This window comes from Tursiops truncatus, chromosome 9 (genome assembly GCF_011762595.2).
Source record: "Tursiops truncatus isolate mTurTru1 chromosome 9, mTurTru1.mat.Y, whole genome shotgun sequence".
NCBI classification, from domain to species: domain Eukaryota; kingdom Metazoa; phylum Chordata; class Mammalia; order Artiodactyla; family Delphinidae; genus Tursiops; species Tursiops truncatus.
In genome coordinates this window covers 103,575,944-104,152,659 of record NC_047042.1, presented here as the reverse complement: position 1 = coordinate 104,152,659, position 576,716 = coordinate 103,575,944, and the positions used below count along the sequence as shown (strand labels likewise).

The 576,716-nt window shown below is 46.4% G+C and overlaps 6 protein-coding genes and 3 long non-coding RNA genes across 47 annotated transcripts; 3 read left to right on the top strand and 6 right to left on the bottom strand.

Moving 5' to 3' along the window:
* Nucleotides 1-3,166: 3,166 nt before the first annotated feature.
* On the bottom strand, nucleotides 3,167-71,997 carry DNAJB6 (DnaJ heat shock protein family (Hsp40) member B6). Of its 4 annotated transcripts, none has more exons than XM_073810142.1 (10): nucleotides 71,858-71,997; nucleotides 55,100-55,191; nucleotides 52,873-52,982; nucleotides 50,905-50,964; nucleotides 49,993-50,103; nucleotides 39,513-39,644; nucleotides 37,978-38,119; nucleotides 37,430-37,500; nucleotides 21,571-21,774; nucleotides 3,167-3,270 (listed from the first exon to the last, which is right to left on the bottom strand). In XM_073810142.1, the coding sequence occupies exons 2-10, from the start codon at nucleotides 55,162-55,164 to the stop codon at nucleotides 3,182-3,184; spliced, it is 984 nt and encodes a 327-aa protein (XP_073666243.1). In that variant the 5' UTR covers nucleotides 55,165-55,191; nucleotides 71,858-71,997; the 3' UTR covers nucleotides 3,167-3,181. The 4 variants fall into 4 exon arrangements, with proteins under 4 accessions (XP_073666243.1, XP_073666244.1, XP_019785800.1 ...); XM_019930241.3 differs by lacking the exon at nucleotides 3,167-3,270 and adding an exon at nucleotides 16,274-17,471; XM_073810143.1 differs by lacking the exon at nucleotides 39,513-39,644.
* Nucleotides 71,998-73,880: 1,883 nt separating this feature from the next.
* Nucleotides 73,881-75,127, bottom strand: LOC109549169 (uncharacterized). Its single transcript, XR_002175382.3, has 2 exons — nucleotides 74,611-75,127; nucleotides 73,881-74,495 (listed from the first exon to the last, which is right to left on the bottom strand). It is a non-coding gene; the product is annotated as an uncharacterized lncRNA (long non-coding RNA).
* Nucleotides 75,128-75,139: 12 nt separating this feature from the next.
* Nucleotides 75,140-92,194, top strand: LOC109549168 (uncharacterized). Of its 10 annotated transcripts, none has more exons than XR_012334172.1 (5): nucleotides 75,140-75,339; nucleotides 75,429-75,844; nucleotides 76,471-80,745; nucleotides 82,681-86,041; nucleotides 86,585-92,194. It is a non-coding gene; the product is annotated as an uncharacterized lncRNA (long non-coding RNA). The 10 variants fall into 10 exon arrangements; XR_012334171.1 differs by lacking the exon at nucleotides 75,140-75,339 and having other exon boundaries at nucleotides 75,346-75,581; nucleotides 75,732-75,844; XR_012334175.1 differs by lacking the exon at nucleotides 75,140-75,339 and having other exon boundaries at nucleotides 75,346-75,844; nucleotides 82,681-85,477; nucleotides 85,729-86,041.
* Nucleotides 92,195-97,259: 5,065 nt separating this feature from the next.
* Nucleotides 97,260-214,936, bottom strand: UBE3C (ubiquitin protein ligase E3C). Of its 7 annotated transcripts, XM_033863557.2 has the most exons (24): nucleotides 214,530-214,935; nucleotides 195,984-196,103; nucleotides 190,910-190,963; nucleotides 187,496-187,570; nucleotides 186,488-186,634; nucleotides 182,534-182,649; nucleotides 175,493-175,650; nucleotides 172,358-172,511; nucleotides 171,724-171,944; nucleotides 171,094-171,248; nucleotides 168,280-168,467; nucleotides 160,824-160,910; nucleotides 155,608-155,765; nucleotides 155,223-155,455; nucleotides 147,273-147,377; nucleotides 145,191-145,278; nucleotides 144,768-144,865; nucleotides 143,611-143,743; nucleotides 134,139-134,386; nucleotides 116,843-117,055; nucleotides 110,061-110,249; nucleotides 109,896-109,962; nucleotides 104,932-105,062; nucleotides 97,260-98,759 (listed from the first exon to the last, which is right to left on the bottom strand). In XM_033863557.2, exons 2-24 carry the CDS (start codon nucleotides 196,020-196,022, stop codon nucleotides 98,589-98,591), a joined length of 3,228 nt encoding a protein of 1,075 aa, XP_033719448.1. In that variant the 5' UTR covers nucleotides 196,023-196,103; nucleotides 214,530-214,935; the 3' UTR covers nucleotides 97,260-98,588. The 7 variants fall into 7 exon arrangements, with proteins under 7 accessions (XP_033719448.1, XP_019785802.1, XP_004317491.1 ...); XM_019930243.3 differs by lacking the exon at nucleotides 195,984-196,103 and having other exon boundaries at nucleotides 110,106-110,249; nucleotides 214,530-214,936; XM_004317443.4 differs by lacking the exon at nucleotides 195,984-196,103.
* A 78,076-nt stretch (nucleotides 214,937-293,012) lies between these two features.
* MNX1 (motor neuron and pancreas homeobox 1) lies at nucleotides 293,013-298,630 on the top strand. The gene is made up of 3 exons (XM_019930249.3): nucleotides 293,013-294,019; nucleotides 296,929-297,089; nucleotides 297,674-298,630. The coding sequence occupies exons 1-3, from the start codon at nucleotides 293,326-293,328 to the stop codon at nucleotides 298,034-298,036; spliced, it is 1,218 nt and encodes a 405-aa protein (XP_019785808.1). The 5' UTR covers nucleotides 293,013-293,325; the 3' UTR covers nucleotides 298,037-298,630.
* Nucleotides 298,631-314,950: 16,320 nt separating this feature from the next.
* On the bottom strand, nucleotides 314,951-331,108 carry NOM1 (nucleolar protein with MIF4G domain 1). 2 transcript variants are annotated; one of them, XM_019930251.3, is made up of 11 exons: nucleotides 330,013-331,108; nucleotides 328,368-328,495; nucleotides 327,494-327,689; nucleotides 323,152-323,475; nucleotides 321,427-321,537; nucleotides 320,532-320,699; nucleotides 319,820-319,941; nucleotides 318,900-319,032; nucleotides 318,301-318,432; nucleotides 316,484-316,593; nucleotides 314,951-316,169 (listed from the first exon to the last, which is right to left on the bottom strand). In XM_019930251.3, the coding sequence occupies exons 1-11, from the start codon at nucleotides 330,994-330,996 to the stop codon at nucleotides 315,995-315,997; spliced, it is 2,583 nt and encodes an 860-aa protein (XP_019785810.2). In that variant the 5' UTR covers nucleotides 330,997-331,108; the 3' UTR covers nucleotides 314,951-315,994. The 2 variants fall into 2 exon arrangements, with proteins under 2 accessions (XP_019785810.2, XP_019785809.2); XM_019930250.3 differs by having other exon boundaries at nucleotides 328,368-328,492.
* A 7,075-nt stretch (nucleotides 331,109-338,183) lies between these two features.
* Nucleotides 338,184-371,629, bottom strand: LOC117313645 (uncharacterized). 6 transcript variants are annotated; one of them, XR_012334166.1, is made up of 5 exons: nucleotides 371,339-371,629; nucleotides 368,386-368,531; nucleotides 356,579-356,712; nucleotides 346,138-346,266; nucleotides 338,184-340,477 (listed from the first exon to the last, which is right to left on the bottom strand). It is a non-coding gene; the product is annotated as an uncharacterized lncRNA (long non-coding RNA). The 6 variants fall into 6 exon arrangements; XR_012334164.1 differs by having other exon boundaries at nucleotides 341,601-346,266; nucleotides 371,339-371,571; XR_012334163.1 differs by lacking the exon at nucleotides 338,184-340,477 and adding an exon at nucleotides 344,925-345,591.
* A 155-nt stretch (nucleotides 371,630-371,784) lies between these two features.
* On the top strand, nucleotides 371,785-526,010 carry LMBR1 (limb development membrane protein 1). Of its 13 annotated transcripts, none has more exons than XM_073810133.1 (20): nucleotides 371,793-372,007; nucleotides 396,779-396,851; nucleotides 399,140-399,179; nucleotides 404,763-404,902; nucleotides 422,965-423,068; nucleotides 425,772-425,816; nucleotides 450,785-450,911; nucleotides 451,384-451,452; nucleotides 452,258-452,322; nucleotides 455,333-455,405; nucleotides 473,047-473,127; nucleotides 474,343-474,419; nucleotides 475,060-475,137; nucleotides 478,136-478,209; nucleotides 478,444-478,534; nucleotides 479,767-479,833; nucleotides 507,411-507,572; nucleotides 510,746-513,315; nucleotides 514,278-514,411; nucleotides 525,388-526,010. In XM_073810133.1, exons 1-18 carry the CDS (start codon nucleotides 371,942-371,944, stop codon nucleotides 510,829-510,831), a joined length of 1,518 nt encoding a protein of 505 aa, XP_073666234.1. In that variant the 5' UTR covers nucleotides 371,793-371,941; the 3' UTR covers nucleotides 510,832-513,315; nucleotides 514,278-514,411; nucleotides 525,388-526,010. The 13 variants fall into 13 exon arrangements, with proteins under 13 accessions (XP_073666235.1, XP_033719441.1, XP_073666236.1 ...); XM_073810132.1 differs by having other exon boundaries at nucleotides 514,248-514,411; XM_019930252.3 differs by having other exon boundaries at nucleotides 510,746-514,411.
* A 2,089-nt stretch (nucleotides 526,011-528,099) lies between these two features.
* Nucleotides 528,100-566,863, bottom strand: RNF32 (ring finger protein 32). 3 transcript variants are annotated; one of them, XM_073810140.1, is made up of 9 exons: nucleotides 566,763-566,863; nucleotides 564,074-564,165; nucleotides 562,992-563,274; nucleotides 553,196-553,338; nucleotides 550,256-550,288; nucleotides 549,575-549,699; nucleotides 549,322-549,430; nucleotides 528,774-528,941; nucleotides 528,100-528,489 (listed from the first exon to the last, which is right to left on the bottom strand). In XM_073810140.1, the coding sequence occupies exons 2-9, from the start codon at nucleotides 564,086-564,088 to the stop codon at nucleotides 528,481-528,483; spliced, it is 885 nt and encodes a 294-aa protein (XP_073666241.1). In that variant the 5' UTR covers nucleotides 564,089-564,165; nucleotides 566,763-566,863; the 3' UTR covers nucleotides 528,100-528,480. The 3 variants fall into 3 exon arrangements, with proteins under 3 accessions (XP_073666241.1, XP_073666240.1, XP_073666242.1); XM_073810139.1 differs by having other exon boundaries at nucleotides 528,432-528,941; XM_073810141.1 differs by lacking the exons at nucleotides 528,100-528,489; nucleotides 528,774-528,941 and adding an exon at nucleotides 546,843-548,041.
* Nucleotides 566,864-576,716: the final 9,853 nt, after the last annotated feature.

Sequence of the window (576,716 nt, the reverse complement as noted above, 5' to 3'; positions counted from 1 at the left end):
GCGCACCGCAACGAACAGTAGCCCCCGCTCGCCGAAACTAGAGAAAGCCCGGACGCAGCAACAAAGACCCGACGCAGCCAAAACTAAAAATAAATAAATTTATTAAAAAGAGAGAGAGAGGGGTCAAGGAAGACGGCGCCCGGGCCCCTGGCCTGCACCGCGGGGGCCGCCCACTGCCCCTCCGGACACCCCCGTCCCTCGCCCTCACGAACAAGCTCACGCCGGGCAGAATCGCCGAGCCCACTTGAAGCAACGATGAGTCTCAAAGTCTCTGACCTAGAAATCAGAACGAAGAGTGGGGAGAATTTAAATAAAAAATCAAGGATGAGGCAGGGGATCAGGGGTGCCTGCGGGAGAGGCGTAATCAAGATGGAGCCGCAAATCGTGATGGTTTTGATTAAAGAAAAAATTGCCAAGGAAGCCTCGGTAGCACCCGTGCTTCCTCCTCCTTAAGGGACACGGTCGTCCTGCGGCGGCTCAGAGCTCTGAGCAGAGCAGGCAGAGGCGCGGGTGACGAGGGCGGAGGCCGGGGCAGCTGTGGGCCAGCCCCAGCTGGGTGCAGACCGTCCGGCATGTCCCCCCCGATGTCACCCGACGTCACAGGGGCGGTGGCAGGTCACCCGCCATCTCCAGTTTCCTCGTCCAGAAAACGGAGGCAGTGAAAGTGCGCCTGCAGAGGTCACGTGTGCAAGAGGTTTACAGACAGCAAGTGCTGAGTGGCCACGAGGCGTTACTAGCGGCACTAAAAGCGCGACAAACGGGCGTCTGGCAGACACGGAATTTCAGTTTGGGAGGAGTCTCAGAAAGCTGGGGGAGCGAGTGGGTGCTGACCAGCCTGGAATTTGCAGAGGAGGGTGGGGAGCTCGTTCATTCATTCATTAAATATTTCACTGGACATGAGGTGAAATGTAGCACCTCCAACGGTCAAAGTCCTAATATTTCAGTCTAAATTCACTCTGGAAGTCTTCGCAAGGTGACAGAGCTAATCTGCAAATGGAAACTCAAAGCCAAAAAGCTGGCTTGAAGATTCTAGGGCCTGCACACTTCATGTCGACCCCCCAGCAAAATTCTAGACACTTCACAGACTGGGAGACTTATTTCATGAATACGCCTCATTTTATGGAGTCAGTATTACCCTGATACCAAAACCAGACAAAGATATCACGAGAAAACTACAAGTCAATATCTCTTCTGAATATGGACAACAAAGTCCTCAACAAAGTACTAGAAACCACGTCCACCAACATAGAAAAAGAATCGTATCCCATGAGCACGTGCAGTTTATCCCAGGAACATCCCATGAGCACGTGGAGTTTATCCCAGGAACACAGGATTGGTGTAACATCCGAAAATCAATCAATGTAACACAACAGAAGAACAGAATTAAAAACAAAAATCACATGATCATCTTATTTACTGAAAAAGCATTTGACAAAAACCAACACCCTTTCACGATAAAAATACTCAAAAAAACAAAAAACAACTAGGAATGCAAGGGAACTTCCTCCACTTGATAAAGGGCATCTAGAAAAAACCCACAGCTGATAATCACACGTGGTGAAAGGCTGCAGGCTCCCCTCCTAAGATCAGGACGAGACATGGGAGTCTGCTCTCACCGCCACTACTGAATGTCCTGCTGGAGGGTCAGGACAGGGCAATATGACAAGAAAAGAAATAAGAGGCATCCAAACTGGAAAGGAAGAAATAAAACTCTATTTGCAAATGACATAATCTTGAACATAGAAAACCCTAAGGAATCACTCAAAAAGTATTACAACTAATGAATGAGCTCACTGAGGTTGTAGGATACAAGATCAATATGCAAAAATCAGTTGTATTTCTGCACGACTGCAATGAGCAGTCTGAAAATGAAATTAAGAAAACGATTCCATTGCAAGGGCGCATCCGTTCCCAGGGCGCTGGGTGCCCCCTTGGTGGCATCCACAGTTCATGAGCAAAGAGGGGTGCAGAGGCTTCTTCCCAGCCACCTGACCCACCAAGCCCAGCCTCGGGTCCTGTAGTCAGCCCCTCTCTGCCCCCCTCACTCTCTCCCCACCACCTCCGTCTTCCTCTCTCTCCCCCCCACATTACACTTTCCAAAGTGGCAGAAGGAGAGTGCAGGGCTGCCCCCAGGCAGCTGACGAAGGCTGCACGTGGGTCCCTCAGGAACCCGGCTGCGGCCGCGGGCCTGGCCCCCCGCCCCTCCGCCCCCCTCTCCCCAACCTGTCCGGCTGCTCCAGGCCCCGTGCTTCCCCACTGAAGTGACTGCCCAGGACGGAAGACGGGCCGCCCACCCCCAGGTGATGGCCGGCGCCCGGCAGGAGTCCCGTCTCCACCAAGTGACGCTTGGGAACGTGTGCAGCACCCACTGGCAGTGAGCGAACACGGGGACATAGCGGTTGTGACGGAATAACGCCCCCAGGGACATCTACCACTGAGCGCTGGAGCCTGCGGACCCCAGGCCAAGGGCCTCTGCTCTGCGGGCGGGAGGGGCCGCGGACGCTCCCCTGGAAGGCCAACGGCCTCCTCGGGCTGGGGTGGGGGGGGCAGGGGTAGAGGCTGGGAGGTCGAGGCCAGCTTGCCAGGGGCCGTGGGGAAGCACTAGGAGGAACTGGGTGGCCTCTGGGGGCAAAGTGGGACACCTGTCCTGGGGCTGCGGGACAGGGCCAGCCACAGCCTCGCATCCTCCTGGAGCCCTAGACTCCACGCGCCCGGGGGCCCAGCTGAGCCCCGACCCCTCACCCCCGGCCTGCGAGGGGCACACGTGTGGGTGTGAGCGCGAGCTTCACGCAGCAAAGGACAGGGGCAGGTGTCAGGAAGGCAGTCCCACGGGAGCTGGGCAGGGTGGCCATGTGCTGGCTGTGCGGGCGTGAAAAGTCACCATAACACCCTTGCCGAGGGTGCTTCTGGAGTGGGTATCGCTCCTCCATGAAAAGGGCTTTAAACCCCTGGGCCAGGTCCCACTCCAAGGCCAGCCAGCGGCCACCTGGTTTCCCAGCTGCCGTGAGCCTGGGGCACCCAGGGCGCTGGACGCTGGCCATGGCAGCCCACCTGTCCCCCCCCACCAGGGTCTGGAGGCCTGGCCAGCGTCCAGCCCTGCAGTCACTTCCCCCGGGGGGCCCTGCCGGGGGCTCTTCTCACCTGTCTTTGGCCCGGACCGTCTGTGAAGGTAAATGAGGACTCAGGAAGGTTGGGACGAGTGAAGCTGAGCTGGTCTCCAGACAGGATGCTGTGACGGGGGCTCCCCGGTGGGCAGTGCTGCTCCAGACCCTGCAGAAGGGAGAAGATTCAGAGTCACCAGGAGTGAGAGCACAGGTGTGTGTGTGTGTGCACGCACACGCGTGTGGCTGAACTTTTGAGCCACGACTGTGACACATCAGGTGAACATCTGACACCTGTTGGTGTTCACCAGGATGTGCTCTCCTGCACAAGTGGCCCTCGTGGCGGATGGTGGACACGGGACACAAGGCACTTGTGGGCTCCTACTTCAGGGACCGTCTTGCAGAAGCCAGTGTCATGGCTGATCAGGTCGGGTCAGATCTCTGCTTCCCCATCACGGGTCCCCCCACTGAGCGCCCACGGCATCAACAGCTCATCCGGACGTGACTCCCCGGCCACTTCCCAGACACGATCCTGCCGCACCCTCCCCTCCACGCACCAGGCTCCCCTGATGAGCTCCTGGCTGTTCCCAGGACCAAACACTCTCAGCAAAGCACAGAGACCCCCCATGCCATCCCACAGCATTTTTCCTGGTGCATCACCAGGTAAACATCCTCTCCCAAGGTGGCGGCCTTGAGGGCAGCACGTCTGCATGTGTGACACGCGTGACTGCGTGTGCGCGCATGAGACACGCGGACACGGGCTGGGACCGGCAGGGGCTGTGGGCGCCTCTCGTCCAGGCAGCAGCGCAGCGAGAGACGCCGCGGGAAACCCAGGGCTTCCTGCTGCTCCATCTCAGAGAGGAGCCTCCGGAAGCACCCAGCAGTGACCGCGCCGGACCACGGCTCCCTATGGCAACGGCGTGCTGTCTGCAGTGCGCTTCCCCCACCTGCCCGCTTCACGCAGCCAAAGGCCAGTGTCGGGTTGACCCCCGAGGAGCGTGAGAACTTCGTACATGAAAGTGGACTGAGGGCTTCCCCGGTGGCGCAGTGGTTAAGAATCCGCCTGCCGATGCAGGGGATGCGGGTTCGAGCCCTGGTCAGGGAAGGTCCCACATGCCGGGGAGCAACTAGGCCCGTGCGCCACAACTACTGAGCCTGCGCTCTAGAGACCACGTGCCACAACTACTGAAGCCCGCGCGCCTAGAGCCCGTGCTCCACAAGAGAAGCCCGCGCACCGCAACGAAGAGTAGCCCGTTCTTGCTGCAACTAGAGAAAGCCCACGCGCAGCAACGAAGACCCAACGCAGCCCAAAATAAATAAATAAATATATAATTTTAAAAAAGAAAGAAAGTGGACTGATTTCAGCTGCGGCCGTCGGCTCGGACCAACCAGACGGATTTGATCACAGACATGACTGCACACCAGGGCTTTACGGTCTCCACGTAGAAGTCTGCACGCTGTCCCCCAGGGACAGAAGTTCTCCCTCTGACCGTGAGGAGGGTTTCTTGGCTTCAGCCTCGTCTGTCAGCATTTTTGTGAAAAGCCTCGGGGCCCCTGCCGCCCCCAGACCGTGTGCACCACCCAGCAAACATTCACGTCCTGGCTCCCGGCTTCAAGAGCAGCTTTCACAGATGCTGGCTGTTCATACCTCCTTACCAGCTCCTTCCACGCTGAAAAAAAGCGTTTTCAACAAAAACCACCAGAAAAAAGAGAAAAATCAGGAGTGCTCCCCGACAGACTTACTTGTCACAGCTTGTTCGCTGTGAGTAACATCAACGCATCGAAACAGAAACTGTTTCTGTGTCATCAGAACCACATTTAGGAAGGAGACAAGATTCTCAGTTTGGGGGAATTTCTGAAGTTGTTGGTACCCGTGGTCCTCATTAGTCACCACAGATGGCATGTGACAAAGGCGAGGCAGCCGGTGTACAGGCAGCGTCCCTCCTGCTGGACGCCCCAGGTCACCTCCCAGCAGCCTGATCATTATTTCAAAGAAGATTCCTGTATTTGTTAACTTCAGCTGCCAATATTTTCTACGTTATCTATCATTCTGAGCGCTTTGTAAATGACTTTTAAAATGCAAAGAACAACCGGCAGGTGCCCCCCCACGCACACACACCCCTAACTACGCCACGTTTTGATTGAATACGTCCTCGAGTCTCTGGTGATGTCTTAGACATCAAACCCCATGACTTCCTGTCGCAGTTATAATACATCACTCTTCGTATCAGAGCTAAAACTCTTGGATTGTTGATCCGCGTCCCTAAAAGTGGTAATAAAAACCATATATTTCAGAGCAATGGCCGTTTCATTCCAGGGATCTTATTTTATGAAATACTTGCTTGCCAAAGACCACAATTTACTTTTTACAGTTTCATTTAACGATTTGACATTTGAAACATTCCCTAATTAATTCCAACTCTTTCTAAACTGGCTGTGATAAATATAAACGGTGCTGAGGAGATCATAATGTCAGTTCCGGCAAATCCACAGCACAGCCCAAGGTTAGACCCACACGCGAGGAAACTCACTTCCACAGAGTCATCAGCACCGGGTCGGTCCTGTTATTCTGACCTGACAACGGACACTGCATTAAAAATACGTAAGCGGTAGAGATTGTATATAAAAAGTAGAATTCCAGAAACGTGCAGGCAGCCTCTTACTCTGAAATGAAATTGGTTGTCTGGCTCTAAGGAAAGGCAGATCTAATAATATTTATATTCTCCCAAGAAGCTTGCACTTACAGCGAAGCATTTGTCAATGCAGCTAAAAATGAAAAGGAAGTAGATTTACGGGCACATAAAAGGGGTGGAGAGATGAATTTTTCGAGACCATGCCTGTATTTCCTAGTTCCTAAATCTGGGCGACAGGGCAGTGTGACTGTCACAGCCGCCCTCTCAATATCTGATTGGAGCCTCAGCTGGGGTGTGGTGGCAGTAAAGTCTCCCAGCCCCCGACTGACCCGAGGTTTTTACAACTACACGGAAGGACACTTGAAACCCCACGCTTACTGTCATACGCTGTCCTTCCAACGCAAACCATAACCCCTTTACACCTAAGACTGAAGTTCACGAAGGAGTCACAGAAATCAACTGACTTTTGCATCAGAATGGAAGCCAGTCCATTAGGAGGATGTCGTTTCCTAGACTGGCTGGTGACCCCGGAGGTTTTCTTAGGTCCGAGGTTGGATGAGAGGGGTCATTTGGAGGAAGAGGCTGCGGCAGGCATGTCAGAGCACCGCACGTATTTCAAGTTCGCCCCTGTGCGTTTTAAATGGGGACCGACGGGGAGGGGCGATGACTTCTCGTGGGTGTTATTAGGATTGGGGCAGCTCGGGTTTGGCCGCTGTCTTCTTCCCCTTTGTTTTATTTCTTCCGTCAGCTTGTGTTTCACCTCGGTTTCAGTAACAGTCTGGTAGGGAGTAGAGGACGGGGGACACTAGATGTCACCCTCTTTGACGTCACAAAGTGTCACATCACACTTAGGGGACAGGAAGACTTCCACTAGTTATTAGAAAGTTAAACCACACCTTGGAGAAATGACTCATTGTAAAAGTCAGGATTAATGAAACAGCTGCATGTTCGCACCAAGAGCTTCAAAAACAATTCTCCACCATCAAAAAAATCTACGAACAATAAATGCTGCAGAGGGCGTGGAGAAAAGGGAACCCTCCTGCACTGTTGGTGGGAATGTAAATTGATACAGCCACTGTGGAGAACAGTATGGAGGTTCCTTAAAAAACTAACAATAGAACTACCATAGGACCCAGCAATCCCACTACTGGGCATATACCCTGAGAAAACCATAATTCAGAAAGACACACGCACCCCAATGTGCATTGCAGCACTATTTACAATAGCCAGGACATGGAAGCAACCTAAGTGTCCATCGACAGATGAATGGATAAAGAAGATGTGGCACATATATACAATGGAATATTACTCAGCCATAAAAAGGAACAAAAGTGGGTCATTTGTAGAGGCATGGATGGATCTAGAGACTGTCATACAGAGTGAAGCAAGTCAGAAAGAGAAAAACAAATATCGTATATGAACACATATATGTGGAATCTGAAAAAATTGGATAAACGATCTTATTCACAAAGCAGAAAGAGACACAAACAAAGAGAACAAACGTATGGATACCAAGTGGGAAGGGGGGTGGGATGAACTGGGAGATTGGGATTGACATATATACACTATGTACGTATATATTATGTATAAAATAGATAACTAATGAGAACCTACTGCATAGCTCAGGGAACTCTACTCAGTACTCTGTGGTGACCTAAATGGGAAGAAAATCCAAAAAAGAGGGGACATATGTATACGTATAGCTGATTCATTTTGCTGTACAGCAGAAACTAACAATATTGTAAAGGCAACCATACTCCAATAAAATTTTTTTTTAAATTCCCAGACGGGTTTTTTTCAAGGGCAGAGATGCAATGCCTCCCATTTGCTCCCAGGCAGCCGGGATGGCGGGGCTCTGGTGCAAGTTTGGGCAGGCTTGACGTTTCCTCCCCATCACCTACTAGTGGGGGACCAGTGCAGGCTTCAGCAGGTCATGAGATTATTTTAGCCAGAAGGTGCTAGAAATATTAACAACAGATTTTATTTTTCTCTATTATCCCAGGAAACTACAAATCACCGTTTGTCAGATGTTATCTGAGTGAAAGATGTAGAAATGTTCTTGGGGTGTGAGTGTAGGAAAAAATCTGGAGCTATTGGTAGAGCCTAATTTTATCTTTGAAAGTTGTGTTCTTGTGAATCCTTTGACGTGTTATTTATAACATGATGAGACTAGATGGTAAATGTTGAACAAGAAAAGCTTCCAGCTCTCCAGTAAGGCTATTTTATTCCACCGAGGAGAGGAAACCACTCTGGTCCCCTCCCCCTCCAACTCACTTTAGCCTTATTTTCAACATTATTAAAGGCTAAGGACGACCGATTTACTCTACCATGTGTGCCTGTGTGCACGTGTGTGCAGGTATGCGTATGTGTGTGTGTGCAGGCGTGTGCAGGTGCATGTGGGAGGGGGCAGAGGTGGGGCTCCTGCCCACAGTCCTGTTTTCCTTTATGGAGTCGCCCTCCTGTGGCCACAGAAAATATTGCACCATACAAGGCCATCTTGCCACGCGGACCTTTCTCCTTGAAGACCCTGGATAAGGAAAAATTCGCTCCAAACTGCACAGACACACGGGAATCTTCAGAAAATACTTGATGTGGGTTTTTTAAGTTGAGATGCTGAAGTGCTACATCACAGAAACCGCATCCTAAGCTGAATCTCCCAGGGCAGTGCCCACAGGCGATGGATGGATGGATGGATGGACTGATGTACGGATGGGGCCGGGGTGTGACCCAGGCTGTGGCGGCCATGCCCCCAGCTCCCGCCCGGCTCCTCCCAGCATGTCTGAGCCTCAGGCATCCTCCCTGTCTTAGAGGACGCCAACCCCTGCACTGGGGCCACCCTAGCCCGCCAGACCAGGTCCTTAGCTAGATATACGGCGTCTGCAAAGACTCGATTTCCTCACAGTTTCCAGGCTAGGACGTGGACCCCCTTGCCGGGACGTGGGGTCTCCAGGAGTTGGGCGGCGGGGCCGGGCAGTCAGCTGTGGCCATGGGCCACAGGATGCTCGTGGCCTGACTGGTCCTGTGCCCGGGCTGCTCTGCCCGGCGGGCGTCCTCGGTGCTGCCCCACACCCCCGTTCTCCCTCTGGACTCCTCTCCTGTGCACGCGTCCTCCAGGCCTGCTCGGGGCCGCTCGAGGGTGGACGAGACGGTGGGGAGAGGGCACCTCTCACAGCGTCCAGGGATGACGGCCGAGGAGAGGCGGCTGGGGGCAGGACCCGCACCTGGAGCCAGGGGTGAGCTGCCAGGTGACAGGTGGCAACTTCAAGGCTGCCAGGAGACACAGATGGCGCCAGTCCTGAAGCGGCGGCCACTTCCTGCAAGAGCGAGCGGGCACCTGGGAAGTCACCCTGTCGCCCCCCACCCATCCCCAGACCTGGTTCCTGCTGCTTCCGTGGTCCAAGGTCAGGCCTGAGCTCAAAGGACCTGCTCTGACGTTGGGAAGGGCTTTCATGGGGCGAGCCTCCCTGCCCACCATGGGCGGACGTGGTCCTCAGGGCAGGTCCATCGCGGCCCATCGGCAGGGCGCCTGGGCCTAGGCAGGCGGCAGAAGCCAGCCCGGCGCCCTCTCCTCCGGACGGCCGTGTTCAGGCCAGGCCTGCTCTGCTGGACTCAGCGCCCAGCCCAGACTCTGTTGTCCTGGAAGCTGCCCCGACCTGGCTCCTCCAGCCCACTGCTCCCCGCCCTACTCGGCCCAGACCCTCCTTCCCACGAGTTCTCCTCACCGGGACCATCCCCCCGCAGCAGATGCCCCTCCTCGGAGCTCCTCTTGCACTGTCTGAGCCCCCTGCCGGGATGGGGCCTGAGAAGGCAGGACTGGGGGTGACTCCTCCTACCTGTGCACAGTGCATGTGGTCCCATCTGCAGGGCAGGCTGCAGCTCGCACAGCTGTGCCCCCAACAAGCCTGCACACGCCAGACGCCTGACTGGTATGCCCTGGATGGATGGTGGGTGGAAGGATGATGGATGGATGACGGATGGACGGATGGAAGGATGATGGATGGAAGGATGAGGGAAGGATGATGGGTGGATAGATGGATGGATGATGGAAGGATGATGGATGGAAGGATGATGGAAGGATGATGGATGGATGGATGGATGGAAGGATGATGGGTGGATGACGGAAGGATGATGGACGGATGGTGGAAGGATGATGGATGGAAGGATGATGGGTGGATGACGGAAGGATGACGGACGGATGGTGGAAGGATGATGGATGGAAGGATGATGGGTGGAAGGATGATGGATGGAAGGATGATGGGTGGATGGATGGATGGATGATGGAAGGATGATGGAAGGATGATGGATGGATGGATGACGGATGAATGATGGAAGGATGATGGAAGGATGGATGGTGGGTGGAAGGATGATGGAAGGATGGATGATGGGGGTGGGTGGGTGGATGGATGATGGGGGGTGGGTGGACCAATCACCATTGGTGGCCTCTCCTCCACGACCAACGGCCGTGGGAATCTGGAAGGAGCTGGTGGCAGAAGCCGGCCCAGGACGGAAGAAGGGCAGCCTTGGGCCCGGCCTCTGCTGGTCACTGGAAGCTAGGCCTGCAATTCCTCCCACCTGGGCTACTCTGGGCCACGGGAGAGGCCGTGTTGTCTTCTCATCCCATCCGTTCAGCCCTGTGAGCTTTTCCCAAAGGATTTTAACATCTCAGGGCCCTGATGACAAATGGACCTCCCTCTCCCAGCACAGCACCCCAGCCCTCTGCCGTCTCTGCGGGGGACCACGGTGCCCTCCTGAGGAACGCAGTCCACAGGCCAGAGCTTCCTGCGGCATCTCGGCCTCAGTCTCTGTCTCTGTCACTCACACACACACACCAGGCCTAGCCCAGCACCCCAGAGTTACTCTGAGTCCTGGGATGACCCTTGGTTAAAGGCACACATCCCTCACAATCACCCAGAGCGCCCTGGGACGTGGCTTCAACGGACAAAACACAAGACAGATATCTGAGACTAAAAAGAGCAAGTAACTGGTCACCTTGGGTGTCCGAGGAGGGAGTCGGAAAACAAGCATTATTCTGAGAACTGGAAAGTAGGGAAAGGGCACCACATTTATCAGGCCTTTTCTGTGCAAACTGCACTTCAGGGTCCCAGAGTGGGGTTGGGAAAATCCGCATTCATAGAATTGCAGCTGAGAGCACAGAGGGAGACCGCGGTGGACACTCAGAGGCAAAAGGAGAGGATGCCAGGCTTTGAAGGGAGGATCTGGACCAGACAGACCGACAGGTGCCATGTACTCTGTCCATTCAAATGCACACTGCACGTGACGGAGACTTCTCGTCATACAAGGTAAGAATGCACAGTTAGGCGACATAACCACAAAGGAGGATGTGGTCTTGAGTGAAGCATGATTTTAAAACATTATAAAAATCATTTTGAAAATGACTGGGAGTTTGGTGGCATTGGGGAATTACTGTTAATTTTCTGAGGTGTGATAATGGTATTGAGGTTGTGCAAAGAATGGTATTTTTGGAGATGCCTATGAAGTATTTAAGAACAAAGTGTTTGATTTACTTTAAAATGGTCTGCAAATCACACCCCCACACACGACTGTCAAATCTCGCTGCTTTTCCGTAGGAACATCTCCCTGCCACCAAGTTAAAACCATAAAAGCCGAATAGAACTCAGGATGCCCAGCTCCCTGGCAACCGGCGCGTGAGGCGCAAAAGCCGAATAGAACTCAGGATGCCCAGCTCCCTGGCAACCGGCGCGTGAGGCGCCTGGAACCAAGCACACACCCCCGACACCCTGGCGAAGTTAGTCCTGAGCCCTTTTCACCCTCAAAGCACCCGGGCTGGGTTGATGAGGCCCAGGCCGCCTGTCCGGGCGTCGCCCAGTGGGGAGGCCCGGTGGGCAGCATCCCAGGCAGGGCAGGTGGCTCAAGGCCCCCAGGACCGCTCCCGCCCGGAAGGGAATCGTAAAGAGGTGCCGACGCTTCGGGGAGACTGTGCCCCCAGCCACCCTGAAGGCAGGCGAGCTGGCCCGGCTTTGCACGGAACACCTCTGGCCCTGGCTGAGCGTGACCTGGTGGGTCGGGGCATAGAAACCTCACGTCGGACAGACATCGCTCAGAGCCCACCTCTCCTCTCTCTGTGGACATCAGGGACCATATCTGACATCCTGGAGCCTGTGGTCTCCTTGTAAAAGGACAGGGACACAGCCAGGCACCTGACGACCAGCAGTCCAGAGCACCTGGGTGTCCCATCCCGGGGGGCATTGCAGCGCCAGCCCTGGACCCCGACCTGGGTTCAAGGGAGAACAAGGAAAGAGGCAGCGGCCTGGGGAGTGCCGGCCCAGGGACGGGCAGTGTTTCGGAGGCCTGGCCGGTGGACGGAGGGACTCGTCGCTTCCCGCAGCCCCGCCTTCTCCTGCCAGGATTTCTGCCAGGCCTGCCTTCACTCCAGACCCAGACGCCTGGCCGACACCCACGCACGACGTCGGCTTTCTCAGGAACGGGCAGATTCATCGTCCTGGTCTCCCAGGGCCACCCAGTCACTGTTTAAACGGCTACTTGGCCAGAGACACAATAATTTCTAAGCCACAAAACTGCATTCTGTTTATCCACTAAGAATGAATGCTGTTGATCAAGCGAAACCTATGAAAACCCCAGAGACAGAGGCAAGGAATGCGCTGACGCAGCGGCTGCCAACAGGCCCTGATGAGCCGCGTCCGCCGCCCCGCGTCGGGGAGCCGCAGCGGCAGGGGCAGCGCCAGGCGGGGAGGCACGCGGCGCCGGCGCCTCCTCCAGACCCAGCCCCCGGCACCCGCCAGCCATCCACACCCGTCAACCTGACCCCGCCCCGGGGCTCCGGTCAGAGTTGCTGGACCCGCTTGTCAACGACTCCACGTCTTCCTGGGGAAGAAGTCGGGAATTCGGATGAAACAAACACTGAGCCATTTTCTGACAAATATTCCCGGCGTCGGGCTCAACCTGAGAAGCTGGGCGCCCGCCCGGCAGCAGGGTCCGAGGCAGCGGCCTGGTGCAGGTGCCAAGTCGGACTACCCCTCTGCCCTCACGTGGCCTCTACCAAGAGTGGGTCTCTAGTTGGGCTGGGGGCCTCAGCCCCGGGCGGTAACCATGCCTGGTGAGACCTTAACACCCACCCCAGGGCCTGTCCTGCAGCCACCCAACACTGGGGCGCCTTTGGTGTCCACTCCCATCACCCCCACCCCAGACAGACTCAGCTGAGAGCCAGGTGGATGCGGCAGGTGTGAGGAGGTGCCCAGGTGGCCCAGGCACGGGCAAGAGTGAATGGAAAACCCAGGGGGGCCTCCGAGGGTGGTCAGTGGCAACGGGGCCCGCGAGCTGCAGGGGGCAGGGAGGCAGGCCCAGGAAGGGGCCTGGTGCCACACGTCCACCCAAAGCCGCCTGGCTGCGGGCCCGGGACGCCCTTCCTGCCCGGCCTTGATCAGCAGCTCCAGGTGGGCAGGAAGTCGGGGGCCTGCCGTGGAGGACCGCCCGAAACTGGGAGGCGGCGGCCTGAGGAGCGGAGCGCAGGCAGCGGGCACCGGGCAGGCCCCGAGCCCCAGCGGCAGCGAAGGCTCCGCCGGCTGCGCCCGGTCAGGAGCCCTGTGTCTGGGGCTCCTGCCAAGCCTGGGGCTCGCCTGGTACCCGAGACGCGCCACGGGCCCGTCCACCCCTGCTGCCTCCCGACCCCCAGACAACAGAAGAGCCCTGCCACGCACCGTGCGGGGCGGGAGCTGACACAGCACACGCCTCGCCAGAGGATGGGACGTTCCCCGAAGGGTCGGACCCTCTGCTGCTTATACATCAGGACGCAGGCCGGACGCAACACAGCGGCAGCGACCCAAGTGTCCGCCCCTCCGGGGACCGTGGTCACCCACCACGGAATGTGATTCAGCAGAGAAATCTGACGCCCACGGCAACGTGGACGCTGGGCGAGACACGCCAGTCACAGGAGGACAAACCCCGTGTGACCCCACTCACACGAGGTCCTGGAGCCACCGAACCAGAGACAGGAGGAAGGACGGGGGGGCGGGGACAGTCTGGGAAGATTAGATCAAGTGCTGGAAATGGTGGTGGTGATACTGGTAGAACAGTGCGACTGCTGAACGCCCCTGAGCTGTGCAATGACAAATGGTTTAAATGGTCCGTTTCATGTTCTCTGCATTTCACCAGCACTAAAAAACATGGCATCTTAGGCAGCTCACGGCACAGCTGGGGACAGGCGGTAACGGGGCCACGGCAGCCTCCCGTGACTTTGCTCCTCCAAAGGCCGGGAGCCCGGCGCCCCCTCCTCAGCCTCGTCACCCCTTCACTTCTTCAAAATACGCGTTCTCAGCAGCCTCCCTGCCAAGCACGGGGCTGGACGCTGGTGGCCGGGGAGGGTCCCCGGGCCAGGCCGCCCCCCTCTCCGCCGTCTCCGCGATAAAGGCAGGGCTGTCGTGGTCTCCAGCTGTCGGCCAAGGCCGGGGCCTCGTGAGGGGGAGGCCAGCGGGTCCCGAGCATCTTCTGCACGCTCCAGGCTTCAACCCAAGCGGGAGCGGCTCCCGGGGGTGGGGGAAGAGTCCCAAGGGACAGCCCCTCTCTGTGTGGGCAAAAGGCCTCTGTGCGGGGGCCGGCAGCCCAGACCTCTGCGTGGGACACGGGCCCCTGCTCTCAACCTGGGGTGACACGTCTGCGGCATCCCCGAAGCTCACAGCAGTCACCCGGCTGAGAACACCGGCCACCTCCCCTGGACAGCCCGCAATCCCGGGGGGGGGCTGTCCCCAGGTCCCGGGCCCGGCCAGCACAGTGGGCTCTGCAGGGGCCCGAGCGAGCCGGGCTCTTCCGTGAGGTGGCAGGGTGCCGAGGGCGGGTGGACCGTCCTTGGGCCGAGGCAGCAGCCGCGGGTAAGGGAGGGCCCCCAGGGGGCAGCGCGATGACAAGAACACACCGCAATCTCCAGAACCCGGTCTCATCTCTGCGCACCAGGCGGGGGAAAGGCCCATCCACCCGCAGGACCAAGTGGGCCTCCACCCGCCCTCCTGGGCAGACGCAGCTCCGCAGCCGCCCTTTCCTCCTGCCCACCTGGAGCCAGGGCCGCCCGCGGAGCTGCCCTGCCCGGCCCCTCCCGACCCCAGGCACCCGCGTCCCGCGGCCGGGCCTCCGTCAGCTCAGCGGTGCCGTCGGCTCTTCTGTCCGCGAGGAGGGGGGCACGCTGCCTCTCGTGCGCACGCGTCACCTCCGGTGTGGTGCTCGAAGCTGCCCGGCTGCTCCGTGCCGGATGGAGGGGGCGGCGTGGCAGGGGCAGAGCCCCAGCCCCAGCGGTCCTCGTCCACTCGGGCCCCAGGCCATCCTCAGGCTCCCAGGACACCTGTGAGGACCAGAGGGCGCGGCAGACAGGGGTGTGCCCGGAGGGGTCCTCCAGGTGGGCAACTGCAGAGCAAACGACCCGAAAGGATGGCCTCTGGGTGTTAGACTCAGATGGTGAAGGAGGGAGGGGCCGGCGCCGGGGGAGGGTCAGTTTCTGGTGCAGAAGCTCCGCGGAAGCAACCAGGGGTGACCAGCACCACCGGCGTGAGCAGAGACGTGACCTGGATTCCGAGCCGGGTGAATCCTGGGTCTCCCTACTGTCAAACGACCTTCAAAATAAAACCTCATTTTGGCAAAAGTGAAAGAAAAAAGAATCAGGCGTGATTATTGATGTCATACGCCCCACTTTTTGAAGGCTCCAAACGGGAGTTTGAAAGAGTTTCCCTGTGAATGTTTCCACAGCATTTTCCTGGTTCAATGCTGCCCCACATCAGATTGGGGACGGGACACGCCATGTCCTATGAAAGTGTATGCATTTCAAATTGATCGTTTCTTCCGTGAGCTTTGCAGCCCTTAACCCTCCTAGCACGGGGGAAGAGGTGGCCCGGCCCCACAAGCTCCGTGCCCACCCCTGGGCTGGTGTGGCTCTGCCCCCTCTCCCCTCTCCTCCGAAGCGGGACCCACCTGTGGGCCTCCCCTCCAGGGGCCTCCCCTCTTCACTCAGGAGCAGCCTGCAGGGCAGGGTTGTGTGAAGACGGTCCCCAGCAGCTTGATGACCGCCGGGGCTCCGCCCCATGGCACGGACACTGTGTCTGTCCTATTCTGGGGGACCGGCCTTGAGGACCTGAAACCTTCCTCGCGTCGGGCCAGCCCTCCCCCTGGGTCCCCACAGCAGGGAAGCTGGGCTGAGAGCAGCTGAACCATGTCAGGGCGTCGTGCGTGGTGGTCGCCACTCGGAGAGGCTCCGAGGTCTAGGAGGGAGCCTCCTTTCACGGCCCCGGGACGCGAACACTGTCCTCACCCAAGACAGAGTCTGGAGGAATGCCCGGCTCATCTCCGTGCTTCCCATGGTGTCAGCAAGGCCGCTGGTTTCATACATCGTACATTCAGTGGCACCGTCATCTTTAAAACAACATTTCCACCCTACGGTAATGCATCTCAGAATCGACTTTTGCCCCCAGAATATCACTTGATCTCTCATAACTGAAATGACAGAGAAGAACTGCTTTTCTTTTTAATTACTAATAACTGATGTTTATAAACGATGGCAAGTGTCAGTCAATAACGCTTACAGTTTATTTACGTGGGTAGCACTTAAAATCCGTTACGCTTTCATGGTTACATTGTCCACACTAAGCATCCAACACCAGAGTCCGCACCACCTTCCACCACAAGCAGGCACAAGGAGCAAACTGCACAGTCACCCGAGAATCACACGCGCCACACTCGCTCCCGGCGCCCAAGCCCGCGGCTCGGCCATGAAAGCTATGCCCCCAGTGCCCGGGCTCCCAGCACTGCTGGGTGAAAGCTGCTGGCGTTTGAGAACCCCATCCAAGCTTTTCACGATGCCCTCGGTGCCCGGGGGCAAAGGGAAAGGGGACTCGGGCGGGTGCAGGAGTGAGAGGAGGGGCCCTGACGGCAGGCGGGGAGGGGGCTGGGGGCCTCGATCCTGCGGAGGAGTCGCTGCGGGAAGCTGGGAGACCCCGGCCCAAGGGAAGCGATTCTTCTCAAGGAGCCAGTGCTGGAGCCCGTACCCGGCTCAGCGCCCGTGCTCAGTACCTCACGAGCTGCATGTGGGAGGGGCTCGTCTGCTTCCCCCCAGCCTGAGCCTAACCTAAAAGCCAGAGGTGCTACTACTGAACAGAACTTTGTAGACTCCTGTGTCCCTGCCAACACAACTACGGATCCAAGGAAAGACGGGCTATTCGAGAAGATTAGAAGTCAAACCATAACCGTGAGGGGGCTCCACACCTCGAGCGGCCAGGTCACAGTGAAGGTCTGGCTCCCCCGAAACTGAAGAGAAGGTCACCCGGGGTCAGGAGTCACCTCTACGTCGCCCTGTGCTTGAGTCTAGGTTCATACACTCAGCGGAGGAGCGAAGGCCGTGTCGCGAGCATGCACGCGCCGTCGGGAGCGCCACACGGCCAAAGCTGCAAGCATCCCCGCAGGTGCGCACCAGGCAAGCAGGGGTGGCCTCGGCCGCAGAGCTGGAGAAGCAGGGACGGTGCGGCGGCTCCATGCTCCCGCCCCCCGGGCCCTGACCGGTGTGCCCCCAGCGTCCCCAGCGCCGAGCAGGTGTGGTCTCGGGGCGGTGGAGAAGCAGGTACGGCACCTAGCGCGTGTGTGCAGCCCCTCGGCTGGCCGCCCGCTGCTCCACTGCGGCCCGTCTACGGGCGGCCCTTGGTCGACTTCTTCTTCTTCAACTCCTCTCTCTGCTTCTGCTTCTTCCTCTTGCCACCTTCTTTGAATCCTAAGGAAACAGGCGTGTGAAACACTGCAGAGGAGCAGCTGCGGCCCCACCAAGTGGCAAACGTGTCTCTAGATATCCCCCCGGTTAAAACCAACCAACCTCGCGATAAAGTTATGTGTCCTCACTCCTACCTGCTCCGTATCTAAGGCTCAACAAAAACATGGACGGACTTCAAACTTGGCGGATGTAAAGCTCTAACACGATCCAACCAGCATCCCAGCCCCGCGGGCCCGCCCATCATCTGTCCCCACGACCCAGCCCCAGGTCACCTGGAGACAAGGCAGGGCAGGCTCCGCCTCGGGGGATGGGCCTCCCCGGGGCCCTCTCTGCAGGGAGAAGCCCAGCTGTTACAGGGTCCGGGGCTCAACCAATGCCCCACACCAACCTTTTCCCCTGTGCTGTGTGCTTGCCCGAAGCCAGGGGAGAAAGAGGCGGGTGTGACCTGCTCACCCTCCTGAGATTTTGTCCAAAGAGCCAGAAGAGCTCCAGGTTATTTCTGCAAACACAGCTCAGGACCTTGCGCTGCGTTAGTCCACACAGATGTGGGCGGAGCGGGATGCTGAATTTGGTAACAAAGGATCGTTCTGAACCGTCAGCCTAGAACCAGGCCAGGGTCACGGCAGGCCTGCGACCTCATGCACGTGGGCCCCTAAGCCTGCTGAGGAGAGCACATGAAAGCATCCTCGAGATTTTAAATTGAGGCAGGTGCCATTTTAGAACACGGTCTCTCTCCAGACGGAACCCAGACCCAGTCTGTTCACAACACGCATGTGTCCACACAGCACCACCCCTGGGTGGCCCGGGCCCGGGGTCAGTTAGGTGGGCGCCGACAGCCGACCGGGACCTGATCACGATGCCCGCTGTGGGGCGGGGGGGAAGCTGAGGACACACATATGCCTCCAACAGAACGAGGCTGCCGGGGCCTCCCGGCCTCATCACCGACTCAAACGCTCTGGGAATCCGCTCGCAGAGGGTGGAGGCTGGCGCGGCCCCCAGGGCTCTGCGGCCTGTGTCCTGCCTGCTCTCCCAGCAGCACAGCCATCCGGGTCACGTGCTGTACGGAAGTGGCCCTGACACGGGGGTCGTGGCAGGGGCCCTGGAGGTCCTCACGCCCAGCGTCCTCCTGCCTGACTCAGCTACCTGCACAATAAGCCAAAAGGAAGGAAAAGAGACACCTGCTAACCCACCGCGAGCACACGGCAGCCCCGTCCCTGTGACCAGGCTGCTCCGGCCAGAAGTCGCTCCTCTCAGCTGTCCCTTTCACACTCGACCACGACGACCGACCGAGGGGGCCACGGGGGCGCCGGGACCCTCTCCTGCCTCATACTCAGGCCCCGGCCCCGTCTCCACTCATGAACCTCCTAAGCCAGAAGGGGCCCACGGGCACACACCGGGCAGAGCTGGGAAGTTAAAGGATCAATGTTATCCTTTCATTCGTGAATTTCTTTTTCACTTTGAATAATTTTTCCTTTTTCACAGTTGCACATTCTCGATAGACCTCCAGCGTGTGTGGAATCCATAAATGAAAAACACTAATCCTTTATCCACATCTCACCGTCTAATTTACGGGCTCCGAGAGGCGTGCGATGCGTCCTCTGAAATAAAGCCGGGGCGGTCACCCCGTCTCACAGCAGGTTAACACCACAGTGAATGCCGGCAAGAAGGCACTGTCGGGCTGAACACAGAACTCCCCCCGCAGACAGGCCAAGGCTCCCCCAGCCGCACCCGGACCCTGAACCACACGGGCCGCACTGTCAACACGGGAGATGCTCCCAGGAGCAACGAAGCCCATGTTCTGCGGCCTGAGCGCGTCACAAGCGAGAGCTCGTTTTTAGCCTAAAATCCTCAGAGCCCGCCAGGCCACTGCCCACCCCGCCAGCCCCGGGGGCACCTAGCCCGGCGATTGCTCACATGGCTGAAGCACCAACTGGGGGCACCGGACACTGTGTAGGGAACCAAGCCCTTCACCACACGCTGCTAAGAAAGCTGCCCGCAATGTGAAAGCCTGGCAGGCAGCGGCCGCGGGAGCCTCCAGCCCACGCGGAGAGCGCCCGCTGGAGGGGCAGGCGTGGCGGGGCAGGACGGGGGCCCATCACTCTGCTCCCTGGAGGCCCTGACCCACCGGGCACCTAGCTTTGCCCTGTTACCCCAGCAGCCTTTCCACTGTCCCAGTTTTGGAGTCTTCCTCCGGAGCAGCTCTATCGTCTCTCGATAAGAAGTCAAACGAGCTCACTCCAGTCATGTAAAAAGCGTATCTTTAATTCTTTGGTGATGCACTCTGACACTCTTTGGAAGGCCTCGTAGCTCGATGTGAAAGAAGGAAACAAACCACACACACAGAAGAGGTGCGCTCCGCAGCGCCCAGCACCTGCCGCGAGCCCCGGCCGCCCGACATCGCTGTGCAACACGGGCAGGAAGCGTTCGGCAAACGCACAAGACCACTGCTCGCCCTCGTGTGAGCATGTGCGGGGTTCGTAAGGCAACAGTTTCCCCACCTGGAGACGACACCTGGGAGGGGCCTGATGGTAAAAACTGACAGAGCACAAGACTTCACAGAGAAGAATTCTTTTCTGCTGATTCCCCAGCAGTGGCTACTCTCCTTCCGTCCACAGCCCTGGTCTCTGGCGCTGAGAGGCAGCACGGGCCTCACTGTGACCCCAGGTCCACTTCCCGTTCAGGAAGCCAGCTAGGTGTCTCAGCAAGGCTCCTCCGGGCAGGCCTGAGCCCACGCGCCTCACTCCTGGAAACTGGGATGTTCGCGCCCAGTTTAGACACCCAGGTTTATGGTGACCTTCCAACCAAAGGGACAGCCCGTGAAGTCCCTGTTCAAATCGTATTTGTTCAGGGAAACTGCATCTACAACCCTGCCCCTCGCCAAGTCCAGCCAACGAGCGGCCAGGACCAGGAGGTGAAGATAAATCTGGGGAGAACAGCCACACGCCCATTCGAGGCAGAACAAGTTTCTCTGAATCCACACGGCCCTCCCAGTCACCTCTATTTTTCTTTCAGTTACCCAGGAAGAGGCTAACGTTCCCAAATGGCCCATCTGCCTCGGGTGGCACTGCTCCCTGGCAGCCGGTGGCCAGGTCCGCGCAGTCCCGCGGGGCTCTGCACCCTGGCTCAGAACCCAGGACACCCGCCTTCCACTGGGTGGATGGGACAACTCCCCTGTCCTCCTCAAGACACACACACACACCCTGCTCCACATGAAAAGGGCCAGAAGGGGACTGAAGGGACAGAGCTCCCAACAGAAAGTTCTGGGAGAAGAAAGGGATAGACCTCATCCTTCCAGTTCCCTGTGCAGACGATGCTTTCTTGTCCTAGGTTCACAGAACTAACCTCACGACGTACACAGAGACGTCACCCTGAAACGAGGGACCAAGGAAGGATCCACCTCTTCCTCCACGTAACCTGCGGTGGTCAACCTGGCGACTTCCAGTGCTGAGAGCCAAGACGGGCACAAACGCTTCAAACTGACGAGTAATTCAAACTAGATTTACATCGGCCTTTAGACTCAGCCGGGGTCAGCCTGCATGCACAGCCATGCCGTCAGAAGTAATCCAGAACTTTCTACAGGGAACACACTTCAAAGACCCATCTGGTCTAAGAAATTACAGGTCAAGAAGCTGGAAGAGGGCAGAGCAGGGTCTGGAGAAAGGGGGTCACGAAGCCTCACTGCATCCAGAGGTGGGAAACCTCCCCTGGGGTAAGGGTGGGTCAGCACCCATCCTCCTGACCACAGGACCCCTGGGGGCGGGTGTCAGGTTCTGCCTGTAACTCAACAGCAAGGCAGGGAGGCATGGCTGCAGCCGCAGGGCCCCCAGGAGAGGCTGGGCGGGCCGCTCTGCGGGATCAGACTCCCAGTATGAAGTTGGAAGTTACACAAAGCGGCTCAGCTGCTGCCCACAACAACACACTGCATGCCGTGGTGGGAGACCGGCACCCCGCTTTAATGTGGGCTCCACGCGGCCTCCCCCCACCCGCCTGCCCGTCCGTCAGGCCAGGACGCAACACAGGTGCCATCTCGGTCCTCGGGGGCCCCGGGAAGGCCGGGAGGCAGCCCCGCGGGGAGGCTCCGCGGCGGACACCCCGTGCACACCTGCGGGGAACGCGGCCGGGGGCTCCCAGCTGCTGCCGGCCCGGTGGTCCTCGCCCTCACCCGGGGGGTGGGGCGCGTGTTTGGGCACAGAGGCCGGCCGCTGGGACTTCAGAGGGCGGGCACTGGTGCTGGCGGGCTGGCCGGGCAGCGCGTGCTGGCCTCGTCGCCGGCACTCCTCTGCGAAGGCGTCCTCGTCGGCCACACCTGAAAGCACAGGACGGAGACGGGCATGAGCCGCACAGCGGGAGGTCCTGGTGCCTCAACCGGATCTTCCCAGAGAGAACAGAGGAAACCAAAGGAGCGTGGAAATCCAGTGACAGCGGCAGCTCCCCACCCGGCCCCCAGGGGGTCGGCAGCGAATCCTGAAAGCACACTCGACCTTCAGGAGGGAGGAGGACGGGGCCCCCATGACAAATTTCACCCTCAGAATCGGCACAAGGGTGTCACCCCGGAGGAGTGGGCTCCGGGCCAGCCATTGGTCTCTCTCTCAGGCAGCTGTGATGCCAGGACCTGCACAGCCCTGCGGCCACCCTGCTTCCCGCCCGCTCGTGCCACAGGGCGGCTGCGAGCTCTGGGCCGGGGACCCGCACGCACGGTCCCCTTCACCAGACACACAGCCAAGAACATTGCTCATTGCTCTCCACATCGTGTTTCTCTCGGTCTTTCCAAAAACAGAAGTTTTGCACATTAGGTGGAAACTAGCAATAAAATTTAAAACGAATGATAATAGTTACCGAATAACTTCAAATTTCATTCTCTGGGGGGTTTCTGACCAGCAGTCACACGGCGGGTTGGCAGGGCTTAAGGGAAAGGCTGTCAGAAACCTGGTAACAATGCAGGCAGGACACAACCCGTCTGATGGGAGCAGTGACACCAGACGGTAGCCTTCCTGTGCCTCAACAACCCTGCTCCCTGGAGGGTGGGTAGGCCCGTCACCCAAACGACGGCGTCCAGGGCGCACACCGCTGAGCCCCAAGCAGGTGACAGCCAGTGTGACCCGAGGTGCTCGCCCACTCGAGCTCTTCCCCAGGCAGACCCTCCCTCCATCGCTGCCGGGCCCCCCCCGCCCCCCAAACCCCGCCAACGCGGAGGACGACAGGCCTGCAGAGATGCTCCCTGTAACGAAGACCTGCTCTCTCATGGGGGTGCGCGATTACAATCATTTCCGCACCATTTACACGACCCTGAGCGCCAAGTTCAGTTCTGGGTACAGGCGTGGGGCCTCCCCTCCCTCTCCACCAGACACCTGAGCTCAAGTACTGGCCCCGACCCGCTCTCACCACACCCGAGCTCACCACACCCCGCTCACCACACCCGAGCTCACCCCTCCCCCGCACACCGCACCTGAGCTCACAGCACCCCGCTCACCGCATCCGAGCTCACTGCACCCCCGCTCACCGCACCCGAGCTCACTGCACCCCCGCTCAGCACACCCCGCTCACTGCACCCGCGCTCACCGCACCCGAGCTCACCGCACCCGAACTCGCCACACACCCGCTCACGGCATCCGAGCTCACCACACCCACGCTCGCACCGGAGCTCACAGCACCCCCACTCAGCACACCCCGCTCACCGCACCCGAACTCACCGCACAGCCGCTCACCGCATCCGAGCTCACCACACCCACGCTCACACCCGAGCTCACTGCACCCCCGCTCACCACACCCGAGCTCACCGCACCCCGCTCACCGCACCCGAGCTCACCGCACCCCCGCCCACCGCATCCGAGCTCACCACACCCGGCTCACCGCACCCGAGCTCACAGCACCCCCACTCAGCACACCCCGCTCACCGCACCCGAACTCACCGCATCCGAGCTCACCACACCCACGCTCGCACCCGAGCTCACAGCACCCCGCTCACCGCACCCGAGCTCACCCCTCCCCCGCACACCGCACCCGAGCTCACCACACCCGGCTCACCGCATCCGAGCTCACCGCATCCGAGCTCACTGCACCCCCGCTCAGCACACCCCGCTCACCGCACCCGCGCTCACCGCACACCCGCTCACGGCACCCGAGCTCACCACACCCACGCTCGCACCCGAGCTCACAGCACCCCCGCTCAGCACACCTCGCTCACCGCACCCGCGCTCACCGCACCCGAGCTCACCACACCCACGCTCACCGCACTCCCTCTCACCACATCAGCTCACCCCACCCCCAGTCACCCACGCCAGCCCCCCCACCCCGCGCTCACAGCGCCCGCGCTCCGCAGAGGATACCTCCTCTGACACCGCAAAGAAGTATGGTGACCCCGGGCGTGCATTTTAAGGCTCTCCTCGCCCTGCAGGGCCTCCGACATTCCCAGTACTGCTCCTCGGCAGGGTGCCCCGGGCTCATCGTCTTTCCCAACAGCACATCCCCTCCCTCCAAGAGACGTGCGCGAGCCGCTTGTGCGGCCAGCGCTCGGAGAGAGCACCTGTCGGTCGGCGCACGTGGCCTTGACCACCGTCACACCAGATGCCACCCCTAGCAGTCCCCTGGGGACCTATGGCCACCGTCACGGCGGCTTCTCAGAGTCAAACGGACCGCTGAGCTGAGGAAGCAGGCCCCGGGCGCGGCCGTCACATCTGCTCCCCGTCCCTCGAGCAGGGGCGCCCCTGTGCCCGCCGAGGGGGGTCATCAAGCACCGACTGGACGCAGGCTTTACTCGAGAGCAGAGCGCTCCCAGAACACGCCTGTCTGAAGGAGGAACGTGTGCGAGCGAGGGTCCCAGGGCAGGGCCGGGGCTGGGGGCACTCAGGGCCATTCCACCCCCCGGGGGCTCTGCGGGGTCCAGACACAGGTATGACTCCCCCATCCACGAAGCCCTCCCAGGGGAGGGGGCCCCACGGAGCCGCGGCTAACAGAACACCACCACGGCGACTTGATCTCAGAATCCGCACTGGACGCGGCAGGTGGGGCAGCATGGGCAGCCCCAGCATGGCCGCAGGGTCTTGCAGGCTCGCGGCCCCTGCGTCAGGGTCAGGGAGCTCGGCACCCAGCAGCCCAGCCACAGGCTCAGCTTGTCTCCACCTGGGGAGGCCTCCAGGGTGAGCAGCCGGCCCCTCCCCGGCTCCAGGCGCAACCAGGCAACCACGCCCGGTGGCTTTGATGAGACCTTAAGGATGACACGTTGCCCACAGGTGTAGCCTGAGCATCCCAGGTGCTGGACAACACACATCAGCGTGTTCACTCTGAGTGGCTGCGTGACTGCGACGGGCCTAGACGTGGTAGGGGTGGGCATCCCAGGAGGTAAGGGCACCCCGGGGGCCGGCCCGCCGCTATGTTACTCACCTCAGGTCAGTTCAAACCCACAGGGTCCCTGTCGGCCGCTCAGAAGAGGTGGTGCTCCCCCTGCCCCATTCCGCCCAGGGAAACCCCACCTGCAGGACCGCACGGCCGTGGGCACAGACGACACTTACCTGCCAGGCGGGCGCGGGAGGCCCGGTGAACGGACAGCGCCGGCTGCGTCCCGCGCAGGGCACGGCCACCTGCCCTGCTCCCTGACGGTCTTCAGCGGCGCCAGCGCACAGGCCGGGTGGCTCCCGTAGGACCTGCATCCGCCCAGCGTGCCCCCTCAGCCGTGCTGTCACCCCGGGGCCCCGGCTGCACACACCAGCCCGTCCCCAGGCCCCCGCCACCCCAGCTCTCAGGGCCGCTGGGCACGCTCCGTGTCTGCCGTCTGGTCAGAGGACGAAACGGTCACTAAGACGTTCCTCCTGGCGTTCCGGAACAACTCCCAGTGCACAGCACAGTACACACTCCAGGCCTTCAGGGTCTGGTGACCTCCCCGAAGACTGGGACCCGCTGTGGGTGAAGGTGAGGACACTCTCGGGTCCTGGGGACCCCCTCCCCCGGCAGCCGCCCCGGGCAAATACTGGCGCCCTCCCACTTCCGGCCTCACCTCTGTGAAGCCCCCTCCCTGAGGGCCCAGCCGCACCGTCTCTGGGCCAGGGATTGTCCAGGGATGGATGCAGGGCCCACAGCTGAGAGCCGGACTCTCGGGCTTAGGCTCCGAGGCGAGCCCTTCAGAAGCTGCGATGGACACACAGCTGGGTGCCTGCCTCACTGTCGCACGAGCCGGCCCTGGTGGACGCCGTCACCTACACCGTCGCCTCTGTGGCCCAGGCCCGCCCTCCCACATCACGAGCCCCAGAGGCCCTGGGTCTGGAGCAGGGTGGTCAAGCCACAGACCCCACAAGGCCCCCATAAAGCTCCTCCACTTCTCAAGTGCCGGGAAAAGGGTTTGGGGAGAAGAAGGAAGGTGGCTGTTGGAAGCGTATCTGAGCGTCTCCGCTGCACACCTTCTGGAAGGAATCCCTCGTGTTCACTCAAGCGCTCATTCTGAACCCACTGCACTACACACAGAATACCAGCAGGCACTGACAGACGGACAGAAGGGGCGGTCACCACACCCACAAGCGCAACCAGCTGCGGGCGACACGGGACCCCCTGGTCCGAGAAGACGGCCCGCTGCTGCTGCCGCTCTGAATAAGGCCATCAGCACAGCCAACTCCTGCCACGTCACGTGTTCACGACGGTGCCTGCCCTGCAGGGACGTGGCCTCACTGCACACAGCGGGGGTGAGCGGACCCGTGCGGCCCGCTGTGTCCCACGGCTCCTGAGCAGGAGACGAGAAGCCGAGGGGCACAGGAGGCTCGGCAGACGTGCAGCGGGCGAAGGAGAGCGGGCAGCCCTGGAGGGCAGGGAAGGAGGCCGTCCTGCCCCGACCCAGCACCGTTGTCCCCGGGCCCAGCTGACGTCTCAGAACCGACACAGGCCTCTACCGCGTCTCCCCGCGCCGCAGCCCGGCTCGCCCCAGGAGCTGCCCTAGCTGCTCCAGGACGCAGATGGCAGAGGTCTGGAAACGGCCCCCAGCGGCTGTCGTGTGCACCCCGAAGCCGGGCACCGGAGACGCCCCCGGGCCTGTTCAAGGGCAGAGGTGGCTCTGCCTTCAGGGCAGACGGGGCCAGGGACGCCAGTGCCCGGCCCAGCACCTGGGTGGAGGGGGAGCCCCTCCCCCGGACGGCAGGCGTCTCAAGGGGACGTGAGAGGCCCCGGGAAAAGCAGCGCCGGAGCTCCAGAGGCAGACGCCGACGCCTGGGTGAGGGCTCCACAGAGGCCTTGCTGGCGGCCTCTCCCGCATCCGCTCTGACGGCTCCAGTGCGTCCCAGTCTGTTCCAGGGCTTCCCTGTCGTGCCGCCTGGGGCTCCTCGTTCTCACAGCGTCCCTCACGCCCCGAGTCCTCCCACAAGACCCGCCCCAGCTCCAAGGGCTTCGTCCGTCCCCTGAGTCGGGGAGGCCCAGGGGGCTGGACCACGTGACCCGTGACAGGGGACTAACCAGGCCTCTCCCTGAAGGCAGAGCAGAGCCCGGGATCTCCCTCCCCTGCAGGTGTGGGCGTGGGGAGGACTGAGCCGGACTGTGCCACGCTCTGCCCTCAGACCCCCTTCCTCCCCAGCCCCCAGCAAGGCACCCTTGGCTATGGGACATAACCGCTGAAGCAGCAGAGACACCTCGGGCCTCGAGGGTGTGGCAGGGAGGCCGGGCCTCGGGCAAGGGGGTCCTGGATGCGGAGATCCGTCCTCTGAGGCCCAGCCGCCCTGGCTAAGCACGTGGGGCCCTGATTTCAGACGGCAGGAGGGAGGGACTCACGCCACTGGCCCAGCTCCATTCCAGGTTCAGAGGATGGGCTGTGAGTCCAGCTGCGTGAGGAGACACCGCTGCCCCAAGCCCCGTCGCCAAAACAACTCCTGAGCCTGTGGTTCCCGAAGCGGAGAGGAAGGTTCCCAGATGGTGGACGCTGCCCGGGAGGCCCACAGAGGCTCTCCTCAGCGAGACACTCTTCCCTAAAGACAGGATCCCTCTGACACCCAGACGACAGCCCAGGTGCCTCCACCACCCGCCCAAGAAAACGCCTGCAGCCAGCGCTCCTCCACTTTAAAGAAGGAGCCTCGGGCTCTGCGATGCTCAGCTGCTGAACTCAGCATCGGCGGCAACCACTTTCAGGGAGGGGCAGGGGTGGTCTTAGCACTCACAGGACCCCTCGTGCCTCCAGACCGCCCCCCGGCCCCATGTGGATGGTGGAGTGGGCGTCCCAGGGTTGGCTCTTCTCTGAACAAAAACCTTCTCCAAAAGAAGGGCGCTGCCCACCAAGGGTCATGGGACACAAAATGCCGCCACACGGCAGACGCTTTGAGTCCGTCAGAGGAGGTGACAGCGACGTCCAGCACCTGCTAAGGACAGGAGGACGCGCCCCCCTCATGAGAAGAGAAGGCCCCCACGCAGGCCACCCACACCCGCCGTCAAAGATCCACGTGGGGCCTCTTGGTACAACCTAAACTTCCAAGAGCTGACGCCAAGAAGAGACGACCGCCACTCCCATCCCATCCCCCTACTCCCAACATCACGCTTGCTGAAAGCCAACCACATTCTGGGCTTCTTCCTACAGCCTCTTCCAAAATTTCCATACGTTTCTGTTAACTGCTGAAAGAGTCCTCTTCTACGGAAAATTCACTAATTGTTTCAGCAATTTACTACATAAAGGCGAAACACATGACTTGAAGAAAAATAAGTAAGTCACATCCACTCTTACAACCCAAACAGAATTTACTGTTTTGGCATAATTTCTGCTAACTTTTTCCTCTGCAGAAATTAGTTATTAACGCACATGAATTTAACTAAAGTTTACGTGGGATACAATTCAAGCATCCTTTTCATTTGGGAAACAGAAAACATCCTGCCTTGTAGCACCAAGTTAGATAAAATTTCAAAACAAAGCGCAACCCACCCATGCCCCTGTGGCAAAGCTCCCTGAAGTCACCGAGGAACTATGCAGGGGTGTTCCAGCCGCCGTCCCTCGGGCACAACCACCAACCCACGTGCTCCGCTTCTTCCCCCAAATGGAGTCCCAACGCGCAGCAGGAATCTGGCTGATAACACGCAAATGAGAGCAAACTTCCTCATATAAAAACAGAGCCGCTTGTTTCCAAATACGTACAATCCAGCAGGCAGCGGCTGTGGCTGCTGTTTCCTTTCTCTGAGGGGTCGGGGCAGGGGTTAATCCCATACTCCTTCCTATCATGCATACCACTGACACCAATGTAGATGACTCAGACATCCAAAAATGCATCACTGGCCCAAGAGAGGATTCAAATATTTAGGGCCTGATAAGTGCCTGACACACGTGATGCTGCCTCGCTCTCAGGGACTCAGTGCTGGACACACGCAAACAGAAAACCATGACACAACAAGGCGGAGGACGCGGAGACAAAAGCAGGGGCAGAGACGAGGAAGAGCAGGCGCCGCTCCCAGGATGGGGAAGAAAGCCAGGCACAGAGGCTCGCGGGGAAGCCTCGGGAGGCGGCACAGACCACGATGTGACGCGGATGCGGCAGGGCAGGCGTCAAGGATGGGAGAGGACGCAGGAAGAGCGGGCGCACAGCCAAGTCGCCAGCACCTCGCAGGCGATTCTAAGCAGGGAGCGACTTAATTCTCACTGCCAGACTGCGGGCAGGCGACACGGTGGCGACGCGTCAGACAGACCATCAGACGGACCGAGAAGGCGGTCACGCGAAGGGGGACCCAGTCAGGAGGGGCCCAGGCTCTGGCAGGAGGTGGGCGGTGGTGCTGGCTGCGGCTGTGCAGACACGGCAGGATCACAGACCGAGGGTAAAGGTCAAGGAGACAACAGCAGGAACTCTCCTGTCCGAGCCCCTCTGAACTTAAGTCCTGCACAGAATCCACAGCAAGGGTCGAAAGCTCCCGTCAGGGGCTGGTGGGGTTGGCCTCCCCCCAGCACCACGGCTGCGAGCGTCCTTCATGGTAACGTCACAGAGGGTGGAGCCCCTTAACCTGCTCTGAGGCATCCGCCAGCCCCGCATGCGCCCGCCTCTCCCTTCACTCGTTTAACGTCTGTGGAGACAGCTGCGGGGCAGGCAGTTCAGCAACCTGCTCCTCGGATGGGGAGTTCCGGAGGCATCACAGCACCCCGGGATGGAGGGCGTGGCCGGCCGGGCTCGGGCGGATGGGGCCCCACACTCACCCGGAAAGTAGGGGTGTCACAGCTCTGGCCAACAGCGCCTGGAGCTCGGATCTCACCACCACACACCCCCGGGGGTTGTACGCTTCGAGAACAATCACGACATGGAAACCCACCCAGGGAGGCAGAAGCAGAGCCAGCCTCTGCCCCCGGCCTCCCGACCCCGGCACGTCACTCTGCCCAGGAGCCGCCGAGCCCCCGGCACAAGGGGAAGCAGCAGAGGGAGAAGGAACCCAGCAGGCCGCGCTCGCAGAGCCCCAGGCCCACACTCCTCCGGCAGAGACCACCGTCTCTGGGGCCACGTGCCCGCTTGGCTGAAAAAGGCCCCGAGAGCAGCAGGGTAAGGATCAGGACCTACGGAGAGGAAGCAGGGGCGAGGGCTGTGTGCTGTCGGGGGCACTCCTACCACCCGCTCCGTAAAGGACAAAGTAATGCTCTGATGCCCTGAGCACCCGCGGGACACAGGCCCGCCCTGAGGCGCGAGCCACCAGGCTTTCCTGCTCAGTCCTCACTCAGGCTGCAGGGACTGGACCGTGCGGCTGAAGCACGACTTCCATCAAGATGACCGAAGGGGCTTCCCTGGTAGCTCAGTGGTTAGGAATCCGCCTGCCGATGCAGGGGACACGGGTTCGAGCCCTGGTCTGAGAAGATCCCACATGCCGCAGAGCAACTAAGCCCGCGCGCCACAATTACCGAAGCCCAGCGCCTAGGGCCCGTACTTGGCAGCGAGAGAAGCCGCCGCAATGAGGAGCCCGTGCACCGCAACGGAGACCCAACGCAGCCAAAAATTAAAAAATGACCGAAGGCTGTCGTAATAAACAATAACTGAAATAAATCATCAAAAAGAATAAACATTCTAATTTTGGTAGGGTCTTGTATTCACAAAATCTTATTTTCCTAAAGACACAGTTTAATCCACATAAAAATCTCGAGTGATTCTAGCTTCTTCTCGATACTGACATCCGTTAAAGACTTACTAAAAAACCGTATTACGTAGACTAAGCGGCCATGTGCCATGAACTCGCAGTTGTTTCATCAAAGCACTCCACCAGCGGACACCACATGACAAAGTGCAACCCGGGCCGAAAAGAAGACCCAAAGGACAAGAGAACACAAGTCCTGAACAGCTGTGTGTTGAATGAGATATAGTAGGTATTAACACTGGCAAGAAATCTGGGAGAAAGTTGGGTGTTTTTAACACATACAAACGTTCCAAGTAAATTAAAGAAGCAAACAGACATACAAGTGAAAGTACATAAAAAAATATGAAAATTTTTGGGCTTCCCTGGTGGCGCAGTGGTTGAGAGTCCGCCTGCCGATGCAGGGGACACAGGTTCGTGCCCCGGTCCGGGAAGATCCCACATGCCGCGGAGCAGCTGGGCCCGTGAGCCATGGCCGCTGAGCGTGCGCGTCCGGAGCCTGTGCTCCGCAACGGGAGAGGCCACAACAGTGAGAGGCCCAAGTACCACAAAAAAATTTAAAACAATTTAAAAATGAAAATTTTTTAGTTGTGGAACATGTAGGACATTAAACAAAAGGCCACCCCAAAAAAACACACAGTATGTCAAATGAAAACATGACAACTGAAAAGGAAAATCACTTTAACAGAGCAAGCAAAGAACTCCTAAAACAATGATGTAACAGGGGCCTGTGAAGTCAGGGAACAACTGCAGAGAAACAGGGATGCCGCCAACACCCAAGAGGCTCCACCTCATACAGTAACCAGAAATTTAACCAGAAATTTGAAGTTTAACAACTGTTACCAGCCAGTATTGACAAGTACGCTGGTAGGCACATACTCTCTGTGGAAAGCAATTTATGGCTTCCAGCTTTAAATGCCCACATTTCTCCACCCGACTGACTATTCAACTTCTTCTAGGCACCCGATTCAACAGAACTCCTCCTCCAAGGACACGCACGCACGCCAACACCTCAACAGTCACGGGAACAAAGGAGCGCCGACGCTCCCCAGGCTGCACGAGACTCTCAGGCCAGAGGTGCGACGGGCGCCAACAGCCCCAGGCACAGACCTCGGGCTGGGCGGCTGCCCCAGCCAGGCGCACGGGACCATTCCAGAAGCAGCTGGAACCCAGACCCTGCCCAGCAGGGCGGCCAGCAGCCAGCACCGGGCCTCCACAGGACCCTTCCGCCACGCTCCTCCAACACGCGAGCACGGGTCGACTGCGCACGGTCCCCTCGGGCGGCCCGCGGCACGGGGAAGCACAGGCGTCACGCGCGGAGACCGCCTCGCCTGCCCGCCTGCCCGGTCCTGGAGCCCGTGCTACCAGAGGCCTGGCGTCACCTCCAGCACGCCGGTGTGTCAGGTGAGAGCCCTCGGCCTCGGCTTGGGGCCGACAGCAGCAAGTGCAACCCAGCTGGGTGCAGGCTCCGGGCACCTCCTCACTGCCGCTGACTGAGGGGCGGCAGAGGGGAAAATGTTCCCCCAAAGTGGAAAGACGGCAGCAGGAAAGGGTAACTCTTCCCTGGAAGCAAATGCAAACCAGAGTGAGAGGGAGGTGTAAAGCCCAGTGGATGAAGGGGCTCACCAGGAAGCTCGGGCGTCTGGCTGCCTCGCGCTGGGAGGGGCACAGCCGCGCCCCGTGGGTGGTCCCCATCTTCCCCCTTGTGCAATCACAGGGGTGTATTTATCACCTCTTTGGTAAATGCAAGATTTTTTTAGGAGCTCCAGAAACATTTTTAATTAGGAAGAAATCCCACATCATCCCATTTTCAAGTAGAAACGACTCAAAGAGGGGAAATCATTTGGCGGTATTTTTTTGGTACAACCAGAAAAGAGTGGTTTCTGAACGGGCGTCAGCTAACACTCCGAAGATGCTGGGGGTGGTCTTCACACGCTGTAGTACACGGCACATCACGCGGCAACTGGATATAAACCCACTCATACAGTTCACGCGTCTTGAATACCGTAAATGACTCCTATTCCCCGCTGGCTTCTGCCTGATGCTGGCCGTCCCAGTCAGAGCTCAGCGCCCTCAGACACCTGTGCTGGTGGCCGTCCAACCAGGTTCCCTAGTGAGTCGGCTAACATATGTATGTATGTAGGTACAGTGTGTATGACAGTAAACTGTGCAACAGTGGAACTCGGGGTGTAACAGCTTTGTCCACATTTGAAGATACTGGTACCTGACATCCTCTTAAGGAAATGCTACCTCCAGAACTTAAGCTGGAAAGTCGCTGGAATTACTGTTTCAAGAAGAAAAATATCTACATGACTTTTTAGATTTTTGGTACACACATGAAGAACTGTGTGCAAACTGGAATGTCCTGTGTACTGATCCTCAAAACCAATAAATCTCGATTATTGAAAAAGAATTAGGGGAACAAGCCTAGTATTAGCCTCTTAAGACCGTGGTCACACTGTGCCTGCCCGCTGCACCTACCTGGGGTGGAGGGATGGCCACCAGAACGTTGGGACGGCCCCCGGAAGGACCGAAGTCTGACCACTACTTCCAGGAAGGCCTCAAAGAGGCCACCTCCCCCTCCCGGCTTCACCGCCTGCAGTACTCTCAGGCACGTCCACACCCTGCCCGCGGGCTCGCGCTGCCGTCCAGCTGAGTGGAGCTCCGCAAGGGCAGGGAACTCCCCGCATCACACGCTAAGGAAATGTGGTCTTCCCTACGAGACGACGGGAGGAAGGATGAACGCTGCTTCTGCTACAGCAGGCCCAGCTCTGGGTCCTACAGCCCTGGGACGTGCTCCAGGTAAGAAAGTCCTGTTCTCGTGATGTCCTACCGATGCCTTGAATGCCTCTGGGGACCAGGACAGGACGAGGGAAGGGGTGGGGAGAACAGCACGATGCTGCTGTGCTCTGTGTTCCTTTCAAGAAGCAAATCAATCCTACTGGGATGGAAAAGGACAAGTAATAAGCTGCTATAGTTACTAGACTGTGAAACTCCACCACCATGGACTATTCAGTGGTCCAAAGAACAAAGAAGTGTCATGAACCAAGATGCACCCCCCAGTCCTCCCAAACCAGACCTAGTGGCTACTCGGCACTCTCGGACTGGGAGACACGGTGCTCCCAGGCTCACAGGCAGCATTCCAGGGGCACAGTGGAAATGAGTGCCATGGGATGATTTATACAACAGATACTTAGGGAATGCTTCCAGCACCACGGGCTAGGGAGAAGCAGCAAGAAAATGGGCAAAGCCTGCCCTCGTGGGGTCTGTATTCCTATGGAGGTTGGACTGCAGAAGAGGAGTCTTTGTTCCCTGAATGCTGGGGCCAGAGGGAAAAGGAGAAATAGTCATGGCTCTCCACAAAGTGCAGAACTCACCCGGGTCCAAAACCTCAGTTGATGCCTTTGTATGTAGTTTGGTAAGAACAACTTACAGAGCGCACGAAGCAAGGAGCAGAGATGCACCTAAGCAAAGGGTAAGCACCGGGTCTTCTGACGCCCAATTCCACTGCTAGGAAACAAGACTCTCTCCAAAGTCCCAGCCAGGGCTAGTCTTTGGAAATCCATGATCACCATGATTCCTAGATTTCTGATTGACAGAGAAACAGCTGTTGTAACCTTCCCTCCTCTGACCTTTTCAAGTAGCAAGATGAAATAACTAATTTAGTCACCAAAAAAAAGAAAGAACGAAAGTTGTCTTACCCCATTTTAAGCACCAGTCATACTCAGTACCAAATGTCCACCTAACTAGAAGAGAACTGCCAGGAACAGCAGATTCAGGGGTGCGGAGACAAGCCACCGCGACCAGCTCTAAAGGCAGAAGCCTCAGACTGACTTTAAGGACGCAAGGAACGGTGACTGAGGAAGAATCTGATTATTTAAGCAAATGTTTCTAGACTTGCAGCATTAAACCACCCACTCTGAAAGTACCAATCACCTCGAAAATAACTCAAAAGGAGGCAGAATCTCGTACCTCATTAAAAAAAAAAAAGGCCACTGGGTCGTACAGGGCAACCTCCACTTGACCACACCATATCAAGTGCTCAAATTCACTCCACAATTCTGGGCTTGACAGCCTCCTGAAATAGTAATAATTATCCCATTACTAAACTTGCTGATGGCTAACCACTGAGAAGCAATAGCAGAGACAATTAAATGAATTACAAATTACTGTTGGATTCTCTAAAAATAAAAATATTTTCATGTGATTATGTAGTGCTGAAAGGAGAAACCAGAGCAGTCCCTGAAGAGGCTGAGGACAGCTAGTGGGTAATCAAGCAGGAACGGTGCGGCTGTAGTAGACAATAAACAAAGTGAAAACTGACTGGAAAGATGCTGCCCACAAATAATGTCCCTGGAGCTTCCCCACATCTGTACTGAAGACTCCAGCAGGCCAGATACACAGGTTACAAGAGTAACTTCAGGGAAGTCTAAAGCTACCTCTGCAAACTTCTACAATGTGCCCTTTGTGGACCCTCAAGAGGAAGAAAGATGAGCTACCGGGGCAGGTGTGACCAGTGGTATCATCTGTATCACAAAGAAGCAGTACCTGGGCTGCTAAAAGCAAACCTGGAGCCTTTGGAACCTGAACCGAAAAGGCAGGAATGAGGCAACTGGCCATCAATGAACTACATCAAAGCAACGGAGGTGCAAACCGCAGCGAACGAGAAAACAAAGCATAAGTGAGAAAAGCACAGCACACTGCTGCCCCCTCAAGACTGTGCTCCGGGGAGCTGAACAGAAGACCTCCATCCTGAGCGACTGTTACAATAACCCCCCGAGCATGGAGGAGACGAGCGCACACATGATGTGACAGCCCCGCGGCAGGCTCTCCCAGACGGTGGGCTCCGCTGCAAAGGCATTCAGGGCTACAGGAAGACTTTTGGTTTCTTAATCGGAAAGCACAGGGACTAACAAGTGACCAGACCTGTAATGTGAATTAAATGCTCTTGTCCCAAGCCGCTCCTCACGTGGTGTCACTATCAGTGCTGCAGCAGCACTCACCTAACCGTTCACAGCTGTTTCACAGCACTCTGGACCCAAGGCTGCGGGAACGAACCTGCCTGCTTCCAAATACTCGGCAAACAAGACCCGACAACAAGTTCTCCTTCCTATTTAATTAACATTCCTATCACCAGACGTGCAGAATAACGGCAATTTTCAAAGTGGGAATGGTGAACGTGTGACTGTGACGCTCCCCTCAAAACATGTCCCCAGAAGAGGTTCATCTTCCACCTGCGCCCTCAAGTGGAGGGACTTGCTCACAGCCGGGGCTGCGCTAAACCCGACCATCCCAGCACACTCAGACGTGTAAAGCCAAGGTTCCAATAAAACGCTTCCTGGACGCCAACAACTGTGGGCTGGACGAGACTTCTCTTCATTTACCTGGTGTCCTGAGGGGGCCATCGAGCCTGTTCTACCGAATGGTTCGTTCCACCCACCAATGAGAAATATAATCTCCAAGTCAGGGAACTGGCAGCCGTTCCTGTGAGCTTCTCACTTAGTAACAGAGAAACCACCTATCCTGACAGCAACAACGAAAGCAGACTTTCTGGTACTAGGGTTTTAGTTTGTGAAAGGAGATTCTACAATGTGGTTTCCCAGCGTGTGGTGTGCCTACGCCTTCTCCACAGGCTCCGTGAGCTAAGACGGCGGGGCACACGGAAGCCCCTTTCCTTGTCTTCCTGGGTCCAGCTGTCTTCCAATACTTACATTCAAGTTCGCAATGTCTTTTTTAACACCTTCTTCTAGCAGTCTCACACTGCTTAGTCCCAAAACAAACTCGAGTGGGGTAGTATAAATACAATCAAACTCTTATTTAATATTCCTCCGGCTGGAATTCCAGTTATCAATGGTTATCGTGACAGATTATACTGATTGAAAACCAAAAGAAATACCTTTACCTGCGCCCACACCTGTATTGTTCCATGACTTTACTACGCATATTATCTCTAAACGAGCTGGCATCGAACATAACCTAGGAAACTGCAACATATTCTGAAGAATGGAAAACTGGACAGCCGTTTCCTCCCTCACCAAAGAAATGTTCAATAAATTGCTAATCATTATTCAACACTGACAGGAAAATTTTCATACGCACTCCAAATACACCAAAGAACACACGTAACTGAAGTCCAGCATCGGCCTTAGTGACCGGACACAGCAGGAATGAAAGGACCCTGGCAGCCCAGGCACAAGTCACACACACACGCGCAGGAGGCCTCGCCCCACTCGGGAAAGAATGCACCAAACACATTTGCATTTATTTTCTTTTTTTTTTTTAAGCAAATGACAAAGACCCAGTTCACCAGCTTAACTTTTTAAACCTAAGCTTAACACGTTACATATTTAAACAATTGTCAAAACTTACTAAGTTGCCAGCATTCATGCACAACTAGAAAACATCCTCAATTTATATTAAACCAGAAATGTATTACCATTAATTCATTAATATCTTTCACTACTAAATACTGAAAAAACTTGAAATTACTCTGTGGAAGATGCGCCCTGGCGACGTTAACTTCACAGCAGCTGACACTACTTGGCTCATGTTTCAAACACAATGGAAAAGCAGGTCCGTGCTGGTGTTAGTGTACGGAAGAGTCACGGCCACCTTGGATTACGTTTAATAAAAAAGCAAAGTGCATACAGAGATTTACAACAATTTTAAAGACAAAAAACAATGGTCCTATCATGTGGTCCCAACAATAAACTCAAAAGTCTATGACAAGTAGGGCTCCGACGAGCTGTGTATAAATACTTTAGATTAAGGACAGTTACACTGAGAGTCGAGTTCATGTGAAATCTTCAAAAAAATGTTCCTGCCAATCCTCCCGTGGCGCGCGCCAGAGGGGACGCTCTGCTGCGCACGTGCGGCGAGCTACTTGTTATCCAAGCGCAGCAGCTGCTCCTTACCATTTATCGTCAAGGACTTCAGCTGGCCGTCTTCTTCGACTTCCACTCTCTCTTGACCATTCTCGACAATCCTGGGGGGGGGGGGGGAATGAGAGGCATTTTACAATCTTGTTATCAAATATGTAAACACGTATGTGAATATAAATGCGTATTTTTACAGGACTTGCCACAGATATACGTGCAGTTACTGATTTTGTGGCTGAAGCCAACCTGCTGAGGACAGACGTTTCTTAAAATCTGACACTGAACACGGGCACAGGCACTAGCAGTCAGAACGGTCCCGGTTTCACTATGAATGGTTCCATTTTACCATCCAACACACTATTACCCGTGAACATGGCTCTAAGTAAGGGTGATGTCTAATATATAACACTGAGCAAAAATTCAGAAGGAAAAGCTCTAAATCGGAGATTAAGATTCTCATGGTACCAGACAGACTTAACATACAACCCGTATGTCACACACTGGAGGGTGTGCAAAGAAAATGTGGCACCAATGAAACACCATACCTACTTATTAGAAATATGAACTAGAGAAGATCACCGTACCTCTTTGTAGTGATTTTTCTGCCATTAACCACTTTAGTAGAAGTTGATATAGATTTGTAGTTGCCCATCCCACTGCCACCAAATGCCGTGGAAGAGAATGAAGTGAGGCCCCCATGACCTAGTGAACCAAAGGAAGTGAATCCTGTAGGAAAACAGGAAAGAAAGATTAGAGACTGGTATGTCCACTGTTGATTTAACGCACACACTTCCATCAGAGCTACAGGGCAGGAGGAACCCCCCACTTTCCAAAGGGCTCTGCTGGGCTTCCCTGCACTTCACCCTACTGAAGGGGAGCAACTTGGAGCCATGCATCTCACAGGAATGGGGCGAAGTTCCTGCCACAGATGGGCAAAGCCAACTTGCTTCTGACTTGCCCCTTGTAATTGTGACCACAGGGAATAAAAATCTGAATTATTAAAAAGCTGAATACCACCAAGAATTATCTGGAAAAGCACGGGTCTGCAGTTCACGGACTAATTCTCAATTACATGGTGATCGACTACGCACACTGACTTCCACAGCCACACCAAAGCAAGCCAACTTCGATGTCGAGACTGCTTGCTTGCTCAAAGAACTTACCTACCTGTCCCACTCCAAAAGGCCCACATCACAGCACAGTTGCACACTCCCTAACAACTCTTCCTGAGGCTCCTTAAAGGTAAGGACTGCGTCCCACACACATTTCTTAAATGAAGTACTGTTGTGATATTTTTAACCAGCTCTATTTTACTCTCCCTCACACTTGAGCACACTACACGGCATCTAACGAAAGGATCTGCTGGATAGAAGTGCACCGACACGTGCCCTGTGTAGTCAAGTCCAGCGGCATTTGAGAAGAGCCCTCGCAGGTGCATTGTGTGGGGTGGCCTGTACGAGGAGCACAGCCAGTTCTCACCACAGAGCGTTTACACAAAAATGAGCACCAGAAACACAGCAGCTCCTCTGTTAAGAGGAACTGGGTGAGCTTCAAAGAAAAGCTAAGATTACAATTCTTCAGGTGAAACACAGGGTTGCATCAGGCCGTGTGCACATGACTGCAGCTGGCGGACGGCCTGCACATCAGCAGCTGAGCTCTGTGCGGCAGCGCGAACGCAAGTGACCACGCCTCACCTGGGGACTCAGCTTGGCTCTGGTCACACAGAGACCGCGTTAAAGCCCCACCTCCTGACCCCATCAACCTGGACTCGCCTAAGATACTGGCATTTTTTTTAACTGTTGAGGTTAGACAAAAAAGGATTTAGTGAGATTGTCTAAGCGGGTTATTTCAGTTATTTATCTCAAAACACCTTACTCCTTTTAACCAGAAATTTCATTAAATGCTGGCCACCTTTAACAGTTAAGATCAGAAGTAGGTTTTCAAGTATAACATTCTTGGGAAGATTAGGAAAAAAATGTAGGTTACTAAGCACAGCCTTGTACACATAAAAAATACTGGCAAATCTGCTAAGCTGTTCTACCAAAAGGCATTATACACCTACTGCAAAGTGCCCGAACTAGAAGAGCACGGCACTGATGTCTGATCACACGTTTAGTACCTGTATCAAAAGAAGAAAATCCCCCTCCGAAAGAGGGAAATCCACCGAAAGTGGAGAAAAACGACCCCGTGCCTCGGTTCCGGCTTCCGCGGGGGCCCCTTCGATTCCCAAAGAAGTCCTCAAACGGGTCTTCTAAAAACAAACAAAAGTGCTTTGTGAAATCTTGATTCAATTTTACTTTTTCACAGGAGAGCTTCAATAAGGGTTAATGCCTTATGATACACTGTTCCATTAGGAACAAAAAACTTACCAAGAAATGACAACAATGTAGCGTATCTACAGAGCAGCCAGAAGTCCATCTAAGCAGCAGTTTTACTTACTCGTTTAATGCAACTAAAGCTAGAATACATCAGGGATTTACAACAAACGAACCAAAAAACACAACACTATAAATATAAAACTCAAGGCCATCAATCTGCACTACAGACTTGGACAGAGAGCTGTTTTAACATAGCTTTTTACTGAAAGTTCTGGTAGACACCGTCCCAGCTGATGCCATTTAAAAGGTTAGGATTTCACACCTAAGCAGTCGTACTGCATGGAGTCTGGGTTGCCTTCTCCAAAGTCATTCAGGAATAAAAACAAAAATGGATTTTTCTACCGTATTTACGTATAACGCAAGAGAACGCTGTAGCAGAGTGAGGCAAAATTGAACAGCCGGTGACTCTGAGCCAAGCGCTAAGGAATCCCTTTGACTTTTCTGTAAGCCTGACATCTCAACAAAAATTTAGGAAGGATAAGCTGAAGTCAAATCTGAATAAATGTTAACTGGCACACACTACATTATACTTTAATAGAAAATTACTAACGTGAATAGGCATCATATTACTACTGGAGATACCAAAGTGCTCCTGAAAATAAAAATAAGATTAGCCTGGACACTTTAGGGGCTTTTTTTGGTTGTTATTATCAATCAGTGAGCACCTACTGAAAACATGAATTATACAAGCTTTTAAAAAAATTCACTGAGGTTCTATGAAATTAATCAGCGCTATACTTTTTTTTTCGAGGAAACGGGAATTCTTTAAGAAATGAAAACAAGGACTCCTGATGGATGAGTAAGCTAGAAATGCACATTGGGGAAAGAGAAAAGCAACCCATGACACACGAACTACAGAATCAGCACGGCATATTTTTAAGACAAGGCAAGAGTGACCAAAGCAGGAAGTTAATGCATTTGAGTAGTGAAATGAAAGAAATAAAAGTAAACAGAAAAATAAACACACAGTGAGCACAAAACCAAGTAGAAATTGAGATTCACGGCGCACTCGTGTTTACAGACAAATGTGACCTGAGCAGCGTGCCACACCCCCAGGGTAACTGGCAGTGACCTGAAAGGATGTGCGAGAGGTTACGTGCGCTGTTGCTCACAGACCCTGAGGAATGACCAAGGGCCAGGCAAGGCCAAGGCAGCTTAAGCAATACTCAGAATGGGGGCGAGGAAAGGGGTGGCAAAACGACATGGCCGCACGCGCCTAGAGCCCGTGCTCTGCAACAAGAGCAGCCCCCGCTCGCCGCAGCTGCAGAAAGCCTGTGCTCAGCAACCAAGACCCAAAAATAAATAAAAAATTTTTAAAAAGCAAAAAAAAATAAAAACCTACAAGGCCTCTCTTAAATAAGAGAGCTATGCAAAGTACACGAAAACAGGCCTGAAGAAGCAAACATTTAGAAAACCTGGTCACTGGTGGCCTGTTGAGAGACGAGAAAGAAGGAATGCTAGAGGGAGAAGGAGTGAACATGTGCACAGAGACCAGGTCCACCGCCCCAAAGGGGGCCCGAGCCCCACGCAGCACTGGGCAAGGGCCTCTGTTGTGAACAAGAAAGCTCCAGGGCCTGCTGGTCTTGCGCTTAATTCCCACGTTCCACAGTAAACGCCACTGTTTTCAAACACAACTTTAAGAAATTCATTTACCAGCTACCTTGTGAACAGGGCTTACAGTCCCATTATTACCATATTTAGAAGTGTAAGTAGAAAAATGGACCATAAACTTTATCTAGAGCTGGAGACATTCTGTAAATTTCTTCAGAGACTTCATCCTGTTCAAATAAAATACAAGCGTTCTATTTACTAAGTCACCTTTTACCTTATTATCGTGGCCTACACACCTGCAGTGACACATTCTCTATGGATCCGAGCTACAAGATGGCAGATAATTAACGTTCTTATGTTACAACCACCCACGTTAAGACACACAAGCGTAATATAACAAGTACAGTTTAAACTCACAGTGCAGTAGTTTTCTCTTTCAAGCAGTAGCCGTTAAGAAGAACCTGCAGGACCAGCTTTAGATGTTCACTATCCATACATGAGTTCCTAAACGATGTGCTGTTCTGCACATGCTCTCAAGTTTTAGTTTACACTGAATCGCGTTGTTTGCGTCCTTCTGCAATATTCCTTTTATTACTGCCATAACAATCAGTTATGTTACAATTTAAGGTTCTTACAGCAACTGAATCTTTAAAGGTTGTTCACAAGGCTTTTGAGACCAGCTTAAACCAGTGTCCATGTGATGCCACCACTGCACAACAGTTTTAATTTGTTCACATGAAGCTAAATTAAGCCTTTCATAATTATAAAATCACCTCCTTCAGAAGCTACTTCAAAAGATGGTTGAGTAGTATGTTGTAAGAAGGCCAGCTAGCTTTTCAATTACATTTTCTTGTACTTTTGTATTTTTATTTCTAAAATCTTTTATCTTGCATATTTTTCTATTATACAGCCTAAATATGACTTTCTACAATTCAAGTAGTCACCGTATTTTAACGTGTAATTTCAGATACTACAGTTAACCCTAAAAATGGAAAGTCTCATTTGTAACAGTCATGGTGACACCAAACAACACGTTACAAAGAATGTCGTGATTGTAGTGACGCGCTGTTAACAGGCGCCACCGTGAGGCCAGGCAAACCCTTCCTAAGGCCCCCCATCACTGGCTGCTGCTGGTTTGGGGAGTGTGGACCACGAGCTTTCACGATCTTCAGCCCCCAAGCTAAATACCATTTTTAAAGACCCTTCAATCCAGCAATTCAATTCTACTTCAGGGAAATCAACTCATCAAACATGGAAATAACTTACTATACTAAAGGAGTCCAAAGCATTTATAGTGAAAACTGAAACTTACCTAATTTTCCAAAAGAGTAAATGAATGGAGAGCATGTTAAATGCAAGTATTTGAATGGTCATCAAGCTTACGCTTTAGAAAAAGGCAGAAGAGAACATACATATATATATATATATATACACACACACACACATCCCAACTATAGTATCTGAAAAATGTGGACTTTCAATTGGTGGTAAGACAAAGGTTGATTCCCCCTCCCTCCTTTTAATCTCATTTATGTTTTCCAATTTCTTACGTTGAGTCTGTGTTATATTATTATTTTTGAGGTTAAAAGGGGCAAATACTGCATTTACTATAAGTTTTAATAAGACATGTCAACATAACCAAATATTCTACCAAGTACTTTTTTACTTTCACTCCCCCAGGGATACAGAACCACACAGCCAGCCAAGGTGCCTGGTGGGCAAAGGGAATATGGACCAGGTGGAAGAAGGAGGTAGTTACAAACAGCAGCTACGACCACAGGCCCTGTTACAGAAACAAGGGTTGCAAGTGCCGAGTGTATTTCCTCCTTGTTTCTTTATGAATACTTTGTGCATACATGTTGTTCATAAACACTAAGCACAGCTTTATCTTCTTGCCCCTTTTACCCCCTTATCACATCACATCACATCAAATGCAGGCTTTGCATCACAGCGGGACAACAAGGAGAAAGCTAAGTTCAAGGACCTTACCTCCTATTTGGGAGAAAGGTTAGCGCATTCCCGATTACATGCAGGACAGCCATCGCGTTAGGCACGATTATGAGCTTGCTATTGTCTCTATTTGGAGATCAAGCATGGTTTAAGGAGATAACGAGTGTGGGTGCCGAGTTGGGAGGGAGTGGACAGCTTCTGTGTGTCACCTTGAAGGGGCCACAGCACCAGCTATTGGGTGCGTCTCCGAGGGTGTTCTCGGGTGAGATGACCGTTCACATCAGTAGGCTAAGGAGAGCAGACTGGCCTCCGCAATGTGGGCAGGCCCCATCCCATCAGCTAAAGGGTTGATAGACCTAAAGGCCAACCCTCCCCCCTCTCCCCCACCGAACACAAGAGAATTCTGCTGCCTGATGGCTTCTGAACCGGAACACTGACGGCACTTCTAGCCTGATGGAGTCAAACCGGGACATCAGCTCTGCAGATTTTCAAAGTGTCCATCTTCTTAATCAAATGAGCCAATTCCTTACACTAAATTTCTTCAGAGAGAGAGAGAGATACACACCCTGTTGGATCTGTCTCTCTGGACAACCTACATACATTTCTAAAAGACTTCCTAAATTCTGTAACCTTGGTCATTTTAGAAGGGTCTTTAGCCAGGTCTTTATCCCGTAACAATGCTGTGCTGTGAGATACAAATATTACAGGAAACAGGCACATGCCTATCCTATGATTTAACTCTTTCTTTTCAGTGTCTCAGGCATCCTGGATCAAACACACCTCTACAACTTGGTAAGATCCTGCTCTTCTCTCAGAAGTACTGAATGCAATCCGTGAAGGTGATATTTGCAAAACACTAAACTGATCAACACCCTAAGTGACGATGTCAAACTTACGACAAAGAGTACACTGCACTGAATGCTGCGAAAAATTAAGCGCAAAACGGGACAAATGTTTACACGCATACATACACAGAGGAAGACTTAAGGAAAAAACTAAGTGCAAAGACGTTTAGAGACACACGTTTTCTTAAATTTTACCAAAATTCAGTATCTGACAGAACAGTAACCACACCACAATGGTTGGCTGAAACCAACTCAAGGCAAACACTGAAATCCACACCAAACGCCAACAGACGCAAAGCCAAGTGCCATGATTCCAAGCACTCTTCCTCTGTCCCAACGGAAACATTTCAGTGAACACAAAACCCAAGCGAGGGAGAGGCCTGCGCTGGTGACTTAGGGCAGCAGCCAGTCCCTCCCTTACAGCCGCACACCATCAAGTTCCCAGGCACACACAAAAAACTGCACAAAAAAGGATAACACCCTAAACTCGAAAAAGCATCCTGGGCATTTCAAACAAAGGAAAATCACACTGTACTACAGTTTCAAAGCTCAACTACAGCAACCCTTAGGAAAGGGGAAACACTTGGAATTCAAAGGCCGAGGGGAGCAGTCAGATCTCAACGTGATAATCTCCCAGCTAATCCCAACACCACAAATAAAAACCAAAACACTCCTTTCACGACAACTCCAAGTTTTAAAATGTTTTCTTCTCACATATTCAGAAGTAGAAAATAACGTATTTGAAAAGAATCTGGAACAGAAACGGGAACAAATCAGAAACACAGCCACAGCGTGATACGAGATCGGAACCCTGGGGAGGATGGGTTTGGGACACGTCTCCGGGGCTGAACCAGCATCTGGGCGGTGCCTGGCACTGAACAGTAAGCAGGTAATAAATGTATGCCAAGCGAACAGCATACTCTCAATTCTGCACGCAACTACTGTGTTACAAAATGCAATTTCTAGTTTCATCACAGGTCTCGTAGGAGTACTGTATTTTCTCATGATTACAAAAATCTGTCCAAACCAAGGATCCCAAATACACACACTGGACCCAAACCATCCTATTTCAGACGCCAGCGGAGGTCTGGGGCTCCCTAAGACTCTCTGTCCCTCACAGAAGGAGTCTGTGAGGGTCAGTGTGTGGCCCGTCTCGCCAGGGTCCCTCCTCTCTCTTGGTGCCACGCGCCCCCTCACAAACCACTAGGGAGCCACCCGCCCAGCACTCTGCCCTCGCCCTGCACCTGAGGCCGGGGGAGCACAACTCCAGGAGGAAGAGAAGGTGAGCAAGCCCTACACGGACTCGGGGAGCTCTGCCCTGGGTGGCACCGGGAGCTCCATTAAACCCTCAAAATCAACTCGTGGCAGGTGCTGGCTTCCCTGGGGGAGATGATCCAAACCTCAGGGCTGCTGCTCTTGTGGCCCAGAAAACCACCGAGCATGACCTTTTCAGGAAACCCTTTCCCCTCCCGCTGGGGATGGGCTGGGGTCTGGCGCAGAGGAACACGAGGCCCGCCGGCACGGCACCCACCCTCGCCCAACTATCTTCGAACGCCTGCTGCCCGTTCCGACAGAAGACTTCCCAAACACGGACAGAGCCACCCTCCTGTCCTCCTGGCCACAGCACCCCTCCCCCAGCGTGGGGGACCAGGGGCTTCGTAGTCGTTTTAAGTCTCGTGCAAAGTGTTTTTCTTTTAACTCCTTTAGCAGGAAACTTCACACGCTGCTGGTGTGGACCTGAAGCCTTACTCCTTGCTGCCTTTCCAATTCCACACGTGCAGGTCCGTGCAGGTGGAGCCTGGGTGCACGGGACGGGGGCGCGCTGGCCACCAGGTCTCAGGCCCACCCGGGGGGTCACCACCCGGGCCCTGCCTCTCCCAGGGGCCTCTCCCACCGCCGCAGCTGCGCTCTCCCACGTCCAGCTCCTCTCGGCGTGCCTGACTTCAAAGGCTTCCCCTCTTAACACGTGCTGCTCCTCAACCGCAGGACACGTCTTCACACGTTATACCGTCAACGGGGCCCCATCCATGCGGCCTTCCTAACCCGTGACCTCATGGGAAGTAGGGCTTCTGCAGACGATCCAGTTACAAGCTCTCTCGGGTGGCCCTGATCCCATGTCACTAGTGTCCCTATAAAAAGGGACATTTGGACACGCAGAGGGAACACAATGTGAAGACACAGAAAGGACCATCTGAGGCCACCAGAAGCTGGAAGAGGCCTGGGGAGGGACCCAGCCAGGCGCACCCTGTCTCAGGCTCCAACCTCGGGGTCTGCTGTTCCCGCAGCCTGGACACTAGCACAGGTGCTGCCTCGGGCTGTGACACAGCTTCCCCGTGGAGGGTGGTCTGCAGGGCGTCCCAGGCCCCTGTGCGTCTCCACTCACCTCCACAACGGCCGCGGGGAGCTGCCCAAGGACCGTCAGGCACAGCAGCAGGAAGTCTTTATTCCAGACACACTGTGGGCAGGGAGTCAGGCTGCTGCTCACCGCACAGCCCACCGGGGCAGGAGCAGGGCCTCGAGCTCGGGCCCGCGTCCTCACACCCCTCGGGCCCTCGTCCTCACACCCCTCAGGCCCCCGGGGGCCCATCCTCACTGGAGGTGACCTCCAGGCCCTTGCTGGGGAGCCCAGCCCGCCCAGCCCCACCCCACCCCACCAGGCTCCTCGTCACCTCGCTGGCTACCGCCCCCAGGGCCTCACTGGCCTCCACCACCACCTCCTCCCCAGGCTCCAGCTCCTCGCCAGCTGCCTCCGCGACCCTGGAGGAGAACAAAACGACCGGCTCACGACCCCCCATGCCTGGCTGCGCCCCTCCCTCTGCAGCCCCGCCTGCCTGTGCTGCACCCACGCCCCCTCCTCGGCCGGGTGCCCACGCAGGACCCGTGCCCACATGGAGGGGACACAAGCGAAGAGAACTCACTCTCGCTCGGGAAGAGGCTTTCGGTTTCAGAGCCTGGTTTTGGCTATCCAACCAGAGGGTACGAGTCAGGAGAAATGCCTCCCAGACAGCATTTCCTGCTAGGCCTGTAATGGTCAAAGCTTTTCTATCTTAGAACATCATTCTACCAGGTAACGGCATCCTTCAATAATAAACAAATGAAGGGATCGTCCTGATTCACATTAGTATAATCCTTGCTCATTAATTTCTTCCAATTCACGCGCTCCTAAGGCTAGTTTTGTGCATGCTCTACATGGGGGAAAGTCAGCCTGGAAAGGTCGGCCTGCACCCCCACTGCAGAGCCAGTCTTCAGTGTCTTAGAAATGGCTTCCCCTCCCTCTCTGGGAAGGCGTCTGTCAAGGAGGCTTGCGTCTATCTGCAGGCCTGCAGGCCCACATCCTCTTCCCACCACATAACATTCCTTGCAGCGTGGCAGTCTGTGCAGCACCCCTCAGGCCTCAATCCTTCCCACCAGCTCTGGTTCTTCAAGTCTCCTCCCCTTTCATCTGGGGAGTCTGCAGTCAGAGTGTTTTATACTCTGATAAACGCAAAGCGACGCTCAGAATGTCTTTTAACAGGTTTTGAGCTACTCTTTTTGTTTTGGAAAACGGGAGCAGAAAAAAGTTGGTCCTGTGAAAAATTAAGATGAAAAACTAACACACCCACTATAAATGGACGTTATAACCCGGTTGATCTGGATACTGAGAAACACCCACTAAATCACTGCTAAAGCAGAAAACCCCCAACCCTACGTTCACTCGGATCTGCACTGAACATACCACCATCGGGCCGCACTGTTACTTCATACATGCAGTAGCCGTGGCGCAGATTCTCTTCCTGTCTGTAAACCCTGAGAGCCTAAAAATGGAAGTCACCTAGAACACCTACAAGAATGGACTGGACAAGTTATCGCTGCCACACTAATCATGAGAAACATACGGGAAACGCCTAGTGCTACAACGTGAGCAACGCAGTATCTCAAACAGAGGGCCCGAGAGTCTAGAGCTACAGGAAGACTAGGTCCCTCCTAAACTGGACTCTGAATCCAACGGAAGAAATTTCCACCGTACGTCCTGCAATCTGTAACTCTTCTAAGCGAATTACATACGCACATAAAGATTTCCTTGTATACACGAACCTCAATTTAGAAGGTGTGAAAATCAGTACTCACGATGGGTGAAAACCACATGCTACTTAACTCACCCACGTCTGGCTATCATCTCTACTTCCTCACTCTAGAAAGAGCGGCTCAAGGAAAATCATTTTCCATGAGAAAGCCTGGCCTGTCAGATTTTTCTCCCAAGGAAAACAAAACCTGGCTACTGTTCAAGCACTAAGGGCCTCTTCCCTTGAGAAGCCCCGGAAGTGATGAAGCAGCGTGTGTGAGCCGCCGCCACAGCCCTTTGGCAAGGGCAGCCTGCTCTGCCTTCTCTGCCACCCCCATCACAGCTCGAGGTGGCAGAGACCGGGCCAATTTCACCCAGCACTGCCCTGCTCCCCCAAAATAACACATCTGGAGCTCGCTAAAGGTTGTAATGAGACACAAGGTAATTTTAAGACGGGAAAGATCATTAAAACTGTGTTTTTCTTACAGTAAGATATCTTACCAATATAAGGGAAAATTAATAAAGGACATAATTATGTTTCGTATCATATCTATAGGGAGCCTTCCCAATACATATTTCTGCTTATGGTAGCAGTAATTAATGCAAAAAATAAAGTCTTCAAAAAAGATGACAGTCTCCTCCCCCATCCCATTGGAACACTCCCCTGCTTAGCTTTTGTTGTTACATTTGTCCGTGAAAACGCTAATACACGCTACTATACATACACACCTTTCCTCCATAAGCTACTTTCTTAAAAAGTAAAGCCATACAACAGTAAAAAATAAGGAAACGCAGAAACTAACACACCGCTGTAAAGCAATTTACTCCAATAAAGACGTTAAAATAAATAAATAAGGACAGTCTCTCTGAATCCCCATCTGAAATAAACTGAAGGACTGCGCCATGTAAAAGGCCCAACACCTACCAGACACGGTAGCGCCTTACTCCTCTTCGTGCCTGCGACGGGCAGGATCCACTGGTTCCCGTGTTAGCTGCAGACAGAACTGCTGTTCTTGTCTCCCTCCTGAGGGGCTGCAGGTGGCGTTCAGTCTTCTCAACCAGGCTCCAGGCAATGAAGGGAGCAAACACAGGGTATGTCTCCCCGTCCAGGAGCCAAAGACAACAGTGGCCTCAGCAGCACACGCTGAATGAACCCTGACCTCTCGAGTCGCCCAGCACACCAGACGTTCCCGACACCAGACCCTAACATGAGCTCCCGACACTGTGCCTCTAGTCGGGCACCAGGACCAAGAGGTGCAGCAGATGGGAAACCCTCTCCTACAATGAAACAGCAGCTAGAGCAGGACGGTCTCCTTTGGCAAAGCTACTCTCTCAAAGACGAACATCTGTGATGCCTTGCTCTAGAGGTGTCCTTTCTTTTCAAAAACTGCAAACTCAATAGTCCTAACACCACAATTAGAAAAACAAAAACACGTTTATAGATCAAATGTCTTCTGAACAATATCTGCCTCGATACTTAGTGTTTTTAACCAGACTATTACACAGCAAATTCACACAGAATTCATTGTCCGACCAGGAACAGCATTTCTGAGCCCCCAGTGTCCACATCCTTCCCACTGCAGAGGTAGTTCAGCAGAGCCAAACACAGCCAAGGAAATGAGTACATTAAAGCCTTTATTATGTAAAGACGCAAGGTGTAAAATTCAGAAAAGTGTTCTGAAGGGAGAAGGAAAAGGGGTTTAGTTAAACTCCTGCACTGCTCAGACAGCAAGTTTAAGGACAAGCTACAACTGTGATTAAACAGAACGGGTATGTCTGTCTTCGTGAGTCACGGACACATCATGTAACCAATGACGCAGATGATGAACTTACCGAAGAAGTCGAATGAAAACGGGTCCCTTCCACCAAAGAATTCCCTGAAGACATCATCTGGGTTTCGGAATGTGAAGCCAAACTGAAACGGACCGTCGAAATGACTTCCACCTACAGAAGCAAGCACAGCTGTTACGGATTCCTGCTCGCAGCTGACACACAATCACTTGTCTACAGAACATTATACTTCAGTAGAAATCATGATCTAAAAAAGGAAAATATTTCATAAACCTGAGGCTCTCTCAAGGCCTACCGAGATCACAACCACCTGAGCCCGGAGCTGGGAAATGTGGTTGGACGTCAGCGTTCCTGAGCTGCACACAGCACCCGAGGGCTGTCTCACCATCTCTAAATGTGTCATCAGCACACAGTATTACACTATTTTTATTCTTTGTTGTGAAACTTCGTGTAAGCCAAGCACATAAACGTTCACTCATACGTGTGTACGGTCAGTTTGGAGCGTGAACGTCTAAATGCTCACTGTGGAGCCGGCAGGACAGCAGATCACTGCAGGAACTTTTCATCAAAAATACACACGTCTAGGCCTCACCACCAGAGGCAGTTACTTTGGTGAAAGAATCTGTGTTTTTAAACCCTGAGGCTATTTTGACATACCAGGTACTGCTCTCAGGGTACAAACTCATGACGTGAGGTTTTACAGTACTTCCTATCTACAAAATGTACACCAATATACACTTCCTAGTATAACGAGATTTTTAATAGGCTTTTTCCGTGTTATCAATTTCTCCTCCCTTCCCCCATCCAGCCCACCCTCCAGGCTGCATCTGTATTTACTGAAACATGAGTGTCCAAGAGGAGTAACACACTGAACCCCCATAAGACCCTTTGCCGTCAGACCATCTCCTCTTGTCACTACAAGGCCAAGAGAAAGACCACCGTGTACACACATACCTCCACCACCACCGTTTAATCCTTCTTTGCCGTATTTGTCATAGATGTCCCGTTTTTTAGCTATAAATTTAAAAAGACACGTCAGTAAAGACCAAGTTGTTCTTTGCCCTCAAAATTCAATAAAGTGTTTCCAAAGTTGTAAACCCAAAGACCCGCTGTGGTTCTCAATTTCCACGATCAATTTTAAAGAGCTAGGCCTCCCTTACTGTAGATGAAAAGGCAAAAGAGGGAACATCTAAGTGCTTCTCTCCCTTAAAAACAACTCGAAATGTTTTTAAGTACTGTAAAGTTTAAAACATTTATTTCACTCTACTGCTCACTGCGCCCACGAATACTACATCAAAACCCCACCATAAAGTTGCAAAACGATCCAACCCTAGACATGTACCTTCTTACTACAAAGTCCAACTGGGGGATAAGATCTGTGGCACAAAGAGGAACAGGACAGGGACTTGGTGAGGTCAGAAAGGAGACGAACTAAGTAACAGCCAGAGTAAGAGCCAACCCAAAGCCTACAGCTTGATCACCCTGGTCTAAGGCAAGAGCCCACCCAAGCCTTGATGATGGTGGTCTACTATCCCTGGTCATCTTATCATTTGTGTTCTAGAATAAAGACAACTACGATGCAGCCCTGCTCAGACGTACAGGTTCTTTTGATACACAATGTGCGTTCCCCTAAAATCTCATGTTCTACAAAATCGTGTGCTAAAATAACAGGAGTTTATGGGGAAACAAGTGTAGAAGCAAAGCATTTACAGCCCGTTTTTGGTCATCAGAGACTTGTAAGAACAGTAACTGTCTATCTGTGAAGGTAACTCCTGGGATTGAAGGCTGAATAAGAGAACGTGAAAAATACACTCCCCCTCACCAAAAAAAACAAAAAAGCAGCATCTTTATGGGAGTTTAAAGGTTCTCTTTCTACCAGAAATCAAGCTTGACTTTAGTCCTCCATTTTTCTAGTGTCCCTGGTCCGTGAAATCCGCAGATCTGGGAGTGCTGAATCAGCACACGAACACAAGGACAATGACAAGGACAACAAGGACAAAAGCAACTTGTGAAATAAGACGACTAGGCCTTCCTTCAAAATAAAGTGGGAGGGGCTGTTAGGACATAAGCAAGATGGTCCCGTGTCAACACGGGTGTCACCACGGGATGAGATGGTCAGCTGTCAACACGGGTGACGGTCACATGGAGCTGGTTCTAAAATCAGAACTCTCTTTTAACAGTCAACCTGGCTACATGTAGTGACACTTGGAGCAAAGGGTCCACTCCCTGTGGCCGGTGAGTCCACCTCTCATCTTTTACAGTCTCCGCCTCGACTCATGCCAGGCTCTCCTGTACTGCTTCCTGGCAAGGTGGTGTCAGCAGTTCTCCAGTCTTCTCCCTATCACACGGCCCACACACAACGCTTCTCTTACCAAGAAGCCGGGGAATCTATCTGGCCGACAGCTACCTTCCGCATGACCCCTGAAACTAAGCCAGCAGATCTGACTTTCAGTTCCATTCAATACCTAAGCTCTAGACCTGGGGAGGGAAACCTACAAGCTGCGAAGCCTGAACCTCAGCTGTACGCGTGATGCCTGATTTCCTGACGCGCAGGAGATCCTTTCAAGCAGAAGCCAGCACATTCACACAGGGTGTTCAGTAGGGCAACGGGGATGAGAGGTCATGACACCAACTACACAGGCGGCCTCCACCGCACCCACAGCGACCCAGACAGATTCCCGCGACCTGACCTGTCCCGTCAGTCCCCAGACCAGGGGTCAGGACTGCTTTACAAGAGCCACCCTAGGAGAAGTCTAGAGGCCAGGGTGCCCACAGCACTCACGGCTAACCTACCAGGTGGCTGCCAGGAACAGGAATGTCAAGTGTGCACAAGAAAGACCCTCCTCATTGTCCCACAGCTCACTCAGCCACCCCTCCGTCCGCAGGCCCTGGGGAGGGCGCACCCCACGCTGGGCTACTCACCATCCGATAGCACCTCATACGCCTCGGCTACTTGTTTGAATTTTCTCTCCGCTTCTTCTTTATTCTCAGGATTTTTATCCGGATGCCACTTCAGTGCCAGTTTCCTATATCTTAAAAGGAGTAAAAGGGTCCTGATCAATCCAGTGTCCAGAAAGCCAGTGGACTTTCAAACATAACTAAGCAAAAAAATGACAGCTACAAACTAGCGAGATTAACCTTAGTCTCTATTGTAACATCTCCCTTTCTGCCAGAATGAAAAACAAAGGTTCTAAAATCGACAGCATAATACAAACCCACATCTAGAGATAAAAAAAGTTTTTAAAACGTGTGAGTACCAAAGTATGGGCAGCATGCACTCATGGTGCTAAGGCTGAGAAAATGGAGCGCGTGCAGACAAAGGCCTTGCTCCCTGAGGAAGGAGCCAACGTGGCTGGCCCTATCCCTATGTCCCCATCGCCTGACCAGCCCATTACTTTCGCATCAGTGGGCGAAGGTGGGCCACTGGCCACAGCACAGTGGAATGTTCCAGCATCTTTCACGACTTCAGATTTGAATTCAAGATTCACTTAAAAGATTCCATGACCAAGGTCGGTCTGCTCCATGGTTCCAATTAACATTAACAAGTACATGCTTTCCAAATAACAAAAAAAATCCTCTTTTCTAATTAGCTAAACACATTTCGGGGCGCGGGGGGCACGAGACGGGGAGAGGGCGTGCTCCTTAAAAATCTAAGACTAGAATACGAACCGAACAGTCCTTCTAACACTTGGCAAGTTATTAATGTAAGGCTGCTGTGGTTCAGTTTAATTTCAGCATTTTAATCAAAAACCTCAGCTTAACTTATTAAAATCGGATTAAAGCTGGAATCTAATGATAAAACAGTACTTTATTATTAAATCACTGTGGATCTAACCATGCAGTAGCAGACCAAAACCCCTCGAGTGCTGCTACAAGCCCTCCATTTAAAAATGACAAACCCTACGAAAGGATAAAGAGAGAAAAAACAACTGGTTTGCACTAGCATGCTCGTGTGAAAGTGAAGAAATGTACGCGCGTCCAGAATAAGGTTCAGTTATCTACGCCTTGTGAAAGACTGCTGGATTCCTTTAGATTCAAGGTGCAACACAGCGAGTTAAGGGGCACCATGTGTTCGCCTCTGCACTCCACTGCTTTAGTCACCCAGAGCCACCGCGCTCGAATCGTGTCTGGCACAACACAGGCATGATTTTCCATCAGCTAATATAAGTACTGTGCACACATTACACTTATTTAAGAACAGTACAATTACTTCCAACTGTACCAAACTGTTCTTGCTTGTAACCGTGAGCGAGTGTGAGGAACCCCACAGCCCACTGGTACGTCCTTGGCCGCCTGGTCCCCACTGTTTCTTGGCCAAGGTCTGACACAGGGATATTCTGCAAGCACCTTCAGGTATGCCCAACAGCAGTCAACCTGCTGAGTTAGTTGAGCATTTTTAAAAGAACGACCTGGTTCAAAAATCCTTCATTTCCATCTGCACACCTACTGAGTCTAGTAGTATAGACTTCATTAAGCCTTAAAAAGCTAGTTCCTACAACACAAACCGGAAACTGATTCCCTATTATTCCAGGCTTACGCATTAGTCTGGAGCTAGGCTAAAAAATCTATCAACCTTCTGCTGTACGTTAACACTGAATTAAATCGATCCCAGTTTACCTTGAGAGCTGCCCGTGACCTGAGACTTGCCTCAGATGCCTCCCGTGGGCCAGGCCCTGGTCACAAAGGTTCAGCAAGGACAGACAGCAGTGCTAGGCTCAAGCGTGAACGTGGACCAGGACAGGGTCGTGCAACGGGGATCTTTAAGCAGCTACACCAAGGATGTTATGGGACAACCCCACGAGCACCCAGGCAGCTCCACTTCCAAGTCCAGCATCAAAGTTCTTTGGGCCGATTTCACATCCTCAGCAAGTTTTTGATCTGATTCCAGCAGAAATGGAATCCACTGTCCCCAGACAAAGTGACAGAGGAAACCAAGTGCCCTCTTCTCCCTGAATGACAGGTGGTAAGGTGGGCCTAGGTCTGAGGCAAAAGCTAACTTGTTAAATGCTGTCTACAATTCAAACTAGCCTGCAGCAGTCAGAGACTCACACCACCTGAAGTGCCGTTTCTAGGGGCGACACAAAGGTACACTGCAAATGACCGGCACACTAGTGCACAGACTGACGCATTCAGAAGTGCGATTACTTACGCCTTTTTAATATCCTCGGCTGAGGCATGTCTCTGCACGCCTAGAACTTCATAGTAATCCACCATGTTTTAACCGGCTGCTGGAAACGAGTCCTGCAATCAGAAATCCACGGTCAGTGACAAGACTGCCAAGGCTGGGCTCATCTTGGGGGCAGGGGCGGACAGAGCAGGGGTGAGGGGTGTCGCCTGGCCTGGGCACTAACCACCAGCCTGTTGGGCCGGGGCCTCATCTGGGAGCCGATTCCAAGGCTCACACCCTAAGACCCTTCCCGACGTAGGAAAAAACGCTCTGAAATGAGCTAAGAATAGTCTCAACTAAATAAAACCGACAGGTGACTCTGCACCAGCCTCGGGGCCTGCCAGCCACCAGCTGCCAGGCCCCTGTTGAGCAGCCCAGAGCATCGGTCCCCTCCTCACGCCCTGCACTCCTGTGCCAGGCACTGGACAAGCCTGCGGCCACCTGACAAACATGCTGTCCCTGCCCTGGGGACGCTACACAGGAACGGCAGACACCTTCCACAGCCGGGCAGCCCTTGCTACTGACCAGCCAACATCCTCCCACAGCCCCTGGCTCTGACTCAGGGCTATTCCTGTAACTGCCCCTCTGGCCTCCCATGCCCATCCGTCAGACACGAAAACAAACACACTGTGCCCCTGCTGGCAGTCCTAGTGAGAGGGCACCCAAAAAGCAGGCCTTCAGGGGACACCTGCGGTGCGTTCTCCCCATCACTACACAGCACAGGATGACGAATCCCTGCTACTTCCACCACCACTACGAGGATCGAGCCTCAGGTGCCACAAACTGAACACAACCTACACATCTGCTCCCTCTTAAGATGTGAAGTCTAACGAATTTACTTCTTTACATTTGACTAAGTCACCTCATCAAGCCAGTGACCAAAAACTTACAAGAAACAGGCCTATTCCACACAAGAGTACAAAGTAACTTCACCCAATAAAGCAAAGTTCTTCTATCAAGCAGCTGTGCTCAAAACTGAAGCTAGGGGACTTCCCTGGTGGTCCAGTGGGTAAGACTCCACACTCCCAATGCAGGGGGCGCGGGTTCCATCCCTGGTCGGGGAACTAGATCCTGCATGGCGCAACTGGCAGTCTGCACGCCGCAACTAGGACCTGGCACGGCCTAAATAAATAAATATTAAACAAAACCAAACAAAAAAACATTAGCGTAGTTTAAAAAAAAAAAAACTGAAGCTAGGCTTTCAATAGCCTTCCTCCAAATTCTAGGAACAGATTTTCAAATGAAATGTTCTGACTGTAAACAAATACATGAGATCACGACCTCCCTGAGGCCACTCTGCTGGGGTTAAGTAATGTCACAACTGGGAAATACCCCCACCTCAAACAGGATGCACCGTCGTATTATGGCCCTCCTTTTCAACACTGGGGAGCAACCCGTGGTAAAAAGAATCTGTTGCATCATGACTCAACACGTAGGTGCGCACGTCAGCCTGTGCGGCCCTCACTGGACATTTACAGAGGACCCCACATGCAGGGTCAGGAAGGACACAGAGAAAAAGGCCCCTCCGTGCCAGCCCAGGGACTGCGCGCAAAAAACAACTCAAACATGTCACAGGGGAATCAAAAACAGAACCCCTCCTGCTACCTCAAAATCTCTAGAAATGTTAGGTAAAAACCCAACCAGCACCTCTGGAGAGCCAGCTGAGCTGAAGCAGTTAAAAGTGCCAGAAACAGAGAATTAATTACACCAAGAACGGTGACCCCGAGGGGGCGGGGCTGTTGCTGTACTTTCAGGACGAGACTTGCTTCTGTGGCACTAATGGCTGCAATGGAAATCCATAATTTAGTCTCCTCGAAAGGCTGTAACTGCAAGAAAGGGAGACGAGAAAAACTGTCCACTGAACTGCAAGGGAGAGGAAAGGGAACACCCCTGAGAATCGAAGCCTTTAGCCTTGGAACTGCAGAATGGAATCCCATTACCTTCATTAACCCGCAATGCTTCCAAGCTCCAAAACCACCAAATGCTACTCCAGGCTGGGGAGGCAGACAGAGCTGTGCTGGAGAAACAAGTATCTCTACAGCCCACGTTGTGTACGTCTGGCCAGTGTGGAGGTTTTTCAATGCGCTATGGAGATCTAACGCCCAGCGTGGTGACTACCACCAACAATACTGTGTCATATATTCAGAGTTGCTGGGAGACTAGATCTTAAACGTTCTCACCGCAAAAAACAAAAAAAAATGCTGATTTCATAATGTCAGAGGTGTTAGCTAACTCAGGTGGCAATCCCGTTGCAAGACGTAAATGATTGAAATCAATGTCTCAAATCAATTATATCTCATTTTTTTAATAAAAATTTAAAAATAAAATGTAACCTTATCAATGAGAGGGAGGAGTGCACAGGCATCTTTGTGAGAAAGCACAAAACAGGACTTTAAAATTTTTTTAATTTAACAAAACAGGTATAGTGGGCATAATTCTAAGTGTTTAAATTCTAAGTATTCTATAAACATTAACTCATTTAATTCAAATACTTTAGTAAAACAATAAGAAAATTAAGATCAAAGATATCCTAAAATTGAATTTGGTTTGCTTCTCCAGCTTCATCCAGATACAACTGACATACAACCTTGGGTAAGTTTAAGATGTGCATCGTGCATGTTAATTTTATTAAAATTGAATTTTTTTAAAAAACTACAAATGACCTTTGAATAACATGGGTTTGAGCTACACAAGTCCACTTGTATGCAGATTTTTTTCAATAAAGATTGGTAAATTTTTTGGAGATTTGAAACAATCTGAAAAAACTCAGAAGAACCATGAAGCCTAGAAATACTGAAAAAATTAAGAAAAAGTTAGGTAAACCACGAATGAAAAAGATATAATGTAGATATACACCAGTCCATCCTTACATAGGTACAAGGTGAGTGATATTTAATCCAAAATTAGTAACATTTTAGTTTTTGTTCTATAACTTTGCTTTCAAAGAATTACATAACCACACAGTATGTCTCTCCCTCCAGTATCAGCTTATCACAAGTGGTTTTTTAAAAATGTAACAATGTTTCCAATACTGTATTATGAATGAGTGTAATACTGTATGTCATAAAAATTTTATGATTCATTCATTAGTGTATAGGCTAGGCTATCGTGAAGCAATCCTATCGATTACACTAGGCTACCGTAAAGCAATCATACTGCTGCTGTTTCATTAGCGATGTACGAATTATCATATCTATAAACAAACGTGAATTGTTTTCACATTATCTTTTCATTTTTGTCACACTGACAATTCATCTTGTAAAAATATGATGTAAACTTATGTTATCAATAAATATAATACTGTGAATGCAATTTCTCTTTTTTATGACTTTGTTAATATTTTCTCTAGTTTACTGTAAGAATACAGTGGTATAATACATATAACATACAAAGTACATGCCAATCAATCAACTTTGTTATCGGTAAGGCTTCTGGTCAACAACAGACTTTAACTTTGGGGGAGTCGAAGAGTCATACACAGGTTTTCAACTGCAAGGGGTCAGCACCCCTAAGCCCCACGTTGCTCAGGGATCAACTGTACACTCTTTCGAGAGACAAAAAACAATTCAAACTCCCGGGGCGGGCAGGCAAGATGCACAAGGCAAAGTGAGCCTGGAAATTCCTACCCGGAAGAGACGGCCCGTAGGAGCACAGCAACCTCACGTCTCCTGGAACCACAAACCTGACACTGGCAAGAACACCCGCAAAGCAGCAGAAAATCTGCACCCCTTCATCTGCACTGCAAAGGGCTAGTAATGAACTCCTGCGGGTATCTTCACTTTGGAGCTCCACTTACTGCTGCATGGGGACATCTTAGTGCCCAGCAGTGTCAAAAATGCGGGGAAACCTTACCAGACCACTGTCACCAATGGGACAAGGAGAGAAGTCGCAGGATGAAGCCGCCCTCTCCTAATAGTTGAACCACTTGCCTGAGCCACATGTGACCAGAGGTCACCAGTGTGTCAGATGCCACTGCTTAGACATCTCTGCTCCCAGTTCAAAGCTCATGTTCTCCTAAGTCCAACCGATTTGTCCTATATTTGCAATAATGTGCCAGTGTCTGTGCAGACAATGGTGGCGAAAAGCAAGAACCTCAACGCAGTCGGCGCAGACATGGCGAGATGGGCTTCGACTTGGCCGTGCCCGCCAAGTGGTGAACGCTGTGACCGCTTAACCACCTAACACACATCCCCCGGGAAGATTCATCTGTCCCACAGGACCGTCACGGGGACTGAGGGAGCACGTGAGCGTCATCAATTAACAGCGCCTGGGACACAAGCCACGCTGGGATGCTGGCTATTTTCTCCCTTTCTAAATGGAGACTTCAGAAGGAAATGCAGATGAACTGAGTGAGGCCCATCAGACGCCCAGTCTGCAGCCAACTCTGGACACAAACGCTGCCTTCACTACAGTCCTGTCCAGCTCCAGCCAGGCCACCGCTTGAAGCTGACTCTGACTTACAGTCAAAAGGAAAAGCTTCCGCAATTAACGTCCAACGCGCACATTCAGGGCTCACGCTGTTTGACTTCCCAAAGCCCTAAGCACCCAGGGGCTTTCTGGCTGTGGAGTCTCCTGGTTTGCGTACCTCTTGCCAGCCTGCTCCCCTCAATCAGCCTGTGAATAAACAGTGGGAACGCCGGGGGCTCAAAGCCCCCTTCTCGCCCTACTCCTGTGTTTTCATCCACACTGTTATTTAAATACCATTTATGTAGCAATGATTCCCTGATGTTAGCGCCAATCGTAGATCTCACTTTGGCATTCAGACACAAACAGACAGATGGCTACTGACGTAGCCACTTGGACGTCTGACAAGACATCCCGAATAGAACATGACCAAATTTAACTCCCGGCCCTCCTCACTCCCACACCTGGCCTTTCCCTATTAATTCTGCCCCAAGCTGCGTGGCTGGAAACCTTCACCACCACCGACACTGCTACGCCACCACATACACACAACAAACTAATCCACTGTTCTGCCTGGTTTACCTGCAAAATACCTCAAACCCCTTCACTTCTCCTGATCTTCAGTGGCACCAGATACCCTACTCGGAAATACTGTGGCAGCCTCCTTCTCACAGCCAAGAGGAGCTGTAAATATGCAGATGCTATCACAACAGACACTACCTACTGTCCAGCAGCAAACAAACCAGCTCTACAGGACACGGTCAGCTCCCCTGGGGAGTCACGGAATGACACTTCACTGCGCTAGCTAACGCTAGGTCTGGGACAGCAAAGGTACCGGATGAGCCCAGGACATGCTGTCAATCAACAAAGTAAAGATGCCAGCAGAAAGCACAGGCCCGGTCAAGAAAAACACGACTGTGGAACTGGGCCAGCTTGGAGGTGACTAAGAATAGGTGATAACTAAGTGCCATCTGGGCTCCAGGGCTGGTGTCTGTGGAGAGAAAAGCACTTTGGGGGGAAGCTGGTGGGATGTGAATAAAGTCTGTAGTTCACAGCACTGTACCCACATAATTTTTTAGTTTTGATAAACACCAGGGTTACATTTGTTATGTTACGGAAAGCTAGGTAAGAGGTATACAGGAAAACTCCTGTACTATCTTCACAACTCTTCTGTAAATACACAGTAGTTTCAAAGTAAAAAGTCAGTCAAAAATACGTGCAACCATGTCAAAATGACATCGGAGCCAAGTTGATGGAACGTCCACAGATCCGAGGGATTCTGAGTTTCAGAAAGAACGGCTGCCATGCATCTTCCCCTCCGGTTTTACTGAGATGTAACTGACACAGAGCACCGCGCATGTTTAAGGTGTGCAGTGTGACCATGTGACTTACGTACGTCACGACACGATTATCACAATCAGTCTAGAGAACATCTATCACCTCATACAGATACAAAATAAAAGACACAGGAGAAGTATTTTTCCTTGTGATGGAAACTCTTAGGATTTACTCTTAACTTTCACATAACACACAGCAGTGTTAATTGTATTTCTCATACTGTACATCAAATCCCTACTCCTTATTTCTCTTATGACTGGAACGACTGTTGTGCATTTTAAGTACACATACCAGGGACTTCCCTGGGGGTCCAGTGATTAGGACTCCGAGCTTCCACTGTAGGGAACTAAGATCCTGCATAGCCACAAGGCGGAGCCAAAAAAAATAAAGAAATTTTTTAAAAGCATACGTAACAGCAATAAAATTAAAAACATTAAGCATTTATTGCACTGCCTTTCCTATGCAAACTACACGTGAAACCAAATAGCTGATGAGCCAACCTTCTTTTTATAGATGAATTCCAGCAGACAAATGCAGAAGAAATGCCGGAATTTGAAAACACTATTATCTTGAAACCCCCCAACACAGTGATTCTCAAAGCACAGACTTGGCCCAGCAGCATCAACCCGATCTTGTTAAACAAAAATGACCTTTTAAGAAACCGAGTTCAAACCACCGCATAAAGCCTTCCCGCTACAATGAACACTAACGAATCCACACTCTCTCTGCCCCAACAGACTCCGGGCACAGACCTTAGTTCTGGACGACCACCTCTTCTTTCTGAACAGTGGAGCCTTCAGGGAACTGTCCCTCTAGGTCCTTGTTCAGGTTACATAAGGCATTTGAATTTCTCTTCCACACAGATGTCCTCAAACATTCAAGGGCTTTACCTTCATGCAGTTTTCACTCTCTAGGCTAACACAGCCTCACATTTCTTTGCAGTTAACTCCTAAGAACACTACCCTGGTCCCGGCCGAGAGCAAGCTCCAGAGCTGCAATTCCTTGGTACCCAGAACCCAACACTGACAATGAGGACACGCTCCAGCCGTCACCAACAAAAAGTAAGACCACCGCAGCCCCCCGCCCCCGACTCCCCTAGGAAACACCAGAACCCAATGACCAACATAGACTTGGCTAAGCCGTGGTCTTTCTGAGCCTGCGGTCACTGTCCTGCCTCCTATTACTCACTCTGTACGACTATGGCTCTTCAGACAAGTGAAGTTCACAGCTTTTGCCCATAAATTCCACCTTGGATATGTCGGCCCATCGTCCCAAATGACCGACCCTTTGGGATACCAGTTACACCATCAACGCATTCACGCTCAGTAAAAACGACGATGTAATTCTGAGTGAATTTCACTACGTAAATTTAATATTGAAAACAATCATGATACTCTTGGGACCACTTCATCAAGTTTAGGAAAAGACAAACCTGTAAACAAGTTAGGCACATACAATTAAGGAAGTATGACAGAGTGCTGGGGAGAGGCTACGGAGACAGTGGGGCCAGGAAAGAGGTTATGGAGTCAGCCTGCGCCACCAAGCCCTGCCACGAGGGCAGGGCTCAAGCACTGGACGCTATGGACACGCTCCCTTATCAACAGTATCCTTTTAGTATTCAACCAGTGCCAATAAGATTAACAAATTTTAATACAAACTCAAATTAAAACGTGCTCTAGAGACAATAAAGTGACAATACCCCAAGGTCTAGAAACAGAGGACCAAATGAGGTCCCTTATCCCGAGGATACCCCCTTGGAAACCTGAGAAGTCGGCTTCAGTACTGATCCCACAACCACCACCATGCAGTGTCAGCCGCAGATTAATTCATTTCTTGCTGCTTCAGAATAATCAGGCATGAAAGAAACAATCTAAGTTTTGACAAAATGGTTAACTGCATTCAAATTACTTTTGACTAACCCCGGAGTTTTACACAAAATAAAAAGCCACTAATGGCAATTCCCTGGCGGTCCAGTGGTTAGCACTCCATGCTTTCATTGGTGGCCTGGGTTCAACCCCTCGTCGGGGAACTAAGATCCCACAAGCGAAAAAAAACAATACAAAACAAAAAAGCCACTTACACACTTGTATCAGGAATTTCTCTACAGAATTCAGTATTTCTAAATATTTTAAGTGGCTGTCACCTAGCCCCTAAGACTGGCCAGGTGTCCTGCTCCCCAGAGAAAACTGTAAGGCTGGAGGGTGAGAGAGAGCCTGGACTCTGCAAACACTTCCAGTGCCCACCTCCACCCCTGTCATCTCCGTGCTCAGCTGGCACTACAGGGGACAGCAGACACCAGAACACACGGGCCCTCGGGCGACTGAGACCACTCGACCTGCCCTCCCTTCTCAATCACCCCTGGATGGAGGGAGCAGCGCGCTTCCACACCCCGCATCCCAGGGTCAGCACATCTCCCCCTCAGCCGCAGAAAACGAGGCACAGTTTCTGTGACAGAATGCTGCGTGGAAACGCAGACAGAGCCTTTTTCAAAGCACAGTGTCCACGAGGACTTCAGGCAGGTGGCAACTGCTGCTGGCAAACACCACCTCAAACCGAGCTGCCTGACCCGCAAGCCAAACACAGTCACTTACACCTACAGTCATTAAAACTAAACAGCACTGGAAACTCAGCCCCTCAGCCGCACAAGCCCCATTTCCAGGGCTCAGCCCCCAGTGTGACTACTGGCACCCACCCTGGAAAGGACCAGTGTGGGAAATCGATTCAGACTTAAAGGGAATCTGGGTGAGGAGTGGGAAGATGCTCGTTTCGAACAACCATTATCAAAGTTCTGAACTTCCCACTGACGCAATCTACTGTATGTTAAGGAAGCTGGAGGAAACCAATGCTTTAGATTTTCAATTAAGAAAGAAAAAGAATGTTTCTTAGGACTAGTTTGTTAATCTATGCAATTTCCAACAAAACAGGCCTAATCAAGTCAAAAAAGTTTAACTCTGCCTCTTTAGTAAAGCCACTAAGTAGCCTAATACCCATTAACCAAAAATAACTGCCTCTTGGGACTTCCCTGGCCATGCAGCGGTTGAGACTCCGCACTTCCACTGTCGAAGGCACAGGTTCAATCCCTGGTCAGGGAACTAAGATCCCTGCAAGCCACGCAACGCGGCCAAAAAAAACAAAACAAAAACAAACCCTGCTTCTTCCAATAAATTTATTCGCCTTCAATGTTAGGAGTTTCAGAACACACACTTAAGTCTCATGGTACCTAAACTCACGTGCGGACCACTTGAGTAGAAAAGTGTGCCCCTCCCCAGGACACGTGCACATACTTATAAATTACACACAGGCACCCCAGAGATACTGTAGGTTCCGCTCCAGACCACAATAAAGCCAATTAAGTGAGTCACACACAGTTTTCCGGCTTCCCAGTGCATATAAAAGGTTACTTTACATTATACCTGTTAAGTGTGCAATAGTATTACGTCGAAAATAACAATGTACATACCTTAATTTTTTAAAAACCTTTATTGCTAAAGAAAATGCTACGCATCACCTGAGCTCTCAGTACCTTTCTGCTGGTGGAGGATCTTGCCTCCACGCTGATGGCTACATGGCCGTGGCAATTTCTCGAAACGAAGCCATGAAGTTTGCCGCATCAACCGACCCCTCCTTTCATAAGGATTCCCTGCAGCATGCAACGCTGTTTGGTAGCATTTTACCCTGAGCAGAACTTCTTTCAGACTTGGACTCAATCCTCGCAAATCCTGCTGCTGCTTTTTCAACTAAGCTCATGTCCTACTCTAAATCCTTTGTTGTCATTTCCACAATCTTCACAGCATCTTCACCAGCAGCAGATTCCATCTCAAGAAACCTCTTCTTTTTTTTGCTCTCCATAAGAAGCAATGCTTTCTGTGGAAGTTTATCCTTAGATTACAGCAATTCAGTCACATCTCAGGCTCTAATTCTAGTTCTCCTGCTGATTCCACCACATCTGCTGTTTCTCCTCCACTGAAGTCTTGAACCCCTCCAAGTCATCCGTGAAGGTAAGAATCAACTTCTCCCAAACTCCTGTGAATGTTGGTATTTTGACCTCTTCCCATGAATCACAAATGTTCTTAATGGCATTTAGAACGGTGAGTCCTTTCCAGAGAGTTTTCAATTGACTTTGCCCAGATCATCAGAGGAATCGCAATCTATGGCAGCTACAACCTTACAAAATGTATCTCTTAAATAACAAGGCTTGAAAGTCAAAATTATTCCTTGATCCGTGGGCTGTGGAACGGATGCTGTGTTAGCAAGCATGAAGACAACATGAATCTCACTGTACATCTCCATCAGAGCTCTCGCGTCACTGTCAAGGAGCAGTAGTTTTTTGAAATGAATCTTTTTCTGAGCAGTGGGTCTCAACAGTGGGCCTCAACAGTGGGCTTAAAATATACAGTATACCATGCTGTCGACAGATGGTGTCAACCAGGCTTTGTCGTTCCACGAGCAGAGGAGACTGAGCGCAATGCTAAGGGCCCCAGGATCTTTAGATGGTAAATCAGCACTGGCTTCAACTAAAGTCACCAGCTGCATTAGCCCCTAACAAGAGAGTCAGCCTGTCCTTCGAAGCTTTGCAGCCACGCATTGACTTCTGTCTACTGTGGAAGTCCTAGTTGACATCTTTCACTAGAAGGCTCTCTTGTCTACATTGAAAATCCGTTGTTTCGTGTAGCCGCTCTCGTTAACGATCTGAGCTGGATCTGCTGGATAACTTGCTGCGGCTTCTGCGTCAGCACTTGCTGCTTCGCCTTGCACTTTTCTGTTATGGAGACGGCTTCTTTCCTTAAACCTCGTGAGCCAGCCTCTGCTGGCTTCAAGCTTTTCTTCTGCAGCTTCCTCACCTGTCTCAGCTTCACAGACCTGAAGAGAGTCAGGGCCCGGCCTGCATTCGGCTTTGGCTTCAGGCAGTGTCGTGGCTGGTCTGATCGTCTATGCAGACCACCGAAACTTTCTCCTCAACAGCAGTAAGGCTGTGTTGCTTCCTTACCATTCGTGTGCTCACTGGAGCAGCACCTTAATCTCCTTCAAGAACGTTCCTTTGCCTTCACGACGTGGCTGTTTGGAGCAAGAGGCCTAGCCTTCAGCCCGTCAGCTTTCCACACGCCTTCCTCTCTCAGCTTCAGCATTTCTAGCTTTTGATTTAAACTGAGAGACATGCGACTCTTCCCTCACTTGAACGCTTGGAGGCCATTGTAGAGTTATTAGTTGGCCTGATTTCAACATTGTTGTGTCTCAGGGAACAGGGAGGCCAGAGGAGGGCGAGAGAGATGGCGGGTTGGTGGAGCAGACAGAACACGAGCTGTTTTAGCTGGGCGGGGTTTTCAGGGCCCCAAGGCAATTACAACAGTAACATCAGAGATGATTGATCGCCATTACATAATAATGAAAAAATCCAAACTATTGCGAGAATTACCAAAATGCGACCCAGAGATACAAAGTGAGCAAAAGCTGTTGGAAAAATGGGACCAACAGACTTGATGGATGCAGGGTTGCCACACACCTTCAATCTGTAAAAAAGGCAGCATCTAAGAAGTGCGGTAAAGAGAAGCGCTGTAAAGCGAGGTCTGCCTGCACCTGGACTACTACTATGTACATCAAAACCAAAAATAAAATTATAAATGATGAAACTAAGAATGCTTGTATGTACTCACCAAGCATTACGGTTTCATATCATAGCTAGCTAACATCTCAAGGTACACTGGAAGGAGAGAGCCTAGACAGTTTTCTCCACAACTGACAAAGAGGTGGTCGTTAAGTGTAACATCATCTCCAACATGCAGTCCTTGCACAGTCTCTTACCCCTTAACCACTTTACTGATACAGGTGTCCCCCGCTTTTCCAGAGTTCTCTTTACAACACTTCACCTTTTAAAAAGACCCACATTAATACCTCGTTTTTGCCAACCCAAGAAATCCGAACAGGATTTTCACTTCTACAACAAAAGGAAGAATCAGAGGCGGCGCCCACCCCGTGGAGCATGTCAGCATGGACGAGTAGAGTCAACTTCAAATGGCCACAGCTCAGCAGAAGCGTTTACTTCCCTCCTCTTGAAATATTCATAGACGATTTTCAACAAGCACCTCAGGTGACAGACACAAATATCCATCTGGAGTGTGAGGTGCTCCACGATGCGTCAGCTCTAAGAACCCAAGTTTTTTGAACAGCTTAACTGGCCCCTTTTTTAAGTTATAAAATTTTGACTTTAATGAGTTATCTAAAGGGGAATTTCCAAGTCATTACACATGCCCCATGTTCTTAACAACACTTAAAGAATATATGTTCCCTGTATAAAAAAATAAATAAAATAAAATTCTAAAATTAAAAAAAAAGAATATACGTGCCCAACATGACTGTTGTAATCCTGAGACCTTTGGCTACTCTGTCCCAAACCCTGCCCATGCACACAAATAAGCTGTGTACCTGGGCTAAACGGACCATCTTGGGACTTCCCTGGTGGTCCAGTGGTTAAGACTCCGCGCTTCTGCTGCAGGGGGCATGGGCTCGATCCCCGGTGGAGGAACTAAGATTCCTGCATGCCACACAGCGCAGCCAAATACAAGATTTAAAAATAGGGACTTCCCTGGTGGCGCAGTGAAGACTCCGCGCTCCCAAGGCAGGGGGCCCGGGTTTGATCCCGGTCAAGGAACTAGATCCCACACGCATGCCGCAACCAAGAGTTCGCACGCCACAACCAAGGAGCCCAGCTGCTGCAACCAAGGAGCCCTCGAGCCGCAACTAAGACCTGGCGCAACCGAGTATTTTAAAAAGATTGAAAAAATTTAAAAATAACCATCTTTCCACCCAAGAGTCTGTTCTCAAATTCTCTCTCCACCTAACATCTAAGAAACCTTGCTCTGCTTGCAATAAAAATCCTCCTTCATTCCTTCCCAATCCAAGAGACTCCATATTGAAAATGGAGCTGAAGGGGGAAAAACAACCTTCCTCCTTCCAGAAAGCTTTCCATTATTATCCACCCCATAGATCGCTATTTATATTGCACACGGTTTTACATAATGCAATTTGTCCATTGAAGACATTCCCTGTCTTTAGCTTAAAAAACCAGCAAATCAAAATACTCATTACTTCTAACTTAGAAAAAGACAAATCAAAGTAAACATCTTCATTTAAATGTTGAATTCATGTTGTGTCATGAAACTAATTTTCTGCAATACTACTTGCTTAATGGAATGGAAGGAGGCAAATTTAAAGAAAAATAAATGATAAATGTGGCCACATTTCCTATATGTCATTTCATTATCTGATGAATTCCCCGCACACACAGAGGTAGGGGGACAAACAGAGGTGAACTACCAATCCTTGTCACATGAACTTAAGTCATCTACTTATAGTTCATTCTTACTCAATATGCCTTAAAGCATTCCTGAAACAAACAAGGGGGGTACTTCCCTGGTGGTGCAGTGGTTAAGAACCCACCTGCTGATACAGGGGACATGGGTTCGAGCCCTGGTCCGGGAAGATCCCACATGCCTCGGAGCAACTAAGCCCGTGCACCACAACTACTGAGCCTGCGCACCACAACTACTGACCCCACGTGCCTAGAGCCCATGCTCCGCAACAAGAGAAGCCACCGCAGTGAGAAGCCCGCGCACCGCAACGAAGAGCAGCCCCCACTCGCCACAACTAGAGAGCGCCCACGCACAGCAACGAAGACCCACACAGCCAAAAATAAATTTAAAAAAAAAAGAAACAAACAAGAGAAGTTATTTCCTCTATAACTCAGGATCCAAGACCATTCTTTCAACTGGCAATCATCACCTATTAGGCACGTGGAGGCATGACTAACTTCATTTCATTAAAATAAAATAATACATGCCAAGTACTCAGTCCTGGTACTTGTGAACTGAATTTGTATGCTATCTGTATTTTTGTCCAACCTTCCTAAACGCTGGATTCCATTATTAACCACAGAGAGTAATCAGGGAACAGACAAACCGGGAAAAAGGATCCAATTCAACCAATATCTTCTGAGTACTCTGGGTCCAGGACAATGCCACAGTCACAAACACACACAATTAAAATTCCAGGCCTGCCCAAAGGACCTCACAGGAAGGCCCCAGTGCGCCATCACACGCACAAGGCAAGCTCTAAATGTCTTTCTTGGTAAAAGGCAGAATGAAAATTTCAGAGTGCATAGAATCACATGCTGCACGAGGAAATCACCATCCCAGGGACAACTGATCCTTGCAAGTGAGCTTAGGAACCCTAAAATACCTGGAGTATTAGGACATACAGCCAGTAGTTCTGCTGCCTCACGGCCATATGCAATGGTTGGTGCCTTTTACTTAAAATGGCCTAAGTCCTTACAAATTTTATATAGGACAACAATTTTAAGAGAAAACCAAACTATGCCTAAATAACATAACTTCTGAAATAAGGTGAGGAATATAAATTAGAACCTTTTCTACTTTGATGTACATTGCAACCCTTCTACTACTTCTATTGTTTTTTTCAGAAATTTCCCCCACCTTAAAAATCACGTATTTTTTAAAAGATTTACTCAGTTCAGAAACAAAAGTTTTATCCTCTGATCAAAGAATGGACAGGTGCGAGCTCACACTCTAAAGCACACTCTCCAAAATTTACTTCTTTCTTAAGTAGGATACTGAAACAGAAAGAATCAACTGTTTTTCGTATGTCTCCCTAAAAATATAAAAGTTTGAAAAACACATTATAATCTACAATAAAAGCCTCAAATTTTTTTCTAGCTGACATATCCAGAAGCCATTTTCTCCAATGAGGCTTCAAAACTGTCTTTCTATACACTATTCTTACCTTCACCAACTGCACTTTTCTTCGTTTACCTCACTTTTTTCAAGTTTGAAGTTCTCTCAAATTCTGTTCACCCAAGAGGAACTACAGCACTTCTTAAATCTTGCCACTGATCCCATCCTAATTCACTAATAAGCCTGCAGTTAACCTGCTCTCGCCACTGGGTGGTGTCCTGGACAAATTCTAAGCAAAAAAGATTTTATTTAACACAGAACACCATCCTAAATTCTAGATCATTTCCAACGAAGTGAAAAGGCCAAAAAAAAAAAAGTGTTCTAAAAATGCTTTAAAATATCAAAAGGCTGACTGCATTCATTCACTCCTTATCAACAGACACCAGAAGTGACATCTAGTCATCCTTTAAGCGCTAACCAAGGTAGCAGCTGACCTTGAACACGCAGCCATACAGACTGCACCCCAGTGGAAAGCAAGAGGCAACACCAACGTCACTAAGATGACACGCTCAGGATTACACTGCGATGCTGAAAAGCCGGACTGAAAATAACCGTGCCCACTTTAAAACTACAAAATGCACAGACCATTCCATCCCAAACTCGGTATTTGAGTTTGCTAGGCTGAAAACTGTCGTTGCTGGTGAGGAGTACAATTATATTTGTTTGGAATTGTCCAAAATAGAGCTGATACAAGGGAAAATGCCTCTACCCTGGGTTTTAACACCTAAAAAAATAATGGGTTTGCTTGAAGAGGAAAGCGATTGCATGCCACCCCAGCCCTCCAGGTGAGTCTCTGTCCTGCAGCCAGAAATACTTTCCAAATCTACCACTTAGAGGTCATGAAAAATGTAAAACACTGACACTTTGAAGAGGATGCTGAACACATGTCAAAGTCTTTGAAAGCCCTTAAATTCCCAACTTCCTAGTCTTGCACAGCACCACACAAAGCCTGCTTAGGTAAATCTCAAAAACCAACTTCTCATCCCCTTTTGTTCTCCTCCCACTTCCCGTCAAGTCATCCACACCTAGACCGAGCCAATTCACTCCCCAAACTCATGACTCTGCATAACCCCCAAAATTCCACAGCTCCCTGGATAGTATGCACAAAGGGCACTCATATTTCCACTACAGCCCGTACAAATACTCAACTCCTAAACTCACAGGAGCTAAGGTCTCTGGAATCAGGAACAGTCTGGATTAAACTTCCCAGATGGAATCCGGGGAGGGTGTGGTCTAGGGAGAGGGCGGAGGAAAGAAGTACAAAATGCCTTTCAGATATCGTGAAAACATTCCTATGTGCCTAACTATAAGAAAAAGAGTAAAACCTGAACGAGCATCACACAAGTTCAAATGCTAAGAGTTTGTTTCTCTTTCCTTTTTCGGTCATTCGGCCGAACTCTTCCACTAAGTCAATTACCTGCCTTACAAGATTCTAGCCATAAAGTCTTATTGCGAATCCACAACAGAACTAAAAACGCTGAGAATACAAAGGGCGCCGCTCAGTCCACCCTTCCCAGGCAGCCCCCCGGGTGGTGGTGAGATCTTTTCACCACCGCCGTGGCCTTTCCGCGTAGCCGGGAGAGGTACGCGTCCGACAAGCGACCCACACGCTCTGAAAACGTTTCGCGAGACAACACAAGTTTCCAATTTCCACTTCTTGCGTCAGTTCTTTCCTTACTTGGGCAAAAGTTGACAGAAACTTCAGCTATATAAACAGCGGTGCACCCCGAAGCGAAACCCAGCAAACTGGCTTTTTAAGTAGGCCGAAAGCCAGGCGTTTCCTTTCCATCTCCGACACACTTCGGAGAAGCCAGCGGGGAGTTCCCGACACGCGGCCTCGCGTCCCCCGCCCGCTTCCCGGTCTCCGCGCTAGGCAGCGCGGCCTCCCACGAACCTCTACTCTTCCTGCACACTTACCTCCTCCTGGCTTCAGGGCCGTCTATGTGGGGCCTTAAAACCGAGTGAAAACCCAGCCTCCCACGCGGCAGCGCCGCCCCCGCCCGCAACAACCGGCGCGCGGCCCCCAGGACGCGGGGAGGAGAGGACCCCCCAGGACAAGGGGAGGGGCCCGGGGGAGGGGGCCGCGAGGAACGAGCTGGACCCCGGCCTGCCCCCCGCGGCCCCCGGCCTGCCCACCGCGCCCCCGCGCCCCCAACCCCGGTCTCACACCAAGCCCGGCCCCCGGCCCGCCGCGGCCAGGGCCCGGGTCAGGTGGGCCGCCGGGCCCGCCCCCCCGGCCGCTGGCGGCCCTCACCGAGGACACGGGAGCCGGCGGCGTAAGGCGCGGCGGAGCGGTGACCGAGGCTCCGAGGCTCCGACACTGCAGCGCGGCTGACGGTGGCGGCTGCGCTGCAACGGTCCTCGCGCTTTCCTTTCTCTCCTTTCTCCAACAACAAACAGGAAGTGCGTCACGCGGCGGCGGCGCGGCTACGACACTTCCGCCCGGCCCTGACGCCGCGCATGCGCCCCGCCCCGGCCACCCCCTCCGCCCCCGCCTTCCCGAAGGTTCTGCGTGGCCCGGGACGCAGCGGGCAGCGCGCGTGCGCAGTCGAGGCCCCGTCGCCGGCGCTTAACGGCGGTGCGCGTGGGGTCCTGTCGGTGGGTGTGCGCGGCTGGTGGGTGTCCCCGGGGCCCAAGGGGTAGGCCGCTGACCCGCCCTTCGCCTGGGACCCTGGAGAGCCGGGGGGCCGTGGGTCTTGTTCTTCCCACTTGAGATCAGAGACCGTATTTTCAGGAGCCGTTTCTTGTGTAAACCCTCGCTGTGTTACGCACCTACTTCTTAGCAGGTGACCAGCACGTGACCAGTTAGCAAAAGAAAACTGTTTTATTCGGAGTCAATTCTTCGTTCCCTCCTTTGGCAGGTTATAGAAATCCCTGGTCAGGGGAGGCACAGCGGTGTTGGGTGTTAGCAACTCCTGGTGAAGCTGAGATGACCTCGGCGGGCCTGGAATTTCCTGCAGCGCCTAAGCACCTGGCTCCGCCGCACGCAACCCTACCTGCCAGCCGGTCCCCGGGGTTTTCTTTCCCTCCCGGCGTTGACAGTGCTGTCGTGTGACAGCTCACATTTAAATGAGTCCCTACTTAACGCAATTGGGAGCTAACCTCGGTATGCAGACAGCACAGAGACTTGGAGTCTAAATAGTAGACTAGCCACAAATAGCTTGGTCTTCCTCCAAAAAATAAATAAATATTTATTTATTAAAACGCCTGCCAGTGCAGTGAGTTACCTGTGTCAGGAGAGAAACCAACCAGTACCAACAAGGCGTCTCTCGGCGTTCTGGGGGAACAAACACCCTGAAAATTAGGTAATGCTCCATATTTAAGGAGCTCTTTGCGGACAACAGAGAAGATCGTCAAAGATTAAAGACTTATTGCAAAGTTAGCGTTAGCCCAGATAGCGGTGCTGCTGGAAACGCTACTCCAGTGGAAGTCGCTTCAACGTGGAACCGCAAGGATCTGATCTGGAGTGCAAGGCCTTCGGAGAGACGTGGGGAGGCTGGTTGGCCTCGGAAGACAGTGGGAAAGGCCTTGGGCTGTTACCTGGCAGGCAAGGGAAGCCAGGTGGTGACGAATCTGTGTTTTGCAGGATGTCTGGAAGAGGAGGGAGGCTCTGTGACTTTGTTTCCACGTGTGTAAAATGGAGACGAAGGCTTCATGTGAAGGTTAATTGTATGTGCTTGGCTCCATGCTTGGCACATAGAGATACTCAGTAAATCACAGCTCTTCTGTGTTATGGCCTCTCAGAGAAACTGACAAAAGGCATGGACTTCTCCCCAGCAAAACGTGCAAGTGATAGAAAATTTGTAGACACAGGCGTGCATGCACACACATCCTGCCAAGCCCACCTGTGAGTCCAGGAACCGAAGGTGAAGGTCCCGAATAATTGCTAAACTGAGACAGTTTAGCAATTATTGCTCTACTGCGAAATTTATCTGTGATCAAAGAATAACATTTGTAAAAATTTGCCCTGAGGCAATAAATGCAAGAACAGAGAATGAAAGAAAAAAGTACATGCAAGGTTATTGATCACAACTTTGCAGGTAATCAGTTCCTCCTTATCAGGAATACTCTGCAGGCCATAAAAGTAATAATGTAATTATACTTATTAACATCAAATGTATCCAAGATGCATTATTGATATAGTGATCCCATTTTTGTAAAATCGTATTCGTGTGTGTGTGTGTGTGTGTGTGTGTGTGTGTGTGTGAACATATACATCTTTTTCCCTCTTTGCTTTTGAGTTCTTAGCTAAGACTCCCTATAATAAAAGACAGATACAGGAGAAAAACAAATGCAAGTTTATTAACATGTATACCACAGGTATACATGGGAGACACCAGGAAAATTTAGTAAACTCCAGGAGGTATCCAAGCCATCATTTTAAACACCATCTTTAAATAAAGACAAAGATGTTGGGGGAGGGGGAAGGGGGGAGGGGAGCCAGTTAAGGGAGGTTACAAGGAAAAGCGCAGTAAACAAGGGTAAGGTCGTTATGCAGATTTCAGTCTGCTGCCTTCTCCAAGGTTAAGCAGTTCTGTGATTTAGAATCGTCCTCCCTTTCCGGGTACAGAGGGGGAGATGTGTTAGAAGTGGAGATTTCCCTTATAAATGTAAATTTCCCTACAAAAGGGTAAATTTCTTCTCCGTTCTCAGAGTTTCTCCTGCTTCTGCAAAGACCTTATTTCCAAATAAGGCCCCATTCACAAGTCCCGGGGCTTCAACATCTCTTTCTGCGGGGACACAATTCAACCCCCAACAACCGATATCTGGTAAAGGTGGCCGGTTTTCCTTCCTGAAGCTGCACCTCCCAGGTCAGGGGCTCCTCCTGGGGGACCGCAGCCCTGGGACATCGTGCACACAGCAAACTCGGATGTAGATGAAAAGTACGGCTCCTAGAATCGTACGAGACAAAACGTGTATGCGGCTCTGATTAGTGAAATAAGACTCACTGTAAGTGCTCCTGAACTTCTCTCCTACAGTAAATAACCAAATTATAATTGCTGCTACCTGAGGGGTCCCAGGCAGGTTTTGATGTCAAACGTGCTTCCCATACTCAGAATATGGACGAGCCATGAGCGTTGTGTTCAATTTCAAAGGTAAATATTGTTAACAACCAAATTCAGCCCAGTAAATTTGAAGATTCCTAACTGGCTTTGTGAAGCGATTCACAGATGGGCAGCACCGCAGCCGATAAACAGCAGGGCCTCCGAGGGGGCGCAGACGAAATGAAAGGTTTTCTTAGGCAGGAGGGTGGGGCAAGGAGCTGTGAGTGAAAGAAAAGCAGGTTGGTTTCAGGCCAGGCATTGTCTTTGGAGGAAGGTGGAGTCTCTATCACACTGCTTCCTCGGGGGATGGAGAGGCCCCGGGGCAGATGACCTCATTGGTGCTAAAGAAATTCCAGATTGGTGGATTAAGATTACATTCCTGGGGAGGTCGAGCCTGCTGTTAGGTCAGGTGCCCTGGGCTTGAGCACAAGTGACGCTCTCTGGGGCCTGGTTTTCTCTTTAGCAATATGTTACCCTGTCGATGCCTTAGCAGGATGACTGAACATTTTGCTATGGGGCCCCTGGCCCCAGACTTGACATAGGGCAGACCCACGTGGCCTTTGTTTGTCAAGAGGTGACGCAAGGGTGTCAACAGGAAACCGTGACACTTTAGGACAACCCACACATTACATAAGAAAGGAGTTCCTCTCCTAAGTGGGTGCCTGACCTGGGAGAAGGACATCCGGCCCAGGTACAATTCCTGTGGGAGAGCTATTCTCACCAGTCAGAGCCTTGGGGGTTTCTGCTGCTGGAAGATGTCTTTGCTTTTTGGCCTCACAGAAACATCATCTGGCACCTCTAGGGAATTCCAAGCTTGCCAATGGGGAGACGGAGAAATAATGCCCTCAGATTGGGTCATTGATGGCCACCTTGATCAATGAGAACCGAAAGGGAATTGCAGCCCCTCTTGTGCACCCAAGTCAGGAGGCTCAGGTGAAAGGGGCTAGAGGAGGGGGGCCGTGAGGTCACGGCCCTGGGCCGGCCCCATTGGAGACGCGCGCCCCTCAACCCCCTCGATGCCCCCTTGACTCCCCACATCTCGCGCTTGTCTGTGAAACCGGAGCCCACCTTGCCTCCGTTCAGTCCACAGACGTTTTCGCCAAGGACTTGGGACCTGCTGGCTGTGACAGGGGCTCTGTGTGCAACCGTGAGACGTGGCAGCCTAGAGGGAGCCTTTTGGGATCGAGAGCGATGAGGTAAGCGAGAGGCCGCTGCAGGCCCCACGGATGGCTTGCTGGGGCAGGTCGGGGGCCTCCCTGTGTGACGCACAGGAGCGGCTCCCCCCCGCACAGAGACGGGGCCCTGGGAGGGAGGGGCCCCCCAGTCGGGGACGGGATGCCCCGGACTCTGCCCTGCCGGCTGGCCCCCACCTGCGCTCTCCTGAGGTCTGGAGCTCCGTCTTCCTGCCTTCGCTCCCTCCTCTGCGAGGCTGCTCCCTCTGCCTGGAGCCCTCCTCCGCTGCCTGGCCAGGTCCTCATTTCTCACAGTTCAGTCCAAATTATTAGCACTTCTACAGGCTATGAAGCCAGGTCCCCCTCAAACCGAGTTCCTTTGCTGGATTTATAATCATCCTCTCCAAAACCTCATTCCTGTCCCTGTTGCCCTCAGGATTGAGGAATATCAAAGAAAAGGGGGATTGGGCTTTCCTGACAGGCCAGTGGTTAAGACTCCTTGCTTCTAAGGGGGGGCATGGGTTCAATCCCTGGTCAGGGAAGTAAGGTCTCACATGCTGCGTGGCACAGCCAAAAAAACAAACAAACAAAAAAAGAAAAGTGGGGCTTCCCTGGCGGCACAGTGGTTAAGAATCCACCTGCCAATGCAGGGGACACGGGTTCGAGCCCTGGTCCAGGAAGATCCCACATGCCGCGGAGCAACTAAGCCTGTGCGCCACAACTACTGAGCCTGCGCTCTAGAGCCCACGAGCCACAACTACTGAAGCCCACATGCCACAACTACTGAAGTCCGTGTGCCTAGAGCCTGTGCTCTGCAACAAGAGAAGCCACCCAATGAGAAGCCCGAGCACCACAACGAAGAGTAGCCCCTGCTAGCCGCAACTAGAGAAAAGCTCGCGCGCAGCAACAGAGACCCAACGCAGCCAAAAAATAAAAATAAATAAATTTTTAAAAAAAAGGGGGGATTGAAACTGAGCAGGATCCTGTGAGGCTCTCCCGGGTACAAAAGCCCCTCCGTGATCCCCCGTTTCTTGCTTGTAGAGAAAGGCTTCAGTCTCCTAGGCCTTCCCTGAGTTCCAAAGAGCAGATTCAAGCAGTTACTAGTTACGGACGTGAGGGAATGCAGATTCACAGGTGAAGCAGTGAAGCAAGGAAGTAATGGTAATAATTCAGTGACAACACAGTCCTCGCTCCTCCTCAAGGGATACGCATAACAACCTGAGGCATGTCCTTGAGCTGATCTGCAGAAACAGGTGAAGGGTGGTGCTGGCCACAGCTGACCACAAGCACTATAGCCCCCAGAGGCTGATGACTGAGATTCCTGAACCGCCACCCTGTTACCTCACCACCAGCCAATCAGAAGAAAGTGCACGGCCCGCAGCCCTCCCCAAAAGTGTCGCCTCTCAAACCCCTTCCCGGAAAGCCACTGGGGAGTTTGGGTCTTTTGAGCACGAGCTGCCTGTTCTCTGTGCTTGGCACCGACAATAAACGCTGCGCTTCCCTTCACCACAACCCGGTGTCAGAAGACTGGCTTTGCTGTGTCAGGCGAGCAGACTCAAGTTCGGTCCAGTACAGTTAGGTCCATCCTTACAAGCTGAGACCATCGGTTTCCTTCGTGGCACCTTCCAGAGCTCTAATTAAAAGCCTGTTGGTGGAACCACGAGCGCAGGGTCTGCCTTTCCCACTGCGCTGTCCTTGCGTGAGGTCAGGGGCTTTGCATGACCCGTGTGGTGCAGCCGGTACAGGGCAGCACACAGCAGGTGCCCAAGAGGAGGCCATTGCATGGATAAATGATGAACAAGCACTTGAATGTGTGGCCGGGAGATGGCGGGAGGCTGTCACCACGCAGCGACTGGGCTACAAACCAGGGAGACAATTCTTAGGCTGATGACTGAATGGGATGCTCACACTGTGATCAATGACTCGTCTTTGCAACTTGGACATTTTTGCCTTTTGGCCTAAATGTCTTCAGACCTGGAGAGGTGAGTCGTAACAGAAGGGCCCCTGGAGCAGGACAAAACACCCCTCGTGAAACGGACTCGTGCTATTTCTGTGACCCTGGAAATACGGTGCCCCCGGGGCAGTGGGGACGAACGTCCCTCTTGTGGGAAGGGCTTTCCTGCCCTCAGAGCCCAGGTAACAGTGCGCTCACCTGGGCCCCAGCTCCACCATGGATCAGAACATTTCCAGAAGGTTCCTGTGCTTGGGTGGAGGTCAGGGCCCACTGTGCCCGGGTCAGGGCTCCTGGGTGGGGGGTGGGGCACACAGCTTGAAGCAGGTACAGGGCAGGGTCCTGATAAGACCCCGTGGGCCTCTGTGAGCCTCCAGGAGACTGCGCACCTTGGGTTTCACCTGCTGATGGCAGGCCCAGCCACACCCCGTGGACAGGCTGCCCCCTCACCCACGGGGACCTGGGCCACAGTCCAGCGCAGGCCCGGAGCTTTCTAGGGCTTGACCTGGAGTTAGCCGCCTGGCAGCCCTGCCCTGCCGTCCCCCACCCAGGGCTGAGCCCGCAGGTCCCAGCCAGCCTTACTCAGCACTCACCTGTGCCGGGGCTGCAGGCGGTGCTCCGCTGCCTTGACCCAAGGCCTTGCAGCCCTTCCTGCCAGTCCCCCTGTGGGCCTGGCCGAGGCCCATCTCTCTGCAGTGTGGACGTGGAAGGTCGGGGCTCTGGGCCCAAGTGCCACGGGCAAGGGGAAGCGAGCCCCTCTCACAGGCGTGAGACCCCCCCCGTGCCCCGTGGACAATTTTCCTCCAGGCCAGGCCTGGGCCAGTGGTGCTGCAGGACCACAGGTACACGCATGCACACTTGCACACACATGTACACACTCCCATTCCTACACACACACACTCACTCCACACGCATGCTTGCTCACAGTGAATCACATCGCCCTTCATTGAAGGTTTGGGGACAAAGAAGATGTTTGACCTGCGGCAATGGCGCATCTTGACCCTTTTTTTTTTTTTTCATGTGGACCCTTTTTTTTTTTTGGCTGTGTTGGGTCTTCGTTGCTGCACGCGGGCTTTCTCTAGTTGCAGCGAGTAGGGGCTACTCTTTGTTGCAGTGCACAGGCTTCTCCTGCAGTGGCTTCTCTTGCTGTAGAGCATGGGCTCTAGGCACGCGGGCTTCAGTAGTTGCAGCAGGCAGTCTCAGTAGTTGTGGTTCACGGGCCCTAGAGCACTCGGGCTTCAGTAGTTGTGGCACACAGGCTCAGTAGTTGTGGCGCACGGACTTAGTTGCTCCGCGGCATGTGGGATCTTCCTGGACCAGGGATTGAACCCGTGTCCCCTGCATTGGCAGGCGGATTCTTAACCACTGCGCCACCAGGGCAGCCCCTGGACCATTTTTAAAGTCTCTATTGAATTTGTTACAATATTGCTTCTGTTTTATATTTTTGCTTTTGTTTGGCTGCATGGCATGTGGTATCTTAGCTCCCTGACCAGTGATCAAACCTGTGCCCCCGGAATTGAAAGGCGAAGTTTCAACCAATGGACCACCAGGGAAGTCCCAGCATCTTAACCTTTAATATTAGTTAATAATATAAATATTATTTAATAACTAATATTAAATATTTTTAAATGTCACATTTAAAAATAATGCTTTAAATTGTGACATTAACATAAGCCCAAAGTAAATACTCAAACAGCACGAATGAGTCCTCCACCCCAAAGGCAATCACTGTCCTTTCCCTTATCTATCAGGGCCACTGACCTCAGGCAGCCCAGCCAGCACCTGCCACGGGAGGACCACTGCCCCTCCTGGAAGGCAGGCTGGCACGGGGCCCAGACCTGCTCACAGCAGGCTCTCGAAGTGCCATTTCCTGACCCCCTACTTCCGAACCCCATGTTTGTTCTCATCTGCCCTTGCCTGCAGATATGTTTTTTGTTGTTGTTGTTTTGTTTGTTTGTTTGTTTTTTTGCGGTACGCGGGCCTCTCACTGTGTGGCCTCTCCCGTTGTGGGCACAGGCTCCGGATGCGCAGGCTCAGCGGCCATGGCTCACGGGCCCAGCCGCTCCGCGGCACGTGGGATCTTCCCGGACCGGGGCACGAACCCGTGTCCCCTGCATCGGCAGGCGGACTCTCAACCACTGCGCCACCAGGGAAGCCCCTGCAGATATGTTTTTTATCTTTACTTTTGGATTTTTTCTTTTCTTCTTTTTCTAATTGCAGTAAGATACTCATTACAAATTTACCACTGTAACCAGGTTTAAGTGCACAGCTCAGGAGCACTAAGCACATTCACATTGTTGTGCAACCGTCATCATCTCCAGAATTTCCAGAATTTTCTCATCTTCCCAAATCGAAACTCTGTCCCCATTAAACACGACTGTCCGTCCTCCTCCCCAGCCCTTGTGCCCCCACCATCTGCTTTCTGACGACTCTAGGGCCACATGTAAGTGGAGCCAAACCATATTTTCCCTTCTGCATCTGCTTCTCTCCGTGAGCTTCTCGTCCTTATCATTCATCTACGTTGCAGCAGGTGTCAGGATTTCCTCCCTTGCTGAGGCTGAATAACTTGGGAATTATTGTTCAGACTCTTTCCCACGTGGCTCTCGCGACCCAAGGTGGGGGCCTGCTGGCTCCCCTTCTCCTTTACCCCCTGTACGCCCACCTGGTGCTGGGTCAGAGGCCCCCCTCCCAGACACTGCAGAATTCAACTCAGAATTCCCATTCCTGGGCCCCACACAGGGGTGAGGCTCACTGCAAGGGATGATGAAACAACGAGTAACTCTTATCTGTCGCTCAGCTGCTCTGAGGGCTTTGCAGTTACACCCACTGCTCCCCTCAGCATCTGCATCCCAGGGCGGACGTGCTGCAGGGGCCCCTCCCTCACTGGGAGGCTCGGAGGCCAGGAGGCCTGGCCTTTCTCCCGAACTTTCCCTGGGGCACCCAGGCGACGCCCTCCTGGCCACAGGCACCCCAGGTAACCGACTGGGCCCTGGGCACTCACCTTGGTTCTGGGAACACGTTGCCATTTTCACCGGTAGCCTTTGAGGCCTTGCTCGACAGGACTAATGGGGAGGGTGGCGGGCATGGGGCCCACAGATGGGGCGATGGCTGGGGACAGAAGCCCTTTCAGGCGGCCCTGTTCTGCGGGGCGATGCGCCCATGCCTCTCTGGCCCCTGCCCGACGTCCTGCCTGACTCCCGTCCCTCTCTTAGGCTCCTCCCAGCTCTGCCGCCACCCACAGGCAGGAGGGCTCCAGCCCCCGAGCCCTCCCCACCCCGGCCCAGGCGGCCACCCCCGCACACTTTCTCTGGGGGAGAAGCATCCCCCGGGCGGCCCTGGAGGAAACCCTCTGGTGAGGCTGCCTTGCTAGGCCCGAGGCTGCGGCTGGCTACGCATCTGTGCCAATGAGATGAGTCTGCCGTCTGGCGAGACAGAGGCACCATTCAGGGCCGAGGGACCATTCTTTCCCAGACAGCGGGGCTGGGAGGGGCCCGGCCCCGAGGCCCCAGGTTCCCAGAGAGAGGCCTGCAGGTGGGGAGAAGCAGGGCGGACGGGCTTCTCAGGATTCCTGCCCTGCTCCGGGCCGCTCCCCGGGGTGCCGGCAGCAAGGCCTGCTTCCCCCCACTTCGTCCAGGGCCGCCCTGTGACCCGGGACATCATGGTCTCTGTGAGCCTGAGTGAGCCCGGGGGGCGGCGCGGGGGGCCAGTCCTGACCGCCCAGCCGGCCAGCCTCCCAAATGTCCCCTCCAGGTGACCGCCTAGCAGAAGCCTCCAGCTCGCTTCATTACTGCTTAGTCCTCCCGGCTCCTTCTGTCAGGGGCCAAGTCCCGTGTGGGTCTCGGGTTGCTGCCCATTTTGTGAGCGGGGACACTGGCTGCCTGTGCTTCCGACCGGCCGTCTTTTTACGGTGCTTGAACAGCGCCAGCCTTGGTGACACAGAAGGACTTGTTGGGCACAAAGGTCAGCTGGTGCCGCCCTGGTGCCCCGTGAGCCTGCAGGAGGGTGAAGCCTCTGGCCTGTCCCAGGTCTGGTCACCTGGGTTAAGCGCTGTCCTTTTGTTCTAAAACGCGGGCGTGTCCAGGGGAGAAGTCTCAACAAACAAAAAGCACTTTCTCCTAAGAAGGCCCTTAACAAAAACAAGGACAGTGTGGTCCCCCGAAGGTTCCAGATGGACCGGCTGCCAGGACAGCAGGAGGGGCAGGGGAGCTCAGGGACGCCCAGAGGAAGCCCAGCCCCGGGGCGTCCCTGTCCCTGGGCAGCCTGTAGAGCAGAGTCTCTGAGAGTGTCTCAGGGAAATTACATCCACTTTTCACAGCTTCTGTGGGAAGCTGGGTCTTTAGTGAGCGCTTTATTTTCTCTTTGTCGGCCCTGCCTGAGCCCGCTGCCTCAGCAGGACCGGTTGGTGGCCCCAAAGCCAGGGACACCCCACGAGTCCTGGCCAAAACCAGCCTGCAGGGCACCGAGGCCCCAGTACCAGGCCGGGCAGGGTCCCTGGTGGACCCGGCGGCATCCCCCCAGCCCCTGCGCTCTCAAAGCCCCTCGGCGACGGGCGTGGCTCGTCCCGGGTCTGGCGGCAGTGTTCTGCCGCTCCTGGTCTGGCCAGTGGTCAAACCTGCAGGGTCTGACACCCCGATGGATGAGAGGGGTGTGCGCGCCATGACGCGCGTCTGTAAAATCTACGCTGGTGAAGCCCCAGCAGGCTCGGAGCAGACGGGCGTTCCTTGCTGACAGCTTCAAAACCCAAGCTAAAGCGCTGTCCCCAGTTAAGAGCTAACGTGCTAATGAGTAGCCAATTTGTTTTTTTTTAAAGTCGATCTATTTGTGAAATATCAATAAAGCCTACGTTTTTAATATTTTTTTAAAAAGTTAAATCTGAATAGAACCTCTCTTTTCTCCCTGTGCCAAACAGATGTCTCAGTGCCCACTTGTTTGATTAACCCGACAGGAGAACTGTTGGTCCCTGGGCCAGGAGGGACCCAGGTGAAGGGCCCCCCCAGCCCCTGTGGCCACTCGGCTGTGCCCCAGCTGCCCCCCCACGCGGTGCTGGCCCCGGCGACCTGTTCAGCAACTTGAACCTGGCCGGCGAGTGGCTAAACCTGATTGAAGAACTTCCTTCCAGGCAGTTCTCAAGAAATACATATGTATTTCTGAATCCCAAGAGAAAGCAGTCGAGAAACTGGCACGACAGGAAAAACGACTATAATTCTTCTGCAAGAGTTAGAACTTACTAATCAACACAAAGACACCGCCAGCTGGGGAAGCCCCTGGTGTCCAGTCGGAAGCTGGAAGTGCTGACGGTGGAGCGGCTCATCTGGGAAACAGGGCTGTGGTTGGCGTGTGGGAGAGATGGGGCGGCGATGCTCCCAGCGGCTGTCATGGTGTAAGAGGCGAGAGGGCCGGCGCTGCTGGCAGTGAGTCATTCCTGCGTATAAAATCCACACCAGTCAGCACACACACCCAGCGCGCTGTTCAAATCCTGCCAGAGGTGTTGAGGAGTAGTGTACTTGGGAGGCCTTTGGTTCCCGGTCAGTGTCGGGTGTTAACCTCGCTGGCCGCTCAAGCGTCACATCATCCCAGCACTCCCCGAGAACGTTCGAGGGTCTGCTGTGGGCTGTGGACACTTGTAAGTGCGGCTAAACCTAATATTCCTTATTAAACGGAACTTTTTAGAGATCCGTAACGATGCAGAGAGTCTGAGAGATGGTGCAAGTATTTTAAGAATGATAAAAGAAATCAACTAGATCATAGCATTTATTGTTATATGTTTTCAAAACAGAAAGGGAATTCCCTGGCTCTTTCACTGCTGAGGGCCTGGAATTATCCCTGGTCGGGGAACTAAGGTCCCACAAGCCAAGCGGCACGGCCAAAACGAATAAAAATAAAACAGAAAAGCCAGGCTTCCCTGGTGGCGCAGTGGTTGAGAGTCCGCCTGCCGATGCAGGGGACACAGGTTCGTGCCCCGGTCCGGGAAGATCCCACATGCCGCGGAGCGGCTGGGCCCGTGAGCCGTGGCCGCTGAGCCTGCGTGTCCGGAGCCTGTGCTCCGCAATGGAAGAGGCCACAACAGTGAGAGGCCCGCGTACCCCAGAAAAGAAAAGCCCCCAAACTTTTAACATGACCCTATCATAGGAAAATTAGTCACTCGTTTTAACCAATCAATATCAGAGACATGGAAATAAAGTGTTATAGAACAAGTACAGACTAATTCATGATTTCAGGAATTTCTGATAATTATCAGGAATTCTGACTTTCATCCCGGGTCTTTTTTTTTTTAATTTTTAATTAATTTTTATTGGAGTATGGTTGCTTTGCAGTGTTGCGTTAGCCTCCACTGCACAGCAGAATGACTCAGCCGTACGCATACAGATATCCCCTCCCTTTTGGACTTCCCTCCCATTTAGGTTACCACAGTGCATCAGGTAGAGTTCCCTGTGCTGTATGGTGCGTTCCCGTCAGTTGTCTATTTTATGCATAGTATCAATAATGTAAATGTGTCAGTCCCAGTCTCCCAGTCCCTCCCACCCCACTCCTTTCCCCCTTGGTATCCAGACATTTGTCCTCTCCGTGCGCGTCTCATCAAACCTGTCAGGAATTTGGGATGAAGGACGGGCAGCCCGAGCCCACCTCCTGCCCATCCCCAGCTATATCGGGCCCCTTGTTCATTCAACAAACGTTTCTTGAACTCTGACGATGCCCAGGGCAGGGCCCTGGTATGCAGAGTGAGTGGACATGGGCCCCGCCCTTCAGGAGGGCACACAGGCAGGGGTGGCCGTGAACAGGTGTTTAGAGCGGGATGGGTTATCTACTGCTGCCCAGAGAAAGAGGCCAAGGAGACGCACCAGGTAGGCTGGCCTGAGAGGAGGGTGCGTCCCAGGTGGGGCGGGTGGGAGCTCTGTGGAGGAAGGGGCGGAGGGGAGCAGGGGCGAGGTCAGCGCCGAGAGCTCCAGGCCCAGGGCCGCCCTCCCGGCACCACCGGCAGACAGCCTGGGAACGCCCGCCTCCTGCCCGTGGGCCGGGCCTACCCGCGTGCACAGCGCATGTGTGCGCACAATCAGAGACAACACCCTTAGGTCATCAAGTCTGGGGCCCCACCCGTCTGGGCAGCCTGATTCACGTGAGGCGGCACGCCGGGAGCCTGAAGGGTGAGCGGCTGCCTGGTGAGGTCGGGGGGTGGACCTCCTCGTGCGACCACTGTGGGAACAGCTGCCATGCACGTGTCCAGGCTCAGCTCCACGGGGCCTCACAACAGGCCCGCGGGGGGCCCGCACCTGCCCGGTGGTGGCTGGGCCCGTGGCTCCCGCCCTGGGTGTGGTCCTGCCGCAGGGGCTGGTGGCAGCTCGCAGGCCTCCACCGGTAGGGGCGGCCCTCCAGGGTGGGCATCCCTGTCGTTACCTGGGCTTTGTACCAGTTAGTGCCCCATGGAGCACTTCCAAGGGCGGCCTGGCAGCCCCCAGCCCCAGAGCCGCTCCCCGTCCCTGGCCCTGGCTGGCCTCCAGCTCAGCCCCAGCGCCCCACCCCGTCCAACCCAGCCCCTCTGCGGCCCCAGCGCTCCCGGGGGACCCTGAGAGACCCAGGGGCTCAGGCTTTCCTCCCGGGAGGCTGGAGAGAGCATCTCGAAGGTGGAGTCTGAGCTCTCAGGGACGGCGCTGGGCGGGGCATCTCTGCCGGTGGGAGGTCCCATGTCGCAGGCACGCAGCTCATCACAGGTGAGGACAAGGCGGCTGAGAGGATTAAGCGGTGGGGATAGTGGGGACAGCATGGGTGGGGCTATCCGGCTGGCTGGCTCCAAGCCCAGGCTCCTTCCTGAGGAGTGCATGGAAGGCAAACCCTCACACACGGACCGTCAGGACCCCTCTGCGCCCCCAGCAGAGACCGTTCAAGGACGAGGGCCCTGCTTCCTGGCCTGGGTCCCTTCTCGGACAGGGTGTTGACCGGCCCCCTGGGCTCCGTCCCGCAGCCTTGACTCTCCGGGAAGAAGAGGCTGTGATCCGCTGGGCTGACCTGGGGTCACAGGTCAGAGGATCTGATTCCTCAGCAAATCTGGGGAGACAGGGGAGGATCCCTCAGAATGAAGGATGTGAACAACTCACACCAGCAGAAGTGATGACCCGCGCAGGGAAGAAGTTGCCAGAACAGTGGCATGGCGGCCCCGGGCAGGAGGCGGGGCTGCGGGGACAGCCCTCGGGCTCTGCGTGCTGAGACACCCGGCGCCTGGCAGCCGTTACCCCACACTCGCTTTGTAATGACTCAAGCCCCACGTCTGTGCTCCGGTTTGTAACAAGACGTTCTTATTCTTTTTTTTTTTTAATTTATTTTTTTTCGTTCTTTTTCTTAAGGAGAGCTTTTACTGGGGGTCAGCGATAGTGGTGGGCATGTAGGCAGGTGACCCGGTCACGGGGAGCAGAACATGAGTGGGCGGGCTCGGGGGCCGGTCCGTCAGCTCGGGCGTGCACGCGGTCCCCTCTAGCCACCACGCGCCCACCACCAGGGCTCCGACGGCACAGCCACTCGGGGCCTCTGGGCACACACGTTGGCTGGCGCAGAGGCTCCGTGGTGAGGCAGCAAAGTCCAGGTCTCTGCGGCCCAGCCCTGCTGGGCCCGCTCCTCCGCCTTGGTCCCCAGCCCTCCCTGCAGATCCCAGCACTTTCCACCCGGGGCCTCTGGCCTCTGGTCCCCTCCTGCAGCCTGTCTTCCCCCCCCCAACTCTGCAGGCCCCCCAGTCCGCTCCCTGCCCAGCGCATCTTGGAGGGGCAGCAAAGGGGTGACTTCCCAGGTCACGTTTCCACATCCCCCTGCTCTTTCCTTCTGCCCAGGTCTCCCCTGTACAGATTTATCCTGCACACGGCGTCATTCAGGAGGCCAGGGCCCTTCGCTGCGGGGACCAGAGGCTCCCGGCGTCCCTCGGAAGGGATGGGAAGAGCGGCTCACAGCCGGATCCGTAGCACTGCCTCGGGTGTAGACACAGGTGTGCGCAAATGTGAATTCACCTCACCCTTGTTGGGAAGGCTGGGGTGACATCCGAGGAGGCTTTGCCAGCCCGGGGGCATCAGGGCGCCGGTCAGAGGTGGGATGAGGGTCATTCACGGGAAGGTGGCTCTGAGACCTCTCGGCCACCCTGACCCTGGCACAGGGTGAACCTGGCCGGCGGTGAAGCCTGCCTGGGTGACCCGGAGCCGTCTCGAGGGCGGCGTCCAGTTCCCACGTGAGTCCTCGGGACAGTGGAGTGTGCACCGTGGCCTGGGTGCCGGGGGTGGAGGGGACGACCCCCACCCAGCTGGCAGCCCCCAGTGCTATTTGGAGGTGACTCAGGGGCCTGCCCTCTCCCCATGCGCAGCCCCGCCCTTCCAGGGCTGTGCTCACCTTCCTTCTGTATGCGGGCCTCTCACTGTTGTGGCCTCTCCCGTTGCGGAGCACAGGCTCCAGAGCGCAGGCTCAGCGGCCATGGCTCACGGGCCCAGCCGCTCCGCGGCATGTGGGATCTTCCCAGACCGGGGCACGAACCCGTGTCCCCTGCGTCGGCAGGCGGATTCTGAACCACTGCGCCACCAGGGAAGCCCTCACCTTCCTTCTTGTCTCCAGCCTCTAAGGCTCTGGCCCTTTGCCCCCAGGGCAGGGTTGGGGCAGAGGGCAGAGGACAGAGGGCAGAGGGCAGAGTCCACCCTGTCCCGAATGCTCTGTCCCAACCTCTGACCCTGGGCTCTTTTAGCATCTGGACCTTGGGCGGATGACTTCTGCCCTCCGCTGCCCACCTCTGTCGAGCTGGGGCCCTCCTAGTCAGGCCAGCTTCCTTGCCCCCCGGACCCCACTGTGACCCAAAGGAGGACTTGGAAGACGCCACGCGGCCCGGAGAGGCTGGCAGTGGGGTTGGTCATCCTGGCTGCCACCCCACCCACCTGCGCATCCCGTGCTGACTTGTGGACACACTGCGCTCCCCCTGCTTTGGCTGCCAGAGAAAACACAGGACTCGGGGAGGTGGACCGTCCCGGCAAACGATCCGGGGCCCACCTGGGCTCCGGGATGCTACTCACCGTCAGCCTGAAATTCCCTTCGCGCTGGTCTGGGGCGGCTGTGACCTCCCCGTGTGGCTGGTTCCCGGGGCCCCGGCCGAGGGTCCGAGAAGCCGCGTTCTTCTCCACCCTCCTTTGGGCCACCTGCGCCGTCCTGTGGGGAGAGGTGTTTGCACAGACGGCAGATCACTTAATACGGCCGATGGTTTTGCTGGAGATGTGAGTAACTGAAACTAAGACTTCAGTTACTTGAAAGAGGAAATGTGTTCCACAGAGCCCACAGCCCGTCCGGGTGCCCCCTGTTCATAAAAACTGAATGTCGATGGCGTCCACGAGCCGGCGACCTCGGAGGAGGGTATCGGCTGGCAGGATGAGACCTGAGATCGAGTGTCTCTGCCGTGAAACGTTTAGGCACGCGGCCACCCGTGCATCAGAGGGGCCGGGCCGCCTCCACTGCTCTGGGCTGCGGGGCGTCCCAGCCTGGGAGGCGGGTCACAGCGGCCATGCCTTCCACCCACCTCTTGTCGGGCTTCCCTTCCCCCACTGGTTGTGACAACCAAGAATGTCCCCAGACGGTGCCAGATGTCTCCTGGGGGCACCGCAGAGCCTCTGGCCTAGCGGCATACAGGCCAGCGGGCGGCGGGGGACGACACACCCCGCTCCGTGCCTGAGACGGCAGAGACCCCGCTGCACACGTGTCTGGGGAGGCCACTTTCGCTGGGCCTGGGGTGTTCCCTCCAAGGCCAGACCGAGCCACGCTGTCCTTGGCGGTGGGACCCTTCCGCGGGCCAGCCGGGAGCCCCCAGGAGTAGCCCAGCGGAAATGCCGTCTTTGGGGCCTAAACACCAAAGGAAGCATAGCCCGGCGGCCAGCCTGGTTCCAACTCCAGGTTCCAACTGCAGGGGATGCGAGTTCGATCCCTGGTCGAGGAACAAAGATCCCACACGCCTCGCGGCGCGGCCCCAAAAAATATGTATCAGGGCTGCCTGTGGTGGGCTGAATGGCGGCCCCAGAAGGCATCAGGTCCCTCATGCCAGAACCTGTGAATGTTACTTCATATGGTAAAGTGGTGTCCCTCGGGGGACTGCCTACCCGTCCAGGGCAGGGCCAGCCATGAGCAGCGTGGGCCTGTCCTCAGGTCTGGGAGGGGAGGTGGGTGAGGAGGCCAGGTCCTATCCTCTGGCCTGTCTCCTGTCTGGCCTGTCCCCTGGCCTGTCCCGTCTGTCCCCTGTCCTGTCTTGTCTGTCCCCTGGCCTGTCCCGTCTGTCCCCTGGCCTGTCCCCTGGCCTGTCCCCATCTGTCCCATCTGTCCTCTGGTCTGTCCCCTGTCTGTCCCCTGGCCTGTCCCGTCCGTCCCCTGGCCTGTCCCATCTGTCCTCTGGCCTATCCCCTGGCCTGTCCCGTCTGTCCCCTGGCCTGTCCCCTGGCCTGTCCCCATCTGTCCCATCTGTCCTCTGGTCTGTCCCCTGTCTGTCCCCTGGCCTGTCCCGTCCGTCCCCTGGCCTGTCCCATCTGTCCTCTGGCCTGTCCCCTGGCCTGTCCCATCTGTCGCCTGGCCTGTCCCCTGGCCTGTCCTGTCTGTCCTCTGGCCTGTCCCCTGGCCTGTCCCATCTGTCCTCTGGACTGTCCTCTGGCCTGTCCCCTGGCCTGTCCCATCTGTCCCCTGTCTGTCCCCGTCGGTCCTCTGCACACCCACACTGGGCTGAGACTTCCCTCCCTTCAGGGATCCCCTCCCTCCTGCTGCCATTCCCAGGCTCTGGGGCTCGGGCCCCCCAGGACGGAGTTCAGGGAGTGTCTCCATCTGCATCACCCGCAGGGGGCTCGGGTGGCCCGGGGCGGCTGTGCTGGGCACAGAAGTGGGTAGTGGCATCTGGTCAGTGGTCCCATGTGCCAGGACTGAGGCCTGGGAAGGGGTTCGTCCAGCTCCACCGCCCAACCCCCGCCACCGGGCTGGCTCCGCAGGGGCAGGTGTGTGCATACATGTGTCCACGCTCTGCGTGTGACTGTGTATGAGTGTGCGCATGTACGTACGTTTGGGTGCTGTGTGTTTGGGCCCGTGTGTGCTGTGTGCAGCCACAGCGGCCCCTGCTGGCCACATGGGGAATGGCGGCGTGTGACCCAGGCCTGGCGACCCAGGGGGGCTGGCGGTCCCAGGGAAAGGTGGGCTGGGTCTCTGTGCCGATGGTTTGGGGGGCCCCGGAACTGGGACAGGGGCCGAGATAGCGGGCGCCGGCCCCAGGCTCCCCCTTGCCTCACCAGGTCCCACAGAAGCAATGCCAACTGCACGTTCTGGGGGTCCGGGCTCATCCCGCAGAGCACGGCACTTAGCGCAGGGAACCGTCCCCAGCGCCTGACCCTGGGGTCTCCTCCTTCCCCCCACGGTCAGCAGCCCTGCCTGGGGTGACAGCGTTCCTCTGGACCTGAGCCCGGGTTTTCGGATGCACCCAGTCCCAGCTCCGTCCAGAACTGCCCCATACTTGTGGGCTCCCTTTTTGTTCCGAAGCCCTTGTTTTCTGTGAGGCCGAGAAGCTGGGAACACAGGTGCAGGTAGAGATACCTCCCGGAGCTCAAGAACTGTGATGCTTCCACTTCTAAGCCCTAAATCCTGAGCGTGAGCTGCGGGCAGTGGTCCCTCACGATGCCCAGCGCCTCTCCTTCCTGACCCTGGCGTTTGTGCTTCTCGTCTCGCTGCCTCCCCTTCCCGGTGAAGCCGCGGGCACGCTGGGGGCTGGCAGGCCTGGCCCTACCCTCCGGGGCCTTAGCTGGGCTGTTCTCCGGGCCGTGGCAAGGCCACCCTCGGCCTTCCTTCAGGTCCAGCGAGTGCTGCCCCAGCCTGGGCTGGGCTCCCACCCGCTTCCCAAGTGGTGTCCGTGGGCAGCTAGGAGTGGTGGTCCCCTCAGTCGTGGGCATGACCGAGTAGGGTTCCAGCAGTCCGTCGTGAGATGTGACCCACCCCTCTGGCCATGGGTAACGAGCTGGGGTTGGACATCTCACCTGAGACAGGCCAAAGGCAGTCCTCCCCGAGGCTCGGCGGACCAGGGACGCAGAGGTCATCACTCCCTCCTGGGCCCTGAGGGTCCGCTGGGAACCGGCCCTCCATCCCCACATCCTACACAAGCCGCCTTCCTGCTCCAGTGTTGGGAGCTGTTTCTCTGCCTCCATCAGAGTCGCCTCCAGGTGTCCCCCGACCCGCGGGGAAGGAACGGTGGGCGTTGTCACGAGAGACGCCCCCCAGGGGAGAGCCCTTTGTGAATCCTGGGCGCCCCGGTCTGGGTGGTGATGCTGACCTGCCACAAGTGCCACCCGGTCCTCGTTTTCTCCGCCCAGACGCCGCGGGGCTCCCGACACAACACGGCCCCAAGTCTTCCCACCGAGACAGCCGAACCCCCGGGCCACCCCTGGAGGGGCCCCGTCCAGCGGTCCCCGTTTCCCGGAGCGCTTCCCCTCCCAGCCCGGCAGTTGAAACCCCACAGCCTCCTCAGAAGCCTGACCTGGCTTCTTGGCCAGAAGCCCCTCCCGCCCCCATGTCCCGGCGTGTGCAAGCCCCCCGGGCCGGGCTGTGTCCCCCCGAGGGTCTGTCCAGTTCCAGGAGCGCAGGGAGGTGCGTACCGTCCCGCCAGCAGCCTGAAAACAGGGCGGGAGTATTTACATCCCGACTGAAACCGGCAGACCCTTCCCCTCCCTGCCGGCTGCGACCCAGCCCCAGACCCCCCCGAGAGAGAGCAGGTTCTCCATGCCGCCTGTGGAGTCCAGGCTGGGGTCCCCGGAGGGCCCTGGGTGTGGACGGCGGGTGTGCAGACCATGTGTGCCCAGGAGGCGGCTCATGGACCATCCTGGCTGACGAGCCTTCATGCCCGGGCCTGGGTGCCCCTTTCTGCGGGCCGGCCCGGGCCACTTCTGCACCCGCAGGCGGCGCATGTCAGGGGAGCTATGGGGGTGCTGTGTGCCCACGTGACCGACCCGCCGAAATCCTGGCCGCTGGACTCCAGTGAGCTTCCCCGGGCAGCCCTGCTTGTGCTGTGCGGCCCCTGGGCGGGGACCCCGGAGGCTGGCGCTGGGCCTCTGGTCCCACTGTGCGCCTCTCCCCCCTCCCCGAAACCCTAACCCTAACCCTTCCCCGCGGCGAGCCTGGCCTCCTGAGGGTTCCGGGGGGGTCAGGCCTGCCTGGGGTGCCGTGGGCCGAGGGTGGGCATGGCTGTGGGTAAGGGAAGGTGCCTGTGAGGTCTGTCCTGGAGGTGGGATCTGAGATGCTCGCCCGTCAGGAAAGCCATCCATCTGGTCTGTTAAGATGACAGCAATTATTTACCCAGACGGCCTGGGCCTCTTCTTCAGCTGACCGCACTCCAGGATGAACGACTTTTCATTTGTTTGACCCTTTAAAAAGTAAAATATAAATTCCTCAACATATTGATTTCACAGATGTTTCTTCTCTCATTCCCAGCCTCCCTCCCACCGCCTTCTCTCCTTAGAGAGAGCTGCGTCCACCCACGCCAGGCGTGGCGCTAAGTGCTGGGGCCGGCTGGGCACGGCCACCCGCTGTCCTGATGGAGCCGCTGGCTGGTGGGATCACCCAGAGAAACAGGGCGACTCACGGCCAGGTCAGGCGGGGCCCACCTGTCACGGTGTTAGTCGCACAGACCTGTTGTTGGGCCGCAGCTGCCCCCGGGGACCCCACCCGCTGGAGCCTGTGCGCCGTCACGCACCGGAAGGGCAGGAAAGCCGCCCTGGCTGGACTGGTGGGGCTGGACAGCGCGGGGCAGCAGGCTCATTACCACGTGGGCAGAGGGTTCTGGTCCGGTCCGGAGGCTCAGAATCTGAACATCTGTACAGACATTAACTTAACATTCGCCCTGCTTAGCCAAAGCTAACTGCGCAGGAAAACCCATCCACGTGACAGATAATGAGCGACCACCCACTGTGCGCTAGGCTTTACTCTAGGAGCTTGGTAATGGAACTCACGTTCTAGGGGGCGGGGAGAAAAAACATCAATGAGTGAAATCCATGCTGGATCAGACAGAGTTAGTGCCATGGAGAGAGGTGTAAGTCAGGGAGCAGACAAGTCACCACTTTTAACACGGTGGGAAGGGAAAGTGACACTGGGCAAAGGGGCACCAGAAGGAAGCGAGGGGGCAGGTCAGCTGAGCGTCTGTGGGTAGAGCCTTCCCAGGGGAGGAGTGTGTGCAAAGGCCCCGAGGCCGGGGAGGAAATCAAGGCGGCCAGTGGAGCCCGTTAGCAGGAGGGCGGGCGCTGGGTGCCGAATCCTCAGAGCTCCCGCTCTTCCTGAGCTGGAGACCCTGGCAAGTTCTGCCAGAGGAGTGGCAGGGGCTGACGTGGGGCCAGGGACTTCCTTTGGCTCTGAGTTAAGAAGAGACCAAAGGTTAGTGAGGTCGGGGGTGGGAGACACTTGGAGGCCACCCCGCAGATCCAGGCAACCCCGAGGTGATGGCTTGGGACATGCAGGTGGCCGAGAAAGTGGCCAGGAGTTGTCAGCCTTGGCCGTGTCCTCAGGAGGGCTGGCAGGGGTGCAGCGTGGGGTGCAGAGGTGGATGGGGGGTGCAGGGCAGTTCCTGCTGCAGCCACAAGCCCGTGGGCCGCACTCAGCTCCTGGAAGACGAGTCCCAGGGGCAGAGGCGCCTGGGTGCCTGCGGCTGCAGGTAGAGCCCGGCCCTGCGCACCCTGCAGGGGGCCGAGACACTTCAGCTGGGGGCAAGGCTCTGCCCCAGCGGCAGAGGGTCAGGACTTCCCAGCAGAGGGATCGGTTCCCGGGGCTGGAATGCTGTGTGGCTCCGCCTGGCAAGTTCTTTGCCTCTGACTGGAGGTTTGGAGGTTACCTAATTGTTTTCCAATAATTACCTGGGAAGGGTTGCCTGGGACGCTTTCAAGACACAGACTTATGAGCCCAGCACCATAGGGAAAGGAACATCTTCAGGCAGCTTTGGGGAACGTGGACGTGGCGTGGCCTCCTCATCTCACGGAGGGTCATCAGGACACCTACTCCAGGCCATGTGGCCACGGTGGAGCCTGAATGAGGCGGCCCCAACTTCCCACGAGCAGGCCCACCTCCCACGCTTCTCCAGTTTTCAGACGGCGTGGTAGCCTCTGCCTCTTAGAAATACACGTGTAGTGGGGGGACGGTCGACCCCCTGGTTATGTCCACGGCCCAGTCCCTAGAACCACGAATTGACTTTACTTGAAAGGAGGTCTCTGCAGATGTAACTCAGCTGAGGGCCTGGAGGTGAGGTCATTGTGGGTTATGGGGGCTGATGCCAGTAGACAAACGTCCTCATAGGAGAAACACAGAGGGAGGTGGGACGCCGACAGAGGCGGTGGCGTGTCCAGGACGGCAGGGCTGGGAGCACAGGGCCAGGAGGGGCAGGGCACGGGTGCCGCCCCACCCCGGGGCCTCTGACGCTCGATTTCAGACTTACGGCCTCCAGAGCCGCGAGAGCCACAGGCAGCTAACGACGTCACACACCGTGAGTGCCTTTAGCCAGGCCCTCCCCCGGCTCGGGCTCTCACAGGTCCCTGCGGTTCCTGGTTCCTCGGCCAGACGGCCCTGGCCAGCACCTCGTGCTGCATCGGAGCCGAAGCTGCTGTAGGACGTCCCCAGCTGGCGCGCCGTCCTGATGCCGCCATCCTGAGCCAGGCCCGGCCCCTGCACTGAGCGCCGTGCTTGGACCGCCCGCCCGACCTCGCATGCCCTCCGCAAGCGAAGTCCTCCCTGTGGCTCTGGCCTCTGGGGGAGGCTCGGCAGGCCCAGGAGGCCAGGGTGGGCGCCGGTCCCTGAACTGCAGCGCAGGGGAAGGTGAGCAGATCCTCAGCTCACCACGTTTCCAAGGCGAAGAAGGCACCTCGGGAACGACACAGCGAGTCATCAGCCTACACACACAAGCCGACGGCCGGGCAGCAGGCGATGGAGGAGGGGCCCAGCCGCAGAGGCGCGTGACAGGCACCAGGCACAACTACCCTTCACAGCGAGAGTGGGGGAGGGGACAGGAGAGCGCTGAAGGGTGACTTTTCTGCCCGTCTCCGCAGAGGAAAAAGGAATGACATGGCCTACGGGCAACAATGTTACACGATCATTCTAAAAATTATTTGTTAGTTTATTTTTTGGCTGCCTCAGGTCTTAGTCGCGGCGCGCGGGATCCTCGTTGTGGTGTGTGCGCTGGCGTCTCTCTAGTTGCGGCGCACAGGCTCAGCAGTTGTGGCGCGCAGGCTTAGTTGATCCGTGGCGTGTGGGATCTTAGTTTTCCCCACCAGGGATCGAACCGGTGTCCCCTGCATTGCATGACGGATTCTTAACCCCTGGACCGCCGGGGAAGTCCCGACGATGTTATTATTAAGGCACGAATGTCAAAATGTGACATTTGCAACCTGTGACATCAAACCACCTAAGTTAAAATAAGGTTCTAGTGGGTTTATAATATGTTGACATCAAAAGCTTGTTCACAACTCTCATCGAACGGGTATAACATCCCTGTGAAGCCAAAGTACGGGTTCCACCACTCTCCGAAAACAGAGCATCCGAGGAAACCCTTCCTGAGCCGAAAAGGCATGCGGCCAAGAAGCAGTTACCTGAGGACCCGTCCTGCTCGTGGACGCACAAAGTCAATCGAGAGGAAGCACAGGTGCTCACCGATACGGTTCACAGCTGTAGCAGCTTGACGCTGAGATGCTGAGTGTGCTTCCGGGAAGGAGCTTGGCGGGCCGCTCTCACTGCTGGGGTGGGCGCTGCCTCTGTAGCGCTCGCTGCAAAGCACGCTGAGCTGAATGAGATTTTCCCTTTTCACCTTTTTTTTTTTTTTTTGGTAAAAGTGCCAATCCTCTCCAAATTTCTTTTGGCTAGCAAAACCAGGTACTGAAGTGAGTCCTTCTTAATGGGGGAGACCTGCATCTAGATTATCCCCATTTCACAGATGTGTAAGCTGAGGCACGAAGTACTCAGGCTAAGAACTCACAGTTTCCTGGAAGCAGAGACCTCTGGGTGGTCCGGGATGCTCTGAGGCCACAGGAGCCCCCGCTGGACCTTGCCTCCATCCTCTCAGCTCTCGCCCAACTTCCCACCTGGACCTGCTGGTCACCCGGCCTCCGGTCGTCCACTCCGGCCACCACTGTGGTGTCACGAAGACGCCTTTGGAAGCCAAGGGCGGGCTCAGTGACACCCTTTGTTTGGGGAGTGGGGGTGATGCCCCTAAAACAAATCCCAGGAGAGATCTGCTGACCTGTGTGGCGCAGACGTGGCTGTTACTTGGGGCACAGATTACTAAGCTATTATACGTAACACTTTCAGACCGGGAGCAGACGAGTTTGCAAGAGGCGACTGTAGGAATTCAGCTAAATATTAGTGTGGCTATAGCTCATTCAGGCTAGCTCAAATAAAATTTCTATTTTATTTGCATTAATATGCACCTCTAGCTGTTCACCTTTCTTAAATATCAAATTACTTTCTTTCTTAAATATTAAATTACTTCCACCTCTGCACTCCGCTCTTCAGGAAGCTTGCCCCTGGCAGAGCCCGGCCTGGGCTCCAAGCCCACGAGCATCACAGGTCTGTGCGGGTCACACTGTGATCAGCACGACTGTCTGCCTCTGACTAACAAGACCGCAGGCCTGGTCCGCCCGGGGCCACCTCACTGGGCCCCCGCGGTACCCAGGGCCGAGCCACGCAGATGCACACCTGCCCCCGCCCCCAAGAGCCACGGAACCAACACATCGCCAGTATCAGAGTGGCACCAGGGCGGCGTGAGCACCGCGGTGCGATACCACTGCCCTCATCAGCTTTCCTGGGACACCAGGCAGAAGAAGTCTATTCGCAGACACAGCCTGTGAGAAATGTCTGCAGCCTCTCCCATGGTGTGAGCACAAAACTACCGGCGCCAAGCAGAGCAGAACAGAACCAGGAACGGCAAACGAGACGACGGAGAAAGGAGAACCTTCCTGAAGTATAATTTCCTCAGTAATGAGAACTGGCAAGGTGAGGGTCACTCCTGGAGGACCTGGCTCTCACCAGAGCACGTGCGGGAAGGGCTGTTACAGGGCAACCTTCTCGAAGCCTCGCTCAGCGCATTTCAGACAGCAAGCGTTACTGCCTAGTATACCTCCTCTGAAGCATAGGTGGCTGTACCCTGTATGAACTGATGACATTTAAACAAGCCTGATAAAACTAATGTTCAGAAGTTGTGGTTTCACTAGGGCAGAATAGAACTAATTACAATGATTTGGGGTACGACTCCAACATGGACTTATTTAGCAAATAAGCTAAATAAGTATATTTAGCAAATATTTAGCCACTGGAACATACAAATAAATATGCTCAGAATAGCTGAGGAAAGAAACCCGAATAAGAGTAACTGCCCAACTCTCTTCAGTCCCAGATATTCCGTCTCCAAAATACTGATGATAAAATATACACATCAACTAATAAGTAAAGAAGCTACAGAACATCCAACACAAAACGACCTAAAATAAAAATAAAACCAAGGACAAACCCTAATTATTTTATTTCTGTATATCAAGACTACAAACAGCATTTAAACACTTAATTTATTCTTCAAATTAAGAAATTATACATTTTGTTTCGATAACGGTCACGGTCTTGAAAGTGTCATTCAGTTCTCCCACATTTAGAAGTATATTGCTAATTCTGGCCAGTTCAACACGACAGCTCAGAGCTCCAGTGGCAGCGAAACACCAGCCGTGGGAGAGAAGTCGCGCACGGTCCAGAGTCCTCCGCGGCCCCAGCATCTGTGTCCACAGGTGATGCTCTGAAACGCTCTCCGCTTTTGGAGACTTGTGGAGACTGAAACCACCCAGGTCCTGATAAAGTGCCGAATCCCGAGAGAATCACCCAGGCCCCAGGCGCCTGGGCCGCCCGCCCCTCCTACACAGCAGCACCGATGGGGGGGCAGAGGGTGCGGGAGCGCGGCATCCCCGCACATCCAGGAGGACCGGCCCGCGGAGCCCGGGCCGCAGTGCAAAGGCGCAGGACCACTTTGGTTCAAGTGACTTGAGACGGCGCTGCAGGGTCTCCTCTCCCCGAGCCCTCGTGGGTCACACACGCCGCAGGGACTGGACCGGGACCCCCTCCCCTGAAAGCTCTCCAGGCACAAGGTGGAGACAGAAATGGAAACAGAAGGAAGTTCCCGCCTCACACACCCCCCCACACAGTAACGTCCGAACCATCAAGATGGAGGTCAGCGGCAGGCCGGAAACAAGCATGCTAGTCCCGTTTTGGGGAAATGGCTTAAAAAACACAAATAAAATATTACCATTGTTATCTACTTTCCAAACCTAACCACTCTGGGAAAAGGCAGCTGGGGGGCGGGGGGAAGCCTTTACTTTTACCAATTAGGCCTGTAAACAATTCAACCACACAAGAAGCAGTGGCCCCCAGAGCGAGCCTCTCCGCCCTCAGGCCTGTCTCTCTGCAGACCCGGAGCTGGGCCGAGCCACAAGCAGCGCCTCTGCCAGGAGCCCAGGCCGCGCTCGGTTCCACCAGCAAAGCCAAAGCTTCATCTTTGGTTAATTTCACTGAGTTGCCACCAGTCTTAAAACTGTGCTCTTCTTGGCAAAATTACTAAGTTAGCCACGTGGCACATAACATTTGTTATTTTAAGTTATTTGAAAAGCAACGCCCATCTAAATACGAGAGCACAACTTAATAAATCATTTAAAAATGCAGGAAGAGGGGTGGCGGGGGAGGGACCCAGGAGAGCCTGGGGTCCGGCCTGGGCGCCCTGCTGGCCGGAGGTGCCGCGCAGAGGCCCTGGCCTTCGCCGTCAAGGGTGGGCCGCGGCCGCGCCGGTTCAGCTCAGCTCAGCTCGAAGCCCGCGGCGCACTCGATGGCGTAGAGCAGCTTGCTCCGCAGCAGTGCCTCGTCCTGGAACTCGGGGAGCTTCAGCAGGTTCATGCAGGTGCTGGCCGTGGGCAGCCGCTCCAGGTCGGAGCCCCCGTTGTGAATGCAGAACGCGGGGTACAGCTCCTGGAAGACAGCGGGTGTGCAGGAGAAGGTTAACAAGCACGGCCTGAAATGAGCTTTCCAGACTCGTACACAAAAGCTGCCGCCCCTAGCCACCTTTCCCCAAAAGGACACTCGCTCTTGCACTGCGCTCAAGACTCAGCTCTAACTTTCTACCAAATCCTGTACCCTGGGCTCCACGCATAAAAAGGGATAAAGAATAGCATTAATTCGTGGGAGACATAGCCTTGTCAGTGAGCAGGGTCTCTAAAGCTTTTATTTTTTTAGTCTTTTAAAAATGTGTTTAAAATTCAGAAAGGTACAAGGGTGAAGAGCTGAAGATATAAACCTCTGCTTATACCAAACCACAGGAAGGGCAGAAGCCCGTTTTCTCCAAATGAACCACACCGTGTGGATCAGGCTCAGGGGCCACGTGGATGCAGCAACAGTGAACGTAAAACAATTTCAATCCAGGAGAGAAAAAGGCAATCTCTAAATATCGAAAGCAAAATGAAACAAATAAACCTATTTATTGGTGGCTTAATCACACAGAGAGGAATATTTCCAGTGTTTTAGAATTGCAAAGAAATCTTACAACGGTTTTGTCACAGCAAATTATTGGTATTGTTCTAAAACCACTGTAGTATGATGTATAACTGTTATATAAGGATTTTTTATGGCTATTAATTTTTAATTAATTAATTAATTTTTGGGGCTGTGTTGGGTCTTTGTTGCTGTGCGTGGGCTTTCTCTAGTTGTGGTGAGCGGGGGCTACTCTTCGTTGCGGTGCGCGGGCTTCTCATTGTGGTGGCTTCTCTTGTGGAGCACGGGCTCTAGGTGCGTGGGCTTCAGTAGTCGTGGCATGTGGGCTTCAGCAGTTGTGGCATGCGGCTCCAGTAGCTGTGGCTTGCGGGCTCTAGAGCGCAGGCTCAGTAGTTGTGGCGCACGGGCTTAGCTGCTCCGTGGCATGTGGGATCTTCCCGGACCAGGGCTCAAACCCGTGTCCCCTGCACTGGCAGGCAGATTCTTAACTACTGTGCCACTGGGAAGCCCCACTGTTATGTAAGTATTAGAGACAACTATAACTTAGAGCAGGGCCCTAGAACTTATCAGAGGAAGCAAATGAACTAACAGGAGCCACGGTTTTCATAGGCAGAGAGACCCCAATATAAAAATCAAAGGGGTAGAAACCTTATACGCCTAAATTTCAATTTGAAATAGCAGTTTGAACTTGTGATGAATTTTTCTCTTGGGGACAAAAGAACGCCCATTTCCTAGCTCTGTCCACTGAAAAGGCCTGGACACAATGACCACCTGTGACAATGAACAGATCAAGTGCCTGGGTTTTGGTCTCTACCAACCTATTCTTGAAGAAAGGAAACAGGGCTTCTTGGGAAAGCATCCGATTCCAGACGTGGGCCAGGAAATGTACGTGACAAGTGTTACTATCTTCTCATACCAGAAAGCAAGAAAGCGACGCAAAGCTACCTGGGATCCTGGAGCCCACCTGGAGGCCCTCGCCCGCCCACGGATGGGGCACTATCAAAGAGCGACTGCAATGGACTGAAACACATCAAATGTGAAAAGTTCATAATGATAAGAAAGGAACCAAAATGTACTTCAGAAGATGCCAGTTATCCCCCTCAATGTTCTGATAACTTGTAAATGAGGAATAATCAAGAGTTCCTTGATTGTTGTATCCTGGCTGTACAAACAGTCCTCAGGGTAACCAAAGAGCTGATGAGAAAATATAAAGTTTTTCGTAATAGAGAAATCAGCTAAGAAAGGAAGAAACGATACAACTGGAAGATGGCTGCTTGCAAGCACAGCAAAGAATGGATCTAGGCGGCGACCGCAGCTCTGTGACCGCTCAGCCCCTCAGACGCCCAGATGCAGAAAGCCAGGACGCTGGAAACAGACGGAGCCGCGCTGCAGAGACGACGCACGACCACGGGGTCTGATGCTGGAGCCAGAGGACGTGAGCATCACGACAGCGTCTGTGCAGCCTTACTGCCAAAGGGAACACTCACATCTAGAATCCGGTGAAACCTCTAGCGACCAGTTTACAAGACACGCAAAGAAGCAACCCAGCTCCCCCACTGACTGGACCACAGGCAGAGTTGAGGAGGGCGGGGCCTGCAGGCCAGAAAAGGCTAGAGAGACGCCCAGGCAGACGCAGCGTCTGGACTGCGGCTTGTCCGCAGCACCAGCACGGATGGCGTCGGGCATCCGCTGTCATTTTTTAGACATAATAATGACGTTCTGGCTATTTTTTCCAGCTATAGTGTAAAAAGGCCCCCAGCTGCCCAGTTCCCACCCCATGAGCAGCAATGCTGTGGGTGTCTTGAGGACCTTCCACAGAGACAAGAGTGTTTTCTCCCTCCTCCACCTAACAAGCATAAGGCGCTAGCGCATTAGAGACGCCGTCTGCACCTCGACGGTTTTCCATCTGATAATGCGTCTCTGTGGCCTTCCCACAGCAAGCTGGTCTCCCCAGCTTCTCTGTAGCTGCACGGGGCCCAGTGGAAAAGTTTCCACTTTTTCCAAACAATGATGCAATAAGTCATTTTACATTGGGCAAAAGTATCTGCAGGCTGAACTCCTAGACACTGTTCCAGACTGAACACGCCAGGTCCTTTGATGGCTACAGATAACCAGTGACTCTCTCTGTGATACATGAACATCATTAGATACAAGATGTGATGTATACATTCCCTTCCAGCAGGAGCACAATGCAGTGGGGACTGTCTTTACCCAGACAGCCTCAGTCTGCTAGCTCTTGGGCCTGTGTGCTCTCGCCTTTCCACTGCTGCAGGGTTTCAGAAGCCTGGCTAGTTAAACTTCTCTGCCAAATGTACGCAGAAAACGGTGACAGAAGAGCAAAACGGCAGCCCAGCTGGTGCCTGGGGAGGAGTGAGAACCAGGACGGTGGGCCTGGTCGGCGCCCGTTACACTAGCACGCTCCCTCCTTAGAGCTGTGACAGGAGCGCAAACGCTTCAAATGCCACTGCAGAGGCGAGTCTATTCAGTGGTCTCTGCGGACACTGGCTCCAAATCCTCCTCTTGTGGGTGTAACCTGGTAACTCTGTGGGGACAGCCTGGCAGGAAGCAGCAGGAACTCACACACATTCACATCCTTCACCACGGCCTCTACTTCTAGGAGCGGATCCTAGTAATCAGAGATGCAGACGATTTAGGTACAAGGATGCTGACGGCACTATTAGGAAGGAACAGTTGTAAACAACTAATAAAAAAAAAAGTACGTAAATTGTAGACTCACATGATGGGACATTATGAAGTTTATTAAAAATATTTCAAAGACTATTTAATATGTGGATGATCCTGATGTAATGTTGAGTGAAAAAAGCAGCCTGTAAAACTGAACATGATGCAGCTTAAGTTATATTTTAAAATCATATCTATCCGCGTAAACACATGCCCATATGTATATATATAGAGAGAGATAGATAGATAGATACAAACACACATTCACATACAAACACGATAATGGTTAGAATGGGAGTAATTATAGGTATTTTTTTTCTTCTTTATAAACCACGACTTCCAATTTTCTATAATGAAAACATTAATTTTGTTACAAGGAAAAAAAAGAATAGCATAAAAAATAATTACCTACTAACCACTGTAGAGGAAAAGAAAGAACAAAACAGGAGTGCAGCTCCTGCCCTGACTGGGACCCCGAGCACGTGGCACATCAGCCCACAACAGGTGCCCAAACGGCCAAAACTGCATTTCAGCTGGATCTTGTTTCATCTACATGTTGAATTTAGCACATAGTTTATGACGTGGGCAAAACCGAGCAGCGAGAGCACAGCCACGAATTGCTGACTCCAGAGATTTACATGCTTCTTATCATCAGCCTTCACGTGGTTCTCTACTGGCAAACAAAAACTTCATTTACACAATCCCTGTGGGGGCTTCCCTGGTGGCGCAGTGGTTAAGAATCCATCTGCCAATGCAGGGGACACGGGTTCGAGCCCTGGTCTGGGAAGATCCCACATGCCGCAGAGCAACTAAGCCCATGAGCCACAACTACTGAGCCTGCGCTCCACAGCCCGTGAGCCGCAACTACTGAAGCCCGCGAGCCACAACTGGAGGAAACCGGCTAGTAAACAGTGTGCAGCCTCGGACTGGACTGCAGACCAGGGAAGTCGAAGTCCACGGAGGACTGCGGGACGGCTGGGCCGCTGCAGGTGCTCTGGACACCGAGGGGCAGGTAGAAACAGGAGGGCTGAGCCCCCTCCTTGAGTGGACTCAGGGGGTCTGGGCGAGGCCGGAGAATGTTTTAACTCCAACAAGGTCTCAGGTGGTGCTGAAGCTGCTGGTCTCAGGACCACACTCTGAAGCAGAGGCTCAGAGAAGCTCAGTACATCACTGTGCACTCCTTACTTTTGATCACTTAACTGTGTCTGTGTAAGAGAGCATTGAGGTGGTAGGAAAAATGTGTAAGAAACATGATGTCTTCAACTTTTACTCCAAAATGATTCAGAAAGAAATATATGTATATCATAGAGAGAATGATAAAACAAATGTGGCAAAATGTTAACGATGGGTCAAAGTGGGTTAATAAGTTCTTTGTTCAATTCTTCCAACTTTTCTATACATTTTAAATAATTTCAAAGTAAAAGTTGAAGAAAAGAACAAGCAATACATAACTCAGTGTCCAATGCAAGGTTACTGGAAAGGGAATGCCAATCCATTAGGTCTCACAAGCAGACGCAATGTACAATGCTACCTAACTTGCTATTATTTTATGTTATATATACCACTGTGTGCCTCTTTAAACTATTAAATATAGCTTTATTTCTTTTACTATGAATAAGAAAAACATAAATTGTCCCATGACCAATTTTATTTTATCTTTTTTTTTAAAGGTTTTTTTGATGCGGACCATTTTTTAAAGTCTTTATTGAATTTGTTACAACATTGCTTGTTTTACACTTTGGTTTTTTGGCCGCGAGGCATGTGGGATCTTAGCTCCCCAACCAGGGATCAAGCTTTTTTTCTTTTTTTGGCGGCGTTGGGTCTTCATTGCTGCGCACGGGCTTTCTCTAGTTGCGGCAAGCAGGGGCTACTCTTCGTGGCGGTGCGCGGGCTTCTCACTGCGGTGGCTTCTCACGTTGCAGCGCACGGGCTCTAGGCTCACGGGCTTGGCTGCTATGCGGCATGTGGGATCTTCCTGGACCAGGGCTCGAACCTGTGTCCCCTGCATTGGCAGATGGATTCTAAAACCACTGCACCACCAGGGAAGCCCTATTTTATCTTTTTTATAAATTTATTATTTTTGGCTGCGTTGGGTCTTTGTTGCTGCGCGTGGCCTTTCTTTAGTTGTGGCGAGCAGGGGCTACTCTTCACTGCGGTGCGTGGGCTTCTCACTGTGGTGGCTTCTCTTGTTGCTGAGCACGGGCTCCAGGCACACAGGCTCAGTAGCTGTGGCTCGCGGGCTCTAGAGCGCAGGCTCAGTAGTTGTGGCGCACGGGCTTAGTTGCTCCGCGGCATGTGGGATCTTCCCGGACCAGGGCTCAAACCCATATCCCCTGCACTGGCAGGCGGATTCTTAACCACTACGCCACCAGGGAAGCCCCCCATGACCAATTTTAATTGCTAAAAATATTAAGCCAGTTTATAGGAGATCAACATGAATTACCAGAAACGACACAGTAAGGCCAGGTAACATGAAATAAGTAACAGTGAGCAAGGAGGAAAAAATATACTACTGCTCATGCATCATTCTTCCCAAACACCCGCCGTCAACATTCGTAGCCCGTGTTCTTCAGTTCGGAAGTGAAACCAGCCTGAGCTGCACAGACGCGTGGTACTAATCAGTCACGTCACCGTGCGCCCGCCCGGCTGCAGCAGCTCTTCGCTTTTAACCCCCAACACACTGACAACCCTCACAGCAATAGGTCGACGCTGTGAACGCAGGGGAAAAACCCCAAATAAAGCCAGCACCAGGATACACAGATAATAACCAATCCTTCAGTGATGGAGCTGAAATACTCAGTTGATGAGGCTAAAAACATAGTACCGAAATAATAAACCGGGTGTTGTGACACACTGTCAACGCTGTTCTCTGAAAACAATGTGTGCGCACTACTTCGTTCAGCCCCACCTGCTACCCCGCTGGCTTTCCTAGTTACAAGCTGGTGTTCAAAGGCCCGGCGAGCTTGCGCACCTTAAACCCCAGGAGAGGGGGGCGGGAACAGCTGGTCACGAACTTGAGCAGTTTGCGCTTTTCCTCATCCGTGAAGCCTTCCACGACTCTCCAGAAGACTCTGATCACGGGGTGATCAGCAGAATAGCCGCCTATGACAAAAGGAACAGACGTCTGTATTAAAAAGGAGGCAACTGCAGAAGCAAGATTCTCCTAAAGGCACCAGAGGAACAAACTTTTAAGAGTGATTCCTTTTCGCCGTGCCTGTCCAGTGATGAACAGTCTTTTCTTCTTTCAGCTCACGGCTGAAAGCCAACTCTAGAGAAACACCTTTATTCTGTCCTGGTAGATGATGGGCAAGTACACAGCAGGGAGAGAAGCTTCAGAAGGTAGAGTACCAAAGGCCAGAATGAGGAACAAACACCCTGCAGCTACAAGACGAACCCTAGCAGCAAAAGATGCTGCAAAGGGGTCTGAGTTTTAAGAACTCTGCTAGGGGTCAAAAATCAGCCTCTGTTGAGTAGCAAACCCTAAATAACAAAGGATTTACATGATGGTCACACATCTAGAAATAGCAGAAACACTGGGATTTTTATTTTTAATAGAGCTAGTTACTTTGCCAACACATCTTAGTATCTAAATTTGTTTTATCACCCATCCTTCCGACAACAAGGTAGAGACCATGGTTACCAACCCACCCCAGCACTCAATTAGACCACTGTTCTGAAGTGGGATATCTGCTACCTACAGCTTTTCATCTAGTTAAGTGCTTCCTAAAACGGAAGTAATTGCTCTATGTTGTTCCCTCATTGTTAATATACTACAGAAATACCATCAATAAAATATCTTAAGTGCACTAATTGGCACCGAAATGAACATGGTAATATTTTAAAGCTATTTACTAGAACAGGAATAGCTAGGATCATTAAAGGCATACGCTTTCAGTGCAGACAGGATAACGCCAAGAAGCCAAGACCACTTCCTTGGCAAGGAAAGCTTGGACTGATTTCATTCTTTTCAACAGACGACCTGACCGTGAGGACAGTGTGACCTTAGGTATTACCTGCCTTTACAGAAACATTAGAGTTCAAATTTAGAGCAATACAAATTAATTACAGAAAGGGGAGACACAGGCACACATTTATATGCATATAAATATACACACATGGATATACGTAATCTACTTTAGTAAATTTATAGTTCTGAAACCATCACCACAATCCAGTTTTAAAACACATCCATTCCTCAAAAGACCCCCATGTCCACCCCATAGACAACCACGATCTGGTCTGTCTCTCAGCGTGCTCTTAAAGATGTTTCACTGAACGAAATTACGCTCACGATACCGTGCAACTTTCACTACGATCCACTTCCAAAACCTTTTCAAAATTTACCTTGGAGGAAAGGTTGGGAAACAGCACTCCACAGAACAGAGGAGTCTGGATAGGTTTCTTTTTAAAATTGTCGTAAAACATGTAACATAAAATTCACCATTTAAACCATTTTCAGGTGTTTAATCCAAGGGTGTTAATTACATTCACATTGTTGTGCAACCATCGCTGCTGTTTCCAACCCAAACGTCTTCATCACCCCAAGCAGACACTCCTATAACCACTAAGCAGTAACTTCCTGTGCCCCCTCCCCAGCCCCTGGTAACCTCTCATCTACTTTCAGTGACTAGGAATTTGCCACTTCCAGGTATTTCACAGAAGTTGAATCATACAGTATCTGTCCTTTTGTGTCTGGCTTATTTCACTTAGCATAATGTTTCCAAGATTCATCCACGTTGTAGTGTGCATTTGAACGTCATTCCTTTTGAAGACTTCATAATGTTCCCATTGTATGTCTACAACACATTCGTTTATCCATCACCTGTAGGTGGGCACTGGGGTTGTTTCCACCTTTTGGCTCCTGTGAACAATGTTGCATGAACACAGGTGTTTCAGTCCTTGCCTCCAATCCCTCTGGATATAGACCTAGGCGTAGAATTGCTGGATTATTATTTTTTTAAATATTTATTTGTTTGGCTGCGTCAGGTTTTAGTTGCGGCACGTGGGATCGTCACTGCGACACGTGGGATCTTTTAGTGTGGTGCACGGGCTCTAGAGTGTGCGGGCTTAGTAGCTGCGCCACGCAGACTCCCTAGCTGTGGTGTGAGGCATGTGGGATCTTAGTTCCCCGACCACGGATTGAACCCACGTCTGCTGCATCGGAAGGCGGATTCTTTGTTTTTTTTTTTTTTCCAGTACGCGGGCCTCTCACTGCCGTGGCCTCTCCCGTTGCAGAGCACAGGCTCCGGACGCGCAGGCTCAGCGGCCATGGCTCACGGGCACAGCCGCTCCACGGCATGTGGGATCTTCCCGGACCGGGGCACGAACCCGTGTCCCCTGCATCGGCAGGTGGACTCTCAACCACTGCGCCACCAGGGAAGCCCGGAAGGCGGAGTCTTAACCACGGGATCACCAGGGAAGTCCTGAATTGCTGGATTATATAGTAATTCTATGTTGAGCTTTTTGGGGAACCACCAAACCACTTTCCATGTTGGCTACTTTACATTCCCACAAGCAGTGAATGAGGGTTCCAATTTCTCCACATCCCTGCCAACACTTGTTATTTTCTGTGTGTGTGTGTGTGTGTGTGTGTGTGTGTGTGTGTGTGTGTGTGTGTAATAAGAGATGTGAAGACATCGCCCTCTGGGCTGGTTTCCATCTCCGTAGTGGTTAGTGACGCTGAGCCCCTTTCTGAGCGTACTGGCCGTGTGTAATATCTTCTTTGGCGAAATGTCTGTTCAAGCACTCTGCCTGTCGTTGAACCAGCTTGTCTTCTTGTTGAGCTGTAAGGGTTCTTAACGCATTCTGGATACCAGACCTTCATCAGACATATGCTTTGCAAATATCTTCTCCCATTCTGAAGCCTGTCTTTTCACTTTCTTAATAATGTTCTTGGATGCACAAAGCCTGTAATTTTGATCAGGTCCAATTTATTTACTTTTCTCTGTGCTCCTGCTTTTGGTGTCGTATCTGAGAACCCGCTGTCAAATCCAAGGCCGTGAAGATTCATCCCGGTTCTCCTAAGAGTTTATGGGTTTAGGTATTACATTAAAGTTCTTGATCCATTTTGAGTTAATTTTTGCATATGGTGTGAGGGGGGGGTACAGCCTCATTCTTTTGCAAAAATCCAGTTGTTCCACAATTAACTTTTTATATAACTGTAAACTTTTCCAAAGAGGTTCTACCATTTTAACACTGCCACCAGGCAAGAGGGTTCAAATTTCTTCACATACTAACACTTAGCATTGTCTTCTTTGAGAACAGTCATTCTAGTGGGTATGTAGTGGTATCTCATCAGAATTTAATTTGCATTTCCCTAACAATTAATGGTGTTAAAACAACTGTTCATGTGCTTATTTGCTTACCAGACATTCTTATATATCTTCTTAAGTGAAACACTTTATTTTCTGCCCAAGTTCTAAAATTCAGTTGTTTATATTATTGAGTTGCAAAACTTCTTTATATACTGTGGACAGAAGCCATTATTAGATATATTACTTGGAAATATTTTCTCTTAATCTCTGGCTTGTTTTTTCACGTTTTTAATGGTATCTTTTGAAGCGCAACATCTTTAATTTTGAGAAAGTCCAAATTTCTATCAATTTCTTTTTTCTGGATCATGCTTTTGCTGTACAGCTAAACACTCTGCCTAGTCCAGAAGTCATGAAGGTTTTCTCCTATAAGTTCTTTCAGAAGTTTTACAGTTTCGGCTTCTACCTACAGGTCCCTGATCCTGTTGAATTCATTTCTGCGTATGGTGTGAGGTCAAGGTCTAAATTCATTCTTTTCCACGTACCACTGAACTGTCAAAAATCATTAGCTGTGAATCTAAGGATTTGTTTCTGAGCTCCCAATCATGTTCCACTGACCGATATGTCTATCCCCGTGCCAGTCCCACAACGTCTTAGCTACTGTGGTTCACAGTACGCTTCGAATCAGGGTGATGATCCTTCAACTTTGTTTCTATGTTTCGGCTGCTTTAGGTCCTTCACATTTCCATATAAATTTTAAAACCAGTCTGCTGATGTTTACCAAAAACCCTGAAAATACCAGAATAACAGACTATGGTTAAGGAAAACAAACCGAAATAATAGTGGTTGTTTTAAGGATGATTTTTTTTTTTTTCCTTTCCACTGCTCCCAAGTATATAAAATAAAGTTTATGGGACTTCCCTGGTGGTCCAGTGCTTAAGACTCCACATTCCCACTGCACGGGGCACGGGTTTGATCCCTGGTTGGGGAACTAAGATCCCGCATGACACGCGGCACAGCCAAAAGAAAAAAGAAAAACAAAAAAACCTCACAAACGCCCAAAGAGTACACCAGTCCAACTCGGAACAACCTAGTTATGCTTCTGTTATTTCGTTAATGACTAATGTTGTTGAGCATCTTTCTGCGTGCTTACTGGCCATTTATACGTCTTCTTTTTGGTTTTTCATTTTCTTGAAGAGTAAAAACTTTTAAGTTTAATTTAATCAAAAGTAAATATTTTGATGAGGTTCAGTTTTTAGGTTTTTCTATTTTTTGGTCTAGCACTATTTTTCAAAGCAGACTGGAAGCAACCCAGTGGCCATAAGAAGAGGCTTAATAAGGTAAGTGGTGAAGAGAAAAAAGCAGAATAGTGTATACAAACAAGGAAAGTAAGAATGAAATTTGTATTTATATGTAAATATGTAAAGACACCAAGAATGAAATTTGTATTTATATGTAAATATGTAAAGACACCAAGAACAGTGGTTACTCCTGGTGGGGACGGGCAGGGGAGGAATGGGATGGTGAGAAATGAGACAGGAAGAGGAGTTCACTGTAACCCCATACAGCCTGGGTTTTAAATCATGAATGAATTACCCATGGAAAAAAGCATGTTAGAAATTACTTTGGAAATATGACCATCTGTAACATCTTCAGGGATGGATAACTAGTAGTGATAACATACCTGAATAGTTTGTAAAGGATTTTAAGTCCTCCAGACTTATGGGAACTTGTGCACCAGAAATTAATACCTGAAAAAAACAAAGTTCAGGTTATAAAACAGGAGGCAGATTTTAAGAAGGCCTTTCACATCAGGAAACACCCGTGTCCCCAGGTGCAAGAGGTGGACCTGGATCTCCTGCTGGTCGAACATCCGCAGCCACTCCAGGCTCACCACGTTGGCCAGGCCCTGCCGGAACGCCAGGCAGTGCTGGCGGATCTGCCTGTTCAGCCGGTAGTCGGCCACCAGGTGGATGTACGCAATCCGGTTGGCGCTGCTCACCGGGATGTCTTTTCCACCGAATTTTAGTTCAACCACCTGTGAATATGAAAATAAGAGTCAAAACCTTCTCAAAGTGTAGGGTAAAACAAGAGTAAGGACGACTGTTTCAAGGGAACTTGACTGTGTTGCTCTGTACACGATAATCTTAGTGAAAACCAGCACATGTGGCCTCACAGATGGAAGAGTCCTCTGATGGGACCCTCCAAAGCTTGGCATCTTATTCTGTCTTTAAGATCATTAACCACCCCAGCTTTCTCCGAAGTACCAAGGAACGATGCTACAATGTAATCATGGCAATTCCATTAGAAAAATAATAATGAGAAATCACACAGGGCAACAAAAAAGATTAATTAAACAAAAAAGAAATCACAAAGTGCAAATATATGAACCGAATGATCAGCACGAGTCAGAAGGGATTCATTTTGGAGAAAACGCAGCTTAAGGAATTAAGGTTGTAGTAAAATGAGCATTCTTACTTGCACATATAGGTAGCATATATTTCTCTGTTTCCATATTACTACCATAAAGTACTTTGAATATGATATAAAGGGTAGTGGTAATCACTAGAAATAACTCCATTTCTCATGTATCTGCAAGCATTAGAAAGAACTTCTTTATCACTGTGTAACGACACTCAGAAAATCGCAGGGTCAGGAACCCCTGGGAAGCATCCCTGGAGCGTTGGGGGGAATGAGCCGCAGCGGAGATGGGGAGCCCGGACTCGGGTGTCCCGCACCTCACTTACACTGTGTGCCACAGAGAAGTCACCCGGCCCTGAACTCTGTGACACAGTGACACTTGCTTTGTCCATCCTGGAACTGTGACTATGTAAACTCACAAAAGCAAAGCTGACTAGACAAAACTCCACAGACAGCTACAAATACGTAAGCCTAATTTACCAGAGTAGACTTCGGAATCCTCGTTTACTAGTGCTTAGACAGAAGAAATGCATTCTCAACGCGTGTGGATGCCAAGGATAAAGAAATATAAATACATCCCAAATAGCGAACAAAGACGTTCCAGAGTGGAGGAGCTATTCAGTAAGGGACTGCTGCCAGTGGAAATGGGTAACATTCAAAACAGGCTCAATACGCCCAGTAAGTAGAGGGCAAACTTGGGGGGTAAAGGCAGAGGAATGCTTAGATTATGGACCATGGGAAAATGACCGATACCCTCCCCCCGCCGTGATTTCCTTCACAGCCTTTAGGCTCTTGGTAGTTATTATATTCCAAGTGCAACAAGGACACCCCCTCCCTCGGGGTGAGGCCACTTTACCCCATTGTTTTTATCACTTTACAGAAAGGGCTGTTTTAAGAGCTGGTGATGGCTTTACTTAAATCATCCTCTGTCTGATGGTTACACAACCGTCTAGTGCTATCAAAGCTGTGCAGCTGTATCAGACGACGCTTCACTGCTCACTAATTCGCGTTCTCAGGGCTGGAACCGCCAGGTCCGAGGAGGGGCTCTGGGGCGAGGCCGCGCTGTCTCTTGTGCCGCTCTCCCGACAGGCCTCCCGTCACCCGAGCCACAGGAGCTGCGGTTCTGTTTCCACAGCTAAGACACCACCCCGCTTCCTTTAAGTGGATTAAAAGCAGATAATAAATGATGATGTACTGTGTGATCTGGAAGAAAAAGGACCCGTGAAGGTATCGTTTAAAGAGCTTCCAAAGCCCCCGTTACCTGAGTAATCAGACAGCACTGACATTTCTAGTAACTGTAAAGTGGTTACGCTGGTAATTTAAGCTCCTCTCTCAGGCTACACCTAAAAAGCTATGTATGTTTAAATCATGTCAAATCTGTCCTCAGAGTTCCGTTTTGAGGGGCATATTTAAATCTTTAAACACGGAATCTTTAAAGCAAGAGCTCTCCTCTCTGCCGCCCTGGACGTCTACACCTTACGGCCCTTGGGAGTGCACAGGCACCGCACGCTCTGCCCCCGCCCCCCGCAGCCGTCACTCAGCACAGGGGCTCATTTCATCCTCACGGCAGCTTATCCCCTTCTGAAGACGAGCACGGGGTCTGTGACTCGCCCAAGGTCACACAGCAAAGCAGCATAACCAGGGCTTTAGCCAGGCTCGCATGATGCAAGTTCAGTGCTCGTCTACAGAACAGACGATTATTTATGGCTCCATCTTAAACCCTGAGCATTTCTTCAAGGGAGACACGTGCATAAGTTAGTAATCTAAAGTCTCAGGTTCACTTCTGAGTAGGCTAACAAGCAGCCACACTGATTACACTAAAGAAGAAACTGGAGAGCAACACGTTATTTTAAAAGGGAGGGTTCATTAACATAACCTGCCAGCATAATGAGTATTTGCATATTACATATCTTTAAATCGTGATGTTTTATAAACCTAAACCTGTATATGAGAACTAGGTTTTTACATATATTTCTACAGAAATCCATACGATCTCTCCCCAAATTAGGTACTTTACCAGTGACTTTAATTTTTCCAATTAGACTCTTTAGTATAATTATTCTTACGCATTATCATCTATAATCTCTCTACTCAGTGGGAATTTCTATGAGTAACTGGAACATCCTGACTTCACACTTTTGCTTTTAACAGATTCCAGTATTATCAGTGGCGCTTTAATGGAACGCTTACATATGCGACATCTCACCATTACCGTCTATTTCAGAAGGAAAATGGGAAATACCCCCATTAGCAAAGGCCTCGGCGACGGCCCCAAAGCTTTTATTTCGTTTCTTCTAAGTTGTGCCACTAGGTGGAGCGAGGCAACAGCAGCATCACGGTCTGCATGTTGACATTTCCTTCGGACAATAATAAATCCCATCTCTAAAAAACATCTCAGTTTTGCAGTGCTGAAATTTCAGCTCTATGAGATGGAAGAAGAGGTCAAAACAAAACAAGCAAATGAAATCTGGTTCTCAGCCCCTCATCCTTTTATCTCACAGCATCGATGCCAGTTCTCAAAGATGCCTAGGCGACCAAGCAGAAGAAGGAGGAGGTCTCAGGAAGCACTATTTCCTTTATTCCTGTTCAGGATTTAGTCACCTATTTCTGAAACAGGGAGCTTTTTTTTTTTGTCGTACATGGGCCTCTCACTGCTGTGGCCTCTCCCGTTGCGGAGCACAGGCTCCGGACGCGCAGGCTCAGCGGCCATGGCGCACGGGCCCAGCCGCTCCGCGGCCTGTGGGATCCTCCCGGACCGGGGCACGAACCCGTGTCCCCTGCATCGGCAGGCGGACTCTCAACCACCGCGCCACCAGGGAAGCCCTTGTGTACGCTTTTTGCTTCAGTTTTGGAAGACATCACGATGGAGAATAAACCACAGAACAGTTCTGTAGTCAAGGGGGGAAGCCAATGAAAAGACACTAAGTCTTAGTTTTCCTGAGGGACTCCCGGTACTACAGCACAGCGCTGTGCACTATGTGTAGCACCACAGTGAAGCGGCACTTCACACCCGCTAGGAGGGCTATTATTAAAAAACAGAGAGAAAAGGAAGCGGAAAACAACAAGTGCAGACAAGTATGTGGAAAAATCGGAACCCTTGTGCACTGCTGGCAGGAACGTGACATCATGTGAAAACAGTACAGAGGGTCCTCAAAAAGTTAAACACAGAACTGCCATGTGACCCAACAATTCCACTTTTAGGTATACACCCAAAATAACTGAAAACAGGGACCCCAAAAGATATTTATACAGCAACAGCCATGGCATCATTATTCACGATAGCTGAAACAACTGTAATGTCCATCAACAGATGGATAAACAAACGTGACACGTCTAACAATAGCATGTTCATCAGTCTGGAAAAGAAGAAACTCTGGAATGTCCTGCCTGCCCCACCCCTTGTCCGACTCAAATAAAATCTACTTAGTCCAAGACACTGACCCACAGAACGTAATTTTACAAATGAAAATTACGGTCAAACTGCTCTCGTTAAAAGCTTTTTCACTGCCTAACCAAACTGTGGTTCCTCTGAATTCTGGAACCACCTGACCCAGAGAACACCCAGGACCCACCCTGACTCACAGAACCAGAACCTCAGCTTCCGCTGACAGGAGGCGCAAGTGTCTTATTATTAGTTTTCCTACTAGCTCTGAAACGCACCTGTTAGGCTCTCTTACCCCGAAACACCCCCAAATCAGCTAAATGAAACACCGGCTCTCTTCCTGAGCGTACGTTTAGCCTTCCTAAAGCCCAAGGCCCTGAACGGTTCTCCATGGACGACAGGATAAAGCCCAGACTTCTTGGCTCTGTCTACCTACCCTCCTCCAAGCCTGTGAAACTTCGGCCACTTCCAAATCCATCTGTTTACCTACCTGGTGACCCCTCATCACCCACCCAGAGCCTCTTCCGGGCAGCCCTCCCTGATCTACTTGGATGGGAGCACTCCTTTTGAGCTACTACTAACTACAGATCTCACAACGCAGATCATATCTGCCTCCGGTTAGAATGAGTGTGCGCTTACAGTTAAAGGCAATCTCCTCCGCACAGCCCACTGGCCGGCGCACAGAGCGCCACCAACCCCTCCTGAACGATGAAGGAGGGAAGAACAGGCATGGAGGCAAGCAGGCGACACCACAGGAAACACTCGAAGCCGCGTCGATCCAGACGGGGTCAGCGCTGCGCCACAGGGCTCAGTCACCCGTGGGGTCAGTGCGTGGTCCACGCGGCCTGGACTGGACACTACGGACCTGCTGGACACACAGATACTTCTAAGCTGGCAAAGCCGACAACCCTGGAAAGCCTGGACTAGAAACCAAGGAGTAACAGAAGCTTAGAGAAGCAAGTACAAAGTTTAAAGATAACAATACTTTCATAGTTAAAGTCCAACTACTAGATTCAGAAAAGATTATCAATCTACGTAAGAACAGCAGAAAAGATGCATCTCTCCTGCGAAAGAGACAACTTCTATGAAAACCAAATATAAGTCAGAAAAGCACGGTTGGTTACTCTTTTTTTTAAGAGTTGGAATGTTTTTAATCTGACTGAAAATATAAATATACATGTAGTAAGACAGTATTAAAGTTTCAAATAGACATCAGGTCACGACTACTCTTAAACATTTGATTTTTATTCTATCGTTTCTCCTAGTATGTTAGTGTATCTCATTAACATATTACATGACCATCACGATCCATCCTCATTAGAATGTTAAATGAAACTGTAACGTAATATAGTTATATCTGATGTACACAGTTCACTTAAACTCTTACCAAATAAAGCGTTCATATTAAATGGCAGAACGGAGAAAAGACTTCCGAAAATGGGAATACTGGTGATGGAGTGTAACTAACAGGAAAAGAGAAATTAATTGATACGGAGAAATATAAAGCGAAAATGCTACATGGAACTATTTTAATCAGGGAGAAAAAATTACGTTTTATCCTTCAGTTAGTCAAAATTGCTCTACAATCTTAAATCTTAACCTTTAGGGTCACTCATTATCTTCCTTATTTTATCCAGAATTAACTGGATATTATTATTATTGCACAAGGCAGCAAGAGGCACTTAAAAGTAACCGGAAACACGAAGACCCAATCAGCAGTATAGTAACAGTTGGTTACTTCAAAAATCCAACGAGATATTAACAAATACGACTTCCAAAGTGCTCAAACAATTCGATTCGCCTGTGTGCATCTTTTAAAGGTCTGCAGACTGTGGGATCACGTGTGCGCGTGTTCAAGTAGACAGAATTGTACGATGACCCCCCACGCCCACCTCCACCACCAGCTTCAGTAAGCTCCACCTCGCGGCCAATCTAGGCCACCTGTGCCTTCCTAAAGCCCAAGGCCCGGTTCTCACGACATCCGAAGCAAATCCTGGGTGTTAAATCGTTCAGTACGAACGGTGTACATGAGTGTTCATAGCAGTATTACTCCTAAGAGCCAAAAAGTGGAAATACCCCGAACACTTATCAGCTGGTGAAGGATATGTGCTACTTCCACATATACATCATCACATACATCAATTGGCCAGAAAAGAGAGTGAAGTACACCTGCAGCACCCAGTGAACGAAGCTAGGCACCAGAGGCCACACACCCTAAGGTTCCAGGTGTGAAAAACACCCAGAAGAGACAAGTGCACAGCGACAGGAAGTGGGCCAGTGCTCGCCTAGACTGAGGACGGGCGGGACGTGCTACTGGGCACACGGTGGTGATAACAGTGTCCTAAACGTGGATGCTGGAGCTGGTCGTACTAACCCACCTTGTACAGGCTACAGGGCGGAATTCATGGTACACGGATCGTATCTCAATAAAGCAGCTATTCAAAACCTTAGCTTGACTCTCTGGTATGTTATTTACTTTTCTCAAGGATAAAAATAACAGAAGCACACAGCTGGACAGTGAAGGCCTGCGGCCCGCGTTAAGAGCTGCCGAGGGCCACTCGGCTGGATGAGGACAAAGGAGCACTGCCCGCCCCCGAGGCTCCAGAAGTGAGGCGAGAGGCAAGGTTAGCCCACAGCCACGCGGGTGACCGTCACAGGAGGACGGCTGCTGTGCCTGGCAGCCTGGCACCACGAGGGGTGGCGAGGGCCGCGCTCCCCACCAGAACTCCCCCAGCTCTGCTTTCAGCCCCGGGACCCTTCCAAGGAAGATGCGCACAAGCTCATACTGCGGAACGCAAACGTCTCTGCACACCAGAGCCCCGACCCACCTGTGCCTCTCCGAGGTCGTTGTTCACCACAGTGAAGTTCAACCCCAGCTCCTCCACGTCACCTTCGTAGCTCTTGAGAAACAGCAAATTCTTATACACTTCGGGGTCTAAGGACGCCAGGTGGTGGATGTCCACGTCCGCACTGGTTCCAAGCAGCTTGGACAGGAAAAAGCCAGCGAAGGGCAATTCCACCAGCATATTTTCATAGAGAGCCTTCAAATGAGAGCAAAGACCACTGATTAGCATTTCATAAGAACTCTTTCTTCATACTTCCTAAAAATGAGAAAACGTATGTCCAATTTGATATTTAACAGAATCCTAAGAGAGCAGACGATTCTCCTCCATGAGGAGGATGGTGGAAGCTAGTATTTGGTGAGCATTTACCACGTGCCAGGCCACAGTTTAAGCATTCGATGCATACATTCACTACGTAGAAACTTCTAGAACAGACTACCAAAGAATTCTGGGGCTGAAACGCCAATGGGAGTTTTTAAGAGCCACAGCCTTCATGCCGCAAGAGCCTGCCAGGTGCTTTCTGTGAAGTGTTCTGCAGGTGCATCAGTCTCCTAGGGCTGCTGTAACAAAGCACCACAGACCGGGTGGCTTCAAACAACAGAAGCTTATCGTCTCCCCGTCTGAAGGCCTGAAATCAAGGTGGCAGCAGGGCCACGCTCTCGGGGCGGGCGCTAGGGGAGGGTCCTTCCTGCCTCTTCCAGCTCCAGCGTTGCCGGCACCTTGCTGGGCCCTGGCCTGCTGCTGTGCCCCTCCAGCCTCTGCCTCTGGACGTGCTGGTCTCCCCTTGTGTGTGTCCCTCTCCTTTCTCTTATGAAGATGCCAGTCACTGGATTCTGGGACCCACTCTACCCAATATGACCTCACCTGAGCTTGCCTACATATGCAAAGACCCATCTTTCCGAATGTCGCATCACAGATACAGGGTATTAGGAGTTGAGCACATCTTTGGGGGGGGTCACAATTCCACCCACAACGGCAGGCCAGACCACGTCGGTGGCCACCCCTCCACTCTGCCCTTTAGCACAAAAGGAGCACAATGTGTGCCGAGGCTGGGTTTCAGGTCGTTTCCAATGTCAAGAAATATTCTTCTTCTTTAGATTTTTTTTTCACCATCAAATGGGGGAAAAAAAAGCATTCTTAGCTCGGTGACCATACAAACCTAGGTGGCAGGCTACGGGCCCACAGGCTGTAGTCTGCCAACACATACTGTAAACTGAAGAGATCGGGCCTTAGAACTCAGGAGATTGTCCAGTATTGAGTTAGTAGGCAGCAAAACTGGTGTCAAAACCCAGATTCCCTGATGCCCAGATCAGTGTTTTCCCTGTAAGTTACTGTCTACCTTTACGTCTAAGGACGGCAATGTGTCATGATTTTTGCAACTATTTATACTAAGGTATAATTTACATAAAGTGAAATGTACAACACGCCAGTACTTGCTCACAGCTGTGTAACGGCCGTTCAGATCACAACAGAGAACACTTACACCCCCTCCCCAAACCGAGCGCCCCCTCAGTCCTCAGTCAACACCCTCCCTCCCTCAGGCTAACCCTCACTCTACTGTCACCACAGATAAGTGTTGCCAGTTCTGGAGCTTCATAATTGGGGCTATACAGTATGTGTCCTTTCATATCTGTCTTCTCACAACATACTGTTTTTGAGATTCACCGATGTTACTGTTGTTAACAGCTCTACCTAGTCACATGACGATGGACAGGTGAGTGGTCTCCAGTCTCGGCTACGATCATAGCGCTGCTGTATCAGTCACTGGCCTGCCTTTCTGTGGGTCTGTGCTCTGACTTCTCTTTATTATATACCTGAGCAGGCTGGGTGACAGTGGAAGTACTGGAGCACAAGGAAGGTTTAACTATATTAGACACTGACATGCTGTCTTCCAAAACACAATTTCTTTTCGCCATGACCAGCAATGCAGGAAGGTTCTAACTGGTCTACATTCTCACCAATTATCAGTACTGTCACTCTTAAGGTTTAGTTATTCCGGTTGGTGCAACGGGGTAATCTAATCTCACTGTGGTTTTAAAGTACATTTCCCTGATGACCAGTGTGGATTACACTAAGTGTTAGTATCACTATATTAATCTCCAGAGATTCTCCAGCAAAGGAGGGTAGGAAATACAATCATATAAAGTTTTCCAACATAATGTCCGGGTTCCCCTGGCACGATAAGTACCCCTGTGGCCCGAGGCTGTAAAATGCGACAAGGCATCAGGAACGCGCTGTAGTTCTCAGAAGCGTTCTTATTCTATTGTAGCAGATGACTTAGAAGCCCCAACAAACCTTTCTTGTCAACAATGTTCTAATGAAAATAGTTACCGCTTACCGAATGCTTGCTACGTAACAGGCGTTCTGCTAAGCAGGCAGCATCAGTGACCGCATTTCCATTTGGCCCCTGGAAGATCCGACTGACTGTAAGGTAAGTGATTCTTACATGCACGTCAAGGGGAAATCCGGATTTCCCCCACAAAGGCCATTTTTGTTACCATACATCTGATCTGCAGAGACACGGATCCTCTGAGAAGCTCCCATGACTGTAGTCACCCCCGCTCTCAGGGGAGAAGGGGTGTCAGTCCCTCGCTTGGTAAATGCAGAGCTGGAAGCGTCGCCTTGAGCACGGGGGATCAGGGACCTTTCTCTGTTTGCAGGGCCGTCTGTGACCCCAGAAGGACAGACAGGGTGTGAGGGTTGGACTAACTCTGCCTTAGCGACCCTACCATCAGCTATGCCGTGTGACACACTCAGATCTTCTTTAAACCACGTGTGAGGATTCAGTGCTATGATGCTACGCATGCAAGTAAAATAAAGCAAACTTTAATCTAAGGGGTGACCTCTCAGCCATGAAATTAACTCCAGAGGTCACTCTTCCAAGAGGCCACCCACCTGGCCACACCCACACACGCTAAAGGCTAAGCACAGGGTTTAGTGAGACAGACCTGTGTGACGTAACTAATGCCAGAGTGAGCTGGCACTGCCCCTCCCACCTTCCCCACATTAAAGATGGCAGCCTTGTGCCACTGTGCACCGTGGGAGGGACCCTTCCATGGTCACAGCTTCCAGCACTACTGCACTGCTGAACCCTCTATCTCAGGGGTCCCCAACCCCCGGGCTGCAGACTGGTACCGGTCCGGGGCCTGTTAGGAACCGGGCCGCGCAGCAGGAGGTGAGTGGCGCATGGGCGAGCGAGCGAAGCTGCACCTGCCGCTCCCCACATCGCTCACATTATTGCCTGAACCATACCCTCCTCCCCGCCGCCCCGTGGAAAAACTGTCTTCCACGAAACTGGTCCCTAGCGCCAAAAAGGCTGGGGACCGCTGTTCTGTCTCACACTCGGGTGGCAGTCTATAATCACTGACCCTTGCGCACTCATATGCATGCTTCCCCCTTTCCCCCTAAACGTCCAGAGGAAGCTCAGATACCCCCCGAGACCCACATTTTAAACTCTCACCCACTAATATGACTGCAGGAAACTAGAAAACAGCTATGAAACATCCTCCCAGAAGTAAACACCCAGAGTGCACTGGCTTCGGTTCAGAAGCTACTGGCCGGCACCATGAGCCACACTCCCGAGGGACGTCACCGCGTCACCACGTCTCAGGAGGCCAGGCTCCCCATCTTCCCCCAGTGGAGACCACAGATGCTCTGTGCCAGGGAAACTGGACTGTTATGTCCCTGTGCTCTTATTTGATTTGAAGACTAATGATGACCCAATTAATTTTGAAAAGATGGCATAAAGGGACTTCTTAATTAGAGAATGAGTAATAAAATGGCAACTGGCACTTAAGTCATCTACTGATAATGTAAAGACTGAGCTGTTTGGAGAAGCCACGGTTTGCTTCAAGTTAAGAATGGCTAATACTATTAACCTGAAGCACTTATAAACCCCATTACTTCTAAATGAATGATGCCTTCAAAGCCAAGGAGAGCATTCTGCAGAAGACGACGTGATTGATCCCAGGTGTTGAAGAAAAGCCTCATTTGTACAGTGGACTGTAAAGTAAACTCAAGGTGTAAATCATCCGATGTTCAATATATAAGGTCATTGTTTGCCATTTCTGCATTAGTAACAATAAACCTGTGAAGTTTGTTAAATCTATCAGAGCTACCTGAATTTTAAACAGAAATTCCACTGTGACTCATAAAATGTAAAGGCATAGGTATAATTTTTTACACGAGGCAGGTTTAAACCTTTAGAGCATTTAATATACAAGCACTAATAAATGATAGCACTAAAAACTATGATTGCATCAGCTAAATGGGTCATAAATTAAATTTCCATAATGTATGCAACTGAGATACAAATGTAAGCATAAATCAAGGTATTTTCTAAACACAGGTTAATTATACAACTTCAAAAACTGCCAATTTCTTATGCAAAATAATCCACTTAGCGTTTTTCATACTGGCCTTAATCCTCAGTCAGCTGCACCACACTTGTTCCTAGAAGCATATCAATAACTACTTGTCATGAAAAATAGCAATAGGTATATTGAAAAAAACCCTATAACGCATTTTTCAACTGTCTTTTATGAGTGTTTATAGCTAGAAATTGTGCCAAAATGATTTGAAATAAAAAGGATTAATTACGGTAGAAGCCTTTTAATATAAGTAAGTGCAGTCGCAATGCAATTAATGCAAATCATGGCCCTACCGGGAGAGTCAATGTGAGCCGCATCTCAGGCCGTTTGTTTGTGGCCAAATAACTCCAGTAATTTACTACATTAAGAATCAATAAAAAAAAATAATGCTTTTCAAATGCATCTCTATCAATCTTCAGGTAGTTCTAAAGTGAACATTTATAACTTAATCTAAAAACTATATCAGAGATGTCTCGTTTTAAAGCCACTCTAATTGAGCAAGGAGATAATTTTAATTATTTCAGATCATGCTAGCCTTGGAGTTTGAAAAATAAAAGGTATGTAAAATAAGAATGTAAGCTGATAGCAGTATGCTATTTAATTTAGTAGCTAGGCTTCAGAATTAATAACTGAGAGTTGAAAAACATGGTCTCTGGGGCTACTATTGGTTTTTATGATAAGCTCCTGCAGGGCAGGAAACACATCTGATCTTCAGTGCAAGTCTACGTACAACATACAGTGCCTAGTCATTTAGCAGATTTATTAAGTGCCAACTGTGTGCTAGGGACCGCTGATCTGTAGGATGGAATTCTGCATCCATGAACTTGTTTGCAAAAAACCATTTATTCTCTTTTGAGACATTTCAGGTTATGCAAAACTATGTGTATGGGGCTTCATTTCAAACCCTTCCGCACCGCTTACTCCTGTACCCCTCTGTCCACACCGCTGCCTGATCCTCAGCGACACGGCACACGTTGTGTGTCGGGTCTCACCTGCGCCATTGCCACCCAGGGGGACGAGGTGTCCCACCAGCCCTGGAAGCGAAGGAGAGGTTTTTACTTGTTCATGGCAACTGATAACCCTCACGGAGGGTTTGACAGCTTTATTTTCAAAAACAGCTCTTTCACTCCTGAAATCCTGTGAGGATGCTAGATGGGTAGGGGATGAGAGTTCACGCCTCAATCCTGTTTTCCTCACTGGGCATCCAGAAACCCACCCACGGTGTGACAGCGACTCTGTCCAGCGACTGCCGCCCCCCAGGCCCCTCCCCCCAGCTCAGGCTCCACAGAGGCTGCTCTGCTCCTCCCACTGGGCCCACCAGAAGGTCTCCAGACGATAAAGCACTCACGTCTCCACAGCCACAGTGACAAAACCCACACTCCCATTTCTACCCACAAGAAGTAAACATTGGGACTTCCCTGGCAGTCCAGTGGTTAAGACTCTGCACTTCCACTGCAGGAGGCACGGGTTCGACCCCTGGTCAGGGAACTGGAGTCCAGTATGCCGCACGGCGCGGCCAAAAGAAAAAAAGAAGTAAATATCTGGGAGTTCTAGAGCAGCTGTTATATTCCTGCTCCTGGAAAGACACTCGTTAAGGTACCCCATACAACCAAGAACTTTTCTCCGTAATTAAAAGAAAACATTTTGCAGGTTTAAAAATTCTACTTTCACCAGCAGGATAATAAAATATTAGACTTTTGAACTGTGAGGATCCTGGTGTCCCTCAAGGGTAGGAGGCGTCACTGCCAGGTACTGAGGACCCTTGCTAACTAACGAGGGTGATGATATCTGTGACATGCCCCACCCACGAACCCACCTCACACTGACCTCCCCCTCCCCTAATCCCTCTGACATTAAGGCTCTACCAAACTACCATATTACAGCACTACTTTTTGGTAACAGCTTTGCTGAGATATAATTCACGTACCGGGCGATTCACCCATTTAAAGCGAACAATCCAGTGGTTCAGATATTCACAGAGTTGAGCAACCATCACCACGATTGGTTTTTGAACATGTCACACCCCCAGCCCCGGGCAGTCAAGGGTCTGCTTTCCGTCTCTCAGAGTCCCTAGGCGTCCCGAGCGGGGACGCGCCCGTCTGGGCACCAGGCTGTGCACTGCCGCCCACGAGCCCTGCCAGCTCAGCCTTGCTCCAAAGTACCGACCCTCCCCTCCCCTCCCTCCCTCCCTCCCTCCCTCCCCGCCGCCAGGGCAGCAGCTCTGCCTCCTTCCCCTTGAAGCCACGGCTCACGTCTCCCTCCGGCAGCCACCCCTTAGAAGACTGGGGGTTGCTGCCTGCCGGCCCCCCTTCCCAGCCCCTCCCCAGCTGTGGGACAGGCTGCAGCCCAGCCCCCCACCCAGGGCAAAAGCACGCAGGCACCTGCCTGGCCGGTGACCCTGGTGGCCCGGCTGCCACCCACCCCCGCGAGACGCCCTTCAACCCCCGCGACTTTCCGGGCGCGGCCGGCAGGCCCCGGGGCCCCTGCGGGTTGCAGTTCGGGCTGTGCAGTATCGGGCTGCTATAAACACTCCAGCTCGTGTGTTTTGCCGAGTATACGCACTATTTCTGTAGGGATACAGGCTCCAGGACACCATAAGGTAGGTACTTCTGGAAGACACGGCTTCCATTTTCTCGACCCGTGTGCAGAGGCTCTGGCCTCCACCACTCCAGGAAACCTGCTTGTCCACACTGCTGGCAGAAATGGTCACCTCTCGGTCCTCATCTACCTGACCTACGGGTAGCACCTGACCCGACGTGTCATTCTCTCTCCCTTGAAACAGTCTTCATTTGGCTTCCAGATAAACCCTTCCAAAAGAACACTTTCCTGGTTTTCTCCCGACCTTTCTGGCTGCTTCTTCTGAACTTGTGTTGCTGAATTCTCCTTCACTCCCTGAACTCTAAATCTCGGAAAGGCCTTTTCTGTAGCCACACCCACTCCTGGGTGACACCACGCAGTCCTTGGGTTCCTGCTGCCACTTGGGCTACTTCTTTTTATTTATTTACTTATTTATTTTTGGCTGTGTTGGGTCTGTTGCTGCGCGCGGGCTTTCTCTAGTTGCGGTGCGCGGGCTTCTCATTGCGGTGGCTTCTCTTGTTGCGGAGCACGGGCCCTAGGCACGCGGGCTTCAGCAGTTGTGGCGTGTGGGCTCAGTAGTTGTGGCACACGGGCTTAGCTGCTCCGCAGCAGGTGGGATCTTCCTGAACCAAGGCTCGAACCCATGTCCCCTGCATTGGCAGGTGGATTCTTAACCACCACGCCACCAGGGAAGCCCTGGGCTACTTCTAACAGCAGAGGCCAGGAGGCCTGTTAAACATAACTCGTATGCTATCGCTCCTCTGCTCAGATCCCCGCTGCTGGAACCAGGACTCCCAGCCTGGTCTGTCTCACTCACGGAGAACACCAACCTACTGCTATCTCCCAAACAAAGTTATCCCAATTTTAGAAACAAGAGCAGCAATATACATCTTCACTTGGCTACCTTTTCATAAAGGAAGTTTACTCATTTTAAGTGTTTAGAAGGATTTAAATGGGCCGAATTTATTTTTAGATAATTATTGCCCTTATTGCACAAATAAAGGCAGGGAAAGACATGCAATACACTTTACGCAGCACCAGCAAGAGTCTGTGTTCCTAATTTTCCTGGTGAGAATCTAAAATGGCTTAGAAAAAGGAAAATGGCCCCAGTGTTAATACTGACCCATGTTAAACTAGTGTTTGGGAGTGCTTAAAAAAATATGAGAAGGGATATCTCAATAGTAAGCAAGATCTACTTTATGTGGGAGCAGAAAGAATTTTGGTGAGTATCTCAGAATGGCTAAAACTACAATAATATTTTTGGTACTGGAGTCAACTGAATTCTGGAATACACCTGCCATTTTTACTGTAAACTATTTTAATTTTTTTTTTTTTTTTTTTTTGTGGTACGCGGGCCTCTCACTGTTGTGGCCTCTCCCGTTGTGGAGCACAGGCTCCGGACGCGCAGGCTCAGCGGCCATGGCTCACGGGCCCAGCCGCTCCGTGGCATGTGGGATCCTCCCGGACCGGGGCACAAACCCGCGTCCCCTGCATCAGCAGGCGGACCCTCAACCACTGCGCCACCAGGGAAGCCCTCATGTTTAATTTTGAAGAAATAAACTTATATAGAAAACTATGACCTTAACTAGCAAAAAGAAGAATCATCTCCAGATTTGGGAGTGCTTTGTTTTTAATGGAAAAGAATACAAATTATGATTAGAATGCTGTAAAAGCAGGTACAATTCTCAGAAGGGATAAGGTTCAAACAAAATAATCATTTGTAAATTATAAGTTGTTCATATTTATAAATTATGATCTTTGATTTTTCTGTTTCCAAAAAAAGCTGAAGGTCAACAAGAGCAAACTCGTGATGAATCGTCCCCTGTGGTTAACAGGGAGATTCAGAGAAAGCTTGCTTCTGAAATTTGCTGATATCAAAGGAAAAAAAGTCTTAACATTGTTTGGAAGGCCTGTGCTAAGCACAGAATGCCCATCTATTTACTGAACGTTATGTTTAAGAAGACCTAAGGGGAAGATATATTAACTTTAGGCTCAGAGCACTCAGTCTGATGACAATCGGATGCTGACCCTTAATGAGTCTGAGAGTTCAAAACAAGATATTATAAAAGAGAAGCTTTGCCATTTAAGGACCAAAGTAACTTAAATGACTACTACTCACCTCAATCAACAGTTTTAAAGCCTCTGCAAATCTGTGAGCATTTTATAAAAGGACTCTAACGAATAGAAAAATAAATTCTCCCAGCTCTCAAAAATCTCAGGATAAACTGTTAACTGCCAATATTATACTCTATGATACAGTAAGTGCTGAATTCTACTCAATACAAAATTATAAACTATGCTGAAGTTTCACCATCTGCTAATTAAAAATTTGAAATATATGATCAAGATATTATCAAATAATTTGATTTACAGGCATTCTGTTTCAATTAAATCAATATTCTGAAGCAAGAAAAAAAGAGCTAGTTCCAAATAGAATTCAAATACGATGAAGGATTTCCTTCAATAAATATTCTGAACTTAATCGGCTTAAATGGACGTAGGTGCTTCTAACTGTTAAAAAAAAAAAAATTTCAAGATGACATTAGCACATCCTTGAGCTGTTTATTTATTCCCTGTCTAGAGCCTGATTTACAGGCGATAAAATGCAGTCACAACCCACACCAAAGCAGGAATCATCTGCTAATGGAGCTTCTAATGGAGAAGTGACCAGTGACATGAGGTAATTCTTCCTATGTAGGAGTGCTCCTGAAGACCTCTCTGCACTTCATCACAGTAAACAATCACTAACATATGCATTAAAGAAAATTTAAATACATTATGACCCACTAAATATCATAATCGATCAATATACAATTTTCTTCTCTTAAAGATTTAATGTTCAGATACCACACTATTAGTGCTAGACTATTACACTCACTCAGATCTGGACAATTTTTAACATGTTGGTACAAAGTTTAACCATTTGTGATCAGATATGTTTTAGAAACTACTGCTCCCTTAGGAATTTCCATGCAGAAAATTATATGAGTAAAATCCTTAAAGTGAGGAACTAAATTAAGTACGATCCTCAAATAACTATAGTTTTGTTACTGGTTTTGTCTAAACTTCATTATTTTAAAAGCTTTGAGACAGAATTTATACAAACTTCATTTTTAGGAGAAAGGTTTAGATGCCAAATTTTTCTCCCTGGAATCTGGTTTAAAGAGGTAACATATTCCAGGGCTTCCCTGGTGGCGCAGTGGTTATTCATCCACCTGCCAACGCAGGGGACACGGGTTCGAGCTCTGGTCTGGGAAGATCCCACATGTCGCGAAGCAACTAAGCCCGTACGCCACAACTACTGAGCCTGTGCTCTAGAGCCCACGAGCCACAACTACTGAAGCCCGCGTGCCTAGAGCCCGTGCTCTGCAACAAGAGAAGCCACCACGATGAGAAGCCCGAGCACCGCAACGAAGAGTAGCCCCTGCTAGCCGCAACTAGAGAAAAGCCTGCGCGCAGCGACAGAGACCCAACGCAGCCAAAAATAAATAAAATAAAAAAAGAAAATATTCCAGAGTACAGCAGTAAGAGCGATCTGTTATCCCCTCTGAATCTACAGCACTTTCCAAGACTGTGTCGTCAGGACAATTCTCGATGCGAGCAGCACGTCACTGACCAGCGACGCACAGAGCTACCAGTGAGCCAGAAAGCTTCCGCGAGCCAGGATCATCTCGTACTTACCCTGCCTCTACATGAATCAAGATTGGACAATTCATACACTCAGGAAGGAAAAATAATATAGAACTGTAATAAGATTTAATTTATGCAAATAAAATTACTCTGTTGTCTGTCACTGCACCGTATAAGAACCACTGAATTTAGGGAGTATTTCAGGTTAGGCTATCAAAATAAAGGCTCATCTTCACAGAAAGAACGATAGCTCATCCTTTCAAAGATTTTCGTGCCATGAGTTATGAAACTGACATCCTTGGGAGGAAGCTGAGACTGAGTCGAAAGGGACCACTGACAGGGAGAGGTACTCTCTCCCTGAGAACTGACTCCAAGGACAGCACACAGCTCCAGGTGGGAGAGACACATTATGCCTTAAAATGAATTAAGGCGAGAAAATGATCTGTTTGAAATTTATGCTAAGGAATCTAACATCAGGTCAATGTCTGAAATTTGTCACTGAAATAAGGGGAGCCTGAAGAAAACATACTGTTAAAATGGTGAGGTCAGGCCGAAGCCCATTACTAAAGCTGAAGAACGCTTAAAGTCTGTATTATTAAAATAGCGACACTTGGAATCTGAACAAATAAATAATAACTGGGCCTATAATGATGCATCTCAAAGAGATACAAATAAAGGAGCGTGATTTTTTTTTTTTAAGGAGCATGATTTTTATATCCAGGACATACCGATTCTCACTACCCCGCTGCTTTGTTAGGCCTGGGGTTCCATTACCATTTGTCATTAACACACACACACACACAACACAAAACTTACTACAGAGCTACAGTAATCAAAACAGTGTCACACTAGCATAAGGCTAGACATAGAGATCAATGAAATAGAATCAAGAGTTCAGAAATAAACCCTTACATTTGTGGTCAGCTGACTCTCAACAAGAGTGCCAGGACAGTCTTTTCAACAAATGGTGCTGGGACAGCTGGACATCCATACGAAAAAGAATATAGAGGAACCTCCTAACTCACACCATCTACAGAAATAAACTCGAAGCAGCCGCATAGCACAGGGAGATCAGCTGGGTGCTTTGTGACCACCTAGAGGGGTGGGACGGGGAGGGTGGGAGGGAGGGAGACGCAAGAGGGAAGAGATATGGGAACATATGTATAACAGATTCACTTTGTTATAAAGCAGAAACTAACACACCATTGTAAAGCAATTATACTCCAATAAAGATGTTAAAAAAAAAAGAATCAAAGACATAAATATAAGAGCTAAAACTACAAAACTCTTAGAAGAACATTCAGGTATATATATATATATATATATATATATATATATATATATTTTTTTTTTTTTTTTTTTGGGGGGGGGGGTACGTGGGCCTCTCACTGTTGTGGCCTCTCCCGCTGCGGAGCACAGGCTCCGGACGCGCAGGCTCAGCGGCCATGGCTCACGGGTCCAGCCGCTCCGCGGCATGTGGGATCCTCCCGGACCAGGGCATGAACCCGTATCCCCTGCATCGGCAGGTGGACTCTCAACCACTGCGCCACCAGGGAAGCCCTCAGGTATATATTTTTGTGACCCTGGATTAGGCAATGGTTTCTTAGATAAGGCAACAAAAGAAAAACAAAATTAAAAACTTTTGTGCTTCTAAGGAGAACATCAAGAAAATGAAAGACAACCCAAAGAAAAGGAGATAATATTTGCAGACCACGTACCTAATAAGGGACTTGAAACTAGAATATATAAAGGACTTAATAAAAGGCAAACAACTCAGTTTAGGAAATGGGCCTGAATAGACATTTCTCCACAGAAGACAAGAAGCACACGAAAAGATGTTCAACATCATTAATCATCAGGGAAATGCAAATCAAAACCATAATGACACACCACTTCACACCCACCGGGACGGGTGTTACAAAAAAAAGACAGACAAGAGTAAGTGTTGGCAAGGATGTGGAGAAAATGGAACTCGCATACATTGCTGGTGGGACTGTAAAAGGGTGCGGACATTTTGATATAGTCACCATATGACCCAACACTTCCACTCCTAGGTATGTATTTCTCTTGGCAAGAGAAATGAAAATATACTGTCCATGAGTGTCCACAGCAGCATTACTCATAAGAGCCAATAGCAGAAACAACCCAACGATCCATCAAATGGCAAACTGATAAACTACAGCACGTATTCACAGGAGACAAAGAAGGAACGAAGTGCTGATATACGCTACAGTATGGAGGAACCCTGAAAACATTACGCCGAGGCAAAGAAATCAGTCACAGAAGGCCACATATTGTGTGAGTCCATTTATATGAAATGTCCAGAACACGCAGATCACAGAGACAGGAAGTAGGTTAGTGGTGGCCCAGGGCTGATAGGACTGGAGCAGAATGGGGAACAACTGCTAATGAACATGGGGTTTCCTTTTTAGGATCTGTTCTGAAATTACAGTGGAGATGGCTGCACAACTCAGTGAACGTACTAAAGCCCACTGAACTGTACTCTTTCAAAGGCTGCATTTTATGGAATGTGAACTGTACTTCAAAAAAACTGTTACTTCAAAATAAGTCACAAGAGCGTCACCTACTTTGCAGGCATCAATTTTTAATTAAGGTGCTTCTCAAATGGGCAACTCCATACACTAAGCTTCAAGGGAAGGTCTGTTTAATATAATACGTACCACAGAGAACAGAACTACAAATAAAGGAATTTAATTGTAAAGTTGAAAATGATTACAGTTCTGATTAATTTTTATAGAAAATGATTACATAGCAACATTAGTCTCTTACTTACTTATTCAAAGACGGTAAAGCTGCTGGGTAATCACCCCTGGACACTGAGCTCTGAGCGTGGCTTGCACTCCGCCTGCTGCTGGCTCAGTGTCACCGCCCGGAGCAGAGCTGTGCCCCTCGTAGCCCCACCTTCCTGACCTCCCAGCTGCCTTCAGCACACTGCTCACTCCTCCTCCTTGGTACACTTTCTTCCCTACTGAGACTCCACCTCCTTGGGCCCTCCTCCCCATGTGCTCACTCTGCACAGTCTCTCCAGACACCACAGTGCAGCCCTGCGTCAGCCGGGCGCTCACCAGTGGCTGCCCCCTCTCACCTCGTCTAGCAGAGATGGCCCCTGGCCCTCCACCAGCCCCAGGGCTGCTCAACGCCGCAGCCCCGAGCCACAGCGGCTGCTGACACCCAAGCTGATGAGAACGACGACATCACAAGGAGATTCCCTGCCCCAGCCCCAGGGCAGCCAGACAACATCTGCGCCATCGCAGCAAGTTCCTGCAGAGGGTGCAGCTCTGGGTCACACCTGCTCATCAGTTCTTCGCTGTGCCTCTCCCAGGATTCCAGACCACCCCCCTGTCTGGTTCTTTACCCATGGACACTTCACCGAAGACTGCTACCCTATCTTTGAACACCGACCAAACCATCCACCCATTCTTCTCTGGAACTTGTGCTTTCTCTAGAGATCCTCTCTCTCCTTCCCTCGGGAGCCAAGCCGGCTGAAAAGGCCACCGACACTCTTTCCACCTGTAACCCTTCCATTTCCTTTACCTCACCCCAAAGCAAACTCATGTCTATCATGCCACCCCACTAAAAACATCACCACCGACTACCCCCCTCATGTCCACCAGCTGAGGGATGGTTACATAAACGTGGTTACATCCTACAACAGAATATTAACTGGCAATAGAAGGAGTGAAGTACTGACACACGGCACAACGTGAGTGATCCCTGAAAACACGCTGAGGGACAGAAGCCAACCACAAAAGGCCACGTGTCATGATTCAATTTACAGGAAATGTGCAGAATAAGGACACAAATAAGAGACAAACGGTACCTTAACAGATTAATTAATAGTAGAGTAAGCAACAAAAAGTAGATTAGTGTTTGCCTAGGTCTTGGGGGTGGGAAGGGAGGAGTAACTGTTAATGGATACAGGTGATGAAAAGGTTCTAAATTTGTAGTGACAGTCGTACAAACCTGTGAATGCACCGAAACCGCTGAACTGTACCTTTTAAATGGGTGAATTGCATGGTTTGAGAATTCTATCTCAATAAAACGTTACAAGAAAAAAACACCCAGAAAACAAACACTTGCTGATAAATCCAGTGGTCACGTTTCAGTCCTCAGCTGACCTGACCTCACAGCATGACGCTAGGTAATCAGGGCACCGTCACTCAGGACCGGATTGCTGTCCTCGTCTCTAAAAGCCATTCTCCGCATGGGTTCCACAGGGTCTCCCTAAAAATGTACAAAGTCTGTCACCTCAGCCATTTGCTGAACACAGTGATTCTGCACGACCCACGGGATGAAGAGCCAACCTGTCATCATGGGACACACCGGCCCTTTATGGTCTGGTTGCCGGCTGGCCCTCCGGCAGGGCTGGCAAACCTGTCCTGGAAAGGGCCCAGCAGCACATACTTCAGCACTGCTCAGCTCTGCCCCCGGGGAAAGCAGCCACAGACAATATGGAAATGATATTCCAGTGAAGCCTTTTTTTAAAAAAAGAGAAAACAAACAAACAATAAAATAGGCGGGTAGACTTGCTCAGGGGCTGTAGTTTGCTGCCCTTAGTTTCAGACTGTCACCTCTGGTCACTCCTTTGACTTTCAGAAGCCGTACTGATTACAGTCCTTGTGTTATAATCCAGCCCGTCTCTAAAATGTGTTGGATAGTAAATATTAAATATCAGGCGTTCCTAGTCTACTATTTCAAACAGTGGAAATAAAAATGCATTCCTAGACGATCCAAAAACCCTCACAAATTTCCCCAAAATACCATGAAAAATGTTTACCTATCTGTATAACAACACACCCAGGTTCTTGGGCAACATAAAGCATGAACTTCATTTATTATCAATCTCAGTCGTTAGTGGCCACGGTGTGTGCACTGTGCACGATACTTTCCAGAACCAGGGAGAAGTTACATCTTCCTTCTTTACTGCAAGAAACATCCCAGTATGAAGAGAAACGGGAACTAACTTGAGGAAGGGATCTTCTGAACTGGGCCCGGTGCCTGGCAGAAGTGGGTGCTGGGAGCCAGGAAGCGGGCAGAAGACATCTCCTCACTCTGACGAGGCGGGCTGGCCAGGAGGCCCGAGGCTGGACCGCAGCACCCACACGATCCTCCCACCTCCACCCACTAGACACTGCAATGGGCTGCTGACTCAGACGGTAGACTTGGGGTAAAACTTTTTGTCTGTCATGACCGTGAGTACTTGGTAGTTAGTTTGAGTACCGGGGAATCCCTGCACACGTCCCCAAACACACCATGCTCTGTAAGTTACGACTGGTGGAACGAATTCATTCATTCAAAAACCAAGAATCATTCATTTTCAATTTCCTATGGGAATAACCAGATGATTTTCCACCTCACTTGCAACAGCTGGGCATAAGTTTCAATTACTGATTTTAGTGGGATACTTGCCAGCCACATCCTGTTAGGATTAGTAATTATCAACACTATTTAAGTGCAAAGAAGCAAACAAAATAACCTTATATGTAAATGTTTCCATAACTTAAAATGCTAGTAATCAATTAAAAAGAAAAAAAAGAAGAATCCCATTCTTGGGGGACTGGGCCCGAGCTGTGGGGAAGAGCCCCTCCCAACGTAACTGGAGCCCCACCTCCTACGCCCCGCCTATGGCAGCCCACAAGCTATGCCACGGTCTGAACGTCTGTGTTTCCCCCAAACCCCACACACTGTGATGGCGTCAGCAGGTGGGGCCCCTGGTGCTTAGGGCACGAGGGTGGAGCCCTCGTGAATGGAATTAGAGCCCTTGCAAAGAAGCCCCACGGAGCTCCCTCGCCCCCTTCGGCCATGTGAAGACCCAGGGAGCAGGCACCAGCTCTGAACCAGGAAAGGGGCCTCCACCAGATAAAACCACGCGGTGCCCTGATCTCAGACGCCAGGCTCCAGAACTGCGAGAGGTCAATTTCTGTTGTCTGTAAGCCACCCAGTCTGTGGGATCTTGTTACAGCAGCCTGAACAGACTAAGGCCAGCACTGCTCTAGTTCAACAGTAAGTGGGACTGGCCTCAGTGGGTACCTTCGTCCTGCTCTGACTCTCACGGGAAGGTGTGCTTTGAAAGTTTCACCATTAACTAGGAAGTTTCCACTACGTTATATAACTAAGTTTTCCTTTCATTTACAATAAAGGGTAAGGTGTGTTTGTATAGATGGTGTATACCATCAGATGTAACATTCTGGTTACTACAGCATTACCGTAATATCCTTAAGTGGCCAATTTTCAAGAATCTGCATACAACGTATATAACACAAACTACACTGAATAACTATGGCCTTCCACCTCACAGCACTTTGAAAATTTAATAGAACCTTAAAAGAATCACTTTTAACACTGATTATCAACAAGAGCAACTGTGAAAAGACAAAATATTTACAGTACTCATACCTATGCTAGCAGATAAACAGAATTTTATGTGTATAAACAGAATTTTATATCATGTTTCCCATGTTTTCTACACTGTATCAATAATTTTTAAATGTACGTAACTGTGTATGAAATGTATAATGCTATAAAGCAGTTATTACGTAAGAAAACACGATTCAGGGGTTCATCAAAATTACTTAAGCAATTCTGAATAAAGACCTTCGATGAAACAGGCGGTAGCCACGCAGAAGCACCGCATTTCCTCACCCCGTGGTCTGAGACCCGTTTTGACATAAAGTTTACTTTACCTTTCCAAGCATCCTGCCCAGGAAGTAGTAATGTCTGGCAAAGGACTCCCCCACAAGCATCTGGGCAGCTGGGTTGGGGTACAGCAGCCCTTCGTTAGTGGTCTTAAAGAAGCCCTGGTTGGGGTTAAACCCCGACTTCAGTAGTTCATTTAGAAACTCTCTGAAAATACCACCACCGTCAATGCCAGCTTCGTCCAGGCCATGTGCATTGAGTAAGTGCACACGGATCCGCTTTTTCAAATCAGGCTCTGTTAAAAGAGGGGGGATGGGGCAAGGAGAAAATATTTTTTTAAAAAGCAATAAAATAAGCTGGTATTACAGGAAGTTAGGTAAGGGGAGCAAGAATATTAAAAATATTTTAATGCAAGACTTAAAAAAAAATCAACATTAAAAAGAGACAATGAGACAGACTGACCAGTATTTCCCTCAGAGCCCACAATGGGAAGAAGAGAGACGTTCCTTTGCACTGATACTGACAGACCAAGAATGGAGTGAGGCGGGGGAGGTGTGTTTGGCAGAAAGTACAGTTATCCCACATATGCTAAAGGATGTAACAAACTCAAATACCAGGAAGAGGGGAATGGAATTGAGGACCTAAGGATAATACTGGAACAGAAAACTATTACCAAGAAAGGCAAAAAGATAAACGAACAAAGCAGATGTCAACGAAGTTAACATTACAAAGACCCTTGGAAAGAGGCGCAGGACACGAGTCAGAACACCAGAATCTGCATCAGTTAAAACGATGTTTGGCTGAAAAATGGGGGACATTTTTGGTTACACAATGTGCCACAATATGCAATTTTTAAGTTGCTGAAGTCTGCCTGGCATGTGAGGGGCATTTCCACACAGGTCCTCATAAGGACAGCACTGAATAGTAGGGATGCCAGGCCCCGGACTCACTTGCAATGAATGCAATAGCCTCTGACACAGGCTTCAGGGCACAGGCCCCAAATACGGGCCAGTAGACGTGCTTCTACCACAAGTCAAAACCAGGGGCTCCCTGGCTTAATCAGGGAACAGGTCTGACAAAGTAACTGACACGTCCTTCACCGTCTCCCACCAACGTCCTTCGGGTGCTTTGCACATCAAGAGCCGCAGGTGGAGGGCAACTGAACCCAGGTCGCAGGGCTGCACCCGGGTCCGCGCTGTAGCTGTCTTTCCAGCAGTGTGCAGTCGCCCACACGTATCTGACCCAAAGCATCTCAGGGGACAGGTGAGCTCTAGAAAACACCCCGGAAAGGGGTTTAGCAGAATGTCGGTTCAGCTGAACCCCAGCACTGTGATGTGCGAGTGTCAGTACTGAGGTCACAGGACCTGGGGTGTGAATATTCTATACTACCCTTCAAACAGGGCCGACAGTTTAACGTGTGGACTGAGGCCCACGGCGCCTGCACAGGAGAGGGCCGCCCACCCATCCTGCCACAGGGACAAAAGCTGTGCCTGGCGAGCTCTCCTCTAGGGCAGTGCAGGAGTAAACAAACCCGACCAGAGGCGGCAGCAGCGCCCTCTTGCGCTCGTGCTTGTGAGGGAATAACCACCGCTGACGTCTACCCCGAGCTGGCAGAACTCACGCCAGGAATTTCACATACATTAATCACTTCCAACCCTTTAACAACCTCTGGGTTAAGAATAATCCCCATTCTCGCGTGAGAAATCCAAGGACAGGGAAGGCCGAATGATTTACCCAAGGACATACAGCTAATATTGTAAAGGGTAGTACTGTAATTTTAAAACATGTCTATTACCTACAAAGCATAGGTTCTTTTCTACTAAAACACATTCTTTTATTTCTAAAATTTAACTACATTTAAATGAAGAACATGCTTTTCAATGATGATTAAATTCCACAAACAACGTTATTTGCATCTATTTTGATCAATACAATTACCAAGCATGTTCACCCTCAAGGCCTAGGTAAAAGGCAGGAAGAATTCTAAGCAGATAACCGCGGATGCAACACGAAACACAGTTGGTTCTCTGTGACCTTTACATATATCTTCTCAACACTCAGTTTTCAGGATAAACTACAAGCATTTATTTGTCATGTACAGTATTTCTCAAACTGAATGTCAACAGTTAGCAGCAGCAGGTTTCTGAAAAATTCAAAGTGTAAACACTCTGTAAGCGGTGGTGCTCCAAGGCCCGCCCGCTAACCCTCATCCAAACCACTAACCCCCTCACCCAAACCGCTTACCCTCTCACCCAAACCGCTAACCCTCATCCAAACCGCTAACCCTCATCCAAACCACTAACCCTCTCATCCAAACCACTAACCCTCTCATCCAAACCGCTAACCCTCTCATCCAAACCACTAACCCTCTCATCCAAACCACTAACCCTCATCCAAACCGCTAACCCTCTCATCCAAACCGCTAACCCTCTCATCCAAACCGCTAACCCTCTCATCCAAACCGCTAACCCTCTCATCCAAACCGCTAACCCTCATCCAAACCGCTAACCCTCTCATCCAAACCGCTAACCCTCATCCAAACCGCTAACCCTCTCATCCAAACCACTAACCCTCATCCAAACCGCTAACCCTCTCATCCAAACCACTAACCCTCATCCAAACCACTAACCCTCATTCAAACCGCAGCACTAATCTTCTGCGGGGGGGGGGGGGGGGGGGGGAAGTGGGGGGCGGGGGGCGGGTCTTTGTATCTCAGAGGCTCCACAGCCACTCACAGACGTCACTTCCTCAATTGTGGCCAGAACTGAGATTCTGTGGTTCCCTGAAGCTCATTTCTGTAAACAGCAATATACAATAGCACCATATTTTTAGAAGCAAATCTAGTCTTCTAGGTATCTTGCCACTACTTGATTCAAAAGACAGATTAAAAGTATCTACTTACACAGTAAGGGTGGGGTGGGGGGACCTAAGTCGTCTATTACAGTTGACCCTTGAAGAATTCAGAGCTTAGGGGCCCACACACAGTTGTAACTTGTGACTCCCCCAAAACTTAACTACTAATAGCCCACCGTTGACCAGAAGCCTTACCGACAACATAAACCGTCGATTAACACATATTTTGTATGGTATACATATTATATACTCTACTCTTACAATAAAGTGAGCTAGGAAAAGGAAAATGTTATTAAGAAAATCATAAGGAAGAGAAAATACATTCACAGTACTGTACTGTATTTATTGACATGTCAAGTTTACATCATCTGCTTTCAAGATGAATCGCCTGGCTGTCAGTACCTACACCAACACTGTCTTACACGATACAGAACACTGTAGATGTTATACACATTACTAACACTAGACATTGAAAATGAAAAGATAACGTGAAAACGAAATTCCTATTTGTTTACAGGTATAACGATTCGTGCACTGGTAACAAAGCGTCAAGAATATGACTGTTGGGCTTCCCTGGTGGCGCAGTGGTTGAGAGTCTGCCTGCCGATGCAGGGGACACGGGTTCGTGCCCCGGTCCGGGAAGATCCCACATGCCGTGGAGCGGCTGGGCCCGTGAGCCATGGCTGCTGGGCCTGCGCGTCCGGAGCCTGTGCTCCGCAACGGGAGAGGCCACAACAGTGAGAGGCCCGCGTACCCCAAAAAAAAAAAAAAAAAAAAAAGTGATAAGAATATGACTGTTTACGGTAGCCTAGCCTACACACTAAGGAATGAACCCTTACAGCATGTTTATGGCATACGCCATTAGTCAGATCCATGATACAGTATTGGTAGCATTGTTACCCGTTTTTAAAAATCACTTACCTGTGATGATAGGCCGATAAGCAGTTTCTCCAATTACAAGAGAGAGGGAGGCATACTGTACGGTAACGTTACTTTGAAAGCAATGTTTTGAGAGTAAGAAAGCTATCACATCGTTAATTTTACAGTTAGCATCGCTCACTTTGCACTTATGTAAGCACGGGCTGTCCACTTCAGTACAAGTCCCGCACACGATGAACTGTCATCTGTCTACACAATGAACACCTGGGCCACGATGATGATGACACAGAAATGTCTCACACGGTTCTTAGACTTTCCCAGGAAGACACTCACACACACAAGAGCTAAGCTGCTCACTGCGAAGTGGGAGTGGATCAGCACAAAGGCCTTCGTCCTCGTCCTCGCGGTGATTAGGCCGAGGAGGAGGCGTTGCGGGGGAGGTGGAAGGGGAGGCAGGGGGGGCAGGCACGTTTGCTGTGACTTTACGGGAACAGATCATAATTTCTGCCTGACTTTTTTGCTCTTTTATTTCTCTAGAACTGTTTCTATACGGAACCACTCCTTCTTCCACTGTTTGCTTTAGTTCCAGTGCCCACATCACAGAAGGGTCCAAGGCGTAAAAGTCAGGAGCGACGTCGAGCAATCAGAACCCTCCCGCCAGGTGGCCTGCTTGCCGCCAGGTGCTCTTCTTCGGCATCCTGTCCTCGTCACTGGCTGTGGTTCAGAGGCTCTCATCTCCACCCATTCGTCTTCTGTCAGCTCCTCTCACCTGGTGCCTACTAGCTCTTGCCTTTTTTCTCCAAGATCCGTATTTTGAAAGCCCACCCCACCTTTTTTTTTTTTACCATATTTACAATCTCTTTCGCGATTTCCTTGATTGGCTCCGACGTAGATCCTGTGAAGCGATGCGCAGCATCTGGACCCTTTTCCCCAGCAGGACTGTGCTGTTGCTGGCGTGGCGGCTTTCACGGCTCTTTCTATAACAGCTATGGCATCACCAATGGGAGGAGACTCTCACGATGTTCTCTCTGCTGGGTTCTCTGACACCAAGTTGACAAGCCTTTCCGTGGAGCACCATGTGTAATGAGCCTGAAAGGTCCCTACGGCCCCCTGATCTAGAGGCTGAATTAGAGATGTGTTTTGTGAGCCAGCAGACCACTTCTATGCCTTTGGTGTTGAACTCATGGGTTTCTGGGTGGCTACGTACATTGCCAATATCGAAAGAGCTGTAAAGGCCATCCCTTGCCAACAAGGCGCTTCCTGAGGTCAAGGACAAGGCACCGATGGAACCAATCCAGAAAAAGGGCTCTCACTGCCCAGGCCTTCTTGTTGTCCAACCAAAGACAGACAGCTGGTGCTTACCTTTCCCCTAGAGGCTGGGGTGAGCAGCTCTCTAGATGAGGGCAGTCCTGCCCATACACCCAGCTGCACTCCCGCCCCTCCTGCTTAAATACTGGTGCTCACTTCTCCTCCTCACTAAAAAATGTCCTCTGTGGCAGATTTTCCCCAGAATGGGGCACTTTCGCCTGCATTAAAAACCTGTTCAGGCAGATGTCCCTTCTCCTCAACGATTTTCTTAACAGCGTCTGGGAGCTCATCTGCTGCCTGTTGGTGGGCAGATGCTGTTTCTGCTGTTATCTTGACAATTTTAAAGCCACACTTCTTCCTAAAATTATCAAAACATCCTTTGCTGGCATTAAATTCTTCAGCTTTTGATCCTTCACCTTCCTTTTGCTTTAAGTTGTCATATAAGATACGAAGTAGCAGTATAACACACTATTTTGAACAAACTGGAAATAAATTTTAGGGCTCTCTTGACAATTTTTAGGCTCTCCTGAAAACTCTTGACAATTTTTTTTTTTTTTGCGGTACGCGGGCCTCTCACTGTTGTGGCCTCTCCCGCTGCGGAGCACAGGCTCCGGACACGCCGGCGCAGCGGCCATGGCTCACGGGCCCAGCCGCCCCACGGCATGTGGGATCCTCCCGGACCGGGGCACGAACCTGCGTCCCCTGCATCGGCAGGCGGACTCTCAACCACTGCGCCACCAGGGAAGCCCCTTGACAATTTTTAAAGCAACATGGTTATTAGATGGTTTATTCTTTTTTGACGACCAGTAAGAGAAAGTAAATTTGAAAGTATGTAAGGGAAATGCAAACCTTTAACAAAACATATGGATATATTTTCTGACTTTGAAAATTTTTTAGAAAAAGTAAATTAACTGAAAACATATCTGGCTTTTGTATAAATAAAATATGTAAACTTAAAATATTATGTTATGAAAATAATACATCACAGTTTCTTACTAATTTTCAATGACATCAATGTCATTGGAAATTAAACATTTAGAGAATAAAACACGTATAGAAGAAAAAAGTCATATAGAAAGACTACTTTTCCTCAAATCATATTGGAGTCTATAGACATGCCTTTCTTACAGCAATCCTGCACGCATTTTCAATATGAAATAAAAAGGTACGTCACCAAAAGTACAAGGGTTTTGTGCTGCTGGTGTAGCTGCTGCCACAGCTTCACAAATTTCCTTTTCTTATTTTTTATTTTTTACAACAGTCCTCACGGTGGATTCATTTGTCTTGAAGTGGCAGTAACCAGAGCTGCAGGTACACATCAAACAGCCCAACATTTTCTCGTAACGTCACGCCTTTTCTCTGCTTCTTGGGAGCACGTCCAGCATCACTTGCAGCACTTTGTGTTGGTCCCCCGTGTTCGCTAAGGTTCACAGGGTTGCACTAGACACAAGGGAAAATACACAAGAACCACGAGCCATCACTTTTTACTGGGTTCGCGGTTTCCTGGAGGGGACGTGTGCTCAGGCGGAGGTGATGAGGGTCACGCTTGTCTCAAGGGGGTCCACACCACACTGAACTCAGCGCAGGAGCAACGGGAGGCGGCTAAGAGATCGTTAAAGCAGGACAGCGTGCGCTACAGGCACCTGCATGTTTGCTTACATTTCTCCTAACTGTGAAGGGCGCCACACACCGTCTGCAAGTGTTTCTGTAAGTTCTGATAAACTTTAACTTCTTATAATAGATCTGTGTATGCTTCTGACAGTAAATGATAAAACAGACTAGTATCTATCAATACGTATATTTTATGCACTCATGACATACCTTTTTCTTAATTTTTTCAGTATTTCTAGGTTACGCAGTTTATCTGCAAGTTTTTTCTAATTGTTATAAATCTCCAAAAAGTTTGGCAATATATTTCTTGAAAAAAATCTGCGTAAGTGGACCCGCACAGTTCAAACCTGCATTGTTCAAGGGTCAACTGTACTTTGATTTTACCCTATTATCACTTCTTCTTCAGAAAAACAACGTAATAAACCCTGCCCATTAAGCAAGACAGAATCCAACGAACCAACACACAAGAGCACAAGTGAGGCTCTCAGGAACGGAGTCCAGAACAGCTCAGCGCCGACAGCTCTAGCAAATCTCATCCCAGACAATGGATGACACCAAGAGCTCACCGAGACGTTAACCCTCACAACACTCCTGAGAGCAAACACGGTCCCTTCTCCATAGTCACCACAAGGAGAGATGAACAAGCCACGCTCTCCCCCAGGTAAAGTGCTGCCGGGTGGAGGCACGGTGGAGAGTGCGTGCGTGGCATCACCGTGCCAGGACCTGTGCCACTCTGCTTGCTTAGCTCCCTACTGCAAAAAGAAGTCACTCAACTTCTCTGAGCTCCACCAGGTCAGTTCACTTGCCAGATGGGGCGAAACCCACACTTTAGAAAACTGTTCTGAGATGATACGAGATATAAGAGCCCATAAAGAATGGACCTGCTTTAATGACTAGATGATGTATGGAATAACCCTATTAATTGATTATATGTAAATGATCAGTCAACGAAGCACTTCAAACCAATTTTCCGTAAGTAAATTAAATATTCTGAGATGATATTTAATTTTATAATTTGCATAGCAAAATACCAAACGATTTTGACATATGGTTTAAAAATTCTTATTAAGAAGGCCTGACCAAGAGAACACTCGTAAAGATTTAAGGCATCATAACATAAATATTGTAAGATTCTTCCAAAATCTTTAAACTCAATGAGATTATCAGCCTGCACAACTAGAGAGCTGGAGTGTGATGAACTTTTACATCATTTTTAAGCTTAAGGATTCATTAGGAAATTTGGGGCTTGTTATCACTGAGCAGTAACGTCTTAATCTCCATGAAATAAAGTTAACTGAAAATCGCTGCTAAGCACATGTTCTCATTTTGGCTGAAGAGCTCGCGGACACACACTAGCCTGCAGGAAGCAGGACCTGCAGGAAGCCCAAGCCCACCAGGTGCAGAACCAGGTCGGCTGTGAACGTCCACGCCCTTCGCGGTGACCCAGCCTGGGAGACACGGCTCCCAAGACCTGGCTCACGCCCTGCATCTGAGGAAGCCCTCCAGCATCAAGCACATCTCAGCTCTTCTCTGAAGATGCCAGCCGTCTGCCAACTTACGACTCCGTCAGAGCTCTTGTCTTTCTTGTTTTCAATCACAAATTCAACGAACACCTACTGAGCACTAGCTAGCTGGGTGGGAGGAACAAGGATTCAGGATCCCATCTTAAACCGTGAGGGCCTCAGTCAAGTGGGAGACACAGAGACAGAAACTGCTAACACAGTAACACATAACACAATACAACGGCTACTATAATTGATTATGAAGGACTGTAGATCCCAAAGGAGGGAGAACTTTTTTTTCCCCCAAAAATATGTTAGACTAGGTGTCAGAATACCCGATATCTGCCCCACTCATACAAAAAGTTTTGAAAGCACGACATCCTAGGCAACAGTAACCTGGGATAGAGGAGAGCTCACAGCCTGTGTCAGACTTGAGTTAAAACTCTGTCTCAGTCTCTGATACTTGACCTCAGAGGGCAATGGCACAGATTAAACGACCAAACTAAGCTGGGTTAAAGACAAAAATTCTGCACACAAAACCTGGAACAGAGTAAGGGAACAAGTGACGTTAGCGTTCCTCCACTGTTCCACAATATGAAAGAAAAGTATTCAAAATGAGAGGTTTTGCTTTCCTAGAAGAAAATGAAATTACTCCCCTGGAAGAAAAGGCAACCGTTATTCTGTATCTGACAACCTGCCAGCACCTCCCAAAGATGTGAGCTGGAGCCTGCCAGGCTTTCGTTTTTAATACCTGCATTGATATAACACCGATTTAATGTAATATCACAGGTACCATATTGTGAAGTTAAAATTATTAATATATATATTAATAACACTAAAACTTTTAACACTGGGTGTCAAAGATTAACATAAGACAAAATGTGTCACTGACCTCTAAATGCTGTCCCAATTATTGTTACAATATAATTCTCTTTTATCTAATAGCAGTGTCATTGAAGCACACTTAACCTTTGATAAAGAAATTTGGATTGCAATGGTGTTTATATTAGTGTATTTAACTTGGCTTACAATTTATGATGTTTACATAAATAGCCTGTTATATACGACATTTTTAGAATCATAGCTTTTTTGTCAACTAAATTTTAGACAGACATTTGGGGGAAAGAAAAGCTCTTTCCTTAAAAAAACAAATGAATATTTGAAAGGCTTCTGGAGCAATAATTATTTGTTAATCTTAGAATTATTATTTGATAATATACATCCCCCAATTTTGACCTACTACATTTGTTTTGAACAGTCATTACAGAACAAGATAATCAACACTAATTGTCTAATGATCACCCTTTTCTGTAGTCCCCCAGCCTCCCACTGCCACAGGTGCACATACAGAGAGAATCATATATACCATTTTCTGGGGAAAGTTTGTCATAAGCATCTTCATAAATATAATTTCTTCTTATTGTGACATTAATTCCATCCAGAAATGGACCGTCTCCTTGAACTTCTTGCTTATCTGCATAAATCAACCTTTGAAAGATCTAAGAGGGGAAATGATAAGGTTACTTGAAAACAACAGATTTTTCGTTATAAACATAAGCAACCAAAAGGAAAAACCGCAAAATAAACCTTCACTTTACCTTCTGTATCTCCATAAACTCTGAAACAAATTTTAAAGGCCAAGGTATCAGATACTGATTTTATGCCTTATCAGTGAACGTGCACTAGTTATATATTTGTAATATTGTTCCTTTTCCCCACTTTACAACAAATTTTAAAAATCCCATGCTATGTCATATTTTCAATATTTCCTTTTGGAAACCTTTTATAAAACTCCAGATGGTGGCAGGAAGAAGAGTAGCTTTGGAAAGCTGTACATTAATATTAGTAGGAATATCTCTATGGTGATAAAATTCAAGTAATTTTTTTTATGCTAAAAATCCAGTAGAGGGCACTCAGGAATTATGCAACACCATGTGTATACGTGAGTGTGTATGTATTTTAATGAAGAAATGTCAATAGCTTTAAATGTTCATCCTGTGAAAAGAGTGGGCAGACCTAAAAAACACCCTCTTGAAGCCAGAAGTGTAGTAGTTTTTAGAAATTGCTAAATAAGTTGGTGAATACAAACAAAACATTTTTTCAAGAGGTATTTGATTGGATTATGCTTTTATAAATCATGGTCAACTATTAACAATCTAATAAGAAAAACATAAATTATTTAACGAGATAGGCACTAGGCAACTTTATAGAGATTTTTTCCATTGGTGTTACTTTTTTTTTTTTTTTTTTTTTTTTTGCGGTACGCGGGCCTCTCACTGTTGTGGCCTCTCCTGTTGCGGAGCACAGGCTCCGGATGCGCAGGCTCAGCGGCCATGGCTCACGGGCCCAGGCGCTCTGCGGCATGTGGGATCTTCCCAGACTGGGGCACGAACCCGCATCCCCTGCCTGCATCGGCAGGTGGACTCTCAACCACTGCGCCACCAGGGAAGCCTGGTGTTACTTTTTAACTCTGAGATGATAGAAATAACCACAAAACACATGAAAAGAAACCAAATTCCATACCTTTACTCGCTCCTCAAACGGAACCACAAAGGGCAACTCTGTTAGGATGGCGAGCTGTCTTTCCTCAGACACAGACAGTGGCGGGGACTCCAGACCTACTGCAACACAGTTTAAAACCTTCGTTACTGTGTGTACCTTCCTTTCCAGACTCACAAGGCTACACTCTGTATGGTTCAATTTAAAGACATTCTGGAAAAAGCTGAACTATATACAGGGACAAAAAACCCAACCTGTGGTTGCAGGGGCCAGGGTAAGGAGCTGGCTACAAGGCATGAGGTGTTTTCTGGAACGATGAAACTCCTCTACCTGGCCGATCATGGTCAAAAATCACAGACCAGCAGACTAAAGAGCGAACTTCACAGTACGTGAACTACACCTCAGTAAACACGAGTTAGAAGAGCGACGAGGTCCCAGGGAGCTCACCGTCCAGGGTGGACCGCAGGGGGCCGATCCTCCCCATTCGCCTGAACCTCCAAGCACTTCTGGACGCCGGGACGTAGAGCTGGGTGACCTGTGGGGACCAGACACCCTGCTTAGTCAGCCCTTCCCTGTGTCCCAGCACACACGCCTACCCTGCCTCATTCGAGCTGCACCGGTGTTTCACATTTATTTAGTTGCGTCCCTCTCTCCCACCTCCTGTCCTTTTCAGGAGACCTCTTCATAACCTCTCTCCTATGCTGGTGCTCTAGTCAACGATGTATAATATCTGGACATAGTAAATCATCATAATATGACTGCTTTATGAAGAAAACCACATCACCCTTAAAAAATTAATTTCTCACTATTACCAAATATTCACTCTCATAATTTTTTAAAAAATTGTCTGAATGAGCATCCAAATAAGGCTGGTATAGTGTGTACTGTCTCTGAATCCTTTTCATCTGTCAGGTCCCTTCAGCCCTCATTTCTGCCCTTGTGCCTTTGATGAGGAAGCAGAAGCATTTGTCCCGTAATCTTCCCCATTGTGTGGATTTTGCTAATTGCAGCATCATGGTGTCAGCATGTACTTCTAGCCCCTCCATTTCCTATAAATTTGTCGTTACATCTGGAAGTTTCACCAGGCTTGGTCTCCGGGAGAACCACTTCGGAGGTGGACGGTGTTCTCTCCTCGAGAGGCACGCGTGCTCGGCACCGCTGGTCGCAGGTCAGTGATGAGAGCAGGAACTGGTGGGAAAATAGCAGCCAACTGTCAACAGGCACCAGACACACTGCTTGGCTCAGCTGACAGTCTCCCTGGAGCACAGCAGCAGCACAGACCCTCGTCCCCCAGGCCTCCGGCCCACGTCTCCACTGTACTTCAGCGGGGGGCCGACACCGAACTTCATCAGAGCAGGCAGGCTAGACACCGTCTTCACGTGCTGTCAGCTGGAACACTGCCACGTCGAGAAGGCTCTCACAGCATCGACCCCACGGTTAGCCCACGAACAGTTCACAAAGGAAAGGCGGGCTAAAGGTGTGATGACTTCCTTCTTCCTACCAGTGTTTAAAACGAGGGTGGTTCCTCTGCATCCCACAAAGATGGCGAATGAAGTTCTTCTTTTTAGCATCCTTATGAACTCACAGATTCAAACACACTTGACGGTTAGTCCTCTGCACCTATGCTGCTGGCGCTCGCCTCCACCTCTGGCTGCTAAAGCCCTTTGAGGCGGCCCCCGGCCCTCACACAATCTCCCGTGGCCCCCGCTCTCAGGTGAAAGAACACGCCACCGTCTCGCGCACTTCCTCCCTGGACCTACCACGAACCACTGTGCCGAGGACCCTTTCTTTTCGGTGGGAAATGTTCAGAAACCCCAACATGGGCCCCAGAGGCTTGCACTGCTACAGGACCTGCCACAGCATCTCAGCCTGGCCAGTGGGCAGAGCTCAAGCCACATGCTTAACTCAAAGAGACAATACTCCATGCGGACAAAGCGATGCTTCTAAAACAGCCCTGTTTTCTTTAACATCTCTGTGATCTTGTTTGCTCCGTACCCACCACCCGGTGCCCCCAGCCTCAAGTTTCTGAGATGAATCCAGTCATGCGTTTCTCTGACAAACAACAATGAAAACACCTCGTGTCCTTTGTTAATGTTATCTTAATTTATTTTGAAATAGATTATACTATTTAATCTACTTTAGATCTAGATCTTAGTAATATTCACATTTCTCTCTGTCCCTTTAGAAAACCAGAAATAAGTTCCACCTCTTAAGTACTAAATATATACTGAAAATAACAATAAAAGCAAAAATTTTTTTTCAACCCCCCAAAACCCCATTATGCTTCAATATACTTTGTGGTTAAGAGCAAATTAGGATTAACAACAAATGCAGGATGCATGTGGGAGCCAACGATATTGCTCTACGTTCTACTAGGTGACCTAAGAGTTAGTAACACAAAAGTTTACTGTTAATGTTTAGTTACATAATAAGTTAAACAACTTTAAAGGATTTATTCTTCTCCCCCAAAAGATAAAAGCTGAAAAAATACGTTTAATGAAAAATATTTAGAAGATTTAAAAATGACACCTTATCTGCTTTAATATCTTCTTGCTCTGACAGCCAGTGATTGGGAGGACAAAACTTTCTCCTCGCGTCTCTGGACTTCAACATTTTCACTAGGTTGGTGATAACCTGAGAGGGAGAACAGGAACACGTCACACGCAGGCTCGGGAACTACGGCAACACTTCCGGTCAGGAGTGAGAGGCCACGGCACCGCTTCACCTCCGTGCCCGAGGACGCGGGCTTCCGTGGTGAAGAGCTGGCTAGACCGCCACCAGGTCTGTCTGCAGAAAAGCACCTCGTTCTGTGATTACTGGAGTTAGCTTTAGGTACAAAGCGGTTAATATCTACCGGCAAAGAGAAAAATTATTAACACAAATGTGTGCAAGGGCTGATTTCTTAAAAACTGCAAGGGAGGCAGTAATTAAGTTTTAAAACACAAATGGGGAAACCTATTAGCCCATTTGAGCTATAATAAAAGACATCTCCAAGTACAGCAATTTCCCTAAGGTAAAACACATTTCTTATTTTTCTGAAAAACACTCTATTCAAGGCTGCTGGCAGCGGGAGAGGGGTGGGGGGTGAGAAGCAGTGTCCTAGACACACCTGTCAACCTTCCAAAAAGAAAGATCATTTCAGTATTTCCCTTACACAAGCCTCTGGAATTAGGTCTGCGTCCCAGTGCAATTCCACGCAAACTCAGCGTAACGTCCTTCAGAAAGCCTCCCCGCACGCTCTGGCTACCCCCCCCCCCCACCGCATTATCACAGCCTAGTCCTTCACTGCTGTTTTCCCTCTCTGGCTGTGCGGTAAGCCCCCCATGAACAGAACCCAAGTACCTACCTAGAAACTACTAGGTACCTGATGGTGGACGATTGTATAATAAATTCTGTGATGTACGATTAAAGAGATCTTAATGGTACTGTCTATTTAAAAAAGACATGAAGTTATACATTAAATAGAAATGTGTTTTGTAATAAACAAAGATAAACCAACACAAAGTTGTAAAACCAAAGTTTTAAACCTTTACAACCAGGAGTTGATCAGACAACTACTATGAAGTTAATGACTATGATGGTATTTTCTGAAAAAGTCAGCCAGGCTTTCTGTACACATTGCCTCTAATTCAGTAAAATATAATTTGAATAAAGAACTAGGAAATGTCATTGTGTGTCCAACGAAAGTGGGTAAGAAAGGGTCCTTGGTTGATATCTCAGGCCACTATGACACCAACACTGGTTGGATGATCTGCCCAGTGACAGAGAAAAAGTAATGCTTGAGCGGTTTGGCCATCCAGACAAAACCACATTAGCAAAAACCTCTCAAGATCTAGAACACAGCTTGTACACTGGTGGATATATCTTGCCAATTTAGCTGTGACGTCTACCTCGTGGTATTTTAAAGCCTACTGTAATACTATGGTACTGTCCTTTTCGAATCAGCAGAAACTAGCATAGGTAAGCAATCAGTTGCTCAGGGGTCAGCTTACACACATGCAATGTTTTACGATGACTGATTTTAAGTGCAGCTGTGGTAGACTGAGAAAGGCCTAGTCTTTGGTTCTATCTGGTTAACCGCTGGTCATAAACAGAGTAAGGCCATTGACCTACGGCACCAACTCTGGGAAGTCTCTCGGTACTGCTCTTCAGAAGAAAAGACGAGATCCCAGTAAGTTCATTCCATGTGCTCTCTGGGTCTGAGACAAACTCCGTCGGGTCCACACAGCTCGCACCAAGAGATGCTCTTTCAACAGTGGAGAGTGAAGCACAGGCTTGTGGCAGGACGCACATTTTGTCTTATCTCTCCTTTTACCTAACCAATTACGTCGGTATTTTGAGTAAATGTGGATTTAACAGACATTGTGCTGAAATTTACCCACAACACACCACAGCTGTTGACAAAAGACGTGCTTTCTGACAAACACTTACGTGTGTTTGTTCAATTGCACCCATTAACTCATGGCTCTCACACCCCCCAGACTCTTGACACCATCCCCACTGCACACGCTCAAGTTCACAGGTGCCTAACCCCCAGGAGCAGGCTGTCATCCACCTCCCGGTATTCACCACGATCCGATCTATGCTGATGAGGACATTTCTTTTCTATAGGTCACAAACATTATCAAACTATCTAAGAGGTAATTAATGCCATAATTTACATTCCTCTTTTAAATTACTGTGAAATGAAACATTATAAAGTTTCAATATATGCAGTCTCTAGGACTCCCAGAGAAAATACAGGACACCTAGACAAAGCTGAATTCCAGATAAACGTCAAATGAATTTTTTAGTATAAATATGACCCAAATATTGCTTTATTCAAAGTATGTCTCAAATATTGTTTTTAAAAAGCATAAATGTATCCAAAATATTTCACAGGACATACTTGTATCTAAAATGCATTTGCTGTTTATCTGAAATCCAAATCTAACTGGGTGACACATATCTTTAACGTGTTAATTCTGGCAATATGAGCCCTGGACCAATTCCCCAAATAGTTTAGAAATGTCAGATCCCCTAAGAGCATTCTTCTCCTTTAAACCAGTTTTCTTCTAAGTTTTAGAGAAAAACACAAATTTTTAGTAACCATGAAAATTTTAACTGGATCCATTCTGTGATTTCAGAACACCTTTAAACACATTCCCTTCCTCTGCATTCATTTTCAGTATCACAAACTGTTAGGAATATTTAGTACTGAAAAAGCAAAGTTTACATAGGTAACTGTTAAAAAACCACGTAAACTGAAGAGTGTCACAGGTAAAGAAAATTGAAGTAACGATTTTATACTGGATCAATACAGACGCCCAGTGTTGAGATCAAAAGACAGTTTCTCTTTCAGTTAATTTTATCAAATCTCCTCGCACAGACATGCCTACTACAGAAGACAGGACCAGCACCAAGAGACCGGCAGGATTAACTTCAGTCCTGGGGTGCAAGTCTGCAAACTGAGATCAGAGGTTACTAAGATCTGCCCAAAGGGAATTCACCACACGGTCAGGCCTGTGGGTCAACACAGCTGCATTTCAGAACCTCCTGCTGACAAACACCCCAAGGGGCACCACCAACAGCAACTGAACTTAGTTCCCCTGAGGTGAGCCCGTCAATAATTGTTAACTGATCCCTAGGAGGTCGTGAAACACAGTGAGACTTGAGAACCAGTGTGTTAAGAAATATGAAATAAAACAGCAAACAAGCAGACACTGGGATAACTACATGTCCCTCACTCAGTACACAGTTCTGGCAGACTTTAACAGTTATAAACCATATTAGTGTTATATTTTACATGATATGTTTAACTCTTGTCTCCCATGTCATCTTCTTCCGCGCTGGATGTAAACTTTAATACTCAAAAACTAACAAAATTACTGAAGCAAATACTCAGAAATGCACAAAACTGTTATGTGTGTTTATCTGCCATTGAAATAAAAAACAGGTGATATCAGGGAATTCCCTGGTAGTCCAGGGACTGGGACTCTGCACTTTCACTGCTGAGGGCCAGGGTTCAATCCCTGGTCGGGGAACTAAGATCCCACAAGCCGCGCAGACAAAAGAAAAACAACAAAAAACAGAACAGGTGACACCTACAAGCAGGTTTCCCTTAACCCCAATGTTAAAAGGACCAAGCAGATGACTGATTAGAAGCACACAGATGACTCATAAAAATCCCACCTGACAACGGTCCAAGTTAAAGACTTTAAATGTTCAACTGTGGTATTTCTGAATGGAGACCACTGATACTTAGCTTTATTACTGCAACAAAAAAATACAGAGTCCAAATTTTGAAAGGCAACTGTAATAATCTTTTTGTCTTAAATTTGGTTATGTAAGTTCGAACATCTTAGGTAATTATTTTAAAACTTCAAAACAAAGCATAGGACACAGCACATAATTTATGGGTACCTAAGTGTGGTAAATGTGTGATGTGATAAATATACAATAAAGAATTTTTTCGATTTTGATTTCATAATGAAGAATATGTAAAAATGAAATACAGGGCTTCCCTCGTTAAGAATCCTCCTGCCAATGCAAAGGACACGGGTTCGAGTCCTGGTCCAGGAAGATCCCATATGCCACGGAGCGACTAAGCCCGCGCACCACAACTACTGAAGCCCGCAGGCCTAGAGCCCGTGCTCCACAACAAGAGAAGCCACTGCAAATGAGAAGCCTGCACACCACAACGAAGAGTGGCCCCCACTCACCGCAACTAGAGAAAGCCCACGCACAGCAACAAAGACCCAACGCAGCCAAAAATAAATAAATAAATGTTTTTAAAAAATGAAATACGAGCTTCCCTGGTGGCACAGTGGTTGAGAGTCTGCCTGCTAATGCAGGGGACACGGGTTCGTGCCCCGGTCCGGGAAGATCCCACATGCCATGGAGCGGCTGGGCCCGTGAGCCATGGCCGCTGAGCCTGCGCGTCCGGAGCCTGTGCTCCGCAACGGGAGAGGCCGCAGCAGTGAGAGGCCCGCATACCGGAAAAAAAAAAAAAGAAATACAAGAAAAACCAGTAAAGTACCAGCTCTTAAGATTATCATCTCATAAAAGGCCAGAATGACGATTTTCCTCGTGTAATCCAAAGTTTAGAATGACTTTAGCAGTTCTTTTTTCCATCCTGCGTACTCTTAGCTTTGTTCTAGCTCAACATCATCAGTTGAAAGTTTCTCTTTTTCATTATATAGTGATACTCAAAGAACAGGGACTCTGTCCGACTTCATTTATGATTCCCCAGCACAGGGTGCAGCCAATGTTCTCAGATAAACACAGTGGGTGTTTAAATACTGACAGTAACGACACCCTAGCCTATAAAAGTCATTAAGTGTAAGGATTCCTGCTGTCAACATGACTATTTGTTAAAGTTGGTGTATTTTAAAAGTCAAAGTATTCTGCAGCATGTTTAAAACACTACAAAATTATTTCTTGAAGTCAAACACAGAGAAGGACACGGGGCAGCTCTGCCACCTCCAAGGGAGCCTGGGTTCGCCTCACTGGCCAACACCGACGGTTAACAGCAGCACGTTTCCGTTCCAACGAGGCATTGCTGTGGCTTTCACGGTTTACTCTTTTTTTTTTTTTTTTTTACGGTTTACTCTTTTAAAGAGTCTTTTCAAAACTGAAAAATGCAAACCAACCACCAGGAAAGCGCAACTCCCTCGTACTGCAGCCCTGTGTGTCCGTCTGTCCGGCGCACGCAGGCAAGGCAGGTGTGAGGCCTCCCTCCCAGTCCCTTCTCTCAGGCGGCTCCAGTTCAGCTTGGCAGCTGCACACAGAAGGCAAATCCAACAGGGGCTCCCATCGCCTCACAGGGCTAAAGCGATTATAGCTGTAAATTACACTTCAAGAGGAGTTTATAAATTTGATAAATGCATAAACTGTTTTAGCAGTGTCAATGCAGGGCTTGGAAACTGACCTCAATTCCTACAGTGACAAGAAAGATGACTCCATCCACTTAAAAGTCTGTGTTCTGTGACCAGCCCCCAGGGCCTCTCTCAGAAATCAGTCTGAGAGGGGCCATCAGGAGGCTGAAAAATGAAAGTGGTTTTGGTGGTTGAAGGAGTCGGCTCTCATCATGTGCAGCTCTGTCAGAATCAACAGAAGGCAGGAAGTCACTGGCAAAACGCTACTACTTTCTTTGGTTGATTCTACCTTGAATCCTTCAGCTAAAATCTGACACTGAAATATACATAAAATGCTAAACGTTTATTTTCGTACTTTTCAGAGGGACAGTGGAGAGGAACAGCTGAGTTCACATGCTGCCTCCATCATCTACCAGCTATGTGACCTCATCTGCAAAATGGGGATAATCATAGTATCCTCCTCACAGAATTACTGCTTTACATGAACTAATATACGTAAAGCCCTTAGAATATTGTCTGAAACATAGCAACCACTGAGGGTTAAATTCTTATTATTTCATATTAAGGATAATTTTTTCTTAAAAGAAAAACTAATAGCAGCTGAATCCTTTCAAAGACTTGCCTTGATTTTGTTTTGTTTCGTTTTCTGGGCTCAGCTCAATAGCAGGCAGTACAAAAAAAAAAATCTTTTTCAAAGAACAGGAATCTCATTCAGAAACTTGTCTTCAAACAAGTCTGTTCTAAACTCAGAAGATCTTTATAACAACTCAATTTCAAACCTAAAACAATCTTGTTCCAAAAAAGGTGAATTTTTACCCTAATTCTTTAAAAAAAAAAAAAAAAACCAACCACAAAAACCCCTCAATCCTTAATAAAGTAGTAATGAGTCATAAGAAAAAATTCACTACAAAATTTTCATTTAATGGTTAAGCAAAATAAAATAGGACCAGGGAAAAAACACCTTATACAGCATTATTATTATTATTTTTCCAGTACGCAGGCCTCTCACTGTTGTGGCCTCTCTCCTTGCGGAGCACAGGCTCTGGACGCACAGGCTCAGCGGCCATGGCGCAGGGGCCTAGCCACTCCACGGCATGTGGGATCTTCCCGGACCGGGGCACGAACCCATGTCCCCTGCATCGGCAGGCGGACTCTCAACCACTGCGCCACCAGGGAAGCCCTATACAGCATTATTGAATTCAGACATTTCTGGGTCCTAAAGATAAGCCTGTCATGAAAATTATGAAATTCTGTATAGGTGCTATAAAATAATGAAATTATCTGATACTGTACACAAAACCTGATAACATACATAATGGAAAGTTTTACTAACAAAGATCCCAGAGTTTAATTAAATACTTAAAAGAAAAACATACATGCTACCATTAATACCCCTATCCAGGAAAAGCTTACATAAGAATTACAAGTTTTAAATGGGCAATATAGCTTATTTTTAACTTAGAAAAGATGCAGAAGTGTCAGTCTTTAAGCAAGGATATATTAAAGGGCTCAACAAGTGACCCTAAAAGTTTACTTAGAAATACAGAGATAGGTAATTAAAATAAATTGTGCAAACATATATTACATCAATCTGCACAAATTATAAATTCAGGGATGCATGAGCACTGTATTCAGTGCAATCAAAACATTATCAGTTACTCTCACTGCTACTAATGCTCGCGCTCATAAGTGAAATGTGTTGTAAAATCGGGCAGAATGGGCTGGACAGAGCCTATCGTGTGCTCCTAGGATGAATAAGCAGTCCGTAATTAGCCCATCAGGTTAAGTGCAAGCATTAATGGGCCCTTCCTAAAGTCTAGCTTGACATCTTTCTCCAAACATGGCCAAGAAGAAAGTTCCATTAGCAATATTAATACAAGCTTAGTTGATCATTTTCATTCAATTAACTTCTTTCAATTAAATAGATAGCTTGACAAAAGCAGTGATAAAAGACCTAAAGGGACAGCTGATGACTCGAACTGAACATTAGCGTGCGAGAGGTCGCTAGTATTAAACGGACTGTAAATCTCGCATTCAATTTGGAAAATGCATTTCTTCTGCTCTCACTCCTTTAATGAGCGATTTTAGCTGACTAGATGTGTTTGCTGCAGAAATTTCATGGGAAGTCAAGCACCCTTTTTCTTTTCTTTTTTTCTGCCCCAGTAGTTCTATTCTCAGTGGTGGTGGTTTCCTGCCAACATTCCAGCCACAGTAACTCATAACTTCTCTTTCTGCATGGTTAAAAATGAAGATATTTTAAAATAATTTATATTCAACTTGCATTAAGTCAATGATCTTATTCTACCTTTGTTACTCAATTTCTTAGAAGATTAAATACATAAAATCTGTAAGAGATTTTTTAGTGAAAAATAAAACTGAAAACATTAAAAAAAATTTAACTATACATCACCTTGTCATTGGAAGTACCTGGGGCGATTTAGAAAAGATACGTGTAACAATGTAAAAACAAGGCTTTAGAAGGAGGCAAATGGAAAATGAAAATGACTTTTCTTCAAAGTTTTTCAGACTAACAGTTATGCCTGAAGCAAACCTTATTTCTGTTCTTCTAAAGACCTGCACATTACTTCACCTCAGTAAGCAAAGCTCTTCATACACTCGTTACCTTAAACAGCTGGATCCACCGTTTCTGCTCCATCTGTATACACTGCTGCATTTCAGAATTAGTGGTAACGCCAATACTCTGAAAGGCTATAATATATTCTTCTCGAACTTCTGGTTTTGTTTCTGGATAAGCCAACTTGATGATCCCTAAGCATGCATCTCGAAGGCATCGAGACAGCATTATCAGCTCTTCTAAAGTGAAAGGCATCATTGATGATTGTCTCTGACCTACAACTGGAAAACATAAACCAAGTTCCTATCACATTTGGGTTTTTTTTCATTTCTTAACACACTGAAAGACTTAAAAGGCTTAAAACTTTTCTATCACCTATGAAAATGGACAGGCCATGAGGCCCAGCAACAAACCAATTCCTCAAAATTCTTACCTTCTATGGGATCACCGAAGAATTCATTATCATGTATGGAAATCAGTGAATGACTAAACAAGGAGCTGAAAAGGTAAAAGAGTGGGATGATTCTACTAGAATCTTCAAAAGACATAGGAGAACCCCTTGATATCACCTGAAGCAATGGTACCATAGACCTAGAATTGGGAAAAAGGAGGAAAAAAACCACAATGATTTAGTTTGGGAACAAATTAAGACATGACATCAGACAAATATGATCAGGGAAAATAACGTTTACATTAGCAACTAAACTACTTCCAGGGGAGGCAAAGTCATTCTAACAATACAGGTTAACAAATACCATAAATTAAAGAATAGGACACCAAGCCACCACTCTTTATTAATGTTACTGCTACTATCTTCAACCGGATAAGCTTAGTAATTTGAGAGCGAACCAGTGGTCCCAAGGTTCACTGGAAGAACAGAGAGTAAGTAACGCCACTCTTAAAGACACACACTTTACTTTTATGCTGAAAACCACCCCCTTTCCCCTCTACAAAGGCAGATGGGTCTGGTCTCATGAAAAATCTATCCAGCCACTTACATTTAGGAACATTCAAAACAGTTAAATGTTGAGCCCAAATTAGAACCTTCAGGCTGTCTCCCCTTTAGATACTGGGCCTTGTTTCCACCTACCAGCCCCGTAACTGTTACGAGGAGTCCCGAGACCGCCTGGCGCAGCTCTAAAGCGAGCTGGTCTCTTTCCCCTCCCAAGAGCTGCCAGCTATCACGTTTACTTCTCCCTCCTGGTTAAATGCGTTTCCTTCTCTTGCTGAACACTCAGCTCCCAGAGGCTCCCCGTGAGCTCCTCCCCAGCGATAAAGCCCTGCGGCCTCTCCAGTATGTCCGGGCGGTCCTGGGTTCGCAGACCTTGTGGGCAAGATCGATCTCTCATCTTCCTCCATCCGCACCTGCACCTCGAACATCAATTTTCCCCAAACCAGTTATCTAGGAGGCGACATGTGATGAGGAGTCACGGCCGCAAATTCCCCAGGGGCCGGCCTACCACTGCCCCAAGTCACATGGGCGAGCAGAGCAGGAGGTGAGGCCTGCCTGAGGCGCTGTCCTCGCTGGGGGCTTTGGTCAGCTCGGATGAGCCACCTGGAGCTCTAGGGTATCCACGGGGCACAGTTCAGGGGACAGCATGCCACCACCGGGGCTGGAGCGCAGGGCCCGGCTGTGCAGCCTGGGTGCAGCTCCCGCCAAGGAGCAGCACACTCGGGCCAGTGTCCCACGCTGAGAGAAAGCCATCCATGCAAAGTAAAAGTGCAGTGAGGGCAGACACAGAGGGACAAGCACGCCGTCTTCCCTCCTCGTCAACTTGGGGACCACAGAAAAAGGCTGTGTGCCTGGGGCATCGCACAGCAGTGGCCAAGTCCCAAGAGGACAGAAGCCCCCATCTCCCCCAGGTCGCCCCCACCAAGCCTAGCCCTGTGCCATCCACACAGCAGAACAAAAGGGTCATTTGTTTTGCTGATATTGGTAAAACTAATAGTTTGTATCTTTTAGTTCCCTTGTCACTAACAGCAGAAGTACAAAAACAGTGGATAATACTGACACACACACACTATTTAGGGGGACATGGCACAGGTCGAGTTAAGCAGCTGCAATGTGGAGAAAGTATTTCCTGACTCTAAGGGGACAGTAAAGCCGCTTTCAGCTGCGACCCGTCAATAGTCCTTGGGTGTAAATTCAGCATCGGCGTCAGTTATGCACGTATATGTCAGGACGCGTAAAACTCTTACACTGCTTCCCTAAGAAGAGATTAGGGCAGGGCTTCCCTAGTGGCGCAGTGGTTGAGAGTCCGCCTGCCGATGCAGGGGACGCGGGTTCGTGCCCCGGTCCGGGGAGATCCCACATGCCGCGGAGCGGCTGGGCCCGTGAGCCATGGCCGCTGAGCCTGCGCGTCCGGAGCCTGTGCTCCGCGACGGGAGAGGCCACAACAGTGAGAGGCCCGCGAACCGCAAAAAAAAAAAAATTAGGGCACTTATGCAACATTAGTTTATTTGTTCTCCTTAACCCCCTGTGAGGTAAGCAGAAGGAATCAACCACGTTCACGCCAATGGCAGGAAGCGCGACCGGCAAGAAGGGTCAGCTGTGGCCTGGGGCCTCACCCAGCTGGGACTGGAATGAAACATGTCTCCTGATCCTGCTGACTGCTCCTGCCATCAACACTGACCCAGATACTCCTCTCAACACAGGTCAAAGACTTATGTGCAAACAAAACGTCCGCAATTTACTGTAATGAAAGGAAAGACACCGACTCGTGACGCGGAGAGTTGGCTGGCTTAGGGGCACCGACGAGACCTCAGACAAACGCTCACCTCTGTACACACCCTCAGAACAGGGGTTTCCACAGGGGGCCGGGCAACTGCCCCCCTCCCCCTGAAGTGAAAGAGCTTCTCGTCATCTCTAGAAGCTTCTAGTGAATGCATTCTTGCCTTGAAAAGCTTTAAGAGGGCCACTGTAAGTACTACTAACCACTGGAGCCAATGTGAAAAGGAATGGGCAGGATATTCTCAAAACAGGCCCTAGTGAGTTAAAGACAATAACCGAACCACACCAGCCTCACCACGCAGGCCCGTGGCAGGGCAAAACACCCTCAGGTTAGGTTTTGGTAAAGGGAGGCCTATCAGAAAACAGAAACCAGCCGCCCAGACGCTCCTTCAGCTTCACCTGCATCCCCATCACCGAGGGGCCCGTGAGGCCACAGCTCCGGGCTTCTAACCCAGGCCCCGAAGCCAAGCCCCAGGCTGGGGCCGAGAAGTCTACACTTCGACACACTCCTCTCAAGAGCCTTACGCTCCCTGAAGCTCAGGAGCCCCAGCTGCGTAAGTCCCGCTAGGAAACCACTGATATCTTCAAGTTATGCTTCACGCCATTTTCAGGAAAATCAGGCATTTCATCTTAATTTTATTCCGATAATAAATATGATGAGATACACATTAGGAATGTGTTAATACACTGTAAGCTTCTTGAGGGACCTTATTTTAATAAATTAAATTACAAAGAAATTCATTCTCAAATGAGCTTTTAAGAAATAATGAGTTTTTAAAAATTTGTATACCTTTACTAACATAATATTAGTAATTTAATATAATCAATACTATCTCATTTTTTTTTCACACACCATGACTCCATCTCCTCACCAGGAGGCAAATGCCATAGACAAACAGGCAATCATCAGGCAGAGCCCGGGCGGGACCGCTGCTGCTAAGCTGAGACACTTGGAGATCAAGGATAATTTCCCGTTCCAGTGATCCCCAATCTTTTTTTGCCCTAAACAAAGCTGTCATTCATGAATGCCAAGGCGGGCATAGTCATAAGTGTTTGAAATCCACACACACACACACACACACACACACACACACACACACACACACACACACACACACACACACACACACACACACACACACACACACACACACCTAGAAACCTTACATCTTAATTTGAAAATCACAGGATATAAAGATATTTTCTAGGCCTTCAGTTATCTCTCTCTCCTCTCTACTGCTGCCGCTCACTGTTGAGACGAGAGACATGGCTCCACCCTTCTGCGTTGCATCAGCTCCCGTGCTGTCATTCAAGACTCCTTTCAGTCATGTAAGATGCATTAAAATTACATGAGAAAAACATGAAAGTAACTCAAAGTTACGCTATGAGTACCCTGCCCTTCCTCTAGCAGTGGGAAGAGGACTGGACCTGGGCTCCTTTGGCACAGGGCTGGCTGGGACCCACCCGAAGGTGCTGCAACGGGACCATCTCGTCCTCCACACACCACAGTGACAAGCTTGAGACCCAAAGAGCGCCACACGTGTACTGTGTCACAGACCAAGGGAGATTGCAGGTGGATGCACAGTGAAATGCTGGACACCCCAAACTCACCCACCAGTAAGGCTTTCTGTTTCTTGTCTCAAAAGAATATAAAATTTGTTTGAAAGAGGAAAGGAGGACTTCCCTGCTGGCGCAGTGGTTAAGAATCTGCCTGCCGATGCAGGGGACACGGGTTCGAGCCCTGGTCTGGGAAGATCCCACATGCTGCGGAGCCCCCATGCGCCACAACTACTGAGCCCGTGTGCCTAGAGTCCATGCTCTGCAACAAGAGAAGCCACAGCGATGAGAAGCCTGCGCACCGCAACGAAGGGTAGCTCCCGCTCGCCACAACTAGAGAAAGCCCACACACAGCAACGAAGACCCAACGCAGCCAAAAATAAATAAATAAGTAAATAATATTTTTTATATGTGTGTGTGTGTGTGTGTGTGTGTGTGTGTGTATATATATATATATATATATATTAAAAAAACGGAAACCCTCTTCTTTCCAAAGGCTGGCCCTAAAACAAAGAAGTGCTTTCCTTCCCAGGACAGGCTGGTTCACGGCTGCAGGCAATACGGTGCTGGCTGTGACCTCCACCGCGTGCAAGTGCACTTCAGAAGCTGAGTCTCCAGTGAACTGAGTCACACACTTCTTTTCACACTACAGTACCAAAGGATTGGCTCCGACCCCAGACAGGAGAAATTCATCATGGTAATGGCCTCCGTCCATTTACCGTGAAGGATTTTTGAATATTAAATTCTCTACATATTATGCATTCAATAAATATGTATATTAAAGATTCTAGCTTTCAAGTTACACGATTCACATAAAAAATCAAATTATTTCAACAAAAAGGTTTAGAAACCAATTTCTACAATACTTTATATGTTTTAATGTTTGTATTGGCGGTAAATTTGCTTCAAATCTATATTTTCACTATCAAAAGCAGGGAAAAGACATATGAAGCAAAGAAATTTCAAGTTTCTGATTTTCAAAACATGACTAGTTTTGTTTTCGTTTGTTTTTGGCTGTGCCACGCAGCACACGGGATCGTAGTTCCCAACCAGGGATTGAACCCACACCACCCGCAGAGGAGTCTTAACCACTGGGCCATCAGGGAAGTCGCGACTAGGATTTTTAAAACAAAGTTACCCTCAGATAAAGCCATACTCTTAATAATATACACAGATAAACAACTGTAAATTTAGGCATTAATTTTTTCACTTTGTGAAATTGAGACCATCTAGAATTTTTCTTCTAATATGAAATAAGCTAAGTATAAGCAGTACTCAAAAATACCTTCTTACAGTGCTTTTTATTAGATCGCCACTTTCCATGTCCTTAAGCTCAATTTCTAAGTCTGTATAACACATACCCTGTGATCATCCGTGTTGTCATAGAAGATATGAGAAACCAAAGGTGTCTCAGAAACCTGGCATTGAAGGCTAAACTGTAGAGAAGCCTAAAAAGGAACAGGGGAAATAAGAAAGAGTTAGCAAATATTCATTCAATATACTTCTTCAAAAAGAAGAAAGCTATAAACAGAAGATAATGTACAATTTAGAAAATATCTGTATTAACACCACAAATCACTTCCTTCCTACAGCAGGCTGCTTAAGGAGTACAAATGAGAACTAGTCCGTGCACCCCAACTGTGAGAGCCACTGTCTACTGTTACGGAGCTAAGCGGGCCCTGAGCTGTGCCTATGAGACCAACCCCAAAGAGAACCGGATGGGCCGTTTTCAAGCACAAGCTGAGTTTGCTGCCCCTCTGAGTACGTATCACAACACATTACTGCATCACAATATTATGTATTATTACTACCAAGACACATTAAAATTTTAGAAATATTTTAATAATCTTTATATTAAATAATTTAAAAATATTTTAATATTTAACTGATTTTAACATCCCCCCTTTAAAACAAACACATAAAAATGTGTTTTTTAATGTTAACTAACATCTCAAAACTAATTTAAATCTAAAAATATATTTTAAAGGCTTTAAAGACCCCTCCTGTATAATATCAAATTGATTAAAAAGGCTAAGGAACTTTGTGGGTAACCAAGTTTAACTTTAAACTAGCTTTACTTAGTATACTGCATTTTTGTAATAGGATATAATTTTTAGTCACAAAGTTATAATCAGGAGAAAAAACCTGTGTAAAACATTTTTACACTCTTTTTTAAAGAGGGTACTATCTAGTGTAATTTTAGAAGGGCAGGAGTCAAAAATCAAATTTCAAACTTATGAGACTACATCACAGTAAAAAAGGTTTAGGATGGTAGGAAAATACGGTTTTAAGAAAGGGATGTGATCTTACTTTAGAACCATCTCAGAAGAACAAGAAGGTAGAAGGGCAAAGACAAAGCTGGTTAGCGAGCAGGACTAAAGAGCACAGAAGCTTTCACTGTGGTATTAGAGAATGCACAAGGAACGATCCTGGAATGCAAACCTGAAGATGAAAGTGTTCTGAGGACAGGATCCCGTGTTTTTAATACCCATGTATCATCTAGTCCTATCTACTTTTTATGGGATGTCTGACCCCCAAAGTTGTCACGTAGCAGCCCCCAGGCTCCTGAGGAGCTAGGAGAGAGCGCCTCTGTCTCCTCAACAGCGCGACCACCAGCCCTGGGGTCTCCTGAGACCACCCCCAGGTCCTTTCCTGAGAAATGGCCATTAATAGTAACTGGACGATCTGACTAAATAAAAGCACTATGCAGTGTGTATCCCGATTCTCTATGGAGTTAATTACCACAGTTACTGTAAACTGTACTGAGTATAATACAAAATATTTTAATAGACTAAATTTTGCAAAAAGTGTATTAATTTAAATGCCCATAGTGGAAGAGAAAGGAATAGGGTTTAGATAAATAAGTCACTCTTCAATTTAAAAGTCTCGAATTTAATTGCTTATTTTCCTGCATTCCATCAAAAACACCAGATACGTTCTTCAGCATTAGCAATTTCTGTGTCTACAACAGTGATTATGGAGTACTGGTTTTTAAAAATCCAATCCAATTTCAGTGTGGTGCATTTTGAGATGTTCAAATGGCATTAAAAGCATAATCATTTAAAAAATAGTGGAAGCATAAAAGAATATGTGAAATTTACCTAGAATCATGAATCTTAGGCTAGAAAGAATCTATTAGATCATTTAGCCCAACCACTCTTCAAGTGTCATGTAGACCAAAAGCAACCTGTTTTTATGAGAAAACGAGGGGACTGTGCTACATCAATCCTAAGGTCTTTTCCAGCTTAAAAATATGATGATTCTACAAAAGTGAGTTATGTTTGTCACAAGTACATACTTAATAAATGGTAACAACACTATACTAATTCATTAGGTTGAGAAATTAAAACAAAAATTATTGGAGTAACAAAAAATGGTAAGAACACAATAAATCATAGGAGATCAATTAAATAAACCATGGAAAACAGAATAAAAACAAAGCTATAAAAAACATGAACATTCAACATGAAGGAATTCTAAAAGGTAGTATCTGCTTGCCTTCTTTCTCTTTAATTAAGAAATTAAGGTCTTTTAAAAGAGTGTACTATCTAGTATAATTTTACTGACACGATTTCTTAAATTTGTGTTGAATATAAATACTAACACTTGGCACCTCAGAGGTCTGGGGAACAACGTACTCTAAGTAGGTGTTTCCTTTGCTCTTTTTTCTTTAACAACAACAACACAGGGAAAAGATCTTTAGCAACATTTCATCCCATCTTCCCAAAAATAATCAGTTAATACCTTGGAATAAACCATCCAGACACGGTGGACAGATGTAAACAAAAATGGGTTCTCCCAATACATTCTCTTACAAGACAGTTTTTCACCTACAATTGTAACTAACATCCTTCCACATGAATACATATACATATTTCTGAAACATTATTTTAATGGTTACACATTTCATAAGTTATATTTCAAGTTAATTCTTTTCAAGTTAATTTTGAAACAACTACAGTTCCTAAATTAATCACTCAATAGGCAATAATAAAACAAATTATTAAACCTTTTTTATAAATTAATAAAGGTTATTTGGGACTTTACTGCTAAAAGGTAAGGAAGTGAAGTATTCTTTACATATACTGGGATATATTAAAAATTACCCATTAAGCTTTATTTAGCTGAGACAACCCTATGAGTTAATTAGTAAAGGACTATTCAAGTTATTAAAGAGAACACAGTGGAAGACTCCCGCTCACACACAGGCGGTAAAGGTCATGACAGCAAGGCTTTCTCAGAGACTTCCTCTGTATGTAAAGGTGTCACACGTAAGAGAAATATGACAAGTCACCCACCCAAAGACCATTCTGCTCTTGCCGCACACAGTGCAAATGTGATACTTTGTGTTTTCCTGCTGAAAGTATCACTTTTTTGGCAAAAGCAATATTAAAATACACATATAAATTTCACCTGTGAATAACGCAAGACTAAAAGTAAGCTCCGAATTGCCTTACTGATAATAAAAATTTTAAGGCGTATTTCAGCCTGAAGCAACCTAAAGCATATCTTCTTCACAAACTAGGAATTAAGAGCAGAAGACAAGCTTCAGACATACAGCTGTGTTAAACTAACATCCCAGTGCTGAAACCACGACCAGGGTAAACAGACAGTTCCCTTTCCCCTGATAATTAATTTTCTTTAATTTTAAGATGAACCGATTCAAAAAACGTACCTTCCCTCATATTAGTTTAAACTAAAATGGGAGGAAGCAGCATTCGCCACCTTAGATGCGTCCTTGATAACCTTCCCTTTTACTTCTTTCACGAAAACTTGAAAAAACTTTTAAACAGCCTGTGTGCATATAATGCTTTTTCCAAGTTCACTCGTATTTCCTGTGGACTGTCATCCTCAAAAGTTTAGAAAATTCTTAGAAGTTTCAAAACTCACTACAAATTGTATTCCTAAATTTGACTACAGCAGGCCTGCTTTATTAATTTGATGCCTCTAACAATAACCACTGCCAGTTCATTTATAATCTACATGATTTCAAGATAGGCAATAATGAAGTCATTGTGTTGAAATGTCAAAAGCTCACAAATTTTATCTGACTTTCCTAAGAACGCAAATTACAGCAATAGCTGCTTAAATCTATTGTTTATACCAAAAATATCACTGATAATAAAAGCAAGCATGAAACCATAGGCAAAAATAATAATAATAGTTTCTCTGTAGGTACATTCTCAGTATTTTTTCTAAAATACTGTAAAAATTTGTTTACAAAAACATGAACAGTATGTAGTACTCCTGGAATACCCATGTAACACAAATTTGCATTTTTCTCCGCTGAAGTCATTTGCACAATCATTCTATCTCAAATGATTAAAGATATGAACTTACAAACAAAGAGGTAAGGGGGTACTCATTTTCACATTTACTTAATAGTGCTTAGAAAACAGATGAGGAAGCGGCTATACGCTCCCAGGGCACACAACTGTCCAAATCACAATGATTAATAACACAAGACACAATTAAGCTGGCTCATTCTATTAATTTTTGGTAGAAAAATCAAGCACCTGATACAATAAAACTGATTCTGATGGCTTACCATATGAGGTATGAACAAGAGAACTAGAGGAAAATTGTAACACCAACCTTTCCGATCCTTAAAACACTACCTTTAAAATTCCATTTCAAAGTCTCTAGATGTTAATGAAACAGAAGAGCCAAGCCCCAAAGAATAGCTCATCCACCCACCTGAAGTGTAAACCCAAACTCCTTAAAATCAACTTTTAAGGGAGTACCTACCGTAAAATGAAAATTTCACTAGAAGCTGTAATTACAGGCGAAATCTCAGGATATAAACTCAGGAGGGTTTCTGAAAGATGATCACCTGTGCATGGCTCTAAGCGACAATTCAGCCAAGAAGAGGCAAGGAGGAGGGCAGAGGCACTCTGGACAGACACCAGCACAGGCAAAAGGAGAGAGGCATGAAAAATAGCAAGAAAACGGAAGTAATGAAGCGTGGCTGGGGCAAAAAGCCCTAATTTTATGGCTGGAAACGGAGTCAGAGGGGTAACCAAACACTGGATTAGGAGAGGGCGCTGCACAGCACCAGGCAAGGAGATGCGAGTGCTGTCCTGAGCCAAAGGGATTCAAGCAAGAGGGTGAAATAACGTGGGTTACATTTCTGACAATTCAGTCTGGCAACACAACACAGAGTACGCAGCACTCACATACCACGGTGACAATGCATACAGGGAACTATGGAGAGAGCCTAAACTCGCAGGCAGCGCTGTCCACCAGAACTTTCTGTGATGGTGGAACTGGTCCACACTGTGCTACCCAACGTGGCAGCCACGGGCCACACATGCCTACTGGGCACTTGAAATGTGGCTGGTGTGACTGAGGAACTGGGTTTGTACCTTTCTGTAATTCTAGTTAATTTAAAGTGACACTGCAGGCCCAGCGTGACCCCCAGCGTTAGGGGAAAGATGCGGAGTTCAATTCCAGGCAGCAGGAGAGGAGCGTGAGGACGGCCCCTGCTAATCAGTGGCTGCATGGGAGTCTGGAGCTCCGGGAAGCAGGTGAAGCCGCCTGTGTGGACGAGATCACCCAGAGAATCCTCTGAGCAGAAAGGAACTGAGGAACTGAACAGGAAGAGAAGTCTAAGGGTTAGGAAACACTGTAACAGAGACAAAGAAGAAGCCACAGAAAGCACGGAGAAGGAGAAGCCTGTGACAACAAGGAAATTCTCGAGAATCCCGTGGCTTAAGCAAAAGGGCTTCAAGCAGAGGGACGAGGACGAGGGGCAGACGGGCGCAGGGGCCCCGGCAGCAGCGGAGGCCCCGGGGACCGGGCGGCAGCGCGCAGCGAGTGAGGCCCTCGTCCCGCGTGGGCAACACTTCCTACCTAACAGCACGGATCCAGAGCCCTGCCCGCTAAGCCTGATTCCGAGTCAGCCAGGGGTAAAGCTGAGCGCCTGCCCACGGGCTGTCCTCAAGGGTCTACTTAAATATCCCACTTTCTAGGCTTAGTTCTCTAGATACTGGGACAGTGCCTGCCTTTTTCTCCCCTCCCACAATACAACCAGTTAATATTTGTTCATATTTAAAATTAGTGAATATGAATTTTTAATCCAAAAATTTATTCAGATTTCCAAGTTCAATGGTAAGATTTACAAATTTTCTTTCATAAAAGGAGATGGCAGTCCATTGCTTAATTTTTAAAAATTAAAATAATTCACATAATCCAAAGCTCAAAGCATATTAAAAAGTACATGGTTCAAAGTCCACCCTCTCCTCCTCCCTCAACCTCCCCAGCAGAACCAGACGTGTGAGTAATCGCTTCTATGAATTTCTTGTGAACGCTTCCAAGTTTCTTTATGCAAATACACATTCTTACTTTTTCCACCTTTCAGACACAAGAGATAGTTATTCACTGCTCTATATCTTCCTTTTTTTTCCTTAAACATATATCTTAGAAATCTTTCCGTATCAATGTAGGAAGGGCCTCCAAATTCCTTTATACATCCTGACAATCAATGTTAAACAGAAATTAAAACCTCAAATCCCAACCCTGAAAATAAGAGGGACTAATATGAGCCTGGGAAGAGTTGAGAGTGAGTTATCAGCCTAGGAATTTACTAATCATCTTTTAAACACCTTAAAAAAAGTTGCAAGTAGTTAAAATCTACAACAGTTAAAATAAGCCTATTTGCTCTTTTATGAGCTATGAAAAACATTCTAAATACTCAAAACCTAATATATTTAGGCCATAAATAAAATTCCTGGAGTACTTTCTTAGAGGAAATAGGTGCTGTACTCATAAAATCAAGGCTACATATAAAGCTCCTTTACCATTAAACACCTTTTGGAAGCGGTTCACCGGTAAACCCCAGACCAGGGCAGCGACGCATCAAACCCAGTCATTACCACCCAGAGCAATGGACTTTGTGCTCCAATAAAAGCAAGGGGCCTAGTTCAGCTGCAAGATCCTCAGATCTCACATCCTGCTCTGACGCAATTAGCCCCCAGAGAGCTAATCGCCTAACCCCGGGCTTGCAGTTTCCCGGCATCTTGCTGCGTCCGACGCTAATAAACACCAGCGAGCGAGGACAGCACCTCATTAGTCGGCTGCCTTAGTGTTTACAAGGCAGCTGCAGGTGATGCGCTCCCTGCATACAGCCCGTTTCAAAGAACGCTTTCCTAGCAAAAGAAACAGCTCTTTTCATGTTACGGGATAGCATTTTACAAACAGAGGGGCTCTGTCTGGTCACACAGGACTCAGGCACCCACGCGCATCACAGAGGGTGGCCCCTCAGTTCCTAGTGGAACCACTACACTCGGGCTCACTGCGCTCCTCTGAGCATTGTTCTGTTAAATTCTAGGAAACTGCTCAACGATCACTCAAAATAGAGGGAAAAAATGTCAATAGTTTGAGGTTAAGGTCACATTCATCAGCCACATTTAAATTCCTATGTTTCTTGTCCCTCTCAAAAGTTCATTTCAAAGTTTTGAACAACAAAAATTTTTCAGGTACCAAAGTAAACTGTCAAGGGCACTCTGACCAAAAGAGTGCTATGAAAAAGCCTAGAGAGACAAGTAATACGTTGGTTCTATCATCCAGGCACGAGTCCGACTTTTTAAAGGGGTGGCCAGGACTAAGCTCCCCTCACCCCAGACAGCACACAAGAGGACCTTCCTGGATTGGTTAACATGTCAAAGGCCAGGGAAAGGACTTAAACAGTATTAGCTGGTTTAGAAAAGAAAAACAAACGAACGTTCATTTTCCATGACACTGGCTGGAGGGAGCGCATGGCCAGCAGAGGGAGGAGAGCCCGCCGGGGACCGAGGCACCCACGCCCAGGAGACTTGCCTGGCCTTGGGTACCATGACTCGGTGCTGCACCATGAGTGTATGGCAGATGGCCGCCATCAGCGTGAAGGCCTCCTCGCTGGCTGAGTCCCTCCAGACCAGGTTTAACAGGGTGTTGGTCTGCTGTTTCGTATCCAACTTTTTCAGACATTCCTCGGTTATGTACGGTACTGACAGTCTACCATCCTCCTAAAACACACCAGATGGGTTAGTCTGAGTTAACCATGTTCTATTAGAACTCAGCTCAACACTACAAAGATAATGTAAAATCTTATTTTCCTTCAACTGAAAACATAAGAAAGGCGTTACCTAAAAATTATCCACATCACAACGAACATATCAATATCTCTACCAAGTCCCCCGTGAAAGTAAGCTGAAATCCTCTGGAGACCCGAAGTCATTACCCATGGTAGGTGCCAATTTTGCCCAGCATGACAACACAGAACTGTGAACACTCAGTCTGTGCTTTAATGTGACAGTATGTTTAGTCCTTACAATTTAAGAAAAATTTAATTCATATTTTTCAGATTGCATTATACTAAGCACACATGTGTGAAAATGTATTACCATCTGATAAAACTTTCATTTTAAATTATCTGAGATACCACAGTTTAAGCAAAATCGTCAGAATATTAAAGAACTTAAAAAGCATCAAATGAAATACATAGACCTGTTATTTTACAGCTTAGCGTCCCTAGAATATCTGACTCACCGACTAAAAGCTGAGCTAATACTCCATGCAGTTTACCTATTTGGGATATTAACCAAAGATACATACTTTTTTCATATATGTACATATATATGAGTATATAAAAATGCCTATATATACAACACTGGGTGTTACTGACTGTACTGTTTGGAAACCTGGATGAATATAATTTATGTAACTTACAACAATCTACCAAATAAAACTGTATTAGAGGTGTATCTGATATATATATATATATATACATATCTCTCTTCACTTAAGATACAAATCGCATTTTGTACGGGCACACCTGGGAGATACTGCAGGTTTGGTTCCAGACCGCAATAAAGCAAACGTGGAAATAAAGTAATTCACATGAATTTCCTGGTTTCCCAGTGCATATGAAAGTTATGTTTACACTGTCGTAGCCTATTAAATACATAATGCAATAGCATTACGTCTTTTAAAAAAACAATGTACACACCTTAATTTAAAAATGCCTTATCGCTAAGAAATGCTCACCATCACCTGCCAACAAACAACCGCCAAAAACCTTCAATGTGTAAGAAGTGGATCATCTGAGAAGTGCAATAAAATGAGGTGTGCCCGTACAAATAAAATTTAAATTTCACAGATTCTCTGTCTTCTAAAAACAGAAGTTTTATCTACATCTCATCTACAGGATCCCACTTTTTTTGACCATACAATAAAATTCACACTTTTCGGTGTGCAGTTCTGAGTTTTGACAGATGCAAGAGTTCCAGCACCCACCAAAACTCTGTTTTGTCTCTTTGTAATCAACCCTGTCCTGGTCTAAGCCCTGGCAACCACTCATCTGTTTCCCCCGTCCTCCTGTTATGGCTTTTTCATCTCTGCTAAGGGAGCCCTGTGCCCTTTCACTCAACCCCCCAGCTCCCACCCCACACAGCACGAGTCACTCTCAAGTGCACGGCTCCTGGGACTAGACTCGGCTCGGCGTTAACCAAAGAGAAATTTCCTAACCAAAAAAAAATATATCTAAAACCCAGTACAGCCACACCTCAAGCCATTTCCATTGTGTAATTAAGAGAAAAAGACGTCAGTGGCAGACAAATTGTGCGTGTAAGTGACATAAAGCTTTTTATTCCTTGAAAATGCACAGTAAACAACGCTCGGTGAGAAGTGGGAGATAATATGGGACACTGTTCGTAAAATGAATTTAAAAACCAATCATAGTATTTATCATCTATAAAATTTGCGAAAATTGACAGAAGATGTTGTGTGCTGTTCACAAGACAAAGTAAGAAGAAACTGAACCTTATTTTTTCTTCTAGGGGCTGAGGAGGAGGAGGAAAGGGACTGACTGTTAATGGACTTGGGGTTTCTCTGTGGAGTGATGAAGATGCTCTAAAATTAGACAGTGGGGATGGCTGCACCGTTATGTTACTATACGAAAAGTCACTGAATTGTGTATTACTCTAAAAGGGTGAATTTTGGAACTTCCCTGGCATCCCAGTGGTTAGGACTCTGCACTTCCACTGCAGGGGGCACGGGTTCAATTCCCGGTTGGGGAACTAAGATGCCACATGCCGTGCAGCCAAAAAAAACAACAACAATATTTTTTAAAATAAATAGATAAAAATAAAAATATATTTAAAAAATAAAAGGGTGAATTTTATGGTGAAATGTATCTCAATAAAGTTATTTTTTAAAAATTCTTTACAAAAAGAAAAAGTAGAACAGTGCGTGACACACAGTAGGTGCGCTTCCTGAGAACTACAGCAGCTTAACCCTTTAACCCAATCATTTCACTCCTAGGAACTATGTCCTAGTAATGATCGAACTAATATACAGGATGACCTATTTTACATTAAAAAACCAAACACAAAACCATGTGTCTCCACATAACCTTGTACAGACGTAAGGAAAAGGTATGGAAGAGCTCGTGTCCAATCACGAGGACGGCTCTCTCTGGGGAAGGGCACGATGGCAGTGTAGGTGAGGGGCCCTTATCTCTACAGCTGAAGGCTTTACAATAAGAATGTCTTGATGTATTACTTATATAACTAGAAATAAGGACGGACACAAGCTTTTGACTTCCGACGTCACATGAAGCTGGGCTCGGACACACAGGACCCGGGAGCTTACTGGAGCACTTGTCTGCGTGTCTGTCTCTCCACTCTCATCTTCAGAGTCACTGGCTGAATCCTGACAGCTTGTGTTGGCAGGTGAAACCGGCAACCGAGAAAGGAGGGTCTGGAGGACGCTCAAATACACTAGCAGTCCCTCCTCAGACAGGGTCCCTTTGTAAAACAATCAGTTACAACCGTTAATTAAAAGGGATCAAAAAGAAACTGGAAAACTCAGGTTCACATTTTTCCTGTACTCAGGGAGGCATTTCTGACCAGGACTTATATAGATGTGTGCATTAAAATATACTAGAGGAGGATACCAAAATTCTACGATAGGCACACGAGCAGTTTAGCATGAATGGGGAAAACATCCCCGCACTCCCAGGAGTTCTCCCGTTCAACTCAAAAATTCTTCTTAATCTGTGTGGCCTTGTAATATGTATTTAAAGCAGACTTTTTCATTGTGCCTGGAAACCTTCCCCAGGGACACTGCCCAGGCCACAGTCCTTCAGCAAATACACCCTTCCAGAAATCCCCACCCCAGAGGCCACCTCGACAACGGGACCCCCGCCACCACACCCCCTGCTCTCACGCGCCAATACCACCTCCATGTGAGCTCGCGTAGGACACATCTTGCATGTCATACCCAAATAATTTTCACCAACAGTTAAAACAAAGTAGAAGAGCCACGGCGCTCCACCACTGGTCTTGGAGCGTGGACCCTCTATGGACAACAGTGCATTCAGGAAGGGCTCATAGGGGAAGACGGTCTGCACGTCGGCCAAGGCAGGAATGACAAAGTGGAAGACCTGCTCCGTGAAGGGGGCTGCCAGGACCTCCTTCGTGAAGGCTGTGAAAACTTGTTGCCTTAAAAAGAAAAATGGAAGCTTTTAATAAAACCAAAACACACTGTTCACAAAATCATTGATTCAAATCACTGGTCACAAAATACCTTCCTAATAATGTTAAGCTTTCAGTATCAACTAGATTACCCTGAACTTCATGTTGTGTCTTTCCTATAAAAAAAACTCGGCCGTGTTTTTGCTAACTTTTGATAGCTACTAGAAAGCAAGAAAATAACCAGGTCATCAGAATTATAAATTTATCTTAGGGTGCAGGACAGACAGAAAAAGTACATTTTTCTTTAAACTGAGTCACACTAATAAAGCAAAAATTTGACTTTCAAGTCTATATTTAACAGGGCATCCTATGTCAAAGTTATTGTTGGATACAGACGATCTTGTGAAATTACAAAATCAATAAATTGATTCCATTCTCACCTTGCACCTTCTGGACAGGAGTTGTAAGTAAAGTGCAATGGTTTTAAAACATTCTCTAGCAATATTTTTGCTATAGGAACTCGAGATAAATCAGAATATTCAATACTTGATGGAAGTTTGCTGTTAATTAACAAATAGAGAGATCTATAATACCCTAAAAGAAAAGAAAAACATATTTATAATTTGTATCAATTCATACCTTTTCTTATAAGGAAGGGAAAAAAAACTTGTCAATTTTTAAATGCTTTTTACAAATCTCCACAGGTACAACTTCAAGCTAATTTTTCTTCAAGTTTTCATTAAGAAAACCTTTAGGTACCCGTGTAGCTTGAAGTGATGCATAAAGTCCACGTACCCACTACCCAGCACCAACAATTATCAACTACAGCCAGTCATCTATGCCTCCACTCATTTGGAAGCAAATCCAAGATATAATTATCTCAGTATATCATCAAAGGACTTTATTTTTCTTAAAACTACCATCGTCACAGCTAAAATAAATTAGTAATAATTCTTCAATACCACAAATACCTATCAGTGTTCAAGTCTCCAATTGACTCATGTTATAAATTTTATTTAACTAGTTTGCCTGCATCAGGATCCAAGTAAATCCCATACATTGTGATTTTTTAAATGTCTCTTAAGCATCCTTCAAGTAATTAAGTCGTTCTGTGGTTTTTTAAACAATATCACGTTGAACCCAGGACTTTAACCCCGGGGTAGACTTGCACCCGTCGCAGCCGTTCTCCTTGCTGATACTCGTGATCATCATCGTACTGCTGATGGGCTGCAGTCAGGTGAGCATCTCTGCTTCCTGATGGGACAAGATGGCCCAGTCTCACCTTCCCATCTCCCAATCAGGACCAGGGACTCTTAAATCCCTTTTAAAGGAAAGGATGCCTCTGGAGACCACAATGTGGGCACCGAGGGATTCACATGTTTTAAAGACGACCTCTATGAAGCAGAAACACCTGGCATGGCCTTTCAAAGCTGCTGATGGGCTTTCTAGGGGTATGGTGAACATAACTCTGCCGCCACTAACAACTCAGGTCACGCAGTCCTACAGAAGCGTGTGCCCCCTTCTTGCACGGCAGTAAGAGCATCTTCGGGCGTAGTCTGCAGGCATCCCGTTACTGTAAGCTCACGCTAACACGCTCTCCACCTGCTTGGTCTGCTCCCTCCAGTTCTGCACCCGACGTTCGGTCGCTGAACGGAGAGTCTCCGCACGGGTCCCCAGACCTGCTCCGCCACCACCCCAGCTCTAACCTCACACACACTGATCACCAGCGACGGCGCAACAAGAAAGCCTGAAAGCTCTTCCGCTATAAAACTGAAAAGACGTAAATACATCAAGAAAAAATTTTAAAGTAGCGTATTATTAATATATTAACACAAATATGTGTAGATTGACAGCATGAACAGAGCATTAAGTAGTTTAGTTGCAATTGTTAAAAAGCTCCATGTTAAGTCAACATACAGTGCACAATAACATGAACTAGTAAATGAACACGATGCTAAAACATTACAGACTAGTAATGTCAGGAAGTAATTTATCAAAAAAGATGAAACATGGCTATACCACAGACACTGGAAGCAGCACCTTCTGTGTAAGATTCTGAAGCATCTCCTAGTTCAAGACACATTTTAAAATAACGCATATTTCTTAGTTATCATCTTTACACTTCTGAAAGCAAGAAGGGTAAAAATTCTCACTGAATGCTTAGTCTTTTTTTTTTTTTTTAAAGATGTTGGGGGTAGGACTTTAGTAATTTATTTTATTTATTTTTTTCTGTGTTGGGTCTTCGTTTCTGTGCAAGGGCTTTCTCAAGTTGTGGCAAGCGGGGGCCCCTCTTCATTGTGGTGCGTGGGTCTCTCACTATCGTGGCCTCTCTTGTTGCGGAGCACAGGCTCCAGACGCACAGGCTCAGTAGTTGTGGCTCACGGGCCCAGCTGCTCCACAGCATGTGGGATCTTCCCAGACCAAGGCTCGAACCCGTGTCCCCCGCATCGGCAGGCGGACTCTCAACCACTGTGCCACCAGGGAAGCCCATTAATTTGCTTTTTAGAAGATCAAATTCCACAAATTTCAATTTACTTTTAATTAACTCAGTAGTTTCCCTAAGTTTTCAATGAACTAAGTAGGGTTTCTTTATTTTTTAAACCTAAACCAAACAGTAAGGTTGGATGTATAAGAATTTAATTTCTAGTTTTAATCCTGAGACTTAAATTAGCTAGATTTAACCAGTCAACAGATTAGTCCATTTCAAAAAAAAACAAAAGCAAAATTATTTATGTTTTTATCAGTCACTGTTGCTTTCTAGAACACCCTATAGCTCCTTTTACGACTCATAACGTACCCATTCTAACGTTAATGCTCCGGAAGTCCAGGAGCCCTGCAGCATCTGATTTCTCCACCTGTGAGAACACCGGGAGTCAGATTTTTGTTGTTGTCCTTGCTGGCCACACCACGCGGCTTGTAGGACCTCAGTTCCCCAACCAGGGACTGAATCAGGGCCCACGGCAGTGAAAGCACAGAGTCCTAACCACTAGGCCACCAGGGAATTCCCTGGGAATCAAATTTTCTACTTTATGTTACTTAATTATCATAGAAGCTTTAAAAATCATATGCACTTCATGGTCTTTCTGCCGGCAACACTAACACGTTCTCAGAGGAATTTCAGATCTAGGTTATTATACCTGACAGAATGCAGTCACTTTAAGACGTGTGTCACCGAGTTAGTAAGAAAATTCAAATAAACTGAGCACCTTCCTCTCCTCTACTGAACTACTGTGATTCCTGGGACAGGCTCTTCCCGGGTCGGTGTGGCACTGTGTTTGCGGCGTGACTGTGCCCACCACCCGGGCCGCGGCACTCAGCCAGGGCAGCCAGGCCTGCACTGCGGGCCCAGAGCACCTGGAACAACTTCCGACAGCAGACACTAACTTACTTCATTTTCAAGCAACAGGAAAAGTGCGGTAAAGATATCAGACACATTTCCAAATTTTGAGGGTGGGTAGAGACGAGGACAGACGTTAGAATCTGTGACTCACACAACGCTTCCCACCCCAGAGGGGCCCTGGCTGGTGCCGACTGCTCACGACCACGCCACCCCCGTTCTTAATACCGCTACTTACCATTCTGAATCATGTAGTGCAAAATTTGTTCAATCACGGACACCACGTAGCCAGCATCTTGTAAAACAGGCAGATAGGTGTTCTCAGAGGAAAACACCTCAAGCATTCTCATTGGAAGTGCAACATTCAAACTGTCATCATTACAGTTCTGCAGTAACCTGTAAAAACGAAAAAAAAAGTATTCACATACTTACTAGATGGCAAGTGTCACCGCAAGTTCCGTCAAATTCTTCTCTTCGCTACGGTAAGTGTTCGAGCCGTTCTGTTCTAGCGCTACAATATCCCTGAAAACAGACGCGACTCCAAGACAGACAGGAAATAACCAAGCATCGTGTCACTGACACTTTTTTTGAGTCCTTATTATGTGCCAAATAGAATGATGGCGCCTGGTTTAGAGAGGAAAAATGCACCATCAGAGAGGGAGAAACAGACAAGGAAAATCAAAGATCACCGATGCCGTGTGGGAAGGGTATGATCCACTGACCTAAGCTACATCTACTACAACTCAGATAAGCATCTTTCCACAAGTGTCTGCAAGACTTTCCATGCCCACAATGGCCCCCAAGAAGAACACTTAGTATATTTCTGATCCTAAGTCATCTAGCATTTTGACTAAAGACTCCCTTCTTACTATGAGAATTACAGGCAGAAAGGAAGGCTTAGCTGTCACAAAACTAAGTCTTACTTAAAAACAGAGAATGCCTTTTTTTTTTTACATCTTTATTGGAGTATAATTGCTTTACAATGATGTGTTAGTTTCTGCTGTACAACAAAGAGCTATATGTAAACATATAACCCCCCTCCCTCTTTTCTTAGAATCAGCTTTACAGAGACACAATTTACACATGATAACCTGCACTCATTTAAAGTATGCAACGCAATGAGCCCCGACACTACCCCACAATGAGGACACAACACATCCATCCACCGCTTCCTCTCGGCCCTCTCTAGTAACTTCCTCCCTCCAACTCCCCCACCCCCAACCCAGTTCTTCTGTCACATAGACTAGTCTGCATTTTCTACTATTCTATACACGAGGAACCGTACGGTATGTACACATTAATGTCCAGATTCCTCACTCGGCATCTTTCTGAGATTCATCCAACATGTTCAAAACACGGTCCTTTTACTGCTAGTAGCATTCCACAGCATGGGAAGACCATGTTTTGGTTATGCATTCATATGCTGATGGACACGAGTCGTTTCCAGACTTTTCTCGTTATAAATAAAGCTGTATGAACGTTCAAGGATAGCGTGTGTGGACCTGTCTCATTTCTCTTGGGTAAATTCCTAGGTGAGGAACCACTGGGTCACATGGTAGCCGGACAGTATTTAACTTGACAAGAAACCGTCCAGTGTGAAGGGCAGTTAGTGAGAGTCCCAGCTGCTCCGTACCGGTAACGCTTGGTATTAACCCTTTTTCAAGGTTTAGCCAAGCTAACGGCTGCATTACTGAACTTTACTGTGACCTGAATTTGCATCTGTGACTATTTACGATGTTGAGTACCTTTTCAAGTGCTTATTGTTCATTGTGTGTCTGCTTTTCAAAAGTGCTCCACCTTTTAAGTGGGCCCTTTGTTTCTTGAAAACCCAAGAACACTGTCTGTGCCCACCCAGGCCGCACCGCCTGGCCCTCATTCCGCCGAGCTCCAGCAACCCCTTCCCCGGCGCCCATTTCCCCTCCCACCTGGATCCTGGATAAGCGCGCTCTCAGGTTTCCCACCTTAGTCTCCAGACCCCACTGCCTCACCCAGTCCTGGCCCACGTCCCTGCCCCTGTGCAGAGCTCTTCACCATTCACAATTCCTCTTAAGCCCGAGCCAACCGGCCCTTCCCCACCGCTGCTCTCATCAAGATGACCAACGGTGCTACGGCGGGGAAAACCGCCAGACTGTGAACTGGGCAGAAAAGACTGGTGGCCAGCCCAGCTCGCTCACTGTGTTACCCTCCATCCTCGCCTTCCACCAGGCTGATCTACAACTCCGTAGAGACAGAAGCTAACTTGTAGAAAACTGACAGGAATGCAAATGTTTCCCATACAGAGCGACACAAATTATTCCTGTTCCTGGCAATGCAAAAGGCTTCTGCCAGAGAATATAAATTCCCTAAGGCAAATCCTTATTTGAATCAGTTGTAACACCTCGGTTCCCTCCCTAATTAACCAGTTAAATAAAATTACTGACACATGTTCACAGAGAGGGAATCCTGATTTTACCTTTCCTGGAAAACAATACTGAGCATTACCAACTCAATGATCAACTCTCTGACTCCGTTTATGCTGGTGGCCACTTCCTGACCGCCCCTCCCCCCTCCCCCGTGCTTTCCCTACTTGGATGCCAGGGTCCTGGACTCTCCTCCTCCATCACCAGCTCCCCCTCTTCCCCACAGCATCCTGATGTCAGGGGACCCCAGGGACCAGTCTCTGGTTCTCTTTCTACACAATTCATTTAATCTCACGCGTGTTTAAGTTCCTTAGTGTCTAAAACGACTTCATCCTTCTAAATGCTCAAACCAAAAGCCGGTATGCATCCTTGGCTTTATTTTCTGAAACCCCACATCCAGTCTGTAAATCCTGTGCACTCTAGTTTCCAACCAACTTCATGACACTCCCACTGCGATCACCATGGCCCAAGACACCATCATTTCTGGAATGGACCACTGCTGTCTCTTACGGATCCCCGTCTCTGCAGCACACTACTGAGAACGTTCTAGAAAAACATAAATTGGAGATGCAGGGTGGCAGGGGCTACTCCAGATGAAAAGATTCAAGAGACATCCAAGGTTATGTGTGGTCAATTAGAGTTTATTTTTTAAAAAGAAGAAAGAAAGAAAAACAGCTATTCAGTGTAATTTGAAAACAAGAGAAATTTGAAAATGGACGTAGTATTAGACCAACCTGAGTCATCTCTAAGTACAAGGGCTGCTATTACTGGGATTGTCAAACTAGACTGGTTTCCTAGTGACAGTTAATATTACTCTCAACCATTTTTAAAGGTGTACTAGTGAAACGCTTGTTTGCAGGAGTGTCCTTTGGGGAGATGGCCACTGAAGCATTTTGGGAGTGGGAAGTCACTACGTTACTTTGAAATGACTCAGCAAAATGTTAACAGTGGTCAACAATGTTAAAAACAGTCGACTGGATGGCAGGCAGATGACCGCTTACTGTGCCACTCTTCTACTCTTTTATGTTTGAAAATTTCATAATAAAAACATTATAAGAGTCAGGGAAGAAAGAAAATTCCAGTCATGTCACCCTTGGCTCAGAACTCTCCTTTGGCTTCTCTCCTCTCTCAGCATGAAAGCCCAAGTCCTAAAGAAAGTACCTTCCAGGGCTTCCCTGGTGGTGCAGGGGTTAAGAATCCGCCTGCCAATGCAGGGAACACAGGTTCGAGCCCTGGTCCGGGAAGATTCCACATGCCACGGAGCAACTAAGCCCGTGCGTCACAACTGCTGAGCCTGTGCTCTAGAGCCCGCGAGCCACAACTAGTGAAGCCCGCGCGCCTAGAGCCTGTGCTCCACAATGAGAGAAGCCACCGCAACGAGAAGCCCGCACACCACAACAAAGAGTACCCCCCCACCCCCGCTCGCCGAAACTAGAGAAAGCCCGCGTGCACAGCAAAGAAGATCCAATGCAGCCAAAAATAAATAAATAAAAAAAAGCAAGTCCCTTCCAGATCCTGGGATGTGCCCAGAGGGTCCTCCCTCTGCCTCCCCACCAGAGCATGGGGAGACTGGTCCCTGCACAGCTGTCCATCCTCCCCGCTCAGGGCCACCCTTCCCGCCAGACTCTCCAAAGTCAAACTACACCCCCAAATTTCAACCCCCCTTTCCTCCTTTTATCCTCCTCATTATTTACCGTTTATTTCTGTCACATAAAGATGTTCCTATGTTACTTATTCTTGCTTATTCTCAGTCTCCCAGAAGACAGTCTCCAGGAGAGCAGGTCCCTTCTCTGCCTGTCACAGTCACATGCAGTGCTGAGAACTGGGCCAAGCACTTAGGAGGAAGCCCATAAACTTTTTTAATCAACGAAGTCATTAACTGATTAGCCAATCCCAATTCTGTTCCTAATGGATGCTCACATAAGAAAAAATGTAAGTAATGTCAGTATTCATTACTTTTAAAAAAAATTATCTTTATTTTCAAAATAAATTTACTGAAGTTGATAAGCAGCTGTTTACAAACAGTGTTAGCACTAAATAAAAATGACAGAAAGTGTGTACTCTGAGAGCTGTACTAGATGCCAACAATGACCTCTGCACCGTTAGAGCCCTGAGCCCTCAATGGTGCTTCCAGTGCCCAAGGAAAGGCAAAAAGACGGCTCTGAAGGATGGAGGTGACCAGGAGACCATTTGCTTTTAAGCAGAGGTGTACCCATCAGTCCAACCACCCAGCAGAGCACTGAAATACTGGGCCTGGAAGGACCAGTCTCATCCAATATTCCTCACTTTAGAATGAAGCTGCAAACGAGATCCAGTAACTTGCGTCATGCCCTAAGCTAGCAGGACACAGAGGCAGCACTAGAATCCAGCCTCCTGACCTCTACTTCATTACTGTACTGACCCGAGTTCCACTCATCCTCAACTCAGGTGCCATCGACTTCCGTGTTATCTGTTCATTCACGTATTTTACACACAATGAGGTACATCATCTCTTTCACATGAAACTACTTTTCTAGCTCTGAAAAAGTTATCTTAAATTCCCATGGAGACCAAAAGAGTGGAAGAAAGCACACGCCCCCTCCTCTGGCAACCTGCCCAAGCACCTGAAGTTCAATGCCCTGCACGCAGCAGGGAAGACCATTCACTGGTTTATTAACTTCACACACGTGAAATAGTTTCTAACAGATTTCTATTCTAATTTTACTTTGTTAAAACTTCATTCCTCCTCTAAAGGAACCAGCTTCCTTAGAGAAAACAGCCCCAACCTGGGGCTTTCAGGGGAGGTGTTAAATAGGGCCCAACATAGTGTGGCCCCAGAAAGCAAAGACGCTTCAAAACACTAATGGGGCTCTGATAAGGGCTCCCTCTACCCAGCATTTAAAAATACACGAGGCCTGACTGAGACTAAAGAGAAAAGGAGGCAGGGTCTTCTTCAGAAATAAAGCCAACTAACAAACACTGAAGAAACAACAGAATTAGAAAAATCAGCATTTTATAAACCATGGATATAACAACTGATTCAGGCGTAGATCATCAAATGCAAAAACAAACCACTGCGTGAAAGGTGGTACTCTAATGACACGGAAGGAAATGTACCTGCACAATAGAGAGAGGAGTTTTTACTTTCACTCAGCCTCACTGAGAATGGGCTGTGTCTCATGTGAGGCACTAGGGCTCTCACAATTATCTGCTATGAAGCATTCTTGTTGAACACGCTTAAACTGAATCAAGTACAGCCCGATGTCAGTGGTTCTCATGGGGGCAACACTCGGCAGTGTCTGGAGACCCGTGTGATCAAGCGGGTGCAGGGCAAGGATCCTGCTAAACCCCTACAACACGCAGGACCACGTGCACAACACAGAATGGTTCAGCCCCAAACATGAAGACGGTGTGGTTGAAAAACTCTCCTCTAGAACTAACAGCCAATTTAAAGGAAAGAGAGGAGACAAAGGAATAAGTGAAACAAATGGAGCCTAGGATCATCAAAACAGAGAAGGTATTTTTGAGATAACTGGGGAAATGTGAATATGGAGTGTGTATACCACATGATATTAAGAGAATTACTATTCATTTTCTTAGATGTGAACATAGCATTACGGTTATCAGAGAGTGTGCTTTCTTAGGAGAAGCACAGTGAATCGGGTGAAGCGTCATGATGTCTGCAACTTACTTTTACATGCTTTAGAAAAACAACACACTGTACGTGTGGAGAGAGAGAGAAAGCAAATGTGGCAAAATGGTAACTTTTGAATCTAGGTGGAGGATATATGGTATTCTTTCAACTTTACTGGTGTTAGAAATTTTCCAAAACAAAAAGTTGGGGAAAACAAGGAGAAATTACATTTGGATTTATCATCTATTCAAATTACTTGCTAAATGAATACCTTCGAAAGGACATTAAGTGTCCACAAACTACAACCCGTGCGCGGAACCAGCCACAGGCTGCGTGGCTCTCAGGTGAAGGGTGCCCCTGACACCTTTAAAAGCTTGTGAGAAAAAACACAGTATGCGTAAGAGAGGCCACACTTCATGCCATCTGGGTGTTTACAGAAAACGTTTGCTGACTCCCGCTCCAGCGAATCAATGCGTACAATGTGTTTTTCAAAGTAAAAGTTTTTCCAAGAAATAAAAGGGGTTTGAAAAAAATAAGATTTCTTGGGATTGGTGATCTTCCAGACTCTCTCTCTTCATAAAGGTTCTTCTCTACCTTTAGTCCAGCTCAGGATTCTGGAAGTCAGTTAACAAGGCCTAGCTCTGATAGCAATCCTAAATAAACCTTACTACATGCAACTTCCAGAAAATTAGCTGAAATTATATTAAAGGGTCAGAATCATTTGAAAGTTTGCTACTGTGCAGATACCAGCAATTTTGAGAAAAACAGTGAAGATGTTAATTTGTTTTCTCATTCAGGTACTACTGCTCACATCACCTAAATGTGCTTTGTAAACTGAATCCAGCAAAGTCATGGAAGTGACTTATTTCAAGTCCACACATAAATCACAAGAGCCTGATGAAAGGCCTGCTCTAAAGAGCCTGTCCCCAGGGTAGCGACCCTAGGAGAATGGGAGCCCGCCTCCTCACAGCAGGAGTCCTTCCAGGTGGCCCATCCACTCGCTAGCAACCAGGACCCCTGATACCCCGCAAGATAACTCCAGAGCCTACCTGAAAGAAAACATCATCTGGAAGGTATTTATACCTACATTTTAATTCCTACAGGGAGAAGAGTCACAGGAGTGAAAACTGTAATACGTAGAACATTCCAGTCTCAAAAAGGAAAAAAAGGGGAAAACCACTGTCACAGACACTGAAGACCAAAGGGTATATTCCTCTAGACAAAGTGACCACCACGTTGCACAAGTTGCTGACAACGATGGGTTTACCTGCAACAGAGGCTCATCAACCTCTTTATTTGAAATAAGCACGTAAGTCTCTCAGATCCATCCAACTGCTGGACAAACAAAGAGCTATATTTAATTAGGTTCTGATACATCCATATCTGAAAGAAACAGCAAAACATACAATTATAACTCTCAGTCCATAAAAAGCTAATTATTTACTAATTACAAACATACCAAAATTTCCTTAATTGGTAAATACTTAATCAAAACAATCGAAACATGCGAAGAAGAAGTGAACCTCCTAAGTCAGGTTTTAGGTAGCAGCACACACGTCCTGAACCTTCCACCTTAAGAAAGCACATTGGCACGGAGTTAAATTACTACATTTATCACTAAAAGTACTTAAAACTCATGTAAGTGTGAAGCAGAAAGTTCATTTGCAAAACTCAGCAAACCACAATAAAAACATACGAGAATCACAATCTCAATCATAAGTTACGAAGGATAACAGTTCCTTCTTTTTACCTTTCTCCTCTGAGTTTCCAGCACCTTTCCTGTGGGTACTCTCCTTCCCTAACTCAATGAAATTTCGGTAGAAAAGGCAATCATTCAGTCCCACTATTCCCGATAAAAGGCCAGGTGTGTAGCATGTGAGGCGAGAGATGTGTCACTTAACTAGACAGGAGGAATCCTATCACAATGTTTATACAAACCATCGCAGTGCGCACCTGAAGTATCTTATAATTTTATTTGTCAATTATACGTCCACACGGCTGGAGGGAAAAAAGGTCAGAGACGCGTCTGGATGACCAGAACCCCCGCTGTGCCGGACACGGTGATGGGCCATCGCGGTGGGCAAATGCTGAGTTAGATTTCTGTCGAGCTCCCATCCAGGAGGCCTCTCTAGTGTGGATACAGCTACCGGAAGTGATTTTGAAAGCACAATACCAAACAGGCATCTCTTATACTTCCTCTACGATATTTTTGTTGCTATTTGTTGATTTCGTGAGACCCATTTAGAAGCGTTAAAATTAAGACAGCTTCTTAAATGTGCCACAGAACCTTTTCTTTACCTGTCATTTTTACAGTTTCTCCTCTGAGAGTAACACTTATTTGATATAAAATGTTATCAAACAATTAAAGTACTAACACATGTGTTTTGCATGATAAATTCGAGTGTGTCCTAACTCGGGTGGAAATAACTCTGAGACCCAATCCGAATGTTAATTTACCTACACACAATCTTTCTTCTTGAGGTATTTGGAGCTACTTGTTCCTATTTTCTCAGGAACCAGTATCATACAAATGTTTTCTGCACTATGTGACACGCAGTTCATTCTAGAATTTGTACTGAATACCCATTAACAAATAAAACTAGGATGTACAGTAACTGAACATTATAAAAATCTGAAGGCCAACTGTAGGAAGTACAAAAATAAGGCTGTAAATACATTAATCAAGTAATTACGTTTCAACGACATAAAAAAAAACCTCAAAGCACTTTATGTGAACACTTTCTGGACTGGTATTTTTTTTTAACTGAGGTATAGCTGATGTACAACATTACATGCTTCAGGTGTACAACACAGTGATTCACAATTTTTAAAGGTTACCCTCCCTTTATAGTTATTATAAAATATTGGCTATATTCTCTGTGCTGTACAATATATCCTTGTAGTGGACTGGATTTTGATATTGCTTTTTACATTCTTGACAAATGCACCAATATCATCCCAAAAGTTCTAAGTACATTAAACATCTGCTTTGCCTAACTTTTTGTTGTTATTTACTAAATTCAGATAAGTACAGTTTCAAAAACTTTCCATCTTATCCATCCTTTCTCAGGAAGTTAACTGAGGCTATATATCAATAAAACAAGGGAGTAAACCAAGAAAGCAAAAAGATATGGAATCAGGAAAGAGGAACTGAAACGGAAGCAAAGCAAAGCGGAGGTTTTCCCAGGAACATGGCAGGCATGGAGAGCAACCACTCCAAACTGTGCAGCAAGTTTCCAGGACGCAGAAGGAACAGCTCAGCGGGGAAAGAGCACCAGTGACCTGACCCTCTAGTCACGGAAAACTGTACTGAGAATTATTTTACTGTCAGGAGGTGGAAGAAGACTTTATCATAAAGAGACTCAAAGATAATTAAACAGAAATGACACAACAATTCACTCTAGAGTAACTCAAGAAAACTGTACACAAAAGAAAATACAATCACGGTACACTATTTTAGCGACCATATTTACAGTCATTACAATAAAAAATAAATCAAGGGGGTGGGTGAGGAAGGGAGAGCCATATACGCACACTTTTGCACAGAGCACCTTAGAAAAACCATTAAAAGTGGCATCACGCCTGCTCTTAAAGTAGGAATTAGGGTCCTTGAAGATGGGCAGGAGACTTTCCCTCCACATATGACCGATTTATTGTTCTTGCATTTTTCTGTGCAAACTAAATAAACAATCCAGTTTGCTTTTCTCATATAAACCAGGTTTGAGGACCTGGTTAATTCTAATCCTACACAGGGCCTGTAGGACTGGGCGGCTGCGCCACGTCCAGAAAGCATGCAGGAACCACTGACCAGACCTCAGAGTGGGGCAGAAGCAGTTCTCCAAAGGGAAGGGTGCTCTGGAGAGACAGAGGACTGACGGCCCTTCTGACCGCCACGTGGCTGTGCTCCACGTCTGACCTTCAATCTGCAAGGTCAGAGTACATGAGGAAGGAACAGACTGCTCCAGAAAGAGAGCCAGATGACCTGCTGCTGTACGTTTCTCATTCTTCTTCTCACAGGCTTCAGATAGAAAGCCTAGAAAGAGCGTGCCTTTAGGGGACACGGGCTCGAGCCCTGGTCCGGGAAGATCCCACATGCTGCGGAGCAACTAAGCCCGTGTGCCACGACTACTGAGCCCGCGCTCTAGAGCCCGCACGACACAACTCCTGAGCCCAAGTGCCACAACTACTGAAGCCCGTGTGCCTAGAGCCCGTGCTCCGCAACAAGAGAAGCCACCGCAATGAGAAGCCCATGCACCACAACGAAGAGTAGCCCCTGCTCGCCGCAACTAGAGAAAGCCTGTGCCCAGCAACGAAGACCCAATGTAGCCAAAATAAATAAAATTAATTAATTAATTAATTAATTTCAAAAAGAGCCTGCATTTAAGGAAAGCCATCTTTACTGCCTCTAAAGATTTATGGAAAGTTCTTCCCATGGTCCAGCCCAGCTCAATACAGGAAGCAACGTTGGGTGTTAAAGCCAAACACCAGATAAGCGATAAAGTATTCCTATGTCTTCTGTACTTACAGTCCACACAAGGATCCTTCTAGTACGTACGGTTGGAGCATGGAAGACTTACTTTTCACTGTATACCCATGTTTTAATTAGAAATTTTTAATCCAGGTAAATAAGGATGTCTAAGAATAAATACATATTTAACCTAATGAATCTCAGTACTTCCTGGGAAAGTGGACACAGTAACAAGTTCCACTTTATAAAGATGATTCACCCACGTATCTCCTCCGTTAACACACACCGGTCCTCATCACTGATAACATCAAAACCTATAACATTTTTTGAGTTACACAATTATATTTTAGATGTTTCAAGAGAGAGGCCCTAGAGTTCCGAGATTTACATTTCAGTATTTACAGGTAACAAACAGGCTATGACGCTGAGGATGCACGTCCCAGGGATGCAGGCACAGGGTGGAGGGTTCTGTGCAAAACAAGGTGCTGCCCGTGCGGACTGGGCAATGGGGGCAGCACAACAGAGTAGCCTACTGTTTCTTATATGTGAAATTTGCCTTAATGAAAACATGAAAAAGCCTACTGAAAATCTGTATCGATTTTTAAGAGGTAAAACATTATCACCAAGACGACCTATCACCGCTGGCTGAGGAAGTCACAAGGGTGAGACGCGCTGGAGGGGTTTCTGATCCCATTAAACCAAAAGCTGGAAAACACGTTAACAAGGGTTAGTGAAAATGTAGCCAACACTCACCAAGCGTTTTGAGTCTTCATTCTGTTTGTAAAAAAACAGAAGCTGCCTCACCAAAAGGGTGAGGGTGGGGCCACTGGCGATGGAGAAAGCGCCACCGGACTGGGACAAGCCGGCCCGGCGATCAAATGCACTCCTCTGGATGGAATACTGAAAACAAAACAAGACATAAAGACAGGATCACATGATCGTATGGTCTAAATGGTCACTCAGTGTTTAAACTGGAGTAGTGGAAACGGACAATTAAGATTCCGTTACTGAGAAGTTATCATTGGTAAACGGTTAATGAAACCCGAAAAGCCTGGAATGTAGTGACAGAGCCATGAACGCCCTATGCAGGAGTCTTCCATCACCTCCTTCTACTGTGATCTTTAGCCGTGGTTTGGCCTATGTTTGCATTTAATAATTTAAAAATCACCAAAAAACTCATCTGTCTATAAATCTTTATATAAACTAATACAATTAACTATTGGGGAAAATACTATTATCCACATTAACTTTCATTAAACAAGTACACTCAAAAACACATACAAAATGAATTCCACTTCTAAGAATCCAAGGCCATATTTAAAATAAGCTCTCAGGGCTTCCCTGGTGGCGCAGTGGTTAAGAATCCGCCTGCCAACACAGGGGACAAGAGTTCGAACCCTGGTCCGGGAAGATCCCACATGCCGCGGTGCAACTAAGCCCATGGGCCACAACTACTGAGCCTGCGCTCTAGAGCCTGCAAGCCACAATTACTGAGCCCACGTGCCACAACTACTGAAGCCTGTGCGCCTAGAGCCTGTGCTCCGCAACAAGAGAAGCCACCGCAACGAGAAGCCCTTGCACCGCAACAAAGAGTAGCCCCCCGCTCGCGGCAACTAGAGAAAGCCCACGCACAGCAATGGAAGACCCAACGCAGCCAATCAATCAATCAATCAATCAATCAATTAAAAAATAAAAATAAATAAAATAAAATAAGCTCTCTCATACCTTTCTAATTCCTTCTCAGTTTAAAAACAAACTTACTTGCTGTTTTCTGTCTCTATAGCCTCGAATAAATGACTGGATAATTATTGCATTTTTCAATCTTCGTCTTTCTTCCTGAATAATGCAGGGAGGAGGGAACAATGGGTCAGGATCAGTGAAAATGACAAATACTAGTTCAGACTCAAAAAAAAAAACAGCTACATAATTCACGTACCGCAAAACTCACTCTTTCGAGTGTACCGTTCACCAATTTTCAATATACTCAGAGTTGTGCAATCACCACCACTGTCTAATTTTGGAACATTTTCATCACCCATCCCCAATAAAACCCTGTACCCGGGGGTTTTACCCAGTCATCCCTCATTCTCTGTCCTCCCACCCCGACCCCCCACTGCTGGCAATCACTAACCAATTTTCTGTCTGTATGGAACTGCCTATTCTGGACATGATGTACAATGGAATCATAATATGTGGCCTTTTGTGTCTGACTTTTTTCACTTGGCATGATGTTTTCAAGCTTCATCCACGCTGTACCATGTATCAGTGCGTCACTCCTTTTTACGGCTGCTCCACTATACGGATGTCTCATTTTGTTTATCCACTTATTAACGGATGGACATTTGAGCTCTTTCCACTTTGGGCTATTATGAATAATGCTGCTGTGGACATTCATGTACCAGCTTTTGCAGGGACATAGGTTTTCATTTCTCATGGGTGTATATCTAGGCATGGAATTAACACTTGAGGAACTGCTGGACTGTTTTCCAAAACAGCTACATTATTTTACAATTCTACCAGCATAGAAAGACTTCTTTTTTTAAAAGTTTTTGTTTTAAGTATTTAAAAAAAATACAGACAACAGAAGCACCTATTTTAAAGGTCACTTTGTTTCCAAGCAGAAAACTCCAATTTTTATCAACTCGACTCTGTCTTTAAAACTTTCAGGATAGGGAGGGTGGGAGGGAAATGCAAGAGGGAGGAGATATGGGGATATATGTATATGTTTGGCTGATTCACTTTGTTATAAAGCAGAAACTAACACAACATTGTAGAGAAATTATACTCCAATAAAGATGTTAAAAAAAAAAAACAACCTTTCAGTGACCCAGCAAAAATATATATTCTTCATCATCATTATAACCACTGCAGCTAACAGTGTTTGAGAGCCTACTATGTGCCAGCCCTAAGAGAGACACTTCACATGCATTCATACAATAACCTTACAGGTGAGCATTACTCCTGTTTTAAAGACACAGAAACCGAGACTTCCATAAAGATTAAGTGATGCCAAAAGATATGAGTCAGACAGCAAACTCAGGTGTGACACGAAAATCTGTACTGTCTTATCACATGACAATGTTTCACATCTTCTATGAATGCCACCTACCAGGCTTGAAAGGCACATACACATTCACGCAATCTTGGGATTAGAGAACATACCATCAGGTCACAAAAGTGTACTTTCTGAGCTTCAAATGGTTACAAGGGAATCCTTGAGCTTAAACCTAGTTTGGGAATCTATTCATAACTATGATGACTCTAACAGCACTTAATTAAACACTCATATAACATCCCATGCATTTTCAAAACACTTATTTTTACTCATTCAGCTGTCTGCTGGGGAAGTCTCAGGAGCACTCCCGCTCTCTGGCAGGTGCGCTGAGGACAGGTGAGTGAGTCCTCACGAGGCCTGGAGGCCAGCTTCACATTAGCTCATCCCTGTTTTAAAGGGGATTCATCCCTCGCCCACTGCCTGCCGGAAGCAAATGCAACACTCTCCAAAAAGAAGAGGCCATATTCTAAGCCTGAAGATATCGCTTCAGTTTGGAACATACAATGTCCGGTATTCAACCAAAATAACCAGGCAAAGACAAGAATTTAAAATCAAGAGGACGAACAATAAAAATGAACCCACAGGAATTCCAAACACTGGAGAGGAAACATTATCTTTAAAAATCTACAGTTACGTGCAAGAAATGAAAAGACGAGAGAACTGGGAAATAAAAGAATCAAAGAAAATTCTAGAACGCAAATAGAAACTGAAATTCAGAACTCAATGGATGTACTTAACAATCAGACACCACTAAAAGAGATCATTTGTAAATCAGAAGTTAGAACAAAAGAAAATAGCCAAACCAAAGCATAGGTATTCAAAAGAATAAATATACCGAAAAGAGTACAGGGGACACACGGGACATAATGCAAAGGTCGAACACCTCTGTCATGTGAGTCCAAGAGGAGGAGGAGAGCGAGGATGGAGCAGAGGCACAACCGGGAGAGCTGGCTGATTGAGAATCTTCCAGAAAAGATAAAATACACCAACCAATACACACTTCTCCTGTTTGAGCAGTGGTTTTCAAGTGAGGGCAACTCCCGCCGAGGGAACGTTCGGTAACTTCTGGAGACACCGTGGCTGTCTCAGCAGGGGCAGGGAGTGTTTCGGCATCTAGAGGAGTTGTCTCAGCAGGGGTAGGGAGTGTTCCGGCATCTAGGAGAGGCCAGGGACGCTGCTAAGCACCCTGCAGTGTGCAGGACAGTCCCCACGACAAGGAATGACCTGGCCACAATGTCAGAAATGCGAAGGTTAAGAAGCCCTGCCTGAGCGTCTGTGCGTCTGCTGTTCCCTTGACCAAGAATGCCCTTCTTCCAGCTTTCCACAGCTTTTCTTTTCCATCCTTCGGAAATCCGCTGGGCTCTCACCAGCTCAGGGACGCCTTCCCTCACACCCTACATCCAAAGCCGACCTTCCAAGTCCCCACCTCCGGATCCTGGGGAACACCTGTGCTCCACCGCCCAGCAGCAGACACACTGTTTCATTCCCTGTCTATATACCCAGCCAGCAGAAAAGTACCTGGAACATAGCAAGCTCTCAATTTATATTTGTTAAAGGAATGGATGAATTATTAAAAAACAAAACAAAAAATGACCTAGAAAAGCAGGCCATAGGACACCACAATTGCTGATTAATCAACAAAGTAAAGCCATTTTAAGAAATTACCTCCGAAAGATAAAATGTAAAATAAAGACTAAAATGCCAAATGTCACTATAGCTCCTTTCATTTATTCAGCTTCTTCACAAATAGTTAAGATAACTTGCCTTGACAGGGAGTTTTCTCCTTTTGCTTGACAAAACATGAACACTATACACGAAGACTTTCTACACCTTCTGGAAGCCGTATCGTAAGCAAGTAAGTGAACTGAAAGCCTATTTTCTCCCTCTATTCTGGAAACTGCTCTTTTAGTCCACCTTTCCTACATTGGTTCCAGAATAGATGACCTACCATAAAATCCAACAAATCCAGAAATGTTTCTGAAATTTAACATGCATATAAATACTTAAGTCATGTCACATATAACATACATGTATCTAATATATAAAACAGGAATACCAAGACTTATTTAGATGCCATGGAAAACGTTTATCTACAGGGACTATTACAAAGCTGTTCTTACCTCCCTCTTTCTTCTTTCTTCCTGAGTACGATGTAAAAGAGAAGCCTTTTCTTCCTAAACACAAAAAAGAGAGAAAAGATAAAGGTTATAATTTCAAACTCTAAAATACTCTCATACAAAAATTATAGAATGTTGTGACCCAAAGGATTCTAGAGATCATCCAATCAAACCATCTGACTTCGTAAGAAATCTGAGGCACAACAGGCTAAACGGTTCCCTCACCCCCACCCCCACCCCCGGGTCACAGATCTAATTGTAGTATTTCAGTTGTTTTCTAAGAATAAAATCTGATTTCCTTACACACACATTAGTTCAGGTAAAACCAGGGAGATCTGAGTAAGGATCAGGGCATTGTATCAAGGTCAATATCCTGCTTGTGAGCACATACTACAGCTTTGCAAAACACAACCCCCAGGGGAAATTAGGCAATGCAAACAACAGACCTTTCTGGATCATTTCTAACAGCTGCATGGGAGTCTACAATTATCTCAATAAAAATTTCAGTGAAAAAAATCAATCTTTTATTGTTATCAAAATTTTAAAAATTCTTTTCATCATAAGTAAAACTATATTTCGAATAAAATTACTTGATATGTAGAAGGAAGTGAAATAACAAATGGGAAAGTTAAACATTTCAAATAAAATAAAAATACTTACAGACCACCCTCCTCCCGCCCCAGAACCATTCCAGTCTATACTGTATGGGCATTTTATTTTTGTAAATTTAATCCAAAATAAAATTAAAGGCCTAAGACATCAACATATAAATAATTAGAAAAATTAATGAACCTAAATTTCTTAACACAAACATACAACTCATCAGAATAGAGTCAGAAAGTAATGAAGACAATTTAAAATAATACTTTGATATGTGAAGGGAATACATAACGTGTAGAGCGAAAAGTTTCTGACAAAATTTTCAGCCAAAGAAATAAATCCTCCAGATATTTTCCATTACAGAGAATTTCATTTCTTGAACTCAAATAAAAAGTCTTTATCTATCACATGTCAAAGGTCAGAAAAGTATTTTGTTTTTAACTGATTAATTAAAAGGATGAGGAGCAATGGAAAAATCTAAAGTAAAGAGTGCTCAGAGGGCTTCCCTGGTGGCGCAGTGGTTGAGAGTCCGCCTGCCGATGCAGGGGACACGGCTTCGTGCCCCGGTCCGGGAGGATCCCACATGCCGCGAAGCGGCTGGGCCCGTGAGCCATGGCCGCTGAGCCTGCGCATCCGGAGCCTGTGCTCCGCAATGCGAGAGGCCACAGCAGTGAAAGGCCCGCGTAACGCAAAAAAAAAAAAAAAAAAAAAAGTGCTCAGAATTATGGAAAGCTTCTAGATAAAAATACAGCCATATTTCTGGTCATTATCTTTATTTATGAATAGGAGGTAAATATATGTCTGTAATTTCTCTTCCTTCTATTCCATTTAATCAGATTTAATATATGCTCATTACTTGGTTATAGTTAAAGAGCTAAGATTTCTTAAAATGATACATGCTGTTACAACTATGAGAAAATATACTTAATGTCTGAAATTAAACCCACATTTTACTTTTAAAACAGTGGTACATGCCAGCAAAGCAGTCCCCAAAGTGACTTCACACATAAGCTTGGCTGTCACCAATGTGAAAGCCCTGGGGTCTGAGGGCCTGGCCTGTCTGACCACCAGGTCCCTATCATTGGCTTCAATGGCTGCCACATGTAGGGAGTTAAGAAATATTTACAAAATGAACGAATGAACATCTCCTTTAAGTACAGCAAAGGAGTCTAAAAGGAGTAACCATAACAGCTGAAAAGCACTTCTGAATACCTGCAACACAGCACAGAGGATGAAGTACTTTAAAAATCAAAATAGGTACCAATTATCAAGAAGCATAACTGGATTCTCAGTGAATACTTCAAATTTGAAGCATACGCTATGAGATGGCTATGAACGCACCAGAGGCAATGCTGAATGTTGAGGATGAATATCCTTACCCTTTGACGACCTATAGATTAAAATCCTTGGACAGAGGACACCATATAAATGGAAGGTCACTTCTCTTACCTGTGCTCGGGGGCTGTAAAGTTTCCTACTTAAAACAGCTCATTTCAAAAATTATAAAATAAGCACAGCAGGCAAATCCGAAGTCCTGGACACACATACGGAAACCCTTATACATGACCTCAACTGTAGCTTAAAATGATGTGAACGTCTTTCAAAGAGCACTCACGCTCCCTAAGATATATCGGAAAGGACGCTGGTGGGGAGCAGAGGCCACAGAAAAAAACTGGGGTCACCCAAATGTGCCACGAGTTCAGAGGCACGGGGAGCAGCAGGGGGTGAGCGACAAAGGGCCCCGAGTGCCCAGGAAAGGCGCAGTGAGCAATCGCAAAGGCCTGGGACCCAGAGGTGGCCACAAAAAGCCCGTTCAGCACAGAAGGAAAAGTGTGACAGAGCACTTAATCGCTGTCTATTAATTATGTACCCTATCATATGCAGCACCTGAGCTAGCAACCAAATTCCACATCAGAACCGGAGCTTCTTCCTATATTCCCCAACTCAGAGACCGTCTCTGTGCAAAAGACATTCAAACGAGGCACAGGACAGGAATTTATTCTCAACAAATATTGGCTAACTCTTGCGTCATGCTAGGCACTGGCTATTTTTAAAGTAATAAAAGTGTTTGTTCCCAAAGAGCACACAGTCTGGTGGGAGCAGAAGAAGCCAATGAATTGAGCACCCACCATGAGCCAGACACGATTCTAGACACTAGCAATAAAGCAGAGTCAGCAGGAGCGGCCCAGCCCCTGGGAGTGCACACCTCAATACAGGTGGGCACTGGGGACGAGGCAGCGCAGAGAAGGACAGGCACTCCGCCTCCGCGACCCAGAGAACTCTCGGAAGAAAAGGTGAATTGGAAAGAAATCTTGGAAGGCTGTGTTCAGAAGGATGACAAGATGGAAAGCATCCCAGCAGAGGCACGAGAGGGGGCGCTGGGCAGGAAGCAGGGCTGGAGGGAGAGGCTGGGCTGACCTCGAGGCCAGCATCGAGAGGGAACGGGAGACCCCCATCTCTGGTTAGGTGAGCCATATACCAAGACAGCATGGGATGGAAGGGAGAGAACGACGAAGTTAAAGTTCACTGACCTTGAGACATCTCTGGGACCGACAAGTCAGTCAACAGGTAATAAAGAACAGGGAAGAAGTATGGATTGAAAATTCAGAGTGCAAATCACCCATGACTTAAGCTTAAACTCCTTCGGTGGCTTCCCACCCTCTACCTGCACAGGGGGCTGCTACGCCTTTAAAACAAACAAAAACTGCAATATCTACTACTCATTTCCTAAAAGACCACTGGACACTAGACGGAACCATCTCTTCTCAATGCTCAATTATTTACATGAACCAAAGTTATGTAAAACCTACCACGCTGGTCTCATTTTCCTACTTCATGGTAGCCTATCTGAGACCGTAATTGGAGAACGACCAGTGTGTTCTAAGGGGTCAAGTTCAAACACAGCCTTGGCGCAGGAATATTCCGGTCAAACACCTCCTCCTCTTTCTCTTGCGCCACCAGCACGGCATGCCCCCCAACTACCCTCAAGTCTCAAACGCCCCACCCCTCCCCAGCCGGGCCTTCCCTCCTGGCACTGACACACACCTGGCAAGCTCCAGTTCGCCTTAGGTGAGACTCAGCTTAAATGTCTTCTCTTCCATGAAGAGAAGATGACCTCAACTCCTATGCCTCCCCACAATGAACGGGTGAGTTCACATTCACAGACGGGAACCCAGCACACGGGGCTCAACATGCAGAAAACGACTGTATCTGCACTAGTCAGAATCCTGGAGGCCACACGGGCACCATCCTCAAAGATGTGGCCACCAAATGCCATGGAAGGTCACTCTTCAGCAGGTTACGCCCCACAGGACCAGTCGGGCTGTGGTTACTCTGAAGAGCAGAAAATATGAAAACAAAACAAACCCCATCCCTTAAAACAGCAGTAATGAATGATCAAAGTATGTCAGGCCCAGCAGTCAGGTGGGAAAAATAAAGGCATAGGCCTGATCCTAACTCGCAATTCTGCGTGCCTACACATGGCTCGAACCAGTAAATAACTATTAATTTCTCAAAGTGAAATTTCACCAGGCTGCTAAAAGAGCAAAACAACAAACCCACCACAGTGCACAATGGGAGTCAGCATCCAGGAACTCACCCTAGCCGTGTGGACCAGGGCTAGAGAAGCAGTCCATCCCTGGCGCCCACGCCTGCCTCATCAGAACAAACACTCCAGGGCTTCCCTGGTGGTGCAGCGGTTAAGAATCCGCCTGCCAATGCAGGGGACACGGGTTCGAGCCCTGGTCTAGGAAGATCCCACGTGCCGCGGAGCAACTAAGCCCGTGCACCACAACTACTGAGCCTGCGCTCTAGAGCCCAGGTGCCACAACTACTGAAGCCCGCGCTCCTTGAGTCCGCGCTCCGCAACAAGAGAAGCCACTGCAATGAGAAGCCCGCACACCGCAATGAAGAGGAGACCCCTCTCGCCGTAACTAGAGAAAGCCCGCAAGCAGCAGCAAAGACCCAACGCAGCCAAAAGAAAATAAAAATAAAAATAAATAATAAAAAAGAACAAGCACTCCAGGGAAGCCACAGACTCGATGTCCTAGCTCGATTTTTCTATTGGGTGTTGAAATAAATACTACTATGGGACTTAGCTGGTGGCGCAGTGGTTAAAAATCCGCCTGCCAATGCAGGGGACACGGGTTCAAGCCCTGGTCCGGGAAGATCCCACATGGTGCGGAGCAACTAAGCCCGTGAACCACAGCTACTGAGCCTGCGCCCTAGAGCCCATGGGCCACAACTACTGAGCCTGCATGCCACAACTACTGAAGCCCTCGCACCTAGAGCTCCACAATGAGAAGCCCACACACAGCGCAACAAAGAGTAGCCCCCCCTCATGGCAACTAGAGAAAGCCCGTGCGCAGCAAGGAAGACCCAACGCAGCCATAAATAAACAAACAAACAAATAAATAAAACTGCCGTCTCTCAAACCACTAAAAACAAAAGTTGTTAAAAAAAGTTAAAAAAAAATTACCATGTTTTTAAATGTTCTCTCACGTACCACCGGAATCATCCCACTCCATACTCTGGGACAAACACTGACCTACACTAATAAGGCTAAAGCAGGAGCAGACAGGTCACTGTCAGAGGGTCTCTGGGGAGACATAAACAAACAAGGAGATTCAGCCGCTGATAAAGTAGGCACTTCAAATTTGCAGAGAAAAATGTATTATTCAATAAACAGTGTCACAACAACTGAGTAGCCTAAATAAATGACATTGTATCCCTAAGTCTTCACATCAGAATAGATTCCTGATGGACCTGAGATTTATACACAGATACAGCACAATAAAAATACGTGAAAATAATGTGGGGATTGTTTTTAAAATCTCGGTGTGGAGGAAGACTTTTTTAAGAAAGAAATATCACACTACACATTAAGTCTATTAACTTATTTAAGAATGATAAACTTCCTGCATGCCTCAACTAGAGAGCCCATGAGTCACAACTACTGAAGCCCACACGCCTTAGAGCCCACGCTCCACAACAAGAGAAGCCACTGCAATGAGGACCCCACGCACCGCAACGAAGAGTAGCTCCTGCTCGCCGCAACCAGAGGAAGCCTGCACACAGCAACGAAGACCCAACACAGTCAAAAATAAGTTAATAAATAAATAAATTTATTTTTAAAATAAAAGATCAACAAATAGAAAAATTAGCAAAAGCTATAAACAGTACATAGGGAAATAAACAAAAATATATTTTAAACATAAGAACTTCATCTTTACTCATTTTTAGGAAAAAATGCAATAAAAACACAATGACAGGCTTTTTAACCCATCTAACTGGCAAACTTTAAACCTCAGATAACACTGAGATGAAGATGGACAGCAGCCACTTTCTTACACTGATATGATCTCCCTAGAGGGCAATGTGGAAATATCTATAAAAATAGCCTCTGACCTAGCACTGCTAGAAATCCGACCTACAAATATTATTGGCACATATACGAGTATATGCACCACAGTGCTGTTTAAATTAGCAAAAAAGCTGAGAACAACCTAAATGGCCATTAAAATACATGACAGCTAAATAACTTAACAGAACCCTCATTACATGGAGTATTGTACATAGCTTTTTTTTTTAAATTTATTTAATTTATTTATTTTTGGCTGCACTGGGTCTTTGTTGCTGCACGCGGGCTTTCTCGAGTTGCAGCGAGTGGGAGCTACTCTTGGTTGCAGTGCGTGGGCTTCTTACTGCGGTGGCTTCTCTTGTTGTGGAGCACGGGCTCTAGGCGCAAGGGCTTCAGTAGTTGTGGCACATGGGCTCAGTAGTTGTGGCACATGGGTTTCAGTAGTTGTGGCACGTGGGCTCTAGAGTGCAGGCTCAGTAGTTGTGGTGCACGGGCTTAGTTGCTCTGCACTATGTGGGATCTTCCTGGACCAGGGCTCGAACCCATATCCCCTGCGTTGGCAGGCAGGTTCTTAACCACTACTCCACCAGGGAAGCCCATACACAGCTTTTTGAAAAATGCAGTAGATCTATTTGTACTGATCTGGAACTATGCCCAGACGTAGTGCTGGAGGGAGAAGCACAGCAGTCTATTCAACGCGCTCTAGCGTGTGTTCAAACAAGAGAAGAGTGCACATCTCAGTGATTCCATGCGCGGAAAACAGCTCTGAGAGGACAGGGAAGCACCTGGGAACACAGACTCATTACAAGGATCAGGGACTGGGGGAGTGAGCAGTGGGGTGAAAGGCAGGGAGATGTTCATTTTATTTGAATCTTTATTTTCTACTGCTTGAATTATTATCCAAGTACGTGTAATACTTTCTCACTTTTTTAGAATAAGATACCAATGAAGCTACTCCAGAATGTAAGTTTTTAAAACCAGCTCAACAAAGCCAAGAATAAGTCATTAATTAAGTGGCTGGGAGGAAGGGAGCAACAGGGTACCAGTAAAAGGCACATTTAGATTTTCATTCTTAACAAATTTTTGGTTTCAATTCATTATAATTGAAAATAGCTTTTACCTTTTAGAGTCTACAGGCCTAGACAAGTTAGGGTTTCCCAGCCCAGTTATATACCAGTTTCATAAAGTACACTGAATCAACTGTTTTTGGAATGACTAAACCTATTGTTCCTATAGCAAACCTGTTGCTTTCAATGCTAATCTCTCACCTCCACAGCTGTGACACTAACCCTATTCATCAATATGTAAACAACAGTAAATTACAGCAAACTTCTCTATTTGATCTTTGAGCCTTCGGCACATTATCTTATCTACTCTGAAAATTAAATATGGCCAAACTTCACAAATACCATTAACAAAGATGTTTTTTAAAGGGAGGAAAATGCTTTCTTCATGCAAATGAATTTAGTGGGAACAAAATGAAGTTTTTTAAAAAGTAAGCCACGTGTAGTTTACATTTCATTAACCATCAGAATCAAAAAATTTATGGTCAGAAATTTGAGTATAGGTCAAAGTAAATGTACATAACATGACAATTTCCATAAAATCAAATGCTCAAATTGACTGCTAACCACTTATAAAAATAAGTTTAGCATGTTTATTAATACCTTGATTTTTTAAAAACTGTGAGATTTCCTTTGTTTCCAAAATATTTGGATTATTTTCCACTAGCAATTTACTCCATTTACCAATGTAAATAGAACAATCAGTTTCACATCTGTTTCAAGTTAGTATATTTTCCCACTCTCATGCACTAACACAATACTAATAGTTTTACACAATTTGAAGAATATTCAAGTAAAATACTTTGAGTTAATTAAAATGTTAAAAGTTACCAAACGTTTTATTTGTAAATAATGCACAACCTATGATCTGTGGATTTTTCCTTCTTTTATAGACCTGTAAGAAAGAACCTTTGTTCTTTGAGAAGATAAACAAAATTGATAAAGCATTAGCCAGACTCATCAAGAAAAAAAAGGGAGAAGACTCAAATCAACAGAAATGAAAAAGGAGAAGTAACAACTGACACTGCAGAAATACAAACGATCATGAGAGATTACTACAAGCAACTCTATGCCAATAAAATGGACAACCTGGAAGAAATGGACAAATTCTTAGAAATGCACAACCTGCCAAGACTGAATCAGGAAGAAATAGAAAATATGAACAGACCAATCACAAGCACTGAAATTCAAACTGTGATTAAAAATCTTCCAACAAACAAAAGCCCAGGACCAGATGGCTTCACAGGCGAATTCTACCAAACATTTAGAGAAGAGCTAACACCTATCCTTCTCAAACTCTTCCAAAATAGAGCAGAGGGAGGAACACTCCCAAACTCATTCTACGAGGCCACCATCACCCTGATACCAAAACCAGACAAGGATTTCACAAAGAAAGAAAACTACAGGCCAATATCACTGATGAACATAGATGCAAAAATCCTCAACAAAATACTAGCAAACAGAATCCAACAGCACATTAAAAGGATCATACACCATGATCAAGTGGGGTTTATTCCAGGAATGCAAGGATTCTTCAATATACACAAATCAATCAATGTGATATACCATATTAACAAATTGAAGGAGAAAAACCATATGATCATCTCAATAGATGCAGAGAAAGCTTCCGACAAAATTCAACACCCATTTATGATAAAACCCTCCAGAAAGTAGGCACAGAAGGAACTTTCCTCAAAATAATAAAGGCCATATATGACAAACCCACAGCCAACACCGTCCTCAATGGTGAAAAACTGAAAGCATTTCCACTAAGATCAGGAACAAGACAAGGTTGCCCACTCTCACTACTCTTATTCAACACAGTTTTGGAAGCTTTAGCCACAGCAATCAGATAAGAAAAGGAAATAAAAGGAATCTAAATTGGAAAAGAAGATGTCGCTGTTTGCAGATGACATGATACGATACATAGAGAATCCCAAAGATGCTACCAGAAAACTACTAGAGCTAATCAATGAATTTGGTAAAGTAGCAGGATACAAAATGAATGCACAGAAATCTCTGGCATTCCTATACACTAATGATGAAAAATCTGAAAGTGAAATCAAGAAAACACTCCCATTTACCACTGCAACAAAAAGAATAAAATATCTAGGAATAAACCTACCTAAGGAGACAAAAGACCTGTATGCAGAAAATTATAAGACACTGATGAAAGAAATTAAAGGTGATACAAATAGATGGAGAGATATACCATGTTCTTGAATTGGAAGAATCAACATTGTGAAAATGACTCTACTACCCAAAGCAATCTACAGATTCAATGCAATCCCTATCAAACTACCACTGGCATTTTTTACAGAACTAGAACAAAAAATTTCACAATTTGTATGGAAACACAAAAGATCCCGAATAGCCAAAGCAATCTTGAGAACAAAAAATGGAGCTGGAGGAATCAGGCTCCCTGACTTCAGACTATACTACAAAGCTACAGTAATCAAGACAGTATGGTACTGGCACAAAAACAGAAAGATAGATCAATGGAACAGGATAGAAAGCCCAGAGATAAACCCACACACATATGGTCACCTTATCTTTGATAAAGGAGGCAGGAATGTACAGTGGAGAAAGGACAGCCTCTTCAATAAGTGGTGCTGGGAAAACTGGACAGGTACATGTAAAAGTATGAGATTAGATCACTCCCTAACACCATACACAAAAATAAGCTCAAAATGGATTAAAGACCTAAATGTAAGGCCAGAAACTATCAAACTCTTAGAGGAAAACATAGGCAGAACACTCTATGACATAAATCACAGCAAGATTCTTTTCGACCCACCTCCTAGAGAAATGGAAATAAAAATAAACAAATGGGACCTAATGAAACTTAAAAGCTGTTGCACAGCAAAGGAAACCATAAACAAGACCAAAAGACAACCCTCAGAATGGGAGAAAATATTTGCAAATGAAGCAACTGACAAAGGATTAACCTCCAAAATTTATAAGCAGCTCATGCAGCTCAATAACAAAAAAACAAACAACCCAATCCAAAAATGGGCAGAAGACCTAAATAGACATTTCTCCAAAGAAGATATACAGACTGCCAACAAACACATGAAAGAATGCTCAACATCATTAATCATTAGAGAAATGCAAATCAAAACTACAATGATATCATCTCACACCAGTCAGAATGGCCATCATCAAAAAATCTAGAAACAATAAATGCTGGAGGGGGTGTGGAGAAAAGGGAGCACTCTTGCACTGCTGGTGGGAATATGAATTGGTACAGCCACTATGGAGAACCGTATGGAGGTTCCTTAAAAAACTACAAATAGAACTACCATAGGACCCAGCAATCCCACTACTGGGCATATACCCTGAGAAAACCGTAATTCAAAAAGAGTCATGTACCAAAATGTTCATTGCAGCTCTATTTACAATAGCCAGGAGATGGAAACAACCTAAGTGTCCATCATCGGATGAATGGATAAAGAAGATGTGGCACATATATACAATGGACTATTACTCTGCCATAAAAAGAAACGAAATTGAGCTATTTGTAATGAGGTGGATAGACCTAGAGTCTGTCATACAGAGTGAAGTAAGTCAGAAAGAGAAAGACAAATACCGTATGCTAACACATATATATGGAATTTAAGAAAAAAAAAATGTCATGAAGAACCTAGGGGTAAGACAGGAATAGAGACACAGACCTACTAGAGAATGGACTTGAGGATATGGGGAGGGGGAAGGGTAAGCTGTGACAAAGCGAGAGAGTGGCATGGACATATATACACTACCAAACGTAAAATAGATAGCTAGTGGGAAGCAGCCGCATAGCACAGGGAAATCAGCTCGGTGCTTTGTGACCACCGAGAGGGGCGGGATAGGGAGGGAGACGCAAGAAGGAAGAGATATGGGAACATATGTATATGTAAAACTGATTCACTTTGTTATAAAGCAGAAACTAACACACCACCGTAAAGCAATTATACTCCAATAAAGATGTTTAAAAAAAAGAAAGAAACTTTAAGAAAATATAACAGCAACCAACTTCACATACATGCAAATATTTAAAAGTGCATCAAAATACAGTACTAAGTTACTAAAAATCATATTTATAAAACAATGTACAATATGATTCCCAATTCAAACACTATATAGAAAAAAGACTAGAACAAAATTTATACACATATTAACATGTTTAAAGAGCATAAAATGTGAAAAGAGCTCATTTAAAAACCAAAGGACTTCCCTGGTGGCGCAGTGGTTAAGAATCCGCCTGCCAATGCAGGGGACACGGGCTCGAGCCCTGGTCTGGGAAGATCCCACATGCTGCGGAGCAACTAAGCCCGTGCGCCACAACTACTGAGCCTGCGCTCTAGAGCCCGTGAGCCACAACTACTGAGCCCGCGTGCTGCAACTACTGAAGCCCACGTGCCTAGAGCCCGAGCTCTGCAACAAGAGAAGCCACCGCAAGGAGAAGCCCGCGCACCACCGTGAAGAGCAGCTCCTGCTCAACACAACTAGAGCAAGCCCACGCGCAGCAATGAAGACCCAATACAGCCAATAAATAAATTTATTTATTAAAATAATAATAAAGTACCAAAATAAAATGCAATCGTTTATATCTCATTACAATAAATTCCAAAAAACCTTCTTTTCTTTTTTTTTAAAGACCTTCTTTTCCTACACCAAAACTGTGTATTAATTATGGCAGTGTTTTACTAGCAAAACCCTGGAAACAACCTGCACATATACATCTATCAATAGGAAAGTGGTTCTATGATACAAACCATTCAGTGGAATATTATGCATCCATGAAGAGAAACTACATCTGAAGGTGCTGGTGTGGATCGTCACTAAGACACAGTGCTGAGGAGAACAGTAGCTCTCACTATTATTTAAAAAGCTAGGGGCACATGTTTATTTATATTTAATCTAGTTTTGAAAAGATTGAGGAACTGGTAAGAATGAGGACGTCTGGAGTCTCAGTGAGAGGAAGACTTCATTATATGCCCTTTAGAAGAGTCTCAGTTTTTATAACTTTTTCAATTAAAAAAAAGGTAACTTTTTTTAAAGGCCACTGACTGGAGATTAGAAATGGAAACGTTATTAGACCAAGGAAGATTAGTGATAATCTAACTTTCTCATTATCAAGAATTATGACTTTCCCATTACAAGATGTGGAAACGAGAAGCCCAGAAGAGATGAATAAGTTGCAGACAATTGGTTAGGAAGATAAGCATTTTTTCAAGCCCACACTTTACTTTTTACATTTCACCTTTCACAGTAAAGATGTGCTATGAACTGTGCTGCTTGCCAACACACTGGAGTTTACTAATGTTCCTACAAAAGTTAAAGAGAGCGCTAAAGCTGCATATCGTAGGAAAAATTAATTCAGAAAGACACAGGATTGTTAAAGCCATCCTTTCAGTGCCTGCAGGACATGGTCCTCAACTTGCCAAGCAGTTAAGGGAGAGCTTAAGCAAAGCGAGAAGCAACACAAGACGCGCAGGCTACACAACATCCAACACCCAGACCAGGGTTCACACACTCCACTAAATGATCTGGAATCTCTGAGCCCTGATTTCTTCCTCTACGGGATGCCACACCTCCGCCTCACAGAGAAGGAGTCAAGAAGAGGTGAGAGCATACAACAAGCAGGAGGACAAACCTTGAGGGGTGCAGTGTAGGTAACTAACAAAGAAGGAGAGAAAACAGAAACACCCTGGAGACAAAGTGCCCTCGGAGGCTCCCTGCAACTGCACAGATGCTAAGGCAGCACTTAACTGCTAAGACCAGGGAATGGAAATTGATATAATTTTTTCTAGAGAACAAAACGTATCAGAAGCCTATGTGCACACTGACCAAGCAATTCAGCTTCTTTCTGCAATGTTTCCTAAAAAATAATTATAATCATTGGCTATAAAGATGTCGTTCACAACAAAATAGAAACAACCTAAATGTCCAAAAGTAGAGGATGAACATGTATACTTCATCATACACAGCTCATACAAAGAACATGCATGGTAATTTTAAAAAGAAAACGAAATTTTAATTTTAGAAAATAGACTGAACGATTGGATCCTCAGCTTTGGAATAACCTAAAGTTTATATAAATGTCTTATGGTCAGTACACAGGATACAGTCACAGCTATAGCAAATAAAACCTCAAAACCAGAACGAAAGGTCTGAGGTCCTCCGACAAGCCCTGCTTTTCTAACGAGCTCTGCTCTGCTCACGGCCTCAGTCAGTACTACTGTCTGCGCACACTGCCACGCCTGCTGGCTGGCCACGCACTGGTCCCAGCAGCACCTCTCCCTCGCGTGCCCCTCTTCCTGTTTCTATAAACGCTGGCGTCCCTCGGAGTTTTGTCCTGAGCCCACATGTCTTCTCAGCAGAACATTTTCCAGAGCATCTCACAACTTCAACTGTTACCTACTGATGGACCCACGGACTCCCAGTCGCTTCCTGAAGCTCCGGACTAGCACCCCACCTGCCTACTGAGCAAACCCAAGCATTTTACATTGAACACATCCCTAGGAACTCAGCATCGTGTTGGATTATGGGGTCACTGTCCACTCCTGTCACCCCAGACTGACACCTGACGTGATGCTTGCCCCCAGAGCTCATCAATTCTGGCTCCTCGACAGCCCTGAACCCCTCCACTCAGTTCCTGCTGCCTGCTTCAGGCCCTCACTACTCCTCTGCACAACTACAGCTGCCTGTCTCTCGCCTGGTGTCCAGCCCCTGCACTGCCCCACAATCGTCCCTCTAAAACCTGAGTTTGCTCAGGGTCACTTCACTGCTTCAAAAGCTGTCAGTGGCTCCCAAGGTGCCCCTTTATGACCTGGCCCCTGACTGCCCATCTCCCCAGCCTTCTCTTGGCCCACCCCCACTCCAGCCAGCTGCAGTCTGTAGGTGACTGCCACCTCTCCAGGGTGGACACCTCTGTCCGTGCGGATCCTCCTAACTGGTGGCAACAGCGTTCCACCTGTAAGCAGTGCTAAGAAGCGCAGTCCAGCACACAAGAGCCGAGGGCGCTGACATTATGCTGCCCGCCCGGGGCCCTGGAAAAGGAGGGAAACAGGCTTCCTCCCTCCGTTCCGGCACAAGGCGCCCCGAGCAGCTCTCAGATGGCCAGAAATTTACTTCGATGCTCTCCTACTTCACTCCCTCTCTCCAATGGCCTGATGCATCTACCTCCTGCCCTATGGCTGTCAAAGCGACAAGCCAAACACTTTCATTCCCATATTACTTACTCCCCTGTATATTCCCCCCTTTTCTCCAAGGGTGGTTGGATTAAAAAGGTAAATGATCTAAGTGGATTCAAATGGCTGCAAATAAATGGCAGCCTCTCAGGATTCTGAGGCTTTTTGGAGGAAGATGCTTAACTCAAATAAACTGCCTAACAGATAACATTTCAGGTAAGACCGTGCAGGAACGCAAGAGCTTAACAGCTCACAGGAAAGGCCAGCTCGCAGTCAGGCAGCCTCACCTGGGAGAAGGGAATTTTAAGTCAGTTCTCTATTTCACCAGTTTTCTAAGCTGTTCCTAGTTTACCAACTTCTTTCCTTGCTACATTTCCAAACTGGTGGAGTTTGATTCCTCTCACCTTGAGTGTGGACTGGATTGACAAATAAAATAGGACAAAAGTGACAACGTGTGACTTTCAGGACTCCCTCGTAACAGGCTTTGCCTCGTTCTCCCTGCTCTCCGTCACTGGCTCCGGGGAAGCCAGCTGCCAGGTCAGGAGGACGCTCGAGCAGCCCTAAGGTGATGTCCGAGTGGCAGGAGCTGACAACTCCCGCCAGGACCCATCACTGGCCTCCAGGCACAGGCATGAGCCGGTCCCACAGTGGCTCCCCCAGCACCGGGCAAGGCTTCCGATGCCTGAGCCCCCGGAGACCCCAGGCCAGAACCACCCTGCACGCTGCTGTCGGATGCCTGCCCCACAGAGCGGAGTGAGAGGACGAAACCGTGCTGCTTAAGCCACTAGATGCGCAGAGAGCTCGACGTCTGTTCGTCGGGAATTAGGGCACGGGTAGAGCAGAGGCCATGCCCGTTCAGACTAACATAACTGAAATGCAGACTGCTGTTTTGCAATCTACTTATTTCCACTAACAATGACACAGTTTAATACACAGAATGAGTAGACATCAATAAATGATAAATAGTGACAAATACAGATCATGACCACTTTAAACAGTTGTATAGTGCCCCACCGCACTGCTATACCATTTAACAAATTTCCTATTGTTAGACATTTAGATTGTTTTGAATTTTTCCATACTACAAGTAATGCCACAAACATCATCTTTTCTATCTCATGCATCTATCCCATGCACCTGTCAAATTAGTTTCTTAAAATGAATTTCTAAAAGTAGACTTACTGGGTTTAGAGGGGTCATACCTGTTGGCGACTCCTGATGCGTGCTGTTAGACCACCCCCCAGGTAGGCTGTGCTGATTTACGCTGCCACCCACACCCCCCAGCAGGCGTCTCCAACTGTAACTTGGTCACCACTGAAGGTGATGGGCTCCGGAGACACTCGGCCAGAAAAAAGCTCCTGCCCCTGCCTTCACGCTCACAAGCGCCATAGGCAACAGAAGGCGTGACGAGGCCGCGGCCGGAGAACAAGGACACAGCAGAATGAAATAAGGGTCATGGTCAAAGAATAAAATGCTTAACTTCCAAACTCCTAGATGCCCGCATTCTTTAAAGTTATAAGAAAAAAGGGGAAGAGACAGAGGAAAACTCTTTACTGCTTTTGCAATAACCTCTTTTGAGGGCTCTTCTACAGTCCTATGAGGTGACCTGTTTATTACCTTAGCTAAGAGACCTAGTTGACAACTAACTGTAACTCCAGAAAATCAGCACACGCTGGAGTGTGCAAAGCCAGACAGGACTAGGGAAGGCAAGCCAGGTAGGTGCCTGAGCACAAAATTTAAGGAGGCACTCACCTCAGGGCCATGAACCCGAGTGCCACCTTAAGCAACCTGCACCTATGCATCTCCAGTCAGAGCCTCCTTAAATTTTGTGCCCTACGTGCCTTGCTTGCCTCACCCTAGACCCTGATTAGAAGTCCAAAGAGAATTAGACAAAGTCTCAGCCCTTCCATTCTGCTTGGTTTCCCTAGGAACCAGATCAAGAATTCCTGACCTTATATGCTACAGAGAACTACAGTGTTCTGGTCCCGTATGTGAAGAGTATGGAAAATCATATTCAAGAGAACAGATGTGGGGCTGCTAGATAAAACAGGAAGGTAATGATACCAGTTCTGACAGTAAATCTTAAAATCTGATTTTGGAAAATGTTTCTACTTTACTTCATGTCAGACATGTAAAAAACAGTTTATGTTCCACTGCAACATACGCAGAGTCGTATGACAACATGTATATGACTTCATGTCAGACGTGTAAAAAACAGTTTATGTTCCACTGCAACATACGCAGAGTCGTATGACAACATGTATACCAACTGCCAGCTCTTCAAAACGGAACAGCATGGACTTTTCTTCAGGTTAAGATATTTTAGGTAAGACCTCCAATTACACAATAGAGGGCAGTTACATAAAACTAACCAGTCAGAGTGCTTACAATCCTAAGAGTATTCTAGACTTACCGAAAGGGGAAATTAAAATTACAGTAGCTGGTTTCGGTAGGCTCTACAGTGAAACTCATTCTGCGAGGCCAGCAGTACCCTAATACAAAACCCAGAAAAAGACACCACGAGAAATAAAAGCTACTCTCTCCGGAACACAGATGCAAAAATCCCTAAACAAAATACTACCAAATTGAATGCAACAACGTATAAAAATAATTATACATCATAACCACGTGGGATTTATGCTAGGTATGCAGGGCTGGTTCAGCATTCAAAAAACACTCGATGTAATCCATCACATCAATAGACTAAGGAAAAGTATATGATCACACAGTAAAAAGCATTTGACAAAATCCAACACCCAGGTAATTCCCTGGCAGTCTAGTGGTTAGGGCTCCGTGCTTCCACCGCAGGGAGCACAGGTTCGATCCCTGGTTGGGGAACTAAGATCCCACATGCCACACCGTGTGGCCGAAAAAGAAAATAAAAATTTAAAAATTAAAAGTAAATTAAAGAAACCCAACACCCATTCACGACAAGAATTCTCAACACACTAGAAATAGATAGGAACTTCCTCAACTTGATAAAGAACCACCACAAAATACCTACAGCTACCATCATACTTAAGGGTGAAAAACTAGAAACTTTCCCACTAAGATCAGGAACAAAGCAAGGATATCTTCTCTTACCACCCCTTTTTGACATCATTAGCTCTAGCTAATGCAATAAAGCAAGAAAAGGAAACAAAAGCTATACAGATTGGGAAGAAAGAAAGAAAACTGTCTTTGGTCACAGATGACATGATCGTCTCTGTAGAAAATCCCAAAGAATTAACGAAAAACTCCTGGAACTAATCAGTGATTATAGCAACACTGCAGGATACAAGATTAACATACAAAAGTCAATTGCTGTTCCATATTCCATCAATGAACAACTGGAATTTGAAATTTAAAAAATAATAATAATAATAAATAAATAACATTTCCACTATGGAAACAATATGAAGATTCCTCAAAAAATTAAAAATAGAACTACCTTATGGTCTAGCAATCCCACTTCTTGGTAGCTATACAACAGAAATGAAAACAGGTATTGAAAAGATATCTGCACCACTATATTCACTGCAGCATTATTCAAAATAATAAAGATACGAAGACCTAAGTGGTCATCAAACAGACGAACAGATAAAGATGTGGTGCATTCACACAACAGAATATTATTCAGCCAAGAGAAAGAAGGAAATTCTACCACGTGTAGAAATATGGATGGACCTCGAGAGCCTTCAGCGAAGTGACATAAGCCACAGAAAGACAAATGCTGTAGGTGTCACTTATACATGGAATATTAAAAAAAACGAAAACAAGTCAAAGTCAAAAAAGAAAGTAAAAAAGTAGCTGCCAGGGGCTGGGCGGACAGGGGTGAGGGAAGTAGGGAGGTATCGGTAAAAGGTAAATACAAAACAAAACTGCCTTCCTGTAAACCAACAATGAACACTTGGAACTGGAAATTAAATACACAGTATTGTTTATATTAGCACCCCCCGAAAAAGAAGTACTTCGGTCTATATAAGGCAAATTACAATAGTCTGATGAATAAAGTCAAAGAACTGCACAAATGGAGAGACATTCCATGTTGAATAGGAAGACTCAATACTGTCAAGATCAATTCTTCCTAACTTGTTTGATCTACAGATTCAACACATTCCCAATCAAAATCCCAATAAGTTTGTACAACACAGAGAACATACCCAATATTTTAATAACAACTATGAGTATGACCTTTAAAAACTGTGAATTACTATTGTACACCTGTAACTTATGTAATATTGTACCATCAACTATATTTCAATAAAAACAAATGCAACAAATACACCTAAAATACAGTGGCTTAAAAAAATATATATATATACACACACATATATATATAAAAGTTATTTTGTGAATATCAACAAACTGCCTCTAAGGTTGATATGGAAAGGCAAAAGATCCAAAAAAGCCAACACAATGCTGAAGAAAAATGTGAACAAAGTCGGAAGACTGACACTAGCTGACTTTGAGACTTACCATAAAGCTCCGGAAATCAAGACAGTATGGCACTGGCAAAAACAAAGCAAAACAAAACAATCCAGAACAGACAAATAGATGAACGGACCAGAATAGCAAGAAACAGACATACAAAAATACAGCCAACTGATCTTTTGACAAAGGAGCAAAGGCAACTCAAGGAAGAAAGGACAGCTTTTCAACAAATATGTTGGAACAACTGGATATCCACAGGCCAAAAGAGAAAGAAAAAATAAATCTAGACACAGACCTTAACACCTTTCACAAAAATTAACCCAAAATGGATCACAGACCTAAATGTAAAATACAAAACTGTAATACTACTAGAAGTTAACACAGGAGAAAAACCAGGTGACACTGTGTTTGGCAATGACTCTTTAGATACGACATAAGAAGCACAATTCATGAAAGAAAAAAACTGGTAAAACTGGACTTCGTTAGAATTAAAAACTTCTGCTCTGCAAAAGACTAAGAGAATGAAAAGACAAGCTCAAAACTGGGAGAAGATATATGCAAAAGGCCTCTCTGAAAAGAGTTTATATCTGCAAAATATATACAAATACATTGAAAATGTGTATAAGGAACTGCTAAGACTCAACAGTAAGAAAACAAACAACCCAGTTAAAAAATGGGATAAAGACCTGAACAGACATCTTAACAAAGATACGCAGATGGTAAATAAGCACATGTGAAAAGATGCTCCACATCACATGTCAACAGGGAAATGCAACTTAAAACAATGAGATACCACTACATACCTATTGGAATGGCCAAAATTTAAACAATGACAACACCAAATGCTGGCGAGGATGTGGAGCAACAGGAACTCTCATTGCTGGTGGGAACGCAAAACAGTGCAGCCACTTTGGAAGACAGTCTGGCAGTTAATTACAAAACTAAACATAACCTTACCATATGATCGCGCTCCTTGGTATTTACAAAAAGGAGCTGAAAACTATGTCCACACACAAAACCTGCACGTGGATGTTTATGGCAGCTCTATTCATAATTGCTAAAACTTGGAAGCAACCAAGATGTCCTTCAGCAGGTGAAGGGACAAAGAAACTGTGGCCCATCCAGACAATGGAACAGTATTCAGCAATTTAGAGTGGCGGGGGGGGGGGGGGGGGGGGGGGGACCGGTGGGTGGGGAAGAGCCATCAGGCCAGGAAAGACCTGGAACAACCTTAAAAGCACATTCCTAAGTTAAAGAAGCCAGTCTCAAAAGATCAAAACTCACAGAATGTACAACACCTGGATTGAACCCTGATATAAACTGACTTAATAATAAGGTATCAATATTGGTCTATCAATTGTAACAAACGTACCACATTATGGCAAGATGGATATAATAGAGAAAACAATGTGCTAGGAAGATGGAGTGAGAACTCTCTGTACTTTCCCATCAGTTTTTTCTGTTAAGACTAAAACTGCTCTACAAAAATAGTCTGTTAATAAAAAATAGGATAAAAAAACAAGCTAGCAAGCTATGAAAAGGCATGGAGGAACCTTAAATGTATGCTGCTAAGTGAAAGAAGCAAATCTGAAGAGGCCACACACCGTACGATTCCAACTACATGACATTCTAGAAAGGCAAAACTATGGAGACAGTAAAAAGATCAGTGGTGGCCAGAGATTGGGGGCAGGAGGGCGGCGGTGTGTGAGGGATAAGGGAGAAGATGAATAGGTAAAGCACAGTGGATTTTTAGGGCAACAAACTATTCTCTATGATGCTGTAATGGCAGATACATGTCATTATACATTTGTCAAAACCCACTTAAGGCACAACACAAAGAATGAATCTTAATGTATTGCTATTGGTTCACCAATGTAACAAATGAACCACATTAAGGCAAGATGCTAATAACAGTGGATTTCTATACTTGTAATCAAATTACCATTAAGATATTCTTCTATGCACTACCAAGAATAGAAAAAAATACTGCCAATAAACTATCATGCCACCATGCATCCTGACTTCAGAAATATTAAAAAGTGGAAACCTATGTGACTTAGTATATACCTACCCAATCCAGTATATACCTACTCAATGTATACCCTTCCACCCACCTGGAATACCCTTGCTTCCCAGCTCACTAATTCCACGCATCCTTCAAGACTAAGCCCCAACCAACTCTATTCTTTCCTGAATCAGCCCAAGGAAAACCCAGAATGTGGTAATTGCTCTCTCTATTGTTATTTAATGCTTAACTGTGTAAGTCTTATCTCCCCAACAAGATTACAATGAGGGCATGAACTTTTCCTTACAAAGTTTCAGATCCTTCAAAGAATCTTTACAAATAAACATTTTAAATATTCATTTAATTTGGGGGGGGGGGAAAGATGAATTTATCCAAAAAGTAGCAACTATTCAGTTTCCACTAAACTTAAGAAGGGAAAATTTCAAACAATAATTTAAGACATGGGGGAAAGATCATTTTAAGGTTTTGTTTTTTAAATGAGGCAAAGGACTTATGTTGCAGCCAAAGAGAATTAAGGAAAATAAGCATATGTGGGTGCGCAACATCATTAGTTGTTAGGAAACAAAATTAAAACTACAATGAAACTACATACCCCCCGGAACTGCCAAATTAAAATGACTGACAACGCTAAGTGTTGGCAAGGAAGTGGAGCCACTGAAACGCTGAGAACGAGGCAGAGTGCACTGGAGCTAAACCCACGTGCAATGTGTGAGCAGCACGTGAGAGCACGTGTCCACCCAGAGGCACATACAACAAACACGGATCAACTGGGCTATGTACGTTCAGACGATGCAACCAGAATAAGACGATGGACCCCACCTCTCAGACCGAATGCTGAGCCACAGAGGCCAGTCCAAAAAGGGTGGCCTCTATGCACAAGAAGTTCAACAGGCAGAACTGATCTGTGGTGATAAAGGTCGGAATAGTAGTTACCTTTGGGTAGGAGGGCTTAGAATGGAAGGGTGCAGATGGGGGCCTCTGGAATGCTGGGCATGTTATTTGATGGGAGTGGTGGGCTGTAAAAATCCTTCCAGCCGAACCTACAGTTAATTCCCTGCCCAGATTCCGGTACCAGGCCAATGCACCCACCCCCCAGCCACTGCAGAGTGACTGCGGTGGGCTCCTTACTGCCACCCTCTCTGGAGAATTACACTCCCACCCACCCCAGGGGCAGCCTGCAGACAACGACTAAATGACACGGGGATACAAAATGCCAGCCCCCCCCACCTCAAGACGGGACAACTCTGTGATGCCAGCCACGCTCCAGAGTTGTCGGTGGGATCCGGCTAAAGATAAACCCCAACAAGAAAACCCCTTGTCCCCTGCCCTCTCCTCTTCCCTCCTCAATTTCACCTGCACAAGGATTTCCTCCTCAGGCTTCTAAGGGACATGGCCTAAGACACAGACACTTAATGTCTGTGACCCTGACTGTATGTTAAGTCTAAACCTCAATGAAAAGGGGGGTAAAAAGGGGAAAAAAATTGTTTCGCACAGCTGAAAAGCAAGACGTGCAATCTCCCCTTGAGATTCTGATCAACAGATAACTATTTTCCTTAAAGAAGAGATGTGTTACTTGGTGAGAAAACAGGATCAACACCCTAGCAGGACCCGCCAGGGCACTCCTGTCTGTAACAGAAGTCACAAAGTCCTACGTACGTGAGGTGACATGGATTCTAAGGTGGTGGCCTGCCCCCGGCTTGCTACGTGGCTGTGCTGTCACTCAACAGCTCTTTATCCCACCTGTAAACTAGATCTGGCCCAGAGGTTCTTCCAATGGCATAAGTCCTTTGATCTCATTTGGAATTTTCATGAATACCCAAGCCACTGAATGTGACCCACGCCAGCCCTGCACGACACCTACACAGCACCTAGTCTAGCACCTAGTTCTGCAGCCTCCAACCAATCACCGTCATGCAAAACCCAAAGCTTGTAAGTTATCAGCACACTTCCTGCCCAAATCCCTGCTGGGTTCCCCTCCTCGACCCTCAGAAACCATCATGCCCATACCCCCATAGTACAATTTAAAGCGGATATTCGTACGTGGACTCGAGCATCTGCTCAGTCATGTGCCAACCCCGTCGTTAAGTGTAACATACAGAATACACTAACACAGAAGAATAGACGAACCACTGAAAGAACACTTTAGAAAATTATTTAGTAAACAATCTGCTAATTATACTCACTTGAACTTTTCCAACACTCTAAGCAAGGGCGACCCCACTTTATTTTTAGTCTGATAAAACTAAAACAGGCAGGGAAGGGATCCAGTGGAGAAGTGGTAAAAAGCAAGCAAATAAATGAAGCAACACTGACGCTGAACTACTTGTCAGCAATTCCACCGAATCAGTATATGCCTGTCATCAGAGAGGATAGCACAGTAACTAGTTTGTACGCCCTTATTCTACACTGTTATCCTAAGAATAATCATACGACCAGCTGTAACAGAAAAAAAGTGCTAGAGTCTCTCCAGAAGTGTTTCCAAAAGGCTGGTAAAGGACGACTTTCATGGCCTTGGATTCAAACACGTGGCCTATGGTGACGAGTTCCGCCTCAACTTCAGAGACTGTTGTCATGAACAAATACATTCTACTTACTTTCTACAACAGACAAGACCCCCACGTAGTACTCTAAAAGCAATCACCATCAGTCAAGTGTGATAAAGTATCTAAAGTTCATTTCTGAAAGAAACACTGTGTCCTTTGCCCAGAGTTTTTCACTACCTAAGTATAAAAGGCCGTCCACCCTCAGCATCCTTGCAGCTTCCGGGCGATTCCGGTCCACAAAGCCCTTTTTCCCCATCAGCTTTCCTTCCAGATCCGCTTTGAGCCGTAGGAGCAGGTGACCCCGCAGCCCGCCCCCTCGCGCGTCCCTCCGCCGGGCTGGACCCCTCCCGGACCCAAGCCGGCCCCCAGCCCGCCGTCCCGCCCGGAGTCCGCGGCTGGCCCCGCCCAGTCCCGCGGCACTGCCGCACGCAGGCCGCTCTTACCTTCCGGCTCGCGCCTCCCAGGGACACCTTGGGCCTGGTTTTGAAATCCCCTTCAAAACTAAACATCTTTACAGCCTATCCCATCTGGGAGGGCCCGACACTGAGAGCGCGGGCGGGCCCCGGGGGAGGGTCCCCGGCGGGGACAGCGACCGGGGGAGGTCCCGGCGGGAGGGGAGCGGCGAGGACGAGGCCGCGCCAGGAAGTGACCCCGAGCCCGCGCCCGCCGGCGCTCTGCCGCCCGGACTGCCCTGTGGGGGGAGGGGCGGCGACACTGGGGGCAGCCCTCGGCCACCTCCCCCCTCATCCACGCCTCCCCGCCGCTCCGGCCGAGCCCGAGCGCCGGCAGGGCCGCTGACCCCGCACTTGCACCCGGAGCAGCTGCCGGGAGGAAAAATGGCCGCCGCCGCCGCCGCCGCTGCCGTGCGCCGCCCCGCCGGCGTGCGCGCGCCCGACACCGACGCCGCGGCGCTGCTCCCGGCGCCCCGCCCGCGTGCGCGCGCCCGCATCGACGGCGCGTCGGAGCGTGGGAAGAAGCGGCGGTGCCAGGCTCTGCGGCGGGAGGGGTGAGGGGCGGGGCCGGGGCGCGTAGGTGGGGCGCAGGTGCCCGGGGAGGGGGGGCCGCAGGTGCCGCGGGGGCGCTGGTGCCCGGGGAGGGGGCGCGCGGAGGGGCAGGCGCGCGTGCGCGTCCCGAGTGGTGTGGATGAATCCCGTCTCCACAGTGCGCCGAGGGCGGCTGCAGGGGTCGGTGGGCGCCTGCGCGCCGGTGCGACTAGGATGTTGTTTGTGCACTTTTCTGGGAAGCGGGCTCCACGCTTTCGATGATACCAAACTTGACTGATCTGAGGGGAAAAATATCAGCTTTATTACTTAATGCCCGTAGAGAGTGCATCATTTAACGTTGTGACCCAGTTATGTGTGAACTTCATACACACATATTTCAATATATACACGTATATATCATACACACATAGATACAAATGTATATCACATACATGCACATGTATAAAAGTATACCATGTATGCATACATACAGTTAACATAACTGTCACATGCACATCAATATATACACAAATATATAGCATATACACACATATATACATACATCTATATCACATATACACAGAAATATATATCGCGTACACATATACGTAAATAGATATATGCACACATATTTCATATACACACGACTGAAATCAAAATCATAAAAACTGTTTTTCATTACTATGTGGGATGCACTATTTTTTTACTCTGTTGTCTTTTTTTTTAATACCAGCTGCAAACCAGTACGTACATTTCACAACCCACTAATGGGTTTCAATCTCAGTTTGAAAAATCCTGCATGTACACACACACACACACACACACACACACATACACACACACACATACTATATATATATATTCTCATATATATATATGAGAATTAGATCACAGTTGTCAGGATCAAAAACCTTTGAAAGCCAGTGATTAGTGCAGTTTTCCAGTTAACACATAAGCTACTCTGATATATCAAGAAATCCTTGATTCATCAAAAATACACAAATTTTATCCATTTTTAAATTTTACAGATTTTACAAATCATCACTTTTTTAAACCTGTCAGATGAGCAAAGATTTAAAATATTGGTAATATCCAGTATGTGCCCTCAGTAAGTGACTCTACTCTGAGGTCTCAGATTTTGCCCCAAATAAACTCTTCCAAGGTCCAGGCCAGGAGTGAGGAGCAGGAAAGCCCATTTAACTAGTTCTCCAATATCAGCTTTGTTGGTAATTAAGGTGTGCTGCCTCCATCTGCTGGGTATATTTCGAATTTTCTAAATTGGCTAAGAACATATCTATCTATCTGTCTTAGTTTCCTATCATTGCTGTAACGCATCACCACAATCTTAGTGGCTTAAACAACACAAATTTACTATCTTACAGCTCTGCAGGTCAGAAGTCTCACTGGGCTAAAATCAAGGTGTCTACAGGGCTATGTCCCTCCTGGGCCGTCATTTATTATCTCACCATTCCCCCGTTGTTTGGCACTTAGGTTAACACCATTTTGTTGATGTTACAAATTCTGCTGCAATCACATTCTCACACACAGGAATGAGTTCTTTCTGCAGGAAAGACACCCTAAGGCATCGTGGCTGAGTTGCAGGGCAGCAGGCTTACATTTGATGGGTCTGTTCCTTGACGTCCCCAGAGGATACACCCCCTCTCCTTTGAGATCACCCTGGGGCTGCTGGTGAGCCATGTAACTGTTGCCTCCGGAGACGCTGGAGTGGGTCCCAAGAGAATATTCATTAAATTAACACCAAGGCCGCTGTACACCCAAGGCTGGAAATTCACTCCTTCCTTTTACTGTCCCAAATCATGCCTGACACACTGTCTGGTACAATTCACTAGAACTCATGCAATGTGATTAAGTGATCCCATTTAGAGTCTCCAATAATAAAACACCAAGAAAATTCCAATGAATAAAACTATAAAGAAATATACAGAAAATTTTCACACAAAAAGGGGGGATAGTAGTTACTGATGGGAGAAGACCTTGGAGGGAAGATTCAAAGTTACTGGCAGCATTGTTTCTCAACCTGCATGGCCTTCCCAGGGGTGTTTGCTTTGTATTATTCTTTAAAATGTTGATATATGTTTAATATACTTTCTATGTGTATAATAATTTTAATGATCAATTTCTTTCAGAAAAAGAAGCTTTATTGTCTTAGTTCAGGCTGCTTTGACAGAATGTCACAGACTGGGTGGCTTATAGACAACAGAAATTTATTTCCCAGTCAGGAGGCTGGGAGTTCCAGATCAAGGCCTGGCAGATTTGGTGTCAGGTGAGAACTCACTTCCTGGTTCATAGCTAGTGCCTTCCCTCTGTGTCCTCACTTGGGGGATGGGATGAGGGAGCTCTTGGGGTCTCTTTTATAAGGACCCTCATCCCATTCATGAGGGCTCCACCTCATGACCTCATCACCTCCCAAAAGCCCCACCTCCCAACACCATCACATTGGGGGTTAGGATTCAGCATATGAATCTGGGCGGAGGAGACACAGTCCATAACATTCATTAATAAAATGGCAACAGTAAAACGCCCTTAATCTGAACATACACTCCTCTTCCATTATCATATTCCAGGGGACGTTAGAGGACAAACATTAAATCGCTTTGCAAGATTAACGTCCAAAAGAATCAGGATGTGCAAAAACTGACAGAAATGAAGGGAGAAATTAACAATTTGGCAATAATACTTGTAGACTTCAAATACCCATTTTGAATACTGGCTAGAACAGCTAGACAGAAGGTCAACAAGGAAAGAAGATTTAAAGACCACTCTCAGCAACTGGCCTCACAGACTCTGGGGCATGCCCATCCCCCGCATCGGAGCACCCACTCCTCCCAGGGGCACATGGAGTCCATGCCGGGTCCTGCAACAGAAAGACAGAAATCGTACCAAGTGGTTCGCCAACCACAATGGAATGAAGTCAGAAACCCATGAAAGCGAAAAATTGGGAAACTTAACCAATGTGGAAATTAACTTCTTAATAGCCCCTGGGTCAAAGCAGAAATCAAAAGGGAAACCAGAAAGTCCTGTGAGGTGAGCGCAAATCAAGGTAACAGACCAGAGCCCACAGCAGGAGTTCGATGGCATTTAAGAGGCGGGTAGAGGAGCCTTGGGGTTCACAAAGATGGACGCCCAGAGTCCACGCCGGGAGCCCTCAGTTCCTATCAGGAGTGTAATCTCACGCCATCCGAAGCAATGGGGTGTTTTACCTGGGCAAACTCTCCCTTTCAGAAAGTGGTACCCGGGACACTTCCGCCTTCCATCTTGCAAACTTTGCAAATCTGCTAGGGCAGGCCCAGTAAACAGGCTGGCTGGAGTACCTTTCTCTCCCGGCCCACAGATCCGAGACCCCGTATCTCTCCCCTACTGAGCCCTGTGTCTCTGGGGCTGGATGCCCACTGAGTGTCAGCTCTGCCCGTGACATCGGCCGCAGGGTGGCTCAGGAGCTGTTTCGAGCCGTGACGGCCCTTGGCTGGTGGCCGCTCGCTCAGGGAAGGCGCTTGCTCCCCTACATTGGGTGCAGCTGAGACTCCCGAGCTGAAGCTCCTGCGGGAGCTGCCAGGAGCCCTTCCCTCTGTCTGTCCTCCTCCACGCAACATAGTCCACGCCTTGCGCTGGAGTCGAGGCCACACGGCAGCAGCTGCTGGACGGCCCTCCTCCCCAGAACCCTGGCTGGGGGGCTAAGATGCCCTGCCGGGCCAGGCCTCCTCAGAGGGTCTCACCTGCTGCAGGCCCCAGCACGGTCTGGGACACGCGGCCTTCTCATGGGGGCAAACCCACCGTCGGCGGCAGTCACCAGGTCAGGCCAACGCTTCGCCTGGCCCCCGACAAGCGCTGTCTTCCCCTGCAGCAGCAAGAGCCGGCTGCGCAGCTGCGAGACGCAGCTGCCCTGCAGGCTGTGAGCGACGCAGCCCCACTGGGCCCAGGCTCAGCGTGCTGCTCCGGAGCCCAGGGGCACGTGCCGAGGCCCCGCCAGCGCCCCACCCTGGGGAGGACCCTGTGCCCAAGGCCTGTGTTGTGCTCCCAGGCCTCGGAGGTGCATTTATAACCTAATGTAGAAACCAGGACCTCATGGAGAGAGGAGTCCTTGCCGAGCGTGGACCTGGAGGCGCAGGGGTGCAGGACCAGCCGAGGCGGACGGGACACACGGGGGTTGGAGGCAGGTGCTGTGGAGAGGGAAGCTCCAGAAAGCTGATTCCACACATGCAGGCTTGCATTCATCAGTGGCTACCTTTTCTTCTTTTTGTCATAAAGCTCTTTACAATGAGGGACTGATTTTTTCTTTTTTACTAAAAACTGGACTATGTCCAATACAAAATGGCCTGCGTCCTCATCATTTCCAGGTACACTATAGAGATGCTCTGTTATTCTTCAGTAAAACCATATTCATACTGTCCATGGCAGGTTAAGCAATAGTCACAGGTATCCACGCTTGCTCTCAACACTCAAAGGAAAGTGAAGTTTAAGATGTGTTCTCATAGAAGGCAAATGCCATATGATATCACTTATATGTGGAATCTAAAATACGACACATGGGCTTCCCTGGTGGCGCAGTGGTTGAGAGTCCACCTGCCGATGCTGGGGACACGGGTTCGTGCCCCGGTCCGGGAGGATCCCACATGCTGCGGAGCGGCTGGGCCCGTGAGCCACGGCCGCTGAGCCTGCGCGCCCGGAGCCTGTGCTCCGCAACAGGAAAGGCCACAACAGTGAGAGGCCCGCGTACCGCAAAAAAAATAAAATAAAAAATAAAATACGACACAAATGAACATACCTACAAAACAGAAACAGGCTCACAGGCATAGAGAGCAGACATGTGGTTGCCAAGGGCAGGGTGGAGGGAAGGATTGGGAGTTTGGGATGAGCAGATGCAAACTCATACACAGAATGGATAAACAACAAGGTCCTACTGTAGAGCACAGGGAACTCTATTCAATATCCTGTGATAAACCATATGGAAAACGATATGAAAAGGGACGTACATGTACATGTGTATGTATGTATAACAATCCCTTTGCTGTACAGCAGAAATGAACACAACATTGTACATCAACTATACTTCAATAAAATTTAAAAAAACAAAAGTGTGTTCTCGTGGTCAAGCACTGCTCAGAGACAGGTTTGGGTCCCAGCCCCGCCCTATCTAACTGTGTGACTTTGGGTCAATCAGTGACCTTCACCAAATTCATCCGCCAGGTGGGCCAAATGCTCCCCGGCCTGAAGGCACAGGCCTGGTCCACGTGGCCCTCGAGGCCTTTGCTTTGGTGACACAAACACGTTGAATAAGCTGAGACGTTTCAGATGATGATTATTCCCACGAAATGTCTGTAGCATTTTGCTAAGTTCATAGGCCAAAAAAACTTTTTTTAACAGCAAACAATATCGCAACCCCGAGTATTAATATGCTGTTAACATTCTACTGATACTATTTTTATGCATTATCCTCATCATCATTTTAATCATTTTAAAAGGTTAGACAATTAAGAGTGTGCTTGGCAGCCAGTCCATTGCGGGAAGCAGGAGGCCAAATTGCAAGAGCTCCAGAAGGCCTTGCAGAGACGTGAGCCGCCGGGATGGCCAAGGAGAGCTCCTCTTCCCGAAGCTCGGCTCAAGCGTTAAATCTCCAAGCGAACTATGCTTTGGAAAGATGTAATTACACTTCTGGTCAAAGTCACCTAAAATAATGAAGTGCTGGAGCGTAGCAACGCCGCGGTGGCGAATGAGAGCTACTCTTTACTGAGCACTCACTTTCTATCAGGTATTACGCTCCGTGCTACCCAGGCTTTTGCGCCCTTACTTCTCACGGCAGCCCCGTGATGCACATGTCAGTCCCCACGCTGGACCGATGCGGAGAGTGGACACAGGAAGAGGGTTAGCAATTTGACAGCTGGTCAGCGCACAGCTAGCATTCAAATTCAGAGCTCCTGTGTCACTCCAAAGCCTGGCGTTTCCCCTAAAGCACATCACTTTATAATCTGCAGTCAGCCCGGGTTTAATTTCTAGCAACATAAATGAGACTTCGCCTCAAAGATCTCCATAAAACTTTTTTTTTTTGTCTACTCGGGGGAAAAAAAAAAAGCGCAGTAAAACAAGCCAGTGTTGTAAAGACAATATTGTAAAGAGCATTGCGCCTAAGTGCCTCCCGACAGTAAAATTGCAGGGCCGCGTGTGCTGCCAAAGAACGGAGGCATTTTATTTAAAATTACGCTGGCGCAGGGCCGTCAAAGCGTCCTTAACATTTTCATTAAATTGAGATACAGGTATACTTAGGGTAGTAAATGTCTTCTGATACAAAGAACTCATCTGAGAGCCAAGGTTCTAAGGCATGATGAGCCTGAAAGAAAATCCAGAAACACTGACACCTTGTTCAGAGCTCGCCATGTGCCGCCCGGCCACACGATCGGCCGCAATGTGAACAAGATCTAAGCGGGTGAGGCCTCCAGCTATGCCCTCACCGAGGTCCGCGACAACACGCAGTGAGTGTCTTCAGGAGATGGACAGTCAGGCTAGATCCCAAGAGGAGGGGGCGTGCCCCACCACAGGAGGGCCACAGGGGAAGCACCAGGGCAAGTCAGGAGGTCTGGGGCGGAGAGGCGGGCGCCAGGCCTGTGGTTTCTGCAGGAAGAAATGGGTGGGGCAGCGGCGACAGGTGCAGGACTGGCTGGTGTGAATAGTTTCGGCTGCTTCTGGGGCAGAGGGGCCGCCCCTCATTGTTGGGACCTGGTCCTGAGTGATTAGGGCAGGTGGAGAGTGGCCTGGGGTGTGAGAACCTGATAGAGGAGGTGATGACAGGGCTGTGGGCCCTACATTGGCCGGTTTGCACTTGTGAAGTGCACTCACAAGTGGACAAAGGTTTACTCTCTCTAGGAACTGGCTACCTGGGGCAGGCAGTCCGTCCAGGGTCATGGGGGCCCCAGATGTCAGAGCATCAGGTTACAGAGGACTGAATCCTCGCACTGGCAAGCTGGACCAGGTGCTGTCTTGGAAGTAGAGCCTTCAGTGAGGCTGCCCCCATCTCTTTCTGTTTCCACAACTTATTGTTTTAATTGAAGTATAGTTGATTTACAATGATATGTTATGTTATTTACTGCTGTACAGCAAAGTGATTCAGTTATACATATATACACATTCTTTTTTTAATATTCTTTTCCATTACGGTTTATCACAGGATAGTGAATATAGCTCCCTGTGCTATAGTAGGACCTTGTTGTTTATCCATCCTACATATAAAAGCTTACATCTGCTAATCCCAAACTCCCAATCCTTCCCTCCCCCAACCCATATCTTGACTGCAAGCTCCCGGGAGAACCTGAGGGAGACTCACCCAGCTAAGCCCCTCCCGAGCTTCTAACCCACAGACGCTGAGACACTAAATGCTTATTGTTTTAACCCACTAAGTGTTGGGCAGCTTGTTAGCTGGCAATACTTTACTAACACAAATTTGTGTCTGTGAGGTGTGAAGAAGGCCGGGATTCTGGGTCTGACATGAGGAGAAGCACTCAAGCTGGATGTTGGCAGTGCCACTTATAGTCCTTAGAGCCTGATACACAAGTCTCCAGAGGTAGTGCCAGCACCAATTTCTAGTCATTTCCAGAGACTTCCAGATGGATGCGCTGGGGTTGGAACACTGCACACCCATGCTCTGCTCTGTTCTGAAGATGTCCACCCGGCTTGAAACAGGCGGTGACTGAGAAGGGGGCTGAGGGCCCACAGACCCCTCCTTAACTGGAGGGTCTGAACGAGACACGATCATGCCTCCAAGCCTGTACTGTGACATGCTTCACCACAGGGCCATGTTGACACTCAGGGGCCAAAGCCTGTTCTTTTAGGAATGAAACTTTCATAATTCAACAGCTTCTAAAATGCCTGCTCTTCTCAACTCACCTCCAATCCCACTGGTCATAAGTGACTCTGATCACCGAACAGTAATGGGTCCGTTAAAGCTCATCTGTCACACCTGCAAAGCCACCCAAGATTTCCACACCAGCTGGAGTGGGCACGTGGACATAATGTGTCTCAGAGTGGGTTGGATTAATTTTAACTTTTTAAAGTTATTTGAAAATGTTCAAACTTACAGGAAAGTTGCAAGCGGAGCACAAAGAAGTCCTCTTTGCCATTCACCCCAATGCACTCATGGTCTATCCTTCTCTGTGATTATCTTCCGAGCCATTTGAGAATAAGTTGCAGAGTTCTTCTCTCCCTGGTTCAGAATCCAGTTGACGAACAGGCATTACACTTAGCTGTTGTGAATCTTCAATCTCATTTTATCAGAAAAAGTTACTTTTAAAAGACTAATAAGGACGCTGGCACGCAGGGGAGTCTGTGTCCGTGTGTCCTGTCTGGTTCTGCTGCCTGTCTTACCTTCCATCCCTTCCCTGTCTGCCTTTGCTCACATAATTGAAACATGGCCACATGTGCCATATTTTGAGCCCAGTTTTTTCCCTTAACATATTGTCCAGGCCCAGAATAACAAAACTATACCACCATGGCTCGAGAGCTGGTGTCCTCTGGTTTGCAGCATGAGTAGGAGAAGCTCTGCTCAAGTGAATAACCCTCCCTCTCGGGCTGCTGGAGAAGGGCACCCTGCTCCCTTCCCATCACATGGAGGGTTCACAGGAACACATGCGGAGAAGCATGAAGGAAAACACCTTCCTCACAGACCTCCACTGGGGCTTTGCATTTCAGGGAGAAGATGTCCTGGAACCTCTTTCAAACCTGGCAACTCCGTGTTCTTGGGACCCCGCACAGCAGGTGTCGGGACTGCAGGTGGTTTTGTACCTGCTGGTGGTTCCATCGGGGACGTCCTCCCACCCACTCCCTCCCTGCTGAGGTCGGGCCTCTCCGTGGGGCCCACTTCCAGGCTGTCCCTGTCCCCCCCCCCCCAGCCCCCTCCAGGCCTGTCCTGGGCACATGCTGACCTCTGCCTCGGAGTCGACAGGCCTCCATCTCTTTCAGGCTCACGGACCCTTCCTCACCTCTGCACGTCCCAAAAAATGCAGGCCATGCTCTCCACTGTCTGGTTAGCTAATTCAGCCAGGATCCTACCCAATGGAGCCAACACGTTCTCAACTAGTAGATGAGTATCCTTCAGAGGACGGGATTCTGTCAGCTGTTCCCCCGGCCCGCTGTTAGACTCTAAATTAAAAGCAAGACTGTTCTGAGCAACAAACCATTGAATGTTATACTCAGTGTATTTCTACTGTGAGGGAGCTACTGTCTATCAATGTTACAAACAAGTTAATGCAAAGGTGGCAGGCTGTTGTCTAAAAATGGCCACAGAAAAATCTCCAGTCCCTCTTCCAGAATCTTCCACACACCCTCCAATCAAGAAGTGCTGGAGTCCAATGAATGAGCTAAGCTTAATTTTTATTTATTCATGATTTTTTATTGTGGTAAAAGACCCATAAGATTTACCATTTTAGCCATTTTAAAGTGTACAGCTCAGCAGCTTTAAGTACATTTACGTTGTTGGGTAACCTTCCCTACCATCCATCTCTAGAACTTTTTCATCTTAACAAACTGAAACTCTGTCCCCATTCAACACTAACTCCCCCTCCCCTCCCCCAGCCCTGGGAACCTACTTCCTGTCTGTATGAAGTTGATCACTCTAGGTCCTCGTGTAAGTGGAATCATATAGTATTTGTCCTTCTGTATCTGGCTTATTTCCCTGAGCATAATGTCCTCAAGGTTCATCCCAGCTATAGCAGGTGTCAGAATTTCCTCCCTTTTTAGGGCTGAATCATATTCCCTTGTAAGGATGGACCTCATTTAGTTTGTCCATTCATCCGTTGGGGGACACTTGGGTTGTTTCCTTGTTCCTGGATACTGTGAACAACGCTCTGATCATTGGTGTACAAGCATGTTTGAGTCCCTATTTTCAGCTCCTTTGGGCACGCAGCTAGGAGGGGACTAAAACCAAACTGTGAAGACAAACTTCTCTGTCATGGCAAAATCATAGCAACACAAAGAAAACATGAAAGCTTGTACGCGTGAGAAAACAAAGGCTGACGTGATTGCTTTTCCACCCAAGACAGTTTCTCAGAGAATAATTGCAAGACTGTGGCTCAGGGACTTCCCTGGTGGTGCAGTGGTTAAGAATCCGCCTGACAATGCAGGGGACGCAGGTTCAAACCCTGGTCCGGGAAGATTCCCACATGCCGCGGAGCAACTAAGCCTGTGCATCACAACTACTGAGCCTGCGCTCTAGAGCCCGCGAGCCACAACTACTGAGCCCACGTGCCATAACTACTGAAGCCCGTGCATCTAGAGCTTGTGCTCCGCAACAAGAGAAGCCACCGCAACGAGAAGCCCGTGCACTGCAAAGAAGAGTAGCCCCCGCTTGCCGCAACTAAAGCCTGCGTGCAACAATGAAGACCCAATGCAGCCAAAAAAAAAAGAAAAAGAAAAGGAAAAAGAGAAAATGACTGGCTCAGTGGAGAAAAGCAACGCAAGGCCTCAGATGCACAGATGTTTTCGTCTTCAAACTGGAGCTGTGACTGATTCACAGTTTATTTAAGAGCATGAGTCCTGGGACTTTGTAATAAGAAAAATATATGGAATTGATGTGCAATAGAGATTTAAACTTGAAATTTTCAAATGACAAGCTAATCATATCCTGGAATCTGGGTTTTACAGTCACTTCTACACAAAAACCAGAGTATAATAATAAATGAACGCAGAGCCATGACTATCCCACCAGAAAGCAAGCTCCCTTAACCCACCTGTGGCTCATCTTTCAAATTAAATTTGGTAAGTAGGTTTATGATTGTATTTTTCCTGAGGAATTGTGATTACTTTAAAATATTTTATGTTTTTTTTTTTGAGGAGCAAAGACTGACATACAGATATTAAATAGATCAATATTAAATAGAATAAAGATTGATAGCCATGGATCTTGTCCAACCCTCTCATTTCACAGATTGGAAAATCTGAACTCAGAGAAGTCAAGAAAATTACCCAAATGGGTGCAAATTCCAGTTCTCATTCTTTACATTAATATCACGATGCCTTTGTTTATTATCCTAAAATTATCTCCATCATGTTTCAAAGCGAACCTTTTTCCTTGCATTTCAGGACTGGGAGGACATTTAGCAAAGCACACCAAGAACTGGCTGAGCAGGCTGCCTGCCCAGGGCCCCGGGAGCGTACTGCCCTGGCCAGAGGTCTGCTTCTCTTCAGACAATGCCAGGAAGTCCTCTCTGTCAAGGGCATCTGTCCTGTACCCCGATTTCCTAGATCCCTAGTCTTAGCCGCTGATCTGGAAATAAGTGGCAATGAATTACTGTTTTATCTGCCCAGGTGACATCATGGAAATTTTTAATGCTTCTTATTGGAGGAAGTTTTAATAAACATATGCAAAAGTAGAAAGACAAATATCAGAAATCCTTATGTGCCAGTTACTCAGTTTCAACAGTTATCACCTCGTCGCTGACCTTGCTTCCACTGCAGGCCATCTGCTTCCCCTCCCCCACATCCTCCTCCCAGGCCTTTATTTTGAAGCTAACCCCAAACACTGTATCGTTTCATCCGTAAACATTTCAGGATGCATCACTAAAAGGCAAGGACTGATTTTTTTTCGTAAACCATAGCCGCAGTCCTATTATCACACCCAAAGAAATGAAGAATAATTACTTAATTCTCAGGGATGAAATGTACAGAGTAGGGAATACAGTCAATAACGATATAACGTTTTTGTATGGTGACACATCATAACTAGACTTATCACGGGGATCATTTTGAAATGTATGGAAATACTGAATCACTATGTTGTATACCGGGAAGTAACATAGTGTTGTAGATCAATTATACTTCAAAAATAAACAAACAAAGTCATAGAAAATGATATCAGATTTGTGGTTACAGAGATGGGGGTGGGGGAGGGGAAATTGGATGAAGGCCTTCCAAAGGGACACACTTCCAGTTACAAAATAAACAAGTACCAGGGATGTAATGCACAACACGATAAATATAATTAACACTGCTGTATTAAAAAAAAAAAAGGCAAAGGAACTGAATACTCATTTCTCCAAAGAAGACATACAAATGGCCCACAGCAAGTTCTCTGGTGGTCCAGTGGTAAAGAATCTGCCTTCCAAATGCAGGGGATGCGGGTTCAATCCCTGGTCAGGGAACTAAGATCCCACGTGCTGCAGGGCAACTAAGCCCGAGCACCGCAACTACTGAGCCCATGCGCCTCAACTGTAGAGCCTGTGTGCCTCAAACGTGCTCTGGATCCCGCGCGCCACAACTAAAGAGAAGCCCGCGCGCCGCAAGTAAGATCCCACATGCCGCAACTAAGATCCAACGTAGCCAAAGTAAATTTTTTTTAAAAAATGGCCTACAGATGTATGAAAAGGTGTTCAACATCACTTAATCACCAGGGAAATTCAAATCAAAACCACCATGAGATATTATCTCATACCTGTTAGTCCCGCTATTATCAAAACAAACCAAAAAAAAGATAAGTGCTGCTGAGGATGTAGAGAAAAGGGAACCCTTGTGCACTGTTGGTAGGAATGTAAATTGGTGCAGCTGCTATGGAAAGCAGTATGGAGGTGCCTCAAAAACTTAAAAATAGAACCACCAAATGATCCAGCAATTCCACTTCTAGGAATTTACCCAAAGGAAATGAATTCAGGATCTCCAAGAGCTATCTGCACTCCCAAGTTCATTGAGGGCATTATTCGCATTCATTTTTCAATGAATGAATAGATATATATATATATAGTTGTATATGTCATATGTATGTATTTATATACATACGTACATGTGATGGGATGTTTTCAGCCTTTAAAAATAAGGCAATACTGTCATTTGTGACATCATGGACGAACCTGTTACAGGAAGGGGAACCCCTTCCAGGGCCCGAGAGTGGGCTCTTGTCTAACCCTTGGAAATGAATTGTCCTAGGAGACACATGTGCTGACAAAGCAGGAGACTTTGTTGGGAAAGCAGCGGGTAAAGGAACCCAGGAGGACTGCTCTGCCACGTGGCTCACAGTCTCGGGTTTTATGGTGATGGGATTACTTTCTAGGGTGTCTCTGGCCAATCACTCTGACTCAGGGTCCTTCCTGGTGGCGTGCACATCTCTCAGCCAAGATGGATTCCGGCGAGGAGGATTCTGGGAGGTTGGTAGGACATATGGACTGGAGTCTCCTCTCTCCTTTTGACGTTTCCCGAATTCTTCCGGTCGGTCGTGGCTCGTTAGTTCCGCGTCCCTTACTAGGACCTCCTGTTGAACGATAACTCATGCATAAGTGGTTACTGTGGTGCCTAGCCAGGGTGGGTGGTTTCAGTCAGCGTCTCCCCTAACAAACCTGGGGGACATTATGCATTAAATATGTAAAGTTTTTTGCATTTCTTTTAAATTAGGTCTCTACCCTCCCCCGCCTCAACCTCCAATCCGAGGGGTCGCCACTTCAGTTCATTTAGTTTTCAATTCTGGTTCTGTGTAAGGAGCATATGCAGAGAGCTCCCGATTCAGTCTTCAACACGCTGACATCGTGACGACATGACATTACAGATGAGGATTTCAGCTCTCCAATGCCCTTTGCCCTCCTCCATCTTCCCCAGACAGATACAGCACAACTTTATATTACAGCCATGCTTAGTGTTTTCATCATTATGATAAATATTTGTCTCTGCTGACCCAAAGTTCCATGCTAGCGCTGTCCCAGAGAACTTCCTGCGTTGATGGAAATGTTCTATATCCGAGCTAATACTAGACATAGGTGGCGGTCAGCTTTTGTGACTGATGCAGATGAGGAACTGAATTTTGTTTCATTCTAATTAATTAAAATTTAAATAGCCACTCTCGTCTCGCAGCTCTCATTTGGACAGCGCAATAAATCTGTACTACGATTATATATATCTCCTTTCTTAGGTCACTTTTTTTCCTAGAGTTAATAACTGTCTACGGTTTTATACATTCCTTTTTCTTTGAAATGTGTCCTCACCTCCAATGGCCCTATAAAATATGTCCCATTGTTCCCAAGGAGCTATTGATATAGCCACGCCCATAAGCCACAAGTCTCCAGGGGCTTCACAGCCATTTCTCCGGAAAGACTGTGATCTCCTCTGGCCTGGCTCACCCCTCATTGGGTGGGAAGCATCTGCCAATGGCTTGCTAAGGAAGAATACAAGAGAAATAGCTTTTGTGAGGTCGTCAATGTCTGTGAATGTCTTTTTCGACACTCACGCGTGACTAATATAATAGTTTGGTTGGATGTGGGACACTGATTCCATGACGGTTTTGACGATTTGAGGAGCCTCTGACCTCAATCCCTTGCGCACAACTCTGTGGTTTGTGGTTTTTTTTAAGATTTTTTTTTTTTTTAATGTGGAGCATTTTTAAAGTCTTTATTGAATTTGTTACAATATTGCTTCTGTTTTATGTTCTGGTTTTTTTGGCCCCAAGGCATGTGGGATCTTAGCTCCCCGACCAAGGATCAAACCCACACCCCCTGCATTGGAAGGTGAAGTCTTAACCACTGGACTGCCAGGGAAGTCCCAACTTTGTGGGTTTTTTCTCTCTGGAATCGTTTAGGACCTTCACCCCTAATATTCTGAAATTCACACCAGGTGGGGGCATTGAAAGGGCCCCTTTCAGTCTCAAAACTCGTCTGAATCTTTCAGTTCTGCGAAACTTCCTTAATTATTTCTTTGATTATTCACTCCTTGCCTTCGTATTTCTGAGACAGAGTCTGCGACTGGGCTCCCAGGTGCCCCTCTGGTCTTGCTAGTCTCTCTCTGAGCACCTCTCTGTGTCTGCAGACTCTCTGGGCGAATTCTTTCAACTTTTCTCTTATCTGCGTGTTCATTATTCTCTTTCCTGTTCGCTGAATTTATTTATAGTTTTCCTGTGCTTTTTTTTTTTCTTTCTTTCTTTTAATGGATTTTTTAAATTTTATTTATTTATTTATTATCTTGTCCGCACCAGGTCTTAGTTGCGGCACGTGGCATCTTCACTGCAGCATGTTTAGTTGCAGCAGGTGGACTTCTTAGTTGCGGCATGCGTGCAGGATCTAGTTCCCTGGCCAGGGATCGAACCCAGACCCCCTGCATTGGGAGCATGGAGTCTTTCTTACCCACTGGACCACAAGGGAAATCCCTTTCCTGTACCTTAAAGCTGTAGTACTTTATCTCGTTACTATGAAGAGCTTGTCATTTCTTTGGTAATTTTCTTCCACTCCTTCCATTGTCTCTGTTTCTTCTTGAGGTCCTTTTAGCATTTCACTTGTTTTTACCTCTTTCTATCATATTAGAAGCATCCCATAATGTTCTTGGTTGTCCATTCAACTGAATAAGCCACTAAAAAACCTTTTGGCAGTTCAGTGAGTGAAGGGAAGATGGTTTATCAAAGGTGGGCTCGTCCCTAGAAAACTGCTTCCATATTTGGTGGCATTTGTGTTCTTTCATCAGAAACCCCCAGAGGTGAAGATCTGTATCTCTTTTTCTGTATAGTTCAGTGTCTCCAGAGTGGGACGCTCTGGGCTCCCGCCCCAAGGGTACAACGCCGGATGCTCCTTTCTGGAGCAGCAGGGAGCGGGGAAGCCTGGTAGGTTGGTCCTAACTGCCTGGGTCCTAACTGGCTGGTCCTAACTGCGCCTTACTTCTTCCTCCCATGCACCTGGTTGCCAGTCTGGAGTCTCCCTGGTTCAATTTCTCCAAATAATAAAACTCTGAGCCCCTGGATGAATGGGAGTAGTTGCCTAACTCTGGGGGCTGGGAAGTGGCGGCTGACCAGTCCTTATACAGACCCAGAGTCTCTGGGGCAACTCCTTGCCCTCCCTCCCCTTTTACCCTGGGGTTGGCCAACGGCAAGGTCGATGGCATTCTGAGCTGAAGAGCTTATTGGCCCTGAATCCTTTTAGACTCTACTGCTAGGGAGGAAGGGATCCTTTCAAAGAAAGAAGTGAAACCAGAGCCCACTGCTTTCAAGAGATCCTCAGAACGAAGTGAGAGAGTGGCATGGACATATATACACTACCAAGTGTAAAATAGATAGCTAGTGGGAAGCAGCCGCATAGCACGGGGAGATCAGTTCGGTGCTTTGTGACCACCTAGAGGGGTGGGATAGGGAGGGTGGGAGGGAGGGAGACGCAAGAGGGAGGGGATATGGGGATATAAGTATATGTATAGCTGATTCACCTTATTATACAGCAGAAACTAACACACCATTGTAAAGCAATTATACTCCAATAAAGATGTTAAAAAAAAAGAGAGAGAGAGATCCTCAGAAATCCTGATTAGTGGGTGTGTGGTGGAGGGATGAAGAGCTGGCCAGCAAACGTAGCCAAGTGGGTGGCATCAACCGGGAAACTTCTTCAGAGCCAAGGAAACCGTCAACACAGTGAAAAGGTGGCAACCTACGGCATGGGAGAAAGTATGTGCAGACCGCACAGCTGATGAGGGGTCACTCTCCAAAATATACAAGGAGCCCATACAACTCAACAGCAACAAGTAAATAACCAGATTAAAAAACAGACACAGGACCTGAGTAGACGTTTTTCTAAAGAAGGCATAGAAATAGCCAACAGGTACATGAAAAGATGGTCAACATCACTAATCATCAGGGAAATGCAAATCAAAACCACAGTGAGGGGCTTCCCGGGTGGCGCAGTGGTTAAGAATCCGCCTGCCAACACAGGGGATGCGGGTTCGAGCCCTGGTCCAGGGAGATCTCACGTGCCGTGGGGAAGCTAAGCCCGTGCGCCACAACTACTGAGCCTGCGCTCTAGAGCCCGCGAGCCACAACTACTGAAGCCCGCGCGCCTAGAGCCCGTGCTCTGCAACAAGAGAAACCACCGCAGAGAGAAGCCCGCGCACCGCAACGAAGAGTAGCCCCCGCTCGCTGCAACTAGAGAAAGCCTGTGCGCAGCAACGAAGATCCAATGCAGCCAAAAATAAATAAATAAAAACCACAACGAGATTATCACCTCACACCTCTCAGAATGGCTATTACCAAAAAAGCAAAAGCTTATGAATGTTTGCAAGGATGTGAAGAAAAGGGAACCCTTGTACACTGTTGGTAGAAATGTAAGTTGGTGCAGCCGCTATGGAAAACAGTACGGAGGTGCCTCGAAAAATTAGAAATGGAACCGCCTTATGATCCAGCAATCCCACTTCTGGGTATTTATCCAAAGGATTTAAAATCGGAATTTCAAAGAGATATCTGTACCTTCATGTTCACTGCAGCATCATTCACAATAGCCAAGACACGGGAACAGCCTAGATGTCCTTCTGTGGATGAACCGATCGAGAAGACGTGGTGCATATACACAATAGAACATCATCTAGCCTCAAAAAGGAAGGAAATCCTGTTGTTAGCAACAACGTGGACAGAGCTGGAGGACATTATGCTCAAAAACAAATCTAGTCAGAAGGACAAATACTGCATGATCTCACTTAGATGTGGAATCTAAAACAGTCCAACTCAGAGAAGCAGAGAGCAGCACAGTGGTCGCCAGGGACTGGGGGCAAGGGGGAGATAGAGAGATGTTTGTCGGGTCCACAGTTTCAGTTACGCAGGACGGATAAGTTCTGGAGACCCAATGCACAGCGATGTGCCTCTGGTTAACAATACGCTACTGTATACTTGAAATTCTCTAAGAAGGTAGATCTTAAATGCTGCCACACTATAGTTACACAAAATGGTGACTATGTGCGGCGATGGGTATGTCGATCTTTTCACGTCGTATACATATGTCAGAACATCTGTGAGGCCCTCGTTCTGGATCTCCAGCTCAGCCTGCTGCTTGCATCTGGGGAAATACTTGCAGGCTCCCTGAAATGCAATCAACCCATGTCTATTGCTAGCCTGCCACAGCTAAGGCGCTAAGATAACCACTGGACGACAGGAGCACAAGTACGTAAACGATAAGAAGATGTGCAGTTTTACATAGCTAATACCTCTCTAAAGATTTCAAAAGAATCAATGATTTCTTAGGAAGAGGAAAACATCCAAATCCCTGTTGCTGACAAGGCCTGCGTCTTCCTGAGCTAAAGTCACTGACCCTAAAAAGAAATTCATTTTCAGAAATTATTTTTAAAAGCCGTGAGCTTTTCCAGGAGTCTCAAAGCATAAATCACGTCTTTCACAAAAGCCCATAAAATATACTCAGCCTGTGCAATGAAATGAAACCAAGACAAACCTAATGTTTACAGTTACTAGTTCTGCGCCCGGGCCGAGACACAAGGCTACCGCCGGGGTTCTCTGCTTCCGGACAAGCAATTCATAAACCAAAATAACAACCTTTTGCAGCTTTTTGCTCTAGAAATTGCCATCCCTGACACGTTGTGACACATCCCTGCTCTAAGCAAGTTTTGCCTCGTTTCTTTTTCACACGCTGCTAGGAATTTGTTCAGACCTACCTTAGAGCAATTTGAAGAGTATTTTGTCACTGAAGCAGCACATATTGGAGATTTTTTCATATTATCTTGACCAGGAGCAGCACAGCCTCGTATGGGCGCCTCTCTCTCGTCCAGAACGAGCCACACGTTACGGCCAATAAATCAGGTGCATGGTGACATCGCCCTGTACAATGGCCATACATCTGTTGCACCTGACAGGGCTCTGAGCCTGAGTTTGTGAAACCCTGGAACCTTCCCAAGGAAATCAGAGTCTTAAAACACAAGGTGGAAAACATTCTCAAGATGAAAATACATTTTTAACTCTCTTTGACTTAAAAGCAAGTATGAACATCAGATTATGTGGTCGAGTGAGGATGAATACATTGTAAGCGTGTTTTGAAATGAAAAGAAAAAGTATAGAATGTCAAAATCCAAAAGCAGAGAATGTCCCAGCTATGTGGCCAAAACGGCTCAATTATTTTGAATACTTGATCGGTTATTAATGCATTAGGCAGTCTCAGACCGGCTTGTCTGTTGCTTCACACAGTCTTAGGGTAATTAATAAATGAATAAACCACAGGAGCCAGTTGGGGCCTGCTGAGAACGTCGGTGCTGTGTCGAGAGGCTGAACAAACCCAAGCAAGAGGGCCACGTGCCGCAGGGCCCAGCTGGGGTCTCTGTTCCCTGAGCATCAAGGTCATCACATCCCAGGGATTCTGGGCAGATCTTCTTTCTTTGTTGTTAAAAGAAAAACAATCATTCATTTATTCAATGTATGTTTTTGTGTGTCCAGCATATAGCTGAGAGTGTTCCAAAACTGGAAATACAGCAAAGAGAAAACCAGTTAAAAATCACTGCAAGGCTTCCCTGGTGGCGCAGTGGTTGAGAGTCCACCTGCCGATGCAGGGCACACGGGTTCGTGCCCCGGTCCGGGAGGATCCCACGTGCCGCGGAGCGGCTGGGCCCGTGAGCCATGGCCGCTGAGCCTGCGCGTCCGGAGCCTGTGCTCCGCAACGGGAGACGCCACAGCAGTGAGAGGCCCGCGTACCGCAAAAAAAAAAAAAAAAAAAAAAAATCACTGCGATCATGAGCTTATACTGTGGTGAAGAGAATACAAAGGATAAACAAGACATATAATGAAAATGCACAGCATGTTAAACACTCAAAAGTGCTAAAAATTAAGAGGAGGTGGAGGGTCAGAGACTATCAGAGAAAGCCTTAGAGGATGGGGCCTTTTGAGTAAGAGTCTGAAAGACGTGAGGAGCCAGGCAGATAGATGGGTATAAGAGGAACAGTTGAAAATCTGTATGTCTGTCGATTTCTAGGAAAAGCACAGAGGCCAGGCAGCTGTAACAGAAGGAGCAAGCGGGGAGAGTGAGAGGAGGTGCAGTCTGATGTCATGGAGGTGGGATGTCCAGACCGTATGGAGCCCCGTAGGCCCACATAAAAGCGTGGGCTTTGACCTTGAGTGAAACTGGGCGTGTCTGAGCAGAGGAGTGGCACGATCTGACTTACGGTTTAACAGAACCACTCTAGCTATTGGGTGGAGACTAGCCTGAAAAGAGACAAAGTAGAGATGGGAGGAGACCACTTAGGAGGCTTCTATGGTCATTCACTAAAGGGATGAAAATGGCAGCAGGGTGGAAGCAGGAGGGATGGTAAGAAGTGCTATGGTCCAGGGTATCTAGATGGTATGGATGTGAAAGAAAGACTTTCAAGGACAATTCCAAGTTTTTGGCTTGAGCAACAAGAAGGAAGTACAAATTACTGTGATGGGAAACACTTTGAAAGGATCAGGTTTGGGGAAACATGAGTTCAAATTTGGACCTGAAGTTTAGACTGCCTATTAGTAGATTTTAAAATTAATTTATTGGAGCAAAATGAATCATCTGTACATATACATATATCCCCTGTTTTTTGGATTTCCTTCCCATTTACGTCACCACAGGGTATTAAGTAGAGGTCCCTATTCTATACAGTATGTTCTCATTAGATATCTATTTTATACATACTATTAATACTGTATATGTGCCAATCCTAATCTCCCAATTCCTCCCAGCCCCCGTTTCCCCCTCCGAATGCATACATTTGTTCTCTATGGCTGTGTCTCTATTTCTGCTTTGCAAATAAAATCATCTATACCATTCTTCTAGATTCCACATATATGCGTTAATATGTGATACTTGTTTTTCTGTTTCTGACTTACTTCACCCTGTATGCCAGTACATCCACGTCCATCCACGTCTCTGCAAATGACACAATTTTGTTCCTTTTTATGGCTGAGTAATATTCCATCGTATATATGTACGATATCTTTATCCATTCCTCTGTTGATGGACACTTAGGTTGCTTCCATGTCTGGCTATTGTAAATAGAGCTGCAATGAACATTGTGGTGCATGTGTTTCTTTGAATTATGGTTTTCTCAGGGTATATGCCCAGTAGTGGTATTGCCGGGTCATATGGTAGTTCTTTTTTTTTTTTTAACATCTTTATTGCAGTATAATTGCTTTACAATGGTGTGTTAGTTTCTGCTTTATAACAAAGTGAATCAGTTATACGTATACATATGTCCCCATATCCCCTCCCTCTTGCGTCTCCCTCCCTCCCACCCTCCCTGTCCCACCCCTCCAGGTGGTCACAAAGCACCGAGCTGATCTCCCTGTGCTATGCGGCTGCTTCCCACTAGCTATCTATTTTACATTTGGTAGTGTATATATGTCCATGCCACTCTTTCACTTCATCCCAGCTTACCCTTTCCCCTCCCCATGTCCTCAAGTCCATTCTCTACATCTGCATCTTTATTACTGTCCTGCCCCTAGGTTCTTCAGAACCTTTTTTTTTTTAGATTCCATATATATGTGTTAGCATACGGTATTTGTTTTTCTCTTTCTGACTTACTTCACTCTGTATGACAGTCTCTAGGTCCATCCACCTCACCACAAATAACTCAGTTTCATTTCTTTTTCTGTCTGAGTAATATTCCATTGTATATACGTGCCACATCTTCTTTATCCATTCATCTGTTGATGGACATTTAGGTTGGTTCCATGTCCTGGCTATTGTAAATAGTGCTGCAATGAACATTGTGGTACATGGCTCTTTTTTTTTTTTTGGCGGTACGCGGGCCTCTCACTGTTGTGGCCTCTCCCGTTGCGGAGCACAGACTCCGGACGCGCAGGCCCAGTGGCCATGGCTCACGGGCCCAGCCGCTCCACAGCATGCGGGATCTTCCCAGACCAGGGCACGAACCCGTGTCCCCTGCATCGGGAGGCGGACTCTCAACCACTGCGCCACCAGGGAAGCCCCATGACTCTTTTTGCATTATGGTTTTCTCAGGGTATATGCCCAGTAGTGGGATTGCTGGGTCGCATGGTAGTTCTATTTTTAGTTTTTTAAGGACCCTCCAGACTGTTCTCCACAGTGGCTGTATCAATTTACATTCCCACCGGTAGTGCAAGAGAGTTCCCTTTTCTCCACACCCTCTCCAGAATTTATTGTTTGTAGATTTTTTGATGATGGCCATTCTGACTGGTGTGAGGTGATATCATTGCAGTTTTGATTTGCATTTCTCTAATGATTAGTGATGTTGAGCATCCTTTCATGTGTTTGTTGGCAGTCTGTATGTCTTCTTTGGAGAAATGTCTATTCAGGTCTTCTGCCCATTTTTGCATTGGGTTGTTTGTTTTTGTGATATTGAGCTGCATGGGCTGCTTGTATGTTTGGAGATGAATCCTTTGTCGGTTGCTTCATTGGCAAATACTCTCTCCCATTCTGAGGGTTGTCGTTTCGTCTTGTTTATGGCTTCCTTTGCTGTGGCACGTCTTCTTGACTCCATTAAACTTCACTCCTATGGAGCAAGGAAGGCTTGCGTCTCCAGTTGTAGGAGGTGACCATCTGGGTGTGTGGTAGCTGCCTGTGGCAGCGGCAGCAGAAGACCACAAATTCAGTGGCTTAGAACAGCAGTGTGTTCTGATTCCTTCCGAGACTTAGCGAAGCCTCTGTCTTCTCCTCTCTTCTGGCTGCTAGAGGCAGTTGCTCTTTCTGGCCATCCCATCACTCCCACCTTTGCTTACCCATCACGTCTTCTTCTCTGGCTGACCCTCCTGCCTCCCTCTTACAAGGACCTGCCCAGATAATCCAGGACAATCCCCCACGTCAATATCCTCAATGTGATAACATCTGCAAAAGTTCCCTTTGCCCGGCAAGGTGATGTGCTCACAGGTTCCGGGGATTAAAACATGGACATCTTTGGGGGTCATGACTCCACCAGCCACAGGTGTTATTACTTATTTAAAATATTTGGAAGACGGTCATATTGTAGAAGGAGAAGTTTTTTGAGAGGATCCAGGGGGCAGAATTCAGTATCATCAGAGCAGAGGAGCTACCTGGTGACGCCTGAGCACAGGTGAGGGCAGCCTCTCACCCCAGCGGGGAGCCACTAAGGGACCCTGGCCACAACTCCCTGTGGGTGCATCCCAGCAGTGTGTGCCCACAGAACTGGAAGGGCCACTCGGTTCACTGAGCAGAGCGTTTTTTGAGCACCTACTGTGTGCTATGTCTCCCTCAAGGACGCACAAAGCATCAAGCATGGCCAGCCTGAGAGGTGGGGTGGGGAAGGACGGCACTGGGGACGGGGGGCAAGGACAAGGGGAGACTGGCTCTCCCCCCGCGCCCTGCTCATCACGGCCCTGGAGCCCCACCCACCCCTCTGCCGTCTGTCCACGGTTGCTCTGAGCTCCAGGCCCGGCTGCCCACTCGCCCGCCCCACAGGCGTCGGAACTCAACACATGTGCTTCCGGCTCCCTGTCCGGGACTCCCTCGTGAATCGTCGTCGCAGCGCAGCCCTCCGCTCTCCTTGCTGCCGTGGCGCACCCGTCCCGTCGGCGTCGCCGCCCCCCTCCACTCACCGCCCTCGGCCGCACCCTGCCCCAGCCCCGCGGCCTCTCACAGGCTCTTCTCACCTTCGCAGGCAAGCCGCCAATGCGTGCCCACATCACAGTGCTTTCCAAAACCAGATGTGGCAGAGCACGGGTCACCAGAGCTTGCGGGCGGTACCTCCGGTTCCCCATCGCGGTCCAAAGCCCGTGGCCGCCTGGGCGGGGCACCCCGCACTCCTCGTCTCCTGGACCCACCCCTCCCCTCCGTGTGGGTTCCCCCAAGAGAGGGCCAGTGCCAGGGGCCATGGACGCTATTCCCAGCCGCTCTGATTCTGCTCCCACCAGAGGACGAAGGCTCACCGGCCCCCGGTGCCCAGTGGGCTATAGCGGCAGCCCTCGGGGTCCGTCCCTCTGCCCCGCGCTCCCCCTCTGACAGACGAGCCTTGACCAGTGGGAAGCCCATCTCCCCTCCTCTCCCGACAGCCTCCCCTGGGCCCAGGTCAAAACTGATGGGTCAAAAAGCCTGCCACCTGGAACAGTCAGAAAAGACGCCAAGCACCATGAAGCAACTTCTTTCTGTTCTACAACAGCTTTTCGCCAGGCTGGCACGAGGAGACCAGCCTCTGCCCTCGCAGGCCTCCAGACGGCTGGACGGTGTTGAGAGCCCACCACCTGTGCATCTGCTTCCAGTCAACACCGGTCCAGGCCACGGAGCCGCGTTTCACGATCAGCTCCTAAACTGTCTGGAACGCAGTGATCTGACGACCCTTTATCAGTGTGATTTGGGGCACCCCACGTGGAATAAATCAAGATCCTTAATTAACGGGGACGGGCGTGACCGCCAAGGCAGTGGATCAGTTTGTGCGCTAGCTGCAGGATCACAGAGCACAGTTACAGTTAATGGCTCTAATTTCAAATGCGAGGGCCTCTGTATCAGAGCGCTGAGGACGTCCGTTTCGGCATTCTTATGGCGCTTTACCTGTAATTGATGTACCTGGGAAAGTTGTCAGCAGTGCCCGTTTCCACACAGGTGGTAGGCCCCCCTTAACACTCCCCAGCCTCGCTGGTGATCGCTGGTGATAGGCAACACAGTTTTGATGAAATCCAAATTTATTAGGGTTATTAAAAGTCGTTAATTGTTTGGCACCATCTAGATTTCATTTGCTTCATCCTTAATGGAAACTGACAGCTTTATACTTTTAGGTGTAAAAAGTGGGATTTCGTTTTAAGTGCTTCCTGTCCTACTCCTATGACTGTGGCCTCCCCTATCTTTCCCTCATTCCTATCCCCGACCTTTGCTCCCCGCTTCCCCCTCGCTCCCCAATATTGATTTGTAGCCCTTTCCCTCTCAAACAAATGGGTAATTTGTCTTCCCCTGCGCTCCTTTTCACGGGCCCTTGGAAACTCCCCCTCCAAACAAGGACAATGGTTTCAGTCCAGAAGGGGGCTCCGAGGGCGTGAATCCAATTACCCAGCCAGGGGAGAAGCAGAGCTGAGAATTAAAAGCCCTCATTCTGAAAAGAGCATCCTTTCCATCTAACAGTCCCCCTCCTGCTCGTGTAACAGATCTGGGTGTTAAACGGCTTAGCTGGCGTCCATGGAAGGAACTGCAGCCGTCTGTGGGGTCACGTCTTGCACTGGAGGCCGGGCGCACCATCTGTCCCCCGCTCCTGGAGCGGGTCTGGCAAACAAGGGTGTAAATATTGTCGGGGAGCCCTGATTGCGAGAGCCATCACCCGGACAAGTGACTCACGCTGGGACACACAAGGGTGCAGGCTGTGGCTCTGTGCTAGTGTCTCCTGGTTTTTCTCCAAAACCAGCAGGGCTGATCCGGTGGAGGATCTTGAAATCCATGCTGTGACCTCTGTCACAGGCAGCCGCTGCCTCTCACAAGCTAAGGCGCCCCTGGGTCATTCAGGAGGTCACACGGTGTGGACATCCCCTACTGTGATTAGACTTCGATTCAGGGAGGGGGGAGCTGAACAAGAAAAACATAAACCCCAGCAGAGTTCTGTCTGTACACGTTCACTTTCTTATCCTGGAACTGGAAAGCCACCCACTAAAAGTGCAAATTTAGTCAACACAATTTACTGTTTATTATTTCCTCTGTATGTAGGTATGAAGGTAGATAGAGTCGAGAGAGACAGCCAAAGAATACTTTCAAAGAAAACAAAACTTCCCCAATTGTCTACGTAGAAAAAGGAGAAATGAATTCAAGAAATTATTGCATCCTTCAGACAGAAGGGGCCGTGGCTACGGAAAGAGAGTTTGCATCTGAATCTTCAGGGGCCTCTGCTGTACTGACAGTCCAGGGCCGAGGGGGGCATCTCGCGCTCCCCTCCCTCTGTCCCCGTCAACACAAATCCACCCGGAGGCCTAGGATGCCCTCAGTTAGAGGGACGGGCCTGGAATCCAGGCAGTGGTCTCTCCAAGGTCTTAGTTAAGAGACACAACTCCTCGGGGACGGGGTCACCTCAATCAAACAGGACACTGAGGCTTCTCAGCCGCGGCGCTGGTGACGCTTTGGAGCAATGATCATTCTCCGCTGCGGGGAGGTCGCCCTGTACGCTGCTGGCTGCCGGCCAGCATCCCTGGCCTGGGGACGGATGGGGCGTAGGTGTGGCTGCAGGGTGTCTGGGACCGAGGTACCCGCGGACAGCCGGCACAGGGTGTCCGCACCCCTCTCCTTCTTTCCACCACTTTCCGGAGCATGAGCTCGGGGAAGCTGGGCTAGCGGGGAAGGGAGCGCAGGACCGATCAGGCTGGCCCGGGCCGCGCACCGCACACTCGGCCATCGCCTCCCTCCCCTCTCCGGCGGCTTCTGTGACTCAGCTCTTCTGTGGGCTCACGCCCCTTGGCCAGTGTGCCTGGGGTTTATATTTTCTATTTGGTTAGGAAACTGCAGCTTAGGAGGCCAGTTCACTCGGAGGATAGCAGGGCTATGGCAGACGGGGGGCAGCTGCGTCCCCCGCTCTCTCGGCCGGGCTGCTGGCTTCCCTCCCAGGCGTTGGGTCAGAAGGGGATGCAACAGGGCTGGCCTCACAGGCTCCAGAAGGAGACCTGGCAGCAGGGTGACTGCAGCCTGGCCTTTCGCGTCTGTGATGTGGCTGTTCCCCAGGCCCGTGGGCGGGTGGGCACCAAGCCCCGGGCCCTGCTTGCCTCCTGCAGCCCCACTCACACGCCCGGACTCAGGCTCCTCCCAACCCTCCCTTTATAGGGTTTGAAGCTGGAGAAGCAACAGTAACTTCCCCCAAAGGCCCACGCGGTGCCAGGTACCAAACTGGGGACCCAAAGAGAACCAGCTCAGAGGACGCAGACAGGAGAGCTGACCCCCGGCCGTGGACGCCCTCGTTCTGAAGCGTCCAGATCTGCTCCGGCCAGGCCCTACCTACGCCTTATCACCAGGTGTTCTCCCGGTGAGGTGAAAACACAATTGCATCCATTAACACCGCAGCAAGGATATCGTAGCCAGCACGGCAGATTGAAGACCAGGCTCCTGAGAATTAGCAGGAGTTGAAATGTTTCTTTTTTCTGTCTAATCAGAGTAATGATGATGAGCCTCCCAGACACCAAGGGCAGAATCAAACTGAAAACGTTCCAGAATGTTCTGGGACTTTCTTCAGGCTTACATCATACTGGACCACAAAAGAGCACGTCTGGGAAGGGGAAAGCCCAGGAGAGTATTTAACCCCACAAAAGTTAGGGTCCAAACACCCTCCCAATAGTCCCCAACACCAGCCAACATCCAACACCTGCGGGTGACAGAGGGAACGAGCCCTACTTTCCCCTTTGTCACCAGACCCGGGAACTAATCACTCACAGTCGATGAAACAGGCCCGCAGGACGCAGAAGATTAGCAAGCCGTGTCCTTGCGAAGTTACAGGCCTCTGATCAGTTATGAGAATCCAGAGTGATTTCCTCATCTGTAGTCACAGCTCAATTCTCTAGTCAGTTCAATTCCATAACTTTAGAAAGCATTTTACATACTTAGCAAGTCCTTTCTTCCAGTAATTTAAGGTTCCCCTGGGAATCTGAGAACGAAGGAAAAAGCTAAAGCAAACTTGTAAGTACTATTTCTCTAGTTATTCTTAAATATGCATATGTCTAAGCTTATAGCAGCTTAAAAGACGCAAGAAAATTGGAATATGAATTTAAAGGAACTTCTGGTTCCAAAATTTACTATAGGCAGATGGTAGGCTAAATCCAGGCCACAAATGTGTTCCCTTTGATCTGTACAGCGTTTTATCGTGCTTCCTTTCACTTGAACAGTCAGAGGCCATTGCAGGGTTATTAATTAGCCTAATTTTGATACTGTTGTGTCTCAGGGAACGGGTTGGCCAGAGGAGGGTGAGCGAGATGGGGGAAGGGCTGGTTGGTGGAGCAGACAGAACACAAAAAATATTGATGGATTAAGTTTTCCGTCTTATATGGGCTCAGTTCACGGTGCCCCCAAACAATTACATCACAGATCACTGATCACAGATCACCATAACAAATATAGTAATAATGGAGAGTTTCAAATATCGTGAGAATTACCAAAATACGACAGAGACGCAAAGTGAGAAAGTGCTGCAGGAAAAATGGTGCTGACAGACTTGCCGGCTGCGGGGTTGCCACAGACCTTCAATTTGTACAAAAGGCAGCATCTGTGAAGCACAAACAAGCGAAGTGTGATGAAACGAGGTGTGCCTACACGTGTAGCTGTGGGTAGATGCAAGTATGTGGTTGTGTATATATATGCTTTTAGCTGAAACGTTTGAAAGCAAATTGCAATCGTGACTTTTCACTCCTAAATCCTTCGTCTCCTAAAGTAAGTTACATAACCACAATTTGATTATCATACCAAAGACAGCAGACAATTCCATCGTATCGTGTAATGTTCCAATTTCCCCAGTGGTCCCCTAAACATCTTTTGAAGCTGGATTGTAGAAGTTCTGCTCCACTCAAGGTTCACACACAGTATTTGGTCATTACTCGGTTGGTCCCTTTTACACGAGAAGGGCCCCCTCGGGGGTTTTCATGCCTCAGTCGCTGGGAGAGGCCAGGCTGGGTCTCCCCAGGTGTGTACCGACCCACTCGTTTCCTCTGGATGTGATGTGTGTCCTTCCCAGCATCTCAGGGAAGAACATTACGTAGGTGGTGTCTACACTGAGGAGTGTTTTGTGCAATGCGTTTTTGCGGGACGTGCGCTCTCCCGCCCCCATGCGGCTCAGCCAGGCCCAGTCCCTCACCCACGGCCTGCCTGGACCCTCACGTCAGATGAATGCTTGCTTCCCAGAGCAGGGAAGTCTGCAGTCAAGACGCCCACGGTCCGGCCTGGGAAGGGACACAGAAGCAGCCTGAGGGTTCATCTCATCATGTCTGGGGCCCGGTCAAGTCCACGGCACCCCGCCGACCCCTCTGGGGACCGAGGGGCCCACAACGCTAGCGTCAGGACAACCTCAGGCCTGATGGCCCTGTGGTTTGGGGTTCCCAGAAAAGCCATGAATTCTGCCAGAACGCCCAGAAACGTCAGAAAAGTAACAACACTGCCTAATTTATATATACAACACTACATTTCCTAAACATTTTTTCACATACTATCTAATTTTCAAAGCTACACTGAGAGGTAAGCGACACGCATCTCGTTTTACTGATGCAAGTGGCCTCCCAGAAACAGAAAGACAGCGACAGGCACGAGGCAACGAGAACTGAGGTGTGCGGACATCGGGCACGTTGGTGCAGCAACGTCCTGTGACCACCAAGCAGACAAGAGAAAGAGCTTTCTAGACCTCAGCCAGATGGTGCCCATGGTCACTCAGAGGAGCACAGCTTCCACTCTCAAGAGAGCCGTGAACAAGCACCCAAAGAAGACAGCCCTCAGAGGGCCCAGGACTGCCCGTGGGGCCCCAGGGCATCAGGGGAACGACTTTGGCGGGGTCTCCAGGAGGATGGTTAATTCTCAAGTAGCCCTGAAAGGTGGCAGATCCACACCTGAGTTACCTGTTGCAGCTTCCTGGGTTAGAGAGAAGGGTGGAGGCCAGAGGGAGGAATGGAGGGCTGAAAACAGAGCAGCCAGACGCATGCTGTCCCTCTGCAACTTCACCGAGTCTGCAACAGACATCCAGGTCTAGGTTTAGCAAGAAAAGTCAAAGGCACTCTTCCCAAAGCTTTCCAGATTACAAAGATGTTACCATTTACGAGCCATTTGGGGTCAGGCCAAACGCATGTATTTAAAGCCATAACGCTTTTGCTCAAGGAGACTGTAAGATTTGTGAATGTGAAACCAAAACACTGGAAAACCAGGTTAAAAAAAACAGCAGGGGCTTCCCTGGTGGCGCAGTGGTCGAGAGTCCGCCTGCCGATGCAGGGGACACGGGTTCGTGCCCCGGTCCGGGAAGATCCCACGTGCCGCGGAGCGGCTGGGCCCGTGAGCCGTGGCCGCTGAGCCTGCGCGTCCGGAGCCTGTGCCCCGCAACGGGAGAGGCCGCAACAGTGAGAGGCCCGCGTACCGCAAAAAACAAACAAACAAAAACAAAAAACAGAAAAACCAGCAGAAATCAGTCACGACTTACTCTGTGCTCTACCTCATAAATGAAAAAAAAGGGGAGAGAAAAGAGAATACTTTCCCAGTGGTTTAGCTACACGTTTTGTGGTAAATAGGGCACCTATTAAACTAATTCTAGGTGATAGGAAAGTGATTAGGTTTGCAAAAAATCATCAGCTGAAATGTGCTCCCTGTTCTAGCCGGCGCGGTGGCCCAGTTTGCATCCGTTCCCACCTGATGTCTGGGCAAGGCTGGAAGCACTTCGTCAAAGTTGGTTTGCAGGCACGCCTGTGATTCTCAATTAGGTAGGAATTTCAGGAGGAACAAAAATTACGGGAGGAATGTAGCTTCATCAGTCAATTTCCTGCAGAAACAGTGGCAATTTGAAGAGTTTAGAACTCTGAAGGTCAACATTAAAAACCAAGTAATGTATCACCACTGATTCAGAGATTAACATTGTGCCCATTAATCAATTACTCAATGTGACCAATTGACAGTTAATTGACATTTCAGTTCCAATATCTGGCAAAGCTTTTTGATTTCCATAGTGAATAATATGAAATCTCTAAATTGAAAGGTTACGAGGATTTCTTCCATGATCAAAAGGAATATAAAAAAGAATTCATAAAAAAAATCATCCAAAAAAGTTTAATATAGGAAACATAGGCCATCGTTTACCGGTGATGTCACTGAACAACTGGGCTTAGGCATTAGGGAAAGGAGGACTTTTTTCTTATTGGCGATTTAGGAATGTTTGCCCTAAGCGTTTTTTTTGTTTTGTTCTGTTTTTTGCGGTACGCGGGCTCTCACTGTTGTGGCCTCTCCCGATGCGAAGCACAGGCTCCGGACGTGCAGGCTCAGCGGCCATGGCTCACGGGCCCAGCCGCTCCGCGGCATGTGGGCTCTTCCTGGACCGGGGCACGAACCCGTGCCCCCTGCATCGGCAGGCGGACTCTCGACCACTGCGCCACCAGGGAAGCCCGCCCTAAGTGTTTTATTCTCTTGCATTTGCAAAAACCTCTTTGCCATGAGCCCTGAAGCTACGGTCTCTCCGTAGCTGTCAAAACCCTCAACAGCGGTCCACAACAAGGGATTTCCTATGGGGCTCGCTGTGTCCGTTCAGATCGCCCCTCTGAATAGCTCTCATGCTGTTCATTGCAGTCAGGGCCGGATCCAAGGTCAGGAGGACCACACACCAGCTGTCCAGCCGAGGTCACACGGTGCCCTGCGGGTCACGGCGAGGGGGCAGAGCCGGGAGGTCTGCTCTGGACGCCAGGAGCCCACAGTCACCGTGATCCTCAGCAGACAGGCGGGGGCGTCCCGAAGGTCACGTGAGGCACAGAAGGGCAGGGTCTCACTTGAGGTCTGGAACAGACCTCGCTCTCGTCCCCGGCTCCTAGACTCCCTTCCGGTCACTGGCCACTCCTGTTCCCGAGCCTGCTTGGCAGTGACTGACTGACCTCTCGGGCTGCTGACCTTGGGCTGTTCCCGGAGCATCTCAGTCCTGTATTTCCCACTGCAGCCCAGACCCATTTCCACACTTTATCAGCAAGAAGAAGACTCCCTGAGGGGAAACCTTCCCAGGGGATGGAAGGAAAGGAGCAGCTGCCGTCTTGGAAGCGCCGGCCGGGCATTCAGCCTCCCAGAACCTGACGTGCGATTAGGCAAAGACAAGGTGACTCCATTGCAGGGAAAAGTGAAGATCTTGATAAAAACAGCTGGAAAATAATGTGGCAAGAGACCATCTTATGTGTGTGCTACAGCTAACAGAGACTCTCCCATTCTCACAGCGTTTGTCTGACACCCCAAGTGAAGCTGCAGTCGTCAGGGTCCAACAGGCCGTCCCCCACCTCCCACCCCTCCAGCCCCGCACTCTGCTTTTTCAAGGCTCACTCCTTTCTTTTGATTCGGTCAGAAAAGCAAGCCAAGTTCCTAGACTGAAGGCTCAGAGAAGGAGAGAAGACGCAGGGAGTTTGCAGAACACGCCCGCGGTCAGTGGCGCAGCGTGGGCATAAGGACGCGCACCGGGTGTTCTCTGGGGCCTCTTTCTCTTTCTCTCAGTCCCTGCTTGACCCACAGGCGGCCTTCAGGCCGCTCAGCTTCTGGTGAAGTCAGGGGGTGGGGGCTCGAGCTCCCTTACAGTCAGGACTGGAAGCTGAGGCGGAGGAGAGGGTGTGAGATGCTGGGGAAGGACAGAGGCCCCAGCAGACGTCACGACCAAGGACTCAAGAGGTCAGTTATTGCCAGGCAAGTTCGGCAGCAAGGGTGACCAAGACGGGAGGGATGGAGGCCGCGAGAATCAAGTTCATGGCTGAGAGGAGGCTGCAGCTGGCCAGGGCGGCCCCTGGCTGACACTCAGCCTTATCCAAGCTGCTAGGGTGACCACTGTTCACCAGCCCAGCTCACCCTGATGAGATCCTGCATTAGCCAGGAGGGCGGCCAGCTGCGAGCAAGAATCCACTCCGACAGTGGCTCCCGTGCCTGGGGACTCTGTCTCACGTTGTAAGAAGCCCTGAGGTAGGCGACCCACGCCGGTGCGGCAGTCAAACTACGGCCAGTGAGCCAGGCTCTCTGTGCCCCTGCTGCATCCTGCGAAGCATGAGCACTTCCAGACGCAGACTTATCACCCAGCGGTGTCGAGGTGCAGTTTGCCTCTGCAGAGGGCATCTGCCCTCCTGGAAGAGGTACCAAACTGGGGACCCAAAGGAGTTGGGTCTCCTCCAGGAAGAAGGGAAGGGAAGAGAACGAAAGGCATGGTACCGAGAAGGAAGGAAGGAAGGAGTACTTCCTGCGTCCGGCTAGCAGAACTTTCCCAGAAATCATGCCCTCACGTCTCCTTGCATCTTATTGGTCAGGACTGTGTCACATGGTCACCTGAACTTCTCCATGGGTCTCCTCCATACTTCTATTCACGTCCCATTGGTCAGAACTATGTCACGTGGTCACATAAACTTTCCCAGGAGGCTCCTCCACACTTCTCCTTACATCTCGTAGGTCAGAACTGTGTTACATGGTCACTTTTACTTTCCCAGAAATCACACCCATACATCTCCTCGCATCTCATTGGTCAGAACTGTGTCACGTGGTCACATAACCTTTCCCAGGAGGCGCCTGCCTACTTCTCCTCACATCCCATTGGCCAGAACTGTGTCACGTGGCCACATAAACTTTCCCAGGAGGCGCCTGCCTACTTCTCCTCACATCCCATTGGCCAGAACGGTGTCACGTGGTCACATAAACTTTCCCAGGAGGCGCCTGCCTACTTCTCCTCACATCCCATTGGCCAGAACTGTGTCACGTGGCCACCACGGCTTCAAGAGAGGTTTTGGAGCGCTAGTGTTTCAGTTGGGCACATTTCCCCCCCGCCCTCCAAACTTGGCGTTCCTTTTGTAAGGAAGGACCTGGGCCTTAAGTGTAAGTATCTGACTGGTGTTAAGGAGTCTGGTAAAATCTTGGGTGGAAGGTGGGAGGACAGTTAAGTAGAGGACAGGCATGGACACACAGCAAGCAGTGTGTCACCACAGGTCTTCCACTCAGGGTATGAAAGATCTCAGTCATGCCCACCACGGACTGTGACCTGGAAATTATGTCTCCACGGGGACGCTTAGCTTCTAGACCAAATTGTTCTTTAAGCAAATTAGAGATGGAAGCCAATTGCATCATTTCTCTTAATTAGCAAACCAATCTCTTTCAGAGGCTGAGAGTCCAAAAGTGAAATCTGTCATTCCCAGCACTCTTTCAGCTCGCCCTCCAAGCAAAGAGGGAAAGGTATGGGTGCATGTACCCTCCCAGCCCACCAGTGAAGGCGGAGAGCAGAGGAGAGCATTAGCATTTAAGTGGCCTGTTAATGTCTGGAAACCTAAACAGTCACAGAACAGCAATAAAGGAGCTCTTCAAATGTTGCTGGAGAATGTCCGTAAAGAGGATATAATGAAAAGGACTGCCCAAATGTGCAAGGATAATATAGTTAATGTATTACTTCTTTTATTATTTTATCATCTTTCATTAATCGCTGGCAGCATGCCTGCAGGAGTTGGTTCCATGGAAAAGGGCTTTTAGTTAAATGCCTTAAATGAAGCGACCACTTAGAACCTGCGAACAAGGTTGAACCAAGGTTCACTTGACTTCAGTAAATCTTGTCTGAAGGGTACAGGGAGGGAGGAAGGGGGTTCATTCTGGGCGGCCGAGCAGCGCGGGCGCTTAGACACCCCAGAGCTGCTCAGAACTGACTCTCAAATTTGGAAGCACAAAGGTGTGATTTTTTTTTTTTTTAAAGGCTTTCGCTACCATCTGCCGCCACTAATCCACTGTGTGACCCTGAGGAAGTGACTTGCAGTCTCTGAACCTCAATTTCCTCACTCAGTAAAGACTTTCTCTGACACCAAGCTCATTACCTAGCCATTTCAGGGCCACCAGGTCATTATTAATTAATAGGGAGGGTGGTGAGTTTGGGGAGGGAAGCGGCGTATAACCCTAAACCAAAAGATGGCCCTAGAACGCGGAGGCCAGCTGCTCAGGACTGCTCGGGGGCCCCAACGCTCGCCGATGCGCCCCTCCTTAAAGCCCCAGCTGCCCTTCATGGTGTCATGTGTTCTGTCGTCTGTCGGTAGACAGCAGCGCGCCAAGGAATGCGGCAACCTCTAGGTGCCAAGACGCTCCGGCACGTGGGCGTTTGGGAACACGGCAGCCGCCTTTTCCTGACAGTCTGGGAAAAAAGTATTAAAATGCTGCCAACCCCTAATTTCAGCAACTTAACCCTCCCGTCTTTTTGCACGTCTCAGATACAATTCCACCTCATTTGAAGCAAACATTTTTGAAGCACGTCCTGTGTGCCTCACGCCGAGAGGGGAAACGGACAAGCCGGCTGCTGCGGAGACGCGGGCCCCGAGGAGGTGCAGGGAGAGGAAGCAGCTGAGGAAGCTCCTGGAACGGGCTTTTGCGGGCCTGACCTCTGGCTCGGCTGACCACTGCCACTCGAGTGTCACATTCACACCCCCAAACCACCAAGTCCCAAACCGAAGGGATCGACTTTCCCCAAAACTAACACTCCTCCAGACATGCAGGTTTCTTTCAATGGCTCTGTCGCTTCCTTATTCCCCAGCCCTTTGTGTGTCCCCAACCTCTGGCCTCAGTTCAGTCCCCTAACTCCATCCAGGCGCAAAGCTACCGGACTCTAAGCTAGTACAGACACAGCTGAGTTTTGATGCCAGTAGCTGCCTAACCGTTTGTGGAATTTAACTGGAGTGATTTGACTCCTTCCTGGGTTAAACTCTGTCCTAGTTACCACTTGCACCCCCTCACCCTAATTCAAGGCCTTGGTCAGTTACCCATCTAAAGTAGACCCCACCCTCCGCCGTCGCTATTTACCTTATCCTCGCATTTTATTCCGTGAATAAGAAATTTGCTGTCTGACGTTCTCTTGCGCATTTATCAACTTGTACATTACATGTCTTTCCCAAGTAGAATATACGTTTCGTGACGGCAGAGACCTTGTCTATTCTATCCCTCGCTGTATTTCCAGGGCCAAGCACAGGGCCTGGCGGATAGCAGGAGTTCTAGAAATACTTGCTGAGTTACTGAACTCGTCTCCTTTCCTCTAATATTCCTCCCCAATCTGCACTCATCACCACTGCCAAGACTCAGACTTCCCAAGGTAGAGCCTTACCCTTGGCACCTGCTGCTCCGAAACATGCAGTGTCTTCCCATCACCAGGGCAGTGGGTTCCAGCTCAGCCTGCCTCACGATCCGCTCGGCCCCGTCCAAACTGGCCTTCCACCGAAGCTTCTCGCACACACGGCTAAACCCTCCAGGAGGTACGCGCACCTCACCCAGTCCCACCAACTGGAGCTAGTTAGAAGGGTGATAGACTGCCAGTTTTGCCAGATGAAAAGAGCCACGGAGACGGACGGTGGGGACGCTGCACAGCAATGTGAATGGACTTAACGCCACTGAGCTGTGCCCTTAACAATGGTTATGGTGGTAAATTTTATGCTGTGTGTATCTGAAAAATAAAGCAAGGTAGGATTTGGTATAATGATAATAAAGTTGTAGGGGTGTTAGAGTTAACCATGGAGAGACAGCCCCGTCCTGGCAGGGACGAAACCAGGGAGGAGAAACACCCGGGCCACCAGAAATCCTGTTTCTGCTCCCTTCTCTGGGTTGGCTTCCTCTCTTCTCTCTGCCATTCAGTTCCTGTACCAGCACCAAGACAGTCCAGGCTCAAGGCTCAACGCATAAGGACTGACAGCCGCTGAGTCCCCAAATCCCCAACCCCCAGAGCAGAGAGTCTGCATGGCCCAGGTTGGGTCAGGGCCTCATCCCCCTTAAGTCAGCAGTGATGCACAGATGTGGCTCTGGGGTCCTCCTCTGGGACCTTTTGTTTAGAGAGATGGTAGTTCTCAGTGAATGGAAATGATCAGAAAAAGGGAAAACACCCCAGAAGGGCTTAGGACTCACCTTAGTTTGGACTCAGGGAAGGTTTCCTGGAGGAAGCAGAATCTAAGCTAAAATCTGAAAAATGAACAGGCATGATTTGAGCAGAAACAGAACAGAGAGAAGAGTTCTGTGCTGGGGCTGGTGTGTGCAGAAGCCTTGAGATGGTGTATCAGTGGGTTTGACTGCCAGGGATAGAAAGTCCAGAATAATGGTGGCCTCCACCTCTTGGTTCAAGAGGATGCTTGAGCTCCAGCCATCATGTCTATATTCCAGGAAGGAGGAAGAGGCGAAGGGCCCATCCCTTCCATTAAGTGTCCATTCCGGACACCACTTCTGCTTACAAAGCACTGGCCAGAACCTAGTCACACAACCACCTAGAGGCAGGGGAGGTTAAAAAGACCATCTTTATTCTGGGTGGATATATACCCAGCTAAGAGTCAGGGATTCTATTGCCAGAGAAGAAGGAGAAACAGATACTGGGAGAAGTCTAGCAGCCTCTGCCACAGACGGGCAAGAGCAGTGCTCTTTCCAGGAACCGGGAAAGCGTAGCGTGGGTGGGGGGAAAAGCCTTTGATTGAATATGCAAGGTTGGCCACAACTTTATTTTAGTTACTGTTTATTTATCACTGTCCACGGGCCCAGCCTATTTTTTAGAAAACTTTTTATTTAGCATTAATTACAGATTCACAGGAAGTTGCAAAGAAATGCACAGGAAGGTCCTGTGCACCCTTCACCAGCACCCCGGCACGCCACGTGAGCATCTTCCATCACTGCAGTGCACTGTCAAAACCAGAGGCAAAAACTCGTGCGTGTGTGTGTGTGTGTGTGTGTGCATGTCTGTGTGACTTATCACACGTGTAGCTTCACGTAATCACCACAATCAAGCTGTTTAACTGAGTCATCACCACAAGACCCCTTTACGCCATACCCGCCCTCTCTCCCTCATTCCTAACCCCCGGGGACCACTGATCTGATAATTATGTGATCTCACTTATGCGGTATGTTTCCTTACAGGCAGCATAATTTCCTGAAGGTTCATCCAGGTTGTTGCATGCATCAGAGCTGGTTCGGATTGGTGGCTGAATCCTGAATACCCCATCTGTTTAGCCATTCGCCTCCTGAAGGCCATGTGGGTAGTTTCCCGTTTGGGGCTATTAGAAAGAAAGCGGCTATGAATACGTGCATACATGTTTCTATGTGAAAATAAGTTTTTATTTCTCTGGAGTATATGCGTAACTGCTGGCTTGCAGGAGAAGTCCATTTTTAATTTTTAAAGGAATGGCCAAACTATGTTCCACAGTGGCTGGACCACTGTGCATCCCCACCAGTAACGTATGAATGATCTAGTCTTTCTGCATCCCTGGCAGCATTTGGTGTTATCACAATTTTTTACTTTGATGGGTGTATAGTGATGTCTCACTGCAGTTTCCATGTCCACGTCTCTGATGACCAACTCTTCACGTGCTTGTTCACTGCCTCTACATCAAACATGAGATTGTTTGAAAATGTATACACGTCACCGTGAGACCTGCATGTCCCCTCCCCCCACCGGTAACCACCCTCCGCCTCCAGGAGACTGGAGGTTTCTTCTCTGGAGAGACTGAATGAAAGAGGCTTCTTACACAAGGACACCGCGTGTAGGCAGAAGGGAGAGAGTGGGCGAGCTCTCAGGGAGCTCCCACGTTGGCTGCCAGGCGGGAGGTGGTAGTGTCTACTTTCACTGGTATCTAGGGATTCCCTAACCAACAGGCCAGGTTGCCACCTGACCACCCCAGAGCAAGTACACAGTTGAAACGCCCTGCCTATGTGCACAAGCAGTGGTCTATGCTGGGTAACAACGCCCCCCCTAAAACCTAGTGGCTTAAAACAATAACAATCATTTGTTTTGCTCACAAATCCACAATCCGGCAGAACTCAGTGTGGACAGTTCATTTCTCCTTCACGCAACGGACTGGAGCTGGAGGGTCGGCTTCCAGAATGGCTCAGTCCCACGGCTGTCAGCTGGGGGCCCAGTCCAGGCTGCTGTTCCTCTCCACGTGGGCCGCCCCCCACCGAGGGACTGCTTGGGCTTCCGCACAGCATGGCGGCTGAGCTCCATGAGCAAAAATTCCAAGAAGCTGGGGCAGAAGCCACAAGGCTGTTTATGATCTGGCCTTAGAATTCTCAGGATGTAACTCAGTGGGAGGAGTAGAAGGAATTTACGGCTATATTTAATCTACCACATGCTCAGAGAGCTGAATAATTTTGTAGTGCCTTATTCTCAAATGTGAGCTGATAGCCAATATCAGAAGACATTTGGGGAAAGCCTCCAGTATGAAGACAAAGAAAGAAAAATGAAAGAAACTATAAGAAGCAAAGATAATACAAAGAGCAGAAGAAAAACTAAAAAAACAAACCTCCTGTAATTAATATCTTTCGAGAAATAAGAGAAGATATTGGATTCATGAAGCAATAGAATAGAATGTTATTTTAAAGGGGGAACGACTTACAAGTAAGAAAGTGCTCTTTGATATTGAGAGTATAAGGAATAATAAAAAATTTAGAAAGTTTGGTAAAGGAATTTGAAGAAATCTCTCAGAAAAAAGAATAAAAAGACACAGAGATGGAGTAGCATAAAAAAATAAATAAATTGGAGGATCAACCCCAAAAAGTCAAACATTAGACTAACAGGAATTCCAGAAAAGGAGAGGAGATAAAACAAAAAAGAGGGAATTACCAAAAAATTAATATCAGTACATTTCCTGGAACTGAAGGACATGAATCTCTAGATTGTCTTGATTCGCATATAGTACATTATCTTTTTTTCCCCAGATTAGATTCACATACATTATTTTAAAATTTTTTTTATTTTATACTGGAGTAGAGTTGATTAACAGTGTTGTGTTAGTCTCCATTGTACAACAAAGTGATTCAGTTATACATATACATGGATCTATTCTCTTTCAAATTCTTTTCCCATTTAGGTTGTTACAGAATATTGAGCAGAGTTCCCTGTGCTGTACAGTAGCACATTATCTTTCCTTTCCTTCTTTTTTTTTTTTTTTGTAGTTTATTTATTTTGGGCTGAATTGGGTCTTCATTGCTGCATGCGGGCTTTTCTCTAGTTCGTTACGGGGGCTTCTCATTGTAGTGGCTTCTCTCGTTGCGGAGCACGGGCTCTAGGCGCACAGGCTTCAGTAGCTGTGGCACGCGGGCTGCAGTAGTCGTGGCTCGCGGGCTCTGGAACGCAGGCTCAGTAGTTGTGGCACATGGGCCTAGTTGCTCCACAGCATGTGGGATCTTCCCAGACCAGGGCTCGAACCCATGTCCCCTGCATTGGCAGGAGGATTCTTAACCACTGCGCCACCAGGGAAGTCCAATACGGTAGCACGTTATCTTTTAAAGAAAACTTTTAACTGAAGTATATGTGAGCTATCCATCCGTGTTGTTATCTACAGCAATGGTTTGATTTTTCACTGCCGTCTAGTTTTTCACTGAATGAATATATCACCAATTATTTGTCCATCCTGTTGCTGGTGGATTTGGGTTATTTCCAGTTAGGGGTTATTACAAATGTTGCTGCCATGAACATTCCTGTTTGCCTCTTTAGGTTGATTGAGTTTGCATTTTGGGTGCATACGGGTAAATAGAATTAGTGACCACAGGCTGTATGATCCGCTTTAGTAGAGACTGTTAAACAGTTTTCAAAGTGGTTGAACCAACTTCTATTCCTGTCAGCAATACAGGAGAGTTCCAGCTGTCTCTCTACCACCTTGTCAGCAGCTGGCGTTGCCTGTCTTTTTCACCCATTCCCATTCAGGTCAGCATAATAAGCTGTAAGAAAACCTACAGTAAGGGACATCAGAATGCCAGAACGTATTCACATTGTGCTCTGGAAAGAATGTGAGCAACAAAGTGGCATAAGCAAGGTCAGAACAGCAGACAAATCATGCAGGACTGGCCACGCGACAGGTGTTAGACTTGATTCCATGCACGTGGCAGCTACTGAAGACATTTTTTGAAGGTCCGAAATGCCATTTTGGCTTCAATGTGGAAAATGGGTTCGAGAAGGCCACAATAAACGCAGAGAGAGCAGCAAAGCTATTGCAAAGGCTGAGGTGGGAACAGATGAAGCTTCAGACGAGGAAGAGAGGGCTAAAGAGAAGGCGATCCAGGAGCTATTTAGGTGGGAGACCCCAGGCATCCTGGTGGAGGATCCGCTGTGTAGGCTGAGGATGGGAAGGACCACAGGGACTCCCGTGTGCCCGGCTCACCCACCCGGGACTGACGCTGCAGACGTGGCGTGAGGAGGAGAGTCTAGTCTTGGGCAAGTTGAATTTGAGTTGCCTGAGAGGCATCCAAGTGGAGACCTCAAACTGGCAGCTGAATATTTCTGTCTGGAGCTCTAAGCAGAGGTGGGGAGTTCAGATGCAGCCCTGGGAGTTGGAACCAGGAAATGAGATCAGTCGCACAGGAAGCCAGCATGAGAAGAGACGTGGGCCTGAACCCTGAGCAAACGCAACGTTTAATAGACCCGCAAGAGCTGGCAGGACGCTGTGGGGTTGAGGTGACGACTGGTGAAGGCGTGGACCAGGGAGGCTTGGACCAGGAGCTGCTCAGGTGGAAGGCTCTGCGTCTTGGTGACGGGTGGGACGTGCAGACAGAGGGCGGCCTTTGGGACAATGGATTTGCACGGGCCTGGGAGTTGGAGCCAGAACAGTCGGAGAGGAAGGAGAAGGAGGCCAGTGTCGTTTTCTTTGAGAAAAAAAATTCAAGATCTGAGGTTTTTCATTTTGCCGGATGACTTCCTTCTCTCTAAGCTGCTCCCACCGACCACATTCTGTCCTAGGCCCTCCCCCTGCCCCCTGGGGGACACAGGTGAAGATGAAATGCTTGCTCCAGACTGAATATTGTTTATGGACTTCCCAAGGTCAAGTTTATTGGGTATGTGAACCATATGGACCCAGAAGTGGATTTCCTTTTCTCTTTTATTTATTTATTTATTTTTGCTGTGTTGGGTCTTCGTTTCTGTGCGAGGGCTTTCTCTAGTTGTGGCAAGCGGGGGCCACTCTTCCCACTCTTCATCGCGGTGCGCGGGCCTCTCACTGTTGTGGCCTCTCCCGTTGCAGAGCACAGGCTCCAGATGCGCAGGCTCCCTGGACCAGGGCTCGAACCCGTGTCCCCTGCATCGGCAGGGGGATTCTCAACCACTGCGCCACCAGGGAAGCCCTTCCTTTTCTCTTTCACAAACGTCCCTGAGTTTCTCGGCTGCTGTCTGAGGAGGCAGAGGGATCCCGCCCTGAGAGACGTGAGGAACAGCTCAAGGGGCACCTCCGGGGAGAAGAGGACCTGAGACACACAGAGGGAAGTGTCCTGACAGCCTCTGGGGCTGGGGCAGGGGACACAGAATGCCCAAGTAGCCCAGTGAGATGACCCTTCACAGCGGTCCCTTCAGAGAGGTGAACTGATCCCGGAATAAATGTCCAAATAACCCCACGACTCCTTTGCCCACAATGAGCGATGCCAGCAGCCAGCAGCGTCCTTCACATAAGTCCCCAGAGCAGGTTCCCTGGCTGTCGCCCACCAGAGACAGCCAGCAGAAGGACCGGGACTTGAAAGGAAGAGACTGGAGACCAGAAGCAGCCCAGACCCCAAGCTCAAGGTGAAGCACCTGCAGTTACCTAGGCCTGTTACCTCCTGACCCAGAAACCTGAGCTGTGACATTTCTGAAGGGTCCCAATGGTGAAACTGAAACTGGGGCAGGCGCATTTGTTTGCGCGGTGTTGATTGCCAACGGTTAATCACCAAGGGTGAGTGGAAGAAATCATTCCTGCTCATTTGCAAATGGAAATCAGATGAGGACTGTGCTTAAATGCATCAGCGTTTCCACTTCCAAATGCAAGGATTTCAGAAAGACAGCCGACCTTGGGATGCCCGGCAGGCACATGCCCGCCTGGGAGCGTCCTGTGCCTTTGCCAGACATTCTCGGGCCCTGCCGTGCCGGCTGGGCCCAAGGCAGACCTACTTAGTTTGGAAAGTAGGGAACATCTCAGATGCTGCGAATTCGTATGCGCACGAACAGCCACATCTCCAGTTTTTACTCCTCTGCAGAGACTTGAGGACACCTTCACCTCGCTGAAGGAGCCCCAGCAAATTATGCTGAAATCCTTCCAAGGGTTGAAACGATATGTTTATGAACCCTCCTTGCTGAACGGTTGGCCCCAAGAAATCTTACCCTAATAAAGGCGTATGCGCTGGGGGGACGGGGGTTCTTTCCCCGTCGTGTAATGAACTTCCCTCCACGCGGGTGGGTTCATGACCGTGATTTATGGCCGTCTTAATGTACACAAGCTTCTTAAACAACTTAGAGTCGATTGTTCTAGAACTAGATCTGGGTCCCCGGGAGCTCCTGGAGCTGAGCCATGGTTCAGGGAGTTATTGGTGTCCCCGGGCAGGTAAACAACCTTGGATCAAAGGCGCTAGGTTGCGTGCAAACAGCATCGATTGGAACGGGAAGCACCTTAATAACAGAGAGCGGGCGCCACCTAATAATCCTTCTGAGCCCTGGGGCAGCCCGTGGGGGCCCAGCCGCGCGTTGCCGGTAGTGCGGAGGAAGGACAGACGAGTGCCCAGGAGGGGTAAGTGCTCGTGCCGGCTTCCCTGCATCCAATCGCGCACCTTCACAGAATGTGCCCGGGAGGCCTGCACAGAGAAGTGAGACGAGGCCTGGAGTCCCACCAATGCCAGCATCGGAGAGAACTGACCTGGATTATTTGGCGCACAAAGATCCCCCTTTTATTCAGAAGCAACTTTTGTGGGTTTGTTTCTAATACTTTTACCTCAATTACCTTAAGAATGGCTTTAACGCACTGTCCCCAATTTCAACCTCAACCAGCGCCTGCTAGCACGCTCCAGACGTGGGTAGTTGTACTCAGAGGGCGGGGAGGGAAACCCTGGAGGGAGAGCGACCAGTGACGGGGCGTGGAGGAGGGCGGGCTCCTCTGTTTTATATAAAACCACTGGGCGTCAGTGGGGAGCTTCAGCTGGATTGGGAGAGCGCAGAGAAAGAAAGAAAGGCGGTTCCAGGAGGAGTGAGCGGGCCGTGGGGGTGCTCTGCGGAGGGACGGTAGCGTTCCGAAAGTGACTGCTTGGAAGGCAGGGACCCCCCCAGGAGTGCTGTCTTGGGCCAGGGGGAGGCAGGGGTGGTGACGGTGCCCAGGTGGGAACCGCGAAAGAAGGCAGTGACCACGGGGTTCCCGAGGGCGGAAGGGCCTTCCTTTCCAACCACCAGAGGACCTCCTGGCGAACGGTCAGTTAGTCCACCAACAGCCTTGATGTCCCGGAAGCAAATGGGCCTTGGCTCACTGCGGTGGACCGGGATTTGTTTGACTAAGAGGGGTTGGGTTTTCAAGACTGTGTGGGACATATGTAACAAAAATTTAAATTTTTGAGCATATTTGACAAAATTCTATAACTTCTTGCTGTTTTTTTCTGTGACTGTTTCGTGCAGTCGAATCTGGTGCCCTGGGGAGAGACCACTGGGTAACGCGAGATGCTGGAGCGTCTGTTACAGAGCACACCTGGCGAAATTCTCGCGGCAACCCGGGATTCTCGCGATCATCACCATCTCATGACGAAGAAGCCGACAAGCAAGTGGTTTATAACTTGCCTGAGGAAATGCAAACGGTTTTATATATATGGAAAGATCTCCTTCCTCACTGATGATAAAAACATCAGTGCAAACGAGGACTCAACTGGAACACGATTTCCCACCCAGCTGACCGGCAAAGATGCAGTGGGGGGGTGGGAGTGGGAAGCTGGGTGCGAGGGTGAACTGACACAGTCCCGGGGTGGGCAATTTAGCGTCATCTCTCCAAATTTCAAATGAACATACCCTCTGACCCAAGAATTCCTCTGTAATCGTCCTTGTAAACATGTGCAAGACGCCTTCATGGGGAGGTTCGTCACCGCCCTGTTTTAGTGGCATCTCGGGTCAAGGGCTCCCCATCTTTGCTCGGCATGAGATATGCGCTCGATAAATATTTAAGTTATGTGACCTAATCATTGACTGTATGGGACAGGTGGGGACAGGTAAAAGCAGGGTGTGGGGCTGCTGACCACAAGACGTGGTCCTGAGCACGCCCCGCCCTTGACCTACAAAGACAGCAGGCTGCATGGTTCCCAAGGCAGCCAGCGGGCCCTGCCCAAGGGCACCCACAGGGCTCGGGGAACAGCCGTCAGGGGCAATCGGTGCGCCTTGAAACCACAGCAAACTTTCTTCTGCAACCCATGGCCACCATTAAGTCACTCACTTACTCAACAGCCATCTATTCGATACTAAATGCCAATTATTCAGGGGTCTTGGCTACAGGAGCCTTAACTTAAGCAAAAAAGGAATTTATTGGGAATACATCAGATAGTTCATGGGGTGACTAGAAGGCGAAAACCGCAGGAAGCAAAAGAGACGGGCCCCGGAATCACAGCCGAGGTCGGGAGCGGGGACGGGCCGGCCGGAGCTCCCATGGCCATCACGACACCGTCTTGTGCACGCGCCTGACCTGTCCCTTCAGCACTGTGCCACCACCTCAAGGCTCAACGAGTGTGTGGGAACATGACATGCGGGCCCAGGCACAGGGGCTGGGGAGACAGGGGACTGGGTCCCACCGGCTCCCCCGGGGGAGGGGGAGCCCCCCCATGACTCAGCATGGGGGACCCCTGCCAGCAGCGTGGACTTGGGTGGTGGCAGCAAACCACAGCAGCGTGGACTGCAATCACTCAGGCCACTGCCATGGCTTTGTTTGTTCAGTCAATCAATACACATTCTTGAGCACTGCAACAGAAAAAGTGGATGCATGTACCCACTCTAAAAAAGAGGGGATCCCTGTATATGTATACGTTTGCTGTACAGCAGAAACTAACACGACATTGTGAATCAACTAACCTCCAATAAAAATTAATTGAAAATAAAGGAAACACAAACCCCCTGGTTGTCTTGGCTGCCCACCCACACCCCTTCCTGGAGAATCTGCCCCGGCCCCGGCCTCTGTCCTTTCCTTTGCAATTTCCTCTCTTCTAAATTCCTTCCACAGCTGATAACACCAAGGACCAACAGCTAACCCAGGGAGAAGCAACCCACACTGACCGAAAGTCAGTCAATTTCTCCTCTCTTTCTAGAGAATTTTAACTAAGAGACCAGGGGTCAGCAGCAGCGGTGGGTACTTGAACGGAAGGTCAAGAGAGCCGGACGGGTCAACGCTGAGGTGGCCAAAGGCATGTGTGCCTGCGTGTGTGCACGTGTGCGTGTGTCCCCACGTGACAGGGACGAGCCTTGTCTTGGACAGCCCAATTCTGCAATTCATTCGGCCCAGCTGTCCTGTTTCCGCCTTGGGCATCCACGGGGTGGCCTGGGTCTCCTTCCAGCAAAGCCCATCTAATCCAGCTAGGTTGAGGGGTGTCTGTTCCATGTAACCAGACAACCCCTTATTAAGGCAAATGCATTGGGAGTCCTGGGCTGGGCCGACACCTCCCGTGGATCAGAATGGCGTGGTACCCCCGGACAGGTGGAAGATCACGGAAGAGCCCCAGTGAGCTCAGGGCCTACCTTGAACAGATGGGGACACTGGGGCCCAAGGTGGGTAAAGGACAGGCCACAGACACGGGAGCAGAGCTGAGCCCGGGAGGCGCTTTTCTAGCTTCCCGGGTTCTTTCTGCTCCATCATACCTCTGCTTACACGGGACTGTCCCCCAAAGCTCACAGTGAGAGGTAGAAGAGTCCACCCCCGGTCGGCTTCTCCTGTACCTCCACCGAAGGGCCACCCGAGGTGTGTTCCACAGAGGAGGAGATTCCGAGTCCTGGGTCGGCCCCTTTCCACATGGGAGCAGAAACCCCTGCTGCTCCGGCGGCAATACAACCCGTGTGAGCATCAGCTGACGGTATTAATCAACCACATGCGGCGATAAACGGTGTGCCCGACCTGCCGGGAGTTTCAGCGCTGCTGGTTTACTGCCCCTGCCCCCAGCCCGCGGACGGAGCCCACCTCCAGGTGAGGCGTTTTCTGTCGCTGCCCTCTTCCCACCCTGGGCTGACCTGAGTGTGGGCCTGAGGCCGGCGTGAATCTGGCTCACCCGGTTTTAGTGATATCACCACGTATCTGAGAAATAAGAGAGAGCAGGACGCCGGGCTCCTGCTTTGAGAAGCTTCCAATTTCATAACATCATGTGTTTTATCAGTTGAATTACATCCCCCCCAATTCACACGTTGGAGTCCTGCCCCTGTACCTGAGAAGGCAGCCTCACTCGAAAATAGGGTCTTTGGGACTTCCCTGGTGGTCCCAAAACTTTGCCTTCCAATGCAGGGGGTGTGGGTTCAATCCCTGGCTGGGGAGCTAAGACCCCACATGTCTCAGGGCCAGGAAAAAAAAAACCCAGAAACATAAAACAGAAGCAATATTGTAACAAAATTCAATAAAGACTTTTAAAAAGGTCCACATCAAAAAAAAAAAAAAGAAAATAGGGTCTTTGCAGATACGATCAAGTTAAGATGTAGTCATTATGGTGCACCCCCATAAAAGGGGGAAATCTGGACACAGAGATAGGCGCACACGGGAAACCCCCCGTGAAGATGGGGTGATGCTCCTAGGGGCCCAGGGACGCCGAAGATGGCAGAAGCCAGCGGAGCTGGGGCGAGGCCTGGGACCGGTTCTCCCTCGCGGCCTCAGCAGGAACCCACTCTGCCAACACCTTGGTCTCGGGCCTCCAGCCTCCAGAGTGGTGGTACAGTAAATTTCCATTACCTAAGCCACCGTTTGTGGTGCTTTGTTCCAGCAGCCCTGGGACACTAATAACACAGGGTGTGTAGTAAGTTACCACCTACAGGGAGGGACCCCGTGACCCCATGAGTCATACAGTGAATGTAGGATCCACGTAACAGTCACACTGCTAATTTTTTACCCAACCAGTCAATTTAATTAAAGGGGGAAGAAAAACCAATTTAGCTGAACAGCTGGTTTCACTGACTTTATTTTCCGTCTTTCCCCAGCAGTCTGCCTGAATTTATTCTGGTCTTTCCACGGAGGAGCATTCCAGCCCCTTGACCCTAGGCTGGGGTGCGGCGGTCTCCCCCACTGTACTGGAGGCTGTGGCCTCCGCACCTGGCCTTTACGCCCGGGATGCCTGAGAAAGCATCCGTCTGACCCCGCTGGGGACGCTGCTGAGGCCAGAGACGCACGCACGTGACTCCATTATGAAAGGAGGCTGCTCGAGCCGCCCCCGACTTAATGGCTTGTTTGGGGCCAGGAAACTGTCTCCCATGAGAAAATATATTCTTCTATAATTTCCCTAAAATATTAAAAGTGGAGTTCTGCTCTGAGAGCCCAATCTGCTCTGATTCCCACCCCGTGAAGAGGAGAGGCCGGAAGGGCTTTGGAAGTGAAATCAGCCTTTCTAATCCAAAGGCGGTCTTGGAAGGTGGGTTTCTGCTGTATCCAGGCGGGTGCCTCTCTAGAGCACCCAGCCTTGGAGACCAGCATACTTCCGCCCTCCACGGGGTCACGGCAGGGCTAAGCAACAGTGTGGCCAGACATCTGGGGGAAAGGGAAAGCAATGATCACTCAGAAACCTGGGTAACAATGACATGGCCAGTTGGGGGAAGGGCAGTGAGTCTCAACCTGAAACTCCAAGGCCGATTGTCTCATCGACACAGGGCTGTGAATTGAGATTTCACAGACCCTCCAAGAGGTCTGTGGGCCATTTGCAGCAACATGGATGGACCTAGAGATTGTCATACTGAGCGAAGTAACTCAGACAGAGAAGGACAAATATCGTATAATACTGCTTACGTGTGGGACCTGAGAAAATGGTACAAATGAACTTATCTGCAAAACAGAAATAGAGGCACAGATGTAGAAAACAAACTTACGGTCACCAGTGGGGAAAGGGGAGGAGGGATAAACTGGGAGATTGGGATTGACATATACACACTACCGTATATAAAATAGATAACTACAAGGACCTGCCGTATAGCACAGGGAACTGTACTCAGTACTCTGTAATGACCTACATGGGAAAAGACTCTAAAAAAGAGTGGATATGTGTATATGTACAACTGGTTCACTTTGCTGCACAGCAGAAACTAGCACAACATGGTAAATCAACTCCAATAAAAAGAAAAAAGGTCTGTGGATAAAATTCAGGAGTCCCTGTATTAGGATGGGAAATAATATCTTTATTTTCACTAACCTCCAACTAACATTTAGCATGCCATTTAATTTTTTTTTTTTTTTTGGCCACATTGGGTCTTCATTTCTGCGAGTGGCCTTTCTCTAGTTGCGGCAAGCGGGGACTACTCTTCGTTGCGGTGTGCGGGCTTCTCATTGCAGTGGCTTCTCTTGTTTTGGAGCACGGGCTCTAGGGCACACGGGCTTCAGCAGTTGCAGCATGTGGGCTCAATAGTTGTGGCATGTGGGCTCAGTAGTTGTGGCTCGCGGGCTCTAGAGTGCAGGCTCAGTAGTTGCGGCGCACGGGCTCAGTTGCTCCTCGGCATGTGGCATCTTCCCGGACCAGGGTTTGAACCCATGTCCCCTGCATTGTCAGGCAGACTCTTAAGCACTGCGCCACCAGGGAAGCCCCTTGCCCTTTAATCATGAACGTGGCAACGAACCACCATTAACTGAGCTCACCCTGTGTCTCTGTCACCAGCACAACGCAGGCACTTCTTACATCACATGATTGCAGACCTCTCAGTATGCAGCACACCTTTGCAGAGATCTCACGATGTTGTTTACACACATCATTCCTTCAGAAGCGCCAGCACCCACGGGCCTTATCGTTCAGTGCACTGACTAAGAGGCGTGCATGTTACTCTCACACATTGGTTCAAATGTTTTGAAAAGTATGTTTCAATGCAATTGCTCTCTTTTTTAAGCCCCTGTATTTTGCATTATTCCCTGAAAAACTTTCTTCTGAGAAGCAAGTCCCTGGACTTGCTTCCGCGTCAAGCCAAATCGACCGCGTCACAAGAGATCAGAGTCCCAGACCTCTAAGAGGGGACGGAGCCAGGTTCCAACCAGGTGAACAGTCGAAGGATTAAAGCAAAGGGAGACGATGCAGGGCACTGGGTCTCAGGAGGTGGAGGTGCTACCCCTGAAGCCACCGCGTTCCTAAAGCAGAGGGACAGAAGGGGGACAGGTTCCTGGGCTCCAGAGGCAGTGGGGGCCACGCAGGAGACCCCCAGCTACCAAGGCCTCCTGGGTCTCCAAGAGGGAAAACGTCCTGGCCCCTCCCTTCCCCCACTTTCCGAAATTCCACCTGTGCCTCCACCGCTGAATCCCTCCAGAAGCCAACGGGTTAAGGAGCCTGGAGTCCTGCCGGAGCTGGGCCCAGCACCGCCCTCTACACCCCTCAGAACAGCGTGAAGAGCGTCATCACTGTCCGGAAGGCCCTGGCACTGGGGGCTGCCTTGGCCCCAGCAGGAGAAGCCCTGAGCCGCAGCCGTACCCAGCAGGCACCAAACCACAGCGCTTCTGTTCATGCATCTGGGACGCCCGCTGACGAGCCCTTTCTGACCTTCTCCCCTTGGCCTGTCACCTCGTGCCTAGACACTTTGTTGAGGGAGAAGAAATGAACTGATGGCGGGCTCTTGGTGATTTGCGCATCCCCGGGCCGCCTGATCTGGAGCGGCGGCGCCTGCGTGAATTGAAGCACTCGCTAACTTATTAGTGTCTGGTACCAGGCGTGCAGCTGGGATTAGCGCCTCGGGGCTCCCGCTGCTCCCTCCAATGTTATCTATTTTACAGGCGAGCTCTTTGCCTTCGGAATCGCTGTAAGAATCCCACTTGTACATCCATTACATTTCCATTAGCGCTGAGATCTCTCTCTTCATAGAGCATTACCAGGCTGCAGATACACAAAATGTCAATATTCCCTCTCACTTCATTATGCTAATCCCTGCACGCCCCGGCCGGGCTCCTAGAGGCTGGGCTCCTACAGGATGTTTACGCTGATGCAGCTTTACAGGCAGCTGGGCTTCCCAGGCAGCGCGCTTCTCCCCTCCATGCATGCTCAGCCCCAGGGCTGACGGCTGGAGTGGAGATGCACGCGTCTGCCTAGGTGACCTTCCGGTGGTCCGGGCACGTTAGATCCATCACAGAGATGCCACAGTCGTGCTGCTCTCGTCGCTTGTGTATCAGTCACTTCTCCACACTGCAGTCAGAAAATCCTTATGTAAGTGGGGAAAGAGGAAAGAATGAAGATGTTCGATCACATTGTTCTTTGCCTGGTTCTCCGTTGCTGACCTGACCATCCTGTGGCTGGAGCCGATTCTATCTGAAAGACGAAATACCTGCGTTTAGTCTCTCTTCCTGTCTTCTGCAAACCAGGTGGCTCAGACTGCCCCTATGAAGGGATGCTCGTGGGAAACCCTGCGAGGAGGGGCTGGAGGGGGCGGGGGGGCCAGGAGGCGGCTTCAGGGGAGGCTCAGGCCATGGGCGTCCAGCAGCCGGTGCCCCCGGACAGCCGGGCGCCTGAGCGTCTGCCGCAGGCCGCATGGGGGCCCCAGGCGTCCCTCCTCCAGACTTTATGCACAGAGCTCCTTCCCAAAGGCCCGAGCTCCGTCCCTCCTAAATCCTCCGGCCTCTCTCACGTCATCTGTCCCACACAGCGCGTCCCTTCCTGCACCACAACTGTCCCGTCCAGCACCTGTGACAAGCTCTCTCGTAGGTCTTTGCTTCACGCATATTATATTTGCTTCTTCAACACACTTACGTGTTAAAATTCCTTACAGTTGGTGTCAGGGGTTGAATTATGCCTCCAAAGACAGGCTGAAGTCCTAACCCCCAGAACCTCAGAGTTTGGCCTTATTTGGAAGTAGGGTTGTTGCCGATGGAACAGGTGAAGATGAGGTCAAAACCTGGAGCAGGGTGAACCCTAATCCGATAGGACGGGTGTCCCTACGGGGAGAGGAGACACAGACACCCTGCGAGATGCCGGCTGGGACCGTGGGGCAGACGTGGGTGATGCCGCTGTGAGCCGAGCACGGCCGGATCGCCGCTCCCACCCAGCGGGAAGAGGCAGGAGGGCTCCTCCCCAGTGCCTTCAGGGAGGCCGGCCGCCAGCGCTGGGGCCTCGGACTCTGGCCTCAGGAGCTGGGAGGGAACAGATGCTGTCGATTTAGGCCACGCCGTGTGCGGTGCTTTGTTCCCGCGGCCCCAGGAGCCGACCCGTGGTTGTGTGGCTGTTGTCTGTCTAACACCCTGAGCCTTAGTATCTCAAGGGTGATGCGTCCTCGCCAACCCCACCTTTACTATATGCCAACAAGGGCCCCCGTTCACGCTTTTCCATCTCCTACTTGGAATGACCTTTAGAGTTCTTGTCACATTCTTTTTTTTTTTTTTTAATTTTTATTTATTTATTTATTTATGGCTGTGTTGGGTCTTCGTTTCTGTGCGAGGGCTTTCTCTAGTTGCAGCGAGCGGGGGCCACTCTTCATCGCGGTGCGCGGGCCTCTCACTGTCGCGGCCTCTCTTGCTGTGGAGCACAGGCTCCAGACGCGCAGGCTCAGTAGTTGTGGCTCACGGGCCCAGTTGCTCCGCGGCACGTGGGATCTTCCCGGACCAGGGCTCGAACCCGCGTCCCCTGCACTGGCAGGCGGACTCCCAACCACTGCGCCCCCAGGGAGGCCCCATGTCGCATTCTTTATGACACAAACGTGACACGTGGCACGTTCTTTTGAATCTCTTCAGTGGTGGCAGAACTCCACTCTGGGAAGAGGAAACAGACTTTCAGAAGCTTGGTGGGTGACTAAGTCGGGCTGTGGCTCTGTGTCGGGTCAGGAATGCAGTGGGGCTAGGAAGCCACAGGCGCTAACTCCAGGGGCCCCAGGCTCCCCAGGGTCTGTGCGAAGACTGGAATCAATGTCACGGCCACAGAGGGGTGGGCTGAGGGCCGATGCTCCTGCAGGTGTCGCTGGAGTTTGTTTCTGGCGTCTGTTGGAACGTTCTGCAGCCATCAACTGTAGACCCCTTTTGTTTTGTTTCTTGAGATCCTGCAGAGTTCTGGGCGCACAAGAAGGAACCAGTACAGTTGTCTGATTGGCTGGCTGCAGTTTTCTGAGGTTGAAGCTCGAACCGCAGGGAGATGAAATTGTTAACGGAGGCGCCTGCTAGCGAGGCTCGCGCACTTATGCATTGCACTGGTCTCCCACTGCTGCTCTAACGAGTCACCACAAACTTAGTGGCTGAAAACAACACGGGTTTATCCGGGCTCTGTAGGTGAAAAGGCCCCCAGGGGCCTCACTGGGCTCGGATAAGTTGCAGGGAGAGTGGATTCCTCGCCTCTTCCAGCTCTAGAGGCTGCCCTCGTTGCTGGCCCCGGGGCCGTCCCGCCTTCCAGGCCTGCGGGGCAGCTGACCCCTGACCTTCTCCCCGGTCGTGTCCCTGTGATCCTCTTCGTCACCCTCGTCCGCTCTCAAGGAAGCTGTGATTGCACTGGGCCACCCAGGTCACCCAGGGTGCTCCCTTCTCCTAGGGCAGCTCCACAGCGACCTTTATCCCATCTGCATCCTTCGTTACCTTTCACCAAGTAACTTCACATGGTCTCAGGCTCTAGGCATTAGGACATGGCTTCTTTGACAGGGTCACCGTTCTGCCTACCACATTCATTCCTTCAAATGAAAACAGTTTTTCTTTTATTCGGCCGATACCTATTAAACCTTTACCACGTGCCAGCCATCGTCTGGATCCTGAAGGCTATAGCAGAGAACTTAACAGGTATAATCTTTGCTCTCACGAGCACACGTCCTGATAAGCATACAAGGAACAAGGTAAGTAAAAAGCTAAAGTACGTCACGTAGGGCTGGGGGCTCAGAGGAAAACTAAAGTATGGGATGCCCCAAGTGGCCAAAACAACCTTGAAGAAGAGCAAAGTTGGAGTACTCACGCTTGCCAATTTAAAAACATTCTACAAAGCTACGGTGATCAAGACAGTGAGGTACAGGCAAAGGATGAACATATAGACCGACGGGAAAGAACTGAAGGTCCAGAAGTGAACCCTCACACCTATGGTCAACTGGTTGTCAACAAGGATGACAAGACAATTCAATGGGGGAATAACTGCCTTTTCAACAGTTGGTCCTAGGATAACTGGATATCCACATGCAAAAGGATGGATTTAGACCCCTTACACCATATAAAAAATAGTTAACTCATAATGGGTCATAGACCTAAATTTAAGAGCTGAAACTGTAAAATTCCGAGAAGAAAACATAGTAGCAAATCTTCATGACCCGGGTTAGGTAAAGCCCTCTTAGCTATGACACTAAAAGCACAAGTAGCAAAAGAAAAATAAAGAAATTGGACTTTATCAAAACTAAACACTTTCGTGCGTCCAAGGACACCATCCAGAAAGTGAAAGGACAACCCACCAAGTGGGAGAAAATATCTGCACATCATACATCTGTACCAGGAATAGGTAAAGAACTCTCACGATTCGATAATAAAAAGACAAACCACCCATTAAAAACGAGCAAAGGATCTGAATAGACATTTCTTCAGTGAAGATATTCGAGTGACCAATAAGCACACGAACAGACGTTCAACAATCACTAGCCGTTAGGAAGATGAAATCAAAACCAAAATGAGAGGGGCTTCCCTGGTGGCGCAGTGGTTGAGAGTCCGCCTGCCAATGCAGGGACATGGGTTCGTGCCCCGGTCCGGGAAGATCCCACATGCCGCGGAGCAACAAGGCTCGTGAGCCACAACTACTGAGCCTGCGCGTCTGGAGCCTGTGAGACGCCCACGCACCGTGATGAAGAGTGGCCCCCGCTCGCCACAACTAGAGAAAGCCCTCGCACAGAAACGAAGACCCAACACAGCAAAAATAAATAAATTAATTAATTAATAAAATTTTTTTAAAAAATGAGAGACCGTGTCACAACCACTAGGGTGGCTATAATAAAACGACAGGTAATAACAGTGTCACACGGATGTGGGGGGCCCTCGCACAGTTATTATGCTCACCAGCAGGGGTGCTAAAACACAGTACCATTGACTGGGTGGTTTAAACAACAGAATTTCTTTCTCACGGTGCTGGAGGATGGGAAGTCCAAGATCAAGGTGCCAGCAGATTTGGTTCCTGGTGAGGGAGAGTGGGGGGGAGGGGGCGGCGGGGGGAAGCTCTGTCTCTTCATCCTCCTAGAAAGGCACTAGTTCCATCATGAGGGCCTGTATTAGTCAGGGTTCTTCGGAGGAACAGAGCCAATAGGGTGTGTGTGTGTGTGTACGTGTGTCCCAAGAAGAACTGACGTTTAAGTCCGAGTCCGAGTCTGGAAAAGACCAATTTCCTGGCTCATCCCGTCAGGCAGCAGAGTTCCTCTTACTCAGCCTTTCCTTCCATCCAGGCCTCCTGATGACTGGATGAGGCCCACCCCCGGGGGAGCCACCTGCCTTACTTGGTCTACAGATTCAAATGTTCATCTCATCCAGAAACGCCCTCACAGACACGTCCAGAGTCGCGTCCAAACAAATGTCTGGGCGCCTGCGGCTCGGCCTAATTAATACGTAAATTAGCCAACACACATTCCTGAAAATATGTCGTGTTACCACATGACTCGGCAATTCCACTCCTAAGCATGTACCGAGGGGAAATGAAAACATACATCCACACAGAAACTTGCACACGAATTGTCAAAGCAATGTTTTTCGTAATAGCCAAAAGATGGAAACAGCTGATGGATAAATAAATGAAATGTGGTCTAGCCACACGATGAAATAGTATTTGGCAGTTCAGAGACAGGAAGTACTGACACACGCTACAGCACGGACGATCCTTGAAAACATTATGCTGAGTGAAAGGAGCCAGTCCCCAAAGATCACACAGTAGATGATTCCATTTATGTGAAGCGTCCAGAAGAGGCAAATCCCTCCAGACAGAAAGTAGATCAGCGGCTGCCAAGGCTGCGAGGAGGGGGCAGTTGGGCGTGAGGAGGGTGATGCAGGCAGTTAGGTCCACGACCGTCCATTTAAGGAGAGACCAGTCAGCATGTTCGCCTGCTCAGCTGCAAACGTGCAGACACAAAGCAGAACACGTTCATGTAATCAGCTTGGAGATGGGCAGGGCAAGTGTCACGGGGGGGAGGGCGGGAAACAGGTGCAAATGTGTTTCGGATGTTGAAAATGTACTGTGCAAACCTGGGAATTTGGACAAAACAAGACCACAGCTGGAACTACTGGAAGAATCCTTCCCCATCAGAGTTCATTCACTACCTTCTTCTGACTGGCTTTCCTGCTTCACCAAGTCACACAGATGGAAGCATTTGGCTGTGTTCTCCCCGAGACAAAAATACCCACTGAGAAAGAGATGCCCAGAATGTCTCAGGCCATCTTAGATGCCCGAGAAATTGGCTCTATTTCTCCTTGTTAGGGGTACCAGGCTTTGTAAGCAAACGACACCATTCTTAAAATACCGATATATATTTTTAAATAGCAAAATTAAATTATAAATTAAAATCTGGGGAAGATATTTGCAACATACGTGACCACTGAAGGGTAAGGCCTTCAATACGTAATAGCTTTTGTAAGTCAATAAGAAAAAGCTGAGCAGCTCATGGGGGAAACGGCAAAAGATGTTACCTAAGAATGTGGGTTTTTCCACAATTTTAAAAAAAGAATGAAAAAGCGGGGGAGTGAACCAGTGATACATGATACAACGTGGTTGAATCTCAAAATAATCGTGCTGAGTGAAAGAAGCCAGACCAGAAAAGGAGTCCAGAGTCCACACTCTGTAGTGTCTATATAATCCATATTCTATATGATCTACCATCTATAGTGACAGAAAGCAGAGGGGTGATTGCTTGGGAATGGGAGGGAGGGTAGCAGAGATGCACAGGAAAGGCAGGGGGTAACGTATATATTCATATTTCATTGATTCATATTCATAATTCATTGATTGCGGTTCTGGTTCCACCGCGCATGTATACCTAACACAAGGGGCCAACAATGTGTACATTTTTAAAAGTTCAGCATCTTTGGTAACTAGAGAAAAAAAGAAAATCGTGAGATGCTACCTTTAGCTGCCCCAGAGGAAGGCAGAAGCCACTGACCGTTGATGCTCCAGGAAGCCTGACCTGCAGGTGCTGCAGGCCGCCTCTCACCACCTTCCCCAACGGTTTCTGTCTCCATCTGAGGAGGCAGCGGGAACAACGTGGATGGACGGTGGGGCTTCCCTTCATGGCAAAGACTGTCCCTAAAGAGCGTTCTCCCCGCAAGCAGGAATAGCCACTATCTACAGCTGCGTTGATACTGAGACAAGGTCCCAGCTTGGCCGAGTGATCCTTCAAGGACCAGCTCTCAGCCCAGGACAGAAGACCTGGCTCTGCAGCGGGCGGGGATGGGGGGGCGGGGCCCCAGCGGATGGGGCGGGGCGGGGCCGGGGAGCAGCCCACCAGCCTTGCCGGGCAGGTGCCCCTGAGCACAGCGCCGGCGGGGAGCAGGGAGAAGCCGGACCCACGGCAAGGGCAGGGATGACCTGCCAACACGGCCGTCGACCAGCATAATGGAGAAATGACGAAAGGAACGCTGGCAATCCCGCTAACCGTGATAAATACGCTGTGGCCCTTCTGATGAATGTTCACGGCACCGCAGAGCGGATGAAACTGTACCAAGTAATGATCCTCGTTCGTTCTTAGACCTCTCTGCTGAAATTGCCAATTAAGATAGTGCTTTAAGAGGGATGTGGATTCCCACTGGCTCCGAGATGGCTTGAAACCAGCGTGTCAGACCAGGTGCCGGGCGGCTCTCGGGTGGCTCGGCCGAGCAGCAGCTACTGACCCGCTTCTGACCCCGGGTAACAAGACGTGGGGAAGTCGCCCACTGTTCTTGAGGCAGCCTCGGTGCTGCATGCACCCGCCGGGCCCCACCACTGTCCCCGCCAACTCGCCACTTCCTCTCCAGAGAGGGCCCCTCTCCGCGCCCCCCTCGGACGCATCCCACAGCCCCGGCGCCTGGCGCATCATTACCCAGCGGGCCTCCGGGGCTGGGGTGAGGGTTAAATGAAGAAGCACCGAGCAGCCACAGGCACGCAGGAGGTGCCGCAGAGGCAGGACTACGTGAGCACAAAGACGCTTCCTTTGGGGCACGGCTGGAGACGCCCCGAGAAGCCCGAGGCCACGCCGTGGTCCAGCCTTCCTCGGCTTCCGTCTCCCCCACCTCTGATCCGAGACGTGGCCGGGATGGATCCCCGAGCCTCGGGGGCCGTGTTGCTTCCCTCCCAGACCCCCACCACCCGTACTGAACCACCACCTAAGCCCACACAAGCGGGAGCCACCCAGGTCCCAGGAGGCCAGCTCCGTGACGAAGCCTGAACAACCTCACCGTCAACACAAGCCTAGGCTCTGGGGTCCCTGCGCGTTCAGAGAGCAGAGAACGCGTCTCACTTTTGGAAGCCGACGTGGTGGTCGTCTCGGGCTGCCAGAGCAAACCAGCAGAGAGGGCGTGGCGGAGACAACATCGTGTATTGTCTCCCAGTCTGGAGGCCAGAGTCTGGATCCGGCCAGGCTCCCCTGGACGGCGCTACGGAGGGGCTGCTCTGGGTGCCTCTCCCGGGGTTCCTTGACTTGAGGCCACAACTCCAATCCTCCCTCGACGTCCTCCCTGAGCTCACGGCAGGGTCCACATGTACCCTTTCTATACGGACACCAGTGCTATTGGATTAGGACCCACCCTGACGACCTCATCCTCACGTGGTCATCAGTAAAGTCCCACGTCGCTAAATAAGGTCACACTCTGAGGCACTAGAGGTTAGGACTCCAACATATGCATTTGGGGGGGGCACCAGTCAACCCCTAAAACGGGGGAAGACAGGCTTGAGCCAGTAAAAGGTGTGAATGCAGATTTTTGTTAAAAGAAATGCAATATTATATCATCCAGATAAATACAGCAGGGGTGAACAAGCTACGGTATTCGTGCAAAAGGTCCACCAGAGCCACAGTGTTGTGCAGAGATGTCCCGTGCACGCCCCAAACGCCCCACGCGGACCTGCTGAGTGCACTCGGAGAAGACAGACAGATCTACCTCGCTCTTATTCTGACGGGTTTGCTCACAGAATGGAAGCAATCGATTAGATATACAGCTTCAGGAAAGCTCAGTATTAAACTGTCATTTTGTCAATAAAACGTCATTTCATCAATATAATGTCGGCGCGCCTGAATGTTTCTGCATAATTAATTCTGCTGATGCATTAAGGAATGTTATACACAATATTAATCAAAAGGTAGTGTCAATAGAGGGTAATATATAAACCCAGATATCAAGATTACAAACTTCTCCGAGAGCCTATTCCCACCGAGACACTTCTCATCTAGAAATACTTGGATTTTTTTTTCATAAAACTGCTACTTAAAAAATTAGTCAAGGAAAAGCAATTAGAGTAATATACAGAACCCTCTCGGGAAATTAATTTTTTACAAAACATTTTTTAATAAATTGCGTTTAATGTTCGGAAAGTCCTCTAACGATGGAAATGGCCCTGGACACCCCTGACGTGTGCACAGATTTATGGGGCCCCTGGAATATCACCGCTGTCCTCACTGACACACCAACACCGGGACAGTTCCTCTCTGGCTATTTCAAAATATATAAAGGTTTGTCACCTTGGGAGAGAAGGGTTCTCCCAGCGCAAACACACGGTCAAGGCCAAGGCAGAATGCTGGGCTCTGGACGTCTCAGCAGAGCCCAGAAAAAGGCCCCCCCTGCTCCCGGCTGCTTCAGAACAACCACGGCCCAGCTCCTGCCCAGTGGCAGGTGGCAGGAAGCTGTGGGGACAGCCCGATGCTCCACACGATGGGCCCCGGCGTACCCTCCTCGGCTGTGCTCCCGGTTCTCGACTCCAGAGCCTTCCACGAGCCTTCCTTCACCCCACCCCCTGCCCAGCTCTCCCTCTCTGTGGCCACAGCTCTGCAAGACCCACTTCTCTCTGCCAGGGCACTGCACCCCACAGACGCACAGAGGAAACTGGATTGCCTTGGGCGAGAGAGGCCCCAGAAGAGCAGAGAGGGGCGCTCAGAACCCTGGAGGGGCCTGTTCTTGGTTAACGTATCGTCAGCCTGTTTCACTGAAGATTTGGTCCTGGTCAGGCCTTGAGTCCAGTGTGACACCATTGAGAGGACATTTGAAACCCCACCCCGGTCACTGCGATCTGGAACGGGCTTTGCCGCCCCAAGCCTAGCACCCACCTGGACCCCTGTGGGCCCCGAGGGCCATGGCCTCACCTGTAACCCACATCACTGGTACTCAGCCTGCTTGACGGAGTTCTGCCTTGGATTCCAGATACAGGCCCATCCCGACCTGGGATCAGACCCAGAGACACTCATCACAGTGTAATAAGAGACATCCTGGGTTTGAACCCCAGCTTTGCCACTTCAAATGCTGCTATGGGCAAGTTCCTTTGTTCAGTTTGCAATTCTGAAATATAGGGATGATCATAATAGCTCCTTATGTTGTGAGCAACCCAGGAGATGAGCTGTCATCACGTTACCGCTTCAAATAGAGCTCGGCACAGAGCGAGGCGTCACTAGATGTCGGCCGTCCTCGGGGTGGGGCTCAGACACCCAGTCTCCCTGCCCAGGAGACAGAAGACCGGTGCTCACAAGCTTGAGTCAGATACGAGTGCATTCTCGTCCTGGCTTGGCCCTCGCCAGCTCTGTGGCCTGCGCACTTCACTCGGAGGAAAGGCCGTGGCCTGCCCTGTGTCCTGTGACTTTCTGAGCCTGGGAAAGGCCTGAGCTTGGAAAGGGTGAGAAGCAGTGACCAGCAGGCAGGCTTTCTGAAGGTCCAAGGCTGGCCCCAGGGTCTAGCTCACTGGTGGCACAAGCCACTCACTCACTAGAAAAGACCCAGAGGGACTGATCAGAAGGGGGACCTGGGATTACCTCCCGTCACCTCCAGAGCGTCCAGGGCCAAGGATGGTGAGGCCAGGGATCCCAAGAGCCAGACTCCCCGAACCTCTCTCCAGGGCATCTGTACCTCCAGAGCCGCCCACTGACCCACCACCTGGAGGCTCTGGAGGGAACCACAAATCAGGCCAGACGCACAGGCAAGACCGTCAGGCTAACTCCGACCGTGAATCAACTTACCAGCTGCCTCACCGCTCTGAGCCTCAGTCTGTTGACCTGTCAAATGGGCAGCAATAGGATCTACGTCACAGCAACACGAGGCTCCACGAGCGGATGCACTTAGTCCACAGGCCGCTGGAGTGTCATCACCATCTGCTCAGCTTCCGGTTTTCAGCCTTAGTTTTCAGGCGTTTTCTCAGTCAGCTCAGGCTGTTGTAACTAAACAGCACAGATGAAGTGCGGCTTAAACAACAGACGTCTCTTCTCTCACAGCTCTGGAGGCTGCAGGTCGAGATCAAAACATTGGTCAAGGGAATTCCCTGGCAGTCCAGTGGTTAGGGTTCTGTACTTTCACTGCCAAGGGCCTGGGTTCGATCCCTGGTCAGGGAACTAGGATCCCACGTGCCAAAGGGTGCAGCCAAAAAAAAAAAAAAATTAAAAAACCGAACAAAACAAGACATTGGCTGATCCCGGCTGTCCCCGGTGAGGGCTCTGTCCCTGGGTCCCCACTGGTGGGGAGTGGGCTCTGACCTCCTCCTGGGAGGACACCAGTGCCTTCATGAGGCCCCCCGTGACCCCACCTAAACCCCGTCAGCTGCCCAAGGCCCACCCCCATAGACCATTGCATCGCGGGGGTGGGGGCTGGCAGTCAGGGCCTCACAAAATGAATTCTGGGGACACGAACATTCAGTCCACAACAGGCACACAGTCCCACACGACTGCCACCACCACCATTGTCACGATGAGTCAATATCAAATATCCCACAGGACGACCGAGGACCAACGCGTATTAGGCACCTACCGTATGCCAGACGCGCCATGCGTGTACTTTCATCGTGTTCCCAACACCCTTATTAGGATCGGCAGATGTTATTATCCCATTTCACAGATAAGATAAGGAAACAGAGGCTGAGGAGGCCTAAGCAGCTCACCCCGGGTCACGGGTCACGTAACAAAGCACAGTGACCAGAACGGCCTGGCTCCAAAGCCCAGCTTCTTCCAGTAACCTGGCCGCGCCCCACGCACCAGCTCCCAAATGCACCCGGTACCTGCAAAATACAGCTCTATGCGTTCTGAGACGTTCTGAACTGCTTCTTACATGTCACTGGCTCGTGAGGTCCTGTTCTGAGGTGTTTTAACACGGATTTGGTATTTTTATCTCTATTTTGCAATGGATTCCTAAAATTTAAAAAGCCGTATATTTTATGGGAATTTTTATAATTCTAAAAGTAATTTTGTATTGACAGTAGTAAAATAAGGATATTGTTGTGAACTATTTTATATTTGTTTTTCTGTAATATTTTCAGAGACTGCGTTTAACTGCATTTTAACAGAAAGGTCGCTGATGCATTAATAAAGGGTCGACGGTGCTCTAACTGCAGAGGCCCAAACGGCCTTTTAAAACATCTTTAGCTGGCAAGACAGTTATTATTAGCCCTGTATATCATCTAAGGCCCGTGTTTGAATCAAATAGTTCTTATTAATTTAATTATTTAACCAAATTTGCAATGATTACAATCCCTTTCAAAAGAAAAATTGTATGACCAATATATTTCCCATCAAGTATTCCTAGGAGCTTACAATTATCCACAGCTATATTCATGCTCTGAATGAGGTCCTACATGTTGAATATTTTATCTTCTTCATCTGTTATCCTTTATCATCTAAAAATGCTTTTTAATAGATTGGGAAAACCAAATTCTCTTCACCTCTTAAGTTATAGGGTATCCGTTCAAAGGAAAGTCATTTTGATATATTTAAGGCATGCAATGACTCCTATGCATAATTTTTTGTCTGTGTAGGAGCCAAGCAAGCGTTTTCCCCTGTGGTAATGTAAGTGGGAAAGATTCACTAACCAAAAATAAGTGTGGCTCGGTGATCATTTAGAATGATGTGGTGAAGACTGAAAGGTTGGGGTGATGGTGATGACAAGACTATTAATAAAGTGTACCCTAAATTGCACTTTCACTAAATCAATAAATCCCAGCCCAGAATCCCCAGGTCTCCAGGCATTGAAGGAAGTAGTCACGGGGAGGATGGTGGATGATTTCAATGGAGAAGAATCTTCACAGAAGTCCTGCATTTTCTCTCCACGAGGCTGCCTTAGCGGAAGTCGTGAGAATCTCCGGTTGGAACTGGAATTACCCCAGCTCAGCACTTCATGTGTGTTCTCTCTCTCAGGTGGACTAGAAGTTCAATATGTATTGAACTAATTTTTTAAAAAGCAACACACTATTTTAACATACAGTTTGGTGTGCAAGCATAGGTTTATAGAGAAAAATGAGAGAGGCCTTTCATGTTGCCACGTTTTTCTTAAACAGACTAAATAAATCAGAGAAAGGTTATATGCAGATGAATCTATTAAAGTAGATTTGTAATGAACACCAAAATGCTTGGATTACAAATCCTCATTACTAGATATTTGGTCGGGGAATCAGAGGGAAAGAAGAGATACACTCAAAAAGACCAAATTCAAAGGACAACTAACAGTACCTTTTAGGAGTCCCTGTTCTAAAATATCACCACTCACCACCTGGAAAATGCTGGCCTACCTTAAGACAGAATAAGAACGTTACGCGATCCAGTTTTATTCTAGAAGAATAGACGCTCGTTATTTCAGAACTAATATGATTTTCACCCGCAATCTTCCAGGACACGAACTACCCTCTCCCTTCCCCGCTGCCTTAGAAATAAAGGGCAACACACAGACTGACATCTGCCTGTCCCTCCCCCATCAAAACACCAAAACTGAGGTGAGCGTTCCTGTGACCAAAGGGAAATCGTGGTCTTAACAATTTCCTGTGCAAGTGACCCGTGAAGGGGAGAAGGCCACAATGCCTGGCACCTCGGCCCCCGCTTCCAGCTCCTTCTGCTACAACCAGGAAAGCCAAAGAGGACACGTATCCATAAAGCGCCACAGGGTTGTTGAATGACTCAGTGGGATTTCACAGAGTACTTAACTTCTGAATCCTAGAAGCTAAAAACAAAACCCCCAAAGCAGTCCCTCAGCCTCCTTCCAGTAGGCTGTTTTCGCTCTCAAGAACCCTCGGTGCCAAGGTTTTCGAGGCCTGGCGGCTTTAGGTGAAATGCAAGGTCGTGCTGGGTTGATTTAGTGCATTATTAGTTGTTTATACAGTACTGAGGCAGCACAGGACGTATGAAAAATGACTTTCCGATCTCAGGGAGTAAATCAGGGCCGCACGCGATTTCACTTAATACTTAACTTTAGCCGGTAAACCATTATACCTGTTATTATTCAGGGCAAACACAGTCCCTTCCATTTGCTTATTGAGGAAACAATTTATCTGAGGACATTTAATTGCAATAGTCAAGCCTGCCTTGGGGGTTAATCCCAGTTTATCGATGCAATTAAAGCAGTGTGTGCGTTGTCTCATATGTATTATCTAGAGGGAGAGTGTTGACACAACCTGGGTGTTGAGACAGGCCTGCTCCGGAGTATCTGCACTGTTTGTGTGAGGTGTAGGTGCGGGCTGCCGTCGGGCGGACGGGGATCATCACTGTTTGTGCTCCGTGTAATCTGAGTTTGCATAATCTAATTGGGGAAAGGCTTCTAATTGGATTTTACTTGGAGCAATACGTGTTCAAATTGTTACATAGATCCAGCACTGTTTGGTTTCTTGTCAATGATTCACGGTATTTTAATGCCCCCCAGACAAACACTAAAGCTCGCCTCACGTGTCACCTCGCATCCAGCAGCATTCCACAATTACCTTGGCCTGAATCCCCCCCAACCCCCCAACCCCCGCTCCTTCCCAGCTGCTGGGCGCCTGTCCACCACTCAGATTTTACTAGCTCTTGCCGGAGTCCATTCCCGGGTCTTGCCCCTCTCGAGGGGCAACAACCTCTCCACAGCTTGTAGGGACCTGCCTCCTGGGAAGCTGCACCGATGGGGCGGGGGGAGACGGGACAGGAAGCCACCTGCTGGCCCCCGCAGCCACCCCTCCCCTCCCCGAGGTCACTAAGAGACGTGGCCAGAGAAGGCAATTCCAAAGATCTTAAAGATGTCTTTCTTTCCCCTATTGGTTATGATTTTCATTTTGTTGGTCATATTTTTGTGGTTTTGATTTTGGCTTTTAAATTTATTTATTTATTTTGTGGTACGCGGGCCTCTCACTGCTGTGGCCTCTCCCGTTGCGGAGCACAGGCTCCGGACGTGCAGGCTCAGCAGCCATGGCTCACAGGCCCAGCCGCTCCGCGGCATGTGGGATCTTCCCGGACTGGGGCACGAACCCGTGTCCCCTGCATCGGCAGGCGGACTCTCAACCACTGCGCCACCAGGGAAGCCCTGGCTTTTAAATTTTTATCTTTGTCTTTCTGTTTAATATTTACCTACCAGTATTGGGAACCACTTCCTTATTTAATTTTGCTACATTTTAAAAATAACTTTATTTATTTTTAAATTTTTGGCTGCATTGGATCTTCGTTGCTGTGCACAGGCTTTCTCTGGTTGCGGTGAGCGGGGGCTACTCTTGGTTGCAGTGCGCAGGCTTCTCATTGCGGTGGCTTCTCTTGTTGCAGAGCGCGGGCTCTAGGCATGCGGGCTTCAGTAGTTGTGGCTCGTGGGCTCTAGAGCGCAGGCTCAGTAGTTGTGGCGCACGGGCTTAGTTGCTCCGTGGCATGTGGGATCTTCCCATACCAGGGCTCAAACCCGTGTCCCCTGCATTGGCAGGTGGGTTCTTAACCACTGCGCCACCAGGGAAGCCCAATTTTGCTGCATTTAATATGTGAAATGGAGAACAGCCTGAAGTTTCTCCAGCTGCAGTCTCTCCCCTTCCTGCCTAACTTCTTCCCAGCACCGAGGCATAGCTTTGTAACCTGCTCATTTGCCTTGGGCGGCCCTGGCACCCGGCTGCTTGTCTCAGCAAGTTGTCACTGGTCTGCATCATTGGTCCTCTCTGTGCTCCGGGCCTGGCGGGGTGTTCCAGTGGGCTGGTGGTTGAAGTCCACCTCTCGAGTGGCTGACAGAGCAATGGTGCTTGGCTTTTCATCAGAAATACGACGCTTTATCCTGCTGAGTGGTCAAATTTTCCCTGTGCACAATGGCAAATTCTCCGCTACAAGGCACTAGGACAGGAGGCAGACATCTGTTGCAAAGACATTCCTACCAAGAGCTGTTACAGGAACAAGGGTAAGCACGGAGAATCTGTGCTTTGGGCCACACAGGTCTAGATTCAAATCCTGGCTCTGCCACTTGCTGGATGCATAATTTGGGGGCAAAGGAACAGAAGTACCCAGGCTCCATCTCCTCCCTGCAAAATGGGCATAACACCACATATGGCAGCTATGCTAGACTGTCCAGCAATTTAAATTACCCCTTCTCCACTGGACTTCCGCCATACTAAAAAACCACAAGCGTTAAAAAAAAATTCCCTTCTGTTTGATGATTTTATGATGCCCACCCATCCTCTGTGAGGATGGATGGCAAAATACATTTTTCATGGATCATGAAATTGAGATCCAAGGAAATTAGCAAATTGCCAAGGAAATAGTTAATAAAATGAGAAATGAGAGCAGAACTAGTCATGCTTCTGTCGGGTGATGCAGAGAAAAAATAAGATTCCGACAAGGTTTGCTATGCAGCCTGAGGTCTTTCCTTTGGAATGACCCTAGGAAAGACATTCTGTGATACATCCCATCGTACAGGCTGTAGGGTTGCCTCCACCAAGTGCTGGCTCCCCCGAGCGCCCCCACTGTGCATGATTTGACGGTGTTTCAGGTTTTGTTTTTGGCCGCACCGTGCGTGCGGCACGTGGGATCTTAGTTCCCCTGCCAGGGATCGAACCCGAGCCCCCTGCATTGGAAGTGCAGAGCCTTAACCAGTGGACCACCAGGGAAGTTCCTCGATGGTGTTTCTAATTGTTTCATCTCTGCACGCTTTTTCCTCCCCTAAGAAGCAATTAAGTTCCGTGAGCACAGAAAGGTATTTTAAGTTACTGCTTTATCCTTCAGTATCAAGGTGGTTGTGCAAAGTGGCTTAGTAAGTACTTGCTGACTTGGATCGTGTTAAGTAGCCAGTGTGGACTCCTCCCCCTGGCTGCAGCAGGGAATATGTCCGGGGAGGGGGCAGGTATTCCAGAGTACAGTTTCAGTGAGTCCTCACGTACTTGTGTGGCAGAAAACTCACTTTGGGAGGTTACCTGTGCTCCCCGGGCCCCTGGCTGGCCTAACTCTGGCCACGCTCTGACCACGTTCAGACTAAGCAGCGGAGATGAAAATCAAGTCCATCCACTTTGCCCCAGGCGTGGCCGTGACCCCAGGGTGGATGAGGGGGCCAGGCAGATGTCTGCAGAGCTTGCCATCTACTGCTGTCTTACGTATGGCCGAGGACTGCTTTTCCCTCTGACTTGTCAGTAGACAGTCCCAGCTAATAACCAGAAAGACAAGGTGAGCCCACTTGCTTTGACCCAACAGAAGGATTCAGGGTGAATAGAAGGAGACGGCCCGCCCTTTACACCCCCTGGGAAAGGCTGATCTGCTGCTGTGGCGGAGATCTTCCAGCCTCATCCAGATCACAGGGTCCCCCCCCCCACACACATCTCAGCCAGAGCTGCGGAAGGAATGGGCCACCAGCTTCAACCGACCTAAAGTCCTCCTCTCTCCTCAAGAAATGCATTGCAGTAAAGCCCACACCGTGCCCGCTACTGTCTTTCCCTGGGAGCAGGTGTCACGCAGAGGGGTGACTTATGGAAGGAGCATGGCTGCGGGGATCAGAAGACAGGCCCCAGTGCCGCCACACGACCCTGGGCAAGACCCTAACTTCTCTAATCTGGCTTCCCATGGCCCCTAAGGCCCAGACACACGATGTTAAAATTCCCCCCCAAACCCCTCCCCTGCATTCAGTGAGCAGACCTAAAGGTCGGGACCCCTCTGTGCTTGGAGGAGAGGGGCTTGAGGTTTCTGTGGAAGGGGGTCCTCAACAGAGCCTGCGGCAGGAGGCTGCCCTGAGGGGCTGGGACAGTGTCATGGGCCCTCAGTGCACGCGGCATGTGGAATCTTAGCTGCCTAACCAGGGGTCAAGTCTGGGCCCCCAGCAGTGGAAGCACAGAGTCGCAACTGCTGGACCGCCAGGGAAGCCCCTCATGTTGCCACTTTTAGGACACAGCCCTTGAGGAGAAACCTGGGGGATCTCTTTACTCTGGGGAAGAATCCCGGGGTGCCTAGGGGAGAACTTCCCAGTCTAGGAAGCTGTGGGGAGGGAAGGATCCGCAAAATAGGTTTGTAACTTCGTTCCCCTTGGAGGGCAGGGAGAAGAGGGGCTGAGGGGCTCCCGAGACTCTGGCTGGAGTCTTGGGAGCCCCTCCCAAGGAGCCTGGAAGGAACTGCCCTGCCCGCCCTCTGAGCCTTAAGACTGGGGAAGGCTTCTAGGAGCGGCCTGGTGAGCGGGAGGTGGCAGGTGGGTCTCCGGAGGGCCACAGGCAGGGGTGAGGGCAGGGGAGTGGCAGGGGACAGTGGTGCACACTGGGGTGCAGCCGCAGGGAGCTAACCATCGTCCCTTGGACCCCGGTTCTTACTGCCATCCAGGTCCCACCTTGCAGGGACACCATGGGGGCCAAGCCACTGACCCTCGGGGCAAACGCGTGCCCAAAGGAGCCGGGACTGGGGGAGGGGAGGAGCCCCCTCCTTCACCAGCGCCGGAAAGGGTGTGGGCTCTGCCCCCCAGCCCCTCTTCCCCGGTTGGGCGGGTGGGGGGGTCCCCCACGTGTTACAGGCATTTGGGACATGGGTCCGGGGAGAGCTGGGGGGCTCGGGGGGCGCGCACAGGCCAGCGGGTCCCAAATCACCGCACAGGGGGAGGGGCGCCGGCACAAATCTTCCCGGGAGGAATTAGTTAATTCGTCAGTTAATTCAGGAAAGGTGGATCCCTCCTCGGCCAAGCTGAACTTTCGGGTTGTCGGATGGTGGTGTGCCCGCCTTCAGCGAGGGCCGTTTGCTCCCCTGAAGAGGCCGAGAGGGACTGGACAGAGAGAAGGGGCCAAGCCAGTTCTGAAAATGATTTTAAAGGCTTTCGAGGCTGCAAGGAGGGAGGCGGCAGTGGAACAGGAGACCGGAGGGATCGCGCCCAGAGCCAGCGGGGCTTCGCTGGCCGCCGCGGCCCCATGGGGGGCAAGGAGGGGCGCGGGGCTCCTCTGAAGGGTCCTCACCGCGGGGCCACCCGGCTGGGAGCAGATTTAAAATCCAGAGAATCTAGGTAAAGGCCCCGGGCTGCGGAGGTGTCTGCGGGAGCCCAGACTCGACCCCGAGCGGTGCCCACCTACCCGGAGAGCTGCCAGGCGGCCAAGCAGCCCACTCCGGCCAGATGTTCAAGACAGATGAGGGACGAGTAGTTAAAACCCACATTGTATAGTTCTGTCTGGTATAAAATCGCATGTGCTGACCCGTATCTTCTAACTGGAAACGGACTCGAGTCACTTAAAATATTGCAACGTCGATAGGACTAATTAATTGGAAATAAGAAACGAAAGAATACAATTAAACGAGAAGAGAATCATTTTCTAATTTAATAGAGGGACATTTATAAAGATCACAAGCTAAAAGGCATCGAAGGATTCTATCGACATTCTATTAAATCAGCCGCCACGCCCCGGGCGGGAGGAGGACCGAGGAGCGCGGCACCCGGGCTGGCTTCGGCGCGGCTGATTGGTGCCGCCGGGAGCCCCACGTTTGCGTCGGACCCGCCGGCCCTCCCCGCGGAATTCACTCCCCTCTGCCCGCGGCTCAGACCCAACCGCTCCCGCTCCGACAGCCCCAGGCCGGGAGAAGCCTGCCTCTCCGCCCGGGAGGCCCGGGTTCGCAGACAGATTACAACAAAATTACTAATTGGAAAATGAAATTGTCAAAAAAGCATCTCCCCACCCCCGCATATACAATATCCTTAAATATTAAGATAGTTTATTAGACCCACTTCCTAACAATAATTTATTGCAATAAAACGGACACCGCAGGTCCCCCTAAATTGTCTTTTCATAATGAATAAATTTAAGCAGGCTAATTAATATATAAACTAGCCCGATTTGTCAAGTTGATTTGTATTTTAGTTAATTGTGAAAGTAATTACCACATGGTCAAATTAACAGCTTTCTGGAAATGACCGAGCCTGAGGTTTTATTTCCTTCCTGGGTGAAGAAAATTCATTTTTCCAAGCTCTTGATGTGATGAATAAAAGTCATAAATCTGGGTGATTGGTGCAGGCAGAGTCTAAATGGCTTCATATTTCATTTTAGGTTTAATAGAAATATTCATGCTCTGTTTTAATGAAATTAAATTGAGGGGGGATGGGGCTGGGAGGTGGCAGTGGCCGGGGGCTTAAAGGGACAGCGCACGTTTTTCTTCCCCCACCTGCGGGCCCGGGGCGCTGAGGTCACCTCCAGTGGGCAGCCCATCTGCCACTCCTTTCTGTGGGAGCCCAAGGCCTGGAGGTCCTCCTTTGCAGCTCACCTGGGGCGCAGGTGGAGGCAGCAACTCGAGAGCCCCGACCCAGGTGCACTCCCTGGCAGCTGGTGCCCTCTCCCGTGCGCTTGCTGAGCTCACTAAGCAAGGCCAGGGTCAGCCCTGGGTGCAGGTGCAATCCCGCCCAAAGAAAGCCTTTCGGCCTGTTTATGCTCAGGCCCGTGCTGACCCGGCGGAATCCGGGGTCCACTCTCTTCTCCCTTCTGTCCCCTGGTAGGAGGGCTGTGTGGCAGCGACCCCTCACTCATGCCCTCTAGCCCTCTACTCTGTGCCGCCTGCGACATTCCCTTCCCCTCCAAGGTGATCCTGCCGGAACCTGGACCACCAGCGCCCAGAAGAGTGAACCTAGTGCACCGGGCTGCAGAGGCCTCTCCTCGGCCCTCAGAGGAAAAGGAAGGGAGTCTTCAGAGCCAGCAGCTTTGCTACGCTCATTGGCGGTAGGGTGTTCCAAGTTTGGGGGAAGCCCGCGCTGACAGCCGCTCGGGGCGCCTGGGGTGGGGTGGGGTGGGTGTGAGGTCCGTCGGGGTGTCCCTCGGCCTCAGGACAGTCCTGGATCTGCAGCCCCTTAATGGAGCTGATCTGTGACTTGTTGATTTCCCCTGAGCAAATAAGGCTTTGATGCAGTCCCAGCAAGAGTGGTTAGCTGATGAATTGACAAAAACTAATCAGCTTTATTGGGAAACAGGTTAAGGGCACGGGCGTGTCAATAATTCGCAGCCTGACCCCCTCATCCATTAACCGAGGCAGGCTGATTAGAGTAAGAAGACCCTCTCGCATTTTGCACAGAAATTGCTTTCATAAACTCACCATTATTAGCAGTCGATGCGAGCAGCTAATTTAGAGAAGACATCCCAGGCACGTCACATCTATCATCCGGGTTTATGTATCATTATCTCATTTACAGAATGTCGCAGTATAATATGTGTTTTTGGCAACAGGCTTGGCAGCGCCCGGGCTGCGCCGCTCTTTTTAGCAGCACAGCGGAGACCTCCTCGCCTCCTTCCCCACCACCGGGCCCGGAAATGCCCCCATGAGGGCCGGAGCCGGAGGGCGCTTCCCGGGCGGGCAGCGAGAACTGGGGTCCTTCCCACACCCACGTGCGCCCCTCCCAACGCGCACCTCCAGACGCGTGCACCCCGCGCACGCCGCCCCAGCTGCGCCCGGCTCGCTGGCCCGCGGGGCCCTGGCGCGCGGCCCGACCGAAGAATTTGCTCCAGCCTGGGAGCCGCGGGGTGCGAGTTCGCCGTTGTGCCCGGCATCCCTTCCTCGGGGCTCGGGCGGCGGCGCAGGTGGCCCGGGGCGGCCGCTCCCCTGCGCCTGGGGGGCGCGGTCCCGGCATCCCTCTCAGGCCTCGGCCGGCTGGGTCGCAGAGGCCCCGGGCCTGTGCGACAGCCCGCCGGCCCGGAAGGCCCCTCTCCGCCCTCCCGGGCTCCCGGGGCGGCGGGTCTGACCTTTCCCTCCCCCGGCGGCGGCGGCGGCGGCGGCGGCGGCACCGCGGCCCAGATGCGCCTGGCAGACCGGAGTGGGCCACCTGTTCCTCCGGCTAATTATTTTAATGTAGGGGGCCTAGCGTCACCGGGTGTGCGCCTCTTGCAGCGACAGACGGCGGCGGGGCCGAGGACCCAATCCAGCCTTTCAATGGAATTTCCCAGATGGGCCGAGGGGAGGCCAGGCGGGTCACCAGGGGCCCTTTAACGAGTTCATTAGCCAAATTACCTTGCCCGCAGCACAGGGCCCGGGAGACTGGGGGAAGGGAGCTAGCGCGGAGCGGTTCCGCGGGCCTCTCTCCCCCCTGGTCTCGGCGGAGGTGAGGGGGCGAGATGCCGAGCGCAGGGAAGGGGAGAAAAGCCCCAGCCCAGCGGGCATCGGCGAGCGGGAGGCGGACCCTCCCCTGTTGTTTAGCAGCAGACACGCCACCTCCCTGCCACTGTTAGGTTCCACAGGTGGGAGCCCGGCCGGGTCAAAGGCCAAGTGGGAAAAAGTGTTATTAGATGCATCCAATGAAGAGACTATAATGTAATAAGGAACGTGACTGACCGGGCTATGGTGTGAGGCCCGACTGCAGGACTTGAGGCCAGAGCCTGGCCTCTTTGCTGTGGGTTCTGGAGCAAAGTGCCTTGATTTCTCAGAGCCTTAGTTTGCCCGTCTATAAGATGGGGGCATGGGTGTGATTTCCACAGTTACCATGACGAGGAGGGGACTCTTAGAAGGTGCACTGAAACAATACCGTGAGCACTTGGACATCCCGGCAGGAGCGCGGCTCGAAAATCGGCCTCGCCGCCCCCTGCCCCACCGCACTTCCAGCTCTTCCCAGGGCCCCAGGTTCCTCGTGGGCGAAACAGCCCCTGTTCACACGGTGCGGCAGGGCAGGGAGTCGCCTTCTGCCCGGCTGACCACATCCCACCCAACCCCACTTAGGAAACCTGGGTGTAGGTGTGATGGGGAGAGAGGCTGCCCTGGGAAAGGCGGAGGAAGCCCAGGGATGGCGTTTCTGGCAAACCAGCCGCCTCCTGTTTGCAAATACAAACACCCCCCCCCAAATCCACCCCAAGTCTGAGATCCGTCCTGGGGCCTTGAGTGTGCACCTGCGGGCAGAGGCTGGGGCCAGGCTGAAAGAGATGAACTTGACCCAGACACCATTTGCCCATCTTGAGGCATATCCCCCAGCTCTGGGAAGTCATGTCAGGTGGAGATCCAGTCTCTGTCTCTCTGTCTCTCTGTCTCTCTGTCTCTCTCTGTCTCTGTCTCTCCCCCCCCCCCCCCCGGCAGCCTCAGCTGCTGCCATCTGAGCAACTACTAAATACACCAATTAGCAACAACTTCCTGCCATTATCCACCATGGATTTGGACATCAGCGCGCTACTACCCAGCCATAATTTCGAGTCAGAGCGCACTAAAAAGTTCACACACTGAAGCATTAAAACGCCCCCAAGCAACGTCTTCCGTGTATTTGTGCTTCTCCCCTGTGCTGTCATGCTCACCCCACCCCCACCCCGCCTGCGGGTCAGCAGCCACCGTTCAGGCTGGAGTGGAGCCAGCCCGCGTAGGTCTGACCTCCTAGCGGCCAGAGCTCCTGGCTCGGACTCTGCAACCCTCTCCTCCGGCCGTGGAGGGGGTGTCGAGGGTGGGGAGGTGTGGCCGAGCACCTGGGGCCACAGGGCTGCCCGAACACCTTAGAAGGTGGGTCCTCGATGACCAGACACATTCCCCTGGGAGATGGGAAAGCCGGGCTCTCCCAAAGCAGATAAACATCGTTCTCAGTCTTAAATTATCGAGGCGCAAGACTCACTCACAGAGAACTGTAGGTCCCCGTTAGCGATGGTTTGGAGAGGGGTCCTGTGGGCCTCTGCATTCTGAAAAAGCTGGCTTCGCAGGTGCACGCACTACATACCTTGTTTCCGATAACAGCTTGAAGTACAGGCCACTGTGTGAACCTGCAATTAAATTACTTAATTTAAATCCTCTGGCAAAAATATAGTCTTCTGGGGAAGTCTCTGTTGAGGGCTGTTTTCCCCCAATGTGATTAAAGGGACTCCAATGAACTTCCCCCCACCCCACGTTCCCGAATTCTTGGGGAGAAATTTGTTTCCCTTTGTAACCCAGGAAGTTCGAATTTGTGCCGCAGAAAGGCTGGAAACGCCCTCCTTCCCTGGGTCAGAAGGAAACCTGCAGGGGAATGGGGACCGTCTCCTCCCGGGGGCCAAACGCTGAGCGGGGCACCGCCAGGCCTGTCCCTTGCCTTTGGTGTTCCGGGAAGCTGGGAAGCGGCCCAAGGTCCGAGGGTAACGCAGATATTTCTGTATTTGGAGGAAATTTCCAGAAATAGAAGGCCCGTAGCTTGCCGGATTGTTGGAATGTTACGAATTTAAATCCCGCAGCCTTCCCCGACCTCTTAGCAAGCCCTCGGCAATGAGCCCCTGATCTGAGGCTGGGTCAGGTGGAGAGGGCCAGACCCGCGACCCCGGGACGCCCGGAGGTGGGCCCGGTTCCGGTCCAGGCCCCGGGCGACACGAAGCCGGGTGCGCAGGGCGAGGCCGGGCAGCGGGGCCGCGGGATAAAGCGGCAGCCCGTCCTGCAGGTCCCACCTCGGGGTGGAGTGCGTCCGTGGGCTCCCACGTTTTCCAGGCCCTTTAAAAGGCCGAGCGCCCCCGGGTCAGGGAGGAGGTCAGCAGATCAAAGGGCGGCGCTAACTACGAGGTTCCTTTGGCCCTCGGGGCTCTGCTGCTGGGGGGCGGGGGACACCTGCGCGGACCCGCCCCTCCCCCTTGCTCGCCTTCCGGTGACCCCAGCCCCCTCCCCCCGCGCCCGCGTCCCCAGGCCCGGCGCGGTCCCCGGGTGTCTCTCCCGCGGTTTCCTTCCTCGCTCTCCCTCCTCGCTACAGAGCTACTTCCCCAGCCGCAGACCCGAGGGTCCCTACACCAGCATCTTCGCAGAGTAATTCGAGTGTCCCGGTTCGAATCCCATCGCCACCGCAAGATTGGGTCCTGCCCTCAGGCACGTTACCTAGCATACCACGCCTGTTTCCTGAAGGAAACCCCGAGAGGTTAAATTGAAGTTTAGCTGAGTTCATCCGGGGGTGGGGGGAAGGCATGGTTTCAGCAGGACGGGCTAAATCACCCGCACCGGCCCTGGTGTCAGTTCTGGAAACCTCAAGCTCTGGGAAGGTGGGGTGTACGAAGTGGTCACCAGGGAAAGTCCTCTTCCAGCCTGTGTTCCAGGGCCAGCGGTCCAGAGTCGCCTTCATGCTGGGTGCTCCGTTGTGCCTGCCCCACTTCATGAGAAAGGAAGCAATCCGTAAACGATGAAGAAAGATGCTGCCTCCCATCATCTGAATATGTGACTATATAGGGTTTATCCCAACTCCGTATACATAATTCCAGACATGGATGAAAACAGCTCTTTCTTTTGCAAATGTTTGTAAAAACCACCAGTTCTCCTTTCTAAGGAGTGGGAGAAAGGGTAGTGCAGGCAGTGTTCAGTATCTAAAGGAAGGCCCTATGGAAAGAGAAAGGGATGCATTGGCGGGAGGGAAGGGACCGGATGGGAGCCAGCTACATGAAAGGGGCACCAGGCCCTCAATGCTGCTTTGCTTGGGAGCTGGAGAGTTCTCCCCAGTGTCCTGGGGCTGGATGCTGTCCCCGGGCACCTGGAGACTGAGGCTGGGAGCAGCCCTCAGACCAGACCTTTGATCTCTCGCTGCGGCCCTTCCCAAGACCAAGCCCTGCTCCGGTCTGCCCAAAACCTGCTTCAAAGCCAGCTGGGCTGGATCAATACAGATGCTGGAGACAGGAAGAGCCCTGGTGTGCTCAGCTTCACACACCATAAACCACACAAAGACCCCAAGCTTCCGAGACCTCTTCCCCTCTCTCTCCCTCTCTCTTCCCCTCTCTCTCCCTCTCTCTTCCCGTACAACTTCACAGACACCTCCAATATGTCTTCCCTAATTCTTAACATAAACAGGGTATCTGATCATTTTGAAGTCATTCAGCACTGCAGGGTCCATTTTGTCTAACCCCGACTTTTCGAGACAAAGAAAGAGATCCATGAAGATAAAGAAGCTGCTGCCTCTGCAGCCACACTGCACTTAGAGGCGGCCAGGACCTGGACCAGGGCGGGCGGGCTGAGTCCACCTCGGATCCGGCACCTGGGCCCTCAGGTGCTGTGGACTGGGGGGTAATCAGATGAACCTGCCTGAGCTGGGGCCCACCTGTGGACGACGTCCATTCTGTGTGTACAGGAAGTGTTATTCTCAGCTGGCCCAGGCAGAGTAGAAGCGTGGGGGAGGGGGAGATTCTGAGGAGTTGGGGAGCATACTTGCTGTAGAACAAAAACATGGTAAAGTGAGTTGCTCTGGGAGTTATAAAAAAAATAATTTTGTTGAGGAAGATGGGGTGACTTATGAAGTCTAGACTGCACACCCCCACCACCAACTAAACTAGCCCCGGCAGGGGTTATTTCAGGTAGGAGAGACAGGCGTCAGGCTCTCCAAGATCCACCTTGGGAAATTTACTTTGCACTCCTTCCCCTGCCCCAACCTCCTACATCATTGCCTGCAGAACCAGCAGACGGAGGAGGGGGAGGGGATGAGGCACGGGAGAGGCAGCCGGCCTCCGAGCTCACCCCCATCAGAGGAGGGGGCCACGTTTGCTTGCTCTCTCGGAGAGGTAGAGTGGCAACAAAGACACTGTTACCCTTTCTCGAAGGGTGAAGGTCTCCTGTCCCAGAACAGGTGGCTAAGCTCAGGTATCTTTGTAAAACCCTCCTTCTGCAGAGGGAACAGACAGGATGGGGAACAGGGCTGGGGATACCGGGAACACTGAGGGCAGCAGGTGGGAACGGTGAGGCTCCTGCAGTCAGACCTGACCTCATTCCAAACTCTGAGGCTTAACAGTTTGCGGGCATGAGAGTCTCAACCTCTTTGAATCTGCACTCTGTGAAATAGAGATTTCATCTGGTATCATAGGGAGGATTAAGGAAGATAATTCTAGAAAGCTCATGGCACATAGTAGGTGTTCAAGAGATGTGAGTGTACCCCTCTCTCCACTCAGAGACAGAAGGACTGCATTTTTACCACCACAAAGACATAAGAAAGACAAGAGATATGAGAGACAAGACAAACACCATGTAAGTGCTGTTATTTCTATTTACAAGTTAATATTGGATTTTGCAAAGCTATATAACATTTATTCCATTTGCTGTCACTTCTCCACTGCTATCCTCCTAATCTTCCAAGTAGTCCTGTGAGTCTCGGAACTACACTGTTACAATGAAAAAGAAACACTGCTTACCCACAGAATCACTGCAATCCACTCTCACCTGGGTAAAAAAAGCCTTTTGAAGGGAAATGACTTGTTCCCTGTATTTACCTTTAAACATCCCTCTTGTGGCAACCTGACCTGCTAATTTTAAAGTTTACCTGGCCCTGTTTTTTTTTTTTTTTCCCTTGGTCCTCTGCCCCTCCCACAGCCCCCTTCCTGTCCTTTATTCACCTCTCACCTGCACGGGAAGCCAGGCTTCCAGAACCCGAGCTCCTTCTCGAATTCTCACATCTGTCTGGGGAAGATAACTAGGTCTAACGGAGGTATTGACAAAGACCGGTGTTGGTGGCCTCTGGGCTCCTTGACCTGCGCGTCCATTCTTTCTGCTTCAAAAAGCCTTTGGAAGTGCTTTTACTGTAAATATTTGAAGTGTGAGTATGGGGCGGAGGTGAAGTCTGGATTCTCATCCCACTCCCTTGCTCAGACAAGGGAAGCCCTTTCCTCCAATTTTCCAGGAGCTGCAGGCAGCAGAGAGCCTGCATTTTCCAGCCTGGGGCCTGGGGCTAGCAGGATCAGTGACCGGCCTCGGCTGACTCCCGCCCGGCTGGGCTTCCCAGGGCCCAGATGGGTGCAGTCTCCTGCCTGCCCACGGGCCGGTGTCCCTCGGCAGAGGAAGAGCTCTGTAATCGAGGTCCTGCTCCATGGCGGGTGGACGACGTCTCCAAGCCGACCTGGGTCCTGCAGGCCGCTCGCACCAAACTCTCACCTTGACCGGGAGGACTGAAGGCGCGGGCTTGTGGAAGGCAAGCTCGCGCTCGGGTACACGTATGCCTCACTCCCCCACAAACAACACCTGCAACGCACAGAACTTCCCCGGAAAGGTGAGGGGGCTGGCGGCAGGGACACAAACCCCTCGGGCGCAGGGCTTGGGGACCAGAACGGTCTTCGCTGAGCTGCCTGCACTGAGCAGAGCGGCTCGACCTGGAAGCAGCGTGGGCTCTCCTTGCAGAAGTGGACACACTCAAGCGCCGGCGAGGAGGAGGGAGAGGACGCACGCTGCTGGCTCTAGGTGACACGAACTCAGACCCGGACAGCGTGTGTCGCGAGCTGGACTCCGGCCGGGGGGCCCACACGGACCCCGGGGGTTGCCAGCCCCCGCCGCCCGCTCAGCGGCCGCAGGAGGGCGAGCAGGCACCCCAGGTTGCGCCTCGGAGTCTTCCAACCCCTGTCTCGGTCCCCGCCCCGCCTTCGCGGTTCGGCACCCTGGGCTGTTTAGGACCCCGCGGCGCAGGGGCGGGGCGGCGGGCGACCGGGACGGTGACAGGTGCGCCACTCGGCCAATGGTGGGGCCTGAGCCCCTCCCCAAGCCCCCGCCGAGCGCGCCAATCGGCGGCCGCGCTGCGCTTCAAGTGCGCGGAGGGGCGCGGGTCCCCAGCCCGGCGCCAGCGGCCTCGGCGCGGTCGCCTGCGGGCTGCAGCGCTGAGCCGGGCTCTCGGCCCCGGCGCGCCGAGCACTCGCGTGGGAGTTTGTGCGAGAGCGAGTGAACGCGGCCCGGGGCGGGGCCCGCACGGAGGAGGCGCCCGGACCATGGTCACCCTCGGCTGAGTTTCCGGCGGCGACTTTGATTACTGGCAAATAATCATAACAATACCGAGCCCCGGGGCTGGCCGCCGCCACGGAAAGACTCCGCGGGCCGGCACGCGGCCGCGCCACGCACCTCCCCGCGCTGATCGCCAACCCCTAACGAGCCGATGGAAAAATCCAAAAATTTCCGCATCGACGCGCTGCTGGCCGTGGACCCCCCGCGAGCGGCCTCGGCGCAGACCGCGCCGCTGGCCCTGGTCACGTCGCTCGCGGCCGCCGCAGCTGGCCCCGGGGGCGGCGGCGGCGGCGGCGGGGCGAGCGGCGGCTGCAGCCCCGCGTCCTCGGAGCCGCCCGCGGCGCCCGCCGACCGCCTGCGCGCCGAGAGCCCGTCGCCACCGCGCCTGCTGGCCGCGCACTGCGCGCTGCTGCCCAAACCGGGCTTCCTGGGCGCCGGCGGCGCGGGCGGCGGGGCGGGCGGAGGCGGAGGCGGGCCCGGGGGGCCCCACCACCACGCGCACCCCGGCGCCGCCGCCGCCGCCGCCGCTGCAGCTGCCGCCGCCGCCGCCGCCGCGGGGGGTCTGGCGCTGGGGCTGCACCCGGGGGGCGCGCAGGGCGGCGCGGGCCTCCCGGCGCAGGCGGCGCTCTACGGCCACCCGGTCTACGGCTACTCGGCGGCGGCGGCGGCGGCCGCGCTGGCCGGGCAGCACCCGGCGCTCTCCTACTCGTACCCGCAGGTGCAGGGCGCGCACCCCGCGCACCCCGCCGACCCCATCAAGCTGGGCGCCGGCACCTTTCAGTTGGACCAGTGGCTGCGGGCGTCCACCGCGGGCATGATCCTGCCCAAGATGCCGGACTTTAACTGTGAGTACTGCGCAGCCCCCGAGCCTGCGGAGGGAGGAGGAAACGGGGGAGGGGAGTGCTGGCAGAAGGTTCTCTCGTGCGTCCTCCTCCACCTGGCACCTCCCTCTGCTGGTTCTCTGCTCCGAGCGAGCTGTGGGAGCGCCGCGAGGCCGCCTCGGCTCTGCCCGGGGCCTCGGAGGACTCGCGCGGGCTGCGCGATGTGGGATTGTTAGCGAATGATTAAAATACCCACGCGCGGACCTTGCTTCGCTTCCTCTCTTAATGGGAAGGGGCAGCTGGAGGTGTGAGACTAAAACCTAATGATTAACCGGCAGGCTAGAGGAGAAGGAAGTGGTGGGGGAAGGCGAGCCGAGGAGCGCCCTGGAGTCAGGTGTGCGTGGGAATCGGGGGCCACCGAAACCAGGGGTTTATCCTCAGGGAAACGGACGTGACTTCGGTCCCGCATTCTGGGTTCTGGAGAGAACCCCTGTCCCTCCCAGGAGAGGGAGCGCTCCCAGAGTTAGCGAAGGAGAAATGAGTTTCAAGAGGCTCAGGGACGTAAGGCAGGGGCCCCGGGCGACCTCCTGGCCCTTTGCGGGGCTCTGCCCGCCTCTGGAAGGGCGCTGGGTCCGGGGTGCGATGCCCAGGAGGCGGGTGGCCTGACTTGAACAGAGAGATGGCACGCTCCGGAAGGCCGAGAGATGCGCCCTCCTTCAGGGGCTCTAAGCTGCAGGTGCCCGCCTCCGAATTCAGGGCGCCCAGCACAGCGCGCACCCTCCCCAAGACCGCAGCGCGGGAGGGCTGGCCATCTCCAACCCGAGAGCCGCCCAGCTGTGGGCGGCGTGCTCGCCACCCAGGCGGGACACCTGGCCGAGGCCTGGGCCTCTCTCTCTCGGGCTTTCCTGGCGCGCGCGGGCGGGCGGGCGGGCGCGCGGGAGTGGAGCTCCAGAGATTCTGGATCTCAGGTCCGTTCGCTCCACCCGGGCACCACTCAGAGGAAGATGCTTGAGGCTTAACGATTTCAGCCGCCAAACACCCAAACAAAGAGACCCGATTGTTTCCGTCTGAATGGATTTGTTTAGACTGGGGAGACGCAGGCACGGGAAGGGAAAAAAAGCAAAAAAGAAAACAGAAATAAACACTTGTCAGAATTCAGATTCCTCTGCTAGAAGCTACGGTCGTGACTAAACAGAGAAAAGCCAGGATCCCAGGAGGCTGGAGAAGTCACAGCCGGGTGAGAAAATCCCAGCATGTGAGCTGTCTGCCCGTGGCCACCCCAGGCTGCTCCCGGCTCAGCTCCCAGAAGGCCCTAATGGCCACCCATCCCTTCCGTTGGAGTCACCCCTCCCGACCCCAGGCAAAGAAGAGGGCAAGCTTGCTCTCACTTCTGTGGCTTCAGGCATATCTGAGCTCCTGATCTGGGGTCAGCCAAACCCAAGGCACCCTTCCAGGCCTGGCCTCAGAGCCCAGCAAAGCCCTTCTGATGGAATGCCACCCCCACGCATCTTTTATTGTGACCTGCATCTCCCAAAGCCTGGCAGGCTTAGTCTCCCACCGATGGGGGGGGGGGCAGGCAGCGGTGATCTCCACACAGGCCTCCCCTGGGCTCTGGGTTCCCTGGCCACCCGGCTGTTTTCCCCGGCCTGCGTGGAGCCCAGGATTGCCCAGAAAACCGACTAAAGCCACATCCCTTTGCCAACACACTTAGTCCATCTCTTATTCCTAATCTCGACCCAGAGTGAGCTAATTAAAACCCAGCCAGCTTTAAGTTCAGAAAAAGAATCTGAACACCGAATCCTGAAGGGCAGTAACAGGTGACCATGCCAGAAGCGGCTCTGAGAGTCCCTCCTCTGGTCGCTGGAAACCTGTTTGGTTTCCTTTAATTGGTGTCTCAGCCATCAGATGGCATTTCCCAAATGGTCCCTTCAGAGCCAGTGTTTTAATTAAAGTTCTAATGTATTGTCAAGTTGGGAATTCGGGGCCTTGTTTAACTAAAGCCGGGGGCGTGGGCCTTCCCATAAAGCAAATTGCCCATCCCATGGGAGCCTGAGCTCATCCTGCCCGGGGCTGGCCTCTTTTCTTTCCTTTCCTTTCTTTTATTGTCTAACACTTGTCAGGCTCCTGGGAAATCAAGGGAAGTCTCGCTTTGAGGTCATAAAATTCTCTGTGATGTAACCGTGTGAAATTATGTAAATAAAGCCCAGAGACCTCCTTGAACAAGTAGAAAGCCGGATCCCCCTGTGCCTAGGCCTTTAATTTGCGTAATGAGAATTGTCCTGAAAGGCTTCCAATCTCCCAAGGCTCTGCCCCTCTGGACCCTGGGCAGGCGTTGTCAATAAAACATTTTACATGCGGGAGAGCCTCTGATGAATACACATATTTAGGACCAGAATTTGGTCCTTTTCTTCCCTCCCTCCCTTCCTTCCTTCCTTCCTTCCTTCCTTCTTTCCTTCCTTCCTTCCTTCCTCAGCTTTTCCCCTTTTCTCCTATTCCTTTTGTACCTCAGGAGGTGGCGGTGGGAATCCTGCACCACTTCTTCGCTGGGCAGGAAGAAGTAGGAAGTGATTCCGGTGGCCTGTGTGGATTGGGCCTGAGTTGGGGAAGGTGCCGGGAGGAGTGGGGAGGAGGGGGTCCCTGGGCCTCTGCTACTTGCCTTTCTGTCCACCTGCTTTCTACCAACGCCCACCCAGGTGGAGAGGACGTGCCTGGGTGATAGGCTCTCTTTAATCAGGACACCCGGGCCCCGCCTGGGATGAAAAGACTTGGTCCCTCTAAACCCAAACCGTCTGGGCCCACCTGGCTGAGGGGTCCTGGGCTCCAGGGCTTCCTTGGGGAGGGGCGCTGACACTAAAGAAAGAGCAGCGACCCTGCAGGGCCGGCGAGCAGCGGGCCGTGGACTGACCCGGGCTCACGAGCCTCTCCCACCGCAGCCCAGGCGCAGTCCAGCCTCCTGGGGAAGTGCCGCCGGCCACGCACCGCCTTCACCAGCCAGCAGCTGCTCGAGCTGGAGCATCAGTTCAAGCTGAACAAGTACCTGTCGCGGCCCAAACGCTTCGAGGTGGCCACCTCCCTGATGCTCACCGAGACCCAGGTGCGCCGCCGCGCCGCCCTCTGCGCGGCCTGGCCTCCCAGGGCCACTGCCGCCTCTGCTCTCTTGACCCTCGGCCTTCCTGGGCACCTGGAGCTGTGCCCATTTGACCTTTAGGGTGTGGATTAACATCCCAGCCAGGGTTCCCATCTGCCCCCAGGGTTCCTATACTGGCACCCAGAGGTCTGATACAGCTGGTTCCGTTGGGCCCAGGAATTTGCACCCCCCATTCTGAAGCAGGTGGTCCCCAGGCCACATGAGAGAGATTTCACTCCAGAAAGAGAGGAGGGGGCATCCTGAGATTTACAGACAGGTACCCCAGCAGCCCTGGCCCTTCGCACACCTCGGTGCTGGGGTGGGAGGTAGGGGTCTTCGTCTGAGCTTCATCAGAGCCCCCAGCCGGTCTTTGGGTTTTGCGGACGCGCAGGGTGGGGAGCGCCGTCCCCCTGGAGCTTCCGAGTCCTCCAATGGGAGCCCCACGCCCGGGCCTGGTGATGGAGGCGCGCGCACGGCGGGTGCGGCTGCAGGAGCCCGGGGACTCGGCGGGGACGGAGGTGGCAGGTTTCTTACGCCGCTTGTGCCCGCAGGTGAAGATCTGGTTCCAGAACCGGCGGATGAAGTGGAAGCGCAGCAAAAAGGCCAAAGAGCAGGCAGCGCAGGAGGCCGAGAAACAGAAGGGCGGCGCGGGCGCGGGCAAAGGCGGCGGCGCCGGGGACCAAGGCGACGAGGAGCTGCTGGGGCCGCCGGCGCCCGGGGACAAGGGCAGCGGACGCCGCCTGCGGGACTTGAGGGACAGTGACCCCGAGGAGGAGGACGACGACGACGACGAGGACCATTTCCCCTACAGCAACGGCGCTAGCACGCACGCCGCCTCCTCTGACTGCTCCTCCGGGGCCGACTCGCCTGCCCCGCGGTCCGGCGGGCCCGGCCACCAGCCCCCGCCCCAGTAGGAGCCCCGCGGCCGGCGGGTGGCGGTCCGGCCTGGATGCTGCGACCCCTCCCATGCCCCCCAGGCCCGCCCCCCAGGCCCGCGAGCGGAGGCGGCCCGGCCCTGGCGGCTGCTGCCCTTGTGGGCCCCAGCAGCCGTCTGCTCTTCAAGGGACGGAAAGAGGGAGGCCCAGCAGGTTCAAACTTGATCTCTGGTTCTTTTTCGTTTAATTTGGTTTGCGCTGGGGGGAGGTGTTTCCGAGAAGAACTGAGCGCTCATCGGGGGAGGCTCCCGGTTCCCCTCCTGCCGAGTGGAGAAGGCGGAAACCTACAGTGTTAAACCACCTCCGAGACTTGAAACCTCTGGACACGCCGTTCTTCTGAGTGCTCAGAAAAGAAAAAATGTTTTGTGCTTATGTATCTTGGGGGGAGGGGGAGGGATTTATGCCATGAGCGTCCAAACTGCTGGAAGTCCCAAAACTGTATTGTCTTTATTTTTGTATATTGTATTTATAAATATATATATAAAGAAATGTCTACTTACGCATGCTAAATTATCATTTAGCTTCTCCCATCGCCCACGATGGAATGTAAAATAAATTGGTTTTTTTACTGGGTGAGAGCGCAAATCTTTTGAGGGGAGTTGTGAAAGCGGGGTTTACTATTTTTGTCGTTGAAATGATGGGCTGTATTCCTCAACTGACAGCAGAAGGTGAAAATTAGAATCGCGGGTGTCCGGACCGCCACCTCTCTGGGCCCCGAGGCCGGTGAGGAACTTGATTCCGGCTGCTGGGGAGTCGCAGGTACGAAGTGTCGGTAAAAATACCGAGGCCAGGTGTCAGCGCGCGTCCGCGTGCCGGCTCACATCTGTCCCGGATGCGAGGATCTCCAAGGAGTAACTTTGGACGCCATGTACTTATTTTCCTCTTTCTCTGAGGATCTTCTTGCATCGCCGGCGCTCCAGAAGCGGAAACACACTATTTGAATGTTTCAGAAAACAAGCTCCAAACCACCAGACTTCACTGGTCTCTGGGGTCCGTGCGGCCCGGGGCGCTGCTCGCGCGCCTTTTCCGCATTGCCTCGCGTAGCGCGGCGCTTCTCTTTCTCGTCGGCCCTGGCGTCTCTCCCGAAAAACCTTCTCTGGCCGGCCAGGACTGGTTTTCCTGGATCTGGGCAAACGTCCGCGAGGACAGCACTGGGCGACTGGAGCGCTCCAGCCGGGCCGCGATGGCTGTGGGTTAATAAGGTTCGGCAGCGCGCGCCATCCATCACCCGGGCCGAGCCGGGCCTTCACCCTGTGCTGCACGCATGCCGGGCTCGCCCTCCGCGCGGCTCCCCTTCCCCCACCGCTGACGCGCGGGCCTCTCCTGGGCCTGGAGGAAATAGGTGAGCCAGGGACACTGCTTCTTCCTCCTTCCCTCGTGGCTTCCTCCTTCCTTCTGTTTTTCACTCTTTCTCACCAGCAACTGGGCCGGGGTGCGCCCCTCCCCCTTCCCTCCCCCTCCCCCCTGCTCTCGCCCCCTCGTCTCCCCCTCCTCCCAGCTGATAAATGAGTTCAGATGGGCCTGGAGTTTCATTTGGGTGATTACCGCGCAGGCGAGCGGGGCCACTCCTCGACTTCAGGGCCAGGGTGAGATTAATATCCTCTCTGGCAGCTCATTATCACCCCGGGCTCCTTCCATAAAGTCCAACCTCAGCCAAGCCCGGGGGCGCGGCGCTGCTGGGAGCCTGGGCAGGAGCTGCTGTCGGGCGCGGGCGGCAGGGCGCGGGCCTGGCCGCCTCCGGGTCCAAAGGTGCTTTGGGGGGACGCGGACCTGGTTTGCAACTGGTGGGAGAGCCCCAGAGCCCGAGGAAAGGGGTGGGAAAATTAGAGAGAGGGGATGGGGAGGGGGAGAGGAGAAAGACAGATGCCTTTGGGGGTTGAAAAAAATCTGCAATCCGTGTGTATCTCGTTTTAATTTCTACCACATTGGGGAAGTTCAGCCTGAAGCCATCTCTGCCCCGGCTGGCTCCACATCTGAGGGTTATTCCCCGCCGTCCCCCTGCTCGGCTGGCCCAGCGTCAGCGTCCCTACCTCAACACTGGGCCCCCCGGGGACCGGCGGCGGCCGGGGAGGGGGTGTAGCGTCCGACCTGGAAGCTGGGGCGCCGCCGGCCTCGGCGGAGGGTCCGTCCCTCCACCCCAAGGTGCAGACCCTCCTGAACCCGGGAATCGTTCGCTCCCTCGGCGACAAGGGGCAGAGGCGCACTAAAGGAAGATAGAATGATTGTGACCCCCGCCCCCGTCCTTCAGCAGAGCGAGCCCGGGTTTGGTGCGGGGACTTGGCGGCCGGGAAGGCGGGACCCGCCCGCGGCCCCAGCGTCTCCAGCCAGCGGCTTAAGCGCGACGGAATTTATCTCGCTAATAAATTTAATGATCAATTCGTTCTTGTCACAGTAGCTCTTCCCCAAATCAATTATAGCAAATTTAAATATAATCACCGGCTCATCCTCACCCACTCCGGGCACAGCGAACAATTCATTCCGCATAATGAGCGGCCGCCAGCCCCGCCCCGCCCGCCCACCCGCGGTCCCCGCGCGGCGGGGAGGGAGCTCTGCCGCCTCGAGGACCGGGTTCCCAGGACCCGGAGCCAGGCCCACGCAGCCCAGCCCTGGGGGGGACGAAGCACTGTTTCCAGACCAGCCCAGGCTTGGCCCTCGGGCAGCGGCGCGGGCCTCCGGCGGTGAAGCCCCAGTGCCCGGCGGTCTCCCCGCTCTCCACCCGGCGGGGTGTGCCCTGCCGACCCGGCGGCGCCGGGACACCCAGACCCCAAAGCGAGGGCCGCGCCCAAAGCGGACCCGGCCCTCTGGGAACCCCGCCCGGCCCCCTGCCCACCCCGGGAGCCACCCTCGGCGCGGGTTCTCTTCACCTCAATGGGGGAGTCCTCCGTTCTCAGAGAGGGTACCTCGTCGTGTACCAGGGTCTCCAGCGTGTGCGAAGAAAATGTGGTTAAAGACCTTCCTGTGAGGAAGAGGCCAATCTATCGGCGCCCTCCAGGCCACAGCCCAGGGACCACCTGTCCAGCCCTCGCAGAGCTCTGGCCCAGGGTCCGAGGGCCCTGACCAGACGCCTTAAGGCTTGGCGTCTGAAGAAACGCCTAGAACGTAGACGAAATGGGCCTGTTCCTTTCGCGGTTGGCCTTCCTGCACCCTGTATCCAGGCGGAAGTCAGCCTGGAAAGATCCGCGGGAAAGACTCTCTATGACAGCAAAAGCAAAAACAGGCAAATGGGATTATGTCAACATTTAACACTCCTGCGCAGCAAAGGGAACAATCAACACGATGAAAGGCTACCTGGGAAGGGAGAAAGTATTTGCAACTCAAACATCTGATAAGGGATTAATATCCGAAATATATAAAGAACTACAATTCAACAACAACAAAAATCCATCCAGTTAAAAACAGGCAAAGGAATTGAATAGACATTTCTCTGGAGAAGACGTACAAATGGTCCACAAGCACATGAAAAGACCCTTAGCATCACTAACCATTAGGCAGATACAAATCACAACCACAATGAGCTAGCACCTCCCACCTATTAGGACAGCTGTTACGAAAACAAAAACAAAACCGAAGATAACAAGTGTGGGGACTGGAAAATAGTGCAGCCACTATGGAAAATAGTATGGAGGGTCCTCAAAACAAACAACAAAAACAGAATTACCATATGACCCAGCGACCCTACTTCCAGGTGTATATCCAAAAGAACTGGAAAGGAGCTGGAAGAGATATTTGCACAGCCATGCGCATTGCAGCATGATTCACAATAAGCCAAAATGGGATACATACGTGCAAACAGTGGAATAGTATTCAGCCTTTAAAAAGAAGGAAATTCTGACACCTGCTACAACAGGGCTAAGCCTTGAGGACATAATGATCAGTGAAATAAGCAAGTCACAAAAAGACAAATGCTGCATAATTCTACTTACATGTGGCATCTAAAATAGTCAAATTCTCAGAGGCAGCACATAGAAGGGCGGTTGCCAGGGTCTGGGAGGAGGGGGAAAAGGGGAGATGTTTAATGGGGAGGGAGTTTCAGTTTTGCAAGGTGAAAAAATTCTAGAGAGCTCTTGCCCAACAATATGTATACAGTTAACGCTACTGTACTAGCCACTTAAAATGGCTAAGGTGATTAAAACGAGGACACACCTTCTTACCTTCCTCCCTCCATTCCTCCTTCCCTCCCCCTCCTCCGCTTCTTCCCTCTCCCCTTCCCTCCCCCCTCTCTCCCTCCCTCCTACTGAAAGGGCAGACTTGCTGTAGAACATCCAAATCCCGGGGAAGGCTTAGGAAGGGAGCATCTGGCCCCCAGGCCGCCGCGGGCCTGAGCGGGCGCGGAGTTTGCGGGTCAGACGCTGCCGCCCCTCGCGGTGTGGGGAGCCCGGCCCGCTCCGGGCTGGCTCGACGAGCACCTCCAGGTCTGCGGGTTAACTGACCCCTGCGGCCTCCCCTGCGCTCCCACGCCCCCGCCAGACCCCAGGCCGGGACCGCGCTCCGGGGGTGGCGGGCGCCGCGGGGAGGGGCCTGCGGGGGGGTTCCCGCAGGACGTGGGCGCCCCCCACCCCGTATCAAAGTCCTGCGGTGCCCTGTGTGTCCCTCAATAAAACTAATCCCTTTGGAGGAGTGACTCAACCGAGAACGCTGCAGTGTCCCAGACTACAAGGCAAATATGTTTTTCAGATTTGGTTTTTATGGTCGGATTAAAGTTTATTTTCCATAATAGAGCACCTAATAAAACTCATAAAGCCGGGTCGGGGCTCCAGCTGGTGGCCTCATTTAACACTTTCACTTCGTAAATCACTTTACGACGTGCCAGGTGTGTCCCAAACTGGACGCCAACGAGAACCAGACCCCCGCCGCCGTGCCCAGCACACACAGGCAGGCACACACACACACACACACACACACACACGCGCGCGCGCAGGCACACATGCACACACGTCCCGCGGCTGGCCTCCGGGTCTGGGCCGGGGCCTGGCCGAGCGGGTCCCGGGCTGGCGGGTCACCCATCCAGGGTTCGCGGCCCGGCCCCCTCCCCTCCCGCACCCCGAGCCGGGGGGTGGGGGGGGGGACCCTGGCGAGAAGGCGGGGTCCGGAGGCGGGCGGAGTGGGGCGTGGGGAGGGGTCTCCCGCGCTCCCCCCACCCGCCGGCCCCGCGCCGACCCTGCATTCCGCGGCCGCGCACCTGGCCGCCCCGAGTGTACACAAGGTGCCGGACAATGTGCGGCTCCCCGGGCCATTGTCCGCGGCGCTGGGCGGGACAAAGGTGCCCCCCGGCCAGCGGCCGCGGCGAGGGGCAGCGGCGCGGTTTACCCAGCTGGGGGAGGAACAAAGGGCCGCCGCCTTATCGCGGCCGGCGGGCGGGGCGGGGCGGGGGCGCGGGGTCAGGCCGGGGGCGCGGGGGAGGGCCGCCCGCCAGCCCGAGGGGTCGCCGCGGCCCCGTCGCAGCGCCGCTGCCGCCCGGGGGCGTCCCTGCCTCTCGGCCCGGGCCTCGGGAAGGCGCGCCCGGAATGCCCCACGGGGATCCCGGGGGCAGGAGGTGAAGGCGGCTCGGTTCGCGGTGGTTTGTGCTCCGAGATGATCCGGTTCTGTTACAATGCGGGTGGTTTTCGTATGGGGTCACCTTTCCATTTACAGCCTTGCTTCCAAGCATGTTTTCTTCTGTGCTGAAACAGCATCTTGAAAAAGGATAAACAGGAAGAGTTAGAGTCGTCCTGGCTCAGGGGCTTGCGAGGAGAGAATGGCCCGCTTTCCCTTGTCCGTCCTGGGGGACAGGCCAGGTGTCCCTCTGGGGCCGGTCCTTCTAAGGAGACGCGCACACCTAAGGTTCTTAAAACAGAGACACCAACTCTGTGAAGCTTGCCGTTGATTTTTTAAATAGATAAATCTGTAAAGGGAATGTAAGTTGTGTCTGTTTCTTTCCCCCCGTGGGTCTGCAACCAGGCTTATTACCTTTCAGCACCCTGCTCCATCCATCCTGGTGATTATTTATTCCCAGGTGCGTGGGGGGGGGGTGTCATCAGATTCCCACCCACGTGCCCTTGGATCAGGTGCCTGTGTGACACTGCAGCCCTTTCACCCATGAAAGAGATAATAGCCAACTCAAAATCCATCCACCATGCATTCATTCAGCCAGCTGTTTTAGAATAGCTGCTCTCTGCTGGACACTGTTCTGAGCACCAGGGTGCATGCGTGAATAAAACAGACAAAAATCTCCATCCTCCTGGAGTTACATAGTAGTGGGAAGATGAAGACAAGACTAACAGACACTATATATGTGCCTTACCTAGTGTAAAACGTGCATGAATCCATGAGGTTAGGTGTCAGGTAAAGTAAGAGTGAAGGAGGAAAGAGGTCTACAGCCTGAACACAGTCCTCACTGGACGGCCTGTCATTCTCAGCATCACCTGGGATGCAGGACTTTGACCTTCTGGTGCATGATGGGAATGTGAGAAATCGGGTTGTAGCTGCCTGCCTTTAAAGGGGTTGGAGGATAAGAATTAGAGACCTCTAAGAACTGTAGAGGGGACTTCCCTTGTGGTCCAGGGGTTAAGAATCTGTCTGCCAATGCAGGGGACGTAGGTTCAATCCCCGGCCAGGGAATTAAGATCCCACATGCCACGGGCCAACTAAGCCCGAGAGCCACAACTAGAGAGCCCATGCACCACAACTAGAGAGATGCCCGTGCACCGCAACAAAAGATCCCACGTGTCGCAACTAAGACCCAATGAGGCCAAAAATAAAAATAAATATTTTTTTAAAAACACAAAAACTGTAGAGTCCAAGTGATCAAATATTCACTTCCTGATTCACAGTGTTCCTAAACCTGTTGGTAGAATAAATATTCCAGAAAACAGATGCACGTGTGCATGGTGGAAGTGGGAATTTGGGGACAGAAATAGATTACATGTATGATTTTTTTCTTCCTTCCTTTCTTTCTTTCCACTGAGATATAATTGACAAAGCATTATGTCAGTACCTTATAATACATAATTGTATTAGTTTTAGGTGTACAGTAATTTCTTAATTTTCATAATTCAGGCATTTAAGACCACTCTGGAAAATAAAAGAGAAAACGGAAGCTTTCACATAAAAGGTTCACTGCCAGTGTTAGAGAATCCGACCCCGGGCACAGAAGCTCACGGAGCCACGAGGGCTGGGAGTGGGCCGCGCCGCCTTCCTGCACTTCAGGTGCCCTGTGCACCTGCCTGGGGCTTGGGTGCCTTCCCTTCACGCACAGGGCATCCCGTCTCCACGCACCTGCACAGGCCGTTCTTCCCACCGGACTCACGTCCCCCTCATTTCCTGAGTCCCGTCCCTTCTCCCAGGCCTGTCACCTCCCCCCCAATGTTCTGTGCCCAGGGCAGAGGGCTGTGGAGAAGGGCAGGGACCCCAGAGCGTGGGCTTGCATCCCGCCTCACCTAGTGTGTGCCCGTGTCCCCTTCTGTAGAAGGGGGACCGGGTCAGTCCCGGTCTCCCAGGGAGAGAGGAAGCTTGGGCAGCTGAGCGTGTGCCAGGCCCCACATACAGACTCAGGGAACAGTTCAGCAAACCAACATCCTCGCAGCTCTTGGTCTCCACACCCACAAGGCACAGGGGGCACCCTGGGTCCACGCGCTCCAGTGAGGGTCCTCGAAGTTGAAGTTCCAGGCTAATCTGGGAAAGAGATGTGGTGGGTAGGGGTGTGAGGGTGGGGAGGAAGGCCTTGTAAAGACTCCTTGGGACTCACAGGAACCCAGGAATAAGGGCCAGGGTGAGAGTGCGTGGGTGAAATCCTGGCACTTACGGACTGGGGGGCGTGGGGCAAGTGACTTGACCTCTCTGTGCCCCATGGTCCTCTGTCAAGCGGGGAACGGCAGGCCCTGTTTCGCAGGGCCGCTGTTGAGAAGCACACAGCACAGGAGGGAAGGGCCGAGGGCCGCCCCAGAGGAGGTTCCGCCACGTCAGCCCCTCCCACACAGGGCCCGTGGTGTCCCCACTCTCCACTCGCTGCCCTCCTGGACTTGCCTGCTGGAGGCTCATGGACCCAGGGCCACCCTGTGTCCACACCGGCATGATCACTTCTCTTGGGGACTCCTGCAGAACCGAGAGAGAGACAGAGACAGACACAGAGAAGGAGAGAGAGCGCGAGAGCCATCAGCTTCCCATGAACCTGCCTCTCTGGCCAGCCTGGAGCCCTGGAGCCCAGCCTCCTTTTGAGCCATGAGGCGTTTGCAAGTGGGGTGCGCCTGGAGCCTTGAAAACGGCCTGTCTGCCTGCTGTGCTGGAGAGGCACGGGCGAGCTGGGTAGATGCGGGCGACACGCAGGTTGACCGCAGCCACGAGAGAGTCCCAGAGTCCCAGCGGAATCGCCAGCCCACAGAAAGATGAGCTGACGGCTGTAGTCGCAGGTCACTGCGTCTGGGGGGCTGCTTACACAGGAAAAGCCAGCTGATCCAGTACGTACTACGCGCGCAGCTCAACCTTCCAAGCCACGGCCGCACAAAGAGCTCCGCGAGCTCCCGCCACTACCTGCTACCTGGACCCACAGCTGCCTGATCTAAGTGATACTTACTGAGTAAGGCTGCCGTGCCCGACACAGTACCAGGCTCTGGGCAGAAAGCAGAGAACGGCAGGGCCATGCTCCCCGTGCCGTGGGCCTCAGGCTGCAGCCGGTTGGAGGCAAGATGCCCAGGAGGCAAGATGCCCAGGAGGGTACCCAGGAGTGAGCAGCACCCTGGAGATGTCCACAGACCGCCGCCTGTTGGTAACCGTGGGGTCTTAATTCTCACCGCCGTGGGCTGCGCCCGCTGGCCTGTTAGCTGCTTCAGTGCAAGGGCCGTGTAGGCTATTGTATCAGTCAGGACCCGGCCGGCCGCACGCGGCAGGAGAGCCAAAGGAACAGTGGCTTTCACGGACAGAAATTCATTTCATCTCCTGTAAACCCAGGCTGCCAGCGGCTGGTCTGGTGGGCCACGGCCCTTTATCTCGTGGCTTTTCCTCTGTGGTTCAAGGTGGGGCTTGGGCTCCACAGCCCGACCAACACGACCAAGGGCAGGTGCGTGTGTGTCCTCCCCAGGGGTTCAGGGTGGCCCCTTTGCTCACATCCCACTGGCGAGAAGTCTCTCTCTCTCTCTTTTGTTAATCTGGCTGAGCTGTGTGGCTTGTGGGATCTCAGTTCCCCGACCAGGGGTGGAACCTGGGCCCTGGCAGTGAGAGTGTTGAGTCCTAGCCACTGGGCCACCAGGGAACTCCCGGGTGAGAAGTCGTAACACGGCCATGCTAAGCTTCGCCGGAGGTTGGAAAGTGAGTCTTTATTTCCATTTGTCCACAGGCCTCGCTAAAAATTGGGGTTCTATTCCGAGGGAGGATGGGGCATGACTGGAGGACAGCTAACTCTGCCCTGGGTATTTGTTTGGTTCTTTGTGTGTGTGTGTGTGTGTGTGTGTGTGTGTGTGTGTGTGTGTGTGTGGCAAAAAAACACATAATAGTTATCATTTTAACCATTCGTAAGTGTACAGTTCAGTCGCACCAAGTGCATACAGTATTGTGTACCAACACCTGTATCTGTCCCCCAATGTCGCATCGCCTCTGTCCCCATTAAGCACTACCCCCTCCCCCCCCCGGGGAACCTCTACTTTCCAGCTCTGTGAATTTGCCTGTTCTAAGCATGTTTGGGTCCTTTTGTGCACTTCCCACTGCATCCAGTATAGAGACGAGCACATCAAAGGGCTCCAGTAAATTAAGCTGGTTTTTCCCACTTCAGCAAAGGCACCGCTCTCCTCCCAGGCGTTTGAACCAAAGGCTCTGGGTCACACTCTGCTTCCTCTCGTCCTCCTGGCCCAGCTCCCCTGCGGCCAAGGCTGCCCGCGGGACACACACGCTCCAGGGACCTGCCCCAGCATGCCACCTTTGCCATCTCTCCCCGACGCCCCAGGCTGCCCGTCCCAGGCGCCAGCATCTCTAGATGTGACTCAAGTACATGCTGCTGACTAGGACACCCCTCCCCCCAGCGGGAGCCTGAGGGCGAGGGAGCCAGCAGAGCAGCGGGGGGAGTCAGAGGCCAAACAGCTCACTTTGAAAAGTAAAACCAGGGCCCCAAAAAATGTAAGTTCTCTACTGTACAGCACGAGGAACTATACTCAGCATTATGTAATAACCTATAAGGGAAAAGAACCTGAACCTCTGTGTATGTATAACTGAATCGCTGTGCTGTACGCATAAAACTTACACGGTATTGTAAATCTACTCCAATCAAAAAATTAAAAAAAATTTCTCTGCTAAATTTAAAACCAGAAATTCAGAAATCCTTCCGGCTACCTTGACCTATTTCCTTTACCGATTTTCACAGGTAAAGGAAACACCTGAATCATCACACACTGCACTCTTGGTAGCTTTTCAAAATTGCTTGAGAAAACCAGGGGTGCTTGTGACCTTCCTGAGTCCCCGGCGGCGGCTCTGGGATCCTCCTGCCGACGGCCCCTCCTAAGGTGGGCTGGGGGTCTCCTCGGGGCCATGGACGCGCCCCAGTGCCCCCATAGCGTGAGGCCTTCTCTCTCCTATCTTCATAAAACAAAGTAATTCGCTTTTAATGACTGCCGGTGTTTTCTTTCCCAGTTCTGTTTGAGCAGATAATGTGTCGGAGGCCGTCCCAGCAGGGTTAAACCACCGTGACCTTCATAATCAGAGAACAGAAATAAACGATGTTTACTCATAAATGTTACCGAGTCTCCGGTGCCCAGATGCCTCCTAATCACAGCGGGGGCGATAATATTTTCCTTTTATCAGGCCTCTCACTCACAGGTAACAAAGTGCTTTATTATCCCACCGTGCAGGTAGGGAGCCCCCGGTCGCACGGTTTCCCAACCCGGGACGCGCTCGGGGTCTCCCTGCTGGTGGCCCCATTGGGCCGCCGGAAGAGTCGCTCGCCCGAGGGCCCCCCAGGCCTGGAGATCTGGGTGGCCGGAGGGTGGGCAGGGAGCAGAGGCCCCGTGAGTCCCCTCTGGGATCTCGACAGGCCCACTTGGCCTCTGCTGTCAGGGTACAAGTCAGTGGCCCAGGCCCCTCCAGGCCGGGCTGACCTTGCGGGGGAAGTGGCCAGATCACTACTGACTCTCATGCGGGTTATTTCCGCTGCCACTCGCTTCACAGGAGCCGGGCCAGGAGCTCAAGGGGGAGGCGGCTGGACCCCACTGGTGTCGGGGAGAAAGTGCAGGTCTGCACCGGCCTGAAACCCGGCTTCTTCCAGGCCCGAGTGGCCAAGCCTCCGTGCAGGGAGGACAAGGCCTAGAGGAGAGGTGACTGGACAGTGACACTCCACAAAGCACCTGTCCCCGCCCCGGTCCCCAGTGGCACAGCCAGGCCACCCACGAGTCCAGGGAGTGTGGGCCTCACTCCAGCTGCCCTGTACTGCGCTGCGTGGACAGACCAAGGGCACGTGGGACAAAACAGCAAGCCCAGCCCCAAAGTCCATCTTGTATTTTTGGCTTCTCTGTTTCACGGCTCTGGGGGGATGTTCGTGGTGGGGACGGCAGAGCCACTTTCCCAGGGCAGGCCCAGGGCAGGCCCGGGCCCTGCTGTCGGGCACCAGGCCAGGACGCCACGGCCTCTGCCGCTGATTTATCAGTTAGCCCCAGAGTAGCTAAAGTAGTAAAGCAGACGCTGGCTGCCCTATTAAATCTGATTTAGAAAACAGAGAGGTTTAAAAAATCTCATTGTCCATTTAAGTCAAAACGCATAAGGATGCTAACGACCACTCTGTGGGTCTGGCCGGCTAGCTTGGGACCAGATAGAAAAGTACTTCCTCCACCAGTCAGAAGTCTGAGGGCAAGGATAAAATAAATCTCAAATAATTACGTTGTATTTTCGATGAGTTAAGTAAGTGTGCTTTATGCCGTGGACATGTGAACTTGCTTCTCTGCACACAGTAAGCCCTGGATAAATACTTACTGGGAAATCTGTGTTTGTAATGCATTGTTTTTGCATCTCGTCTGGTAATTCTGCCCTTGGGCAATTCTGTTCAGAGTTGGCTCTTTGTAGGAAGTCAGAGCTTTGGCCAAGCCTGGGCAAAATTAAGTAATGACAGTAATAGAAATAATCTTAGCCCTCAGTTTTAAGGTGTGTAGGTGCCGGGCACCCTGGTACAAGCGCTGGACTCCTGGAGCTGGGCTGGCCTTCAGTGCCTTGGTTTCACCTTGTACTTTTTTGCAAGCTTTGTTCTACTCTCATTAAGGATAATTTCCCCAGAGACAGTAAAAATGTCCTGGATTACCCATCAGCGTTTAAGAATTATAAAGTAGATACTAATTCAGACCTTCAGAATGATATTCACGGGAAATCGTGGCTTGAGGAAGAAGAAGGCCTTCAGAGACCCCCTATTTGCACTTCAGGGGGAAGTAACCAGAGAGAGAGGTTCTGCTCTCAAACAATTAACAAGCACCTCCTTTGTCCAGACGGGAACCTACCCGGTGACTGACCCGGACACAGTGCCAGGTCCTCTGAAGGACACAAAGCTCATCATAGGTCGTAAAATCGCAGGTCCTAGAGTTAGAAGTGCCCTTACTCCTGCTGAGGTCAGGCTGTCAGCAAAGCTGCTAAGCACGCCTTCTTTGGTCAAGTTATTGATACAAACGTGGGGGAAGGGGGAATGCCGAGCGCAGACATGGACCCGGAGCTGCTGCTGGGAACCTTCCTGGGCCCGCTGGACAGACGACGGGTCTGCTTCCCGGTACTGCTCACCCGCGCCAATCGCCCACTGACCTCTCGGCAGCTCTGCCCTTGCGGGGACAAACCAGAACAGCTGGCCACTCTGCCTACTCTTCTGAATGGACAGGATTAAGGACCCACGAGAAGAGAAATGAGAGCAGTACGGACTGAAGTAGTTGTTAGTGAACTCATCCTGAGTTTAGAGAAACTACCGCTGTCACTCCAGGCACTCACAGACCTACTCGAACAATTAGAGAGCCTCGATGGCAAATCCATTTTATAGGTAAGAGTACTTCAGAGATGCAGTGACTGCTGTGTGCTGGCAGCAGGCTGGCCTTGAGCTGGGCTGGTGCCGGCAGTGGCCGGGCCCGATGTGCTTGTCCCTTCTACACCTTGTGACTGACCAATGGGCAGGCCAACAAGAGCGTCCCCATCACCTAGTCGAAGCGGGACTGCTCAGGGACCCAGCAACAAAACTGCGCTACGAAACTCTACCCCACACCTGGATTTACAGACGCTCGGCCAGCGCAGCTGGGGCTCCCCTCCACCTGGCAGGGTCTCCTCCCGACAGGCAGGAGAATGGGTCGCCAACCTGGGAGCACGGGCCCCGCCCCAGCCCGAACCCCGCACAGGCTCTGCTGGGAACCAGTCTCGTGCACTTGCCCCAGCCAATGGTAGCGTCTCGCCATCTGCCGTTCAGAGACTCGCCTGTCATGGCTTCAGTCGTTTTGCGATGGGTAGTCTGATCTTCCCTGGGGAAAAGGGAGAAGGGTATAAGAAGACTCATTTAAAAAATTTATGTATTTTTATTTATCTATCTTTGGCTGCAGTGGGTCTTCATGGCTGCGCGCGGGCTTTCTCTAGCTGCGGCAAGCGGGGCTGCTCTTCGTTGCAGAGCGTGCAGTTTGTTGCGGTGGCTTCTCTTGCTGCGGAGCACGGGCTCTAGGCGTGCGGGCTTCAGTAGTTGTGTCTCATGGGCTTAGTTGCTCTGGGGCATGTGGAATCTTCCCGGACCAGGGCTCGAACCCGTGCCCCCTGCATTGGCAGGCGGATTCTTAACCACTGAGCCACCAGGGAAGCCTCAAGAAGACCCATTTTTAAAGAAGAATGCCAGTTAATAATGTAGGAGGGATGACAGGACTAGAAAATGACCATTTTGCAAGTAATAATTGATCCTGGCAAGGATCATTAACGCCTGCCTGACCCACTAGGCGAAATATTGGTGGGAACAGGAAACACACGTTTTGCCACATTTTTTTCCTTTGTAAGATGTCCTTAACTTTTGGTGATTAATTTCCCTTAATAATTACAAAGGTAAAAACGTACCTTTGCCCTGGGGAGGTCTGCTGGCCTCGACTGTAATTAGCGTGGCCAGTTGTGAGCTTCGTACTGTCTGTCCCGAGACGCCAGTGTCACCGGGCTGTGATTTTCCCAACCATGGTTACGTGGAGCCCACCAGGATTTGTTGTGACAACGGCCAGGACTCTTCAAAGCCCAGTTTCGTGAGAAATTTTAGACGGGGGTGGGTGTTGTATACTAGAAGAGAAATAAAAGGAAATGTAATGTTTGAACCTTGATTGTATTTTGTCTAGGAAAAAAACAGCTATAGAAAATTCAGTTTCAAACAACTGGCAGTATGAAAACGGAATTGTCTGCTGGACTCTGTCACTAAATGCATATTCATGTTCTCAGGTGCGGTAATGGCATCACCAGGAATGGAGAATGAGGGGTCGGGAGTCACGTGTCATGATGTCTGTACTTCCAGTCGATGCCATCAAAACGTGTGTGTGCATAAATGGATGTGGATTAGATATAAAAAAGAGAAAAAGCAAATGTGGCAAGTGTTAACAATGGGCAAACCATAAAAATAAAAGCAGAAGAATTTGCCCTCTTTCTTTGGAAACACTTCTGACAAAGTAAAATGAAACAAATAGTCCATTTTAAACGGTTTTCTATAGAAAATAATTTTCAAATGCTCTTCATCATTTTTACCTCGGCCTGAAGTGAATCCCGCCTGGGTATCATATTTCACTGGGCCCTCAAGGGGCGTCCCCTGCCACCACTCTGGTCTGCAGGAGCAGACCCAGGTGGGCGTGAGCGCAGGAGAGGGAGGAAAGGGACCGCTGGCTGGGTCCCCAGGGCGGGAATAAAGGACACAGACCACGCTGGGGGCGGGAGTGGGGGTCAATCTCCTGCAGACTGGTATTTGAGAGTGGGAAAGTGCCGACGCGATAACCCCCAGAGGCCGTGGCCATGTGTCTTGCTTTGGACGTGCTCAAGGTCAAAATCGCTCTGCTCCCGAGGCCGGTGGACACACACAAGGCATTGTTTTCCAAACACACACAACCCTGGGTGTTCTGAAGTCACCTTTGCAGGCTTAGAACATTTTAAACTGGTCCCCATTTTCCCTTTCATCATCTTATCATGCAAACATCATTTTTCATCATTTATTCAGCGCCACTCAAGATAAATGTCATCTTGTGAACTTGACCCCTTTCCCGCCAGCTCTGTCAATGTAGAATATGATGTGATACGAAATGTAAGGGTGAGAAAGAGAAAACTCCCGATTCCCAGGCCAATATTACTTTCCCAAGAAAAATCTAAGTTTTACTGACCTTTCGTTACACTCTCTGAACATGTGTGCATGGAGGTGTTCCCTACACACCTGCTCGTGCTTCGCACTCGGGGAAGACGTGAGGCCCCCGGAGGCTCACAGCATCTTTGTTCACGTGTGGCTGCTGCCTGGAGTTGCCTCCGCTGTTACAGAGCTACTACCCCCAGGATGGGTCTGAATTGCTGGCTGATGATCCCCAAAGCCCAACTCCCGGGCCCGTTTCCAGGCCCTCCCTCGGTTTCTGCTCTCTGCATGGGGAGCGCCCAGCATCCTGGTCTTGGCTTTCTCCTCGTAACTCAAGTCTCCTCGAGGGGTTCCAACTCCCTGCCCCCAGCTCCAGTGGTGTGTTTGCACCCTCAACCCCGACCCCGATGTTGGCAAGCCACCGGGGGCGTCCCGAACTGCCCCCCACCCGCGCCCCTCCCCCTCTTCACTGAAAGGCACCAACTTCCCGTGCGTGTCCATCGGAAACGTCTCCAGTCTTCCTTCGCACGGCTGCTCTCCTAGGCGGGAACCATCACTTCCGCCTGGAAGGTCACGAGGACCACCTACCTGGTCTCTGCCACCAGCCTGCCCACATGCTGACCCACCACCTTCCTTCGTCCAGCAGTATTCTCGAAAACAACTTCGATGATCTGACTTCCTTGGCAATAATCCTTCGATGGTTTCCTGTGGTTGAGCAGATAAATCCCCAACTCCTCAGCATGGAGAAAGTGGTCCTTCACAACCAGGTTGCAAGTGCCTGTCCTGCTGTCTGTCCTGGGTCCCAGGGCCCCACACGGCCAGGCTCCACACTCTCGACCCCCTGCTGGTGCCCTCGTGTCCTCCGAGTGCCCCCTCAGCCCCTCTTGGAAGAGCACGTCACGTCCCAACGTCACGTCCTTTGAAAAGCTCTCCGTCCCTGAGCGCTGGGAATAGCTGGCTGTCCCCATCACTCTTTGACTACAGGACCTGTCCTGTTAAATGATGGTTTTGAACACTTCAAGCTGCCCCAGGTCTCAACTCCACGTGTGGCACCCAGGAGGCCCCCAGCAAACGTTGGCTGCGACCAAGTCCCAACTCTTACTCGGGTCCTCCTAAAGAGAGGCTTTGAGCTGACGTAATTCAGAGACACCACAGCCTGAGCACAAAAAACAGCCACACACACAACTGGAAAAGTTGAAACTGAATTACAGACGGGCTGAGAGTCAAGAGCAAATGTCGGGTGCTGAATCCCACCACACCAAGTAACACCTGAAGGGGACGCACAGCATCCTGCCGTGACATCTCGGCCGGGATGCTGTCTGTGCCCACAGGTCAGCAGCCTTGTGCCCAGAGCTCTCGGTGACTGATGCCACTGCCACCCAGGCCCAGGACGCAGGCTCTGGTCACGGTCAACAAGCAGGGCCTTCCCTCCATCCCTTCCGGCTCTTCCCGCTAACCCAGGGGCACCTCACCAGTGAAGTAAACCAACAGAAGCAGTGTCACTGCTTTACAGTAAGGCCTAATTATTATTATTATTTTTTACAAAAGGGGCAGAAGTGATTTGAATTAGGTTAATTATTTTCATGAAAAGACACTGGAACGTTTTAGACCTCTGAAGAATGTGTTCTGCATATGAATGCTTTATGAAAATTGTTTATTTTGCAATAACTTAAAACTTAAGGAAATACTATAAAAATATACTTCATGTGTATAAACTTCACCCAACAATGAACGCTTTGCTTCACCTGCTTTCTCTCTGTCCATGAGCACAGGAAGGGAGGGAGAGAGCCGCTATATCTTAGGTGCATCCTGAACATTCATCCCTCGCAGGCGCTTCTGTTCCGTGCGTGTTTATATCCTGAGAACACCGCTCAGCAGGCGGGCACCTGCTGTGTCCAGTGTCTGTCTGGTGACTTCAAAGTTGTTCGGGAAGGTGCATCACACCTGGACTCGATGGGTCTAAGTGACAGACACTCGCGGGGAAGGAAGATGTCCTTTCCCACGTCAGAACTTCAGGTGAGGAACCAGGATCGTCCCCCCGCTGTGCTGCACCCACACCTGCAAGGCTTGAGTCAACTGCTGACTCTTCCAGAACACGTGCCTTCCAAGTACTTGAAATAATCAAACCTCAGGAATGTTTAACTGACGGTTTCTGAACTTTTAACCAATACATAAAAGATAAATAAAAACGCCATCCATTTCTTTGTAACTGCACCCTCTAGAGGCTTGTCTGTTAGAAAATTAGGCACTGGCACACCCCCTGGGCAGCATCATCGCTGCCCGGGGCCCGCCCCTCCCTCCCTCTCCCCTGCCTCCTAGAGATATAAACATAGGTATTTGAAGACAGTTCAAAACACAAATACCGAAATAGAGTTGTTTTTTGGTTTGTTTTTGTTTTTTTTTTGCGGTAGGTGGGCCTCTCACCGTTGTGGCCTCTCCCGTTGTGGAGCACAGGCTCCAGACACGCAGGCCCAGAGGCCACGGCTCATGGGCCCAGCCGCTCCGCGGCATGTGGGATCTTCCCGGACCGCGGCACGAACCCATGTCCCCTGCATCGGCAGGCGGACTCTCAACCACTGCGCCACCAGGGTAGCCCCAAAATAAGAGTATTTTAAATACGACAGACTGTGCTGCGGCCCCACATCGCAGGCGAATGAGCACCCCTTGGCCCCTGGCCCCGGCTACGGCCTCAGGGACGCCCTCCCCTGCAGGGCCCCGGCGCAGAGCTCGGCTCTCTCCCGCAGTGCGCTGGCCTCCTTGGCGCCCCCGTGGGCCTGCCCGCCCTTCAGCAGGAAGTGGCTGATGAAGAGCTTCAGGCCCTCCCGCAGCAGGCCCAGCGCGGGGCTGTCGGACACCCTGAGGAGGAAGGGACACGCGTCAGTGACCAGCCGGCCCCCGTCTCAGCCCTAGGGACCCCGAAGCAGGGGACATACCTAGTTTCCATCTGGTCAGAATTCTCAAGTAAGAACTTAATATCCTATCTGTCAGAAATCATTTTCTGTTTGCTATTAGGCAAGTCTCATGTTCCCCAAATTAATGTTCAGGATATTATTAAAATTAAAACTGAAAAACTACATGTAAGTACAACAAACTTGCTTTTATAAAACAACACAGGTGAAAACAATTTCTCTCCTCTTTCCCACGTTTTATCGAGAGAGCTGGGAACAAACCTTCCAAAAATTAAACCAAGGTCTTCAACTTCCGTTTCCATGAGCAGCATATGTAACACTTTTCGTAAAAAGTGGACTCTGGGTTTGTCCAATTCACTGAATTCAACGACCTAACAGTCCGGATAAAAAATAATAAAGTTACACTGTGGAGCCAACTCTGCAGTGATTTCTGACTATAGTTTGAGTAAAAAACTATCGCTCCCCTTGCCCCTCAACTAAGGCTATTTCCAGTTTTATAAAATGAACAGCTGTCATTTGACGCGGGGCCCTGGGACCGCTGGTGCACTGCTGCAGGGCGTGCACACCACTGGTGAGAGCAACTCGGCAGTGCTGAGTCAGGTCCAGGGGGCTGATGGGTACCTAGCGAATCAGGAATCTCATTCCTGGGGTTGAAACGTAGATTATCTCCATGCCTTAAAGAAACTATCCCCTAATTAAAACCATACACATACACACACACACACAATTTAGACCCAGAAGAGACTAATTCCTATATATGACAATCATAGTATACTTATACAGTGGAATACTATACAGCAGTAATAAAACCTAAGGACAGAACTGCAGATATCAACATGGATAAATTTCAACCTTATGCCAAATTAAATAACTGTAAAAGGACATCAAAAGCCTGGTTAACCACATGCAGACACATACAGCCAGAGTGCTGCCTACAGCCAGAGCCCCGTGAGGTACGGAGGGGCCGGGCTGCCTCAAGGAGTCTCCAGGACCTGCTGCATCTGGGGGACATGCCACATCCTGTTCCATTCTGAGCTCAAACTCAAGTGAACTGAAGGCAAGACTCCCCCCAGCAAGGAGAAGGCACTAGCTCTCCGTGTTGTAAGTTCTCCCCAGTTCTGGAATGTGGGACGAGGCTCTGGCCCTCCTTTTCAGTACAGTAGCCAAAACCCAAGGGCACATCTCTAGGGAACATGCAGTTAACTCGACCGGCGCTCTGGTGAACAAACACATCAGCACAGACGGGAAACCGCAGCCTAGCCTGTCCCAAGGATCGGGAAGCGGAAGGCAAGAGGCCGGGCCCCCAGCTATGCCTGCCCCTCAGCTTCTCCCACAGTCCACACCCTCAGGACCCCCAGACCCCCGAGGTCCTACTGCCCAGGCCACCGTAACCCGCCTCTCATGTCTAGGCTTTGCTGCCCACCCCGGACCACCTCCAGAGCATCTGCGTTTCATCGTCTCTGACGAGTCAACGTGGGAATTCAGCAGGGGCGACGATGCCCCTGCTCTAAAGGACGTGCCACAGCCAAGGGAGGAGTGGCAGAAGCACAGCTTCTGTACAGCTCCCACATCCCCACTTCTTCCTGACGGAGCAGCGGCCGCCGCGGGACTCATGATGGCCTGTACACGCACCGAAGTCCCGAGACTGATTCACGTAAAGGAGCAGACAACCGCGATGGCGCCTTGAGCTACCCGGCAAATTTACACCGCGTGCTCGTCTGGCGATTTCCTGTGATGGTCTGATAATGAGAGTGTTTTCCAGGTGAGTCAGGATCTAAGGAAACGCATATTCTTAAGGTACCAAACATACAGAATTACACCTGGCCCCCGAACTCGGCTTTGGACTGTGCAGTCCACCTACATGAGGATATTTTTCACTAAATACGCACTGCAGGACCACACGCTCCAAAGTTGGTTGAATCATCACGTGTGGAACCAGGATTTGGAGGCCAACTGTAAAGTTACACTCGGGCTACGACTGTGCAGGGGGTCGGCGCCCCCGCGCACCCCCGGGGCTCAAGGCTCAAGCGCACGCTATCACTTTCAGCGCTTCAAATCAGCTCGCACGTTACACACACCTTTAGAATGGAAAGCGGCAGTGACTTGGTCTTCAACAAGTGGGCCACCAGGTGAACCAAATTAGAGAAGTTAGTGGCTGGCAGAGTTTCTAAGTCCCGAAATTTGTCCCATATGCTGAACTGGAATGTCATCTAATATAAAATAAAGAAAAACAACAACAAAAAAAGGTAAAATTCAACAAATTATTAGAATAAATCACTAAAAATATAATCCAAAGGTACTGTATTCAATTACTTAAAATATCCTAAAAATCAAGACTTTTTAGAAGCAACTACACTCTCCTTTCCTATATACAGTAGTTTGAAATAGCTTCACAGTAATTTCTTTCTATTACAGTATTTTCCCTTAAATCAGCAGAAACATTAGAAAAAGATGGTGCAACATAAACCAGAGGCACTCGCCGATTAAGTGGGTCGTGACCCCTCATTTGTGACAGGGAAAGGTGACATGGGGACACGGCTCAGGTTGTGCGACTCTCTGCACACAGCTCTTGGCCGGGGTGGCCCCTGACTCAGGGCCCGCATCCCAGGTGGGCCGAGTCAGCCAGAGTGGTTAGACAGGAGAGTGGGACACAGGCAGCCTGCCTCCCAGCTGTCACCTGAAAGCTCCTCGCGTAGTCACAGAACTTGCCCGCCAGGAATGCATAGAAAGGGTTGTACGTTCTCTCTTGCAGACAGCAGTCTATGAGGACATGAACGATTTCTCTCTCCTGCTGATCCTTAAGCCCCAGCCTGTAAGACAGGAAGAGCGAGGGCTAAACCTTCAATTTGCCGAACTTCAACAGCTTGAAGGCAGAAATCTCTCAGAGGAACACATCCTGTCTGGCAGTTTGGTTAAGTGGGCCGAGTAGACAGGGCCAGGTAGCAGGACTGGAACTCCAGGCCGTGTCCCAGCCTCTGGCCTCAGGGTTTCCAACAACGTGGCAGAATGAGGTGACCCCAGGCTCTACAAAGGCCTGTCACTGGTGACCGACCAACAAGAAACAGGGCCTCAGCTGTGGGCCCTTCTTGTTTTTTTTTTTTCCTAAAACGTATGGTCTGGTTTGCACGCAGTAAAATCCATCCTTTTAGTGCACAGTGTTGACTGTGGACAAGGATTCGTAGTCCTACAGCATTTCCCCTGCATTTCCTTCTGAACTTGAAGCAAATAAAGGAAAATTAATTATTAGACTTTTTAGACGTACTTTGTACACAGATGCTTTTCAATCTCATTACAACTAATTATAGAAGTTGTAATATAATTACAACTAAATTAAACAGGAAGTTTAATTTAGACGTAATCGGAAAGACAACTTTAACAGGAAGGCTTCAAGCAACTCATGACAAACAGCAGCCACCGGGAACTGTCGGGTGGTTACCTGATGTTTTCCAATCAAAACAGATCATAAACTGTCCTAATCTGGAGCTACCAGCGGTCAGTTAGCAGGAGCTGGACTGCAGCCCGTGGCGTGGGGCAGCGGGTGGGAAGGGGCAGGGCCCCCAACTCAACAACAGAGCAGAGGCTCGCACACAGGCTTACTTCAGGAGCTTCTCGAATGCATCCAGAAAGTCTTCACTAGTCATAACTGTACAAAATATGTTTCTCCTGATGTCAGTGTTCATTCTCTGCTTTCGGGCGAGCTCCAGTATCTTCGAGCTAACCTGAAAAGAGGGACGACCGGGCGTAGGTCATACAGACGTTTCGGTGAAAGTTGTTCTTTGGTTTAGCGTAGTCACTAAGTTTCTAAGAAGTAATATGTGTAACTCTGTGGCTTGACCAAGGCTAACTGTAAGGTGTGCGTAAACACACGTATGTAAACGCGGACCCTTTATTCCTGAGCAACCCCCCCGGCACCCCACAAAGGAAAACCAGCAAGAGGCAAAGCAAGCCCGCGAGGAGAAAACCGCTGGATCTGGGAGGCTTCGCGGGAGCAGCGGGTCTGCCAGTCCAAGTACCAGTGGAATGAAGGAGAGGTGAGAGGTAAGCGCTGTGGCCGGGGGGAGGGGGGCCAGGACAGCGGGGAGGGCGGGGAGGCCAGGAGGCCTGAGTGATCGTCCTGCGGTCCCCTCACTCCACTCAACGTTGAAGTCCCTTTCCTAACATTTTGAGACTTTAAAAGGAAATAACAGAAATGGAATTAAATGATGTCACAAAGCAGCAGCTACTTCTATAAGGTCTTCAAATAAACCCAGGGAAAGCCGCGTGGGGACACAGGTCACATGCTCGGTGGTGGCGAGCACGGGTCACGTACCGTCCCCGTGAGCTGCTTCCGCGGGGTCTTCTGCTGACCGCTGTCGATCATCGGGGCGCCACTCCAGGCGGACCCCACGATCCACCAGCGCCCGGTCCGCTCGGCGTTCAGGATGCTGTCCCAGGAGACGCGGAGCTGAGTCTCTGTCCCCGAGCCAGCGCCTCGCAGCTGATTGAGAAAACAGCAGCCAGGGGAGGCCGCGGCAGCTCAGAGCCTGGGCAACAGCGACCCTGGCTCTTTCCAGCTCGGGTAACAGCGTTTCTGGTGCGTGAGAGCTGTGATGGGTCACTGACAGCTGGGACAGCTAACCAGTTAGGAATGATGCCAAAGTTCGAGGTAAATTCTCAGAGTGTGTGCTTGGGCTTTGTGGGTCTATCACCCAAAACGCTTGTCTTAGAACAGCTGTCACGGGGTGGGGGTGGGGAGAGAGGCTCAGACTCAGGCAGGAGGCGCGCCCCAAGGGCCGGCAGTGAGGACTCCACCAGCAGGTGCCTGGGACCTGCCGGAGGAGGCCACTCTGGGTCTGACTGGTGCCCAGGCCGAAGGGCTCGCCCGTGGGCCCCACGCTGAGAAGCTCTGGGGAGCTTAAACAGACGAGCCCCCCACTCCCCAGGCTGGCCTCCCTGGTCCTGGTGGGACCCCGGCCCGGGCCCTGTTCCAAAGTGATCAGAGGTCCTCCCGCAATTCTCTGGCGCGGCCAAGGGCGGAGGGCTCAGCGTGGGGCGCACGCAGCTCACAGGGAGGGTCGCCCCACAGAAACGTGCAGTTGCCTTTCACGTCTGGGAATCCCCGCTAACTGAGCAGGCACCTGACCTGTGGCTCCACCGCCCTCCGGAACTTCACGGGGGTTGGCGCAGACCCGGCAGCGCAGGCGGCCGGGAAGGAGGGTGCCTACCAGGGCTCTCTGCAGCTTCCGCAGCCTCTCCAGGGGCTCGGGGTCGTAGCCTGGGATCTTCCGCACGTCGTTGTTCTTCAGGGCCAGCAGCGTCTCCAGCATGAAGCGAACCTGGAGACAGACGCGAAAAGCCATTATCTCAAACGCCGGAAACCAAGGACGCTTCACCGTGGGGAGAAACACACCGCCTCTGCGCACATGGTCACCGCCGCCCAGGACGGGGCACGGGCGCCTCTGGGAGAGGCTGCACCAACCTCAGCAGCCGCCCAGGCCTCCCCGGCCGAGAACAGAAATCCCTCTCCCGCCCCGCGGGCCAAGAACACGCCCGGGCTGCGCGCCCTTCCACCCCCACTGGCCCCTGGTCTCAGTCGCACTCCTTCCCCACCGCGTCTGCAACCCCTTCCCACTCCTGGCCTTTTTGCTTTCCTAACTTTTAAACTGGAAATGACATTGTACTTAGAGAAGACTTTCAAGGACAGCACAAAGACTTCTCACAGACCCTGTCTGAGACTCCCCCCAACGTTCACTTCAGCTGAGACATAACTCACATGCCAAGCGTCCACTGAGCACACTCGGGGCTGTGCAGCCGTCACACGATCAGTTTTAGGACGTTTCTGTCAGCGCTCAAGGACTCCAAACCCACCCAGTCACCCCCCAGCCCAGCTCCTCCAGCTTCAGGCCAGCCCGAGCCAAATGCCTGTGTCTGCCGTGTCTGTTTTAAACGTGACCCCCGAGCATTCAACACAGGGACAGGGTCTTCGCTGGGACCCGCCCCCATGATCTTCCTCTCCCACCTGGAGCCGCACCCCGCCCCCTTACACAGCAACTCCACCACCACCTCCGCGGCCCCCAGGACCCTCAGGGGGCTCGGCCTACACCTCCCTCCTCACAGCTAACCCGAGCCCTCACCTCAGCATTTTAAAAATGGGCCAGTCTTCCTGTCCAGTCTGCGTCTCCTGAACAAACTACTGCCCACCTGCAGGGCCAAGCTGGTACCTGGGGTGACCTCTGACCCCCCCCCTCCCCTTCCCCCCACCAAGTCTGGCCACCGCTATGTCCTAAACCCAGGTCCACTGCAACTCTGCTGATCACCGCCCCAACCCCCGAGGTGGCTTCTCTCTTTCCTAGTTGTAGCCAAAGTGACCTCAGCATGAAAATCTGCTCAGAGCCCTTCACGTGCCTCTGGGATAAAATCCCAGTTCCCTGCGAGGTTTACGAGGCCCCGAGGCCGGCCCCTGCCCTGCGCCCCTGATGCCTCCCCACAGGGACACTTTCCTTTTTCCTCAAATGAGCCCTTGCCCCGCCCAGGGGTTCCCATGACTCTCCCGTGCCCCTCAAGTCTGCAGACCAGCAAACAAGGTAGCCACCATGAGCCCCACTTTCCAGACGGGGAAACCGAGGCCTGGAAGCCTCGGTCCCTTCGCTGCCGAGTGGAAGAGCTAGAAGGCCGAGTGGGCTAACCGCCCCACCCCCCGGCCCCTCGCCTTCCCAGTAAACCTCTTCTGAATGGCTGAATGTTAAATAGATCGATTCTTAAATTCACAAGAGTAAAGACGCAAGGTTTGCTCACACCTTGAAGATGAAGCCACAAAACCAGATGAGGCAGAAGATAACAGGGCTCATTACGAGATGAAATGCAATATTCACCCCAGATACTCGTGTTTAAGTTCTGGTCAGTGTGAGCGTTTAGGCAGTTAGGAAGCCGGGCAGGTGACGCACTCATACCCTGGTCTGGTCCCGGAACTTTCCGCCTGCCCCGCTGGCTTTGGCCTGGGCCTCAGTGATCAGTTCCTTAAGCGACAAAGCATCATCTTTTCTCAAGGAAAAGCCCACATTTTTCAGCATTAACAGGATCAGTTCGATATCTTTTTCTGTGAAAGTTCCAATAAGTTTTCTCAAAATGTCAAAGATGAGGAGAGACTGCACCACGTGGAAGTTATATAAATGGGCGATGATGGTGAACAGGTTGTCACACTCTTTCCCGTCACATCCGCTTTTATAGACGTCAGCAAACTTCCTCACCACAGCCTCCAAAAAGTGCGCACCGACCTGGATGAAGAACAGAAAAAACGTTACTGCAAACGTGTAAGAATCAAGTTAGCAAGTCATTCTCAGGGGTCCTTCTTTTAACTTCAACGCATGTTGAAAGAATTAGTACTTTTAAAATGAACACATAAAACGTACATGTGGCAGAATACGAACTCCAGCAGGGCAAAACCTCTAAAAACACAAGTGTGAGTGCCCAGTGCTTTACAGAGGAAAACACCACACCACAAATGACGCAGAGCAGGGTGCCCAGCGCACACCTTCCCTCGAAGTGCACCATCTTGTCCTTAGAATCAACGAGGTGCTGTTCCGGCCAGCAGCCATTCTGGTCCCTTGGAAAAATGAAATCGTCAAGAATGTTAAGGACACATCCGTGTCTCTAAAAATGCACTACTATCCAACATGGCTCACTTCTCCAGCCTGGTTGGGCCTGGAGGAAGAAGGCGGGAGTGGGTGCCCGGCGGTGGCAGAGCGATGGCGACTCTCCAGCTGAGACACGGGGACGCGGATCACCGCAGCCGTGCTGGACCCTTGAAGGCGGACCGGGCCCAAGAGTCACCCAGTGACAGAACTAGAGGGTGTGGCCACTCACTGGACGGGAAAGATCAACCTTCTGCGTAACAGCAGCTGACCGAGCTTCTGACGGGGACGGTTCATCCGTGAGCAGCAGCAGAAGTGCAGGCTGGGTGGAATCACTGTAACCTATGGGCTTCCCCGCCGTCCAGCGGTTAGCGCTCCGCGCTTCCACCGCAGGGGCACAGGTTCAAGCCCTGGCCGGGGAACTGAGATCCCACAAGACACGAGGTTGGGGGGAAAAAAAAGAAAAAAAAGCCTTATAAAGCCTGAACCGTAGGACACCTGGGCAGGGCTGGTCATAGAAGCAGGAGTGGTAGTTAAAATCCCGGGTGAGGATGAGATCAACCGGACAGAGTGTCGCAGGAAAACATACACGTCACTGCCAAAACGCAACAACATAAATGCTAGAGGAGCCCAGAGAAAGGCACCAGATCGGCAGGAGGGAAGAGTGACTTCGCAGAGGCAGCTCTGACAGACTGGATGTGTTCTTTAGTTTCTGAAGACCTGAGAATAAACAACTTTAACCTATTAACTCCCAATTCAAGCCTCTTCTCTAAAGATAAACCTGAAGAATATACTCTCCTATCATGACCACTATATTACATTCAAATACAACTTTAAAATAGAAATTAGAATTCTGCGGACATCAAGAAAAATTCAGGTATAAAATATACTCAGGTATGTTTTCAATCACACAAATGGAATTATTTAATCATATCAAAATCTGTCAAAATCACAGATTCCATTTAATGTCTTCAAAATAAAATATAAGAGTATAGCATTAAAAAATAGGAATAACATTCACATTGCTGAAGTTATTTAAACAAATAAATTAATTCTGACTTGGGGATTTTAACACAAATCGGCACAGACCTGAGTTTTGATTTTTCAGCGACTCAGAAGCAACTCAGTAGCTGACACCACGGCTTCGTAACTCACGCTCCTCTTTGCATGGATTCCTGTGAGGATGCTTTTCTCATCACAGGCCTGAGAGAAGTTCAGTGGAACCAGAGTTGGGGCAGCTCAGCCTCCTCTGGCACCAGTTTTAGTGGCTGTCGCTAGCTGAAGTCCCCTCACAACTTGCCCTGGAATGATCACTTCAGCTGTCCCTCATGCTGTTAGTGAAGGTTTAAATGAGAAGTGGGACCAATAATCTCCCATTTTCAAATGCAGGGGATTCCTGATATTGTGTAGGTGGTCAGGGTCTACGGCCTTTTCTGTAATTCAATGAAATGCTGTATGTATTGAAACCGTTTTTTTTTTTTTTGCGGTACGCGGGCCTCTCACTGCTGTGGCCTCTCCCGTTGCGGAGCACAGGCTCCGGACGCGCAGGCTCAGCGGCCATGGCTCACGGGCCCAGCCGCTCCGCGGCATGTGGGATCCTCCCGGACCGGGGCACGAACCCGTGTTCCCTGCATCGGCAGGCGCTGAAACCGTTTTGATTGTCAAGTACTCCGGGATGGTCCAGGAGGACCGGGGGTGCACTAGGACAGCCTATAATGGCACTGAATGAATCGTGGCCATCACAGGGCACTAGGAAGGGATCCAGTGATTCCATTACGCTTTGTAATGAAGAGAAGGGACCCACAGCCCTTAGAAATCAAACAATTATGCAATTCCCTAAACAGCTGGTGCAGATTAGCTGAGGAGAGTCTGCTGTTCAGAAGTCTCGGGGCCCACGCCCCCTCCTCTGTCCTCGCCTCCCTGTGCCCAGGAGGTCCCAGAGTTGCCATCTTTCAAAGTTCTCACTGGGACTTCCCTGGTGGTCCAGTGGTTAAAGAACCTGCCTTCCAATGGAGGAGATGTGCGTTCAATCCCTGGTCGGGGAACTAAGATCCTACGTGCCATGGGGCAAGTAAGCCCGTGCTCCAGAGCTCCTGCGCCACAACTAGAGAGAAGCCCGCGCGCTGTAATGAAGATCCCACATGCTGTGACTAAGACCCGGCCCAGCCAAATAAATAAATAAAAATAAATTTCAATAAAATTTTGACAGCAAGTTCTTACAATATGACCTCGGCTAGAGGAGAAAAGCGTGGCCCAGAGGTTTCTCTCGGGAGGGTGACGGAGCCTGCAGTGGGAGGAAGGGTGGAACTCCAACCACGCAGCGGCTCACAAGCACTACTTTAACGAGCACTTCCCCGGGCCAGGCTCCTGCATATGCTCCCAGCCTCCCAGCCTGAAGCCGCCAGACCAAGCCCCCAGGGGAGGGTGGGCAGGCAGGTCACCAGGTGGCTGGTCTCCCCGCCCAGCACTGCCCTCACTGCTGAGCCTCTAGCAGATGGAAGGAGAAGGCCTTCTGGAAAGTCTGTGCTCTTTAAAGTAAGCCCTGGACAGCCCCACCCTGTAAGACCCCAAATGGTTTTCAAGACCATAATTGTGAGCAAGTCCTAGAAAAGTGGGAGGGGTGTGAAGAGTGCGCGGCAGGGGGAGGTCCACAGCCCGGCCTTCAGGGGCTTTGCTGCGTTTGCAAAGCGGGGCTAAATAAACACCCGCCCCACTCATCCTGCTGGGAGTCCGGAGGACTTACACCAGGGGATCAGACCTGCAGTGACACTTTGCTGCCGAGGTCTGTTCCTGGGAGGAGGGCAATCAGAAGGCAGAGGGGCTCAACACCAGCCACTAAAAGACACTGTCCCACATAAAGACCCTAAGGGATCATCGAGTTCTCTGGTAAATATAAAGCTCATCTGGAAAATTACACCTCGCTGGCCTACTCACTCACTCACGCGTCTGTCCACCTCAGTGTAAAGTCCTGTAACCAGACCGATTTCCCTCAACAACCTGCAAGCGGCCACGCGGAGGGAGTGGAGGCTGACAAGGAAGGTTACGATCTCACTGTGGGAGGTGACAAAAGAGGACCCGGGACGAGGTGGGCCTCCCTGATGCCAACACAAGGGTCACTGACCAAGGACCAAGAACACGGGGCGGGCCGGATGGCACGGGGATGCTATTTCCTCAGCAGCACCTGCTGGGTACCAGGCACCGCACAGGAGATGCTTTAGACGCGGTGTCCGCTGAATCCCGACAAAGGCCCCACTTCACAGACACGGGCAGGTCTGTGGCCCACCCAGGGGCACCGAGGCTCCAAGCCCAGGCACTGTCACGTGTCCCCTCGCTTCGTGCCCAGTTTTACCTCACATGCCGGTGGCCTCTCGCTCAACACAAAGCCCTGCGCTCTGAACAGCTGAAACAGTCACTGTTTCCATGGGGAATACAGAGAAGACGAAGGCAAGTCCACGACGTCAGCCCAGAGTGACAGAACTAACAGACAATAAGGCCATGTCAGAAGGGACCAAGCGCAAAAGCAGAAGTTGGCCAACGTCACGTAGCTGCCGAGTGTGGTTTAGGATGATACAATACAGACAAGGTGGCCTTGAGCCGTGTCAGCTGATCACTGACACAAGCAGCACTTGGACAGCTAATGGCTGGAGAGAGGCAGCCCTACCTCGATGCCAACTGTGCAGTGAAGAATGCTGACCAAGAGGACATGCTCCATCACCAGCCTGGCGGGCATGGCCGTGTCCGGGGCGCACGCGCTCAGGAGGACGCCCGTCAGAGTGTCATTCATGTCCTTCCTGCTGTGGCCCATGTACAGCTCCTCCAGCTGGCCACTGATGGAGGCCAGGTTCGGCTCACTCAGCCTGCAGACAGTTGGAAAGACAGAGCGACAGTGCTGTTTCAAATCAAGAATTGTTTTTTTAGGTCAATTAAAAAAAATTGAAAAAGTTATTAATACTTCCAATAGATCCTCTTTTGTGTATGTATTTGATCCACGAACAATTCTTATCCTGTCCCAATAATCCAGTATATATGCACATAACACAGAATCTTCTGGAATCTTGAAATAACATTAACTGCTGTCCTTCCAGCTGAAATGCAGCCACAGTAAGGCACATGCAGGATTCCCTTCAAGACCACAGAGACTATGATGCGGATACTCCACTGATATCCTTACCCCATCTCCCCGGGCAGAGGGAGGGAACCATCGTTAGCACATCCATATGTACTGTTGGAAAAAATCCCAACTTTTCCATTTTCTGCTGGCACAAAGATCTTTTATTTCCTAACATGGAGATAAGGGCTCTACTGGGTAGGGATGGGAGGATGTATATGCACTGCAGCTGTGCTAACTCTGAACATCGAATGGCACGTCCAGTAAAATTCCAGGATGCACCAAGAAGAGTGTTTTAACTAAAAAGAAATTAAAAAAAAAAAAAAAAAAGGCAACGCAGGCTTTGGTTTAATTCCCAGAACCATTCCTGTGTTTTTAGGAAAGAGACAATCTCTTGAAGTTACACAATACACTGCCTCGAGGTTACCTGTTAATCAGACCTTTGACCTGTTTCTTGAGCCTCTCTAGTTCTTCCTTTTTCTGGGCATCCACTGTCTCCTCTTCTCGCCTCACGTGGGGTGGGATGTACTTTCCACCATTTTCACAAAGACTCTGCTTGAAAGGACAGAAATAAATTACAAAAAAATGTACATTGACTACGGCCCACCTTTCCCCTTGCTACACTCACACTTAGATATTAAATTCCCAAGAACTGGGAGAGGCTGTCACTACTGACTACTGCTGCTTCATGAACATCAGCTATCTCCCGAGTGCCCACTCTAGTAGTCCTGGACAAGCACGCCATGGCCCGGACGATGGACATCATTATTTACATTAACATCAACGCTACATTTCATCAGCTTACTTTTCCCTCTGTAACTCTTCAGACTTGGCTGCGCCCCCGCCCCCCTTGTCTACCCGCCAGAGCCCCGTATTCTACACTTCTGCCAGCCTCAGTTCACAGTGGGCACGGCAGCACACAAACACCTAAATTAAGTGTATCACCAGTTTTGGAGAAAAAGCGGTCCAAAGTCATTTCAAACCTGCCAAAGCCAGTATCTAAATTTACATGATAAACTCAAAATCAACCCACTGCTCACTATTTCCTAGATTTTCAACTGAGAGGATTACAAGTCATTACCACCGACCAACACTCCCTGACAAGCCTTTAGGAGACAGACATTTGTAAGGCGTGATCCTTGCTGTCAGGCTTTAAGCTTAGCTGGAGAAAGCACATTTTCATACACAGAAACTTAATCTTAAGACACCCGTTAGTATGTCAGTTACACCGCCACAGGCTGTGAAAGAGACTTGGGAATAGTCAAAACTTAAAGTGCTAAGAGAGGAACTGGTAGCACTTGGGCACTGCTCAGAGTGCCCGGTGCTAAGGCACCAGGGACAGAAATGAAAGACGCTTCACATCCTTCAGGAGGGGAAAAGATTCCCCAAGATGTCTGACCTTCACAGATAAACACAAACAGTGAGAAATCGCGGAAAGGCCTCGCAGACGAAGAAATAACGTACGCAGAGGCAGAAGGGTGAAATGGTGAGAAGTGGAGAAGGAAACACAAGCAACGCCATAAGGCCGCCTTCAAGGTGCGTGTGCAGGTGAAGCTGTTTTAACAGGCAAGGGGCCGGCGCGTGAGGCCTTGTCTGCTCTGCTGTGGGTTCTAAACCTGGTCGTCAGTGTGAGACTTTATCCAAGGGAGTCTCGGAGATCAGCTCTGTGTTTTAGAAGGATCCACCCCAGGAGCAGCTGGACAGAAAAAGGACTAGGTGTGGGCAGAGGTGACTCAGGGGTGTTGCAGGAGTCCCCAGGGTACACGGGAGGTGGGAACAAAGCTTGGGGGAGGGGAGTCAAAGTCAGGTTTGGAGACTGAGGCAGTAAACCGAGTGAGGATGTGGCCTTAGTACAACGGTGGGAACGGCCGGTAAGTCCCTGGGATAGAAAGGTCTCTAGGGATGTTTTCTCTCTGTCTCTTTATTGTGGAAATTTAATTAACCCGACAGACCCATACTCAGCTCAAACAATTATCAATACATCAACTGTGTCACTTCTGTCCCGTGTTCTGCCCCCCACCCGTTATTTTGAAGGAAATTCCAAAGGGCTCAGATTGTTCACAATCTAATACCTTATCGTTTGCGTCAACATCCTCCGCGGAACTTTCACTCCTGTCTTCATCTTCGGCAAAACGGACTCTCTTCTTCCTCCCTCCCTCCTTCGCCCTCCGGTCCGCTCCTCCGGCTTCCAGCTGTCCCGCCCCCGCCACCTGCGGGTCCTCCCCCTCGCTCTGCGCTCCCGCGTCTGCTGCCCGCTCGCCTTCGTCTTCCGCATCCTGCTGCTCCCGTTCGTCCTCGCTGCCACCTTCGGGGAGTGCCTGTCCCGCATCCTCCTCCTCCTCCTCACTGCTGCTTTCATACCAGCCACTACTCTTCCCAGAGTCCAGGGCTCCCAGGATGTAGTCGAGCCCATCGCGGGCAAAGCTCAGAGGCACGGAGCTTCCGTCGCCCTTCTTTCTGCGCTTGTTCAAGCCGAGGCACCGCTCCAGCTTTCGGATCTCTCGGTCCTCCTCCTCGTTGGCCGCCAGAAGTGCCCGTTTCCGGGCTGCGGCTGCTGGGGCCTTGGTCCTGCCGAGGGGACCCCTGGCCTGGGCCTGGCCGGCCTTGGCCGGAACCGGGGGAGGTCGCAGCTCCTCGGACGGCCGCGAGGCCCGCCGTGGGGACGGCTGGCCGTCCTCCTCCTGCGTCGCCTCCGCCCGGGGGCCGCTCGCTCCGCCGCCGCCGCCGCCGCCGCCGCCCGGGCCCGGGCCCTGCGCGGGGCCGGCCGTCCTCTGGAGCCGGCGCGCCTTCCTCAGGTGCCGCTTCTCCTTCCTCAGCTCCCTGCGGCTTTTCCTCCCGCCCGGGCGCACGCGTCCCTGAGCCCGGGGCCCCTCGCGGCCGCCGGGCGTCTCGCCCTCCGAGGTCGCCTGCACGAACTCCTCCACTGCTAGCTTTAGCCGCTTCAGGGCCCCCTCCCCGCCGCCCCCAGGTCCGCGGCGCGGCCCGCGCCCGGCGCGGCGCTTCCCACGAGCCATGTGCCCCCGGCAGCCGCTCGGGAACTGGGCCGCAGCTCTCATAGACGCCGCTACTTTCCAGGACGCGCCGACGCGCGACTTCCGGTCGGGGCCAGACTTCCGGGAGGAGAGCGGCGCGCTGCGCGGGGCGGCGCACCCTGCTGGCGGGAGGGCGGCAGCGCAGGGAGCCGCACGGCTGCAAACGGTGCCTGCTCTTGAGGCTGTAAACTGTAACTTCCGAATGAGCACAAATACATTCTCGTTTAAAAACGAAAACTTTAGAGATTATGGTAAAGAAGGCTCCTAACGACGTTCCACAGCAGTAACCGCGCTTACGGGGTAGGGGTAGGGGTGGGGGTGGATCCTTGCGGACGCGTGTGCGGGTGGAGCGCGGCTGGAGCCATGGGAGCCACGCGGTGTGTTGCTGCGTGTTGCTCACGGGAAGCTTGGTCCTGAGCTCACTGCTCCTTTCACTCAACCTCAGGCCTCAGGTCCCTCCGCGCTCCGCACTCCGCGTAATGACGCACCTATCCCGTATTAGGATTGCTGGGCTTCCCTGGGGTGATGTTCCCTGATTACCGCTCCGTGGACAGCCGCCCCCCCAGAGTTCAAGTCCGCTGGAATTTGTGGACGTGACCTCGTGTGGAAATAGGGCCTTTGCAGATGCAAAGTTAGGAGGAGGCCTTGCTGCATTGGGCGAGCCCTACATCCAAAGACAGGTGTTCTTAAAAGGGAAATTGGGCCTCACAGCTCACACACAGGTAGAAGGCCGTGCGATGTCCGAGGCAGCGATGGCGGAGATGCTCCTCGAGCCCAGGAACTCCAAGGATTGTGGCCACATCAGAAGCTGGAGGAGGCCTGGAGCAGGTCCTGTCCTGCAGCCCTGGGAGGGACGCACCCCGCCTACACCTTGATTTCCGACTTTCAGCCTCAGGACCGAGTCTCTGTATGTCTGTTTTAAGCTGCCTGGTTTGTGGTGCTTTGTCACTGGGAGATTTGTACTGGGAAACGAGTACAACACATGGGAAGGTGGGAGCTGGGGACCAACAGTACTCAGAGCTTAATGGTGACCAGCAAAGAAATCTTCCTGGAGGGACCAGAGTGACACCTGGATGGAAGTTCAAGCCAGGGCTCCGGGCTCGGTTCAGATCCTCACCTCACTGTTGTGTGACCTGCTCAACCCACTGAGACTCAGCATCCCCGTCTGCAGAGTAGGGTGATCAGAGTGCCCATCCCACAGGGCTGTCATAAAATTAATCAGATTTTTTTTTTAGGTAAGAAGTAGATTTATTTATAGAGAAACACACTCCTCAGAAGGTGAGAAAGGCGCCAGGGTATGGTGTTGTCAGTTTTTATGGGGGTGCGTCATTTCATAGGCTAATGAGTGGGAGGAATATTCCAGCTATTTTAGGAAGAGGCGGGGATTTCCAGGAATTGGGCCACCGCCCACTTTTTGATGCTTACGGTCGGCTTTGGAACTGTCGTGGTGCCTGTGGGTGTGTCATTTAGCTTGCTCCTGTGTTACAGAAAGCGTGTACTGAGGCTCAAGGTCTAGTGGAAGGCGACTTGTCCGCCATCTTGGACCCATTTGGTTCTAATCAGGCTATGTCATTCTTGTGCCCTGCCCCCTCCCCTCCTGCTTCATCCCCGCCCCACCCCCCAACCCCCGCAGAGATTTTACTCCCATATTCTTCTGGGAAGCAGAAGGGCAATGGTCCGTCTTCTGTTACTGCTTCAAGCCTGGGTAGGGGCGTTGACCCTGCCTGTCAGGGAGTAAAAATCTCTGGGTGCCTGATCTAGGGGCCCCAGGGGCAGGACAGCTCCTTGTTTTAAGTCAGTATGGGTTGTATTCCTTGCATAGCCATCATCTTGGTGTGAAACTGTTGTAACTGCTTCCATAGCCTTTCTATGAATCTCCTTGGTGATGAAGCACTTTTTGTAACAGCATCAGAGTACAAAAATATCTATAAATAACAAAAGACTTAAAGGGCATGGTTAAACATCTGATTACAGGGCTTGCCTGGTGGCACAGTGGTCAAGAATCCGCTTGCCAATGCAGGGGACACGGGTTTGAACCCTGGTCAGGGAAGATCCCACATGCCCCGGAGCAACTAAGCCCGTGTGCCACAACTAATGAGCCCACGGGCCACAACTACTGAAGCCCACGGGCCACAACTACTGAAGCACTCGCACCTAGAGCCGGTGCTCCACAGCAAGAGAAGCCACCGCAGTGAGAGGCCTGCGCACCACAACAAGGAGTAGCCCCCGCTGGCGGCAACTAGAGAAAGCCTGTGCACAGCAACCAAGACCCAGCACAGCCAAAAATTAATTAATTAAAAAAACCCCAAACATCTGATTACAGTGTAATCGATGAAGAAGCATGGTTACAATAAGCAGAATTACGAATGATTACATTTAACTTAACATACCAAATAATCTTCGTTAAATGTTTCTCTTTAAGATACCTCAGGGGCCCTCTGAAGTACCTCCAAGTTAGCTGGAATTCACAAATGACAACTAAAATTTGGTGTGTGGGAAGTTTGTCAGAAAGTTTTAAAACACTTGGTCAAATAAGATCGTAGGTCACTGTGAGACAATAGTTATTCCTTAACCAAAGTTACAAAAGATCTCAAAAGCAAATACAGATCACTTAAAGGCAAAGAAACTCATACTATCTGTTATTAAAAGCAGCATTTCAAGAAAACTTTGGAGGGAGAAACCAAATCGAGTCTTGTCCCAGCCCACTCCCAACAAAATCCACTTACCCAACTAAATTTAATCCAATCTTAAAAACTCCTGATCACGCACAACTCTTTTCAGTATTTTTTTCTCATTCCTCCTACCTTCTTTTACTGAAAACATACATCTTACTTTCCTTAAACGTTTTTTTTTTTCACACTGAGTTACTTTTCTTGTTGACAAATTTGTAACAGATAAAGGTTTTATTTGACCTCCAGTAAACCGAGGTACAACAGAAGTGTTATACTCAACATTGATGACTCTAAAGACATGTCTATGTTAATGAAACCAACAAGCTTAAGCCTCCTCCAATATCAGATATCAGTTTAGTGCTGAATATTTTCCAGATGACATGGACCTGGAATTCATTCTGGCCAGATTATTTTCTGAGTATACATAAGTGCTTAATTTTTTTAAAAAGCCAATTAAGTAGCGCTCCTTTATGAATTCATTTTTGGCAATACCACACACCTACAACACACATATAGATACGTATGAACACACAAACACACACAAAGGCCGCATACTTCCCATTCCACAATTTCAGTCCTGAGCCAGGTACAACATAAAACCCATCAGTTACAAGGGGTTGGATTCAAATCGGGCTTCTGGCAGATGGAACAAATCAAGGTCACCTATCTAGATGGCTAAACCCTTTTTACTAGTGTTTACAGAAAAGACATTTAGGATTTCTATTTATCCTTGACAAGTCAAGTTCTAAATTACTCTATTAAAATTTGCATTTAAAAAGATGGCAGACCCCCACCCACCCCCATTTGCACTGAGAAAAGAAATTCCGGAGTTTTGTCTCCTAGAATAAAGATAGAGTCGAATAGAGAGAGAGAGAGACCTACGTTATATATGTATATATCTCGAGGGGGGAGAGAGTGGGCAGGCGGGGAGCCAGAAGGAAGCAGGGCTGGGTGTCGGCGGCTTGGACCTTCACCCTGTCCCATGGGGGCTGCTGTGGTGAGGGTCCTGAGGCTGCCACCCACCCGCCCCTCCCACCATGCCCACCCACCCTCCAGTGCAGATGCCCACACCCACACTCGGCCTTTCAGCTCAAAGGTCCACCTTGGGCACCTGGCCCAGCCAGCTCTGTGGGAGGGAGCTGGGGGTCCTGGTCCCAAGGGGCCACCCCGGTGACATTCCCTCGGGGCCCCGACGCACTCACCGAGCCCCCTCCCCCCCATCTCCCTCGGACTCTGGGGCGGGGGTCTGGCTGGAGTCCTTCCAGCCCAGCTGCCAGGCGACCTTGTCCCAGCTCCCTCTCCCCAAGCTGTGAGTGTGCGTGTGTCCTTGTTGAGGTTCTGTGTCATATTGCAAATATAAACAAATAAAGGAAGACAGTTTAAAAAGATAAAAAAATAAAAAGAGGGCAGAGATAAGGGTTCCTGAGAAGACCAGATAGGACATTTGCATCTCAAAGGTACAGGCAAGTTCCTCCTAGGATGACTTTGTTTTTCCTTCGTTTAATACCTACAAGCCTCTTAAGAGAAACTGGGAAGGGACTTCCGTGGTGGCGCCGTGGTGAAGAATCCTCCTGTCAGTGCTAGGGGACATGGCTTCAAGCCCTGGTCCGGGAAGATCCCTCTGCTCGCTGCCCGTGTGCAGCGACGAAGACCCAACGTGGCAAAAAAAAAAAAAGATAAATAGGGGAGGTTTTGGGAGAGGTAAAATAAAACTAGTGAGATTTAAAAATTAACTTCTTTCTTTTGTTCCACATGGAACTGACACCACCTCCCTGTTCTCCCTAAGCAGCGCTGCGGGGCTCTCGGTTTCTGGTCTGTCCCTCTTTGTCACCTGCACTGTGGGGCTGTGGTCTCCTCACGTGACTACCTGTGAGGGCTCGTCTGGAGTATTAACCGCTCTTTCGCAGGCTGAGTCGTGAGCCGTGTCTGATTCGCTCTGCATGGAGAGCTCCCCAGACCGCTGTGTCCTCAGTTCCTGGAGTGAAGTGACAGGGAGGAAGGGTCTCCCAGCTGGAGCCCCCAGGCCTGGGGCGAGAAGCAGGAGGGGGGTCCCGGGCACGGCCCCCGCCTTCCTGAGCACCTCCTCCCGGGCCCTGGCCGAGGATGTGGCTGATCCCTTCCGGGAGGGAGAGGGAAGGAGTGAGCAGTTTGGGCTACATGCCCCCCCAGGTCTCCCCAGGCTCTCGTTCCTGGTAAAGCCCTGCAGCCCGTGCCTCTCTCTCACTCAGCATCTTCTCTGGTACTAATAGCAGCTACCCTGTTTTAACAGGAACCAAATGAATTACATTCACTCATTCCTGCCGGGTGCTCTGAAAGAAGGGGTCTGGCCCCCAACAGCTGCGTGGAGGCAGCCAGCTTCCAGAATCCTCTGCACCTGCTCCAACCTGGGACCAAGCTTGCTCAGAAGTTTCTTTGCTCTGAAGCCACGACTTCGAAGACTTCGTGGCGGCTTGATGTGGGCAAATCTCGGGGTTCCTTTTCAACCCCAAGATCCTAACGTGAAGGAGGCCTTTGCAGCGGTGCTGGCTGGCTGGCGCTTGGAGAAGCTGTGTCTGTCCGAGCCTGGAGGGGTCGGCAGGCGTGAGGGCACTGGATGGCTGGTACCTTTCCCTGGTCCTGGTGAAAGGGGCTGGCTGATGGGGAACGGAGGCTTTAGCATCTGGTTGCAAACATGGAACAGTCCATGAATGACACAGGGGTGACGCACGTGCAACAGAGGGCCCACGGCAGGTAGTAGGGCAGAACGCTGGCATGTGTGTGCGTGTGTGTGTGGGTAAGAGGCGTTGGAGAAGTGGGCGAGGCCAGGCCTGGTGTTGATGCTGGGACCAGTGGGGAGCCGGTGTGGTGTTCTGGGTGGACACGTGGGTGGGGGTAAATGGAACGGGGCTGCGTTTTGAAGCAACGGCCCCGCAGCTGGCAGGGCTGACTGAGGTGGATCAGAATTGATGGGCAGACAGAGGCTGCTGCATCAGACACTTGTTCCCCAGCCTGGAAAAACTGCTGGTTGCTGACAGCTCTTTAAAATAATAGCACGGAAGCTCTATTAAGAGTAATATGATATACAGTTGGAGTGTAACCTTTCACTCTGTGTCTTAGTCCGTTTGGGCTCCTATAACAGAACACCATGAACTGTGCGGCTGAAACTTCAGACATTCGTTCCCCATGGTTCTGGAGGCTGGAAGTCCAAGAACAGGGTGCCAGCAGATCCAGTGTCTGTGGCGACCCGCTTCCTGGTTCATCGACGGCCGTCTTCTCACTGCGTTCACCCCTGAGGGAGGGGGTGAGGGAGCTCCCTGGGGTCCCATTTATAAAGGCCCTAATCCCATCATCAGCGCTTCACCCCCATGACCTAATCACCTTGCAAAGACCCCCACCTCCTAACACCTTCCCTTTGGGGGTTAGGATTAAAAATATGAATTTGGGGGGAAATAAACATTCAGTCCATAACGCTCAGGTTCACAGACTTTGTTTCAATGTGTCAATTTATTGACTGCTTATTTTAAGATATTGTTTTTTCTGGTACAAAAATAATTCATGCTCACCATAAAACCCAGAAATATCGTAGTTAAATGTGTAATGTAGAAAGGGGAAGCCCACCTCAAGCTCTTCCTCCCAGAAATACATTTCCTTCCAGATAGTCAAGGCATACATTAACTTGCATTACGATTACTCTTTACCAAAATAGGATGCATCGCTTTGCAGTTTCCCTTTTGCTCTTGATGATACAGCTCAGGTTTTTTTCCCCACGTCAGAAATCTATGTCCCGACAGCAGCGTTGCCTGGAGGGCTGCGGGAAACGCAGCATCACGGGCCCTCCCCAGACCCACTGGGCCAGAATCTGTATTTATCAGCCTTCCAGGATCCCGGCAGCCTCTCCAGCACGTTAACATCTGAGAACCGCCGATTCTGGGTCCCTCACTCTTTTCAACAGCTTTATGGGCATAATTCATGTAACCAATGTGCTAATGGTGAATATTTGTTTCCTTTTAAAAACATATATGTGTATTTTGCACTATTAAAAAATGCCACAGCAAACATCCCTGTGTGTGTGTGTGTGTGTGTGTGTGTGTGCAGGACCGTGCAAGCGTTTCACAAGGTTATCATCCTAGAAATTGCTTAGGGAAAGTGTATAAACACATTTTTTTGAATTAACAGACAATGCCAAATTGCCACCCCCAAAGCCGTGCCAACCCGTGCTAAAATTGAGAGTGTGAGCGCCTGTCCCCCACACCTCCCCTTCGGTGACCCGTCCCAGCTGCTCCTCTCTGCCCATCCGATAGGTGAGAGGTCAGCGACCCCCTTCTTCAGCATCCTCTCCACCCAGACTTCCTCCCCAGCAGCCCTCCCGCTGACCCTGATGAAGAACATTCAGTCAGACCCAGGCCTGCTGGCTCCTTCCTCTCCATCCTTACGGCCACTGCCCCAGTGCCGGGGCCCTACCTTGGTCCTCTGCAACCCACTGGCAGCCTGGGCACTCGCTTCAGCCCTTGTGGCCCAGCCCCCGCCCCCTCGTCCCCTCCCTGCCCCCTCCTCCAGGGCTGCTGGGTCTGGCCTCCCTGGCATCCCACACGCCCTTGGCTGGAACGCCCGTCCTCTTCCGCTGCTCGGGGCACCTTTGCTGGAGCAGTTTCCCTGCTTACTGCTCTTACGTAACCCTCGTCTTAGAGGAATTCTGTGTCTCCTCTGTGTCTGCGTCTTGCAGCTCAGATTCTTCTTCAACTTCCTGCAGCGTGTTTCTATCCCCCAGGGGCTAGTTCACGCAGTAGGCAGTGAACAAATGAGTGAATGAATGAATGAATGAGTAAACGCCTTCAGATGCTACTGGGGCCAAAATGAACTTTCACAGCCGGCACATCCTCCGTCTTTTCCTTTTGCTACGTTAATTATCAGTGGTGCAGCCCAGCCAAGAGGGGCAGGGGCCAGGTGAGCAAGAGCAAGGGGGTCAGACTGGACCAGGAAGAAGGATGCCCCATGGGAGGGGCTCCAGTGAAACTGGGCCTCTGAGCCGAGCTTGTCCTCTGGACAGAGTGTGTGGTTTATTCCGTTAGCTGCGGGGTAGGCTCACCATGTGACACCACACAGATGACTAAGGAGCTGTCCCTGGGTCACAGACCTGCACTGACATCTCTGCCCAGTAAAGGAAAGGGAAAAAAGTCATAGTTATATGTTGAGACTTTCAGTATTTTTAGTTTACAAGCCAACTATTCATCACGTTAAGACACTGATCTATAAATAAATTTGAAGGCGGTGATGCATCTGGGTCTTTGCAGGCCTGAAGTTAGGCAATGATCTGTAAATATATTTGTCTGTGTCATTGATCCCTTCTTTATTAATGTCGTGGCTTTCACTGTGGTTATCAATTTCATTCCCGATTACCAAAGTCCTTACAAAACCTTTGTTCCCTGGTGTGGCCTGCATCGGTCAGTGCTTATGCATTTGAGTAACATAAAGTTACATCCACCTCTGGCTGTGGTTCAGATGCGTCGTTAATTTTCATTAGCTCTTCCTGTTCTTTCTATGTACTTCTCCCCATTTTCATTGGGTTTTTCTATTATCTGGAGATGCTTCTCCTATATGGAGTGCACATTACCTAAATGCTCTTGAACTGAAGGTAGGTACATTTCCGACATAGGGACACTTTACCTTCTCTGCAAAAGTTAAGCCTATTTCGTTAGTTATGTAAGATTTCTCGTTACTTTTTATTACTGTCTCTGTGGTTGTTGATTCTACAGCAGGCTTTATGGTCAGGCAGTCCTGTATCCATGCAGGGCAACCTTAGATGAGGTTTGTTTCCCACGAATATTCTCGTGTGAGGCCATCCAGCTAACGCATTGTGTGAACTGTGACTGACGAGATGGGACCGAGGATGTCTGCTGTTTTTACGTGTGCTTACAAATCTCTTTGTCTTTCTAGATGGCTACCATACTTACCTTGATTATACTATATTTTGCTTATATTAGAGCAAACTAGTAAAACTTGAATGCAAAAAGACCTCCCACACTTACAAAAAAGAAAAAAAAAGAAAAAAAACACAAAAAAGAAAAAACAAAAACAAAAAACCTCGAATGCGGCTCTTGCAAACTGCATAAATGCTACTTAGTATCACCACTGGCTACAGGCACGAGCCCTTTCATATCGCTCAGATCACAGACTAAATGCAGACACTGTCTTCTTTAGGAAACCCTGGGAATATAACAACAACCAGGCATATATTGTTTCTTAAGATTTTTTTTTTGATGTGGACAATTTTTAAAGTTTTTATTGAACTTGTTACAATATTGCTTCTGTATTATGTTTTGGTTTTTTGGCCGCCAGGCATGTGGGATCTTAGCTATACGACCAGGGATCGAACCCGCACCCCCTGCATTGGAAGGCAAAGTCTGCACCACCGGACCGCCAGGGAAGTCCCAACCAGGCATGTTTTATTTTTTCTAAATGAAAATAGTTTCCTTTTGACTATGAGAAGTTCAAAGTCACATTTCCAGATAATATCAAAAAGTTTGATAAAGAAGGTTGTAGAAGACACTTTTGTCAGTTCCTCCCCGTGTCCTCCACGCAGCAGGTACCTGGGGCGTCCTGGAGCAAGGGGCTTTCACTCCGGTCCTGCCAGGGGCGTGGAGGTGGGCTGAGGGCTGCAGGGTGGGTAGCCCCCGGGCATAGCCCTCCGGCCACCACGGCTTCTTCCGCGGCCCTGCGGACTCGGAGAGTGCAGCTGCGCACAGCCTCCTCCGGGCGCTCACGTCCTGGGCCAGCTCCCCACATCCCCAGCGCACTTCCGGCGTTGGTCCTCAACCAGAGCTCACGCATTAAAATCCTCGTCTCAGGGTCTGCTTCTGGAAGATTCCAACTTAACAGAGTAGTCAAAAGAAACAAAACCTGCTGCTAATAATCAAACAACGATCCAGATGTAACCAAGGGAGGGTATTCTTCCTAATTTTTCTAAACCCGAACTTGGTTTCCTCCTCCCTCGGCCCCAAATTCTTTCTACACACACACACACACGCACGCACGCACGCACGCACGCACGCACGCACGCACGCACTTTGGGAAAAGGAGGGTGGGGATCCTATTCCATTCCTTCTGTTTCCCGAAGCCCTCGTGTGCCCAGGAGAATGGACCACCGTGAGGATGACGACTGCATGAGGACCCCAGGAGACGCGCTCCAGAGTGGAGGATGGATTACTCCCCGGAGGCAGGGGCAGGGGTGGTGGGCAGACAGCACCGCCGTACATTTCAGGTGGCTCCTTCTCCCTCTGTCCCGGGAGCCACCAGAGCTACACCCCAGCTTCCTGTTCGTCCTTCCCTCTGCCTAGTGGGGCCGCCTTCCCCCGTGCTCGTGGCGACACTGCCTCACCCATTTAGCCCCAAGCAAATATGACCTCTGTTTTGAAATTGACCTTGAGTCTCTCCTTCCCTTTCGCCAGATGTCCCCCTCACTCAGAATTCCCCAGCCCTTGCTTGTCTTCCCCAAGGCCGGGGACCTGGGTCACACTTTTCTGTTTTCTCAGAGCCTGGCATAAAGGCCTTCAGAAAACGCCTGTTTCTTGGTTGATGCAAGTGGAGAGGTTTTTACTGTTCACAGCATCAGAGCTGGGAATCCCTGGCCGAGTCGCTTGGATCTCGAGGTTCACGTGGGAAATTGTGGGCTCATTTTGATTATTTCAGTTATCCACACTGCAACACTTTTAGTTCTTCAGGAGAATTTTAAGAGGTCCTTTAAAAAATCATCCAGTGGTCTTGCAGTAAACTCTTGTGCTAGTGATATTTAGCATGTAATGACATTTAATTTTTCCCACGTCAATCACAATAAGCATGGCTCACATTCAGGGCGTGTTTGCTATGAGCCAGGCACTAGTCTAAGCTTTCAGAAACATATCAATTCGCTTCGTGTCCCCGAGATCCCAGGAGGCAGCAGGAACGGTGTGCAACAGACACAGAATTGCAGTCGCCCCTCACCTTGCTGGTGCGGGGGTGGCAGAGCTTGAGCGAGTCAGTGCGGAGAGTGCTGGCTGCATCTCCCTGGCAGGCTACCCATGACGCCAGCGAGGCGTTTCCAAGTGCTCCCTGAAGGATAAAGAGCTGCACGAATGGTGTCGTACTGTTGAGAAACGGGCCCCTCTAAAAATACTTATCATTTGTATTCACCCAGCAAGACTGCTGCTACGAAGCACCTTTCTTATGTTGCTTCCGTAACATTTAAACGGCATTTGGAAAAAAAAAAAAAAAGACAAAGACATAGTAACTACCCAGAAGAAAACCAGTATCTATCACCCGGCAAGCAATTTTATTGGAGGTTGGCCCCGTGGCTTGGGAGATCTGGGACTATGTGTAGACAGACTAATTTTCCTATTAGCCTAGAGTCAATCTTTAGCCCCAAACACTGCCTAAACACGAGCTTTTAAATGAGGCGTGTTTGAAATAGCATGGTTGAAAAAGACACAGCAGTAAATCAAAAGACCATTGTAAATCAAGGTCTCACATTACCGAACCTCGTGTCTCCTTTGTGAAATGTGTGATGAATCTTTCAGTTGCCTGGAAAGTGATCCTTCCTGTTGGAGAGATGGAGCGAAGGTCCCCTCACCTTGGCGACGCTTATTAGGCCTGAGTTTGATCCAGCCACCTGCCACCTTCCTGAAGACCACAGAAACCTGCCCATGTTCTGTCATTCAGAGCAGTTTATACAGGTTTTCAAAGAGTGGACATCTATACCAAGATGCATTTGCTTCTTTTGTCTTATTTCTGGCCAGTTGGGAAGAGCTGGCTTTTGCCACGAGAAAGGCATTTCTCTGATTGCAAACTTTGTGCCACCACTAGAGTTTTTGTTTCTTTAATAAATTTATTTATTTATTTTTGGCTGCGTTGGGTCTTCGTTGCTTCGTGCAGGCTTCCTCTAGTTGCGGCGAGCAGGGGCTACTCTTTGTTGAGGTGTGTGGGCTTCTCATTGCGGTGGCTTCTCTTGTTGTGTGGCACGGGCTCTAAGTACGTGGCCTTCAGTAGTTGTGGCTCATGGGCTCTAGAGCGCAGGCTCAGTAGGTGTGGCACTTGGGCTTAGTTGCTCCACGGCATGTGGGATCTTCCCGGACCAGGGCTCGAACCCATGTCCCCTGCATCGGCAGGCAGATTCTTAACCGCTGCGCCACCAGGAAAGTCCCACCATTAGAGTTTTACAATATCAGGTTCTCACTCTGAGAGCCCAAGAGTAAGAGTCGCCATCCAGCATCTACTGTGGGGTGGGAAAGGGCACCTATCTGGGGTTGGTGTCGGTCAGGGCTTACTTTCAGGATTTTACCCGGAAAACGAGGCAAGTCTAACATTTCATTTCTCAGTTAATTTCCCCAAGAAAATAAATAGAAAACAAATTATTTGAGTGTATTGTAATTTAATACTCCCAGCTACTGTAATTTAACACTCCCAGCTAGCAAGCATTCACTTATACTTTATAGAGCAGTTGGTTGAAAATAGTGTAGAACTTTTCACAGCATTTATTGATCTATTTCTGGCATATGAATCCCCAGACAGGAACTGTCTATGGGCGAGATTTTACGACCTCAATATAGATCCAAAGCTTTTAATGCACCTTTTGCCTTTATCATAATGTCACTGAGGAAATCAGAGTGGGGAGGAATGGCCTCCTGACACCAAATTCCATGTTTAATTATGTTAAGATGGCTCTGTTTGACACAGTCCTTACATCTAAAGATTTCAGAATAGTTCTTAGCTGATCTGGTCACGTGGCCTCTAAAATTAAACCAACAGGAAGTCCTCCTTCGTGTCGACGATGCAGAACTACTGCTGTGTTCCCAGGGCCCTCAGGACACAGCTAAACCTACCCATCAGGTACTGTCAAGAGAAACAGTAAAGTATCGTCACGCCAACACCAAAATAGGCGTTCTTGTCAGCCTACCTCTGGCATCTGATTCGATAATACTAAGCAACCTTATGTAACTGATGAACTTATTTTATTATTTGGTGAATCTGTTGGTATACATTTCCTGAAGCCTCGCTTAGTTCTTTTATTTTTCTTTTATTTTTTATTGAAGTATAGTTGATTGACAATGTTGTGTTAGTTTCCGGTGCACAGCAGAGTGACTCCGTCATACATACGTAGATATTCTTTTTCAGATTCTTTTCCATTATAGTCTATTACAAGGTTTTGAATATAGTTCCCTGTGCTATACAGTAGGACCTTGTTGTTTCTCTATTTTACACATAGTAGTGTGTACCTGTTAATTCCAAGCTCCTAATTTATCCCTCCTCCCCCAGCTCAAACACATTCTAAAAAAAATCTACATTTTCTTACTCCCCTCGCCCACCTTTTATGATTTTTACATTTTCATGTTTTCATGTTTTACATCTTCATGTTTATCCTTTTGCTGTTCATTGTGGTTATAATCACTTTCACAAACTTTTTTGACTGTTTTTTTTAAATCTATGTACTGGCTTATTTAAGTGATCTACAATTCTTTTATATATTTGCTTTTCCTATTGTGATTTTCCCTTTCTTATAGATTCTTGCTTCTTTTCTATTTAGAGAAGACATTTCAATATTTCTTTCAGGATAGGTTTAGTATTAGTGTATTCTTTTAGTTTTTGCTTGTCTGAGAAATTCTTTCTCTCTGCTTCTATTCTAATGATAATCTTGCTGGGTAGAGTACCCTCTGTTGCAGGTTTTTCTCCTTCAGGACTTTGCATATAGCTTGCCACTCCCTCCTGGCCTGCAATGTTTCTCTAGAGAAATCAGCTGATAGATACCCTTATGTGGTCCCCTTGAAATGAACTCTTTGTTTTTCTCTTGCGGCCTTTAGACTCCTCTTTAACTTTTGCCATTTTAATTGTCATATGTCTTGATGTAGGTCTGTTTGGGTTCATCTTGTTTGGGGCCCCCTGTGCTTCCGGTACCTGATGCTTAGTTCTTTTATGATAGTAGAGGATGTCCTTAAAATATCCTTTAACAGAGCCCTAAATGGGACAAGAAATAGGGTTTCACCCTGGCCTTGTCCCTAGTGCTCTTATTCTACGCAGAGGAACAGAATGATGGTGCTGTAACTGAGTACTTGTCGGAACTATGGAAAAGTAGTTTGCCCTTGGTGCCTCCATAATCCTATTCGGTGGAGGATACAGCTGTCCTTCGTGAGGATAGCGAAATAGGTCAGGGTTTTAGACGTTTAGAACACGACCTCAGCCTTGCTGTGCAAATACCAGCACTTGGTATGCTGATATTTAAAGCACAGGAATCTCTTTTCAAAAACTAACCTGGCGTCAGTTATCACAGTAGCCTGATCAATTTTATTCACGGCTTTATTGAGATACAACTGTTGTATATACACATGCACAGGTTTGATGTATACACTTTGCTTAGTATGGACATGTGCTTTCACCTGTGATACCATCACCACAGTCAATAAACTTATCCATCACCTGCTAACTTCCTCATGCCCCTACCGTCTTTGTCATAAGAACACTTAACATGAGAGCTACACTCTTTTTCTTTTCTTTTTTGAGAGCTACATTCTTAAAACTAATTTTCAAGAAAAAAAAACCAGAATTGTTAACTGGAGGCACTAAGTTGTACAACAGATCTCTGGAAACTGTTTATCCTGCGCAACGGAAACTTTATGCCTATTACCAACTCCACATGTCTCCCCTCCCCCAGCCCCTGGCAACAACCATGCTACCCTCTGCTTCTGTGAGTTTGATTACTTTAGATTCCTCAGATAAGTGGAATCATGCAGGATTTGTCCTTCTGGGACGGGCTTACTTCAGTGAGCGTGATGCCCTCCTGGTTCATCCATGTTGTAGCATAAAACAGAATATAACGTGTATTCTTTTTTAAGGCTGAATAATATTTGATTGTATGTATACATCACATTTTCTTTATCCATTCATCTTTCGATGGACACATAGGTTGTTCCCATATCTTGGCTATTGTAAGTGATGCTGCAACAAACTTAGGAGTGCAGATAGTTTTGAGCAATCTATCACATAAATACTGTCAAAAGCCTAACCTAATTAGCTCAACATGGATCATAGACCTAAGTGTAAAATGCAAACCCCCTAGCAGATAACATAGGAGAAAACCTAGATGATCTTGGGTACGGTGATGCTGTTTTAGAAACAACACCAAAGACACGATCCATGAAAGAAATAATTGTTTAGCTGGATTTCATTAAAATTAAAAACTTCTGCTCTGCAAAAGGCAATATCAAGGGAATTAAAAGATAAGCCACATAGTGGAAGAAAATATTTGCAAAAGACACATTTGATAAAGGGTTATTATCCAAAATAGACAAAGAACTCTCAAAATTCAACTCAACTCAAAGAACTCTCGAAACTCAAGAAAACAACCCAACTAAAAAAACTGGCCAAAGACCTTAATAGATACCTCAGCAAAGAAGATATACAGATGGCAAGTAAGCATGTATGAAAGGATGCTCCACATCCTATGTCATCAGGGAAATGCAAATTAAAACAGCAATGAGACACCACTACACACCTCTGAGAATGGCCAAAATCCAGAGCACCGACAACACCAAATGCTGGCGAGGATGTGGGGCAGCCGGAACGCTCACCGCTGGTGGGGACGCACGTGGTGCAGCCACTTTGCAAGGCAGTTGGGCGGTGCCTTTCAAAATGAAACGTACTCTTACCATATAATCCAGCAAGCATGCTCCTTGGTACTTACCCAGAAGAGCTGAAAACATATCTCCACACAAAACCTGCACACAAATACTCAGAGCAGCTTCATTCATAATTGCCAAAAATTGGAGGCAACTCATACGTCCGTCAGTAGGTGAGAGGATAAATAACCTGTGGTGTATCCAGAGAGTGAAATATCATTCGGTGCTAAAGAGAGATGAGCTGTGAAGCCACGACAAGGCATGGAGGAACCATAAGGCACGTCACGAAGTGAAAGCCAGTCTGGAAAGGCGACACACTGCATGATTCTGACTCTATGACAATCTGGAAAGGGCACAGCTATGGAGATGGTAAAGAGATCAGTGGTTTTGGAGGGGAGGGGTTGGGAAAAGCTGAATAGGTAGAGCACAGAGGATTTTTAGGGCAGTGAAAATACTCTTTATGATGTGATGATGATGGCTATATGTCATGGCACATTTGTCCAAATCCACTGGGTGTACACCACCCAGAGTGAGCCCTAGGATAAACATGGACTTGGGTGATTCTGATGTGTCAATGGAGGTTCACCTTTGGTAAAACAAGTGAACCACTCTGGTGAGTGCTGTCAACAGAGGGGAGGCTGTGCCTGCGTGTGGGCAGCGGGTGGCCAGCTGGCCGTATGGGAAATCTCTTTGTCTCTCAGTTTTATTGTCGGCCTAAACTGCTCTTAGAAAAGCAAAGTTATTAAAAAAAAAAAACTTAGCCTAGGCAATGGATATTGGAGATGAAGATCTTAAAAGTTAATTTAATTTTTATATCCTTTAAGTTTCATTAACCCGTTTTCAGGAAATTGCGTACTTAGACTAACTTACTCTGTGCTCCCCCTATAGAAAACTCTTCAGAACCATAACTTAGCGTCCTGCCTGTAGATTTTGCAGGGGGCTGATAGAACCCCTGCAGCTCATCTCTGTGCTTTCCAGGGGTTTGCCATGGACTGTGCTGTGGGCCGACCAAGAGACGTGTGCACCAGATGCCCCTTCAGGGCCGGCCTCTGCTGCCAAGAGCCTCCCTGACCACAGGCACGCCCTTCCCTGGGTGGTCCACGTCTAGTGATGGGCTGGGGGAGGGGATTTGGGGGGCTCCTCTGATGGGCCATGGTGGCCCACTCTGCCCTGCAGGCTCCTGGCCTGAGCCACAGCTCCCCAACCCTGCTTCCTCCCCTTTCCTCTGTGCGGATGTCCAACACAAACTCCATCCCAGCTCCTGTTTCTGGAAAACCCAACCTTTGACATGGCCCCTCCTAGTCACCCTCTGTAAAGACACCTAAGGCACAGCATTCTCCTTCTGTGTCCTTTCACTAGGTAGCATCCAGACTTCTGTCACCCAGGGTTTCCCCTCATTAAGCTCCAGGGCTGCTTCCTGGAAGGGGAGGGGGCAAGGGGACGAGTGCCCCTCGGTTTGTCACTTTCTCTCCATTCTCTGATTCACATTCTTGAGTAACTTCCCAGAAGGGGAAGGAGAGAGCACGAAGTAAACTCTGTAAATGTCGTATCTGAAAATGATCGTATTCTACCTCACGCTTGATTGGTGGTTTGGTGGGCTGCAGAATTTTAGGTGAAACAGACTTTTCTCCCTAGGAACCTTGAAGAGGTTGCTTCATTATTTTCTAGCATCTAGTGTTGTGTATGGAAAATCAGATGCCAATCTGATTCTTGTCTCTTTGTGTGTTCTGAAGTGATATATTGAGATGTGGGTCTCTTTTTCATTTATTGTGCTGAGAACTCTCCATTTGAAGACTTTTTTTTTTTTTTTTTTTGAGGTATGGGAAAGTCCCATTTGAAGCCCCATTTGAAGACTTTTGATTCTGGTAATTTCTGATAATCTCTCTTTAACAACATTCACCCCTCAGATTCTTTACACTCTCTTTCTGGGACTCTTATTGATTAGATGTTGAAATTTTTTGGATTGATGTTCTAAGTCTTTTATTGCTTCCCATATTTTCCATCTGCCTTTTTCCCCAGCTCCGTCTTACAACTTTTCTGTTAATGTTTTCAATTTCAGCATTCTTTTAAAAGTTACTTGTCCTCTATTCTTTCCTTTTTCATGTCATCCTATTCTTGTTTTACAAATGCATTTGTTCCCCAGGATCTCTAAGATACTATTTGGAGTCTTTTTTGAAGTTCTGTTCTGTTTCTTGCAACATCTCAGATCACTCTAGGTTTTTTTTTTTTTTTTTTTTGCGGTACGCGGGCCTCTCACTGTTGTGGCCTCTCCCGTTGCGGAGCACAGGCTCCGGACATGCAGGCTCAGCAGCCATGGCTCATTGGCCCAGCCGCTCTGCGGCATGTGGGATCCTCCCGGACCGGGGCACGAATCCGTGTCTCCTGCATCGGCAGGCGGACTCTCAACCACTGCGCCACCAGGGAAGCCCTACTCTAGGTTTTTAATATACTGTTTTAGTTTATTTGTATTTTGAAAAACATTTTTTGTGTAATTTCAGAAGCATTGTACACTTATGGAATTGGAAAATGAAAACTGAAAAACGCAACAGTTAAAAAAAAAAGTATGTCCCACCACCTAGAGATTAGCACTGCTCGAATCTGAGTACATATCTTTCCAGATACACATATATATGCACATGTATAAACACACATACGTTGGTGTACTTACAAACACACTGTGTATATATATATTTTTAATTGAAGTATAGTTGATTTACAATGTTGTGTTACTTTCTGGTGTACAGCAAAGTGATCCGGATATATATATATATATTCTTTTTTTTTTTTTGACTGTGCCGAATGGCCTGCAGGATCCCAGTTCCCCGACCAGGTTTTGAACCCAGGGCCAAAGCAGTGAAAGTGCTGAGTCCTAACCACTGGATCGTCAGGGAACTCCCTACATACAATATATCTATTTTTTTCAGATTCTTTTCCATTGTAAGTTATTATAAGATACTGAATACAGTTCCCTGTGCTAGGTCGTTGTTGTATATCTGTTTTATATACAGTAGGGTGTATCTGTTAATCCCAAACTCCTAATTTAGCCCTCTCTGCCACCCTTTCCCCTTTGGTAACCGTAAGTTTGTTTTTTATGTCTGTGAGTCTGTTTCTGTTTTATAAATAAATTCATTTGTATGATTTTTTTTAGATTCTGCACACAAGTGATATCATGTGATATTTGTCTTTCTCTGACACACTGTGTATATTTTAAATCGATATGGGATCATAGGTGCATATGATTTCTTGGTTCCCTTTTTCTCGTTTCCCTTATTCTTTCTCCTTCGTATTTCTTTTTTTTTTTTTTTTTTTGCGGCACGCGGGCCTCTCACTGTTGTGGCCTCTCCCGTTGCGGAGCACAGGCTCCAGACGTGCAGGCTCAGCGGCCATGGCTCACGGGCCCAGTCGCTCCGCGGCATGTGGGATCCTCCCGGACGGAGGCACGAACCCATGTCCCCTGCATCGGCAGGCGGACTCTCAACCACTGCGCCACCAGGGAAGCCCTCTCCTTCGTATTTCTGGTTTCCCAGTTATGTCCGGTCGTTCTTCGTTGACCTTCAAGCTACAGCATAGGCAATGGCTCGTGTGTCCTGTGGAGGCTCATCAGAGCCAGGTTTCACTGCAGGGTGAGCAGGATGGGAGACCCCTGAGCTTATGATGTGAAGACTTGCACTGTGAGTCATTTGGAAACCGGGAAGCAGAGTCCACAGACACATGCTCTACTGTCTCATTACACATCTACAAGAGTCTATGATTTCCTTTTCGGTTCTTTCGGTTTGAAAGAGCCGAGATCTGGTGCCATTTTGCAACAGGTTCCATTTAGCACTCGTTCCATTTTGCTCATTCTCTTAGAAGCTGAGAACGTTCCACCGTAAGGTTTTACACGTGGTTGTGCCCCATCCCTCTTGAACAGCTCGCACGTGGGTTCCCTGAGGTCGGCTTCTTGGCTCCCTCTTTCTGCTTGTCAGCCAGCCGACTTCGACTGGCTATTAACTTTGGGCTTATCCCTGAGGTCAGTGTTTCCAATGGTTAACGTCTGCAAGCCCTGTGACATGACCCTGCCAGGAGGAGTCTTTAGCTGGTTTACTGCGAGGCCTTTTGGAGCCATAGGTTAATATATTAATGAAGACTGTGGCTGTTACCCCCCATTAAATAACGGCTGTGAGTGATGGGAAGAAAAACATCCCTAGGCTCTCCTGCCGAGCACGAGATTGATGAGAATGGATCCTCTGCCAGGAGAACTCAAAAATATTATAACCTTTTATTCCTCTGCAGATTGGATGAGTGTGTGTTCATTTCTATGTTGCTACAAAAAACCTCTTACGATGATTCTGAGCTAAAAACATATTAAATCATCGCGTTAATTATATCGAAACAGCACACTGAGATTCTGTCGCTAATCCAGTTTAAACTTGGCATCGCCAGCTCATCCAATATTTTATTTCGATTCAGGGTCATATTAGTCAGTTGGGGATGAGCCGATGTATTTATTTATCTTATTAGTTTATTTTGGTCAAGCAGTAAATTATGATAGAATGATAGTAATGCCTCCGTTCATATACATCTCACAATCACATACAAAGTTGACATTTAAAGACACTGTCTAAATACAATAGAAGGATTGACACTTCCACACTGTTTTTTCCACTTTTCCAGAAGAGTTTAAGTGACTCAGAACATTCTGGATTCTATTTTTTTTTTTCCCGAAAAGCTCCCATTTCAGTGTTTTATTTGTGGCGTTACCTATAGGTGCAAGTAGAGACAAAAAGAGTCACATATAGTATGACAATGTGCTTTAAAGCAAAAAACAAAAAAAACAAACCGCTACTGGTAGAGGGTTGGGTGCACGGTGGGCCCTAGAACTTTATCTGTCGCTTGCAGATTTCACCCAGCACGGTCCAGGGAGGCAGCCGGGGGCCCAGGCTCCCTGAGACCCCAGACGGTTTTCAACATCTCCAGGACCATCCAGGGAGGCACATGAAACCCAACAGTGTCTTCCTCCAATTCCTTAAGCTCATTCCCTGGTAGCCTCCCCACATGAAGGGCCCACTCCTGCAGGACCACCTCTTCCTGGGCAAGGCCTCCCAGGGCCACCTTCGTTAACATGGTAAATTGCTCACAGTTCAGGCTCTTGCCCTGAGAGCTTCACCGGCACAGAAACTCAACTGCAGCAGAAGTCCTAGAGCACGTGGGTGAGAGGGACCCAGGCGGCTGTCAGAGGGCATCTGTAATGCTGCACTGTTCCTGCGGCTGCCTGATCCCAAGAAGGGGGCAAGGCCAGGCCTATCTCCCGCTCGGGAGGTGAGAGGGGCCGGCGCTCCCTCTTCCTGCCTGTGGCAGCCAGAGTGTGGACGTGAGCCGACGAGAGCCATTGGATGCGACCACCCAGGACGGTGAAACTTTCGAGAATGACTCAAGGCGTCCGTCCTTCTCTGGGTCAAGTTTCTCTCCTCCACACAGGGACACCAGGACCGCGGGTGGCAGTGACTCTCTGTGACTCAGCAGAGGCCAAGATTGCTGAGGGAGAGGCAGGATGTAGAAACAGGTGGCCCAGAGAGACCCCGGTAAAGGCCTGGGGGTGGGGGTCGGGGGCATGTGGGTCCTACAGGGGGGAAATAGCTCACGCTGCAGGGACCCCCTAAACTGTCACGTCAGGGGATACAGGGAAGCCCGGACCTTGGCAGAAGTGGGGTGACCAGAAATGGAGGGGTTGAGACCACGCCAGCCTCACCAGGATCCCCTCCTACGTTGCCTCTTCAAGGAAGAACACCCCTCAATGGCCAATCCGTAATCTGAGGAGGTGAGTAGGGAGGTCACATGCAGAGAGAGCACCCCAGTCCCCAGCTCCCAGGGGAGGGCAGGGGCTTGCCACCTCCCTGCCCCTGCTCCTCCCCAGGGTCTCAGGAGCCACAGGACCCTCATCTTCAGGGCTCCCCTTCTGGTCCCTGTTTTCTGTTAGCATCCCTCGTCTCCTTTTCCGTTCTCTCGTTTGTTGCTATGTCTCTGCTTCTTGGTTGCCAGTTTAGCAGGGTGCATTCTCTTTTCAGATGGCAGCAATGCTACCGTTATTGGAATAAAGTGAATAATGGAGGCGATGCTCCACGTAAAGCAGAAAATCACAGACCACTTTCAATGCCAAATAAGACCTTCTGGGTGTGTGTGCTAGAGAACGATGGCTTTTTATGTAATAGTCTTAAAATCGCGACAGCAAACACGGGCAGCCGTCGTGATCCAAGGCTCTGTCTCTGTAATCAGATGAGGAAATTCGTGCATCAGCAGGTTTGACTAATGTTGAACCAGAGGAAGGATAAGCAAGAGGGATTTTTCTGCACTCACCTTTGAATACTCACATTTTAAGTATGGTTCAACTGAGCATCGGGTCTTAGTGATATAGTGGGAATAATGCAAATTTCAACATGTTTTCCCCAAATTTGGTAACAGCTTTTGCCATGTGATTGCTCCAGCTCAGCTTCTTCCGATGAGCACTCAGGGACTGGCTGTGATGTCGTGGCCCATCTTCCCACCGGAGGTGAAGTGTGGAAACTGTACTTCCATTTAGGTTCCACTTTTCAACACCCTGGTCTTGGGTATTGAACAGTGTCACAATTTTTGTTGCAATCATCAAACGTGACTTTGAAAACTCATGAGGAAAAGGAAGCCTGTTGCGTTGACCCCTATATCTGCTTTTCTGTCCTTCCTTCTTCCTTCCTGATGCTCCAAGATTCCTTCTTTTGTCATTACCTTAATGTTTGAAGAACTTCCTTTAGCCATGCTTGAAGGGTAGGTCTGTTAGTGACAAATTCTTTTAGTTCTTTTATTTCTGAGAATGTCTTTACTTTCCCTTTATTCCTGAAGGATACTTTCACTGAGGCTATAGAATTCGTGGCTCACAAGTCATTTTTTCAGCACTGGACAAATGTCATGCCTTTTCCTCTGGCCTCTGGGGTTCCCAACGACAAATCTGTTGTCATTCGAACTGGTGCTCATCTATCAGAAGTTTGTCTTTCACGATTTTTTTTCTTTGTCTTTGGTTTCCCGAAGTTTAATTATGATGTGTCTTGGATGGATTTCCTTGGGTTTATCCTGCTTAGGATAAGCTCAGTTTCTTGAATCCGTAGGTTTATGCCTTTTACCAAATTTCACAATTTTTCAGCTATTATTTTGTGGAGTCGTCTTTCAGCTCTAGTATTTTCTCTTCTTCTGGGACTCTGACGTTGTGAGTGTGGGATCTCTTGCTATTGCCCCACAGGTCCCTGAAGCTCTGTGCATTTTTTTTTTCAGTCTATTCTCTCTGTTATTGAGATTGTGTAGATTCTGCTGATCTGTCCTCAAGGTCACTGATCCTAGCCCTTGCCATCCCCGCTCCACTCCTGAGTGTGTCCTGTGAGTTTTCTATTTTGGTTGTTGTAATTTTCAGTTCTATAATTTTTTTTTAATAATGTCTATTTCTCTGCTGAGGTTTCTACTTTTTTGTTTTCAGAGAATTTGTAATTACTCACTGATGCATTTTTGTTCACAGCTACTTTAAAACCCTGTCTGATGATTCCAACATCTGATCTGGTCTTGGTGTTGATATTGGTTGATCGTCTTTTCCCACTCTCGTTGTGATACTCCTAGTTCTTGGAATGACATGCAATTTTCGATTGTATCCTGGACGTTGCAGCTATTATATCAGGAGACTCAGTGCAGTTTGGATCTTTTATTTCAGCAGGTGGTCACCCCATTTAAGTTTAGCATACAGTTCTTGGCCTGCTTCCTTGGGCTGTGGTTCTAATGGCAGTTTTAGTGCTTGGAGTGTTCAGTCTCCTTGTTTTCTGGTGCTGGTGGGGCTCCCCCTGGTCCCTGCTGGTGCCACCTAAGTGGGTGGGGGCATCTTCCCCAGGCCAGACCACCTGATGCCTTCCAGCAGGGAGAGTTCCCAGCCCCAGAGCCTGGAGTGTTTCCTGGGCCAGATGGTGGGTTCCTCCCCTGGAGTCCCTGGTCGTCCAGTTTTTCTAGGTGAGGGAGGGCCACTTTTGGTCAGTCCTCTGCTGATGCTGCTGGGTCACCTGGTCTTGTCAGTGGGCAGAACTCCTACTGGACCTGGAGGAGGGATGAGCCTACCTGCCCCGCCTTCTGTTCAGGGCTGTGGGTCAGGAGATGCCCGGCCTGTTCCCCTGTGATGCTGGTCGGGGGTTGTGTGATGCCCCCTGCCCTGGTACCCCTCCAGCCTGGGCCCCTAACCGATCCACTTTTCTCTTCCCACCTTTCAGAGTTCTCCTTTGCGTCTTTCTAGACCTAATCTGCTCTTTATCTAAAAGATCATATTTTAATTCTCAATACAGGATTTATCAATCATTACCTGTTACTTAATTAAGTTATTAATTATAATTATCAATTACATTTGTCTCTCTCCTAAATTATAAGCATAGGACAGCTGAGGGCTGTAAGTACTGTTCTGTATTTATGTGAGTATGTACTTATCAACTTTATTTATGCAAATTTTCTCAGTGCCTAGAATAGTGCTGAGCACAGAGAAAGTTAATACTGGTGAACTGAATGGATGAAACTAAAAAGAAAGAGAAGAGGGTGATTGTAGAAGTCTTCTTCACCCCCAGACAAGATATCAGGTCACCCTGCTTAGAACACAAAGGATGGACAACAATTTCCTAGTATAGATCAGGCACGTGCAAACGTGGCCCACAGTGCAAGCTTGATTCTCCTCCTTGGCAAGCATTCATGGATGGAAGAATGTCAGTGTGACTCTGTAAACACCCTGAGGGAAGAGTGAGGGCATGGTATGTATGTCTGGGGAAGCACTGAAGGGGGCTCTGGCTGGGCTGTTGCCATGTTCACACTGCCCGCTACGCTCACACTGACCACTGGCATCATCTCACTGGACCCTCATCACCCATCTCTGCAAAGCAGAAAGAAGCTCTTTGCCATGTCCCTGGGGCCCCCTAGAGAGAACCGGTTCCTGTCTCCGCCCCTCGGCTGTTACCTGTCTCCGCCCCTCGGCTGTTACCTGTCTCCGCCCCTCGGCTGTTACCTGTCTCTGCCCCTCGGCTGTTACCGACCAGCAGTGTAGCTGTGAGAGCTGCCAATCTAATCACATCCCACTCTCTTTGTAGGAAGAGGAAAACCATGTTGATACCCACTGCCAGCAAGAGTCCTCCCCTCCTTTGGCAGGTCCTGGAACAATACTGGGTTCCTGCGTTAGTCTGTCGGCCTAACACAAACCTATTTATTTTTGCTAATGAGACAGATGTAGAAGGTTGGGATTTTTACAGTGTTAGGCATTATGCTCTATTAGCCAACCAATCTAATTATTTACAGGGATCAAGGATATTCACCACCGCCGCCCCAGTCTACTATTTATTATTGTAATATGTCTGAAAGGAGTTAACCATATTTGAGTTTAATTAGAAGAGAACGTCCATGATTTCAGAATAAAGTTTATCCTTGCAAGTTTTGAAAATTAATCGATTTATTCCTACTTGGATTTCTAATGCTTCTGGAGCAATCTTTCACAAAAAGAATAATGGTTTCTTTTCAATGACCTAACTATAAGAAGGTGACTAAAAGTGTCTTTCAAAAATAATCCCTCAGTTAATGTTACATGTCTATTTGCATGCTTTTTCTTGTAATTGTTATTCAAATAACAGACTAAATTCCACTCCCAGACACTGGCCAGGAGCTAAGCAAGACAGACATCATTGTGAGAAGCGCTGAGCGGACAGCCTTGGGCGCAGACAGCCTTGGAGGGGAAGTCAGAGCATCCGCCAGCTTCTACGTTTGTGTGAATGAAGGCTGATGACTCAGGGGCGTAGATAGGAGAACTGGTCCCTGAGATACATTATAGAATCCCAGCCCCTGAGATCTTCAGGAACACACACACACAAACACACACACACACAGCCCCCCCCCCCCCCACACACACATGAAGACAGGAGGCTGGGTAAGCGTGAGTTCTCAGCCTTTCATTTTCAAAACCACCAAACAAACAAATCAAAACCCAGACTTTAATGATCAAGTCATAGGACAGAAAGTGAAGAGAAGAGCAACTATCCAGGGAATGCGGACAGTGTGACAGTGTATCATTCAGCCCAAACGCTAACTCCATCCTCAACTCAGACAAAATTATTTTTCTGCATTGCAACCATCGCCCTATAGTCTAAAACAATATAATGTAATAATATGATATGATATATAGTATGAGCAACATAACGCAACACAGCACGGCACAACTGTAATATAACACAGTGTAATATAAGGTAATGTGAAGTAACACAACATAGCGTGATATACTATAGCATCTTTAACTGTATCTCTGCTACTTACGTGGGTCCTTTCCAAATCCCTCCTGGACAGACTGAGCCCAGGCAGCTGAGGCACACGGACGCTGAGGCCCCCAGCACACCTGCAGAGAAATCCAAACTCTGAGGTGCCAACTGATGTCTTTCACAGAGACTTTACTTTGGAAAAATGAAAACAACAAAAACAACATTAGACTGGGTAATAGAGCCATACCATTTTGATCATGTGAGTAATAAACATTAGAGGTAGGCCGAAACAGGTTTACAAAAATATCTTTTCAAATCAGCAGTTTTTGCTGTGCCCACACTAAGCATTTATCAAGATAGCCAATGAATATAAAAACACGTACATCTCTTTAGAATACCAAAACATGTGTTGGGAGCATCTGCATCATAAATTGTGGGATGAACGGTTTCTGCATGCTGGCCTGACATAATTCACGCACGTTATTCCCTGCCCTAAGAGCGCTCTTTTGCACTGTGCATTATAGGATTGTCAGGCTTGATTTACATGAAGGGGGATTTCTGCAGGGAGCATTATTGATGGCAAATGGAAAATTCACCAGAAACTGGAAATCAGAAGTACTCCTGAAAAACCCCCTTTTCACTTGAAAGGGCTATAAATCTAAAAATTATCTTGAATTCGCAAGTAATCCTTTTATGTAATAAGTTGATAGCAAATATATTACCGAAGAGACACATAATTACCTTAAAATCTACCACAGTTAGAAATGTATTGGAACTCTTAAAATATAATTTAATTTTATAATAGTAAAAATTACAACAAATATTTTTACTATTCATTTTTTCCTTTGAGTTTCACCTTTTATTTTTCAAATATATAAAGACAAAGTAGGACTATATATAAACTAACATCCCAGAATGTCCCAGGGAGCTCCAAAATTTCTAAATATATTAAAGGCTGATTTTTATTTATTTAGGCTGCGTTGGGTCTTCATTGCTGCGCATGGGCTTTCTCTAGTTGTGGTGAGTGGGAGCTAGTCTTTGTTGTAGTACGCGGGCTTCTCATTGCAGTGGCTTCTCTTGTTGCAGAGCACGGGCTCTAGGCGCGCAGGCTTCAGTAGTTGCAGCCCGTGGGCTCAGTAGTTGTGGCGCCTGGGCTTAGTTGCTCCGCAGCATGTGGGATCTTCCCAGACCAGGGATCGAACCTGTGTACCCTGCATTGGCAGGTGGATTCTTAACCACTGCATCACCAGGGAAGTCCTAAAGGCTAATTTTGATGAACAAGAGAAAGGGAAATTTTATCATCCCTTTCAGTACACGGAACCAGCAGCCCCAGAACTCTTCAGCCTGGCAGACATCATTTCTACGGCATCATCTCCCTTAAACACGATCTTCTGTGAACAGAAGGGAATGGTCGGGAGCTAGAGTATCTAGACCCAGGGTTTTCTAGCTGCATATTAGAATTTTAATTCGGCTAGCTCAAGGGGCATTTCATATCTCTATCTCCATCTCTATCCCCACCTGCATCTCCTTCTCCTTCTCCATCTCTATCTCCATCTCCATCCCCAACTCCAACCCCATCTGCATCTCCTTCTCCATCTCTGTCCCCATCCGCATCTCCATCCCCACCTCCTTCTCCATCCCCATCTCCATCTGCATCTCCTTCTCATTTCCATCTGCATCTCCTTCTCCATTTCCATTTCCATCTGCAGCTCCATCCCCACCTGCATGTCCTTCTCCATCTCCATCTCTATGTCTCTCTATAACTATATATCTACCTCTACATCCATAACCACCACCACATCTATATTCACATCCATAGCAAAACCGTAACTACATCTCTACCCATATCTGTAGCTATGATTGTTCTACATCTGCATCTGTCCACACTGTATCTCTATCCCTATCTATAACTCATCCCTTCTCCTGGGATGGCTCCGTAGAGCGGGAGAGAGAGCTTTGGACTTGGAACAGAGATCTGAAGGTTGGAATTGCCTCTGTGGTTTACTAACTGCAAGCCTGGGTATGTTATTTTACCTCATTATATTTCAGTTTCCTCATCTGTTAAAAAGGGATGACAACCCTAGTTTGTCTTGTTGGGTTATTGTGAATTTAAATAATGGATAACATGTGCTTTGTGGGCTACAAAATACCCATAAAAGTAAAACATTATTAGTGATAAAATTTTTGGGTTCAGTTTGGGAAGTACTAATAAATTAGGATAGATTCTCATTTTAAGGCCCATTCTGCAGTGAACAACCATAGTTTATTATGCTTTTCTCACATTGGGGGAATCTATGAGGTGGAAAGGAGGAACCAGGAGCCAGACCGTGGAGCATTCTCCTCTCTCAGCCTGTTTCTTCTTCTGTAACATTGTCAGTTGATTCCACTAAAAGACATTGCCCTAAGGTCCGGGCTAAGTCCATGGTAAAGGAAAAATTCAGTGTAAAGATAAGTAGGATAAATAGCATCACCTTTGGTGCAAAATATGCCAGTCCTGTGATTTGTGATGGGCTCCTATGCTCAACACCTGGGACCCCGGCATGGAGAGAGACTGGTGGCTCTGAGGGCCCAGCGGCAGGAAGAACCAATCAGAGGAGCCCCGTGGGGACCTGGGAGAGTGTGCAGCCACCGGCGCGCTTTCAGGTGTGTTTCATGTGCCACTGCTGCCCCCTAGCCCTGCCCGGCCTCCTCCTCAGAACTCCCCTTCCCGAGCAGGACAAACAGCGAGGGGGGTGGGGCGGGGTGGGGCTCAAGCCTCCAGCCAAGGCGCCAGCCTTGGTCGGGGAGAGGGACCCCAACTGCTGCTAACGTTCTGTGACACTCAAGCCCAGGCACACATGGCTCCCATCAGACCAACATCAGGTTAATGAAGTGTTTTCCGAAGCAACGCTTTCCTTGACGCAGAGACAAACAGGCGCCTCTGCGAGCCTGTTCCCGGCTGTGACCTCCGGGTCATCGTTGACAGCAAGCCTTTCCAAAGAAGCTCTGTGAGAACAGTGTCAGGTGCGGGAGAGGGAAATTGCAGGCGTGGGCCCTGCCCTTAGAGAACTGACACTAAGGGAGACAAATACACAAAAAGACAACAATGACAGTGAGAAATTCTACTGCAACGCACGACACAATAAAACACGATGCAACACGAGGGTCTCAGGCTGTTTTTTAATTTTTTTTAATCTTTAAAAAAATTTTTTATTTTTTTAGTTTTTTGGCCGCGGCATGTGGGATCTTAGTTCCCTGGCCAGGGATGGAACCCTTGTCCCCTGCATTGGAAGTGTGGAGTCTTAACCACTGGACCGCCGGGGAGGTCCCTTTCAGGCTGTTGTGTGTGTGTGTCTGTGTGTGTGTGTCTGTGCGTCAATGTTTTACAGTCATAGAAACCCCCCCAGAAGGTAAACACTTTGGAAATTAGCAAGTGCTGCTGACATTGGAGTAATTTTCCTGTCCTCCCAGATCAGTTTCTCACCACCTGACAGGCCCCACCTACAACCGGTGCGCTTCCAGTCTGCTCTCTCAAGTGGACCTTTACGGCCTAATGCTTTGCTAATAAACTCACACCTGAGCACAGAGTGGAGGCATGTCGGGGCGTCCCATTGGCATTTTACACCTTGCTTTTAAAGTTTATGTCCTGGAGATTATGGGGCTGACTTCCTGGATAGAGTGATTTTATGACACTCACTTGAAAATTGGTTTGAAAGTGCTGTAAAAGAGGAACATTAGTAGCAGGATGTTTAGCAATGCCGCTGCCTGGGAGCCCATAAAGGTGACCAAGATATTTCTGCCAAGCTTTACAAGCTACACAGATCAGCCCTTCCAGCTCCTTGAGTAACGGTTGGTAGAGGGCCCGCCTGGTGCCGGTGAGGTTACAGCCAACCGCTTGGAGCTGGCTCTTCAAGGAGACATCTACCGTGACAGTGAACCTGGGCTGTGTAGAAAGGCTGCCTCCTCGGGCGTGATCTGCCCTGGGGCAGACAAGCCTGGAGAGAGGGAGGGGTCTTAGAGAAACTTCACATATTGCTGGCCCCCGTGTGTGGCTTGCCACCCCAGAGCCAAGAGCTGATAGAAAGATGTCAGTTCACTTAGATACAGACGAAGATATTCCTTGTTTTGGACAGGAAGACTCAAATGTTGTAAAAAATGTCCGTTCTCCCATAACTCAATTCCAACTGAAGACCAAGAGTATTTGGGGGGTTCGGAGGTAATAACAAATGATATCAAAGTTGATCTGGAAAAACAAACATTTGAGAGTAACCAGGAAAGCATAAAGTGGGGACAAGAGGACACTCTCAATGGACTCACCCCTGAACCCAGCCCTTTGCACCTGCACCTGCTCACTTCTGGGTCTGGGCTCTCAGGGGTTAAATCTCAGCGGTGAGGGGAGAGTCTAGCTCCCAGGCTGCTGATGTCACTTGTCCTCAGGGGGCCTGTTCCAGGGCTCGGAGCCGGCGGCCCCTGGGGGGGCCTGGATGAGGTCTGCGTTCTCCTGGTGAATTCCCTGACGTGCTACAGGCACTGTCTCCCCACCCAGGCTTGGTGGCAAGTGGGGACTCAGGATGCAACCCACCCCCCTTCCAGGTAGCTCTGGCTCTGTCCCCGCCCGGTCCCCCTTAGAACCCTTTGCTGGGAGGGGGCCTGGGCATGAAGTAGCCTTTTCCAAAAGCATCTGGGCTGCTTTGACCTTCTGGAAACTCCCAAGTGGGAGGTGGGTGATCGCCTCCAAGATCTGTACACGTGTGCTAATAAATATGTACAAGGATCTATGCACGACATCATTTACATAGGAATACAAAACAAAAAAACCTGTAAACAATCTGAATGTCTATCCACATGCAACTGGTTAAATACATGCAATAAGGACTAGTTAATCAATGGATGACTAAGTGGTGAGAAGAATGGAATAGATCTGTACATGTAAGATAGCCAAGATACACTGTTAAATAAAAACATCAAGTAGCAAAATAGATCTCAACTGTGTAATTAAAAGACACATTTATGAGCAGAAAAATCTGGAGGAATGGCTAGAAACCTTTACCCCAGCGGGTGCACCCACAGAACGGGCCTGAGGGCCAGCGGAGAAGGACTACCTTCCCAAGTATGGCTTCCTCATGTTTCCATCTTTTTCCTCTTCAGAAAGTGCAATTTAAAAGCTAGCGTAGAAGGTGCTGAAAGTTCAGCATCCAGTTCCCAAAGCTCTCAGTGCCCCCTCCTCGGGCACTTTATGAACTGGTTGTCCGGTCGGAACATCCCCCAACCAGGCAGCTTCCTCGCCATGACCTGTGCCAAGGCCGGAGCACGACCTGCACAGCCAGAACCGCACGTGGGGGCCTGCTCCTGTCCTTGGTCGGCAGACGTTTAACGGGGCTGGAGTTGCTCACGCCATTAGGCTTTCATAACAAGGCGGAGTCTGCGGTGCGCCCGAGGTCGCATCCTGTCCTCTCCTTGGGCCTCTGTGCGCCCGTCTCCCTCCTGGATCGCCTGCCACGTGCGCCCACGTGTTCTTCCTGCTTCACTTCCTGCCATTCAGCCGGGGTCCTGGGTGGGAAACGAGGCTTCCTCTCAGTCAGAGATAAGGTGTTTCTGTGTCTACACTGCCTGGGCGGGGGAAGGAACTTTAAAGATGTCTGTGCAAGTCTCTTATCTTGGAATTCCTGGGGTCCTGCTTTCCCGTGGCTGTCAGATGGTTATTGTGTACAGGGTAGGGGGCCCGAGGGTACACACTAAACTAAGCCAACAGCACACTGGGTGAAGAAGGCCAAATCCTGAATACACAGGAATTATTCATGCCTCTTCTCTCCTTTCTCCTACTAGCAGCCGCTTGATCATCTCTTTATTTATACTTCAAGGAGAGTTAGCCGGGGATGGTGAAATTCACACGATTACCCTAAGACAAAATCTTGTTAAAATGAGAAACTGACACCAAAGGCTGAAGAGGAAGTGGAGGAGGATGCTGCTGTTTTTAGCTGCGGATTTAAATTCCCATGTTTCCCTGTAATTTCCCGCCAGCTAATTACAGGTCCACATCCCTTCGTTTCCTCTGATTCGTCCTCAACTCTCAACTCCTATGGACACTACAGCCACACAATTTCTGGGCAAATTAAAGCTCTTTCATGCATTTAAAGCATCCTTTCAGTCTTTAATCTCCTGTGTAAAAGTTACAAGTTTGCTATGCATTTCTTAGAAACTTGTATTTCATAAACATCGATATATAACCCAATGTGTAAATGTCACACAAGCCTTGCTTAGATTCTGGCTTTTCAAATACTGGTGTGAGGATGATAGCTAACTTTTACTGTGTCCTTGCACTTTACGGATGTGTCACTTAATTAGAATAACCGTATCAGGCAAGCATCTTTATTTCCATTTACAGATGAGAGAAAAGGCACAGCAGGTAAGTGACCTGTCCATGGTCCTGAAACCTAGACGTGGTGGAGCTGACATTCTAACCCAGGACTCTGAGATTGGAGACCACATTCCTAACCACTCTCCCATCTAATTACCAAACTCTCAGTTCATCTGACGATGTTCACAAGAGGTCAGGCCAAGCATCCAAGGCACTGCGCTGCTGAGCTGGGCCAGGGACCACGGGGCAGCGTGGGTGGTCAGAAGCAGAGGCCTGGTGCCTGCGCTTTGGCTGGAGCCTAGTGCTGCTTAGAGGTCACATGTGTTTCCCCCAGCCACTCCTGCACGACCCCACCTTTTCTCTCCCAGTACCTCAAACACTACTCCGCACTCTTCCCTCTGGTGGCTGACCTTGCCGTTTATTTCCCTGAGAGAAGAGTGGCAATTGGAATAGACTTTCACGTGCTCCCTGTACAGAGCTGTGTCCCCCTAACTTCACATGTTGAACTCCTAATCACCAGTATTTCAGAATGTGACTGCATTTGGAGATGGGTTTTCAAAGAGGTGATTAAGTTAAATGAGGTCGTATGGATGGGCCTTGATCCAATGTGACCAGTGTCCTTATAAGAAGAGATCGGGACACAGACACACATAGAGGGACGGCCGTATGAGGACACGGGGAGAAGACAGCCATCTACGTGTCAAGGAGACAGGCCTCAGGAGCAATGACCCTGTCCACACTTTGATCTCAGACTTCCAGCCTCCAGAATTGTGAGAAGATAAATTTCTGTTGCTTAAGCTGTCCAGTCCGGGGTACTCTGTTACGGTGGCCCCAGGAAATGAACAGACACAGACCAGCACCTCTATCCCCTCCCTGAACCTGGACCCATGCATGCTACCCCTCCTGCACTAGGGAATAATGGCTTTATTCTGCCCCTTTAAAACACCAAAAAATATACGAACTGCCAGTGTTTCATCAGCGCGGAGTAATGGACGTTTCTAAACTTTGATTTACTTTCACAGATTTAGAATTGCTTTCTTGAGAAAAATCCTGTTTCCCCTTCAGGAGCCCCCTGGGTCCAGCTCTGCAGACACTTGGGATGACCTCCAGCAGGCAAGAGTCTCGCTCAGTTTCCATGAAATGATGCCAACTCTGATCATCTGTTGTTTGACTTCAGCCCATAATAAGGAAAATCTTCATTTTAGGCTCTTTCTAAAATCTTTGCTGGCTCCGCTGGTATGCTGTATCTAATAACCAGCTCTACAAGGGGGAGGGAAAGGGCCCTGGCTTGCAGTATTTGCTGATTTCCACGGTCGAAATGCTCCCAGCACGGCCAACCTCGGCTACCAATGTGAGGTCACTGAGCAAGGAGCAGCACGTCGTTGTAAAGGACACGTAAGCAGACTCAAGGAAAGTATAATAAAATAATTAGGACACGATGGATTTTCAGTACTTTTTACCTTTAAAAAATATAGTTTAATTAAGTGTAAGTTTATGTAATTTAGTTTTAAACAGTGTTGTGTTTAACGACTGGCTTTGCAGAATTCCTGAAAATTAACAACTTGCGTTCACAAGCCAGTGCCAGGGGTCTCCGGCACATCACTGGGTGGGCATCACTTACCAAAATTCTAAAGCCCATTTGTTTCTTTAGAGTGTAGATTTTATACTTGGATTATGCTGGGTCATTAGAGAACTTTGTATTTGGACCATATAATTCCTTTTGATTGAACAATACTCGAAGCCCCTTCCTACGTCAAGGGAATCCCCCATTCTATGAAGCAGGGAGTCTACGCCATGAAAGAAGTGGAAAATAGCACTCACTTCCTTTGCAGCTCAGGTGTGTGCTCATGACCCGGGCTCTGCCAATGGGCCACATCCAGGGTCCAGACAGGAGAAGTCTTAGAAGTGACCAGCGTCAGATAAGCCGTGGGTGGGCTGTGTGTCTACACTCAGAAATGGCGCACTGGTGCCTTCAAGGGACCAGCTCTTGACTGGGGCATCTTTCCTTAAAGTTTGGTTCTCTGGTCCTCCTGGAGATTTTGCAAAGTATCTGGTATTCTTTCTCTTCCTTTTTAAAGAATAAACTTTCGGGGCTTCCCTGGTGGCGCAGTGGTTAAGAATCCGCCTGCCAATGCAGGGGACACGGGTTCGTGCCCCGGTCCGGGAAGATCCCACATGCCACGGAGCAACTAAGCCCGTGTGCCACAACTTCTGAGCTCGTGTGCCGCAACTACTGAAGCCCGCACGCCTAGAGCCCGTGCGCTGCAACAAGAGAAGCCTCTGCAATAAGAAGCCCGTGCACTGCAACGAAGAGTAGCCCCTGCTCACCGCAACTAGAGAAAGCCCACGCACAGCAACAAAGACCCAACTCAGCCAAAAATAAATAAATAAATTTATAAAAAAAAAGACTAAACTTTAAATTTTTGATTTACAGAAAAGTTGCGAAGAGAATAAGAGTTCCTGTGTTCCCCGTACCCAGGCCCCCTCGCTGTCTTCCTCTTACTTACGGCACATTTATCACAACCAATGAACCAATGTTGATACATTATTATCCTTAGCCTCCTCTAGGGCCCGAGATGATTTTCCTAACATGCCTTGTTTTTGGTGACCTTGACAAGTACTGGTCTGGTATTTTGTAGAATGCTGTTCAATGTGAGTTTGTCTGACATTTTCCTCATGGTTGGACTGAGGGTGTGCGTTTTGGGAAGAAGGCCTCATGGGTGAAGGGCCGTTCTCATCAGCCCACATCAAAGGTGCACGCTGCCAACGTGACTCGCCTCTGATGGCGCTCACACTGACCCCCAGGTTTCTCCACCGCAGTTACTTTACTTTTCCTTCTCTCGTCTGTTCTTTGGGTGCAGGTCACTCAGTCTGGCGACACTCAGGGGCGCGGAGGTAAGCTCCACTTTTTTGTGGGGGAGAATTTACCTAAATTAATATTTGTTTATATCAGTATTGACTCATGAATATTTACTTTATACTTTAATTCTAACCCAATACTTTGCTATTTATTTTGATGTTCGAATTATTTTTGCTTTGGCCATTGGGAACTCTTTCAGGTTGGCGCCTGTGTCCCTCTGTCATACCCCATACCTTCATCGTTTTGCTTTTGATCACCTTTTTCTTTTTTTGCAGCACCGTGAGACTTGTGGGATGTTAGTTCCCTGACCAGGGATCAAACCCTGGGCCCTGGCAGTGAGAGCACTGAGTCCTAACCACTGGACCGCCAGGGAATTCCCTTGATCACTTTCCTATTTTCCGGCACTACGAGATGCTCCAGGCTCACCTTGTATATTTCTTGCCCCAGCCCTAGAAGCAGCCACCTCCCAAGGAACCTTGGCTCTTCCTTAGAGAATGGAATTAGAAACCATATTGTGTCTGCCTGCCTGTCTATCTATCTGTGTATCTGTCTCTCGTGTCTATCTCTCTGTGTCCCCTATTGCGCTCCTCCTCTGGGGAGCCCTGGCTACGACACCACTCCTGCAGACCCAGGGGCCGAGGGAGCCTGTACTTACTGGTCTATCTCTCTGTGTCCCCTATTGCGCTCCTCCTCTGGGGAGCCCTGGCTACGACACCACTCCTGCAGACCCAGGGGCCGAGGGAGCCTGTACTTACTGGTCTATCTCTCTGTGTCCCCTATTGCGCTCCTCCTCTGGAGAGCCCTGGCTACGACACCACTCCTGCAGACCCAGGGGCCGAGGGAGCCTGTACTTACTGGTCTATCTCTCTGTGTCCCCTATTGCGCTCCTCCTCTGGAGAGCCCTGGCTACGACACCACTCCTGCAGACCCAGGGGCTGAGGGAGCCTCTGTACTTACTGCTATGCTTGAGCACATGCTCAGGCACACAAATGAGGGCAGAACAATTTCGGGGGAAGGGGAGGTGATGGTTAGGGCAGAACGTCCAACAGAGGGACCGGGAGTTTTCCTCCGTGTCACCCACGATGAAGCCAGGTTGTGGTTTTATTGCGTGGCGAGGGGCAATAGTACTGTGGAAAGGACAGGAGTTAGTAAGTCAGGTGGATCTGGGTTCGAATGTGGACTATGTGAACCAGGTGAGGTCGCTTACCCTCTCCTCGGTGTCATCAATGGTACAATGGAGCCGACAATACCCACTTCACAGAGTTATTGTGATGGTTAAATTACATAATGCATGAGACCCCTGGAATGTACTGGTCATTCTACAAAAGCTAGTTCCCACCCCCCCCCCCATTCACACATTAAGTTCTTTATCTAAGAAAGGTTTACTGAGCTCCTAATACTTGCCAGGCACTGTGCTTGGTGTTGAAAATAGTGAACCAGACAAATTAGACTGGACAGAAAACAAACCCATGCAGAAATAATTTCAGTGGTCCTGTTTTGAGGAAAATGAAACAAGGTGAACTGAGCAAGCACCTGGGTTGGTCTCCAATGCCTCTCTGCGTTGATAACATTCATGCTGCGGTGGAAGTGACAAGGGGGCAGTTGTGACCCAGGGGAGGCGCATTCTGGGCTGAGCGGACAAAAGGGCACAGGCAGTGGGGCCGTGGTAGGAGGCTGAGGAGGTGGGCAGGGCAGGGTCCAGGGTCCCTGCAGGTTTCCATGGCAGGTTAGGGTTTGAGTCTAAGAGAGATGGGAAGCTGGGGGGGGGGGGAGGGAGAAGTCTGACTTCCGTGCTTATCCCTTGGGCTGGACTGGTGGAGGGCAGACGAGGGGCTGGGAAGAGGGGATGTGGGGAGATGGCTCAGGCCACTTGAGGGTGGTTCTGGCCAGGAGGTAGCAGTAGGGCTGAGAGAAGTGGCTGACCTGAGATGTGCTTTGGTGGGAGAGGCGACAATTCTTGGTGATGGGTGTGCTTTGGGGCGTGAGGGGCGGCGTGCAATTCAGGATGACACTCGGGTTTGGAGCTAAGCAACCGATGCCCGTTCTCTTCTTCCTCTGACCCATGAAAACTCCGGCCGAAACACAGGGTTGTGTGGAAAGTTTCCAAATTAACTTTGAAAACCATAAACAGAGTTTTGAAAGGACCTTAGGCATCAGTAACTGAAGCGAGGCCCAAAAGGCCACACCTGGCAGAGCTGGAACCTGGTTTCCAGAATCCTTGCTTGGTGTTGACTCCACTCTAAGATGCTCCCTTTAGCAAGGGGTCAAGCTGAGGCAGAGAACCCGCAGTTTAGGCTACCAGACAGTGGTGCCTCTTAAAACAATTCCTTTATTTCAATAGTGATAGACATAGTTTATGCAACATATACAATGCACAAACAACAATGCAACAAGGCGCTGGGACCCCTGGCCCCACCCCGCACATGTAAGAAACGAGTGTTATCGTTCCTCTTGCAGCCCTCTGAATGCCTCTGCCCAGTCTCTCCTCTGACCTTCCTTCTTAGAGGTTTATCACTGCTCTTCTCTATAATTCTACCATACGTTTGAATCCCTAAGTAATATCCTGTTTAGTTCTGCATGGCTTTGAACTTTATGTAAGTGGAATCATGCTTGTATGTATTCTTCTGTGACCTTTTTTTTTTTGCTCAGTGCTGTTGCACAGACTCACCCATATTGTTGCTTGCAGCTGTGGCTCGTGGATTTTTCACGCCAGGGTAGAACTCCAGTACGTGAACACATCACGATTTGTTTATGCTTTCCACTGTAGATGGACAGCTGGCTTGTTTCTAGACTTTTGCTTGTTTAACTCTCTTGCTGTGAGTATTTGGATAAAGGAAAAAAAGAAGCCCTTTAATAGAGGCTGGAAGGAATTCAGCTTACATCTGAACGTTGCTTGGCTTCGTTTTGTATGGGGCATAAAGACAAGAAAAAAATTGGTCTCTATGTCCTTATGTCTCAAAACTTTGATCTCATTGTAATCAAGAGAATCAAAGCAAGGCCCAGTGGAATGAAGGAAACCATCCTGAATTTTGGCAGGTTCAAAGACACGTCGTGATAGTGAAACTGGAGTACTTAGTAACAAGCAGCATTCTCATTTGTGGGCACATAAGTCGTAATGTTGCCCACACGGGCAATGTCCATACAATTACCTACCTTGGTATAGAAATCTGAAGACTTACTGAAGTTTGAAGAAGTTTTGGGGGAATTTCTCAGGGCAACCAATCTATTGACCAATAAATACTCGTAAACTGTCTCCTTTGGGCAAAGCATTCTAATAGGTATTGCAGGAAATACATGGAGGTTTACATGATGCAGGAAGAGATACTCCAGACCTTAAAGAGCTTGTACTCTGACTGTGGATAGACACACACACATGAAACGCTGAGGTAAAACATAAGGTCGTGTGTGCCAGGTGTCAGGTGGATGGCTGTACGTCCTCTGTTTTCCTCCTGTAAGCGCCCCCAGAGCGGGGACTGAAGCAGTATTCTTTCCATGGTGTGTTCATGGTTTTGAACGAATGAGTGAATGAAGAGACTGGAATTGCCGGTAAAGACTTTTTGGAGAAGGAAGGTCTTGGTGTGGACAGTAAAGAGTGGTAGCACGGAATCTGAAGAGGAGGAAAGAGTATGGAAGGGGTAAAAGTTCCGGGCCTTGGCAATGGGAAGGCCCAGGGGATTGGAGAGAGGAGGAAGCCAGTCTGCAGGAAAGGGTTCTTTAGAGAGAGACGTGGGAACAGCTGGAAGGGCAGGGCGGGGCCCCAAAGTCAAGGTCTTGAATGCCAGTTCCGGAGTCTGATTTTTTCTACAGGTAATGAGAATACTGCATTGCAGTGCTTTCAGCAGAGGGGAAGAACTGTGTTTTGGGGGAATTCACGTTTTAGGGGGATGCAGAAAAGAGGGTGTCAGCTGGGGTGACAGAGATTAACTGGGACACCCCTTACCAGCTTGGGTGGGACGATTTTACACAATGGCAGTTGGAGGGTGCCCAGGGGTCGTGAGAAGGGGCAAGCCCTAACGCACAAGCACTTCTCAACAGCTTCGTATTTTCTAATGTCCCTTTGGCCAAAGCAAGTCACACGTCCAGGCCCAGATTCAAGGGTGGAAAATAGGCTCCACTCCTTGCTGCGAGGAGGGGCAAAGCCACAAGGCAAAGGGGTGAGTGTACAGGGAAGAGCTTGTGGGCATTTTTGAGGTCTACTACCCTGGGCTAAGTGTTGTAAGTACCAAACACAGGGAAACAACTAAGATCAAAGGTGAGTGAACCTTTACAGACAGCTGCATAAAAGAAAATAAAAAGGTCTAGATGGCTGGAGCGTTGGGTTAGAAAGATCAGAAATGCCATATTTATTGACTTTCTGGAATATGTGTCTAAATGTCGCATCTTAAAATCAGATCTCATTACCCTCTGATTTGGAGAGATTACCCCAGAAATTATCCAGGTCACTTCACGCAGGTATTTAACCCAGCTCTCAGAAGCTGGGTGTTCAGAAAAACAGATACTTCTTTATCTTTCCCAGGTTCTTTAGGGTTCAGGGACTTCAAAAAAATAGAGATGAACACTGAATGTAACCAGTTGAAAATCATTCCTGTATTCTTATCAGCCTATGGCAGCAGCAGTACTGGCTCAGAGCAAGCCTCACGTTCTCCAAGTCCCCACCGAGCCTCACGTTCTCCAAGTCCCCACCGCCATTTTCTGGCATAACGCATTATAGGCACCGTATGTGGAGGCCTACAAGCTTCTCAGGGGCCATAAAAAAAAAGGTGGAGTCGTGAAAAAAGTTTTAATTCAAAATCACAAAAAGACACTTCAAAATCTAAAGTAACATATATCATAAAAATAATTTGACAGCAATTTGTAGATTTTCTCCCTTCCTAAGAATTCTCAGAGATGCCAAACATCACAGCCAATAGCAATTTAAGTGGCTTATACGCCCAAAATCCAAAAGTAAAATGATAAATATTCCTTCAGATTCATTTTTATTGCAAACAACAAAAAAGTACTTAATGCAGAATAGGGGTGAATTACAGTAAGTCCCGTACATATGAACCTTCAAGTTGCGAACTTTCAAAGATATGAGCGTGTGTTGGAACGTCCAATCAGGTAAGGTAGTTCACGTGTCTGGCGTACATTGTCACGTGCGTGCATCCTCTACAAGTGGTTGTGCTTTTGTGTACTCTACAGTACTGTATGGAGCACAGTACTACAGTACCTTTATTTCAAGCCCAGGATGTCCGGAAGCAAGCGTAACAGCAGCGGTAAAGAGCCAATTGTTAGTTGCTACCTAGGCTAACTTCTTGGACTTAACGAACGAATTAGATTTGCTAATGCTCTCCAACGTAACTCATGTGTAGGTAGGGGACTTATGTACTGTATGTGGCATGTTTGGCCGTCCCCAAAGTAACGGACCGTGGAGGCTCTCAGGAGGGTCATGTAAACTCCCCAGTACTGGGCCGCCCGCGGATCTGGCATGGGCCTCACGTTCAGGGCTATCTACATTTTCCAGGTGGGGAAGCACAAGACCAGCGGCGGCCCAACCGCTTATCAGACCCAGAGAAGCCAGGTTTCCCGGGTTTCCGCCCAAAGCGCGTCCAGAAACAACCAGTTTCCGACCTTTTACTTACTTTGGCGGAGTGACAGTTCCCGCGGGAGGCCTCCTGCTGGATGCCGCCGAGGGCTCTGCAGGCGGGGTTCGTGCTGGTGAAGGGCGCTGACTGCTGCGGCCATACAGGGTAAACGCCTGCTAACCCGGCGCGCCGGCCCGCCCACCTCCGTTAGTTCACCCTCACCGGCGGGGGGAGTACGCGCCCGGAGACCCGACCCCAACAGCTAGCTCCTCACCGCGCTCCCTGCGGAATTTCGCCTGCGCCCGCCGGCCTCCGCTCCCCGGGGGCGTGGCCCCCCGAGCCCCGCCCGGAAGGCTCCGCCCCTCAGCCTCAGGCCCCTCAGGCGTCGCGGCGCGCTCCTCTGACGCGCGGCGCCTTCCTCTGACGTCAAGACCCGCCCCCCTCCCCGCCCCGGCTCGCGCGGCGCCCGCCCTCAGCAGCCCGAGCGGCTTCTTCTGAGGCGGCGGTTGGGGCAGCGCCCGGTGTCTTGGTCGCGGTCTGTGCAGCGGCAGGCTGCTCCCGTCCCGGCCGGCGGGGCGGCCGTCCAGCCCCTCGGGCCGGCAGGCGATGGTGCGGTGGAGTGCGCGGACGCGGGCGGCGTGGCGGCGGGCATGAAGGAGGATGGAAGGGCAGGACGAGGTGTCGGCGCGGGAGCAGCACTTCCACAGCCAAGTGCGAGAGTCCACGGTGAGCGCCCTCCGCCCGCCCCCTCCCAGCCTGCCGCCCGCCTGTCCCTCCCATCCCCTTCGCTTCCCCCTCGCGGCCCTCGCGGTCCCCCCTGTACCGCTTCCCCGCCCCCGCCCTCGCCCCTCCGCCTCGCGCCGCGCCCCTCCCCCAGGCTCCGGCCCCCGCTCTGCGCCCACCTGCTCTCAGTCCTGGGCGCGGTCCCGTCGAGTCACCTGTCCGGCCCCCGGGAGTGCTTCGGGGCCGCCTGCGCCCTCCTCCCCCGGGGCTCTTCCCGGGCCGGGTTGGCGGCGTCGGCCCTCCAGGCGGTGGACGACAGTCCCGCGGCCCGCGCACCGTTGCCTGGCACGTCCCTGGCCTGGCACGGTAGACAGGTGTGCGGGCGGGTGTCTGGCGGGACCTGGGTGGCCCCGCGCAGGCGCCGGGGTGTGGCCGGGCTCGCTCTCCCAGCCCGACTAGTCACCTCGGCCGGGTTAGCGCCCACCTTTCCGCTCCTCACCCGTCGCCCTCCTCCCTTCTTGGGCTGAGCCCGAAACCTTGCGTTTGGGTGTGAAGGCCGGCGATGGGTGGGATTGAGGGCCTGGGCAGAAGTCCTCTGTGCCCTGGAAGCAGCTTCTGAAGGAAGTCATCCTTTCTTGGTCCCCTGTTTCTTCTGTGCTGCTGGCAGGGGTCGGGAAGCAGGCTCGGCCGTAGGAGTCTACGTTGATGTTTTCACCTTTTCCTGGCGCTCGAACACGTTGTGTGTGTTTATGTTTTCATAGCGATGTAAAATATATACATGTTGTGCATTTGTGTTTGTTCCTCCCCTCTTCTAACTAACTTCTCTCAAATTCAGTCAGTCTCTTGGTTTTTGGGAATTGCCTGGTTTGTGTAGTTCTTGATCTAGAAAATTGAGAATCACTTTGCCAAGTCATATCTTGGAATAAAGAGGTATAAATTCTGGACTGGTGGATTCTGCTACGGCGTATTAGTTTAAAGTTTTAAATTGAAGCTAAAATAAACAGAGAAGTACATCATGATACATGCCCAGCTCGAAGCACTTTAAACACACCTGTGTAATTCTGAACACAGACTGTGAAACACAATTAGTATTAGCATCTCAGAGGCCCATCCCTTTTCCCCGTCCAGTTGCTCTCCTCTCCACCAAGAGTAAGCACTGTCCTGGCTTTAGTAGATTAGCTTAGTTTTGAACTTTTATGTAAGTGGAGCCTTACAGTATGCCCTCTTTTGTGTCCGATTTCCTTCACTCAACAGCGTTTGTGAAATTCCTCTCTGTTGTATGTAGTTGCAGTTCACCCCGAATGCTGTAGTTGTGTGACTGTAGCACAATTTATGTTTATTTCACTGTTGGTGGGCACTTCAGTAATTTTCGGGTTGTGGTTACGGGTATTCTTGTACATGTCTTCTGGTGAACATGTGGACGCATTTGTTAGGTCCATACCTAAGGATGGAACCTCTAGGTTATAGGTTGTGGGTTTGTTCATCTTTAGTAGATACTTTTAAACAGTTTGCCAAAGTGGGTTGTACCAATTTACACTCCCACCAGCGCTGTAAGAGAGGCGTGATTTGCTTCCCATCTGTAGGACACTTAGTATTTTCTGGTTTTTTTTTTTCTTTTTTTAAAAAATTTTAGCCATTCTGGTAAGTGTCATGTATTTGTTGCACAAAAGACTTTATTTGCATTTTGCTGATGATAATGAATTTCAGCACCTTTTCATATGTGTATTGGCCATTTGGAAATCTTTTGTGAAGAGTCTTCAGGTCTTTTTCCCACTTTTAAACTTATTTATTTTTTAAAACTAAGTAACAGACTTTTTTTTAATTGCTTATTTTAAAAACAAATTTATTTAATTTATTTATTTTCCTTATTTTTTTTTGGCTGCGTCGGGGTCGTAGTTGCCGCACGCGGGGTCTTTCGTTGCGGCGCGCGGGCTTCTCTCTAGTTGTGGCTCACGGGCTCGAGAGCGCGTGGGCTCTGTAGTTTGCGCCACGCGAGCTCAGTAGTTGTGGCGCGCGGGCTTAGTTGGCCCGCGGCATGTGGGATCCTAGTTCCCCCACCAGGGATCGAATCCGCGTCTTCTACATTGGAAGGCAGATTCTCTACCACTGGACCAACGGGGAAGTCCCTTGTTTATCTTTTTAATATTGATTTGCCAGAGTTGTTTATGTTTTCTGGATATGATACTTTGGTCATGTATATGTATATATATGTGTATACATGTGCATACGTGTGTGTGTGTATATATATAGTAAATCTTTTTTTCATTCTGGGGATGCTTTTTCACTTGCTTAATGATATCTTCTAATGAGCAGAAATTCTTAATTTTAATATAGTTCACTTTATTAGAATTTTTTTTTATGATCGGTATGTTTTATGTCCTGTTTAAGAAATTTTTGCTTACTCCAAGGTAAGGAAGATGTCCTCTTGTGCTTTTCTCTAAATGGTTTATTGATTTACTCCTCTCATTTAAACCTGCAGTTCATCTGGAATTTATTTTTTGTGTACGTTGTAAAGTAGGATTCGTATATATTTTTTTCACATGGATGTCCAATTGCTTCAGCACCATTTATGACCTTAGTCACAAATTAGGTATAACTGTATATTTGTGGGGTTTAATTTTGATTCTATGCTGTTTCATTGGTCTGTTTGTTTTTGGCTTTATTTTAAATTAATCAGATGTTCTCTTATTTGGATTGAGAAAGGGACCCACGTTATAGTAGCCAGGAGCTTTATTTTTGTCTCCTACCCTAGAAACAACTCAGTTTTGGCACTGATTCTAGAATTCCTTAGTTCTGCTCCTCCTCACCCCTACTTCTGCACCAGCACCCTTGGGTGGTGGGTATACGCTGCCCTCTGCAGAACTAGTGCAGACAGTGACCAAGCTTAGTGAATTTGCAGTCTTTGGCTTTCCTTCCTCAAAGTATTTATATTTAGAGTGAGTATAAATGCTTGATTTTTCTCTAGGACTTGTTGCCAATTCTTTTATTTATTAACTTTTTTAATTAAACAAATTCAAAAAAATTTTAAATTTTATATTATCATCGATTTACAATGTTTTGCTAGTTTCAGGTATACAGCAAATTGACTCATTTATACATATACATATATCCATTCTTTTTCAGATGCTTTTCCCATATAGGTTATTACAGAGTATTGAGTAGAGTTCCCTGTGCTGTACAGTAGGTCTTTGTTGATTATCTATTTTATATATACTTGTGTGTGTTTGTTAATCCCAAACTTCTAACTTATCCTTCCTGCGCCCCCCCCCTTTGGTAACGGTAAGTTTGTTTTTGAAGTCTGTGAGTCTGTTTCTGTTTTGTAAATAAGTTCATTTGTATCATTTTTTTTAAAGAGTCCACATATAAGTGATGTCATAAGATATTTGTCTTTTTCTCTGACTTCACTTAGTGTGATAATCTCTAGGTCCATCCATGTTGCTGCAAATGGCATTATTTCATTCCTTTTTTTATGGCTGAGAAAATATCCCATTGTATATATGTACCACATCTTATTTATCCATTTTTCTGTTGATGGACATCTAAGTTGCTTCCATGTCTTTGCTATTGTAAATAGTGCTGCAATGAATATTAGGGTTCATGTATCATTTTGAACTATGGTTTTCTCTGGATACACGCCCAGAAGTGGGATTGCTGGGTCCTATGGTAGTTATATTTTTAGTTTTTTAAGGAACCTCCATACTGTTCTCCATAGTGCTTGTACCAATTTACATTCCCACCAACAGGGCAAGAGAGTTCCCTTTTCTCCACATCCTCTCCAGCATTTGTCGTTCCTAGACTTTTTGATGATGGCCATTCTGACCAATGTGAGGTGATACCTCATTGTAGTTTTGATATGCATTTCTCTAATAATTAGTGATGTTGAGCATCTTTTCATGTGCTTTTTGGCCACCTGTATGTCTTCTTGGGAGAAATGTCTGTTGAGATCTTCTGTCCTTTTTTTTTTTTTTTTTTTTTTTTGGCGGTACGCGGGCCTCTCACTGTTGTGGCCTCTCCCGTTGCGGAGCACAGGCTCCAGACGCGCAGGCTCAGCGGCCATGGCTCATGGGCCCAGCCGCTCCGCGGCAAGTGGGATTTTCCCAGACTGGGGCACGAACCTGCATGCCCTGCATCGGCAGGTGGACTCTCAACCACTGCGCCACCAGGGAAGCCCCTTCTGTCCACTTTTTTGATTGGGTTGTTTGTTTTTGTGGTATAGAGCTGCATAAGATGTTTGTATATTTTGGAGATTAATCTGTTGTCGGTTGCTTCATTTGCAAATATTTTCTCCCATTCTGTGGGTTCTCTTTTTGTTTTGTTTATGGTTTCCTTTGCTGTGCATAAGCTTTTAAGTTTAATTACGTCTCATTTGTTTATTTTTGTTTTTATTTTCGTTACTCTAGGAGGTGGATCCAAAAAGATATGGCTGCAATTTATTATTATTATTTTTAAAAATATTTATTTGGTTGTGCTGGGTCTTAGTTGCAGCAGGTGGATTCCTTAGTTGCGGCTTGCTGGCTCCTTAGTTGCAGCACGTGGGCTCCTTAGTTGCGGCTCTCCGGCTCCCCAGTTGTGGCATGCGAACTCTTAGTTGTGGCATGCATGTGGGATCTAGTTCCCGGACCAGAGATCGAACCCAGGCCCCCTGCATTGGGAGCGTGGAGTCTTATCAACTGCACCACCAGGGAAATCCCAGATATTGCTGCAATTTATGTCAGAGTATTCTGCCTGTGTTTTCTTCTAACAGTTTTATAGTATCTGGCCTTACATTTAGGTTTGTGTATGGTGTTAGAGAATATTCTAATTTCATTCTTTTACATGTAGCTGTCCAATTTTCCCAGCACCACTTATTGAAGAGGTTGTTTTTTCTCCACCGTATATTCTTGCCTCCTTTGTCGTAGATTAATTGACGATAGGTGCGTGGGTTTACTCCTGGGCTTTCAGTCCTGTTCCATTGATCTGTATTTCTGTTTTTCTGTGCCAGTACCATACTGTTGTGATTACTGTAGCTTTGTAGTATAATCTGAAGTTAGGGGGCCTGACTCCTCCAACTCCATTTTTCTTTCTCAGGATTGCTTTGGCTATTTGGGGTCTTTTATGTTTCCATACAAATTAAAATTTTTTTTTGTTCCAGTTCTGTGAAAAATGCCATTGGTAATTTGATAGGGATTGCATTGAATCTATAGATTGCCTTGGGTAGAATAGTCATTTTGACAGTATTGATTCTTCCAATCCAAGGACACGGTATGTCTATCCATCTGTGTCATCTTCGATTTCTTTCATCAGCATCTTATAGTTTTCAGAGTACAGGTCTTTTGCCTTCTTAGGTAGGTTTATTCCTAGGTATTTTATTCTTTTTGATGTGATGGTAAATGGGATTGTTTCCCTAATTTCTCTTTCTGATCTTTTGTTTTTAGGAATGCAGGAGATTTCTGTGTGTTAATTTTGTATCCTGCAACTTTACTAAATTCAGTGATGAGCTCTAGTAGTTTTCTGGCAGCATTTTTATGATTTTCTGTGTGTAGTACCATGTCATCTGTAAACAGTGACAGTTTTACTTGTTTTCCAGTTCGGATTCTTGTTATTTCTTTTTCTTTTCTGATTGCCATGGTCTCAGTTCTTTTAATTATTCAACTCTTTTTGGTTTTGCCTAAAAGATAAAATATATGTAACCTTCAATTTACCATTTTAAAGTGTTTATTCCAGTGACATGAAGTACATTTGCATTGTTGTGCGACCATCACCACTATCCATCTCCAGAACTTTTTCGTCATTCCAAACTGAAACTGTCTCCTTTGGTCAGTAACTCCCCGTTCCTCTCTCCTTCTAGTAACCACCACTCTACTTTCTATCTCTCTAAATTTTATTGGCTTGGCCAAAAAGTTTGTTCGGTTTTTTTTTCTTTTTTTCCGCAAGAAGGCTCTACTAGTGCTTAGTTGTCTTTAACTTCATTCGAAACAATTTTGTTAGATTGTATTGTGACAGCTGTCATATCAGCGTGCATTTAAAAAAAACTTATCAAAATTGGTGAATTTTTGTGTAGCCATTTTAATATTGAAGATGGAAGGAAAAAAGCAACATTTTTGTCATATTATGCTTTATTGTTTCAAGAAAGGTAAAACTGCACCTGAAACCCAAAAAAAGATTTGTGTAGTGTATGAAGAAGGTGCTGTGACTGATCAAATATGTCAAAATTGGTTTGTGAAGTTTCGTGCTGGAGATTTCTCGCTGGACGATGCTCCACAGTCTGGTAGCCCAGTTGAAGTTGATAGCAATCAAATCGAGACATTAATTGAGAACAATCAACCTTTTACCCCGTGAGAGATAGCCGACGTACTCAAAATATCCAAATCAAGCACTGAAAATCATTTGTACCAGCTGGGTTATGTTGATCGCTTTGATGTTTGGGTTCCACGTAAGTTAAGTGAAAAAAACCTTCTTGACTGTACTTCTGCATGCGATTCTCTACTTAAACATAACGAAAACGTTCCATTTTTAAAACAAATTGTGACTGTCAATGAAAAGTGGGTACTGTGCAATAATCTGGAACAGAAGAGATGGTGGGGCAAGCAAAATGAACCACCACCAGCCACACCAAAGGCTGGTCTTCATCCAAAGAAGGTGATGTTGTGTATATGGTGGGATTGGATGGGAGTCCTCTATTATGAGCTCCTCCTGGAAAACCAAATGGTTAATTCCAACAAGTACTGCTCCCAGTTATACCAAGTGAAAGTAGCACTCGTCGAAAAGCATCCAGAATTAGTCAACAGAAAACACATAATTCCATCAGGATAGCGCAAGACTGCATGTTTCTTTGATGACCAGGCAAAAACTGTTAGCTTGGCTGGGAAGTTCTGATTCATCCTCCGTATTCACCAGACATTGCACTTTCGGATTTCCATTTATTTTGGTCTTTACAAAATTCTCTTAATGGAAAAAATTTCAATTCTCTGGAAGACTGTAAAAGGCATCTGGAAAAGTTCTTTGCTCAAAAAGATAAAAAAGTTTTAAGAAGATGGAATTATGAAGTTGCCTGAAAAATGGCAGAAGGTAGTGGAACAAAATGGTGAATATGTTGTTCAATAAAGTTCTTGGTGAAAATGAAAAATATGTCTTTTATTTTTACTTAAAAACCAAGGGAACTTTTTGGTCCAGGTATTTCATGTAAGTAGAGTCATACAATATTTGTCCTTTTGTGTCTGGCTTATTTCACTTAGCATAATGCTGTCAAGTTTCATCCATGTTGAAGCATGTGTCAGAATTTCCTTCCTTTTTAAGGCTGGATAATATTCTGTTGTGTGTATATACCATGTTTTGCTTATCCATTCATCCGTCCGTGGACATTTGGGTTGTTTTCTGGCTACTGTGAATAATGCTGCTATGAACATGTTTGAATATTCAAATGAATGAATGAATGAATATTTGTTCCAGACCTTGCTTTCAATTCTTTTAGGTATAGACCCAGAATTGGAATTGTTGGATCACATGGTAATCCTATGTTTAAGTTTTTGAGAAGCTGCCATGTTTTCCACAGTGGCTGGTCCATTTTACATTCCCAACAGTCATGTGCCAGGGTTTCAGTTTCTCCATATCTTCACCAACACATGTTGTTTTCTGTTTTTTTTAACAATAATAGTTACCCTAGTGGGTGTGCAGTGGTAGCTCATTATGGTTTTGATTTGTGTTTCCCTGATGATTAGTGACATTGAGCATTGTTTCATGTGCTTTTGGACATTTGTATATTTTCTTTGAGGAAATGTCTATCTAAGGCCTTTGCCCATTTTTGAATTGGGTTGTTTTGTTGTTGAGTTTTAAGAGTTCTTTATATATTCTGGATGTTAATTCCTTTGTGATTTGAAAATATTTTCTCCCATTCTGTGGGTTGCTTTTTTTAAATCTATTTATAGTGTTCTTTGGTGGACTAAAACTTTAAATTTTGATTTAGTCCAATTTATGTATTTTTTGTCATTGTTGCTTGTGTTTTTGGTGTTATATCCAAGAAATCATTGCTAAATTCAATGTCATGAAGATTTTTCCTTATGTTTTCTTCTAAGAGTTGTGTAGTTTTAACTTACATTTATGAGGTCTTTGATCTGTTTTGAGTTAATTTTTGTATGTGGTACAGTGTTTAACTTTTAAATGCTCATGTAATAATTTTACTTCCTCTTTAATATTATGAATATCTCAGAGTTCTCTTGTCAGTTACTATAATGATTACATTTAGCTCCTACTATCAACTAAATGTAACGATCCATTTCCTTTTGCTGTCTTTTTTACTTTTCCTTTTGTACTTCAGGTGCACAAAATTGGATTATTTTTAATCCTTGGTTCACACACAAACTTTTCATTTGTTTGTCTGTGACCTGCTTTTGATTAACCTGTTTTTAAACAATATACACACATGAACCATCACTCAGGATTCTAAAGCATTGACTAGCTTATTAATACCCATCAGGAGAGCTGAAACATTGACAGTAATTTATATGTACCTATTTCTTATGCTGCCATAGTTGCACAGCAACATTTGTCTTTCAGTACATCTGTTCTTTGGATACATTTATTTAGATATCTTCAAAGTGGTTATCTTACATTGATGCCACTTTCACCAGTATAGTTAAAATGATCACAGATTAATACACGACTGTACTAAAAAGTCTCCATAATCCCTTCACTAAATTAATAAGAAATAACACTTATCGAGTACTGACCAGGTTATCTTATTTGAAGATAACAACCCAGTGAAGTAGGTACTTCACAGCATCTGTCACAGCGTGCGATAGAGCCGCAGTTTGAATCCAGGCAGGCTCATCCCACAGCCTGTACTCTGTTTACAGCCTATAAGGTTTAAACCTCCACCATGACAGGGTTCAGTGCATCCAACTAGGTCAGTTACATAAAATGGAGAGTTGGCTTACTGTAAGGCTGATGAAAGGACCAAGGAGAGCCTATGAAGCTCGCTGGCTGGGAGCCTTGGGGTCTGGCTGCATAATCTAAATTCTTCCTTATCCTAGTTGTGGACAAAACTCCCTCACTGGGCTGTAATGTATTTGGGGACAATTCTAGGGTTGACTGGGACTATTACAACAGTAGAGGTTTTAGGACCCTGCCATTTTTTTGGCTCCCTTTTGGCTAAATAGGAGTGGGGAAAAATGGGGGTGCCAGGAATCATCCTCCACCTGCTGCTTCCTTAGGTGAGGTTACCTGCCTTTTCCTACCACGGTCTTGCCCTCACCTCCATGGTTTACTCCTTGTGCTAGAGCTTAAAACTTTAGTCCTTTTGTCTTGAGAATAGGGGTTGGGCAGAAGATTGAGCCAATCACCAATGTTGTACATAAATTTGGAATTCAGTTGTCTGGGGATCCATAGTCTTTCCTGACCTTTGTCATTGTTCTTCAGCCAAAGACCGCCAGGAACACACTTGTAGTTGGATAAGTCAGGTTTATTGCATGTTACAGTGAGGGAAAATGCATACCATGGGGAACTGTGAGGCATCTCAGTAAGAGAGTATTAGAAAACAACTTTTTAAAATAGGATTTGGGCTTGTGTTAGGTGGGAAGAGTTAATGGAAGTGAAGTGGGGCTTTGATCTGTATTGGATGCTGTTAGGAAGCAGAGATAATTCTATGACTGGGTATCTTAATAGATCTTATCTTGAAGGAGAAAGATTTGAGTGAGGCTAAAACTGTAATTGGTAAAGATGTAAGTCATTCTTACTAGCCAGTGTGGGGAAATGTTTGGTCATTTCTATGATTTGGACAGTGTCCATGTTTCTCATCTTTGTTGAGGCATGACTACAGAGTGGTCTTATTCTTTATCCATTATGGTCATAGAGTGGCCTTCTCTGATGTTAATGTTCTCTGAAGTTGTTTATTTTCGACGGGAGAATCATCAAGACCTAGCTGTGAGTACCTGGCTGTGAGTTGCTAGCCAGTTTGAAGGTTGCTTCAAGGCCTATTGATAGTAGCAGGCCAGCTCCCAGATGCAGGGGATGCTTTTCCCTTTCTCATTGTGGTCATAAAATCGTAGAGTGGATGGTGTAGTAGATATAAATCCAATAGCCAATATATATGGAGATGATTTTACAGTATTGGTGAACAAAGAAGAATGGGATAGAGGTATAGAGGATTCTTTGTATTTGAGTTTGCTGAACGTGGGTTAAATCAATTTCCCTTGGTAGGCGGTACAGTGGCCCATAACGATGTCCACGTGGTATTCTCTGGAGCCTGTGAATATGTTATCTTAGGTGGCAGAAGTGCTTTGCAGATGTAATTATGTTAAGGGGAAGATTATCCTGGATTATTTGGGTGAGTGCAATTACAAGGGTCCTTATAAGAGGGAGTCAGGAGGGTCAGAGTTTGAGAAGATGTGATGACAACCAGAGGTTGGAGTGATGCACTTTGCGGGTGGAGGAAGGAGCCACAAGTCAAGGAATGTGGGTAGCCTCCAGAGTCTGGGAAAGACAAGGACGTGGATTTTCCGTTAGAGTCTCCAGAAGAAACTAGCCCTGCTGATACCTTGCTTGTAGCACAGTGAAACCCGTGTTGGATTTTTGACCTCCAGAACTATGAGGTAATAAATTTGTGTTAAGTCACTAAGTTTGTGGTAATTGGTTGTAGCAGCTTTGGCCTGTGATGTGCTCCTTGTGGGTATACATCACCTGTTTCTAGTTCTGTACTTGAGGTTAAAGGGGACTGAGGCATTCCTCATTATATACGTGAGATGATTTTTCCTTTTTCCCTATTCTTTTCCTTCTTAAGTGGCAATTGGAAGTATATTTCCTGAGATATGTAGGCATCCAAAGAATGTCATATCCTTTCAGCATGATTTTTAGTGTTAGTCTTCCTTTTGTATCCAAGCCAAAATTATGCAGTAGGATAGAGTATAAATCCTTTGAGAGCCATATGTTTTTGTTTTATTCTCCACAGTGTCTGTAGTAGATATTTGTAGGTGTTCACTCATGATAATGCTAGGGCTTTGAAGATTATATGTAAATATAATATTACAGGTCAATTTCCTGAAAACCTTGGTAGTAAGATAATTCAGGGAACTTATGGCGTTATAGCAAAAAAGAGACATGAGGGAATAAAGTTCAGAATTTCTTTTTGAAATCCCTTATAAATGTTTTAACACTTAAAACAACTCAGAAAGGACACCAAATAAAGATAAAAAATTCTAATTTTACGCTGCTAATATCTATCATCCTTTGTGTGTTAGAATCTTTCAGGATCCACTTCCCTAGAATATCAATGGAATTCTTGTAAATGCATTTTGGATTATTTTGAATAGTATGTATTCCGAGAAGTATTTCTTTATGGCTCTCACTCTGTCCAGATGTTTAGTGTCTTTCTGCTTTTTGACTTGGAGTTTTTAGCTCCTGAGACCCTGCTCCTCGCTGTCATTCCACTGGCACTGAAGAACTGTGTGCTGGAGGTGGGAGAGGCTTTGGGTGACCTTTTCCAGTCACTGGGCATAGAACCCTAGCTCTGCCCTTGAGGACTCCGTGTCAGAGCACTTGTTACCTTTTATGTGCTTGTCTTCCTACTGCCCTCAAAGACTGTGGTGGGGTGCCGTCCGAGGTGTCTTTGTAAAAACCATTCCTCTCTGTCTTCCTACTTGACCTGTTTTTCCATTGCTGACCCATCTCCACCAGGACTTTGGGGATGCCAGAATTTCTTGGCTTTTGAAAAGGTTTGTAGAAACAAATTTGTGTAAACTTGAAATTGCATGAGGGGAACTTAAAGTTGGAGAGGGAATACAATATTTTTTTTCCTTTGTGGCTCTTTGCGGCAGGACTCATGATAAAACTCATAGTGCTTTAGCTGTGTGGGCCATAGACTCTCAAGATAGGAATTTTTAAAGTTATTCTGATGTTTAATTAAAAGTTTTTCTACATGTGTATCTTTTTGGGGGCTTGGGTTTCAGGAACATTCCACATATCCCTTAAAGTAGGAGTTTTTGACCTTAAGAAGTCATTTATCTAACATTATTTTAGTTCTTCTCAAATTTACTGTGTATCTTTCATAGAGCACCATAACTAAATAAGGAATTTTACAAAAAGCTGGGCATCTAGGACTGCAAACTGTTTGTTTCACCAGCATGGTAATTCATGAGATGGTGATTTTATGGGATTGATGTTGTATATTTTAATATCAGATGTATTATTGAGGCCTATAACTGTTGCTTTCCCTCGTCTAATACTCTTTCAGAACCCCAGTTTTAACCATTAGGCTCTATTGAGAGCCTGTGTTTCTCCCTACTGCACTGCAGTACTGGAAGCAGAACATGGAGGCAGATTTGTTGGCTCTGGATTGGGGCAGAGTAGGCTCCAGTCATATCTCGGCTGCCAACTAGCTGTGTGGTATTGGGGAAGTTGCTTAATCTCTCGGAATCTTACTTTCCTTGTCTACAAAACTGGGAATTACAACACCTACCTCAGTGAGAATTACATGAGACAGTGTTAGGAAGGTGCTTGGCACAGTGCTGAACACCTGATCATATGGGATTTGTTGTTTCTGTGGACTTTGGTTAAGCTTGTTCAAGAATAGATGATTTTTGAACTAGTTTCAGTGTTCTACTAGTTACCAAGAGCACTTGATGTAGCTTTGTTAACTTAATGTCTAGTTGTTAAAAGAGCAAGGTGATGGGAACTTTTTTCTTCATATTCATATTCTGTCCTTGCTCTCCAGGAAGTTCCGTGCAGTGGTTTTCAGATTTGTTCCAGGGCTAGCCCAGTGCAAAATTTTTTGGGGCCCAGTGCAAAATGAAAATACGGGTCCTTTGTTTGAAAAGCAGGAAGAAAATGCAATTAAAGGTACTAAAATATAAAGCATTTTCCTTTATTCAGTGGTTTTTTACCAACTTGTCATATTTTTTTACATGCTATTCAATGTTGTTTTAAGTAAAAAAATTAGCCTGAATTTTTTTTTGGAAATTTATTTTTTATTAATTATTTTTGGCTGCGTTGGGTCTTCGTTGCTGCACTCGGGCTTTCTCTAGTTGCAGCGAGTGGGCTTCTCACTGCGGTGGCTTCTCTTGTTGCGGAGCATAGGCTCTAGGTGCGCGGGCTTCAGTAGTTGTGGCTCAAGGTCTCTAGAGCACAGGCTCAGTAATTGTGGCGCATGGGCTTAGTTGTTCCGCAGCGTATGGGATCTTCCGGGACCAGGGGTTGAACCCATGTGCCCTGCATTGGCAGGCGGATTCTTAACCACTACACCACCAAGGAAGTCCTATTACCATGAATTTTACCATTCATCTTGATATGGTGCAATACAAGTTTTAAATGCAAATGTTAAGAGCATTTGACTCATATGAAATCACTGAAATTGTACAATGTACATTTAGTAGTTCATGCATGTATGTGTATTTTGTTCTTGTCAGAACAATGGGAATGCTGCACAAAACCAACTCAACTGGTTTTTAAAGTTTTATTGAGATATAATTCACATATGATACAGTTTACCCATTTCGGTGATTTTTAGTATATACATGAATCGTGCAGCCATCACCACAATCTAATGATAGAACATTTTTATTATCTTAAAAAGAAATATTATACCCTTTAGCAGTTCATTCCCCATTTACCCCCAAATTCTCCTCCTTCCAGTTCTAGACAACCACTAATCTACCTTTGCCTGCTCTGGATATTTCATATTAATTGAATCATGCAATATGTGGTTTTTTTTGGTGTCTAGCTTCTTTCAATTAGCATGATGTTTTCAAGGCTCATCATGTTGTAGCATGCATCAATAGTCCATTCTTTTTTATGGTCAAATAATATTCTGTCGTATGGATGTGCCATGTTTTAGTTATTCATTCTTTAGTTGATGGAGCTTCAGGTTGTTTCCACTTTTTGGCTCTTATGAAAAGTGTTGCTGTGAACATTTGTGTACAAGTTTTTGTGTGGACATATCTTTTTATTTCTCTTGGGTGGAATTGCTAGGTCATATGCTGATAACTCTGTGTTTAATATTTTGAGGAACTGATAAACTATTTTCCAGAATCATGGCACCATTTCACATTTGTACCACCAACATGAGAGTTCCAGTTTCTCCATATTCTCTTCAACACTTGTCATTAATGGTCTTTTTGATTTTTAATTATAGCCATCCTGGTGAGTATTATGTATTATCTCGTTGTGCTTTTTTTTTTTTTTTTTTTTTTGCGGTACGCGGGCCTCTCGCTGCTGTGGCCTCTTCCGTTGCGGAGCACAGGCTCTGGACGTGCAGGCTCAGCAGCCATGGCTCACGGGCCCAGCTGCTCCGCGACATGTGGGATCTTCCCAGACCGGGGCATGAACCGGTGTCCCCTGCATCGGCAGGCGGACTCTCAACCACTGCGCCACCAGGGAAGCCCTCGTTGTGCTTTTGATTTGTATTTCCCTGATGACTAATGATGTTAGACATCTTTCTGTATCCTTATTGGCCATTTGTATATGTTCTTTGGGGGAATGTGCCTATTCAGATGCTTTATCCATTTTTATTTTTTATTTTATTTTATTTATTTTTTAAAATTTATTTATTTGGCTGTGTTGGGTCTTTGTTGCTGTGCACGGGCTTTCTCTAGTTGCAGCGAGCGGGGGCTACTCTTCGTTGCAGTGCACAGGCTTCTCATTGTGGTGGCCTCTCTTGTTGCGGAGCACGGGCTCTAGGTGTGCGGGCTTCAGTAGCTGTGGCACACGGGCTGAGTAGTTGTGGCTCGCAGGCTCTAGAACACAGGCTTAGTAGTTGTGGCACACGGGCTTAGCTGCTCCGTGGCATGTGGGATCTTCCCGGACCAGGGCTCGAACCCATGTCCTCTGAATTGGCAGGTGGATTCTTAACCACTGCACCACTTGGGAAGTCCCTGTCCATTTTTAAATTGAGCTCTTTTTTAAAATTAAAAAAAAATTTTTTTTGACCATTTTTTAAATTTAAGTATAGTTAGTTTATAATGTTGTATTAGTTTCAGGTGTACAGCTAAGTGGTTCAGTTATATCTATCTATCTATCTATCCTTTTTCAGATTCTTTTCCATTACAGGTTATTCAAAGATATTGAATATAATTCCCTATGCTATGCAGTACAAACAAAAGTTAAGGGAAGTTGTTGCTAATAGACCTGCTTGACAAGAAATTTTAACAGAAGTTCTTCCGAGAGATGGACATTATTTAGGTGAGAAACTCAGATTTACATAAAGAAAGGAAGAGTATTAGAGAGGAATCAACTAAGGGTAAATAAAATCTTTTACTCTTGATCCAACAGGTAACAGTTTATTGAAAGTAATAGCGCCAGTGTTTCCAGTGATTAGCTTGTGGATAAGTGAAATGAATGACAGTAATGTTATAGGGACAGGAGGAAGGAATTGGGAAAACTCTGCTGTAAGGTATCTGCACTACCTATGAAGCTGTATAGTATTGTTTGAAAGTAGATTTAGAGTAGTTGTAAATGTAAATTGTAAACTCTAGGGCAACCGATAAAAAATTTAAAAAGAAGTGTAGTTGATATGCTAAGAGAGGAGAGAACATAGAATTATATAAAATGCTCAGTTAAAACCAGAGATGGCAGAAAAGGACTGAAAGACAAAAATGGAAACAAAGAACAAGGTCAGTGAATAGAAAATAGTTAAAACTATGATAAATATTAAAACAACAGTATCAATGATCACTTTAAATGTGAATGGTCTAAATAAATCAATTAAAAGACAGATGGTCAGAGTGGATTAAAAACCCCAACTATATGTTGTCTATAAGAAATCGAATAAATGTAAAGATACAGATATATTAAAAGTAAAGGGACACAGAAAGATATACCGTGCTAACACTGATCAAGAGAGAGCTGGAGTATCTGTGTTAATTTCAGACAAGGTGGACTGCAGAGCAAGGAAGACTGTCAGGGCTAAAAGGAGCAATATATAATGATAAAGGGTCAGCTTTCTAAGAAGGCATAGCAATCCTTAATGTGTATGTACCTAACAACAGAGCATCAAAATACATCAGGCAAAAACTGAACTGCCAAAAGAAATGGATGACTCCACTGATATAGCTGGAGACTGCAACACACCCTCTATTGTTAATTGGCTATATATATATATATATATATATATATATATTTGAACTAAATAACACCATCAGTCAACTGGATCTAATTGACATTTACAGACTCCTTCATCCAACAACAGCACAGTGTGCATTCTTCTCAAGCTTGCATGGAACATTCACCAAGATGGACTACCTTCTAGGCCATAAAACACTTAAACTTAAAAGGATAGAAATCATACAATGTCTGTTCTCATACCAGAGTTGAGTTAAATTACAGATTAGTAACAGAAATATAGCTGGGAAGCTCCAAAGTAATTGGAGATTAAATAGTACACTTCTAAATAACACATGGGTCAAAGAAAAAGTCTCAAGAGAAATTTAAAAATATTTTTAAATGAAAATGAAAACACAGTTTATCAAAATTTGGTGGGATGTAGCAAAAGCAGTGCTTAGGGAGAAATTTGTAGCATTGAATGGATATATTAAAAAAGAAGACAGGTCTAAAATCACTAATCTAAGCTTCTACCTTAGAAAACTAGAAAAAGAAGAGCAAAGTCATTTAAAAGTAAGCAAAGGAGAAGTGATAATAAGAAATGGAGCAAAAAGCAATGAAACTGAAAGCAGGAAATAAATTTTAAAAGTCCGCAAAACCAAAAGCTTGTTCTTTGAGAATATCAGTAAGAATGATAAACCTCTTGCTAGGCTAAGAAAAACAGAGGGAAAACACATTACTAATACCGGAAATGAAGGAGAGGCCATTGCTACTGATTCCATGGGCATTAAAAAGTTACTAAAGGAATATTATGAACAATTCTGTGCCCACAAATTTGAAAACTTAGATGAAATGAACAAATTCCTTCAAAGATACAATTTATCAAAGCTCACACAAGGAAAAGCAGATAATTTGAGGAGGTCTGTATCTACTAAAGAACTTGAATCAGCAGTTAACCTTCCAAAAACCAGTGCCAGATTGTTTGGCTGGTGAATTCTAACACATATTTAAGGAAGAAGTGATATCAATTATCTGCAGTCTCTTACAGACAATAGAAGAAGAGGGACTACTTCCTAACTTCTTCTATGAGGCTAGTATGACCCTACTACTAAACAGACAAAGACATTGCAATAAAAGAAAACTACAGACTGATATTGCTCATGGGCATAGATGCACAAATTCTGCAAGAAAATATTAGCAAATTAATTCCAACAGTGTATAAAAAGAATTATACAAAAATCACTTAATGTAGTCCATCACATCAACAGACTAAAGAAGAAATATCATAAGATCCTATCAGTAGATGCAGAAAAAGCAGTTGGCAAAATTCAGCATCCATTCCTGATAAAAACTCTCAGTAAACTAGAAATAGAGGGGAGCTTCCTCAACTTGGTAAAGGACATCCACAGAATATCTATAGCTAACATCATACTTAATGGGGAGAAACTAGAAGCTTTCCCACTAGGATCAGGAACAAGGCATGGATGTCCCCTCTTACCACTCCTTTTCAGCATCACTGGAAGTCCTAGCTGAGGCATTAACAAAAGAAAAGGAGATAATAGGTATATAGATTGGGAATAAAGAAAAAAAACTGGGGAATTTCCTGGTGGTCCAGTGGTTAGGACTTGGTGTTTTCACTGCCGGGACCCGGGTTCAGTCCCTGGTCGGGGAACTAGGATCCTGCAAGCTGCACAGCATGGCCAAAAACAAAAACAAAAAACAAAACTTTTTGTTTTCAGGTGACACGCCAGGGAGTCAGTAACAACAAAAACCTGCTGGGACTAATAAGAGATTACAGCAGGGTTTCAAGATACAAATTAATAAACAATAGTCAATTGCTTTCCTGTATATGAGCAATGAAAACTTGGAATTTGAAATTAAAAAAACAGCGCCATTTACATTAACACACCCCCACCCCCAAATGCTTAGGTGTAAATCTAACAAAATATGTTCAAATCTATATGAGGAAAACTACATACTCTGATTTAAAAAATCAGAGATCTAAATTAATGGCAAGATCTTCCATCTTCATGGAAGATCTTCCATCTTTAATATCATTAAGAGGTCAGTACTTAAGTGTTTATTGCGTGGGTAAACTTGATAGGAAATAGTTATAAAGCAGCTTAATTTTCTCCCACTGCTGCTTGCAAGGATGCTTTGTTGCATCTTTGTACCTTACCCCTCATGACAACTTGGGGCTTATCTTATAGCTTTATAGTCACTTTCACATGTTGAAAAATTGAGTCCAGTCTAATCTAAACTTCCACCTTTTATCCAGTTCTAAGTGTCTTCCCTTTGCCCTGATCATACCTGACTGAGGCTAAGGAACCAGCAGTGGGAAGGGTGTGTGATTTACTCAGTTTGTTTTAAAATTATTTATCTAGGCACTCAGCAGGATTCAAGAGATGTACAAGATTATTCCTATTTGTGTTAGTACCTCCGATATACCTAAAGTATATTGTATGTAATACATAGTTTAGGGGACAAGTTTTATTTACATGAAACATTCAGTAGAAATCATTGCTGTGCTAAATTTGTGAAGTAGGAGTTTGTGGGGATTCAGAAGGAGGGAGGCTAAGTGGGTAGAATGGTTGTGATTGGGATGAAAGAGCCCGAAGGACAAAGGGTGAGTGACAACTGGCTCTGATGCCTGCTCCTCGCAAATAAAGCTGTTCTTCTTTTATGTTTTTCTGGAGTGGGTTTCAGAAGGAATTTAAAGAACTTTTTGCTGGTGACTTGCCTTGTAAAAAATTGCAAGTCATGGAGTCTGAAAAATCTCAAGAACAAGTAATAAAGTGTAATATTGTAGATGAAATTAATGAACTAGAAATTTGCTGTGTTAGTCTTGAAAGATGGACTATTTACCCCTTGTTAAAGGTCTCAGTGTTATTTTTTTGCAAGGAAATATTCTTTTTCCTTTATTGAAGCACAAGTTGAAAGACACGGGGCAATTTATTGTGATAGTGCTAGTAACTCTTAGGAGAGTGGATATCAGCATGTGTTTTGTATTCAAATTAATTGTGGAAATAGAGCACTGGTAATTTTGTCTTTTCTCTTTTGAAAGGTGGTATGTTGCAATTACAAACAGTAAAACAATGAACATCTTTATATGTGTGTGTGTATATATATATATATATCCTTGTGTACATATGCAAGTATATCTGAAAGGAATGCTTATAGCTACTAGCAACAAGAATTCAGTGTGCTTTTAATCAAATTTTTATTTTTCTATAAAAAGTGTGGAGGAATGATGTTTTTATACATGCTGCAACATGGATGAACCTTGAAAACATGCTAAGTGAAAGAAGCCAGACACAAAATGTCAGATACTGTATGATTCCTTTATATGAAATATCCAGAATAGGCAAATCCCTAGAAACAGAAGATGGATTAGTGGTTATGAGGGGCTGGGGCAGTGGGTGGCAGAATGTGGGGCACATAGGTGTATAGAGCATTCAGCATGGTAACATTTATTTATTAGAGCATTCCTAATACTTAAGAAATTCACATTTATAATTATGTATTTGGTTTGGGTTTACTTTTTCATTCATGGTGAATTAAATTCTTTCAGCTAAAGTAGTGTTTTATTTTTCCTTGCATATTCAGTTTTAAAAAGTGTCATTTGGTTCTGTGTTTTTGGTGCATAAAGATTATTTCCTCATTGTGGATTATACCATTGTTCACAAAGGGCCCCAATTTGTCTTAGCACTTTTTGTCTTAAATTCAGCCTTGTCTGAGAGGAAAAAAAAAATGTGACAGCCTAACTTTCTTTGTTGTTAGCATCTGCTTGGTATGTCTTTATCCCTTTGCTTTCAGCCGTCCCAAGCCACTTCATTTTAGCTATATCTTAGTCTGTGAGAGTTTTCTTTTGACAGTTTTATTTACAATTATGATTTTAATATGTTTCATCTTTAGTTTATTATCTTATTTTTGTAACTGTGTTTTCTTTTTAAAATTTATTTATTTATTTATTTATGGCTGTGTTGGGTCTTCGTTTCTGTGTGAGGGCTTTCTCTAGTTGTGGCAGGCAGGGGCCACTTCATCGCGGTGCGCGGGCCTCTCACTATCGCGGCCTCTCTTGTTGCGGAGCACAGGCTCCAGACGCGCAGGCTCAGTAATTATGGCTCATGGGCCCAGTTGCTCCGCGGCATGTGGGATCTTCCCAGACCAGGGCTCGAACCCGTGTCCTGCGTTGGCAGGCAGATTCTCAACCACAGCGCCACCAGGGAAGCCCTATTTGTGTTTTCTTGTGTTTTACTACATAGTCTGGCTCTTAGGGTAATTTGAAAGAATTATAATTTTAATTTTAGTTATTTTGTGGTTCACTTGTAACTTTAAAGGATACTCAACATCTCACATTTTTGATTTAGCAATTTTAAAATAAAGCCAGGGTTATTGGCTCTGCTGTGGAGTGAGATTATTGGCTCAGTTATAGTTTACTTGTCCTCTCCCAGGATTTTGTTAGAAATGTGTCACTGGTAGCTTTCCTTAGGCCATTTGTACCCATCACTCTTATGATATTTACTCCCCGTGGTCATCTTAAACTAGCTGAAGCCCATCAGCCTTAAGTGAAAAGCTTACACTTATACAGTTTGATTATAAGGTACTAGTTTGAATTTAGGTTTAAATCTTATACTGGGATTTAAGAATATTTGCTTTTAACAGCATATTTTAGATATATTATAGGTTTTTTCCGACCTCTGAAAGTAGAGCGTCCTAGGAAACCTTTCCTGAGCTGAAATGGCACAAAGTAGAGAAGCAGTTACTTTAGGACCCGTCTTGCTCACAGATACACAAAATCAATCGAGATGAAGCACAGGTGCTCACCGATACGGTTCACAGCTGTAGCAGCTTGATGCTGAGATGCTGAGTGTGGTTCCGGGGAGGAGCTTGGCGGGCCGCTCTCACTGCTGGGGTGGGCGCTGCCTCTGTAACGCTTGCTGCAAAACACACTGAGCTGAATGAGATTTTCGCTTTTCGCCCTTTTTTGGTAAAAGTGAAAATCCTCTTTGGATTTTGTTTGGTTACCAAAAACAGGTACTGAAGTGGGTCTTTCTAAAGAGTGAAATGGTGTAAAGCAAACTTTAGAAATACCTTTATTAGGTTACTTGTGACTGGGTAACTTAGCTCCCAAGTGCCTGGCCATTCTTGATCAGCATCAGGACTAAAGCCGTGTGGCCCCCAGTGAGGGCTGAAGCACCTGCTTTGGGTCAGCTGGCACAGAGGACATGCACCCTGTGCTTCTGCTTATGGTCTCTGGTAGCCTTGTTCTTCCCCTGACCAGGAGAGAAAAGCTCAGTCTTTTCAGAGAACCGTGAGAGCCCATCGTATCCCTTTTTATCAGCTGTACCTCACCTTTAGTGGTGGCGAGCTGGAATGACTTCCTTCTTTTTTTCGTTAGGAATTTCCTTTTGCCTCCACTGAATGTAGGAGAATAGGAGGCATCATTATGCTTGTTTTCGTTTTACTATCCCCATGGGTGTGTCTCTCTGATACCGACGTGCTCATGTAGAGAAGGAGCACACCTGCTCCTACCCCCCGTCTTTGGAACTAGAAAAATGGCCTAACTAGTTCTGTGATTTTTGTGTTGTTGTTCCAGTCTGGTTTAGTTGTATGTTTATTTTCATAGTGGGTAGCTCTTATTTCCAAATTAGTAATACTTACACTTGTTTTTATAATTGTTAGCCTTCTACTCTTAGATGGATTGCTTTCCATTAGTCTTTTCCATCCCATGCCATGCATTTTGGTTCCTTGATTTCCGTTTGTCCGTTAACTTTCATGCCTTCTCAGCTACCACTTCTGCACAAACTCCCTGGAACTCCTGAAACTACTCTTCTCCACCTTTAATTACTAATTTAAAAAATCCTAAAACATGCTTTAGTCACAACTTTGTATTCTTCCAGCTTCCTTGGTCAAGTACTTTTATTGCAGCTGCTTCTCTACCAGGAACCTCAGTTGATTGGCATGTCCACTCCTATCCATCACTTGGGTTCAATTTTCTCCCAATCCACTTAGGTTTCATGGCCCATTATTTCACTCACTCTTGCTAATACCCTAAACCAGTGGTTCTCAAATGGTGGTCTGGGGATTTCTGGGGGTTGGTGGTTCAAACGCTGGGAGCAGATGAGGTTAACTATAAAGAGCTTGTGGAATGAGAATAGATTTCTGGCTCCGCTCAGAAATCATAGAGAAGAATAATGTTTAAAGGCTGGCAGGAAAAGGGAAGCTAGTGATGGAGTCTGGGAGAATAATCAGAGAAGGAGGAAGATTGCTGACGTGCAAGTTGCTGCTTAGAGGGCAAGTGAAATCATGAAAGTGTAATTTGGCTGTTGGGACATCACTGACCACTGCCAGAAGCACTTTGAGTGGGTCAGTGGGCGTCAAGTCAGATAAGTGGTTGGAAGAGTGAGTGAGTGAGTGGTGGTGAAAAGTGGAAGTCCGCAAGTGTAGGTTGTAAAGGGGAGGAGAGAGAATAGGTTATTTGTTAGAATCATCAAGCCTGTGCTAGTTCTTGGGGACTCAGCCTACATCTGCCTCAGCATCTAAAAATCAAGCTCTTGTGTTGTGTTGTATAGCATCATCAGGCTTCCTGCATTGCTTAGAGTCTTGGCTTGAGCTTGCCTGAAACTTTAAAGGCCGTTTCATTTCCCGTTGCCCCTCACTTCCGTTGTGTTTCTCAAATCCATTTATTCTCCCATTCTCCTGCGTGACTTACATACTTCTCGCCTCACCCTCATGTGTAACTCATTTGATGAACTTCTCTTTCACTGAGAAAATAGAAGCCATCAAAAGATAATGTCTTTGTGCTTCTACCACCATCTACTTACCCACCTGCAGAGGGACTCAAATGTTCTCTCAGTTCCTGCTTTTCCTCCTCCTCCTCCTTTTTACTTTGGATAAATTTTTGTATGTAGCCCCTCAACTTGAGCACATTTCTTCAGCGATTCTCCCTTTCTTTCTTGCATCAGAAGTAAGTACTGGGTTATTTCAACAACTGTATAACTTTTCTCATCTTAAAAAAACCCCTCTCAGCAGTCCCTTTTACATTTCCTTTGCTGCCCTTTATCATAAAACTCCTGGTAAGAACTGTCTACTTTCATTTTGCTCCAAGTTTTCTCCTTGCTTAATCCATTTCAGTCAGGTTTTTCCCTCCACCCTTCCAGAAAAACAGCTCTTGTCAAGGTCACCGATGACCTCCATGTTGCTAAATCCAGTTGCCCGTTCTCAGTGCTCATCTTACTTGGCCTTTCAGCAGCATTTGACGCGGTAGATAATTCCCTTTTCCTAGATAAACTTTCTTCACTTGGCTTTCAGTACGTCGGTCTCTTCTTTGCTGCTGCTTCTCAGTCAGCTTTTGCTGATTCCTTCTCTCGAGTTGGCTTCTAAATATTTGAGAGCCCAGAACTCTGTTCTCAGACTTCTCTTCTCTGGCTGTACTCACCACCTACAGTGGAAATCTCATCTAGTCTTATGGCTTTAAGTCCCATCTATCTGCTGATGACTCTTCTTTTTTTCCCCCTAGCCTGGTTCCTTCCCCTCAACTGTACGCATTTTTATATCCAACTGCCCATTCAACCTCTCCACCTGAGTGAATAATATATGTTTCAAATACAGCAATGTAAACGCTATTCTTATTTCTACCCCAAAACTACTCCTCTTTTGACCTTCCCTGACTCAGGAAATGGCAACTCTGTCTTTCCAGTTTCTCAAGCCAAGAACCTTATGTTTATTCCTACAAGTCCTGTCAAGTCTGCTTTCAAAACATACCCAGAACTTGATAACTTCTTAACACCTCCACAGCACAGGTCTAAGTGACCTTTCCTCTATATTATTGCAGCGAGTCCTAACTGGTCTCCCTGCTTCCGTCATTTCCTTTTTCTAATTTATTTTCCACACTGTAACTAGAGTGAGCTTTTCGCAGTATGTCAGATCATATCACTACTCTGCTCAGTGGATATTTACTGCCTTGTCCATGATCATTCTCAGTCATATGGCTGCCAACCCTTCTTCAGAAATCCATGCATAGGGGTCATCCCGAGGCTTCATCATCACCTGGAATGGTTTCACTTGAGAGTCTTCAAAGTATTTCTGCCATGGTCCACAGCTCCACGAGGCCTTTATCTAAAGCACACTTGATCTTTGACTATACTGAGATCTCCCATTCCTTCACCCATCCTTTTTTGCCTCCGTCCCCTAGATCTGATAGAAATTAAAAGGAATTTAATATTAAAAAAGTATCTTGTTCAACTGCTGTTCGTTTTGACATGTGGTTTAATTATTGAATAATCGCCCCCACCCCCACCTTGATTTGTGAGGCCTCGTGTATGTACAACCACCTGACATGAATTTTTATATGATAGAATCTGTTTCATTGATCTGCCAGGTTTTGGTGTCAGCACACTCTTTAAATGTTATTGAAGCTTTATATTAATAGCACGTTTTAATATTTAGTAAGGTTAGTAGCCTCTCATTGACTTTATTTTTCAAAATTGTTGGTAATGGTCTGGTTCTTTATAGTTCCACATGATTTTGAAAACAACTTGGTCAAGTTATGAAAAGCAAAATGTCCACTGGGCTTTTTTTTCTGGAATGGTTTTAAACTGGGCTGACTAGTTTGTATAAGTTAATATTTCATAACACTTTTTGTTAGCTAAAATTTTTACTTTGTAATAGATTAAATTCTTTTTCCCTATGAATGCCAAAGATGTATCTTCTGTTACTTAAAAAGATATGCAAAAATGTAAATGATTTGTTAAATTTGTTTTGTTTCAGATCTGTTTCCTTCTCTTTGCCGTTCTCTACATTGTCTCCTACTTCATCATCACAAGATACAAGAGAAAATCAGGTTAGTAGACACATTGTTATTAAAGCTTTGATTCTAATGCCAAGTGGTCTAGGCATGGTCCGTGGCTATATGGTGCCCATCGGCATAGTTAGTATATTCAGTATGCCTGTGATGGAAGCAAGCAGTTGCCTGGTACTAAGAGCCCTAAAAATAACCTCCAGGGAATCTGGCTACTCGCAGGGTCATCTTCTTAGGCCCGAGCCCTTTTTTATCACCATTCTTATGTTCAACTAAGAATAGTCCAGGGCTCTTTACTTTCTGGGAAATTCCAGAGTTTATGAGGATATTTGGTTCCCTGTGACTGGCTCTGAATTTGAACATACCCCTCATCACCCCCACCCAGTTCTTTCTCCGACTAGCAGAATATCTTTTCTTTTTCTGAAGCGGTATAGAATTTAGAGTCTCCGTAATACCATTTAGCATTCAATTATATACTATATTATCCTTTTATTATTTCATATGTATCCTTATCTCACCAGAGGGACCACTGTATCTTTTCTTTTTTTTAATGAATGTTGTGCTGATTAATTCACAGATTTTTATGCCAGAGTTTTATAAGTAACTAACCAGTTACTTTACTGACTTCTGTTAAATCTTAGCTATTTCCTAGAAATCACAAGATTTCCACCTGTGATGCTGGGCTAATAGTAGGTGCCATGTGAATAGTTAAGGATTCCATATATTAAAGCTTCCTTATGTTATTTTAAACTTGTCAGAATTTTGAAAGAAATCAGGAAATAGTGCTTGCTCTAGTGCACTACTTGGCTCTGTGACTGCACTGAAAAACTCCTTGGATTCTATAATCTCTCAGAAGTTTGAAGACCTGGGATCCAAGACAGTATCTTAGCTGTTTTAAAAGATGCTTTGGCACCAGGTTTCATAGATTATGGCCACAGAAGGAGGGAGAGATAGAGAATGAATGAATAATGCATTGTTTTAGGGGAAATCAGGGGATGATGAGCAGGAAAATAGGGTATTTATTAGATGCTTTTTAGAGTAATCATGGGAGAGGGTAATGAGGACCCTGGACCTGGTTGGTAGAGGGTCGGCAATAGAATTGAAATGGATATGAAGCTATTAAAACAATCTTCAAGATATGGTGGTTGATTGGATGTGGGTACAACAGTATAAAAGTTAATTGTGACTATGTTATTTTGTGGTCTCTTTGGTCTTAAAACTATTTTGGGCAGTCAGTAATTAAGAATGGAGATTGGTCTAAGAGAATGGCCCAAATATGCCATTGTCACTGAAACAGGTGGGCGCTCAGAATTCCACAGACCTACGCAGAGAGCCTTTGAGGACAACCCCAGTTAGGCACTGAGGAGAAGGAGGGGCCGGGGTGTTGTGTAATATTTTTGTAATTGGATCATAGTTTCCTTAGCTGGTAAGATTACGTGGGAGGACAAAAAAGATGGCCAACAGCCATGAGAGAGGGAGAGGGTAGGGTGAGGAAGCACAGGAGCAAGGGCCATCTTGCTCCTACTTAGAAACGACACAGAACTTGATATATTTCTGTCTGTAACTTGAATGAAATGATGAAGTATCAAGGCAATGGTATCCAAGGTGGTTTAGGATGATCCAAGAAAGTCCTCATTATTACCATTACTAACAATAGACTCCAATTACAGAAAACTATATGAGTTCTAAAATTCTGAATTTTAATTTTATAGTAAAAATTTTTTTTGGCTATTATCAACCAGAAAATTTCATTCATTAGCAATTTCACTGACATTGTATAACAATAAACTTGATAGTGGTTCTGGGGTTCTACTGAGTTTTATTTCCTTGAGCACTAAATATTTTGGAAGATCTTAATTTACATATGGGAGTTTTGTTAATCAGGACTTTTTTTTTTTTTTTTTGCCGTATGCGGGCCTCTCACTGTTGTGGCCTCTCCCGTCGCGGAGCACAGGCTCCGGACGCGCAGGCTCAGCGGCCATGGCTCACGGGCCCAGCCGCTCCGCGGCATGTGGGATCCTCCCGGACCGGGGCACGAACCCGCGTCCCCTGCATCAGCAGGCGGACCCTCAACCACTGCACCACCAGGGAAGCCCCAGGATTTTTTGATCAATCAAAACACTCTGTTTGTTCTTTAACATATTCTATCCTATCTGATTTAATGAGATTTAGATTGTGATCTGTGCTGAAATAAACACAGTGCTTTTTGAAAATAATTTCTATTCAATAATTGCTTCTTCAAGTTTATATTTTTGTTCATGCTTTTATTAAATTAATGAAACATTTTGTTGGAAGATAAAAGAATATTAATACCTTGAACATTTTTGCAGATGAGCAAGAAGATGAAGATGCCATAGTCAACAGGATTTCGTATGTATTTTAATGTTCGATTGTCTTGTTTCTCATTCTAAAGTCATACGTGTTCGAAACTTAATTTTGCCTTTTGGGCAGAAATATGCAAAAAATTCACTTAAAGTATTACAGCACCTTTATCAAATGTTAGTCCTATCCTTGGAAAGCACATATAAGCAAATACATGGATAATTGAGGATTGATTATCTCCTGTTAAAATTTGCTTATTTAAGGAGCCAACAGATTTAATCTTCAGAGGATTTAACCAGGAAATGGGCTTAAGATTGGGAAAATTGCTGGGCCAAAGAAAGAAAGAAAGAAAGAAAGCTCTTGGCTGTTTGAATGGCCTTGGGACAGGGAGCAGACATCTCTTCTGGTTAATTGAACATTTACCTACTGTGAGCAGGGAGATGGGCCCAGACGGTCCTCTTAGGTTCCTTATAGCTCTGTTTCTGCTTGTGTATGCTGATGATAGAGCCCAGCTAAAGGGCAGACATGAATTCTTTCCCAGTCCTCCAGGTGTGAAGTACTTGTGAGATGTGCACCCCTCTCGGTTTAGTCTGCATTCCACTTTTGGTGGTAAATCTACTTAAATGCGTTTGTAGATGAATAATTTGTAAAAAGACAAGAACACATCCCATTGGATTTTACACTTGCATTGTGTTTTATGAAAATATGGCTGTTTCCTTGTGGTGGTGCCGGGGAGCGGCCTCACCTGCTTTACATGGCAGCTGGCATGGCCTGTCTGAGGGGTTTGGGTTTCTCCCAGCAGGTGGTTTTTGCATCACGGTGATGTGCACAGATGTCCCCTTCCTGAAGGCAGATGTGTGTGCCCTTATAAATTCAGGAAGGGGAAGTGTGGAGGAGAAGGTCACCTGGGAGGGCGGCTCTGACCTAGCCTGTCCCCCTAGCTGCCCCACCCACTGGTCTGTTTGTCTCCCACTGCCTTTCTTCCCTTCTGTGGTGGAGTGAGTGAGAACCGAGGAGTCAGGCAGAGCTGGGTTCACATTCTGAACTCAAGATTAACTTGAGTTCAGAAGAGATTGAGAAAGATTCCTTTCCTCCATATGTGAGCTCGAGCTACCATCTGCTTTGTAGCATGTTGTGTGGATTAAATAACATACACACAAAAAAAGTCGGGGGGTGCTCGGTGCGCGACAGGTGTGAGCTCAGGGTTGTTGTACTTCTCCCCCAACCCTCTTTCCTTGCCCACCCTCCTCCCACTGAAGAGGAAGGAGCAGAATGAGATGCTGTGCTTAAAGGAGGAGAAACAGTGGTCCAGGGTTCTGAGAGTTCAGCCAAGTCCCCAAGGGTAGGTGATGGCCAGCACCATCTGGCCACCTGAGGGAGGGAGGGTTCCCCGCGGCCTACTGCAGCCCCGCGTCAGGCTGAGGAGTCTTTCCCTGGCCTCTCTCACCTCCCTTTAAACCCACCTTCGCTTTCTCTTTTGCTCCTTAAAGGCCTTCGTTCTGTCCTCTGTTTGTATCCACTCATGCCCCCAAATTCCCTCTCTCTGTTCTTTTCAACCCTAGATTACATTTTCTCTCAGCTGGTTGTTTGATTTGATTTGGATCAAAGCGCCTAACTGGTGAAACTGCTTTTAAGGATGGCTTGTCCAGGCAGGAGGGAGGCTTGGTGCGGAGGTCAGAGCACGAGGGGGTGACCTGGTGTTGACTCCCAGGATTTGAGAGGAGAGAGGAATCCAGGCACGATGTTGTCCCAAGGGGGTGAAGAGGGGCACCCACTGCGTTGGGGAGTGCTCTGTCATGGGGACTCAGAGCCCATGTAGGGTGGGAAGGGTGTCCCTGGTGGATGGCCTGGCCTGGCTGTCAGTGCTCAGGTGGGGAGGGTGTTCACAGGGCAGGGCAGTCCAAAATGGGGCTCACCTGAGCACATGGTGCCTCTAGGGTGAGGGGGTCAGTGAGGCAGGAGGCTGTTAAAGACAGTGGGGACCACTTACAGTTAGTGAGAGCGGGAAAGCAACAGGGAACACTAAGTTGTTGTGGTGCAGTTGGAGGCATCTGTATGGACCCCCGTTTTTCAGTATAGTTACTGAACCCAATCTAGATGTGAAGTGTGGATGCATGTATGTGTTTTTATGTACATGTATACCTAGTGCATACTTACGCCCCCTGGAGCTGCCTGTCCATGCTCACCTGGGAGCATGACACCCCAAGAGCAAGGAGTATACTTAGCACCTAGATTTTTGTTTCCACTAAAAGGAATCAGTGCTCCTTGGGGGGAAGGCTGATTGCAGGGCTGGGGTAGGGAAAGTTCCAGGCTCCTTTCATCCATCTTGTAGTGCCACAGTGCAGGGAAGTGCTCAAGAGTGATGGCAGCGCATCAGGAAGACAGGGAATCCTTCAGGGGCTTTCACACTTACTCAGGGACAATCAGGATTGTCATGGATCTAACACAGAACAGAGCAGAGCAATCTTGAGTCCATACAGATAGAAACCAACAGGTGAATAACTTATTTGACAAGGAACAGGATATTTTCCTAGTTCCAAACTTAACTCCCCACAAAGGGAAGAGGAACTTTAGAGTGGAGAGCCTTGGCAGACGGCACCTTGGCCAGTGAGCAGAGACTGCGACCAGTAATGGGGCAGACAGACATCCTAGGCCACCTGGTAGCCTGTAGAGAGGAGCGTGAAGCATGGCGTCTGTGACTTTCCTGCCTTGTGGACATGTCAGACTCCACAGAGCCAAAGCTGGCTCCCTCATCTCCCTCGCCAGCCCGCTCAGCTGCAGCCGTCCCCGTCACAGCTGATGTCACAGCTGATGGCCGCTCCACCACTGCCACTCTCACGAGGTGGTCTTGGTCATCCCTGAGCCCTCTCTCATCCCGCACTGGGCAGCCCTGTTGGCTCTCTCAGAATCTGCTCCCTTTCAGAAGGGGAGATTTCTGAGGTTGCCTTCAATTCCGAGGCGCACTGTTTCATAGTTGTGTAAGCAGTGACGGCTGCCATTTTCTGACTTGACCCAGGATCTTACCTTGAGGACCCCTTGCCAGCATTTAACTCTGTCCCATCAGCCTTTTATGGATAGTTCTCCTCACAGCTACTCAAGGGCAACAGGGAGCCTGGTATTACCTTTTTTTGTATGTCTAGGGCCAATCACAGTACCTAAAGTGCAGTAGATTCTAGAGGGTTTTTTAAAAAAAATTAATTTATTTTTGGCTGTGTTGGGTCTTTGTTGCTGCACGCGGGCTTTCTCTAGTTGCGGAGAGCGGGGGCTACTCTTCATTGCGGTGCATGGGCTTCTCATTGCAGTGGCTTCTCTTGTTACGGAGCATGGGCTCTAGGCGCGTGGGCTTCGGTAGTTGCAGCGCACGGGCTCAGTAGTTGTGGCTCGCAGGCTCTAGAGCACAGGCTCAGTAGCTGTGGCTCGCAGGCTCTAGAGCACAGGCTCAGTAGCTGTGGCGCACAGGCTTAGTTGATCCGTGGCGTGTGGGATCTTCCTGGACCAGGGCTCGAACCTGTGTCCCCCGCATTGGCAGGCGGATTCTTAACCACTTGCACTACGAGGGAAGTCCCTAGAAGGTTTTTGACGTAAGATCCAGTATTATATTTACAGTGACCATATATATTTAGGATTTTCTGGGTCACTTTTGATTTCAAAACTTCATCTGTTTGCCCTCATAAGCTTACTCCTTGGTCAGATTACATCTGCCAGCTTTAGACCTGGAAGCCATGGTTAGCCTTCACTGCTGCGTGCGAGTCAGTGTCATGAGCACCAAGAGAGGAGGGACTGACTTTACGGAGAGGAGTGAGAAGGGAGCCGCTGAGGAGTGCTTCACGGGGCAGATGACGCAGAGGGGACCCGAGGGAGAGGGCCGACTGTGCCCAGGACACGGAGCCAGAAAACGCATTCATGTTGGGGGTACAAGGAGGTTAGATAAGCCTGCCTGTATGTGGGAATCTGTTGTGGCCAGAGGAGCCTGGAAGGGCAAATTGGGAGAGCTGTGCGGGACCTGGAATGGGGAGATCGTGGATGTGGTCTTAATTTTCCTGTTTGAAGAAGGAAGGAATGGTAGCGACAGACTTACGAGGACAGAAACGAAGGTTGCTTGAGGCACTGGTGGGTAAGTGCTGGAGATGGCAGTGGGCCTGGGGCGAGGGTGTGTCTCTGTTTTTCCCAGGAAACGTGTTGTCCCGTTCAGCAAAACCCGTTTGTAAGGCTTTTTCTGTGTCTGAACTGAATTGTATTTTTGGTGTGTATCATATGGTCTACATTAAAAAATTTACTAGTGATTTACTGACCACGGGAGGTTTCATGGTTATTTTCAGCTTTTAAGTAGGAAAACGCTTCTGTTGGTTGCCACAAGATGGCATTGGCCTCAAAGTTACTCTATTAGATGTGTATTTTGAGCGTTTAGTATCATTTTTCCTTATATCTTCTTACATGTATTTTCACGTTCTTTCTACATTAAATTTAATGGAATGAATATTAAATTAAGGTTTCATCTCTAATGTCAGTGAGGTTTCCTTTTCCTTTGCCATTTTAGTCTTTTAAAATAATCTTTAAAAAATTAGGTATAAAACTTTAGACATTTCAGACGTGTAACTGAGAAAGAGAAAGCACCCTGTAGTCCCACTCTCCTAGGAATTGTTATATATTATGCTAGATTTTTTTTTTTTTTGCGGTATGCGGGCCTCTCACTGTTGTGGCCTCTCCCGTTGCGGAGCACAGGCTCTGGACGTGCAGGCCCAGCGGCCATGGCGCACGGGCCCAGCCGCTCCACGGCATGTGGGATCTTCCCAGACCGGCGCACGAACCCGTGTCCCCTGCATCGGCAGGTGGACTCTCAACGACTGCGCCACCAGGGAAGCCCTATGCTAGATTTTTAAATGTACCTCTATTTTCCTGTGTGTAATTATGCACTTTGTGGGGGGGGGGGCGGGGGGAGAGCATGTTTTATATTTATTGTCCATGCTTTTCTTCGTGTTTTTATTTTTAATTTATTTTAGACATCTTTCCATATTAGTACATATTAGAGATATCTCATTTCAAAAAATGACAAAATTGTGTTTTAAATATTGTTTAATGTATAATTCTAATAGTTGCCTACAGTTTACTATATAGTTTATTTAACCTTTACCCATTTTAAGAGATGGTAGACCAATAGGTTTGTAAGTTTCTTCTTCCTGAAATAACCATTTTCATGTAAGTCTTTTTTCATACTGTGTTCACAAGCATTTTTTCAACTGAGCCGGTTTTTGTGTTGCTGTTAGCATATATTGCCATAGTTGTTAATTAAATGCAATTGTGAAATAAATACTTAAATTTAAAATAGGAATGAGACTACAATTTATTCTTCGTAAAATGTGCAAAGTATTCTGTCTGTAGTTTATGTCTGCTTTAGGCCGACTCTTTAGACTTAATGGTTTTTTCACAGAGTAAGTTTTAGAGTTGGTCTAGTTTAACTTCCAGGACCATACGTATATCACTTGTCTTCCAACTACATATACTCAATGAAATGCATATGTAATTCTTTTTGGATTTAAAAAATTTAAGAGTTTTGATTCTATTCTTTTTGAATTACTCCCGTATTCTTTGCGTTTTCCAACCACTGGTGACAATGATGCTCTTCTCTTCCAGGTTGTTTCTGAGCACGTTCACTCTAGCAGTTTCAGCTGGGGCAGTTTTGCTTTTACCCTTCTCAATAATCAGCAATGAAATCCTGCTTTCTTTTCCTCAAAACTACTATATTCAGTGGCTAAATGGCTCCCTGATTCATGGTTAGTATATATTGCTTAATATAATCACAATTAATGTTTTAATTTTCTACTGTACTATATTTAAATTTTTTCCTTTTCTTAGTTTCTTTAATAATTGGCATCTTCCTTCAGTAAACCATTTGAGTCTTTAATAAAATCAGAAAACCAGATTTTACTTACTATTCCTATTCGTAGTTAGTTGTGAAATGCTTTTCTATAAGAAGCAGTTTCTATACTGACTGTGATTTTGATAAATACGGTTTCATTTAAATATTTAGCAAGAGAATTTTGGTTTATCTGGATATGTCAGAAGAACTCAACCTCCATTTAGGATCTAAAAAAAAAAAAACCCACCATAGTTTCTATTTTATTTATTTGCTGTTAGTCATTTCATTTATTTATTTCTTTAGTCATTTCAAAATGCATGATAGAAGGGGGAAAACTCTTTTGTCATGGACAAACTTTAAAATTAGTGTGGTTTAAAAAAGTAATGACTTGGGCTTCCCTGGTGGCGCAGTGGTTGAGAGTCCACCTGCCGATGCAGGGGACACGGGTTCGTGCCCTGGTCCAGGAAGATCCCACATGCCGCAGAGCGGCTAGGCCCATAAGCCATGGCCGCTGAGCCAGCATGTCCGGAGCCTGTGCTCCGCAACGAGAGAGGCCACGACAGTGAGAGGCCCACATAACGCAAAAAAAAAAAAAAAAAAAAAAAAAAAAAAAAAAAAAGTAATGACTTATTTTGGCAACATGGTATATTGCCTTGAAGCAAAATAGACCTGAATTCCAATCTTGGCTCTGTCATTTTCTGGACATTTTTAGTGAGGTAGGACATTTTAATTTTAATTTATAAAATAAATTAAAAAATCGAGTACACATATCTTTTTTATATGTTTCATTGTCTTTTGCCCACTTTTTTCATATTGAATTATGTTATCTCTTTATATGTGAAATACATCAGCTATTTATCAGATTTTTGTAAATATGTTTTTCTAGTTGTTAGTTTACTTTTTAATTTTGTTTTTTTTTTGGTTACAGAATTTTTGCATTTTTATGTTGTCCAGTCTTTTTCTTCCTTTGATTTCTCTCTTTTTGTGTTTAGGAGATCCTTTCCCTTCCTGAGATGTGACAAATACTCCTTTTTTTTTCTTGTTCTTTTAAAAATGGTTTTGTTTACACTTAACTGTTTAATCCATCTGGAGTTTATACAGATAACTACCTTTTTTCTTACCCATTTGTGTGTGTTTAAAGAAATACATGTTTGCTGTAGAAAATTTGGAAAACAAAATTTACAGTGAAGAAAATTACTATTACTCACAGTCCTACAACCCAGAGAACTACTGTGGATACTGTGACGTAAACCCTTCAATGTTGTGTGAGTGCACATGTGAACACATAATCAAATAAATAGTGAAATGGAACCCTACTGTACTCACTGTCGATTTGTCTTTGCACCCATCATCATATAGTGGGGAGGTTTCCATGCCTGAAGTACTTTTCTGTGCTATTTACAATATTGCCTAGAGCCATTATAATCATGAATTGTTCCCAGTCTTTTAGTTTAAAAAGCTATATTGTACATCTTTACAAATAAATGTTTGTCTTTAGGACAAATTTCTGCAGTTTACTTTCCCAGTAAGCATACTTTAAAGGTTTTTGAAAAGATATTTCTCAATTATTCCTCAGAAAAACTGTCTGATTTTTGCTAGCAGTTCCACTTTCATGTAGTGTGTGAGCGTCTCTATTTCCAAAATGTATCTTCACCAATTTTGGGCGTTAGTTAAAAAAAACCTACCAATTCAATAGATGAGAAATTTCCGTTTTTAAATTTACATTTCTTTAATTACTAGTGAGGGTGGACATTTACAAAGCACATTTATAGGTCATTTGTATTTATTTTTTAGTAAATTGCCTCCCTGTATTTCTTTGCCCATTTTTGCAGTGTTTTTAAGTATTAGCTATCTATCAGGTTAATTGCAAACATTTCCTTCCCAATTGTCCTTTAATACTGCTTATCCTGTTTCTTGACAAGAAGAATTTTAACATATTAGTCTATCACATACTTTACACTGGGCTTGTGGTTTCTTTCAGGCTTCAGAGTCATTGATGCTCTGAAGACCCAATGAATTCAGTAAAACTTAGGACTAATTATTAAGTGAATAAAGAGAAATTACTGCATTTTTGTTGTTTAGCAATTGAAAAACTCAAGCAAATTAAGGTTTTTACTGAAATTGACTCAGAAAGTAAGCCATCTGCTGAAAAGTCGCTATGAAAGGCAGGAAACAACCTGGAAAGTAATGGTGAGTTGAAAATATATTTATCAGGATTTTTCTGGTGAATTATTTTTAGGTGACAGTGCTGTGTGTTATTAACCTATACATAGATAATATATGATTTACAAATGTTTTTTGCATATGTTGTCTGAAACGTTTGTCGAAGACTATTCCCTCTGGCCCTAGCTTTCTGTAAGGCTCTGGGTTCTGTGGGCATACGTTTTTGAGGGTTGAGCTCCAGGTGTTTTCACTAGCAGTGCAGGCGGTCTCAGGCCAGGCTAACTAGTATTATGAGTGACCTGGCCTTTGTTTCCAGTTTTACTAAAAAGAAATTGTATGATATACTTAATGACCTTCAAATACTCTAAATCAGAGCCATTTCTTTTATTCTGTTTATGGACTGGAAGTGAGAGCTACCAGTATATGACATGCTATCTATTTAATGCTGGCGGCATTAACCTTGGAAGTAAATGTATTTGTTTGTGTTGGTTGTCTTTCTCATTATAATGTTAAGGGGTGTAAGCTCACGCATTGTACCTTGTTTATAAATCAGGGCTTGGAACAGTGCTTCCCACATAGTGGTAGCCCAGTAAACATCTGTTGAGTGAGTAGATAAACTATAAACAATAACTTTAACCTCCAGGGAACCACATCAGCTGAAAGTTGGGGAGCTAGAGGAAGAGCCCTCTTAGTTATATCATTGCTTCTAGATGTATTCTCAGAAATCGGTCTTGGGAAGCCTAAGCCGTCAGCTCTGGACATTGTTCTTGAGGGTTTTATGACCCCTGACTTTGTTTCTGCTTCTAATTTTTTGGTAGATCTGTATCCTTTACTGCATGTAGTGAATTTTGTAAAGCTTCCTATTTATCTTTCTCTTCTGAATTCATAGTTTTTTTTTTAACCTTGTGGATGGCATCCAAGGGTGTGTTTATTTCCTCAGGTTGTCTTGGGGTTGAAGACTTGTCAACCTCAGATATGCTTGCTTCTTTGCTTTTAAAAAATTATAACAATTAATGGGGCCAAACTGTCATAATGGAGACCCAGGAGAGCCCATGGGGTATAGTTCTAGTATGAGTTTGAAGGCCTCAGTGGTGACAGTAGCCAGGTCAGCTTTGGAGAGTGTAAGTCTGTGTCGCTGAGCCTATGCATAACCTCCATCCCTGCCACCATGGCCACCTTTTTCATGAGCTCATTGGGTGATTACAGGGGTGGCTTGGAAAAGAGGTTGACTGGTATCTGTAGAACTAGGATAAGCTAACTCTATCCACTTTAATATTAAAATCCTCTGCTGAGGTCCCCCTTTAATGAGCAGTCACATGGGATACAAATATCTTCACCTTTTTCTTTTTTCCCATCTTGAGTGGTCTATCTGCATACCTCTTCTCCAAATTTCCTTGTTACCAATTTTCCAATCATGTTCCTTCCAAGTCCCCAGCCATCCAGCCAAGCCATTGGCAAATATGAATATATAATTGCATGTCTGGCCATTTTTCCAAGCAAAGTCCTGTCCACCGGGAGGATTCCCGTTCACCACTGTCCTTTGGAGATGTCCCAAGGAGGGCTGTAGTGCTGCAGCTGTCCACTTGGGGGCGGTGTCTGCATATTGTGCAGAACCGTCTGTGAGTCAGGCCCAGACTTCCCTTCCTCTGCCAGCTGATCCGGAGGAATCCCCACGAGGCCAGGGGAGATAAAGCAGAGCAGCAGGAGTGGGGACCGTGGGTATCTGGGCCACTTTTATTTTTTTTTTTAATTTTTTTTAAGTCTTTATTGAATTTGTTACCATATTGCTTCTGTTTTATATTTTGTTTTTTTGTCCGTGAGGCATGTGGGATCTTAGCTCCCCGACCAGGGATCGAACCCACATCCCTTGCATTGGAAGGTGAAGTTTTAACCACTGGACCGCCAGGGAAGTCCCAGGGCCACTTCTTCATGTGACTTACTTGTGCCTGCGGGCCCGCTTGGGTGTGATCATGTATATACCACCTCCATCTGACTTTGGGATGTTGCTGTGCACGCCCACATTATGGCTTGGTGGGCCGGATAAAGATAACACCATCTCATGATGGGCAGCTCAGGTCGCATGGTAGCTTGGTGGCCCATGGTCAAGCCTCTGCTAAGGCCCAACAGCAAACCAATAGCTGTTTCTCAGAAGGAAGGTAGTTAACTGCAGGGGATGACAGGGCTTTGCTCCGAAATCCTAAGAGCCTTTGCTGTGATTCACCTCTAGGGGCTGCCAAAGGCTCCGAACTGCATACTCTCTGCTGCCGATGCTTCCGGCACCATTGGATCTACTGGATCATAAGGCCAAGGGCGGAGCAGCTTGCATAGCTGCCTGGAGCTGCAGAGCTGCAAAGCCTTCTCTTGTTCTGGGCCCCACTCAAAACCAGCAGCTTTTTGGGTCACTCAGTAAATGGGCTAGAATAACACAACCAAGTGAGGAATATGTTGCCTCCCAAATTCAAAGAAGCCCACTGAGCATCGTGCCTCTGTTTTGGTTGTAGGAGAGGCCAGATGCAGCAGTCCTTAGAAGGAATATCTTGACATGGCCCACACCACTGGATCCCTAGAAAATTCACTGAAATAGAAGGCTCCTGAATTTTTGTTAGATTTATTTCCCACCCTCTGATATGAAAATGTCTTACCGATTAGAGTGGTGGCTACTTCTCACTCACTCGGTCTCATTAGCATACTGTCATCAGTGTAGTGGAGCGACGTGCAATCTTCTGGAAGGGAATGGTGATCAAGATCCCTGCAAACTAAATTGTGACATAGGTCCAGAGGGGTGGTATATCCCTGAGTTAGGACAGTGAAGGTGTATTGCTTGCCTTGCCAGCTGGAAGCAAAATGCTTCTGGTGGGCCTTATGGACAGGGATGGAGAAAAAAAAGCATTTGTCACATCAGTAGCCGCATACCAGGTACCAGGAGATGTGTTCATTTACCCTAGCAACGAAACCAAGTCTGCTGCGGCAGCTACAATTAGAGTCACCACCTGGTTAAGCTTACGAGAATCCACTGTCATTCTTCAGGATCCGTCTTTCTTGGGGATGTGGGAATCACTACCCCTGATCTTTCAAGTCCTTGATGGCTGCACTAATCCCTGCATTACCTTCAGGAATGTGGAATTTCTTTTGGGTTGCTATTTTCCTAGTTAGAGGCAGTTCTAGTGGCCTCTGTTTGGCCTTTCTTACTATAATAGCCCTTTCTCCACAGGTCAGGGAACCATTGTGGGGATTCTGCCTGCTTTTGAGCGTATCCATTCCAATTGTGCATTCCAGAGCTAGGGAAAGAACCCAGAACAGGTTCAGGGACCCACTGTGAGACGTGTGAGACCTGAGCTGAAACTCTCCTGACCACCTGACCTCCACAAGCCCCTGCTCTGACTGGGGTGATGTTTTGGGTCCCCTGGAGATAGTGTCAGTTCAGAGCCAGATATGTTTTGTGAATTTGTGCTAAAGTCTTTGAGCACTGGGAACATGTCTTAAATTCTCTTAATCTCCCATGAGGCACCTGTCCCAGTTCTTGTACACTGAAAATGTTCAATAACGATTCATTGATTAGATGAGTAATAGTTATTAATTGTATCATTAGGAATACTTTGGTAAAAGTAGACTTACTTTGAAAAGCAATTTAATGGCTTATTCTAAAAATTATCAATATGGAACGATTGTGCCGTTAATGTGTGACTCACATGAGGATTAGATGCTAAAATATGTGTCAATAATGCTTTGGTATGTGTAAATATATTCAGTTTGGCTTAAGTACAGTGTTTGGATCTTGGACATGTGTTTGAAATGTTATGTGTTAACTATATTACCTTGGAATGCCACTTCACTTCTCTGGGCTAGAATTAATAAATTACATTAATAAATAATAATATAGTTTATTATAGGATGATACAGAAGGGGCAGATATGGCAAATTAAAATGATGGCTAAAATTTGTATTGTTATTTTTATTATTATAATTTATTATTAGAATTAAAATAGAAAAAGCATAAAAAATTGACAGAAAAAAGAAAGTATTCACTTTCTGTATCTTGACTACTGTTAAAAACATATGGAACTCTTTAGTTCCATAAATTAAAAAATCATGATTCACCTGCTTAATGGGTTTTCCTTTTTGAGTGATGAGAATGTTTTGGAACTAGATAAAGGTAGTGGTTGCACAACGTTGCGAATGCACTAATGCCACTGAATTATTCATTTTAAAATGGTAATTTTATGTATGTGAGTTTAAAATTAATATAAAAAGGAAACCGATACATCTTGGGGTATAATTAAGTTGTAGCCTTAAATAAAATAAGGAAATAATTCTTCAGTTTTTGAGGTATTTTCTCTGAGTGGGGCCCAGTTTTTGCTAAGCTGTCCATACTCACTTGTGACCAGACAGAGACACACACTTAGAACATGATTGCCCGTTTTAAGATTCAGCCTGTTAAAAGACAACCACAGGGAATCTGCCTTGACTTTGCAAGGTGTGTGTGCTTTATTTTGATTCGTCAACATGAATAGCCAATATGCTGTTTTGGACATGATGAAGGAACAGTACAAAATCCATCTTTGTTTTATACATTTTCAAGTCCCACAGAAGGTCAGAAAATTCGAACTTTTAGACTATAAGCAATTAAACTTAAAAAAATGAAAACTAAGTATTATGTTTACTTATGTATAAATATTAAATCAAAAGTCAGTTCTTAGGATATTTTAAGGAACCATTGTTAATTAAATGTTACTAACAATTTCTAGTTAATTGGCCTCAATAGTTCAGTGATTTGTTATAATGTGCATCACTATAGTTACTGCATATTTATTGTTTATAATAGTAAAAATAAAAAACAGTCTACGTAGGAAATTTGCTTAATTAAATTTTGGTAGATCCAAACAGTGGAATGCTTTTTTGACCATTATAGATGATGATGATGATGATGGTGTAGATGAGTATTTGTTGATATAGAAAAATGTCGAAAAAAATGTTTTTCTCTGGGTGGTGGGATTATATGATATAAAAAATTTATATTAACGAAGTTTGTTTTGGCGCTTGCCTTGTATAATATTTCTATAGTAGATGTGTACTGCTTTTTTGTTATAAGAAAAAACTTTAAAAATTTAATAGCTTATTGCTAAAATCGTTCTTTTTGGTTTTTTCCCCGTCTAAGTGCATAACCAAAAGCTATTTTAATTCTGAAGTTCTCACAATACTCACTATTCAAAAGCAAACTTGCAGTCTTTCCTTTAAAGTTTATGCTTTCTTCATAGCATTTTAAAAATTATATGTCACTTTTTGACAATTGGATTAGATCCTTAATTCCAGTGAAATATTGGTTTTAACTTAGTTTTGTTATTTTGGAAATTATTGAATATGGCTGAACTTGGATTAATTTTCTTATTTAAGTTCATGAAGTTTTTTGTCTGTGTGGTTAAAAAGTGATAGATTATTTGCTTCCTAGTGTTGTATGTTGTATTGAAATATTTTGTGACTCCAGCAGATGGAGCTAGAAGGTAATGCATCCATTGGGGATCTGGCAATTCAGTTGGGTTTGCTTGGGTTTTAGACGAATCATTCTGGGATTATTAAATAACTTTTAAGTTTACATACCTCTTTTGGGGATAGACATTGAATATCTTTCGAAAAGATTGTCATTGAAGCTGATTTAGATAAACTACAGGGTTTCTGAATTTTTAGGGTTCTACTACCATGTCGGAGAGCACATAATTTTAGCTTTCTGAAGTAGAGAAATTTAGCTAACATTTCTTTTTATTTTACAAATTAATAATATATAATATAATAAAAGTGGTGGTAGTATGTATTTATGTGTATTAGCTCTAATTTTTAATTTTGGAATGTTTTTATCAAAATTGTAGAATATTCTTAAGGAATATTTATGTGTGTATGTCTGATGTATGTTTGCAAAATGCTGGAAACGTACTAAGTTGTACACAGTTTCCAAGAATAAAATGGCAACTTAGGAGTGTACGGTAGCTTTATTATTTTTCTATATATTAAATGTTCTTCTCATAGTAACTTTAACCTTCTTATATGTTGCAAACTTGATAATTAAATTAGCATAAGCTGAGTCTGAAGCTTTCACACATATTCTGGCTAATAAAACTTAATTTTTTGCATTGAATTATTTAGACTGAAAAAAGCTGGTTATTTACATAGATGATTATACTGTTACGTAGTATGTTAACTCTCAGATTCTTTGTGTTAAGTGAATTTTTCTTGCAAAAGTAAATATGGTGGAGGTTACATCTCTTTTTGCAATTGTGGTTGATAAGACCATCAGCAGTAATGTTGAATCTCCTGGAAAAAGGGAAGTGGGGAAAATCAAAAAAAATTTTAAATTGTATGTATTATATATAAAGTTCAGTATATAAAAGAAGGTATCTAATTTCATTGCAAACTTAAATGAGTCGTTGTTCAGAATCTTTGTGATCATCCTGATCATTTTCTTCACTTGTTCAGCAGATTGCTGCTTGATAATATCTGTTGATAAAGATTTCTTTATATAAATTTTCATAACTATCTTCATTTTAAGTAGGTTGGTTAGTCAGAATAGATAGTTTACTGATTTGTGATCTTTTGCCTAAGGCAGACTTTGGTTTTAACTTTTTATTTCCAGAGAAGAATTTGAATTTGTATTTTTCACTACATGAAAGGGACACATATGATTAGAAAGATAAATTCTGGAAGTATGTGTATTTAGAGCTCAATAACAATAATAAAGCCTGTTTTTTACCATGGATGATAATTGATTGTTTCAAATTTCAAAACCTAAGTAAATTTTTTTCCTCCAATTATAAAATTATAATGAAGCATTCAGGGGTTTGTATTCATGGTTGCAACTATTTAAGAGCAATGTTTGAAGCCCCCTGCCACGCGATAGCGATAATTTGGGGTTTTGCAGAGGCTAGAATATGAATTGTGCTTAGTGCGGCTAGAAAATAAATAAGCTGAGATCTGTGGCTGATGAGGGGCCCAGCTAGCATCTCCACCTCAATTAAGCTTTGCCGTTCTCTGCCTTTTCTTAGGCATTTTGTGGGGAAGTTATATGACATAGTGAGGTGAAGGATTTTGAGTTTCACAAAGGAGTTTAAATTTGTGTCTTTATGTGCTCCTTATAGAAAACTTAGAATATGTAGGCCAGTGGGAAGAAAAAATCATCCGTAATTCCACTACATTCACACTGTTAATAATTTGGTATATTTCTTTGCAATTTATTTTCTGTGCCTATTTTTTGTCATTGTTCTCATATATTTTTCATGTCATATAAGTATACAGATTGTTGTTATGTAAGTTTTTTTTGGTGTAATTAATGAGAATCATTCTTTAAGGAAAGGGCTGAAACCTAATTTTAGCTGTAACTCATATCACCTTTTTGTCTATCTGGTCTGATTGCTGATGTGCATTGGAGTTTTACAGGGTTTTGGACCATTTGCATGATGTTGAGACAGGGCGGGGAGAGGCACTGACATTAATTTAACATTTTTGTATGTTATTTCTCTTCTGCTGTTCACACGTGATCTATGAGATATGTTATAGCCCATTTTATACATGAGGAAACAGGACGACAGAGTTGAAGTCCCTTTTCCAGGTCACGTATAGCTGATAGTTGCAAACCCAGGCTGATCAGACATAAAGTGCCCCTCACTTAGACATCTGCTGCCACATCTTCACAGTGTGAATCCCTTGTTGTGCACTAAGTACACAGAATACATTTAATATTTTATTGAAGTTGGATTTGTTAAAACCTTTCTGTATTTGAAAGATGTTTTGGTATCGTAAGGCTTGGGTGTACACGTACACAAAAATATAAACAAATGTAGAAGTGATAGTTCTGTTTAGTTAGTTAGTTAGTTCTGACAAACTGGTCAGAAACTCAACTAAGCATTTTGTTTTACACAGATGGGTAGAATTAATGGGCTGTCATATTCTCAGTTTAAAACATTTCCCTTAGTAAAATCTTATGAAACTGGTGTTCTCTTTTTGGTAAACAAACAAAAGGCCCTCAGCTTAGGGTCTCATGGGCTGAGATTAAGGTTTTCACAGATTTGTTTTCTTTATTGGAGGCTCTGGGGAAGAATTTGCTTCGAAGCTCATTCAGGTTGTTGGCTGAATTTGGTTCTTTGTGGTTGTAAGACAGGCCCCCATTTCCTTGCTAGCTGTTAGTCAGGTGCCAATCTTTGCCCTATAGGCTGTCTGCCTCTTTTCTCAGGTTTTCCATGTGATGCCCCCTCCAGCAAAGTTGTGTCCAGTTCCTCCCTGTCTTACCCTTCTGCTGCATCTCTGACTCCTCTTAGAGAAAATTCTCTGCTTTTAAGGGCTCCTTTGGTTAGGTTGTACCCACCTGGCTAATCCAAGATGGTTTCCCCCTCTCGCTTTATTAAGGTCCATAGCCTTAATTATATCTGCAACATCCTTTTTTGCCATGTATGTTGGGTTGAAAAGTGTTTTCCCCAAATTCGTGTCCATTTAGAACCTCAGAACGTAACCTTATTTGGAAATAATATCTTTGCTGATATAATTAGTAAAATAAGGTCATAATGGATTAGGGTGGGCCCTAGTCCAATAACTAGTATCCTTATAAGAATATAAAACAGAGACATACACAGGGGAGGAATGTGAAGACAAAGGCAGAGATTGGAGTGATGAATCTACAAGCCCAGGAATGCCACATGTTACAGGCAGCCACCTCTAAGGAAGGATTCTTCCCTAGAACCTCCAGAAGGAGTATGGTCCTGCTGGCACCTTGATTTTGGACTTCTAGCCTCCACAACTGTGAGAGAATAAATTTCTGTTGTTTGAAGGCACCCAGCTTGCGGTACTTCGTTACAGAAGCCCCAGAAAACTAATATACCTTGTAACATATTCACTAATATACTGTATAACAATTCCAGGGATTAAGGCATGGATATCTTTGGGGGTTCACTCTGCCTACCATGAGACCAGCTGAGTACAAAGCAGGAAAATACAGCCCATAATGAAGAGAACAATCAGTCAAAACTTACAGTTGCCGCAGATTCAGAGTCAGTAGACAAGAGCATTGAAACATTTCTTGTAAGTATTTCATATGTTCCAGAAGCTGGAGGAAAGACTGAACATAACTGAACATATTGAGACATAAAAGATGTAAAAAAAGAACCAAATAAACTTCTAGAGATGAAACCTGTAATACCTGACATGAAAATATATTGGATGGGATAAAAGCAAATTAGATATTTTTGCAGAAGAGATTAGTGAACTCTGAGACATAGCAATAGAAAACAGTCTAAAAAAGAAACAAAAAAATGACTGAAAAACTGACCAGGGCATCAGTGATATAATTGATGTTCCTAAAAGACAGAGGGTTAAGAAAAATATTTGAAAAACGGATGGCAGAAATAGTTCAAGATTAGATGAAAACTGTAAACCCTCTTATCCAAGAAGCTCAACTAACCCTAGTGACAGGAGACCTGCCAAGATACATCATCAGATTGGTCAAAACCAGTGATACGGCGAAATCTTAAAAGCATTCAGAGAAAAAGACATAAAGTACAGAAGAGCAATGATGCGAATTCCAGCATATTTCTTGTGGGAAAAAAATGCAAGCCAGATGGCAGGGTAGCAACATCTTTAAAGTACCGAAAAAAGAAAGCCCCACCAACCTAGTTCTATATCCAGTGAAAATATTTTTCCAAAACAAAGTCAAAATAAAGACAGTGTCAGATATACAAAAGGTGAAAGTTCATCACCACAGACCTATACTACCAAAAATAAGGGACATCCTTTAGGCAGAGGCAAATTGGTAGAAGATAGAAATCTGGATCTGTGAAACAGAACAAAGATCACTAGAAGTGGCGAATTTGAGGGTAAATATAAAAGAGTATTTCTATATCATATAAATCTTATTAAAAGAGAATTGGCTCTTTAAATAAAAAATAGTAACAGTAAATTGTGAGTTTTATAATGTGCAAGTGAAAGCACGTGACAACAATAATGCAAGGGCAGGAGGAGAGAAATGGCAACAGACTGTTGTAAGGTTCTTAGGCTGTACATGAAGTGTTGTAGTACCTCTTTTTGTTTTTTTTTTTTTGCGGTACGCGGGCCTCTCACTGCTGTGGCCTCTCCCGTTGCGGAGCACAGGCTCCGGACGCGCAGGCTCAGCGGCCATGGCTCACGGGCCCAGCCGCTCCGCGGCATGTGGGATCCTCCCGGACCGGGGCACGAACCCGCGTCCCCTGCATCGGCAGGCGGACTCTCAACCACTGCGCCACCAGGGAAGCCCAGAAACTCACTTTAAATGTAAACACACACATAGGTTAACAGCAATAGGAGCAAAAAGATTTACTATAATAATTCTAATGAAAAGGAAGGTGGTATAGGTATATTATTATCAGAAAAGGGTAAGGAATGTTATCAGGCATAAAGAAGATCATTTCATAATGATGCAGGTGTTCATTCATCAAAAGAACATAGTAATAAACGTTACCTATTATCTACCTATCTACCTAAAAAATACCGTTTATTAAATACCTATTAAATACATGAAGCAAAAACTTACAGAAATGAAAGGATTAATAGTCAAAATCACAATTCAGATATATCACTATCCCCTTTTCAGTAATTGATAGAACAAGTAGCCAGGAAAAAATTAAGGATTTTTAACACTTAACTAACTTGGCCTAATTTGTATTTATGGAACACTCAGCCCAACAATAGTGAAATACACATTCTTTTCAAGTACTCTGGGAACATTTACCAAGAAAACCATATTCTGTGCCATGAAACAAGTGTCGGTATTTTAAGTCATATAAGATATGCTCTCTAACAACAGTGAAGTTAAATGGGAAATCAGCGACAGCAGCATATCTAGAAAATCCCTCAAGTATTTGGTATCTAAATAACATACTTCACAATAACTCTTAGGTCAGAGAAGAAATCAAAAGGGAAATTTGAAAGTACTTTGAACTCAATGAAAATGAAAATAAAACATTCCAAAATTTATAGCACAAAGATACCTATTTTAGAAAAGAAAAAAAGATCTTAAATTAATTGCTACATCTTCCACCATAAGAAACTAGAAAAAGGAGAGCAAATGAATCCCAAAGTAAGAGGATGGGAAATAAAAAAAGATGAGAGGAGAAAGGAACAAAATAAAAAACAGAAAATGTAGAGAAAATCAATGAGAGGATCAATAATATTGATAAGACTTTAGCCAGATTGATCAGAAAAAAAAAGATACCAGTTATCAATATCAGGAATGAGAGATGTGATATCACTACAGATTCTACAGCTGTTAAAAGCATATAGTGCATATTATGAACACCTTTATGCCAATAAATTCAAGAACTTAGAGAAATGGAAAAATTCTTTGAAAGGCAAAAACTACTGAAACCCTCTCAGACATTGTGGAAATGTTGCAAACATTCTCACAAAACTCTAGGCTAAGAAGACTTCATTTTCAGTCCTCCCAAGTATTTAAGGAAGAAATAATGCCAATTCTACACAGCCTTTTTAAGAAAATTGAAAATGAGGGAATACTTCCTAAGTCTGAGGCCAGCATTACCCTGATACCAAAACCAGACAGACATACATGAAAACTATTGAAGAATATCCCTCATGAATATAGATGCATAAATTTTAAACAAAATTTTAGCAAATCAAATATAACAATAAATAAAAAGGGTAATACGTCATGACTTTTGACAAAATCAATGAATTTAATTTACCATATGCACATACTAAAAAAGAAAATTCATATGGTCATCATAATATACACAGAAAAAGCATATGACGGAATTCAATGTCCATTCCTGATAAAATCTCTCAGCAAATTAGGCATGAAAGGGAGTTCCCTCATCCTAATAAAGAGCATCTATGAAAACCCTACAGGTAACATCATACTTAATAGTGAAAAGCTGAATGCTTTTTTCCCTGAGATCCCCTCTTACCACTTCTATTCAACATGTTTCTGGGGATTTTTAAAGAATAAAGGACATTGAGATTGGAAAGGAAAAAGTAAAACTCTCTGTTAACAGATTATATGACTATATAGAAATTCTGATGGAATCTATTATACGAAAGCTATTAGAACTAATAAGTGAATTTTGCAAGGTTGCAAAGATACAAGATCAATATATAAAACTCCATTGCATTTCTGTATGCTAGCAATGGATAACTGGAAATTGATATAAAAACCAGTGCCGTTTATATACAGTAGAATCAAAAATATGAAATGCTTAGGGATGTGCGAGACCTGTATACTGTAAACTAGGAAACGCTGCTGAGGAAAATTAAAGCATACTGTGATAAATGGAGAGAAGTGCCGTGTTCATAGATTAGAAGACAGTCCTGTAGAGATGTTAGTTCTCCCCAAATTCATCTATAGATTCAACACAATCTTAGTCAAAATACCAGGATGAGTTTTTTGTAGAAATTGAAAAGCTGATGTAAGATTTTAGATGGGAATTCAAACGACTTATATTAGCCAAAACAACTATGAAAGAGAACAAAATTGGAGGACTGACTACCCAACTCAAAGATTATTTTAAGGCCATAGTAATCGATACTGTGCTGTATGCATTAGCAGGAAGATAGAGAAACTCAACAGAATAGAGAGTCCAGGAATATATCCAAACATATTGTAAATTTATTTTTAACAAAGGTGCAAAGGCTATTTGGCGGAAAAGGCTATTTTCAACAAATGGTACTGGAGCAATTGGATAATCGTAGGTAAAAAATGAACTTAAATCTATATCTGGCTCCATATACAGAAAGTAATTTGAAAGAATCGTAGATCTAAATGTAAATCCTAAAATTGTAACACTTGTAAAAAGGAAATGTAGGAGAAAGTCTTTGACACTGGACTAGACCATAATTTCTTGGGTAAGATAGCTAAAGCATGATCCGTAAAGAAAACATTGATAACTTGGACTTCGTCAACATTAAGAAATTTTGTTCTTTGAAAGATACTGTTAAGAGGATGAGAAAACAATTCACAAAGGAGGAGAAAATATCTGTAAATCATATGCCTGATAAAAGACTTGTATTTAGAGTATATAAAGTATACTCAGTAAGTAAACAGACAACCCAGTGAAACAATGGGCAACAGATTTGAAGAGACATTTTAGCAAAGAAGGTGTAAATGGATGGCACATAAGTTCATGAGAAGATGTTCACGTCATTATTCATTGGGGAAGTGCAAAGTAAAGCAGTAATGAAATACCACTGTACACCTATTAGAATGGCTGAAACCGAAAAGACTGCCTATACCATTTTTTGTCAAAATGTGGCTGAGATTTGAATTCTGCTGGTAGGAATGTGAAATTATACACCCACTTTGGAAAACATTTTGGCAGTTTCTTAAAATGTTAAACGTACACCTACTGTATGACCCAGACATTGCATGCCCACATATTTACCCCAACGACACGAAAGCCTGTGTCCATACGAAGACTCATGTGAGTGTTTATAACAGCTTTAGTTGTGAGAGCCACAACCCAGATAGCAGTTTGCCTATGGATGGATGCAGTGCAGTAACTGGATTCAATCTGATACAAAGGGATAGACTACTGATACTGCCACAGTGTTGAAAAATCTCAGGAGAATTGTGCTAGGTGACAGAAGCCAGACAAAAACAGGAGTACATACTACACTTACCATTTATAGAAAATTTTAGAGAATACAGTCTTTTATAAAGTGTAGAATCTGGCTGATGGAGAATGGGGTGGGGTAGGGAGTGGCGGGAGACACTGGTTATAGAATGGTGTGAGGAAGCTGGGGGCGATGCATATATTCTGCTGGTTATGGTGGCATAACTGCCACAGTTTATGAAACTGTACAATTTGTAGTTTATGTCAATTACATAACTCAACAGATTGTTTAGAAACTAATATTTTTACTTTTTATATATGTCGCGATTTTCTGCAAAGTGAACATGGGTTCTCAGAAAGTATGGTACTTTGGTACAGGGGCTAATTAGCACTGTGTGTTGGTAGCCTCTGGAGGTGTTACTGTTATTAAAAGCAAAAAGTCATTAAGTGCTTATTTTGTGACAGGCGTGATGATGGTTGTTCAAGTATTATTTCACTGAATTCTCAGCACCACCTACAGACATGATCCTCAGCCTCATTGTATAGATGAAGAACCTGTGGCTTAGAAGTGTTGTCACATGGAAGTGCAGACGGGGCTCGAACCCAGGTCTGTGTGAAAGTCCCGTGTGTGCATTTGGCCACCATCCTGTGTGTTCTTCCTGGTTATTAACACGATACAACAATTGGCTGTAATTATAACCCCTTTGAATGAAGAAAAGGGTTAAGATGTTTAGCATCTTTTTTTTAGAGACTGAAAAGTATTTTAGAACATTTTCTATTTTTATTTATTTATTTAGTTTTGCGGTACGCGGGCCTCTCACTGTTGTGGCCTCTCCCGTTGCGGAGCACAGGCTCCGGACGCGCAGGCTCAGCAGCCATGGCTCACGGGCCTAGCCGCTCTGCGGCATGTGGGATCCTCCCGGACAGGGGCACGAACCTGTGTCCCTTGCATCGGCAGGCGGACTCTCAACCACGGCGCCACCAGGGAAGCCCTGCATTCATTCTTTTTGTTTGTAGTCCATGCTGTTCCAAAAAGGATTTAGGGTAGTTATGAAACACATATGTTAATTTGTAACTAAGGCAGTTGAGAACTAGTTTCCTTGGTTCCCTGAGAGCTCAGTGTGTAGTCTCCATGTGTCTGGAAAGGAAGCTCTGTGAGGGCAGAGGTTTGTGCTCTGTTGTTACTACATCTCCAGTGCATGGAACAGTGCCTTGTAAATAAAGGTGTTGAAAGAACGTGAGTTGCCTGTTTTCAGAAGCATTGGATCATAATTGTATGTAGTACATTGAATTTGTATTTAGCATAATTTTTATCTTTGATTCTTGATTTTGTAAATTTTAATGAAGATTGTAGCCATCAGTTTTAAAGTTAAGTGTTTTACCTATAAAAAGTGAGATGTTGGTCCAAATATTATCCCAGTGACATACCTAAAGTTCTGTACTTCTAAAAATCTAGTCTTATTTTCATCTAAGTTGCTTTTTATTGTGATTTTATGAGTGCAGAATGTGCCAGAAAGGAAAAAGGTGATGTGAGCTTGCTTGCCCCTCTTACATTTTCTTTACCACTTGGAGTTGCTTACTAAAACTTCTACGATGTAGTGGTTTTTAAAAATCCCAGGAATTAGTGCAGCTACTTGCAGGCTCTGCAGCCGTGGCAGGTTTTGTATAAGCAGCCTCTGTCATTTTGGGGGATTGCTATGAAGAGTAAATGAGTTTGTATAATATCTGTAAATCACTTAGAATAGTGCTTGGCACATAAGGGCTCAATAAATGCTAATTATTACTTTTCAGGTTTTTATGAGGCTTAAATTAAACAAGATTATTCATGTAAAATGTTTAGTAGAGTATCTGGCATTCATTAAGTGCTCGATAAATGCTACTGGCTCTAATTTAAATATTCAGGTGCCGATATGTCTGAAGAGGCTGTGTCTTTGGATCTCTGCATATGTCATATGTTTAGTGAATTTATTTTAGAGCATGAGGAAAAATTATTGGTTTCTGTATTGGCTTTTCCCAATAGTTACAAGTTACAAAGTTATAAAAATTTTATAGAAATATGTAATTATTTTTCTGATTTCTAAGTTTAGGTCATTTGTTAGGCCTCTCTATTCAAGTTTATGTTTATTTTTACTATTAAAAAGTACAGAGCTTTGACTGATATTACAAGTTAGCACAGTAATTGTCTTTGACAAGATTGTCAGTATCTAAACTCATCTTTCTTGTCTTGTTACCCTTCTCGCAGGTTTGTGGAACCTTGCTTCTCTCTTTTCCAACCTTTGTCTATTTGTGTTGATGCCCTTTGCCTTTTTCTTTCTGGAATCAGAAGGTTTTGCTGGCCTGAAAAGGGTAAGTGAATCATGTTTTAGAATTAAATTTCTTAAATGAAGAAATAAATATCATTCACATTGAACTAGAAAAAAGTAGGCTTAAACAACCATTTGACTGGAATGTAAGAAGTTTAATTAATAATAATGTCTTGTTAATATTAATAATGTTTTTACAATAGTGGTAACAATGTTACATATTGAATTATTTACATGTCTACAGGGAGGAAGTCATCTTTTGACCTTTGAATGATTTTATACTATGTGCAAAGTTGGTGGAGTGTTCTTTTGTAGAATGAATAAACCTGATACAATAGCTATTATTCCTTTCTTATTCCCAGGATCCTGTGACTTACTGATATTAGGTGAATGTGGGAGCGTGAGAAGTGGGCAAAACAGGACAGTCTGCAAGAGCATCTTAAACAGTTAATCCAGACCTTGTCAGTGGTAGTAACTCCCTCTGTCCTTGAATAGAGCATTTTAAAGTGAAGGGAACAGCATTTCCATTTATAGCTTGTGGAGCTGTTTGCTATAAAAGTTTGGAATATAATGCGAAGATTTCAGTAGTTAGTACTTTTGGGGTGACTTTTAAACCTGACAAAATAAGTTCTAGTGTTACAGTTTATAGACACATTGTACCTTTCTAATTTTTAGTTATGGTTATTCATATTCATATTGTGATAGATGGTTGGTTTCATATTTAGTGAATGTACTGAGATCAGAATGGATGGTTGGGTATGGCGGTCAAACGTACATTGAGAAAACTGGCTTTTTTTTAGAAGATGTTGGGGGTAGGAGTTAATTTATTTTTGCTGTGTTGGGTCTTCGTTTCTGTGCGAGGGCTTTCTCTAGTTGTGGCAAGCGGGGTCCACTCTTTATCGCGGTACGTGGGCCTCTCACTATCGCGGCCTCTCTTGTTGCGGAGCACAGGCTTCAGAGGCGCAGGCTTAGTAGTTGTGGCTCACGGGCCTAGTTGCGCCGCAGCATGTGGGATCCTCCCAGACCAGGGCTCGAACCCGTGTCCCCTGCATTAGCAGGCAGATTCTCAACCACTGTGCCACCAGGGAATCCCCGAGAAAACTGGCTTTTATATATTAGGTTTGTTTTTTATAATGACGTATGTAAATTATTTAAGTCATCCATGTAACGGGAAAGACTTGCATAGTTTCAGTTTAAAAAACTCTTTGTTGATAATTTCTTGAAGAATGATAGGAAGTTTTGCTGCTGAAAGGGATTTAGTTCAAACCCTCCTTTTATAAGGAGGAAATGGAGATCCAAAGATAATGTTATTAAATTGTCTAAGAACCACATATGTACCATTGCAAAACTAGGACTAAAACCCAGGGCTTGCTTCTAACCTCCCCAGAGTGTGCACGTTCTTTACCGATCAGCACTGTGGAGAGGCAGTTAAAGCCAGCCAGGTAGGTGACAGGCCAGGCACCGACGAGGAGGGAGGAGAAAGGACCACAACGCGCGGGCAGAGGAAGGGGCAGGGTAGGGCTTTGCGTGGGGACGCCAGATAGTAGGAGAACAAGGAGGGTGTGACCTGGGCGCCCAGACAGAGCTCAGGAGAGTGAAATGTAAAACATGACATCAGAACGGGGTCGAAAAGGAAGAGCATGGAGAAGAAGCAAGGTCATCAGAGACGCTTGAGAAAGCAATTTCTGTGGAATTTTGGAGACTTTTGATGGATAGTCACACATTTGACAGAGTTTTACTAGGCACTTACTAAGTGGTAATTACTATGCTGTTAAAGGAGCTTGCTGGGTACAGAAGTGAAAAGACAGGTTCTTGCCTTCAAGGGATTAAGAGAGGATGACCTCAGAGACGAAAACAAGTAGCAGGTGGTGGATGAACTTTTATACAACGAGTGGCTGTGAGGGGAGGTCTTGATTTGCCTGGAGAACTGGGGAAGCTTCAGGGAGGGGTTAGCCTGCACTTGAGCTGAGACTTGCAGGTGAGCATTCGAGGCTTGAGCAAAGGCCTGGATTCTGCCTGAATTGAGGGAGTGGCTGGCTGATGCTCAGCTGTAGAATGGAGAATGGCGAGAGACCCCTTGTCAGGATCAGATCCCGGAGGCCTGAGTCCTCTGCCACATTGTTTGGGTTTTATGCTCTAGACAACAGGGAGTTGGCAGAGGAGTTTTGAAAAGAATTTTTGCAGCTACTGTTTTATTTAAGCATATTTAGAGATAAATACACGTCAGAATTTCAACATATGTCAGTAGGGAAAGGAGTACATGCACCACACAATGCGAGACACTGTTTGGTAGAGATGTCACCATACTGAATCAGTCATGCACCTGGCTCTGTTAAACAGAGCGTTTCAACATATGTCACTGAAGTTGCCATGTTGATGTTTGCTTTAAACATGCACGGTGCTCCCCTCTCCCTAGCTCTGTCTCATGTGTAATCTTATCAGGTACAAAAGCAACTGGTAAAGCTCAGTGTTAAATATATTTTCATGTTTGGTATTAAAGGTGTGCTACCTAGTTTATGCTTTTCATAAAAATCTAGTTATTAGTTAAATAAATTATTTTAAAAAGCAGTGTGCAACATGGACAAACCCCTTTGTCTCCAAATTATTTCCCTCCCTTCCTGTGAACTAACCAACTAGAAAAGGGACTTGGCTGAATCTGTTGGAGCAGAGTTAGCACCATCTCTAGAATTAAAAACAACGGACACAAGAACCCAGTGATTTACTGTTCTCCTGTTCCCCCTTGTAGACTAAGGTCAAAGGGGAGAATCAGCTTGAGGAGGGGTATAACAAGGTAAGTAAAAATATTTTGCACCTACAGTTGTACAGCAGTTCTTCCCTCTAAACTGTTTACTTCTAGTCTCTTTATACATGATTAGAAGAATGCCTTTTCTAAGCACATCTCTGACTGTGTCAGCCTCCTCAGAATTCCTCAAGGTCACCAGCTACATTTCATGGTCTCAAAGGGGACTGATGTGTTGAGTGATTGTAGGGTGCAGTTGACATGACCAATCCAGTTAATTCCCAAACACGGCGAAGGATTTTTAAAAAATATATTTATTTGGCTGTGCCGGGTCTTAGTTGCGGCATGCGGGATCTAGTTCCCTGACCAGGGATCGAACGCGGGCCCCCTGCCCATTGGGAGTGCAGAGTCTTAACCACTGGACCGCCAGGGAAGTCCCCACAGTGAAGGATTTAAAAAGAGGGGGAGAAGGCAGAGCTCAGGATGGTTACCGTTTCTTAGAATCTGGTAGCTTGGGGATGAATGGGAGTTGCAGAAACCAAATTAAAGTGTTTTGTCTTTAATGCTGTTAAAGGAAGGAGGGAGATGGGGTTGTGGCTTGGAGGAGAAGAGGTAGAATAATTCTCCTATTAGTATGCTGAAGGAGGGGCCAATGGAAGAGAGACTGCAGGTACTAAGGTGAGAAAATTTGTCTTTAGTGTCTGACTGCCTGGGCTAGTTACATCATCTAAACCTCAGGTTTTCTTTCTGTAAAATGGGTATAGTAATGATAGTTACCTTACTGTTTCATTTGGAGGATTAAATGAGAGGTGATTATTCGTGTAAAGCATTTAGCCCAGGATTTAGCTCAGTAAATATTAGGTATTATTGTCACTGTCCTCGAGCTTCATGCATTTGACTGATAAGTATTCTAGGAAACATCAGTGTTATATGGATAGATCATTACAAAGCAACTAAATAGCGTCAACGCTTAATTATTCATGTATTATTATCTTAGGCGGTCTTAAGATTCCAAATTATTTTTCCCATTTTGAAATGGCATGTACTGAAGCAGAATCAAAACTGCCTAAAGAGAAGGTGCATCTACAGGGAACTATATTCAATATCCTGGGATAAACCATGATGGAAAATAATATGAAAAAGAATATGTATGTATAACTGAGTCACTTTGCTGTACAGCAGAAATGAACACAACATTGTAAATCAAGTATACTTCAATAAAATTAAAAAAAAGAGAAAGAGAAGGTACATGTAGACCCTATTAGAAATGTTTAGAGAGCTTTAAAATCAGGGTAATCATGGCATGTTATTTTACAATATTAAGCTTTTTCAGTTACATAGAATTTGCAAGGGTTATTATTAGCATTGTATATTTAAGTCTAAATGTGTTAGATATATGTTTGAGCCTTGCAGTATTATGCCTTTCTGTTATATAAGATCTTCTGGTATTTACTTGCACAGGTTCTGAACAGTGTTTGGTGAGATCTGTAGCGCTTTCCACAGAGCTATAGGTTGTATCGCAGTCAGGAACTCTGCTGCTCTGATGAAGGGGGTTGGTCGCTGACATCTTTGACACAGCTGGCTGGCAAGCATGTATATATTTGTGTGTATCCCTTTAAAACCCTTTGCTCATTGGTTACATTTGACATATCTACTTCCAAGGCAACATTGAGGAGAGCTTAGAAAACACTTCTAATTGGTAGATTTCAGCACAATAACTTGAGTAAGGACAAACTTGTAATATGGTTAAGTTAAATTTCCTTTTTTTTCCTTTGGCCACTTCCTGGTGTTGTTTTACTATGTTGAAGTCTGGTGGAGCCCCTAAATGGCATATGGTCCCACCAAACTCCCATTGATTCCCCTGGGCAATCGATTTTAAAGCAGCCCCTTGCATATTGTGCCGAGATGCGGAAATTGGCCACTGGCCATGGCGGATGCAGAGCTTGAATTGAAAATCAAATTAAGCAGAATTCTCTACTTAGTTTTTAATTAAACCACTATGTTAATTCAAACAGGACATTTTAGGCCTGGGGGGGTTGACCATGTCCTTTTAAGGGCCTTGAATTGCCTTTCTTCTCTCTCCTTACAATGGCGTATGTTTCTTTCTTATTGGGACCATCTCCTAGCTATTCCCATTCTTTACAGATCTCGAGGGTAGGAGAATGTAAGTGGTCTTGATAAAGCAAGGTTTTTTCTTTCTTTCTTTTTTTTTTTTTTTTTTTGTTAAGAAGGTACCTTTTATCTTGGAATTCTGTTAGCAGTTAAATTTTTATTTAATCTAGATTATTTATATTATAGGCTGTCACCCGTATATATTGTAGCAAGCATTACATATGTTCATGTGTGTTTGAAGCTGACCCCAAGCTTACACCTTATGTTTCAACTCTGGTGAAGAGGTTGCGTCTGGTGGGTTTGGTTTTTGTTTTGTGGTAGACATGTTTTCTCCACAGTTTTTATCTCGGTTGCTTAGTCATACACCAGAGTATGAGAGTCTTGGGGCTGACAGCGCTCCTGTTCAGTTACACTCAGGTCAGCTGTGTGAGTCTCTCTCCCCACTCTGCCTCAGAGGGACCTCTAGATTATTTGGGGTGATGCCAGAAGGTGTTTTTCGATTGCGTAATGAACCAGTCTAACCTCTGGCTAGGGTTTAAATGGGAGTTAGGAATGTGTTTGTTTCATATTGTGTCTTAACATCTTACTTTGAATTAAAATGTCATAAGGAAAAAAAATGTCATGAGGAAAAAAATTCAGCAACTTAATGAAAGTAAATAAAACCCTTCAATGACAGATTATTTCATGAACCAAAGATGTTTCTGGGAGCAACTTTATATTGTGCCTCACGTTAATGCCTGTCTTGGGTTTGAAGTCATGGTATAACATTTAACATAAGTGACAGCAACATCCTGACCAATTACCTAAGCCATCCAGACACCCCCAGATGTCCAGAACATAGCACACGGTCTGTAGGATTAAGAGGTTAACTCCTAGAACTTCAAACGAAGTGCTTGATAATAAAAGCAAAAAGTACAAAATCTGAGGTGACTTCCTTTCTTAATTAATTAGACTGGCCAGGTGGAAGCCAAGAGCTGGGTGCGGTGCTTGGAAGGTCTATAAAGCTGAGCACCGTGACAGCACGGTAGAGGGGAGCAGACATCGCTCTAATGTGTTTCTGTCCTGTGTCACAGTTTGAAATTGTCCTGGTTTATGTCCCTTTTGGCAAACTTACATAAAAGTGACCTTGTACTGTATTTTATGACCAGATGACTTTTTCCCCCCAGTGGCTAATTTGTATCAGGCCTCCATCTTAAAGAGACACAGAAATGAGTAGGAAGTCCAGCTCCGTCTCAGTGAACTTTCATTGCATTCTTTCATTATTTTTGCTCGTTCTTGCCACTGATCATCCATAAATTGTTGGAAATGAGTGATTAAGGAAGTGCTGCTTAGTGTTAGTGGCACATGCGCATATTTGCATGGTTTTTTGTGGGTGAGAGGAAATCACATACAAAAAGGGAAACTCCTGCTGGGAACCTTTCAAGGAAATTTACCTTGGGTCTCGTTTTGATCTTGGTGTTTATTACAGAAAATGGAGTCATATCTCACTAACTATTGTTATGTGTTAATTTGATTTTCCAACACCTTCAAGAAAAAAAAATCCGTAATTTATTAACAGAATTCCTGTACCCTCTTCCAATTGTGAGGACTAATTTTTTCCATAGAAACAATATAGATAAGAATGATGATTTTCAAAACATTTGATTCTAGTAGTGTTGTTACATGCAAGGTTCCTGTTGGAATTGTGACTCTACTGTAAAAGGCGTGGTTATAATAATGTAAACTGAGCAGTTTCAGACATTGAAGCTTGACGTATAGGATGTCAGAGAAAGACAGAGAAGATTATTATTTTGAAGAAAAGGGTACATTTATTCCATTTAAAAATTATTTGAGTTCATAAGGATTTTGAGTTAAAAATCATTTAGTTAATGAAATGACGTTAATTTCGTCACTCTTCTCAATACAGCTGCATGTTGGAGGCGACTAAATTATAACTTCAGTAACAGTGTCAGTTATTGGTAAATAGCACATTGCTCAGTTCCTGCATACTTGTTGATGGTATGATACTCTCTCTCCATTTATCAAAAAAGGAGAGATTTATACTGTAAGGCTAGATTGTCTCTTCATTTGTGTAAAGAGTTTTGTATAGTGGCAAAACTATAAGCTCTGGCTTTCAGAAGACCTGGACTTAAATCCTGACTCTTCTTTTACCGACCTGGAAGTCCAGGCACGGTTCTTAGTGTCTCCATCTGGAAAATGGGCTGCAGTTCTTACCTTGTCCTCGGGTTACTCCACCAAATCTGTTTGTAAAGCACCAAGACACAGCAGAATTGGCAGTTATTATTAGGGACTTAAATGTACCAACTGTGAGCAAGTTGATAATGAAATCAGGAAGATTTGTGTGGTATAACTTTATATGTGGTAGCAAAACGATGTAAGAAATTAGAATGGCGTCAACATAGCTTTGTTTATTTACTTTTTGAAATATAAATGGTTTTATTTTGTAACAGTATAGGTTGTAAAAAGAAGGTATTTAATAGGTAGCTGAATTTCAAACTTTATTTTATATGATGATTAAATTACCAACTAATGTCTCATAATTTGTTAAATGAGAAGTTTTGGTAGGGAGGAAATATAAAATCACCAGGTTCAGATTTTAAAGTAATTATACTTTTAATTAAACTGGCTCTAATACTTGAATATTCATAAAACAATTTAATAGGAATAGCCATTGTTATCAATTAGAGTCTCCTTTCTAAAACTTTTTTTGGGGGAGTTGAAAACTACCTACCCTTGGTTAGAATGAACTTTATTTGAAAGTAAAATTAAATGTCAGATTTAATGCTGACTAGAGAGCTTCTTACACAATTATGATACATACCCACGGACCTGTAGGACGAGAGCTCACCCAAGAGGCTAGAATTTGGATTGTTAAAATCTTCTATTTATTTGGCATTTAAACTCATATTTATTTGTCTGTAAAATCATTTATTCAGCATGTCACAGTGTTAACCTTCTGATCTCTATGAAATGTATGCCAATATATAGCTGGAACTTGATATATTACTTTACAACCCATTTATTTGGCCCGTTTGTACCAGAAATAAAAGTTGTGTATTTAGATACATCAAAGGCAATGGGATTATTTTGACATTAGGTAATATTTTAGGTTGCAGTATATTATGTACTTTTCTTTAAACTTAAGTCATGAATAGTTATACTACTTAAAAATTTATTGGTTTGCACACTTTCTGTTAAGGAAAGGAAATTCTCATCTAGAAAGACAAGTTCTTACTGTTCTAGAGTGATTGACTTTTAAATCAATTGAACTGTTAAAAAAATACATAAAATGTGTGTTCTTTTAGTTATTAAAAATAAGGTGAGCAGGCAAAAACAAAAAATAAGGACACCCGAACAGTAGAATAAGAATTAAGTATAGTGAAATGGTCAATTTAAAGGAAACGTTTCCTATTATCTTTCTTGGAACACAAAGAAGAAATTTTAAGTTGTTTTATAGCGCTGGATTTAAATACTTTTATACTTTCATATTTTATTTGGGATTACTTGATATTAATGTTTCTCTTTACACATTAATTAATGAGTGTTAAGTTTTATAAGCAGTCTGTTTTTAAACAGACTTGTGAAGGGCTTAAAAATTTTTTTAAATCCTTTTTGAAATATCAGAAAAACTTATCTGATCTCTTAATGATTTTTGCTTCCTTCTTTTTTTTAACATCTTTATTGGAGTATAATTGCTTTACAATGGTGTGTTAGTTTCTGCGTTATAACAAAGGGAATCAGCTATACATATACATATATCCCCATATCTCCTCCCTCTTGCGTCTCCCTCCCACCCTCCCTATCCCACCCCTCTAGGTGCTTCCTTCTTAAATGCCTAGAATTAAATGATATTTCTGATTTTTTTAGAAGATATTTAATGAAGTACCTTATGTTGTGATAAGAGCTTATTGCATTATATAACAAATATACTTTATTCTGAACAAGATTTCTCTTCTCTTTCTGTTATTACCTTAGTTCAGGCTTCATCATTTCTTGGAGTATTTAAACCACTGTCCATCTGTGTTTTCTGCTTCCAGTTTCATTCCCACACAAAGTAACCTTCACACTGCCTTCTAGCACTGTTTTCTACATAATGCTATTATCTGTAACTCACCTCCATAAAATCTCCAAGGACCAAAACCGAACAGGCACAACAAAACTGAAATGGTAACTGAGTAAGTGATGCCCTAGTTAGGGCAGGGAGGTAGTTACAAGGTGGTACAGGACCATGGATGCATTCAAGCTAGGAGTTGGAACTGAAGCTCCACTGAAAGTCCTCAGCCAAAGGGCAAACTTGTTACACACACACACACACACACACACACACACACACACACACACACACACACACACACACACACACACACACACACACAGTGATGGGGAGCGTCTGTCAGCCTTAGCTCTGGGCAGAAGTCTCCCCTGAGAGTTAGTCCACAGGCCTCTACCTCACAGGAGTTGGGGTTCGATATTACTACCTGTATTGTTGGGAGACCCCAAACCAAGAAATTAGCATAAAGTGGTTTTCAGAGTATTATGTATCATTTTATCATTTCAACCTGATGTATAATATCATTTTAACATAACGTATAATTAAATAAATTTTAAGTGGTTTCAATAAACATAATTAATGTTGCTTTTAGAAAGTTGATTTAATGTAATTAAGATTCATCATATGTATAAATTTTTGAGTTGGTCCTATTTATGACATAGGCTATTTAATTGTCTTTAACTTAATTGTGTGAGAAAACTCAGGACTTGACAACAAACATATAAGCAAGCCTAAACAAGACCTGATTACATTTTATCCAAGCTTTTTTCCATTTTAATCTAACACTCTTTCTTAGTAATTTGATACTGGTTTAGTTCTGAAAGTGTTTTTATTCCTTCAGAGCCAAGGATGAATAATGTAGTCTATTCTATTTTAGCTACTTTTTCTGTGAGTTTTTACAAAGATCTAATATTTTAATCTATCTATAGTTAATTTTGTGAGGTGATTAAAAAGAGTGAATATAAGTAAACTTCTCTGTTATTCAGTTATTCTAAAGAAATGTGTACAGTAATATTACTCTTACCTATTATTTCTTAATATTTAAAAATTCTTATGTATAATTACACATCTTTCTGGACTTTTTACAGCTTGTAGTGCCTGGAATCACTGCTCTTTTCTTACTTTTCTTATTTTCTTTTAATTTTCTTTTTAGTCTATAACTTCCCCTGGACATTTCTCCATAGATTTGATCCCAAGTACTTTCTATCATTTAGGGATTTCTCAACATTGCTACTCTGCTGATGGAACTCTTGTCTTCTACCATAATTAATTCATTCAGTTAATTCCTATTGACCACTTATTGTATTCTAGGTACTGTTGCAGCTGCTAGGGACAGTGCAATTGATTGATTGATTGTTTATGTATTTATTATATATTTTTCCTGTTTTCTGTGGTAAAAAATGTATGTGATTATTAGTCTGTCATCTTGAGCTGATGTACCTGATTCCTCTGTCTCTCCACCTGTTAGCTTTACTGGCCCTTTGTCTGGAATTCAGTTATTTGTTAATTTGGGGGCATTCTTTGTTCTTTTTTCCAGACCTGGGAGGCTTTGTGGTCTCTGCTTGAATTGGCTCTGATTTCGTTGACAAGTGTGGGGCGCAGTCTTTTCTTTTGGCCTCTCCTCTTTCGCTTTGTAGCTGTTTTGGCCTCTCATGGCCTTAAGGTTGTTTAAAGATGATCTTTTCCAATATAGTGTTCAGAAATTCCTTCTCAGGATTCCAAGATGATTTCTACAAACGTACAAGCCCTTCCTAAATGTGTCTGTGTATTCCAGGATCTTTTATTTCCCTGGGTCTTATTTGGCTTTGCATGAAGCATACTCACGAGGTTGATGGTTTTGGCTGATTCTCCTGTGTATCTTGACTTCTATCGGTTTTTCATTAATATTTTAATTATAATTTAAACAAGTTTAGGGAAAGCCAATTAACCCTACATTGTATTTTATATCATTCCAAATTACCTGTCAACATTTGTACTTGGATCATTGTGTAATTATAATTAGTGTATATATATTTTTTATGTCCTTATTACCTTAATAATTTATTTTGTGTACATAAATTTTCTAGTGCTATGAAAAATTGTCCAAGACTTGGAAATGGGCAAAGAAGATCCTGGGTGTTCTGTCATCGGAGTTCTAGCCATTGTCTTAGTGGGTGCTGGGGATTTTCTGGTCCTACAGGGGTGTGCACCTTTAGCTGATTTTCTGTTGACTTGGCTATATTACACCTCCTTAGGGTTAGAGTTAACTTGTAGGAAGCTGAGAGCAATGCAAAGTAATTTGTCTGATAGAGACGTAATTGGTTTCTTCCTATGCAAAGGATAGCTCCAAACATTTCATTTTATTGTCCCACAGGATGTTGTCCCATTTTGCATCTATTAGCAAATTGATTTTAATATTTCTGGTTATCTATGTATATGTGTTCTTCAAATTCTCCTTTGACCAGGTTTTATCAGAAATTAAAATCATGTGCTAAAGGATGTGAAGAACAGAAGGGACCGGGGTGCTCAGAGAGGAGCTGCCATCAGCAAGCAGCAGTGACACTTGCCGTGGGCTAAAGAAGAGCACGTGGGTCCTGGCAGTTGAGAGCCGGTAAACTTACAAGGGCCCACCAGGGCGCAAGCTGCCGAGACACCTCACCCAGAACTGGAGCCTGCTTCTCTAGATTCACTGTCACCAGGGGCAGGAGATGATTAAAGAAAGAAGCAGGACAAAAACTCGTGTGTATATAAAGATGAGCGGGGACTCAGGAGATGACCAGACGTCTGGGGAAAGTCAGTATCGTGAGAGGGACCAAATTCGATGCACTACTCAGAGTTAATAGACAAAGAAAAGATTTCAGAGAGATTTGAAAATATTTGATCTAGCATTTTAGACTTTTCTTGGCAGAGGGAATTAAGGATATCTCGTCCTCAATATTGCCAGAAATGAAAGTTCTATTGAGTCATTCTGATAAAAATCAAGTCTAGACAGTTTCCAGGATATTTCTAGCAGACGTTAAAGAACAGATAACTACAGTTTCAACAAATTTGTCTGGAGATTTGAAGATGGAACACTCACAGTTGTATTTTATGGAATTAGTGGAATCTTGATGCTGAAAGCAGACAGGATTAATATGAGAAAGGAACATTATATGCCATTCCTTTTCATGAATACTTGTGAATCAGAAAATATTAAGCTGAGTCCAACACAAAAGATCATCATCCAAAAAAATTATTTCAGCTCTCAAGGTTGGTTTAACACTAGAAAAATCTATGACTGTAATTCATATTAGCAGAGTAAGTGAGAGAAAAGAATCAAGTGAACACCTCAGAAGAGACACAGAACACATCCATGAAATCAGTAACCATTCATGATTAAAAAGCAAACTAAGAACTAAAGGGAACTTGCTTAACCTGATAATGGATATCTACTCTAAGACTGCAACTGACATTGTTCTTAGCAGTAAAATGTTAGAAGTATTTACTTTCAAATTGGGATGCCATCTTGAGTACTTTTATTTCTAACAATAGACAACACTATAGTAGAGTTCTTTACCAGTACAGTTAGACAAGAAAAGGAAAAATTGAAAGAAACAAACAAAATAGTCATGATTAACAGATGATATTGTCTTTTGAAAGATCCTATAGAATCTAAAGGTAATTCCAATAAGAAAATTTAGCAAGGAAGCTGGATATAGGATTAATATAGGAAAATCAATAAATAACAGCAACAAACAGAAAATCTAATTAAAAATACCTTTTATAATAGCAAGACAACTAAGGTATGTTGAAATAAACCCAGCAAATGATTTTTAAAACCTTATTGAAATAATATATGGAAAGAAAAAATCTTATTGAAAGATGTTAAGAAGACCTAGATAATTGGATAGATATTCTATGTTTATGAATTTCTTTATATGATAAAAATACCAGTTCTCAAATTATTTTTTAGAGTCAGTGCAATTCTAATAAATTTTTTAAGAGGTTATCTTATGGCATGCGACAAGGAGATAGTAAAATTCTTTGGGAGAGCAGAGAGCCAAGAATAGCCAAAGCAATTTTGAAGAACATGGTGATGGAACTTACTCTATCAAATATTAAAAAAGGAACACAGGACTTGAATAGACATTGCTTGGAAGAAGATACGCAAATGACCAGTAAGCACATGAAAAGACCCTAGTGTCACTAGGCATTAGGGAAATGCAAATCAAAACCACAAGAAGATACTTCTCCACACCCATTAGAATGGCTGCTAGAAAATAACAAGTATTGGTGAGGATATTGAGAAATCGGAACTCTTGTACACTGTTGGGCAGAATATAAAATGGTGCGACTACTGTGGAAAACAGTATAGTGGTTGCTCAAAAAATTGAAAATATAATTACCACATGATCCAGATATTCCACTTCTGGGTGTGTACACAAAAGAATTAAAGAAAGGACTCCACAGATATTTATACACCCATTTTCATGACAGGATTATTTTCAATAGCCAAAGGTGGAAACAACCCAAGTATCCATCAGTGGATTAATAGAGAAACAAATTGTGGTATGTGCGTACAGTAGAATATTATTCAGCCTTAACAAGGAAGGAAATTCTCACACGCTACAACATGGATGAACCTTGAGAGCATTATGCTACGTGAAATGAAGTCAGGCACAGCAAGACAAGTACTGTATGATTCCACTTATATGAGTGTCCCAGTGTAGTCAAATTCATAGAGACAGAAAGTCGACGGTGGGTGTACAGGGGCTGGGGTTAGATGGGGAGTTACTGTTTAATGGGGTGCAGAGTTTGAGTTGGAGAATACAAAAAGCTCTAGAGATGGATGGTGGTGACGGTTGCATGACTGTGTGAATGGACTTAATGCCACAGAACTCTACACTTAAAAAATGGTTAAAGTGGTAAATTTTATGTTATATATACTTTACCATCATAAAAAAAAGTAAGTGATGAGCACGGCGGTTCAAATTGGTGGTTACCATTGGGCAGGTTGGTGCAGCAGGTGTGTGGTTGGGAGGGCTACATGGGTGCACAGTAGTTGTGGTGACGTTCCTTTAGGTTGGGTGATCTATCCACAGGTATTTAATAGACATATAAAGCTAAACAGTGTACAGACTGACATACCTCAGAGATATTGTGGGTTTGATTCCAGACCACTGCAGTAGAGGGAATATTGCAATAAAATGAGTCACACGAATTTTTTGGCTTGCCAGTACATATAAAAGTTGTCATTACACTATACTGTAGTCTGTTAAACGTGCAATAGCATTGTGTCTAAAAAACAATGTACATGGGCTTCCCTAGTGGCGCAGTGGTTGAGAGTCCGCCTGCCGATGCAGGGGACACGGGTTCGTGCCTCGGTCTGGGAAGATCCCACATGCCGCGGAGCGGCTGGGCCCGTGAGCCATGGCCACTGAGCCTGCGCGTCCAGAGCCTGTGCTCTGCAACGGGAGAGGCCACAACAGTGAGAGGCCCACATACCGCAAAAAAAAACCCAAACAAAACAATGTACATACCTTAATTAAAAAATACCTCTTTGCTAATAGGAGTAAAGACGCAGATATAGAGAATGGACTTGAGGACATGGGGACGGAGAAGGGCAAGCTGGGACGAAGTGAGAGAGTGACATGGACATACACGCACTACCAAATGTAAAATAGATAGCTAGTGGGAAGCAGCTGCATAGCATGGGGAGATCAACTCGGTGCTTTGTGACCACCTAGAGGGGTGGGATAGGGAGGGTGGGAGGGAGACGCAAGAGGGAGGGGCTATGGGGATATATGTATATGTATAGCTGATTCACTTTGTTATAAAGCAGAAACTAACACACCATTGTAAAGCAATTATACTCCAATAAAGATGTTTAAAAAAAAATACCTCTTTGCTAAAAAAATGCTAAGCATCCTCCGAGCCTTCAGTTAGTTGGTATCTTTTTGCTGGGGAGGGTCTTGTCCTGCCTTGACGTTGGCTTCTGGCTGATCAGGGTGCTGCTGAGGAAGGGCGGGGGGGGGGGCGTGGGGGGGCGTGGGGGGGCGTGGCAGGCTCTTAGAATAAGACGACAGTGAAGTGTGCCGCGTCGACTGACTCTTCCTGTCACGAATGATTTCTCTGCAGTGTGCCGTGCTGTTTGGTAGCGTTTTACCAATGGTAGAACTTCTTTCAGAATTGGACTCAGTCCTCGCGGACCCTACTGCTGCCTCATCAACTAAGTTTATGTCATATTCTAAATCCTTTGTTGTCATTTCCACAATCTTCACAGCATCTTCACCAGCAGTAGATTTCATCTCAAGAAACCATTTTTTTTTGCTCTCCATAAGAAGCAATGCTTTTCTGTGAAAGTTTATCCTGAGATTACAGCAATTCAGTCACATCTCAGGCTCCACTTCTAATTCTAGTTCTCCTGCTGTTTCTCCTCCACTGAAGTCTTGAACCCCTCAGAGTCATCCATAAAGGTTAGAATCAACTTCTCCCAAACTCCTATGAATGTTGGTATTTTGACCTCTTCCCATGAATCATAAATGTTCTTAATGGCATTTAGAATGGTGAATCCTTTCCAAAGGGTTTTCAAGTGACTTCGCCCAGATCATCAGAGGAATCACTGTGGCAGCTATAGCCTTACGAAATGTATTTCTTAAATACGTCTTGAAAGTCAGAATTAACTCCTTGATTCATGGGCAGCGGAACGGTTGTCGTCTTGGCAGGTATGAAAACAACATGAATCTCGTTGTACATCTCCATCAGAGCTGTCGGGTGACCAGGTGCATTGTCAGTGAGCAGTAGTTTTTGAAAGGAATCTTTTTTTCCGAGCAGTGGATCTCAGCAGTGGGTGTAAAGTGTCCAGTAAACTGTGTTGTAAACAGATGTGACATCATCTAGGCTTTGTTCCATTTGCAGAGCACAGGCATAGTGGATTTAGCATAATTCTTAGGGCCTAGGAGTTGTGGAATGGTTAATGAGCCCTGGCTTCAACTTCGTCACCAGCTGCATTAGCCCCTATCAAGAGTCAGCCTGTCAGTAGCCAGGACATGGAAGCAACCCAAGTGTCCATGGCAGGTGAATGGATAAAGATGTGGCACATATATACAATGGAATACTACTCAGCCATAAAAAGAAACGAAACTGAGCTATTTGTAGTGAGGTGGATGGACCTAGAGACTGTCATACAGAGTGAAGTAAGTCAGAAAGAGAAAAACAAATACCATATGCTAACACATATATATGGAATCTAAAAAAAAAAAAAGTTCTGAAGAACCCAGGGGCAGGACAGGAATAAAGATGCAGACATAGAGAATGGACTTGAGGACACGGGGAGGGGGAAGGGTAAGCTGGGACAAAGCGAGAGAGAGGCATAGACATATATACACTACCAAACGTAAAATACATAGCTAATGGGAAGCAGCCGCATAGCACAGGGACATCAGCTCGGTGCTTTGTGACCACCTGGAGGGGTGGGACTGGGAGGGTGGGAGGGAGACCTAAGAGGGAGGGGATATGGGGATACATGTATATGTATAGCTGATTCACTTTGTTATACAGCAGAAACTAACACACCATTGTAAAGCAATTGTACTCTAATAAAGATGTTAAAAAAAAAAAAAGAGCCTGTCCTTCGAAGCTTTGAAGCCACGCATTGACTTCTGTCTACTGTGGAAGTCCTAGTTGACATCTTTCACTAGAAGGCTCTCTTGTCTACATTGAAAATCCGTTGTTTCGTGTAGCCGCTCTCGTTAACGATCTGAGCTGGATCTGCTGGATAACTTGCTGCGGCTTCTGCGTCAGCACTTGCTGCTTCGCCTTGCACTTTTCTGTTATGGAGACGGCTTCTTTCCTTAAACCTCGTGAGCCAGCCTCTGCTGGCTTCAAGCTTTTCTTCTGCAGCTTCCTCACCTGTCTCAGCTTCACAGACCTGAAGAGAGTCAGGGCCCGGCCTGCATTCGGCTTTGGCTTCAGGCAGTGTCGTGGCTGGTCTGATCGTCTATGCAGACCACCGAAACTTTCTCCTCAACAGCAGTAAGGCTGTGTTGCTTCCTTACCATTCGTGTGCTCACTGGAGCAGCACCTTAATCTCCTTCAAGAACGTTCCTTTGCCTTCACGACGTGGCTGTTTGGAGCAAGAGGCCTAGCCTTCAGCCCGTCAGCTTTCCACACGCCTTCCTCTCTCAGCTTCAGCATTTCTAGCTTTTGATTTAAACTGAGAGACATGCGACTCTTCCCTCACTTGAATGCTTGGAGGCCATTGTAGAGTTATTAGTTGGCCTGATTTCAGCATTGTTGTGTCTCAGGGAACAGGGAGGTCCAAGGAGAGGGAGAGAGATGGGGGAAGGGCTGGTTCGTGGAGCAGACAGAACACACACAACATTTATTGATTGTTGCCATCTTGTATTGGTGTAGTTCATGATGTCCAAAACAATTACAGTAGTAACATCAAAGATCACAGATCACCATAACAAATATAATAAAAATGAAAAAGTTTGAAATATTGTGAGAATTACCAAAATGTAACACAGAGACACAAAATGAGCAAATGCTGTTGGAAAAGTGGCACCGATAGACTTGTTCGACGCAGGTTTGCCACAGCCTTCAATTTGTAAAAAATGCAATTATCTGCAAAGTGCAAATTGTAGAAGTGCAAAGGGAAAGAAAACGAGACATGTCTATACTTTCAGTATTTAAAAATAGAAAGGAAAAAAGGTTATTTCTTGGTGATGGGCTCATGTTAACCAAACTGATATGGAAAACCAAAATGCCAATTTGTTGATATTCAATGGAAAACTATAAAATAATCACACATGCATGCACACCTACACACCCAAAGTAGCTGTTACTGAGAGCTGGAGGGGCTGTGGAAATGAGAGCGAGGGGCCCAACGCAGCTTTGGAGGGATTGGTCTGGGTTTAGAGCAGGCAGACAGCCTTAAGCTTTTTGTGTATGTTTCCTATTTTGTTCACTGTCATAAGGATAGCTCTTCTGTGGTATTTTGGAATTCCTAGAGCTTTTTGTGTAAATGTACTGTTTGCCACAAAAGCAATATGACACTATTACCTAAATTATCATGTGGAATTGCTTTTATATTAATATTCTACACTTTAGTATCTTGCACATTTTGCTATAGTCATGTAATAAATAATAACCCTAATGATCTTTCTTTTGTTGTGTCTGTATTGGAACTTGTGCCTGGGTGTTTTATGACAGGACTAGTAAGGTATTGGCTACAATGTTCTGTTATATTAAAGGACTGAGCGTTTGCTCAGCATGAGCTTGCTATTACGGAATTGAAAATTAATATTCTAGTAAAAGAAGCTTTTGTGTATTTTGATTTAGTTCCTTTGCTAAAATTATAGGTTGCCTTAAGTATGTATTAAGCATTCTCCCTCCACCTCCTATTTCCACAGCAGTTTGTCTTTTATGTCTTATTTCTGTCTTGTGGGGAGGGTAGAAAGCACAGGCTCCAGAAGCTGACAGACCTGAGTTTAAAGAGAGTTCTGGCAGGCCTGGAACAGGGTGACCATAGACAGATGATTTAACTTTTTTGGATGTGAGCTTTCTCATTTATAATAAATTTGCCTTTATTGTGAATATTCAGTGAGCACATATAAAGCAACTACGTAGTAGGAGCTTTGCAAATAGTTCCCATTTCTTTTTTTCCGTCAAGTTTATAACTAAAGAATTATTAGAACAGAATTAGAATTAGAAAAGATCCTTACTGGCTAACCATTAAATTATTTTGATGTGATGAAGTGTACTGAGAAATGTTTTTTTCCCAAATTTAGAATTATGTTTAAACATTTTGAAATAAAGTCCCTGCAGTCTTTTTACAATTCAGTTCTTTCATTTACGTGTTGGAAACTTGCTGTATTAATTCATTTACTTGCAATCTGGAGGATTTTGTTTGTTTAATATCATGAGAAATTTCTGCCCATAAATTTAAATATAGTGAACATCTTAGTTCAGTGAACAGCAATGTTAGTATTATTATTTTAACTTATTCTAAAATACTTTCTTTTTGTCAAGTTTTAATAACTTGAGAATCTTATAGTTTTAATTTTTCTACTGTGTATGACTATATTAAATAAATATGTATATATATATAAAATAAGCTGAAGAAAATATTAATATTAAAAAACAATTCACTATAGAGCTTAACAACACTTTCTATAAAGTTATTTTCTTTGACTTGGGACCAAAACTCTTTTTGTCTATACTTTTAATTATTACTTTGGGAGCAAAGGGGGAAATGGTTGGCACTCTCTAGGAATGCTTGTTTGTAGTTTTTTCATGGTTTAAAATAATTAATACCTGCCTTTATTTTCTGTTCTTTATTAGTGATTCTATCGATCTTCCCCAGATGACTGCATGTATGTTTGGTGCAGTCTTGATGTCATGCTGAGCAAACCTTATCTTAATGTTACTAAGAGACCCTTTTTGTTAAATGGAAACAATGGCTTGATATTTATTTTAAATGTTCTGTGAATGTAGAAATTTTTCCCAGGCTTTCCTGATGGGTGGAGACATAGTATATAAAGTGGTGTTTACATACCTTCCAAGAGGTCAAGATGTCCATGCAAAATCTTGTTTAAATGTTCATCACCATAGAAACATATCAGTTTATTGTTAGAGCTTTTGTAAATATATTGTAATTTTCACTTCATTGATGTTCAGTACAGAGCATTTAATGTGTAATTGACCAGCACCAAAATTTGGTGTTTAGCCTTTACTAGCTTATTTAATCTAATTTAAACTTAAAATATTGAGATAGTTGTAATTTCTGAAACAATACTGGTATGAAACTAATGTAATTAATTATATAGCTTACTTTTCTTAAAAACAAGATGATGTTTCCTTGACAGAAAGAAAGTACTTTATTTTGATGATGTTTTTTACTAATACACTGAGTGCTTATTACACTATGATTTTAATAAAAGAGATGGAGTTTCATTAAGGTAACTTAGATTTATGGTTTTTGGGAGGGGTTAAGACAAGTATTCATAAATATATTACGAAGTTTATGAAATCCTAGTACTGTATGGCATAGTATAAGCATTCAGAATTGTGTGAGCAAGTACAACTGTTGATGATAAGTAGTTCTTATAGTTCTGTGATCTTGTATTCAGGAGACTTTTCTTAATTTTTTAGATGAACAATGGTAACCTTCTTCCACTCTGACAATGTTTTGCTACTTTGTTGTTTGCAGGGTATTTCAGTAAGTTATTCTGACATCTGGCACATCTTTTAGCTCAGTGTATGCAAGAATGGAGTTGATAGGGACCTTCCCCTTGGGGCTTCCTAGCTCCTGATTCTGACTCTTAATGGAAAAATGAGCAGTAGGCATATTTTTTTGCTTATATGCTGTCCTGCTGGTGATTAATGGTAGTGATAAAAGCTCTCACAATGCTTTTCATTACTTTGCAGACAGAACCACATACAAAAGTTCAAAAAGCTCACACACTACATGCCACAAAGCCTATACTCTTTAGGCTTTGTAATATTTTACTGATCTCAAGAAAGGTAGTGATAATTTGTATATTTTTGGCACTCATATGAGCCAGTCGATGCCAGATTAACAAATGAAGTTTCTGATTATTATAATCCCTTCACCTCTCTTCTCTCTATTCTAAAGTTGTTGAAGGTAAACAATCTGCCACATCGCATTTAATGAAAAGATTTGTTATATTTTTCTGTTGGTTTTGCTAAAGCTCATAAATATGATATTTAATGGATTTCAAGTTGAGCTGATTTTGTCCCATTTAATCCCAAAAAGGGAATAAAAATAAAAGGAAAACGTAATTGTCCTAGCCTCCTAGTGGATTAAGTCAGTATAACAGTTATTTCTAACTACATCAGTTATCTTCAATATTTCATAAACAGGTATAATCATATTCCATAATTTTGATGGCTTGCTCTGTGGCAGCCTTTTCTGTAATTCCTAATTTACTCTTCTTTAAATTTAGATTAATAACTGAAAATGAGCAGATTCCTTTTTATGAGTTGTTATCTTTCAAAAGAAATGATCAATTTGAAATAAATTTTTGAAGAGTTCATATGCTTTGACTGCAGAGGTTTATTTGTTTAAATGTTTCTTATTTGTCTGCTTAAGCATGTGAGTGTACATTTTAGACATTTTTTCTTGATATTATTCACATATTTATAATAGAAAAAGCATCCTCTTGGAATGATAATATTGATATCTGTTTCCTTTTAGAAAGACTGTTCACATATACTTTTTAATCACATAAGAGATTTATTTGGGGCTTAGTTTGTAAGTATATGTGGATAAATATGTGGCTATTTAACTTCATTGTCACTTTCAGACTGGTTTATACTTAGGTTGCATTTTAAATGCTATTTTTCTTAATGAGAGAATGTATTTTTTCTTTATGTAAATAGAATGGAGTAATTCTTAAACTTGGTAATGGATTTCTTCTCTTTGACATAAATGCTACTTGAAACACTAATCTATAGCATGTTAAAAGAGGCTAATCTAGAGCTATAGCATGTTAAAAGAGGCTGTTACTTTAACCAGGCTGTTCAAAGAATTTTATGTCAAGGTTAAATTTAGGAAAATGACCAGAAAGTACTTGAGAGTGCAGAGAGTACTTAGATTTTGTTAGAAACAGACTGTTAGTAGTCTGCTGTGACCTATATGGTAACTATTAGCCATGTGTGGCTATATACATTTAAAATACCTAAAATCAGTAAAATTAAAAACCAGTTCTTCAGTCACAGTAGCTACATTCTAAGTACTCAATAAACACATATGATTATTAGCTATGTTAATGGATAGCACAGAATAGAGCATTTATATCATCACAGAAATATATGTTGGACAGCACTGTTCTATGCTATTTAATCATAAATAATTTGTTCTTTTTTCATCTATAATTAGTTTGCACACTATCTAAACAGCAGAAAAAAGAGTAAGGCCCAACTTTAAGGATATATACTTATGCAGCACCCCAGTTAGAGGTGCAGTCGCAGTTAGAGAATGGTGCTAATGAGGTTCGATTTTTTTAAAAATTTTTAATTAATTTTATTGGAGTACAGTTGCTTTACAATGTTGTGTTAGTTTCTGCTGTACAGCGAAGTGAATCAGCTATACGTATACATATATCCCCTCTTTTTTGGATTTCCTTCCCATTTAGGTCACCACAGAGCACTGAGTAGAGTTCCCTGTGCTATACAGTAGCTTCTCATTAGTTATCTGTTTTGTACATAGTATCAAGAGTGCATATATGTCATTCCCAATCTCCCAATTCATCCCACCCTCCCCCTGCCCCCTTGGTATCCATATGTTTGTTCTCTATGTCTGTGTCTCTTGCAAATAAGATCTACCATTTTTCTGGATACCACATATATGCATTAATATACGATATTTGTTTTTCTCTTTCTGACTTACTTCACTCTGTATGACAGTCTCTAGGTCCATCCACGTTTCTGCAAATGTCCAAGTTTTGTTCCTTTTTATGGCTGAGTGATATTCCATTGTATGTATGTACCACATGAGATTTGATCTTCATTGTTTGTTGTTGCATTAATGCATCTGTTTCCCAGGTGCAGGCCTGTACCTCGGTTAGTAAGTTATGACTAAGAGTGGCATGATCAGATTTGCATTTTGAGAATATCACATTTCCATGCAATGTAGGCACCAGGTCAGGGAGAGACAAGAGTGTGGATGTAGGACTAGTAGCTAGGAGGCTGGGGTGTTCACCAGATAGACGTTGTGGCAGTAGGAAGAGAGGTGGATGAACTTGAGTCATAATTACATAGGAGAATCAAAAGGACTCTGTGTTTGACTGGACCAGGGTCCAGTGTGTGTGTACGTGTTTTGGGGAGAGGTGGGGTGCAGCAGGAAAGGAGGTGACGGGGATGTTTCCAGAGTGTCTGGCAAAACAACAAAGTGGATAATGGTGCCATTTATTGAGGTATGTGACACTGAAGGGGGAGCAGGTCTAAGGGATAAAATGATGAATTTGATTTTAGAATTCAGTTTAAGGTAGCTGTGAGATATCTAAGGCAAGGTGGCCATTGGGATGTATGGATCTTGGCCTCAGGGGTAATATTTGGACTAAAGGTACAAACTTGAGAGTCGTTGGCCACGTGAGGAGGCAAGATCATCCAGGGAGGAAGAGAGAGTCTATCTGGTAGACCATCTTCATCAGAATTGACTGAGGAGCTGCTTTGTACAGGTACTCAGGAATTGACAAGCCCCTTGGTAAATGTGTTCCATGCTGATGTTTGAGAAGCATTGATACAGCTTGTGAAAAGATGAACATCTAAGACTGTGCCATCGGAGAAAAGGGGTCTGAGATATTTTCCTTTACCGCATGAAAGAAATAGGAATGGAGACAGAAATCAAGGGATAGGGGAAGGAAGCTGAGGGGACGTGCAGACCACCCAGCTGTGTCTTACTAAGGGAGAGGTAAGGTCCCCTGTAGTTAAGAATGTAGGGCCTGAGATTAGGGTCAAGGAGACTGGAACACGTTTACAAACCTTTGAGGGAATTATTAGCCAGAGATCAGTATAAGGATTGCCGGGTAACATTGAAGGCCTGCTTTGGAATATGTAGTAGCAAAAATTTCTCATGATTTTGTAAATTTCTTTAACAATGCTGAGAATTTGGAGTGAACTTCCAGGTGGAATTAAACTGGTCTGGTGGAAGTTAAAGGGGCCAGGAATACTAGAATATTATTGATACTGAATTATCATTAAAATATACTCGTTCGCTATGGGGTTTAGACCAGTGAAAACAAGGCTGATTGGAGGGATTGGGAAGATGAAGGGAGGAGAGATAATCACGATGAGGACATAGAGCTAGGTTGGAGCTAGGTTAGAGCTAGCTTAGAGCTAGGTTAGAGCTAGGGTTAGCGCTAGGTTAGAGCTAGGTTAGCGCTAGGTTGGAGCTAGGTTGGAGCTAGGTTAGCGCTAGGTTAGAGCTAGGTTAGCGCTAGGTTGGCGCTAGGTTGGCGCTAGGTTGGAGCTAGGTTGGAGCTAGGTTAGCACTAGGTTAGCGCTAGGTTGGAGCTAGGTTAGCACTAGGTTAGAGCTAGGTTAGAGCTAGGTTAGAGCTAGGTTAGTACTAGGTTAGTGCTAGGTTAGAGCTAGTTAGAGCTAGGTTAGTGCTAGGTTAGAGCTAGGTTGGAGGGCTGAAAGATTGGAGGAGACTAGGAGGCTGTGGGCTGAGGGGCAGCTTTACCATGTGACCTCTCAGAATTGGGCCTGAGAGATGATGGGGTCTGGTTAGCTGTGTGGGCGGCCATAGTAGAATGCAGGTCAGGTTCATTATGAGCGTGGATGGTACTTAGGGTGGCAGGGGATGTGATGAGAAGCTCTTGTGAACTGGGTGCTCATGTATCAAGAAAGATGGGATTGTTTCTTCTAGGTCTGTACATGGTAGGTGGCAAAGATGGGAAAGAGTGACAAGGTGGCATTCGAAGGTGGTATAAATTTAATTGAGAAAGACAAATGATACGCGAATTCCCGAGCCTTGGAGATTCCAAACACAAAGGCAACAGTTTGAGTTATTACGGTTAATCCTTACTAGGTACCAGACATTGAGCTCAGCATGTTGCACATGTTGACTCATTTGGTTCTGATAACAACCCATGAGGTAAGGGTGTCATTAAGAAACTCATTCTACAAAGGAGGAAACTGAGGCACAGTGTGGTTTAGGCATTTGCCCAGAGTTACACAGTTGGTCAGTGATGGAAACAGGATTTGAGCCCAAGTGGTCTGCTGCTAGAGTTGGGGCTCTTAACGAGCTTATTATACTGTCTATCTCATAAACCGAACTTGGATTTTTTTTGTGTGTGCGTGCGGTACACGGGCCTCTCACTGTTGTGGCCTCTCCCGTTGCGGAGCACAGGCTCCGGACGCGCAGGCTCAGCGGCCATGGCTCACGGGCCTAGCCGCTCCGTGGCATGTGGGATCTTCCCGGACCGGGGCACGAACCCGTGTCCCCTGCATCGGCAGGCGGACTCTCAACCACTGTGCCACCAGGGAAGCCCTGAACTTGGATATTTTTTAAAAGTTATCCTTACGGGTGCCAAACTCTTGGATCTTTATTATTGTAAGAAAAAAATTGAAAATTAAAACAACATTAGTTTGTTCTCCTATTTCTTAAAGTCATATACATCCACTCTAAAAAATTCGGAAAATATAACAAGGCACCAAGTATACAAGAAAAATAGTTCCCCGTCACCGTAGTCCTAGACGGGACAGTTCCTTTCAGCTGGCCTTGCAAGGCTTGCTGGACATTGTCACTGTAAGACCCCTTCCTGCTTCCGCTCAGGGAGAGGGAGCTGTAGCCAGACTGGCGGTGGGTTGTCTCACTCCCCTTCACAGCTCAGACCCCAGACACTTGCCAGCTGCCAGGTCATGGGGGCCCTTACTTCTCCTTCCTGCCTACGGCCTGGGTGAGAGGATTCATGGCTCGATCCTGGGGGTCTTCTTGTAGCCCTGAACCCAACCTGTGTGGGCCCTTGTTTGTTCTTACCTAGAAAGCCGTGTGAGCTTTCCATTCTTGTTGCCCAAAGCTTTCCAGAACTGCAGAGGTCTGAGATATTATGGTACTTGCAAGCTGACAGGTTAGTTTGCCAGACTCACAGACCCTGGTTGTAGACACAGACTCCTGGGTCAGAGGCTTCATTACCTAGCGTGCAGGCACAGGAGCCTCCTGTTCCTGTCAGTTCCCCAGGACCCCGAGCCTCATGGGGTGATGTGGCCCAGGTGGGAGCTGTCCCCACAGTGGGCTCGTGTCATGGCTGAGGAGCCCGCTTTATTTGTAATGGGGTGCAAGCAAGCCTGCCTGCCCTGTGCTCTGCGGGGGGACCTTCTCTTTCACACTGTACGGTAAGCAGACCTGCCTCTACTCCAGAGATACCATCTCTGCCTTCCAAGGCTGTTTGCTGTACAGAAGTCTTTGAAAAGACAGTCCAGAGTGAGGACTGCCCCTGCCTCTGCTTGTGAGATGCACAGAAGTGGGAGAGACCCACGGAGCACTGCCTTCCAACACAGACAGATTTGATGAAAAACAAATTTAACTGCTAAGAAATACTTCTTACCAAAATATCAGAGGAAGTGTGTAAATCTTATTGGTGATTGGTTCCCCAAATTTATTATCATTATAGCACTTAAACTTATTGTTACATTGTAATTGCTTAATATAATAATTATAACATGTATTATTAAAATGCCCATTTTTTGGACATCAGGTCTCAAACAGTTCCAAGTAGCACTGCTGTTTAGCTCATACATCATAACACTTAAGACACGTGTTACATGTTTTGAGAGCTCTGATGTTCCCATGGGCTGGTCAGAGGCATGCAGGATTAGGGCTCCAGTCAGAGGCAGAAAAAGACAAAGCTGAGGGGGTGTAACACATGCACTCCAGAGCCTACTCTTTTTATCTTTTATTTATAGACTTTCCAGATAATATTTAATGTGTGATTAAAAGGTTCTTGCTTAGAAAGAGAGGAAGAGAGAAAAAAATCAGTGCTAAAAGGTAGTGGTCATGTTCTGGTATCCTAATGGTTTGAATGTGTGAAGTGTAGATTCAGAGAGTTCTTCAGTAAGTAGGAGTGTGTTTTTTAGTAGTGCATTTTGTGACTGTTCCTGTTTCATCTCACTTGAGTAATAGCTACTGTGAGATCTAATGTGTTAAATAAAATACTGGTCGTCATCACTCTGGTTTACCGGCCTCCCTAGCTGTGAGTGTGTAAGGTGCCCTGACTCTTCCATTTGAAGACACATTTTAACCTGTCAGGGGCAGTCCTGGTAAGGCTGGACTAAGAAGAAAAGACCACTCCAACTCTGAGTCATCATTTAGGGCTGGGAACACTTTGGCCATGGCTTTAGGACATTTCCTTTCCTATTGAATTTGAGGAACTGGGGTGCTATGATTTAAGTGCAACCTGTTTCTGTAATTCAGAAATTAGAAAATAATATTTAGGGCAAAATTGAAATAAGTCTATGTTTTAGATTTTTATTTATAGTTCATATCTTTAAACTTTGATATGGAAGGAAAGATTACGTGACTTATTGAGAAACATGGATATAATTTTGGTGTGTTAGATGTTGTAAATTAGTGCATTACAGTATAAAATATCAACATGAATCTTTACATTTAGGTACAGGTTCAATCATGTGATGACTTTCTAAGCATATGAGAAAGTTGTTTTTTGTTTTTGCCTTGTCCCGTAGGTGTTGATTTTATAAGTCTGGCCTCTCGTTTGGCCCTGAGGTCAGAATTTGTTTTATATTTAAAACAAAATTGTGCCTGATGATTCTTTATTATATTCCAGCCTCGTGGATTTAATGAAAATTCTATCTAATGTGGAGAAAGGGACGCTATTTAATTGATATAAATACTATCCATTTCAACGGTTTCTAAGGCTGGATTACCACGAGGAGTTCTTCGTCTGGGCACTAGAGGGCTCTGGAGGCTGTGGGGAGCTAAGAACCCCCGTGTTCTCTAGTAGATGGTGCTTTATGCTTTCCCCAAGTTGGGTGTTCTCGGAACTGTTTGGCGGTCACCTTAATTAGCCTTATATTCCCTTGATTAGAATCACAGATAAAAATTTGTTAATCTCCTTTCTTGGTGGAAAGTGTTAGGAAAGTAATTAATTGTTTAAAGTGGCTCTGCAAAATGTTTTTATGAAGAATTGTTTTGGTACTTTCTTCAAAGCTTAATGGTGTTTTACATAATTTTGAAAAGTCAGCTTAAACGTTACAACAGTAAACATTTAGTGTTTTTTGTCCTGCTAATAAATGTAAATTTCCTCCCCTTTCAAAGAATTTTTATGCTTTCATATAGACAGAAACCTAATTGTTCATGTGATGAAATAAAATATTAAAATTATATCTTTATTATATTTTTCAGGGAATCCGAGCCCGAATTTTAGAAACTCTGGTCATGCTTATTCTTCTGGCCTTGCTTATTCTTGGGATAGTGTGGGTAGCCTTGGCGCTCATTGACAATGACGCTGCGAGTATGGAATCTTTATATGGTACGGATTGACTTGTTTAAACCAGTTTCTCTAGTGGAGACTACAGTTTGGAATATAATTACACATTCACTTTTTAAAACATTTTAATAGTTCTTTGTATAGTTAATCCTTGTTGTTAATTTACAAAATTAAAAAGTCTTTCGACATGTTTAAGGAAAGAAATGAATGTTTGTGTGTTTCTTGTATGTAGAATGAGCAAGCAGCTTTTCAGATTTTTTTTCTTCCTTTGGTTAATTGGTTTCTGTTCTTAAAATTCCATGGAGGCGCATTTTCTCCCTCCAAACAGGTTTTGCAAAAGGGTTATTTCCTGTTCTTCTGTTTTAGATCTTTTTATTGTACAATTTAGAAATTATATGGTTTAGTAGATTCAAATAGGCAATTATGATGTTTACTATACATTAATTTATAGTCAGTCTATCTATCAATGTATGGTATTTTGGATGCACTAAAATATATTTACATTTTTTAATAGATCTCTGGGATTTCTACCTACCTTATTTATATTCCTGTATATCATTGATGGGATGTTTGTTACTTCTCTGTAAGTATTTTTCTGACATGATATTGATAATAAAGTAGAGTTGTTCTGTGTTCTAGAAAATTACAGACACGTTTCCCGATGAGATTCCTTAACAGCTTGGAGATTTTTTTAAAAGTTGGCCCTTAACTTTTTTTGTATGTTCAAGATAAATTTTGATAAACTGAAACCTTGAAATAATAAGATACTTTTGTTTTTCTCTAAAGAAAGCCTCTTCCACAGAGTTGGAAAGAGACAGGGATGGGGAGAGAGTCAGACATGCACGTGCCTCCCCCGCATCACAACACTAGCTTCTACTTTTGAATGGTTATGGTGGAATTCTGTATGATGAATTGGCAGTCTTTTTTTCACAATTTGTTTTGTTTTACTTAAGGCATCTCAACATGTCTCAGAGATGTTATAAGCAGATAAAAGTTGGTAAAAGGATGTAAGGTTATAGTTGTCACTCTCGGATATTCTTGTCTGATACTTGATTCAGTTAGTACTTGAAATTTAGTCTGTTCTCTGGTTGGTTTTCTTTAATTTCTTTTAAGTGAAAATACTTATTATTATTCAGCTGCTAGAATCTGGCATATCCTACCCCTCCTTTAGTCTCCATGAATCTTTCCTTAAATATAGGAATGCCCGTCGTCTGTGCACGAACCCCTAGAGCTTCTCTAACGGTGATATTGAGGAGCCCTGTGACAAAACACTGCGAGAACCTAGATTGGAAACAAGCGTTTTCTTACAACAGCAGTCTTTGAGTTTGCTTTATTTTGGGCTAGCAGTTTCTCTCCTAACTCTGAAGTGAGCTCTCTCTGTTCTGCAGTGTGCACTCCAGTTGGCCTCTCCCGCATGTTCACAGTCATGGGGCAGCTGTTGGTGAAGCCAACAGTGAGTATGATGTTGTAAACCATTTTGTTTGTTAAATAGACATTTTTACATTTGAACATCTTTTAGGTTCTAAACTAGCATTCAGAAACAGAAGAATATTTTTCTGTGTTTATAACCCAAATTGTCATTGTTTTTATTTTAATCTTTTTCATCTTTGGAAACCAAATTTGCTTTTGCTCTTAAAATACTAACCATAGGCACTCAGCTAGAAATTCTTCTAGCAAATTTGAAGACAAAACATATAGATATTTACAGGTATTTTAGGAGCCCATTATCTTATATGAAATGGTAACTCTTTTGTGTTTCAAAGTTTATATATTCTTTGACTTACAAAGCAGTTATTTTCTGAAAGTTTGTCTGCATATTATATCTTGATTAATTGAATTATACCTTTCCCTTTAATCTCAGAAATGCTGTGTATTCATTTAAAAATAATTTTCAGTTGGTAGTAGTTTTGATGATTTGTCCCTAAGTTACTTGGGCCTCTAGCTATTTTGTCAAATATTTAATAAAATGACCATAATTCTTACCTGTAGCTAGGGAATTGTCACATTATTTTCATGGATCCTCATTGCCTACAAGCTCAAGTCTAAACTAGTCACATGATACAAGGCCTTTCACAACTGTCCCCCGCTGAATTTGCCTGTAGCTGCCCCTGCCCCCATTGCTTCCCTGGTGACTGATTCTAGCCAGTCTCACAGCTGACTTGCTGTGCCCAGAGCAGCCTGGATTCTTCCACTTCCCAGGCATGTCGAGGGTCTTTCTCTCGCTTCTGCCTCTTACCTGCTTCAGCCACCTGACAGTCTCCTGAAGTCCTGGCTCTGAGACCAGCTGCGTATACTACCTGTCTTTGACCCTTGCCTCACTTCTTCTTTAAGCTAAAATAATCAAGCTCCTTCCTCTGCATTTCTCATATTCCCCTTTATATTTCACTAGTAGTATTTATGAAATTATTATGGTTATATGTTTTTCTTCCCTATCAGTGTAATTCATCAAGGGAAAAAACTGAGAGAATATCATGGTAGACATTCTTTTAGTAAATGCTTGCTTAATTTTGAAAGTTTTTTAATAAATAATCTTTGTATTTTCAAAAAATAAAAATGGATTTTTTAACCTGCTACATAAATGTACACACACTCAAATACAATACATGTCCTATCAAATCTTGAAATTTACTTCCCTCTTAAAGAGGTTTTGTGACATTGCATTCATTTAGTTTCTTCCTAATTCTCTGGATTTTTTTTTTTGTTGTTGTTGTTTTGGTCTCTCCATTTCTACTTTCTTCCCCCTAAAATAGGCAAATGTTTAAAGTTCTGTCCTTGGCCTAAAGGTGCTCTGCTCTGTTTTCCTGAGCACCTCTGCCACTTCCACATCACTTCCTAGTGAGAAAAAGAGAGTGAATACAAACTACAGTATATTTTAAGTGCTATAATTGAAGGCCCTGTGGAGCTGAAAACTCAACAGATACAAAATCAAACTACTTATCTCCCCTCCCCAAGCTTATTTTCTCCCAGACTTGTCAATTATTAGTAACATGTTCAAACTTTTTAATGTTTGCCTCTTTTCTTGTTCCTAACATCCAATAATAATGGGTATTTATTCAGTAATTAAGTATATGCTATATGCTTGCACTAAGTACTTTATTTACATGCATAATTTCATTTAGTCCTGATGACAAACCCATAAGTTAGGTGATGGTGTTCTTATTTTATGGTTGAATTATCTGCGGTTCAGGGAGATCAGGTAGCTTATACAAGATCACAGATCTGAGAGGATGAGGCAGGATTTGAACGCAGAGGCTCTTTTCAGCGCCTGGGCTCTGGACCACTCCTTGTTCTGCCGTAAGCTCCAGAGTCATCGAGCAGCTTTACTGCTAAGTGTACTTTGTACCTCTCCACCTGTATGTTTTGCTTGTCACTTCCTCTGAGCAAAATGCCTTTCCTCCTTTTGGCAAATGAAGCTATTGGGTAAGATGCTACTACCATCAAAACCATTTGCCAAGACTTTTTTCTTCCCAAATAGAAGCTGGGAATCTTTCTTCTTCTGAACTTTTGTTAACATTTTATTTTAGCTTCAGTTATGACATTACTTTCAATTCTATAATTTTTTTTTCTTTTTGATTTTTCGTTTCTCTCCTGGACACTAGAATATAAGCTATTTGAGGTCAAGGACTAAGTCCGATCCATATTTAGGTCCCCATCAGCCCAGACTGGCTAAGAGCACAGGCTTTGAAGACAGATAACTTTTCTTTGCCAAACCTTTGTTTCTTGGCATATTACAAGATGCAGCGAGAGCGGTCTGTTTTTCATAGGGTTGCTGTAGAATCAAGGGGATGAAGCACACCAGCCCTTACACAGTGCAGATAATATCCCATATAATTGGTGACTGGTTAGTGGGGTTTTTTGGTGGTTGTTTTTACTAGTGTTGTATGCTGTGGTAGTGAGTGGTGTGTATGTTAGCACACTATTTTTCTAGGGTTCTGTCTATAGGATGGTTTTCATAATACCAGTGTTTAATATTTGTGGACATTTTTTAGTATATAATGATGATGTAAATGGAAAGTATTGATGGTAGTGATTTAGTTTATGGATTTTTTTGTTTTACACATTATGCAGGTTAATGTAGATGAGAAACCAGTGCTGGACTGGGTGATCTATTCCTCTGGCTCTAAAATATTGGCTTGGGCGTAGAGATGTTATTGCATTTAGCTTTTTGGATGTTTAGAATTCATACATTTGTGTGCCATTGAGAGAGTTGCAGAGTTCTTTAATTCTTTAAACTGAAAAAAATCAATTTAAATGTATGTGGATTTTGTGATAATCAGCTTTTGATGTGCTTAGTTATATACTAAGAATTTCTACTTAATTTGCAAGTAGAATAGTTTGAGCATTTTTAATTTAGATTCCTAGTAATTTGAATGGTTATCTAAATTATAGGCCAGATAGCCTAAATATTCTCGTAAGCACTACTTACGTAATGTATTATTCAATAGTTTGATGTTTAAATTTAGATTCTTGAAGACCTGGATGAACAAATTTATATTATTACCCTAGAGGAAGAAGCAATTCAGCGACGACTAAATGGTATGTATTTATTACATATTTAGACCAGAATAAAAAATTATTTAATTCAAAAAAGACAGATAATTGAGAGAAAAAATACAAGCCTCTCAGTACTTTGTGCTGTTGCCTGAGGCCAAGATGTCAGAGAAACACGTGAACTTCCCAGGTGAGGAGAGGGTTACTGAGGAGTAGCGGCACTTTGGTCAGGGTCCCATCTCTCCCTAACTGATAGTAGCTGTAACCAGCAGGGTCAGTTCAGTGCTGGGACACTGGCCACTAAGGTATATCCCTCTTCCACCAGATCCTAACGTATTGGAAGCATTATGACTTGTAGTTGCTGAGGTTCTGCAGATTTGCATGTTGTCTTAGTGACTGTAGTATCCCTACCTCACGTCTCTCCTGTTGAAATCTCTAATGCATGGTAAAAAGCAGGGTTTCTCTGACACTAAGGGACCAAATTAGACTCTGTTGTACTTAGGAACTCTGTTGTCATTTGGGGATGCTGTTCATTGTTAGCTGGTAACCATGTAAGCATGTCAAAGATTTTAAAATTAAATTTTCATTACTGATCATTTTTGGCTTCAAATGATGAACCAATGAAGAAAAGAGTAATGACAGTTTAACAGAGAAATGACATAGTAAAATTTTCTTTATTTTACTCAAATGAATTTCACCCTGCACTCTTTTCTCCTACAAAGTTTTTTTTAAATGTTGAAAACCTAACCACCAAGATCAGATTATTAATAGCTAACCATAATTCAAGAGTTGGTATAAAATGGAAGGTTACTTTAACTGTGAAATACTGAGAAATGGGAAGGAAAATACCTGTTTTCTTCAGTTACAGATAGTGAATTTAAATCATCAACCCAAAAGTGTTGATAACATTTAGAGCTTTATTCTTAGATCAAAGAATTTCAGATTGTATCTATTCTAGAGAATTCTTGTCAGTAATAATTATATGCTTTGATACTGATAACTTTTAGACTGGAACTACAGGTATCTTTTATTCTTCTAACTCTATTAAAGCTACTTTAACATATAAGCCTATTTAATTTAAGAATTATAACTTTAATCAATGCTGTCAGCTTTATCATATTTCATTAAAGTAGTTAATATTATAATGAATTTGTCTTAGTTAGGTAATCATGCCGCTGTGTAATAAAACATGCCTGAATCATAGAGAATACATGTCCAGCTGCCTCCTGCAGTACGTGGGGCTTCTGTGTCAGCCTAGATGTATACTGGTTCTGCCTTACAGCTCAGGAGGCTAAGATCTAGGGAGGGTAAAACACACTGCTCTGTGAATTAAAGAATTTGAATTAAGTCTAATCAAAACAAACTTCCACATACAGGCTTTTCTCACTTTGTCCTTCAGCAATGGGGAAAAAAAGTCCCTCCAGAATCTTTCTAGATCCTTGTCTCCTCACATCAAAAGTGGTTCGTTATATCTAAAGGACTTTCGTGCTGGCACAGTGGCTAAGAATCCGCCTGCCAGTGCAGGGGACACGGGTTCAAGCCCTGGTCCGGGAAGATCCCACATGCCGCGGAGCAACTAAACCCGTGGGCCACAACTACCGAGCCTGTGCTCTAGAGCCTGCGAGCCACAACTACTGAGCCCGTTCGCCTAGAGCCTGTGCTCCGCAACAAGAGAAGCCACTGCAATGAGACGCCTGAGCACCGCAAAGAAGAGTAGCCCCTGCTCGCTGCAACTAGAGAAAGCCTGCGCACAGCAATGAAGACCCAACACAGCCATAGATAATAAATAAATAAATTTATTAAAAAAAAGAAAAGAAATTGGAAAGGAAATACTTGCCAGAAGTTTAAGGTATTATATAATGAGGCAAAGCCAAAATAAGCAAAACTCTCCAGCTAGCACAATAATGTTATAGTTTTTAGAGGATTAAGGATGGTATGATAGCTAATGCCAAGTGTAATTTTATTTTCTGCCGTTTTGGGAAGCCATGCACTACTTCTGACTGCTCTGTTGGTAGGTTGTCATTAAAATCTTTCCAGTGAGACTCTTTGTTGGGATAAATGCTATAGTTTTGCTGTTTGCTGTTGGTTAGCACTATGGACTGTTTCAGGTAGAAAATAATAGGCTTGTAACATAAAGCGTTCTATGGCAAAATGGACATTTTGACTAACATAGCCTAAGAATTGTGAGCTTCAGTAAAGTATATTTATCAGTATGTGCAGAGGAAAAAACCAAGATGGAACAAAACTGTATTTTATGATTTGCTATTTTTTAAGAAAATATAGATCATGGGAGGTTAGTAATGGAAATCATCCCATGGATTTTATTTTATTTTAATTTATTTATTTTTGGCCACATTAGGTCTTTGTTGCTGTGCACAGGCTTTCTCTATTTGCGGTGAGTGGGGGCTACTCTTCCTTGCAGTGCGTGCGCTTTGTTGCGGTGGCTTCTCTTGTTGCAGAGCACGGGCTTCAGTAGTTGCAGCACACGGGCTTCAGTAGTTGTGGCATGTGGGCTCTAGAGCACAGGCTCGGTAGTTGTGGCGCACGGGCTTAGTTGCTCCGCGGCATGTGGGATCTTCCCGGACCAGGGCTCGAACCCGTGTCCCCTGCACTGGCAGGCGGATTCTTAACCACTGTGCCACCCTGTGGGGAAGCCCCACAGGGATTTTATTTAGTACTGTGTCAAGTGTATTTTGTTGTAACAGTTATTTTATATTTTAAATTATTTTTAAAAAGTGAAGTTTTAACTTTTTTACTCTGGGCTATTAAAAAGAATTGCAGAATAGAGTAAAAGATTTTTAAAAATACAGATTACAGCGGTGATTCACCCCAGAATTTGTGATGGTGTTTGCTAAGGGCACATTGAGTGTGCTTTCTTGGTTTGCGTGGGCTGTGACGCGCATCGCATGAATCTTGAATCTTGGGAACATCTGCATGGTTTGCTCTGATCCCAGCTTTACAGTTATCTGGAAAAAACATGATACTTAATATCAAGAGGTGCTTTACTGGGGGACTAACACCATTTTTTCTGGACGATAAGATGATTTGTTGTGGTTGTTATTATATCCCTGGAGTTGGGTTTTCATGCCTGGTGTTTAAGTTATCAGTGTAGCTTTAGGATGGGCTGCCTGCCTGTGACTTCTCCGTTGCTTCTCGTTGACCCTTGATGGTGCTAGAGGTTTTGTTCTTGTTAATATTATTGTTATTTCATAAAATACAGTAATAAAATAAAGCTAACGGGTATACTGTTATAAAGAAGCCGTCCTGTTACCAGTCTGCTCCACTCTTTCTCCTCCCTTTTCTGTTTACTGCACATCTTCTTCTAAGCACCAGACATTGTGCAGGTGAATTTAGAAGCTGAGTCTCAAGATCATGGACTAGTTAACTGAAGAACAGGAAAAGAAATGGTGAGACTCTGTGAAGGTTGTGTCCAGCGCTGAAAGACTTGGAAAGAAATAGAGGGGAGCTGTATGGGATCCTGGAGCGGGAGGGAGCCCGAGCACCACGCCATCTGGCCAAGCCCCCTTCTCTCACGTCCACCTACCCTGGCAAGAGTAAAGTGACGTCCCCAGAGCTCGTGCGGCTCTGGCAAGACTCCTGTGCCTTCCCACTCTCAGCACTTGGAACCCGCAGGGATAATGGGTGCGTTTTGCTCTTTGCCCCTTTCTGCCGGTTGGCATGAGGAGCCTGGGGTATGCAGTTCTTTGCATCTCAGACTCTGTGTTCCCCATGTCTCTCTTTGTCCCTTTTCTGCCCCCATTTCCCACTGTCCCCTAGCTCGTGAACCTTCTGCTTTAGCACTTGGAGCCGAGCGCTCACTCGGCAGCAGAAGCCTGGATGCTCAGCCTTCGCCCTCTTGCGTGAAGAACCGTGCTTCCTCGGGAGCTCCCTCGGTGGGGCTCTGTTTCCCCACAGCCTTGGCTGGCCTCCTCTTGCTCTCTTTCAGACACTTGGAATCTCACGTCTTTGGACCTTGGCCTGATTGACGCCTTCTCCCCTTTTCAGGCACCCCTCCCACCCCAGGCTGTTCCTGCGCCCTCCTGGAGGCTGTTGTTTTACCTCCTCGTTCATGATCATTCTCTCTACAACACCTATCGTAATTCTTGGTGGTTTCAGTGTCCCAGTACTCTGGGAGCTCCTTGACCTCTCTCTTCCAACGATCTCCCTCAGCTGCTTATTGCCTGGGATTATAATGCAGGCCTTGTCATGAGCGGGAGCTCAAGTTCTTGCATAATCTCAGAATCAGTCGTCCTCCTCTCCACCTCTGATTTTTCCAGCTCACTTCCCACAGTTCTTCAGTATTGAGACTTAACGTGTCATTTATTTATCCTAATAACTTTTCATTACCAGCCCCACCCTTTTCCATCATACCCTTGCTTTGTCACAGTTTAAATTCCTGGGCCGTCGTTATAACCGGTCCCTCGCGTGCACCCTCAGTCCCCTTTCCCTCTCACTCTGTTGTACTCATGCCTGGCGAGACTGCAGCCTTGCTTCCAGCCAGCTCTGGATGTCCTCTGCACTCACGTCTGTTCACCTCTGACCATGACTGCCTGGCCTTTCTTTATGTGCATGACCATAGGTTCTCCTTGATGACTATTTATATCTTCTCTTTTCTCAGACCGTCTTCACTGTCACTCTCAGGTGATAACTTTGCTTCCTATTTTCTTGAGAAAATAGAAGCAATTATGACACAACTTGCACGAGCGTTTCCCTTTGTGTGGATCCACCTACCTGTAGCTGCCCCTGCTTGTGCTGCCTTTTCTCCTTACACTGTGGCTGCATTGTCCCTGCTTCTGGCTATGGTTGGCCCTCCCCTGTTGCACTGGATTCTGTCCCTTCTCACTGATTCTAGGACAGAACTCTAGCCGTTCTACATTTCTCTTACAGAATCAGTTTTTCACCAAGTGGATCATTTCCATCAGCATAGAGAATTACTGTGATTTTTCTCAGCAGAATGAAAGACCAAGTGAAAGAGAGGAAGGAAAGGAAGGAAGTGTCGATGAAAAACTAATCAGTTGATCTAAGAAAGAAATGGAAAATTTTATTCAAACCAAATTGAGGATTATAACTTGGGAACAGTCTCTCAGAAAACTCCAAGAACCGGTCCTCCTCTTAGAGGTGAAAGCACAGTTGTGTGAGTTTTTGAGACAGAGGGCTGTGCATTAAATGACGTATTATCAACAGTTTATACAATCCAGACCTACACATACAAAGTGAGTAGTGGGTAGTGGGTCATCGCGGTCCTTTAGAGGGTTAAGAAGGAAGGTTGTCTCCTAAGGAGTCGTCTTGCTGGTGCCAGGAGAACGTTGCTCTTGATGGTTGAGCAGGTTTTCTGCGGATGGGGCCGTGTGGTCAATGCATAGTGCAGATACATGGTGCACAGTGTGGGGAGAGAGGCGGCCAAAGGGCCGAGAAAACTTCTTGTGTTAAAATTTTCCTTGACTTGCCTTAGAATACAAATTTTTCTTTCCTCAGAAGGAAGGAAAGCAAATCAATCTGTCTTGACCTCTTACCTGCTCCAGCTCACCACCTCATTGCTTTCCCACTTTTAGAGCGGAACTCCCAAGGGTTGTATTCTTGTTGGCTTCATTTCTGTGCTTTGAACATTTGGCTTTGAACTCACTTCTGCCTCCACGACTCTACTGAAGTGCTGGTGCCAGGTTGGCCCCAAGTTCAGAGTCCTCGTCTTACACTCCCCTCTCCTTGAAATTGTTTTATTCCACTTGGTTTTCAGTTTGCTACACTTTCCTTGTCCTTCCATTTAATGGGCTGCTGCTTCTCAGTCTGCTTTGCTGGTTTTCTCTGTGTCCATTCCTTCTTCACACGGGACAGCCTCATGCCTCGGTCCTTAAACTTCTCTTTTCTGTTTGCCTGCCCTCCTCTGGTTGTGTCCTTTGGCCGCATGGCTTTATACCACCTGTGTGCTGCTGACCTCCAACTGTGTAGATCCAGCTGCCTAGTAGACACTCCACTGGGCTAATTGGCATCTTGAACATATCTAGTCCAGGATCAGCTAATTCCGCCTCTGTCAGAGTGGACCCATCCCTGTAGGTGGCAAATCCATTCGTCCAGGTGCTCAGGCTAATATCTCGGCGTCTCTTTCTCTTAATTCCCACGTGGGTTCCTTCGCAAAGCTGTCAGCTCTCGCTTCAAACCTCTCCAGCATCTGACCGCGCCTCACCCCTTGTACTGTCACCGCTCTGGTTTGAGTGGCCAGTCACCTCTTGGTTAGATTCTGTAGTTTCCTGGTGGGCTCCCTGCATCTTTGGCCTTGTGAGTGAAGGAGAGCGCTTGAAAATGTAAGTCAGATCTCACTTGTTGGCTCCGGTCTGTAGCTTCTGCATCCTCTGGCTTCCTCTCCTGCAGTCTCCTTGCTGTTCTTTTCTCATGCGGCCTGCCCCGCCTCTGCCTCCTGCCTTTCAGGTCTTTACCTAATGGTCCCCTTCTCCGTGGGCTTTCCCACGCTGTGAGCGTGAGGCTGTGATTTCGTAGTGCCAGGCCCCCTCCACCCTGGACTTCTTTCCCCCTTCCTGCTTTATCGTTTCTATGGCACTTCCCAGTCGCTGACATGCTGCTCACTTTTCATATACTGCCCATCTCTCCACCTGGAACAGGAACGCCACAGGGCAGGGAGTTTTGCTTATTTTCTTCCTGATCCTCTGATACTGCCAGACATGTGGTGGGTTGGTAGTAAATCCTTGTTGCATATGTAAATGGAAAGATGAAAAACACACATGGTGGATGGTTGTCATTTTACCATAGATGTGAAGAAGGAAGAAGTAAAATTTGGTGACAGCATAAAAGACAATCACATGGAAGAGTATTTAGGAAAGCCCATAGTAGAGACCTCTGGAGACAAACCAAGATTGAGGGGCTGGAGGACCGTGTGTGCTGGGTGTTAGTAAAGAAGCAGAAGTAAGGTGATTTTCCCCTATTGCTAACCCAGGAAATGGGGGCAGTCACAATCCATTTCTACTCCAGGAACCCTGAAGAGTGGCCCAGCAGAAAGTCTCATTACATTAATCGTGGTGGAAAATCTTTCCTTCCCAGCATAAAGTTATATATTTATCATTAGCCTGTTTAAGTGTTTAAGTTATGCAACGGCATTAATTGAAATAATTAGCTTTTGTGTGTATAGCCTATGGGTGTACTGGGTACCTTTAGAAGCACCGTAATGAATAGGAATTATTTTTTGTTGTTTAAGTTCACACCCTTCACAGTTCTTTTAATGTAATTTATTTTAAAATATTATAGCCTTTGAACTTAGTGATTCAATTCGGTTTTGTTAGGTACTGTTTTCCTCTTCACGATAAAGAGTTAGTATATCACTTTCGGTGGCGGTTACTTTCCTGCTTCGTTCTGATCTTTTTTTTAAAGCTTTTTCTATTGAAGTTGATATTGATTCTTTATTTTTAAGAGCATAGAAGATGTACTTGTTTCATTTTTGCTGAGTGTCATGTTGCAGTACCTTTGTATTCTGAAAGGTAAAGGATTGAAAAAAACGACATATCTGAATTTTTTGTGGAACTAAGTGACCTGTCAGAAGCATTTTGTCACCATCAGCCCTTGAATCTTGCTGTTCATAACAAAGCTGAGTTTGCCAGGCAGTCTATGCTTGCTTTAGAGTTCTAGCATCCTGTCGGAAGCTTTCCCATTGTCATTGGCAAGACAGTCAGCTATATGATGTCTTTCACAATAGCACCTTTAATGGTATAAGGAGGCTCATGTTGGGTTTTATCTCATGTCCGCTACGTTACTTTCATCTTGACTTTCCTTAGGCATTCTTCTGTAGGCCAGCAACGCTTATTCTGTTGGTTATACCACTGAAGTGAGACTGTCTCAGATTTAGCAGACTCTGGCCCACTTCGAGGACTGTTTGGGCTTAGACGGCTGAAGGTGATCAAGTATCAGCTTTCATCAAGAACATACATAGCAAAGACTGTGGACACTGAGTGACCCTCTTTTGGGCAATACTGTGATAGAAGAAAATATTTAGTAATATCTTGACTTCATGAACTAACAGAAAAGAGTATTAATTCTACTGGTAATACTAATTAAACGGTTTCTAATAAGATATCAAAATTTGGGTCCAAGGGTCTGAAACTGTGAGAGACACCTTGTTACAATTTGTTCAGTTTCTTGGGCCATATAATCACTTTTCATGACAATAAAATATGACCCAGATAATGAGATGATGAAGGGATGAAATGAATTGGCTGAAGATACAGTATTAGTAGATGAGGAATACTTTGTAATAACAAACTATAGAATAATTTAAGAGTTAAGTAGCATATATTCTCTGAAATTTAGAGAAAGAGATACTCTGTATAGATGATCCAGATTTGTTAGCAGAAGATGAATTAATGCATATGAGCTGCTTGTTCAACCACACTTATGTGGAGGATGGTGTTCCCGAGAGTAGCACATATAAAATAATCTTAACATCTTATCTGGCTTAAGATCTACCAATAACTTATAGCTAAAGTAGAAAAAAAAAGGCCAAACCATTACTTTAAAATCTTTTTTTTTTTTTTTTAGATGTTGGGGGTAGGAGTTTATTAATTAATTAATTTATTTTTGCTGTGTTGGGTCTTCGTTTCTATGCGAGGGCTTTCTCTAGTTGTGGCAAGCGGGGGCCACTCTTCATCACGGTGCGCGGACCTCTCACTATCGCGGCCTCTCTTGTTGCGGAGCACAAGCTCCAGACGCGCAGGCTCAGTAGTTGTGACTCACAGGCCTAGTCGCTCCGCGGCATGTGGGATCCTCCCAGACCAGGGCTCGAACCTGTGTCCTCTGCATTAGCAGGCAGATTCTCAACCACTGTGCCACCAGGGAAGCCCCCAAACCATTACTTTAATTGTACATAGCTTCATATAATGTTCCTAAAGCTGATTGTTTAATACTCTCCATCTTGCTTGTGGTCTTTTATAATCAAAGTATTTTGCGGGCTTCCCTGGTGGCGCAGTGGTTGAGAGTCCGCCTGCCGATGCAGGGGATGCGGGTTCGTACCCCGGTCCGGGAAGATCCCACATGCCGTGGAGCGGCTGGGCGCGTGAGCCATGGCCGCTGAGCCTGCGCATCCGGAGCCTGTGCTCTGCAACGGGAGAGGCCACAGCAGTGAGAGGCCCGCGTACTGCAAAAAAAAAAAAAGAAAAGTATTTTGCATTTTCAAAATTGTGTTGAATATCAAAAGTCTCATATTACTTGGTTCTATAATTAGCCATATTTTTGTGGATGTGTTAGAAGTAAATAGAAACTATTATTTTAACAAATGTTAGCACTGCAAATGGAATAGAAATAGAGTTTTTGAGTATGCGAGTTGTCTGTCTCCTCTGTAGATAGTAGTAGTATTTGTTCATGCCCAAATAGATGCTTTAGAGAGTTCATGCCAGGCTTCAGTTTTCAAAAGCTTTCTGGGGTCTGTCTAATTATCAGTGGCTTTATGGTGTACAGTAATTGGTGTTTGCTTAGGGGATGGAGACTGTTCATTCTATGAATTATTAGGAGTCTTGGGCTTTAACAACTAACTTGTTTGTCTAAGTGACTAGAAATAATTAAAAGTACTTGAGTGACTTCACATTCTTGGTGATAGAAATAACTTTGGTCAATTTAAAGTACTAAGTATAATGAAAATTTTAAAGAGTTACTTAGATAACAAATTTTCTAATCAGCTTTCTTTTGGCTATATGCTAAATTTAAAAGTTAAATGAAAAAATAATGTTTATACTAGAGGTATCTATTTCCAAGTAGTATTCATTATGGGACTAAGTTTAGGATACTGAATTGTTTATGGTCCTGAATTGTTTAGGGAGATTGTTTTATTGCTTCATATTCTTTGAATTGTTTACATACCCAGTTGGAGATTTATGTTTGTTTTTAAAAATACAACATTATATATTTTATATTAAATAATTAGTGTCTGTCCTTTAACATATGAATGCCTGTCAGTTAAGGCTCTCTTACGTATTAAGAAAAGGTGTGGGCTTCCCTGGTGGCGCAGTGGTTAAGAATACACCTGCCCAATGCAGGGGACATGGTTTCGAGCCCTGGTCTGGGAAGATCCCACATGCTGCGGAGCAACTAAGCCCGTGCGCCACAACTACTGAGCCTGCGCTCTAGAGCCCGTGCTCTACAACAAGAGAAGCCACCGCAGTGAGAAGCCTGCACAGTGCAACGAAGAAGTAGCCCCTGCTTCACCGCAACTAGAGAAAGCCCGCGTGCAGCAAAGAAGACCCCACGCAGCCAAATATAAATAAATAAATATCTAAAAAAAAAAAAAGAAAAGGTGTAAGGACAGCTTAATTATTGAAGAAGTGCTGGACTTTGGGAAATTATGTTATCTTGCAAGCAAAATATTTTCAATACCACACTAGTTTTTCAGTTTAAGAATAAAGCTGGGAAAAGTTGCCTTCAGCTATTAGTTTTCCTGAATCCAAAGAGATGGGTGGGGCAGGATCAAAAATACTCATTTGATCAAAGTTATTGGCTCTGAAGGTATTCTTACCTGTGTAAGAAAGATGAAAGGTGTTGTTTTTATTGCATGCTAGTAACAGTGTAATTTTGAACTAATTGGTGGTGAACTGCCAGTCACCTAGGGGGAATGCAAATAGATACTCTTACAATTTCCTTTGAGGTAGTGAAGTCTTATGTTGAGGCTGGAAGGAAAACAGAATAATACCGTTAAATTGACCTTAAATGAGCTGCTTTGTGGTTTTCTTGGCGAATCCCTTTTTATTTTTCATGACTAGTCCAAACAGGTTTTGTCTACCAATTTGACTTATTGACTAGACAATGCTGACATTGAATATTTTAGATTCATTTTGAAGTAAAGTAATGATAATACAGTTCTTTAGGATATTTTGATCATTTTGTCGCTGCCGCTTAAATTTGTGTAACATTCCAGAATTCTTTGCAGTGTATCATGATTCCTTACAAGAGCCATCATTTCCTTCCAGTCATTTATAATGGAATATTCCGCCCAAACAAGCTTACTTTTCTCACTTAGGTAGTGAGATATACAGTAAAGGATGGTGGTGTCTTTGAAAATTGTGTTATTCCAGATGAATCTAGTCATTTAAAAAAGGCGTTATTTCTTTGAGGACAATAAGAATGTATTCTTGATTTTAGTATGCAACTCAGTCAGTGTTTATTAACTACGCATTGTGTGCCTAGCATTGTGTCACCAAAAAATAAACACACAGTGTTACAGAAATATCACTTTAGTTATTTTCCTTTGAAAACATTGATTAGTCTAGACATCTGTATTGAGCTTTGTAGACATCACACCCACAAAGTAGGCATTTATGTCTTTTCACTTAATTTTACATTGGCAGCAGGAATACTGTCTACTCTGATTCCCTTTCAAAATTCTGAATATTCATCAGATTATTTTTTCTAACAGTGAACTGGTTACTGGAATAATGCTTTTCTTCACAAGTATAGGGAATGAAATGTAGTTTGGAATTGTATTTGTAATTTATCAGATATAGAAGTTAAATGAGCATTAACTACAGATACCTACCGTATAATTTGTAAAGAAATGAGATAAAAAGTAAAATATACTTATCTCTAAGACTATTATATTCAAAGATACTTGAAAATCTTATAATGCTATGCCATCTTACTGTAAATCTCTTTGTTATACAGAAATATCCATTAATTCTGTAACTTAAATGTTTCTCTTTTTGTTTTGGCTGCTAAATTTGTAGTCAAAGTTTAGTAGTTTTGGGTCACACTACCTGAATACATCTATACTATCTTTACCCCTGTTCTTTTATAAACTATATACTGGCAAGTAAAATGATGAAACTCATGAGCTCTGGAAATAGTGTATAACATTTCAGTGCTTGCAAGACCTCAGGTTCTCCAAAAGAGAGAATATTGGATTTCTCTCTCTTTAGCGATGGACAGAAGCGAGAAAGGAAATGCAGTGGCGAATACTTACCTTTTTTAGAAACCTGGGGTAAGACTGAAGTTTTGTGATTCCACAAGAGGGCTTAGTGCATTTGTACCCTGCTGCCTTGGGTTGTTGGCCTGAATCCTCCCTTCAGTATTTCTCCCTTTGAGAAAGGAGCACTGTTTGTATCTTGAGAGATGCCAGAGCACTGAGTTGTCTTTCTCCTGAGTCAGTATTTCTGGTCAGTTCATCCGTACTCCCCAAGAACAAAAATTACTGGGCCCTCCAGGTGTTTTGTCACTGTTTGAGCGACTGTGTGCGCTGAGTAGGTGTGAAGGGAAGAAAAGTGGCAGATACAGAAAAGTTACCATTCGCTTAGGACTGCGTGACGAAGGCCAAGATGAATAGTGAGAAAGTGTGATTCCAATTGAAGTTAACTAATGGGAGAGACAAATAAGAATTTGTAATTAGCCCCCAAAAGTAAATACCAATTTTCAAAGAGATATAATTAGAGTAGAAAAAGGATTGCCTAGAATGTGGGAAAAACATTAAAAATTCAGTAGACAAAAGATGTGATAGTCCTTGTGGTAGACAGAATAGTGTCGCACGAAGGTACCCAAGTCCTAACCCCAAGAGCCTGTAAACATGACCCCTTACATGGCAAAAGGGACTTTGCAGTGTGATTAAGCGAGGGGGGGTCTCGAGATTATTCTAGGTGATCTGACAGGCCCGGTGTCATCACAACATTGTTTTTTTTAAAAAATAAATTTATTTATTTATTTATTTATGACCGTGTTGGGTCTTCATTGCCGCGTGTGGGCTTTCTCTAGTTGCGGAGAGCGGGGGCTACTCTTTGTTGCGGTGCACGGGCTTCTCATTGTGGTGGCTTCTCTTGTTGCGGAGCACGGGCTCTAGGCGCGTGGGCTTCAGTAGTTGTGGCGCCAGGCTCAGTAGTTGTGGCACGCAGGCTCAGTAGTTGTGGCTCGCAGGCTGTGGAGTGCAGGCTCAATAGTTGTGGCATATGGGCTTAGTTGCTCTGCGGCTCCGCGAGATCTTGCATCAGGGCTCGAACCTGTGTCCCCTTCATTGGCAGGCGGATTCTTAACCACTGTGCCACCAGGGAAGTCCCACAGCATTGTTATAAGTGAAAGATGAGGCAGGAGGGTCAGAGAAGGAAATGTGGCCGTGGAAGCGGAGGGTGGAGTGATGTGAAAAAGGGACCATGAGCCGAGGAGTGCTGGCAGCCTCCAGAAGCTGGAGAAGACAAGCAGATTCTCCCCTGGAGTCCCCAGAAGGAACACAGTCCTGCTGACACCTTGATTTTAGACTTCTGACCTCCAGAACTGTAAGATAATACATTTGTATTGCTGTAAGCCACTAAGTTTGTGGTGATTTGTTACAGTAGCAATAGAAGAATAATACAGTCCTTCTGAAAATTGAATTAATCATCTGGTAGAATCAAGTGGAAGAACTATTTCATGTCACAGGACAAAAGAACAAAGAGAAGGAAATCACTAATGAAATAATAGACATGGACTACAGAGCTAATATACCTAGTCTAAGTAATAGACATCTAGGAGAAGAAAAAAGAACAAGTAGAAAAAAGTAAATAAATAATAGAAGAACTTGTCAGTGAGCTGAGGAAGGACTTGAGTGTACATTAAAAAGGTCACAGAGTCATAGGCAAGATTATTAAGCAGGAAATAAACAGATCCAGAGTTATATGATTCACGAATTCCAAGAATAATGATGATAATAATAAAACAGATTTGCAGGCTTTCACATAGAAAAATTACTTACATAGGAGAGAGAGACCAACATCAAACTTCCCTTTTATAACCTGTTAAGGATTATTAAATAATCTTAGTAGTCTTAGGGGGGCAGGGAAGATTGCAATTAAAAACTCATATATTTCCAAAGATGTCATATATCTATTAGGGCACAAAAAGACATTCATTTATTTATTCATTTTATAGCTGTATATTTAGTAACTAGGTACTATTCTAGTCATTAAGGATATGGTGGCTTCCATATCACTGGAAAACTTTAGTAATAATCTCAAACTAAATATTTTTAAAACAGTCTCAGCACAGTCCAGGACTTAGGAGGGGTGAATGGAAAGCAGTGAGAGAATGGTTTTAAAAAAGTGTTGTGAAAGCTTCACCTTGGTGTGGGGTAAGTTACCTAGTAAGGTTTCCCTGTGGGGTTAGGTTGAAAAAAACATTAAGTCTAAGTATGTGTGTTAATAATGAGAAAGTAACCACTGAAGTGTCAAATTAACATGGGTAAAAGAATAAATAGAAATTCCACTTGCTAGGAAAAGAAGAAATAATGAACAAAATAAAATAAACAGAAATTATGAAATTACATGAAAGAAGAAAGCACCAGTCTTCATAACAGACGAACTTGGGGATGGCAGGATTCAGTCCCTGGATGTCACTGTTGAGCTGCTGGAAAACCCACTTTGAAGCCCACTCTGTGTGTATACTTCCAATTACATGAAATTGTTTTATTTTTTAAGGTACTTTGAGTTGAGTTTTCTGACTCAGCAGAAAGCCTCCTAATAATACCCCCCCATTTCACAGATGAGAACGCTGAGGGTCAGAGAAGCATAAACCTAAAAGAAGGAACACTTGAGAGGAGAAAACCATAAAAAATTTTTGAAATTTAGCAGACCTGAGAGAATTTTAGAAGTAACTAATTTAGCAGACCCAAGAAAGCTGAATCCTAAGCCATCTGTGCTTGATTTATATTCCAGAATCCCCTAAAGTCCCCCAAAGTGGTGCTACCAGCCACCTATGGAAGTGGGGATAGAGTGGAACAAGTTAAGATAAGGAGGATCGGTGAAAAGCCTGCTTATGAAACGATTTGATCCCCACCTCTTTCCCCTCCATCCAGGGTACTGGACCACTGCCTCTTCCCCACCTCAGCAGTAGAGGGAGGGTAATTCTCTAGAGAAAGTGAGACTGTGGCCTGGGCACAGATTGGGGGAGGGGAGGATGGGATGAGTGCTTACAGACTAAATGTGTGAGCTCCCATCTCCCATTACCTGGACAGCCAAACTTTAATACCCCAAGAAGGAGATCAGGGAGTCTTATCTGGGGAATCTGGTCTACCCAGGAGGACAGTGTCACACCCTGCTAGCAGTTGGGTGTCCATGAAAAACCCAGCTGGATTACCCACCAGGAAGTCTTGTCAGGTGCCACCCATGCAACCTTAGAGTTTCAAATGATCATTTTTAGTGCTTCCTTCTTAAATATGAACAGATGACTAAGCCTTATCATACTTAAGAGAAAAACCTCTCATGGGAAAGTAGGGGCCAAAACAAACAAACAAACAATAAAGAACACTAAGGGGAGACGGAATATGCACAGGATAAGAAAAAAGTAAAATCTATCATCAGTATCCTGGGAGAGACTGAGATTGCATCCATGGGAAGGGCCAGGATTCCATTAAAAATGGAATAGCTAGTGAACAGAAGGGGCCTCTTGAAATTTAGAAATGATAATGTATCTAAAAGATTGGAAGTTAAAGAAAATAGGTCAACAATGACAACCATAGGGAAGAGTTAAGAATAGTAGAGGACCATTTCAGGAGATCTAACATCCAACTAATAGAATTCCAAGTGGGGAGAGGAGAGAAAACGGGATGGAGGAAATGACAACATCAAGAAAATTTCTCAGCTCTAAAGGACAAGAACTTGGAGATTGAAAGTGCTCACTCAGTGCCCAACATGGAACATGAGAGTGACTCACCGACACTGGGATAAAGGCTGACACGTTCTCTCAGGGAGAATGAGAAGCAGTTCACACTCAGGCCCAGGAGGAAGAAGAGCTTCAGACTTCTCAGAGCTGACACTGGAAGCTGGGGGGCGGTGGAGCAGTGACTTCACGATTCTGAAGGGTAATTAATTTTGAACTAACTAATAAAGAATAATAAACTCGTAAACACTAAATAAAAAGGTTCCCCTGCTATTTCTTGATTTTACAGCATTAAGTTAACTGTTACCTGACAGCTATGGAAGATGAGGGTTTAAGTCCCTGTAAACCACATGCCTTTTCATTCCTCATTTATAGTTTTTAAATATAAAAAAATAATTTATGTTTAACCAAACTTTCATATTCAGACTTGTATAGTTTCAAAAAAATTGCCTCCCATTCACCTTTTCTTTGTAAGCTTCTGGAGGAAATAAAGACATTTGGGAGGAAGGTTTAGCTTCGAACTAGTAGTAAATGCATAAAAAACTAAGCAAATGTAAAAAAAAGATTAATTCTGGGGGTGGGAAGAAGAATGTTATGGAAGAAAGGAAAGCTAATCATAGTTCATACATGGGTAAGCGGCAGAAGTTATATTGTAATAATGTAGGCATTGAATATTGCTCTAACCAAAATTACCAATGCAATGATATATGAAAGGGGGGGGAATGAATGTAAAGAAAAGCATTAAAGACACTGAGGGTCATGATGCAATGATAAAAGGTGTGATTCATAAGGAACATGTTACAGTCTTAGAGGAGCCCCCAAATCTTATCAAATACAAACGCATAATGAAAAAATTCTTAAAAACGGAGAAAAAACTATTCAGTCAAAGTACAGTTGTAGTGGGGGATTTAAATTTGTCCATTTCAGAATTTAGCAGATAAAACAGAAAGAGTATGGACATATACAAACCACTAAAGAATCAAGCAGAAAATATGAATAAGGTGTACATGTTAAAGTAACAATGGGAAAATATTTTTTACCCATCATATTGGCAAAAATTCAAGAGTTACAACATCCACTGCTGGGGAAGAGATTGGAAAACACAGATCTTCCTTGACTTACGATGGGTTACGTCCTGGTAAACCCATTATAAGTTGAAAATATCTAACCTACCAAACACAGCTTAGCCTGGCCCACCTTAAGTGGGTGCTCAGAGCACTTATGTTAGCCTACAGTTGGGCAAAATCATCTGACATCAAGCATATTTTATAATAAAGTGTTCATAGAAATGTAAATTATTATAATAACTTATTACAATATATCACAATATTTGGGGGGGAAGTAACTTTTAAATATCTCTTAAAACTCTAAATACTCATATCCTTTGACTCGGCAGTCTGAATTTTGAGACTGTCCTACAAAAATAATAGAACCAGAAAGTACTGGATGTTCATAGAAAAATGTTTGTAGTGGCAAAAAATTGAGGAAAACCTGAATATTCATAAACGGAATAATTCTGAATAAAACTGAAGGACATCCATATTCTGGAATTATTATTCAGCTGTTAAGAAGTTGAGACTGTCAGTGTGGACATATCATTAACTAGGAAAGCAAGTGGTGAAATAATGTCTGATTTGACCCATTCTTATAAAATACATAGTAAAAATCATGAGTATGATTTGTATGTATGTTATGAGTATGTACATGAAGGTGAATAAAACCTCACCCAAGCTTTTGACAGTTGTTGCGTTAGGGAGGTGGGATGAAGAGGAGGAGATCTTGATTTTCTTTCACTTTTTATAATAAGCACATGATGCTTTTGTAATTAATGAAAAATTAATAATAGATCAAGTAAAAATTTTACCAGAGTCAGAAATTTTCTAGGAAACATGTAGTGTTTAATCAGCAAGAACTTGGAAGTTTTAAGGAGTAAAGAAATGGATGTACTTTTCTGTGAGTCACAGCAGCCCTTGTTTTCATTATTAGTGATCTGGATTTGCAGTGTGTTTTTTATATTTTCATTAAATGTGAGGGCTGCCTGTTCTGGGGTTCTGTTGTTATGTTTCTGAAATGTTTTTGCTTTTGATAGGACTGTCTTCATCAGTGGAACACAATATAACGGAGTTGGAACAAGAACTTGACAATGTAAAGACTCTTAAGACAAAATTAGGTATTGTACATTTTTTTCCTTGACTTATGTATTGGTCTTGGTTTCTTATTAAAGACTTTACTGTAGTCTGGAATATTTTTTAAAATTGTGAAATCTCTATGTTACAAGCTTTCAGTCTGTCCAAAGCCGTTAATAAAGAATGTCTTTTAGTTTGGAGAGAGGATGAGCACGTATTTGTCCACTTTATGTTGTTGTTGTTTTGTATGTGTACAAAATGACTTTTCAAAGATGATGATGTTCCAAAATATCACTCCACTATCTTTTCACTTGTATTATTTCTGATAAGTAATCTTCTGTTAATCTTACCTTTTAATGTCTTATTTCTTTGTATTTATCCTTCTTGAGATCTGTGGCACTTCATGAGTGTGTGGCTTAATGTCTTTCATCCACTTGGGAAATTGTTGGCCATCATCTCATCAAATATTGCATCTGCTCATTCTCTTTTATTTCCTCAGACTCCAGTTATACATATGCTAGACCTTTTTACTCTTAAATGTTTTTCTTTATTTTCCCTCCTTTTTTTTTTGGAAAATAAGTAAACTACTTTATTTGCAGAAATCATAATCAGTTATTTAAAAATCCCTTTGGAATCTACAGAAAAAGCTAGAATGACTTCAATTTCCATTATTATGGTAGCTCTCTGACATCTTCATACACATTTCTTTTTAAAAATTTAAGTTTGATCCATCTTTTCCAGTTGTTCATGACATAAGGATTGGTATGTTACAAAGTAGACCTTTGTCACTAGAAACAGAGATTTGCTTCCAGCCTTTAGGAAACTGGAAGTGTTTGCCTTTAGGATGTGGGATTAGAGGGGATTCTTAACTCATGTTACCTGATATTTCCAGATCTCTATCAGTGTGTAAATCTATCATTATAATAATATGTAAATTTAAAAAAGAAATACAAATATTACTGTATTTTTAGAGTAAGCTGTATATCCACAATATGTTTCATCAATAATTGAAACGTCTTTACGTTGCTAAAATTTGAGCATCACAGGATTGAGCTGTTTAATGTAGCAAACTGATTTTAAAATTCTGATTTTTATAGTGTGTGGAGGAAAATTAAAGATAATTTATGTTTTTAGGAAAAGATAATTTATGTAAGAATAATACATACTGGTTGTATTAGTAGGGAATGAAAATGTGAATCTGGGGAGAAGTTTTGGAAATTACTGAAACTTTTATTATATTTTGTTTTTCCTTCTAATAGAGAGGCGCAAAAAGGCTTCAGCATGGGAAAGAAACTTGGTGTATCCTGCTGTTATGGTTCTCCTTCTTATTGAGACAGTAAGAATTTATTTGCCTAGTTAAATAAAGCAGATTATTTTTTATTTACTTTAGCATTTGTGTATGGCAACTCCCTCAGCTAAATGGTTTCAGGTAAACTGGTTTTCTATCAACAGGATTAAAATCTGTCTACGCTTTTATTTGTAAAAACTCAATAGAGCAAAAAATGAAATTAATGGTAATTTTGAAAAGTCCTCAAGATTATCTATTTCCTCATAGAAGCAGGAAATTCATTCTTTGTTTCAGTTGAAAATTAAGAAGAGACAAGGTGTTGCAGATACCCTGATCAAACTCTGTGATAAGATCTGAAAATTATATTATTAAATTAGTTCTGATAACATTTTAACCATTTTTTAAATATGTGGAGTTGTGGGTTCCAATTGGTAAAATCGGTTAATAAGTGGATCTATATTAATAGCTTTTTTCTTAAGCTTTGAGATCATAGTACTTTGCAGAATTTTTACGAATTTATTCTGGAGTTTTTTATAGTCTCATTACTTCAGGTTTATATGTAGAGTTTTGGTCTTGACTGCTTTTCCTCTATTCTGAAGCATACATTTGGTTGGTTACTTAGATTTTAACGTTATGTGTATTGACAAAATTGAAATTCAGAACTGATGGCTTACTTTTTGTGTTGTAGTCCATTTCGGTCCTCTTGGTGGCTTGTAATATTCTTTGCCTGTTGGTTGATGAAACAGCAATGCCAAAGGGAACAAGGGTAAAGTAAAGTGCTTTAAAATGTCTTTCTTTTGCAAAAGTATTCTGTGTGTATAAACTGAGTGTTTCAAATAAATAAATGAAAACATTCACCTTTCTGCATATATATACTTCAAGTTGTATGAATTTCTTTATGCAGTGAGCTTTCATAAACAGTGTTTCTAAACTATGTTTTTTGTTTCTGATTTCGTATTTTGGATTGTCCGGCTTTTTATCAAGTATCAGAGTTTCCTTTTACACTTTGTATCAGAGTTTATCTTTGTTTTACTGAAATTCGTATTTGTGGTCCTTTAAGAAAATGTATATTTTGTGAAATAGTGAAATATAAAGAGTTTATTACATGGATTCGTTGCGTTTGCAAAGGATCCAAATATGTGGTTTTAGGGACTCATGCCTCAAAGGAGTCATTTTATGAACTTGAGTCAAAATGTTCAGTTGCTGGAGGAGAGTCAGATATACATCTTTTCATGAATTAACTTAATTATTTCTCTTGTTTAAAAATTCATGATTTTATTAAGTTCCATCAATTAGTCTATTTAAATATATTCTCCATATGGAAGGTAGTTTCCACTAAGTATTCATATATGGCATACTTTTTCTAGGTGTCTCTATAAACTTTTGGATACTTAAAGTAGCATTTAAGTTTTGACATTTTATTACACTTTTCGAAGTTAGCACCTTTGCCATCTCCCATAGAGATGACTTCAAAACTCTTCCAGACTTTTCATGCTTTGGGGAAGGGAAAAATTTTTCCTTAACCCTTTCTAGGATCTTCTGGCTGGTCTAAGAATTAGATTTACATGAGACAGATTAGCAGGAGAAAACAGAATTTAATTACGTGTATGTGGGAACCCGGTAAGAATAATGAGACCCCAGGACAGGTTGGGCAATTGAGGCTTATATTCCATCTAAGAGAAGGAGAAGCGGGTAGGAGCTTGGGACTTCAGGCGGGAGGAAGGCAATTCACAGGGAGATGGAAAGCATATGTTTGGTAAACAGAGGGGACCCAGAGAGGCCTTTGGTCTCCAGGTCTTGCGGGTTCCGTCTACCACACTCAGCCAATATACTCTTTGTAGCTGTCTCTGGTGATAGTGCTCTGCCTGGACCAGGCCCTTCATCTGAATTCTTTTAGGCAGTTAAGGGGTGAGGTGGGGGTGGTGCTAAGAAGAAAGACTTACGAGTCTTCTGTTTCTTAAAAACAATCAGCCTAAAATGATCCTTATGCCAGAGAGACACCTTTTGGGGTGCAGATTTTGCTTCCCTACATGCCGCTTCTCTCTCTGAACCACACGATACACCTTTTCTCTCATAGAAAAAAGCCAATGTTTATCTTAATTCCTTTCCTTCAGTCAAAGATGAAGATACCCTCTTCTTTCAGAAGCTAATTCTTTCAGCAGTATTCTCAGTTTAGCTCCCTGCCCCCAGCCTCTTCAGGACCTTGTGCCATCTCTCACTGCCATGGCCTCTCCACCACTGCGAGCCTGCCAGCTTGCTTCAGGTCTGTCATTCCACTAACAAAAAACAGCAGTGAGCAGTCCTCCTCCATCCACAGCCTTGTCGTTGTCTTTTGTTTAGACCGAAAGCCATTGATCAAGCAGAAGTCAACTACTGTGTTGACTTCTATCCATTTTTTTTTTTTTTTTTTTTTTTTTTGTGGTACGCAGGCCTCTCACTGTCGTGGCCTCTCCCGTTGCGCAGCACAGGCTCCGGGCGCTCAGGCTCAGTGGCCATGGCTCACGGGCCCAGCCGCTCCGCGGCATGTGGGATCTTCCCGGACCGGGGCACGAACCTGTGTCCCTGCATCGGCAGGCGGACTCTCAACCACTGTGCCACCAGGGAAGCCCTCTATCCATTTTTTAACCCATTTTCTTATACCACATACTAGGTGAGGCCCAAGCCCTGTAGTACATTTTTGTACCATTCCTTTCGTGCATAGTACAGAAGGACTTATATGTGGTATGCTCTTTTTATGATTGTGTAAATAAATCAGATCATCTTAATCTTGCCTGTAGGCCTTCTCTTGAGACAGAGAATATTTCCAAAGTGTTTTCCATCCCAGTTAATAAGCTTTCTGTTAGCATTATTCATTTTTTCTTCAAAAGATTGACAAAAGTTCATAAATTCTTTGTCCATTACCTTATTTATATATGAAATTTCTGTGGTATTGTAACTTCTTCATGCCTATATTAGATTGTGTAAATAATATGTGATATTATTTATTGGTTTATTTTTTTATTAAGCTGACTTTATATTCTTAATTATCCTGGTATATCTGTTAGATGTAATTGAAGCTGATAGCACAGTAGTAGTTTGTATTCAGAGAGTTTCTTTAATTAGTAAGCTTTGAAAACATTGTTCCTACTTCAGTAAGAAATGAGTTTTTGCCTGTCTGGCCTCGTTAATAAATATTACTTTTTCTACTTGTTTTGTTAAGTTCTAGATAAAGATAGGTTTTGAGAATAGGTATGATGTTTAGGAAAAAATTTATAGCATTGCATTTGGAAAATCTGTGTTAATTAAATCCCTGAATTCCCAAGGAAGATTTAGGGAAAGGAAACTTTCAAGAGTAGTAACAGGATATGTGCATTCACTTTCTTTCTTTGCTTACCTTCCTTTTGACATATTTTAATTGTATAGTTTTTATATGTTACCTCAGTGTTCAATTATTTGTTCTATTCTTATTATACTATTATATTTTTAAAAAACTTCTTCCAAGAATATTTAGGATTTAACAATAAGCATAACATTTTGATAAGTAACTTAAATTACATTTGAGATAAATCAGAAATGTTTTGAGCTTGTTAAAAGTGTTAACATGTGGTTGAATTAGTTGATGAATTCAGTCTCGTCACATTTTATTTTCCTTTGAACCTCTAGATGTTACTCCAGGGTATTAAACATTCCTAATTTCAACTGTCCTATATTTATGAGACAACAATTTTAGGGAAACCAAATATAATAGTGTCATTGAATTCTGAAAAGTGTTTTTTTCCCCCCAGGGGCCTGGAATAGGAAATGCTTCTCTTTCTGCTTTTGGTTTTGTGGGAGCTGCACTTGAAATCATTTTGATATTGTATCCTTTCTTTAACTGAACTTCTGTCTGTTAACAAGTTTTCTGTCTAGTTTTCTGGGACAGTGGTAATTTACTAAGACACTCTCCTGGAAGAAAAAACAAGTCAGTCTTCCTCAAGCACTCCAAGTGGCATTTTGTTTTGTTTTGGTTTTCCTTTCGGCCTTAAGACATTTTGGAGACAATTGAGAACTTAAGGAAACAATTCTTTGGAGAGTTTTTCCTTGATTCTCACAGCTATCTTATGGTGTCCTCTGTTGTTGGTTTCTATAGCCTCCGATTTTTTGGAAACTTTATTCCCAAGAAGGATGACACAACGATGACAAAGGTAAGGTAAAGTCTTAGGTGACTGTGCCTCCCTTTTGCCTTCCAAGACAGACTGTTTTATTTAGTAATCGCAGTGAATGGTTCATTTGCGGTTCTAGGTATTTGTTTGTAAGTTGCGTAAACACACGCACTGGAAGATTTTCAAAATGCTGAATGAGTGGGAAAAGGATGTGCTCTGTTTAATTTGGATGGCACCCATTCACTTGTAAATGCATAGAGCCGCAGAGCTTGTTAACTAGCTATAGACGGCTCCTGAAAGGACTCTTTTTCCTACAAAGAAAACGTATTGCTAATGAGTAACTTTGATTGTGCTGACTGTACTTCAGGGAACTTGTTTGAAATCTGAAGAACTTAGTTGCTACAAGTAGTAGAGACAAAGTATTTCAAATTTGAATAATTAAAGCAAGACGGAAGAGTTCTATTCAGAAACATTTTGTAGTCTGAGGCTAATTTGACTTTCTACAATATGTCATTGGCTTTGGAATAACAAAGGCTGTTATCTTATATAGTGACTGCATTTGTAAAATATTCCCACAGGCTGACAATGAAGAATAACAAGAGCTGCTGGCTTCTTTTCTTTTTTATTATATACTCCATATTTTCAGCTTATTCTAAAGGGGAGAAGTTATTTTTATATATCTTTATCTAAAATGCTATGGCTTCTTGAGATACTTAGCATCTAGTTTAAGTAATCATAAGTACTAAGTAATATTTTCAGCATCTCTTACTTAATATGAAAGAATAAGTATAGGATACAGTGAAAATTACTAGAATTTAGGTGTTTTGGATTTCTAGCTTTTTGGTATTAAATCTTATAATAGTTAAACATATTAGAAGTAGATATTATCTATCTTGAGCAGTAGTCTTGGCTTTAAAAGTAGAGTCAGAAGTATTAAAAATATTAATTTTTACTTGTTAGGCAAACCTTTTTGAAATCATCAACCTCAGTCAATAATGTAAACTGCATTATCTGAGGTGTGAAGTAATTTGTGTTCTATAACTTTATATTTGTGTCAGGTACTGTAAATATCTTCTAGAACTCACAGATAGAACTTTAAATGTTGGTAGAAAAGTTTCTATTCTCTTTATTTTCTATGTTGAATTGTATCATTCAGAAGTTAGCAAAGAACAGTAGGTAACTGAAATGTCCAGTAACTTGTCAGAATGTGAATGGATTTTACTTATCCGTATACTGTGTAACTGCCCAATATTCTTTCTGATTTCTCATATCAGATCATTGGGAATTGTGTGTCAATCTTGGTCTTGAGCTCCGCACTGCCTGTTATGTCAAGAACACTGGGTAAGTTTAAATGAGAACTTTTCATTTAAAGTCAGTACCTTTTTAAGTATCAAACTTCTTGCTAAAGTTGTAGTTTCTAAACTGTTTTTCAAAGAGATCACTCTTTGAAATGTATTATTCCCTCCCACATTATTTTATGCCTTTACTTCTGTAATTCATTTATATACAGAACTGTACCAAAATAAGTACTTTTATCAAATAAAGACCACTTATTGTTTCAAGTACTTAGAAATAGTCCTTGTCCAAACAACAGACTTTATTTTTTTCATTGACTAATTAAGCTTTGGAGTCCTCTAGTGAGGAAACTGTGATTTTTTTTTAAAAAAACAATATTTAATGTCTAGAAAATACTAAACTAATTTTTCCCTACGCGAAATGTTTTAAAAAATGTGTAATTTAGTATGTGGTTTAAAAAATTGAGAATATGTAACACTTATTTTAAGCTGCTTTATGTCCAGGGAATAGACTTGAAAGCAGTAAGATCTAGGAGAGCACACACTGATTTAAAGGACATCCTTTAGCTCTTCAGCTTTTTACTGGCTTGTCATTTATATAGTTTTCTTAATTTTTCAATTCACAGAGAATTTTGGTCATCATTTAAAAGTAAAATATTTCCACTTTGTCATTGAAATAGTTGAATAAATCTTCCTTCGTTTGGTGTTCTTTTCTTTTATAAAGCACTGTTGCAGACTGTATTCTCAGTTCTTGGCTAACTATTATTTCAGACAAAAATTTCCACTAGGCAGTTTTGTTCTGTTTTCTAGACTTAGATTTTGACTGGAGTGTTCACAAATGATTAGAAAAATCCCATTATTCAACCTTAGCAACATGCTTATGACAAAGATTGCAAGTAACTTTGAATTGCTTTTGTTTTAGCGCTTATGTGGCCTCCATTATTTATTCAAGGCCCACAGCTGTCGGGGATGCAGGCTGTGCCAGGAAGGGTATAAGCTTTGCGGTCATCTTCATAATGCTTACAGAGAAGTTCATGTTTTAATACAAGTGGAATCTAAATGTAAAGGTAGAAGGGACCGCTGTTGCACAGACTAATACAAAGCTCATTTACTTAGAGGTCTTATTTCTTTTGTGTTTGCATTATAGGACTTGTTATCATTTTGACATCTGCTTATAGTGTGCTAATCTTGAAAATGCCATAAATATACACTTTAGTAACTTGATTTGTAGCTAACTGTGATCGTTTGTATTATGGCAGTCCAACAAATAATTTCTGTGATATTATAGCCAACCTACCATTTTATCATTTATGAAATTCACTGTGCTCTGTTATTTAAGATTAATTGTTAATAGTAATGTATAGATTTTATGGAAGAAAATTACATGCTGAGTACAGTTTTAATACAAAGAAAACAAATTAATGGCAAAATGTGCTTTTTGAAGATCAACAAATTAAATTCTTGAGTAGTTTGCCATAGAGATAAATAAAAAGAAGAAAAAGAGAGATGGAACAATTAAAATGCAGCTAACAAATGCCTGGACCCAGCTGTCCAAACAGGATTAATGGAGTGCATTAGGGTACAGTGAGTCATGTGGTGCTTTGCAAAATATCAACACGCACTGCACTACATGTTATGCCCAGTGGCACTGAATAGATGAAAAGAAGTAAATACGTTAAACAGATTCATAGAGGCTTTTCACAGTATTAAAAAAGCAAATTTCTAGACTAAAAGAAAAAGCTTTATTTTAGTATTATGGGAAATGCAAACTAGAGAGTTACTTTGTAATGCCTCTATTAACCCTTTAGAATTGAGTCTTTGATTTTAAGAAGATAAAATATAGAGAATTGTCATGAATATTATCCTAGTGTATAACGGGATTTTGATTTACTAGCTGAAAAGCTTATAAGACTAGAATAGAGGATGTATTTAGCAACCAAATTCCAAGCTGTGAAATTTTTCACTCTTTCTCATTGCCTCTCACAAGGAAGTCCTGACCCTTAGGATGCTCTCATTTGCTCCTGTGAATTCAGCCAGTGTTCTCAGTTAAATGAGAAATGAAGGAGCAAGGAAAATTATAATTTATCTGTATAAGTGCAGTTTTTCTCTTATTTTAGTAATTTTTAGTGATGATTATAACTTTAATTGTAAATTGCAAGTGTATTGAATCCTGTATAAAATAATTTGGTGATATTTTTGCTTCAAAAATGAAAATGTTTTTTAAAAAATTTAATTTGCCAACTGCTATTGCTGCATCATTGGTATAAACTATAGCTTTAGACTTGAATACCTGGTGTGATATGACAGATTTATTACTGAATTCCTCTGAAATAGCTTCTTATATTTAAATATGGAAGATTTTATACTAATTAAAAAATTACCACTAAGTAGATTTTACAAGCATATTACTTGCCACAAAGAATTAGGCTGTGAGGAGCATCTTGGCTATGTATTTTTAGCCAAATATAATTAATATCGATTATAGTTTTGTTGTCCATTGGAAACACAAAGAATCTGTGCATTACACTTTTTATTTGAAATCTTTAAGACCTTTTAAAACTGATGCCATGTCAGTGGATATGCTTTCCAAAACGTTGCTTTGCTGCCTGTTTAGTGTTCAGTTTTGAAAAATCCAACATTTGGGGGGATATGATGTCCTTATTTTTAGCAATCAATTTACTCTTTGGTATAATAGACTCTCAAGGTGATTAGAGGAGATGGTTCACAAAGTGAAAATGGAACAGGCTCAAACCTAATAAATTATCTATAGAGGCCCAGACATTTCTATAACAAAATATTTTAAAAGCAGCAGTGAATTTTGTGAGAATAGATTTTGCGAGATTGCTGACATGTTCTTGGTTATGCTTAATCAAGAAACAACTGAGAGATTGACAGTTTTTGCATTATTCTTTGTTTGAAATCTCCTTTAACAGGAAAAATTTTCTCAGATGCAACCAATAGACTTCGTAATACTTTTACTAATTTCCATTTTGAAGTTATTTTTATAGTTAGTTGTATTTTCATCCTGAAATTCTTTCTGTAAATTATTCAAGGCCCAAAAGCAGGTATTTTTTAATACACTTAAAACAAAAAACACTTAACCTTTCAAATCAGCTTGGATCTATTTTTAGTATTTCCATGTATTTCTCATCTGGGTCCCATATAGTCCATCATCTTGCAGAATTTAAAGTGGATTATTCTCTTTTGTTCCTTGAAGAAGGGACTGTGTTTAAAAACTGGTCCTTTGCGGGAGAGGTTTTTATTTGGGTTTGTAAATACACTAGTAATCTTTACCCTGAGCTTTCCCTCTCCAGTGTGAATCAGAAATAAATGATACTTAGACATGACAAATGTGAAATTGAAGTATAAATCTTAATATATATTCCTAATTATGGCTTTGATGGAAAAATAATTCTAAACCATGTATTGAAAATTTCTCCACAAATTGTATATGACTTAATTATATTCTGTTATATTGCAGAGAGTAATAAATGAGTGGTAAAATTAACTTTTGATTGATTACTAATGTTCTTATACCTGACCAATAAATTTGTTTATCTAGTTAGGATTTTTAATTATAAAGAAAAAGTATTCTGTGTCAGATGTCTGGAAGAAGTCACAGAGTCACTAATGCTCACTCCCTCAACACCCTCATTCCCAGTGTCCACTTGTCGTGTCCTTCTGTTGCTGTTCTTGTTTCAGAGCACATAGTCCTTCTTGCCTGAGGAAATGTCGTGTTGGCCACATATTCTAAATAACTTAGCCATCTGTTGACATACATTCAACTCCCTTAAGTTTTGATTTGTTATAAAATATTTTTCATATGAAATTAATTCCAGTTAGTATTATTTAGTTGGAGGGAGCCTTAAGATATAATTTTTTTAATGTTAAGAATTAAAATGTTACAATTAAAACTAGAACGTAAACTACAGTGAGGGTCTTATTTACATTAAGAATCAAGACCCCCAACCTGGCTGAGAATAGTTAATAGTACACCTGTACATGGCCAACTCTGAGACTGATTAACAGATTATCTCCTTATTTATAGAAAATTTTATTTTTAAATTAATTTTTAAGTATGTACATGAATAACTTCTAATTATGAGGAATATTAAAGACAGAGGCTCAAATTCCTTGTGACCACCACTTTTATTTTTCTTTATTATTTTTTTAACATCTTTATTGGAGTATAATTGCTTTACAATGGTGTGTTAGTTTCTGCTGTATAACAAAGTGAATCAGCTATACGTATACATGTATCCCCATATCCCCTCCCTCTTGCGTCTCCCTCCCACCCTCCCTATCCCACCCGTCCAGGTGGTCACAAAACACTGAGCTGATCTCCCTGTGCTATGTGGCTGCTTCCCACTAGCTATCTGTTTTACGTTTGGTAGTGTATATATGTCAATGCCACTCTCTCACTTCGTCCCAGCTTACCCTTCCCACTCCCCGTGTCCTCAAGTCCATTCTCTACGTCTGCATCTTTATTCCTGACCTGCCCCTAGGTTCGTCAGAACCATTTTTTTTTTAGATTCCATATATATGTGTTAGTATACGGTATTTGTTTTTCTCTTTCTGACTTCACTATGTACGACAGACTCTAGGTCCATCCACCTCACTACAAATAATTCAGTTTCGTTTCCTTTTATGGCTGAGTAATATTTCATTGTATATATGTGCCACATCTTCTTTATCCCTTCATCTGTCGAAGGACACTTAGGTTGCTTCCATGTCCTGGCTATTGTAAATAGTGCTGCAATGAATACTGTGGTACATGACTGTTTTTGAGTTATGGTTTTCTCAGGGTATATGCCCGGTAGTGGGATTGCTGGGTCATATGGAAGTTCTATTTTTAATTTTTTAAGGAAGCTCCATACTGTTCTCCATAGTGGCTGTACCAATTTACATTCCCACCAGCAGTGCAAGAGGGTTCCCTTTTCTCCACACCCTCTCCAGCATTTACTGTTTATAGATTTTTTGATGATGGCCATTCTGACTGGTGTGTGGTGATACCTCATTGTAGTTTTGATTTGCATTTCTCTAATGATTAGTGATGTTGAGCATCCTTTCATGTGTTTGTTGGCAATCTGTATATCTTTGGAGAAATGTCTAATTAGGCCTGCCCATTTTTGGATTGGGTTGTTTGTTTTTGTGATTGAGCTGCATGAGCTGCTTGTATATTTGGAGATTAATCCTTTGTCAGTCACTTCATTTGCAAATATTCTCTCCCATTCTGAGGGTTGTCTTTTGGTCTTGTTTATGGTTTCCTTTGCTGTGCAAAAGCTTTTAAATTTCATTAGGTCCCATTTGTTTATTTTTGTTTTTATTTCCCTTACTCTAGGAGATGGGTCAAAAAGGATCTTGCTGTGATTTATGTTATAGAGTGTTCTGCTTATGTTTTCCTCTAGGAGTTTGATAGTGTCTGGCCTTACATTTAGGTCTTTAATCCATTTTGAGTTTATTTTTGTGTATGGTGTCAGGGAGTGTTCTGATTGCATTCATTCACATTCATTCACATTGCTGTCCAGTTTTCCCAGCACCACTTATTGAAGAGACTGTCTTTTCTCCATTGTATATTCTTGCCTCCTTTATCAAAGATAAGGTTTATCTCTGGGCTTTCTATCCTGTTCCATTGTTCTATATTTCTGCTTTTGTGCTAGTACCATACTGTCTTGATGACTGTAGCTTTGTAGTATAGTCTGAAGTCAGGGAGCCTGATTCCTTCAGCTACATCTTTCTTTCTCAAGATTGCTTTGGCTATTCGGGGTCTTTTGTGTTTCCATACAACTTGTGAAATATTTTGTTCTAGTTCTGTGAAAAATGCCAGTGGTAGTTTGATAGGGATTGCATTGAACCTGTAGATTGCTTTGGGTAGTATAGTTATTTTCACAATGTTGATTCCTCCAATTCAAGAACATGGTATATCTCTCCATCTGTTTGTATCATCTTTAATTTCTTTCTTCAATGTCTTATAGTTTTCTGCATACAGGTCTTTTGCCTCCTTAGGTAGGTTTATTCCTAGGTATTTTATTTTTTTTGTTGCAGTGGTAAATGGGAGTGTTTCCTCAATTTCTCTTTCAGATTTTTCATCATTTGTGTATAGGAGTGCAAGAGATTTCTGTGCATTACTTTTGTATCCTGCTACTTTACCAAATTCATTGATGAGCACTAGTACTTTTCTGGTAGTATCTTTAGGATTCTCTATGTATAGTATCATGTCATCTGCAAACAGTGACAGTGTTACTTCTTGTTTTCCAATTTGGATTCCTTTTATTTCTTTTACTTCTCTGATTGCTGTGGCTAAAACTTTCAAAACTATGTTGAATAATAGTGGTGAGAGTGGGTATCCTTGTCTTGTTCCTGATCTTAGAGGAAATGGTTTCAGTTTTTCACCATTAAGAACGATGTTGGCTGTGGGTTTGTCACATATGGCCTCTATTATGTTGAGGTAAGTTCCCTCTATGCCTACTTCCTGGAAGGTTTTTGTCATAAATGGGTGTTGAATTTTGTCAAAAGCTTTTTCTTCATCTATTGAGATGATCAGATGGTTTTTATCCTTCGATTTGTTAATATGGTGTATCACATTGATTGATTTGTGTATATGGAAGAATCCTTGCATTCCTGGGATATACCCCACTTGATCATGGTGTATGATCCGTTTAATGTGCTGTTGGATTCTGTTTGCTAGTATTTTGTTGGGGATTTTTGCATCTATGTTCATCAGTGATATTGGCCTGTAGTTTTCTTTTTTTTGTGACATCTTTGTCTGGTTTTGGTATCAGGGTGATGGTAGGTAGACACGTAGAATGAGTTTGGGATTGTTCTTTCCTCTGCTATATTTTGGCAGAGTTTGAGAAGGATAGGCATTAGCTCTTTTCTAAATGTTTGGTAGAATTCCCCTGTGAAGCCATCTGGTCCTGGGCTTTTGTTTGTTGGAAGATTTTTTTTTTAAATAAATTATTCATTTACTTATTATTTTGTTTTTGGCTGTCTTCGGTCTTCACTGCTGCACGCGGGCTTTCTCTGGTTGCGGCGAGCGGGAGCTACTCTTTGTTGCGGTGCATGGGCTTCTCACTGCAGTGGCTTCTCTTGTTGCAGAGCATGGGCTCTACGCTCACGGGCTTTGGTAGTTGCAGCACGCAGCCTCAGTAGTTGTGGCTCGTGGGCTCTAGAGCAGAGGCTCAGTAGTTGTGCACGGGCTTGGTTGCTTCATTGCATGTGGGATCTTCCCAGACCAGGGCTCGAACCCATGGCCCCTGCATTGGCAGGTGGATTCTTTTTTTTTGTTTTTTTTTTTTTTTTTTTGCGGTACGCGGGCCTCTCACTGCTGCGGCCTCTCCCGTTGCGGAGCACAGGCTCCGGATGCGCAGGCTCAGCGGCCATGGCTCACTGACCCAGCCGCTCCGAGGCACGTGGGATCTTCCCGGATCGGGGCACGAACCCACGTCCCCTGCATCGGCAGGCGGACTCTCAACCACTGCGCCACCAGGGAAGCCCGGCAGGTGGATTCTTAATCACTGTGCCACCAGGGAAGTCCAGGGAAGGTTGGTTCAGTGGGTTGTGTAGGCTTACTGGTGGAGGGGACTGGTGCCTGTGTTCTGGTGGATGAGGCTGGATCTTGTCTTTCTGGTCGGCAGTACCGTGTCCGGTGGTGTGTTTTGGGGTGTCTGTGAACTTATTATGATTTTAGGCAGCCTCTCTGCTAATGGGTGGGGTTGTGTTCCTGTCTTGCTAGTTGTTTGGCCTGTGGTGTCCAGCACTCGAGTTTGCCTTCGTTGAGTGGAGCTGGGTCTTAGCGTTGAGACAGAGGTGTTTGGGAGAGCTGTCGCCGATTCATATTACGTGGGGCTGGGAGGTCTCTGGTGGTCCAGTGTCTTGAACTCGGCTCTCCAACCTCAGAGGTTCAGGCCTGACAGCCGGCCGGACAAGCAAGACCCTTTTGGGAAGTCTGAGGTCTTCTGCCAGCATTCAGTAGGTGTTCTGTAGGAGTTGTTCCACATGTAGATGTATTTTTGATGTATTTGTGGGTAGGAAGGTGATCTCCACGTCTTACTCCTCTGCCATCTTGAGGTCCTACTGACCACCACTTTTAATACCAATCCTCTCTTTAGAGTTTCCAGGAACTAATTTGATATGTCACTTTTAAAATCTTTTTCTGTGTGCACACACACACATACTCGCGCGCGTGCGCATGTGTGTACGCACGCACACGGTGCGCTCTGAAGGAAATTTAAAACTCTCACCTGGGTATTACTTTGTTTCTGATGGGCGTTCTTGTTTCTTCTTTGACTCCTAACTTCGGTGAGCCATCCAATAGGAGTTAAAAGAGGAAAAGGTTTTGAACTCATTTCTTTTATCGGAATTCAGTCAGCTGAAAATGAATTTCAAACCAAAATACTTAATTATCTCTTCCTGCTCAGGTCACCAGTGACTTCCTAGTTGCCCAGTCCTGTAGATTTTGTTTTTATCTTAATTGCTCAGTAGCACTTGCTGTTTGTAACCCTGCTTCACAGATGTCTTCTTTCTTAATATCTGGGCACCACTCCCCTTTTTCCTCCTTCTCCTCTGGCTGTTCTTTAGCTGTCTCTTCTACTGCTCCTCCGCTTCACCCACACACTTGTCCCCAGATGCACACCTCTAACCCACCACCCACCCCTGAGCTAGGAGCAGATAACCCTGCCTTTGTGCTCCACGTGTTGTCCTGCAGCCATCTCACATTGGTCATTTCCACAGTGTGACCCATACATGCGTGTGCGTGTGTGTGTGTGTGTGTGTGTGTCCCTCCTTCCTTCCCCCCCTCCTTCCCTCGCTCCCTCCTCTTTCCTTTTCTCCCTTCCTTGTACTTTCATCCTCAGGCACTTTCTGTTCAGTATGCCGAACTAGAAACTGGGGAGTTTGTTAGATGTCTCCACCTTCCTGTACCAATACCCAATGGCCCTCCTCATATTCATCTTGTTAATATTTCTCATATTCACCCCTGCCTTCCCATTTCCCTTATTAAAAAAAAAGTGCAAAGAATCAGACTTGTTTAGCATCAAAGCAGAGAGCTGAGTATATGATTTTATTTTAATATGTCATTGTGAGGGAATGTTCATGAAGTGGATTCTAAACAGGTGTTCTTTTCTTTAAGGAGGGTAGAGGAAGAAGTGAAACCAAAGCAAAAGAACCAGGGAAGTATTTAATTTTCCAAATGAGGACGTGATATTGAGCGATACTCTGGAAGCCCCATCTCAGGAGATTTTCTCCAGGAAGAGAGTAGGCAGTTACCATCCATTGGAGGTCTTAAACTTTCACTTGTTTTAAAATTAGCACTTCATGTTTGTTCTTGGACGATGATTATAATTACCATTCATTTAATTTTAATTTGTATTAACATTCACATACGCTAGTTCATCTGGACTACTAAGTTAAATTGCTTCACAGTAGGACAAAATGAGTTTGTAGCATGTAAATAGTCATGACTAAAATTGATGTGATATTTGCAAATGCACTTTTCCATTTCCGGGCCCATATTGGTTCACACTGTTCCCATGGTCTTCTCTCAACCTTTCTCTGCCTGTGCAAGTCTTCCACTCTCTTAGGCCAGGTTGCATCCTCTGTCGCATGTGAAGGTGTACCAGATTCTTGTTTCAGCCTTGTGGTATACGTTACTATGTGGATTGACTTTCTCAAGGGACTTTACATTTCTTAAAGGGCAAGACCAAATTTTATGCGTATTTTTATCTCTCACAGTCCCTAGTTAATAAATATCTGTGATGTCATTGGATGCCACCATGTTGAATGTGGACTGTATTCTCAGAATAGATGAACCAGGATATTCTAGGTGTCCTGCTTCCATCCTGGTTGCCTTTATTTCCATGTCCCAAGCTTTTTTTTTTTACCAAGTATGCTAGTTGTATTATTTTAAAAGACCCTTACGATAATAGGCAAAGTATAGAAACAACCCAAGCATCCATTGACAGATGAATGGATAAATAAATTGTGGTTCCTACATACAGTGTCATATCATTCAGCTGTGAAAAGGAATGATGCCTAAGTGAAATAAGCCAGTCACAAAAAGACAAATACTGTATGATTCCACTTATATGAGGCACCTAGAGTCATCTAATGCATAGAAAGAGCAAGTGCAGTGGTGGGTGCCAGTGCCTGGGGGACAGGAAAATGGAGAATTGTTCTTTAATGAGAATAGAGTTTCAGTTTTGCAAGGTGAAAAGAGTTCGGGACGTTAGTTGTACAACAGTGTGAAGGTACTTAACACTTCTGAGCTGCATACTTAAAAATGATTAAGGTGGTAAAGTTTATGTTATGCTCGTTTTACCAGAATTAAACAAAAAAAGAAAAAGGAATGAAGCACTGACACACGCTACAGCGTGGATGAACCTTGAAAACATTGTGCTGAGTGAAATAAGCCAGACCCCAAAGGTCACATAGTGTATGGCTCCACTTATATGAAGTGTCCAGAAGAGGAAGATTCATAGAGACAGAAAGTAGATTAGTGGTTGCCAGGGACTGGGGGGAGGGGTAGTGAGGAGAAACTGCTAATGGGTAGGGGCTTTCACTTTCAACTGATGGAAATGGTTTGCAGTTAGATAGAGATGGTGCTTACACACATTGTGAATGCAGTAAATGCACTGCGTTATTTACTTTAAAATAGTTAATTTTATGCAGTGTGAATTTCATCTCAATAAATTATATTTTTAAGAAAAGATCTTTACACAGTAGATAGTAAATATTGATATTCGTTCTCTTCCCTGTTTCCTTGGCATGGTAATCTAATCCCAAGGGCTAAATTTTTTCTTAAATTTTTATTTATTTATTTGTTTATTATTTTAGTATAGTTGGCATACAATATTATATTAGCTTCAGGTGTACAACATAGTGATTTGACATTTATATACATTTTGAATTGATCCCCATGATAAGCCTAGTGACCATCTGTCATGATACAAAGTTATTACAGTGTTATTGACCATATTCCCTATGCTGCATATTATGTCCCTGGTGCTTATTTCTTTTATAACTGGAGGTTTGTGCGTCTTAATCCCCTTTACCTATTTCACCCACCCTACCACTGCCCTCCCCTTAGCAACCACTGTTTGTTCTCTGTATCTGTGAGCCTATTTTCATATTGTTTTGTTTTGTTTTTTAGATTCCACATATAAGTGAGATCATATGGTATTTGTGTTTCTGTGTCGGACTTATTTCACTTAGCATGATACCCTCTAGATCCATCCATGTGTTGCAAATGGCAAGATTTCAGGTTTTTTTTTTTATGGCTGACTAATGTTCCATTGTATGTATGTGTGTATATATATATATATATATATACACGTATATACACATACATATACATATATATATCACATGTTCTTTATCCATTCATCCATAGATGGACACTTAGGTTGCTTCCATATCTTGGCTATTGTAAACAATGCTGCAGTGAACCTTGGGGTGCATGTGTCTTTTTGAATTTGTGTTTTGCTACTCTAGCTTCCCTTTCATTTCCGTTTGCATGGAATATCTTTTTCCATCTCTTTACCTTCAGCCTGTGTGTGCCTTTAGATCTGAAGTAAGTTTCTAGTAAGCAGCATATATTTGGGTCTTGTGTTTTTTCATTCAGCCACCATATGTCTTTTGATTAGAGCATTTAGTTCATTTACATTTAAAATAATTATTGATAGGTATTTATTTATTACCATTTTGTTCATTGTTTTCTGGGTTTTTTGATAATTCTTCTTCTTTTTTTGTTCTCTTCCCTTGTGACTTCATGACTTTATTTAGTGTTATGTTTGTATTCCCTTCTCTTTAGTTTTTGTGTATCTTTCACAGGTTTTATGTTTGTGGATCCTATGATGTTCCTATATAACAACCTGCTATGTATATAGCAGTCCATTTTAAGTTGACGGTTGCATAAGTTTGAGTGCATTGTAAAAGCACTACATCCCACCCTCCCTCCCCATCACACTTTATGTTTTTTTTTTTTTGCGGTACGCGGGCCCCTCACTGCCGTGGCCTCTCCCGTTGCGGAGCACAGGCTCCGGAAGCGCAGGCTCAGCGACCATGGCTCACGGGCCCAGCCGCTCCGCGGCACGTGGGATCTTCCCAGACCAGGGCACGAACACATGTCCCCTGCATCGGCAGGCGGACTCTCAACCACTGCGCCACCAGGGAAGCCCCACACTTTATGTTTTTGATGTCATATTTTACATCTTTTTATTTTGTATATCACTTAAATATTTATTTTAGATACAGATGATATTTACCAGTTTTGTCTTTTAACCTTCATACTAGCTTTATAGGTCGTTGAGACACTACCTTTACTATATGTTTGCCTTTACCAGTGAGATTTTTTTTCTTTCATAATTTTCTTGTTTCTAGTTGTGGCCTTTTCTTTTCCCTTTAATGAAGTCCCTTGTTAAGCCAGTTTAGTGGTAATGAACTAACTTTTTTAGCTTTTGCTTGCTTGGGGAATTATTTCTCCTTCAATTCTGAATGATAGTCTTATTGGTTACAGCAGCGGTCCCCAACCTTTTCGGCACCAGGGACCGGTTTTGTGGAAGACAATTTTTCCATGGATGGGGGAGGGGGGGTGGGATGGTTCAGGTGGTAATGCGAGCGATGGGGAGCGGCAGATGAAGCTTTGCTTGCTCACCTGGCGCTCACCTCTTGCTGTGCGGACGAGTTCCTCACAGGCTGAGGACCAGTACTAGTCCACGGCCTGGGGGTTGGGGACGCCTGGGGTGGAGTGTTCTTGGTTGTAAGTTTTTTCCTTTCAGTACTTTCAGTATATCATACCAATCTCTTCTGGCCTGTAAAGTTCCTGCTGAAAAATCAGCTGAACTGTAGGGGTTCCCTTGTATGTAACTAGTTGTTTTTTCTCTTGCTGCTTTTAAGATTCTCTCTTTATCTTAAACTTTTGACATTTTAATAATAATGTGACTTGGTGTGAGTCTCTTTGTGTTCATCTTGTTTGGGATCTCTGGACCTGGATGTCTGTTTCCTTTGCCTGGTTAGGGAAGCTGTCAGGCTGATTTCTTCAAATAGATTTCCTGTCCCTTTCTCTCTCTCCTTTTTCTGGGACCCCTGTAATGCAAATGTTAGCATGCTTGATGTTGTCTCACGGGTCCCTTAAACTACCCTCATTTTTTTTAAGTCCTTTTTTCTTTTGGCTCTTCTGATTGATTTCTGCTACCTAGTCTTCCAGTTTGCTGATCCGTTCTTCTGTATCCTCTCATCTGTTGATTCCCTCTAGTGTATTTTTCATTTCAGTTATTATATTCTTCAATTCTGATTTAAAAAAAAAATATATATATATATATATTTTTTCCTATTTCTTTTTTTAAATTCTCACTGAGTTCATCCTTTCTTCTCCCAAGTTTGGTGAGCATCTTTGTGTCTATACATTTGAACTCTTTATCTGATAAATTGCATATCTCCATTTCATTTAGTTCATTTTCTGGAGTTTTGTCTTGTTCTTTCATCCGGAAGGTATTGTCTCCTCGTTTTGCCTCTTTGTGTCTGTTTCTGTGTATTAGGCATATCAGCTGCATCTCCTGGTCTTGAAGGAATGGCTGTATGTAGGTGTCTTGTGGGGCCAAGTGGTGAATCCCACCCCCAGTCACCAGAGCCAGGTGCTTCAGGGACATCCCCTTGTGTGGGGTGCATGCACCTCCCTGCTGTGGCTGGGCCGTGATTGCTGAGGGGGCACTGGTGGGCGGGGCTGGCCCCCAGGCCAGCTGACTGCAACTGCTACGGGCACACTGGTGCCCCATGGAGCAGGAGCTGCTTTGGAGGGGCGCCAGTGCTGGCTGTGGCCACCTGCCAGGTGGGGTGGGGCAGGAGCCGCTTTGGAGGGGGTGGGCGGGTTGGGCAGGGCTGGTCCTCAGGGGAATTCCAGGATGGGCCGCATGGTGTTAGCTAGGTTCATGGACAGTGATAGAAATGGTGCTTACCAGTACCAGGCCATCCAGGTGGAAGGAGAGTAAAAGAAAGATGGCAGCACTTCTGTCCCTGGAGAAAGTTCCACCAGATCCCTGCTCCTCCACAGCCCCTAAAATTAGTCATGAGTCTCCTTGTATGACCCAGTTGCTTTTCCAGCTGCCTCTGCTGGAACTCAGAGCGAATGCATTGGTGCACGTGCCCTTCCTGAGTGGAGTCTTGGCTTACAGCAGCCCTCTGGCTCTCCTGGAGGTTAGCCTCTGCTGGTTTGCAAAGCCAGACGTTGTGAGGGCTCATCTTCCTGGTGTAGGTCCCCTGGGCGGGGGAGCCTGACATGGCGCCTGGACCCCTTGCTCCTCAGGGGCCACCTGTGCCGTCATGATATCCCTCCTGCTGTGGGTTGCTACACTGGGGGATGTGGGTTCTGACTAGACCAAGTCTCTGCGCATCCATCGCGAAGTGGCCTTTTCTTTATATCCTTAGTTGTTGAAAAATCTGTTCTGATAGTCTTCAGATTGTTCTCAGAGATGGTTGTTCCTTATGTAGCTGTAGTTTTGCTCCTGAGGCCTAAATATTGTTAGGACTATGAGTCAGTCTTTGACTTATTTGTCTCCCTAGTGTTACGCACTTGATAAAGGAAGAGGGATCAGACAACAGGGGCCTTTATTGTGCCGATAGCATCCCAGGCGGGAGTGTCTCCTCCACCCTCCTCTCCACCCAAAGTTTAGTCATGATCTAAGGGTTAGTTCAGCACCTCTTTCTCTTACAGTGAAAATGTGATCCTGTCATCACCCTGCTCCCAGTGCTTTAAAGTCTTTTGCCACTAGAATAATTACCTGTTTCCATAAGGTGGCACAGAAGAACATTTATGCCTAACTCCGCCTGTATGTCCAACTTCATCTCTTGCCACTCCGAGCCTTACATTTGGAACCATCATGAATAAAAGGGGTGCTCTTCATTTGTGTTGGGCTGGGAAGCAAATACTGCTGTGTACCCACTATGTCTTTGAATATGTTACTTCGTCTGCCGTGAATAATTTTGTCATCACCTATTCTCTGGCATAACCTAACATGCCATCTAAGAGTCAGCTCACCATTAACTCCACAGGTAAAGTTTTCCTTGAATTTCTCCCCCTTTAAGTTCCCTCCTGTGTACTCCCAAAATACTTTTCTCAGTCCTCCACATATCTGCCATGTCACTTGTCGCATTGTGTTCTAACTGCTCACTTTTCTCTTCGCTCCATAAAACTGTGAGCTCCTTAAGGGAAGTAATGATCAAGTGTATCCAGTGTCTGCACATAGCATTTAGGACATGTGTGCAATGGAGGAACTCGTGTGCTTTTCAATTTTTCACTTCACTTAACTGTACAAAGACTTTTAGTTGCGCCGAAAGTGTTTCATGTCACGAAAATCTTCTTAGGAAGACTCTCAATTCCATGAAGGGAATAAATGTTACACATACTTACTTGTAACTCTTACAGTACCTGTGTAGGGTCAAGAATATGAATAGGAACTCAAAAATACTTTAAAATTTAACTCATACCACAACAGCAAATACAGAAATATAGAATTTCTAATTAAATCTACTTGACACAGCCATACACTAATATATTCATGCATGATATGGGGTATATAGTCTGAAGCCTGATAAATGCATTTTAACGGCTTTATTGAGGTATAAGTGACATATCATAAACTGTACATATTTAAAGTGTATAATTTGATAAGTTTTGATATAACTTGTGTAACCGTGAACCTGTTACTGAAATCAAGATAGTGGATAAGTCTGTCACCCTCAGATGTTTCCTTTTGGCCCTGTATATTTCCTCCCTCACACCCGTCTCCGTCCCTCTCCCCCACACCCCCGCCCCAGCAATATCCCCAGGCAACCACTGACCTTTTTATAACTATAAATTAGTTCACATTTCCTAGAATTTTTATAAATGAAATCATACACTGTGTACTATTTTTTGGTTTCTTTTACTCAGTGTATTTATTTTAAGATTCATCAGTGTTGTTTCCTGTGTCAGTAGTTCACTCTCTTTATTGTTGAGTAGTATTCCATTGTACGTATATACCACAATTTGTTTTTCCATTCACCCACTGAAGGGCATTTGAGTTGTTTTCAGCTTTTGGCTATTGTAAATAAAGCTGCCATGGACATTCACATCCAAGTCTCTGTATGGACTTAGGCTTTCATTTCTCTTGGGTAGTAACTAGAAATGGAATGCCTGTGTGTATACTTCATTTATAAAGAAATGGCCGAACTGTTCCAAAGTGCTTATACCATTTTATATCTCCATCACAAGTGTCGGAAAACTCTGGTTCTTCTACATCTTCACCAATACTTGGTTTAGTCAGTCAGTTTAACATTAGCCCTTCTAATAGGTGTGTAGTGGTATCTTTTTGTGGATTTAACTTGAATTTCCCAGATGACTAACGTGCTCATTTGCCATCTGTATTTTTTCTTTTGATGAAATATTTATTCAGATCTTTGGCTCATTTTTTAAAAGTGCTTTATCACAATACCTGACTTGCAAATATCTTCCCCATTCAGTGGCTTGTCTTTTTATTCTTTTACCAATATCTTTCAAAGTACAGACATTCTTAATTTGATGAAAACAAATTTACCAAATTTTCTTTTATGGATTGTGCTTTTGGTGTCATACCTAGTTAAATCTTCTCTAACCCAAGATGACAAAGATTATCTCCTATGTTTTCTTCTAGAAATTTTATACTTAGGTCCATGACCTATTTTGAGTTAATTTCTATATATAGTATGAGGTATGAATGAAAGTTTATTTTTTGGCATTTGGTAACCAATTATTCCAGCACCACTGCTTGAACAATCTATTCTTTTCCACCGAATTGCCTTTGAAACTTTGTTGGAAATCCATTGTCCATGTATGTGTGGGTGCAGATCTGTTTCTGAACTCTATTTTGTTCCATCGATGTCTCTGTCTTTACATCAATACTACACCATCTGGATTTCTGTGGGTTGATCATGAGACTTGATATCAGGTAGTGTAAGTCCTTCAGCTTTGTTCTTTTTTTCAGAGTGGTTTTGGTTATTCTGAGTCCTTTGCATTCCTGTATGACTTTTAAAAATAGCTTGTCATTTTTCACACAAATGTCCGCTAGGATTTTGATTTGGATTGTGTTTAATCTGTAGAACAAATTGAAGATGATTAATGTCTTTACAATATTGAGTCTTTTAGTCCTTGAACAGTCTGTACTTATTTAGTTCTTTCATTTGTCTCAGCAGTGTTTGTAGTTTTATGTTCAGGGCTTGCACATTTGATAATGTTGTGAATGGTATTTTTTTTAAAAATTCAGTTTCCAATAGTTCATTGCTAGTATGTAGACATACAGTTGATTTTTGTGTGTTGATCTTTTATTTTGCAACTTTGCTAATAAGTTCACTTATTAGTTCTAGTAATTCTTTTAAATCTATTTTATAGGTTTCATTGAATTTTCTACTTTGATGATTATGATGTCTGTGAATAAAGGCAGTTTTACTTCTTCCTTTCCAATATGGATGCTTTTATTTATTTTTCTTCCCTGTTGTATTATCTAGGGCCTCCAGTACAATGTTGAATAGAAGTGTGGTGGGGGCACATGTTCTTGACTTGTTCCTCACCATAGTGTGAAAGCATTCTGACTTTTACCATTAACTGGTATTAGCTATAGTTTTTGTTTTTTTCTTTGTTTTGGTAGATGCCTTTTACCAGGTTGAAGAAGTTCCCTTCTTTTCCTGCTTAGCTGGAGTTTTTATTACGAATGGATGCTGTATTTTGTTAAATGCTTTTTCTGCATCTATTGACATAATCATTTTCTTTTTTAGTCACTGATGCTCCATTCATGTTTTTGTTGTTTTGCTTTCTGTATTTCATTTTGAGTAGTTTCTGTTGAAAATGTCTTCAGGTTTACTAATCTCTTCTTTTGCAGTGTCTAATCTGTCTTTAATCCCATCTAATGTATTTTTTATACCTTACATTGTAATTTTTCTCTGTAGAAGGTAAATTTGGGTCTGTTTTATATGTTTTATGTCTCTACTTAACAAGTTCATGCTTTCCTCTAGCTTCTGAAATATAAGGAATATAGTTATAATTGTTTTAATGTCCTTCATACTCATTCTGTCATCTGTGTCATTTCTGGGTTGGTTGTTTTCCCACAAGCAACGTATTGGTCAGTTCCCGACTGAATACTCAAGATGTCCTGTGCACACCTTTCAGGTTCCCACCCTGTGTAGCTCTCTAGCCACCATGCTGTCCCAAGCTCCACCTGCACCTCTTTAACTCAATGAGGTGGTTGGACTCTGTCCCTGTTCCTTTCCACTCTGAGTCAGAAAGCCCTCTTTAGGCAGGAGCTATGACAAACAAAGAGCCCACCTTGCTTGTTTCTCATCTCAGCATCATTGACCTTCATTGCTAGATGTTCAAGGTCTCGAATACCACGGTTTTGTATATTTGGTCCAGTTTTTTTATTGATTCAGGTGTGAGGGAAAATCTGGTCTCCTTCACTTAGTTTTGGCTGGAATCTGAAGTCAATAAACATATTTCTAATTCATGTAATATAATGAAAATCTATTTGCAGAGTAAGACTGGTCAGATTTAAACTCTTTCCTTTAACATCATCTTCTGTTACCCCCCCAAAAGTGGAACCTCTCATTAGTTTTAGAATTACTTTCTTTGTGAATAAATAAAATAATTGACAGTGAGCCTATTTACATTAGTCCTGAAATTAATGATGTTCAAAATTGATTGTAGATTTTATTATTTCATACTCTTTAAGTCACATTTATTTTTTGACACTGTGTAGGTAAATTTATTTCAAAAGCCTTGTTTAGAGAAAGGAATTTAAAAATCTAGTCAAGATAATAATTTATACTAACTATTATGGGAATCCAGAGGGGGGGGAAATGTGTTAATCCCAATGTTTTGTCAAAGAACACTTAATTTATAAATTTGTTTTTTGTAATAAAAGTATGTGCTCTTTTTGGCAGTCTTTCATTAAAGCCATGGATATTCATGTCAGCCATCTGTGTGATATGCCAGCACACATGATTTATTGAGAAAGTTACTTTAATGATCCTTTTAGTGTGTCAAGCTTTATAAATTCTCTCTCAACTTCTTGCTAGCTAAGGAACATGAATCTGCTTGCTAAAAGTCTAAGTTGACTCAGGTGGGCTAACAAACGTAAATTCTCTTGACTCATATTGCAGGTGGAGTAACCAGCTCTTTCTTGAAATGAGGTTTTGTTTTGTACCTTAGTTCTTTTATAGGTACGGATTAAAAAAGATCTTTATTTAAGGAATTATGCATAAAACATTTTCAGTTGAATCCTAGTGCAGGGAGCTGCACTAGGTTTGTTATGAAGAGTATTTTATTGACAGATAATTCAGATAATGTGGCCTTATGCTTAGCTGCTGTTTAACTAACTGAGCTTCTTACCTGGTATATATTTTACTTATCTTTTAAAGAAATGAACTTCTGAATGGGAATAAGCATTTCAGTATTTGACTAGGAGAGTGAAATGACAGCATTTGGTAATTGAAATTTTCTTATAGTTAGTAGTATTTTAAAATTTGCTGCCTTAGTATCCTTTTATATATTTCCCTAGAAATAGAGATTTTGAAGTATTTTACATTTGTATGTCTTATTAAGTTAAAATTTTAAGTATTGTTACTTTTTCTTGTGTTGGTATTTTTAATTAAAAAGTACATTAGACCAAATGGACTTAATAGATATATATATATATATATATATATATAGACTGTTCCATCCAAAAGCAGCAGAATACACATTCTTTTCAAGTGCCCAAGGAACATTCTGCACATGCTAGATCACGTGCTAGGACTCAAAACAAGTCTTGGTAAATTTATGAAAATTGAAATCATATTAAGTATCTTTTCTAACTGCAATACTATAAGACTAGAAATCAACTACAATAAAAGAAACTTCCCCAAACACAAACATGTGGGGGCTAAACAATACATTACTAAACAACCAATGGGTCACTGAAGAAATCAAAGAAGAAATTTAAAAATACCTGTAGACAAATGAAAATGAAAGCACAACGATCCAAAATCTATGGGATTCAGCAAAAGCAATTCTAAGAGGGACATTTATAGTTATAAAAGCCTACCTCAGGATACAAGAAAAATTTCCAATAAAGAATCTTACTGTATACCTAAAAGAACTAGAAAAACGAAGAACAAACAAAACTCAAAGTTAGTAGAAGGAAAGAAATTGTAAAAGATCACAGCAGAAATAAATGAAACTAAAAAAAAAAACAGAAAAGATCAATGAAATTAAGAGCTGGTTCTTTGAAAAGATAAACAAAATTGATAAGCCTTTACCCAGACTGATTAAGGAAAAAAGAGAGGGCCCAAATTAATATCAGAAATTAAAAAGAAGACATTACAACCTATACCACAGAAATACAAAGGATCATAAGAGATTACTAAGAACAACTATATGCCAATAAAATGGACAACCTAGAAGAAATGGACAAATTCCTAGAAATGTACGGTCTCCCAAGACTGAACCAGGAAGAAATAGAAAATATGAACAGACCAATAGCCAGTAATGAAATAGAATCAGTAATAAAAACTCCCAGCAAACAAAAGTCCAGGAGCAGATGGCTTCACAAATGAATTCTACCACACATTTAGAAAAGAGTTAACACCTGTCCTTTGCAAACTATTCCAAACAATTGCAGAGGAAGGCATGCTATCACCCTGATATCAAAACCAGACAAAGCTATCACACAAAAAAATTACAGACCAATAGCACTGAGGAACATGTACAAAAATCCTCAGCAAAATCTCAGCAAACCAAATTCAACAGTACATTAAAAGGATCGTACACAAATAAATAAATAAAGTGATGTTTATTCCAGGGATGCAAGGATGGTTCAATATCTGCAAATCAATCAATGTGATATATCTCATTAAGACACTTGAAGTATAAAAATCATATGATCATCTCAATAGATGCAGAAAAAGCTTTTGACAAAATTCAATATCCGTTTATGATAAAAACTCTGCACAAACTGGGTAGAGGGAACATACCTCAACATAATAAAGGCCATATATGATAAGCCCACAGCTAACATCATACTTAGTGGTGAAAAGCTGAAAGCATTTTCTGTAAGATCAGGAACAAGACAATGATGCCCAGTCCTGCCACTTTTATTCAACATAGTATTTGAAGTCCTAGCCACAGCAGTCAGACAAGAAAAAGAAATAAAAGGAATCCAGATTAGAAAGGAAGAAGTAAAACTGTCACTGTTTGCTGATGACATGATACTATACTTAGAGAATCCTACAGACACCACCAAAAAACTATTAGACCCCATCAATGAATTCCATAAAGTTGCAGGATGCAAAATTAATATACAGAAATCAGTATACAGAAATCTGTTGCATTTCTATACACTAACAACAAACTATCAGAAAAAGAAATTAAGAAAATAATCTCATTTACCATTGCACCAAAAAAGAGTAAAATAGCTAGGAATATATCTAAATAAGGGGGCAAAGACCTGTACTCAGAAAACACTGATGAAAGAAATTGAAAGCAACACAACAGATGAAGAGAAATACTGTGTTCATGGATTGGAAGAATTAACATTGTTAAAATGAAGATGAAGAGAAATACTGTGTTCATGGATTGGAAGAATTAACATTGTTAAAATGACCATACTACCCAAAGCAATCTACAGATTCAGTACAATCAAAACACCAATGACATTTTTCACAGAACTAGAACAAATAATTCTAAAATTTGTATGGAACTACAAAAGATACTGAATTGCCAAAACAATTTTGAGAAGGAAGAATGAAGCTGGAGGTATCAATGCTTTCTGATTTTAAACTATACTACAAAGCTAGTCATCAAAACGGCATGGTACTGGCACAAAAACAGACACATAGATCAATGGAACAGAATAGAGAGCCCAGAAGTTTAACCCATGCAGCTACGTCAATTAATCTATGACAAAGGAGGCAAGAATGTACAGTGGGGGAAAAGACAGCCTCTTCAATAAATGGTGTTGTAAAAACTGGAAAGCTATATGCAAAAGAATCAAACTGGACCACTCTCTCACATCGTGTGCAAAAATAAATTCAAAACAGATTATTTAAGTGTAAGACCTGAAATCATAAAAATTCTAGAAGAAAACATAGGCAGTATGCTCTTTGACATCAGCCTTAGCAATATGTTTTTGGGATCTGTCTCCTCAGGCAAGGGAAACAAAAGCAAAATAAACAACTGGGACTACATCAAACTAAAAATCTTTTGCACAATGAAAGAAACTGTCAACAAAATGAAAAGGCTGCCTACTGAATGGGAGAAGATATTTGCAAATGATATATCCGATAAGGAGTTAATATCCAAAATATACAAAGGCTCAATATCAGAAAAACAAACAACTCAATCAAAAAATGGGCAGAAGATCTAAATAGACATTTCTCCAAATAGGAAATACAAGTGGCCAAAAGACACATGAAAAGATGCTCAACATTGCTAATTATTAGAGAAATGCAATTCAAAACTACAACAAGATATTACCTCACACTGGTCAGAATGGCCATCATCAAAAAGTCTACAAATAGGGGCTTCCCAGGTGGCGCAGTGGTTGAGGGTCTGCCTGCTGATGCAGGGGACACGGGTTTGTGTCCCGGTCCGGGAAGATCCCACATGCCACGGAGCGGCTGGGCCCGCGTTGTGAGGCCCGCGTACTGCAAAAAAAAAAAAAAGTCTACAAATAATAAATGCTGGAGAGGGTATGGAGAAAAAGGAACCCTCCTGCACTGTTGATGGGAGTGTAAACTGGTGCAGCCACTATGGAGAACAGTAGGGAGGTTCCTTAAAAAACTAAAAATAGAGTTACCATTCGATCCTGCAATCCCACTCCTGGGTATTTATCTGAAGAAAATGAAAACACTAATTAGAAAATATGTATGCGCCCCTATGTTCATTGCAGCATTATTTATAATAGCTAAGATATGGAAGCAACCAAAGTGCCCATCAATAGATGAATGGGTAAAGATGTGATGTGTGTGTATATCCACACACCACACCACACACACACACACACACACACACACACACACACACACACACACTGGAATATTACTCAAACATAAAAAAGATTGAAATGTAACCATTTATGACAACATGGATAGACCTAGAGGGTATTACGCTTGGTGAAATAAGTCAGACAGAGAAAGACAAATACTGTATGATTCCACTGATAATATGAAATCTAAGAAACAAAACAAATGAACAAACATAGCAAAACAGAAACAGAGTTATAGATACAGAGAGCAGGTGGTTTCCAGAGGGAGGGCGGTAAGGGGAGGAAAGAAATAGGTGAGGAGATTAGAGTTGCAAAATTCACAGTCTGAAATGTACAGTGTGGGGAATATAGTCAATAACTATGTAACTAGACATCGTGATCATTTGAAATATATAGAAGTATTGAATCACTATGTCGTGTAACAGGAACTTGCATAGTGTTTTAGGTCGATCATACTTCAAAAACAAACTCATAAGAAAAAAGATCAGATTTGTGGTTAGCAGGGACGGGAGGTGGGTGGAAGGGGAACTGGATGAAGGCCGTCAAAAGGTACAGACTTCCAGTTACAAGATAAATGAGTACTAGGGGTGTGATATGCAGCATGATACCTAGAGTTAACACTGCTGTGTGCTGTAGAGGCAGGTTGTTAAGGGGTAAATCCTGAGAGTTCTCATCACGTGGGAAAAGTTCTTTTTAACTTTCTAAGTTTTTATCTGTTTGAGGTGATGAATGTTCACTAAACTTATTGTAATAAACATTTCCTTTGTATGTGAGTCCAATCATTATAATGCACACATTAAACTTACATAGTGAGGTATGTAAATTATATCTCAATAAAACTGGAAGAAAAGAATTAAAATAAAAAGTACATTGTACAGTTTAATTATTGCTGTGACACAATCCTCTCAGACATTTTAGAAAAGTGATTATTTAAGGCTTCTTGTCTAATAGAAGATTTTCAGAAGTGAAGAACTGTGTGGTACCAGAGTAATCTTTTAGTCAGTCGATATTAGTTAGATTTTTAAAACATTAAATTTGAAACAGCAAGGTCTTTAGAGCTCGTCCCTATATAATCTCTAGTATTTTGTCTGCTGCCTCACGCGTACTCTAGCAACAGACTCCTGGATTTCTGTCTGTGAGGCCAACCTGAGGTATCTGGGGACCAGAACATCTAATGAGAGAGATTGCGCTTCGCCTGGTGTTTCTCACTGGGTCTTGACCCTGATTCTCGAGATACCAAGTTGAGTCCACTAAGAAGTTCTAGTGAAAGTATTTTTCTGTTGTTCGTAACATACCTTCCATTCTCACTCTGCGAATGCTTTCTGCCCCCGACCTCACTCTCATGCAGTGGTGCTGTCCCAGCACGACACAGGCCAAGTTCTGGGAGGTGCCAATTTGCTATTTAGCATATGACAGTGGTTTCCAAAGTGGAGTTTGTTTCCCGTCCGTTCACAAAGTAAGTCATTGGGCTGTGTGAAGAAACTATTAGAACTTGTATTTATTTTTATTGTTATAATTTTTAAAGTTTTTGTTTTGTGTGTAAAATAATGTATATGTCAGTGAGTAGTACATATATATCAATAGTTTATAAATAATTAAAATACACATATAATGGGTATATGTACTCTAATTTTATTTTTGCTTTTGGTGGTGTATGATCAAAAATTTTTGAGACCGGATAAGACTCTTATAGCGCATCTGGGTGAGGGTTTTTATTCTGTTATTTGTCAGTTCCTCCATAAATATGAGCTTCGTGATATGCACAATTGTGTGTGTGTGCGCATACGCGCACGCCTGCCCCCTCACGTATGTGTGTTTTTCTTGTGAAAAATTCCGTGGCTCTCACCAGATTCTCGGGAGTCTTTGGCCCTAAAGATTAAATATGCTGGGCTTCCCTGGTGGTGCAGTGGTTAAGAATCCACCTGCCAATGCAGGGGACACGGGTTGGAGCCCTGGTCTGGGAAGATCCTGCATGCCGCGGTGCAACTAATCCCACGTACCACAACTACTGGACCTGTGCTCTAGAGCCCGCGATCCACAACTATGAAGCCTGCGTGCCTAGAGCCCATGCTCCACGACAAGAGAAGCCAGCGCAGTGAGAAGCCTGTGGGCACCTCAACAAAGAGTAGCCCCTGCTCGCTGAAACTAGAGAAAGCCCGTGCTCAGCAACGAAGATCCAATGCAGCCAAAAATAAATAAATAAAATAAATAAATGTTTTCTAAAAAATGCATAAAATCAAATATGCTTACCTGGGATCCCTGGGCCATGGAACCACTGAAGTTCTTTTTGGGAGGACTGTACCTTGTTTACATATAACTGCCTAGTTTAAATTAAGTGGTACTAACTGATTCACTTTGTTATAAAGCAGAAACTAGCACACCATTTGTAAAGCAATTGTGTACTCCAATAAAGATGTAAAATAAATTAATTAAGTGGTACTTCATTTGAAAAATAATATATATGATTAGATACATATTCTTTTTTCTTTTTAATTAATTAATTTTGGCCGCGTTGGATCTTCGTTGCTGCGCGTGGGCTTTCTCTAGTTGCGGCGAGCAGGGGCTACTCTGTTGTGGAGCGTGGGCTTCTCACTGCGGTGGCTTCTCGTTGCGGAGCACGGGCTCTAGGTGCGCAGGCTTTAGTAGTTGTGGCTCGCGAGCTCTAAAGCGCAGGCTCAGTAGTTGTGACGCATGGACTTAGTTGCTCCGCGGCATGTGGGATCTTCCCGGACCAGGGCTTGAACCCATGTCCCCAGCACTGGCAGGCATATTCTTAACCACTGTGCCACCAGGGAAGTCCCATATTCTTTTTAATAGAGTGAAGTCTTATTAAGTCTTTAGTCTGATAAACTGCCGCCAGAATGGTTGCCATGATCTCATGGTGTGACCTATGCTGCATACTCTACTAGGGTCTGGGTCCCTTTTACCTTCTTTTAAAAGATATTTTATTGTATGTTTTCACTAACCTTATACTTCTTTAAAATATTATGATAGATTATTGTGTCTCAAATTCAAATACATTGGCCCTGGATAGATGTAGTTACAAAAGAGCTGCTATTTGAAACCGGCTGTTTTTCTGTTGTCTCCATAAGCTGCTTTTGTGGAGTCTCTCTGTATAATAGGTGATGGGACTGCATTGAGTGGGGATGTGAGTTAAGTTTAAAAGTCAGCTGATAAGATGAAATTGAGTTTAGTCAAAGTTATTCTTGAAATTCTTAGATCACCCATAAAATTAAAGGTATATGATTTTGTCTATACAGTCCTTTGTGGTTAAAATTTTATATGGCCCCGAGTAGCTCTTCAGTTTCTTCCTTAAAGAGTGTCAACAATTCCATCATCTCTCAGTTGACTGACCACTTGAATGCTGTTTTACTTATTTATTTATTCATTTACCAGTAGTCAGAAAAACCCTACCATTCACATGTTCTTTCCAATAAGTATTGGGCCTAGGACACGAGCTCACTGAATAGAATGACTATTCAGATTTTTTTTCAATAAAAAGACTTGTTTTTTAAATATGTATAGGTGAATTTAAGTAACTTCAATGCATATATGATACAACTGCACTGCATTTGCAACCTATACGACATAATTACACTGTATTTCCAGCGTTGGCCATTTCCCTGCACAAGCCTGTAGCATCCAACTCAGATGAATAATGTGTGTGTGTGTTTTCCCTTGGAAAGGAATCACTCTATTTGTTTATTTGTTATGTAATAAGTTTTAAGTATGTGCAAGGCATTGCTCTGGGCATTGGAATTATAAGAATGAAAATGACACAGTCCCTGTTCTTATAGAACTTACATTCTAGCGGCGAAAGTAGGCAATAAATAAACCACAAAGGAGGGCTTCCCTGGTGACGCAGTGGTTAAGAGTCCGCCTGCCGATGCAGGGGATGCAGGTTGGTGACCCGGTCCGGAAAGATCCCACATGCTGCGGGGCGGCTGGGCCCGTGAGCCATGGCCGCTGAGCCTGCGCGTCCAGAGCCTGTGCTCCGCAGCGGGAGGGGCCCCGGCAGTGAGAGGCCCGCGTACCGCAAAAAAAAAAAAAAAAAAAAACCCACAAAGGAAAAGAAACATTTCGGGCAGTGTGTGCTGTGAAGAAACATAATCAGGGTGGAGGGCCTTGGCAGGTCCGCTGTCTGGGGAAGGGGAATCAGGTGGCCTCTCGGAGGAGGTGACATGTGAACAGGAGCCTGCATGAAGAGGGGACAAGGGTGGGGGAGGTGAGAGGGTTTGTCAGGTATCTCTTCCATCACGACCCTGGTTTCCTAGTTCAGGGGAGCAGGCTGCACCCACCTGCCCCACACGAGTGGCACGGTGGGTTTCTTGTGGATGTAGGCGAAACCTCTGAGCAAGTGACTCATGTCAGCGCCATTGCTCATCGCTTCCAAGAGGCTGCGATATGTGGGCAGAGTCGCTTTGGGTTGACTGGGGTTTTCCCACCAGGTAACAGCCGTGCGTTTTACCTAGGATCCCACCAACAGAAATGAGAAAGTCCATGGAATTTGATCCGTCTGATTTGTACTTTATTTTGTTATGTATATATAAATTTATTGTACCTGATTTTATTAAGGGCTATTTTATTTATTTTTAACAGGAATCACTAGATTTGATCTACTTGGAGACTTTGGAAGGTTTAATTGGCTGGGAAATTTCTATATTGTGTTATCCTACAATTTACTTTTTGCTATTATGACAACATTGTGTCTGGTCAGAAAATTCACCTCTGCTGTACGAGAAGAACTTTTCAAGGCCCTAGGTAATTCTGAGGTTTATGGGTATTTTTGTCTTTTTCTACTTATTAATAATTTTGACATTTCAGCTAATTTTAAGTCTTCATCTATTCATTTTTCCAAATGTGTAAATCCTTAGAGGTCACATTCCTGACCCACTACTTACTGGTTATGCTCTTGTATAAAATTACTTCATTAAGTCTCATCTTTCTCATCTGTAAAATGGTGATAATATCTTCTTCTTTTAGGACTGTTGTGAATATTAACTGAAATAGTTCCTTTAAGGGCCTAAGCATAATCCTAGCACATGGGAAGAGCTCAGTAAACATTAGCTCTTTGATTATGAAGATGAGGGTAGGTGTGGTGAGCTGAGGATGGTGATGTGCTAAAGACATACTTGGGTATTGATGCCTCTTACCATTTGGTAGTTAAAGGTTGTTTTCAGGATTGGATTCTGTAGGTAGCAGGCTGACCCACAATTATAATTCTCTTCAGTTAGTCGAATAATAATTCAGAATAAAAGTATTAGTGTTCTTGCATTAATGAGAGAGAGGGCATTCATCATGTATCCTATGAGTCATATGCATGTGACAGTGTTACAAACTCATAGGTTTGGCTGAGCTATAAGGGTACAGCTGTAACCCGTGAATGTATTCATGCTTGCTTCATTAGCACTAAACGCATTTCAGGTTTTGTATTTTAGGAACACCAGGACAATAGAAGCTGTCTTGCTGTATAAGCCCTCTTGGGTTTAGGGTGTGTAATTTTATAAAAGAAGGGGAAGGTACTGATTTATTGTAGAAAGTCCTGACGTTAGTTAGCCGTTAGCCGTTTACCTGAATTGACATCATTTGAATGCTTATACTCCGTATTCTTTTGTGGCTTTTAGCTGTTGCAAAAGGCAACATAATAATTGATTCGTTAAGATTCTGTTTTCAGATACTTTAAACCTTATGAGCAACAATAAAGCTTTGCATACCACCAAGCCTTTCCAACCCTGATGCTTGAAAGGATGACCTTTGGGAAGGAAAAAGGATTTCAGATTATCTATTCATGTCTGTTTTACTGCAAATCTATCGTGGGAGGGGGTGGCTGATGAGATATTGGCCTGAGAGGGAAAGTTACATCTCATTTCAGCTGAAGCACCAGATAATCTACGGATTTTAATGCCTAGGTTCCTTAATGCTGGTCAGATTAAAATCTAAAGGTGAAGTCAGAATCAAACAGTCCTCTCAGCCAAAGTTTTAGAGTTAAAATTTCATTTTTAAGCCTGTTGTAGCATCAGCAATATTAGTAGCCATAACCTCAGATAAATTCCTACTCACCATTCACGAAAATGAGATGGTTATGAATAAACTGCAGTAAATTTAGCGTTTGAGTTGGGTATTCTGGATACCAGCTTGCTAAGGAAGTCTTTATTAAAACAGTAAAATGTAATTTAACCCAAGGTAAAAGTTGTAAATGTTGTGTTGGCTCTTTGGCCATAAGAGGCAGTGAAATCATCAAGAGTTGTGTAAAACATCTAATAGATACAGTCTTTTTTTTTCCCTAATGTTTTCTGTTACTCTTTGAATGCTCTAAGGAGGCAATGCCTTATACCTAGAAAATGATCCTCATTAAGTGTATGTCATGTGTGAATGATCTGAGATCTTAAATATGATTTCACTGGGAGTCATAATTTGATTATAAAATATAAAATTTAACTGTATCCTTTCTTTTTTCTTTTTCTTCTTTTGTGTGTGTGTGGGAGGTGGGGTGGGAGGGATTTTTCTCTCTGCTGCTGTGCGTTGAGAATCATAACATCTATCTCATAGAATACCTGGCACATGGCAGACACTCAGAATGTAGCTACCATGATGGTGGTGGAGGTGATTGTTTTTGCAGAAGAGAGACGTTGTAGTTTTCCTGAATGCATAACCTTTGCTACACCCAGGTTTTAGAAGTAACTCATTGAAATAATCGATCCTAAAGGGGTTCTGTTCCAGGGAGGGCGTTGGTCACTCGGTCGCTGCTCTCTTTGCCCACGTCCTTCTGCAGCCGGCCTGTGTTAACACGCTTTCTCACGTCCAGCAGTTGTAGGTGCCTTCTGTCACTCAGTGGCTTGGCCGTTCCTGAACGAAAAAACAAGAACTGTTTTTTTGTGTGTGTTGGATTGATTTATTTTTCCTTTCCCAGTCATGCATCATAGACAGGCTCAGTTTTACCTTTTCTTTCATTAAGATATGCAGTGATAGAAATTTAAAAATTTGGAGTGCTATGTTGGCTTACGAGGGGTATAAAATTGCTTACCAGTCAGGCAGACAACCATCTGAAATTTTAGGGGAAAAATCATCTTATCCAGGTATATTTTTACAAATATCTGAGCCTCATAAAAATTGTTTCCTCAAAATCTTTTCCATGGATGTGTTGCTTATGTGCTCTTGACTGTCTTTATGCTTCATTTTGTTAAAGTGCTCAGAGCTTTAATGCCACTTAAACTCTTAAAATTTCTTCTCATTTTTCTGCCTGTGAGGGCACAGTATTGTCCTATGTGTCAGGTATGCTATGTAAATAATTGCTATGTGATACAGAGGGAAAGTAATGTAACTTAAAAGGTAGTAATCTTTTACTCTGTGAAATATCTTTGAGTAGTGAAATCTTCTTTATGGTCAGTTTGTTCTGTTGCCATTTCTTTCTTCTTGGTAGTGTCTTCTGTTGCTTTTCTTTTTACTTGCATGCTTTATGTTTTGGTGTGTCTTTCCCTGCATCTTCCTGTGAGTGTGTATGTATGGGTGTCTTTTAAAACAAAAATGGGGTCATCCTCGTTTCAGGTTGTTCCCTGGGAAGGGCACTAGGGTGTGGGGATAAGCTTGCAGGAGGAGGTTTATTAGAAGTTGCTCTTGGGACCAAGGTGGAGGGCGGGGCAGGGGCAGGAGCTGTGTGGAGGGCAGTGGCCGCTGCATCTCACCGGAAGCCTCAGCCGGCCCCGTGGGATGTTGGATGAAGGAAGGACTCCCAGGCTGCCCTGAACTAGGGGAGGCCTGACTGCCTCCTGGGCAGCTGTCTTCAGCTCAGGCCCAGGCGCTGCCGGTGGGGAGAAGGGCCCTTTCATCCTACAGGGAGTGTAGCCAGAGAGGCACAGTTCCCTCAGGAGCACGGCACACTCTGCCCGACCTCTCAACAATGCATTAGTTCTTACATCTTCTTCATTTTCCTGCAGGGCTTCATAAACTTCACTTATCAGATACTTCAAGGGATCCAGAAACCACAAAGCCTTCTGCAAATGGGCATCAGAAAGCACTGTGAGACCCGCAGCAGCGCCCTGCAATCAAGAGGCTGAGCGCCCCAAACCTGTGACGTTCCCGTCGGTCAGGGGTGTTTCCTGCTGACTGGTCCACGTTTACGGCCCGGGCCCGTCAGTGTTGTTTTCATAATCTAAGAGCTCGGCCGTTGCAGGTCTTCTTTTTATTTACCTTTGGGGCGGCCCTTGTAGTTCCCAGCCAGGTGCAGCCTCCTCAGGGCGGCGCGTCTTCTGGGGCCGTGTTTGCTTGCATCAGTTATGCGCCCATATGAGAGTGTTAGAAAAGGCCAACTTTGGGGCTTTCTAAGGATTCACTTAAATCTTGTTATATATTTCATTCAAAACGAATTCCATTCATGCCCTACATGAAAGGGCATCCTTGGTACTTAGATGTGAAATTTCTGCAAAAAATGAAAGTTTGTAGATGATATTGCAGTGGGTACATTGGAACTGTAAATGGTTGCAAATTATATTTTTCACTTCCTTAAAGAAAAAACAAAAGCATAGTTCTGATTTATGTTACAGAATGATATTGATTGGACTTTGAGTCAAGGGAAAAATACAAAATTCTTTTAAAACTTGAGCCTTGGTAGGATGCCACAGGAATACCTCCTACTGTCCAGTGGAATAAGCTATGGTAGGAAGTATTATGTAATCATACTTCTCTGACAGTTTATGTGTATATAATTCAATATTACCTCTCATAACATAGTTGCCGGTGTTGAATACACTTGTAACTTAGATTTTGCCTTATAGGCTATATGTACACTCAGTTTTTTTTAAACATTTTTTTCAGAAATCCCTTAATTCCCTGTGTCCATTATGAACTATAAATGCTCTGTGGTAGACACCCCTTCTGTCGCCACAGTCTTCAGGCTTTGATCACTTCTGTACATGCCAATTTAAACATCAGACTTACGAATGTTACCATTTAACACCCAAAACACACAGCATCAGCATTCATGATGTAAGAAAAGTTTTGCCGTGTATCATGGTCTGATGATCATTCAGTTATTAAATTGTAAATAATTCTTGGGATGGGTTCTTGACTTAAGTCCACTGAATAAAAGCTATAACATTATACTCCGTGTTACCATCCACTAGGATCGAGTACCAGAAATTGTGCATGCAAAAATAGCAGATGGGTCCACTTGCACACAGTTCATATCATGCAGCCTCTATAAACACATATGTTCATATGCGCTGTGTGTTTGGCAACAGGTTGTGTTCAGACAAACGTAAAAGAACAGTTTTCTCAAATTGTTGAATTTAAAGGGTTTTTTTTGGGAGAAATTTATGAAAAACAGGCTATATATATTTTGACATCAAAAATTTCCACTTAGATCCAATATAATAAGAGAAAGTAACCCAAAGCTCCATTGTGTATACTTCTCCTTTATTTATACCTCTGCATTTCCTTCTGAGCTTCTCTTCCTGTTAAAATGCAGCTTAGTTTTAAAATAAAAGAACATTTTGTGATTCTAAACAACACTCGGTAAATACCACCAGTCTAGTATGGGTGGATTTCTCAGCATAAGATCCACATACTGAGAAAATGAATAAAAATTGGCTGCTTTCTAATTTTACTGGTAATTATACCTATTTACGTGTTAATTGCAAGTTTTGATTTTTACTGAAACTTGCTTGCTTTGAGCAGACCAGGTCAAGGGGAGAAGAGAAAAGAATTCCTTTAAATAAAAGAATATCACTTTCAACTTACACTAGTTTCAGGGCAGACATCCAGAGGAAGAGCTTCTGGGTATTTGTAAGATGTCTGAAAATTTTTGAGTAAAATATTAAACTTTTCAATGTCTATATCAACTCTTTGTTCATTTGAAAGTTTCTTTCCATCAGAGGACTTAAGCCAGGTTTGGACTAGTAAGGAGTGAAATGTATTATAAATTCCTGAAGCTCTTAGTGGATGCTTCTTCACTGCTGTGTGGAGCAGAGGGACGGTTTTGAACCTTGGGTGCCAGATGCCTTCTGTGGAAGCGAATATAGGTTGTCACATCCTCGGTCTGCACGTAATGACAACCACCTGAGGCTCTAGCAACACCTGGTGCATTCCTGGTCACAAGCGCAGTCTTCCTCTTGAGTGAGACACTTACTCTAAATGCAGGCGCTTCTCCTGCATGCACGCTGGAGGCCGGCATGTGCACCTGTGGCAGAAGTGGCTGCGGCGCACTGAGGCCGAGCACTGGAGGACCGGTAAGGACAGACAGGCACCCGTGAGCTTCCTGTTACCGCAGTTGTGCGTGCAGTGGAGGGCGAGCACGAGGCCTCAGGTCCGAGGTCCCGGTGCCGGCGGTCGGACGGGCCTGAAACTGCCTTCCTTCTAAGTGGGTGGGGTACATCACTGACTGCATTAAATCAAATGCTCCTTTTATTTTCTCTCACCACTAGGATCTATTTTAAAAGGGCATTAGGCACTGCAATCACAGAGTTTCTTGAGGAGACTGAGCCAATTCTTATCATTCATTGGTTCTACAGTATGTAAATAAATTATTTTGAAGTTATAAATTTTACAGATTATAATGTTTGTAATGATTTTTACTGATTTTCCAAGATATTTCTTAGATTTAAAATTTGTTTAGCTTTATATACATTCTGTGTAAAAATAGACCTGCTGTAAATATGAGACTTTATGTGAAAATTACACACACACACACACACACAGGTGGCACCTTCAGTGCCACGCTGAGGGGTTGACAGTGGATGAGAATGAAAGCTTCCTGGTGGTTCTCAGTCTCGGGTGCGTCAAAGGTGCATATATACCTGACCTTCGGGGCACCGGCTTCTGCCTGGTTTCCTGGAGCAGTCGGCCTCCCTGTGGCCTCTGTAACCGCCTTATTTGCCAGCAACACAGGCTTACATCGCGTGAAAGCCCTAGGTGGCTTTCTATGTTGTTAGCAGTATTTAGTATATAAAGGCAGAGTTCTTAAAATAATTTTTTTTTGAGTATGAGGATACATGCAGTACTGACTTTTTAAACTTTTAAAAAATTGGTATGATGTTACTTTAAAAATAATGTTTGGATGCACTGGCAAATTATTTTTGTTTACAGAGTGTTTTGTTTACAGGTTATCAGTCTTGTTTCTGTGAGATACTTTTAGTGTGACTTTTTAAATGTCTCAGAAATTAAAGTTTTACAAAAAGTGATTTCATATTTTGGTTTACAAGTACTCAAATGTGTTTTTTATTTTTAATCTTAAATACCATCATGGCTAAAACTTAAGGGTGTATGTAGGTTATTTTCATTTCAGTTTATAAAGGGCAATAACTATTCTTATGGAACGTTGAATTGAGGGAGGAGTGGATATTTTCTCTCCTTTTTGTTGGGGAGTTTTTGATCAGTTTCTTGCAACCTAAAATGTAGCATCAATAATTGAAATCATGTATGTTATTTCTTTGACTTATTTAGGTTTGATTTCTCTAATTTCTTCCATTGAAGGACTGAGCCATATACCTGATTGTGGTGTGAGCAGCTTAATCCAGAGTGCTTGGAAGGCAAAGGCCTTTAGCATGTGGTTCATTCACTGACAAACAGAAGCCTCTACGGCAGTGGCTTTCAGACTTCTGACCAGAGTAAGAAATCCAGTCTACATTGTAACTCACACACACATACATACTTCTATACACAAACAAAATTTAACAAAACAGTACCTACTTTTACTGTGTGTGATGCATGCTGGCTTTTTCTATTCTCTTTTGTTGGTATTTAAAAAAAAATACTTGACACAAACCACCAAGTCATTTCCTGGCTGAAAGAATACAAAGCATTTTTTTGGCTTTTGAATATTGTTCAGGTAAAATTCATTATTGCAAATACCACTGAAACAAAAGGATTGCGTATGCAAATTACTTGTTCCACTGAAAAGAATGTAATAAAAATCAGTAGAAATCGCTCAGACTCTAAAAAGTGGATTATAAAATTTCAAAACTAAGTGATTGATCCGTATGTCTTAAAGGAGTAGTGCTGGGAGCTAGTTTTCAAGATAAGTTATTTAACTTCCAATTCTTTGCAATTCAATTAGGAAACATTTTTTCAAGTTCAAATGTAATCAAACAAGAAATTCACACAAAACCCAGTCATCCTGGATATGACTTTGGTGCTGTGCTCTTCTAAAGGTGTGAAGAAGTCAGGTTCTCACAAGCATGGATTACAGAAAGCAGGGCAGCAGCAGCTGCTGTGCATGTCTTCTGAGGACCAGAGAGAAACAGGGATCTTCAGTGTCTCAGTGTGAGGACGCTGAGATTCAAATGTGGGCTGGGAATCTGAGGAAGAAAGTTTTTTCAGTTTCTAAGAATACTATGTGAAGGATGTAATGTCTTTCCCTTTGAAAAGCTATTATTGAAAGAATGTACTGCTTACAAACAGTGACACTGAGGAGCGAGGATTTGGGACCCTTCTGGAGCCTTCCCTTCACAGCCCTCTGGAAATCTTCTACAGTTTTTCTCTGTTGGCGTAACAGTGGGCTTGAGGATGGGGTGACAGAGGTATTATTGCTGATGCTAGCGCCTGTCCCTCCCCGGCCTGTGCCTGTTCAGAGAGTTTCTCATCACCTCCACTCTCTCTCATCCTCTCTCGACTTCAGTCTCAGCAGTGATTCACTTCTTTTCTCTTTTTAGTCCTCACTGTGGCATCTCATCAGACCTCGAGGTCAAGGAGGCGAAGGGGGCGTGGGGGGAGGGAGGAGGCGGTGTGGTGTTCTTGCTGTCAGCAGCCCGGAGACCTGGGAAATGGGGAAATACACGCCTCCATTCTACAGAGAAGGGGCCCAAACTCACGAAGGGTGAGGTTTGCTGAGGTCACACAACTAGGGAGTTGAAGAGCTGTCTGTGAACGCAGGTCGGTATCACTGAGTCTCACCTCTTCCTGGTTTGGGGGTTTTGATTTCTTAGTGACTCCAGTCAGGTGGTTCAGAATTTTCCAACGCCAGGATATTGAGTCAAGTGTTTGAACATTGTCTGTCTTTCTGCTTGTCTTAGTGCTGGTGGGGAGTTGCAGAAGTGTGGCATAGTCCCAGGGTCCATATTTCTAGGCCTTAGAAACTCAAGCAGACTTGATTCTTTCTCAGTTATGCAGCTAAACATTTAGTAATGCAGATAACATAAGTAGATATCTAAGATGTGGTTCTAAAATGAGACCAATTTTATGTATATAGCTTGCAAAAGGGACTTAACTGCTTTAAATTGGTAATAACAGCAATAATAATAATAGCAGTAGCCACTTAAATAGTGCTTTCCTGTGCCAGGTATTGTTCTAAGCATTTTATATGTGTGTGTATATGCATGTTTATTTAAACATGTAACTTATTTAATCCTCCTGACAGTCCTGTGAAGTGGGTACTGTTAATATTCCCACTTTGCAGATGAGGAAGCTAAAGCACAGAGAGGTTAAGTAACCTGCCCGGGGACCCACAGGACAAAGGATTCGAATCCCGTGCCAGCTGGCTCCTGAGTCCTCACGCTTAACCACTTTATAAACATTGCTTCTCAGATAGACTTTACTTACTACTTACAGCCGATGGAAGGAAGGCACCTGTTTTCACACAGGAGGCCCTGAGACTAGTCGACAGAGCCCTGTCTAAGATCAGAGCCTCTGAGACCGAACAAAGGGACTTGTTTAAAATTGTTACCTCTCTTCGTGGTGCTTGGTGAGGACACTGAACCAGGTAGAGAGCGCGTGTGAGACACTTGGGCTTTAAGAATGCGGCTTGATTGCCTTGGAAGGAAGAAAACGGTTCGGGAACAGTTTTTTAAAGATGATGGCTCTGCTCCACGTGTCACAGGTCGCAGCCCTGCAGGTTTCCCGCAGTCCAGCGAGCTCTGCATTTGGGAGGGGTTTAGGCAGAGCCGCTGTGAGCCACTGGTGCTCAGCGAGCACAAGCCTGGAACTGGCGGCCTTGAGCCCCAGTGTGGGCCGACCAGAGCTTCGGTTTCCTCATGATTTCTGCATTCCTTTCCTCAACAGGTAAAAGGGGCAGGACCTGCGGTTGTGAAAAAGCGCGAGGAAACAGTAGCCATAGTTATCTACCAATCTGAAAGGGTGTACCTGTGTACCATGTAGTGGAAAACGGCAGGTGGCTTCTGTATCTATGTATGTGTATCTGTGTATGTGTATCTGTGTATCAGTGTATGTGTATCTGTGCATCAGTGTATGTGTATCTGTGTATCTGTGTATGTGTATCAGTGCATGTGTATCAGTGTATGTGTATCTGTGCATGTGTATCAGTGCATGTGTATCTGTGTATCAGTGCGTGTGTATCTGTGTATGTGTATCTGTGCCTGTTTATCTGTGCATGTATATCAGTGCATGTGTATCTGTGTATGTGTATCGGTGCACGTGTATCAATGCATGTGTATCTGTGCATGTGTATCTGTGTGTGTATGTGTATCAGTGCATGTGTATCTGTGTATGTGTATCTGTGCCTGTTTATCTGTGCATGTATATCAGTGCATGTGTATCTGTGCATATGTATCTGTGTTTGTGTGTCTATGTATGTGTTACATGTGCACCAGGCTGTGGCCGACATGCCACAGCCACTGACACAGGGCCTGGAATGTTAGGTACTTGATAAGTATTAGCTGTTATTTTAAATAATTTATTTAAATGTTCTCTTATAGTTGCTTGACACTTTTAAGATAATGTCACAATTAGTTGTAGCAGATCCTATAAAGGAGTAAAATAAGATTTAAAAATTTTTGCTAGTGGGGGCTGTATAGGAACAACTGAGACCAGCTCCGTAAAGGCCATTCAGCATTTATCTGGTCCATATGGGGCTTTTCTAAATGAGTCTTCACTTATCCTTGTGGAAATTTTTCATCTACTGGAGTTGCCTAAAATCATCATTTCTTAAATTATGATGAGGATTTTGGAATCATACAGGCTATGTTAAAAACTTGTAACAAACAAGAAAGCATTTTTGAGTCTCCACATCCTCATGTTTATTTGGATAAGCTTGAAAGTCTAGATGTATCAAACATTAAATTAATTAGTTTCCTTATGAGGCTTTGTCTTTGAAATAGAAGCCAAGTCTGTCTACAAAAGGCAGTGAGGAATTCCCTGGCGGTCCAGTGGTTAGGACACAGTGCTTTCCCTGCCGAGGCCTGGTGGGTTCAATCCCTGGTCGGGGATCTGAGGTCCCACAAGCCTCGCAGCTCAGCCAGAAAAGGTGGGGGGTTGCGCAATGATATTGGACCGTTACAGTGTTTCTGCTGATTTGCCTGATCGAAGTCAAGTTCCAGCGTTTAAATTGTCACTGTAATTCCATGTGGTTGCTCTGTGACGAACCACATGCCACCACAGGATTGCCGTATGTATGTGGAACCCCCTTTGTTCATGAGCTTTCTTTCCTACCAATAGATGTAGGTTTACGTCATTCCATTGAATGGCTATATAGTATTCCTCTTGATGTGTATGGACCATATATATATATATTTTTTCGGTACGCGGGCCTGTCACTGTTGTGGCCTCTCCCGTTGCGGAGCACAGGCTCCGGACACGCAGGCTCAGTGGCCATGGCTCACGGGTCTAGCTGCTCCGTGGCATGTGGGATCTCCCCAGACCGGGGCACGAACCCGTGTCCCCTGCATCGGTAGGCGGACTCTCCACCACTGTGCCACCAGGGAAGCCCCATGGACCATATTTTAATCAACTCCTTAGGGATGGGTGTCTAGATTATTTCCAATTTCTAACTACTGTAAATACTAACAAATAGCTTTCTACATGTATCTTAGCACACTGTTTTATTGTCTCCTTAGAAGTTTATAATGAAAAACTGCTCTTTCTCGTACTCTCCCTGTTTCACTTGTAGCCACCAAATGTGTGGGGTTTTTTTCTACACCAAGTATTTCTCCAATTCTCTGTGGATAACTACATGGGTGTCCTACAATTCAATTCAATTCTGACACTATCTTCATGAAATTAGTGCACACCCACATGTTAGGGACTCAGTCCCAATAAGACTGGCTGCCTACCCGCCCCGTCCCCCCACTTCAGATGCTGATCCCAAGCCCAGGCTGTCACCTGTGCTTCTGAACAACCCGCTTTACATCAGAGGGTCCCAAGACCCCCTCCTCCAGTTCAGTGGTTTGCTAGAGCAGGTCACAGAATGCTGGAAAACAGTTGACTTGCTAGATTACCTGTTTCCCATAAAGGATACAAGTCAGGAACAGCCGGATGGAAGAGAGGCACAGGCCAGATTCGGGGAAGGGGCACTGAGCTTCCCCACCTTGTCGGGGTGCCCCACTCTCCTAGAGCCTCCATGCGTTCACCGACCCGGAAGCTCTCGGAGTCCCTTCAGTTAGCGGTTTTCGTGTGTATGGAGGCTTCACTATATAGGTGTGATGGATTAAATGATTGGCCACTAGCGATGAGCTCACCCTCCAGCCCCTTTCCACTCCCCAGAGGTCAGGAGGGTGGGTCTGACCCCTAATTAGTTGGTTGGTTCCCCTGGCCATCCTTGGGGAGTTTCCAGAAGTCACCTCATTCAGTGTGGAGAAAAGGGAACCCTCCTACACAGTGGTGGGAATTGGTGCAGCCACTATGGAAAACAGTGTGGAGGTTCCTTAAAAAATCTAAAGATAGAGTTACCGTATGATCCTGCAATCCCACTCCTGGGCATGTATCTGGAGAAAACTCTAATTAGAAAATTTACATGCACCCCAATGTTCATAGCAGCACTAGTTACAATGGCCAAGACATGGAAACAATCTAAATGTCCACTGACAGATGAATGCATAAAGAACATGTACACAACGGAATGTTACTCAGCCATAAAAAAGAATGAAATAATGCAGTAAGTCAGACAGAGAAAGGCAAGTATCATATGATATCACTTATATGTGGAATCTAAAAAGTGGTACAAATGAACTTATTTATAAAACAAATTCAGACATAGAAAACAAACTTATGGGTACCAAAGAGGAAGAGTGGGGAGACAAATTGGGAGTATGGGATTAACAGATACACACTACCATATATAAAATAAATAAACAGCAAGGATCTACTGTACAGCACAGAGAAGTATATTCAATATCTTGTAGCAAACTATAATGGAAAAGAATCAGAAAAAAAGAATATAGATAAATACATATATGTATAACCGAATCACTGTACACCTGAAACTAACACAATATTGTAAATGAACTCTCCTTCAATTAGGAAAAAAAAGTCACCTCATTCACATAAGCCCAGGTGTGGTTGAAAGGGGCTTGTTACGAATATAAAAAGATACCCTTATCCTCTTATCACTTAGGAAATTCCAAGGGGCTTCAGAGCTCTGTTCCAGAAATGGAGGGGGACCACATGTGTATTTTTTATTATAAGTCACAATGTCACATAGTTCCTAGAAATGAAAGTGGATCAAAGGGAATGCACACTTCCAAGAGAAAGACCACATCAACATGCTCTCAGCAGCAGCCTGTGTGTGTCTAGCTAACACTGGATTTTGCCAGTCTTTTACATTAGTGGCAACTTGATGGGCAAATACTGTTTTTCTCACGCTTTTAATAACTAGTGGGGGAAACTTTAAGAAGAATTTTAGCAACTATTTGTATTTCTGCTTTTATGAGTTACTAAATATACTTAGCCCACTTTTGGTATTTCTTATTGTTTTATAAAACCTTTCCATTACAGCAGTAAATATTTGTCTTTCTGTTGTGTTGTAAATATTTTTCCTAGTTATTTGTTTTTTTAACTTGTTCACATTGTTTTCTGCTACATGGAAATCTAAAATTTTGAAGTAGTCAAAATTGACAATTTCCCATAAGTTTTTTGATATCGTACTTAGGACTTCCCTACTCCAAGAGTCCCTACTCCAAGGGAAAAAAATTTACCCGTTTTTGTCTCTAACTCCTTTAATTAAGATGTAGCTCACATATCACATGTTGGGCTGCATCCTACAGGCCTGCAAGCCCTGTAATTGCCCAGTCGCGAGACCAAAGAAAGAGCCTGGTGGTGGCAACAGAGACATCAGTGGTTTATTGGACCCAGGATCTTACCTCTGAAGCAAAGTCCTGCAGCGGCACCTCTGGCTGTGGGGCGAGGCAGGGGTGATAGTTAGGGGGGATGGACGTCAGGTTGGCTGGTTACCAGGGAGACTATCCTAGTGGAAGATCCACTATCCTAGTGGATGGGAAGATTAGGACGGTCAGTAGCTGGGGCCAGGGACAAGCATGTAGGCAGTTACTGATCAGGTTCTGTGATGAAGAGGGTAGATCAGCCAGGTGAGTAGGGTGTAGGTGAGGCAGGGACTGGTCCAGCAGGGGATGTCCAGAGAGCAAGAGTGCACCATCTTGGGGGGCTTGACCGTGCACCATAAAATTCACTCTCAGTATACAGTTCACTGGTGCTTAGTGTTCAAAACACAAAATTCAACCAAGGAAATTGAGGATCTACTTGGCCTTATTAGGTGGCTTATGATAGGGCAGCATCCCATCTAGCACCTAGAAGGAGCTCCCAGGGGTTGTACAAAGCAGAAGGTTTTTACAGGGAGAAGGGTGGGGCAAGGGAGCTATTAGCCAAAGAAAAGGAAGGAATATTTTTAGTTCAAGACATCATTTGGGGGGAAGGGAACAGCAAGGGTTTCATCATGCAGATTGCCTCTTCTTCTTCTGGGGGTGGAGAGGGCCCACGTGGCAGACTACCTCCTTGGTGAAGACTAGAAGATTCCAGACTGGTTGATCAAGATTACATTTCTGGTGAAGGCTGAAACTGCAGTTAGGTCAGGTATCATGGGCTTTAGCACAAGTGACACAAGTGACCATTTTGGGCCTGTGGTTTTTCTCTTTTAACATTAAGTATATTCACAAACATCACCACCATCTAATTCCAGAACATTTTCATCACCTCAAACATAACTACTTTTAAGCCTTTGTTTTTTGGTAATCAGGCATTCCTTTATCTGGAGTTTATTTTGATGAAAGGAATGAGATAGTGGCTGTGCAGACCGTCACTGGCACACAACTGTTCTCCTTCATGCTAAGCAACACAAGTCCGGTTTTCTGTAAGGTGGCAGTGCACCCAGCCCCCCACGGCAGCTAGCTGTGGCCACATGGCTCAGGGGTGATTAGGGAGATTGCTGTGTAGGGCCCCCGGAAAGGTGACTCCAAGAAGTGAGTCCGCCAGGAGAAGCACCGTGGATGTGACAGGGAATTATGACTGGGACTCTGAGCCACTTCCCACCATGAACTTACTTACCTTGAAGATGGGCAGTCACAAGAGCTTGGGTGCCCGTGGGGTGCACAGCTGCCCTGCCTGCCCTCCTGGGGCTCCCTAGGAGATGGCAACTCGTCTTGCACTCAGGCCCCCGCAGTCAGGTCCGCCGTGAGCACCGGAATGCAGTTCCAGCTGATCCTTGATCAGCTGTATTGTTTCCCCAGATGACGAGTCAGTTGTGGCAACATAGTAAATATGTGTGATTTCAGTGCCTTTTCTATAAACCAATTGTCCATAAAATCAAGCTTATTTCTAAATTCTATAACCTGAAACTAATTAGTATATCATAAACTGTTTTGAAGATTATTCGCCTCTTTTAATGTAGCAAACACTAACCTTGTATTCGGAATTATGAATACTTAGACGTACTCTTCATTTCATGGGGCTCTTGTATACACTTGGCTTATACTTTGGAAGGTACATTCTTTTAGACATTAGCATTCTTGTTGGCGAAGAAAATTCTTGTTCACAAAACAACTCAGAGACAATTGATCAAATTTGTAGATTAGTTAACACTGTTGTATCAATGTTAGTTTCTGGTTTAGACAGTTTTACCATGGCATGTTAACATGACGGGAAGCTGGGTGAAGGCTACATGGGAATTCTATTGTTATAACTTTTTTGTACATCTAGATTATTTCAAAATTTCAGAAATATCATGTAACAAAGAATTTTGCCAAAGTGTAATCTTTAATCTTCTTAGGCCTTTCACTCTCTGGGCAGAGATAGGTTATTGGCCTGGGCTCGTGAATTCAATATTACAACTGGGTATTGGGGCTTACAGAAAACTTCATCCCCTAACACTACCATGAGAACCAGGGATAAAATTTTTAAAAAGTCTTACACCATTTTAGGTAAGTTAGATGTACATCCACACTCCCTGCAGAAAGCATGAAGTAAGCACTTGATGGTTCCAGTAGAGTGTTGTTAACTCTCGTCCCCATGCTGCACGTTACATCCCCGGACTTATTTTATAACTGTGAGTTTGCACCTCTTGACCCCCTTCACCCATTTGGCTCACCACCTCCACCCCCTTCCACTGGCCTCCGCCGATTTGTCCTCTGTATCTATGAGTTTGGTTTTCGGTTTTTTAGATTCCACATGCGAGTGAGATCATATGGTATTTGTCTTTCTCTTATTTCACTTAGTGTGATGGATTTAAGTTCCATCCATGTTGTCACAAATGGCAGAGTTTCCTTTTTACAGAGGAATAATATTTTACATACCACATGTTCTCTAACCATCCATTGATGGACGCTTAAAATTGTCTTCATGACTTGGTTATTGGAAATAATGCTGCAGTGGATATGGGGATGCAGACATCTCCTGGAGATCCTGATTTCATTTCTTCTGGATACATACCCGGAAGTGGAATTGCTAAATCATTTGGTAGTTCTATTTTTAGTTTTTTGAGGAACCATCATACTGCTCTCCATTGTGGCTATGCCAGTTTACATTCCCACCAACAGTGCAGGAGGGCTCCCTTTTCTCCACACCCTCACCAGCACTTGTTTCTTGTCTTTTTGATAGTAGTCGTTCTAGCAGTTGTGAGGTGATATCTCATTGTGGTTTTGATTTGTATTTTCCTGTTGATTACTGATGTTGAGCATCTTTTCATGTACCTGTTGGCCACCTGTATGTCTTATTTGGAAAAATGTTTATTCAGATCTTCTGTCTGTTTCCTAATCAGATTATTTGGGATTTTTTTTGCTATTGAGCTGTATAAGTTCTTTGTGTATTTTTGGATATTAACCCCTTAACAGATATATGATTTGCAGATATTTTCTCCCATTCTGTAGGTTGTTGCCTTTTCATTTTGTTGATTATTTGTTTTGCAGAAGCTTGTTTATTTTATATTTTTTGTTTATTTATTTTTGCTTTTGTTGTATTGCTTTTGGTGTCAGATCCAAAAAATAATTTATGTCAAGGAGCTTACCACCTGTGTATTCTACAAGTTTTATGGTTTCAGGTCTTACGTTCAAGTCCTTAAGTACATTTTGAGTTGATTTTTGTATATAGTTTAAGACTGGGGTCCAGCATCACTCTTTTGCGTGTAGCTGTCCAGTTTTCCCAGCACCATTTATTAAAGAGACTTTCCTTTCTTCACTGTATATCCTTCGCTCTCAATCATATATGCGTGGGTTTATTGCTGGGCTCTCTGTTCTGCTCCACTGATCTATTTGTCTTTTTATGCCAGTACCATATTGTCATCAGAGTCAAAGGCCTCAATGTCTTTTGAGTGAGAGATAGTGTCTTTAAAAATGAGATAATCTGGCAACGTTAAGTTCCGTGTTTCAGGATCATGGATCCTAATCAGTAACCAGCTGCTTTCCCGCTTATCTGTCATGGCTTGGCCGCAGAAGGCATCTGAGTTTGTGCCACTAGAATAAGAGGTGAGATCCCCATGGCACTCTGGAGCCGTTAGCGCTCACTTCAGGGCGGACTCGGGGCCTCGTCTTCGCGTGTCCTCTGCGGGCTCTCAGCTTCCCCGGGAGGGAGTTACCTGTCCACACCCTGTTGTCCGTTGAGGTGTATCAGTACACGTTGACCTCGGTGTGAGGTCATCGGCCTGTATGAGGAATACTTTACAAGATCTGTCCCATGAAACTCACCACTGCATCTTGGGACCTCAAAGTGAACACCATCTGTTTATGATGTCATGCAGCCGCCTTTTTGTGGGAAAAGCCCTGTCTGAGGCGAGCATGGGGAGTGGTGGTCTGTGAGATGGGAGGACTGTTGGTGTGGGTTGTCTGGACCCCAAGTGCTCGGGAGCAGCCTGGGGGGCGCGTGGCCTTGGCTTGAGCTCCGAGTCTGACGTCGAGGGGCAGCGGCTGGAGAACGTCAGCCAGCTGGCTCCCCACGGCCGGTGTTCTTGAAAGGAGATCCGAGCCGTATTCCACAGCCACCCCAGTTACCAAGTCAAAAAATGAGAGAGAGGAGGCACTTTTCCTGAAGAGAGAGAGAGGGCAGCCATTTTCTCCCTGAACTCTCTTTAACTCCCGGACGGGAGGAATCGCATAACACATGGTTTTCCTGTTTGGGGCCATTGCTAGCTCAGGTGGGCGGGGTGTTCATCCAGTGGAGCTCAGCCTCCTTCTTGCCTTCTCTTGCTACCGCTCGTTGCTTGCTTGCTTGCTTGCTTGCTTGCTTTCTTTTTCGGCTGCACCACACGGCATGCAGGACGCTAGCTCCCCGACCAGGGATCGAACCTGTGCCCCCTGCAGTGGAAGCAAGGAGTCTCAAGCACTGGACCGCCAGGGAAGTCCTCTTGTTTCCTTCTCTTCTCTGGTTCCACCTTGGTTTGTGCTATCTTGTGCTCATCAGAGCTCTTTGGTTGCAGGTGCCAGGAGCCAAGTTCACCAAGCTCAGGGAGCACATCTGGATCTCAGGCCCAGTTTGCAGCCAAGCCCAGCTGAGCCACCACAGAGCAGGCGGACCCCATCCAACAGATAAGTGATAAATGCTGCTTGTCCTAAGCATTTTTACAGCAGTGGGACGATAAAATCATACTCCCTGATAAAATGAAACAAAACCGGGATTTGCTAATCAAAATGATAAACTAAATACCCAACCACTTGGAAAGGTAAAAATGGTATTTGTAAATAATTCCAGAAATTTATGGATTATACACGGATTTAAATAGCATCACAGACTTTCCCTCTCCCAAGTGAGTCCTCCACCAAACGCATGCTGCTTAGGGCCCCAACTCTTTCTTGGACAACGACCCATTTTCAAATGAGACCTGAAGAGGCTGTGATGTAATCGTAGAAAAGTCCGCGTGGTGTTCGTGGCTTGACCTGAGAATGTGCTGTCGTCTTCAAACCGTCCAGAGAAGCAGCTACTCCACTGAAGTGCTTTTTTTTTTTTACTGTTCTGTGCTTGTAACTTGGTCTCCCCAAGGCTTTGTTGGGCATGCTGTTCCAGAAGACTTGTCAATAAGAGAATTACCTGATGTGCCATTGACTTTCGCAGCTGTGTGAGACTCACCCCTGAACACTCATGGGGTTTTCACTGCCATGTTCCCCAGTGTTGACCAATCCCAGATTTCCATCCTCACTGATTTTCCCTGTGCGCCCGCTTTCTACAGTTAACTAAGGCCTAGTCAGTAGAGTACTTGCTTGCAAAGAGCAGAGACGGGCTGTGCTCACTTAAGCAGGAAAAGAGTTTGCTGGAAGGACTTTTGACAGCTCACAGATTCAGTGGGAAGGCTTGAGAAATGGGTTCCGAAAGCAGGCAGGACTGCCGGGTGTCTGGGCAGCCACACCCAGCCATCGTGCCCAGGGACAGGAGTGCAGGGACATGGTCACACATGGCCCTGAGGGGCCTCTTACTATCACTGAGTGACCTGGGCATCCCTGGACTCTCCCCACAGATTCCAGTTTGGGGCCTGGAATCAGCCTGACCCAGCCTTCACCGCATGGCTGTGCTCTGCCTCGTGGGCCTTCTGAACGGAAAAGTGAGGTCTGGGATCCAGCCTCCCTCTGCTGTCTCACAACAGAAGTGTTCGCTCACTCTTTAAATCATTCTCCAAGTTAGTCTCCAAATTTTGTAAAAGTCACATCAGATCAGAACAGCTCCTCTGTGATAGTTTCCCTGATAACCAGCCAGCCTGACGTCCATGCCCCCTATAACTCCACCGTTGAAAAGTGAGCACACGCCAATATATGTGGATTTACTCATTTAAATGATGTACATGTGTATGGCTATATATAAGTAAAACATATCAGATGAGTGTTTTAAAAGGATGGGGTAAAAAATAAATAGGAACATACATTTAGTATTTCCTCCCACACGACACTGGGGCTGTTCTGCACCCTTGGCAGGCCTGCTCCTGGCCTTGGCAACCTGTCTGTCTTTTCCCTCCCAGGCCGGGCTTCCTGTCTCCTTGCCTGCAGTTAGCTGTGGCTGCAGTCTTGTGTGCCAGGTGCCCCGGCGTGGCCACAAACGTCTCTGCCTCAGCACATGGGAGAGTCACTGGGGAGCCCAGGCAGAGCCACAAGCCATGGGCCACGAGCCAGAGTCCACTTAGAGAAGCCCCTCAGCCCTCACCCGCTGCCGAAGGGCTGCGGTTCAAAAGAACAGGCGGCTTTGTCCGTCCCTGAGGCTTGGGCCTCATCTGTTCCAGCAGCTGGGGCACCTCACCATCACAGCTGCGCTTCATTCTTGTAAGTGACCAGGCTCCCAGGAAGATTTCGTGGATTTCTTCACGTATGAACTAAAACAGTGTATGTGGCTCTAAGTCATTACTATGTGATTTACTATTTTCTGATGTTGAAACCACTGAATATTTTATTTTCATATCTTGGGTTTATATATTCAAAGTGCTGAAGTACAACAGTAAAGCAAGAGTTAGGAGCGGCAGAGGACCTTTAGGTTACTAGCTTGTGGTCGACACTAGCTGTAGGTAAGTACCCAGCCGCGTGTGGGCCAGGCCTGGGAAGACAGAGTATTGTAACCCTACCGGCAGCCCCCCTGCGGGCCAATCAGAACCGCTGTGGAAATGGGCCAGTGAGCCAGGCTACTGTGTCAGAAGGGAGTCCCTTTACTGTTACGAGCAATTCCAGCTGGCCCACTAGACGCAGAGCAAATCAGCAAATTACAGAACCTCTGAGACAGAAGGTTTTAGTCCGTGCCTCACTTACTTCAACTGATTAAACTCATGAATCTGAAGTTTTCTTTTTATAAAGACTAAAATTGGATGGGTTGTCAGCTTTTAAAATATCGTTAGCTTTCCTAAGTACAACCACCAAAATTAACGTAAACCTTTCCCCCCGAATTATATAATTTTATTCCTGTGAATTCAACATTCAGGAATTTTCTTTGGATAGCAAGAGTGGCAGAGAGGACACACGTGGAACGGAGAACTGTCCCCCAAGGAGAACTCCTCCAGAGCAAGGAGACACGTGTGGTGAAACACGTGTGAGCAGGACAGGAGGACTGTGTGCTGTGATGAGGGCGCCGGGTGAGCCTGGCTGCCCACGGAGAGCGGGCTGAGGCAGACGAGCGCTCGGGGCTGTCCCCGGCAGGGCCTGCAACACAGAAGGACGCGGGAGTTGGTCACGCAGGTTGTTAGTTTCATCATAATAGGAAGTTCCGGAAATTTGAGTGAGAGCTGTATACTGACAGACGTGGATCTTCTAAAAATGAAGACACTTCATTCTGTGTTAAAATGGCATTAATTATATACGTACTCTGCTAGTCTTATGAAAAATGGAAAGGGTAGAAACCCACCTGGGATAACCCATTTTGAAACACAAATAGTTTATAAAATGCTGAACATTAATAATATAGATTTTCTTTTAATTAGGCAAGAAAGAGTAGTCTTTTTCAAAATTCTTGATACTGTGTAGCTGCTAAACTTCTTTATACATTTTCCTCTTTTTGTGATTTTCTAAGCAAGTGTTTCCTCTGTGGGATTTGGAGTGTCGTTCTTTCACGGCTCCTACAGATGCAAGAGGAGGGCAGGCTGGGACCTGCGGGGAAGCTCCGGGGGGTGGGGGAGGAGCATGTGGGGAGGCCTTTTCCCTCGGCGCTTTCACAAAATGCCATCATCAAAGCGGAATTTCACACTCAAGGGCCTTGGCGCTCACCCCAGAGTGGGTGGTGAAGGTCCTGGGGCCCCACTGCCCCACGTGCTGTGGGCACAGGCCGGGCCCCCCCCCCGGTGGGTGCCCCCCCAGGCAGCACTGCAGAGCCGCTGGCTGCCCTGTCCCGGGCACAGCCTACCTGTGTCTGGATCTTCCCCCAGTCCTCTTCCGTGAGCTCGTGGCCACATGTGTACTCCAGCTGCTGCAGCACGCTGCGGTTGAGGGCCAGGCAGTGGTCGATCTCTGAGAAGAGCTCGTCTATGTCCGTGTGGTAAGAGCACAGCAGGCGGTGGCTGATTTCTGTGAACTGGGGACACGGCGGGGGCACACTTACTCACAGGCAGTGAGAAGTTCTGGAGGTAGGTTGAAGGGAAGCCCCTTCTTGAGTCCCGACCACCCTTCCTGCTAATTTCCCTAAGGCCCTGCCTCTGAATAGTATTTCTTGGGGAAATAGACACACGGCGATTTCCTTAATCACTCCAAGTCCAGAGAATTGGTGCAGAGATTTTACCAGAACGGGGCACCTGGTTGTAAGCCTTGCTTGTTAGCAGGGAATACATTGATGAGAAGTTGAGAGGAGAAAGGATTAGAATTTTGCACAAGTAGTCACATGGTCATCCTGGTCTGGTACCAGTTACTCTAGTCTTCACAGGGATGGTCACTGCACCGTGCCGCTTTCCTGGGGCCACCACCAGGCCATCGCTAATGAGAGCTGCTTCGCTTCCCCTTGCTCCACAGCATCTTCCCCTGTGGTTGCAGATTGTGAATGATCATTTTAGTGTGAACGTTTTAAAATATGTTTTTTAAAAAACATTTAGAAAGTAATCTTTCCGAGAGAAAGATTATCTCTTTCTTTCAAACCGGTTACTCATTCTGCTTTTCTCACCAAGCTCTAAAATCATAACTTGAACCCCACCCCTTGCCTAAGGACCTCAAAAAATAAGCTGAGTTAATCAGTTTGTGGACAATTGTATGTCCCCTTGCTACAGAACGCACCTTCAGGATTTACCTTAAAATCCTGTTTTCACCGCTAGCGTAAATATGGAGACAGCGTGTTACATTTTATCTCAAACTTTTGTTCTGCTTTAGAAGTATTAGCCTTAAATACAGTCTCTAATGTTCCGCCAAGCTCAGTCCTTTTATAAAAGTCTGTATTTTGATACAAAAAGATTTAGAAAAGCACAGTGATCTCAGGACAAATGAGTGAGTTGCTGGCTGTGGCCTCCTGACGGCAGCGAGAGCCAGAGTGGCCAGGAGGAATGCACGCATTTGCAGTGCAAGTTCCCTCACCTGTGATCCGTAAAATGCAACACGCCTAGATCACGTGGGAGGTACGTGGACTCGTGTGTGACTTCCCCCAGATGGACCAAAGTGTGTGCATTTTTGGTCCGTTAAGTGGTAACAGTTGCTCACTGCAAAGTAGTGAAACAGTGATAGCCTCCAGCCTCCCTACTCTGGACTCAGTCTGGCCTTTGGAAATATTTACCGTGTGAGTCTCTCTGATCTCTGTGAATTGTAATCTCCCAAATTAGGAATCTTTAAGTCTTCTGTGTATACCCTTCCATCAAGATGCCATCCACTCCTTTTTTAAAAAGACAAGGTCGTATAGTTATTGGTTTATTAGAAATTTAACGTCTTAAACTTTTTAGGGTTTTTGTTAGTGTTTTGGTTACAGTTGCGCAGGTTTTAGATGGCTTGCCCATTTTCCCATAAGTCCTGCATGATTTTTCAGGAACATACACATTAGCAGGGATGCCTAGATGGGTGAGTGATATTGTGATTCCAAAGGGCTTCAAGATTCCAGAAGTTGGCCTCCTTAGATGGGCTGGGAAGGAAAAAGAGTTTCATGGATTTCAGTTACATTGTAAAGACCTGGATTATCACTGTGGGTTCAAATCCAGATTCTCAGTTACTAGCTGAGTGACCTTGGGCAAGTTACGTTCGCTGTTGAGGGAATCTTATGAGAAAAGACTGGGCAAGTTCATTTGTACCCCCTCCCTTTTCTTTTTAATTCCACATACAAGCGCTATCATATGATATTTGTCTTTCTCTGCCTGACTTACTTCACTCAGTATGAATTTATCTACAAAACGGAAATAGAGTCACAGATTTAGAAAACAAACATGGTTACCAGGGGGTGAGGGGAGAGGGATAAATTGGAAGACTGGGATTGACATATACACACTACTATATATAAAATAGGTAACTAATAAGGACCTACTGTATAGCACAGGGAACTCTACTCAGTACTCTGTAATGACCCATATGGGAAAAGAACGTAAAAAAGAGTGGATATATGTATATGTATAACTGATTCACTTTGCTTTACACCTGAAACTAACACAACGTTGTAAATCAACTATACTCCAATAAAAAGTTAAAGAAAAGAAAAAGGCCTGTGAACAGCTGGGGCACAGGAGTAAATGGTTTTTATTAAAGAGATTTGGGGATAGGGATGTATTTGGTCTTATTTTTTTTCTCTCCCTGGTCTTCTCAAAGTGCTGTATGATATACTTGGAAAAAACCCTTTTAGTATAATTGTCTTTAGAACTTTCTGAAATATAAGACTTCACCAGCTAGTCTAGATCAACACCGTCCGCAAGAAATGTCACGTGAGCCATGTCTAATCTTAAAATTTATAGGAGCCACATGAAGAAAAGTTTCTAAATAGGTAGAATTAAATTTAATATTTTACGTAACCCAACGTATCCAAAATATTTATCACTTCAAAATGTATCAGTTGAATAAGCTACTGAGATCTTTATATTCTTTCCTTCCTGAAAGGCTTTGAAATCCGAGCGTGTTGTGCACGCGCATCCCATCTCCATCTGGACTGGACGGCCACAGGTGGCTTGTGGCTCCCTGCACTGGACAGCGTGGCCTGGTGGCTCAGAAAGACATACACTAGAAAGGAGTGACCGTCATGTCTGGGCACGGAGAGGTAGCCAAGCCAGGGCCACTCCGATAGCTCCTTTGTTAAACGTTTGAAGACTGATGTAAGTGGTAGGGGTGATCTGTTGTTTAAAGGGTGTGGCAGTGGTGGCTGTCACCTGATGGCTGTCTTGCTCGTCCTTCCCCAGCACAGAGCAGTCTGCAGAAGTTGGCGTCCCATCCAGAAACCACATTCCCCATTCCCCCTGTGCTAGGTGGGGCCACGTGACACAGCGTTTCCAATGGGAATGGGGTCTCTGGGCTGGACACACAGGTCTCTGAGGCCCAGGGGATGGTAGGGCAAAAGGATGGTGGGGGGACAGTATCTGTGTCTCACAGGGTGGCACGCTGTGACTCAGGTCACTGAAGCTTCTATTTTCAGTCGCTGAAATTAGGGGTGTGTTTGTTTCAGCAATTAGCAGTGTCCTGGTTGAGAGATTGTGGCTCTTTCACGGAACTGGGCAGGATGAAAGGAACTCAGCCCATCGAACCTCGCAGTCATTTAGGAGCGTGATGCGTGGAACGTGTTCTCCATGGACGTGGGGGACTTTCCCATTTCAAGTATCCTACTCTACTGGACATCCCGTGTGCGCGGTTTGTCTGTTCATTTGTTTTTATGTGGATAACCTGGTGGGATGCCATGTCTGTGTAAGTCACCTCCATTAGAAGTTGCCTTCACGGACCTGGTGTTCCCTTCCAATTCCCATCTGTCCTGCAAGAAGACTCGAGCCTGCGCGGGCAGCGGGCAGCAGCTGTGGTGAGTGAGCCTGCCCAGCCTTGGTCCCTGGGTGTTAACCAGGATGCGTGCTGGGTTTCAGGGAAAGGCCGTGCTGTAACACGGCAGGCGGCCCACGGGCTTTGAATCCAGGCACCTGTGTTTTGGGGTTTTGCATGCAGTTGATTTTCAGCCATACTTGGAGGTTTGGAGGAAGAAGCTTTTCCATCTATGAATCCAGTTCTGTTTCTTGCTGATTCTAATTACACTTGCCTGGCAGCTGGACCCTAGCTTATGGGCTCCAGCTGGCAGTGTTTCATTTTCTCTGTTCGTCAGCCTTTCAAATACCTGATAATCTCCAAATAAATTATTGAAAGTAGAAGAGTTCCCTATACTTTATAAAAGGAAGAATTACTTGGAAATGCATACAGCTGCCTTCCAATTAATGTTTTATAACTCACGTTTTCTGTAAATTGGGTTTTCTTGAAGTGTGAGATATTTCCCATTTAGACCTGTAAGGTAAGGTCTTTTCTTCCTCCAAAATTATACCTCAGAATAGAAAGGATCACATTCTGTTCCAGAGTGTCTCAGATTGTGAGGTATGTTCTCAAATTAGTTCTGAACAGAAGTGCTACTTGGAGCAGACAGGTTGGTGTGAAAGGATCGCAATGCTTCTTCTCAGGTGAGGTCCCTGGACCCGCAGCATCTGCGTCACCTGGTAACTTGTTAGCAATGCCAACTCCCGGGCCAGCCCAGCCCTCCTGGGTCAGAACCTGCAGGTAGGAAGCAGCCGTCTGTGGTTTAACAACCCCCACGGGGTTCTGATGCTCACTCATGCTTGAGAACTGCCATCATAGAAGTTTCCCGATTAATCTTTGAGTCAAAGTTATTTAACACAGCTTTAGTCATCATTCCTGGAGACGTAACCACCCAACTCCCAAGTGTGAGGTGTCCCCGTGAGCTTTCAAAGGTCACTTAAGAGAGCAACGGAGTAAATGTGGAGGCCACGAGTATTTATATATCCCTCTCTGTATATATATGTTAATGTCACGTGTGTGGCGAGGTATCTCTGTGGTGCTCTTCCTACACGTTAAGTGAGTTCTCACGGCTTGAGTTGGAGCTGGTGTGCACGCCGCTGGGTCCCACGTGGCCCCAGTGGGGACAGTCCCTGATGTCGCCTCCCTGCGCTGCAGGCCGCCTCCATTCCTTCTCACTGTCAGCTCAGGCGCTGGGAGTGCTGCGCTCAACGCTGGCCCACCGTGCAGAATTCTCCCTGGGTCCCCGGGTTCCCGCCTCTGTTTGTCTGTGGGTCGCTCTGTATGCCAGTTACGGGGGACACAGCAGAAACACTTGCTGAAGAAACGGGCTCGTCAGTTTCGCAGATGCAGCTAGTGCCTCTGTGGAGGGCGGGTCTTAATGCGCCCGGCCGGCCACGCTGGCCTCCGACCTTAGTCTGCTCCCTGCCCCTTCGTCTCTTCGGGGTTTCTCCATGACACGGCTGGTTGAAACTGATACCGTTGTCAAAGAGTGTTTCCTGCCTCTTTCCCTCCAGGAAGGTGGGGCGCACCCAGAGGAGGCCGTGAGTCTGGTGGGGAAGCAGGCAGGGGCTCCGGGGCGATGTTCGGGTCTGCAGAGGCCGCTTGAAAACAGCCGCTCCCCACCTGGAACCACGTTCTGAACGGGCGAGGTGCAGGGTCAGTGCCGGACGCAGGTTTGCTCGTTTGTATTTTCCTGTCCGCCACACCTGGCATCACTTTCACACTCGTTAACGACCATGCTTTCTTCCTCGGCTTAAATGGAAAGCATGTCGTAAATGAGAAAAATAACAATCCCCTTTATATGCAGTGGTGGTTAAAGACTTAAAATGCAGGTTATTCAACCTAAGCTAAGTAATTTTGCCTTTACCCTGCCGTTTAGCTGTGGCAGGGTGAGGGATAGAAAGCATAGATGGGTCCCAGAGGAGCCTGGGCCGGGCCGGGCTGGGGCACCTCTTGTTCCTTTAACGACAGGGCGCCCAACCCAGCAGGAAGGCGGGGTGGGGCCGGGAGAGGGTGCGGAAGAGAGGGTCTGACAGCGAGGTGCAGGGGCAGAGGAGGAGCGGGCAGGCGTAGGCCAGGCGCCCCCAGCTGCTCCCTCACCCTCACCGCCTGCAGGGGACACTGCCGTCCCCACCTCGCCCTCCATCGCTGATGCCAGCTTCTCCCCAGCCTCGGCCCCGCCTCTCCTCAGGAAAGGCACTACTTTGCCGTAGGGATCTTCCGGTCTGGCCAGACTCACTCAGCCCACGAATGACGGTCATGCTCCTCCGTCTCTGCGACCTCTGCACGGCCGTGCGTCCCCCGCGCCGGGGCTGGACGTGCGCTCTCTCCGGACGCCCAGAGAGCACTTTTGGCCCCTTCGCTTGACACTTGTCACCGGCTGGATGCTCATACCTTTTTCCTGTGTGTATTTCTTATCTCCTCGTTCCTTAGATTCATCTTGGCGAGGCCCTTAGCGTTCAATAAAAAATGTCGACTTTGAGTTTGCAATAGATTAGAAATGGAGACACATACATGCCCTAATGTGCATATTCTAAAGGACTGCAGTACAGGTTCCTTTGTGGGGATTAAAAAAAAGGACAGTGTCTGCGTGGAATGATGCTGAAGGAACCTGCCGTGTCAAGATTCAGTGAGGCATCAACGTTTGGCTTCTAATTATAACATTGACGTTAGCTTGTTAATAAACATACCGAAAATCCTTCAGTTTATATTTATGGCAAATTTCTAAAAGTGAACTGATGTGACTGTCTTTATTCTTGTGCTTCAAGTATTGGAAAGTTAGCAAGGGTAATATTTTAAAAACTTAAATCATTATATATTTACGGACTACCTATCGTGGCCAGGTCAGAGCAGTGTCCTAAGTGTAGCTATTATGAAATATTTCTTAAATGTCGAATTCCTGTGTGATTAGCATCCTTCTTCTCCTGTTTACTGCCTCACTGTCACACGGGTCAGAGGCCTTCCCTGATTGAAAAGGCAAGCACCACACATGCAAAGACGATCGAGGTCTAGTTTTCAAACTAGGGGTTAATATTAATTCTATGGACAAAATACATACATTTTTCAATTAAAAAAATGAATATCTTCTTATATTTTTCTTTTTAAGTCTCACATTTCAGATATTTGATAAATTAAGTCATTACAAATTCAGGTTATTGATATATAAAGCAATTACTGGTCATTTACAAGTACATCCTGGCTAAACAGTAAAAAAAAATATCCTAACAAAAGGGCCCAGGTGAACTCTGTCTGCCCAGGAGGCCCCTCTCAGCATCCATCTTGATGTCAGCAATTGCTTACTAATGTGTTGACTTACGGCCGCCCTCAAAAGCCAAGTGAAAAGCCTGGAATTTACAGCATATCAATGAATCAGTTGATAAGCTTTTACTGGTTTAATATCCTCCCCGTCTTGCTGCTTGGAGCCACTTCAAGTTAGCAACAGAATGTTTGCCATCTCTATGTGATAAAGGAAGCCAAAGGACTAAACAAACTTTAAGACCATTATGCTGTTTGGCGAGATGTAAATGAAAAAAAGTAAGAGAAATCTCCTGCGGGAGGGTGTGGGAGCGGCAGCCCCTAAAGTCAACCACAGCATCTGACAAATCCCTAACCTCACTTTTTAAACAATGGTCAGGACTTTTAGCTTGGGTTGAGATAGTATAATGCATTTGAAAAGTTTTAATTGCAGCAATAAAAGGCCATACCTCAATTATATGACATATGCTAGCAGAATTTCTAGATAAGGATCAAAGGCATTCAAGGACCAACCACTGCATTCTGGGCAACACTTGGGCTTTCTGTACACACTGGTGACAGGTATGAGCACAGCAGCTCTAGTGACCTCTCCAGGCGGCTTTGATCTGAGTTCACCAGACGACGCAAGAGCGCACCAGGCCTCCTGGATCATCCCTACGGCCCCAGCGCCCTCCATGACAAAGGCGCTGCTGACTCAAGGTTACTTTCTGACACTTACTTGTGGGTACAAAACGCAACATTTGACCCGCACAGTTCTTACCACGGGACTGCCATCTATTTAAAAGAACCTACAGTGTGACACAACTTCACTTTGCTCTGTTTCAGTCTTGTTAGGAATGTGCCAGTGATATTTCAGAGCAAGGCAGATCTGCGGAGAGAAATCCTCAGCATATGGAAGCATGACAATTTGTAGAAAGATGACCTCTGTATTCTACTAATTAGTTAAGACCCAGTAGATGCAGGAAGACTAAGGTAAGAAAAGACTTCATTAATCCCCTCTGCAACAGAAGAGTGAAAATGCAAGGCCACAGTTCTTTTGCAAGTAAGATAGATTAATTTATAAAAATAGAGTGGCCTGAGCTAATCTAATCTAGAGTATTAAAAACATATCCATCTTGGTGAGATCTTGAAACTTTAAAGGAAACAAGCACTTCCTCCTTCATTGTGCCTAAAAATATCACATTATTATCCCTCTTTGCCTTTCTTTTCTGTTGATTAGACTTCTTTTCCCTGAAGGTAATTAAACCAGTGGTTCCCAAGTATGACAAAGAAGTTTTCACCCATCTGCCAGAAAAGAAAATAAGTGAATTCAGTGGCGTGGAAGTTCTTAAAGCTAAACGGTTCAGCGTAAAGGCATAGCCTTTAGTGTGTGGCCAAGGATTTCCAACTTTCCTGGTGTGAAAAATAGTCCTCCTTTTATGAGATGATTCTGATGGTGTATGATGCTTGGTTTTAACTCTAACCTGGCAAAATAGAAAGGTTTTGAAAGTTGGCAGTGACCTTGTTGGAGCCCCGAGTCTCTCTTTGACCATCGGTAGACTCCAAAGGTCTGGAGGCCGCTGGGGTACGGAATTGCAGCAGGCTGCGGGGGGAGAAGGCAGAAGCTGCTGCAGTGTCTTGGTCTCACTGACCAACGAGGTGGTAGACCCGACATTTATCTGTCTGCCTTGGGCAGCGGGATGTATCGCATGCAATTTGCAATTTCAGTTGTGTAGAGTAAACATAAGACGAGTTTGCATTACTGTAACTGTCACCAGTGGTGAGTACAGAGATACAGCTTGGAAATGTGGCTGGCGGTTGCCCGACACCCCAGATTCAAGAACTGTGGTCCCACAGGTAATGAAGGGTTTTACCGCATCTGATCCTGTGGCCGCTGCACACTTTGCTTTGTAAACGCTCCGGTTTCTACAACTCAAACACTGGGTCCCTCACAGCACGCTGATCTAAAGTTCTGTGCACATTTAGGTTGTGAGGGGGGTGACGGGCTGAAGGCACGGGTGTCAAACTGCAGAGCTGAAGGGCAGGCCTGTGCAGGAAACCCGCCACTCCTGGAATGTCCCTGTCACAGAGCTAGTCTCCCGCCCCAAGGAGCCTTGATGAACTCGCTGTTCACTTTGGCTCTGGAATTTATCTTTCACTGCATCTATTACTAGGAAACCTACAGACCCCAATTCTTCTGAGGCTGGGCTTCAGGGTACATGGTTAGCTCTGAAAAACTGTAAAGATGAATATAATGAGAATCCAGGACCAAGAGTTATATTTTTATTTTAAATATCTTCACCTGTGATTTCTAGACTTTAAAGCCTCATTATACTGACAAGCTTAAGTTAAAGTATTTTTACAGGTATTTAAAGGAAAATGATCAAACTTATTTTTTTACTGAAACACACGTTTGTTCCTCAATGAACTGAATAAATTCAGTTTCTATCATTAGAAAAATGCTATTTAGTTCTTTTGTAAAATGGGGTACACTATTAAACTAAGATAAAAGTCTTTCCTAAAGGCACCTCTGGATGATGATTTCTCTCTTTACTAACTCAGGGTGCATGGTTGTTTCATGTCTAACATTCTTTGTCATCAGGCTGTTCTAGTGCTGCACTGTGAAATACTTACTCTACTCGCAGGATTACATCTTTTAAAAACCACAAGAAAATAGCCGAAACCCCTAAAGAATATATGTGTCTTAATGTATGTATAAGCCAATGCTCCACTGTTACTAAAAATCCAAGTGAAGGTGGTCACTTTGCCTTGTCGACCGTCAGTGTGTCCAGTGCTTTTCTGCACAGCGGCCTGGAGAGGTGGGGGCCGCTGACCCCTCGCTCCACCTGCAGCGTCAGCGTCGAAGCTTCTACCTCACACTGGGGTCACCAGGCCGTTCCCCCTGCCAGAGTGCGGGCAGAGCTCAGTGCCCAGTATGACATCTATGTTGTATTCTACTAATTTTATTTATTCACTTAAAAAGTATTTACATAATTAATCCATGTGGAACTTTTTTGAGGATAAGGTATGAAGTAATGTCTATTTTTCTCCTTCACATGAATGCATAAATTAATTGATTTTCTCAATCTTTTTCTTCACTGATCTCATATGTGTCCTTTACTGTAGACTTAGAATCCCTGTGCACTGAGGTGGGTGACTTTCTGCTGGTTCATCACCTGTTCATCTAACATTTCACAAGAATCTTAGTTACCAAAATTTTGTATATATTTTGATATTTAACAAGGATGTTCTACCTCATTACAGCCTTATTGGGATATAACTGATGTACAACATGGTGTAAGTTTAAGGTGTACAGTGTGATGATGTGATGCATTTATATGTTGGGAAGCGATGACCACCGGAAGGTTAGTTAACACCCCCATCATCTCACACAGTTACCATTTCTTTTTTGTGGTGAGAACGTTTCAGATCTCCTGGCAGCTTTCAAGGCTGTAATACCATACTGGCAACTGTAGGCACCATGCTGTGCATTAGGGCATCTCCTAACTGGAAGCTTGCTCTCTGACCGGCATCTCCCCATTCCCCCCACCCCTCTCCCCAAGCCCCTGGCCACCACCATCTGCTCTGTTTCTTTGAGTTCGACTTTTTTAGATTCTACACATAAGCGGAATCATACCATATTTGTCTTTCTCTGCCTGATTTATTTCATTTAGCATAACGTCCTCAAGGTTCATTCACGTTGTTGCAAATGGTAGGATTTCTTTCTTTCTCCTGGCTGAATTCCATTGTAGATGTACCACATCTTCTTATCCATTTATCTGTTGACGGACACTTAGGTTGTTTCCGTGTCTGGGCTGCTGTGCCTAATGCTGCCATGAACAGGGAAGTGCAGAGATCTCTGTGAGATCTCGGTTTCATCTCCTTTGGAAGGACAGATGCCCAGGAGTGGAATTGCTGGGTCATATGGTAGTCCTACTTTTAATTTTTTGAGGAACCTCCATACTGTTCTCCATAGAGGCTGTACCAATTTACATTCCCACCAACAGTGCAGGAGGGCTCCCTTTTCTCCACATCACCAACACTTGGTATTTGTTGTCTTTTTGATGACAGTCATTCTAAGAGGTGTGAGGTGATATCTCATTGTGGTGTTGATTTGCAGTTCCCTGATGATTAGTGATACTGAAGACCTTTTTCATGTACCTGTTGGCCATTTGTTATGTCTTCAGAAAAATCCCTATTCACTTCCTCTGCCCAGTTTTTTAATCAGACATTTGGGTTTTTTGGCTATTGAGTTGTATGTGTTCTCTATATATTTTGGATAAAAACCCCTTATGAGATATATGATTTGCAAATATTTTCTCCCAATTTGTAAGTTGTCTTTTTTCATTTGTAGACTGTTTCCAGTGATGTGCAGAAGCTATTAAGTTTGATGTAGTCCCTTTATTTATTTTTGCTTTTGTTGCTTGTGTTTTTGGTGTTATATCCAAAAAATCATTGCTGAGACCATTGTCAAGATTTTCCCCTGTGCTTTCTTTCCTTTTTTAAATATTAATTTAATTTATTTATTTTTCTTTTTTTGGCTGCATCGGGTCTTAGTTGTAGCACGGAGGCTCTTAGTTGTGGTGCTCAAGTTTCTCTCTAGTTGTGGCACGAGGGCTCCAGAGCACGTGGGCTCTGTAGTTTGCGGCACACGGGCTCTCTCGTTGAGGCATGTGAGCTCAGTAGTTGTGGCACGCGGGCTTATTTGCCCCGTGGTGTGGGACCTTAGTTCCCTGACCAGGAATCGAACCCACGTCCCCTGCATTGGAAGGCGAAGTCTTAACCACTGGACTGGCAGGGAATTCCCTGCCCCTGTGCTTTCTTCTAGGAGTTTTGTGGTTTCAGGCTTTAGGTTTAAGTCTTTAATGCACTTTGAGTTAATTTTTGTTATATCCTCTTGATGAATTAATCACTTTATCATTATATAATGACCTTTTCTGTCTGTTACAGCTTTAAAGTCCATTTTGTCTAACAGAAGCATAGCTACCCCTGCTCTCTTTTGGGTTCCACATGAGTAGAATATCTTTTTCTGTCCCTGCACTTTGAGCCTATTTGTGCCCTTAATGGTGGAGTGAGTCTCTTGTCGGCAGCGTATGAGTTTTGTTTTTTATCTATGCAGTCCTTCTATGCCTTTTGATTGGAGAAATTAATTCATTTGCATTAAGAGTAATTACTGATAGGTGAGGACTTACTAATGCCACCTTATTGTCTTCTGGCTGTTTTGTAGTTCCCTTGTTCCTTTCTTCCTCACTTGCTGTGTTCCATTGTGAATTGATGACTTTCCAGAGTGGTACACACTCATCCTTTCTCTTGATCTTAGTGTATCTACTGTAGGGTTTTGCTTTGTGGTTACCATGAGGCTTACATAAAACATCGTATAGGTATAAGTGTATTTCACACTGATAACTTTGATTGCATACAAAAACTTTACCCTTTTACTCCCCCCTTTTGTGTTTTTGATGTCACAATTTACATCTTTTTTATAGTGTATATTCATTAACAAATTATTGTAGCTATAGTTATTTTCAATACTTTTGTCCTTTAACCTTTATAAGAGAGTTAAGTGGTTAATACACCATAATACTACAATATTAGAATATTCTGAATTTGACTACGTACTTTCTTTTACAAGTGTGATGTTACTAATTAGCATCCTTTCTTTTAAGCTTGAAAAACTCCTTTCAGCGTTTCTCGTGAGGCAGGTCTAGTGATGAACTCCCTCAGCTTTTGTTTGTCTGTGAAAGTCTTTAATCTCTCCTTCATTTCTGAAGGATGTCTTTGCCAGATAGAGTATTCTTGGTTGGCAGTGTTTTCCTTTTAGCACTTGGGCATCTTCTGAGGTTTCTGCTGAGAAATCCAGTTAGCCTATGGGCATTTTCTTGTTAAGTTAGTTACAAGCTTATTGTCTCTTGCTGCTTTTAAGATTCTCTCTTTGTCTTTGATTTTTGAGTTTTATTGTAATGTGTCTTGGAGAAGATCTCTTTAAGTTGAGTTTGTTTGGTGACCTATGAGCTTCATACACTTGGATATCTAAATCTCTCCCCCATCTGGGAAGTTCTCAGCCATTATTTCTTTATATCCTTTCTGCCTCCTTCTTCCTCTCTTCTCCTGGGACTCTAATAATTTACAAATTGTTTCTTCTGCTGTATCCCAAAGATCACATATGCTTTCTTCACTCTTTTTCTTTCTTTTTTCTTTGTTCTCCTCCTACTGAATAATTTCAAAGGTTTTGTCTTCTAATTCACAGGCTTATTCTTCTGGTTGATCCGTTCTAATGTTGATGCTTTCTACTGAATTTTCCATTTCATTCATTGTATACTTCAGCTCCAGAATTTGCTTGGTTCTTTTTAATTTTTTCTGTCCCTCTGTTAAACTTCTCATTTTGTTCCTGTATTGTTTTCCTGATTTCGTTGAGTGGTTTTTCTGTATTTTCTTGTAGCTCATCGAGCTTCCTCAAAACATTTATTTTGAATTCTTTATCACGTAAATCACAGATCTCCATGTCTTTGAGGTCAGTTATTGGAAGATTAGTGTGATCCTTTGGTGTTGTCATATTTCCTTGATTTTCATGTTCCTTGAAGTCTTGTGTTGCTGTCTTTGCATCTGAGGAAGCAGTCACCTCCCCCAGTCGTTACTGACTGGCTTCAGGAGAGAAATCCCTTCCACCAGCCCTGCTAGGATACTGAGGCTTCTCAGACGGTCTATGGATATGCCTGCTCCATGCTCCTTGCTCCCTCTGTGGCAGAATTCCAAGCATGTGTGCCTTCTCTCAATCCTGCAACACATCAGGCTAGGTGCTGACAGCCTCCTTTGCTTTCCCAAGGTGAGGCTGGAGCTCGAGTCGGTGGTGCCTCCCTGCCTGCAGACCCAGGCTGGCTTTCTGCACATGCTCACTAGCTATCTGCCAAAGCTGGCTCTCACTATCAGGGGTGCACCCAGGGAGCCAGCCACGTGGTGTGGGCGAGGCATGTGGAGTGCTGGGGCCAGGAGAGGGAGCTACAGGAGAGGCATCCCCAGTGGCTCCTGAGGGGGCTTCTTGATGGAGTCCTCAACACTGTTGGTAGGATCCATATCCCTTTAATGTCCTCTGAGAGTCCTATTTACTGCTTCCCCAGTCTTTTCCATCCCCAGTCATGTGGCTCATAATTCAGTACTCTGGATGGGGTGAGGGAAAGATGAGCCTCTTTGGCAGTGTCCCACATGGCTGGGGAAGCCAGGCACTTACTCACATGCCCTCATTTTCCCCTGTGGGGGAAATCACTTGGCCCTGAGCTGTGCTTCCTTGGGGGGAGGGTGACGTGGGTAAAGTCAGGCTATTCTTTCCCTCTCCAATGTGTCCAAACTTGTATTTCTTTTTGTTGTTCCAACAGTGTGCTGGAACTTTGCCTTTGGAAACGTGGGCTTCCACAAAGGCTTTCTTGTTGGTAGGTGATTGTCTAAGGCAGTGCTCTCCAGGGGCACCCAGGCTGCAGGCGAGAGGGGCTGCGGCAGCCTGGAGCAGGTCAAGGGCCACTTCAGGGTCCACAGCCTGGACCAAGGTGTGTGTGCCTGTGACTCGACGCTTGGGTGGGTGAGACTCCTCCCGGGTCCCTTGGCTTATGGAGCTGGATCCCACAGCTCCCACTAAGGCAGTTTTGTCCGTGGATGAATGCCAAGCTATGTTGCTGGTTAGGGGGAATACAAGTGAGGGACAACTTATTTGGCCATATTGCCAATGTCATCCTCAGAAAAACTTTTCCTTATCAGTATTTATATATTTCTTGTAAGTTTATTTTTAGGTATTAACTATTATGAAAGGGATCCTTTTCCATTGCATTTTATATCTGATTATTGTTGCTATACAGGATGCAATTATTATTGCATATTTATCTTGAATTTGAACATCTAATGGTTTGGTTCCAATAATTTTTCAAATGATTTTATAGATTTAAAATCCGTGTGTATAGACAGTAAATATGGGTTATATAATGCACACACATTGTAGTTTTGTTTTCTTGTATTATTGCATTGGCAAGGAATGGCCAAAGTGTGATTGTGGGTAACCTATTTAGCATCTTTAGGGTTTCACTATCTAAAATAATGTGTTTTTAGTTTCTGATATATAGTCTTTGTTGAGACAAGGAAATTTCATTTAGTTCTAGTTCGCTGTCATTATTAGGAATGGCTGTTAAATTTAATATATTTTCAGTAAAGATTGAGATGCTTTAGTATCATTTTTCTGTCATTTTCTTAAAATTTATTTTATTTTTGGCTGCATTAGGTCTTCATTGCTGCGCGCGGGCTTTCTCTAGTTGCAGCGAGCAGGGGCTGCTCTTCGTTGCGGTGCATGGACTTCTCATTGTGGTGGCTTCTCTTGTTGTGGAGCATGAGCTCTAGGTGTGTGAGCTTCAGTAGTTGTGGCTCACAGGCTCTAGAGTGTAGGCTCAGTAGTTGTGGCTCACGGGCTTAGGTGCTCCAAGGCATGGGGGATCTTCCCGGACCAGGGCTCGTACCCACCAGAGTCCCCTGCATTGGCAGGTGGACTCGTAACCACTGCGCCACCAGGGAAGCCCCTTTCTCAGTCATTTTTATATTTTATATTTCTTTCTATGTTTGCTATTTTTATAGGAGGTAATTTCAATTATATTTTCAGATTTAACAGCACAAAGTTGTATACAATAGTCTTGTATAATTTAGAGATAATTTCCACATATGTGATTATGCCTCCCATTCTGTGTATCTGCATTCTGCTTTATCTAATTTGTTTTAACCCTGGTGAGACTTTACCTCGTAGTTGTACCTGTTTTTTTTTTTTTTTGGAAGAGCTTTTTTTTCTTTTTTAACAGCTTTATTGGAGTGTAATTGCTTTACAATGTTGTGTTAGTTTCTGCTGTATAACGAAGTGAATCAGCTATACGTATACATATATCCCCATCTCCCCTCTCTCTTGCCTCTCCCTCCCACCCTCCCTATCCCACCCCTCTAGGTGGTCACAAAGCACCGAGCTGATCTCCCTGTGCTATGTGGCTGCTTCCCACTAGCTATCTATTTTACATTTGGTAGTGTATATATGTCAATGCCACTCTCTCACTTCGTCCCAGCTTACCCTTCCGCCTCCCCGTGTCCTCAAGTCCATTCTCTACATCTGCGTCTTTATTCCTGTCCTGCTCCTAGGTTCATCAGAACCACTTTTTCTTTTTTTTAGATTCCATATATATGTGTTAGCACACGGCATTTGTTTTTCTCTTTCTGGCTTACTTCACTCTGTATGACAGATTCTAGGTCCATCCACCTCACTGTTAATGTTTTTTAAACTCTGATGAGCTGTTTATCTTATAGTTTCTCTTTTCCAAAGTACCAGCTATTGGCTTCATTTACCAGTTTTACTTTTATCCTAATAAATTACTTATTTTATTTTTATACTTTCTACTTCCTACATTTAAAGATTTGAATGGTTGGTTCATTATTCTTTCATCTTTCTTGTTCAATAATAAATGTATTTGACACTACTGTCCTCTAAGTAAAGCTTTAGCGATGTACCACAGAATAGCAGTGTCATGAACACCAGAATAGTGTATGTTAGATTCCCAAATACACTTTAAAATTCATTTATTTTATTGTGATTTTCTATTTTATTTCTTTTGTTTGTGCATTCCTCATTTATTCTTGAGCATGTCTTTGTGTAGAACGTTTTTGTTTCATTTGGCTCAAATCTCCCATAAGCAGCTACTAGCAGATTTTTTTCAATGTAATTCAAGAATCTGTTAATACAGAAATTTATCTCAATCGTTGTTTGTTGTAACTGTTATCCTATCATCTTACGTTTTCTACTCATTATCCTTTCTTGTTGCCTTTTCCTGACTTGTACGGAATCTTTTTTTTTTTTTATTTTTTGGCCGTGCTGCGTGGCATTCGGGATTTTATTTCCCTGACCAGGGATCGAACCCGTGCCCCCTGCAGTGGAAACGTGGAGCCCTAACCACTGGACCGCAAGGGAAGTCCCTGTAGGAAATCTTTTTATATCACCACATATATATCCACTTTGGTCTTCATAATTGCTGTGAAGAAATCATTGTATGCATGCTTCCTTGGTGGCAGGGTCTTGGGTTGTTTATCGTTCTTCCTCTTTTATAATCATTGCTATAGTTAACATACTCATGAATGTATCTTAGAAAACATTATGAGCATATCTGGGGGGTAAATTTCTAGAGAAGGGACCAAAGGGAGCTGCCAGCCAGCAGGATGGTACATTCTTAGTTCTACCAACGGCTTATAAGACTATCTCCCCCTCCTTCTTATCAGCTCTAGATAATTATCATCAAAATTTTCAATTCTTGCCAATCTAATAGGTGAAATAGGTTCTTATTCTTGCTTTAGTTTAGTTTTCTCTAATTATGAGTAAGGTTGAGCGTCTTTTTATATGGTAATCACGTATCCGTAGTCCTGTAAACTGCTTGTCACATATTAAGGAAATTTGCTTCTAGTCCTTTGAATTGCAAATATGTTTTCCTGATTTGTCATTGGTCTTTCCATTTTTTCTCCCTATACATATGTTTTGAAGTTTTATGTAGTTACCAATCCGTTCTGTTATGTTTTGTGTGTGTTTATCGTTTTACAGATCCTACCAGAGAGGTCCTTCTCCCTCCCAGATGAGGAATTTATTTTTAATGCCTTCTTCTAAAATTACTCTGTTTAAGTTTTCATGTTTAACTCTTTGTTCTGTATGGAATATATTCTGGTGTGAGGAGTGGACTCCATTTTTGTTTATACCCTCTCCTCCTCCCTCCAACCCCCCCGCTTCCTTCTCATGTCTGACTCAAGCCCAACTCCTTGGGATTTAGAAACTGTACACTAGTTCTACATTTCATATAGAGTTTATCTTTACTTTTTTTTTTTTTTTTTTGCGGTATGTGGGCCTCTCACTGTTGTGGCCTCTCCTGTTGCGGAGCACAGGCTCCGGACGTGCAGGGTCAACGGCCATGGCTCACGGGCCCGCCGCTCCGCAGCATGTGGGATCTTCCCAGACCGAGGCACGAACCCGCGTCCCCTGCATCGGCAGGCGGACTCTCAACCACTGCGCCACCGGGGAAGCCCTATCTTTACATTTTAATTGTTAACATTTCACTGCATTTGTATTCTCTCTTCGGATGTACATGTGTATATGTGGGTGTGTGATCTATTTAAGGGTTAGATGCAGACATCACAATACTTCACCCCTAAATCCTTCAGCATGTGACTCCTGAGAACCAGGACACTGTACCTGACAGTGACACTGCAGTGAACACACAACTGACACATGACTACTGTATAATATATGGTCCATGTTCATATCCCCACATATCCCAATTATAGCACTGGTTTTACATTTAGTTTTGATCCAGGATCCAACCAAAGACCTCTCATTACATTTAAATGTTATATCTCTCAGACATCTTTGTTCTAGAACATTCCTCTTCTTTTCTTTATAACACTTTACAATTGAAGTCAGCTGTTTTGCAGAATATTCCTCACTTCAGATTTGCCTGGTTGCATGTGTCCTCACGACTGGGTTCAGGTGAAGCAGCTTTGGTATGAAAGTGCAAAGGCAGTGTTCGGTCCCGGTGCTCCTCGTGCACATTAGGGACCCGTGGGTCACTCTGTGCAGCTAGTGGCGGTCACTGGGCTGCGAAGATGTCTACCAGACCTTTCCAGTGTACAGACTTCTCATTCTTTTTATAAATTCTCACTGATGTGTGGGATGATTCTTTGAGATTGTGTGAAAATCCAGTTCCTCGACAGTTGTTCACCCAATAGCTTATAGTAATTTACTGACACAGTTCTCAACCTATCATTTGTGTGCATCTATACAGTCTGGATATATCTGTAGAATCCTGGGTAAAATGAAATTCGGTGACCTAGTTCAGTCACCTTTCAAATTCCATTAAAGCACACTGGCATTTTAAAGTTGTGGATTAACGCATCCTAGATCATGCCTATAGCTCAGCATGTGAGTTCCCTCAAGTTGGAAAAGGTAGGAAAAAATCATCAGATTGCAAGAGTCATTTCCTAAACAGAAGTGCAACAGAACAGGACCCCATCCCCTGTCCCAGATGTCCTCTGCACCCTGTCCTGCTGGAAGGGGTGTGAATGACTAGGAGAAAACAAGGTAGAATCCCACATTCTCGATCACAGCCTCTCACCCCCCTGCTTCTGCCCCGACTTCTCCAAAGGCCAGAGCGGCTGCAAGGAACTGCCCACCCTGCCAGAGGGGCGCCTCCTAGAGCCAGGACAGGGGACAGCATCATGGGCATCTCCAGCCGGCCGGCGCCACAGAAGCCACTGTTCAACTTCCGTCATCGAGATCCACAGTATTTTAAGGCCATTTGCTCACATACTGCCTTTAATGGTCTCCTACTCCTGAGGGCAAATCAAGTGTATTTTCTTGGTAAGTCTGAGGCACAGACATCACATAAGCCATGACTCTGATTTTCTTTTGCACATACTGATAGCCACCTTGCTTGGAACAGTTACCTAAGCGATCAGGAAGGGTATTAGAAAAAAAAATCTATTATCGCACTGCTTTAGAGTCGAGTCTAAATCCTCTTACTCTTCCGATTCCCGCGCAGTCCTGGGACGCTGTGAAGAAGCCCCTCACACCTCCCACCCCGGCACACAGAAGGTGGGCGAAGTTGCAAGACGCCAGAGAAGGAGACGCACAGACAGCAGCCCGGCGGCCTGAGGTCAGGCCGGGGGTCGGACGACAGCACGGGGTTGACGTGTTGATGGCAGCTGCACGGGGCCAAGGTCCTTACGCTTCACACGCCCACGGAAGTCATACAGCGGAAGAAAGGGGATCCCGCACACAGTGAAGGGTAATTTTCTATCACTCATTGTTCCATGTGGGAGTGCAGCCCCCAAAATAGGCACGTTTAGAAAAGATCGAAATAAATGTGTGAGTGATGCTTCCACAAATAAGTGTAACAGGGAAGTGTGACCGTGAGTTTTATCTTAGTGATTTGAGGGTCACATCGTCAGAATAGCATACTCTCATACCGTGCTGTCCTAAAGAAACGTGGACTATAGCACTAAATCTGAAACAGCATAAAGACTAACTTGAACAATATGTTAACATTAGTAATAAATACAAAATTTCCGGTGCCTACTGTGTGCTATGGGTCAGGGCTGGAGCAGCTCTGCGGGGAGGGGTTACTGCCTTCACATCACAGGCGCGGACTCTGAGGCCACAGCTGCAGCTGTTGGCCTGAAGCCGCTGAGCTGGGGAGGGAAGACCGGGGACTGCGGCCCGGGTAGCCGCTCCTTCCTCTGGGCCCGGCCATTTTGTATGAGGCACATAATGGAAAGTTGTCAAACAAGCCGAAAAGTACAGATAAAATGGTTAAAAGAAAGGGTAGAAACTGAACTTATTTATTTCTAAAACGCTCGCATTTTGGTGACCCCAGGAGGTCCTCAATAAAATGGTAGCACTGTGGGCCTTTCTTTCTTTCTTTTTTTTAAGTTCGCTTCCATTTCTCAGGGGATGTTTATTTAAACAACTGTCATAAAATGGCCAAACAGAAGTTGCTTTGAATTTAACCTTATTCCAATTTTATGAATTTATGATTTGACTAGAAGAGGAAATCTGAAAGTATGGACCGACTGGGTTAGAAAGCCAGTTTAGGGTGCCCGCATCTCAACCATTTGTAAAAAGCCCCAAACTGAAGTACGGCTCAGGGTTTCACGGCCTCGCTGGCCTCCGTGACCCATGAGTCACTGGCAGGGACCCGGCCCGGAGCGTCGAGGGTCACACCCACCTTTGCTTCAAAGAACCTTCTCCTCAACTTGGCGTCCGTGGGCGGCACCGTCCTCCTCAGCTCCCGGTACCACTTCCTGACCACGTGTCCCCTCCAGAAGGCCTGGATCCTGGAGCACAGAACCCCATCAGCCCTGCCGTGCCAGCCCCGGGGCGCGGCCAGGCCACAGGGAAGACCCCCCAGCAGCTTCCAAAGGCCTCCGAGCACCCTCTCAGATGGGCAGGCACGTTCCTGCGGCTCGGGGACCCCTCACCTGGTCGCACACTTTATTCTGAAGAGTCGGGCCCCGTCGTGAATCACTCTGGTTTGATACTGGTTCTTTCTACAGAGAGGACAGGTTTTTTTATTTCCGAACTTTTCAAAAGCCTGAAGGCATGCCTGAAGAAAAACATTTCGCTTAAAATTTTACGAGTAATTACTTATAAACAACATTTTTACTTCTAATGTAATTATAGTGTTCTTTTCTCTCGTAATTATGAGACAGTCCAATTCAGATTATGAAGGGAAGAGGTTTCATCAGATGTTAACACCTTCCTCCTGAAACTTGCTCCAAAAATGGTATTTTATAAGAATATACATGCAGATACATCAAAAACTTCTGGGAACACCTCACGTGAAGGCGGATGGTCCCTGCATACGGGCGACTGCACAATGAGCTCCGAGGGCGAGAGCTGTCACCCACTCTGGCGTACCGTACCAGCCACACTCTCTCATACAAACATCGGTGGCTCTTCTGCCACAGAAAATTCACCTTTTTCAAAACAGGACGAATTGTACTCTAGCCTAAAGTCATATTTCTAAGCATAAATGGTGGTTATGGATAAAATAAGTGGTTCCTTTGAGGAGCCTTTAAGTGAGAGAGACGAGGCTCCACCCCTCTGAGCTACAAGGATGCTGCGAGCAGTTCAGGATGGGACAGACGCGGGTTACTCACCCTGTGGAACACATGGGAACATGAAAGCAGCACCTGTTCACGAGAAGACAGAGATGTTTGAAGTTTAAATTAGTTTAAAAGAGAAGCAGCATCAATGCATTAATTAAAAGAAAAATTCTGACTATTTAAAAAGTAGGCTGTGTTGTTTCTTTGACAAATTTACAAAGCAGATTAACAACTTTGATATTTACAATATTTAGCGTTTAAGTTTAGCATAGCACAGGTATATAATCTCAGCAAGAAAAACTAACTTAACAACAATCTGAAACATCAAACGAACACATGAAGTTTGCTGTAGAATGAGTGTATATTTAAAACGGAAACAATTACAAAAGAGAAGTATTTCTGGGCAGATCCAAAGAGAGAGAGCACGCTGGTGAGGACCCAGGCTGGGGGGCGGGGAGCAGAGAAAGGAAAACAAATATCTTTCCTTAGGGCTTTGTTCAACTCAACTGCACTCTTGAATTTAATTAGCAATACACCCTAGAGACATATGAATCACTTTTTCTTTTTTAAATGCAGGGAAAGTGTGGTCTCCAGAAAATTCCACCTTCCTGTGACCCAAATTCTCCACCAAGTGATGACATTCTGGGCTGTGACAAAGGAGCTTGGACTGAACGAAGAAAAAGGTAGCTGGCTCTTCTGGAAGGAAAGGCCAGGGAGGGGTGAGACCAGGACAGCCAGCACGAAGCGACTCAGGCGCCCGCGGCCTCTCTCTGAATGTGTGGGACGGAGACAGGCGGCAGAGGCATTTCACCAGCAGTGCAGGCTTCCACCTTCCCAGGGCCACGTGATCCTGGTGAAACTTTCCAGTTTCAAAGTGACCACCGCCCCCCCCCCCCCCACCGTGCCTTCGTCTGGTCTACACTTTTCTTCTTTAATGGGAAGAATGGAAGAAATATCAGAACAAATAGAACTTAGAAAGATCTAAAACCTTTCCTTGAAACTTACTGCATGCCACCAATAACCCTAAATTGGAAAAACTCAGTAATGAAGGTCCTTTTTAATTACCAGCCTTGAATCTAACAGCAGCCTTTCGTGCATTCAATTGCTCATTGTCAATAGAATCATCTTTCAGAGTGTTTCATCTATCAACAGACATTTGATGATCTATATTGAATAATATTTTACTCTGTATATTTAAAATATACTTTCAGGGCTTCCCTGGTGGCGTAGTGGTTGGGAGTCCGCCTGCTGATGCAGGGGACACGGGTTTGTGCCCTGGTCCGGGAGGATCCCACATGCCGCGGAGCGGCTGGGCCCGTGAGCCATGGCCGCTGAGCCTGCGCGTCCGGAGCCTGTGCTCCGCAACGGGAGAGGCCGCAGCAGTGAGAGGCCCGCGTACCGCAAAAAACAAACAAAAATATATATTTATATATATATATAAATAAATATATATATATATATATATATATACTTTTAAATGTCCATAAACATTTGTTATTGGCAAACACTCTCTGAGATAACAAAAATAAACGATTCAGCCTTGGTGAATACACTAAAAATGTCCCAGAAGTTCAGATTAGATTCTAGCTGTCCCAGGCACACTTCCTGAGCTGGCCCACTGTGGATCACGTGAATTGTTTATGTCCTCATCTGTTAAAGGGGTATAATGCCTACCTCTGAGACATACGAGATTAACTGAAGCCTTCTCAAATCATTAAATGTCGGGAAAATGCCAACTATCGTTTATAACTAAGGAAAAAGCTAAACATGAGAACAATAGATAGAAATGCAAAATAAACACGCGTCTGTATCTATAACCGAAAATGCCATAGTGAGAAATTTATAAAAAACAACATGGAAGAAATGGTGGGCATGCTGCATCCTGACTCCCCCTTAAGATATTCAACTTCAAACTTTCATTCTTCATGCCACAGTCAGGCTAGGTATTTATAGCGTAATTACGCAAGAGGTTGCTGGGGCCAGAAGGATTCCTCGTGGCTTTATTAGCTCTTCTGCTGCTAAAATGCTAAATCATCCTAGAGGTATTTCTGTGCTTTAAGGGCTAATATCTTTCTGAAATATCCAACTTTCATATATGTAAGATTAGGTTCTGGTAGAGAACTAGAACATAATAAGTATGTTTAAAATAACGTGTGAGTTCAAATTAGTAAAGAACAAAATTGTATGACTGTGAACTAACTCATTAACAGTGAAACTTATTAAAGCGAATTAAGTTTGAGGGTTTACGTGCCAGTATAGTAAGTAAGGCTGGGGCTCCTAGGCTGTGAATTTTAAGCCTGCCTTTAACTGTATTTGCTGTATTTTTTAAAGCAAATTTCCAAGTGCCTCTGTGTAGGAAGCATAATGCTATGCATGTGAGAAATCACTACACGGTGGCCATTAGCTCAAAAAAAAAAAATCTAAGAATAGCAAAGTCCCTAACTTTCAGGAGATTAAAATTTAATTAGGCAGACAAAGTATGTATAGAAAAAACCCCCATGACATAGATTGATTGTATATTATGCATATTATCATCAATCTTACTATGGTAAACTTTCATGAATAAAGATTGTTAAAAGATTTTACTTAAAGATCCTTCCACAGGTTCTTTGGAGAGATTCAGTCTTGGTTTTTCTTTTATGGTTTCAAGTCACAAAACAACTTAAAAGTTCGCCACCCTTCTGCCCTCGGTGCCCTCCCGGCAGCGTCCCCGCTCACCCCCAGCTGCTCACAGCCAGCGGAATGGGAACATTCCTTTTGTACAAACTCTGTACTTGAGAACTAACAGTATTCAGTAAATAAGTCTGTTTAATGAGGGTGTTTAGCTCTTTCTCACACACATACTTTAATTAATGGAAACAAAATGTAAGTCTTTGAGGGTCACATAGGAGGAAGAGACTGGAAAATGAAGCATGGACTCCCTTAGCCCCAGTTCAGAGTCCAGTCACTAGAGAATGCCCCACGGGCCTGCTTATCTAAGCTCACGCTAAACACCTGCGGGCGAAGTTCGAATTCTTCTTTGCATATTGGGCACGGCTGCATGGACTCCCCTTGCAGGATGGATCTCTGCTTCACTTTTTCCCATTCGTCTGATGACAGTGGCAATGGGGGAGGCTCAAAGAGGCCCAGCTTCTGTGCTGAAGTTAAAACAATATGAAATATGAGTTAAATCTCTTCTAGAATATGGTAACTCATGCATAATTTTAATGACATTATTTTGCAAATATTAAAGCAAAACACTTCCATTGCATACTTTATTCCACCATATTTAGAATGCTGCTTTTTTACGGGTGCACAGAAGTCAAGGAGAATACTATCTTACATTTATGCTTTAGGCTTTTATTTACAAAGAATTCCCCATATCTATTTCATTTTCATGATTCTATAAGGTAGGCCGGACTGATATCACTTTTTTTTTTGCGGTACGCGGGCCTCTCACTGTTGTGGTCCCTCCCGTTGCGGAGCACAGGCTCCGGACGCACAGGCCCAGCGGCCATGGCTCACGGGCCCAGCCGCTCCACGGCATGTGGGATCCTCCCGGACTGGGGCACGAACCCGTGTCCCCTACATCGGCAGGCGGACTCTCAACCACTGCGCCACCAGGGAAGGCCTTTAGTATAGTTTATAGTGCTTGTTATCATTGGTGGATTTGCTTTGGCTGCTCTCTTCTTTCTTTTTTTTTTTCTTTTCAAAATTACTTTGTAATTTTTTTATTTTTAAGAATTATTTTTTATTTTGATAACTTTCTTTTTTTTTTTCTCCGTTTTCTTCTGAGCCATGTGGCTGACAGGGTCTTGGTGATCTGGCCAGGTGTCAGGCCTGAGCCTCTGAGGTGGGAGAGCTGAGTTCAGGACATTGGTCCACCAGAGACCTCCCAGCTTCACGTAATATCAAATGGTGAAAACCTCCCAGAGATCTCCATCTCAACGCTAAGACCCAGCTCCACTCAATGACCAGCAAGCTACAGTGCTGGACACCCTATGTCAAACAACTAGCAAGACAGGAACACAACCCCACCCATTAGCAGAGAGGCTGCCGAAAATCATAAGAAGTTCACAGACACCCCAAAACACACCACCAGACACAGTCCTGTCCACCAGAAAGATAAGATCCAGCCTCATCCACCAGAACACAGGCACCAGTCCCCTCCATCAGGAAGCCTCCACAAGCCACTGAACCAACCTTAGCCACTGGAGGCAGACACCGAAAACAATAGGAACTACGAAACTGCAGCCTGTGAAAAGGAGACCCCAAACACAGTAAGTTAAGCAAAATGAGAAGACAAAGAAACACACAGCAGATGAAGGAGCAAGGTAAAAACCCACCAGACCAAACAAATGAAGAGGAAATAGGCAGTCTACCTGAAAAAGAATTCAGAATAATGATAGTAAAGATGATCCAAAATCTTGGAAATAGAATAGACAAAATGCAAGAAATATTTAACAAGGACCTAGAAGAACTAAAGAGCAAACAAACAATGATGAACACCACAATAAATGAAATTAAAAATTCTCTAGAAAGAATCAATAGCAGAATAACTGAGGCAGGAGAACGGACAAGTGATGGGGAAGATAAAATAGTGGAAATAACTACTGCAGAGCAGAATAAAGAATGAAAAGAATTGAGGGCAATCTTACAGACCTCTGGAACAACATTAAACGCACCAACATTCGAATTATGGGGGTCCCAGAAGAAGAAGAGAAAAAGAAAGGGACTGAGAAAATATTTGAAGAGATTATAGTTGAAAACTTCCCTAATATGGGAAAGAAAATAGTTAATCAAGTCCAGGAAGCACAGAGAGTCCCGTACAGGATAAATCCAAGGAGAAACATGCCAAGACACATATTAATAAAACTATCAAAAATTAAATACAAAGAAAAAAATATTAAAAGCAGCAAGGGAAAAACAACAAATAACATACAAGGGAATCCCCATAAGGTTAACAGCTGATCTTTCAGCAGAAACTCTGCAAGCCAGAAGGGAATGGCAGGACATATTTAAAGTGATGAAAGGGAAGAACCTACAACCAAGATTACTCTACCCAGCAAGGATCTCATTCAGATTCGACACAGAAATCAAAACCTTTACAGACAAGCAAAAGCTAATGGAATTCAGCATCACGAAACCAGCTTTACAACAAATGCAAAAGGAACTTTTCTAGGCAGGAAACACAAGAGAAGGAAAAGATCTACAATAACAAACCCAAAACAATTAAGAAAATGGTAATAGGAACATACATATCAATAACTACCTTAAATGTAAATGGATTAAATGCTCCAACCAAAAGACATAGACTGGCTGAATGCATACAAAAACAAGACCCGTATATATGCTGTCTACAAGAGACCTACTTTAGACCGAGGGACACATACAGACTGAAAGTGAGGGGATGGAAAAAGATATTCCATGCAAATGGAAATCAAAAGAATGCTGGGGTAGCAATTCTCATATCAGACAAAATAGCCTTTAAAATAAAGACTATTACAAGAGACAAAGAAGGACACTACATAATGATCAAGGGAATCCAAGAAGAAGATATAACAATTGTAAATATTTATGTACCCAACATAGAAGCACCTCAATACATAAGGCAAATGGTAACAGCTATAAAAGGGGAAATCGGCAGTAACACAATCACAGTAGGGGACTTTAACACCCCACTTTCACCAAAGGACAGATCATGCAAAATGAAAATAAATAAGGAAACACAAGCTTTAAATGAGACATGATACATCATTCTCAATGGTGAAAAACTGAAACCATTTCCTCTAAGATCAGGAACAGGACAAGGCTGTCCACTCTCACCACTATTATTTGACATAATTTTGTAAGTTTTAGCCACAGGAATCAGAAAAGAAAAAAGAACTAAAAGGAATCTATATCGGAAAAGAAGAAGTAAAGCTGTCACTGTTAGCAGATGACATGACACTATACATAGAGAATCCTAAAGATGCTACCAGAAAAATACTAGAGCTAATCAATGAATTTGGTAAAGTAGCAGGATACAAAATTAATGCACAGAAATCTCTTGCATTCCTCTACACTAATGATGAAAAATCTGAAAGAGAAATTAAGGAAACACTCCCATTTACCATGCAACAAAAACAATAAAATACCTAGGAATAAACCTACCTAAGAAGACAAAAGACCTGTATACAGAAAACTATTAGACACTGATAAAATAAATTAAAGATGATACAAGCAGATGGAGAGATATACCATGTTTTTGGATTGGAAGAATCAACATTGTGAAAATGACTATACTACCCAAAGCAATCTACAGATTCAATGAAATCCCTATCAAATTACCAATGGCATTTTTCACAGAACTAGAACAAAACATTTCATGATTTGTATGGAAACACAGAAGACCCTGAATAGCCAAAGCAATCTTGAGAAAGAAAAACAGAGCTGGAGGGATCAAGCTCCTGGCCTTCAGACTATACTACAAAGCTACAGTCATCAAGACAGTATGGTAGTGGCACAAAAAACAGAAATATAGATCAATGGGACAGGATAGAAAGCCCAGAGATAAACCCACACGCATATGGTCACCTTATCTTTGATAAAGGACACAAGAATATACAATGGAAAAAAGACAGCCTCTTTAATAAGTGGTGCTGGGAAGACTGGACAACTACATGTAAAAGAATGATGGTGCAGTGGTTGAGAGTCCGCCTGCCGGTGCAGGGGACATGGGTTCGTGCCTCGGTCCAGAAAGATCCCACATGCCATGGAGCGGGTGGGCCCGTGAGCCATGGCTGCTGAGCCTGTGTGTTCCGAGCCTGTGCTCCGCAACGGGAGAGGCCACCACAGTGAGAGGCCTGCGTACCGCAAAAAGAAAAAAAAAAAAAAAAAAAGAATGAAATTAGAACACTCCCTAACACCATACACAAAAATAAACTCAAAATGGATTAAAGACCTAAATGTAAGGGCAGGCACTATCAAACTCTTAGAGGAAAACATAGGCAGAGCACTCTATGACATAAATCATAGCAAGATCCTTTTTGACCCACCTTCTAGAGTAAGGGAAATAAAAGCAAAAAATGAACAAATGAACAAATGGTACCTAACGAAATTTAAAAGCTTTTGCACAGCAAAGGAAACCAAAAACAAGATGAAAAGACAACCCTCAGAATGGGAGAAAATATTTGCAAATGAAGCAACTGACAAAGGATTAATCTCCAAAATTTATAAGCAGCTCATGCACCTCAATATCAAAAAAACAAACGGCGCAATCCAAAAATGGGCAGAGGACCTAAACAGACATTTCTCCAAAGAAGATATACAGACTGCCAACAAACACATGAAAGAATGCTCAACATCACTAATCATTAGAGAAATGCAAATCAAAACTACAATGAGATATCATCTCACACCAGTCAGAATGGCCATCATCAAAAAATCTACAAACAATAAATGCTGGACAGGGTGTGGAGAAAAGGGAACCCTCTTGCACTGTTGGTGGGACTGTAAATTGATACAGCCACTATGGAGAACAGTATGGAGGTTCCTTAAAAAACTACAAATAGAACTACCATATGACCCAGCAACCCCACTACTGGGCATATACCCTGAGAAAACCATAATTCAAAAAGAGTCATGTACCAAAATGTTCATTGCAGCTCTGTTTACAATAGCCAGGACATGGAAGCAACCTAAGTGTCCATGACAGATGAATGGATAAAGAAGATGTGGCACATATATACAATGGAATATTAGTCAGCCATGAAAGAAACGAAATTGAGTAATACTGTATGCTAACACATATATATGGAATTAAAAAAAAAAAGGTTCTGAAGAACCCAGGGGCAGGACAGCAATAAAGATGCAGACGTAGAGAATGGACTTGAGGACGTGGGGAGGGGGAAGGGTAAGCTGGGACGAAGTGTGAGAGTGGCATTGACATATATACACTACCAAATGTAAAGTGGATAGCTACTGGGAAGCAGCTGCATAGCATGGGGAGACCATCTCAGTGCTTTGTGACCATGCAAGAGGGAGGATATATGGGGATATATGTATAGCTGATTCACTTTTTTATAAAGCAGAAACTAAGACACCATTGTAAAGCAGTTATACTCCAATAAAGACATTAAAAAAAAAAAGAGCATGTGGTCCAACCTCATTAGTAACTAATATGCATAATAATTAGATTTTTAAAATAAGAGCTCCTGAAAGAATGACTCATTTACTCCAAATTGGGATTCTCTTCCTGATGTCTAATTTGCATCTACCCTGCTCAGGTGACTGTTCCGAGGCTGCTCGATCATTTCTGTAAACTGTACCTGCACATGGAAGACAGTCACTAAATCACTGTCACATTCTCCAAGCCTGTGCCTCTCCTGTGAGATGCCGTGTCTAGGACAGAACTAGCACTGTTAGCAGTTCTGGGGAGAATGATAAAGTGTCCACTGGGCACTGCAGCAACCTCAGGCTCCCTCTTCGTGGTTCAGCTCCTGCCCACAGGCCTTCAGCTCCTCTGCCATCCATCACCTGCCTTCGGACGCAAGTCCCAGCCAAACTTACTTTCCATACCCAGCATCACTGAAAACTTCATGGTGCTTCATCAAAAAATTAAATATAGAATTACCATATGATCCAGCAACTCCTCCTCTTGGTGTATTCGCCAAAGAACTGAAAGCAGGGACTCAAGCAGATATTTCTACACCAATGTTCACAGCAGCATTATTCACAGTAACCGAAAGGGAGAAACAAGTGTCCATTGATGGAATGGATAAACCAAATGTGCTATATGCAGGCAATGGAATGGTATTCCATCCTAAACAAGAATGAAATTCTGATAGTGCTACAACATGAACGGACCTTGGAGATGTTATGCTAAAAGCAATAAGCACAAAAGCACAAGTATCGTATGACTGCTCTTATACGCGGCTCCTAAAGCAGTCAGATTCGTAGAGACACAAAGTGAATTCGCGGTTGCCCAAGGCTGGGGGCGGGGACAGAGTTTGGGAAGATGAAAACGTCCTGGAGCCGGACAGCGGCGATGGTCGCTCAACAGTGGGAATGCGCTTAATGCTACTCAACTGTGTGCTTAAAAATGGTTGAAATGGTAAATTTGATGTTATGTATATTTTTTCTCTCTTTTTTTTTAACATCTTTATTGGAGTATAATTGCTTTACAATGGTGTGTTAGTTTCTGCTTTATAACAAAGTGAATCAGTTATACATATACGTACATCCCCATATCTCCTCCCTCTTGCACCTCCCTCCCTCCCACCATCCCTATCCCACCCCTCTAGGTGGTCACAAAGCACGGAGCTGGTCTCCCTGTGCTATGCGGCTGCTTCCCACTAGCTATCTATTTTACGTTTGGTAGTGTATATATGTCCATGCCACTCTCTCGCTTTGTCACAGCTTACCCTTCCCCCTCCCCATATCCTCAAGTCCATTCTCCAGTAGGTCTGTGTCTTTATTCCTGCCTTACCCCTAGGTTATTCATGACATTTTTTTTCTCTTAAATTCCATATATATGTGTTAGCATACGGTATTTGTCTTTCTCTTTCTGACTTACTTCACTCTGTATGACAGACTCTAGGTCCATCCACCTCATTACAAATAGCTCAATTTCGTTTCTTTTTATGGCTGAGTAATATTCCATTGTATATATGTGCCACATCTTTATCCGTTCATCCGATGATGGACACTTAGGTTGCTTCCATCTCCTGGCTATTGTAAATAGAGCTGCAATGAACATTTTGGTACATGACTCTTTTTGAATTATGGTTTTCTCAGGGTATATGTCCAGTAGTGGGATTGCTGGGTCATATGGTAGTTCTATTTTTAGTTTCTTAAGGAACCTCCATACTGTTCTCCATAGTGGCTGTACCAATTCACATTCCCACCAGCAATGCAAGAGTGTTCCCTTTTCTCCACACCCTGTCCAGCATTTATTGTTTCTAGATTTTTGATGATGTAAAGTGGATAGCTAGTGGGAAGCAGCTGCATAGCACAGGGAGACCATCTCAGTGCTTTGTGACCATGCAAGAGGGAGGATATATGGGGATATATGTATAGCTGATTCACTTTTTTATAAAGCAGAAACTAAGACACCATTGTGACTGGTGTGAGATGATATCTCATTGTAGTTTTGATTTGCATTTCTCTAATGATTAATGATGTTGAGCATTCTTTCATGTGTTTGTTGGCAGTCTGTATATCTTCTTTAGAGAAATGTCTGTTTAGGTCTTCTGCCCATTTTTGGATTGGGTTGTTTGTTTTTTTGATATTGAGGTGCATGAGCTGCTTATAAATTTTGGAGATTAATCCTTTGTCAGTTGCTTCATTTGCAAATATTTTCTCCCATTCTGAGGGTTGTCTTTTCATCTTGTTTATGGTTTCCTTTTCTGTGCAAAAGCTTTGAAGTTTCATTAGGTCCCATTTGTTTATTTTTGTTTTTATTTCCATTTCTCTAGGAGGTGGGTCAAAAAGGATCTTGTTGTGATTTATGTCATAGAGTGTTCTGCCTATGTTTTCCTCTAAGAGTTTGATAGTGTCTGGCCTTACATTTAGGTCTTTAATCCATTTTGAGTTTATTTTTGTGTATGGTGTTAGGGAGTGTTCTGATTTCATTCTTTTACATGTATCTGTCCAGTTTTCCCAGCACCACTTATTGAAGAGGCTGTCTTTTCTCCACTGTATATTCTTGCCTCTTTTATCAAAGATAAGGTGACCATATGTGCATGGGTTTATCTCTGGACTTTCTATCCTGTTCCATTGATATATATTTCTGTTTTTGTGCCAGTACCATACTGTCTTGATGACTGTAGCTTTGTAGTATAGTCTGAAGTCCAGGAGCCTGATTCCTCCAGCTCCATTTTTCTTTCTCAAGATTGCTTTGGCTATTCAGGGTCTTTTGTGTTTCCATACAAATTCTGAAATTTTTTGCTCTAGTCTGTGAAAAATGCCATTGGTAATTTGATAGGGGTTGCATTGAATCTGTAGATTGCTTTGGGTAGTATAGTCATTTTCACAATGTTGATTCTTCCAGTCCAAGAACATGGTATATCTCTCCAACTATTTGTATCATCTTTAATGTCTTTCATCAATGTCTTATAATTTTCTGCATACAGATCTTTTGTCTTCTTAGGTAGGTTTATTCCTAGGTATTTTATTATTTTTATTGCAATGGTAAATGGTAGAGTTTCCATAATTTCACTCTCAGAATTTTCATCCTTAGTGTATATGAATGCAAGGGATTTCCGTGCATTAATTTTGTATCCTGCTACTTTACGAAATTGATTGATTAGCTCTCGTTGTTTTCTGGTAGCATCTTTAGGATTCTCTATGTATAGTATCATGTCATCTGCAAACAGTGACAGCTTTACTTCTTCTTTTCCGATTTGGATTCGTTTTATTTTTCTTCTCTGATTGCTGTGGCTAAGACTTCCAAAAATATGTTGAATAATAGTGGTGAGAGTGGGCAGATGTAATGTATATTTTACCACAACAAAAATTTTAAAACCTCAAGCCCCTCTCCTCATCTGACCCCTCGCGTTTCTTCCCTGCTCTCCCGGTTCCTCCACCCCGGCTCACCAGGCTCCGCCACTCTGTTCTTATTTCAGTATTTCAGCTCCTCAAATGCCCCAGGTCTCTTGCCTCAGAGCCCTGCCTCTGTCTTCTCCTCCATGAAGAACATTCTTCCTCTGTTCTTCACAGGGATAAACACTTTTTATCCTTTGAATCTATGGCAGAAGCTAGCTCATGTTCACCAGCCTGTTCCCCTCCTCCTGGGCACACAGCTGGACCTTACTTCCCAGCCTCCCTTGCTAAAAATAAAAATAAGAAATAAAAATCAAAACCTTTTCTTTTCCTAACTTTGCAGTTTAAAATAATCTCGGACTTGTAAACGGTTGTAAAACCGTGTAAAGAATCCTCATGTGCCTTGCACTCGGCCTCCCCAGATGTTCACATTTTACACGCCCTGAGTGCAGTGGTCCAATCTAGCAATTTATGTTGATCCAACGCTCTTGATTAATCTATACTCCCCGCAGGATGTCGTTCTTGTCTCACTGACGTCGTTTTGTTCTGACCCTGATCACTCACAGGGCTCAGTTGGCCTGTCCCCTTGGCCTCCCAGGATCTGGGACAGCACCTCAGTCTTTATTTGCTTCTCTTGACGCTTTTGCAGAGCACTGGCCAGGAACTGTGTAGAATGTCCTTCCACCTGGGTCATCTAAGGTTTCCTCAGAGTTACATTTGGAGATGCATCTTTGGCGAGAACGCCCTAGGAGGGATCTGCGTCTTTCTGAGAGCCTGGCGTTGGACTTTGTCACTTGGTAAAGGTGCTGGCGCTTCTCCTGTGGTGAGCTGGTCCCCGGGGTAATGCCATGAGGCTGTGCCCCGACCTGTGTCTCAACGCGACTCCCCTGCTAGTTCCAGCGTCCTCAGATGGTTGTTATCAGTGTGCTCTTTACCACATGGTGATTTTCTATTTCTAGTTCTGGTCTACTATACTTATAGTTGTCATTCTACTGTAAGAAAGAGCCTTCCCCATTACTTATTTATTTCTTCAGTTATTTATTTATGTCACTGTAGATTAATGGATATCTACTTTATTCTGTTTTACTGATTCTTACTCTACTTATCATTACTATCTTCATTTTCTTACTCAAATTGGCCCCATTATCACTTTTAAACTTCAGTACAGACATATCTTTCTGTAAGATCATAAGTTAAAATAATTTCTGTACCAGAGAAAATGGTACTATTAATCTCAACCAGATTCTTTAGGTCTAATAAGTCAAAATATGAATGAAGATCAGCTTACCTAAAGTTAGTGGTGGTGGTTTTGGATCAAGAACGTATTCTTTTTCTGGATCTTCCGCTTTAGGGCCTTGTGTGGTTTTTTTAAGTCCAGTATCTATTGTTGCTTTTGTATTTCTTTTTAGAGACTTGGATCTGTTCTCTGTCCAAGAATGTACATTTGTACATTTGTCCTTTGTCTTAGAATGATCTGCTATTGAAAGATTTCCAAGTTGAAGATCACGTAACATGTGATCTTGTAAAGCCACTGCAGTGACTGCTAAGTTATCCTGTTTAGATGAATGACCCTAGAAAGTGGGGAAAAAAGCCTTACATGCAGAACATTATCGAATGTACCATTTACAGGAAAGCTTATGCTCTAACAGTCAACCTGGATGCCACACCAGACCAAATCCAGTAGTAAAGGATGCTTCACCCAGCATTACCCAGGTCAGGGGAGCAAAGCCCAGTCTCACCATTTATGCTAACGACATAGTAACATCTTTTCACTTAATTACTAAGGCCTTAATCGTAATATGAATAAATGCATTCTGACGTATATAAGCTGTGCGTGCCTGAGCACATTCTGTTTCACTATAATTAGACTCCAGGCAAAGCTTACTTCTGTTACACTAAAGAGAAACTTGCATTTACGTGTATGCTTTTTTAGTGAAAACTTATACAAAATACAATTTCCATGCAGCTAAGAGATGCTTACACCAAGTACTACAGCTGACAGTTCCTCACTGAAGCAAGGTTTGCAAACTATTTTTTATACTTTCAAATAGCTGAATTAAAATATATTCATGAGTGGGGCTTCCCTGGTGGCGCAGTGGTTGAGACTCCGCCTGCCGATGCAGGGGACGCGGGTTCGTGCCCTGGTCCGGGAAGATCCCACGTGCCGCGGAGTGGCTGGGCCGGTGAGCCATGGCTGCTGAGCCTGCGCATCCAGAGCCTGCGCTCCGCAACACGAGAGGCCACAACAGTGAGAGGCCCGCGTACCACAAAAAAAAAAAAAAAAAAAAAAAATATATATATATATATATATATATATATATATATATTCATGAGTAAAACAATGTGTATGTTTTAAAAAGGATTTTGTACCTTATTTTTTAACATGCTGACCCAGGAGAAGTGGTTTCTTGGCTATATCAAATTATATCATCATTTCATATCCCAGTTCTTTGATTCTTCTACTGTAAAAAAGCCAACAGAAGGCCAACGTTAGAGTGTACCTAAAATCTCTGATGAAGTTTATGGGGAAGAGAAATATGGAGAGTCTAAGTGATGATGATGAGTGCGCACCAGCACAGCACTCAGCTCTCTGCTCTGATCCCAGAGGAACTCAAGCCGGTCGTGACTCGATCCACCTGTCCTCAAGCAGGTCTCCTGATAGTTGGAGGGAACCTATTAATATGAATGAGAACAATCTGTTGCTAAATATAATGTGACTATACGTGAATACAACAAAATTTCAGACTACAAAGATCAGAGAATGTAAGTGAAATACCTCTTAAAGGGATAAGATTAAAACAGGGATTTGAAGGACAGAGAGCAGGCAATGAACATGCTACCCCACAGGTACAAGAAAAGCACAGGCACTCCAGAACTCAGCAGGTGTTTATGTTTTAGAGAAGGGAACAGTGGACGCTCTGGGATGTAAGAGGAATACTGTCTGACTTCACTCTGTCCACAACAGAGACATACATGGCTTCTAATCTTGCTCTACCTGTTTATACAAGATACGCAGCATATCTGAGTCTGTTCCCCCACCTCAAGACAGATATAATAACGCTCTCCTTGCAGGGTTACTGTTAGGATTAAATGAGACAACCTTTGTAAAGTATCTAAAATAGGTCCTTCTACACAGAAGATACTCTGTAAACAGTTATGCTTGATCCAGTTCCCTTCAAAGCTGATGGAAAGGCGCTTCCCTGGTGGCGCAGTGGTTAAGAATCCTCCTGCCAATGCAGGGGACACGGGTTCAAGCCCTGGTCTGGAAAGATCCCACATGCAGTGGTGCAACTAAGCCCACGTGCCACAACTACTGAGCCTGCGCTCTAGAGCCCACGAGCCACAACTACTGAGCCCACGTGTCACAACTACTGAAGCCCGCACGCCTAGAGCCTGTGCTCCGCAACAAGAGAAGCCGCCGCAATGAGGAGACCACGCACCGCAACAAAGAGTAGCCCCCGCTCGCCGCAACTAGGGAAAAGCCTGCGTGCAGCAACGGAGACCCAACGCAGCCACACACACACACAAAAAGCTGGTGGAAGAATTTGGAATTGGCCCTTTTAGTTTTTAGACAAGGGTATATCTTATGAAGACAAGAGTACAAAATATATTGGGATAGGGAGGAACAGTAAACTGCTGGAGTAATTAGGGAGTACTGCTGAGGGCTTGATTGTAAGACAAGAGACAAACTAATCCCAAACATGTATCTCAGGATCAACACCTACATTCAGTTAGTCCCACAGAATGAGCTTCCTAAGGGGTGAGTGCAGAATGAGGAAAGCAAGCACAGTGGAAAGGAGTCTGTGAGATCCCCAAGACCCCTTAGCAGTGAGGTGACAGCTTCTACGGCAACCCCGTTCCCCTTCAATTCTGGCATCAAGAGGAGAATGAAGGAGTTTCCATCTAATATTTCATCACAACAGTCTAGGCTGAAGAAATGGTAGAAGGTATTTAAAATGCTGAAAGATCACTAACAGAATCTTCTACTTTCAAAATGCCTACAACCTGGCAGAATATAGTTTGCATCATCCTAAAAATTGTTTAATAATCATAGCTAGCTATCTGCAGTCGACAATTTTATCTCAAGTGTCTACACTGTAAGCCACTGGGCTTAACATCAAGAGCTTTTAAAAACTGTGCCCCTTGTAAGTCCTGTAGTGTCGTTAAATTTCAACATTAGAAACTATTTTCAACTATTTAGTCCAACGTCATTTTAAAAGGAGAAAACATATCCAGAGATTACTGACTCCTCCAAAATTATATAATTAGTCTGTGGCAGCAGTACGGTTAGAAACTTAATCCTTACCCAGTATTAAGAGCTAAAATTAATAGGAATATTTTTTCTTCGTAAATTCCATTGTTAACAATTAGTTAAAAGAGGTAGTGCTTGGTAAAAAGATACCACTGTGGTGGCAAAATTGTTACCGATTTGTCTAAGTGACTTTAAGCTAATTTATAAACATGCTAGTTAAAAACACAGGAACTCCAGAGAAAGTTTTTAAAAGACAATTGGACACACTGTGTTGCCAGGTTTTATAACTTAGGAATTCCTTGTTTTACATTTTTGATGAGATTCCACCCAGGTTGGCCAGAAGCACAGAAACAGTTGTAGAATGACAGTCCTCCTGTCCCTGGGTATCCGTGGGACTGGTTCCAGGACCCGCCGGTTTTCACCAAAACCCCAGGATGCTCAAGTCCCAGAATCAGCCTCCACCCGACCCCCGTCCTCCGCCAGGGAGAGTGTAGCACTGCGGTACGTATTTACTGAAGAAAATCCGGGTATGGCCTGCAGGTGGGCCCCGCAGTTCACATCCTCGTTCAAGGGTCAACTGCATATGTTAACCGTGGGCCCCCTTTCAGTAACGGGCTGGTTGTGGTTCTCAGTGACCGTTCTAGGCCCTCCCAAGGGATGGCCACGGAGTAGGCGGGTTGCCCTGGGGACCCGAGGACCTTTGGGTCTGCACAGGACAGTCCCGGCCGCTCCCGCCTCCAGGGCGCCCCCTCCCCTGCCCTCCCCAACCCATCCCACCTCTCCACCCTACTCCACCCGGGGCAGCACCTGCAGCGGAACCGACCCCGCCCTCTGCACACACACCGCGGCAGACACCCTCCACCTCTGCGGCTCGCTGTTGCCTAGCAACCGCCGCCGCTCCGGTCACACGCCAGCGCGCATGCTCAACGGCCCAGTCCTGCCCCACGCTGAGCACCATTTTCCGGAAGCCCGCTGCGGCTCTGCCACAGTGCGCATGCTCGCAGGTCCCGCCCTTCGTGCAGCCACACTGCGCATGCTCACCGGCTCTGCCCTGACCAGAGTGCAGAAGCCTCTATCGCTTGGGCGGTGCTTTTACACCGCGCATGCTCATCTGCTGCGCGCCGCACAGGGCCGCGCCGCGCATGCTCGCCGCCGCGCGCGCTCGAGCAAGTGTCGGGGGCGGAGTGTGGAGTGCGGGGTGGGACGCACGTGGGGTGCGGACGCACGTGGGGCGCATCGTCGAGTTCCCCGGCTCCGTGGTTTCCTTCGCTTAGCGCTCGCCAGATTTCGGCGCCCGGAGCGCGCCCTGCTGCGGGTCCTGGAGCCCTGACTGCCCAGAAAGCCAGGCCGCTGGCCCTGCCTCGGGTGTAGCCTGGACACGCCTGGCCCACTTCCTTTCCCTTCTTTAAGCATCACATCCTGCACTGCCCGTTGTCCAGTGTCCGAAAACCATTGTTTCTTATATTTGAATTTTTTAGTTGACGGAGGTAAGCTTAAATCCAGTCGGTAACGCTTCATCGCGGCACAACGCAGAGGCCAATAGAAGTTTGTTGAGACAGTGACTCAGCTGTGCTATTTAAACTTTTATTGAAATGAAGTTCAGCTGAAAGTACAGAGAAAAAATACAAAATGCAAATAGTTCTTTTTTTTTCACTTCTCTGAAAGTGAGGTCTAAAGAAGTTACCAAGTTGATTGGAAATAGGTCATTGATTGTTAAAGGCCTAGAAGTTAAAGTTTTTGATGTACATTGGAGTAAATGATACACTGATGAAACAAGATAATCTGAAGCTTTATTGAAGATAATTTTTTTCCTAATGGAATTAAATTTTCTAAGATGGCCACTCCTATTTGGAAGTTTGTTGAAACAGACTAAAAACAAGGTAAAATTTTTTGATAAAGCCAAATTAAATTCATAATGAAGTTCATAATCTTTCACATAATATTTCAAACTTTTCCGACAAATATTGTAATCTTGATTTACATTCCAGTTGGTGATGGGTCTAGGAGACAAGTAAGGGTCACTAGTCCTCAGGACCTTTTGTTTTGTGACTCAGCACAGAGGAAAGAGTGGGCAAGCTTTGGATTCAGATAGGTAGATCTTACTTTTGGGTTCTAAGTGTAAAGGGGACATTTCTTACTTCTCCCCTCAGTATCCACGAGCCCTTCTCCACCAGTTGTCCTGGGGATGCTTCAGTCCTGGGATGGAACATATGCCCAGCTTCAGCTCATCAGAAAATCTCAGTGCCCTGGCCATAGTGACTCACAGTAAGTCCCCTACATATGAATGAGATCCATTCTGAGAGTGTGTTCATAAGTCCAGTGTGTAAGTCCAACAGAGCTAGCCTAGGTACTCAACTAACACAATCGGCTATATAGTACTGTAATAGGTTTATAATACTTTTCACATAAAGAATACATAAAAAACAAAGAATGAAGAAAATGTTTTCAATCTTATAGTACAATACCTTGAAAAGTACAGTAGTACAGAACAACAGGTGACACACGGGCTGGCATCCAGTGAACAGGCAAGAAGAGTTACTGACTGGAGGAGGGAGAGGAGGTGGGAGACGGTAGAGCTGAAGGATCATCAATAGGGGACGGACGGCAGCTGCAGTGTCGCTCACGCCGGATGCTGATGGCACAGGTTCTGGTTCCTTGCTGGATTCAATTCTATCTACCCTCCTGAAAAAACGATCCAGTGATGTCTGGGTAGTAGCTCTGTTTTTCTCGTCATAGGTGACGCGGTAGCACTGGATTGCATTCTGAAGGGCTGCTGCAACCTTCGTGTGCCGTTCTACGTTTGGGTCCTGTCCCTCAAAAACTCACAGTGCCTCCTCAAATAAAGAAAATCCCCTTGCCATTTCCTGCGTCGCGAATCTCTTCTTAGCAGTACCAGCTACATCACCGCTGCTTTTACGCTTGCTTCTGGACATCCTGGGCTAGAAATGAAGGTACTGTACTGCTCTACTCTATACAGTACTGTACAGTGACGTACACAAAAGCACAGCCCCTTGTAGAGGATGCACGCATGTGACCACGTCCACCAGACACGTGAACTACCTTACGTGATTGGACGTGTGAACGCACGTTCGCATCTCTGAAAGTTCGAAACTTGAAGGTTCGTGTGTAGAGGACTTACTGTCATTGGAATGAGCATAGGACCTAGTGGGGCTGATCAGATGGACTCAGTATATTTGTGGCAGCTACTGGAAAATTCCTTTAATTCTTCCTACTGAACGTAGAAACAAGAAAAGACGTGAAACTGCAGCTGTGCTGGCTATCTTGTCATTACAAGGTGAGAGCCTGAAGCTGTTGGGGGCCATCGTGAACCTCCGAAGGAGGATTATACAGGAAGTGGCAGAGATTTGGACAGAGTCCAAGCCCTGGTGAGATAGTTTAAGCCCTGAAGGTAGCCCAGCTCTGAGTCTTTCCACTTACCTGAGTGAATAAATCCCCTTTATGCTTCAGCCAGTTGAAGTCTGGTTTTCTGTTACTTGTAATGGGAAGAATTCAAATGACAAATAGGTATATTATTACCACCTTAAGGCTCTGGTGGGCTTAAGACGGCATACGCATGTGAGCTGCTTAGCCCAGGGCCTGCTAATCTTTGTATCCATTTTAAGGTATTTTTATTGAACGTAAGCATCTAAGAAAAATTCCCATTTTAAAAATTCCTTCCCTCCGTCCAAGTGTTTAGAATTTCAGGACAGTTTTACTACCTGCATGTTTTCTATCCTAAAGAAATGGGTCTTTCTTCTTAGCTACACAGAATATTTTTCTGCAGGCATTTGCTTGAAAACTTAGTCTTGCAATTATTACTTTGTAATTCTTGACAGAAAGCATAGCTGACATGATTGTTATTTGAAGATGTTATGAGGATCATGTTCCTCACCCTCCTCCAGATAGAGTGTTCTGTCCATCATCAGAGTGTGACATTCTTGGATGGGAAGGGTTCAATAACTTGTGTAACCCACCTTTCTCACTCCCAAAAGCATGCTGTCAGTGATGTGTAGTTACGCTTCTAGCGTTTTTGTTTGTTTGTTTCAAGATGGGCTTAAGAGATTGCCGTATGTAGAGTGTGTTTGCATCCTCTGAAAATCCCGAGTGCATTTTCCAAAGTACTGTCCAGTGCCCTTTATGGAAGCACTCATGTCACCTGAAAACTGGGTTCACCTCTCGGTGGGTCTTGAGCCAAAAGACACAACCAAGCCAAAGAGCGGGAGAAGAAAGGACTTATTCCAGAAAGTCTCCTGCATACGAATGAGTTCCAATTTGTTTGTAAGTCCAACGAAGTTAGCCTAGGTACCCAGCGTTTACAGATAATGCCAGACACGTGAACTAACTTACGTGATTGGACATGTGAACGCATGTCTGCATCTTTGAAAGTTCGCAACTTGAAGTTTCATATGTAGGGGACTTCCTGTACTTGCAGTAAGTAAGGAGAACGCTGGGGATCTTTTCCAAAGTGGTGTCTCCCCAAACAGCAAAGTTGGGGAAGTTTTAAGCTAAGGGTACTTGCATATTCATGAAGGGGCTTGAGCAGAGGAGAATTCAGCACTGAATTGGGGCGAAGGTTGACAGAGTCCAAGCTTTAGTTTATCAGAGTCATGCTCTTTGAGCGTCAGTGTCATCATCCCATCCTGTACCTGGTGGGGGCCTTAATTTCTGCAGAACTCGATGACTGTATCACATTGTTATGTACATCCCTCGAGGAGGAGCTCTGTTTTATGGCTGAACTATTGTTTCTTTTTTTAAAAAATTTTTAAACTTTTTTGGCGGTACGCGGGCCTCTCACTGTTGTGGCCTCTCCCATTGCGGAGCACAGGCTCCGGACGCGCAGGCTCAGCGGCCATGGCTCACGGGCCCAGCCGCTCCGCGGCATGTGGGATCCTCCCAGACCGGGGCACGAACCCGTGTCCCCCGCATCGGCAGGTGGATTCTCAACCACTGCGCCACCAGGGAAGCCGTGAACTATTGTTTCTTGACTGCTTTTCCTTTGGCCCTCACTTCCCTTAAGGTCAGTCATTACTGAGACCTGTTCAAAGGCAAGCATTGTGGCCAGGCTTAGATCACAAAATGGCTCAGGCCCAAAGTGGCTTCTCTTATGTCTAGAAAACCATGCCTGTTCCCTTTCTCTGGGGTCCCCCTACCCTATCTGCTTACACTTGCATGATTAATATATTTTAGAATTTCAGAAACATGCATTGGATGTTCTGGGAATGGTCTGAAGAGAAAGGTGTAAGGTCGGATCTTAACAAACGGCACCGCGAAACAGGAAAGCTTCAAGTGAGCTTTATTAGGGAGCGCTCCCGGGCGAGGTTCACTGGTCCGAGAGAAAGGGGCCAGAGAAGTCGCGCCCGGGCGAGGGTTGGGCAAGATTTTATAGGGGAAGAAGGGAAAGGGGTGTGGGTGAATCTGGGAGGGTGCAGGGTATTCCTTATTTGGTGGTCTTTTCGGGTATCCTGGGGGACCGTTAGTCCCGCCCCTCGAAAGGCGGGAAGGCTGGGCTGGGTTCAAAGTCCCCAGGTCAGTTCCTGGAACTGGGTGGTCCGGAATGTCTCCAGGGCAGTTTCTGGAACTGGGTGGTCCGGAGAATTTCGGTCTGATGCAACCTGTGAATCTGATTGTGTTCCCCTGCCTCGGGCCAGTTGGCCTTACAAAAGGAACTGAGAGGAAATTAGATGCACATGGAGAGGACAAGCTGGGTCCGGCTGCTTTGCCGAGTTGCACAGAGGACACAGGTGTGCCTGGAACTAGCACGCCGTGTTCTGTTCTCCACGGTGCTGAAGAAAGAAGCCTCCTGTGTGGTGCTATAGTTTAGAGATCCAGGCATCAACATTGTGACAAGGAGGGTGATGGTGCCCACACATCTCAAAGGAGGGGCAGCCAAAGACAGGAAGGGCCGGCTATTTAACGGGAAACACTTATATGAGGGGGGAAATCTTATACTATATTTCGTCTGTGTAGGAGCAATGCAGGTGCTACTGAGTCCAAGCGCATACTGCTCCCCGCACAGCAGACCAATAAATCCAGAGACAAGGTCTTGGGGCCAGGAATGGTGACTTCAGAAAGCCAGCAGACTGAGAAGATGGCGGACTCGTGTCCCAAGAACCATTGTACCCAAGTTAGCATTCAGGCTTCGGTTTTGCTAAAAGAGGAGGGGATGTTGTAGACTTCTTGGTGCCAGAATCCTTTGTTCACAGGGTTCCTTTAAACCTCCAGCAAGAGAATTGTTATTTTCCGTTCTGACACTTTTTACCTCTACATAAATGGAGAGTGTTACACCTTTAAAGGTCAAGCCTGGGAGGCAGAGCATTGAGAAAGGGCTATTATGTACAATATATGTTTCAGGCTCTAGGCAACCTTCTTTTACAAAAGGTGCAGAGCCAGCATGACCGAGCACAGGCCACTGGGCGCAAGGTTTAGATTCAATATGGAGTCAGGTGTGTTCTTCTTTGCTGCACAGGGAAAGTGTCCAAAACCTAGAACTGGTAGTTGGAGTTTGTCTCCTGGTTGAGGAGGAGTTTTTTCCACTATTACAGCAGAGACAAATTCTTGGAGACTAGCGGTGGGAAAGTATGGCTTCTTAATACATTTGGTCCACACAGATTGAGTTTGCCCATCGGCCAAGGCTCTGAGCTCTGTGCTGATAGGCTGGAGGCAGGGTCAGAGTGGTTCTTCCTAGTTTAACCTCCTCTACTTCCTCCTCACATATTCAATATGTTAATTTACCTGGAGAATATTCTGAGTCCTACTTGATGCACATTTTACTCCTGCCTGTCTCACCACGGTCCTTGACGCTGAATATATTATAAGCGCGTAATACAGAGCATTTCTGTACAGCTTCCCGTTATTAACATCTTGCATTTGTAATGCTGTATTTGTCCCAATCAACCAACCAGGGTTGATACATTCTGATTAACTGAAGTGTATCGTTTAAGAAATCACTCCTCTTTTTGTACAGTCGTAAATGTTTTGACAATCGCATAACATCAGGTGTCCACGATCACAGTATCATTCACAGAATTTCCCTGCCCTAAAAATCTCTCCCTTCCTTCCCCCAGAACCTCGGGCAACCACTGATCTTTGTACTGTCTATGGTTTTGCCTTTTCCAGAATTTCACAGAGTTGGAATCATACAGTATGTAGCCTGTTCAGATTGGCTTCTTTCACTACTAGCAATATGGATTTAAGTTTCCTTCATGTCTTTTTATAGCTTGATAGCTCATCTCTTTTTATTGCCGAGTAATATTCCATTGTTTGGATGTACCAAGTTTGTTTACCGCTCGCCTACTGAAGGACACTGTGGTAGCTTCCAGGTTTTGGCGATTGTGAGTAAAGCTGATGTAAACATTTCTGTGCAAGTTTTCGTGTGGACCTAAGTTTTCAACTCATTTGGGTTTTGCTGGATTATATGAAGGCTATGTTTAGCTTCGTAAGAAACTGCCAGGTAGTCTTCCAAAGTGGACCTTTTGTTTTTGTGTGTTTTTTTTGCGGTACGCGGGCCTCTCACGGCTGTGGCCTCTCCCGTTGCGGAGCACAGGCTCCGGACGCGCAGGCTCAGCGGCCATGGCTCACGGGCCCAGCCGCTCCACGGCATGTGGGATCCTCCCGGACCGGGGCACGAACCCGTGTCCCCTGCATCGGCAGGCGTACTCTCGACCACTGCGCCGCCAGGGAAGCCCGCAAAGTGTACCTTTTGAATCCCCACCAGCTCCACATGCCCATCAGTACTTGATATTGTAAGTTATTTGAATTTTAGCCTTTTGATAGGTGTGTGGTGGCATCTCATTTTTGTTTTAATTTGCAGTTCTCTTATGACAGGTGATGTTGAGCATCTTTTAGTATTCCTATTTGCTATCTGTACATTTGCCTTGGTGAGGTGTCTGTTCAGATTTTTTGTCCATTTAAAAAAATAGGTTACCTTATTGTTGAGTAGTAAAAGTTCTTTGTATATTTTGAATATAAGTCCACGATTAGATATGTGTTTTGCAAAGATTTCCCCCCAGTCTGTGTCTTGTCTTTTTCATTCCCTTAACAGTGCCTTTGACAGAGCAGAGTTTTGAATTTTAATGAAGTCCATCTTTTAAAACTTTTTCCTTTCATGGACTGTGCTTTTGGTGTTGTTATTAAGAAGTCATTGCCAAAGCCAAGCTCACCTAGATTTTCTCACAGGTTATCGTCTACAAATTTTATACTTCTGCATTTTACATTTAGGTGTATTATCCATTTGGAGTTAACTTTTGTGAAAGATATAAGGTCTGTGTCTAGATTCCCTTTTTTTTTTTTTCTGGGCTCTCTATTCTGTCCCATGCATCTGTCCATTCTTTCACCAGTGCCCCATTGTCTTGATTACTGTAGCTTTATAATATGTCTTTTAAGTTGGGAGGGGTGGTGCTTGAACTTTGTTCTCCTTCTTTAGTACCGTGTGGGCTATTCTGGGTCTTGTGCCTTCTCAAATGAACTGTAGAATCAGTTTGTTGGTTGCCACAAAATAATTTGCTGGGATTTTGATTGTGTTGTATCCATAGATCTAACTGGGGAAGAAATGATATTTTAAACGTACTGTCTTCCTCTCCATGGACATGGAATATCTCTCCATTTGTTTAGATCTTTGATTTCTTTCATCAGAGTCTTGTAATTTTCCATACATAGGTCTTATACATATTTTATTAGATCTATACTTAAGTATATCATTTTTATTGGAGCTAATGTAAATGGTTTTCTGTTTTTAATTTCAAATTCCACTGGTTCATTGCTGGTATACAGAAAAGTGATTGACTTTTGTGTATTAACCGTGTATCCTGCAACCTTGCTATAATTGCTTATTAGTTCCAGGACTTTTCTTTTTCTTTTTGCTAGTTCTTTGGGATTTTCTATATAGACAATGATGTCTTCTGAGAACAAATATAGTTTTAGTTCTTCCTTCCCAGTCTGTATACTTTTATTATTTACTTTTATTGTCTTTTTGCATTAGATAGGACTTTCAGTATGATGTTGAACAGGTGTGGAATGAGGAGACATTCTTGCTTTTCTTCCCCATCAGACAGGTAAAGCGTCTAGTTTCTCACAATTAAGTCTGATGTTAGCTGTAGGTTTTACACAGACGTTCTTTATCAAGTTGAGGAAGTTCTCCTCTATCCCTAGTTCCCTAAGAGTTTTTATAATGAATCGGTGTTGAATTTTGTCATATGCTTTATCTGCGTCTATTGATGGGATCATATGATTTTTTTTCTTTTGATGCCTGTTGAGGTGATGGATTACATTAACTGATTTTTAAATGTTGAACCAGCCTTGCCTACCTGGAATAACTTTCACTTGGTCATGTGTGTAATTCTTTTCCTACATTGTTGGATTCTATTGGCTAATAATTTGTTGAGGAACTGGCCTCTGTTTTCAGCAGGGATAGTGGTTTGTAGTCTTCCTTTCTTCTCATGTCTTTACCTAGTTTGGGTATCAGGGTAATGCTTCTGTTTTTCTGGATGAGATTGTAGAGAATTTGTCTGAGTTCTTAAAAGTCTGGTAGTGAAACACTCTGGACCTGCTGCTTGATTGCTTTGGCAGGTTATTAGTTGTTAAGGTACTGTCTTGAATATAGGCCTATTCAGATTATCTATTTCTCTTTTTATGAGTTCTGTTACATTGTATCTTTTAAGGAATTGGTCCATTAGATTTAAGTTATCAAATTTGTGGGTGTAGAGTTGTTCAGAATATTCCTTTACTATTTTTTATGTCCAATGGGTCGTTAGTGATCCATTGGTAATTCCATTTAAATTTCTGATTAGCAATTTCTGTCTTCTCTCTCCTTTCCTTGGTTAGAGGTTTATAAATTTTATTGATCTTTTTAAAGTACCAGCTTTGGTCTTGTTGATTTTTCTCTATTGTTTTCCTGTTTTCAATTTCATTGATTTCTGCTCTAATTTTTTAAAATAAATTTATTTATGGCTGCGTTGGGTCTTCGTTGCTGCACTCGGGCTTTCTCCAGTTGGGGCGAGTAGGGGCTGCTCCTTGTTGCGGTGCGTGGGCTTCTCACTGCGGTGGCTTCTCTTGCTGCGGAGCATGGGCTCTAGGTGCTCGGGCTTCAGTAGTTGTGGCACGTGGGCTTCAGTAGTTGTGGCTCGTGGGCTCTAGAGCACAGGCTCAGTAGTTGTGGCGCACGGGCTTAGTTGCTCCATGGCATGTGGTATCTTCCTGGACAAGGGCTCAAACCCGTGTCCCCTGCATTGGCAGGCGGATTCTTAACCACTGCGCCACCAGGGAAGGCCCTCTGCTCTAATTTTTATTATTTCTTTTCTTCTGTTTGCTTTACGTTTCTATTGCTCTTCTTCCTCTAGTTTCCTAATGCAGAAGCTGAGATTACTGATTTAGAATTTTCTTATTTTCTAACATATGCAGTCAATGCTATAAATTTTTCTTTAAGCACTGCTTTTGCTGCATCCCACAATTTTTGATAAATTGTATTTTCATATTCATTTAGTTTAAAATATTAAAAAAATCTCTTGAGACTTTTTTCTTTGATTCATGTCTTATGTAGAAATGTGTATTTTATTCCTCAAATATTTGGGCATTTTCCAGCCATGTTTCAGTTATTGATATCTAGTTTCATTCCAGAATGTTGTCTGTCTTGATGAATATTCCATGTGAACTTGAGAATGTACGCCGTGCTGTTGCTGAATGAAGTATTCTTTAAACGTCAGTTAAATTCAGTTGATCGATGATGCTGATCAGCTCAACCATGTCCTTAATGATCCTCTGCTGGCT

Excerpts from the sequence above, each read along its gene's own strand:
- MNX1 (XM_019930249.3), top strand. The coding sequence starts at position 293,326 with ATGGAAAAATCCAAAAATTTCCGCATCGACGCGCTGCTGGCCGTGGAC. Across the intron at positions 294,020-296,928 it reads CAAGATGCCGGACTTTAACT|CCCAGGCGCAGTCCAGCCTC; the intron begins GTGAGTACTGCG and ends CTCCCACCGCAG. Across the intron at positions 297,090-297,673 it reads TGATGCTCACCGAGACCCAG|GTGAAGATCTGGTTCCAGAA; the intron begins GTGCGCCGCCGC and ends TTGTGCCCGCAG.
- RNF32 (XM_073810139.1), bottom strand. Across the intron at positions 549,700-550,255 it reads GTTCCCATGTGTTCCACAGG|GCATGCCTTCAGGCTTTTGA; the intron begins GTGAGTAACCCG and ends GTTTTTCTTCAG. Across the intron at positions 549,431-549,574 it reads AGAATAAAGTGTGCGACCAG|GATCCAGGCCTTCTGGAGGG; the intron begins GTGAGGGGTCCC and ends TCTGTGCTCCAG.
- DNAJB6 (XM_073810142.1), bottom strand. The coding sequence starts at position 55,164 with ATGGTGGATTACTATGAAGTTCTAGGCGTGCAGAGACATGCCTCAGCC. Across the intron at positions 52,983-55,099 it reads GCCGAGGATATTAAAAAGGC|ATATAGGAAACTGGCACTGA; the intron begins GTAAGTAATCGC and ends ACTCCTTTTAAG. Across the intron at positions 3,271-21,570 it reads CCCGGCCGCGTTCCCCGCAG|GGTCTGGAGCAGCACTGCCC; the intron begins GTGTGCACGGGG and ends TCCCTTCTGCAG.
- NOM1 (XM_019930251.3), bottom strand. The coding sequence starts at position 330,996 with ATGAGAGCTGCGGCCCAGTTCCCGAGCGGCTGCCGGGGGCACATGGCT. Across the intron at positions 328,496-330,012 it reads ATGTTGACGCAAACGATAAG|CAGAGTCTTTGTGAAAATGG; the intron begins GTATTAGATTGT and ends TGTCCTTTCAAG. Across the intron at positions 319,942-320,531 it reads GGAAGCAGCTCACGGGGACG|GTTAGCTCGAAGATACTGGA; the intron begins GTACGTGACCCG and ends CCCTCTTTTCAG.
- LMBR1 (XM_073810133.1), top strand. The coding sequence starts at position 371,942 with ATGGAAGGGCAGGACGAGGTGTCGGCGCGGGAGCAGCACTTCCACAGC. Across the intron at positions 404,903-422,964 it reads AAATGGCTCCCTGATTCATG|GTTTGTGGAACCTTGCTTCT; the intron begins GTTAGTATATAT and ends CCCTTCTCGCAG. Across the intron at positions 473,128-474,342 it reads GACTCTTAAGACAAAATTAG|AGAGGCGCAAAAAGGCTTCA; the intron begins GTATTGTACATT and ends TCCTTCTAATAG.
- UBE3C (XM_004317443.4), bottom strand. The coding sequence starts at position 214,595 with ATGTTTAGTTTTGAAGGGGATTTCAAAACCAGGCCCAAGGTGTCCCTG. Across the intron at positions 155,766-160,823 it reads ACAACACGGATGATCACAGG|GTCTATGGTACCATTGCTTC; the intron begins GTATGTGTTATA and ends TCCCAATTCTAG. Across the intron at positions 117,056-134,138 it reads TGGGCAGGATGCTTGGAAAG|GCTCTCTATGAAAATATGCT; the intron begins GTAAAGTAAACT and ends TCTCATTTGAAG.